Genomic DNA, 576,716 nt, shown 5'->3' with positions numbered 1-576,716 from the left:
ATCACTATTCTGGTGCCTCTCATTATTGTCCCGTTTTCGCATTCGGACAGCTCCTCATTTATTCTTTTGAAGGCCAGCAGTTCTTCTCTGTCTATTCCTTTTCCTACGCACATGTTATTATTTACGTGTCTCCATCGTTGCGCCCTGTTGATTCTCATTGCCTCCTGCATGGTGGCATCCTGTTTTGTTTCTTCCTTTAGTTCACTCTCTGTTATTGTCGCCGGTGTACTGAGTTTCAGTGCGAAGTTCAAGTACTCTTCTGCCATTGTGGTCGCTCGTGACTTTTGCGGCAGGGGTGTCTTGACACATAGTCTGCTGGGTTTTGCTCTTTTCCTGGCTTGTGGATAATTTTGAAATTGTAGTCCATGAGCCTGATTCCCCACCTTTCTATTCTTGGCGGTATCTTAGCATTCGGGTTGCCATAGATTGTTATCAACGCCTGATGGTCAGTCACGATCGTGAACGGTTTCCCGTACACGAACATGTGGTAATGTTCACAGGCCCACACCACCGCCAGGCTCTCTTTTTCGGGTTGTGAATATCCCCTTTCAACGTCTGTCAGACTCTTGCTCCCATACGCAACGATGTGTCTTGGGGAATCTCTCCCGGGCTGATGTTGTGCTAAAATCGCTCCCAGCCCCACGGGGCTTGCATCCACTGTCAGCTCTGTGCATAACTTCGGGTCAAAGTAGGCCAAATGATCCACTGCTGTCACTGCTCTTCTTATCTCTTCAAACCCTTTGTCACACTCGCTGGTCCACTGAAACTTTTGTCCTTGTTTCGTCAGCTCTCTCAGTGGCGCGCTGACGGTGGCGAAGTCTTGAATGTAGCGTGCACAGTAACTTGCCAGCCCTAGAAACCATCTCACTTCTGCCACGTCCGTGGGCTTGTTTGCTTTTTCTAATGTCTCTACCTTGCTGCAGTCTGGCCGCATGCCTTTTTTGGAAAATATGTGACCGAAGAACACTAGCTCGTTCCGCCCCAGTTCGCATTTTTCTTCATTTAGCGTTAAACCTGCTTCCTCTAGGTGTGAGCATACCTCCCTCAAGGCCGTGTCATGTTCTTCATCCGACTTGCCGAACACCAGGATATCATCACTGTAGTTCAAACTGTTCTTGACCGGCCCGATGACTTGACAAATTGTCTCCTGAAATATTTCTGCAGCCGACAAGATCCCGAAACTCAATCGTTTGTACCTAAATAGTCCGAGGTGGGTGGAGAACGTTGTGATGTATCGCGACTGGGGCTCTAGTTCCAGTTGGTGGTACCCCTTACATAGGTCCAGTTTCGAAAATGTTCTCGTGCCTGTGAGGCAGCTAATCATGTCGTCTAGATGTGGGCCAGGGTGTCGCTCACGCTCAATTGCCTTGTTAGGGATCCTCATGTCCACACATATTCTTATCTTTGATTTGTCCTTCTTTGGGACGGCCACGATTGGTGACACCCATGGTGTCGGTCCATCTGCTCGTTCTATGATGTCCTGTCTTAGCAAGGCCTCCAGCTCTTCCTCGACTTGCGGCTGTAAGTGTATGGGCACCCTTCTGTGATGTTGCGCGACTGGTCTTATCGTTTCATCTATGTGCAGCGTTATTTGCCGTCCTTTCAGCTTTCCTAAACCTTCTATCAGTTTGGGATATTCTTTTAGAATGTTTGTTTTTCTTTCCGACATCTGATATGTCATTTCCATCAGCCCCATTACTTGTGCCGTGACGTTGCTCAACAAACATGGCGCTGGGATGTCTCCTTGGAGCACGTGTATCTGTTCCGTTAGTCTTTGATCCTTGTATCTTAATTCCTCCTTGAATTTCCCCAAGTTGATCACTGGTCTCTTTGCCCCCCATGTGAATACTTTCACTCTAGACGGCTTCAGGGTCGGTTTCACTTTCATCTTCTCGTATTCAGAGACGCACATGATATTGCACGTTGCGCCACTGTCCAACACAAACGTGGTATCGTGTGGCCCCACTTTTATTGTGATGGACTCCGTTTTCTTTATTTTCTTTTTGTCCACCAGGCATATTACTTCGTCACACTCTTCTTCATCATCTTCTGAGTCTGTGTTGACCTCTGTCATGAGGTATAGCCGCTCCGGTTTTTCTTCTCTTTCCTCGTCTTCGGATTCTGCGGACGAACTCCTCACTCCTGTCTCGACATGTCTGATGTGTCTGCGCGTCGACATCCTCCCTCTACGTGTTCTTCCACGGTCATTTCTAAACTGTGCCCCTTGACATACACTTGCATATTGATCTCGTCCGTTGCATTTTCGGCACGTCTGGCCAAATGCTGGGCATGGGCCACCTCGGTGTGGGAACTCTAGTCCGCATCTGTAGCACGTTCCTTCTTGTTGCTTCCTCCCCGTCTGGCCGCCTCTGTCTTGTCTCCAGTTTCCTGTTTTGTTGTTGTTGCTCGCTATCCTATTGATTTGTTCTCCACCTCTTCCTTTGCCACGCTCTATTTCTTTCGCGTGTGCTGTTGCTCGTGCCTCTGCCCTCCCTAGTGCGAGGATGCTCTCCAATGTTATTGGTTCTTTCAGTATTCTTGTTCGGAATTCTATGTCCCGACAGCCTGCGATGATCAGTAGTCTTATGGCCTGCTCGTTGTCAAATTTGTCGAATGCACAGTGAGTCACTAGTTTCCTCAACCTCGTTGCGAAGTCATCTAGTGATTCCTAAGCTTGTTGGAAGGCAATCGTGAAGCTGTATCTCTCGAAGTCGACATTTCTTTGCGGATCAAACTTTTCCGTCAGGCACTTTGTTAACTTGGCATAGGTGTCAATGTCCGCGGCTGGCAGCGTTACCAACAGATCCTCGACCTCATCGCCCACATAGTTCAGGAATAGTCCTTTCATCTTGGCCTCCGTGACATCTGTTGCTTCAGCATAATTTTCAAAACGCCGAAGCCATTTCTCCCATCTTATCCCTGTTTGCGGTTCAGATAGGCTGAATGGCAGTGGTCTTCTGTATTGCGCACTAGGCTTTGGGTCTGCCATTTCTCCTTGCTTTCTGTTGTTTTCTTTGTCTATTTCCTGTGTTCTGTGCTCTTCCTGGCACTCTTTGTCTATTTCCTGTGCTGTCTCTTCTTTTCTGTGCTCTTCCTGGCACTCTTTTGTTGGCTCCAGTGCTCCACTTGGCACTCTTCTCTTCTCCGTGCTCTTCCGGCACTCTTCTATTCTTCTTTCTTTTGACCTTTTCTCTTTGTTGTTTCTCCTTTGTCCTTTATTTCTTTATTCTTTGCCTTTGGTCTTTATCCTTTTCTTCTGTTGACTATCCTTTGCTTTTGTCTGTGCTTGTTTCTTTTGTCTGTGCTTGTTTCTTTTGTCTGTGCTTGTTTCTTTTGTCAGCCCTTTCCTGGGCAGATCGATTTTTCCTGGCCTCAAAATGGCCGCTGAGCCAATCTCGCTTCTGATTGGCTTCTTTTGCCTGCTTTTGAAATGGCCGCCGATGCTCACGTGGTGCTTCGCGGCCAATGGTAATGCCGCCTGATTCTAAAATGGCCGCCGGACCTTCCTCGCGCACCTATTGGCTCTCTCGCCTGTCCTTAAGATGGCTGCCGAGACTCTCGGACTCTCGCGAGAGCTCGCGGCAAACGCGGCAAGTTTCTCTTCCCCTCGCGCTTTGTGCACAGCGCTTACCGGCAGTCGTTCCTCGCAGCGGCCGGGGTGGGCTCCCGCGTCGCTGCGCTTCCGTGCCTCGGCGCTCTGTCTTCTCGGCGCTTTGTTCTCCTGGGCACACCACAGTCTCGACGAGATGTGCACGACCGTCACGCAGGTCGATGTCGCCGCCTTCGTCGCCAGTTGTCACGTCGGTCTGTTCACAGAGCACGCAGGAGACGGTAGGGTGATCTCTGTTATTCTTTATTGGCATGCATATATTATTATGGCATTATTAGGGTGCGCTCCTGATCCCCTGACCTCCCACGCCCAAGTCCTGCTGGAGAGTGTCCTCACCTCCGCCCCTTGACCGGATGTGGTGTCCGGTGTCCTTGTCCCCCTGACCCTGGGCTCCAGGGTCCTAGTGCCATCCTGTGGGCACGACACCTTGTAAGCCCACATTAGGTATTCACAACCAAACAGTCAGGCAAGCAAGACCAAGAAAGTATGTTTAATGAAGATGCTTCAGCTCTGCTCTCTATTTTCATGACCCTGCAAAGCCTTCTGCTGAGCGATGCCAGCAAGAGCAATCACCATCAGAGTAAAACCTGGAATTCACAGAAAATAGGCCTGTGCCCAGAAGAAAGTATGTACAGAGCACCCAAGTGGAGTATGTTTATACAATATTCCAGAATTTTATATTTCTGGAATCTGTAAAGCCCTCCCCCTAGGATACTGGTACATTACCTAAACGCCATGCAGTATACACTGCACTCTGCACTCAAATTAATATAAAGGTTTCAGAAAGTTGCCTATCGAAATATTTTAGATGGATTACCCTTCATTAATGTACGTAACTTTTGTGAAACTAAATCTGTATGACCGGAAATTGCTTCTCAGCGTTTCTGGAATATTAAGTAAATGAAGTGAAAAGAACAAACTGCCACTACAGACAGCACGGGACATTATACGCAGTGCCCCAAAGAGCTGCAAAGGCCTCCAAACTCATCATATGTGTAACACTCTATGTGTAGCACTATTAGGATTCAATCTCTAACCAACATGAATTTGCATTTGTAGGCTTGAGCAGACACCACAGAAAAGCCGAATGCCGATTGTACGGTTAGGTATGTGCAACACAACAGAGTGTGGAGAACGAGGCCTGGCTGGTAATTGCAAAATAAACACACACATGACACACACTCGATATTAATTTAGACGGAAGAATGCACTGTGCTGTGCTCACTACTAGTCTACGCAGCGCTTTTCCTCAGGCATGATCATCATTTATTATTCCCGCAACTGCGGGGCAGGCGGAGGGGCCCCCCTGAGCGCGACACTCAATATTAATTTGGACGGAAGAATGCACTGTGCTGTGCTCACTAGTCTGCGGCTGCGCAGCGCTTTTCCCCAGGCCATGACCATCATTTATTATTCCCGCAACTGCGGGGCCGGCGGCGGGGCCCCCCTGAGCCTGAGGCCCTGGGCAGCTGCCCATACCGCCCATGGCTAGGACCGGCCCTGGCGGTGTAGCTGAAGGGCAGATATAGTGGGCGCCCCATCTGTAACCGTCCATCCACCCGTTCCCCTTGTGTCACACACCAGTTGATAGTCCAAGTTGTCAAAAAGAGACTGTGCGCTCATTCTGTGGACAGTGATGTTGTCCCTATTTACATTTCATATTTTACATAATCTATGTGTATTTGCCTTTTCCAGGATGGTGTGTTTCTGCAGTTTTTTTCTTTCAGCATATTACTCATGTAAAGTGTGTGCTGTGAAAAGAGTCACCTCTATGTATTTGTGTAAGTTCAGTTTGTGGCTGCAGGTTTATAATGGGCCACGATTGAGTGCTCTGGAGCTGAAGACAGTGTGAGTTTCTTTAAGTGCCCTTCAGTGGGTCATATAGGGGTTCAGAATATATGCAGATCCCAGCCTCTCAGAGTGCACCCCACAATAAGTAACTCAGTGATGGTTGCTGTAGAGTCGGGCAATTGAAAATAAAGGACCATAGGGAGAAGAGGAGGAGACATCTATCTAGTCACTACTTACATTCTCTCACTGGTGTGCTAATCCCTGTGAGTCTGCATAATGTCATATATATCAGGGCAGCCTTGTTGTGTAGCATTTTTAGGTGTATGTTATGTAACAGTAATTTATAGAGCGTAATCAAATACCCGAAGCTGTCAAGGCGCTAGCACTGTGGAAGAGAAATAAGAACCTGGCAAGAGATAACTTAGGGGAAAAAATGTTTTTTAGAGCCTTCCTGAATGAAAACAAGTGGGGAATAGCTCTAATATGGGCGGGAAGTGAATTCCAATCTTTAGCCGTTGAGTTAACAAAACTTTGGCCTCCCCAGTTTTTGTTTGAACCTATGGGCCACCTGTGTTCCAGTCCCCATAGACCTAAGATTACTTCCTGAGACCTAACATTGTTTAAGAAGCTCTGGTCCCACCCCATGTACAGCCTTATGGGCAAGACAGAGTCCTTTAAAGTAGATACACTAAGAGGCAGCCAGTGAAGATGCTTGATGGCTAAGGAGACTGATTCAAATTTAGAAATACCAGTCAGGATTCCTGCGGCCCCATTTTGTAAAACCTGGAGTTTAGAAAGATTTTGCTGATGCATATTAAGATAAAGGGCATTACAGTAATCTATTTTGGCTAACACCAGAGCAGAAGTTACTATTTTTGAAGGTTGGTAGAGTTGACTGGAAAACCCTTTCTAAGCATTCTCAATATCAGGAAGGTGGCGAGGTAATTGCCCATAATAGCACCTGCAGTCCAAAAGTGAGATTTGTACCCATTACCACTCCCAGGTTATTAACCTTACTCATTGGAGTGGGAAGGACTCCTATTTCCAGAGACCACCAGAATGGTGTCCATCGGGTTGGGTTGTTACCAAACAATATAACAACTGTTTTTCAGGCATTACGTTTTAGGCAAGTCAGATTTATCCAATTGCCAGTAACCAGCATGCAGTCATGAAATGTTTCCGCTGCGTTGGATGAAGACATGGCTACCACAATTTGGGTGTCTTTGGTGTATGAGGTCAGATCAAGCCCAAACATTCTTATGAGGGTGGCCAAGGGCTTAACGTATATATTGAACAAAATGGAGCTAAGGGTGTATCCCTTAGGGACCCCACAAGGCAGGCAAAAATGTTTAGACATGAAAGGATTCAGGGCCACCACTTGTTTTCTATTTGTTAGAAAGGATTTGAGTAATTTAAGAGCAGGCTCCTCGATACCGACAGCCTGGAGATAATGGACCAGGATCTTGTGGTCAACCGTATCAAAGACTGCCAATAAATTGAGCAGTACAAGCACTGCGCTACCACCGCCATCAACTACAGCTCTTAACTGTTTGGTAGTTTTTATTAGGGCCATCTTAGTACTATGGCCCAAACTAAACCCAAGTTGGATAGTATCAATAGTCTGTTTGTCGGATAGAAATTGAGAAATGTGCTAGTTCATGGCCTTTTCCATTATTTTAGCTGGAAGTGGTAAACGGTATATTGGGGTATAATTATTTGATTCATTGGGATCTAGATTTGGATTTTTTAACAGCAGAAGGATGGATGCCTACTTTCAAATTGTAAAAACAGCCCTGATTCTAGCTTAGAGTTAAAAGAGATGGTCAAACCGGTGGCCATCATTTCTGCAGCCATGTTGATGACTGTCGAAGGACAGGGGTCCATAGGAGAGCCCAATTTGGTAACTTTACTTAGAGTGGTGACCTGCTGTCTAGATAGTGGTATGAATTTGGAGCCTTCTCCTGAAGAGGGAGTTTGTGGAAGACCTTCTAAACTAGAATCAGATTTTGATTACATTTGTTAAAAATCTCGACAACTTTTCCCATGAAAACCTGGGAACAGTGTAAAAAAAATCATGACTATTATTAGCCACATCAGGTACTTTGTATACAATATGCTATAGAAATAGCATACATTTATGGGATTACTTCTGCTTTCAATTCAAGGGTCTTGGATGGACTATAAAGCACTTGTTTCTTTTTGAGGCATCTACTCCTTGGTGAAGGCACATTATGGCTGTAAGCAGCAGGGCTTGCAGTACTTCACCTATTTTGTACTGGGGCTAGATAATTGCAGCACTTTCACACCTTCCATTCATATTCTTTGTGTTGAAATACTGAACAGCAGTGAGAAAGTGTGCAGAGACACTAAGGCCCTCATGTATGAGGTCTTGCAACAGTTTTACACCGCTATAGCATCACTTTTTGTGAGGCATCTGTGGCGTAAAACATGCCCCCTGTGGCGCCTGTATTACAAAGTGTTGCATCTAAGCAGATGCGTCACTTTGCAAACCCCTGCGCTACATTATACCTGCATGAAGTATAATGTATGAGGGTGGGGGCGTTCTCACGCAAGTAAGCCTCGTAGAAGTGATGCAGTGAAATCCATGAGGTTTCACTGCACCACTTCTAGGACGTAAACGCGTCAAACCTTACACCTGCCTCATGACAGGCATAAGGGTGACAAGTGCTATATTCATAGCCCCCACCCCTGCAGTACTGGAGTTGCATCATGCTTCCAACGCAATTCGGGCAATGCGTCATTTTTGAGGCGACAGATACGTCAGTAAAATTGACATATATGTCATTCCTTGAGACAAGATGCGTCATACAGTAAATATGAAGCATCCCTCGGGTCGTAAGGAGGGTGCAATGAAAAGTGACGTATCAGTGTTTTCACCAGCGATGCGTCACTTTTCATAAATAAGGTCCTCAACCAGCACAACAGAGTCAAAACCAGGAGGTCAGAAACCAAAAAGCCATGGGAACACGCCAAAAAGATGCTAGGTCTAACAGTACTAAAGCAAAAAACATCATATTAGCTTTAAGTAAGCGCCTCTGAACTTCTCTGTCACTTGACGGGATGATTTCGCCCGTACGCTTGATGGAAGCATAGAGGAGAATTGTTCTCCTATCCTGTGGCTAACTCCGCCTGATTTATTTAAAGCAGCCGCGGGGCAAAATAGTGACTGGAGTTTAATAAACTGTTTTCAACTACCCATCATTTCATTAAAATTTCCCCCTCTGCATTGACAATTGCTATGCTTGTTCTATCATGTGACTCGAAATTGTTTGTTTGGATGCTCAGCTAAATTGTGTGTCCTGAAGATGACCGTGTATTTATAACAAAGGTCGAAACATCATCGACGCAACTATGGCCGCAATTAATGGAGGACACATTGTCTTGTTTGTTGTAGTTTCAGTGTTGCTCTAAAATCCCTTCTTTTATTTAACCTCTTCTGTCCGCCACCTGTCTGGTTTTGTATTGTATTTTATAATCAAATGTTATGTGTACCAGTCTATACCTCTGAGCTCTATGATATAAATCTATTTTTATTGAGTACATTTTGTATGTTTTCCAGATATTTCCTTTATTGGCTGTTTCTCTATTTTTCACTTTTTCATGTGTGCACTGATGTTTTTTGTCTTAAAATTGCTTATTGCCAGTATTTGTTTGGGTAATTGTAATTCCTTAAATACTTTGAACCATAGTTTGGATTAAATATTTCACTAGCTATGAGCACTTGAAAAGAAAGAACAATGCAACCCAAGCAAACATTAAGGGGTTGATTCCGATTTCGGCCGGAAAATGTTAAACCCGACACGGACCAGTCAATTGTTCCGACCGCACCGTACACATGCCTTACAAATAGCTGAGTACGATGCGATGCTTAAAATTCACGACCGAATCGACCGGAAATCATATTATACGTCCGAGTCAGTAGGAAAGGAGCCTGACGTGATAGTCTCGTACGCGAACGACTCCATGTAGCCAAGAATCAACACGACACGACCGACTCGGACGTGAACTATGCCACATAGTCCAGAATTAACACAGCCCAGTAGACATGTACGTGAACGAATCTACACAGCCATGCACATACACGACGTGACAGACTCCGTCTCGTCCCCGTTGAACTTGTTCTGGTGCTATTCCGAGCTAAAATACACCTCGTCTCAATGCTGTGAGGTGCTGGAAGCGGCGCCCTGTACGATGCGTAGAAAATACGCATCATACTTGCGTGTCCGGAAACTGCTTGTGAAAAGCCTCCGTACGACTAGAACTCAGTGTTTCTTGAGCCTGTTCGCTACTGACATAGAGTACGAATCGGAGCGGACGATTCGGTCAGAAATTTGCCTGTAATACGCATCGTACTTGCTCATTTGTAGAACAAAGCTCCGGATACGAGTTGGTCGTAAAGTGAGCCTACAAATAGCATTGGGAAGGAATTTTTTGCGACATCGTAATTGACCCCTTAATGTTGAAGGTTAACTTTTAAGAATAAGGGGCATATTTACAAGGCTGTATCGCCACAGGAACGTCACTTTTTGCGACGTTCCTACGGCGATAGTGGCTTCACCTTATTTACAAGGTGGCGTTAATGCTGCAGCTTTGTAAATAAGGACTCCTTTCACGCTAGGCGTAGTGCAGAGGTCTTCAAACTTTTGTAGGTTGAGCCCCCCAAGCTCCATTTTTTTAGCTGTTGGGCCCCCCCAATACCCCACAGAAATGTCTAGAATCTGGTACACTACATAATTGACCGCCTCACACATATCCGGGGCCATATCCAGCATATAATGTCCAACATAATAGCAGTGTTTAGTTAAGTGCAGGTTTGTGAGTGGGTGTGCTGAAATGACAGATTATTACATAGCTCAAACCACCATTTTCCTAGATAAAATGTGTGCAAATTGTTTTTACTAGGATGTCTTATCCCCTTGCTAGTTGGACGTGCAGATTTTGGTCTGCAATCGTCTTTGATGACTCTGCAGAGAGCCTGTTCAGGAGTCACTGTTTGCAGGCCCTGACCCAGTTAGCAGTCAGTGACTGCGTTAGTACTTCTGGCTCCTATTTTGACTGTGCGAGTTGGGTGTTGTGTTATCCCTGCTAGTGTGTGACTGCCATTTTCATCTGCATCTGTGGGTGCCTGCTGGCTCAAAGTTAATGAGTTTTCCTTCTGGGAGGGGATTGATTGCTTGGACACCTCTAAAGTGAGATTCTTGCACTAATATTTAATTCTTGTTTGACGAGTTCTGAAGCTGCTCCTGTAAAATGTGACTGCAGAAGGGTTGAGAGTTCCAGTTGGTGGTATAGTATAGGATGGAACCATATGCAAAGGGGGCTATCATGGTGATGGTCAGTAAGTTTTTGCAGCAAGCACTGTCTTTTAAGAGGAATGTGAAAACGGGCCCATTAGCAGTGCAATGCTAACATATGCAATTGAAATAGAAATGCATTCAACACAAGGCTCTGACTTCATTTGCTGCTCTGGCAGCCATGCGGATCATTGCAGTGATAACGAGGGCACACATAGTTAGTCAAAGGCAGGCACATATCTGAATTTGACCATAGTTCAGCTAATTTCGATTCAGAGCTGGACTTTGGTACAGCACTAAAGCACTCATCCACGAGGAGGTGCACATTAAACTTCCTAAACCCACTTATGATTCTACCAAAACATATACATTCTTCTACCAGTCCCACTGAACAAAGGAAAGTTAAACATGTCTCGTTGTTAGCTAGATCGTGATGGCAGCTTCTTTTCTGTAGAAATTTGAGATCAAAGTGATGCTTTTAAATCAGTGGCCACCTCCTGGGTGTGGATTGAGAAATACGTTTTGTTGACATACCGTGGAAACTGTGTCAGTTTACTCTGCTGAAATATGTCTCATCATGTCTTCTGTGCCCAGAGGGTATCCCCCGCAACGTACTTCCTGAGACAAGATCTGATGTACAGGAAAAGGTTTGGAACAGTATTTTGCTGTTTTATAGATGCCCCGTTCCTAGCTGTAATTGTCAGCCCATTGTGTGTGTGCGCTGTTTTGGCTGATAAGGAGCTGCAGGCGGAGAGGTACTTTGATTCGCCCAGGATCACACATCTTGGTAAGTCTCGTTTCTGCCTGATAATGGCCTTGATACTCTCTGATGCACCTTGTCATAGGATGGTGGGTTATCAATATTAACTTTTCATCTTAACCGTTTCACTGCTGGGGTGGAAGCGTACACACCTTGCAAGGGCTGCTTTTTGTAACGTTTTCTTGATACCACCTGAAAATGCAGACATGTACGTTAACCCTCCTTAAAACACACCCACATGTTTTACACCCCACGACTTTGAAATGTCACGAGCCACAACTGCAAACACCTCATTTCCTGAATGAAATGTCCTGAAGAGGCAGTTTACCTTGGTTTAGCAGAGGAGACTTCCTGCCTCCTCGCTGAAGCTGAATGAATTAACCCCCTCCTGGGACGGTGAACATAATAAAAGAAAGGGCCCGTCGATTTCCCCTCCCTCGACTTGCCTCAGGGAACAAAGGTGAAATTAGAGTGGAGTGCGTGCCCCCCTAGGATGGTGTCGCGCCCCCCCCCCAGGGGGGCGCGCCCCACAGTTTGAAGAACTCTGGCGTAGTGTGAAAGGGGTGGGCAATGGGTGTTGTGGAGGGCATTCTGCCGCAACACACATTGATTTTAACGCGGAACCCTGTTTACAAGGGTGGCGTAAATAGGAGGCAGCACCAAAATTAAGACCACGGAAAACCTGGTCTTAACATGGCAAAACGAGGGGAAATGCTTAATTTCTCCTAATTTTTGCTGTTTCTATGTGTGCTGCATTGTGCAGCACACATCGAAATAGCAAAACGTCATGAATGATTGTTTATGTTATGTGCAGGAAGGTGTCCTTTCCTCCACATAAACAATCATTAAAAACATGACGATATGCAACTTCTATGTGTGCTGCACAATTCAGCACACATAGAAGTTACAAATCGCCATTTGTGATTGTTAACACGCAGGAAGGAATGCCTTCCTGCACACAAACAATCATACCCTTAACGCAGGCCTCCTTGCACTATGGTGCAATAGTGCCTGAGTTGGCGCTAGTCAGTTACATTTAGCGCTAGGGGAAACGCAGGGGAGCACCGTATTTTTGTAAATACGGCACATCCCTGTGTTTTCGTAATGGCGGAGCATGATGTTAGCATTTTATGCTTAAAGCCACACTATTCCCTTGTAAATATGCCCCTAAATGCTTATGTCCTTCAGTCAGGCTAATTCTAATCTTAGCAAGAAACCCCTGATGAGGATAAAGACATGCAGGTAATCAACACAGGTCTCTCCTTTCATGGCCTTTACTGTTCTCTATGTGAGGGAAGATTCAGAAAACAGACAGGTAAGCCCTGGACCTGAATGTGGAAACAGAAGTAGAGTGCCTCCCTGTACTCTTACTCTATTCACTTCATTGAAGTAGCTGCATTGAGTGGCTAAAAAGTAGACATCTGTAATCCACAATGTTCAATGGCATAAAGATAAAGGAATCCATGTATGATTGATTAGTCCAGGGATGGGCACCTTTATTTGCTGCAATGCAAATAAAGCATGACCTGCCTCTTCTTTTAGTCCACCTGTTGAATGGAGATCATTTTGGTAGACCCTAAAGTATCAGATTTTGTGACCGAATACAGAAATAATTTCCCTTTCTTGCTGACGGTGCTTTACTAGAACCCCAAACTGTCAGGATTGAAAGGGGCGGTATGCAACCTTTACAACGCAACTTTTACCACGCAGTGCTGTTACAATGCATGTATTACAACGAAAACCATTACAACGCATTACACTGGGGGGCGCTCTAGGATAAGGAATAGTTTTAATTTACTATCCAACACCTTCCCTAGTGTCCACGGGGACTGGAGTTGGAATAGTAAATTAAACTATTCACTATCCAGCACCCCCAAGTGTAATGCGTTGTAAAGGTTTGCGTTGTAATACTTGCTTTGTAACAGCATGGTTGGTAAAAGCATGCGTTGTAACATCATAGATCCAAAGGGGCTGACCATGGCTATTTCGAATAGCTATCCTGGAGCCACTCAGAATAGGTTAAATGCAGAGACGTATAATGATTGGTTGAATAGCAGCAAATCGCAAAGGCTGGCTGACTGCCATTTTCTTTTTTTTGCAGTGTTATATAGCGCAAACTCAATCTGAAGGTATTGGAGTCCTTTACACAATTTTTAAGGCATTCAACTAATCCGAAGTGGTTCTTGCTTTCAGACAGTTGCGATTGTATGAAGTGCAGCCATTCAAAATGTCACTGTCTTGAATTCAGGCCAATGCATTTTGTCATCGATCTGCATTGAGATGGCTGGCCTTCCAATCTTGGTCTTTTGTGGCTCATTGCGAAATACCTCTCTGTTTCATCTTAATAATTTTCTGTCAGTTGGTGCAGAAGAGTATGATTGAGAGGCTGAATTACCTTGTGATTTACTTCCACCATACAAAGAAAAAAACCTCTTTGCCCATTCTTAGATCAGACCTTGCAAGCCGACTACTTGTAAAGGATTAATTGAAGTAGAGGTAAATAGTCCTTGGTACCAGGCTATTTTACTTAAAGGGAGCACATGAAGCTCCATTCAAGAGCTACGGTAAAGAGCCTGTGACATTATGTTGCCGTTCTTATGAGGTGTAGCCACTAAGTGTACCGATGGTACTAAACTTACGTATTTGGAGTGTAAATGAGGGTTATATATTGTTACCAAGCTTAGAGTGTCTTGATTTCCTAGTTGGATGCAAATCAGGGGTAGGGGCGTCGTGTGGGGGTAGGGGAATCATGTGGGGGGGGGGGGGTCGCGCGGGGTCGGGGGGTACAATTAGAAGAAAAAAGAAAATGTACTTTACCTGACCGGGTCCGTGCCACCACTGCTCCTGGGCTGGGGTCCCGGCATTTCTTCAGAACAGTTCAACAGGAACAGGCATGCTGCAGCTCCCTCCCCTCCTGTAAGCCGATCACAACGCTGCAATGGCAGCGTTGTGATTGGTGCGGAGTCCCTGATGGCGCTCAGCCGGGCACCAGTAGGGACGCCATTTTCTCTATGTATGCTGCCTGCAGCCTACATAGAGAAAATATAGAGTCTACATGACTGCTTTGGTCGGTCCCAGGGCCGACCAAGCAGTTAGGGCACTGTGGGAGGGCAGGGCGGATATACAGACGTGGAGGCTGGATGTATTGGCGAACAAAGGTGCTTTTATTTTCAGTAAACACAGTTTCCTGTTTAATAGGGCTAGTACGAGTCTCTTTTCCACTCTCAATAGGGCTGGTCGCAGTGGCTCCGGTGATTCCTTCTTCTTCAGGTAGTAGGTGGATGGGGTGGTCTTCGTAATCATCCGTGGTGTAACTTTCCCGGAGGCTCGCCCAAGAGAAAAAAGAAAGGAAGCCTAACAGGTCACTGTGCTATTGAATTCTGACCGTCACCTACACCCAGTAGTGCTCAAGGTCTATGGACTGTGAGGGTAATAAGGGTTGGTAAGGGAAGTGTAATACCCTGGATACTGTCGAGTTGTCAGGAATTAGCATACCACCATACGAGACAATAATAGGTTGGTCAGGAATTAACACACACCCAAATGAGGCAATATAGGATGGTCAGGAACTAACACAACACCAAATGAGGCAATAATAGGATGGTCAGGAACTAACACACCACCAAATGAGGCAAAATGAGTACTGGAGTGCACAACATTTAACATTCAGGGGTTTCTTCTAAGCATCAGCATTTTACCGTATAATTAAACAGTAAATCCTTTCCATGCAGACACCTTCTAAGTTCCTCCTCCCCACCCTCCTTTTAACAATACATTCCCCGTGATTGAGCACTTACATGGCCCCGCCGTAACTCTCCAGAGTCACGGCCGCTCTCGAGCGTCCTCCGTTGGAATCCACCACTCCTCCGTCCAGGGGTCGTCCGGTTCCTCCTTCTCCTGGTCACGCTGGATGGTTTCTCCTCTCTCTCTCGGTCCTTCGTCCCGCTCTTCGGTCTCGGCGTCCTGCTCCACACTCCACGCTTCTGGACCCGCCTTCCCGCTGGTCAAAGACACCTCTTCCGGTCCTGGCTATCCTTTTATTGGCGGCCCTTGAGTGTTTCCGGGGTTAGCGTCGTCTCCTTGCAATCCCGAGTCGCGCTGCAAGGAGAGAGGAAAGGTACGTGATGACCGCCAGGTACGTGTTTTTCCTGTTTCCGCCTGTGTCCCTGTTTCCGCCTGAGTCCGTCCCCTCGGCGCAAAGGATCCTGGTCGCTGAAGTCCCGGTCTCCCGTGGCTCCCCTTCTCACAGGCACTCAGAGTGGTGCAAGCGACTCTTCTCCGACCCGCCCACCCGCCCGCCCCCAACCAGGCATACGCTCCCACCCGCCCCAATCATGCATACCCCTGCAGTCTGCTTTCTCGCGGCTCGAAAATCAGAAAATAAAATGGTATTTAAAATACCATTTTATTTTCTGCTTCTTGCACTGCGAGAAAGCAGTGGGGCGGCACTCCAACACCCTAATGGAGTGGCCACAACTGCCCATGAACAAATACTGATCTTGAGAAATAGAATAGAATAGAATCGGGGTCCCCAGATTACCCCAGCTCTGTAGCACATTGTGGCTGGTTTGGCCTCTGATCTTCTCCCCATTGGTCACAAACCTGCTCAATTTTTCTCTGAGTCTGGAATCCTTTCCAGCTAAGTGTAAAAGCGCCTGTGTTAGATCAAGTTTAAAAAGACTATGGCTGACCCTCAAGAGCTGGCCAACTATAGACCTATATCATTGCTCCCCTTTTTGGGTAAAGTTTTGGAGACCCTAGTTAACCAACAACTTATTACTTTTTTCAGAAACTCATTCCTTGTTGGACTCTTCCCAGTCAGGATTCCAAGCATCTTACAGTACAGAAACAGCACTAATGGAGACCCTGGATACTAACAATCCTGAATCTACAAAACTAAGATGCAGGGAATGTATGACCAAGATCGCCGCATGGATGTCTGCTAATCAACTTTAAATGAACACAGGCAAGACAGAAAGACTGCTTTTCAGGAAAGCTCATTCTTTTTTGTTAATCCACTGGTGGCCGAAGGATCTGGGCTTCACTCCCACTCCAAAAATATAGTAAAAAACATAGGGGTTCTAACTGATGAAAATCTGTTCATGAAAGAACATGTGAACTCTATTTCCAGAACCTGTTTTGGCATAATGTGTATGGTTAGAATAAATGTTCAGTGGCTACTCTTGCAGACAAGGAAATCACTCATCCAGGCTCTCATTGTGAGCCTCTTGGATTACGGAAATCCGCTAATGGTTGCAATGAATGAGGGTCTCTGTTCTAAGGTCCAAGTGACGCAAAACAAACAGCACAGTTGTTTGAAGCCTACCGTCTCGCTCTCCTTCGGAGCCTACTCTGAGATCTCCCCACTGGGTGTCCAAAGAAAGCGTGCCCTTTTTAAACTTCTATGTCTCACCCATAGGTCTCTACATGGAAAAGGGGCTTGTTACTTACAAAATAGGGCGCAACCATACATCCCTACCGTGAATCTGAGATCCAGGGATCAACCGCTACTATGCCCCTGGTGCATCGAACCATCAGGTATGGGGGGACGCACCATTTCCTTCTTGGCCCCACATCACTGGAATCATCTGCCCCTAAACCTACGCTCCTGTGCCATTTTATCTGCATTCAAAAAGCTACTGAAATCTTTCCTATATAATTTGTAAATCTATATCAAATGAATCTATACAGTTCTTAGGGGGTGATTTGAGCGCCTTATAAATATCAATAACATAACATAGCAGCGTCGTATTCTTTTCTTCGACCACAATTACCCTGAAAATGAGACTGGATTCAGTGAGAGGGGTTAGCCTAACGGTTAAGGCGCTCGACCTCGGACCTGGGGAACTCGGTTCGAGTCTTGGTAACGACGCCAAAAAACCCCTGTGAATCTGGGCAAATCACTTAATCTCCCCGTGCCTACAAAAAATGAAAATGTGTCCTCATGTAACGTAACTGGTGCTATGTAATGGCGCTCTGATAACTGATTCGGTTCTAGTTGCTATATAAAACTCTGCAACATAAAAAAAAATACAGTGTCCAGTATTCGCCTTTTAAAGTTCCCCTTTCATTCCTTTACTTCTTTATATTTAAATGTTCTTAAGAGGGTGCTACAGCTGTCCAGACAGAGATACAGATCACGTGCTTTCTGCTCATTTCAAAATCCTGTGTGCTGCATATCACGTGGCTACTTCCTCTAAACACAAAGACCATTATGCAAAGCTGTTAGGAGGAGGGATGTGGTCACATCTGCCATGAACTTGTTACGTGTATTTTTTTTTTTAGTTCTTTCCGGTGAAGGGTGGGGGCGAGGGGGGAGGGAGGCTAGGTGTCAGCAGCCTAGGGAGACTTGGGTTATAGTTTGTTCGAATGAAAGCCTGTCAGTTCCAGGCCTAGCAGCTCAGAATAGTGCAGCGCTGCTGCTTAGGTCTGCACGTGCCCCAGCAGGATTCAAATCGTCTCGTGAGCTCGAACCGGATCAATCTAGAATCACAAAGGCCCAAAGAGGATCTGAGAAGACCCAGACTAATATCACGTGGGCACTTTGAGAGCACGTGTCCATACATGCCAACATTTAAGGACCAGGAAGTGGGAGATTTAAAAGAAAAAATCGGGAGAATATAAATTCCCCATTGACTTCTGTTGTAGAAAATGCAATTTCAGGCGGGAGACTGCTAAAATAAAGCAATTTTTGGCTTTTAAAATCGGTAGTCTCCCGCCTGAATCGGGTCTGTTGGCATGTATGCGTGTCTGTTAGTCCTATTGTTGTCTATAAAGGGGGCCACTGCAATGTGCCAGACACATCGGTGGTCATGGGATAGTGGCTGACATGAGGTTAGTGCCCGTCACCAAGGCCAGTAAATGTGCAAAATCAGGTGGGTACATTACCACCAAAACGCGAGATCAGTCGTGAGAGGCTGAATACTAAACTGTCTTCGTTTTTTAATGTATCATACAGTTCACGAATAAATAAACATAAAAGAAAACCATCATGTCTGAGAGTTCCCCAGCTGACCTGCATAGGTCACAGCCAGCACGCTGAATATTTAAAATCACCTCAACTCAAATCATAATGCGGGCTGACCGACACGTCCCCGCAGGGGACCCTCATAAGAGGGCGGCCCCCTTAGTGCCACAAGATGGCACACGGGGCAGCCCAGTGTTCCGCGACCCCTGTTCGGGTCCCGTCGTCACTTCCGGCCGTGTTGGGGGGCGGGGAGAGGTATAAATTCCTCCCCCGCCCACCCGGTGTCCTCTTTGTCCCCTCACTCTGTCGCCGTTTAGGTCATGCCCGGGAGCTGCAGATCTGCTTGCACGGTGAGTGCATATACCTCCCCCGCCCGCTTCCCCCTCTTGGGGGTGGTAGCAGGGCTGGGCGGCCTTCATTGGTGCGGGCCGCTGTGGGGGGGGGGGGGGATTTGCGTCCGCTCCCGCCTGGCAACAGGGGTCGCCACTGGGCTGCCCCAGCCCTGGGGGCTCTGTGGGCACTGTTATGGGGAAAGACGTGGGGGCAGCTGTGCATGCGGCCCCTGTTTTCTTTTCCTGTCAGGGGAGGACTTAGAGAGGCTCCGGCCTGGTTTGGCCTGCGGGGTCTCTTCCCTTCAGGGTCTGTGGCCGGTGCCCGTTTTGGGATGGCCACGAGGGAGGGAGGTAGCAGGCAGCTTTGAGGGCCCCATCAGTGCGCGGGGCTCCAGGTGCAAGTGATGGGGGCCCGGTTTATCTCCGGCGCACCTTTAGCAAAGTGATCACTGTGGCACTTTCACCCCCGGATGATGCCGGACAAGGAGGAGAGCGAGGCCCTGCTAGTCGGACACAGCTACCTCCGATCAGCTCCGATATCTGTGGGTGGCAGGCAGGGGCGGGGCGGCTATCGCCACCTGCTTTCACATCTGGCGCTCCTGCTTACCATCTGTGGGTGTGTGATCACAGTGGCGGAGGCAAGTCTCTGGCTCTTGGCAGGCTACGGAGTTTGTGCTCTTTAATGCTGTTTATGAGGGGTATTATGTGGTGTGCAATGTTATGTAGCCGTCATAGCTCATTGGGGAGAGCGTTAGTATGTGGAGCTACATGTCCCTGGTTCGATCCCGGGTATCGGCAGGTTTTGTTTCACGATTATGGCTCCCTCGTACCCGAGCCCCAAACGCAGGGGGCAACGAGCATTTTGAATTTGGCGCCCACATGAACGAGGCCCCGCCTCCTCCACGGGGCCACGAGAGTTTTTAAAATGGCGCCCAATTTTAAAGAATGCCCACACTAGACCCGGGGTGTGTTCGAGGCAGCGGGTTTATATATGCAACTATAGGATTTTTACCCAGATTGCAATAGTTGGCCTTGTGTCCCGAGGAGCGCCATTATATTCTTTTTATCCTTTGTTATTTAACTAATCAGCATTTAACAGCTGATGGCTCTGCCCGTAGCATGCTCGACGAGGTGCTCAGTTCGCGAGGCCCCTAGGTTCGCAGCCTTAAACCCACATCCTGTTTATTGCTGGCAGCATGAGACGTGCCTAGTGTAGCTATAGGCTTTATAAGGCGATATGTGTTTTATTTAATTGTGACGGCCCACTCGAAACACTAGGAGGATGTAAAGTGTCCTGGCATCATGTTGGGCCGGGTACCATGCTTGACGGAGAGGCCGAGGAGTCCACTAATGCTATCGCATTAGTTAGTAAGTGTATGTGGGGCGCTCGAGCCTGGCGGTCACATGGGTCCCTTGCCCATCCCCCACATGCAGGCCTATTTCTGTGGCAGGCCGCTCGTGTCCTGGACCTGGTCTACTCCTGCTGCTCAAATCCCGGCAGAGGCACGATGCCGGTGATTCTGGGCAAACACCTTTATATCCCTGTGTCCGACATTAAAGAGATTTGTTCGGGTCCGTCGGTAATGTAATAGTCCCCATATAAGTGCTCCAATACAAGCGTCCAATTCTTTTGGTCTAGTTAACGCTATATTTTTATATTTGGTATGGCTTTAGCACGCTGTGGCAGTAAGGTGTTAGGTCGGGATTGATGTGGCTTAATTTTCAGTTTGCTGTTATTACAGTTATTCTCCGCTACTGATTACTTTTGTCATTTTTTAATACATTCTCCTATTAGATCGGGTGCGGAAAAATGTAGGGTCGTACGTGCCCGTATTTACTTCTCCAATTGTGCGCTTCTTGCTGGCAAAGATATCTCTGAGGGTGCATGTGCTGGCCGGTTAGCTCACTTGGATTGAGTGTGGTGCTAACAATGCCTAGATCGCGTGTTTGATCCCCGTACTGGCCTCAGTTTTCACCGTTCAAATAAAAGTCATGCATTACAGTACAAGGCGTTTATATACATATAGTGTTGTTTGTTTTCTTTGGTCATGAACTGGGCATTGCTGATGTTTGTACAAGGGTGAGTGTTGCTAGTACCATGTAAAGGACACTGTGGGCTAACTGCCCCCTGCCTACCTCTCCTCTCGCTGGCACTTTTATCTCCTCCAGGGTGTTGAGCTGCGTAACAGGGTTTTGAATACCAGCGCGGTCGAGCGAGTATCTCAGTAAAAACTTGTGTTTTCCAGTGAGTAATGCGTGTTAATGGCAGCACATGCCAAATCAGCACCTAGGGTCCCCAGGTGCTTAGACATTCTAAGTACAAGACTTTACTAAGGTGATCCAATTCATGGTGCGAGGACAGCGCTTGGGTGACGCATTAGGGAGAAGCTCATATTGGAGAATGCATTTTTGCGTTTTTACAGACTACATCTTTTAAACTGTTCTTGGTCCACATGTAGCGCGCTATCCACGCCGGGGATAAGCACAAGTAGAGGTAAGGCTTTTAGTTCCCTGATGTGCACGATTTTCTGTTACATTTAGAGTGTTCACCGCGCCCCCCACTGTGGTTTCTCGTTTGGATATGGAACTCGCAGGGTGAGCGATTCCCTCCTCTGCCCCCAGGGGCTGGGATCGGAGCATCGCAGCACGCCGGTGGGCTGACCGCGTGGTTGCTGCCAGGTTGGGGATAAGGCAATCACGGAGGCCCCGGGTGTTGTTTTGTGCGGCAGGAGTTGGACCGGTGCCAACGGCTACAGTGGTGCCTGGCTGCAAGGGAGGCAAGTCATTTAACTGTTTTCAAGGCAGCAAGCTAGTGTTCGAGAGGCTACCTGGGCAAGGCATGTCAGCGTTTTGGGCACACGTTGATAATCGGAGATGATGGGGCCTTACTGCGAAAGCGGTTGACTTTGTTGCGGGGGAAACGGGTTTGAATCTTGTATTGACGCTCCGCATCCTGCTGCAGTTTACAATCATGTACACACTCCTTTTTATGCCTTCTTATAGCGCAGACTTTACCCGAAGGTGTCAGAGCGTTGCACAACAGGAACAGAACTGATGCCTGAGAGCACTATAAGAGAACACATTACTAAAGCAAACATAAAGAAGGTGGCAATCGTGAGAAAACAATTCAAGAGGTAGAAAACTGTGCATTACAGGAGGAAAAGGGACATGTGTGCAAGTTACAAAAGCATACTGTTGGACCTGGCCTCGTGGCGTGGTTCCCCCCGATCCTCAGCACCCTGTGCGCGCAGCCCTGCACCCAGAGAACTACTGGTCGACCTGTCCCCGGTCCGCCCAGAGCCCTACACCATGCTCCCCGCATGCCCTAACCCAGTGCCGGTGGCCCCGTTCCTGCATCCCTACACGTGGCCACCAGACACCATTATTGCCACACAGGCCCATTGGCCGCCATTTTTCCTTTCCGCCATGCCTGGCTCTGCAACCCTTGGCCGACCCCAGCCCCGGAGAAGACCCGGCTGGGGGGTAGAGGACCCTCCAAGTACCCTCGACCAAAGACTTCAATGGCACCTCCGGCCTCCTCCCGAGAGACTGGTTTCGCTCACACCTCTAGCCTTACCCTGGGGGCTGGTTTCGATCACACCTTTGGCCTCCCAGAGAGTTGGCTCCACACCTTGATGGGCGTCTGGTAATCCCCGGACGCATCTTCTAAAGCATCAAATGGCCAGCCGACGGAACACTCTGCCGACCCGCCCCGGGACCACGAGATCTCCTCCTGCGAGGGTCCGGACATCAAAGTGTTGAAATCTAGTTTGCAGCGTGAACATTACCAGCGCCATCTTGTCCCTTCCTAGGCCTGTACGAGCGCGTAAGCGGCAGCCATTTTAGACACCATGGCCTCTCCATGCATTTCCAGTTGCCTGCACGTCTCTCTGACCTCGCTAACATCCTCCGCGCCCTGGCAGCCCCCGAACTCTCCTGCCTGAGCCATAAACGCATCTTCAGCGCGACCCTGCCTTGGAGCCACATCCCGTGCCAAACCCGCATACCCTTTCATCCCTTTCATGCGAACGGGTCCTTTTGATAACCCCTTCCTCCCTGCCCGATTGTCTGAGCTGATCCCAGGCCATCACCTAGCCCTGCGGATGCAGTTTATTACCCCCTACAGTAGGAACTCGCCTCTCTTCAAAGGAGCTGAGATTAATCAATGTCTTCGCACCACAAGATCCGACCGATCGCACACATTTCTGTTCCCAGCTGAAGGTCCAGCTGTGCGATAGCCATCTGCTGAGATTGGGGTAGGGACTTCTACTGTAGATATGTGTGGGAACAGGCCTGAAGCGGGGATTCCGAGGATGTCTTTCCGAACATCAAAGTATTGTCAAGAATGTGTTGTATGCAATAAAGCAATAAACCTGTGTATAAGAGGCCAGGCCACAGAGATGCGGTTAGAGCACCTCGAGACGATACCCTGTTTGTCCGATCTGACGTGTTCTGCTCCAGAGAGAATTAAAACCTGTTTCCTGCTTTCCAATTGCCAGCGCCTGCCTCTTTATTTGATAATCATCGAATGGTTTAGAGGCGACTAACGCCAAGCAGTGTTAGAAAAGGTTATCCAGAGAAAACTGCCTTTCCACAATTGGTGTCCCAAACGTGGGGCCCATCAGCAACACGTGGATCCAGCGGGAGAGGTCCTGATGACAGAGTGAACGACTGCAACGATCGGGAAGAGCTCACGCCCGATAGACCCTCGTCTGGCGGCCGATCATGCGAACTTCACTGGTTCCGAGCAGCCATCTCTCGAGTGATCTACTGTCCTGACTGGGAACCCTCAGGAGTGCCGCGGCAATAACGGAGATTGGAGGACGATCGGGCGCTGGAAGTGGAAGACGAGAAACTGTCCATACAGTCTGGGTAAGGTCGTGCAGCACGACTCTTTTTGTTTGATTGATTGTTTGAAAATACTAGTTAAAACTTATTGTCTGAATCACTTAACCTCGGTTGTTAAACGAGATTGGTTCTTTTTGAGACATTCTCTGCCTGCAAAAGGTGAAGAATAGGAATATTCTCTCTCCCTTTGCAGATAGTGAAGGATAGGTAGCGTGGACTTTTTGTCCATATCGGTAAGGGCTGATAATACGTCGCGCCTATTTTCTCCCACTGATTGTTTGGTTCTATTAGTTCTCTTGAGATATTCCCTATTTGCAAATAACGTAGAATAGAAATATTCTGTCTAGTCTTTGCAAGTAGCGAAGGATAGGTAGTGCGGACCTTTGTCCACCATTGTTTGAGATCTTCTTTTTGACCGATATACGTCATGCCTATCTTCTCCCCACTGATTGGTAGTTGGTTTAGCCCGGACCGTTTATTAGAGGTAGATCATCCAGCTCCACTGGAAGGCACCCCTAATAAGGACATGTTCACGAAATATGGATTAGTCGCTGTAGCCTATAGTAAGCTATGGCATAGAAATACCAAGAAAGATCGAGAAAGTCAGTGGCCATTGATAGGATCTTTTGATATTAATAAAATAGAAGCACTAGAAATAGCCCTTCGTAAACATAAAACCACGCCAACCATGCTTGATAGCCTCGGCATGTGGCGAAAAGAAGCAAAGCAACGTAAAAAGAGAAGCAAAGACAGAAAAAGAACTACGAAAGGAAGCCCACCTGGCTGGTAAAAAGCTAGAAGAGGAGATCAAGGAAAGAGAGAGAATAAAGAAAGAACGAGAGTCCGAAACATCGGGCCAATGCCCTGTTAGAACACCCTCCGTGCTCTACCCCGACCTACCCTCAAAGCAAAAGGCAAACGATGATTTACTCTTAGGCCCCCCAATCATCTATATGCCCCCTCCCATCCTATAGCACAGCACCAACAACCCCCGAACCAAATTGAAGTTAGTGCCAGGGCCTCGGTACCCACGGCCTCCGCGCCGACCGAGCCACTCGTACTAAATACTGCATCAACGGAATCTTCAAACAAGCCTGAAGCCATAGAAAAAGAAATTACGAGAGTGATCCGCTTGAACAGCCATGAACGAGCGGGTATCGACAAAATCGTAAAAACGTTAATAGAACGAAAAGAAACAGAGGAATACATTTCGGACATGTGCAACTCATATACCAACAGCCATAGACAACACTTTGTTGTACGCTTTTGCTACCAAACCCTCACAGCCTATGAGGAGAGATACCAAGACAAAAGACCTGAACGCCTTGCAAACTTGTACAGGAAGGTAGACATAGGAGATGAGAGCGAGTGTGATGTGGCGGAACTCTTCTCGCATACACTGGAAGTCTTCCGTCACCTCACTGAACAAGAACAAAAAACTAGAAACACAACTCCTGTAACGACCGAACCCCCAATGGAGAAAGTTGATACGATGATGCCAATAAAGGAAGCCGCTCCCTACTGGGTCTCCCCACGAGGTCAGGGAACTAATGATGACATTAACCATCAGGACGCAAGGGGTAGAGTGGTTTATAACTGGGTATACCAACCCCGGGATCGACAAGATATCCTGACCTTCCAAAAGTCCTTACCGGACTTACGTAAGAACCCTACAGCCTTTTATACGGAACTAGGCACAGCCCTGGGATCAACGATCATGACCTTAGCGGACACCGACTTGTTTTTCGGGCTATGTCTACCAGCTGATGTGTGGAAGCAAATCCGGAAAGTCTACCACCTTGAGCTGTTTGGGCATACCTGGATACAACTTGATGGCATAGATAAACAACGAGATCCTGGACAGAAACCCTTAAAAGCTATTTTAGAACTCCCAGACAAAATTGTTCAGAAATTGAAGACACTAATCCCTGAGAAAAAGGTAGACTGGTCGATTGTAACGGCTTGCCGTCAGAAACCCCAAGAAGATGTCTCCGACTACTTTTCTCGATTCGAGACGGTGTTTTCTGACTATAGTGGTCAGGACATGACCAGTGCAACCGGACATCACCTGTTCGTCCAAAATTATGTCAAAGGTCTGTTGCAGGAGGTCTCACAGAAACTGCAGACCAGCTAGAGTAGTTGGGCGGCCTCCAAACCCGCGGCTATCCTTCAGATGGCCCAGTACTACGAGCATCAAAAGAACGAAAATGATAGGGCATCGGAAAAAAAGAAGAAAGACCTCAAAGAAAGGGTTATGATTGCACAGTTGCAGGGAGTGACTATAGGAAAGGAACCCTACAAAGGAAATTACCAACCGAATGTCCCTAGAAACCCGCCCCCTAGAGATAATGCACCCACATCCTACGCTGGACGTAGGGATTTGAGTGAGAATCAATGTGCGTTCTGTAAAGGACTCGGACATTGGAAATTCCAGTGCCCGATTCTGCTAGAAATGATCAAAAATAAGGAGACAAGGGACTCGGCGAACGGACCGAGAAATAGAGGACGTGGATAAGGGTACACAAACGACGCTAGTGACGAAAGGCCCGGTAAAACGAACACATTTGACCATCCCTGACAGAACCAGTGCCAACAGTCTGACTACGACAACACATACGACTTTGCATAGGACTGCCAAAGACAAGGGAGGGATCCAGTCGAGCTCTATGTTGACCAGCAAGGCCCTTATGTCACCGCTAAGGTCCTAGGCACGAAGTCTCCATTTTTGGTAGACACAGGAGCAACATGTAGTGCTTTATCTAAACGACTGATTCCAAGGGCACCCTTGTCTGGCTCACATATAACATCAATAGGTTTTGAAGGAACGCCCTCCACTAATCCCTTGTCCACACCGATCCCTTTCGACTTGGAAAACAACACCACTGACACGACATTTCTGCTCTCCTCCAACACCCCCGATGCCATTATGGGTCTTGACCTGTTGAAACATTTCCGGGCCACCATTAGATGCTCACCGGACGGAGTCCGAGTCATTTTATATGACAACCCCAATCTACTCAGACCTTGTCCCCCACGGCACATGTTCTCTGTGACTGACGCCGACATATCACTGCTTGACACATTACCCACGTACTTATGGGCAAAGACCGACTCAGACGTAGGGCGGATGATGATCGATCCTGTGCATGTAACTGTACGACAGGACGCAACACTCCCAAAACTCCCACAATATAGGATATCACCCGAAAGCGAGAAGGCATTGGTGGAGATTATTCAATCCTTAGTGGATGCAGGAGTGGTAGAGGAGGTGGCCAGCAACATTTGTAACAGCCCTATCTCACCGATTGTCAAGAAGCAAGGGGAGGGAGATGAGAAAGCGTACCGCTTCATCATCGACCTGCGAGAGGTTAATAAAGTAGTTGTGCCACAATACCCCGTGGTCTCCGACATCACCACCATTCTGACCCTGATCCCGTCCACTGCCAGCACTTTCACTGTCATTGATCTCAAAACCGCCTTCTTCTCTATCCCTATCCACCCAGACAGCCGCTTCCTTTTTGGATTTACCCTAAATTCCCGCTCGTACAGGTTTTGTCGAGCCCCCTAAGGCTACACTGAAAGTCCCAGCATCTATAGCCAGGCCCTCAAGAGACAGCTAGACGCAGTTCAGTTTCCGGATGGAGTGGTGTTGATACACTATGTAGATGACATCCTTCTAGCAGCCGACACCACTCCACTTGCAGTCACAGCCACCATCCAGCTCCTACATTTCCTTGCAGAGAATGGTCACAATGTCTCCAAGAAGAAGTTACAGTTCTGCCAACCCAGGTAACATACCTAGGCCACCTCTTATCCAAAGAAGGGAGGAAACTTACGCCCGATAGAATTCAGACCATTTTGGAAACTCCCGTCCCTAAAATCCAGAAGCGAGTCCTCTCTCTGGTAGGCCTCTCCACATTCTGTCGACAGTGGTTGCCAAACTTCAGCCTTATTGTTAAACCATTACTTTCCCTTCTGGCCAAAGATGTCCCCTTCCCACTCCCTTGGACCCCCGAATGCCAATCTTCCTTCAAAGAATTATGAGATGCCCTTTGTTCAGCTCCCGTTCTAGGAACCCAAGACTAGGAAAGGGAGGGATGCGCTTTATCTGTCCTAACACAATCCATTGGCTTCAAACAACGCCCTTGTGCCTACTTCTCTGCCACTCTTGACCCTGTAGCCAGAGGTTTGCCTGCCTGCCTTCGAGCTGTAGCTGCCGCTGCTGTCTCCATACGACAGAGTGAAGGAATTGTACTTCCTAATTCCCTCACCGTGCTAGTGCCCCATTCCGTTGATACCCTTCTGAACCAAACTAGAACTCAACATCTGACTAGCGCACGACTGACTGGTACGAACTGACTTTACTGGCACCCCAGAATGACCCCAATGTCGCTCCCCTACATGACTGTGTGAACCTCACTGATGAACAGACTAGGAGCAGAGTAGACCTCCGAGATACTGCCTTCCCAGAACCTGACGGAGAACTTTGGGTAGATGGTTCATGCATTAAACTCCCCGACGGCACCACCTCCGCCACATATGCCATTACCATGGCCCGAACTGTTGTTGAGACAGCTCGTATCACACAGTGATCCGCACAAGCAGCAGAACTGATTGCCCTCACACGAGCATGCATCCTATCAGCAGGAACTACCGCTAACATATATACGGACAGCCAGTATGCCTTCGGGGTGGTTCATCACTTTGGGCTCCTTTGGAAGGAGAGGGGATTCCTGACCTCACATGGCACGCCGATTCTACACGGGGACCTAGTTTCCGCCCTGACCGAAGCAGTTCTCCTCCCCAAACAACTAGCTGTAATCAAGTGCCAGGCACACAAGAAAGTCACAGACATTGTAGGACAAGGAAACGCACTAGCTGACATCACTGCCCGAACCACAGCTGAAAATAGGACGACAACCCACATGTACATGACCAGGTCTCAAGCAGAAAAATGGAAAGACGCTAGGGAGACTATAAAGGACATTCAAATGACTAGCACACCTCAGGAATTGACTGAATGGGCACGTGTGGGACTAAAAGACGATGAAGGCTGCTGGTGGACGAAAGACGCAAACAAATGGCTGTTACCCAATTCCTGTCTGATCCCATACTGACCACGGCACACTCCCCTGCAAACATAGGATCTGTCCCCATGACTGAGCTTGTTTCTAAAGTTTGGCACAATGACAAAATAGCAGACGCAGCGAAATGCCTGGTTCAACAATGCCTGATATGCCTACAACACAACCCAGGGAAAGGGACTGTAGTACCCCGGGGAGGGTTTGGGGTCCCTGACCATCCCTTCGAAGTCCTTCAAATAGACTACATTCAGCTAGAAAGGTGCCATGGTCTGAAATACGTGCTCGTCATTGTGTGTGCGTTCAGCAAATGGGTAGAAGCCTATCCTACTCGAGACAACACCGCCATCACTACTGCAAAGGTGCTGTTGAAAGAATTCTTCCCGCGCTACGGCCTTTGTCGGATTTTATGGAGCGACAACGGCCCCCACTTCGTAGCCGAAGTTATCCAACTCATACTGAAAGGGTTGGGTGTAAAACAGAAATTTCACGCAGTCTTCCACCCCCAATCTGCAGGCCTAGTAGAACGACATAACGCCACACAAACTCAAACTAGCGAACTGAAATGGCCAGCGCCCTCCCACTGGCATTACTATCAATGCGCTCCACTCCTACCAAACACCCCCTAACCCCATATGAAGTTGTTTTTGGCCGACCCATGAATATCTGGGCCGCGCCGAAGCCAGCATCCATCCGTGAAGTTCCGGACATCCTAATGTCTGATTACTTACATAACTTAACAAAAACACTAACTTATCCACCAACAGGTGCAGCAAGCCATACCAGACGCACCCAGGGGTCCCGGACACGACATCCAGCCCGGAGAGTTCGTATTAATTCGAAACTTCCAAAGAACGAAGAGTCTGGAACCCAGGTGGACGGGCCCCTGGCAAGTCTTGATCACCACCCGAACTGCACTCCGAGTGGAAGGGAAACTAAATTGGCTGCATGCACATTACTGCAAGAAGATATCACCGACTTTGACAACGAATGAAGACGTGGACACTCAAGAAGAGCTCCTGAACAAAGACAGGACCAGCCCTGAGTTGCTACCCTGACACAGAGACACTCGAATTGGCAGAATTTCCAGATCCCACTGTGCCATCCAGAAAAGGGTACAACTTGCGACGAAAGGAGAGCGTCTCGACCTAGCAGGCCAGTAGCTAAATCGAAAAATCTCAGAGCGGTAACCAACACTCCAAAGGTTACCAGGAGAGAAGCTAGACAAGGTGTGTGGCCCTGCCAGTCATCGAGCCTCTTGAAGGTGATGGAAGCTCCCGGCATGAAGGTGATGGAAGCAACCGGACATCCGAAGATCCACCATAAAGACCCCAAGACTGAAACGCTGCATAAAACAAAGACAATTGCCCTCTTCATTTCTTTTCTCTTCTGCCTCCTTCTCATGGCCACCTTCTGGGTCGTGGACGAAAGTGTACCTGCCCATGAGACTTTGATACACACTGTGCATCCCACCACCAAAAGAGAACACTATCTCATTTCACTTTCACCCCAGCTCCGAGAAAGACGCAAGGAGTTCTGGAACAATTCATTTGTACAAATGCTGCACCAGCACAACCTCGCTGCCAATGCCACCAACCGCTGGATCTGTGGGCTGCTACCACATGCAACTGAACATTCTATCCCCTTCATCCCTTCGCCTTTTTCCGTTCATGGATCCTGCCTTCCCTGGCTGATACTCTTGCAAGAGAGTTACAAGGACAATGCAACATCTGGCAAAACCGTTTCACACTTCTACGATGGGTTCTGGGTGAGCAAAACCGGAAAAACTTTTGCTCCCTTTTGCCCCTTGACGTCCAACACCACCTTTCAAATGGACATCCCTACACAAGAACGAATTGAAATGCAGGTGTTTAACAATCCAGCCAGACCCACCTTCTCCTACCTCCAGAAACGAACTGCCGCCACACTGACTATGGCCCTCTCTGTGGTGAACGTCTCAGGCCTTGTCTGCATTGAAGGCCGTGGGACAAAATCAGTGGGTCACAGCTCCTGCCACATCACAAGGACTTTGGACATGGCTGATCCATCCTCCTTTATTGCCTCCCCGAATATGTACTTCATCTGTGGAACCAAAGCCTACACCTGGCTCCCAAAGGGCTGGGAAGGCACCTGCTATATCTCTTTTATCCTTCCTCCTACATATGTGGCACCAGCAAACCATCACCGGCAAAGGCGATCAAAGGATATCGAGCAAGCAGGCTCCACTGCATCACAGTTCCTCGATGCAGTGAAGGGACTCGTTTCACTTGGGGGCCCAATGGCAACAAGCCGTGCCATCCGACACCTGGCCCAGGCAGTCGAGACAACTATGAACATCACAGCCGGCATCCTCACGAACAACACAGCTGAGCTTCAGGCGGTCCGCTTGGTGGCTCTTCAAAACTGCCTTGTTCTGGCGGACCGTGGAGGAGCATGCCGCATCATCGGATCTAGCTGTTGCACTTTCATTCCTGACAACTCGCCCTCAGTCTACAAGGTGATCGAACACCTCCACAGACTTTCCTCAGAGGTTCATCAAGAACACGAAGGATGGTCACTTGGTAGCTGGTTCTGGAGTACTCTAAAGGACTGGGGTTGGAAGTTGCTAATGATCATATTAGTGCCGGTTTTGATAATATGTGGTTGCTGCCTAGGTATGCAATGCCTACCACCTCTATGCTCTCTTTTTGCAAACTGTATCTGCCCTAAGACCTTGGACTTTGAAGCTGAACATATGAAAGCTTTGTATGAATTAGAAATACATAATATAATGGGGATCGATACAGACTGACAAGCTGGCTAGATATGTTCAAAGGGAGGACTGTTGAAATCTAGTTTGCAGCGTGAACATTACCAGCGCCATCTTGTCTCTTCCTAGGCCTGTACGAGCGTGTAAGCGGCAGCCATTTTAGACACCATGGACTCTCCACTCATTTCCAGTCGCCTTGTGGAAAAGTAAATTTTGCCATGTTCTGTGTCCCTACGTGTTCCCCATCTTATGTTATATGTGCATGATTAATATGCATATGTATCCCCCATGATCGATTAAAGACGCAATTACAGTTGTGTCCATCTCTAGTATGCCAGTTTCCAGTTCTCGTGAATACAACGAATATTAGGCCTATGTAAAGTTACGTTGCCACGTTTCTCAGTGTGCACGTTAATTCAGTAAAAGTCCCCGTTTCTAGGCCTCAAAAGGGCCCGGACTCAGATTCAGCTCCTGTCTCCTGAACCCTCTCCGAGGAGCGATACAGCCCCCACCTGTATCCCTGACCCTTCACTTACTTCCTGCCTCACAGTGCCCGGCTCGGCCTGGCTCTGCCTGCTGGTCTGCCAAGAGTATGTTATGATTCTAGTGATCAGTCCAGCTCTCCTTCCCTGCATTCCTAAGCTACTGAATCGCATCAATAGTTTCCGTCATGGTCTAGCCTTTACGTCTCCATGTAAGAGAAATACTGTATTAATGGTCATTTAATATTCCTCAACACGCACTACATGTAGAATAATGCATGCACCAGTCTTAGTGTCTGTTAGCCTTTACCCTGATAACTTTTGGATTCTATCAACATGTTCTCTAAACATCAGATACTAGATAGTGTTTAGGTACATGTCGCTCTGACTCTCCAGACTTCAGTCTCTCCTTCTAGCGCAGAAGTCATAGCCCCCAGCTTCTCCTAGTAACACGTCATTGCCAGCTTGCGCGCACCACTAGGTTAGAGGTCCCGGCTCCTTAGGTAGCCCCCTCCATGTTTCCGCCCCGTTTATGACATATTCTGTTACGTTTACATCACATGTCTATGTATACGCCCTGTTCACGCCTCCTGTTACACCTACTTTCTGCCTTATTTTTCGCGACTGCTACAGGCCCTGCCCACTGCTACGCCTATTGTATTGAACATCATGTATTTTGTTTAACTATATATACTTGTGCATTGTTATTAAAAGTTAGCTGTTGTCCCGATCCTGCCCCCGGCAGCGCTGCCATCCTATTCCCGTGCAGGTTGTCCTGTTCCTGTCCTTTATGCTGTATTAAACCTGCATACTCCAGCTACCTCGAATCTTGACTCTTATTTATTGAGCTATCTGTTATTGTATATCTAGTCAAAAATAGAGGTATTATTTATTTATTTACCACATAATGGCGCCCGAATAGGTACTTGCCCTTTCCCCACGCGCCGGTGAAGCCACGCAAGCCCCCTGATCCTCTGCAGCCGTGACGGAACCATACCGTGCACGTGCAGATATTTCTGCTTCAAGTATCCCTCAGGCCCACGGAGGAGACGGAGGTTGCGGTCCAGCATCCAGACGAGGCGGTGGAGGAACGCGGCGAGTCCCGACCAGAGCCTAAGCCGAGAGTCCAAGGTCCGAGGTATCCGGAGGCCCACCCGTAACAGAAGTCCGAAGTTCGTAGTCCGTCGTCGTAGCAGTCCAGTCCAGTCCGAGGCCTTCCGTTCTTGCTGCCCGGTGAGTACCGTTGCTGGGGTAGTATCTAGACAGGGTCAATTGCATTGTCTCTGGTCCGTGGGTGTGGGTACACAGATCCAACACGAAGTGTCCACTTAGGTGGATGCGGGTCCTGACGTGTCTCTTTATGAGACCGGTAAGTTTCGTACTGTTTTAGCAGTGCATCTAGTTTCTGTTCTAGTCCGTTCTGTTCTCGAGAAATTCATGTATTCTGTTTTCAGTATTCCAGGCAGTATAATGTCCGAACTGTTATTTCAAATGTCATTCATGTATTTCAATGTCGTGGTATGAAAGTGGTGTCTCTTCAGTAATTATCGTGTTCATTGTGTATTGTATTGTGTCTAGACTCCAGCCCAGTCATGCCTTTGTTTTCCAAGTTACGTCAGTTAAAAACTAGAAAGGGTCTGTTAGAAGAAGCAGTTCCTGTCCCGCCTAGGGACAGTCCAGGTCATTTTATGTATCAAAAGCATGGCATAAGTGCCATATTATATCTAGATTTATGGGTGGAGTACACCAAACAATTAGAAGAGAAGTATAGATGGCCCGTATCGAGTACATGGGATGCCGAGTGCATCATGCGAGTAGAAGAAGCATTATGGAAAAAGAAAGCCAGACAGTCACAGAAAGATGCCATCGAGTTATGGCGCAAAGAATCTCATAAAAGAACCGAAAAAGAAATCAGAAAGTCAGAATTAAGTAGAGAATCCTCAGAAAGAGCCCAAGAAAGGGAACTAATCGAGATAGGTGAACGAGTTAAAACCGAACAGTCAGACAGACAGAGGAATGCCCTCATTAAGGGTATGTATCCTCTTCTTGCCGAGGGCTTGCCAAAAGCAACCCCGGAGGCATCCAGTAATTTTCCGCCACCTTTAGTTCCGACCAAGCTACGTCACAAACCGACCGCAGCTGATATTTTTCTCTCGTCCTATTTGGACGACACAGTCCCAGAATATGCAAATCCTGTTCCACCAGCTCCTGTAAATAATGTAATTCATGGTCCTCTAGTCACCGGGGCACCTGTTGCAGTACCTGTTACGGTACCCCCGGTCCAGCCCGTAGTACAAATTCCCGCCACATCAGTCACCTTGCCAGCACGAAGAGTATCAGTCGACGATTCCAGTATAGGGGCCGCAGGAGGAGGTCCTCCTGGAACCCCGCCGCCAAATAAACGTTTAGGAGCAGTCGAGTTACATGAACGTGCGTTACAGCGTACGCCCAAATATCAGTCCATTGCAGAAATCAGACGAGTTCTTACTGAATGCTGTTATGATCCAGTCCCAGGCGAGGATAGTATGGTTATATATTCCGTACGTATAAGGCAGGTGTCCGAGTATTTGGTCACCCTACCGAATATGAAAGAAGATCTAGACAGAATGTATCGTTTCATTCGTACAGGACAAGATCCAGAAAGTATCGGTGAAGTCATGTCTCACAGAAAATCTGAGATCCAGTTCATGCTATTAAAGTTTCTGATCAATTGTTTAATTAGGGAACAAGATTCCCCGACTAAAGATCCGACCGAAATGAAAATTCTGACAAAGTGGAGTGATAATATAGCCGAGGGTAAGCACAAGACACTCAATAGTATAGAGAGTATGTACAAGAAAATACGTAAAGAAATAATAAGGTTACACGAACAACGCAGAGAAGCACAAGTAAGCGAGAAAGAAAATGACTCTCCTACTGAAGAGGTAGACGACGAGAATACCGCCAGAATAGCGTATGTAGGTAAATCTAGATTTCCAGACCGACATTTACGCCTAGAACACAAGAAAGTCTTTCATCTTCCAGCACCAGAACAAGGTTCTCTAGAACAAGTATTTCAAGCTACCGATCACATTCTGAAATCACGAATCGGTTATAGTGAGTTAAGTACTATGCATGAACAAGAACTAGCCCGATCAGCAGTCCGATGGATTACTGATTCTACCACTTTTCCAGACGAAATAGTGGCACAAATGTTTCTGAAACTGCCCCCAGCCGAGCAACGACTGGTGGGTATGTATATGATCCAGCACATGTTGCACAATCTGTTCCACAAGACAGTCAGAAGAGGGGTCCGAATCAAGCCAGTCATCCTGCAGCTCCCGTTAAAGGGACATGCAATTATTGTAAACAGCCAGGTCATTTTATAAACGAGTGTGCAGTTCTGAAACACAATATAGCCACTGGTAAAACTAAAGAAAGACCACGTCCGCCTAGACAAGAACAAGTTTCACAGACTTCTCAGCCACAGAATGCACAACAGACAGTTACAGCACCGCAGCCTATCGCTGCAACACAGCATGTTACACAGCAGATGTACCAGTATGCACAGTCCGAGTATCCAGAGTACCAGCAGTATTCATGAAACAGCCTAGAGAGGGAGGTAGGCTTGCCTCTCATCGAGATTCCTGTAGATCAAGAGGGTCCCTATGTTCACAGTCAAGTATTAGGGAAAGACAGAAAGTTTCTGATTGATACAGGGGCAAGTAGGACGACTATTAGTCATGACGAGGTTCCAGGGGCTCCGCTCTCAGGCTCTAGAAATGTTTCCCTTGGATTTTCAGGAAAGCCTATTGTAAACGAGATATCAAAGCCAGTTACTCTAGAAGTTGGTCCATTGTCCCGAACTACTGATCTATTACTTACGAAGTCATGTCCAGAAAATTTGTTAGGCATTAAGACACTGAAAGAATTAGGTGCAGTTATTTGTTGTTCCCCAGAGGGAATACGTTTGTTTTTACGTGACTTCAAGGGTCACTATGTTTTACGAGATTTTGATCCGAGATTGTCTAATGTTCCGCAGCATCTATGGGCGCAAGGTCCAACTGATGTTGGTTTTATGCAAATCACACCTCATCGTGTGACTCTCAAGCAAGGTATAGTCCTGCCAAGAATCAGACAGTACAGATTGCCACCTGAGGCTGTAGCAGCCTTATCCAAAATTATTGACGAGCTCATTGCTCAAGGAGTAGTTGTAGAAACTGACTCCAATGTATGTAATTCTCCTATCATTCCAGTCATGAAACGTACTGATCCAAATGCACCTCCAGTATATCGATTAGTGATTGACCTTCGAGAACTTAATAAATGTATCATTCCCCAGTACCCAGTTGTTCCAGATATCTCATCTCTGTTGACAGCTATTGATCCTGAGGCAATATTCTTTACCGTAATCGACCTCAAGAACGCATTTTTCAGTGTCCCCATTCATCCAGATAGCCAGTACCTTTTCGGTTTTTGTTTAAATGGAAAGAGCTATAAATTTACACAAACTCCTCAAGGTTTCACAGAAAGTCCTAGCATTTACAGTCAAGCACTCAAGAGACAACTAGACAATATTCACATGCCAACTGACACTGCCCTGCTCCAATATGTCGATGATCTACTGATCACAGCCCGTTCTGAACGTGACTGCGAGCGAGCATCACTTACAGTTCTGTATTTCCTAGCCGAGATGGGGCACAAGGTGTCCCCTTCAAAGCTTCAATTCTGTGTCCAGCAAGGGATCTACTTAGGCCACTTACTGTCCAAGAGGGGTAGGCAGTTGACACCCGATCGTATCCAGTTAATAGCGAGTCTTCCACAGCCCAAGACACAGAAGGAGGTGCGTGCTTTTATCGGCCTTACTTCTTATTGCAGACAATGGATTCCTCAGTATGCATTTCTAGCTAAACCACTGATACAGTTAACGACACAGGAGGCAGCCGTATCGACTGTTCTCCCTTGGACATCTGAACATACACTTAGTTTTAATGAGTTGAAGAAAGCTTTATGCCAAGCTCCCGTTCTAGCTACACCGAACTACAGTAAGCCTTTCACACTTTTTGTCACAGAACGTGATGGTACAGCATTATCTGTTCTCACACAAGATCAAGCAGGACAATACAAGCCCTGTGCTTATTTTTCGAGTACACTAGATCCAGTAGCCCAGGCTCTGCCTGCGTGCCTCAAGTCAGTTGCAGCCACAGCACTAGCTATCAGACAAAGTGATTCCATAGTATTAGGACACTCCCTGACAGTACAAGTTCCACACTCCGTGGAAGTTCTTTTAAACCGAACACAGACTCAGCACTTGACAATTGCACGTTTGACAGGTTATGAACTGACACTGTTCCAGCCACACATAGAAATCAGACGCTGCAACGTTCTAAATCCTGCTACACTGTTACCGTCAGTTACTTCAAATCCTGCCACACACGACTGTGTGGAAGTAGTTAACACTATGACTAAGCCAAGACAAGATCTGACAGATATTCCATTACCAGATCCCAACCTGACACTTTATGTGGATGGTTCATGTATGAGAACAAGTACAGGAGAACTAGTAGCCGCGTATGCAGTGACTACTGACACTGAAGTTATTGAAACACACCGTATTGACACCCTGTCTGCTCAAGCGGCAGAGCTAGTTGCTCTGACCCAAGCCTGCATACATGCCAAGAACCTGAAAGTTAATATTTACACAGATTCACGTTACGCATTCGGAGTTGTACACGACTTTGGAGTGCTCTGGCAGGAGAGAGGTTTCATGACTTCTCATGGAACCAAGATTCAGCATGGTCTCCTCATTCAAGCTCTGTTAGATGCAATACATTTACCGACAGCTATCGCTATCATGAAGTGCAAGGCACATACTAAAGTTACTGACATTATTTCTCAAGGAAATGATCTAGCGGATCGAACAGCCAAGCTTACAGCACAGACACCAGACATACCCGTTAACAAGACACCAACATCCACTCTAGAACCGACTACTTGTATGACAGTTAAGGACCCTACTCAAGATGTCATAGATATCCAGTTACATGCTACTCCTGAAGAAATCAAGAAATGGTCCGAACAAGGAGGGGTCCAGACAGATCAGGGATGGTTGACGAAGGGAAAAGCCACATGGTTTCTCCCCGACTCAATGGTTCAAGTCATTATTAATACCGCACATAGTCCAGCACACTTAGGAGAAAAAGCCATGTTAGACAGTATCCAGAACCTTTGGTTTAACAAGCATTTACGAGCTGCAGCCAAGCAGAAAGTCCGCACTTGTATGATATGTTGCCAGTTCAATCCAGGTAAAAGTGTCCCGGTGGAACAAGGTGGGTTCCAGCCCCCTGACCACCCTTTTGAAGTCCTCCAGATGGATTATATTCAGATGGAGCGATGTCGAGGTTTCAAGTATGTCCTTGTAGTTGTATGCGCTTTGTCCAGGTGGACAGAAGCATATCCAGTCCCAGATTATACAGCCGCGACCACTGCCAAGCAGTTGGTTCGTGAATATTTCCCCCGCTATGGACTCCCTAGGGTCGTGTATTCTGATAACGGCCAGCCATTCTCATCTGAACTAATGAAGCACGTTTCCCTTTTGTTAGGGTACCAGTGGAAGTTCCATTGTGTACGCCATCCAGAAGCAGCCGGTCTCGTAGAGAGACATAATCAAACCTTGAAAATCCGCATTGCTAAAATCTGTCAAGAGAAAGGTGTAGACTGGCTAGTTGCTTTTCCAGTCGCTCTATTCTATATGCGCATGGTCGCACACTCCAGATCAGGTCTGTCCCCTTATGAGGTCGTATTCGGCCGCCCCCCGAATATGTGGGGTACACCCAGACCCCGAAGTATTACAGATGTTTCCAGTAATATGCTGACAGATTACCTAGCTTCCTTGATGTCTGCCCTACACTCTTGTCGTTCACAGGTTGCCGCTGCATTTCCCGACAATACTGAAGTCAAGCCACACGAGATCCTTCCCGGCACCCTGGTCTTAATCCGAAATTTTGATCGTTCAAGTCCGCTGGAGCCTCGTTGGAAGGAACCGAAGCAAGTCCTTCTGACCACCCGTACTGCCGTCAAGTTGGAAGGCAGGAAGGGGTGGGTGCATCTGTCGCATGTTAAGAAATTTCACGGACTCCGACTAAAAACTGTTTCCAAGAACATTTCCAAGGATTGTCAAGATTTTAAAGACTGCCAAGATACTATTCTTAAGGACTGTCCCGCAAATGACATTGATACCAAGCCCTCCCTGTTAGAGAAAACTCCGCAGCAGGAGTATAAGTTGAAGCTACGGTCTAGTAAAATAAGTCAGCCAGTTTAATTGTCTAAGTCCTCCCCTAGGTGAAACAGTTAGACAGGTATCTGACATGTATGAAATAGACCCCATAGTGAGAGAGTTAGTCAAAACTCAATCCGATGTATCGTTTTTCTAAGTTTTATATTGTTTTTAAGCTTGATGGTTACCTGCACGAGTTATGCATTTCATTTATGTTTTCCAATTTCTCATGTAAATAAGTTTTCTAATGCTACAGTAGAGCATACGTTTAGTGATCTGCCTCCTCACGAACTATCCTATCGTCTTGCTATGCGCAACAATTCATTTATCCGTATGTTACATTATTCACACCAGACCAGCAATGCCACTAATTGTTGGGTGTGTGGTCGACTCCCCCCTTTCCAGACACCGAAGGGAGTTCTGCCACTGTTTCCTTATCCGTTTTCACATAATGGTTCGTGTGGAGCATGGTCCACGTTAACGTCATCCTCAACTGATATGTCCTTTCTGAACAGTACATGTTTTCCAGACAAGCAAGGTCTTCCCCACAGAACAGGGTTAGATCTAGAAAATGAAGTTTATAATTTGGGTAATTATTCTTCGAATTTTATGGTCCTGAATGTTCAGTCTGATCCTACTCCAGACTTACCTGCTATTTCAGTACTACCAGTCAAAGGCGAATTATGTGTCAGAAATAATGGTTCCGTACATATAGGACATAGTGATTGTACTACTATTGTCGAGTATAGTGACAGTGGGAAATCTATTTTCAAAGCTTCACGTCATTCTTATTTTGTTTGTGGTCAGACCGCATATGTTCGTCTGCCCCTCGATTGGGAGGGAACCTGTTACATTGCCTTGCTACTGCCACCAGTTTTTCTAGCCCCATCTGATTATCACAGAAACACACATCTAGTACACATTAGACATAAAAGGGAGATCGAGTCCCCAATTGTCGATCAAACTGAAACTGCTCTAGAACAGTATACAGACTTCAATAAAGGTTTCTTCTTCTTTATAGGACCTGTCCAGAATAGTAAGTTAATCCGTAGGTTAACAAGAACCCTTGAAGCAGTAGTGAATGAGACTGCCTCTGCCCTAGGTAACTTAACGGAAGAACAATCTGCTATGAGATTTGTCGTGCTCCAAAATCGTCTCGTTCTTGACGTCATATTGGCCGATAGAGGAGGAGCATGTAGAGTCATCGGATCTAGTTGCTGCATTTTCATTCCTAATAACGCGCCGTCTGTTTATTCAGCTATAACCAGACTTCATAAAATTGCCCATCAGTTACACCAGAATCCAGGCACCTGGACATGGTCCGGTTGGTTTTGGAGTATAATTTCTGCCTGGGGATGGAGAGTATTGTCATTTCTAGGTATTGCAGTAGCGATCATATTCAGTTGCTGCCTCTGTATACAATGTGGCCCTGCGATTTGCGGCATTTGTGCTACCTCTTGTATTCCTAGTCCTAAGTCCCGTCCTAGATCCCGTCCCAAGAAAATTCGAGACGAGCAAATGATACTGTATGAAATGATAGATGGTATCATGAATATTGATGTTTCCTGATGGAAACGTAGTGACAAGGAGGGAATGTGGAAAAGTAAATTTTGCCATGTTCTGTGTCCCTACGTGTTCCCCATCTTATGTTATATGTGCATGATTAATATGCATATGTATCCCCCATGATCGATTAAAGACGCAATTACAGTTGTGTCCATCTCTAGTATGCCAGTTTCCAGTTCTCGTGAATACAACGAATATTAGGCCTATGTAAAGTTACGTTGCCACGTTTCTCAGTGTGCACGTTAATTCAGTAAAAGTCCCCGTTTCTAGGCCTCAAAAGGGCCCGGACTCAGATTCAGCTCCAGTCTCCTGAACCCTCTCCGAGGAGCGATACAGCCCCCACCTGTATCCCTGACCCTTCACTTACTTCCTGCCTCACAGTGCCCGGCTCGGCCTGGCTCTGCCTGCTGGTCTGCCAAGAGTATGTTATGATTCTAGTTATCAGTCCAGCTCTCCTTCCCTGCATTCCTAAGCTACTGAATCGCATCAATAGTTTCCGTCATGGTCTAGCCTTTACGTCTCCATGTAAGAGAAATACTGTATTAATGGTCATTTAATATTCCTCAACACGCACTACATGTAGAATAATGCATGCACCAGTCTTAGTGTCTGTTAGCCTTTACCCTGATAACTTTTGGATTCTATCAACATGTTCTCTAAACATCAGATACTAGATAGTGTTTAGGTACATGTCGCTCTGACTCTCCAGACTTCAGTCTCTCCTTCTAGCGCAGAAGTCATAGCCCACAGCTTCTCCTAGTAACACGTCATTGCCAGCTTGCGCGCACCACTAGGTTAGAGGTCCCGGCTCCTTAGGTAGCCCCCTCCATGTTTCCGCCCCGTTTATGACATATTCTGTTACGTTTACATCACATGTCTATGTATACGCCCTGTTCATGCCTCCTGTTACACCTACTTTCTGCCTTATCTTTCGCGACTGCTACAGGCCCTGCCCACTGCTACGCCTATTGTATTGAACATCATGTATTTTGTTTAACTATATATACTTGTGCATTGTTATTAAAAGTTAGCTGTTGTCCCGATCCTGCCCCCGGCAGCGCTGCCATCCTATTCCCGTGCAGGTTGTCCTGTTCCTGTCCTTTATGCTGTATTAAACCTGCATACTCCAGCTACCTCGAATCTTGACTCTTATTTATTGAGCTATCTGTTATTGTACATCTAGTCAAAAATAGAGGTATTATTTATTTATTTACCACAGCCTGCTCGTCTCTCTGACCTCGCTAACATCCCCCGCGCCCTGGCAGCCCCCGAACTCTCCTGCCTGAGCCATAAACGCATCTTCAGCGCGACCCTGCCTTGGAGCCACATCCCGTGCCAAACCCGCATACCCTTTCATCCCTTTCATGCGAACGGGTCCTTTTGATAACCCCTTCCATCCTGCCCGATTGTCCGAGCTGATCCCAGGCCATCACCTAGCCCTGCGGATGCAGTTTATTACCCCCTACAGTAGGAACTCGCCTCTCTTCAAAGGAGCTGAGATTAATCAATGTCTTCGCACCACAAGATCCACACATTTCTGTTCCCAGCGGAATGTCCAGCTGCGCGATAGCCGTCTGCTGAGATTGGGTTGGGGACTTCTACTGTAGATATGTGTGGGAAACAGGCCTGAAGCGGGGATTCCGAGGATGTCTTTCCCAACATCAAAGTATTGTCAAGAATGTGTTGTATGCAATAAAGCAATAAACCTGTGTATAAGACGCCAGGCCACAGAGATGCGGTTAGAGCACCTCGAGACGATACCCTGTTTGTCCGATCTGACGCTCCGGAGAGAATTAAAACCTGTTTCCTGCTTTCCCATTTCCAGCGCCTGCCTTTTTATTTGATAATCATCGAATGGTTTAGAGGCGACTAACGCCAAGCAGTGTCAGAAAAGGTTATCCAGAGAAAACTGCTTTTCCACAAAAAGGCCCCTGGACTATATGAAGGCCCGCCTCAGAACTAGCAGCCAGTTGTATCCTGGACAAGAAAACCCTGCTGATCTGATCGCGGCTGACCTTGAGGAGAGACCGAACTTTGCCAACTATGAGCCCTGTTGACGCTGTCGCGGCTCCCCCTCGAACCGAAGGAAATAAGACCACGGAGCCCTGCAGACACTGTCACGGCTCACCCTCGACCAGAAGGAACTAAGACTATGGAGCCTGCTGACCTCGTCGCGGCTCATCCTTGAAACTCTAAAGGACTACGCTGAACACCCTGAGCCCTGCTGACGCTGTCGCGGCTCCTCACAAACTGACAGTGCCTCTATACACTCCGGATCCAGCCCTGCTGACCTCGTCGCGGCTTGAGGAGTCCTCTGGTCCGGCTGGACCATCGACGCTACCAACGACCTGATTCGACCCGAAGTGAGTAGAACAGTGAGTAGAACAGTCAGTACCACCTCCAACTTCCGTATTCCCCCGGCCCGAGGATTGAGGGCTGTGCGCAGGATACGTGACGTACTGGTCTACGATTGAGACTGTCCCGCTTCCCTATTCCTTCCAACCAAGACTTTATGATCCGTCGAGTATTGTAAATATAGATTCCTTTTAACTGTGATAAAGAACGTGCTTACTCAAGAGCCACGGTGTGGTGTCTGTTCATAGGTGTGGTGTGCGTTCAGTGTGTACGATCATCAGTCCTCCCCGGCGGGGACCGCACAATAAGACTCGGCAGTATTTGTGGGAGAAGAGGATTCCGGGGTGGTCAGGAGAGTACATCCTGTCCCCTGGGATCGCCCCTTCTAACATTGGTGGCAGCGACGCGATACGAACCTACGTCTAAGAGATCGTACCACTGACACACTACCTGAACGAACGCACAAGAGCAACGAGAGAAAGAAGCAACCATGATCTCCCCAGAGATGAGCCAGAAGACCACTTTCGATAAAGACCTTTTGGGAGATTCCACCCACAAACAACTAAAACAATTCTGCAAAGAACTCAGCATCACTAGCACAGGTCTGAGCACCAAGGAAGACTTCCAGCAAGCTCTATCAGCCTGGGTAGAGTCCGGAGCCCCCGCTCCCCTTCCAGAAGGAGACAGTGGAGAGAGGGAACCATGGACCGAACCCGGCGCCACGGGAGGTGAGAGTACCGACCCCCTGGGCCGTAACCCCAGCACAGAGAGGGGTCTGTCATCAGAGGAGTTAACTGACTGAGAACGGAACAGAAGCCATGAACTAGAGCTAGTGCGCCTCAAAATAGAAGGAGAGCTCAAGCTGGCCGAGAAGAAATTGGCCGTAGAACAATTAAGGTTGCAAGGAGAGCTAGAGGAAAAGAAGCTCCAGAGGGAGCATGAAGGAAGAAAACTCCAACTCGAGCGGGGCCTGAAAGAAATGGAGCTAAAAGCCAGAACGGAAGAAACCCGACCCCCGGGAAATAAAGAACCGCTTCCCACGGTGGAGGCCAAAGTACACATCCCCAAAGATGTCGTGATGGAATACTACAAGGGAGACGACATTCAGCAATGGTTTAAAGCGTACGAAGTCGCCATGTCCTCCCACCGGGTTCCCGAGAAGGATTGGGGGGCCAGCTTGTGGGGACGCTTCCTCAACGAGGGAAGAGACACCTTGCTGGACCGGCCCACAGCCGAACTCAATTCCTACCCACACATGAAGGACGCTCTACTAGCCCACTACGGGCTCACTCCCGAGATGTATCGCCAGTGGTTTAGAGACTGCAAGAAAATCCCCGGCACCACCTGGGTAGAGTATGAGAACTTCTACAGCTGGGCCTTAGAAGGGTGGATCAAGGGCAGCAAAGTGACCACCTTCGAAGGCCTGGTCGATCTCATCGCCTATGAACACCTTTCCACAAACTGCTTTGTGGAACTGAGACAACACCTCCGGGACAGCAAACTAGCCGACCCCCCCGGAAGCTGGCTGTCGAGGCCGATCGTTGGGTGAACACCCGGGTCCAGAGGGGGCCCGTGGGGAACTACAACAGGAACGACCAAGGCTCTTCCCACCAGAGAAGAGGAGGGGTCGAGGTAGGCAGCAAGGGTCCCATTCAGGGCTCCAGAGTAGTCCCCCCAGAAACCAGCCACCCAACTCCCCTCCCTTGAATAGGGCAGCTCCTCCCGCCAATAGACAGGGCCCCCGCGCCAGCGCAGCCTGCTACAGGTGTCAGCAACCCGGGCATTATGTCGGTGATCCCCAATGACCCCTGAACAAGAGACCCGCCGCTGCGAGTCCTCCCACGCGCCAACTAGCCTCCGTAGCGATAGAGGAAGAAGGGATGGAGGACACTGAGGGGTGGGAGCCTGCAGCCATGGTATTAGTCTCCCTAGGGAATAGAGACATGGTCCCCGGAGACCCCTTGCCCGACAACACTGAGAAATACCGTCAACAAGTCATGATCAACGGGCGCAGCGTAGGGGCCCTCTGTGACACGGGGGCCAGCATCACTTCTGTACGGTACACCCTGGTCACGGAGTCCCAGATCATCCCCCATGCCTCCTGCAGGGTGATCGCAGCCGACCACTCTATCCGCACCTGCCGAATAGCCCAGGTCCCGTTTGAGTGGGGGGGAGTCTCCGGTGTCTTACGGGTAGCGGTCCGCACTGACATGCCAGTGGACTGTCTACTGGGGAATGACCTGGAGAGCTCCCTGTGGAAGCAGGTAGAACGAAGGACTCATCTCGAGATGATGGGCCTACCCGACTGGGCCTGCGTGAGCACACGAGCCATGACGGGCAGGATGGCCACCCCTGGGGAAGTGGAACCAGAGATCCCTAACCCCACCTCTGACGCCTTGGAGGGCAATGAGCGACCCGAGGTCCTCGACCTTCCACCCGGCGAAGAAACTGACCCCGACGACGGTCCCCTAGGACCTCCCATCGAGCCAATCCAAACCCTGGACGACCTTCCTGAGTTAGTCCAGTGGCGACAGGAAGGGGGACCTTCCCGAGAAGAGTTTTGCCTAGAACAGATCTCCTGTCCTTCCTTGGTTGGGCCGCGGCAGCAGGCCGCCGCCCAGGTTGCCGGAGACCAGTCCGGCTCCCATTTCCTCTATTGGGAAAATGGCCTATTATATAGCGAGCAGAAAACCGCTGAACTAGGGTCAGCCCGAGTACTGGTGGTACCCCTACGTTTCCGCAGTTTCCTCCTGAACCTGGCCCATGATGTGCCCCTGGCGGGACACTTGGGCCAGGACAAGACCTATCAGCGCCTAGTTACCCATTTTTATTGGCCCCGCATGTGCGCCGATGTGGAGACTCACTGCAAGTCCTGCCCCACATGCCGGGCCAGCGGAAAGAGTGGGGGGAAGTGCAAAGCTCCTCTCCAACCTTTTCCTGTTGTCAGTACCCCCTTTGAACGGGTGGGAATAGACATCGTGGGACCCCTGGATCCCCAGACGTCCTTAGGCCACCGGTTCATCCTTGTCTTAGTAGATCACGCCACCCGGTACCCCGAGGCCATTCCCCTCCGGACTGTGACGGCCCCCGTAGTGGGGCGGGCCCTCATGGGGATCTTCTCCCGGATGGGATTCCCACGAGAAGTGGTGAGCGACCGAGGTACAAACTTCATCTCGAAGTACATGAAGTCCCTGTGGCAACAGTGTGGGGTGATGTACAAGTTCACCACCCCCTATCACCCTCAAGGTAACGGCCTGGTTGAGCGATTCAACCGCTCCCTCAAGGGAATTATCATGGGTCTCTAGGAGCCCCTGAGGCGCAAGTGGGACATCTTCCTACCCTGCTTCCTGTTCGCCTACCGAGAAGTCCCCCAAAAGTCCCTAGGGTTCAGCTCCTTCGAGCTGCTCTATGGGCACCCCGTCCGGGGACCCCTCAGCCTGATCAAAGAAGGTTTGGAAGCGGGCCCCCTGAATCCACCCCCAGATGTATTCTCCTACATTTTGGCCCTCCGGAACCAGACTCGGAAGTTCCGGGAGCTGGCCGAGGCAAACCTCAAGGCCAGCCAAGAAGAAATGAAACGCTGGTACGACCAGAACCCCACTCTGGTCGAGTTTCAGCCTGGCCAACAGGTTTGGGTAATGGCCCCGGTGGAACCTTGGCCCTTCAGGACCAGTGGACCGGGCCCTTCAAAGTGGTGGAACGCAAAAGCCAAGTCACATATCTCATCGATATGCAGTCAGCCAGAAACCCCCTAAGGGTTCTCCACGTGAACCGCCTCAAACCCCTCTTCGTACGGTCGAGTTGGGTTTGCTCCTCGCCACCGATGACAGAGCGGAGTAGAGGACACGGAGCCTCTCCCCGATCTCCTGTGTGCGAAGGAAAAAGATGGCTCCGTAGAGGGAGTAGGCCTCTCCTCCTCCCTCACCCCCGAGCAATGTGAAGACTGTCGCCGATTGCTGGGACAGTTCTCTGACCTCTTTTCCCTCACCCCCGGTGTCACCAGCTGGTGCGTTCACGACGTAGACACCGGGTACAGCCCTCCGGTACGGCACAGAGCCTACCGGGTCCCTGACCGCGTCCGAGCCTGCATCAAGGCCGAAGTTTCCAAGATATTAGCCTTGGGAGTGGTCGAGGCCTCTGACAGCCGATGGGCTAGCCCCGTGGTCCTGGTTCCGAAGGCGGCCGCTCCCGGTGGTGTTCCCGAGCTGCGGTTCTGCGTAGACTACCGCGGGCTGAACACAGTCACCAGAACCGACGCACACCCCATTCCCCGGGCCGACGAGCTCATTGACCGCCTAGGGTCAGCCCGATATCTCAGTACCTTTGATCGGACCAGTGGGCACTGGCAGAACGCCCTCACGAAGGAGCCAAAGAAAGATCCGCTTTCTCCACTCCGGAGGGTCACTACCACTTCATAGTGATGCCCTTTAGTATGAAAAATGCCCCCGCCACCTTCCAGAGGCTGGTTAACCAGGTACTGGCTGTGCTGGAGGGGTTCAGTGCAGCCTACCTCGATGATATTGCGGTGTTCAGTGCCCAGTGGACCGAACACCTAAAACACCTCTGGGAGGTGTTGGAGACCCTGCGCCGCACGAACCTCACAATTAAAGCCAGCAAATTCCAAATAGGACAGGGATCAGTGATCTACCTAGGACACCAGGTCGGAAGCGGCCTCGTAGCCCCCCTCCAACCCAAGATCGATGCAATCAATGCCTGGGAGGCCCCCATGGCGCAAACAGAAGTGCGAGCTTTCCTGGGACTCACGGGGTACTACCGTAGGTTCATAAAGGGGTATGGCAGCATTGTAGGCCCCCTCACAGAGTTGACCGCTAAAAAGAACCCAAAGAGAGTTAGTTGGACCCCCGCCTGTCAGAAGGCGCTTGAAGATTTGAAGCTTGCCATGTGCACCGCCCCAGTACTGCAGGCCCCTGATTACTCCCGAGAGGTCGTGGTCCAGACGGACGCATCCGAGCACCGCATCGGAGCAGTCCTCTCTCAGGTAGACAACAAGGGTATCGATCACCCCGTGGCATTCATTAGCCGGAGGCTACTCCCTCATGAACAAAGGTGGAGCACCATCGAGCGGGAGGCCTTCGCAGTGGTTTGGGCCCTGAAGAAGTTGAGGCCCTACCTGTTCGGTACTCACTTCCTGGTCCAAACCGACCACCGACCTCTCAGGTGGCTAATGCAAATGAGGGGGGAGAACCCCAAATAGCTACGCTGGTCCATCTCCTTCCAGGGGATGGATTTTACTGTTGAACACCGGCCCGGTGCTGACCACGCCAACGCGGATGGCCTGTCCCGATTCTTCTGCCTCAGTGAAGAGAACGCCCAAGAGGATGGGTAGTTCTCTCTGCCTTTCAGCTGGGGGGACGCGTGTTGGACCTGGCCTCATGGCGTGGTTCCCCCCGATCCTCAGCACCCTGTGCGCGCAGCCCTGCACCCCGAGAACTACTGATCCACCTGTCCCCGGTCCGTCCAGAGCCTAAAACCACGCTCCCCGCATGCCCTAACCCAGTGCCGGTGGCCCCGTTCCTGCATCCCTACACGTGGCCACCAGACACCATTATTGCCACACAGGCCCACCGGCCGCCGTTTTTCCTTTCTGCCATCCCTGGCTCTGCAACCCTTGGCCGACCCCGGCCCCGGAGAAGCTTAGGCGGCAGACGCGCCTGACCCGGCTGGGGGGTAGAGGACCCTCCAAGTACCCCGGACCAAAGACTTCAATGGTACCTCCAGCCTCCTCCCGAGAGACTGGTTTCGCTCACACCTCTAGCCTGCCCCTGGGGGCTGGTTTCGATCACACCTTTGGCCTCCCCGAGAGCTGGCTCCAGACCTTGATGGGGGTCTGGGAATCCCCGGACGCATCTTCTAAAGCATCAAAGGGCCAGCCGACAGAACACTCTGCCGACCCGCCCCCGGACAACGAGATCTCCTCCTGCGAGGGTCCGGACATCAAAGGGCCCCTGGACTACATGAAGGCCCGCCTCAGAACTAGCAGGCAGTTGTATCCTGGACAAGAAAGCCCTGCTGATCTGATCGCGGCTGACCTTGAGGAGAGACCGAACATTTCCAACTACGAGCCCTGCTGACGCTGTCGCGGCTCCCCCTCGAACCAAAGGAACTAAGACCACGGAGCCCAGCTGACTCTGTCGTGGCTCACCCTCGACAAGAAGGAACTAAGACCACGGAGCCCGGGTGACCTCGTCGCGGCTCATCCTTGAAACTCTAAAGGACTACGCTGAACACCCTGAGCCCTGCTGACGCTGTCGCGGCTCCTCACGAACTGACAGTGCCTCTGTACACTCTGGATCCAGCCCTGCTGACCTCGCCGTGGCTTGAGGAGTCCTCTGGTCCGGCTGGACCATCGACACTACCAACGACTTGACTCGACCCGAAGTGAGTAGAACAGTCAGTACCACCTCCAACTTCTGTATTCCCCCGCCCCGAGGATTGAGGGCTGTGCGCAGGATACGTGACATACTGGCCTACGATTGAGACTGTTCTGCTTCCCTATTCCTTCCAACCAAGACTTTATGATCTGTCGAGTATTGTAAATATTGATTCCTTTTAACTGTGATAAAGAACGTGCTTACTCAAGATCCACGGTATGGTGTCTGTTCATAGGTGGGGTGTGCGTTCAGTGTGTACGATCATCAGTCCTCCCAGGCGGGGACCGCACAATAAGACTCGGCATTATTTGTGGGAGAGGAGGATTCCGGGGTGGTCAGGGGAATACATCCTGTCCCCTGGGATCGCCTCTTCTAACACATACAAAGTACAAGTAGAGGTATAATATTGCAGGAAATGGAGGACACTCAAAATCAAGAACAAACGTTACATATACAATGGTGGCCCTTGTGCAAGTACCGGAACCAAACACAATGTAAGAGGTAACAGGCAGCATGTTACAAGAAGAAAAGTGAAGTGTTCATGTTACAATAGAGCACCTAACAAAGGTAGTAGGATAATACTTCGTAAATGGCCAGACTCCAAGCCACAAGAACACAATGGGAGGACACTTCCATAGTCGAGGAGAATAATAATTCAGATAATAGAGAGGGCATATATTGAATTTGGAAGTGCCTTTCAAGGAGGAGAACGGTGAGGACAGTTTGTAGGCCTGGGATGAGGAGTTGTTCTGGGTAGAATGGTAAAGGGGACGAGGTATGATGTGATTCTAAGCACACACACCGAAGTGCTATGGCCATTATCAGCTTTGCATTTGAATAATTGACTTAGTAGCAAGACACATCGCTACCTACTGCCTCAGGCGCTGGAGGTACGCAAATGTTCGCACCGCCCAACTCCTACGAGAATGTAATATGGACTAATTGGTTCTCGTAACTGACAGACAGGCTTGGCCTTGGTAGCAGGGGGTCATTCATAGCCCCAGTCTCATTGTAAAGAATTCATATTGTTATATGAGGGAGGGCGGGGCTTCTAATGGTTGTTTTATGTCTCAAATGCAGGAACCGCACTGGAGAACCGCCCTCTCTCATGGGGGGCAGCCTGAACTATCAACAGGTAGAAGGGTCATAGCACACTGTGGGCAGTGAGCTAGGGTCTGGAACACCCAGGTTCTCCCGAGGAGTCATTACTGCCCTGTTTTGGGCCGCGCAGGTTACGCTCCATGGAAGGAATACATTGGTAGTCAACTGGTGAGTCTGAGGAGAGCAGGTAGTTCCTGTGCAATAAGGGGATGTTTTCTCTGTTTAACAACTGATGAGTCTGGGGAAGTTGTTGATGTACTAGGCAAGTATTGGGGGGTTCTCTCGGTAAGCGGTGTCAGAGTGTGGGCAAATTTTGCATCCCCTGTGACAAAATTGGAACGCTTTTTCTTTAAACATGGGTGTGGCTGGACTTATCACCTCATATGCAATAATGGAATGGGTTCGTTTTACAGCAACTGGTGCGCAAGTAAGGGACTCTGATCCTGGTGATCGAGGTAGCAATAGGCTTCCGGTCAATGCTTATTAGGGGCTGTTTTCATGGATTTGTTCTCTCTTCCAGAAATGCACGGATTTCGTCCCATAATGATCAAACAACACGTAGTAGAAAGGCCTGCCGGGGCTTGGAGCAGGTACAGGGGAAGAACACACTGGGGGCAGTGTGTGGGCTTCTGGGTCAGCACGTCCAGGATTGGAGTGTAACCTTTTTTCTAATTTCAGGACAATCGGATCAAGTACACAGGCACCACTCAGAGAAGGACAGGTGGGAACGGAAACAGGAGTTGCCAGGGCGTGCTCCGGGCCAGGAGCCTGAATGCTGTTCCGGGTTAAGTGCTCTTGGGAGGCAAGGTGGCAACTCGGTTCAGACTTCTTGTAGGGGAGAAGTAGAAGCAGTGTAAGTGTAGCAGTTGTGCAATTTACATGACATTTTTACACTTCAGCTCAGTTGTGCTCATTTACCTCTTTCAGCCACTGGCCTCAACTCATAGATGACAGGAGGGATAACCACACAGGTAGATTGGCAGAAGACAGGTATGGTAATTATTAGGCGGGTGACCAGGGGTCTTTGCCAGAAGTTATCTGAAGGTCAGTACGGGTGACACACTATTGGGATTGCACACAGTGGGGAGAGGGCCTGTCCAGGGGCCCCGTCCCTCGATTGTCACTAAATAGCACTGTCTGGCTTCCAGAGAAGACCGCTACAACAGCCACGGGGTAAGTCAAGATCATTGGTGACTATTGCCTTTGGATTTATTGATTTGTTGTAAAGTCTGGTGCCCAGAATATTTAGACACTTGTTGGCACGTTACGGCCAGATGGGGTTGTGTCTTAGCAGGAGGGCCTGCGATTGATTTGGCTGGGTTTCACTTGTAGGGTGCAGATGTGGGCAGGTAATAAACACAGTCTTAAAATGAACTGCTGGGATTCACATGCAGTGGAGGGCCCTTGGCTAGGTGCACTAGTAATCGTTCGGCCTGAGTCATATTCATTTGGTCGTTATTCAGGACCTAAGGTGGGGAGATCATAGGCAGTAACTCCACGCCAGGAAGTACACAGTGAGAAAGTAGTAGTGTCCCAAGTTTCCCAACTTGATATATACATTGGTTAATAGCCGCCTTGGGTCCATCGAGTGCCTGATCGGGGTGACTGGTCAGGAGACAGACATTAATAGTCACTCGGCACGGTGTACTAGAAGGGAGATTGCCTAAGTAGGTCCCAACTAGCCTTATACGCATGATGGAGACAATTAGTGACATGCCTAAGAGGTAAGCATTGTGTTGTAGGGATGGGATGCCAAGGGAGGTAGCTTGGTCGGCCTACACAGGCAGTTGATTTCTGCAGGGGCTTAGCATAGTTTGGGTCCAGGCAGGGGCTTGCACAACCAGGTTGATTACAGTAAGGGCAAGCACGCAACAAGTGATGGATGCTCAAGTCTATTCGAGACAGACAACAACACCTGCTCAAGAGCCAGGGAGCTAGGTAGTGGTGGTAGCTGCCAGTTAAATTGTGGGTTGCGGTGCAATAACCTGAGGAGAACGTGGGGTCAACATATTTGGCTAAAATGATTGAAGAAGGTTGTTTTGGCGGTCCGACTGCCCAAAAAGGGTCAAGTGTTTTGTGTTCATGTGTTTCCCCCTTTTATACGACAAAGACACATGGACACCCATTGCTATGTCGCTTTTCCCAGGGCAGGTTAGTTCCTAGTTGCCTCGCCAGGACACAGATAGCCACTCACACGAGCTGGAGCCTGCGAGGGAGAGCAAGGTTAGAAACTTAGACGGGGAGCGCAGGGCTCAATACCCCCTCACAAAGTCAGCGAGGGCATCAGGCTGAAGGCGTCTTTGAGGGACGAGCTAGGGCTTTATAGGGCTGAAGTGGGTGACACAGCGTTGGCAGGGACACAGATGGGTCCCAGCGAATCCACCAAAAAGGAGTATAGCTAAACATGTGACACACTATCTTGTAGTTTGTCACCATTACTGGTATAAGTATCGAGGGTCACAGGTGGACAACTGGGTCTGGGCACCTGTAGGTTGGCACTTCACGATATGGTGCAGTGTCTAATGTTGGACACCACACTCTTATTCCCTCGAACCTGTGTGACACCATTCTATGGGCACCAGGGATGAATTGAATATAACTATGAAGTTTTCTGGTCTATGTGGCAAAGTATGAATCAGGGATGAAGACCATTATGACCACATGGGGCCTATTAGCAACCAGTGGGGGACTGGTAAACGTCAGTGGTCGGAAATCACCCCTGGCTCCTGTGCAGGGAGATTGGCAGGGGAGGCGTGGAGCCTGAACGCAGGAAGTTCTGCGCTATGCGTGAAATCACTGGGCAGAGGAGTCTTGGCCCATTAGACCTGGGTGCTACACGCCAAATTCACAGGGTGTGTTGAGAACGAGGGGTACATCTGCCCAGTATAAGCATGGACCTATTCGTGCTGGTTAGGGGAGAGGCCCTAGAAATAGCAGCATGTAAGTAGGAATGCCGGCCTTGGTGGGGGCCCTGGCTGCGACGGTCGCCACACCCAGGGCTGTGGCAGAGTTACAGGGCGATCCAGAGGCGGAAAGGTACTCGGGGATACCCTCTTCAGTAGCACAAAGGGTGCTGAGGCCTAATATCCCCAGGAAGTCTGTGCGGTGGACCCTGGGGTGCGACGGCGCCCCGCTATCCTACGGGCGGTTTGAAAACTGTACAACCGGGGGTCGCTTGAACGCTCCGCCCCTCATAGGGGGGGCGTGAGCAAGAGGGTGGACCAATGGTTCACCGGAAGTGGGAGTGGCTATCCCTCACCACAACCGCTAATCAACGATTGGCTAAGTCCACGATGCAAGTTGCCCCTTTAGGTGGTAGGCCGCGAGGGGCGGCTTGCCTCTGGATCGCCGGTAAGTTAACCCACCATGTTGGCATATGTGTATGCTAATAAACCTGCAGCTACTTTTTCGCCAACAAAAAAAGTTGACTTGTCTGCTTATTTATACTTCATGTATGTTGCTGCAAGAGGGCTAGTGAGTGGGCCGATATTTGCACTATGCGGGCCGACCGACACGTCCCCGCAGGGGACCCTCATAAGAGGGCGGCCCCCTTAGTGCCACAAGATGGCACACGGGGCAGCCCAGTGTTCCGCGACCCATGTTTGGGTCGCGTCGTCACTTCCGGCCGTGTTGGGGGGCGGGGGAGAGGTATAAATTCCTCCTCCGCCCACCTGGCGGCCTCTTTGTCCCCTCACCTTGTCGCCGTTTCCCTCCCTACCGCGTACCCGGCGCTTTCAGGGCCGGGGGGACTGTCTTCTAATCTTTTCATTTGTGTTGCAGGCGGAGTTACAGGGCGATCCAGAGGCAGAAAGGTACTCAGGGGTAACCTCTTCAGGAGCACAAAGGGAGCTGAGGCCTAATATCCCCAGGAAGTCAGTGCAGTGGACCCTGGGGTGCGACGGCGCCCCGCTATCCTATGGGCGATTGGAAACCTGTACAACCGGGGGTCGCTTGAACGCTCTACCCCTCGTAGGGGGGGCGTGAGCAAGAGGGTGGACCAATGGTTCACCGGATGTGAGTGTGGCTATCCCTCACCACAACTGCTAAGCAACGATTGGCTAAGGCCACGATGCAAGTTGGCCCTTCAGGTGGTAGGCCGCGAGGGGCGGGTTGCCTTTGGATCGCCTGTAAGATAGCCCACCATGTTGGCATATGTGTATGCTAATAAACCTGCAGCTACTTTTTCTCCAACAAAAAAGCTGTCTTGTCTGCTTATTTATGCTTCATGTATGTTGCTGCAAGAGGGCTGGTGAGTGGCCCGATATTGGCACTATGCCCCATGGGTCTGCATCAGTCGGCTCGCCACTATTTGAGGAGCCCGCAGCCAGGGGCAAAGATCACACAAGCAGGCTGTCTCAGGGCTACACCAGTGTCGCTGCTGTGGTGCTGTGAAAGCACTTTGTTGGACCAGCACCACAGAGTCAGTCACAGCGGCTCACCCTGACTGACCCAAACGTTTAGTGCTGCGACGGGCGTGTCGCGCAGCACGTCGCTGTGATTTACTGGACAGACTGTGAGACTGTGTGTGTGAAAGACGGCAGATTTTCAGATGTAACACTACATAGCAGGGCAGAGGCAGCTAAAAATGACCATGCGCCAAGTACTACTATAATTTATAAAGCAAAGTGTTATAGAAGCTGAGTCACGTACTTTACAAACGCCGGCCGCCGCGGCACGATTCAGACTCTGAGGCTCAGCAGTAGCACAGTGGTCTGCTACGGGCCTAGCTGCCACTGCGGTCAGTCCATGGGGTTGGGTCCACTCCAGTCGCTGGGATCGCTCTCATTGTTTTAAGTAAATGTTACTGTGGTGCGACCAGCCCTGGCATTGCCACTGGCTGCAGCCTCACACAACTTAATTTCATGAACTGCAGCCTCCCACTTCAGCCGACGTTCTCTCTCCTGACACGGGTCTGTCCCGACTCCAGACATAAAACATCTACTCCTGGCCCTCCACCCTGCCCCCTATCAGCACCCCCCCCAGTATCGGATTGGCAGGGGCTCTCGGTCATTGCCGAGGTGCCTGGGGTCATGTCCAGCTGGTGGTGGGCCGCTTTTGTGAGATGTAGATCAAGTCACAGTTGCCTGGACCAGCTTTACCGGCAGTGACTGCTCTGTTCGAGCATCACAGCTGCAGTAATGTTACCTGGGGGAAATAAGAATGGTAGAGGGTGAACAGAAGCCTCGAGGCTCGAAGGATCCGCATGGTTCTCTGACTCGTGGCCGGATATAATGAGGACATTCCCGGATCTTTGGGGGGGGGAGGGGGGCACAGACTAAGGGCTCAATAGGTGACTCACAGATTCAGGTACCTGAGGCAGAGAAATTTATAGACCTGAAGGTTAGATGAGGAGACCTGTGTGCGAGTTGCAGTGTAGTAATGGTGAGTGTGGTGGTGTGTCTAATCTTTGCCAATACTATTGACCCCGCGAGTTTAGAGAGCTTAATTTATCAGAGCTTTCTCCCAAAATTACTCCCAATAAATACTAAGCAACCTTTTAGCGGTGGCGGGGAGTAGAGCCCACTCCGAGCGGGTCACAGCGGTTATTTTTAGCACCAGCTTCTCTTTGGCGACAACAGACAGCAGTCAATGAAAGAACCGAGCCTGCGCTGCTGGAGGCCGTCCAAGAGGAGGAGACGAGCTGAGCAGACCAAGTCTACAAACAGGGCGGAGCCGAAAAACCTCTCAAGTGCACAGAGGACACGACACACCACCAACCATCGAACATAAGCAAATACGGCTCCATGTGGCAGGTTCCGCTCGCGCAAGAAGCAGTGCAGTCGAAAGGAAATCCCCTTTGGAAGCTCTGAAATATGGTACACTCGCGGCGCTGTTCACCTACAGCTTTCACGTGGAAGCAAGGAGTCTGCTTGAAAGGAGTACTGCTTGCCCTCAGTTTATCACTGTAGATATAGAATGTTCGGTAAAAGGGAGGGGATGTGGCTTAACGGCCAGAGCGGCCGACTTTGGAACTGGGGAACCAGGTTCCAATCGAATCTCGGCGTCGGCTCAACATCCTGTGATTCTGGGCTAATCGCTCAATCTCCCCGTGTCTCCCCAAAAAATGATGGCATCCTTGGGTAACAACTGGTGCTCGTGTAAAGCGCTCCAGTTCCTTCGGGCCATGCTAGCGCTATATAAAACTCCACAAAAAAGTATCCAACATGAAATTACAGCGTGTACTGTACATCCCTCTGGGTGTGAAGTGCCAATATGGCCCTTATACAAGCAGAGGGTCGCCTATCACTAAAGTGCACTGTCCACCCACACACAGAGGTGAAATGTATGTAAAGACTTTCTATCGAATACCAATGAATATGCTAATGATTATCGGCGTCAACGATGCATTACGCCCGTGAAACCAGCTACATTGGCAGCAGGCTGAATCTTGTGCAGTCGTCACAATATATTCTCTCCGGAGACACAGAAGGAGCCAATGCAAGACGAGAAACTGCTCTGCTGGAGGCCGTCCAAGGAGGAGGAAGGAGCTGCAGAAACCACAGCAGCGAACAGGGCAGGGCTGGAAGCACCAAGCACACAGTACACGGTGAAAGCAACACAGGCAGGTCTGGCGTTAACTCTTAGTCACATCAGGGCCACAAGAACCCCCGCCCCACAAATGCCCAAACCCGCAAATAACACAAAGACACAAGTGTTAGGTTTGGGAAAAAATTGCTGCAGGTTTATTACATACAACATATGTAATGACGGTGGGATAACTTATGGGCGATCCTAGGGCAGGCCGCCTTCTCGCCACCTGCCCGCCTGTTGAGCCAAACAACACAGTGGCGAACCACCCAACTGTTGCACAATTACCATAATTATACTGACACGCCCATTGATGGGCGTGACTAGGCAAACCCCCGGTTGCACAGGCCCACAACCGCCCGAAGGACTACTGGGGCGCCGACGCGAATTCCTGCACCTCCCATGAGGTTACAGGTTAGGCTCTGAGGTTATGCTCTGGCACCCCTATGTGCCCGCTGACGTCCAGCGTTTGCACCTCTCTTCTTCCGGATCGCCCAGAAACTCCGCCTGCAACGAAACAAAGAACACATTAAAAGCTCCCCCCGGAGCCCCCTCAAGCCGACACTTTGGGTTAGAGGAAGGGCGGGAAAAGAGTGTCCCAACATGGAACTGCGACGTCCGGAGCGGCAAAGAGGCCGCCCCAGCGGGGCAGAGGTCTGATGTACTCCAGACGGCTCCTCCCAGCCGCCCCGGACGTGCATCACTTATCAGTCTCCACCAACCAGGGGAGACTGCCTCAGGTGAGGAAACAACTGCGTCATGCGGGGGCGGGACAGCCCTCCGTGACTAGTGGCCCGCCCTCCTTATGGCCACTGCGTGGCCTCGGGCAGGCGCATAGTCACATCAGGGCCACAAGAACCCCCGCCCCACAAATGCCCAAACCCGCAAATAACACAAAGACACAAGTGTTAGGTTTGGGAAAAAATTGCTGCAGGTTTATTACATACAACATATGTAATGACGGTGGGATAACTTACGGGCGATCCTAGGGCAGGCCGCCTTCTCGCCACCTGCCCGCCTGTTGAGCCAAACAACACAGTGGCGAACCACCCAACTGTTGCACAATTACCATAATTATACTGACACGCCCATTGCTGGGCGTGACTAGGCAAACCCCCGGTTGCACAGGCCCAAAACCGCCCGAAGGACTACTGGGGCGCCGACACGAATTCCTGCACCTCCCATGAGGTTACAGGTTAGGCTCTGAGGTTATGCTCTGGCACCCCTATGTGCCCGCTGACGTCCAGCGTTTGCACCTCTCTTCTTCCGGATCGCCCAGAAACTCCGCCACAGCCCGTGCGGTGGTACCCGCTGCCGCACGGGCCCCCCACCATTGCTACTACTTCTTACCTGCAAACTTTGCTCAGGAAAGCTTCCTCCGATCGCGGAGGTCACGGGTCTATGCCCACAAGCGAGATGCACACCATCTGCCAAAATTAACCCCTGACCTACAACCTTAGCTCTGCAGAGCTTCTAGCCAGTCCAAGGACCGGGCCAATGACAGGGGGCACTTTCCAGCTCCAAGCGACCTTAGCTCCTGACATGAACAGTACATGCATCGAGGAACCAAGGCCCCTCTGCATCTAATCTGTAGACCCCCGTGGGTCCTAGACATAGATAGACCATCCCCGGTTCGAGAGGCCATACTAACAGGAAGGACCTAGGGGGAGGAGGGTCCCCTACTGCTGAACGCCCTCCTTATCATAAATAGGCGTTCCCGCACATACCACTGGTACTCAAAACACCACCTTACACCAAGCGATAGAAGACTACACCCAGGTGAAGATACAGCAACTGCTGCAACGCCGTCCTCTGCATCACCTTTGGGAAGGTGTGCTTACGTAGCACGCTGGTGCTGCTGTACTCCAAAGAGCACAGGGGCATTGGCGGGATCAGCACAGAATATACTATGTAACTTGGGTGAAGTCCCAACCTATGCTAAATCCAGGATATATATCAAGTATTACCGCAGACATCACCTGCCCTCTTGGGTTTATTCTGAAGCAGCTTAGGCCATGTTACCACCAAGATAGCTTGTCTGTAGGTTGACTTACAACCACCCACCAGGGTATGCTGAATGAGACCAAGTGTCCCAAAGAGATCCTGACCTGCATCAAGGCACGCTGCAGAAAACAATGCCCCTCTGACACTACACAGCCTATACCCCCGAATGCAATCCCACTACAACCATAGTGTAGACTACTCAGGTTCGTGAGGCCATACCCCAGGCAAGGACCAGGTGACGAGGGTGCCACCCCTGCTAGCATCTCTCCCTGAAATACAATAGGAGAACCGGCACTTGACACTGAGATCCACTACACACCTTCGCACAAAGCATCAGCAGACCACACCCAGGGATGTACGGCTATTGCCGAAGCGCCGTCCTCCAAATTCTATTGTAAAGTTGTGCTTAGTACACTCTTGTGAAGTCCGGGCTTGGGCTGTGGAAGCCACAGTTGTTCTACTTATACCTGAATTGAGTGTTACACTGAAGGCTGCAGACTGCGGGTGGGCTGCCAGCGGGTACCCGAGCCTAGGATAAAAGATGGACAGCAGGACCAATGGAAGGGGAGAAATGACTATTGACATATGACCTTCCCTACTCATGGTAGAGCAACACATGTGCCGGTATCAGGGGTGTACAGGTAGGAGGACTAGCTATACCTCATGGATGAGGCCCCCCGAAGTGGAAATGCGCCAGGGGATATTCCCACAGTGTAGGGCTGAGCCTAGGACTCGCTAACACTCCCACTTCGGCACATCCCAGACTGTCTTCCGTGTAGCCAAACCAAGCCAGACAGTAAGATAAAAACCCCAGGTGTGAGGGTCCTACCCAATTTTGCGTCACAGGAGGAAGAACAGCGGCAAAACTGACATGTGCATGAAATAAGGTGCCAACAAAAAGTTCCACCCAGCCAAACAGACCAAACTACGTGGAACACATGCCAAGTGGCTAAGGATTAGCACCTGATGCACACTGATTCCCCGCCGAAAGATTTACATACCTGCTGTTCTGCCCGTCGCAACACTATCTTATTTGGGATGACGATAAGGAGTCCCGACACGCCCCCAAAGGCCAATCCCCCCCACATATAAGTATGCGATCCTGAGGTGGGACAAGGCCGTGAATGCCGCACACCACCAAGGCCAAGAGAGATGACAGAGACTAAAAGCAGGTCGACCACCATATTCGCAAAGAGGGGCAGCAGGAAACTAAATTACATGTTCCAAGAGTAGGACAGGAAGACTGCTGCATTGTCACTTTTCCCTGAAATAACAAGCCCCTGCTCTGGACTAAAAGGAGCCACAATGTAGGGTAAAAACTTCCCCCGGCTCTAGAGGTCCTCCCAAGGAGTACAGATGGGGTGAAGGACTGCCCCCACCCATATTAAGCAGCAAGTTACCTGTTCTCTGCGCTTGGGCCACTACTGAAAGTGCGCACTACACCCTAAAAAGCACCCCCCTACCTGCACATAATATACTCTTGCCGCATGCATACCGGACCCTTTCCACTTGTAAGGACCCAAAAGTACACTCGTGAAGTAACGAGGGAAACTGGTCTGGCCCTAGCTCGACACAGCGGGCCCAACTGGTGGGCTTTAGAATAGGGGTACAGGGTATTCGAATACTCCCGAGACTGTACAGGACGCACCGGTAGGTAGTGACTACCCCTACTTGTCGAGTGCAAGGCCCCTTCACCCTACATATGTAACAGAAGAAACCCCCACACCAAGAAATACCTTAGAGAGGGGGCTATGGAAAGGAGGGAGGCGCAGCACCGAAGGGTTATGATAGTGACGGTAGCACAGCGGGCCCCCACCAAGATTGCAAACACCCCTGGCCGTCCAGACATTTCTGCACCACAGACAACTTAAAGGAGACCCCAGCGACTTCTATACAAATTATCAATTTAGGATGGAAAGACAGGTACCGTTAATGCCCCGGACATAGTGTCACTGGATACCAGAGCGATACACTGGGATGATAAGGGCACCAGAGTACTTTCCTAGCGCAGGTATAATCCAGACTTTTGCACACTGCTGCCGAAAGGAACACTTCCCTACTACAAGAATAAGACCGGCGGTAGTAGCAGAACATTTAATGATAGGAGGTCCTGCGGCGGAAACTGACCACCCCGCGAAAGACCGCAGCATTTGTATCAGCAAACATGCATAAGCAAACGCCAGTTGCAACACAACCACCGATACCCACCTGGCCATCCAGGGTCGTTAGAGGCCATCATAGCAAGACACCCTATGCATGCAACCATCTTTTGCGTCATCCTGACAAGGAATTCTGTCCGGCACCGGAGTAGAAGCATGACATACAGTGCAACACCGTGAGAGAAATTTGCCTAGCCCCCCCAATGGGCTAATAGAGCAGGAGACAAGTGCCTGGGTCCGCGATATATATGACGATAAACTAGAGAGATATTAGCCCTGCTTCTGAAAGCCTAAACATTAGCACGACCGCCAGACGTCTCTACGTGTACGCCGACACTGGACTGGAATCAACGGCTCCAAACTTGTAATGAATGATTAGAATTTTCAGAAACTGATATCCAGGCAATGACTAATCAAGCCCGCGATAAGCGCTTGTCACCTGCAAGTTAACACCATACCATCCCTCTCCAGACCGTCAAACACCACCACGCAAGTATTACTTCTGAACCGACACCCGCGTGCAAGTCTACAAAGATAGGTCTGAACTGCGGCCAGACTGGGGTGTGAGCGGGGAGGCCGTGGAGAGGAGATCACATTGTAGGATAGATGGCCTAGAGAGCAGTCCTAAAAGATTAACACTCACGACCAGGGGTCTGGACGCTTGCCTTGAGACAAAGGACCGAGTATAGACTAAAATCAGAACAATACTCACCGACCGCCACAGCCAGGGCCGGCCAGTGGCCAACCCAGGGCATAAATAGCGCGAACACGCACGATTTAATCAAGAAAGCGTGTTACACAACTCAGGGAAAACAACGTGAATAGGATTATTTCCCTGGCAGTGAGCCAGAGACCCCGGGCCTCGGATGGGTGGGGCGCATTGAAGTGCCTAACGGGGGGGGGGCATACTGTGAAAGCTACGCAATCTAATCGTGTGTACACTAGAGCGGCTGTGGTATTAGGGCGAAAGGAGAGCTCCAAGGGGAAAGTCAACTCGCGATGCTGAAGTATTCAGCATAGGGCACGTATCTCACATGCATTTCATTTGTTTCATAGCACTACCCCACCAGTGTAGGGGGTCAGAGCACTAACATCACCCGCACACATTAAACACAGACAATGAACCAAACATGCTGAATCGGTCTATAGGAGATAACAAGATAAACAGGATAACAAGGTGTGGGAAAGAAATGCATCCCTACCAGTAGACAGCATATTTAAATGAGTTTGGTATGGGAATGCACCAACTCTGGACTCCAAACATACCACAGAGGTTGGAATTGGCATTAATAAAAGAATGCATTCCTATCCACGCCGTCACATCTTAGGAACGTTAGGGAAATGAAAAAGGCGGGAGACAACATAAGGCTTCGACCTAAAACTTGCAGTTTGCAGGCAGCTCTTAGATGGCAGATAATAGCTCACTGTACTACAGGTTGTTCGGTGTCTTCGCCGAGGCACAAGCCCGGGACCCTGAATTCCCCGCGTGGGCACCGGGTAGAAGCATCCCCGGGCTGAGACAGACCCGGGCCGAGACCCCCCCCACCCCGCAATGGTCTGTCCCGCGGCTCCTGCAGACTCGCACCAACCAGGCCAAGGCTGGCGAGTCAGACACCATGCTGCATTTTTCGAACCCTTGAACATATTCTGGCCGTAAGCAGCGCCGCAAGCACGCAGATATCACCAATCACATGTACACAAGCTGGGCATACGCAAACGTGGTTGCACAAACGTGTCAACAGCTCTCACAAATATGCGGCAGGCAACAACTTACATGTGGATTATACTGAATGGCCCGGCCACTGGTAGCCTACCAACGTCGAAGGATGTGAACACAGAAGGGACCTACTAACACTGAAGTACCCCTGATTTGTAAAGGATCTCTAGCGTGCAATTCACGGGCACCACGCTAGCTAAATTGGCTCGCTGTGGACTAGCAGGCTGAAGCGTCCACATCGTCATAACACCTGGTTGGGCCGCAACAGATATGCAGAGGGCCATGTACTGCCGGGAATAGGAATACCATCGCATGCGTACGGGGGGGGTGGCACGCTGCCAAACAAACCCGGCGACGACGACACAGCCGCGTAAACATTCCCCAACGAAATACTGATACTGCTGGGGGGGGGGGGTCGACCACCAGGACGGGCGCGCCGAGGATGGGCCTGGGGCAGGGCTGTAAAACAATACCCTTTACTAATTGACCTAATTTTGGTGTCAATTGGTAGCGCATCTGCCCGCCACCGCCCGGAATCGAAGCATGCAAGTTCCACATGCCCCGAAGGACCCCCAGTGGAGCACCATATCCTCGCCACACCACGCGCGAAACCCCTAGAAAGGCTGACCCCCCCCGAATGGTTTCCCCCCCGGCAAGAGCACTCTTCAGTATCAAGCCAGCATGGAGTTGAACCTGGAATGGTCTGCTCCGTAGGCAGACGCTTATCCATTACACCACTGGCTCACTGCTGCAACAACACATAACACAGTAGGAAGTATGCACATAATGCACGACGCCGAACGGTGCACAACGGGCGATCCGATCGTAAATCACCTACTGAAAACCATCAGTCTCCCGGCTGGCTGGGACTCGAAACACAAATCCTCAATGGAGAGCAGCTCTCCCCCCTTTCCATATACCGGGAGCCGGTAGCATGGGAAACAAAGAAACGAACATACCAACGAGTGGGGCCCACTCCGAGTAACACCGGCGAGCAGTGTCCAAAGGTCCCCCCACTCGGAAAGCGTTTCGGAGTATGACGTAATGCAGGCCACCGGAACGGCGCAAGGATGGCGATTCGATCATATTACAGGAGAAACAAGGAACGATCACACCCAAACGAGTAGAGCCCACTCTGGAATAACCCCGGCAAGCAGTTTTTAAAAGGCCCCCCCGCGCGTATGCCGATTGGGGGACCCGACCCCAAGGACAAAATGGCCGGGGGGGGGGGGGGCGGGACAAACGGTCCTCCATCAGCCTGCAGGCCGAGCCCCCCCACGAGCGACACAGCCACTGGGCCCCGCATTATGGCTACCCCACGCCATGCACAGGAATGCAAGCGCGAAAATGCGCCGATGAAGACGCAGGGGGGGGAATGATCATGGGCCAAAAAAGGGGGGGGGGCCGAGACTTGACCAACGTCGCGGGCTAAGGAACTGCACGAGGAGGACGCCCCCTAGGAAAACACACACAAAAAAGGGGGGTGGGGGGTGGGTGGCACTCAATCTTAGAGCAATAGTCGCCAAACAAAGTTAACGTCAATATTGTAGCATGGGGGCCCCCCGCTGCAGGAACACATTAAGAGAAGAAGGCAGGCTCCTTAACAATCAAGTAGGCAGGGGCCCACCAACAAGTTCCGCTTACGGGGTGGCACATCACGTGAACAGCAAGGCAAACGCCTGCAAATTAAAGGACAAGCAATAAATGACTGGCATCTGCGCCCTGCGATACCAGAGAACGCTATGGCAGGCCAGCGTACATACGGTGAAAACACCACATAGCATACCGTGGCCTGTGATGAGCTCGAATTCTTTTCACATTAAAATCGGGAGTGGCCAAATTCAAATAAGTGAAATACCCCGATCACCCATGGGAGGCGTGACCCCGAGGCTCGAACCCCGGACTCCAGTACCAACTCGACAGTCAAGCCGTCGGGCCACAGACGCCCGCGTATTTTCCCAGGCAAGACTCGGCAGACCATTCTTAACTTGTTTCCTGCCGCCAACGCTCGCTGGATTGAAGCGACCACCCCAGAGGGAACTGTGAACCTTTTTAACTACTAAGGACCCAGGACTTTGACGACCTCGCCGGACCCGCTTCGCGGGTCCCGCAGCGCCTCCTGTCCTCTGAGGCTGCATTTTATTTTTCTACTGGGAGCTAGCATCGAGGAGCGAGCAGGTAGCATAGCCGGCGGGGCTGCGAGCACAGGCAGGGACTCCAGTCTCCAGGAGCCCCTGCACGCCCATTTCACACACCTGGGCTGCTCTCCCCGCTGGCCACGCCCCCCGCTTCACTGGTGTTAAGCCGGCCGTTTGCACAGATTCAACGGACCATTCTTAACTTGTTTCCTGCCGCCAACGCTCGCTGGATTGAAGCGACCACCCCAGAGGGAACTGTGAACCTTTTTAACTACTAAGGACCCAGGACTTTGACGACCTCGCCGGACCCGCTTCGCGGGTCCCGCAGCGCCTCCTGTCCTCTGAGGCTGCATTTTATTTTTCTACTGGGAGCTAGCATCGAGGAGCGGGCAGGTAGCATAGCCGGCGGGGCTGCGAGCACAGGCAGGGACTCCAGTCTCCAGGAGCCCCTGCGCGCCCATTTCACACACCTGGGCTGCTCTCCCCGCTGGCCACGCCCCCCGCTTCACTGGTGTTAAGCCGGCCGTTTGCACAGATTCAACGGACCATTCTTAACTTGTTTCCTGCCGCCAACGCTCGCTGGATTGAAGCGACCACCCCAGAGGGAACTGTGAACCTTTTTAACTACTAAGGACCCAGGACTTTGACGACCTCGCCGGACCCGCTTCGCGGGTCCCGCAGCGCCTCCTGTCCTCTGAGGCTGCATTTTATTTTTCTACTGGGAGCTAGCATCGAGGAGCGGGCAGGTAGCATAGCCGGCGGGGCTGCGAGCACAGGCAGGGACTTCAGTCTCCAGGAGCCCCTGCGCGCCCATTTCACACACCTGGGCTGCTCACCCCGCTGGCCACGCCCCCCGCTTCACTGGTGTTAAGCCGGCCGTTTGCACAGATTCAACGGACCATTCTTAACTTGTTTCCTGCCGCCAACGCTCGCTGGATTGAAGCGACCACCCCAGAGGGAACTGTGAACCTTTTTAACTACTAAGGACCCAGGACTTTGACGACCTCGCCGGACCCGCTTCGCGGGTCCCGCAGCGCCTCCTGTCCTCTGAGGCTGCATTTTATTTTTCTACTGGGAGCTAGCATCGAGGAGCGGGCAGGTAGCATAGCCGGCGGGGCTGCGAGCACAGGCAGGGACTCCAGTCTCCAGGAGCCCCTGCGCGCCCATTTCACACACCTGGGCTGCTCTCCCCGCTGGCCACACCCCCCTGTCCACCAACCAATGCTAGGTACTGTCAGTGGATAAAACTGATTACATTTCCCGCTTCGCGGGAGCGCGCGGGAGGGCGCCGGGAGAAGCCCGGGACAAGGGCGGGACCGTCTGTGGCCGTCCGGGGCCGCAGGAGGCCGGGTTGGGCCAGGGTATTGTCATTTCCACTTTTATGCTGATGTTATTTTAATTATTTATTCTCTTGTTGGTTGCCCACTGCTTCGCCGCTGTTAACAGTGTATTAAGGTATTAATAACGGGTAGATAACATATCCTGTTTTTCCTCTTTCGATATGAGTCACTCAGCCCCCCCTGGTGTGGGCATCTTTCCACTTGGCCCTCTTGATAAATTTTTCAAAAAAAACACCAAGGAAGTAGATAGGGATCTCCTCCTTGCTGAGAGAAGAGCTGAGCGACGACGCTCAATAGAGCAACTGAAGAGAATCCAATTGCCCTCCCCCTCGGACTCAAACCTTATTCAGGCTACGGATGCCCGAGGGCTGAGCTCTTTTGAGGATGATGGTACAGACATTAACCAAATTCCCAGCATATTTAGGTTTCCTATTATTTCGCCGCCATGTGTTAGTGCAACTAGTGGTGACCAGTTAGTTTGCATTCCCATTGATCATTCGAGCTTTGTTGATGCAAACATTCCAGATAGCCAACCTAAGAACCTCGGGCCTTGTCCCACGTTGCCCAACTCTTCACTGGTTTGTATTGAACACGGTGAGAACATACCCTTGAGGAGTGTGGGTGACGTTGCTACTAAGTCTGATGATGTAAAGAGGGTGGTGCGTTCCCCACCGAGAAAAAGAAGGAGAAAGGGTGGGGTAAAAAGGAAAGGCCAAAATCGCCAGATAGTATTATCACCCCCACCAATTGTTATCCCTGACCAACTAATCCCTCCTCATGTAGAGCTACCGACGCCAGAATTACAAAATTTGCCTACTCCTGACTTAGTTACTGAAGGGTTTAATGAGGTGTCTTGTGCCATCCTAGAGAAGCTCATTAAATCATACATGTTACCTTTGCTGGAGCGTGTTAGGATTATGAGTGACAAATTGGATCGCCTACTGGTGTCCTCTGAGTTAACACAACCCTCTACCTCAGTGAAGGGCAAGGGTGTATCCACTAATCCACAAAGTACTACACACACGGCAGGTAATATAAATACCAATACCAGTCAACATCCTAATAGTATAACCAATGCAGCCACTATCCCAATAAAGCATCGGCTATGGCTGTTAAACCCCCAAGACCAGCTAGTACGGCCAATGCGAATCCCAGGGTGGTCGTTAACAAACCTCCCCTACAGGGAACTGTGCAACAACCAAAGAAAGGGGAGGGTAAATCGGCTCCCTCTATTAGTAATCCCCTCAAACCAACATTAAGGAGGCATAATGTGGACTTACCACCGGATTCCATGAATTTTGTTATTGTAATGACGGGTGTGCCACCAGTCTCGGAAGGGGATCGGGAAAACAATGAAAGCCTAAAAAATAAGGTCATTTTTTGGCTAAAGACAAATAGACCCCTTCCTGCACATCTTAATGGGGACATTGTTTCGGTCAGAAGATGTCAATGGGTGGGGGTTCGCCCAAAGGATATAGAGGGAGATATAGTGATTATTAACTTTAGGGACAACAGAGTAGTATCCCACATCTCAGATTGGTTTGTAGGAAAACATGAGGGAGGGGTTTCCACCAGGAACCTTAGTTATTTTTATCCTGAGACCCTGATTAACCCAATTGAACAACCCCATGTTAAAAACACCAAAAGCCTCCTCAAATGGTCCAACTTTACATCTAGTTTTCATGGACCCCAAATTAACCCCGAGGAACGGCACCGTTCCTACACCCATTCTAGCTACAACTGCCCCCCTCAAACACCAGGCTGGGCTAAAATTAAACTTCAACCACCTGGCCCCCCAGTCATACCGAACTATCCTGTTCCAAATAATCCTCTGTACCCCATAGTTCCTTTCACCCATGTCTTTCCTCAGGTTCAACAGCTCCCTAACTTTTACCCGGCATATCATCATCCATCTAGCCTAAACCCCAAAGACCACTGGAGCATACCGTTGAGGAACCTTTATGACCCCCTATCAGGGTTATCGACAAATGATTGACCAGTAGTGTCGATAAGGGATGATGAATCTAACTCTGATTTTATGGGAGGGGGGGTTGATCTGTTTATTTCATCAATTAATACTGGAAGTTTTGTAGAACAACCCTGTAACTGTATGGAGGGGGGCATGGCTAACCCAGTGGAGATAGGCACACTGGACATGGCATTAACCCCTTTGCTTTCAATGAGTGTTACTATAGTGGGTGCAAACCCAGAGCCATGTCCTCAGGCCGGGCCTGTGGGTTTGATAATGCCAGGTATGAGATTGGCTGCCTCTGTGCCTGAAGCACCCCCTCCCCAGACTAACGATTCCCACCCTATTGAGATTGCTAACCTGTGCGAGCAAGTGTACAACAAGGGTACTGTTATGGGTTGTTGGAACATCGCAGGTATAGAATCTCGTACATGTATTCCTGATTGGGTTGAGTTCATCTCTCAAGGAGATATCTGGTGTTTTCAGGAGACCTGGGCAATTCTTCCAGTGTATCTCCAAGGTTTCCTGAATTTTTACAAACCCGCGACCAAAGGTTTAAGAGGTCGGGCTATGGGTGGCCTCACAACATGGGTTCGCCAAGCTGCAGGTGTAACTGTCAAAGAAATTTTTATTGATTTCCCTGACTTATTGATAGTTAGCATTCGAACATGCAGTGGGCTGGATATAATGTTGATTAATGTTTATGCTAGGGGAATGACGGGTGGCAGAGTTTCACACACCCTTACTTGTTTAGATGATTTTTTAAGTTCCACCATAAACTCCGGACATGTAGTGGTGATGGGTGACCTTAATACCTGCTTCGAACCATTAAGTAAAGATGATGGTCTACTAACTGAAGCAGAGGACCTGACCTGGGGGATCCCACAACTTGAAATACCCCCGATTAATAAATGGTCTCAAGCAGCTACATATATTAAAGGTCTTTGTTTGAACTGGGGGCTTCGAGCACTCAATGGTCGTACTAGCTCGGACAGGATGGGTAATCACACTTTTTTTAATGGTAGATACAGTAGTCGCATTGACTACATTTTAGTAGATATGAAAATGTGGCCTGTGGTTTTGGATATGACTGTTAAACCGCGCCAAGAAAGTGACCATGAAACCTTGGTGGCAGAATTGAAGGATTTTAGTTTTGAAGGGATGGTTGTACGACAGCCTAATCCTGTTCAGGAGGCGGTAGTACTTACAAACGATATGAGGAGGGTGCGCTGGCCAAAGGTTTCGGTAGACGTGGAAGCACGCATAAAGATCAGAGCTCTGGTCTCAAACTCCCTGGTAGAAATCGAAAAGTGTGATGTACAGAACTTAGATATCACAGCCATTCATGCCAGCCTGTTTCTGCCCCTAAAATCTTTGTTCGTTAAGTATGTTGCAAACAAAGGGAGAGGGAAGGGCAAGAAACCACTAAATTGGTTTAATGAAGCCTGCAGAAAGTCCCATGCAGATCTGTTTAAGGCTTTAAAATCAAAGAACCCTGCCCTAATCAAAGCAAGTAGGAAGGCTTTTAATGAAGCCAAACGTCATGCCAAAGCTGCTTGGGATGATGAGCGATGGACATCTCTAGCCGAGGCCTGTGGCTCCAGGAACTTACAGCAGTTCTGGCACCTCCTTAGGTGGGGTAGCTCACAGGATGATCGCCCAAGCCCTGCTTCTGTTGAACCACAAAAATGGGTGTCCCACTTTGTGGAACAATTTAGATGTCGCAACACAGCGAATGTTTCTATTAGCTGGCCAATATCTCTTGACACTCTTGTGTTTTCGGCTAATGAAGTTGAAGCAGTTCTGAAAGCCATCCCTAGGGGAAAAGCGCCTGGTCCAGACTGTATCCCAGCGGATATATTTCTGGAGGATCATGACCTCTGGGTTCCATACCTGGTGCGTTTGGTGAATGCATTGGCAGCGGACGCCAGAGTACCCGATTCTTGGGCTGGTGCTGAAATATTGCCTATCTTTAAGAAGGGCGATCGGTCGGTTCCATCCAACTACCGGCCGATCAGTCTAATAGACGCGGTACAGAAGATCATAACCCATCTTGTGCTCACTAGGATCCAGGCATGGATAGAGGAGTACGATATCCTTACCCCTCTTCAGGCTGGGTTTCGATCCCACGTGAGCACCTTGGATCAGGCATTCCGATTTATGCTTTTGCATTGGAAGACAGTTACCCTGGGTAAAGGCAACCTGTACGCGGCCTTCGTGGATCTTAGGTCAGCGTTTGACCTGGTCCCGAGGGCAGGTTTATGGAAATCCCTATTGGATATGGGTATGCCCCCCATATTGGTACGTCTCATTGTGAACCTTCATGCCCAGACCTTTGCTTATGTGCGCTGGGGAAAACCGGGTGAGGTGACGGAGAACTTTCCGGTGGCTAAAGGCGTCAGGCAAGGCTGTGTCATGGCACCTACCTTGTTTTCCCTATATATCAACGGGGTCACTAAATACTATGACAACTTTTCCACGGATGCCCCAAGTTTGGCTGGTATGCGAATCCCCCTGCTCATGTTCGCTGACGATACTCTCTTGATTTCACGAACCAGACAGGGTCTGCAAAAGGCACTGTCAAGGTTCGAGAGTTTCTGCAGCGAACATGAGCTGGAGGTGAACGTGTCCAAAACCAAATTTATGGTTTTAAGGGGGCACAAACAAATAGACGCCAGGGTTCTTATGGGGGATACCCCCCTGGAGCAAACAAAGCACTTCACCTACCTGGGAGTTACCTTCAGTGACACTTTGAGCTGGACCCATCAGATCGAGCTTATGACCTTGAAACACCAACAGCTGGGCGGGGCACTGATCAAGGAACATAAAGGGTCATTTACGAGGCCGATGTCCCCGCTTATTAAGATCTATGGTGGTAAGGTTCTATCAGCAGTCCTGTATGGTGCGGAACTTTGGGGTGGTAGCAATTTGGATCCACTAAAACATGCCCAAAATAAATTCTTAAGAATGTCTACAGGTTTGCCACAGTCGACCCCACTAATTCCCCTTCTTTATGACCTTGGGTGCCACTCGGTGGAGGACCAAGCAAGACTCCGTCCACTAACATTCTGGCGCCGTCTGTGGACAACACCAGAACTCCATCATTATGCTGAAGCATGTTTGGAGGTTAAAAATAGCTCTGGTGCCAAAAATATTGGATGGTTCAGAGACCTCAAGGCTACCCTACTAGCTTTGGGTCATGGCGATCTGTGGTCCTCGCCTGAGTCAGCCAATTTCCCCTCTAAAAAGGAACTTCATTTTTTTTATTGGGATTGGGTGACTCATAACATGTACTTGAAATCGAGCTCAAGCAGTCTCACTGGACTGTTTATTGTACATAAGGACGCGCCCAAGCTAGAAGGGTACTGGGATACTATAACTAAACCCCTGGACCGCAAACTATTTTTTCAATTCAGATGCGGTTCACTTCCCATTGGGGAGTTTACCAAAAAGTGGGGAACAGAAAGGTCAGGGTTTTGTCCTAAGTGTCAAGGTATTGGGGAAAGCCTTAATCACTTTTTGTATGTGTGCCCTCTATATTCTGCCCCCAGAGCCAAATGGCTAAGACCGGTTTGTAGACATTTAGGTACCAGATCGGCTGTGGAAGCAACTAGATTGTTAAAAACCAACCTGGATTCCCTTATTATTGTTGGGGTTGCTAAATTCCTTGGTTGGGCCTGGGTGCTTAGAAGCAGGCTCATCAAAAATAACCAAATGGTGACTGCCTAGTATCCTGTAACCTGCTGTCCTATGGTTGTATTTGAGTCCCTCTGTAAAGTTTTGCATATTTGTACAAGAAGCTGATTAGTTATAATTGATTTAATACTTGTTTTAACTGTATCATATGTATGTATTGTATTTTATGTCTTTTATGATGAACTAATCGAATAAAGACTTCTTGAACTTGACTCGGCAGAAAGAATGAACGCGCCACTAATGTGTCTGGCATGTCCTGGCCTGTCTCACTTGCTCGTCGGGTCCGTAAGACCACGTGGACAGGTCACCGAACACAGAGCGAATATATTTTAACTAGTATCGATACCACCCACCCCGTACAATAACAACACTTGCATCAGGCGACAAATAAGCATGAACATAACTGAAAACGCCGAAACAAACTGATATCCCCAGCATAGACGACCCTTTGTCCAAACGACATTGTAACCTAAATAATGCTCAGTGCGCTACACGGACCCAAAGCGAACAAAGGGACGAGGGTCGCGAGGGCGGGGTGGGGTACGTGGTGAACGAACAGGAACTTACAAAAACCCGCCCGCAGCTCAAAAGGGTGCAAAGAATACGGGGATGTCCCAGGAATCCTACATTCACCTTCCCAGACGCGCCAATACACAACCACGCCAAGACTCAGGCGCGAAGCCCTGCCACAGGCGCCTCGCATGTACCCACGAACATGTGGCGCTGGGGGCAGGCGACAGGACCATGGAGGGAGGCAACCTACAGACACCGAGGGACAAAGAAACTAGCAGCCGTCTCACATCCCCACTCACCGGATGCAACGCAAAGCGGCACGTCGGAGCTATCACATCGACGAAACACCGGACCTCAAGACGGCGACCCTAGGGAAGTGTGTCCCGACGGGACAAAAAGAGTGTCCCAACATGGAACTGCGACATCCGGAGCGGCAAAGAGGCCTCCCCAGCGGGGCAGAGGTCTGATGTACTCCAGACGGCTCCTCCCAGCCGCCCCGGACGTGCATCACTTATCAGTCTCCACCAACCAGGGGAGACTGCCTCAGGTGAGGAAACAACTGCGTCATGCGGGAGCGGGACAGCCCTCCGTGACTAGTGGCCCGCCCTCCTTATGGCCACTGCGTGGCCTCGGGCAGGCGCATTGTCTGTAAGATTAAACTTACTCCCATTGGAGGGCCATTCTTTCTCGTCCCTGAACTTTGGAAGGCTTTGCCAGAGTATCTGCGATCTTGCGCTTCGCTGCCCTCTTTCCACAGGCTGTTCTGAACCTCTGAGCTGGGAGATACCCTCTCTGCGGCTAAAAGCAGTGGGAATCCCATGTATGTAGCTGTTCGCTCTTTACAAGCTTTTTAAGATAAAACAACGCTACATAGAAGGGCAAGACCTGTAGGATTGAGAGCAGCAGAAGCGGGCAGCAACAGATTCACAGGGAGAGCCGAGCCAAGAGTCTGACCTGGATCTTGGAGCTCGAGCCGAGCCCCAAACATGTGTGCTGTGTAAATAACAAAACAAAAGTCACGTAAAACAAGATAAAGCCGCTTCAAAATTCAAGAAAGTGTATGTCCAAATCCTGGGGAGAGGGAGGCAGACATTCAGAAGCAGGCGTGCAACGCCCATTGGGCTGAAAGAGCGTCAGCCCCTCCAATCCCCCCCCCCCGTACCCCCCCCCCCCCCCACCGTGTTCCGTAGCCGGGGCTGCAGTCCGGCAGCTGTCTGGCTGTCTGTCCCAGGGAAAGCCTGAGTGATGTACAGCTGGAGAAGAGAGCATCACAACATTCTCCTTCTCTGACAGGCACCTTCAGCCTATCTTCCTTCTGCAGGGTCCTCAAAGCAGGCGTTAGGTTCACAGATGAATCACAACATCCAGGGCTAAAACCTCACTGTGGACGTTAGAATTGTGCAGGATGGTGCGCTTTAATGATCACCAATGTTTAAAGGGACACAGTTCTTGCCCAATAACACAGGTTTGAGACCGTGGCTGCCCTTCAAAGGCAATCTCTGCAATCTTCCTGTGCGAGATTTCAAGCAAACAAAGCAGACATCTGAAATAGTCTTGATTTGCATTTGCATTTATATAGTGCTTACTACCCATGCGATAGGTTATAAGTGCTCAATAAAGCCTACATTCGTGAGAAAGAGCTTTTGTTTTTTAAATGCACAGACCAGACTTTTCTACCACTAGCATCTTTCATGGCGGGTTTCGGGCCCAAGGGTATGAAGGGGCCTTCCATGACCACCAGATTACAATACACAAAATATTTTTTTTAATTAAGCTCGAAGAGGTTAAATCATTTGCCCAGGGTCACAGGATGTAGAGCTTTCGCTGGGATTCAAACCTTGTTCCCCATTTCCAAAGTGTGCTCAGGCGGTTGGGCCTCATCTCGTGGGTTAGTATTGGTGTCAGTGGCTGCTGGTGATCTTTGAAAGTGGTGTGGCATATCGGCTCACAGGAGTTTTGTTCTTTTTTAGATTTGACTCACTCATACTCACTCACTCTCACATTTAGGCCCAGATTAACAAATATTTTGTGCTGGGTTTGCGTCACAAAAGAGACACAAACCTGCAAAAAAGATTTTTTTTTTAAATGTACTTCCATGTGCAAAACCTGTTTTGCACTGGAAAGTTGCTTGAAAGTAATACAAAGTGGTGCAAAGCATTGCTTTGCATTATTCTGGGCCTGATTTAGAAGTTGGTCGAGGTAATACTCTGTCACAAATGAAACGGTTATCTCGTCCGCCATATTAGGATCCCCACAAGATAGAATGTGATCGTAATATGGCAAACTGAATATCCATGACGTATGTGGTGGTGTCTTCCCCTCTGCCGACTTTGAAATCAGGCCCTCTGCGTCAAGAGGTGGTACATGGGTGGTACATGGGTGTTCCCATGCAACCAGCCAAGGTTTTTGATGCAAAACCCCATCTACTAATAGTAGACCGGGTTTTGCATCAAAACATAATTGCCACTTGAAAACAGGCTTTAAAAAAGAGAAATGCTTTTTTTCGCTAGACTTTTCCCAGTTTGCATGTGTACTGCACTGTACAGCACTCATTTTTAAAGTTAGACAAAGCATAGCATATTGTGCTGGAAGGGCACCCTTCCAGTTCAAACTCTATGCTAGATTCACACTATGGTGCAAAGGTGTCTGTGTGGGGGTTGGCAGTCTAATTGTGCGCTAGTGCTGTGGAGAGAGCAGTATAATACCATATCTTTGTAGATATGGTGCTTTACGGCTCCCTCCCTCTCACCCAATGCAGGGTGCTGCGCTGAGTTGTGTGAAAGTTTTGATAATCTGGGCCACAGTCTCTTTTCCCCCAGTCACTCTAACTTACTATCTCTCACTTAATAATTTTCACTCATACTAATTCGCGCTCTGTTACTCATACACAAATGTACTCAAACTCACTGGTTCTCATTCTCACTTACCAACACCGTAACACACACTCACTAACTATGGGCCCTGGTGCAACTGCCCCTGCTGCACCATTGATAGCTACACCCACAACTCACTTCTACTCCGTCTCATAACCTCCAATCAATCATTTGTTCACTCGTTCTATCCCACTCATTCTCCCCATCACTCACTCATACTCACTTTCACTTATTCATACGCACTCTCAGATTCTCACTCTCACTGAAACGAGTTCTTACACAGAGACAAATAGGTTCTTGTGCACCGGAGCTCTGCCACGGACAGACCTCATCATCTTGTAGAGTTGAACTCACTCTTCTTCAGATGGAGCTGAACCCCAGCTAGGATGCATCCAAGTCCCTGCATACTAGTTCTGAACCCATGAACAGCTACAGCAGGGTCAGTAAGCCCATTTGACATTTTTTTCATTGTGCTGGAGCAAAGTTTCTGCATACACTGCGCTGTGGCCCTGGGCAGAGAGAGCTCAGATCTTCCAAGTTTGCATATGGGCTCCATTACAAAGGGGATTGAGCCCTGTGCAGACTGATTCAGGTGAGACATTTCACAGGCAGTCTGTGGGAGCATCACGCGCAGGGCCGATATGGGAACGTAAACCGCCCCTGGCAATTGAGCCGGGCTGGCAGTGGGTGAGGGGTTGGAGGGGTGCACATGTCTAGAACACTGCAGCTGCTTTTGTTACAGGGGGTCAATATATGTCAGCTATGCTGCAAAACCAGCCCGCGGTAACAAAAAGGGACCCCAGGGTCCAAAAGCGGCCCCCACCCGGGCAGCCCACCGGGGAAACGCCTGGTGCCTGCTACGGTTAGTCCGGCCCTGATCACACACCTCTCACCAGATTAACCTTGAACATGGCCATTAAGCATGTATGAAAATATGGACAGAAATGTGAAGAAGAGAGAAAGAAATGAGAGGGGAGTGTGACTGATATGGAAAAGAACAGACTACGTGTGAAACGGGAGACACCAAAGAGACGTTTGAACAACAGCACAACAATATTGCTAAGGCAAACTTTATGTTAAGTTAAGCGTATTTGTGAACTGCACCACTCACACCATAGAGTATCCTGGTGCTGGAAAAGGAGGGACTTTGTCAGCTGTGACTGGGCCTTGTCCAGGTGAAGAGCCAAGTTTTCAGTTTCTCGCAGACTACAGTACTGAGAAGGCAGCTGTAATGTGCAGGGGTAAGGCAGTCCATGCTTTGGCATGAGGTAAGAGGAAGTCGGAAGGCTGATTCTGGTCCTGCGTATCCAGGGGATGTGGGCGAGCAGGAGTCCGGCTGAGCAGAGGTGTCTGGTGGGTGTGTTGAAGTTGATGCAGCTATTGAGGTATGTGGGGTAGGGGTTGTACAGTATTTTCTATGTGTGTGAGCAGCTTTAAGGGTGTGGGTTAGTGAATGGGCAGCCATTGGGGTGTTTGAGGGCAGGGTGATGTGAACATGGGGGAAAGCCTGTCTGTTTGTCTCGTCGTTGGGTTTTGTATGGTCTGAAGTTTTCTAGCAGTTACTGATTTCAACAGTGCATTGCCATAGTCCTGCTTGCTGATGATGAGGTCTGGGTGACAATTCTGCATGTGTTGACTGTGAACCAATTTAAAGATTTCATTGACCATTATGAAGGTGTGGAAGCAGGAGGCGTGACTACGTTGACTAAAGTAAACTTTACAGTACAAAGCCCCTTTTATTTTGCGCCCATCATCAGAAGTCTACCTTTCACTGCGTTACTAGGCAGTGCTGTTGCCGGTACCAATCTCCAAAGAAGCATTTTGGTCACCAGCACACTTGTTTTTTAAAGAAAATTTAGCACAGGGTTAGAGTTTTGGTGTTGCACATGTGACAGATCCGCTCGGCAGCTATGTTTCAGAATTGCTAAAGGTTATCTAGCCCAATTCGAAACTGTGTTTCATATGAACATCAAATGTAAACCCTTCGCAGAGTAAAGGAGTTTGACATTTTATATATTCACTTCGATGTCTTGGTTGAAGCAGGCAAACTCCGAAGTGAGTGGATGGAGAAGTAAAGCATAAAGCTGATGAGGGAGACACCCTTCCTCCCATCCTCCCTTCACCCATCCTCCCATCCTCCCTTCACCCTTCCTCCCACCCATCCAATAGCAGACAGAAGAGGCCCATCAAGAACTTCACCCTCGCTGTAGTTTCCAAAAGCAAGGGGTGGGTGAGGGAGGATTCACTATGCCCCTCCACATAGGCAATCTGAAAATTTGGAAGTCATGCATGATGCACAGTGCCAGAACATGAGGTGACTGTGACATGGTGTTTCCAGGGCTTTAAGAGGGATGAAAAAACTGGGGGTCTCTAAAAGGGGCGTGTCTGATGTAATTAAGAGTGTGTCTTAAAACACCTAAGCTAAAAACATGTGCTGAGTATAATGTGCCGCCCAATTGGTATTTTGCTGTTTCTCTCATTACATCTAATAACATTAGACATACAACTTCAACGGGGAAACAGAAGGGATTTCCTGTAGGATCATCTCTTAGTACATGTGCACTAATCGTTGATGTATTGCTTGGTGTCACCACAAGCAACGGGAAGAGTTCCAATCCCGGTGCTCTCAAATCATGGTCCTTTCAGTGGACAAAAGCACTGCATACTCCTCTTCTACTGCTAGCTGTGCCTTCATCTCCCAGGGAGAGAGCACCAGGCATGTGTTCAGGTGAAGGAACAGGGACTCCGCACTGCCTGAAGTCGGAGGTGTTGTGACCTCAGCCAGTGGCAGGAACACACTTCCCCACATGTATGTGTCTACTCACGCCTCTCCTGGCTATCTCAATCTAATCCTGCAGAACTGTCTTATTCTGCCAATGTTCACCATACCCAGATTTAAAAAAAATGTTTTTACATGGCTTCAACTCCTTCACTAATATGGTTGCCAACACTAATTTCCGTGATGAATTTCTGTTGCAGTGTGCACAAATTAAAATCTGTGCATCTTTTCAATCAATCAATCCCAATATTTGTATAGCGCACTACTCACCCGGAAGGGTCTCAAGACGCTTGGGGGAAGGGGTCCACTACTGCTCGAACAGCCAGGTCTTGAGTTGTCTCCTGAAGGCGAGGTGGTCCTGGGTCAGCCGAAGGTGGATGGGGAGGGAGTTCCATGTCTTGGCCGCCAGGTAGGAGAAGGATCTGCCTCCGGCGGTGGCTCTTCGGATCCGTGGGACGGTGCGAGGGCGAGGCTGGCGGAGCAGAGCTGGTGGGTTGGCGTGTAGAAGGTCAGGCGGTCGTTGAGGTACTTGGGGCCCAGGTCGTGGAGAGACTTGTGTGCGTGGGTGAGGAGCCTGAACGTGATCCTCTTGTTGACGGGGAGCCAGTGCAGGTCCCTCAGGTGGCCGGAGATGTGGCTGCGTCGGGGGATGTCCCATCCTTTTTACATTTGGAGAGAAAGAAGCAAGTCTGACTTAGGTGTAAGTGTGTCTCTTTTATAAGAAAATTAATCTAGAGCTTACAAAATGGGAACTGGCAGTATAGGTGTTCTTCGTAATATTTTCTCACACCTCTCACAGCAGTGCACAGCAATTGTAAGATTAGTAAGTCATTACATCTTCGAGTAAAAATGAAATATGGAAAAATGTTCATGGTTGCGAGTGAAATTCATAATGCTAGAGTCAAAACCACCATGCAGAGGGTTAAACACTGTCCAGTCTACAAAGAATAGGCATCTTGGATGACCAAGATTTTCGAAATTATGCAGCACATTATGCGGCACATTGGTGGTATTATTTTAAACCAGTTGAGCTAAAAACAACAATATGTGAAATTAGCAAATTGTTGGACTTATGTGGAAAATTAAGTAAATCCATAATTATGCTGTACACATTGCAGCTGCAGATTCATATAGATCCAGACTGATCTGTCTATTGTTTAATCAAAAATCTATTTGTGAAAGGGAAACAATACCTCAACATTTTAATTCCAGCCAGTGCCCATTGTTAGCTCCACTTTGAATAAAACAGCTTGCAATATAAAAACAAGCATTGAAAATGCAATAGGTCTCGCAATAGAAGAGTTTAACATTTTCCGTTTTGCAAATGGATGAGTGGCGTTGCATGGATGAGTGGCGTTGCGTGGATGAGTGGCGTTGCGTGGATGAGTGGCGTTGCGTGGGCGAGTGGCGTTGCGTGGGCGAGTGGCGTTGCGTGGGCGAGTGGCGTTGCGTGGGCGAGTGGCGTTGCGTGGGCGAGTGGCGTTGCGTGTGCGAGTGGCGTTGCGTGTGCGAGTGGCGTTGCGTGTGCGAGTGGCGTTGCGTGTGCGAGTGGCGTTGCGTGTGCGAGTAAATGAAGGGAAGCGAAAGAGAGAGAGAGAGTTAAGGGAGGGAGGGAGAGAGAGAGAGAGAGAAAGAGAGAGAAGGGAGAGAGAGAGAGAGAGAGTTATGGGAGGGAGAGAGAGAGAGAAAGAAAGAGAAGGGGGAGAGAGAGAGAGAGAGAAAGAGAAAGAGAGAGAAGGGAGAGAGAGAGAGAGAGAGTTATGGGAGAGAGAGAGAGAGAGAGAGAGAGAGAGAGAGAGTTATGGGAGGGAGAGAGAGAGAACAAGTGATACCAAAAAAAGTAAGCCATGCACGAGTGATTAACGAATGCTGATATTTTTAAGCCCACAGCAAATGTTACTTTGCCCAGTGGGAACCTACGATGATTTGAGTGCAGTTTTCTTGATTAAATGTTGTTTTGTTGAGTCACTGGATAAATGTTGAGTCGGACACGCTGAAGAGCCCCCGCTGCCTTGGTTTAAAACAAGCATTGAGAGCCTGGTGGGGGGGGGGGAGGGGGAGCCAGCGAGTGGGAGGGAAGGAGCATATGGGGATGGGGTGTGAGACGGTGGTCATCCCTGGAAGGAGGGGGGGGGGAGGGGAGGAAGAGCTGGTGGCGCCAAGCAGAAAGCGGGAGAGTGTCAGCGTCTCAGCAGCAGCTGGCCTGCAGAAGTTACAGGGACTGCTCATGCAGTACACGGAAGCGGCCCAAAGTAATGGTTTTTAAACATTAACTTGACCCCACCTGCAATGTCCTGACAACATCGGCATGAGTGCGCCAAGGAAAGTCAGTGTGTCATGTTCACTGTATGTACAAGCAATATTGTGTATCTGGAGCAACTGTCTAGTCAGTCACTCACAATTGTTATTTATTATATTGCACACATTCTAAACGTAGTGTCCACAAGAGGTCGCGAAAAGCACAGGCTGGGTATTTATTTATTGATTGTTATGAAATGCTGTATTGATGGGGTGACCAGACGTCCCAGATTTCCCCAGACAGTTCCGGTCTCGGTGTCCCGACACTTTTCGTAATTTTAAATAAATGTCCTGGTTTTAGGACAATGGTCAGGTCTTTGAGCCAAAAATAAGTCAAAGGCATGCTCTCCATTCACATGCACCTACAAAGTCTAAAATAATTGAAGTAATGTATCTGTTTCTGCCTACCCAGCAACACAGTCAGCTGATGGCTCCCGGAAGAGAAACAGACTGGGAAGAGAGAGGGGGTAGGGGCAGGGTGGAGGTCAAGCCATAGCTAATGTTATTTATTTGTAGCCTTTTAAATGTATGTGTTTGTGTGTGTCTGTATATATATATATATATATATATATATATATATATATACATACACACAAACACACATACACATACGTATAGGCGCACATTTACAAGGCTATGCCAAAAAATGGGAAAGGCAAGTTATAAAAGTGAGACTAAAGGCTTGAGTCCTAATTTTATTCCTGCCCTCAAGATCTGGTCACCCTATGTATTGAGTTCTGAATTCCTACCCCACACCACGTTCCAGAATAAGCCTTGGATTCTTTAACTTCTTACCCTTCGAATAAAATGCTCACATGGTGAACCTGGTGCTCAGTTTTGGGATCCTTTGTAGGGTAAAGCCCAAGGGCATCCATAGTGAAAGGCTCGGATTGGTCCCTTCTGGCCCAGTAACCCAAATCTGCTCTGGGCAGAGGGCAGAAAAGGGATTCCACAGTAGGGTAATAAGTGTGACCCAAAAAAACTCAAAAGTTGTGTTTATTTGAAGAAAATAGAGGGGGAGGGGGGGTCATGCATCTAGTGCATGGCTGCACTAGACGCACGACCCCTAACCACCTGCTCCTGGCTATGGAGCTGCGACCTCTGTCTAGGGAGGTGTTAGAGGCATTGCATCTGGATTGAATGAGTAGAGAGCGCCTGACAGTGAGAAAGTGGAAGAGGGACAAAGGGTGGAAGGGAAAGATTGAGAGAGAGAATGAAAGGCGGGAAGAATGGAAGATGCGCGCCTGAGAGGGAGGGGGTGCTGGGAGAGAAATATGAAACAGAGAGGAGGAGTATGGGGAAACCTCGAGGAAGAGCGAGAGTGGGGATAGAGAAAATAAATACGGGCAGGCAGTTTGAAGGGAGCTTAGGATGGAGATGGGAGGTGAAAGATGAAAAGATAAGCAGAAGCGTGTAAAAGAGAGATAAGAAGAAAAGAAGGGGTGAAGAAAGAAGGTGAGGCTGCCAGCGACGAGGAGAGACTCTGGGGGCAGCGTGTAAGACATGGGCAGGAAAACCGAGTGCGTGTGAAGAAAAGTTTGTAGGGCTAACGTGAGCGAGAAGGAAGGGTGAAGAAAGAAGGTGAGGCTGCCAGCGACGAGAAGAGACTCTGGGGGAGCGTGTAAGACATGGGCAGGAAAACCGAGTGCGAAGGAAGAAAAGTTTGTAGGGGCAACGTGAGCAAGAAGATGGAGAAGAGTAGGACTGGAGATGGGTAAATATAGATAGGACGAAGTGTGAGGAAAAAAAAGAAATGAGAGGAAAGGGGAAAAGACGGGAAATTGAGTGTGAATGAGTAAAGAAGGGGTGAAATGGCGGGAGTGTCGTAGTGAAGGGTAGAATTGTTTGAGGTGAGAGCACATAGAGGCTATAATAAGACGGAAAAGAAGGCGGGAGATCGGGTGTGAGTCAGAGGGGCAAAAAAAATGGAAAAAGCTGAAGTAAAATGGAAAGAGTGGGCGAGGAAAGAAGGAAAAAATATAAAAAGCAGATTGCGAGTGGAAGAAGCAGAAGAGAAAGAGCGAAGCGTGTGTTTAATAAATAAAGAACAAGCGGGATCCTTGCGCTGAAAGTTAAAATAAAAAAAACAAGACGGAGGGCATTGCTGTGGGGAGGGGGTGGAGGAGAAATGCACACGGCGGGCAGGGGAGGGGGTGGAGCGGGGAGAGCGGCATGTGGGTGTGAAGAAGCCGGGGCCTTTGAAGTGAAGCTAAGCTTCACTTCAAAAGGTGTCGGAGGAATGCGGCTGAGGGAACAGACGGCGATTGTGGCTGAGGGAACTGATGTGCACGCGCTTTTAAGCTCAATGCACATGCGCATTGAGCTTAAAAGTCACGGGCACTGCAAGGAATCGCCACGATTCCTTGCTTGTTAGTTAAAGCGTGGTTAAGCCTCAATAGGCTCGCAAGCTCGATGCGCATGCAATGCCTCTAACACCTCTAGGGAGGTGTTAGAGGCATTGCATCTGGATTGAATGAGTAGAGAGCGCCTGACAGTGAGAAAGTGGAAGAGGGACAAAGGGTGGAAGGGAAAGATTGAGAGAGAGAATGAAAGGCGGGAAGAATGGAAGATGCGCGCCTGAGAGGGAGGGGGTGCTGGGAGAGAAATATGAAACAGAGAGGAGGAGTATGGGGAAACCTCGAGGAAGAGCGAGAGTGGGGATAGAGAAAATAAATACGGGCAGACAGTTTGAAGGGAGCTTAGGATGGAGATGGGAGGTGAAAGATGAAAAGATAAGCAGAAGCGTGTAAAAGAGAGATAAGAAGAAAAGAAGGGGTGAAGAAAGAAGGTGAGGCTGCCAGCGACGAGGAGAGACTCTGGGGGCAGCGTGTAAGACATGGGCAGGAAAACCGAGTGCGTGTGAAGAAAAGTTTGTAGGGCTAACGTGAGCGAGAAGGAAGGGTGAAGAAAGAAGGTGAGGCTGCCAGCGACGAGAAGAGACTCTGGGGGAGCGTGTAAGACATGGGCAGGAAAACCGAGTGCGAAGGAAGAAAAGTTTGTAGGGGCAACGTGAGCAAGAAGATGGAGAAGAGTAGGACTGGAGATGGGTAAATATAGATAGGACGAAGTGTGAGGAAAAAAAGAAATGAGAGGAAAGGGGAAAAGACGGGAAATTGAGTGTGAATGAGTAAAGAAGGGGTGAAATGGCGGGAGTGTCGTAGTGAAGGGTAGAATTGTTTGAGGTGAGAGCACATAGAGGCTATAATAAGACGGAAAAGAAGGCGGGAGATCGGGTGTGAGTCAGAGGGGCAAAAAAAATGGAGAAAGCTGAAGTAAAATGGAAAGAGTGGGCGAGGAAAGAAGGAAAAAATATAAAAAGCAGATTGCGAGTGGAAGAAGCAGAAGAGAAAGAGCGAAGCGTGTGTTTAATAAATAAAGAACAAGCGGGATCCTTGCGCTGAAAGTTAAAATAAAAAAAACAAGACGGAGGGCATTGCTGTGGGGAGGGGGTGGAGGAGAAATGCACACGGCGGGCAGGGGAGGGGGTGGAGCGGGGAGAGCGGCATGTGGGTGTGAAGAAGCCGGGGCCTTTGAAGTGAAGCCAAGCTTCACTTCAAAAGGTGTCGGAGGAATGCGGCTGAGGGAACAGACGGCGATTGCGGCTGAGGGAACTGATGTGCACGCGCTTTTAAGCTCAATGCACATGCGCATTGAGCTTAAAAGTCACGGGCACTGCAAGGAATCGCCACGATTCCTTGCTTGTTAGTTAAAGCGTGGTTAAGCCGCAATAGGCTCGCAAGCTCGATGCGCATGCAATGCCTCTAACACCTCTAGGGAGGTGTTAGAGGCATTGCATCTGGATTGAATGAGTAGAGAGCGCCTGACAGTGAGAAAGTGGAAGAGGGACAAAGGGTGGAAGGGAAAGATTGAGAGAGAGAATGAAAGGCGGGAAGAATGGAAGATGCGCGCCTGAGAGGGAGGGGGTGCTGGGAGAGAAATATGAAACAGAGAGGAGGAGTATGGGGAAACCTCGAGGAAGAGCGAGAGTGGGGATAGAGAAAATAAATACGGGCAGACAGTTTGAAGGGAGCTTAGGATGGAGATGGGAGGTGAAAGATGAAAAGATAAGCAGAAGCGTGTAAAAGAGAGATAAGAAGAAAAGAAGGGGTGAAGAAAGAAGGTGAGGCTGCCAGCGACGAGGAGAGACTCTGGGGGCAGCGTGTAAGACATGGGCAGGAAAACCGAGTGCGTGTGAAGAAAAGTTTGTAGGGCTAACGTGAGCGAGAAGGAAGGGTGAAGAAAGAAGGTGAGGCTGCCAGCGACGAGAAGAGACTCTGGGGGAGCGTGTAAGACATGGGCAGGAAAACCGAGTGCGAAGGAAGAAAAGTTTGTAGGGGCAACGTGAGCAAGAAGATGGAGAAGAGTAGGGCTGGAGATGGGTAAATATAGATAGGACGAAGTGTGAGGAAAAAAAGAAATGAGAGGAAAGGGGAAAAGACAGGAAATTGAGTGTGAATGAGTGAAGAAGGGGTGAAATGGCGGGAGTGTCGTGGAGATGGGAGGTGAAAGATGAAAAGATAAGCAGAAGCGTGTAAAAGAGAGATAAGAAGAAAAGAAGGGGTGAAGAAAGAAGGTGAGGCTGCCAGCGACGAGGAGAGACTCTGGGGGCAGCGTGTAAGACATGGGCAGGAAAACCGAGTGCGTGTGAAGAAAAGTTTGTAGGGCTAACGTGAGCGAGAAGGAAGGGTGAAGAAAGAAGGTGAGGCTGCCAGCGACGAGAAGAGACTCTGGGGGAGCGTGTAAGACATGGGCAGGAAAACCGAGTGCGAAGGAAGAAAAGTTTGTAGGGGCAACGTGAGCAAGAAGATGGAGAAGAGTAGGGCTGGAGATGGGTAAATATAGATAGGACGAAGTGTGAGGAAAAAAAGAAATGAGAGGAAAGGGGAAAAGACGGGAAATTGAGTGTGAATGAGTAAAGAAGGGGTGAAATGGCGGGAGTGTCGTAGTGAAGGGTAGAATTGTTTGAGGTGAGAGCACATAGAGGCTATAATAAGACGGAAAAGAAGGCGGGAGATCGGGTGTGAGTCAGAGGGGCAAAAAAAATGGAAAAAGCTGAAGTAAAATGGAAAGAGTGGGTGAGGAAAGAAGGAAAAAATATAAAAAGCAGATTGCGAGTGGAAGAAGCAGAAGAGAAAGAGCGAAGCGTGTGTTTAATAAATAAAGAACAAGCGGGATCCTTGCGCTGAAAGTTAAAATAAAAAAAACAAGACGGAGGGCATTGCTGTGGGGAGGGGGTGGAGGAGAAATGCACACGGCGGGCAGGGGAGGGGGCGGAGCGGGGAGAGCGGCATGTGGGTGTGAAGAAGCCGGGGCCTTTGAAGTGAAGCTAAGCTTCACTTCAAAAGGTGTCGGAGGAATGCGGCTGAGGGAACAGACGGCGATTGCGGCTGAGGGAACTGATGTGCACGCGCTTTTAAGCTCAATGCACATGCGCATTGAGCTTAAAAGTCACGGGCACTGCAAGGAATCGCCACGATTCCTTGCTTGTTAGTTAAAGCGTGGTTAAGCCGCAATAGGCTCGCAAGCTCGATGCGCATGAGCATCGACAGACGAGACCTAAAAATACTTAATGCTTACCTTGCCATTGCCATCTCAGGCTTCTGGTGACATTTACAAACCACAGGTCAAAGATATCACCATTTCAAATTTACATTCTGTCATCTATTAATTCTTTCATCCATCATTCATTCTTTCACTATTCATTCTGTCCTTCCCTCTTTGTGCCCATCCATGTCCAAACCTTTTCAACAATTTGCAAACCTATCTATTATCTATCCTTTCATCCATCATTTCACTCATTCATCCCGTCATCCACCGTTTCACTCATCCACCCATCCAACCTTTCACCCCATCCATCCATTCACTCATCCACCCAACCATTTACCCTTTCACCCAAGCCATCCTGTCACTCATCCATACACTCTTCCACTCATCCATCCATTCACTCATCCATCCAACCATTTATCCTTTCACCCATCCAGCCATACTTTCACTTACTCACCCATCCACCCAGTCACTCATCAGTCCACCCATTCAACCTCTCACTCATCCATCCATCCTTTCTTTCAGCTCTCCACCCTCACTTATACTAATGCATGCATTCTTTCACTCATCCATCTTTACATTCTTGTTTTCACTCATCCACGCACACATTCGCCCTTCCATTCTCCCAATCAGTCATCCATGCTTTCACTCTTCCATCCATCCATCCTCCCTTTCTCTATCCATTCCCCTTTCACTTAGCCACCCATCCACCCACCCATCCTCTTACTCATCCAGTTGCAGACAGAAGAGGCCCATCAAGAACTTCACCCTCGCTGTAATTCCTAAAAGCAAGGGGTGGGTGGAGTGACGGAGGGTTCACTATGTCCCTGCACTTAGGCAATCTGAAAACTTGGAAGGCATGAGTCATGCATGATGCACAGTGCCAGGGCATGAGGTGACTGTGAGATGGTGTTGTTTACAGGGCTTTAAGTGAGATGAGAAAACTGGGGTCTCTCCAAGGGGCATGTCTGATGTAATTAAGGGTGTGGCTTAAAACACCTTGGCTAAAATATGTCCTGCGCATAATGTGTCGCCCGACTGGTATTTTGCTGTTCCTATCATTACATCCAGTAACATTAGACCTGGAACAAGCCATGACTATTGGCTTGGTCAATTGATATTAGTTGCATATAATAAATAAAAAGGCAGCAACTATGGCTTTGTTGTATATAATATGTAAAATGCTTCCGCACTGAAATGATGAGACTGTGTAAGAACTATAACCTCTTTGTTTTAACTTTGTACATTTGTTTTGTACATTTCTTCCATCTAACCCTAACAGAATGCCCTGCCCTAGACTGCAGCAGGAGGCATCCACATACTGCAACACCTCAAACTGGCCCGTTTTCATTCTGTATGTGACTGTATGTGGCAATCAGCTACATACAGAATGACGGTGGGCGGGTGGGGCTGCTCTTGTTCTCTGAGGATGAGTGCGAGGCGCCCCCATCAGGGAGTTGAGGCGTCTCGCAGGGGAACAGCTCTGCTCCCTGAAAGGCCCAAAATTACAGACAATATGGCGTCTGTAAAAGGGATCCTCACAGACAAAGTCCAAATTACGGACAGTCCATGAAATTTACGGACAGTTGGTCACCCTGCCCTGAGGGCAAAAATGGAGAGCCTGATAGGGACCCGTCTCAGAACCGGCTTTTTAGAAAAGCCGCGCAAAGCACTAGCAGGTCCCGGCCCACTTAAAGCCCTGCATCCAGAAAAAGTTACCCCCGGCAGGGGAGGGGAGGGGAAAATCTGTAACTACAGCCTCCTAATTAAGGGCACTACTCTTAGTTTTACAGTTAAAAGTTCTGGGTACTACTGAAGACCTTAATTAGGGGCTGGAAATATGGCACATCTTCTGGCCACTTGTCAGTTTATGACTGAACTGCTTTCAGAGGGACATACTACATTGCTTCCCGGGGTGGGGGTGGGGGGAAGCACAAGGAAACAAACTCATGTGTGGCTTACCTAAGACAAAAGGTAATAGAAGTTCTTGTACAACTTAAGCAACTGCCAACCGAACACAGCTTTTCTTCTACAAAAAATATTGTTTGATAGGCAGAATTTTTTTATTCAAACAATACAATATTCTGTGACCTACCGCCCCACTGCCTCCTAAAACACACACTTAACTGTAGATAGTCATGAAAAAATATGATGTGAGGGCTCCTGAGAGTGTGAAGACAATACATTCTGGGGTACAATAAAAGCTGCCTAAGGCCTACCTTCCAGAGTTCAGCATGCTACATCTTGGGTTGCTGCTGCTGGTATTAGGAACTGACCATTAGCCGGAGCAACAGCGCCACCTGCCGGCAGATGGAAAACCAGCCCAAATTGTGAAAAACTGCATTGAGGTTTGGTACAGAGTACAGACACTCGGGCAGCGGATGGATGCATCGTTACAACTTGGAACCTGGACCTCATCCGATAAACTTAGATGAAAATAACCATGTTAAGCAGGGCTTTAAGTGGGCCGGTTCTCATGGTTGCTGAGCACCCGCAGTTTTTTTAAAGGGGGCCTCGAAACGAGTCCCTATCGGGCTCTGTTTTGTGCACTGGCACAGGCGGTCCTACAGTGACAGCAGGCACATCGATGTGCACTGCTCACACTGCTCACTTCTCACTAGTGGAGAAGGTATGGCATGACGTCATGCCAGGTGAGTGTTGTAGGGGAAGGGAAATTCTTTTACATCTCCCATGTGCCTGCTTTTTATGACACAAGATTCCGAGCGCTGTTGCGAGTGAGGGGGCCCTATTGAATAGCACACACTGCAAATTGCCACTTCTCTTTTTGGAACTCAGGAGCAGCAACATTGTTGTGTTGTCACCAGGGCTTTAAGTGGAAGCTTTTTCAAAACAAGCTACAGTTGCTGCTTATATATCATATGCAACTAACAACCATTGACGAAACCAATATTCCTGACTTGTTGTAGGTATCTGGATGCAATGAAATAAACAGCAAAATACAAGTCGGGTGGCACACTATGCTAAGCACAGATTTTATGCTTATGCTTTTTAAGCCACGCCCTTAATTACATTGACCATTCCCCTTTGAGAGAACCCCCATTTTTTCATCCAACTTAAAGCACTGATGTTAAGACACAACATAATTACCAATGAGTAAGGATAATTGTCAGATATACAAGCGTGCTCATAAAGGGAAAAATATAATCCGTTGGTGCCAACCTCTGATGCCATCGGTGATGCACGCTTTATCTGCAGACTGAGCAGTACAAAAGGGGGCGGTGATGGACGGAGCATCTGAACCAATCAAACACTAACACCCAGTCAAAAGATCTGGGTTTAATCCATCACCGTTCTTTAGCCCACTCTGCCACTCCAGTATGCAAATCAGTCTGACCCTGTCCTCCATGGAAACAATCCAGCCCGAACTGCCAAGCCATGCCTTCCTTGGACCGGAAACAAGCTTTCTTGGACCGGTTTCTGGCATTCCAGCCGTCTTCAGCCAGGCTTGCTTGAATCCAATGGCAAAGTGAGCAAGGGATTCATGTCTGAGCATACCCTGCCAACTTATGGCGAACAATGCAGTACAAAAGGGGGTGGTGTTGGACGGAGCATCTCAACCAATCAAACACTCACACCCAGTCAAAAGATCTGGGTTTAATCCATCACGGTTCTTTAGCCCACTCTGCCACCCCAGTTCAGACATGGCCATATGCAAATCAGTCTGACCCTGTTCTCCATGGAAACAATCCAGCCCGAACTGCCAAGCCATGCCTTCCTTGGACCGGAAACAAGCTATCTAGGACTGGTTTCTGGCATTCCAGCCGTCTTCAGCCAGGCTTGCTTGAATCCGGTGGCAAAGTGAGCAAGGGACTCACATCTGAGCATACCCTGCCAACTTATGGTGAATAAAGCAGTAATTTAATTTTAATTTAATTTAATAGCGATTTCTAAAGCGCCTGGTGACCCAAGGGTATCCCCGCGCTGTGAATTTGCAATCCTGTTGAGGGGAAAGGGGGGGGGAGAGGTGCTCATATGGGGACACTATTTAGGGAAGAGGTGTGTTTTAAGTTTCTTGCGGAAAGCCAGGTAGTCAGGTTCTAGTCTGAGGGTCCGTGGAAGGGCGTTCCATCCGGCAGCCGCCTGTACGGAGAATTGCCGTCCTCCTGTGCGGGTCTTTTTAAATCTAGGTATGTTGGCCAGGTTCTCATTCTGAGATCGAAGAGATCTGGTTGTTGTGTAGGGGGTAATAATTTTTCTGAGAATCTCGGGGCCAGTACCGTTGATCAGTTTATGTGTTGTGCACATCGCTTTGAATTGCACTCTTTGGCGCACAGGGAGCCAGTGCAGAGCTTTGAGGGCCGGCTTGGCGGACACTCTGGAGGGGAGGTTGGTGAGCAGGCGTGCCGCTGCGTTCTGTGTCCGCTGAAGTTTTGTTAGGGTGGCCTCAGGGGCTCCTAGGTAGACCATATTACTGTAGTCCAGGCGGGACAATACCAGTCCCTGGATGAGTAGTTTCCTAGAGTTGGGTGGCAGTAGGGGGAGGATCTTGCGGGTTGTGCGTAGGAGCCCGAAGCAGGTGCCTGAAGTTTTCGTTGCCTGTGTCTTCATGGACAACTCTGGTTCGAGCCACACGCCGAGTGTTTTAATTTCGCGTTTTGGTGGTGGAATTTCCCCAAATACGTCAGGCCAGAGTGCTGGGGGGATGGTCTTCCATTGTTTCCCTAGGAGCATGACCTCCGTCTTTGACCCATTGAGTTTTAATGATGAATTATTCATCCAGTTATGAATTCCTGTAAGACAGTTGGCCAGATTTTCTGGGTGGTCTATTAGTTGGGACAGGGAGACGACCAGCTGAGTGTCGTCGGCATAACTTACTATTTTTATATTAAATGGTGTCACCACGTCCTCAAGGGGGGCCATATACGCGTTGAAAAGCGTCGGACTCAGGGAGGAGCCCTGAGGGACACCGCTTGTGAGAGGAAGGATGGCTGAGTGGTGATTGTTGTCCCATACTTGGAATGTGCGCCCTGTCAGGAATGACTCCATCCAACTGTGTGCCGTCCCGGTTAGTCCTGCATCCGCCAGTCTATGAAGAAGGACACGATGGTTGACTGTGTCGAAGGCTGCGCTTAGATCCAGGAGGATCACTGCCACTGATCCTCCTGAATCCAGTATGCGCCTTGCTTCTTCAATGACGGCGAGGAGTGCGGTGTCTGTCCCATGGCCCGGGCGAAATCCAGTTTGGGATTGCCTAAGTATTTTGTTAGTCTCAAAGAACTGAGATAACTGAGCATTTACCAGTTTCTCAGCTACTTTGCTGATACCCGGGAGCAGAGATATTGGTCGATAATTCGCCAAGTCTGCTGGATCTAGCTGGGGTTTTTTTTGAAGTGCTTTTACAACAGCACTCTTCCAGCTATCAGGGACAGATCCGTGAGCGAGCGAACTGTTGATAAGTTCTGTGACGGTGGGTACGATGACCGAGGCTACGGTTTTAAGGAACCTGATCGGTGCTGGGTCCAGAGGTGAACCGCTTTTCAGTACAAAAGGGGGTGGCGTTGGACGGAGCATCTGAACCAATCAAACACTCACACCCAGTCAAAAGATCTGGGTTTAATCCATCACCGTTCTTTAGCTCACTCTGCCACCCCAGTTCAGACATGGCCATATGCAAATCAGTCTGACTCTGCCTTTTGGAAACAGTCCAGCCCGAACTGCCAAGCCATGCCTTCCCTGGACCAGAATCAAGCATCCGAGGACTGGTTTCTGGCTATCAGCCATCATCAGCCAGGATAGCTTGACTCCAGTGGCGGAGTGAGCACCAGACCCACGTCTGGGCATACCCTTATTGTGGAAAAGTCAGCCCAGATCGCACCTGATGCCCAGGCCGCTGGTGCAGGGCGACTCTTAGTTCCCATCTTGAATAATTACCAAATAAAGAGACGGGCGCTGGAGGCAGGAATGCAAGAACAGAGTTTTATTTCTCATGAGGAGAGCCTGTCATTTCTGACACTCGCATAGTGTCTTCAGGAGGTGCTCTAACAAGTTTCTCTGAGGCTTCGTCTTTTATACACAGGTTTATGGCACACAGACATTCTTCATTACAATCAAGACTTTGTGAAGTATGAAGATATTCCAACACGTGGCTACAGTAGGGGCCCTGATCCTCCATACAATAGGAGGGGGCTGTCACGCAGCTGAGTGTTCTGCTGATTCCTTTGGAATGTGTGCGCCTGATCGAATCTCAGGGGGTGGGGTGGTCATGATCAATAGTGGCTCCTTTCAAGAGAGGCGAGTGCATACAGTAGTGGGCAATAAACTGTATCCTCAGGCCAAGGGATGACCAGCGGTCCGTGCAGACAATCTGGCTCAGAGGTCGGGGTCATCAAAGGAGGGGTATTCATGGAGGGAAAGGAGGTGTTGGTCAGGCGCGGGGTGTGATTCTCAGAGACAGAGTCATGCGGGAGGGGAGGGCTTATGACTTGTGCATGTGAGAGTGGGGCAGCCAGGGTGCGTGGGGGATGCTTACAGGGTCAGGGAAGTGCGCCAACGATCGATCGTGAACAGGGAGGCCATGATACCAAAAATGGCTGTCGAGTACGTGTGTGCATGGGTCTATGCTAGCGGGATAACACAGTCAGTGTTTTGCAATACCCATTCTGCTTACGACAAGAGGTACAGTGAACACAAATGAACGCCGCTTATGTGTATATACATTGCCAATTTCAACAGTCGCCGCTTTTAACATACGCTAGTACATTTGTGTTTACCCCAACTGATGGAGTGTACATATAGTCATGTGTGACCAATGAAATAACGTTCGTCAAATGCTAGCAAATTGCGTGTAACCATATGCAGTCGATACAATTGGCGGAATGCGGTACATATGAATTTACATTCGTTGCGTTATTCATACAAACCTAGAGATCGGCATAACACTTAGTCGGGGTCAACCAAGGAATCAGGTTCTGACTTTTTCTCCGATGACATCAACATACAGAAAAAAATGCTATATGAGACTTTTGGACTTGAGTGACCGATGAAACATTTTTGAAAGCAATAAAAATTGAGGGAGGAATTCAGTTCGATGTAAGCAACTAGTCAAGGGGTGGGTAGAAAGTTCAGGAAGGGGGGGTCTGAGTGAAAATGTCTTTTCAACGATGAGCCGACTCTGGTAGTCCGTTTTCTTTTCGTTGGCGCTTTTGAGCACCGGCGGTGGAGCTATAGGGCCAGCTCGGATACATCCTTACACGTTGCAGGGTGCGATCAGTCCTCTGCTGTTAGATCACAGTCCTGTTTCCTAACTTATTTTCTTAGGGGTGCCTCAAGCTGGGCACCTGCGTGTCTTTCTTTCTCCGTGGCAAAACCTCATTCTATAGTCAAAAGTTTATGCGAAAAGGGTTTGTTGAATAATCGAGGGAAGAGAGGGCGGAGCGGGGCCAGATCTTCGAACACACCAAAGGACCAAGGGAGCAAAGGACAACGAGCAGGCAGGCCCATCAGTCGGACTCAAAAAGGGGACGGGGACTTCAGGCACGAGTGGGGCAGCAAATCAAGGGCTTCAAGGCAGCCCTTTATTCCTTAATCTGCCGAGTTTGAGAGTGGTGCCTCGTCCCGCGTCTCGTTGCTCGGTGGCTCCACCTTTGGTCGCGGTCACACGTGCTTCATGATCTGTGGCCAGGCTGTGCGTCACGTCCAGCTCCTCTCCTCCGGTAATTGTATCTTTGAATGGGTAGAAAACAAGTTTTAGAAAAACTGGCAGGAGAAGACATTTATACATCTCAATTCTGTCCCGAATCCTATGCCGGTGGGGGATAAGTTCATCTGTCACAGTCAGAAGTCGTCACTTATGGAGTCGGTAGGAGTGCATTGCTATTGAATTTATAAACCTGTTTGGCGTTCATTGGCTAACTCTTGCACGCAGGGGCGTTATCGTGAAGAAGGGGGAGGGGGGCAGATGTAAAACATGCGTTTCTTGGGGAATGACCGTTAATCAAGGTCATTAATTATGCTTCGAGGGTAGATGACATGAAGCTGGGGTTAATCGGGGGAAACGGGGACGCTTTGGACAGGGAGCTGGGGTCAATCGGGAGAAGCGGGGGGGTACTCTGGACATCCGCACTTAAGTGCAGAGGAGCTAAGTAATCTGCGCATTTGGAATTGCATGTTTAGCGAACCGAAAAACAGAAGGCCATTGACGTTATAGTCCCCCCATAAAAGGCCAGATTAGGGGACATCCGTCGTCTTACCTGTCCTTTCCTTCATTACCAACTCGGGTTCTATCGTTTTGCAGAAAAGGAGAGGTAGTAATATGGCGAGTCACAATCGTTTTAGTTCCGGTCAATTTTTCCAAACAACTTTGTGTTCGAGGAGACCCAATTAGGTGTTGTGCCGGGGGGCACAACGTTACCATACAAGGAAAGAGGGAACAGGGGGCTTTTGGAGAGAGAGAGAGAGAGAGAAAGAGAGAGAGAGAGAGAGAGAGAGAGAGAGAGAGAGAGAGAGAGAGAGAGATAGAGAGAGAGAGAGAGAGAGAGAGAGAGACAGCACTCTAAATGGTCCATTCGGTACACGTATGACATGGAGAGAGAAAGAGAGAGAGAGAGAGAGAGAGAGAGAGAGAGAGAGAGAGAGACGTGTACAATAATGGGTCATTCAGTGCGCGCACAACACAGAACAGGGATTAAGTAATACGGAAACACAGGCAGAGGGATGACGTACTCCGTACATTACGTACACACATACTCAGGTGAGGGAGACAGTACATGTATTATATACAAAAATCCAAGACAAAACATAAAAACAGTTATTGGCCAAATTTATCTTTTCCTGTATGCTGTGCATCCTTAGCATCCTAAGCTCTTTTTACCTTTTTCTTCTCTTTTATTCGTCGGCTGCTTTTACTGGTGGCTTTGATTGTACACACTTACGCCTTTGACAATTGGTCAAGAACTAACCTGGTCGGGCTAATGCTTCAGGGTGGTATTTTCGAGTCATTTTAGCAAATGTGTTTCCAGGCTGAGGCAGCAGTTGGTGTCAGTTGGGAGAACAATAGGGCAGTTTTGAGTTACATGTCTATGAGGATGCGAAAAAGGAGGTAGTAGGTTTTTATACACTGACAACATTCCTAGTCCTCCAAGCGGAGTGTACTAGAGTTTAAACCTCACCTCGGAATATTCTTTAAACCTTTCCCTATTTAGTTAAGTGGGGAGTGCTTAATCGTGCGTGCACATTATTTTTGGTTGTATTATTCGGGGTGCGTGGGCACCCTAATCGAACGCCTTTTTCCCGTCTCTTCGTCCGTTAGATCACCATTTTCTTTCTTCGTATTTTTAATCGATGTTCCAAAGTGACCTGCAGAAAGAGGGAAAAAGAAGGGGGGCGGGGGCAGCATTTAAAAACACATCAGCGCGCATAAACCCGAAAAGGCTTTTACTTACTACATACTCGGTCTATCTCCACGGAACGCAGTTCTTGCCAACTCGGCATTTAAGCCCAGATGAACCTTTTAGGGTGGGAGAGATGATTATCGGAAGCCAGCGGATAGCATAGGTCACCCAAGTGTGGTATTATGGACCGTATGTAGGGAGGCCAGGTGGCACTCCTTCGGGGCGACTTAGGGGCATTTATGCACAATTTTCCTGATACAGGTAGCATATAAAGTATAGACTGAATTCCAGCGTCTTTTTAGCGGTTGCTTTGGGCTGTACAAAAATGTGCAAAGTACATACAACAAAAACCTGGACCATTCATATTTGCAATATTTCTGCGTATTATACTTTTTAACCCTTAACTAATCGAGCTGAGCCATTTCACCTGTAATTCAGTTATATCGGAAACAGTGGTCATTTATTCCAAACGTACCAATTTACACGTGACAACTACGTACGTTTTTTCCAAAAATCTTTAATAAAAATGTCGGTGCATAAATACGGGCCTACAACCCAGTGGGCCGGCCAGAACTGTACATGTGGGGATACTTATTAGTGGAAAACCTAATGGAGTCGGTGATCGTTGATTTCATAATGAAAGTGCGACAAGTGCAATAAAATCATATCGAAATTTCAGTGTGAGCAAGTATCATAAGTGTTGAAATTCGAACTTTCAATAATCATGATGCGCCAAACTTAACAACAATTCATTGTCCGAATGTTCAATCAGTACCCATCTGATGTCAATTCACTGTCTGAACACATAATCAGTACCCATCCTATATCAATTCATTGTCCTTCATTGTCCGAACACATAACCAGTACCCATCCCATATCAGTTCATTGTCCGAACTGACAGTATACATCCTATATCAATCCATATGTTTAAAAAAACTACATACATATCCCATGACACCAAGGCTGAGCGATCGGGGTACAACAAGGAGTTGAAAGTTTCATTTGTATCGGCGCCATTTTGGGTGCAGTCAGGCAGATCCAGGCATAGTCTAAATCTTCACTAACTCGTGGTTGGCCCAGAGCTTCTTTTGGCAGTCCAAAAGTTCAGTTAAAAGGGCAACAGAAAGGGATCGGGGCTAGGAACCATCAGTCAAAAGGGGGAGGGAGGCAACAATTTTCCCTACCGGGTCATACTGGGGTTTTCACCGGAACTGTTCCGAACTGTAGTCTGCAGGATTTTAGTCATTCAAATTGAGGCTGGCATCAGCATGGGAGCGCCGACGTCTCGCGGCTACATTTCCATCGTTCCGTGGGCAATCATGGCAGTCATTCCCCATCGGGGGTATCTGCGGGAGTTGGGGACTCCCGCGGCTCCTCTAGAATCTTCAAGGTCGAGGAGAACTTTTCTGATGGTGGAATCAGCAAGCAACCGGGCCATTCCTTCATGCTGGGCCCGCTCTTGCAAGGTCGACCGCCATTTTGAGAGTTCGGCAGCTACCGGCAATCGCGGGGTCAAATGAGCAGACGGGCTCCAACCTGCCGGGCGAGGTGTCGCAGCATCGCCACAGTGGACGAACCCTTTGCCGAGTGCGTGGAGCGTCGCTGCACCGTAAGAGTGGACGAACCCTTTGCCGGGTGCGAGGAGCGTTGAGGGCGTAGCTGGGGAGCCTCCACCTGGGGAGGTGGGAGAGGCTCGTTCGCGCCGCCTCTCCCTCCCGGTGCACCCCACGGCGTCTCGCTTGACATTTGTTATGGCCGGACCAGGCGATGAGGACGAGGGGGGGGGGGTCGGAGGCATGTGCAAGGCATCCCCCCCCCCCCAGTGTTGTCGCAGCCATTATAGAAGAAGTGGCGACGCCTGGCACGTTTCGGGCCGGGCCTCCGGTTGATGGCGGCCGGACGCTCTTCGCCCTGGCCCCAGGAACGGGTCCCTTGGTTCATCCGATGGGGCAGGCCTTGGCGTGTGGCGCCGCCTTCGGGCTATTCGCGTAGTGGTCCTTCCGCCCCTGACGGGTTTTGTAGACTTAAAAACGCCCAAAAACTACTAGAAAGTAGCCCAAAGTAGCCCAACATTGCTACTTTGGGGAAGGAAGGACTGGAACGGCGTCAGGCAGACGGCGAAATGCATTGTGGGTTTCGTTTGCCGTTGCAGCCGTTTGTCATGTAAATAGTTGCTTAAATGTTTTTTTCTGTTTGTTTAAAAATAAAACGTGTTCACCTGTTACTTTGCTATAGTGTTGTATATTTTCTATTATTCGCCTAAGGTTTGTCGTTAATTGGGCGGGGTGGGTGGTGGAGCCAAGCTGTCTCGAAGTCATAGCGTTGAGTTCGGCTTTCCTCACCAGTTTCGTATTTCCTGAGGGGTTGTTCCCTATGTTTTCATTTCAGCGAGGTTGAAAAGAAGATTTCATCAGCGGCCTACTGATTTCACTCTATTCCTTTTTCTTTTTCCTAACGATTTTTATTTATATATATTTTTTCCTTTTATTTGCTAGCACGATACAGCGGCTAATCCGCATTTTTATATTTGTCCTTTTGTATTAGGGGTACCCTCCTGCCCGAGCCAGATGACCTACCTCCAATAAATGGTCCGGGTGGAACTGGTTTATCAATCAGTGGGGAGTAGATAGGCATGACAGATTACAACGGGGGACAAAGGTCCGCATTACCTACCCTTCACTACTTGCAAAGACTAGACAGAGTATTTCTTTTCTATGTTATTTGCAAACAGAGAATACCTCCAAAAAGAACAATTCCAAACAGTCAATGTTCGGACAACCAATCAATCAATGAGGAACGAAATAGGCACGACGGGTTACAATGGGGGCAAAAGCATGCGTTACCTACCCTTCACTATCTGCAAAGGGAGAGAGAATATTCCTATTCTTCCCCGTTTGTAGGCAGAGAAGATCCTTAAGAGAACCAACTTCGAACAATTCAATGTTCGATCAAACAATCAATCAATGGGGAGAAAAATAGGTATGACGGATTACAATGGGGACAAAAGTCTGCATTACCTATTCTTCACTATTTGCAAAGAGAGAGGAACGTTCCTATTCGTCGCTGTTTGCAAACAGAGAATGTCTCCAAGAGAACCAATACTTCAAGTAGCACCCAAGGCTAAATGAACCAATCAATGAACAATACCAGTATCTAAATACCGTTTCCAATATCAATAATCAATCAATCAATCAGATGGATAAAGCCATCCTACCAATTAGACGTAAAGACGTCCTACTTAACCTTACCCGGACCGTGTGGACAGTTCTTCGCCTTCCTTTTTCCAGCGCCCGATCGTTCTCTTTTCTCCATGTTTTTACCGCAGCATTCCTGTGGGATTCCAGTCAGGACAGTAGGTCACTTGAGAGAGGTCCGTTCGGAATCGGTGAAGTTCATTCAATCGGCAGCCGGACGAGGGCCCTCTCAAGGCAGGTATACTCCAATCGTTTAGATGTTCAGCCCATCGTCTGGACCTCTCTTACCGGACCTTATGTCGCTGATGGACCCCGCGTTGGGACGCCAATTGTGGAAAAGTCAGCCCAGATCGCACCTGATGCCCAGGCTGCTGGTGCAGGGCGACTCTTAGTTCCCATCTTGAATAATTACCAAATAAAGAGACGGGCGCTGGAGGCAGGAATGCAAGAACAGAGTTTTATTTCTCATGAGGAGAGCCTGTCATTTCTGACACTCGCATAGTGTCTTCAGGAGGTGCTCTAACAAGGTTCTCTGAGGCTTCGTCTTTTATACACAGGTTTATGGCACACAGACATTCTTCATTACAATCAAGACTTTGTGAAGTATGAAGATATTCCAACACGTGGCTACAGTAGGGGCCCTGATCCTCCATACAATAGGAGGGGGCTGTCACGCAGCTGAGTGTTCTGCTGATTCCTTTGGAATGTGTGCGCCTGATCGAATCTCAGGGGGTGGGGTGGTCATGATCAATAGTGGCTCCTTTCAAGAGAGGCGAGTGCATACAGTAGTGGGCAATAAACTGTATCCTCAGGCCAAGGGATGACCAGCGGTCCGTGCAGACAATCTGGCTCAGAGGTCGGGGTCATCAAAGGAGGGGTATTCATGGAGGGAAAGGAGGTGTTGGTCAGGCGCGGGGTGTGATTCTCAGAGACAGAGTCATGCGGGAGGGGAGGGCTTATGACTTGTGCATGTGAGAGTGGGGCAGCCAGGGTGCGTGGGGGATGCTTACAGGGTCAGGGAAGTGCGCCAACGATCGATCGTGAACAGGGAGGCCATGATACCAAAAATGGCTGTCGAGTACGTGTGTGCATGGGTCTATGCTAGCGGGATAACACAGTCAGTGTTTTGCAATACCCATTCTGCTTACGACAAGAGGTACAGTGAACACAAATGAACGCCGCTTATGTGTATATACATTGCCAATTTCAACACTTACCACATAGGGCGAACAGCACAACACACAAGATGATGGACGGAATGTTGCACAATGGCAAAACATTCACCCCCCGTCTCAGATCTGGGTTTAATCCATCGTTATTTTGCTCACCAAGCCACCCCAGTTCAGACATGGCCATATGCAAATCGGCCTGGACCCTGTGCCTCATGGGAACAGTCCAGCCCGAACTGTCAAGCCATGTCTTCCCTGGACGGGAATCAAGCATCCTAGGACCGGTTTCTGGCTAACAGCCGTCATCAGCCAGGATAGCTTGACTCCAGTGGCCGCTGGGCTAGAGTTTACTCTCCCAACACTCAGGCTAGCTGGTATGGCACGGTCCCAGTTGCGTGGTGCTTATGGCCAGTTTGTGAACCCCCAACATGCACAGGTAAGGACTTTGACAGGTCCCATTTAGGTAGCAGATAACATTGTGCTTGCGGTGTTATTGCCTATCAGTGCATACGTTACCCTGCAGTTGTTGTCTCAGGAGCTATGGCCAGTAAACGCAGCGCAAAGCGTTCCCGCATGGAACACATGTTGGAATCAATGATGGATAGGATGGCGACAATGTATAGGAGATGGGGAAAGGTAGAAAAAATGGGGCAGAGCCTTGCCGAGTTCAGACAAAGAGTAGATGGCCAGAGTGGGGCAACAGGTAGACCTAAGCGAGCGATAGTGCCTCCAAAACCCAGGGGGGAATTGGACCCACTTCCCAGGCGGGCTAGAGGAAGGGGAAGAATCAGGGACCCACACCAAGTCAGCCTTTAGGGGAAATTCCATCGGGGGAGGGTCCCTTAAGAGTTCCAGTGACACCGGTGAGCCCTACACTGATAGCAGAGATCCCAGCAAGTATCCCATTGGTCCCCACTCCTACCCCGCTTGTGCCTACACCTAGTTCGGTGCCTCCCGCATCAATCCTGGTGAACCCAACGATAATTCCTGTGGTGCCCACACCTAGCCCCGCATCATCCCCGGGGGTCCCTGTTGTGAATCCAGTGGCCCCCACTCCGGTCCCAGCACCAACAGGGGTTATTCAGGTACCGCAGGAGCAAGTGGCTCAGATAGCGGCAGTTCTCCCTTGATTAGGAAGGGGGGAATGTTACCATCTTCGGTGGGTTCCAAGGAAGTAGGGGAGGAACTGCTAGCAGAGGCACAGAGGATGGTGGCGAAGATTATTACTGCCCCAAGCGGGGTGCCAGGCGAAGGGCCAGGTACTTCAATTCTACCCCAACCAGCGGTACAGGAGAGCGGCACTGGAAAAGACAAGATGGCGGAGCCAGCTAAAGTTGGGGCAATAGGTAAGGAAGTGGTATTGCCACTGTAGGGCGTGGGTGTACTACCCACTAGGAGGGAACATCTGGCTAGGCATGTAACACGGTAGGTGAAGGAATTGGTATAGTCTGGTGCTACCATTAATATATTCTCTTTGCTTGTGGATAACAGGGAAATGGAGCATGCCAAGAAGCAGAAGGATTGGATGTTTCCTAGTGAATGACGTGTCGAAATGTTGAGATTCAGGGTGGAGGAGACTTTGAACAACTGGATTAGGACTTTCTCTGTATTTATGGCTATAATAGCGGAGCGTTCGCCTAATCTACAAGCAGAAATGGCATGTTACCAGAGCAGGGATACTATGACTCATGATAAATATGGGGGCCTAGGATGGAAGGAATATGACATGAATTTCAGGAAGGCTAAGGAATTTGACCCATCACTTACCTCGGACTGGGTTGACTCTATCTTGCGGTTTGAACAGTTTGGCCTAGGCCAGCCAGGCAATGCAGTGCAAAACTGGAACAAGGGTCACACTTCCCAAGCGCCTCACCCCTTTCGGCCACCACAAACCAGGGGCACGGCTCCTAGTCCGGGGAGCGGTGGGGGACGGAAAGGGGTCTGCTGGGACTTTAATAGACGGTCATGCACCAGGGCCTAAGGCACTTGTAAATTCAGACACGCATGCTCCATATGTAATCACCCTTCCCACCCAGAATCAAAATGCCTCAAAAAAGGTAACACATTCTCAGGAAATAGGGGAAGGTAGAAACAGGAATAAGGAGAAGGTACGAATGGTAACACATTCACCCATTGACGTTATCGCTTAGACTCCTTGGTTAAACAGGTACCGAGACCATGACACGGCTAGGATTTTAGAAGAAGGTTTTATGTATGGCTTTAGGATTCCGGCAGTTGACTACACAGGGACACCAGAGTGTAAAAATCAGCAATCTGTAAGGACCAATCCGGGGGTAGCAGCAGCAAAAATTGCGAAAGAACTGCGCCTGGGCAGAATAGCGGGTCCTTTTGATCACATCCCTGTGCACAACTTTGTCTGCTCACCCCTGGGGGTGGTCCCGAAGAAAGAGGAACGGAAGTTCAGGTTGATTCATAATTTGACAGCCCCTAGAGGCAGTTCATTAAATGACGCCATCAACGAAGAAATCTGTAGCCTGAAATATGCCTCTTTTGACTAGGCAGTGGATATGCTAAGGGTTCTGGGACCAGGGGCCTTGCTAGCCAAATCTGATATTGAATCCGCCTTCCGGCTACTGCCTGTACATCCTCTAGTTCACCACCTTCTAGGCTTTTCATTCCAGGGAAAATTCTACATGGATATGTGCATGCCCATGGGTTGTTCTGTTTCCTGCACTTACTTTGAAAAAAAATGTGTTTTGAGACAGGCAACGGGGCACCAATATTTCATTCATTATCTGGATGACTTTCTCTTTCTGGGGTTGGCGGTCTCCTGGGAATGCGCTTGGGCATTGCAGGAATTTTGCATGCTCATGCGTGCTTTTGGGGTCCCCCTGGCACCAGGGAAGACGGTGGGTGCAGCAACCACAATAGAATTGTTAGGCATTGAGTTGGACTCTGTACAGGGGTGTTTCCGGATACCTAAGGAAAAAATATTGAAATTTAGAGCAGCACTCCAGCAATGTTTGGCAAAAGATAAGGTAACCTTACATCAGCTACAACAGACAGTTGGCCAGTTGAACTTTGCACTAAGGGTAATACCTATGGCATGACCGTTCTCCCGTTCCATCTCTCAGGCCATGACAGGCCTGCAGGAAAAACACCATCACACAAGACTGTCGTCTGAGGTTCGCCAGGACATACGGATTTGGATCACATTTCTGGAGGGTTTCAACGGCAGGGTAGTGTGGCTCGGTCCCCCCACTTCTTCCGTGGAGTTAGGTTTATGGACTGACGCTGCGGGCAGTGTGGGATTTGGTTCCATACTCTGGAACGAATGGTTGGCTCAACATTGGGTAGCTTGGTGAGTGGAGAGTGATCTGACAGCCAATATAGGTTTCCTGGAACTCTTTCCCATCTGGGTTGCACTGACAGTTTGGCCTCATCATTTGCGTAATCAATCTGATTTTCTGGTCAGACAGCATGACAGTGGTGGAATGCATCAACCAGCAGGCTGCATGGTATAAAATGATCCTCTGCCTGTTGAAAGAAATAGTGCTGTTGTGTATGAAGCTGAACATACAGTTTGAGGCTAAACATGTCCCGGGGTGCTGAATAATGCTGCTGACGCACTCTCTTGCTTCAAGATGCAGGTTTTCAGGGAACACCTACCGTCTGCAGAGGCGGCACCAACACACTTCCCGGAAGTACTCTGGCAGATTGGTGCCCCCAGTTACAGAACCTCATGGCAGCCAGCCTGGCGCCCAGGACCAGGAAGGCTTACGAAGCGGCGTTTTGGTCTTACTGCGCTTTTATGGGGCAGGATTGGGCGGATAGCTGGCATAAGTCAGGGGCATTCCTCCAGTATTTAGACACTTTGAATAAAGAAGGGAGCTCTGAGGCGACAGCCAGGCGACATGAGGCAGCGGTTTCTTTCTTTGCGCAGTTCAAAGACACCAGGGACCCCACGAATAGTTTTATTGTAAGGAAGGCACTAAAGGAGTGGCGGCGCCTCCAGTGGACTGCTACAGACACAAGACAACCGATTGGCTTAAAACGGCTGACATCACTGCTAACAGCCCTGGGTGGCATTTGCAGTTCAATAGGGAAGGCATTACTATTCAGAGCTGCCTTTGCACTGGCCTTTTATGGGGCATTTAGGGTGGGGGAACTGGTGGCGTGCAACAAACAGGATGTGCAAGGTGGGCTCCAGCTGGAGAATGCGAGGATACAGGGCAACACTTTGCTAATTACCATTAAAAAATCTAAAACTGATCAGGAAGCCCATGGCGAAGGGATAGTGCTTCACCGGGCACAAGACAATCCATGCTGCCCAGTGATGCACCTAGAAGCCTTCCTCTGACAGAGGAATAGTGCAGTAGGGGGGACATAATTAATGCATGCTGACAGTACCCCGCTTTCCAGGTTCCAATTTAAAAGGGTATTGGCCATGGCGATAGACAGGACAGGTGTGGATCCAAAGGACTTTGGGACTCATTCATTCAGGATAGGGGCTGCCATAGAGGCAACAGCTAGAGGGTTGAACAGCAACAGTGTGAAGAGAATTGGAAGATGGTCTTCTAATTGTTACAAGCGCTATGTGAGGCTGCACATGTTGTGAGGGTGGCAATACAATTGTAAACTGATGCCTGTCCTGTTTGTTTGCTTACATTTCAATTTCTCGAACCTGTCATGCAGGGAGGAAGCTGCCATCGGCGCGTCACCAGCAAGATTCTTCACAATGGCGGACACATCCACAGGACAAGGGAGCACATGTTGTATGGGTCATTGGACATTCCTATATACGGCGTATGAAATCTGTTTTTCTTTCAGGTAATTACAGATGAAGAGCTGAGCAGGATGGTTTCAAGGTTTCTTTCCATGGTAAAGGGGTCTCTGCCTCAGTCAGTTTAGGGTTTTTGTTACAGATCTTTTGAGTACACACAGTCCTCCACCCACAATAGTTATCTTGCATTTGGGTGGGAACGATCTGGTAAATCTGGGTAGAAGGGTCTTGACGGAGGACAATCTCTGAAGTAGGCTGGTTAGCTAATGCATGCGAGGGCTGCACCATAGTTTGGTCTCAGATGATACCCAGATTCAAATAGAGGGGGGGAAATTCTGTGAAAGCGTTGAATCACTCGGTAAGGAAGATCAACAATAAAATAGGGAAATTGTTCAGGTCCCCTCAGTTACAAAACATAGTGCATGGGTTTGTCAGGGGGAAACTGTGCTTCTTAAAAGACGGGGTCCACCTGACTAGGTTAGGTAACGAAATCCTATTGGAAAATATAATGGCTTGGCTCCGGAGGGTCACGGCTGGGCATCACTTTTCAGTGTAGGGCAGTAGGGGGGGCCAGATAGTTGGTTAACTACGCTGGTCTGTGGCGGTAAGGTCATGATTGGTGAGCAGTAAATTTAAGGTCCTTAGGGAGCGGCGCCATTCTTGAATGGGGTCGCCCAGGTGCAGGGACAAGTGGTCTCTCCTAGAACTCCAGAGGCGGTACATCCGGTTGGCTGGATGGGTGCGGGGAAGGTGGGAGTCATGCTTTCTTTAGGCTGGTTGGCCACCCCGCACGGGCACAATGACGTCACTAAACGGCGCAGCATGCAAAGGCCCCTTTTAATGGAGCTAATGGAGCATACGAGGGTAGACGGGGGGAAGTACCCTCTCGGGAAACTGACCCACTGCACATGCACACTCCTATGGGAGGGCATGGCTAATTGATAAGTATCTGACACCAGTTAGTGACCTTGCCGTAGGCCCAAATAGGATACGCAGAAAAGTAATTAATGTATGATTATGGTTCAGATGTTAGACTCGGAAAAGAAATACCTTGTTTTAAAAGTATGTAAAGGTTAGCCATCTGATATATGTACATATTAATTGTAATAATCAAATGTCATGCTATGTTTTCTGCGTAATTATTTTGTAAATATTGTTTATTTCAATTTTTATTTGATTTTATGTTTTAATAAATATGGCCGGGGTTTGTACGACCCCCGCCTCCAAAGAAATCCTCTCTCATGTCCATCTTTATTAAATGTTGGTTAACCACAAGGTGGGGGAGGGGGATGTTTGATAGTCAATGGCCATGGAGAAAGGCGCCGCAAGTATGGTGGGGCACCGGCCTCCCTTCCCCCCTCGCCTGCTCTCCATGGTGGGGCGCGCCCCACCACGTCATCATGACGCGGTTGGCGCGCCTTATCATGGATTGGCCCAAAGGGCTCCCAAGTGACCTGGAAGCGATTGAATCACTTCCGGGTCAATGGGGAGCAGAGGTCAGGCTGGTGAGAACCGGCCTGGCCAGTAGAGGGCTAAAAGGCTGGGGAGCGCGGGAGTTGGCCTCTTTTACCCGCGCTCCAAGGTCTGCCCCACACAGCCTGTAAGAGGCCGTAATCTCTTTTCCCCACCCACCATCCCCTGAAGCTGATATTGGTTATTGTGTTATAAGGTTGTTCATATGATTTTCCCCAATGTACATAGATGCCAGGTGTGTCGTATGATTATTTTGTTCCTTAGAACTTTCTCCCATTTGCAGGTCCGAGTTCACTCTATTTTAAAAAAAACTCCAAAAAAGAAAACAGTAATACCAAATAAAGTCACAGGGTGGTAGCATTTTCCTGCTCTGCATTTTCGCTGCTTTTCATTGTAATAAAACATTTGTTTCACTTTCAATCACAGTTATCTGCATGGTACTTTCTTATGTTTTAACTTGGGGTCCTGAGGGCTGTGGTTGCAAACTTTTACATTTGTTTCACAAGTATTCATACTAAACTGCATCATTTTTTATTGTGCGTTTTCATGCTGTTTAAACACCGCAGCAACATAAGGTCCGGTTAAGACAACGGTCTTCAAACTTTTGTAGGTTGAGCACCCCAGCTAAATTTTTGTTGATGTTGGGTTCCCCCACCACCTGACAAAAATTTCTGGAATCTGGTACACTACATAATCGACTGCCACGCGCATATCCCCGGCCATATTCAGCAAATAATGTTCAACACAATAAGAGTGTTTAGTAAACTGCAGGTTTGTGAGTGGGTGTGGTGAAATGACAGAGGCTTATTATACAGCTCAAAACACCATTTTCCAAGATAAAATGTATGCAAATTGTTTTTACTAGGATGCTTTGTTTTACACATGACATAGATTGATAATAACACCGCCAACATAAATGTGACGGGTGTGCCTATTTTTTGCCATAGAGACAGTCAATCTGTGGATGGATTTTTGCTACTGCCATCCTCAGTTTGTGCTCCACATCCAGTCTTGAGCTGTACTTAGTCTTTAATACCACAAGGGCTGAGAACCCAATCCCACATAAATAAGATGAGCTGAAAGGCAAGAGAGTTCTGATAGAAGTTTCTCTCAAAGCTGAATGTTCTGCAGACGTTTTCAGCCAAAACAGGGACTGTAAGGGAGATAGTGTTGTCAGATTTTTCGAGCACTCCCTAGCTCAGAGCTGGTACACAAGAAACAAATCTTCTCTAGAAATCAATAACAAACTTTTTAGGCACCATTATAATGGGATAATTGCCCACCAACCAGTTATGGACGCGAAGACAAAGTTGAAAGTCCACAGAGAGGGCGTTGAACAAACACCTAATTGAGAATTCCTTAGTGGTACAATAAGTTGCTTGCCTGAAGCAGTGGGGGTTAAGGACACGTTGGGCTTATGTTTAAAAAAAAAATAGAAGTAATAATAAATAAATGATGTTGTCTATTTTACTTCAGAGCAATGTTGTCTAACAGACTTTGTGGTGGCAGGCACATATTAAGGATTTTGGGTGCCCTGGCCCAAAACTATTTTGGGGGCCCCTGTTCAGTACAGCTTTGAGTTGAAATGATTTACTTTCAGCTCTGCCATACCCTCTTTAGCCAGGCTACTAACTGTGCACAGGCACTGTGATTGAAATTCTAAAATCGTTTACATCTAATATTCAGAGATAGTGATTTGTTTTCACTGTTTTAACAAAGCAGCAGCCCACTAATTTTACAGCGAATAATATCGGTGATATCCTCCAATGTCTCATATGTGAGGACCCGCTTGGATCTAAAAAAAACGTTTTTATGGTTGTTGCATGAAACAAACACATTTCTCTGCAAATAGTAATAGACTATTAAAAAAAAGGGGAACAAAACATTAAAAAGAACAAAAACATTAAAAACAAAACATTAAAAAGAAATTAAACAAAAAGGTATTTACAAGAATATGTTTAGGAATTATTCCGGGCCATCAGGGCAAAAACAGAGTTGTCTCTATCAAGGGGCCCCCTGAAAGGTTGGATTGCAGTGCCTGTAAATGTGTCCTTTTGTAATTTAGGATGAAAAACTTGATGGGGCACGACATGCCCATTCATGTGTACAGGGGCTCAACTAGGCCCAGACGTCTGGTGTGGGCTAAATGTCACAGCCAGGGCTGGCCCTAGCACTGGTCACACAGTGCAACAGTCTTTTTTGGTGCCCCCTTCCCGCTTCCTTTTTCTCCATGAATTTCCTAGCTACCACTCACGAACGGTGCACCTCATCTCTCTATAGCACCTTTCTGGCAAACATGTAATTTTTTTATAGCGCTACTCATTGTTTACTCACACTCAGTTCAGTGATCTGCATGGTACACGTTCTTTTCTTTGTAGCAGGTACATTAAACCTCTTCACTGTGTGGGTGGTAGGAGCTCTCATCTGAGTGCATTTTGAGCCATGTGACAGTGTGAGAGTAGGGTAAGAGGAGTGACTGCAGGGTGAGTGAGGCGATCATATGAATCTGGGTGTGGATGTAAGTGCGAATTGGGACGAATTAATGTATGGTTAGTGGTGGGCTTATTTGAGTGAGATTGCAGATTGAGCTGTGAGGGGGACAGGTGAGTGAAGTGTCACATGAGTGCAGGTTGAGTAGTGTGCTCGTGTGAATGCAGGGTAAGGTACAAGGTGAGCGGCGCTAGTGCAATGTGTGTGCAGAGTGATTGTTGTGATTGCAAGGTAAGTGGGTGAATGGTGGGAGTGCATCGGGATCAGTGTGAGTACATTGTAATCGCTGTCAGAGCAGGGTGAGCGTGAAAGTCATGGGCGAGAATGAGGAGCAAGTTGTCTGAATGCAAGGTGGATTCCCAGACACTTGAAGTAACTCAGAATGTTATTGACAGCAGCATAGGGTTTCAAATGTGTTAAACTATTGCTATTATGGCAGTAACCAGGGATCAGGGTGGAGGAAAAAAATATTGTGCTGATCCTGCAACTAACTCCCAGTCTTGTGATTAGGGTTGCCAGCTCATTATTTTGATGTCCCAGGCGGTACAAAAATAAGCAGTCACCTAAGCTGTATTGTCGGTAAACTTGTTTACGCATACTTTGAACAGCAAATATGAATAGAAAGAACTTTGAATTGTGTTTTAGGGCTGCCTGAATAATCTAGGACTAATAATAAAAGGGAACAAAGACAGAAAAGTCACATTACAAATTAATACATGCTTCTTCATTTATAAGCATTTTTAGTGTTAAGACAAGCAATTTGCAGGCTGTTTAAACAACACATGGCTGGCTGGCATTTTGCACGCCTGCCTGTGTAATTAAAAAAAAAACTTCTCCTTTCTGGGAAGAGCTAACCCTCCCAGGAGGGGGTTAATTCAGAGGGCTTAAATGCTTCAGCTTCAGTGGGACCATTTAAAAAAGTGGGGTTTACCCAAGGGTAGTCCTGGACCTGGGTATTTAGTGGTACAAAAAACAGTGGTCCTAGAACCTGATTTATTATGAATGAATCAATAAACCTAATTGTTATAGTTCGTTAGTACAAAACTGAGCTGTGGAAATTGTAATTAGAAAAGTTCACAGATCTAAGTTCAGTATTTAAACATCAAATGAACAATACAACAAACCAACATCTTATTCAACCAGCAATTTATTAAACTTAAATTCTGGTAAAGGATCAATTGAATACATAGTATCCTAACAAAGAGAAGGTTGCTTCGAAGGGGAAACGTGCAATTGTGAAAGGTGCTCAGTGTAGGTCATTGAAAAGGGGAGAGATTCAGTGTCATAGACAGAAAAATAACTTAATACGATTTAAATACAGTAGGAACGGTTGTCAATCACCGTCCTATCGGCCAGCCATATTCATAATACATATCATCCATTGAATTGGTTTGAACAGATACAGAATTAAATTGCTTATTTCATGGTAAGGGACACACAGATGTGGGTCTAGGCCTATCCAGGGGCGTCGATGTTTCGACCCAACTTAGGGCTCAAGGGTGAGTGAAACCTCGGCCATGCGGGTCTTCATCTGGACTGGGGCGTGAGGTGGGGCAACCTGATAGACTGGAGGCTCAGTCACCCTCCACAAAATGCATGTAGGGGAGCCTGATAAGGGCGTGTGTCTCGTCCACACCAGGGGTATCATAGTACGGGTTTTACTCTGCCGGTGTGTACACTCAGGCACTCGGTGTAGGTCATTAATTGGATTTCAAAGAACCGTTGTGTCCGTTCTTGAAACAATCAAGGTGCATCGATCGCTACTCTTGAGCAGCAAACGTCTGCATCCACGTCTGGCCTTACTGACAGTAAGGCAAGACGCCAGTAAGGCATGTAGGGGAGCCTTATCAGGCTCCCCTACATGCATTTCGCGGAGGGTGACTAAGTCTCCAGTCTATCAGACCCACATGGCCGAGGTTTCACTCACCATTGAGCCCAAAGTTTTTTGTACCACATTAGCGTCAGTGGGAGGCAGGATGTCTCTGCTTAAGCTGGAAACAAATGAACAGACAGTCATTTCAGCTGCAGTGAGAGGCAAGGAGGCTCCTCTGCTATGATATCAAATGCAAAGGAACAGGACTGTCTGTTTGCTTTCGGTTTTAGCAAAGGAGACTTCCTGCCTCTCACTGCAGCTGAGACGCATTTCAGCTCTATGAATTAACCCCCTCCTGGGACGGTTAACATAACAAAAGCATGGGCACATAGTGACCCATCGATTTCCCCTCCCTCCCCCCTCCAACCACACCGGGTTCTACGAAAAGACTTGCGATGTAGGGAACAAAGGTAAGATTAGAGTGGAGTGTGTGCCCCCCTAGTATGGTGTTGTGCCCCCCCCCAGGGGGGCGCACTCCACAGATTGAATTACTCTGGGTTAAGAAGTGTTGCAAGACACACAGTTTTTAATAAAACATTTCCTGACACTCCACAATGTCTGGATACTCGGTAGTCCTCACAATAGATGACCAGTGAAAATTCTTCAGTACTGTTGTTGCCATCCTGGTGTTTGTGATAGCACCAAGGCTTGCGTTGTAAAATGAAGGCTGGTAGGAAATACTAGCTATTGATAAATACACCATTCTACCATGTAGGCTAGCTGAAGACCCAACTGATAACATGGGTAGCACTATCAGGGATAGCATTAGGGCAGGCCTTGTTTGTTGTAGATCCTGGAACTTTTATCCCATCTCAACTCAAGGGTCCTATTTCCGCACTTCAGCTCCGTCTTCTTACCTGTGGGACTACACCCTTTCTCTCTCAGTTTACATGCCCACAAAGTCTTATGGGCTAACCCACCGTACATGACCCACCTGTGTCCCCTCCAGTACACGCATCAACCACTCCCTTACCTCCGTGCAGCCCAGCTGGTTCTACAGTTCCAGTGTTTGGTCAGGTGGAGGGCTGCAGCATTTCCCATCTGCTCAGTCAACTTTCTCCGTACTGCCACGCTCCTTGCATTCCAGGACAGCGCAGCCTCACTCCCGATGTACGGAGTGTTACGTATATCTTCTTTCGGTGTTCTGTTTCTCTGGTACCTTATGCAGGGGCACCATCCAGGAAGGACAACATCCAACGTGAGTTTTCTATTCAATTTTATTTTCCCATTAATTCATGTGCAAGGCTAATATACAATGTTCTGATATACAGTTTCTCAGACAGACATGTTTCGGCTGATACCTTGTACTTGGTCTCACTGGGTTCTACGGTGTGAATAGCTTTATTCGTTGTCCTTTCTCTATTCCCTTGACCCTCAAACAACTAGTGCAACACTTTCCACAGACATTAAAGGAATTATCCTTCTACCATATTGTTATTCACCAACTCATATGTTCATATTGCATTGTTATGTTTTCTAACACCGTGAAAAGCATTCGGCCAAAATTAAACAGACCACACATTATCAGTATAGCAAAAAAGGCCACTTTATTTATATCAGGTAGACTCTTTAAAATTAGCAATACTCTTTATTTCATTCTATATACACAATTTGGTAAAAAGGGGCCAAAACCTTACAATTCATTACTTAAATGTTGAACTTTCTGACCAAAACCAGCAATATATATATATTTGTAACTTTTTCCAAAACCTTGCTTTATTACCTTTCCTTCAGCAGTCCAAAAGGATGGGTAAGCCCGCTCCAGACTTCCCCCCTTCCCCCCTCCCCCAAATTCGCCTTTCAAACCCGATCTCCCAGATTCACCTGTCTAATAGTGGCATGAAACACATTTTTTTTTTTTTTTTTTTGGGGTGGGTGGGTGGGAGTTTTGCCGCCAAGGAACATCTCTCCAACCCTCCTGCTGCCTATTTGCCTGTCTTCACTCCTAATGCGCAGCTCACGAACGTTCGAGAGCGAGCGCCGCTCTCCTCGCGCTCCAAAACAGCCCGTTCCATTCGGACAAATAAACCCCAGGGGGAGACTACTTCTGCTATGCTCCCCCTGGGGCCCCTATCGCCCAAAATGAAACAGACCACAGATTATCAGTATAGCAAAAAAGGCCACTTTATTTAGATCAGGTAGACTCTCTAAAATTAGTAATACTCTTTATTTCATTCTATATACATAATTTGGTAAAAAGGGGCCAAAACCTTACAATTCATTACTTAAATGTTGAACTTTCTGACCAAAACCAGCAATATATATATATATATTTGTAACTTTTTCCAAATCCTTGCTTTATTACCTTTCCTTCAGCAGTCCAAAAGGATGGGTCAGCCCGCTCCAGACTTACCCACAGCCCCCCCCCTAAACTCACCACCCAGGAAAACCAACGAGTTTTCCTGGTCCCGACCCTGCCACTGAAACAAAATATGTGCACAATCATACGTGTGGTACATTACACAATAAGTTCACTTGAAGCTCTTGTGATAAGAAATCACGCAGTTCCAATAAATAGTAGGCAAGGCCCAAGTCTGAAAGTTGTACCCCATCTTTCCTGAATAAGTGGCCTTCTTTGCTAGTGATATGCTCATGTGAAATATAACTGATACCCATTGCTGCGCAAAAAACTTTCATTGGCCTGTTGAGCTTTCTGTGTGCTTTGTCCATTGCTGAATGGTCTCGTGCCTGGCTCCACCGCTGTCTGTAAATAAATTCCATCCATAAAATGCGGGTGCCCAACCAATTATTTCTTATGATAGCCAAGTCTAACTGCATGTGCTTTATTAATGTTAAACCCAAAAGGAACACTAGATCGTTCTCACCGAGGTGTATTACCAAGAGGTCCGGCGGTCTTCTGTCACACCTCATTTTGTCAATAGTCGGAAATAGATCGTCCCACCTCATTCCTCCTTTGCCACACCACCTCAGTTCATGTTTAGCACTGGGTACACCAAGAGCTTGTCCATAAATCTGCTTCTCGGCAAAGAGGGCCGCCCATTTGACAAATGAATGCCCAACTATCCACACCTGCTGTTTCTCAAAGTAATTAGCACGAATGTCACCTAAATTGGAAAAAACAATTAGCAACAATATACAAACGAACAAAATACAAGCATTAAGTATGGAGATCATCTCACTTGGAGGCCGACAGAATCAGTTACTGGACGGCCCTGACTTCCTATCATGAATCTATTAGAGTTGCTCGCAAAAAGCATATTTCCTTACAATTGGAGGCGGCAGGTAATGCCCCCAAAGTGTTGTATCAGATCCTGCAAACATTCACAAAACCAGTGGCCTGTGAAAGTCCCGATCTTTCATCACAACAATTATGTGATGATATTTCTCATTACTTTTCCAATAAGATAGACAGAATTTATGAGAAAATTGTCGTCTCTAATTTCTCCTCTGTCAATATTCCCAGGACATTACCTCAGTATAAAAATTCCGAAAATTCTGTAATGCTTACTGGGTTCCCTGCTATCTCATTGCCTGAGGTGGAGGACCTTGTGGGTCAGATTAAGAGTGGCTGTCCATCAGATACCATTCCTGCCAGAGTCATGCCGGTGGTCGGCAAGGTGCTCGGTCCTACGATCCAGCGCCTTGTCAACCTCTCGCTCACCGAGGGCCAAGTGCCATTGGAGTGGAAGAAGGCACTAGTGAGACCCATTCGGAAGAACTCATCCATTCCATGGTCAGATCTGTCCAACCTCAGGCCGATCTCCCTACTCCCGTATTTAATCAAGCGTACGGAGAAGCACGTTAATAAACATCTATCGAGCTTTATCGAATGTACGGGTAGCCTGGACTTCTGTCAGTCCGGCTTCAGACCACATTACAGTACCGAATCGGCTCTGCTATCTGTAACAGACGATCTCCGTATGTACCAGGACAAAGGACACTCGGTAATCCTGGTACTATTGGATTTATCTGCAGCGTTCTATACCATATCCCACAACATCTTGCTCGAACGTCTTGCCAATATTGGGCTTACGAGTATGGCCTTGGCCTGGATCCGGAGTTTTTTGGCCGATCAAACCCAAAATGTCAACATGGGCTCGTTTCGTTCAGCAGAGGTAGAGATTACCAAGGGGCTGCCACAGGGCTCATTTTTGTGCCCCACTCTTTTTAACATCTATGTGGCACCCCTGGCCAGGATTATGAGAGCTTTTGGTTTCATCCCGGTGTCATAGGCTGATGACACTCAGCTTCTCTTTCCTTTCAAATCTCTGACCTCTGAGACAATAAGATCATTCTCCGAAGGCATGAAGGCAGTCGCACTGTGGATGACCTCGAACTTCCTACAGTGTAATGTGGGGAAGACAGAGGTCATGCTCTTTGGCGACGCCAAAATACTATGGACCCCGGGCAGGTGGCCTTACGACCTAGGCCTGGTTCCCCCACCTAAGCAGGTGGTGAAGAATCTTGGGGTTCGATTGGACCAGAATCTGTCTTTAAAGGAGCATGTGAACAGCATAGTGGGAACCTGTTGTCATGTTATAGGGCTTCTTCGCAAAGTATTCCCTCTTCTTCCTGACACCACTAGAAAAACGCTGGTGCAGGCCCTGGTGCTAAGCCGTTTGGATTATTGCAACGGGTTGCTTGCATCAGCTAGTGAGGTTAAACTTGGCAGGCTTCAAGTGGTGCAGAATATTGCGGCAAGATTGGTCCTAAATGCCCCCCCGAAATCTCCTTCAAAACCCTTATTGGCAAAATTACTTTGGCTTACCATTCGCCAAAGGGTTAAGTTTAAGATCTGTTGTATCGTCCATAAAGGGTTGCACGATCTAGGACCTTCTTACTTGGCCGAAAAATTCGTTCCTTATAACCCCTCCCGGAGTCTTAGATCCTCCAACCAGCTTTTACTCCAGGTACCCATTGTAAAGAAGTCCAGACAAGGCGGAAAAGCTTCCCTTTGTGCTCAGGCAGTGCAGTGATCACTTTGCATTCAGGAAAAAGCTGAAGCTCCAGTGTTAGCAGTCCCCCAATAAACTGTCCTCTTGTCTGTAAATCACCTCACATGGCATATGGCGCGGAGAAACGCCTTCGGGAGTTTTGATTCTAGCGCGGTATAAACTCACAAATAAATAAATTATTTGCGCACATATCGAGCGCAGCAACTGGATTTCCACCTTCCCATTCTTCAAATAGCTTCCCAACCCATCCCCAATCTCGCTGCCTCCGTGGCTGCCCCAATTTTAAAATGAATGAGTCTCAAAGGCTGTAGGATTTTCCCCAATCAAAAACAATGCCTTCCTTAAAACGGATAGCAACTGGGGGCTGGTAAGCATATGGCCTGACTTTCGCACAAATATGGCACCTCGCTTAAGTTTGGACATTGAATGAAAATGCAACCACTCTAACACTGGGCGCCAACCTTTTATACCACCACTTTTCAGAACAACCCAAACACCTTTCCCTAACTGGTCTGTTTTGGACCGCCTTAACCAGATCCTAATTTTGTTCTACAGTAAAAAAACATCCTCATAACAAAGGCCCACTTTGTCCCTCAAACCCAGAACTTCAGAAATCCGAAATGCTCCAAAAACAACCATATCATACATAATCTGAAGCTAGCCACCTCCACTTCACTGTAACAAAAAACTGGCAACAGAAGTAAAATGCTTTGTAAAAGTTGAAAAGTGATAGGTGCACGGGGCTGCACCACTGTGGCCTGTTCCCTGCTCAAACCCCTCAACATTTTGTTGACCAGAACTCTGTCTACCGGATCAAAACCCCAAAATAACTGGCCATAAAAAGACACCCCCCACAACTTTCCCCCTATTGTTGTATAAGACAAGCCTTTACTATCCAAAAACAGGGAAAAATCTAAAATCAGGGGGGTAAGGTCTTGTGTATTTCTGTTGCCTTGAAAAACCTGCTCATAACTTAAAAATTCCAACCATGCTTGTCTGTACGTCCGCCTGGTAGATTCAGCTAAAGAATTCTCTATGAGCTGCGCAATTCTCAGTCCCCTAGGGCCCAAACGCTGGACAGAACTGGAGTCTTTGTGGCTTCTGCCCCAGGCGCCTACTCCTGGAAACGCTGCCAATGGAAACGTGAGAGTGCATCAGCAGTAAAATTGTTCACCCCTGGGATATGTTTTGCTTGAAAAACAATGTTGAACTGCAAACTTAACAACATGAACTCACGCAGCAATCTTAAAACTTTCACATCTCTAGCTTTCTGGTGATTGATCAAGTTCACTACTGTCATGTTGTCAACGTTAAAACGGACTGTCGTTTTCCGGAATTCATTGCTCCAAACCATCAGTGCCACTAGCAAGGGAAACAGCTCTAAGAAAGTAATACTCCTCCCTTGTTTCAACCAAGCCTCCGTCCAGCCTTCCGCACACCAGCGGCCATCTCAAAATATTCCGAAACCTTTGGAGCCTGCACCTGCCACACCAAAGGTTCATCTACAAAGTGCAAAGGGACTCCATGGAAATCTTTGAAAAACATGAGCCATACTTACAGATCTTCTTTCACCTGTTTAGAAATGCGCACTCTATGGTGGGGCAAACTAGCTCCAGAGATTGCCATGCCTAATGATCTACAAAACGTACGACCCGCTCTAATGACTCTACATGCAAAATTGAGGTATCCAAGTAATCGTTGCACCTGGTGTAGTTCCAGTTTTACCTTGCACAACGCCTCCCCCACACAATCCTGTATTTCTTGCAGCTTGTCCTGAGTTAGTCTGGCAATCATGGAGCTGGTATCAATTTCAGTGCCTAAAAAGACCATCTGAGAGCTGGGGCCTACTGTTTTTTCGGGGCGCCAACGGCACACCAAATTCTTGAGCTAACTTCTGAAATGTCATCAACGCCTGCTGGCATTGCTGAGTTCTGGCGTGCCCCATGAACAAAAAATCGTCCAAGTAGTGGCAGGCCATGTCTGACGGACAAACTTGAGAGAAGATCCAATGTAAAAAAGAGCTAAAAGTCTCAAATAGGGCACAAGACACCGCACATCCCATGGGGAGCACTCTATCCACATAATAAGCCCCCTCAAAAAACATGCCCAGAAGCTCAAAATCTGTCGGGTGAATTGGTAAGAGCCTGAAAGCTGACTTTATGTCACATTTAGCCAATTCGGTGCCTTTGCCTAGTGAATGTATCATGCGCATTGCCTCATCTACCGACGTGTCTGTTGGAGAAATGAAATCATTGACTGAGCTGCCCTCCGGCCATGACAAGTGCTGGATCATCCTGTAATCCCCAGGTGTCTTTTTAGGAATGACTCCTAAAGGGGATACAATCAAGTTAGGCAAAGGACACTGCAAAAAGGGGCCTGCTGTCCTGCCCAGGGATACTTCTTCCAATTTTGCTCTGACTATCCGTGGTAATTCCTTAACCGATCGGAGGTTATCCGCCCAACGCCTTACTCAGGGTCCCTGATAACTGGCCTTGAACCCTTCCTTAAAACCCCAAAACAATTTACTTGCCACTTGCCTGTCAGGATAGTTTTCTAACCAAGGGGCCAATGCCTCTAATTTAACTGGGGTATGCGCTTTTTGCCATAAGAGGGAATGCTGTCCCACGTCCTCTGGCATTAAAACCCTGTTCTTGTGGACCCTGTCCCCCTGTCCCTGGGCCCCCTGACAAACATTGGAGAATTGCATGCCGTCCCCCACACTGGGGACATTTGTGTCGGAAACGACATGCTGGCCTGTCACAGAATCCCCTATTAAAATTAGAGCATGCACCCCATCCGGCCGCCTGACCTCTACCTGTTCCACCCGCCCCCTGTGGGACGGGACGCTTCAGAAAGGGCCGATAGACAACAGGCAGACCACTTGCCGTGTGTATTGTTGCCGACGGGTGTGTAGACGACATCAATTGTAACCACAGCTCCGCATCAACCTCCCCCCAGGGTTTCTCATCCCAAATACTCATCCTGGCTCGAAACTCCTCATCATAATTAAGCCAGGAATATCCCCTGAAGTGCATCTGAGCCATCCTCACTATGTCCATGTACTTAAAAAGAGCAACTGCCCTGTCGGGATATCTCTCAACATATATACTCGCAAAGATGAGGAATGCCGAGGTCCAATTCTCAATGTTACGAGGAACTCTTGGGCACCTCGCCAATTCCCACTCTTCCTCCTTCGACCCTTCCCTTGCCTGCACTTCCCTATGTAACAACCTAAAGACGTCCACATACTCATGATCCCAAATTCCTCTCTTAGTTACCCCTGATAAATGAGTACCCAATGGCATAGCCAACCCCATATATGGGAGTCATTTGTTAGCACCTGCCCCCCCCCACTGCCTCGAGTCTCTGTGCTACAAGGCGCAACCCGTTTCACCTTCTCACCTTTGTTTCCAGTGTATGTGTCCACTACCTCAGTCTCAGCGACCCAGGAATCCTCCTGCCAAACCCTCTTATTAGAATGTCTATGTGACAAATCCCCGTCATCACCATCATTACCCACAATTCCATCATTAGAATCCCAAGCTCCCCACCACTGCTGCTTACCACATGTTAACTGGTCCGCTCTGTCTTGAAATTCTGAACGAGCTTTCTTCCCGTGTTCTCTGTATTGAGGCCTCTTCCTTGTAACTGCTGGGTCCGCTCTTGACTTCTACAACGAGTTAACAAAGGAGGTTGTCCTCGCCCCACCACCCACTTCCCGTTCCCTTTCCAATGCCACAGAGTGCGATCCTTTGAGCAACTTTTCGTAAATTTTACCCTCTTCCAGATCACCGAAACCAACTTCCCGACATTCATCAGGGTCCCCAACACCTTTGTCGACCTTACTGCTACCTGGACACTCCCCATCTCCCACTCCTCCATCAAAATATCGCCAATTAATGACAGACCGACGCTCTACCGGCCTGCCTGCACCCTTAGAATCCGCACTGGACCCGTCAGACACTGAAATAAAATTTGTGGCAACCGCTACTGGTGCTGCCGTATAAACATTATGGACTCCATGAGCCGCCTTGTGGTCCACTGCAAGTTGCATCTTTGAGTCGCTCGTACCCAAAGCGCCGTGCAACCGCTCTGAATCGGTCTACTTCCTTAAACACTTACGACTTATCCCCTCCCGATCTAAACAAACATTGGTTGCAGAAGCTATCCACACCCATTGACTCTCTGCCTCACTCCCACCATGCACCAAGGGAGGGGGGGACTGCCCTGGAGGGGGGCGGGCACGCGGAAAAATATACTCCGTATGAAAACGGCTTAAAGGCCTGGCACAGGCCCCTGGCTGCCCACCAGTGAAAAAAACTCGGTTGATGGGGGGCCCCCACCTCATCTAAATCTAAATCGATCTCAATTAAGCCCTCTGAGCTCTCGCGGCCGCAAACCCGATGAGGCTGACACTCAAAACCGCTAGGCCTGGGGGCCTCAACAGTACCGGAATGCCCATTAAATAACTCCTGGTTTAATTCGCTGGCAGAGACAGTATTTGACACAAAACCCCCAATAGGCTGATGATGGGGGGGGGAGGGGGAGGAGACAAACTAATCTCCTCATCACTAGCACTAGGGTACTCGACCAGCTGGGGGGTCGGCTGCTGCACAACTCGCCCCATCTTTCTATCCTGTCCGCTCAACAATAGGCCATCATGAGAAACCTGGCCCAAATCATGAATCTGCAGACCAGTTGCCTCATCATTTGACAAAAACATGGCCCTGTCAAACCCCCGGCCCCTCCTGCCCCGTGACCTGAGGCAGACAGACGGCGCTCGGTGCTTTCGTAAAACACTCTCACCTCCCCTCCCAATCACAGCCGCACCTTGCACTGGTTCAAAAACGTTAAGGGCTTGCTGGGCTAGGTGAGGGGGGCTCAAAGGGGTAGTGGGGGACAAAGAATGCGCCCTCCTCTTCACCGCCTGGCGCACCACACTCGTACCAGCACCAACACTGTGCGGTCTATTCCGCTGCATACGTGCAGGGCCGCGTCCTCGAGACGCATGCTGAGGTAAACATGCCTCAACCGCACGCTGAACTCCTCTAGCAGCTAAGCCCTTGGGCAGCTTTTGAGGGACCTCCGCCACCATCCGAGCTTCTGAAGACAGCAAGTCTTCTCTGCCTGCTTCCTGAATTACTTTCAATGCCTCCAATAATTCCGCCTTGAGCACCATGACACCAGTGTGTAAAGAACGGCACCCTTTTTCAATTTGAGAAAAAAAATGCGAGATGTTCACACCCTAGCCCACTCTCACACCCTTCCAGCCTGTCTCCCAGTAACTGTAAATCTCTTAAAAGCGCAGGTGCACCCACGAAAACACACACACTGTCGTGCCTCTCTGCGCACCCAATAAATCCCCAAAGCTGCTGTGCATGAAATACAATCACCTTACTGTGTGCACAACATGTAAAACGAAAAAAAGAGGGGTTGCATGAATACAAACAACAAAGTCATTGGTGGGCACATGCACTGCAAATAAGGCTGAAGAAAAAACAGGCAAAGGACAACCAAAACAACCTGCACTTGTGGAAAATGCAACATGGAACAATTGCACCAATTGGCGCCACTGGAAATGATACCCAAAGAGGCACCAGACCCCTTAAAATTGGTGGTCTAGGCACAAAGCACATACAAATCACAATGTGCAACAAGCAAACTTTAATAACTAGGCGAAAAAACAACAAACCTGACCAGCATCAACATTTTTTGGCTGAAAAAGCAGAAAACAAAACACATTACATAAAGCACAGGAAATGCAAAAACCAAAAACTCAGCACCCACAAACGTGGGAGAGAGGGCCTACCTGTCACCAAAAAGAGGAGGGGTGGAGGGGGAAGAACACCATAGAACAGCCTGGCCTCCTCATGTAGTGAAGCCTCACCAGCAAAATGAGCCGACCATGAAACCAGGGCTCTTCTTCCCAGAAAACGCAGAGACACTAAACAGCAAGGGGTCTCTGCTGTACATCCCTGCCACAAACTTCCAACAACGAAAAAACTGCCTCTCCCCCGGCCTCCAGACGCTATTTCACCGCGAAGGAACACCTCTCCAACCCTCCTGCTGCCTATTTGCCTGTCTTCGCGCCTAATGCGCAGCTCACGAACGTTCGAGCGCGAGGTCCGCTCTCCTCGCGCTCCAAAATGGCCCATTCCATTCCGGTGAAAAACCCCAGGGGGAGACTGCTTCTGCTACGCTCCCCCTGGGGCCCCTATTCAGAGTTCAAATTTCCTTTGATTTGGATCTTTAGTTTTCCTAATCTACGTCATGCACCTAATGTACTTACAAAATTCTTCCTTTAAAAAATAAGCCAGGAACATATGTATTATGTTTTTGTTGTTATGTTGTCCTACAAGACCTTACTAAATACCAAGTTTTCAAATCATTAAATTTTTTTAATTTTTCTTAAATTCCTGATCTAGTGAGGTACAGCGTGATGTCTAAAGTGAAAGGTAAAGTATAAGTGCCAAAGCCTCCACTATTTCGTCAAGCACATTAGTTTTCTTCATTTGGAGTATAATACTAACTTGACTATATAAAGAGCTTGATCATACTGTCTGCGGAACAAAGTTTGTTCACTATATTTAAAGTGCATAATGCTGTATAAATATTGTATAAAATATAAAGTGAAACGCAATTGCTACTGCTCCCACTGTCTCTCTGATAACATTCTTTTTTCTTCAATTCATAACAAAATACTGACATATTTACATAAAGTGCTTGGTCATACTTTTTGTGGAAGACGCTATCAACTCACAATATTTATGGTTTAAATGTCTTTATTGAATTTGCAAACACACAAATACAACCATGTACGGTTAGCTGTCAAACCACTGATACTGCGTATATGATGCTTTATAGATAGTACGATTCTCTCTCAATAGAGTCCTTCCTCTTGCATTTTGTACTTTCTAGTTAAATAAAGTGGATTATGTTCTACATAAGGTGCAATGTGCAATGTAATTTCTACTATGTTTTTCAGAAAATTCAGTCCACCCTTAAGATGTCACCTGTGTTAAATATCATACCATACAAATGATTCAAATATTCCTTTTGAACCTGTTACTCCCAAAAATTTTCTTTAGTGAGAACACATCTACAATCCCTCCAACACTGTAAAAACTAATTTGCTTAACCTAAGGGAAAAGGTTATAAAAAGGAAACTCTGTCATCATAAGTTTTTAGAAACTGTAAAAGTTCTAAATGTGGTCCATATTCCTTCCTTCTAAGTACACCCACCATGATTCTATCACCATAAATGAACAAATAGTTCTGCATCCATATTATGGCAGCAAGGTATCTCTGTCCCAATACAGAATATAAGACGTAATTCTTGCCTCCTCAGTTCTTTTTTTACGGTCACCTCCCCTCAGGTTAGACCTTGCATGTCTGATGCCCCAATAGCTGAATGTAGATAGGGACCGATTGTGAATTTGATCAAAACGATATGCAATTGGGTAGTTCTTATCACCATTTTTTATTGCTCTCATATGTTCAATTTATTTTTCATACTGCCAAAATATAACTTTTCGCAACCACATTTTATAACCTAGATGACATACTCTGTGTTGCAAGTGATCCTTTCCTTGATTAGTACGTCATGGCCTTCAACTGTATGACAACTTTTACAATTTAATCCATTTGCAAGCTTTGCAGAAATTGCTGTTTGTGAAACCGTCCATGTTTTTATTTAAGCAGTTTCCTTTCCCTTGTTGTTCTTGCTTGAGTAAATAATGGCTTGAGGTTAGGCTTTCTCCCAGAGATCTAACTTTTTTAGTTGTTAATTGTGGTTCTTTATCAAAGATCTCTCCAAGATAGACATGGAAATTTGTCCTGAGACTTTTCTTGATACTGGACATTATTATTTTCAAAGAACAGTCTCTTCACTATTTCACTTCTCCCTTACTTGATGTTATCTGGGTACAACGACTGTCCTCTCGTCTTTTCCTTGGCCCTTTTCCTGGCATTTTCCCGAACACCAGTTAGATATACCCATTCTCTGAAGTTCCTGACCAGCCTGCATGCCCCCTGATCATACAACTCTTCTGTTGAGCAAATCTTCCTGCCTCTCAACATTTGCCTATCAGGGATGCTCTATTTGAGAGCGTCTGGGTGGCCACTATTCGCATGTAAAAAATTGTTTGTTGGCCTTGGTTTTCTATGGATCCTGGTTGTTAGTGTGTTGTCCCAAACTTCCAATTAAACATCCAGGAGGTTACATGATTGACGACTGTATGTGTATGTGAATTGTAGATTACAATCATTACGATTTCATTTAGCCAGTAAAAAGTTCTAATTCATTTTCACTACCTTCCCACAGAATGAATAAGTTGTTGATACATCAGGTCCACAGTACAACCTTCTCAGTGTATCGGTTGTTTTCATCAGCCCAGCCCACCTCCTTCTCCCACCACCCCATGAACAAGTTTGCGTAGGTGGGGGCGAAGAGATATATATATATCTCCACCTTCACTTTCTCCGCAGAGGATCCTCAACCTCACAGGGAAGTCTTGGCGGCGCTAGGGGACAGAGCACCCCTAAAAATATCCAAACAATCTTCCTTCACAATTCATAAAGAAGAGCACCATACACCGGAGCTCAGCGCAGACAGGTGTCATTATTCAATGAATTTTGCAAAGAGCACAGGCGTGACCCATAAACCAAGTCAGGATTAGGGTTCAAAGGTGTATAGAAATACAGTATCCCAACAGGTAATATTCAGAAAGACAATTACTGTAGTATGCAAAAAGCATTACACAAGCAAGCAAATAAGGAGACAAAATTCAAATGATTTATACATAATAATTGCTTATATATTTGATTATGTAGAAAAAGTAGGACAGGATAAGGTTCAATAATTAGAGCAGTACGGGGATCAGCAATTTTGTTTCAAATGACAACCATAAATAGACTTGGTGCTCGAAATATATACAAGTGGTGTAAGGCGACGCAAATGAGGAGGTGCACAGCGTGGATGGCGCAACGTGAACAAGATGAAAGAATTATACCGTGGGTGGCTCAGTGTGTGACATCATTAAGGTGACTTAGAATCATAAATCACAGTTTCAATTGAGCCAAGCTGAATATTGAGTCATAAATAGCGCCGTGGGGTCGATGACATTTCAGTCCCTGATCAATTTGGACCATCTTCAGGACAGGGTTGTCTCATTTTCAAGGCTGTGGGGCAAAAGGGAAAGGATGAGGGTGACGAAAGGGACGCTTGAAGGGGGGGTGGGGGAAGGGAACAAATACCAGCTTGCAGGTAAAGAAAGGACCCCCAGAGAAATAAGGGGGGCATGGGGCTGGGAGCACGAATACCCAGAGGTAAGGTGGCAGGGGGTGAAGGGTGCGCGCGGTCCAGGTACTAACTGTTGAAGATTGAGGCCTAAGCGCCAAGTGGTTCACGCACGGCGGGCCAGTAGGAGCCATATATGGGGTATAGATACCCAGAGATCAGTGTCCGGAGATGGAGCAGGGCATGAAGGCTTGCTACCTGTTGAGGTGGTGACTGGGGGCGCAAGGGCCGATGGGTTGCGTTAAGGGTGGACTGCACAGGGGTGGTAGAGATAGCGGGTGCTTCAGGTGAATGTTAACTGTAACAAGGGTGATAATTCGGACCTGCGCTTCAGCAGGTGCGCGTGAAGAATCCGGTGAATATGTAGGGGAGGCAACAGATCAGGGTTGGAGCAGGCAATGTGGGGAAAGGGTCCGGGGTCATCGGGCTGGAGAGAAAGAGCAAGCATTACCTGGGAGAGTGGTCAAGCGACGGGTCGCCTTAGTGCGGGCGTCTCGGCAATCAAGGCTGAGGAGGGACTCCGGCGGGCGAGACCTAAAGAGGTGGGGAAGGCACAGTGAGGGTGGCAGAACTTAGGAGGAGAGGAAGCAGAACACAGAGGGTAAATCAACAACATACCGATCGAGGTCGGTATTCAGTTAAGGCATCAGAGATCCGATCAACGGAGACAGGCGGCAGACACGTCTCTCCGGTCGGTGGGACCTGTGGGTGTGGGGAGAACCGATAAAACAAGTAAAGGATCGGCTGCGATCTAGAGGCATCAGGGATTAGGTGGGGGGCGGGTATTGGTGTACTCGAACATACCTGTGGTAAATATGGGTCCAGGGCACGAGTAAATCCAGGCGAGATGATAGCGAACAGATCAGGCAGGCACTGACTTCCGCATATAGAAATCACGTGGTAATACTAACCGCGGATATTGATTGGCGGAGGGGGTGTGGCCGGGTGAAGGGAGAAGCCAAGAGGGGCGGGGCTGCTCAAAGAGCGCAGAGCTGGCTGATCCCTGTACTGCTCTAATTATTGAACCTTATCCTGTCCTACTTTCTCTACATTATTCAATGAATGGCAGAGTGCCAGCTTGCTTAAAAACAAAGGGTCCGATTCACAAAAGTAATCTGAGACAAAATCCCAACTTTACAACTTTCGGTATTCACAAAAGGCATTTAGGAGTAGCAGTTTGGATTTCTAACTTTACTACTCCTACATGCCTTTTGTGAATACCGAAAGTCATAAAGTTAGGATTTTGTCTCAGTTTAGGAGTAGTAAAGTTAAGATTCCTAACTTTACTACTCCTAAATGCCTTTTGTGAATACCAAAAGTCGTAAATTCTGGATTTTATCTCAGATAACTTTTGTGAATAGGACCCAAATTGTCCCAACACATTTCGGCTGATGTAACATCCTTGTTCACATGTAAGCTTTCAATAGATTGTGGCGGTATGTTGTTAATGTCTAAACATCTTCGTGTATCCTGCATTCCGTAGATGGTGTGTATATTTTTTAATTGCATTCAATTTCATTTAACAACAAATATATCACATCATCAGATTGAAAATACACTCTGAAAAAACCTCTAAAAATATATCTGTATAGAAATACCATGGTAATTCAGCCCAAGTGGGGAAATAAAACTTGCCACATTGATAACGGTTCCTATGTCATTCAATACTTTCTTGAAAATGCCGAGGGAATTCAGCGAATAGACCATAACAAGTTATTAAAATTCCTATATATCGTTCAATACACATCACTGCATCTTCAAATATAGTTTTTAGCCTATTGCATAGGCTCCCCTTATTATTTAATAAAACATAATGCTTAATTATCATTATGATTTTTCCTATCAATTGTTCCAATTGGACATTACATTCCAGTTTAGAACTTACTAGTATTTCCTATTTCTCAATTTTTCACTCCATTTAAGAGTTGTACCTCTCATCATTATGTGTTACTTTTATTTCTACAGGTAGTTTGTTTTACATTTCTGCTACAAAAGGTGATGTACACCAAAGTGAAACGTGCTATAAATATTAATTTAAAACATTATTTCCAAATGCCTCAAAACTGGATAAAAAAGGGTATTTATAAAATTCTATAAGAGTGTGGAGGTCTTCTTCATGGTTCAAGCCCCATGGTGTCTTTCTGTTTAGTTCAATGATGCATCTAGACTCCAAATGTCTAACGTTCCTTTCCCTATTTCCTTCCTGTATGTTTTTGGGTACAGAATCAATTACAACATGTTCCAGCCCTTTGGTATCACTTCCATACCATTCTTTGAAATGACGTGCAACTGGGTAGGTCCTATATTTTGCATGATTGCCCATATGTTTTGCAAAATTATTTTATGTACTGGTAGTGCTGTGCTCCCTGCATACAGTAACTTACATGGGCAACGTGATACGCAAATTGTATGATCTGTTTTGCAATTGAATTGGCCTCTTATTTGCTTTCTCTATTTTGTTAAGGGTGATTCATAATGCTTTACTTTGTTCCTAAATCTACAGGCTTTGCTTTTACTGCACTTTCTCAACCCTTTCACATTTCCCAACCATTTGTTCATCTGTCTGCTACTTTCTGGACTACTCTTCGTTAAAGAGTTACTCATTAAGCTTGTGTTTCTGAACATTAGACCTGGCCTTCGCTGTACTTCTTTACAAATTTTTGAGTCATTTTTTATGACGTGCCAATATTTCTGTAAATGTTTTCTTATTGCATCTTCCTGTTTGTTAAAAGTTGTAATAAATCTAAAATGTCCAAATTTCTTGGAATTTCTTGTTTCCGTTCCCCTATAAAACTAACTGTTCTCTAGGTATTGCTTTTCCCTTTCTCTTATCTTCATCAATATTTTTTAGGGTGTACCCTCTTTCTTGAAAACTACAGGTCATTTCCTTCAATGCTTCTCCTCTTCCTGGTAATTGCTAAAATGAATTCTTATTGTTAGACTTTCACTATATGGTATGCTTTTCTCAAGGTTCTGAGGGCGCAAGCTTGTCACATACAAGAGTGTATTTCCTGCCGGGGGTTTCCTGAATAGTTTTGTCGGCAGCCTTCTGTTCTCAACACAGACTGTTAGGTCAAGAAAGTCAACATTAAAGTCACTTAATGTGCTAGTAAAATGCAATTTTAAATCATTAACATTAATCTTTTCCACAAAATGTATGACGCACTCAATTGATCACCTCCAAATGATAACAAGCATTGGCCATGCCAATTGGTCTCGGCATATTGATGAGCTTAGTGGTGTTGTTGCTATTATGAATATATTAATATACTGTGTTTAGTATCAGATGAATACGTTAGCAGGTTAGCAATGACTTCAGAAGTAGCAGAATAGTAATGCAGCAGTTTTACTAGCGAAGCAGTAAGCATGAGCAATAGAGTAGTGATAGCAGTTAAGTTACCAGGAGAGCAGTGATAAAAGTTAGCAAGAGATCATTAATAGTAGTGTTAGTAAAACAGCAGTGATAGTAGTGTGAGGAGTACAACAGTAACAGAAGTGTGAGTAGGACAGCAGTACCAGAAGTGCCAGGAATAACACAGACAGCAGTAGACACTCACAGCAGTATTAGCAGTTAACAGGATAGCAGTAACAGTAATAAAGGAGAAGAACAGAATAGCAGCAGGAGAGCAGTAATAAGGGCGTGAGTAGCTTTGTGACAGCAGCATTAGTACATTAGTAGTAACAGTATAACATAACATTAGTGTTAGAAGTATGAGAAGCAACAGAGTAATCACAGCAGTGACTGCAGAGCTAGGAGGATAGCAATGATAAACTCCAAACGAGTTTAAGATACTGGCATAGCAAATGGCAATGCCTTTTATGTAGGTTTCAAAATCAAAAACAATAATAAAAAGCATTGTCATTTGCAATGTCAATAGCTTCAACTCGCGTAAAGGCGAATCCTATTGCATTGCAAATGGTTGTTAAAACTTCATCACCGGCAAGACCCGGCCCACTTAAAGCCCTGTATAGATGCCAACATTTATTGTGTAATGTAACTGTTATCATGCACGGTGATAAAGTGGCGTGATCAGTCAAGCCCCCTTTCGTACCACTTGTAAAAATCAGCATTTGTGAAAGCATGTGTTGGCGCCATCAAGGCAGGCTATTGGCTTTGTCAAGTTCTCCCTTTTATTAGCAAGTGTCCTAGTTATACACATGATCCCCATTATATGAGTATTTATCCAAATTCAATAGGTTTCATGTTGTTGATATTTTCATCATTGGTTAATTAAGTTAACGTAATTTTTGGAATACCTGGTATCTTTTGGATTCTAATGGGGTAAATACTTCACTAATAATGGATTTTTATGGTTATCAAATAATTTATAATGTGGTTGTGTTCTTTCCAAGCAGTTGTCAAAGGAAGAGAAGTTTTGAATCTAGGGACCAATTTTCAGAGGCCACTAAAGTGAAGCAGAGTCTTGTGGGGCGCTAATGTTGCTGAGGCAAGACAGAGAGCAAGTGTAAAAGTGGACATGTAGCACAGCTGCAGTAGTATATGAGGGATGTGCAAGGGGGAGGGGTCACTGTTAGGCTAATGGAGCAAGACTTCGACGATTAGCCATTGACAAAGCCAATAATCCTGGCTTGTTGTAGGTGTAATGTTACTTGTTGTATCATATATGTGGATGCTATGACAGAAGCAGCAAAATAGCAGTAGTGTGGCACACAATGCTAAGCACAGATGTTTAGCTTACGTGTTTCAAGCCACGCCCTTTATTAGATTGGCTATGGTCCTTTAAGAGACCTCCCCCCAGTTTCTTCATCTTACTAGTTAGAAGTGGGCAGAACATCTGAGCAGGAGGGAACAATGCCGAACACAAACACGCAGCACAGAAGTGGCCAGAACAGCGCAGCGCAAAACTGAATAGAACAGAAAAGCGGCCAAAAGAAAAAGCCAGCAGAGAAGTGGGCAGCGCAGAACAATGTAAAATAGAGCAGGGCAGCACAGAACAGTGCATAATAGAACAGGGCAGCATATAACTGAACAGAACATTGGCTTTTCTGCCATCAGCTGTGTACTAGGGTTCTGTGTTATATTTGTTTATAAAGCATTCAAATTGCTCCTTATGCAAAATCACGCTTTATCGTGTGGGGCCCACGGCTGCATCTCGCCACTGCTGCTGGCTTTTAACATAATAAAAAGATTTTGCTGCAAAAGTTACAAGCAAGCAGCAGTACAGGAAGAGCTTCAGCCATAGGCCCTACACTATTATCACCATGATGTACATTTCAAAGCTTGAATTGTACACAAATATAACGCGGTCAAAGCAGTGGCGTAACGAAACTTGAGGGGGCCCCCCTGCAAAATATGTGGAGGGGCCCCCTCCAGACTCAATCGGGAGCTCTTCAGACAGACTACTGTACTGAGAGTGAGGGGGCTCCCTGGAGCTTGGGGGCGGGGCCTGTGTTACCCCACTGCAAACATCCCCAAAGACCAACAAACACTATCACACAATGACTAAGACCACAATCAAATACCCAAAGGTATACAAGCTACCAGCTACCCAGGAGCCAAAAAAACCTATCACACAATGACTAAACCCACCATCAAACACCCAAAGGTAATCTTTGCTACCAGCTACCCAGAGACCAACAAACACTGTTACACAATTACTAAACCCACCATCAAACACCCAGAGGTAATATACGCTACCAGCGACTCAGATACCAACAAACACTATCACAGAATGACTAAATCTACCATCAAACACCAAAAAGTAACATACGCTACCATCTACCCTGAGTCCAATAAACACTAAAGCACAATGACATCAAAAGTTTAACCACTGATATTAGAAATCAGCAGTAATGTCAGACATCCAAATTGCAATGTGTTCTACAAGGCACCGAGTCAATAATACACACTGTCATACACCTAGACATGACCGAGACTATCAAACACAAACAAGCCAACTTAATGCCTACCACAGATGCATAAACACCAGTGGATACTATCAGGAAATGGATGACTAAGACACAGACTATAGAGTAAAAAAAGATCAACAAGCAGATCAACAAATAGTATTAGACAATGCAAAGAATAACAGACATATTTAGAGACAAAGATCAAATTAGACACAGACCACTAGAAACTATCACAGTCGGAGGTCAACATTCAGCAAAAAGTCAGAAGAGAAGCATTGAGGCTCCCTTGGCGTCAACCAAACACACAGACTGAAAAACACAGCACTCAGGCAGCAAGGACCTAGCAGACACAATCAAGTTCAAAGAGACCCAAACACACCATTAGACACTCTGAAAACAACGCACACTCTCAGTTACCCAGACACGGATCAACACTGTCAACTAACCATAGACAAACAGACACTGTCAGAGACACCCAGAGAAGAACCAACACTGTCAACTAACCATAGACAAACAGACACTGTCAGACACCCAGAGACGAAGCAACACTGCCTACTAACCATAGACAAACAGACACTGTCAGAGACACCCAGAGAAGAACCAACACTGTCAACTAACCATAGACAAACAGACACTGTCAGACACCCAGAGACGAACCAACACTGTCAACTAACCATAGACAAACAGACACTGCAATTTACTCAGAGAGAAACTGTCGCTATTAAATACCCATTGACAAGCAGACGCTGTCAGAAACTCAGAGAGGAACCAACACTGTCAACTATCCATAGACAATCAGACACTGTCAGACACCAAGAGACGAAGCAACACAGTCAACTAACCATAGACAGACAGGCACTGTCTGACACCAAGAGACGAAGCAACACTGTCAACTAAGCATAGACAGATAGTGTAAATTACTCAGAGATAAACCATCACTATCTAATACACAGACAAATAGATACTGTCAGACACCCAGAGACAAACCAACACTGTCAACTAACCATAGACAAACAGACACTGCCAGAGACACCCAGAGAAGAACCAACACTGTCAACTAACAAGAGACAAACAGACACTGTCAGACACCAAGAGACGAAGCAACACTGTCAACTAACCATAGACAAACAGACACGGTCAGAGACACCCAGAGAAGAACCAACACTGTCAACTAACCATAGACAAACAGACACTGCAATTTACTTAGAGAAACTGTCGCTATTAAATACCCATTGAATGAATGAATGAAAAGGATCTTATCTTGCGCAGACTTAGCCCCAAGGGCGTCAAGGCGCCTAAATCAAATATATCAGCTAAGCCCCCTATGGTAACACTCAGCAGCATGCTCTCATTGGTAGGCCCTCTTAAAGAGACAGGTTTTAAGAGCTTTTTTAAATAGCTCAATTGTGGGAAGGGTTTTTATATCAAGAGGGATAGAATTCCAAAGCTGAGGGGCAACCACGGAAAACGCTCTGGCTCCCCATCTGGCTAGTTTGAAACGCGGAACAACCAATTGACAGAGTCCCGCAGACCGAAGGCCTCTTGTAGGGACGTAGCGCGTAAGTAGAGAGCCAATGGCACTGGAGGAACCTTCCGTCACAGCTCTGTAGGCTAAGCACAGAATTTTAAAAGAGATTCTGTGCTGCACCGGTAGCCAGTGGAGTTCTTTCCTAGCTGCAGTGGCAGAGGAGGTTTTAGGAAGGGCCAAGACAAAATGAGCTGCAGCGTTCTGCACAACCTGCAATCGATGCAAAAGGCTTTTATTGACTTCCATATAAAGGGAATTGCAATAATCCAATCTCGATCCTACCAAGGCAACTGCAACCTGCTTACGAGCCTGAAGGGAAAGATACCCACGGATTTTATTGAGTATCCTAATCACACCCCAGCAAGTGGCCACGGTCCTGTTGACTTGGAGGGAAAGGGAAAGCGAGGTGTCGAAAATTACGCCAAGGTTTCTGGCAGATTGGGAGGGGGTGGGGCAGATGCCAAGAGAAGATGGCCACCACTCACTTGACCAAACATCTTGGTCCTTCCCAAAAATCAACACCTCCGTCTTTTCGCCGTTCAGTTTCAGGGAATTTATAGTCATCCAGTCTGCCACATACTGCATGCATACCCTGAAACAGGCGGCAGATGTCCTAACAGAAGAGTGAGCCAGTGACACCATGATCTGAGTGTCATCTGCATAGGATACCACCTCCATCCCCTGCGATCTTACTAGTCTTGCCAAGGGATCCACATAGATGTTGAATAGGGTCGGACTTAAAGCCGACCCTTGTGGCACCCCACACTGCAATGACTTGGCAGGGGAGAGGTGGTTCCCCAGCATCACTCTCTGCTCCCTGTCCAACAGAAAAGAGTTGAGGAGACTCAAGGCCGTTCCCCTGACACCAACTTCCCTAAGCCGAGATGTCAGAATGGCCGGGGAGAGGGTGTCGAACGCGGCCGTGAGGTCCAGCAAAACCAGGACCGTGGTTTGACCTGAGTCCACTTTAAGTCGGATGTTATTGACCACACAAGTGAGAGCGGACTCAGTGCTGTGGTGCTTTCTGAAGCCATGTTGCGTGTTGTCAAGGTATTTGGATGATTCAAGGAAGGAGGACAGATGAAAATTCAGATGCGCCTCAAGCATCTTGGCAGGGGCAGGGAGGAGGGAGATAGGCCTAAAGTTCTTCAATAAGGCCGGATCTAGGGACGGCTTCTTGAGGAGCGGTTTTACAATCGCCTTCTTCCACACAGCAGGGAAGGAACCCTGAGTAATAGCCATGTTCATTACCTCAAGCATAGGAGGAAGAAGGCTATTCCTACACTCTTTAAGTTTTTTCAGAGGTAGGGGGGTCCAGAGGGGAAGCAGATTTAGTCCTGTCAAGCAACAGGTTCAGTCCTTCCAGGGATAAAGATGGAAAATCCATAAGAAAGCAGGAGGGAACTGTACCTAAGGAATCAAGACTAGAAATAGCAGAACATACGCTTTGATCCAGGTCATGACAGTGAGCTTCCAAGGATAAGTGAATGCCAAGAATTTTATTGTGGAAGAAAGTCATTGACAAGCAGACGCTGTCAGAAATTCAGATGAACCAACACTGTCAACTATCCATAGACATTCAGACACTGTCAGACACCCAGAGACGAACCAACACTGTCAACTATCCATAGACAAACAGACACTGTCAGACACCCAGAGACGAACCAACACTGTCAACTAACCATAGACAAACAGACACTGTCAGACACCCAGAGACGACCCAACACTGGCAACTAACCATAGACATTGTGCGCAGAAAACAAGGACCCCCTGAAAAAGATGGATACTGCAAGTCCAAGGTCAGGGATTAATAGCGTTTGAAATTAACAACCATGGCATTTAAAAGGAGAGTAAATTCGAATTAAATAAATAAAAAAGAGGGAGTAGAAGGTCTAGACTCTAAGGCCCACATGCATCAAGCATTTTTGCAGTCGCAGACGGTGCGATTCCTTAAAATCGGCCGTTTGCGAATGCAAAAGTGCTTGTTGGGATGCATCATGCCATTTTAGAAGTCGCATCTTTTTTACGATTTCTGAAATTGCATTAGCATTTAAGAAATCGCAATTGTGCGATTTCTTAAATGCTATGCATCATTATAGAAAAATATGCTTTTTTTGAAAATTGGAAGTGCAAATTACCACGAAGTTCAACTTCGTGGTAAATTGCGAAATTGATTAAATATGCACAAAAATGCATTTTTTAAACTGTAAAGTTACACACACAGGACATGTGTGTATGTAACTTATGCTGAAAAGTACATTTCAGGGGTGCATGGGGGGGTCCTTTGGACCCCCCCCCTGCACCCATGAAATTTTCTAAGTGCCACTCGCAATTTCCATTGACTCCTATGGGCCTTTTGGCCCATAGGAATCAATGGAAATTGCGAAAATGTAGTTAAGAAATCGGTATTTCTTTGGGATTCGGTAAAAAATGCGATTTTTACCGAATCCCACAAGAATACCGAAAATATTGATGCATATCATTTTGCATTTCTTAATTTGCGATTCCTTATTTTTCGCAAATTAAGAAATGCAAAAAGACACAATGATGCATGTGGGCCTTAATTTATTATCGACTTTGTTAAAAATAACAATTATAAAACATACATTTCAATCATAAGGCGAACAGTATTAAAATAATCATGAACGCAACAATACATAATCAAGATACATTCACAATTTATCAAATCAATTTAAAAAGTGGCATAACAGGTAGTTCTCTACGCGCGTTTCGGCGACCAGCGCCTTCTTCTGGAGTTGCCACGTATAACCTAAAATAGATGGAATTAAATAAAAAAGGAAATAATATTCAAATCAACTTACAATATACATTTATAATAACTAAAAATAAACAGTAATATTACACAACAAACAACAAATAGACTACATCCTCTTTTGGTACAACAAAGGTGAGTTTTAAATAACTCTACATTGCCCAAATTTGTGGGCCTTCATTTCCTTGTGCATTCAAATTTCAAACTAGGATTCAATGATCAAAAATATATTTAGGGGAGGCACAAAAGGGGCGGAAGATTGCATTATAATAAAGGTAAAATAAGGGCGAACCGGCCTTAAATATTCATGTCCTACAGATATATATGATAATTTAAAGAAAGGAAATTGATAAAAGTGTGAGGCGGTATCTCATTTATTGATCTTGGATACTACACAGAAGGATAATTTCAGACAGCTAAAGTCTCAAAGTCCATCGAAGAATCAACAAATTAATAGTAGCAAATTAATGATAGCACTAGGCTACCGCTAATCTTGCGAACCGGTCATTCAGAGCAAATAATTAAAATCAGTACTTACGTATATTTACATGGACTGAGTTGTAAAAAATGGGGGGGGAATCACAAATATGAACTATTGTCTGATAAAGCTGGGAAGCAAATGCCGGATAAGCTGAAACAAAAAACATGGTTTCAATATGTACAGTCCATGTTGCCTAGAAATTGAATAATGAATGCGATCTTTTTCTGACAACTCTTTTAGTAAGCCTCTTCCAATTTAGTGATGATCTATCCTGATAATCATAGTAGGGTTCATAAGTCAAAGATGTGTTAATTTCCCAAATGCGCAATACACCACATTTGTAAGCATCTAATGATTAACGTCACTCAACCAGGGCAGGTAACAATGTATTAGAAGGAGGTACAGACCGGCGTCGAAAATGGGTTATCTAAAGCGTCCTATTACAAAAAATAATGAACAGCTACTATTACCTGATTTGATTTCACCAGAACGGATTTCTGTTTCTATATTATTAAAAATATCTATTCTCGAAGTTCATTTCCGTTCTATAAGGGAAGCAGACAGTAATAACGTGTATTAAAAAACGGTCAAAGATTTTATGGCATTAGAAAATAGTCACGAATAATATGAATACCTCATTAAAGAACGATAGACATCCTGCCTCCCTTCCCTGTTATATAGTCGAATAGTGTGTTTTAGAGACTGCAAAAAATAAGAATTGCCGATACATAAATTAATGTTCACATGTTCCCTGCTATAAAAGGAGAATTCGTAATTATAACTTTCAGATAGCACATACCTCGAATACAGTAGAGGCTGCATAAATTAGGATAATCTTCCTGATATGAAGAGCCTCCTTTTTGGCTGAGTGAATGGTAACTGATATATATACAAAAAATCAAAAGAAAGACAAATATTTATTTAGAGGCATACAGCCTGATTCATGAAGCTGCACTCGCAAAGGGCAAGATTCTCAGAATCTTGCCTTTTGCGAGTGCAATTTTGGCATTTGGGATTCACAATCCCAAATGCAAAAATCGCTAATGAAGAATTAGCTAATATGCGAGGATTAGCATTTAAGGAATCTCTATTAGAGATTCCTTAAATGCTATTCATGACACTTTCAAAAATTGCGATTTTGCAAATTTGGGCCTCTATTTACCGAGAGGTCAGACCTCTCGGTAAATAGCAAAAACTTAGAAAAATGCTTTTAAAAGCATTTTTCTAAGTTGCATGTTGCACACACACATGTCCTTTGGACATGTGTGTGCGCAACACCTGTTCAAATGTGCATTTTAGGGGTGCTACAGGGTGTCCTTTGGGCACCCCTGGCACCCTTAAAATCGCTATCTTATTTGCGAGTAGTAAATTGCTATTCGCAAATAAGGGATACTCCCCATTCATTCCTATGGGCCTTTTGGCCCATAGGAATGAATGGGGAGTTATTCCTTTTTTTTGAGTAGCAATTTTCTACTCGCAAATAGAGAACATGTAGGAATCACTATTTATTTAGCAATTCCTACATGAATACCGTTTTGCGTGTCCTCAATAGCGAGTCGCTATGATTCGCTATTAGGGCCACGCAAAACGGCCCGTACATGAATCAGGCTGATAGTCTCTAGGAGGCAACCGTGCATGTGAATAGTTATTTAAATTCGAAAATAGAGACCATCAGGGATGTATCACGGCATTAAGTCACTCACCTAAAATAGGTTTGATGTAGAATCGGCAGAAACAGGAAGCGAGGCGGGGAGTTCACGGCTTCTTGAACGAACAGCGCCGTTTGTCTGAAAACGCCCGTTATTTAAGTGCTGGGTTCCGGAAGTTACTAACACCAAGTGGTAGCAGGTGTGTATCTTAGGAGCAGGGAAAACAACGATGGACTCTGGGGATATTTCGTAAACATAGAAGCAGGACTCTGTATACTTTCTGTTCACTAATGTAGTGAAAAGGAACGAAGGACTCGAGGAGTTATCTTATCTCACGAATAATACAAGGCAGTTTTAAACGGTCAAATAATATAATGTTTTGACCTAAATTTAATGTACAATCATGTTGTATTATACAAATGTGAACTTAGTCACGGGGGTAAAAGGGCATAAGAGAAATTACGGACAGCTATGGTTTATGTGAAACCGACAGAAAAAATATAATAACGAGGGCCCTTATGTAGGTGAAACTATCAGTAAAAGGTAACTTAGTCACGAGGGTAAAGTGACATAAGAGAAATTACGGACAATTATGGTTTATGTGAAACCGACAGAAACAAAAATAACGAAGGCTCTTATGGAAGTTAAAACTATCAATAACAGAGCAATCTTACAAAGTGAAAATATGACCACATATTTATTTATTAAATATAATATTACTAAGTACTAGATGACAATATGTCTTTGTGTACCCATAGTCTCAGACAAAAATGGCCAGGACCAAAAACATGTTTGTTCATTTAAATTGATCCCGCTATTTACTGACTGCCAATACACTATTATATGTCCACATTATACAGGAATGTATATGTAGGTCAGATTAAATTAAAGCATTTTCCCAGGGTATTTCGCTATTTAAACCGCGCCGAAAGGTATCAAGGACAAAAATCCAATAAACCTCTCTTTTTCTCCTTATTGCAGCTCCACCTTTAGAGTCCGGTATATGGATTTTTTCCAATATGCGCCATTGGAAATCATCTGGACCATGGTTCAGATCAACAAAGTGCTTTACCATGGGTGCATTTATTTTCTTAGTTCTGATAGCAGAACGATGTTCGGTAAGGCGAGTTTGTACCATTCCCGAGGTCTCCCCTATATACCCCAGATTGCATGGGCAGCGTATAAAATAGACAACATTAGTGGTTTTGCAGTTCCACATTTCTTTCGGTTTAGTAGTATGTCCATTGTGGCTGAATTCTTCACCAGTATGATATTTCTACAAGATGTACAAGTGGAACATGGGATTGTACCTCTGATGGGGTTATTAGTCAAAATTGACCTTTGTACAAACTTCTGGTTATCAGTCTGGTTTGGAAGACGAGAATGCACGAGAAAATCCTTAATGTTTTATTCCGTCTGTGAGCAAATAGCGGCTTTTCTAGTTTGGTTTCCACTGTACAATTACTATTGAGAATATGCCAATTTGAGCTTATAATTTGTTTCACCTTCGCATTAACAGTGGAATGCTTGGTAATGCAGACCACTTGTTTATTTTCTGTGGAGGGTTTATTTCTCAATAGACAATCTCGATCGTAGTATCGAGCTCTTTTATATGAGTTCCTCACCAGCCGGCGAGGATAACCTCTATCTATGAATTTAGACCGCATAATCATAGCTTGTTTATCAAAGTCGGCAAGATCCGAACAATTCCTTCTGACCCTCAAGAACTGTGAAAAAGGTATACTGTCTTTTTGCGTTCTGGGGCGGAAGCTTTTTGTTGGAACCTGAGATGTCAGGTCACCTAAGGTAGCCCGGCCTAGGGTAAGGCAATATCAACAAAGGCACATGTGTGAAGGTTGCAAACCACCCAGCAGTAAATCCACGCAATAACACACAAAAAGGACACTACACCAATGTTGGAAAAATATGAGCTAAATAATATCTCTGCTCTTTTGTTTTCAGAAATCACAATTTAGGACATTTCAGTTTGTCTTGAAAATAATAATTATACTTTTAAGCTGCTGAAGCATATTATCGTCCAGCATTAACAGTACATTGCATTTAGTCAGGAATTTTAACCATATCTGGCAGGTAACACTTATACTTTTACAGTTCAGATGAGCATACACTGTACTCTGCTTAACTCCTCCCTGAACTCAAGGAATTCTCAGATTTCCACCACTTTCCCCTGTGGCTAAATTATTAGTTGCAGATCTGTACTCCCCAGCCCAGGTTATTGGCCTCCTCAGCAACTCTACTCCTCCAGAGGTCAAGCTGTCATGAATTGTCAAGTACCAGAGGATTAATTAGATCCTCAGTCTCCTTTCACCCCTCGGGGATATCATAGGCTTCTTGAATCTGTCAGGTTTGAGGTTGTGCCACTCGTTTTCAGCCCCTCCACCCCTTTCTCTCAATCAGTGCTGCACCAGCGTGGGAAAGAGACAGACGATCAGGAGGCCTAACCAGCTCTCCCTCGCCACCCCTTACTCTTCCCTGCTTACTTGGAAGGGTGGGCCAGCAGGCGGTTCTTCCGCTCACCCTCTTTACTTGTGAGACGCTCTTCCTCTAGGATCGGCCTCCCCGCCCCCTCACAGAGGAGCGGAGGCCCTATCAGGTGGGAACTGAGGCGCTGTTACGGGGAACCAGCCGCTCGACGGAGCTGCTTTCTCCCCCCCAGGATCTGTCCCTCGGCGCTTCAATCGACCACCAGCCACACGGCGGAGCCGCCTCTTCCTCTCGGTTCTCCTCAGCAGTGGGAGACGATGATCTCTACACAAGGATACTTCCGCGCATGCGCGGGGGTTCAGCGTCTCGGCCCCAGCAGCTGCTCAGACGCCCTGACGCTGATCAGTGTCTCCGCAACGGACCTGCTCGGTCCTAGGCCCCTCCTGTAAGGCAGAACCCGGTTCAGTGGGGAATAAGCGCGGTGGCGCCGGACATGGACACTTCGCCCTATCTCTCTCGGTCCTATCGGAGCGCTGTCACAGAGCACGGTAGGCGCCCCCGGGGTCCCGCTCACGGTGGTAACCTCTCAAGACTTCTCCGGCTCAATGGATCCTGTCTCCACACTCCACCACCTCGTCAGTCAGGAGATTGACTGTCCACTATGAGTCCAGACACTGGTAAGAGAAGCCCAGCGCTACCCAGGCCAGGAGCTTACTTCTTATCCTAGAAAGGGAGGGGGGTCCAAAGAGGGCTCCTATACGATAAGCCACAGAGCACTTTTCTAGCACTAGACCACCAACCCTCCTTACTGGACAGACATAGGGGCACAGGGGACCTCTTAATTCAGTTCCCAGTGCAGGGTCCTTCTCAGCTCCACAGACTACTGGAATTAACCCCCTCACCTAACTGTCCAGGGTCAGCAGGATGAACTAACTTGGCTAGGACAACAGGAATGGGAGGTGGAAAAGCCTTGACAGAGGGCTACCCTTGTAGAGCAATCCACCCTTCAGGATCCTACCCCTACCAGTCCTCAGCCTTCACTCTAGCTGCTCCTCATTGACAGACAAAATGGCTGTCCAGCATTCCGCCTTTTATAGGCTGACCCTCAGGGGTCCAGAAGGGACCAGAAGGTTCTGGAACGCCCTATTCTACTCTATGGGACAGGTTCCAGGGTTGGCAGTTAGGACAGTTGGTAGCCACCATTTTGTGACTCCAACTATTTCCCTGTCAGAAAAGGCCTCTAGGCCTGAGGTGAAAAACTATGAAGGGGGAAAGAACACCTATCCCCTTGACCAACACCTAGAAAAAGCTAGTGGACACAAAAATTAATAAGGGTATGAGGGGCAAAAAGGGGACAAAATAAATAATAAATTGGAGGGACTACGCAAAAAGCCAGACAGGTCTAACACGCGTCCCCCCAGCTGAAAGTGGGGAGAACTACCCAACCCCTTGGGAGTCCTCATCACTAAGGCGGAAATACCTGGAGAGACCGTCTGCATTAGCGTGGTCCATTCCAGGCCGATGTTCCACCCGGAAGTCCATTCCCTGTAGGGAGATGGACCACCTCAACAGCTTGGGATTCTCCCCCTTCATTTGCATCAGCCAACGAAGGGGTCGGTGGTCAGTCTGAACCAGGAAGTGCGAGCCAAAGAGGTATGGCCGCAGCTTCTTCAGAGCCCACACCACCGCAAAAGCTTCCCTCTCAATTGCACTCCACTTCTGTTCCCGGGGAAGCAGTCTCCTGGATAAGAAGACCACAGGCTGATCCAGGCCCTCTTCATTCAGTTGCGATAACACTGCCCCAATGCCATGTTCTGATGCATCTGTCTGGACAATGAACTCCTTGGAGAAGTCTGGGGCCCTCAGGACCGGTGCTGCACACATTGCCTGCTTCAGTTTCTCAAAAGCTTGCTGACAAGCGTTCGTCCAAACTACCCATCGAGGTTGTTTCTTAGAGGTGAGCTCTGTGAGGGGCGCTACAATAGTGCCATACCCCTTCACAAAGCGACGGTAGTAGCCTGTGAGGCCCAGGAAAGCTCGGACCTCAGTCTGTGTCTTGGGGGGTTCCCAGGCCATGATTGCCTCAATCTTTGCCTGCAGGGGCTGCACTGTCCCCCTACCCACCAAGTGTCCAAGGTACACAACCGACCCCTGCCCAATCTGGCATTTGCTGGCCTTGATTGTCAATCCAGCTTGTTTCAGGGCCTGGAGAACTGCTTGCAAATGTTGCAAATGGTCCTCCCAACTGCTACTGAAGACAGCAATGTCATCCAGGTAAGCAGCAGAGAAACTCTCCATTCCAGAGAGGACCTGATTCACCAGCCGCTGAAATGTGGCAGGGGCATTTTTGAGCCCAAAGGGCATCACACAAAATTGGAAGTGTCCCTCAGGCGTGGAGAAGGCTGACCTTTCCTTTGCTCCATCTGTCAAGGAGATCTGCCAGTACCCTGAAGTGAGGTCAAAGGTACTTAGGTATTGGGCAGCTCCTAGCCGGTCAATTAACTCATCCGCCCTAGGGATCGGATGGGCATCAGTTTTTGTAACTGAGTTCAGTCTCCGGTAATCCACACAGAACCTCAGTTCTGGTGTGGTGCCCGGTGGAGCGGCTTTTGGCACTAGCACCACCGGACTGGACCAAGGGCTGTTGGAAGGTTCTATCACTCCTAGCTCTAGCATCTTGGCAACTTCTCCATGGATGCTAGCCTTCACCTTGTCTGACAGCCGGTAGGTCTTTGACTTCACTGGTGGGCTGTCTCCTGTGTCCACATCATGGGTACACAGGTGGGTTCTTCCCGGGACAAGGGAGAACAACGAAGAGTACTGCTCCAATACCTGGCGGCAATCCTCTCGCTGCTCAGGAGTTAGGGATGGGGAGAGAATCACTCCCTCCACCGACCCATCCTTCTCTTGAGATGAGAAGAGATCAGGGAGAGGCTCGCTTTCTGCTTCCTCGGCACCGTCAGTCACCATCATCAGGATGACCTCTGGCCTCTCATGGTGGGGTTTGAGGCGATTGGCATGCAGCACCTGTAGGGGCTGTCGAGGGGTCTTAAGATCCACCAAGTAAGTGGCCTTACCCTTCTTTTCCAACACCTCAAGCTCTCCAGGTTCCATCACCCACACTTTCTGGCCAGGCTCCAACTCCACCGGGTGAGCATTGTGGTCGTACCATTCCTTCATTACTGCCTGGCTGGCCTCCAAGTTGTCAGAAGCTTGCTTCCACAACTTTGCCATTTGGCTCCGGAAGGCCAGCATGTAGCTCACCACATCCTGAGGAGGCTTTCTGGGAGACTTTTCCCATCCATCCTTCACCAGGCTGAGAGGTCCACGCACAGGGTGCCCGTACAACAGTTCAAAAGGGCTGAAGCCCACTCCCTTCTGCGGCACTTCTCGGTAGGAGAACAGCAAACAGGGCAGGAGGACGTCCCATATCCTCCGTAGGCTCTCAGGCAGACTTCTTATCATGCTGTGGTAAATAAATAAATAATACCTCTATTTTTGGATGAATAAATGAATAACAGATAGCTCAATAAATAAGAGGCAAGATTCGAGGTAGTAGGAGTTTTGCAGGTTTAATACAGCATAAGGACAGGAACAGGACAACCTGCATAGGAATAGGATGGCAGGGCCCAGCAGCTGCTGGGGCTGGATCTGGGATGAGCGCGCTAACATTTAATAACAATACACGATCATATATACTAAAACAGTTGCATTACAATACATACGATAGGCGGAGCAGTGGGTGTGGTCAATAGCAGTCGCGAAAGATAAGGGTGAAAGTGGGTGTAACAGAGGCGTATACATAGACATGTGATGCAAACGTAACAGAATATGTCATGAATGGGGCGGAAACCATGGAGGGGGCTACCTGAGGAGCCGGGATCTCTAACCTGATGGTGCGCGCAAACTGGCAATGACGTATTACTAGGAGAAGCTGGGGGCTTCGAACTCTGTGCTAGGAGCAGAGACTGAAGTCTGGAGAGTCAGGGCGACATGTACCTAAGCAGTATCTAGTATCTGATATTTAGGGAACATGTTGATATGAACTAAGAGTCAGGAGGGGAGAGGCTAACGGACTCTAAGACTGGAGCATGCATTATTCTATATGTAGTGCGTGATGAAGAATATTAAATGACCATTAAATGCAGTATTTCTCTTACATGGAGACGTAAAAGCTAGACTATGACGGAAACTATTGATGTAGTTCAGTAGCTTTAGGAATGCAGAGAAGGAGGACTGAACTGATAACTGGAATCATAACATACTCTTGGCAGACTCAGAGGCAGAGCCAGGCTGAGCCGGGCACTGCGAGGCAGGAAGTAAGTGAAGGGTCGAGGATACAGGTGGGGGCTGTATCGCTCCTCGGCGAGGCTTCAGGAGACAGGAGACAAGAGCTGAATCTGGTGTCCAGGCCCTTCTGAGGCCTAGAAACGGGGACTTTACAATGGAATAACGTGCACACTGAGAAACGTGGCAACGTAACTTTACATAGGCCTGATATTCGTAGTATTCACGAGAACTGGAAATTGGCATACTAGAGGTGGACACAACTGTAATTGCGTCATTAATCGAACATAAGGAATGCATATGCATATTAATCATGCACACATAACATATGATGGAGGACGCGTAGGGACACAGAACATGGCAAAATTTACTTTTCCACATTCCCTCCTTGTCACTACGTTTCCATCAGGAAACATCAATATTCATGATACCATCTATCATTTCATACAGTATCATTTGCTCGTCTCGAATTATCCTGGAACGGGATCTAGAACGGGGCTTGGGACTAGGAATACATGATGTAGCACAAATGCCGCAAATCGCAGGGCCACATTGTATACAGAGGCAGCAGCTGAATATGATCGCTACTGCAATACCTAGAAAGGACAAGACTTTCCATCCCCAGGCGGAAATTATATTCCAGAACCAACCGGACCATGTCCAGGTGCCTGGATCTTGGTGTAACAGATGGGCAATTTTATGGAGTCTGGTTATAGCTGAATAAACAGACGGCGCGTTATTTGGAATGAAAATGCAGCAACTAGATCCGATGACTCTACAGGCCCCGCCCCTATCGGCCAATATGACGTCAAGGACGAGACGATTCTGTAAAACGACAAATCTCATAGCAGATTGCTCTTCGGTTAAGTTACCTAGAGCAGAGGCAGTCTCATTGACTACAGCTTCAAGGGTTCTGGTTAACCTACGGATTAGCTTACTATTCTGGATAGGTCCTATAAAGAAAAAGAAACCTCTGTTGAAATCTGTATACTGTTCTAGGGCAGTTTCAGTATAATCGACAATGGGGGACTCCCTTCTATGCCTAATGTGTACTAGATGTGTGTTTCTATGATAATCAGATGGGGCTAGGAAAACTGGTGGCAGTAGGAAGGCAATGTAACAGGTTCCCTCCCAATCGAGGGGCAGACGAATATATGCAGTTTGACCACAAATAAAATAAGAATGGCGTGAAGCTTTGAAAATAGATTTCCCACTGTCACTGTACTTGACAATAGTAGTACAATCGCTATGTCCTACATGTACGGAACCATTATTTCGGACACATAATTCGCCTTTGACTGGTAGTACTGAAATAGCAGGTAAGTCTGGAGTAGTATCAGACTGAACATTCAGGACCATGAAATTCGAAGAATAATTACCTAAATTGTACACTTCATTTTCTAGATCTAACCCTGTTCTGTGGGGAAGACCTTGCTTGTCTGGAAAACATGTACTGTTAAGAAAAGACATATCTGTTGAGGATGACGTTAACGTGGACCATGCTCCACACGAACCATTATGTGAAAATGGATAAGGAAAGAGTGGCAGAACTCCCTTCGGTGTCTGGAAAGGGGGGAGTCGACCACATACCCAACAATTAGTGGCATTGCTGGTCTGGTGTGAATAATGTAACATGCGGATGAAAGAGTTATTACGCATAGCGAGGCGGTAAGAGAGTTCATGAGGAGGCAGATCACTAAACGTGTGTTCTACTGTAGCATTAGCAGACTTATTTACATGAGAAACTGAAAAATACAGGTAAAATGCATAACTGGTGCAGGAAATCATAATACTGAGAAATAATATGAAACATAGAAAAACGATACATCGAATTGAGTTTTGACTAACTCTCTCACTATGGGGGTCTATTTTATACATGTCAGAAACAGTCTAACCGTTTCACCTAGGGGAGGACTTAGACAATCAAACTGGCTGACTTATTTTACTAGACCGGAGTTTCAACTTATACTCCTGTTGCAGAGTTTTCTCTAACGGGGAGGGTGCAGTATCATTGTTCTTTGCGGGACAGTCCTTGAGAATAGTACTTTGGCAATCCTTCAAATCCTGGGAAATGTTCTTTGAGACGGGTTTCAGTCCAAAAAATTTCTTTACGTGCGAAAGGTGCACCCAGCCTTTGCGTCCCTCCAACTTCACGGCTGTACGGGTGGCGAGGAGGACCTGTCGGGGCTCCTTCCAGCGAGGCTCTAGCGGACTTGAGCGGTCAAAATTGCGAACCAGGACCATGGATCCTGGAACGATTTCATGCGGTGCCACCTCGGTATTGTCTGGAAATGCGGCGGCAACCTGTGAACGACAAGAGTTGAGGGCAGACATCAAGGAAGCTAGGTAATCTGTCAGCATATTACTTGAAACATCGGTAATACTTCGGGGTCTAGGAGTACCCCACATGTTAGGGGGGCGGCCGAATACGACCTCATACGGGGACAGACCTGATCTGGAATGTGCGACCATGCGCATGTAGAACAAAGCAACTGGCAGAGCTACTAGCCAGTCTACACCTTTCTCTTGACAAACTTTTGCGATACGGATTTTCAAAGTCTGGTTATGTCTCTCTACGAGACCGGCTGCTTCAGGATGGCGTACACAATGGAACTTCCACTGGTACCCTAACAAAAGGGAAACATGTTTCCTTAACTCTGAGGAGAATGGCTGGCCGTTATCAGAATATACGACCCTAGGGAGTCCATAACGGGGGAAGAACTCACGAACCAACTGCTTGGCAGTGGTCGCGGCTGTGTAATCTGGAACTGGATATGCTTCTGTCCACCTGGACAAAGCGCATACAACTACAAGGACATACTTGAAACCTCGACATCGCTCCATCTGAATATAATCCATCTGGAGGACTTCAAAAGGGTGGTCAGGAGGTTGGAATCCCCCTTGTTCCACCGGGACACTTTTACCTGGATTAAACTGGCAACATATCATACAGGTACGGACTTTCTGTTTGGCTGCAGCTCGTAAATGCTTGTTGAACCAAATGTTCTGGATACTGTCTAACATAGCTTTTTCTCCTAAATGTGCTGGACTATGTGCGGTATTGATAATGACTTGAACCATAGAGTCGGGGAGAAACCATGTGGCTTTTCCCTTCGTCACCCATCCCTGATCTGTCTGTACCCCTCCTTGTTCAGACCATTTCTTGATTTCATCGGGAGTAGCATGTAACTGGATATCTATGACATCTTGAGTAGGGTCTTTAACTGTCATACATGTAGTCGGATCTGGAGTGTGTGTCGGTGTCTTATTTACTGGAATGTCTGGTGTCTGAGCTGTAAGCTTGGCTGTGCGATCTGCTAGATCATTACCTTGGGAAATGGTGTCAGTAACTTTCGTATGTGCTTTGCATTTCATGATAGCAATGGACGACGGTAAATGTATGGCATCTAACAGAGCTTGAATAAGGAGACCATGCTGAATCTTGGTTCCATGAGAAGTCATGAAACCTCTCTCCTGCCAGAGCACTCCAAAGTCGTGTACAACTCCAAATGCGTAACGTGAATCGGTGTAAACATTAACCTTCCGGTTCTTGGCGTGTATGCAGGCTTGTGTCAGAGCAACTAGCTCTGCTGCTTGAGCAGACAGGGTGTCAATACGGTGTGTTTCAATAACTTCAGTGTCAGTAGTCACTGCATACGCGGCTACTAGTTCTCCTGTACTTGTTCTCATACATGAACCATCCACATAAAGTGTCAGGTCTGGATCTGGAAATGGAATATCTGTCAAATCTTGTCTTGGCTTTGTCATGATGTTAACTATTTCCACACAATCGTGTGTGGCGGAATTCGAAGTAACTGACGGTAACAGTGTAGCAGGATTTAAAATATTGCAGCGTCTGATTTCTATGTGTGGCTGAAACAGTGTCAATTCATAACCAGTTAAACGTGCAATTGTCAAGTGCTGAGTTTGTGTTCGGTTTAAAAGAACTTCCACGGAGTGTGGAACCTGTACTGTCAGGGAGTGTCCTAATACTATGGAATCACTTTGTCTGATAGCTAGTGCTGTGGCTGCAACTGACTTGAGGCACGCAGGCAGAGCCTGGGCTACAGGATCTAATGTGCTCGAAAAATAAGCACATGGCTTGTATTGTCCTGCTTGATCTTGTGTGAGAACAGATAATGCTGTACCTTCGCGTTCAGTGACGAAAAGTGTAAAAGGCTTACTGTAGTTTGGTGTAGCTAGAACTGGAGCTTGACATAGGGCTTTCTTTAACTCATTGAAACTGAGTGTATGTTCAGATGTCCAAGGGAGGACAGTCGATACGGCTGCCTCCTGTGTCGTTAACTGTATCAGTGGCTTGGCTAAAAATGCATACTGAGGAATCCATTGTCTGCAATAAGAAGTAAGGCCAATAAAAGCACGTACCTCCTTCTGGGTCTTGGGCTGAGGAAGACTCGCTATTAACTGAATACGGTCAGGTGTCAACTGCCTACCCCTCTTGGACAGCAAGTGTCCTAAGTAGACCACTTGCTGGACACAGAATTGAAGCTTCGAAGGGGACACCTTGTGTCCCATCTCGGCTAGGAAATACAAGACTGTAAGGGATGCTCGCTCGCAAGCACGTTCAGAACGGGCTGTGATCAGTAGATCATCGACATACTGGAGCAGGGCAGTGTCAGTTGGCATGTGAATGTTGTCTAGTTGTCTCTTAAGTGCTTGACTGTAAATACTAGGACTTTCTGTGAAACCTTGAGGAGCGCGTGTGAACATATAGCTCCTTCCATTTAAACAAAATCCGAAAAGAAACTGGCTGTCTGGATGAATGGGAACACTGAAAAACGCGTTCTTGAGGTCAATTACAGTAAAGAACGTGGCTTCGGAATCGATGGCTGTCAATAGGGAAGAGATGTCTGGGACAACTGGGTACTGAGGAATAATACATTTATTAAGTTCTCGTAGGTCAATCACTAATCGATATACTGGGGGTGCATTTGGATCAGTACGTTTCATGACTGGAATGATCGGAGAATTGCATATATTGGAGTCAGTTTCTACAACCACTCCTTGAGCGATGAGCTCGTCAATAATTTTGGATAAGGCTGCTACAGCCTCAGGTGGCAATCTGTACTGTCTGATTCGTGGTAACACTACACCTGGCTTGAGAGTCACACGATGGGGTGTGATTTGCATATAACCAACATCAGTTGGACCTTGCGCCCATAGATGCTGCGGAACATTAGACAATCTGGGATCAAAATCTCGTAATACATAGTGACACTTGAAGTCACGTAGGAACAATCGTATTCCCTCTGGGGAACAGCATATAACTGCACCTAATTCTTTCAGTGTTTTAATGCCTAACAGATTTTCTGGACATGACTTAGTAAGTAACAGATCAGTAGTGCGGGACAATGGACCTACTTCTAGAGTAACTGGCTTTGATATTTCATTTACGACAGGTTTTCCTGAAAATCCAAGGGAAATATTTCTTGAGCCTGAGAGCGGAGCCCCTGGAACTTCGGCGTGGCTAATTGTGGTCCTACTTGCCCCTGTATCAATCAAAAACTTTCTGTCTTTCCCTAATACTTGACTGTGAACATAGGGACCTTCTTGATCTACAGGTATCTCGATGAGAGGCAAGCCTACCTCCCTCTCTAGGCTGTTTCATGAATATGGCTGATACTCTGGATACTCGGACTGTGCATACTGGTACATCTGCTGTGTAACATGCTGTGTTGCAGCGATAGGCTGCTGAGCTGTAACTGTCTGTGGTGCATTCTGTGGCTGAGGAATCTGTGAAACTTGTTCTTGTCTAGGCGGACGTGGTCTTTCTTTAGTCTTACCAGTAGCTATGTTGTGTTTCAGAACTGCATACTCGTTTATAAAATGACCTGGCTGTTTACAATAATTGCAGTTCCCTTTAACGGGAGCTGCAGGATGACTGGCTTGATTCGGACCCCTCTTCTGACTGTCTTGAGGAACGGATTGTGCAACTAGTACTTTCATTTTCGTGTCTTTCATACGCTTTCTCTTGTGTTCTTGTTCTTCCCTGATTCTATTCTGGTGGTATTGGAGCATCTGTAACATCTGGGACGGGGTATTAGCTTGCCAGGTACTTTCGACTTTCAAAACTCGATTTTTAATTTGTGGGCTTGAATTCTCGACTAATTTAGTAACAAAAAGATGAGGGTATGACTCACTACTTGTCTTGAGGCCACTGTTTATGGTAAAACATTTCTCAAATCTGGAATAATAATCACTAATATCTTCGTCTTGTTTCTGTTTACAGGCTGAGATTGCATCCCAGTCTTCCTTTCTCGTTGTCAACAATCTGGGTAAAACTTGAATCAATAATTCAGGTAATTCTTTACATTTTGCTCTAAGACCGGTACCTGGTACTCGTGCCTTATCTTCAGCTTCTAGAACTGCCCAATCGATCTTTTTCTCTCCCACCTCCCATTCTTTTTCCTTGAGCTTTTCATACACCCCTGCGGGCAACAGAACCTTTAACATTTTAATTATATCTGGATACGTGTATTCTCCCATACGGAGCATGTCTTTTAATTCTCGATGGAACCCTGCTGGATCTTTATCATGACAGGGGATTAATTTTTTCATCTCTAGGAGTTCCATCTTTGTAATCGGAGTGTAAACAAACACTCGTTCTAGTTCGCCACCCGTTCCTCTAACTGGGTGGACTTCTCGTAACAGATTCTGTCTGTCCATGTAAAATGGTTTACTTTCTGGGGGTGAGACATGAACAAAATACGGGTTCAAAAACGTTCTATATTTGTGACGCTGTTCTAGAATGACACTAATTAAATCGGTACCTAAACCTTTCCATTTATACTGGAGTAACTCATTCAGGACATCGTGTAACGGACCTGGATCAGAATGTTGACCCTCATACAATGTAATGAGGTGCTGGATCATATACATACCCGCCAGTCGTTGCTCGGCTGGGGGCATTTTCAGAAACATTTGTGCCACTATTTCGTCTGGAAAAGTGGTAGAATCAGTAATCCATCGGACTGCTGATCGGACCAGTTCTTGTTCATGCATAGTACTTAACTCACTATAACCGATTCGTGATTTCAGAATGTGATCGGTAGCTTGAAATACTTGTTTTAGAGAACCTTGTTCTGGTGCTGGATGATGAAAAATAGACTTGTGTTCTAGGCGTAAATGGCGATCTGGAAATCTAGATTTTCCTACATACGCTATTCTGTCGGGATTCTCGTCCTCTACCTCTTCAGTATCAGAGTTACTTTCTTTCTCGCTTACTTGTGCTGCTTTACGTTGTTCGTGTATCCTTATTATTTCTTTACGAATCTTCTTATACATACTCTCTATAGCACCGATAGTCTTGTGCTTACCCTCGGCTATATTATCACTCCACTTTGTCAGGGTTCTCATTTCGGCTTGATCTTTGGTCGGATAATCTTGTTCTCGTATTAGACAATTAATCAAAAACTTTAATAGCATGAGCTGGACTTCAGCTTTTCTTTGGCACATGACATCACTAATACTTTCTGGATCATTCCCTGTACGGATGAAACGATATATTCTGTCTAGATCTTCTTTCATATCTGGTAGGGTGACTAGATACTCGGTCACCTTTCTTACGCGTAATGAATATAAAACCATACTATCCTCGCCTGGGACTGGATCATAGCCACATTCGTTAAGGGCTTTTCTTATTTCTGCAACAGACTGATACCTGGGCGTACGCTGTGACGCTTGTGCATGTAATTCGGCTGACGTTAAACGCTTATGTGGCACGGGGTTTGAGGAGTACCTCCTCCTGCGGCCCCTAAACTAGAATCGTCGACTGATCCTCTTCGTACTAGTGTGGCAGGAAATTGAAATGCGGGCTGAACTGGTATGGCGGGCTGGACCGGGGGGACCGTAACAGGTACTGCAAGGGGTACCCCGGTGTCTGGAGGAACGGGAAGTGCCTGATTTACAGGGACTGGCGGAGCGCGAACAGGATTTGCATATTCTGGAACTGTGTCGTCCAAATAGGACGAAATAAAAATATCAGCTGCGGTCGGTTTGTGACGTAGCTTGGTCGGAACTAATGGTGGCGGGAAATTACTGGATGCCTCTGGGGTCGCTTTTGGCAGGCCCTCGGCAAGAAGAGGATACATACCCTTAATAAGAGCATGCCTCTGTCTGTCTGACTGTTCGGTTTTAACTCGTTCACCAATCTCGATTAATTCCCTTTCTTGGGCTCGTTCCAAGGATTCTCTACTTAATTCTGACTTTCTGATTTCTTTTTCCGTTCTTTTATGAGCTTCTTTGCGCCATAACTCGATGGCATCTTTCTGTGACTGTGTGGCTTTCTTTTTCCATAATGCTTCTTCTACTCGCATGATGCACTCGGCATCCCATGTACCCGATACGGGCCATCTATACTTTTCTTCTAACTGTTTGGTATACTCTACCCATAAATCTAGATATAATATGGCACTTATGCCATGCTTCTGATACATAAAATGACCTGGACTGTCCCTAGGCGGAACTGGAACTGCTGCTTCCAGCAGACCCTTTCTAGTTTTTAACTGACGTAACTTAGAAAACAAGGGCATGACTGGACTGTAATCTAGACACAATACAATACACAATGAACACGATACTTATTCCCCATTCATACCACGACATTAAAATACATGAAGAACATTTAAAATAACAGTTCGGACAGAATACTACCTGGAATACGGAACACAGAATACATGAATTTTCTCCGGAACAGAACGGACTGGAACAGAAACTAGATGCACTGCTGAAACAGTACGAAACTTACCGGTCTCATACAGAGACACGTCAGGACCCGCATCCACCGAAGTGGACACTTCGTTTGTGGGTCTGTGTACCACCAACCCACGGACCAGAGTCAATCAGATTGACCCTGTCTAGATACTACCCCAGTAACGGTACTCACCGGGCAGCAAGAACGGAAGGCCTCGGACTGGACTGGACTGCTTCGACGTCGGACGGACGAACTTCGGACTTCTGTTACGGGTGGGCCTCCGGATACCTCGGACCTTGGACTCTCGGCTTGGGCTCTGGTCGGGACTCGCCGCGTTCCTCCACCGCCTCGTCTGGATGCTGGACCGCCTCCTCCGTCTCCTCCGTGGGCCTGAGGGATACTTGAAGCAGAAATATCTGCACGTGCACGGTATGGTTCCGTCACGGCTGCAGAGGGTCAGGGGGCCGGCGTGGCTTCACCGGCGCGTGGGGAAAGGGCAAGTCCCTGTTCGGGCGCCATTATGTGGTAAATAAATAAATAATACCTCTATTTTTGGATGAATAAATGAATAACAGATAGCTCAATAAATAAGAGGCAAGATTCGAGGTAGTAGGAGTTTTGCAGGTTTAATACAGCATAAGGACAGGAACAGGACAACCTGCATAGGAATAGGATGGCAGGGCCCAGCAGCTGCTGGGGCTGGATCTGGGATGAGCGCGCTAACATTTAATAACAATACACGATCATATATACTAAAACAGTTGCATTACAATACATACGATAGGCGGAGCAGTGGGTGTGGTCAATAGCAGTCGCGAAAGATAAGGGTGAAAGTGGGTGTAACAGAGGCGTATACATAGACATGTGATGCAAACGTAACAGAATATGTCATGAATGGGGCGGAAACCATGGAGGGGGCTACCTGAGGAGCCGGGATCTCTAACCTGATGGTGCGCGCAAACTGGCAATGACGTATTACTAGGAGAAGCTGGGGGCTTCGAACTCTGTGCTAGGAGCAGAGACTGAAGTCTGGAGAGTCAGGGCGACATGTACCTAAGCAGTATCTAGTATCTGATATTTAGGGAACATGTTGATATGAACTAAGAGTCAGGAGGGGAGAGGCTAACGGACTCTAAGACTGGAGCATGCATTATTCTATATGTAGTGCGTGATGAAGAATATTAAATGACCATTAAATGCAGTATTTCTCTTACATGGAGACGTAAAAGCTAGACTATGACGGAAACTATTGATGTAGTTCAGTAGCTTTAGGAATGCAGAGAAGGAGGACTGAACTGATAACTGGAATCATAACATACTCTTGGCAGACTCAGAGGCAGAGCCAGGCTGAGCCGGGCACTGCGAGGCAGGAAGTAAGTGAAGGGTCGAGGATACAGGTGGGGGCTGTATCGCTCCTCGGCGAGGCTTCAGGAGACAGGAGACAAGAGCTGAATCTGGTGTCCAGGCCCTTCTGAGGCCTAGAAACGGGGACTTTACAATGGAATAACGTGCACACTGAGAAACGTGGCAACGTAACTTTACATAGGCCTGATATTCGTAGTATTCACGAGAACTGGAAATTGGCATACTAGAGGTGGACACAACTGTAATTGCGTCATTAATCGAACATAAGGAATGCATATGCATATTAATCATGCACACATAACATATGATGGAGGACGCGTAGGGACACAGAACATGGCAAAATTTACTTTTCCACAATGCCCTTCAGGGTCTTATTGAACCTCTCTACCAGTCTATTGGACTGGGGGTGGTATGGCGTGGTGAACCGGTAGGTCACTCCACACTCCTTCCACATTGCCCGCATGTACGCTGACATAAAGTTGGTCCCCCTGTCAGACACAACTTCCTTGGGGAATCCCACTCGGGTAAAGATCCCCATTAGGGCCCTAGCCACCACAGGTGCAGTGACTGTCCTCAGAGGAATGGCCTCTGGGTACCGGGTGGCATGATCCACCAGAACCAGGATAAACCTGTGACCAGCTGTTGTTGGTGGATCCAATGGCCCTACAATGTCGATGCCCACCCTTTCAAAGGGGGTGCTAACGACTGGAAGTGGTTCCAGGGGAGCCTTCAGCTTCACCCCTGTTTTCCCACTGGCCTGGCAGGATACACATGTCCGACAGTAAGTGTTGGACGCCACTTTCATTTGAGGCCAGTAAAAGTGGAGGACAAGCCGAGCAAAGGTCTTGTCCTGACCTAAGTGTCCTGCCAAGGGTATAGCATGAGCCAATTCCAGTAGAAAGGCTTGGTATTGTTGCGGGACTACCAAGGCCCTTGACGAACCAGGTAAGGGTACCTTGGGTTCACTGTAGAGGAGTCCATCCTCCCAGTAAATATGGTAGTGTCCCGTAACATCACCTGCTGCCTGGGCTTCAGCCTGTTGCCTCAGTCCCTCCAGGGTGGGGCACTCCCTCTGCCCCTTACAGAATTCCTCTCTGGTAGGTCCTCCCTCCACATGCCACTCAGCAGGGATGGGTAAATCCTCCAGAGAGTCTACTTCCCCCTCCACGGACTCCTGGTCCACCACCGCAGGTGGCCGATCTGTCACATGGGGTGTGACACATGGGGTGTGGAAGCCGAAGCAGGCTCTTCCTGTCTTCGGGTCTGTCCCTTTTTGGCAGCGGGTTGGGCCATTGTTCCAGGCTCCAACCCAGGCGAACTCCCTCTCCGGGCAGTCGCAGACCTTGTGCTCACACAGGCCCAGTCAGGTGTATCCAGCATCGCAGAGTGCGTCCGGTATTCCACCTCTCTCCAAGTGTTGTGCTCCATGTCATTTCCCAACAGACAATCAACTGGCACGGCAGGGCTTACGGCAACTCGAAGTGAACCTGCAACCCCTTCCCACTCAAAGGGAACCTCAGCCACGGGATAGTGGCCCATTCTGCCATCAGCCATCGCGGCGGGGTGGAGTACATTAGGAATCACCTGCTCTGGAGCCACCAGTTGACTTCTCACCATAGTCATACTGGCTCCTGTATCTCTCAGAGCCTCCCCTCTCTGGCCATTGATGGTGACCCATTGCCCATACTTAACAGTATTTGTGGGCACCTGGATCTTTGGAACCGTCTCCCGTTCTCCCAGGGACACTAAGGTGACACCCGCCCACTCACCCCCCTTATCTAAGGGCAACTCCTCCCCGAGCGCTACACTAGCTACTCCCGGTGGTTTTCCTCCGGTGGGAGGGGGTGGTCTCTTTGGGCATCTGACATCTCCCTTATAATGTCCAACACCACCACTCTCAAAACAGTGGAGAACCCTTGGCTGCTGGCTTTGGCCAGGATTAGGGTTTCTGGGCGGGTTTGCCTTAGGGATGAAACCTGTTCCCTTCCCTTGGAAACTGTTTTGGGGACCTTTAGAGAACCCCCTCTTTTTATCTCCCCCCTCCTTCTTCTGGGGGGCGTCCTGACCGGCCTTTTGGGAATCCCCTCCAGTCCCCTTTGAGGACACCCGGGTACTTGCCCAGATGTCCGCCTCCTCTGCAAGCTTCCGGGGATTGGTCAGCTTGCTGTCCACCAGGTGTTGGCGCAGCTCGGGAAAACATTTCTCGAGGAGGTGCTCTTTCAAAAATAGATCATACAACCCCTCATAATCCTTCACCTCACTGCCCTTGATCCAGCCCTCTAATGCCTTTCTTGCATAATCAAGGAAGTCCACCCAGTTCTGGGTGCTTAACTTGTGGCTCCCCCTGAACTTCTGACGGTACCTCTCAGGGGTAAGCCCAAACTTCCTTACCAATGCTAGCTTCATGGTGGGGTAGTTGGTTTGCTCCTCTGGTTCCAGGGCCAGCAAGGTGTCCCGACCAGTAGGAGGCATGTACTTATACAGACCACCCCCCCAGTGCTTCTCCTGCACCCCATGGGCTCTTAAGGAGACCTCATAGGCAGCCAACCATTTGGCTATGTCATCTCCCTGACTAAAGCTAGCAATAAGGTCTTTTGGCAAATAGGGTCTGGACTCCCTGGCTGTTTCTTTGGATTCGCTGCCACCATTTATTACAGGAGAGGGCCCCCGTTGCAGGGCCTGGAGTTCCAACTCTTTCAACCTGAACTCATGAACCATCCTCTTCTCTTCCTTCTCCTGCTCCAGCTTAGCCAACTCCCATTTTAATTGCCTCTTTTCCCTCCTGTCAGCGAGCTCTGCTTCAGTTAAGCTTCCCCTGAGACGCTACTGCCCTTCCTGGAGTAGGACACTGGTCCTGGGAGTAGGTTTTCCCCCTCAGAGTGGAATAATCCCTCTATCTCCACAACTGTGTCCCGGTCTGTCCCTTCATCCTCCTCCTTCCCTTCTTTGTGTGCCTCCAGCCAAGCCCTTAGACTGGTCTGGAGTTCCCCCTTCTTGGCACCATGCTTAAAAAATACCCCCATTTTCTGGCAGAAATTTTTCAGCTGAGCCACAGAATAGGTGTCTAGGTTTTCTAATGCAAACTCCATTTTACAATAGGCAATACCCAGTTATACACACAAGGAAATTTGAGTTGCAAGGACAACCTGAAGCTACCTCCACCCCACCACCAGGAACAAATTTGGAAAAACAAAAGCACAAATTAGGAGGGCCGCTAGGAGAAAACTCCTGGTGTAGTCTAGTGAATTACGCTCAATTACTACTGAGTAGTTGCAACCACATTCAAGATCCCACCGCTAGACACCAACTTGTTGGAACCTGAGATGTCAGGTCACCTAAGGTAGCCCGGCCTAGGGTAAGGCAATATCAACAAAGGCACATGTGTGAAGGTTGCAAACCACCCAGCAGTAAATCCACGCAATAACACACAAAAAGGACACTACACCAATGTTGGAAAAATATGAGCTGGTTTATAAAAAAAATAATATCTCTGCTCTTTTGTTTTCAGAAATCACAATTTAGGACATTTCAGTTTGTCTTGAAAATAATAATTATACTTTTAAGCTGCTGAAGCATATTATCGTCCAGCATTAACAGTACATTGCATTTAGTCAGGAATTTTAACCATATCTGGCAGGTAACACTTATACTTTTACAGTTCAGATGAGCATACACTGTACTCTGCTTAACTCCTCCCTGAACTCAAGGAATTCTCAGATTTCCAACACTTCCCCCTGTGGCTAAATTATTAGTTGCAGATCTGTACTCCCCAGCCCAGGTTATTGGCCTCCTCAGCAACTCTACTCCTCCAGAGGTCAAGCTGTCATGAATTGTCAAGTACCAGAGGATTAATTAGATCCTCAGTCTCCTTTCACCCCTCGGGGATATCATAGGCTTCTTGAATCTGTCAGGTTTGAGGTTGTGCCACTCGTTTTCAGCCCCTCCACCCCTTTCTCTCAATCAGTGCTGCACCAGCGTGGGAAAGAGACAGACGATCAGGAGGCCTAACCAGCTCTCCCTCGCCACCCCTTACTCTTCCCTGCTTACTTGGAAGGGTGGGCCAGCAGGCGGTTCTTCCGCTCACCCTCTTTACTTGTGAGACGCTCTTCCTCTAGGATCGGCCTCCCCGCCCCCTCACAGAGGAGCGGAGGCCCTATCAGGTGGGAACTGAGGCGCTGTTACGGGGAACCAGCCGCTCGACGGAGCTGCTTTCTCCCCCCCAGGATCTGTCCCTCGGCGCTTCAATCGACCACCAGCCACACGGCGGAGCCGCCTCTTCCTCTCGGTTCTCCTCAGCAGTGGGAGACGATGATCTCTACAGAAGGATACTTCCGCGCATGCGCGGGGGTTCAGCGTCTCGGCCCCAGCAGCTGCTCAGACGCCCTGACGCTGATCAGTGTCTCCGCAACGGGCCTGCTCGGTCCTAGGCCCCTCCTGTAAGGCAGAACCCGGTTCAGTAGGGAATAAGCGCGGTGGCGCCGGACATGGACACTTCGCCCTATCTCTCTCGGTCCTATCGGAGCGCTGTCACAGAGCGCGGTAGGCGCCCCCGGGGTCCCGCTCACGGTGGTAACCTCTCAAGACTTCTCCGGCTCAATGGATCCTGTCTCCACACTCCACCACCTCGTCAGTCAGGAGATTGACTGTCCACTATGAGTCCAGACACCGGTAAGAGAAGCCCAGCGCTACCCAGGCCAGGAGCTTACTTCTTACCCTAGAAAGGGAGGGGGGTCCAAAGAGGGCTCCTACACGATAAGCCACAGAGCACTTTTCTAGCACTAGACCACCAACCCTCCTTACTGGACAGACATAGGGGCACAGGGGACCTCTTAATTCAGTTCCCAGTGCAGGGTCCTTCTCAGCTCCACAGACTACTGGAATTAACCCCCTCACCTAACTGTCCAGGGTCATCAGGATGAACTAACTTGGCTAGGACAACAGGAATGGGAGGTGAAAAAGCCTTGACAGAGGGCTACCCTTGTAGAGCAATCCACCCTTCAGGATCCTACCCCTACCAGTCCTCAGCCTTCACTCTAGCTGCTCCTCATTGACAGACAAAATGGCTGTCCAGCATTCCGCCTTTTATAGGCTGACCCTCAGGGGTCCAGAAGGGACCAGAAGGTTCTGGAACGCCCTATTCTACTCTATGGGACAGGTTCCAGGGTTGGCAGTTAGGACAGTTGGTAGCCACCATTTTGTGACTCCAACTATTTCCCTGTCAGAAAAGGCCTCTAGGCCTGAGGTGAAAAACTATGAAGGGGGAAAGAACACCTATCCCCTTGACCAACACCTAGAAAAAGCTAGTGGACACAAAAATTAATAAGGGTATGAGAGGCAAAAAGGGGACAAAACAAATAATAAATTGGAGGGACTACGCAAAAAGCCAGACAGGTCTAACACTTTTGTAATGCAGAAGTGTGTTCCTTGCAGTTGGTTTTACATGTAGATCGACTTTAAGTTCACCTTGATCTGACAATATTACGATATCTAAAAATTCAACTCTTTCAGAGCTCACATGAGTAGTGAAATGCAAATTAGGATCTGCTTCATTGATCCAGGCAGTAAATTCCCCTAGAGTTTCTCTCCCATCGGTCCAGATAAAGAAAATATCATCAATATATCTGGACCAATGGGAGATGGACTCAAAGAAGGGGGCGACTTCGTTCTCAATGTATTTCCTTTCAAAAGCCGCCATATAGATGTTGGCAATCGACGGGGCCACGGACGCCCCCATACTAACTCCTTTGATTTGGCGATAGATGTAGGACCCAAATCCAAAAATGTTTTCAGTCAGTACGATCCTCAGACATGCAAGTAGAAAGCTTGATGGATATTGAATTCCATGTTCGTTAATGAACCATGTAGTGGTTTCCATGGCTTCAGCAATAGGTATATTGCTGTATAGGGATTCAACGTCCATTGTCACCAATAGGTCATGAGCCTGGTTGAACTTCAGGCCTTCAACTCTAGAGATCATGTGTCTAGTGTCACGTACATATGACTTAATTTTGGGAATATGTGGACGTAAGTAATTGTCCACATATTTGGACAGGGGTTCAGTTATTGTACCGATGGTGGAAACTATGGGACGGTAGGGAGGATTGTTCTGATTTTTATGTATTTTAGGCAATCCATACACACATGCCATTTTCCCTTGATTATAATTCAGAAAGTCATATTCCTTGTTAGAGATTTCACCATTCTCCAAGGCTTGGTTTGTAAGAGATTGTATTTCTTTAGAGATGTTAAGAGTAGAGTATGATTTCACTGGACTATAGAATAAAGGATCTTGTAACATTTCTAGCATGCTTTTTTCATATTGAGTGGAATCAATAATCACAATTCCACCTCCTTTGTCACATCCTTTAATAGTAAAATTATTATTGGAGGACAAGGAGTGTAAAGCCTGATATTCTTCTTTGCTCAAGTTATATAGTGGTTTTGGTATATAGCGTAGTGCCTGGTCTAATTTTTTAAGGACAACCAACTCAAGCCCAGAGATGAACCAACACTGTCAACTAACCATAGACAAACAGACACTGCAATTTACTCAGAGAGAAACTGTCGCTATTAAATACCCATTGACAAGCAGACGCGGTCAGAAACTCAGAGATGAACCAACACTGTCAACTATCCATAGACAAACAGACACTGTCAGACACCCAGAGACGAACCAACACTGTCAACTATCCATAGACAAACAGACACTGTCAGACACCCAGAGACGAACCAACACTGTCAACTAACCATAAACAAACAGACAGTCAGACACCCAGAGACGAACCAACACTGTCAACTAACAATAGACAAACAGACACTGTCAGACACCCAGAGACGATTCAACACTGTCAACTAACCATAGACAAACAGACACTGTCAGACACCCAGAGACGAACCAACACTGTCAACTAACCATTGACAAACAGACACGGTCAGAGACACCCAGAGAAGAACCAACACTATCAACTAACAAAAGACAAACAGACACTGTCAGACACCAAGATACGAAGCAACACTGTCAACTAACCATAGACAAACAGACACTGTCAGACACCCAGAGACAAACCAACACTGTCAACTAACCACAGACAAACAGACACTGTCAGAGACACCCAGAGAAGAACCAACACTGTCAACTAACAAGAGACAAGCAGACACTGTCAGACACCAAGAGACGAAGCAACACTGTCAATTAACCATAGACAAACAGACACGGTCAGAGACACCCAGAGAAGAACCAACACTGTCAACTAACCATAGACAAACAGACACTGTCAGACACCCAGAGACGAACCAACACTGTCAACTAACCACAGATAAACAGACACTGTCAGACACCCAGAGACGAACCAACACTGTCAACTAACCATAGACAAACAGACACTGTCAGAGATACCCAGAGAAGAACCAACACTGTCAACTAACCATAGACAAACAGACACTGTCAGACACCCAGAGACGAACCAACACTGTCAACTAACCATAGACAAACAGACACTGCGATTTACTCAGATAGAAACTGTTGCTATTAAATACCCATTGACAAGCAGACGCTGTCAGAAACTCAGATGAACCAACACTGTCAACTATCCATAGACATTCAGACACTGTCAGACACCCAGAGACGAACCAACACTGTCAACTATCCATAGACAAACAGACACTGTCAGACACCCAGAGATGAACCAACACTGTCAACTAACCATAGACAAACAGACACTGTCAGACACCCAGAGACGAACCAACACTGTCAACTAACAATAGACAAACAGACACTGTCAGACACCCAGAGACGAACCAACACTGTCAACTAACCATAGACAGACAGACACTGTCAGACACCAAGAGACGAAGCAACACTGTCAACTAACCATAGACAGACAGACACTGTCAGACACCAAGATACGAAGCAACACTGTCAACTATCCATAGACAGACACTGTAAATTACTCAGAGATAAACCATCACTATCTAATACACATAGACAAATAGATACTGTAGAACACCCAGAGACGTACCAACACTGTCAACTAATCATAGACAAACAGACACTGTCAGACACCCAGAGACGAACCAACACTGTCAACTAACCATTGACAAACAGACACTGTCAGAGACACCCAGAGAAGAACCAACACTGTCAACTAACAAGAGACAAACAGACACTGTCAGACACCAAGATACGAAGCAACACAGTCAACTAACCATAGACAAACAGACACTGTCAGACACCCAGAGACAAACCAACACTGTCAACTAACCATAGACAAACAGACACAGTCAGACACCCAGAGACGAACCAACACTGTCAACTAACCATAGACAAAACAGACACTGTCAGACACCCATAGACGACTCAACACTGTCAACTAACCATAGACAAACAGACACTGTCAGACACCCAGAGATGAACCAACACTGTCAACTAACCATAGACAAACAGACACTGTCAGACACCAAGAGACGAAGCAACACTGTCAACTAACCATAGACAGACAGACACTGTCAGACACCAAGAGACGAAGCAACACTGTCAACTAACCATAGACAGACACTGTAAATTACTCACAGATAAACCATCACTATCTAATACACATAGACAATAGATACTGTCAGACACCCAGCGACGAACCAACACTGTCAACTAACCATAGACAACCAGACACTGTCAGATACCCAGAGACGAACCAACACTGTCAACTAACCATAGAGAAACAGACACTGTGGGAGACACCCAGAGAACAACCAACACTGTCAACTAACCATAGACAAACAGACACTGTCAGACACCCAGAGACGAACCAACACTGTCAACTAACCATAGACAAACAGACACTCCAATTTACTCAGAGAGAAACTGTCGCTATTAAATACCCATTGACAAGCAGACGTGGTCAGAAACTCAGAGATGAACCAACACTGTCAACTATCCATAGACAAACAGACACTGTCAGACACCCAGAGACGAACCAACACTGTCAACTATCCATAGACAAACAGACACTGTCAGACACCCAGAGACGAACCAACACTGTCAACTAACCATAGACAAACAGACAGTCAGACACCCAGAGACGAACCAACACTGTCAACTAACCATAGACAAACAGACACTGTCAGACACCAAGAGACGAAGCAACACTGTCAACTAACCATAGACAGACACTGTAAATTACTCACAGATAAACCATCACTATCTAATACACATAGACAAATAGACACTGTCAGACACAGAGATGAACCGTCACTATAAAAATTCACATAGACAGACACACCCAGAGATAAACAGTCAATATCAAATCGTCATAGACAAACACTGTCAGACACCCAGAGATAAACCATCACTAATATCTACCCATAGACAAACAGACACGGTCAGCCATCCAGAGATAAACCGTCAGTACCAAATACCCATAGACAGACACGGTCAGACACCCAGAGATCGTCTGTTACAATCAAGCAGAGGCGCAACTAGAGCCAAATTTCGGGGGGGGGGGAGCTGTGAAAAAATTCGGGGGGGGGGCTGAACCTTTAATCAGTAGGCAGAGTGGAGCTGCAGGGGCTCTTAGAAGGGGTCAAACAACTCCAAGGCCTAATTAACATTCAAATGGTCTTTTAAAGACCTGTGAAGCGTTCGAGTGCGGCTCTGTGTGTACCCCGGATCTGTCTCATCCCGGGCTGACACACACGACGGGTGGGGGGGGAGCTGAAGCCCGGTGAGTTCAATGGGTGTTGCACGCCTGTCTGGCGGTAATGTGAGGTATGTGGCTCACATTTAGGCGGGCAGCAGCTTTGAAATAGTTTGCGCCCGCATGCATTGATGTTTTATTTCTTCACTGGGATGGGGAGAGGCTGCACGGTGGTGCCTACTCTGAGAATGCCTCGTCAATTATTGCTCAATTGCATGTGGGCTCTGCTAGAGTGACGACCTGTCCCTGAGATGTAAGTGCCGGTGCTAAGCACCGGAAAGCACCTTTTTTAGGGGTACCTTTTGGGGCGGGTCCTGTCTTTTGAGGGGTGGGTTTGGATGTGAAAGGGATGGGTTGGGGAGTGGAGTTCAAGGTTGTAGTTGTGCATTTATGAGGGGTGGGTGTGGCATGGCTCAGGGCAAGGGCAAACTGAAGATTCTTATGGGGAAAATGTGTACGATGGTCGGGAGGGAGATGGGACTGAGAGGTAGAGCGATTGGAAGTGTCTGTTGTGCATGTGTCTGTTGAGGGTGCAGGTGCCTGTTAGTCTGGTGTGTGTCATGAACATTTGGGTGTGTCTTCCTTTGTTGGTGTGTGTTGTATGGGTGAGAGTGGACGTTCCTGTTTTGTGGGTGTGTGTGCAATGAAGGTGCTGGGTGTGGTGTTGGTGAATGTAGCTGTTGGTATGGTGTCTTGGAGAGTGCATGTGGTGGTGGTGGGTGCAGTGTCTAGGGCTGTGCTTTTGATACAGAATGAGGCTATGGTGGTGGGTGCGGTGTCAGGGACTGTGCCTGTGGTGGTGAATGTGTCTGTGGTGGTGGGTGCCAGGCCTGGGACTGATTGTGGTGGTGGATGTGTATGTGGTGGTGGGTGCGGTGTCAGGGACTGTGCCTGTGGTGGTGAATGTGTCTGTGGTGGTGGGTGCCAGGCCTGGGACTGATTGTGGTGGTGGATGTGTATGTGGTGGTGGGTGCTGTGTCTTGGTGTGTGCTGGTGGTGGTGGGTGCAGTGTCTGTGGTTGTGCTGGGGTGGGTTGGTGTCTGTTTGGATGCACACTTTTGTTTTAGGCGTTGTCTGTGTGTGGTGTGCTGCTTGTGTCTGTGTGTGTGGATGCATACAAAGGAGTGAGTGTGCTTGGGACAGGTCTGGGAACAGGGAATTTGGGTGGGGACGGGGTGGAAGGTGGGGCACAAGGTTGGGATGGTTGGGAGGCTCTGGTCAGTGAGCAAATTAGGCCTTGAAAAGACCTCTGAAGGCCAGGCATAGCACTTTGAATGCATTCCTGGTAGGCCAACATTTGTTGTAATTGGAAGCCAAGCCCCTGAATGAGATTCAGTAGTTCAGACTGGCCTACAGAGATATTCCTGAGGAGGTCAAAGCCTCCTCACTCAGCACAGCCAGGGGGACAAGAGCAGAGTGTGAGGTGCCTAGCCCTAAATGAGATGCCACCCCTTTTGTGGGGGTGGGCTTGGCCAACTTGGGGGGAGGCAAGAGGAAGGGTTGGTATTCTGGATGGTGGAAAATGATGCAATTGGTAGACTTCTTGTTGGGTGAACAACCACTAGGGAATGCTCACTGAAGGTTGACTCTGAAGAAGATTTAGAGTCATTGGTGTCCTCCATTGCACTTCACTAGCCCTTCGGGCCACTGGGTCCCGCGCTGTTGGTGGTGCAGCACTGGAACCACTGTGGCCAGCTGCTTTACCACCGATGTTGACACCTTCACCTGCCATGGATGATGCTGAAATGACATTTACAATAGTTTTATTGAATCTGTGCCACCAGAACAAATCATGGCCTTTGATCACAAAAGAGTTTCCAAGATTTCAGATTTCACCTGCTTCAAGGCACTCAAACCAAGCTTCACCATTAGAATAAGCTCATGCATTTTCAGAAAAACATTGGGTCACAGTTCCGCCATTCCCCATGATAGCTCCTATATCATGTATGATTGTGTCTCTTATCCATCATTATGATCTCCAGGAACTGTTTCACACCTCTGCATGGTTGACCTTTGTAGTTGTAGAATAGTGAACGTATGTTATTAAAAAGGATATCATCCAAAAATCCCTTTTTACAGTGAGTTCACTAGGCCCCAAAATCTGCACACTGTTCATTCTCAAAATATAAAATATTAACAAATACTGCAATTTTGTATCAATATTAGCATTAACTGAAAGCAGGTTACCTTTGTTTGGGCATTTCACAATGATAGTACTTAGACCAAATCACTAAAAGTATATGTCGATTGTCAAAAAATATACATGAATTCTGTAACAAAGTAGCTTGGTAGAGTTTCACATACTATGTAGATACCTATGCTGTTGAAGATAATTAGAAATAAAGATTTGGGGGACTGCATAGGTAAATACATAGCCCGTAAAACATTTCTAATAGACCAGTACAGAGCTAAAACATGTTCACAGTTCACTTCTAAATACCTATATTTATTTTACGTTTGATGTGTCTTGGGACCAGATGTTCGACCATTTGCAAATCGCAATTATAAACTCACAAAATTAAATGAATTAATGTGCATCAGACACTTTTAGCGATTCCCAATGGGGTTGCAAATTACCTTCCTCATCAATATTCATGAGGCAGGTCGCAATTTAAGACCCATTGGGAATGGGCAATAACACTAGAATGGTAGACTGCTGGGGACAGCAAACCACCATGTATGTGTTTGCTTTTTAATTAAGACGGGATGTGTTTTCGAAAAGGAAAATTAAAAGTTTCTGTTTCATTTTTTCAGAGTAGGCAGTGATCCGTGGGACAACTGCCTGCTCTTAAAAAATGTTTTAGATGCTAGTCACAAAGGGGAAGGGGTCCCCTGGTGACCTCTTCTTAGTAACAACTGGCTTACCACCTACTTGAAGTAGGAAGTAAACTGCAATTGTTTTGTGACCGCATTCCGGTTCAAAAACAATTGTTCATGCCCTTGCTACTCGCTATTAGGAAGGGATGCCCTGGCAACCCCCTTACTAATAGCAACCTGCAAACCCTATTTTGCAAGTCAGTAATAGGTTACCAAATAGCAATATGTGGTAGATACTTTGCACAAGCCTTTTCAGCAGTCACAGACAGTCCGAATCTCCGTTTGTGACGGCTAAAAATGGCCTTACCTCTGGCCCTTAGTAAAAATGTTCCACTGAATATTCTGGCTTTCACTATAGTGCAAAAGGTTTTAGAATATCACAGTCGTTTTGACATACACCAATTCCAATATAATACTAACTTCAAACACTCACATATAATTCACAATATGCAACATATTACACCTTGATGCATTTCCATAGTTGCCTAATGAGTCATGAGTTTGGCCTGATTTTGAGTTTTCCTGATGGTATACTCCTACATATCTGTGATGGAACTTGTCATCTTGCAAAATCCCTTTTAGTTTGCCATTTATCTTCATCATTGCTTCATCATCTGGATATAACAAAGGACACTGAGAAATGCTTGAGGGTATGTGCTACTCTGTAACCAATCTGTACACATTCCTGTCTGTCACTTTGGAAGGACTGCCCGAGCTGGAGTTCAGCTGGCTTTTGGGTCCAGCATCGTAGGTCTTCCCAACTCTTACACCAATGGTGCTGCTCAACTTGTAGACCCCCAGGGTGACCACCTTCCTGCCGATGGACTTCTAACAAACATCTGTTATTCAGCGCCAAGATACCCGTAGTGGTGAGCGTGCGCTTTACAAATACACATGTTGTGTTATGTTATGTTATATGTCCCACTTCTGATGGACATTGACCTGTATGAATACAAGAAATGAAAGAAAAAATAGATGGCTTGGTGACTTCTTTATTGTCTGTATTAATGAAATTGTTACTTTTGTACATCAATCACTAGCATAACTCATGTTAGCATACAACATTTCTATTGTCACATGTTGACAAAAAACAATATCTTAATACACACTTTTGCACTGACCTGTTGCCTACCCTCATCCATGTCATGGTCAGAACTCACCAATCTAGGCCTGTGACATCATATAGCCCAAGAGACTCCTACATATTCTGTGATGTGACCTACTTCTGATCAGTGTAAAAGATTGTGAACTACTGAAGGCTAAATATACATACTTATGGCACAGTGAATAGTGACCATTGTGAGTAAGAGGTCTGCAGTTTGGACATGATACACTTCGAAATGGGAGAAAATGAAATGATGTTTTAGCTAAATAAGTTAGGTAACTCTCCCTTTCAACTGTCATCCATTTAAAAGTATTCAGGAGCATATTTTAAGCACACCTCAAATTTTGCCCTGAGAAGGATATATGTTTATGACAGCTGTACCTTACTACTTCAGTTGTTTGTCCCTGTTATTCCACCCCAGTCTGGTCCATTATTCCGACTGACAGTGCTGTCAGGCCCTACTATCTGCAGCCCAATGATCCTGATGTCACATTAGCACAGCCTTCCCATAACTTTTTCATGCACAAATGACCTTGTGAGTCCATCTAATAAATGCCTCAAGGCTGTGTGACACTACGAAGGGGGATAGGAGCTATTGGTATCTTCCACACAACTGTTTGGAGAGCCCTGATATAGGCTGCGTGATTTGTGGGGCCATACACATAGCTAATATCATAAAACATTTTTATGTATAGTTATAAAGAGTATATCATGTGTTTCCTAATTTCCATGATGTTAGTTTTCAACGTAGCACATGTGATTCAAACATATACAAGGATATATGTCTCATACACACCAATTAGAATCTAGGGGTTAGATGTATCAAGATATCCTTTTGCGAGTCTCAAATAGCGATTTTGAAGGAATCTCTATTTGAGAATTGCAAAATGGTATGTTTGTAGAAATTCGCAATTTTTTAGCGATTTCTTAAAATTTCTTAATTGCGATTAGCAAATTGCTAATCGCAATTAAGGAATAATTTCCCATTCATTTCTATGGGCCAGGAGGCCCATAGGAATGAATGTGAAATGAGTCTCAATTTGCGATTCGCAATTTGCTAATCACAAATTGAGAATAATTTCAAGGGTGCAGGGGTGTCTCAAGGACACCCTGCTGCACCCCTGAAATTGACATGTGTGCGCATATGGCGCACATACATGTCGTAAGGGCATGTATGGGCGCCACATGGCACATTTACAAGTTGCAAAAAGTGCATTTGTAAAAGAATTCGCAAATTACCACCAACTACAAGTTGGTAGTAATTTGCGATTTCTTAGCCTAAATTCGCAATTCTGAAATGCTTAATACATAGCATTTAAGAAATCGCAATTTGCGATTTCTTAAATGCTTACGCAATATTAAGGAATTGCAAAATTTGCGATTCCTTAATATTGCAAGGCTCTTTGCATGATACATGCCAATTCCCGTCTTTTTTGTCGCAAACGCTGCTATTTCGCGATTCGCAGCAATTGCGACAAGAAAAACCTCTGATACATCTGCCCCCAGGACTTTAAACACACAACTCATACTAATGTTGTTTGCTAACATTGTGAAATGCTTAGAAATCCCCAACCTCACTGTCCTCTGTAAGGAACAAATTATATAACAGTTCACATCACTAACTACACTTCACTCATTAACTCAAAGGGACATTGTAGCCTATGTTAATGGAAAAAACAGTAGGACAGATTACCATATACATTTCAGACATGTACCTGTTTGTCATGAGCCCAGCCGCTGCACGAAAGCCTTTGCCCTTGTCATTTGGGTCGGCATTTCCTCTTCTCTATTTTTCTTCCCCTTCCCCAAGTTGCATGTTCACTCTATGATGTGAGATGTTGTGTGTGCCTTCCCAGGTGGCATGGTGCAAACTATTAGCTTTATCAGTCAGTTGACTAAACTCAATAGTCAAAAGTATGCTCATTAAAAAATCTACTCCCGAATTTTGGCAACAGTGACAGATGCACCTATTAATCACATACAGAAATTGTCAAGACTAATTGCTCTGCGCAATCGGAATGTTCCATGACCCTGGGTCAGCAGTAGGTGCATTCCAAGACTAATTACTCTGCTCAAGTTGAACATTCCATGACCCTGGTGGCAGCAAGAGGTGCATTCCAATACTAACTACTCTGCTCATGTTGATCTTTCCATGACCCTTGCATCAGAAACAGGTGTACTGGTCAATCATGAGAGGTAACTGCCAAAAATCAACAGGTGTTGTTTTCTAGAAAAACGTGTCTGGCTTCTATTTAAAGGCTGCTCCCACCCTGGTTTCCTGCTTTGCCTCTTTTTCCCGCACTCACCTGCTTCCCTTCCCCTAGCCCCTTCTTCGAGCTGTTTCCATCCATCCTCATTTCTCCACTTCAGCTACTACATGATACTGTCCTGACTGGGCGACGACTCCAGCCTCGGATTTACTAGAAGAAACAAACTGATATCATGTATTTAAAAAAAAAAACACTTTTCTCATTTCTTGTGCTCTGAGCTCAGATGTGGTAGATTCTAAGAAACTAAATGACCCTTTGATTTTTGAAGCTCGCAATAGACTCTTGCACTGGCAGTGCCCTGTCAATATTCAACCTTTTAGTATCCCCTAGGAGTACATGTTGGGTGGTTGGGCTTGACACACAGGCTACAATTGAGACACCTCAACTCAGCGAATGATAAGTGGTTGTCCAGAGATTTCTTGCACTGGGATGCCACAGGATAATTGTGTTGACATCCGTCAAGCAATTCATTAACCACATCGATGCTCAGCATATTCCCCTCCTGTGCTGGGGGTATGGGGGATATAGAGCATTCATGACGAGCTGGGCTCGTCATGAGCGTGCTGGGAGGCTACTGCATGACGAGCCCAGCTCGTCATGAGCGTCGAAGGGGTTAAGAATCCATGCTCCAATTTCACGGTTTTACAAACCTTCTGACCAGAAAGACAGAGCACTACTAGATGTCTGTTTAACAACTATATTGTGAGTTAGAACACTGTACTTGTAAATCACAGATAATCTTCTGATTGTGCATTCGCACAAGATGGGTGATAGACCCCACTCTAGCTGTCATGGAGGAGTACCAGTTTGTCTTTCTCAATCCCAACCCCCTTTCCCCTTGGAGCCTGTGAATGATACAATGTCATTTCCTGCCACCGGAGGCAGACCCTAGGAGGAATAAAGGGAGGTAGTGTTGCCCAATCAGAACCACCTGTGATTCAGTTGAGTGGCTCGTAACACTGTTCCTCTAGTGGGCCATAGAGCTGGCCATACAGGGAGAGGACCTCCTGTGTCAGCAAATCCATCTCCTCTGGCGAGACGACAGTGACCCTCTCACCTGGTCCACCTTGAATCGTTGCTCCCAGAGGCAACAAACAGCGGCAAAAGTGGAGGAGGTCTTAATGGGTGCAGTGTTAGGAGGCAAGTGAGTTTTTTCCAAACGCAGCGTACATGTATGTGACATACGCGATAGTCAGCATAGTCGGACACAGTCATTGGCCTCTGTATGTTAATTTCACCAATGTTAACCTATGGCTGTATCAGTCGTGGAGTTTACCGTCCACTATGCAGTGAACTCCCACCGTGCACATCTGATTCCAAATGTCCTATCTGTGAGGTCAGGCACCCGTCATTTGAGAAGTTAAAAATAGTGTGTTTGTGACTGTTCAGTGAGTCTCACCACTCAAAATGGGGGCTAGTTTTTTACATATTCAAAGTTCAAGGACAGTCATTCTTTTAAGAATAAACATTTATATGTAGTGTGTTACTGTGCTGGAAAGCGATATTAGAGCATTGGTGTTTACACCACCATTGGCAGTAGTTTTAGCTCAAAATATATATATTTTAAATATTGTGTAAATAATACATTTGAAATGTATTATTATCAAAGTTTGTAAATAATTTTTTTTAATTAGGCTATAAATGTAATTTGTGAAGCATAAAGGCCAAAAAGCGTATGTTGGATTAAAATGTGTAGTTAAACTTATATATTTTGTTGTCCTACATAACTGTAGTCTTAATTACCAAACATGTTGCTGTGGAAATGGTGTCAAATGTTAAAATATATTTTCTAATGCAGACATATAAACCCTTGGGGAGTGAGGAGACAATGGCCTCAGGTGTACCGTCCATTTTCAGACCTTGCAACCATGGAAGAAAGGGAAAAACTTCCGATTGCATAGGCAAACTATATTGGACTTATGTGATCAGCTGGAACTAGATCTTCAGCCTCATATTAAAAATCTTCATGGCAGTACTTCCCTTTTTGGCTACAGTATCCTTCCAAAACACTGTGGCAGTATCTGGTGAATGTCACAACCAACTTTCAGTGGTGTGCCACAAGACGTTCGATCTTCAGTTATGAGATACATCAAGAGCTTCATCCAGTTTCCATGGCAGCTGAATTTAGCCAAGACTTTTATGGTTTTTGTTGCCTACCACATGTGGCTGGAGCAAGTGATGGCACGCATATTGCCTTAGTGCCACCACATGCCAAAGAGCAGGTCTACTGAAATTGGAAACACTTCTTTTCAATCAACATGTAAGTTATCTGCTTAATGGATTTGTACATCACAAGCATCTGTGCGCTTTTCCCAGACTCTGCCCATGATTCCTTTGCACTACAGAACAATCACGTACCCTTGCAAATGTCTCACCTTGGACCTGAGAGGGCCTGGCTTGTTGGGCAGTACAATCTTTCATTATATTGTTTGGGTTGTTTCTAGTTGAATATTCTGGAATGGTTAACATTATTTTGGCCTTGTTTTGGTCTTCTATCTAGGAGACTCATATTATCCCAACTGACCATGGTTGTTGGCACTGCTGAGGAGTCCAACAACGCCAGGGGAAGTCCGCTTCAATGAGGCACATGGAAGAACACTGCAGCCAGAGGAGCAGGCTTTTGGGCTCCTAAAGGTCCGATTTTGTTGTCTGGACGAAACTGGTAGAGCCCTCCTCTACTCACTCAATTAGGTATGCCGAACCAACATGGCCTGCTGCATGCTCAGCAAAACAGCCCTGCAATGGATCAACCCTTACATCGCAGAGGATATAGATCATGAAAAGCCACTGGGTGAGGATCCTGATATATCAAATGAAGATGATAGTGGTGAAGAGGAATGAGCTGACTTACGTTCTGATGTTATTAACAGCTCCATCTCATGAGTGCAATTATACCTTTACATGTTATCTCTTTCACCGATGTCAGTGGGTGGCCTGAGAGACAAGATGGCGTCAGTGTGAGCGGACATGTCAGCAATCGCTCCGTGAGTCCTGGTCGGAGTATTAGAACTCTCCAGACTATGCTGACATCACCGGATTAAGACTGCTAACTGCTGGCGTCTGTTTCGGTGCTAATGGAGTGCCCGCTGTGCCTTTTGTGAGAAATAATTGAGAACCAAGAACCAGGACTTTTTTAAAGTGTTGTGGTGGCTGGAGGGCTCGAAAGGTACCGACATTGGGTACCGACATTGGGATCGGCAGCAGAACCTGGCTGCTACATTGGTGCCACCTTGAGGTGTAAGCGAAATACGGAGGTTTTGATGGGAGCTCCAGGAAGATAAAAAAATCTCCGCGACTCCGCAGTGAGCACATCTGGACCTAGAGGGCTCCGCTGGGCAACTGTAAGTACGGCATCTGCGCTCGGCACCCTGTCCTGTATCCCAGCTTGTATCCCAGTTTGTATCCCGCCTATGCCACTGGCGCCCCCCCTCTGCACCTATCTTCTGCCACAGGACTAGTAACAAATCAGGGGAACTGCCTCACAGTGTTTTGCGGCAACCCTCACACGGAGGTCTGATAGGCGAGGTAGAGAGGTTGGGCTGGCAGATTGCCGATGGAGTGTGGTGGACACAATCGACACCTCAAGCAAAGAAAGTAGCGACCCTGTGAGCTCACGAGCAGGTGAGCCGGCGGATCAGTAAAGGCCTAGGACGCAGCTTCATTGCGGCACAGCTACACATTATCACATCCTCACAGCGCTAGCCATCACTAAACTGACCTGACAAACGGTAAACGGTGGCCGGCAAACGGTAACTGTAGCTGTAGGCGAGCTGACGCTCAAGAGATCCATGGCTCATTTTCCTCCGCTCTGCGCTGCCCGGCGCCCCGATCAGGCACTCGGCCAGCTCCTCTCTAGGCTTACTCTCGTCATCTGCACACTCCAGGACTTGACGTTTAAAAGGGCCCATGACGTAGGATATCACGAAGGAGCCCACAATCACTATCAGTATCTCACCCTTACCAGGAGAGCGGATGCAGATTTGAGCTGGAATAGTACAGATTTTGCAGATTGGCAGAAAGTTCTAGTGGTGGTGGAACAGTGCGAGATAAACTGAGCAAATGCTGCGAATTTCTGTGGAATAGCATGGGTCGTAGGATCGCAGGAGGGAGACTGGTGTCTGACAAGAGGGTCATCATGAAACTGGGAGCATCAGCAAGGGCGCCAACAGCGGGTACTCGGGTGTTTGTGATAATCAAGCCCCGGGCAACCCGGTCAAATGTCTACGGTACACATGCAAATGCCCAATCCATCTCCGGCCGCTGCTGGAGAGAGTTGATCAAAAGAACTGCCATAGGAGCACAGGCTATACAAGCTATGACAAAAACTGACACCAAAACCACCACAACAGCATCATCGGCATCAAGGAATTCAGGACTTTCTAAACTACCCCTCGCAGCCGCCACAACAGCGACAAGAGCAACAGCAATATCCTCAGCAGCTAAACCAAAACGGACACAGACACAGACACAGCCGCGGGTACAGGTACAAGTGCAGGTACGGGTACAGGTACAGATACAGACACGTGAAATGGCTGGCCTCGCTGGGCCCGTGGAAGAAATAACTGAGCTAATAACCGAGCCAACCCTGCAACTATCGGACCAAGAATCACCCCAAGAACCTCTAAAAGAAGCATCAGAAAAACAAAATTCGAACAATATGCAGAAAGCAAAGGACTCACAGCGGCGACCGGAAACCAGAGGGTCCAAAGCTAAAGAAAACAGCAAAGAGAGAAACGGCGGCAACAGTAATGACAGACCTAAAGGCAAGGATAAAAATAAAAATAAAAATACTGAGAAAAACACAGACAAGAACCCAGATAAGAAGCTGGAAAAGAAGGCGGATAAAGATAAAGTGAAAGGTAAAGAGAAGGAAAATGGGAAGGAGAAGGAGAAGGTTATAGAAGTATACGATAATGAGAACGACAATCTGGAACTATCCGCTAAAAAGGCAAAGAGACTACAAACTATTAAAAATCTGAAAGCTGCTGCAAAAAGCACTGGGCAACCGGCAGATTCTCAACCTCAGATATCGAACATATTCAGCCCAATGCCCAAGGAGGGGTTGAGCAAACCAGCAAAAAAAGAGAAACAGCACCGGGCCATACTGGGTGACGAAAAGGAACATAATGAACAAAAAGAGAAAACAAGGCAACCCGCTATGGGGCTGGAAACTGCTTTAGATTCCGCTCTAGGAAACCAGTCTCTGTACCCAGATATTATCGAGGGAAAAGAAAGCGCTAGCTCAATTACAATCACACCCGATGAAAGCGAATCCGTGTCTACGCTTCCAAACGAACTCCCGAGACCCGACCACTCTTCTTCAGTGGCACAAACGTCCTCCGCGGGAAGTAAACCACTTCCAGAGACCGAAGTACCCTCCGAGGAATCTGACTCGGACATCTATGAGACAGGGGTCTCCATCTCCAGCGTGACAAGTGAGTCAAGTGAGGCAGGTGAAGCAAGTGAAACAAGCACAAGCCATAAACCAGCAGCAGCAACAACCTTGGAGGTCTCTGACACCACAGTCCTAGGGAAATCATGGGTACTCGGCCTAAATACCACTCCAAAGAAAAGGCTGGAAAAAAAGAGAACAAGGCACAGAAGGCACTGCAAAACATCATATGATGAAACTACAGATCCCGGGAGCAATACTGATCAAGCTAAAGAAAGAACTAATCACACACGAAAAGGCTCAACCCCAAAAACTACAAGAGAACATGAATCAAACAGGCACTTTATGGGGGATTCTGAAGCAAGTGCCCCACAGCAAAATGGAGATTGCGGCGGATTGGGAAAATCAATAGAGCCATCACTGAGCGAAGTACTAAACTCCATCAAGCATTTCCATAAAGATGTTAAGATGGACAGCCAAAGGAACTATCACACAGGCCACTCCCAATAGTAATAACTGGCGATTTCAACCTTAACCTACCCTCAGACTGGTCCTCTGGACCAAATTTCAAATACCAGGGGAGGAAGCCCAAGGTCTTTAGGGCTTTTCAAGCGCTATGTAATATACATGGGCTCTCCGATTGTTGGCGATCTAAATACCCCCATAAATCAGAGTTTTACATTCTTTTCCCATCCTCATCTCAAGTTTGCCAGACTAGATTATATGCTTGTCTCCCACACCATTATTACCAAGTGAACACATTGATATATTACCTAGGGTCCTGTCAGACCATAACCCATTAATCTGAAGCATTTACACCGATAAAATTCAAAAATATCAAAACAGATGGACATTTGAAAGGGCTCTACTATTGAACGAGAAATACTGCCAACTTATTGAGAAGTGGATACCGGATTTCTGGCAGATAACCTGGGTAGTGCACCTTTAGACATAGTGTGGGACAGATTTAAAAGCCGGAATCAGGGGTGAAACATTGCGTTTCTCAATAAGGAATAACCAAGCTGCAAAACAAAAGATAAACGAACTACGGGGAAATTGATAGACGCTGAGGAAGAGCTTGCAAGAGCAATTAAAGGGGGTATAAATATAGAAACGGCATCACGAAAGGTGGCCATCGCAAAAAACAGACTAACAGAAATATTTGCGGAAAAAGCAATATGTAAAGCCACAATGCAAAAAGAGAAAGTATATGAACTAAGCGTGCGAATAGGGCATCATCTTGCCATCCCCACGAGACAACAAAACACTGCAAATGCAATCAAAGAGATCAAAGATCATAACAATATTCTCAGGCAAGACGAGATTAGGTCAGAATTTCAAAAATATTACTAAGGTCTATATAAAGAAACCAATAAGGACCAAGAACTAATCAACGCATATTTAGATCAGGTCACTACGACTCAACTCTCACAAATTGACCAAGATAATCTACCGGTCACACTTCAGTGGGTGGAAATTTTGTTGTCCATCAACTGCTTAGCCCCAGGGAAAGTCGCCGGACTGGACGGAATACCCGCTGAATTCTATGTCAGATTTCATAAGTCACTGAAAAATCTTTTACCAATCTAATGATCCAAGTCTTCCAAGGGGGGAAACCACCGAAATCATGGGCACGGGCCAAAATTGTGGTCTTTCCAAAGAAAAACAAGGACCCAACGGAACTGGGATCCTATCGCCCGATCACGTTAATCAATTGTGATTCCAAAATCTATGCCAAATTATTAGCCAGTCGAGTAGCTCCAGGTATCCACAAGATCATATCGGTCCGGCAACATTGATTTGTCCCCGGCAGATCACGTACAAAGGGTTATCACACTCTTTGACATTGCGGAAATTGCAGGAGACCCTATGGCGCTCATACTTTTGGATGCAGAAAAGGCTTTCGATAGGGTCTCCTGGCAATATTTATGGACGGCTATGTCAAAGAGTGGGATCGAGGAACGATTCATTAATGCTACACGTAGCTTATACCATAACCCAGAAGCAGTTGTTATGATAAATGGGGGACTGCCAAACAAGATTGATGTGACCAGAGGGACAAGGCAGGGGTGCCCGTGCTCCCCTTTATTGTTCGCGATATTTATAGACCCATTTATTCGTAAACTTGAGACTAACCAGAATATATTGCCCATTAAGACCCCAAATGGACCCACCAAGACTCTAGCATACGCGGATGACATCGCGATCGCCACCAGTAATCCTCGTGAAGCCGTAAAAATGATGGAAAAAGAGGCTAGCCTTTTTGGATAGATCTCCAGGTATAAAATAAATCAGGGCAAGACCCAGATAATTATCAATAAAAAAACAAATTACAGAGACAAAAGGATTGTGGAAAACACTGTATATCTAGGTGTAAAAATTACGTCCAATCTGGATCAATTAGTTAAAATCAATATAGACCCACTTCTGAAAGAAACAACGAGGAATCCCAGCAAACTACATAACTTACATCTAACCCTAATAGGCAGATGCAATGTTATCAAAATGATTTACCTCCCGAAATTTTTATATTTTTTTCGCACTATATGCCTAAACTTCGACCAACACATATTCAAAGCAATAGATAATATATTTTCTCGGTTTATATGGGGCTATACAAGATCACGCAGAGCCTACAGACAGATATCGCTCCCGAGAGATAGAGGGGGTCTTACTGTTCCTAAACTTAAGGTTTACTGGTGGGCCACACTCCTGAAATATAGTAAGATCCTACTGACCCCAAATAGGAATCCTGTAAAGAGGGGGAGGTTCCGACTCCACAAGAACTTATCCTCGGAACTGAAGCGGGCGAACATCTGTGGCGACTCACCTTCGAATGCCACTACAAATAGGTGCGCTTCAAAACATTAGCCGGCATATATAACGCGTGGAGACATGTACGCAAGCTTCTTGGAGTTGGCAGATATTCCTATTACACGAGCCTCTATCAAAACAATAATCTACCAAATATTTTTACAGATAATTATATGAAAAGATGGGTGAATATTTACACCAGTAGGCTTTAAATCATTCGAAGAATTAAAGAATGAGTTCAGGTTAGAACACAGAGATTTCTTCAAATTTCTTCAAATTAGAGACTTTCTAATGAAAAAAGGCGGTGGAAGAGCGGAGTTCCATAAAATTCAGACAATAGAGATCCTTAACAGAAACACCACAATTAAAATAGTAGAAATATATAATAACTTAGGGGCATATTACCAAGGGGGGCGATAGACAATTATCGCCGATTTAGCAGCTGTTTTCGGCCGCTAAGCGGCGATAATTCTATCGCCCTATTAGCAAGCTGTCGCTAACTGATGTTAGCGACAGCTTGTAGGCGATAGCAAGCGGTTTGGGGCCCGCTTTGTATGTCAGTGATGTTTATCGCTAATGATCTGCAAAGTGGGTGTACCCAACCCGTTAGCGACTGAAAGCAGTCGATAACGTCGCTATCGCCTACTAACAAGGCAGGCGTAGCGTTGGAAATATTCACGCTAAGCGCGAATATCTCCAAAAACTAACGCCTGCTCTGACCAGTTCTTAGCCATGTTATCCAATGGGAGGTGGATAACATGGCTAAGAGCATTTTGTCGCTAATGCGTGAATATCACTGTATTCTCAGCAATATTCACGCTATCGCCGGAAAATTTATCGCTTTGGAGATAAACGTTGCTAATAGCATGTTATCTCAGCGATATTTTCCAACGATGCTTAGCGATAAAAAAATTGTTGCTAAGCCTAGTTAGCGATAAATATCGCTAATCGTTGGTTTTGTTTCCTCGCAGCCAGACGATATGGATAAACATACTATCAAATGGCAAAATAAGCTAGATATGAATGAGGACTCAGAACAGCAAGCATTCCAGCTTTCGCAATCATTACGAATGTCACCTAAACTGCAAGTGCAATACTATAAAACCTTTTTCCAATTATATCACACACCATATAAAATAGCTAAATGGAGCACAGGCAAAGGTACCCAGTGTCCAAGATGCTCATCACCGGAGGCCGATATAGTCCATATATTTGCCACTTGTGATACACTAGGACTCCTTAGACGCGAAATATCTACATTCTTTGGAATTTGGAATTGAAAAATAGAAATCACATCAGGTGAAATAATGTTAGGAATGGACGGGGATATCAGGCCATAGAGAATACAGGGGCTCATATTTGTCTCCATAGCTGTTTACAGAATCTGCTTAGCATCTAGCTGGTTGGATCCAAATCCCCCGACCTTCTCACAGTGGCGGGCAAGACTCCTAAATTCATACAGTCTAGAGATAGCGATATATCGGAGGAAGGGAATAAAAAGGAAAAAAAAGGGCCTTGAAATCAGGGATCCCCTTACACAGTGGATGCAACACCAAGAATCATAAAAAAGAATGTCATATTTATGAAATGATGCTAATGGGATTGCAATCTAAGGTAAAATGTCGATGTTCCACTATTATGGATCAATGAGTTGTATTCCTTCTCGAAAACTGAGTCCCCCCCCCAAAAAAAAAAAAAAGAACAGCGGATGCAACATGTTGAACCTAAAATATATTGGTTTATAACTGAAATAGTCCTAATATGACCACAATATTATGTAAGATGTCAGGGACTCATGAATATGTATCAATGAGATGTTTTCTTGTGTTCTTGTTTTGTTTTAAATTTCTTTCTTATTTTTCTTTTCACTTGTTATATGTAAACAGCTGACCGGATCGGGGGGGGGGACTCAGGGGAAGGGTGGTCTATGTTGTAAAAATATCATAATAAAGAAATGTTTTTAAAAAAAAATGTATCTCTTTTACCGTTATACCTACAATTGATGTGAGGATGCGAGAAGTATGTGATGGTAATTGTCCTGAAGGACAAGTTCAGGCAAATTTAGACCAAAGATGCATTGTGTTCTGGTACATTGTTTATCTCTGATTGTTGTGTGAAACTGTGTCCTCCAATGTTTGACATTATAATGTGTCTATTATGTTCTGTGTGATTGGTAATCTTTTTGTTTAATCTGTTTTGAGTTTCTTCACCATGTCATTAAATTTGAACAATTCAGAGTCCTGACATGTGCAGGTATATGGTGTTGTTTCCAAGTACAAAGGGAACCTAGCTTGATCCTTGGAAAGACAGAAACTGACTTTGGGTGTACAAATCTTGTACCAAGGCAACTTGCACTGTGATTGAATGGAAGAACTGAAGATTACATTGGACTTGTTCTCTGTCGCATATTTGCACTAAAGCAATATGTGTTCCATCATTTGCTTAAAGTCAAATCATGCTAATCTCCATACGCTTTGCTGCAACTTACCTGCTGGGACCCTGTGCTTCTAGTCTCTTCGTGTCACTCCTTGCGGTACCCGCTTCGGGGGTCCCACTTCGTGGGAAGTCCTTTGCCGGCCGTGAGGTCATTGGTCGTGGTGGTCTGAAACTGTGGGCGTGAGTGTTGCAGGCAGGGCTGCGAGCAGCGGGTCCGGGACTTCAACTCCCAGGAGCGCCCACCAGCCCGAATCAACAGCACCTGGGCCGCTCTCCCTGCTTGCCCCGCCCCACTAACTTAAGTCCCTATATTTCCAACCTGTCATTCCCGCTGCGCGGGAGCACCCGGGAGAAGCCCGGGACAAGGGCGGGGCCGTCTGCGGCCGTCCGAGGTTGGGTTGGGCTACCTCTCTGTCATTTTGGTCTTGGTTTTTGGACTTTGCAGTCTCCCGAGTATATAGTGCTTGCTTGTTCACTTGTTATTTCTGTTGTAATTGTTTGCCAGAAGGGCGGTCAAGTGCACAATAACAAAATGACCTTACGTTCTGGTAAGGAAAGGCAGGTTCAGGTATCGACATCAAATGGGGTGTTTACAGGTACTATTGATCAATTCTTTAAACGTACTACCTGCATTTTGGAAAAAGAAATCGCCCTTGTTGAAAAACGCTTATCTATTGACTTGGTCACTGGAAAGCGCTCTTCACTAGGGAAAATTGGTGAAGCTGTTTCCCCGGTTCCTTTAACTCAAATGGTTTGTACTGATAGTATAGTAACGGATACAGATACAGTATCAATAGACCAGGAGTTGGAGGGGGGCACTACTGCTATTGCCCTGGACTCATCGCAAGGTAGTTGATTATACCACAACCTAGTAAATATTGAGACCGATATTTCAGCCAGTCCTAGTCTTGTATTAAGCCCAGAGCTTAAAATCCGATCCCCAACTCTGGATAACACGCCCAAACAGACATCAAGTAAAAGGAAACGGGAAGAGTCAACACAGAAGGGGGGCACTTAGAAGGTTTTGAGAATAAATAACACTGCTACATCTACAAATATTACAGTAGCCCCGTTGTTAAACCCCCCAGCGAATACTAAATCCCCCACAAATGATGTTGAAGATATTCTCCTAGATAAAATCGAGTTGTTGATTAAATCTCTTCTTTTGCCCCTATTTGAACGGGCAAGGTTATTATATGATAAAATGGATTAGATGGAGGCATTAGTAAGATAAAATGTGGGTACAACAATCAACTGCCCCCATAGGGCCCACTCCAGTGTGTGTTGAAAATGGCAATGTATATGCACATGAGCGGCGTTCATTTGTGTTCACTGTACCCCTTGTTGTAAACAGAACGGATATCGCGAAACACTGACTGTGTTACCCCGCCAGCAAAGACCCATGCACACACGTACACGACAGCCATTTTAGGCACCATGGACTCTCTGCCCGCGCGCACTGCTCATGCATCGGCCATAAAAACCCTCTCCCTCTGCGTGACCCTGCTCTAGAAGTAACACTCCTGCCTGACCCACACCCCCCATTTCCTCCCAAGAACACCCTTCCCCTCTGCTGACGAGCCGCCCCCCCCAGCTGCACTTGGCCTTTCGACCCGGTCCCAAGTCCTAAGACCAAGCCTCGTGGATGTACACCCCCCCCTTTTTCCTGCCCAGCATAACAAAACCGTGATACACCAACCGAAGTGCCCGATCTTATCGCCTGCCCAACCTTTGATCTGATCATCCCCTCCTGCCCTCGTGTCCTGTAGGAATGTCCTGCTGAGAGATCACAATCTCTTGTTACATTCAGGAGGGGAGGATGACATCTGAGCGACTGGTATGGGAATAGGCCTGAAGCTGGGATTCCAAGCATGCTTTCTTTTTTACTTCAAAGCGTCTTTATTGCAATAAGGAATGTTTGTGCATCATAAACATGTGTATAAAAGACGAAGCCTCAGAGAAACTTGTTAGAGCACCTCCTGAAGACACTATGCGAGTGTCCGAAATGACAGGCTCTCCTCATGAGAAAAAAACTCTGTTCTTGTTTTCCTGCTTCCAGCGCCCGTCTCTTTATTTGGTAATTGTTCAAGATGGGAACTAAGAGGCGTCCTGCGCCAGCAGCCTGGGCATCAGGTGCGTTATGGGCTGACTTTTCCACAATTGGCGTCCCAACGCGGGGCCCATCAGCGACATAAGGTCCGGTAAGAGAGGTCCAGACGATGGGGTGAACATCTAAACGATTGGAGTATACCTGCCTTGAGAGGGCCCTCGTCCGGCTGCCGATTGAATGAACTTCACTGATTCCGAACAGACCTCTCTCAAGTGACCTACTGTCCTGACTGGAATCCCACAGGAATGCTGCGGTAAAAACATGGAGAAAGAGAAGGATCGGGCGCTGGAAAAGGGAAGGCGAAGAATTGCCCACACGGTCCGGTCCGGGTAAGGTTAAGTAGGACGTCTTTACGTCCGATTGGTAGGATGGCTTTATCCATCTGATTGATTGATTGATTATACTTGAAGTATTGGTTCTCTTTGAGACATTTTCTATCTGCAAACAGCGATGAATAGGAACGTTCCTCTCTCTTTGCAAATAGTGAAGGATAGGTAATGCAGACTTTTGTCCCCCATTGTAATCCGTCATGCCTATTTTTCTCCCCACTGATTGTTTGTTATCGATTTTTATCGATTATTGCTCTTTGAGATATTCCCTGTCTACAAACAGGGAAGAATAGAAATATTCTGCCCCCCTTTGCAGATAGTGAAGGATAGGTAATGCAGATTTTTGCCCCCTATTGTAATCCGTCAAGCCCATTTTTCTGCCCACTGATTGATTGATTACTTGGACATTTTATTGTTCAAGGAATAGTTCGTTCGAGGCATTCCCTGTTTGCAAATAACGTAGAAAAGAAATATTCTGTCTAATCTTTGCAAGTAGTGAAGGGTAGGTAATGTGGACCTTTGTCCCCCGTTGTAATCTCTCGTGCCTATCTACTCCCCACTGATTGGTAAACTAGTTCCACCCGGACCATTTATTAGAGGTAGGTCATCTGGCTCGACCGGAGGGCACCCCTAATAAAAAGGACATATGCAACAATAACGAAGTAATCACCGTATCCTGTTAACAGAAACTTTAGCATGAAACACGCCGAGAAAAAAAAAAAAGAAAGAAAGAAATAAGAAAGCAAAATCAGTAGGCCACTGATGAGTTTTTGATTTCGCTACAAATAGGAAAATGTTAGAAATAGCTCACGATAAAATACATGATTTCGCTAGAAATAGGAAACGTTACAAATAAGCCCGTAATAAGAAACATGAAAATGGTGAGAGAAGCCAAGCTTGACATCGCGACGGCCACGAAGCAACTAGGCTTCGCCACCCCTCACTGCTCCAAACATGTCTGTCCCACCGCCTGCCACGCCCCAATAACGGTAACATGAGATAGATACAAGTCAGCAGATACCTACCCCCATTCTGGAAACTCCCGAAGTGCAACAGGTTCGCGGCTACGCCCATCCGGAAGACGAGATCTTCGGCACGTGTAGGGCGGGTCCTGCTGCCAGCCGTCGGCCGGGGAGATCGTCGCATAAGGTGGGCCAGAAGAGGAGCCGAGGCCGACGGGATCCGGGCGTCCCCTCCTCTTCTTTCTTCAATAATGGCTGCGACAACACAGGGGGGATGTCTTGCTCATGCCATCGACCCCCCCCCTCGTATCCCCTGGTCCAGCCCCGGCTTGGTATGAGCTCCCCGTTCGGCCCTGAAGCGGCGCCTTGCAGGCCACCGGGGGGGGGGATGTCTTGCCTATGCCTCCGACCCCCCCCATCTCATCGCCTGGTCCGGCCATCATGAATGTCAACGCCGAGAAAAATGGCATGGGGTGCGCTGGGAGGGAGAGGCGGCGTGAACGAGCCTCTCCCACCTCCCCAGGTGGAGGCCCCCAGTGGCACCCCCAACGCTCCACTCACCCGACAAGGGTTCGTCCACTCTTGTGATGCAGTGACTGCTGGAACCCGTAAAATAGCGGTCGACCCTGCAGGAGCGGGCCCGGCGTGAAGGGATGGCCCGGTTGCGTGTTAATTAAGAAATGAGTCCCACAATCAGAAGTGTTCTCCTCGACTTTGAAGATTCTATAAGAGCCATGGGGGCCCCCGACCCCCGCAGACACCCCCGATGGGGAATGACTGCCATGATTGCCCGCGGAATGATGAAAATGTAGCCGCGAGACGTCGGCGCTCCCATGCTGGCGCCAGCCTCAGTTTGAATGACTAAAATCTTGCAGACTACAGTTCGGATCAGTTCCGGTGAAAACCCAGTATGACCCGGTAGAAAAAAATTGTTGCCTCCCTCCCCCTTTGACTGATGGTTCATACCGCCGATCCTTTCTGTTGCCCTTTAACGGAACTTTTGGACTGCCGAAAGAGGCTCTGGGCCAACCACGAGTTGGTGGAGATTTTGACTATGCCTGGATCTGCCTGGCTGCACCCAAAATGGCGCCGGTACAAATGAAACTTTCAACTCCTTGTTGTACCCCGATTGCTCAGCCTTGGTGTCATGAGATATGTATGCAGTTTTTTTTAAACACATGGATTGATATAGGATGTGTACTGATTATATGTTCGGACAATGAATTGATATGGGATGTGTACTGTCAGTTCGGACAACGAATTGATATGGGATGGGTACTGATTATGTGTTCGGACAATGAATTGACATGAGTTGGGTACTGATTGAACATTCGGACAATGAATTGTTGTTAAGTTTTGGCGCATCATGATTATTGAAAGTTCGAATTTCAACACTTATGATACTCGCTCACACTGAGGTTTCGATATGATTTTATTGCACTTGTCGCACTTTTTATTATGAAATCAACGACCACCGACTCCATTAGGTTTTCCACTAATAAGTATCCCCACATGTACAGTTCCAGCCCGCTCCGTGGCCGGCCCACGGAGTTGTAGGCCCGTATTTGTGCACCGACATTCTTATTAAAGATTTTTGGAAAAAGCAAACGTAGTTGTCACGCGTAGATTGGTAAGTTTCGAATAAATGACCACTATTTCCGATATAAATAAAATACAGGTGAAATGGCTCAGCTCGATTAGTTAAGGGTTAAAAAGTATAGTACACAGAAATATTGCAAATATGAACGGTCCAGGTTTTTGTTGTATGTGTTTTTCATTTTTGTATAGCCTAAAGCAACCGCTAAAGATCCTGGTATTTAGCCTATACTTTATATACTACCTGTATCAGGAAAGTTGTTTTAAAATGCCCCTAAGTCGCCCCGAAGGAGTGCCACCTGACCCCCCTAGTACGAACGACAACGACCCCGTACCACTGTAGGTTATCCCTCTTCCTCAAAGGAGAGCACGAGCTCGCCCCCCACTTTACACCGACAGCCCTTTGTTCTGACCCCACCCCCCTGCACTCGATCCGTAATACCACACTTGGGCGACCTATGCTATCCACAGACTTCCGATAATCATCTCTCCCACACTAAACGGTCCACCTGGGCTTAAACGCCAAGTTGGCAGGGACTGCATCCCGTGGAGATAGGCCGAGTATGTAGTAAGTAAAAGCCTTTTCGGGTTTATGCGCGCTAATGTGTTTTTAAATGCTGCCCCCGCCCCCCTTCTTTTTCCCTCTTTCTGCAGGTCACATCGGAACGTCGATTAAAGTACGAAAAAATGGTGATCTAGCGGACAAAGAGATGGGAAAAAGGGGTTTGATTATGGTGCCTACACACGACGAGCAAACAATGACTATTTCTCTCCCTGAACTTAGCGCTTGGGAGGACAGCCTGAAGCGGAAACTACAAAATATGACTTCGCTTGGCACCCCGAGTAATACAACCAAGAATGACGTGCACTAATGAATAAATTCCTACGTTGAACTAAATAGGGAAAGTTTAAGGAATTTTCCGAGGTGAGGTTTACCCAAGTACCCTCCGCCTGGAGGACTAGGAATGTTGCCAATGTTTAAAATCTACTACCTCCTTTTCGCACCCTCATAGACATGAAACTCAAAGCTGCCCCATTGTTCTCCCAACTGACACCCACTGTTGCCTCAGCCTGGAAACACATTTGCTAAAAAAAAAAAAAAAAAAAAAATGGTTAGAAAATCCCACCGTGAGCATTAGCCCGACCAGGTTAGTTCTTGACCAATTGGCAAAGGTGTAAGTGTGTGCAACCAAAGCCACCAGTGAAGGCAGCCGACGATAAAAGAGAAGAAAAAGGTAAAAAGAGCTTAGGATGCTGAGGATGCACAGCATACAGGAAGAGATCATTTTGGCCAATAACTGTTCTATGTTTTGTCTTGGATTTTTGTATATAATACCAATAACTGTTCTATGTTTTGTCTTGGATTTTTGTATATAATACATGTACTGTCTCCCCCGCCTGAGTTTGTGTGTACTAATGTATGGATCTACGTCGTCCCTCTGCCTGTGTTTCCGTATTACTTGACCCCTGCTGTTCTGTGTTGTGTGCGCACTAAATGGCCTATTATTGTACACGTTTCTCTCTCTCTCTCTCTCTCTCTCTCTCTCTCTCTCTCTCTCTCCATGTCATACGTGTACCGAATGGTTCGTTTAGAGTGCGGACGACTCTCTCTCTCTCTGAGGGTCCCCCTGGTCCCTCCTCCCTTGTGTAGGTAACGTTGTGCCCCACCGGCACAAGCCTAATTGGGTCTCTTCGAACACAAAGGTGTTCGGCAAAATTGACAGAAACTAAAACGATTGTAACTTGCCATATTACTACCTCTCCTTTCTGCAAAACGATAGAACCCGAGTTGGTAATGAAAGAAAGGACAGGTAAGACGACTGATGTCCCCTAACCTGGCCTTTTTATAGGGGGACTATAACGTCAATGGTCTTCTGTTTTTCAGTTCGTTAGAAATGCAATCCCCAATGCCCAGATTGCCCCACCCCTCTGCACTTAAGTGCGGATGTCCAAAGCGTCCTCGCTTCTCCCGATTGACCCCAGCTCCATATCAGCTATCCCCAAAGCGTAATTGATGACCTTGACTAACCGTCGCTCCCCAAGAAAAGCATGTTTAGCCTCTGCCCCCCTCTCATCATGATAACCCCCCTGCTTGCAAGAGTTAGCCGACCCCGAAGGGAAAGTCCGATTTCTCTCCACGTACGTCACAAATGAACGCCAAATAGGCTTACGAATTCAGTGGAAATGCCCTCCTACATACTCCATAAGTAATGACTTCTGACTGTGACCGATGAACCTATCCCCCACCTACTTAGGATTGGGGACGGAATTGAGATGTATAAATGTCTTCTCCTGCCAGTTTTTCTAAAACTTGTTTTGTACCCATTCAAAGATACAATCACAGGAGGAGAGGAGCTGGATGTGACGCACAGCCTGGCCACAGATCATGAAGCACGTGTGACCTCAACAAAAGGTGGAGTCGCAGAGCAACGAGACGCGGAACGAGGCACCACTCTCAAACTCGGCAGATGAAGGAATGAAGGGCTGCCTTGAAGCCCTCAATTTGCTGACCCACTCGTGCCTGAAGTCCCCGTCCCTTTTGAGCCCGACTGATGGGCCTGCCTGCTCGTCGTCCTTTGCTCCCTTGGTCCCTTGGTGTGTTCAAAGATCTGGTCCCACTCCGCCCTCTCTTCCCTCGATTATTCAACAACATCACCCTTTTCGCATAACTTTTGACTCAGAAAAGAAGAGCAGCATTTAGATAGAATAAGGTTTTGCCACGGAAGAAGAAAGACACGCAGGTGCCCAGCATGAGGCACCCCTAAGAAGATCAGTTAGGAGACAGGACTGTGATCTAACAGCAGAGGACTGATCGCACCCTGCAACGCGTAAGGATGGATCCGAGCTGGACCTATAGCTCCACCGCCGGTGCTCAACCGCGCCAACGAAAGAAGACGGACTACCAGAGCCTACCAGTGATGGCTCGCTGTTAAAAAGACATTGTGACGAAGACCCCCCCTTCCTGAACTTTCTACCCACCCCTTGACTAATTGCTTGTATCGAACTGAATTCCTCCCTCAACCATTTTTTTATTGCTTTCAAAAATGTTTCATCGGTCACTCATGTATTTAGTTTTCCAAAAGTCTCATATAGCACTGACAAGACCCGAAGGTATCAGAGCACTTTTTACTGTATGTTGATGTCACCGGAGAGAAAGTCAGAATTTGATGTCACTATAATGTGTCGGAACCTTTTTCTTGATTGACCCCGACTAAGTATTATGCCGATCTCTAGACTTGTATGAATAACCCAACAAATGTAAATTCATATGTACCGCATTCCGCCAATCGTATCGACTGCATATGGTTACACGCAATCTGCTAGTATTGACAAACGCTATTTCATTGGCCACTCATGGCTATATGTACACTCCGTCTGTTGGGGTAAACACCGAAATGAACTAACTTATGTTAAAAAGCGGCGACTGTTGAAAATGGCAATGTATATGCACATAAGCGGCGTTCATTTGTGTTCACTGTACCCCTTGTTGTAAACAGAAGTGATATCGCGAAACACTGACTGTGTTACCCCGCCAGCATAGACCCATGCACACACGTACACGACAGCCATTTTAGGCACCATGGCCTCTCTGCCCGTTTGTTAAACCCCCGCACCCCTCCCCGCGCGCACTGCTCATGCATCGGCCATAAAAACCCTCTCCCTCTGCGTGACCCTGCTCTAGAAGTAACACTCCTGCTTGACCCACACCCCCCATTTCCTCCCAAGAACACCCTTCCCCTCTGCTGACGAGACCCCCCACCCCCCCAGCTGCACTTGGCCTTTCGACCCGGTCCCAAGTCCTAAGACCAAGCCTCGTGGATGTACACCCCCCCCCCCCCTTTTTCCTGCCCAGCATAACAAAACCGTGATACACCAACCGAAGTGCCCGATCTTATCGCCTGCCCAACCTTTGATCTGATCATCCCCTCCTGCCCTCGTGTCCTGTAGGAATGTCCGGCTGAGAGATCACAATCTCTTGTTACATTCAGGAGGGGAGGATGACATCTGAGCGACTGGTATGGGAATAGGCCTGAAGCTGGGATTCCAAGCATGCTTTCTTTTTTACTTCAAAGCGCCTTTATTGCAATAAGGAATGTTTGTGCATCATAAACATGTGTATAAAAGACGAAGCCTCAGAGAAACTTGTTAGAGCACCTCCTGAAGACACTATGCGAGTGTCCGAAATGACAGGCTCTCCTCATGAGAAATAAAACTCTGTTCTTGTTTTCCTGCTTCCAGCGCCCGTCTCTTTATTTGGTAATTGTTCAAGATGGGAACTAAGAGGCGTCCTACGCCAGCAGCCTGGGCATCAGGTGCGTTATGGGCTGACTTTTCCACAATTGTGTGCCCAGCAAAAACCATCTAATAATGGGAGCACGGGGCAAATGGCCAAACCTGTATCCTCACTCTTGAAAGCTCCCCAACAGAAGCTGGTTACTGATAGAATAATGCGTACACCAGTAAAGCCTATATCTCATAAAGCAGGCCTAGCTAGTACATCTCAGTCTACCTCTAGAGGATCCCCCAAACCTAATCGACCAACGGATCATGATAACCAGGCTAGGAAGAAAGCTCCCTCTAGAAAGCAATTTGTCAATCTCCCTCCTGAATCACTGCCTTATACCATAATCTTAACAGGAGTGGCCCCCTTAGGGGAGGGAAAGGTGGAAACACACAGAGAACTTCATAATAAAGTAAATTTCTGGTTAAATAAGAACCGACCTCTTCCACCAATGTCCAAAGCAGAGATCCTTAATGTTAGGAGAATGGATTGGGTAGGTTATAGTGAAAAAGATCTCGAGGGGGACTGTATTGTCATTAGTTTCAGGGAGCCATGGGTGGTGGATTTTATCTGCAGGGAACCAAGATTTGGAAGGGTGGGTGATATCCAAACACTTTCCCTCCACTACTTTTATCCTAAGCTTGATTTATCTAGAGATTATCCCCTTCAAAAGCCATCCTATCACAATATTAGACCTAGAGGAAGATATCCTCTCGAAGTGGCTACTTACCCCATGTTCCTGCCCCACCTTTCAAATCGATTTGCACCGTTAAGTGGGCTGGATGGAGTCGACTGACTCGATAGGGGGTTAGTAAATTACAACATTAGAGCGCCTAGACCGACATGCAGACAAATGTCCCCCAATTCCCTACATACACTGGAGGTGGATAGTAGCATCCGAAGCCCAAGAATTCTTGCAGAAGTTTTAATGGGGGAATTGGTAGGAGATGATCCTACTGGCATAAATTTGGTAGATGGATGTGTAAGTAGTTTTTCAACAGAAGAGAGAAGCGGGGGGCACACCGCATCTGTTTCAAATGAACCAGTAGTTCATGCACACACTCTTAAAATACTCTCCTGGAACATTGCGGGGTTGAAAGGGAAATTGGACGGGGCAGAATGGGGGGATTTCATAGAGCAATATGACATCCTAATATTCCAAGAAAGTTGGTCAACGGATGGAGTTTTTCGTTTTGGTTATTTAAACTTTTTTAAACCTGCTCATAAGGGGACAAAGGGACGACCGTCAGGTGGGCTTGTTGTTTGGATTAGGCAATCGCTATGCTATAGGCCCCTTGTGCTGTGATCCCCAAATGCCGATATACTGGGGCTAAAACTTAGCAGTGCAAATCATCAGGACCTGTATATAATTAACTTATACGCTAGGGGACTACCAGGAGGAAAGTGTCCTGCAATTATCGAGGACCTAGACCTCTTAATGAATACAATTGGCAGAGACAAGTATATAACAGTTGCAGGGGATCTAAACTGCACGTTCGAACCACTGCCCAGTCTGGATGACGGTTGTTATGGAGAGGTAGATCAGCTATGGAATATCCCCAGCCTTACCATAGCACCAGTCAAAAAGGTTACTGAGGCGGTACTGCAGTGGCTTGGCTTGTGTTTGGAGTGGGGTTTAAGGGCAGCAAACGGGAGGTCGACATCCGATTTGGCTGGAAAAGACACCTTTGATAATGGTTATAGTACTAGTCGCATCGATTACTTTTTAATTAAAATGGAGTTCTGGACACTATTAGGGGATATGGAAATAATTGGGAGACCAGAAAGTGACCATAACCCCTTGGCAATAAACCTGAAAGTTGATGGTGGTTTGTTTAGAAAAAATGCAACCAACTGTATTACAGCGGAGACCGTCCTCACCAACGATTGTCGTAGGGTTCGCTGGTGTAGGGTCTTGGATGACCCAGCCACCATCGATAAAATTTCTCAAGAAGTATCAGTGGCGGGCACAAAAATAAGGTCAATACCTGATGAACTTGGCCCACTGGAACAAGTTAGCATAATCCACGAGTCTCTTTTTGTTAAACTTAAAACCTTTTTTACAAAACCTGGGATTTTAGTGAAAACAGGTGGAAAAACATCGGGTGCCAACTGGAATGATAAAACCTGCCGCAAGGCTCATAGCTCCCTGATTGCTGCTATTAAAACTAGAGTAACATCGGATATCCAAGTGGAAAGGGTGAAATATAAGAAGGTTTTAAAGCATGCGAGGATAGCATGGGATGATCATCGCTGGTTGGAGCTTTATGAGGCCAGTATGTCCACAAACCAGCTTAAATTTTGGCATGTAGAGAAGTGGGGAGGGTCATGGGACCTGCAAACCCCAGCAAACCATGTCTCTGCTGAGGATTGGGTTGAGTATTTCTCATCCCAGTTCCGCGGAACAGCGATGGGAAATAATAACGCAGGGGAGAGTAACTTGTTACCCTCTCCGGAAGTTATTAGTGGGACCCTAGTTTTTAATGAAATCGAGGCAGTGAATGCACTAAGATTGGTCCAAGCCGGTAAAGCACCCGGTATGGACTGCGTCCCAGCGGATCTTTTTAAGTATGATTTGGACAATTGGGCTCCATATATAACTTCTCTGGCTAATGCCATCGCCAGAGGTGCCAGGGTACCCGACTCCTGGAAAGGGGCCGAAATCCTTCCCGTATATAAAAAAGGCGACAAGACCCTTCCGGGGAACTATCGCCCTATAAGCCTTATAGATGCCCTGCAGAAAGTCATAGCTAGAATGCTGTTGGGTAGAATTCAGATTTGGATGAATGAAGAAAACATAATGTCCCCGTTGCAAGCTGGTTTCAGGGCAAGTACAAGCACTGTCGACCAAGTGCTCAGATTTATCCTGATATATTGGAAGACAGTACATCTAGGTGAGGGCACTATATACGCAGCATTCGTGGACCTCAAATCCGCGTTCGATTTGGTCCCCAGAGAGAAGTTGTGGATGGCCTTAAGGAGAATGCATATGCCACCTGAACTCCTTGAGTTAACCATCAGGCTGCATGATCAAAACTTCGCCAGAGTTAGATGGGGTTGTCAGGGCCAGGTGACGGAGCCTTTCCCAGTGACTCGTGGTGTTAGACAAGGGTGCGTCTTGGCACCAACTTTGTTTTTACTTTTTATAAATCAAGTTGTGCAGTTCCTATCATCTACCCAGACAGATGTGCCAGTTTTGGGTGGGACATGGTTTCCCCTCTTAATATTTGCCGATGATACCTTGATTTTGGCAAAAACACAGGTGGGACTCCAGACTGCAATAAACAAATTTGAGGAGTTTTGTAACATAAATGACCTTGAAAGTAACGTATCTAAAACCAAATTTATGGTTCTGACTAAGAACAAACCATCAAGGGGTCAAGTTACGATGAATGGTACCATCTTGGAGCAAGTAGGGGTGATGACCTACCTAGGGGTGGTTATAGACTATAGGCTGCGCTGGAAGGAGCAGATCGAGGCACTTTGTCTAAAATGTGCCCGCTTATCGGGATGCCTAGTTAAAGAACAGCGTTGCTCCCAAACTAAAAGAGTTTTGCCAGCTTTAAAGATCTACAATGCAAAAATTAACTCCGCCATCCTTTATGGCTCAGATTTATGGGGAAGTGTTGACCTTGCCCCACTTGATAAAATCCAAAATAAGTTCCTCCGTAGCCTAGTAGGACTCCCACAATCAACACCGTCACTTCCCCTCATGCTAGATATGGGCTGTCATTCCATCAAAAATCAAGCCCGATATAGGATGGTAGCCTTGTGGAGACGTATCTGGTCCACTCCAGAACTATCTATGTTTGCCAACGAGATTCTGGATGTGAGATCGATACTAGGGTCAGGTAACCTATCTTGGTTTAAGACTGTGAAGGCCACACTTTATAAAATGGGTCTTCATCCACAGTGGTCAGATCCGGGAAACCAGGTATTCCTGTCGAAAAAAGAATTCAAACTATTATTTTGGGCTACTGTAAAAGAGGATCTCATTTTGCTTTCACAGACCCCCAATTTGACAGGTCTTTTTTTGCTCAATAAGGTGGTTTCCCACACTGAGACTTATTGGGATAATATCACCAAAAGTGCAGACAGGAAACTTTACCACCAATTCAGAGTTGGCACACTACCAGTAAGGGAGTTTTCAAATAAATGGCGCAACCAATCAACTATGCACTGTCCCTGGTGCAGTGAGCAAAAGGAAACTATTGGCCACTTCCTCTTTGCATGTCCAGCCTACTCCGCACCCCGACGCAAATGGCTTAAACCAATTTGCAGAAGGCTCAATCTACGGGCGTGCGAGGAAGCTTTGGAAGTGTTAAGATCTAATACTGCAGAGTGGGTGTCCATAGGTATGGCGAAATTCCTTGGATGGGCTTGGATCATTAGAGCCAGACACCTACAAGGTGAAAAATGAGACAAATGTAGGAACCTTTTATATTATACTATTGTGGTTTTATGTTTATGATGGTTTATGATTGTACTATATATTCTTATTGATTCATGAAAACGACTTTTGATACTATTTAATTGAATTTTTAGGGTGTAATGAATGAATTGTATTTTGTAAGAATTGTACTCATGATACTGCATTTTTTGTATATATTTTACTTGCTGTCTTTTAAGAAGAAATTTCGAAATAAAGACGTTGAAACTGAGCTAATCTTCATTCAAATTGGAAAAATTCTCATTGTGTGCAAAGTGTATGTAGGTATTGATGTGTCTCATCATTGTAGGGCATACGTCTTGTGGCACAACACTGAAAATGAGTTGTCATATTCCACTAGATATTAGAACAGTGGTTTGGAATGATCCTGTGCCTACAAACTGTAGATCTGCCATGTTTGTCTTTTTTGGTGTTATTGATGTGGGATTCCTTGTGTGAACCAGAAGATCTGGCTGCAGCTGATGACATGAGTCAATGATAATTTGCCTTTTCTATCTTATTATTTTTGACAAATCCCCTTCTTGCATGTTGGCAAGGACTTTAACTTGAAATGTGCAAACTGGCACTATTAGTGTAATTTATAGATTATTTTAGTGCAAATGTTGACAGACAAGTATTGGTCAAATTGAATACACATAGCAGTAGCTGATTGAATGGTATGACATTTTTGGGAATCATGTTTGGGAACTTGAGATAAACATTACCTACTTGCAAATTATCTATGTTTACACAATCGTTTGATTTTTCTCATTGTCCACCTATGATGGAAGGAAACAAATGCATTGATAAAGTTGAGATATACAACACCAGTCTATGAGTTTTGGACTTGTAAATGTATTGTACTAAACGTGATAAAAATTAAAGAGGGTGGACAAAAACAAACTAACTAAAAAGTGAAGAAGTTAGTCATCGTGAATGCAACCATAGTTTGAGAGCCAAAATTGAAGTCCAATGTCCAAAATACTACAGGCATCAGAAAGGCGTATTTGTCCAGAAATAGTCCACAGAGTGAATGACAGGCACACACTGGGTTGGAGTTTAATGCTGATGGCAGCAGAGGTCTCGCAATCCTCACCTCCTGGTAATCTGGGTGGACGTCCCTTCAGCAGATAAGAGGGGCGATCCACAGTTGCAGGGTCTGGGGTGGCTATAGGTGGTTCTTCCAGTGGCAGGGCCTCACTTCCTGTGGTTGTGGCAGATTTAGATAGGCCAGAAGTTGTAGGACCAGGAGGAAGGGGTAGATAGTGCTGGGAAAGCCCTGCACATATGGGTGTAAATGTCCAGCAGCATACTAGCCAGAGTACCCATATTGGAGTTGTGAGTCTCCATCTAATAATTGAGCTCCCACTGCAACTGCTTTATCTCCCGGAGCTCAGAGAGTACCTGGCCCATCATGTCTTGGGAATGATGGTAGGATCTGAAGACTTGGTTGATGGTGGTCTGGATGATGGGGACCCCAATGGCCTCACTAACCTGGCCCAACAAACTCCTTCCAATCACCCGTAGCCCCACTACCCTGTGCCTTTGGCCCAGTGTGCCCCATCTGACTGTTCCCCGGGTGAGCTGGAGCTGGTGGTGGTGTGGTTTCGTCATCTCCCAGAACTGGAGGCAAACAATCAATGTCACAGTGGTAGGAACAGAGGAAGAGGAGTCTTCAGTTTACCGAGGTGTTACAGCTGGAGTGGGATGTGTTTGTGTGGGTGCAGTGAATGTCACTGGAGCTGTCTGCACCTGGTGACCAAATGGACAGGATTGTCCTTCAGATTACTAGAGTCTTGTCCTCACTGACGGTTTGATCCAGTGCTGAAGTGGAGGTCTCTTCAATGGCACATGCCTGGCCATGTGCTTTGCCAGTTGGACCAATTGAGAAATTGAGAACATTTTGTTTTAGTAAAAGTGTCTATTGCACATTCAAATATTTTAAGACAAACAATGAAGATACCTAGAAGACAAAATAGGAAGAGAATAATGTAATGATAGCTTTCAGTGGTATTACACATATTACCCTTACTTTTAGTAACTTCAAATAAGCAGGTAATAATATGCTCTAAAATTATCATGAAGTGATTAGGAAGTATACCTAACATCTCCCAGCCACTCAGCCCAAGACAGGGGAGGGGTGAAAATGTGTAATTGGCAGTTCCAAGGCCTAGCTGATGTCACAAGAGACATGTCTACAAGTTGGATGGATGTCTGGCATTATTCATCATGTGAACAGTGCAGAGTCAAGTTTTGCAAGTTCCACTTATATTCAGAATAGTAATTTACATACCTTTTAATGTTTGTGTTAACACAGTTTGATTTGTGAACCCAGGACATCAATCTAATTGGTTGAGAAGAACAGGACAGCATGCAGAAAACAACACAAAGCAATTTAAGAAGCGAGCATTGAATGGGAATTGATCACTACATGACACTTTACCATATGTTGAAATGTGTAAGACAAGAGAAAATGAGCAATATGACATAGCAATATTCTTTTGAGAAAAAGAAACAGGGCATCATGGTAGTTGTAGTCATTTCAGAGACAACTGCCCAACACTTGCACTATGGTTAGTGGAACTTATCTCGGAAAAATGCAGTGGAAATGGACCAGACATTTACAATATGACACGCAGATAGGTAACGGGTTATTTGGTGTTGTAACACTCATAGGCACCATACCATCATGTGACATGTAATGGAGATTGACACCTGTATCATTAGATAAGCGCAGAACACATTAGCAACTGCTATCTTCAAAGTAAACAGGACATTGAGGTTTAGCGAGAGTTTGTAAAGTATAACTTACCAGACTCCGCTTCACCAGGTATTCCTGTCAAACCATCAGGATGAAGGAGCTGTAAGACCTTCTTCTCTCAGTGCATGAGTTGTAAAGGAGGGTCTGGGAGACCAGCCACCAGTCCTGTTGGCCTTCAGATGACGCTTGGAGGCCAGGAAAAGCACCCTACCCCACATGTTATTCCAACTCATCCTAATTTCCTCCTGTGTGTGCAGGTTGTTAGCTACAGCATTTACTCTGTCGACTATTCTAGTGCACGTTTGCCTTTTCTGCAATAGGTTTGTGTTTTGGACTTGGGCTCCAAATAATTGTGGGTCTACTCTTATGACTTCATCCACCATGACTGACAACTCACCCTCAGTAAAATGGGGATTTTATGGCCTAGCATTTTGCAACAAAATAATATCAAATAAAAGATTTACCACAAGATATAAAATGAAAAAAGATGAAGAGACAAGTAACAGGGAAAGGAAACAAAAACATCTGACTTAACTGGAAAAAGGTCTGCAAGTAAGTGTTGTGGTGCAGCGCAATGGCAAAGGATCATGGTCTGAAATGGAGTGTGTTTTATAGTTTGGTATGCAGGTGTTTCCATTTGGCCAGTGGGCATCAGGTATGTTCTGCTGGCTTCCATCCAGACAAGGGCCACAGTATTGGTGCATTGTTGAGCACGTACTGCTGCAAACTCACTCCATCTGGGAACAGCCACTAGAAGACTGCCAGCAAAACTGTGTAATCTAAATCCGCTCTGTGGGACCCCACTTCCCTGACATCAATGGAATAGTGTCCGCCAGCATTGGAGTCCGCCACATTGGCAGCGGTTTGCAGCACCACAGCGGAAAACACTGAGTCAAAGCAGACAGCGATGCAGACTGCATGCATCTAAATACTGCGAGAGAAAGACTGTCAACTTGGCGGAGTATTAGGAACTACCATCCCAGTGGGATGGCGGTAAGACCATCAAGGTCTAAGTCAGGCCCTTAGTCAATACAGTTAGCTAGCATTTTACCAATTGGATAAATGCATTCAATTCTCAAGGCACAATGACCTGGGCTCTAATAGTTTTGGAGGTCACCAGCTATTAACGCTTAATCCGCGTTAACAGGACCTTTCTGAATTTTCTTAAAATAAATAGCAATAACAATCACAATATCAAATGTTTTCATTGAAAATAATGTGACTCGTTCATTGCTTTTAGCCTTGACACCATATTTCCTGAAAAAGGGGACAGAGAATTTTTTTCCTTTGTTCAGAAAGAGAAAACTAAGAAGAGATGGGTTATAAAGCATTTAAATACATTGCAGAACACCCTTATAATTGATAAGTACATTTTATTTAAAAAAATATATATATATTTTTAAATAAGGAAATTAAATATCAAAAATAACAATATAGTACCTTTTAAATTGACATGACATAAATGTTTAACTCCCAATGGGGAAAATGGAATTAAAAATGCAGTCTTATTTCAAACGCAAAAATATGTTAAAAGTAATTTTAAAATGTCTATTTCAGAATATAAATGATTAAACATAAGAATAACATAAGAATAATTTTAAATAACAAGGAACAAAAATGTCTTATAAAATTATTTACAGAAAACATTCTTCTTCAATTGTCTTCTTAAAAATATACATTAAATGACATGTAAAGTGTTTTAAGATACAATAAAACAATGTATTCAACAATTTTATGCATAACAAACTGTTACAATTAAAACTTTTAATTTCTCATCAGTCTAATCCCCTATAAATACAGAATCCCACTCCTAAAATTATTATTTGAACAAATACAAACTTTTAGAAAACACATTCTTTTATATTATTGCAAAACATACTCATAATACACATACATACACTATACATTACAATGAAATAACCCACCATGGTAATTCTAACAATTATATAAAAAAATAGTAAAACAAAACTATATTCTTACATTCGATATTCTGACCCACAATATTTGTGGACTCACCATATTAAAGACACAATATTCATGTCTCACAACATTCTTTCCAGGTTATTTTGGAGGAACACCTACAACAGGTTGAAAAGAAAAGGATTTAGCATCCCCTTGCCCCTCTGGGGTTCTCTCGCTTTAAGAGAGCTTTTGATTTGCAGCTATCATGTTTGCCAGCATGTAAAGTATTCCAACTGTTCCTCACTGATGGTGACAGAAAGGCCAAATGTGAAATAGAGTAAGAAGGGACTCTGCATGGTGTAATCCATTGACTATATTGTGCCTCAATCCTTAATGATAGCAGAAACATATCTATATGTTCTCTTGTTAGTAGGGCTGGGCCAGGTTTGTAATTTATCCTATTTCCAACTAATATTCTCTGATGATAAATTAGAAGAATTTAGGGGGGATTTTTGGTTTGAAAAAATAAAAAATGTTCAGTTAGTAATTATAGGTTTCCGAATTGAAATGCTAGATTTTTTTGTACGCTGGTAAATGTGTGTAGTTTTTCCATTAACACTCAACTCGAAAAAAACTTCAGCATTACTCACAATGTGGTGCTCGTGTCTCCACTCACTCAGAACCCTCAGGATATAAAAGTGAGCCTTTGCAACGAAAGACAATCTCTCTCTGGTCAATCTATGTTAGTGTGGACAGCACAAAGGACTGGACCAACCTTTACAGGTAGTACAATTTAAAAAATAAATATTTCAGGTATGAAACTGCAAATCACTTGACCACTCTGACTTGTTGTTCAGAGGCTTGTGGTCAGTTCTACAGTGTTTGACACCTGTTCGAAGGCGTGTGGTTTCCTGGTTCCTGTGCAAGGCTCATGGAGCAGTGAAGTGACTCACATCACTGCTTACAGTTTCCACTCAAGACTCAGACCCTTTATTTGAGGTAAAGTTTTAGAAGTTCAACAATGGAGGAAGAAGAGGGGTACACAGCTCTGCAGTTCCAGGGGAGAAGGAAACCAGAGGATGAAGAGGGGTACACAGCTCTGCAGTTCCAGGGGAGAAGGAAACCAGAGGATGAAGAGGGGTACACAGCTCTGCAGTTCCAGGGGAGAAGGAAACCAGAGGATGAAGAGGGGTACACAGCTCTGCAGTTCCAGGGGAGAAGGAAACCAGAGGAAAGACACGAAGATGGACAGAGAGGTGAGACATTCCCTCACTTCTACATTTTTTTACTCTGCACCATTTGTAAATATTGTGCGCCTCACAGGGACACCCAAGATCATGTCCCGCAGAGGGTCTCACTGGGGCTGCAGAGGGACATTCTCACCAGTGGATTCATCTTATAGCACTTACTTCATGAGAGGGCCATGACAAGGGCTGTTTTTACAGAGACCAATGGGAAAATCTGTCTTATCATACACTGTTTTCCCCTATTGATAATCTGACAGACTGCTGCCTCATGTTAGTATTCTAGGTCTCCAGTGGCTTTAGCTCCTGATCATATTTTCAAGCCTCCCGGGGCCCATTTGTGAAGACCCCAGCACAGTGAAAGCCCTAAACCTCAATCCAGGATTTTCATTTCAGAATGTAATCACATTCAATGGCAACTTCACCCACCTTAGAAATCTCTTATATAGGGTTTCTTCTTTTTTGTGTCATGTAGCTGGTTGCTGGGGTGGTGAGATGCCTGCTCAGCATATAGGGTCTTGTTCACTGAAAAGCCCGTTACGGGCATAGAGCTCACTCTGGATATCAGCAAAGTAGACCCCAGTGCACTTAAGTTTAGTGGTAATACTTCGCAGACTCAGGATGGGTGTGGCAATTTAAATTGCAGCCGACCCTTTTTCCAGGCCTCTCTGCTAAATTCTAGAACAGACAGAGCTAGGTATCCTGAGTCCTTAGCTTGCCTCCATGTTAGTTTATTGTGCATGAATACTTTAATAGGAGGTGTCTTTGTTTCCACAAACCACAAATAGTTAATGTATACACCGTTTGTGCCTCCAACATTTTGAGTAATGTTATGGCTTTAGCGAAAGAAAACATGAAACTCTGTGCACAAGAGAATGACAGAAGCTAGCATATTATAATCATAAAACTGGGACAATGCGTAAAATGAAAGAAGAATAGGATCTCTGATTCATTTTCACACGCCAGAGTCTATGAGCCCAATTCACAGAACTAACTTAAGACAAAATCCTAAACTTACTACTTTTGGTATTCACAGAAGTTAGAACTTTGTCTTAAGTTAGATCTGTGAATCGGGCCCTATATGTTTTCTGATGGAAGCCCTTCCTGCTCCTGAATTTCCCAAAACCTTTCACTTCACAGGGTCTCTACGGGAACAAGAAGTGGGCATGGTTTGACTGCTACTTGATCTTGACTCTTGGGTTTTTTCAGCAGGAATATAGTCGATTAATATGAGTTGGATGGAGACGCAGGTATCGTAAAACAAAGGTCACTCACACCACACCTATTTAAATGTCTCACCATTTTCTCCACTTCAGCCGGGTGCTTTCTACTAACATCTCTTGCACATGTCGTCTCCCGTTGCCCTGAAGAGAAAATTGCCATCCTGTCTGGACAACAGAAAGGAAGTTAGCAAGTAGAGCACTCTGTACTACTGCTAATGTTCTAAGAATCTGGACCTCGCGCTAAAACAACCCTACAAGGCGGGGAGGAGGAGGAAAGCATCTCCATGAGCAACTGTTGGCCTGAACGCATATGCCTGTGGCCAGGCTGCAGCCAATGGCTGTCCTCTTCCTCTCATTGTAATGATGTGCAATTTGTCATCACCCGCCTCAACACAGGGAGCTTAATTATTTGATATATGTATATATATATATATATATTACCTACTGGCGGTCGTCAGTAGGTATATATAGTTAGGATTTTTTCTCTATGGGATTTTTGAAAATTCTATGTCTAATAACTTTGGCGTTTGTGGACGGAATTGGCTGAAATTTTCAGGAAAATGGCACATTTTGTTTCTGAGCAGCGCTTGAAAATTTGGGGGGTTTCGTCAAGGGGGGGCCGAGAAAAAAGGGGGGTCCCAAAACGTGTTTTTAACATTGAGTTTTCCATAGGGCGGTTGGCCTCACTTTTAGCCCGAACGGCTGAATGGATTTGCACGAAACTTGGCAAAATTGTAGGGACTGGTAGCCCGATGTGCCTTTTGTAGGTCTCAATATATGTGCTCCAGTGGATTTTGAGAAATTAACGTTTAAAAAAAGATATATATCTGTAACAGCGGACCGGGAAGCGTCCCAGGACGCGTACTTTTCGCGCAACGGAGCTTTGTGAAGCGAAGCTGATTGGTTCTCTGGCGTCTGTCAACATTCCAAAAAGTCCGTAGCGGCCGCCATCTTGTCTCTCTGTAGGATCGAGAGACAAGAGGAGGCCAAAACAAAGGGGGAAATAACCATAAGGGGGCATAGTAGATCCTCGCTGACCCCCTAGGTTTGATGTGGAGGTTTTAAAAGGGCCCCGCGGGGCAAAAAAAATAATAATAATAATAATCGAACGGCTGAATGGATTTGCACGAAACTTGGCAAAATATTAGGGACTGGTAGCCCGATGTGCCTTTGCTAGGTCTCAATATATGTGCTCCAGTGGATTTTGAGAAATTAACGTTCAAAAAAAGATATATATCTGTAACAGCGCTCCGCTTGGCGTAACGGAGGTTTGCGAAGCTGATTGGTCATTCTGCCACTGGGCTATAGTTGGGCTACATCTGGCTGATATTTGGGCTACATTTGTTTTTTTGTGTGTCTGGCGGCCATCTTTGGGCTACATTGGGCTACATTGGGCTTCATTGGGCTACATTGGGCTACATTTGGGCTCCAACATATATATAGGCCAATGTAGCCCAATATATATTTTTCAAAGTTAATTTTCGTAAAAACCACTGGAGCATATATCTTGAGACATAGCAAAGGCACATCGGGCTACCAGTCCCTACAATTTTGCCAAGTTTCGTGGAAATCCATTCAGCCGTTCGAGCTAAAAGTGAGTCCAACCGCCCTATGGAAATGAAGGAAATGAATGGGTAATTTGTAATTAGCAAATAGCTAATCGCAAACTAGGAATGGTAAAGAATCGCTATTTATTCCTTAAAGTTCGCTATTTAGGAAATGCAAAAAACTTTGATGATACATATGGCGGTTCATCTCTAACAAGATAAGAAGCATAGGGATACATTTATGATGACTGGCGCATCACCAGGGATGTGTTAGTCATTCTGTGCCGCTGTTCCGTCACCTATGGTGTGCTGCATTTACAATGCGGCGCATCATGGGGCAAAAACAGCACAGATGCGTGATGTATCTGTGACGTAAAGGTGGCGCATTGCTGGAGTTGTATCGCAAGTGTGATGAAGCTCCAGCAAGGGTCGGGGGTGCCCCTGTCGCAGGGTTTCTGTTCTCACACAGAACTGTGGACAGAGGATTGGAACCTCGGCGAATTAGGGTGTCCCAAAACTCACGTTAGTAATCAAAAACTCCTTAGCAAGCTAGGTACAGTGTCACATTGGATATAACAAACTCTCAATGTTTAGACAATCCAGAATATGAACTTATAGTACCTCAGGATACGTGGAACTCATGAACAGTCGGTCGTTATATATTTCTTAGAAACCAGAACATGGAGTTAAGAAGAACACATGTGTATTTGAAATGTTTATTTACTAATGCCGTCTTCTCAGGCGTAGTATCTTAGATAATACAAGTACACATATTATCAGTAGCAAAATTACCAGCATAGTTACTAGTACATAAAAAGCGAATGGTGATAGTATGTTAACATGCTGTAAATGAATAAGAGTTAGCAACACTTATAAGCAGCCGCGGGTCGTGGAGGGAGTTACGGTGAGGCAGGGAGGGGGAGAAGCAGGGTGGAGAATACAAGTACACATATTATCAGTAGCAAAATTACCAGCATAGTTACTAGTACATAAAAAGCGAATGGTGACAGTATGTTAACATGCTGTAAATGAATAAGAGTTAGCAACACTTATAAGCAGCCGCGGGCCGTGGAGGGAGTTACGGTGGGGCAGGGAGGCGGGGAGGGGGAGGGGCAGGGTAGAGAGGGCTCCACCCTGCTTCTCCCCCTCCCCGCCTCCCTGCCTCACCGTAACTCCCTCCACGGCCCGCGGCTGCTTATATCTCACCCTCCCTAATACACATATTATATTATTTGCTAAGAAGGTCTCTTTGTGTTGGTTTAGGGCGTGCCCATACTTTAGTGTCTTAGATTTGAAGGAATCACATCAGCATACACCAGCTCTCTCTTCATGTGAACCGCATCAACTGTTGTGTATGTGTGTTCGGCAAAGCAATATAAAACCCGCCTCATGCCCAGAATTGGCAGAAGTTGCACTTATGTTATGAGTATGAAGTCGTGGAGATCAGACCTCATAACAATTCTGTATCGTGTTGTTCTTGAAACTTTAGCACTCGCTGTACAGATATAGTTTAACAAGCAAAGCAGATAGTAGAGCAATAACATATTATTCTCATGTAAACCACGATGAACTACTAGGTGGAAAGCTAAAGCAACATCTAAGTGTCGTGTGCAGAAGTTGCAAAAAAGGAAAAATGGCGTTTAAACCGGTAATGAGCCCATGCTAACTTAACACGGTGTAAAGATATCCAGGACCTAGATGACACCTCCCCATGATCCGGAAACAAACTGAATAAGATAATAGAAGTGCCATCTCATGAGAGCAGATTGCAAGTTTATATGTGGACGGTCCGCAAGGTAAAGCATTAAAAACTAGGAAAATTTAATGCTAAAGAAAAATAAAACAGCCAAGTACTTTATCGAGTCTTAAGCCAATAGGCAAGGTAAATAATAAAAACTTGACAAATAAGTCAATGAATTGTCAATGAAATGCTAGTACTCAGCATATCAAACATGAAAAAGGTCTATGACATAACTGTGTATGCAAAATAAGCTGCAACAGCCTCCAATAGGAAGTCACCGTCTTCATCCGAAAACAGTTCAGCCATCCAATTTAAAAGCGGAAAAGAACATACGTGCTCTCCCAGCACCGGATCCTCTATCACCATCAGAGGACAGCTCGGTGGGTTTTCAAGAAAGCTCTGTTCCAAGAAAGACTGTGCTGCCGCCAATAAATTCCAGGGACCAATTAGTCCATGCATCAATGCCACAGCCATAATCCTTTCGCCAGGACAAACCAACTCGTGAGTAATGATAGGAGTCATCAGCTGATTAAAGTCAACGTCAGGAGAAACCGGTCCGCAGAGACACAAATCAATGGCCCAATCGAAATCACAGGTCAGGCAGTGAAATACAGGCTGGACACAGGTGAAGTAGGAGAATCGAAAAGATAATCCATATGCCGTGCTTAATATCGCCAACGGCATTGTGCCATAATATTCTAGCATGCGATTGCGGAACAGTGTCAGCAGCTGCAGGGTGGGAGGTTGCATAGGAGGGACATCCATATTTAAAAATTTAAAAAAGCACAAGAGCGTCCGCTGGTAATGCAAGTAAAAATGCCAATCCACGAAGCAGAGTGGAGAAAATAGAATGAAAGAAAGCAGGGATGACTCCAAAGATTTTCTCAAATGAAGTCACGAGACCACTGGTAACAACTTTAAAAAAGTGCGCCAGGGCCTTTGTGGAGGATGCGTTAAAGATAGTCCGAACCATCTTGCTGAAATTGAAAGGCAAATCTGAATTGAAAAGGGTCTGCACCTCTGTACGGGTGTTCGCTATGTGAAGCACGAAAGTTTCACGGGCCGAACTCAAGGCCACCTCTCTCTGAGACAAAAGAGCTCTTATTCTTGCCATGCCGTTGAAATCTCTCCCAAGGTTGGTATTTGTGGCCAGATTGAAAACTCCCTATGTTCATGTGTGGGAGAAAATAGAACATTTCTGCAGCAAATAACCCGTTCACTTACTGTTACGATAAAAGGAATACTTTTAATTAACTCAGAACAATCTTCATTATTGAGCATGAATAACTACCATTTTCCAACAACTTGAACGTGGGGATGATAGCAGGAACTGGCGTGCCTTGCAACACGCAAGCCATATTTGGTCGGTGTTTGTTGCATGAACCGTGTAACTGTATGTGCCTACACATTAGTGAATGATCTGGCGTCTCAGTGCATTCCTCTCCATTCAGATAAACTTCTTGATCATCTTTGAAACATCTGTATGTGTATGGAAGCGACCAGACCTCATGAAGAAAAGCACTACCTAAAGGTTCATAACGACCTATTGGTATATATTTCATACAATTTGAAAACTTATATAAAGCAAAAGGCAGCGTTATTAAACCGTGGATAAGGCACGTTGCCAAAAAACCCGCAATCCTCTGCTGATGATGTCACTGAGCATGTCATGAATGATGTAATATGTGACATCATCAGCAGTGGATTACGGGTAATAGTATCTCTAGTTTACTCCCCTATAGCTGTCTTTCTTTTAACATAAGTGTCTGTTTCCTTCCCTTATACTTACTGTTTTTGGTTCGCTTCCGGTTCGCGTACCGGCGAGCGAACTGGGAAGGGAACTAAGAGAAATAGAGGTTGGCACAGTTCCAAATATTGTACCAATTTTTTAATAACGGGGAGGTAGTTCTGAAAAGAACTTTTTGTTTATTGTTTTTGTTGTTTTATATTTTTTTTATTATTTTTCAGAACATTTTTTTACTTTTTTTGAATTTTTCTGAACAGTTTTATATTTTTTGGGGTTTTTCTTGGAGGGGGCAATGAAAACGATTCATTGTAAAGGGCTCAACAGGAGCAACAAAACAAAAAAAAAGTATTTATTATTTTGGGCGTTTCGTACAAACTTGCATATGATAGTCAATAGCTCTGTTGATCAGAGTGATGCTTCTTTCTCCGTAGCAAATGAATCCATCGCAAAATACGCAGATGTGTTTTACTTCACCAAATCTCATTTGTATATTTGGCACCATCTCCCTGCCTTCTGGTCCCGTTACTTCCGGTACAACAGATCTTCTGGCCATAATAGGGAGATTATCTAGGTCGTTCCGAAACTGTGCAGCACTGTAGTTGTTAGGATGCCACCTAGTCATATGGCGATGCATTGTGTAGTTTCCGAAACTGTATTTTTTCTCGGTTCCTCTGGACAGTCTATCTTGACATATAAGGCAAGTTACGTATCTTGCATTTACTTTTTTCTGACCTTTGGGAATTTAAAAAAATTGCCAAATTAAGTTTTCTTTCCGGTGAGACGTCCTGGGTTCCTCAGGCAAAAACTGCCTCTCTTCCTGCTCTTCCTCGTCTTCCTCTTCTTGCTGAATTATAACTTGAGCAGGTGGTCCACTCTTCCTTGGATGTGGTGGAGGTGGTGGGGAAGCACCAGCTGAAGCTACTAAAGAAGCCATTGCTCAGTGATCACAAAGGGTCTTTCTCTCACAATGATGAAAGTCAGAGTGAGGAAAGAAGGAGGGATTTTCATCATTTGGGAAAAACAAGAGCTCTCAACCAATCAAAAGTGTTCATTTTAGATTATATGACCTAGTCTTACATCATTAGGAAACCAAAAGTGAAATGAACCAATGAAAAGTGTTATTACCAAGTCACATGACTTGCTGTGTTTACGTTAAGCGCTTTGCAGGGCCTCCCGGTTTGCTTCCAGAAACCTGCGCTTTGCGACTCGCTTCGCGTACCAGTTTGCTAACGTAGCACGTCATATGACGTATCACGCGACAACGTGAAACGTCATGCGGACGGGAGGCGTCACGATGTTGTTTTCTAACGCGGCACTTGCGGTAAAGAAACGTTTACCGGCTCGCGGTCTATTTCGCGGCATCAAGGTCAGCTAACGGGAAGCTTCCCGATTCGCAAAGCGGGAACGAAGAAAAAAAAATATTTAAAAAAAAAATTATTCATAAACATATAAAATATATTTTTGGATTTAAAGAAGAATACATTTTACAGCTACAGATATTAGCTATTAAAAAACCAATGAAATTCACTGAAAAAACCATAGGTTATAGACCATATATAGTTAGGAATTAGCATTTACAAAACCTTGAAAATTCACTGAAAAAACCATAGGTTATAGACCATATATAGTTAGGAATTAGCATTTAGAAAACCTTATTTTACTCACACAAAACCATTGAAATTCCATATATAGTTAGTTGCACTAACTATATATCGCGCACCCGCAATCCACTGCTGATGATGTCACATATTACATCATTCATGACATGGTCAGTGACATCACTGATGACATCACTGATGACATCTCAAATGACATCACTGATGACATCACTGATGACATCTCAAATGACATCACTGATGACATCATGACACACCAATACCAGTTACTACATACGCACTCACTGATTCCTACGTCTACACACACATTCACTCATTCACCCATACAATAACTCATACATACAGTCACTTATTATTACAACACTATCATATGCACTCATACACCTATGCAGACAGTCACACACTGCCACTCATCCATGGAGTTACTCACACACCAAGTCAGTCCTGTAAAGAATCAATCACACTTCCATTTCTTCATCTATACAGTTAAACACAGAACACCATACTTCAGTGACATCACTGATGACATCACTAATGACATCTGAAATGACATCACTGATGACATCTCAAATGACATCACTGATGACATCATGACACACCAATACCAGTTACTACATACGCACTCACTGATTCGTACGTCTACACACACATTCACTCATTCACCCATACAATTACTCATACATACAGTCAGTTATTATTAGAACACTATCATATGCACTCATACACCTAGTCAGTCCTGTGAAGAATCAATCACACTTCGATTTCCTCATCTATAGTTAAACACAGAACACCATACTTTTCACACATATACTAACACATACTTACTCTCTTATACAATCACTGATACAAGTACACATTGATATGCACATAGTCACACACCTCCCAGCCAGCCACACACACACTCAGTCTTCCATACATCCAGTCATTCTTCAATATGTAAAACGTATTTAAACTTTACAAAAACACACAGACACTAGATGATGTCATCAGTGATGTCATTTGAGATGTCATCAGTGATGTCAGCAGTGATGTCACTGACCATGTCATGAATGATGTAAGATGTGACATCATCAGCAGTGGATTGCGGGTGCGCGATATATAGTTAGTGCAACTAACTATATATGGAATTTCAATGGTTTTGTGTGAGTAAAATAAGGTTTTCTAAATGCTAATTCCTAACTATATATGGTCTATAACCTATGGTTTTTTCAGTGAATATATATATATATATATATATATATATATATATATATATATATATATATATATATTACCTACTGGCGGTCGCCAGTAGGTATATATAGTTAGGATTTTTTCTCTATGGGTTTTTTGAAAATTCTATGTCTAATAACTTTGGCGTTTGTGGACGGAATTGGCTGAAATTTTCAGGAAAATGGCACATTTTGTTTCTGAGCAGCCCTTGAAAATTTGGGGGGGGGTTCGTCCAGTGGGGGCCGAGAAAAAAGGGGGGTCCCAAAACGTGTTTTTAACATTGAGTTTTCCATAGGGCGGTTGGCCTCACTTTTAGCCCGAACGGCTGAATGGATTTGCACGAAACTTGGCAAAATTGTAGGGACTGGTAGCCCGATGTGCCTTTTGTAGGTCTCAATATATGTGCTCCAGTGGATTTTGAGAAATTAACGTTTAAAAAAAGATATATATCTGTAACAGCGGACCGGTTAGCGCTCTGGTTCGCGGACTTTTCGCGCAACGGAGCTTTGTGAAGCGAAGCTGATTGGTTCTCCGGCGTCTGTCAACATTCCAAACAGTCCGTAGCGGCCGCCATCTTGTCTCTCGGTAGGATCGAGAGACAAGAGGAGGTCAAAACAAAGGGGGAAATAACTATAAGGGGGCATAGTAGATCCTCGCTGACCCCCTAGGTTTGATGTGGAGGTTTTAAAAGGGCCCCGCGGGGCAAAAAAAAAAAAAATAATAATAATTGAACGGCTGAATGGATTTGCACGAAACTTGGCAAAATATTAGGGACTGGTAGCCCGATGTGCCTTTGCTAGGTCTCAATATATGTGCTCCAGTGGATTTTGAGAAATTAACGTTCAAAAAAAGATATATATCTGTAACAGCGCTCCGCTTCGCGTAACGGAGGTTTGCGAAGCTGATTGGTCATTCTGTCACTGGGCTATAGTTGGGCTACATCTGGCTGATATTTGGGCTACATTTGTTTTTTTGTGTGTCTGGCGGCCATCTTTGGGCTACATTGGGCTACATTGGGCTTCATTGGGCTACATTCGGCTAATTAGCAAATAGCTCATCGCAAACTAGGAATGGTAAAGAATCGCTATTTATTCCTTAAAGTTCGCTATTTAGGAAATGCAAATAACTTTGATGATACATATGGCGGTTCATCTCTAACAAGATAAGAAGCATAGGGATAGATTTATGATGACTGGCGCATCACCAGGGATGTGTTAGTCATTCTGTGCCGCTGTTCCGTCACCTATGGTGTGCTGCATTTACAATGCGGCGCATCATGGGGCAAAAACAGCACAGATGCGTGATGTATCTGTGCCGTAAAGGTGGCGCATTGCTGGAGTTGTATCGCAAGTGTGATGAAGGTCCAGCAAGGGTCGGGGGTGCCCCTGTCGCAGGGTTTCTGTTCTCACACAGAACTGTGGACAGAGGATTGGAACCTCGGCGAATTAGGGTGTCCCAAAACTCACGTTAGTAATCAAAAACTATTTAGCAAGCTAGGTACAGTGTCACATTGGATATAACAAACTCTCAATGTTTAGACAATCCAGAATATGAACTTATAGTACCTCAGGATACGTGCAACTCATGAACAGTCGGTCGTTATATATTTCTTAGAAACCAGAACATGGAGTTAAGAAGAACACATGTGTATTTGAAATGTTTATTTACTAATGCCGTCTTCTCAGGCGTAGTACCTTAGATAATAAAAGTACACATATTATCAGTAGCAAAATTACCAGCATAGTTACTAGTACATAAAAAGTGAATGGTGATAGTATGTTAACATGCTGTAAATGAATAAGAGTTAGCAACACTTATAAGCAGCCGCGGGCCGTGGAGGGAGTTACGGTGAGGCAGGGAGGCGGGGAGGGGGAGAAGCAGGGTGGAGAATACAAGTACACATATTATCAGTAGCAAAATTACCAGCATAGTTACTAGTACATAAAAAGCGAATGGTGACAGTATGTTAACATGCTGTAAATGAATAAGAGTTAGCAACACTTATAAGCAGCCGCGGGCCGTGGAGGGAGTTACGGTGGGGCAGGGAGGCGGGGAGGGGGAGGGGCAAGGTAGAGAGGGCTCCACCCTGCTTCTCCCCCTCCCCGCCTCCCTGCCTCACCGTAACTCCCTCCACGGCCCGCGGCTGCTTATATCTCACCCTCCCTAATACACATATTATATTATTTGCTAAGAAGGTCTCTTTGTGTTGGTTTAGGGCGTGCCCATACTTTAGTGTCTTAGATTTGAAGGAATCACATCAGCATACACCAGCTCTCTCTTAATGTGAACCGCATCAAGTGTTGTGTATGTGTGTTCGGCAAAGCAATATAAAACCCGCCTCATGCCCAGAATTGGCAGAAGTTGCACTTATGTTATGAGTATGAAGTCGTGGAGATCAGACCTCATAACAATTCTGTATCGTGTTGTTCTTGAAACTTTAGCACTCGCTGTACAGATATAGTTTAACAAGTAAAGCAGATAGTAGACCAATAACATATTATTCTCATGTAAACCACGATGAACTACTAGGTGGAAAGCTAAAGCAACAACTAAGTGTCGTGTGCAGAAGTTGCAAAAAAGGAAAAATGGCGTTTAAACCGGTAATGAGCCCATGCTAACTTAACACGGTGTAAAGATATCCAGGACCTAGATGACACCTCCTCATGATCCGGAAACGAACTGAATAAGATAATAGAAGTGCCATCTCATGAGAGCAGATTGCAAGTTTATATGTGGACGGTCCGCAAGGTAAAGCATTAAAAACTAGGAAAATTCAATGCTAAAGAAAAATAAAACAGCCAAGTACTTTATCGAGTCTTAAGCCAATAGGCAAGTTAAATAATAAAAACTTGACAAATAAGTCAATGAATTGTCAATGAAATGCTAGTACTCAGCATATGAAACATGAAAAAGGTCTATGACATAACTGTGTATGCAAAATAAGCTGCAACAGCCTCCAATAGGAAGTCACCGTCTTCATCCGAAAACAGTTCAGCCATCCAATTTAAAAGCGGAAAAGAACATACGTGCTCTCCCAGCACCGGATCCTCTATCACCATCAGAGGACAGCTCGGTGGGTTTTCAAGAAAGCTGTGTTCCAAGAAAGACTGTGCTGCCGCCAGTAAATTCCAGGGACCAAGTAGTCCATGCATCAATGCCACAGCCATAATCCTTTCGCCAGGACAAATCAACTCGTGAGTAATGATAGGAGTCATCAGCTGATTAAAGTCGACGTCAGGAGAAACCGCTCCGCAGAGACACAAATCAATGGCCCAATCGAAATCACAGGTCAGGCAGTGAAATACAGGCTGGACACAGGTGAAGTAGGAGAACCGAAAAGATAATCCATATGCCGTGCTTAATATCGCCAACGGCATTGTGCCATAATATTCTAGCATGCGATTGCGGAACAGTGTCAGCAGCTGCAGGGTCGGAGGTTGCATAGGAGGGACATCCATATTTAAAAATGTAAAAAAGCACAAGAGCGTCCGCTGGTAATGCAAGTAAAAATGCAATCCACGAACCAGAGTGGAGAAAATGGAATGAAAGGGAGCAGGGATGACTCCAAAGATTTTCTCAAATGAAGTCACGAGACCACTGGTAACAACTTTAAAAAAGTGTGCCAGGGATTTTGTGGAGGATGCGTTAAAGATAGTCGGAAACATGTTGCTGAAATTGAAAGGCAAACCTGTGTACGGGTGTTCGCTATGTGAAGTACGAAAGTTTCACGGGCCGAACTCAAGGCCACCTCTCTCTGAGACAAAAGAGCTCTTATTCTTGTCATGCCGTTGAAACGTGTCCCAAGGTTGGTATTTGTGGCCAGATTGAAAACTCCCTATGTTCATGTGTGGGAGGAAATAAAACATTTCTGCAGCAAATAACCCGTTCACTTACTGTTACGATAAAAGGAATACTTTTAATTAACTCAGAACAATCTTCATTATTGAGCATCAAATAACTACCATTTTCCAACAACTTGAACGTGGGGATGATAGCAGGAACTGGCGTGCCTTGCAACACGCAAGCCATATTTGGTCGGTGTTTGTTGCATGAATCGTGTAACTGTATGTGCCTACACATTAGTGAATGATCTGGCGTCTCAGTGCATTCCTCTCCATTCAGATAAACTTCTTGATCATCTTTGAAACATCTGTATGTGTATGGAAGCGACCAGACCTCATGAACAAAAGCACTACCTAAAGGTTCATAAAGACCTATTGGTATATATTTCATACAATTTGAAAACTTATATAAAGCAAAAGGCAGCGTTATTAAACCGTGGATAAGGCATGTTGCCAAAAAACCCGCAATCCTCTGCTGATGATGTCACTGAGCATGTCATGAATGATGTAATATGTGACATCATCAGTAGTGGATTATGGGTAATAGTATCTCTAGTTTACTCCCCTATAGCTGTCTTTCTTTTAACATAAGTGTGTGTTTCCTTCCCTTATACTTACTGTTTTTGGTTCGCTTCCAGTTCGCGTACCAGCGAGCGAACTAGGAAGCGAACTAAGAGAAATAGAGGTTGGCACAGTTCCAAATATTGTACCAAATTTTTTAATAACGGGGAGGTAGTTCTGAAAAGAACTTTTTTTTTTATTTTTCTGAACATTTTTTTACTGTTTTTGAATTTTTCGGAACAGTTTTATATTTTTTTGGGTTTTTCTTGGAGGGGGCAATGAAAACGATTCATTGTAAAGGGCTCAACAGGAGCAACAAAACAAAAAAAAGAAGTATTTATTATTTTGGGCGTTTCGGACAAACTTGCATATGATAGTCAATAGCTCTGTTGATCAGAGTGATGCTTCTTTCTCCGTAGGAAATGAATCCATCGCAAAATACGCAGGTGTGTTTTACTTCACCAAATCTCATTTGTATATTTGGCACCATCTCCCTGCCCTCTGGTCCCGTTACTTCCGGTACAACAGATCTTCTGGCCATAATAGGGAGATTATCTAGGTCGTTCCGAAACTGTGCAGCACTGTAGTTGTTAGGATGCCACCTAGTCATATGGCGATGCATTGTGTAGTTTCCGAAACTGTATTTTTTGTCGGTCCCTCTGGACAGTCTATCTTGACATATAAGGCAAGTTACGTATCTTGCATTTACTTTTTTCTGACCTTTGGGAATTTTAAAAAATTGCCAAATGAAGTTTTCTTTCCGGTGAGACGTCTTGGGCTGCTCAGGCAAAAACTGCCTCTCTTCGTGCTCGTCCTCCTGTTCCTCTTCTTCTTCTTCTTGTTGAATTACAACTTGAGCAGGTGGTCCACTCTTCCTTGGATGTGGTGGAGGTGGTGGGGAAGCACCAGCTGAAGCTACTAAAGAAGCCATTGCTCAGTGATCACAAAGGGTCTTTCTCTCACAATGATGAAAGTCAGAGTGAGGAAAGAAGGAGGGATTTTCATCATTTGGGAAAAACAAGAGTTCTCAACCAATCAAAAGTGTTCATTTTAGATTATATGACCTAGTCTTACATCATTAGGAAACCAAAAGTGAAATGAACCAATGAAAAGTGTTATTACCAAGTCACATGACTTGCTGTGTTTACGTTAAGCGCTTTGCAGGGCCTCCCTGTTTGCTTCCAGAAACCTGCGCTTTGGCACTCGCTTCGCGTACCAGTTCGCTAACGTAGCACGTCATATGACGTATCAAGCGACAACGTGGAACGTCATGCGGACGGGAGGCGTCACGATGTTGTTTTCTAACGCGGCACTTGCGGTAAAGAAACGTTTACCGGCTCGCGGTCTATTTCGCGGCATCAAGGTCAGCTAACGGGAAGCTTCCTGATTCGCGAAGCGGGAACGAAGAAAAAAAAATATTTTAAAAAAAAAATATTCATAAACATATAAAATATATTTTTGGATTTAAAGAAGAATACATTTTACAGCTACAGATATTAGCTGTTAAAAAACCAATGAAATTCACAGAAAAAACCATAGGTTATAGACCATATATAGTTAGGAATTAGCATTTACAAAACCTTGAAAATTCACTGAAAAAACCATAGGTTATAGACCATATATAGTTAGGAAATAGCATTTAGAAAACCTTATTTTACTCACACAAAACCATTGAAATTCCATATATAGTTAGTTGCACTAACTATATATCGCGCACCTGCAATCCACTGCTGATGATGTCACATATTACATCATTCATGACATGGTCAGTGACATCACTGATGACATCACTGATGACATCTCAAATGACATCACTGATGACATCACTGATGACAACATCCAGTGACTGTATGCTTCTGTAAAGTTAAAATATGTCTTACATATTGAAGAATGAGTGGATGTATAAGTGTCTGGATGAAGGATTTAGTAGGTGCATGACTGACTGTATAAGTGAGTGATTAAATGTGTCTCACTGAGTGCATGGGTTAGTGACTAAACTGTTTTAAATTGTGCATCATTGTGTCTGTTGTTTTGTAATCTGATGCATGTGTTGATCATTAGCTATATGACTAACTATATGGGTTATTGATTAGTTGCCCAAGTATTTGTATGGGAGACTGAGTGTGTGTGTGGGTGTCTGGGAGGTGTATGACTCTGTGCATAGATGTGTGAGCAGTTGATTCACTAGATGTATGGGTTCAAAAGTGCATGTGGAAACATCTGTATGGGCGGTTGACTGTGTGCATGAGTGTATTGGTGAGTGAATGGATATCTCAGTGCTACATGTCAAAGTAAGTACATATGTAAAACACAGTACATGTGATAGTTGACATATATAAATAACTGTGCATAAGAGCCAGTGAATGTGTGAGTGGCTGTATGGATTATTGTGAACTTGTATCAGGGATTGTATAACAGAGTAAATATGTGTTATTATATGTTCCAATAAGTAAGGTGTGTATAACTATATAGTTGAGGAAATCGAGGTGTGATTGATTCTTTGCAAGACTGACTAGGTGTGTGAGTAACTCCATGGATGAGTGACAGTCTGTGAGTGTCTGTTTACACTGAGTGTATCTAAGGTTATATTAGAGTCTGAAGAGGTTCATTGTATCATCACATGAATGATGTCATCAGTGATGTGATCAGTAATGTCAAATGAGATGTCATCAGTGATGTCATCAGTGATGTCATTTGAGATGTCATCAGTGATGTCATCAGTGATGTCACTGACCATGTCATGAATGATGTAATATGTGACATCATCAGCAGTGGATTGCAGGTGCGCGATATATAGTTAGTGCAACTAACTATATATGGAATTTCAATGGTTTTGTGTGAGTAAAATAAGGTTTTCTAAATGCTATTTCCTAACTATATATGGTCTATAACCTATGGTTTTTTCAGTGAATTTTCAAGGTTTTGTAAATGCTAATTCCTAACTATATATGGTCTATAACCTATGGTTTTTTCTGTGAATATATATATATATATATATATATATATATATATGTATACATATATATATGTGTGTATACTTGCTCCAAACAACACCAGCCTGCTGCACACTCGGGCGGGTGCTTTCCAAAGCGGGGGTGGACCCGCTGAAATATAGCTGCTCACAGATTTCTCAATGTTCGTAAAGAACCAGAAAAAAAGCACTCTCAGGGGGGGTAATGATACCAACAAAACTTTCTATTGGTTACCCAAGCACGGACAAGACGCGTTTCGGCACTCCACCTCGCAATTGACAAAGGCGGAGTGCCGAAACGCGTCTTGTCCGTGCTTGGGTAACCAATAAAAAGTTTTGTTGGTATCATTACCCCCCCTGAGAGTGCTTTTTTTCTGGTTCTTTACGAACATTGAGAAATCTGGGAGCAGCTATATATATGTGTATATATATATATATTCACTGAAAAAACCATAGGTTATAGACCATATATAGTTAGGAATTAGCATTTAAAAAACCTTATTTTACTCACACAAAACCATTGAAATTCCATATATAGTTAGTTGCACTAACTATATATCGCGCACCCGCAATCCACTGCTGATGATGTCACATATTACATCATTCATGACATGGTCAGTGACATCACTGATGACATCACTGATGACATCTCAAATGACATCACTGATGACATCACTGATGACATCTCATTTGACATCATTCTTGTGCTAATACGATAAACCTCTTCAGACTCTAATATAACCTTAGATACACTCAGTGTATACAGACACTCACACACTGACATCTCAAATGACATCACTGATGACATCACTGATGACATCTCAAATGACATCACTGATAACATCTCAAATGACATCACTGATGACATCACTGATGACATCTCAAATGATATCACTGATGACATCATCCAGTGACTGTGTGTTTCTGTAAAGTTTAAATATGTTTGATTTATTGAAGAATGAGTGGATGTATAAGTGTCTGGATGAAGGATTTAGTAGGTGCGTGACTGACTGTATGAGTGAGTGAATAAATGTGTCGTACTAAATGCATGGGTTAGTGACTAAACTGTCTGAATATGTGCATCAGTATGTCTGTTGTGATGTAAACTGCTGCATGTGTTGATCATTAGCTATACGAGAGGTTATATGTGTTATTGATTGGTTGCCCAAGTATTTGTATGGGAGATTGAGTTTGTGTGGGGGTGGCTGGGAGGTGTGTGACTCTGTGCATAGATGTGTGAGCAGTTGATTCACTAGGTGTATGAGTTCAAGAGTGCATGTGGAAACAGCTACATGGGTGGTTGACTGTGTGCATGAGTGTATTGATGAGTGAATGGATATCTCAATGCTACATGTCATAGTAAGTACATATGTAAAACACAGTACATGTGAGAGTTGGCATATATAAATAACTGTGCATGAGAGCCACTGAATGTGTGAGTGGCTGTATGGATCATTGAGGAACTTGTATCAGGGATTGTATAAGAGAGTAAATATGTGTTAGTATATGTTTGAATAAGTAAGGTGTGTATAACTGTATAGTTGAGGAAATGGAGGTGAGATTGTTTCTTTGCATGACTGACTAGGTGTGTGAGTAACTCCATAGATGAGTGACAGTGTGTAAGTGTCTGTATACACTGAGTGTATCTAAGGTTATATTAGAGTCTGAAGAGGTTTATCGTATTAGCACAAGAATGATGTCAAATGAGATGTCATCAGTGATGTCATCAGTGATGTCATTTGAGATGTCATCAGTGATGTCATCAGTGATGTCACTGACCATGTCATGAATGATGTAATATGTGACATCATCAGCAGTGGATTGCGGGTGCGCGATATATAGTTAGTGCAACTAACTATATATGGAATTTCAATGGTTTTGTGTGAGTAAAATAAGGTTTTTTAAATGCTAATTCCTAACTATATATGGTCTATAACCTATGGTTTTTTCAGTGAATTTTCAAGGTTTTTTAAATGCTAATTCCTAACTTATATGGTCTTTAACCTATGGTTTTTTCAGTGAATTTCAATGGTTTTTTAATAGCAAATATCATAAGCTGTCGAATGTCAAGTACATGGTAAGTAAAAACATTTTCGTGTTTATGCACACTGATCTGCTTTGAATGCTGTCCCCCCCTCCCCCTCATTTCTATTAGGAGTACTCTCTCTTTGCAGATAGTGAAGGGTAGTTAACGCAGGCCTTTGCCCCCGTTGTAATCCGTCGTGCCTGCTTCTCTCTCCATTTGATTGATTGTTATCCAAGCATTTACTGTTTTAGAATTGGTTCTCTTTGGTTCATTCTCTATTTACAAACATGCACAGAGTCGCAATACTCTGTTTAGTCTTTGCAGATAGTGAAAAATCGTGTAAAAAAACAAAAGGAATCGAGCAAAATCAGTAGGCCACTAATGGGATCTCTTTTTGACCTCGCTAAAATAGAAACATTAGGAACAACCCCTCATGAGAAATACGAAACTAGTGAGATGAACTGAGCTCCACACCATGATGGCTGCAAGACAGCTCGGCTCCGCCACCCACCCCGCCTAAAATAACGATAAACTCTATGCAAATATTACAAATATATACAACACACCAGCAAAGTAACAGGGTAAAACATTTTATTAAATAACTATTTACATAACTATTTTATACTTTTTGTTGCCCGATCTGGCTAGCTCAATCGATCGAGCATGAAACTCATGCACTCTGATAGTTCAAAGTTTTGAGGAGTGCTTGTAACACTGTCTGAAGCTTATTTGCACTTGCTACAGCTTCACTATTCTCAATGTAAGTGGGGGCTGTTTGAGGACGTGACTGCATTTGAAAACAATGTGATGCGGTGCCACCCTGAACCGCTTGACGGAGGCCCCCAAGGGACGGTGTGATGGCGCGGACTCGGAGGGGGCGCTTGGCTCCGGCCCCCTCCCCAAGTCGTGTTGCCCTGGTGTGGCCTGAGATCGCCCCCGACATAGGTGGCCGGCTCCCGGGGTCAAGCGGAACTTTTTGCCTTTTGGTGACTCTTCCATTCTTGACCTTGTCCCACAATCCGTTTCACCTAAAGACACGCTGTAGTGGGGCGCCCCTTTACCGTTTCAGTTGCCATTCCGCCCGCTTTTGCTACACTGTGCCTCTTCCGCTATTCAGCTGTTTACCGCCCGCTCTTTCGACTACAGCGTCTCGCTCACCATTTTATTTATTTATTTGTTTACATTTGTAATGCGCACAGCTACCCAACAAAGGGTTTCCCGGCGCGGCAGATCCCAATAGCAATGCGGTTACAGAAACTAGATGTTAAAGAGCCATGTTTTTAAGGCTTTTCTGAATGTGATGTAATTCGACTCAGACCGCAATGTATGTGGCATTGAATTCCAGAGCGAAGGTCCTAGGAATGAGAAGGACTTGCCACCCATGCGTGACAGCCTGGTCCTTGGAATTTCAAAATGATTTGCCGTGGAAGACCGAAGAGATCTGGAAGGACGGTAGGGGCGCACCAGGTTTTGCAGATATTTAGGAGCGGTGTTGGTGGAAATCCTGTGCATAAAACATAGAGATTTGAATTTAACTCGGTTTTCAATTTTTAGCCAGTGTAACTTCCTGATGTATTTAGTGGTTGGAGTAGAGATGGGAATTTTACAGAGAAGTCTGGCTGCTGCATTTTGCACTGATTGCAACCTGCGGACAGTAGCTTTGTTCGCCCCCAGGTACAAAACGTTGCCATAATCTAGCCTAGATGTTATTAGGGCATTGACAACTGTTTTCTTGGTGTTTTCAGGCAGCATCCAACAGATCTTTTTTAGCCATTTTAATATGGCAAAGCAGGTGGCTGAAGTCTTTACCGCTTGCTGATGTAAACTGAGTGAGTCGTCAATAATGACGCCCAGGTTGCGAGCATGAGTAACCGGGGTAGGGGGGGTGCCCATTTCAGTTGGCCAATGTTGGGGTCCCCAAAGTTCTTTATTTTTGCCCAACACGATTAACTCGGTTTTTTCGCCGTTAAGTTTTAGGAAGTTTTTTTGCATGTAGTTGAGTTTTTTTGCATGTAGTTGAGTTGCTCCCGCTCTTGCGGTGCAGCGATAGGCGGCTGCCACAGGACTCTCAAAATGGCGGACGGCTCTTCAGATTTGGGCGTGGTCCACTAAAATGGCCCTGCGACACCTTGGAACTCGGACGCTTGTCTGCTAGAGTTTGGGCTCCATTCTCGAAAGCGTCCCCTCAGCCTTGAAGATTCTACAAAAGTCTTGGGGGCCCCGACTCCCGCAGGCTTCTGGTGGGGAGCAGCTGCCATGATTGCTCGTGTAATGGCCACGACGGAGCTACGAGATGGTGGTGCTCTCATGCTGACGCCAGCTTCAGTCTGAAACATCCAGAAACACTGTAGACTACCAATTCGATCAGTTCCGGTAGCGCCCCAACGTGACCCGGTAGAGAAGAACTTGCCCTCCCCTCTTTGACTGATGGTTCTTGTTGCCTGTCCCTTCTGTTGTTATTTAACAGAACTATTTAGCCTGCTGTAAGGGGTTGTGTTCCGACCGCTGGTTGGTGGAGACATTTTGACTATATTCTGGACCTGCGTTGTCGCGTAATGCGTCATATGACGCGCCGCGTTAGCGCATCCGGAAGTGCTCCGGTGCGCAAAGCGCAGCTTCCCGGAAGCGATCCGGGGCGCGGCGCGCAGCGCGTAACGTAAGCATAACAGGTCATGTGACTTCTTAATAAAACTTTTCACTGGTTCATTTTACTTTTCTTATTCTAATGATGAAAGGCTTGGTCATATGACTTAAACATTACGCTTTTTATTACTTTCGAACATTATTTTTTCTTAAACATATGTTATAATGATCCAGGCTAATGTACTTTCCCGGAAAATTTACAACTGTCCGGCAAGTAAAATATATTCCTTTTTCGAGAAAAAGGGCGTTTCTTCGTCCCATGACGGAGCCGTTGAGCAAAAGAGGCTCGGCCTGCTGTCTTAGTCGCCGATACGCCTGAATATCAGATTCTTATCGATCACTTTATGTTGCAGGAGTAGAAAACACAACAGCCCTTGACCATTTATCTTTACTGCGTTCCTGCGTATTATACCTTTTACCCTTCATGTAATTGGACTGCTTTATTTCACTTGCCTTTTACTGATTCTAAAACAGTGACTATTATTAAAAACTTTACCAATGTAAATACTACTACCATGTTTTCTTTTAAAAACCTTTATTGTGAAAATGTCAGTATACAAATACGGGCCTATAACCACGTGGGCCGGCCACGGAGCAAACTGTAATCGTATATGATGAGTAGACATTTACACTGTAGAGGAACGTAACGGGCGGGCCATTAGGTTGCAAGAACTAAGGTGTCTAACAGTTGCGGAATCGGTGGACGTACATTTTATAATTAAAATACGACAGGGCCAGTTACAATAAAATTATCTAGATATACATTTGCGGGCAAGTACCATGGGTGACGTTAATTCGAACTTTCAATAGTACAGTAATCAATAACACATCAGAACTTAATATCAATAGGGATGTCGAAATATTCAATCAATTCTCGTCCCCGCCCGCCATGTGCTTCAAAACTGCATACGTATCTCGTGATATCAAGGTTGTGCAACGAGTACACAACAAGGAGTTACGAGTCCCATTTATTCCGGCGCCATTTTGGGCGAGGACGGGCAGGTCCAGGATATAGTCAAAATGTCTCCACCAACCATCGACTATGATGATGTTCATATGCTGTATTTATTAGAGTAACACAATCTAAACATGTCATTTTAATCTTTCCAAAGTTCTTCTAAATATTTGGGACCGTTTCCCTTGCCTCTGATGCTGTCAGTGCCACTTCTTTGGTGAATGTACTGGCAGGTCGGGGGTTCTCCTCCAAATCTCTCTTTTGTGCAGCACTATATTTAATCGGTGCCACCTCTCCATATGACGATGCATGGTATAGTTACCATAACTATATTTTTTTTCGGTTCCTCTGGAGAGTACATCGTGGCAGATGAGGCAGGTAACGTACCGGGCATTTACCTTTTTTGCATGTAGAGGAAAGGAAAAAAAATTCGAGCGTCCGAGTTCTAAGGGGTCCCGGGGCCATTTTAGTGGACCAGGCCCAAATCCAAAGAACAGGCCGCCATTTTGAGAGTCCTGTTGCAGCCGCCTGTCGCTGTAGCATCAAGAGCGGCCGAAACTCAGCTGAATGGCAACTGAAACGGTAAAGGGGCGCCCCACTACAGCAGACGAGCCTCCACCTGGGGAGGCCCGTTCACGCCGCCTCCCCCCCCCCCCTTCGGGCACCCCACGCCGTTATTCGGAGCAGCATTGTAGGATGGCCACACCAGTGCGGCAACTTGCTAGACACCACCTCGGTGCCAACCGAATCTCAGCGCCTTGTGGTGTCTTCCATTCCGAAAATATTGTTGTGCTGCCTTCGGCCTATTCGCCGCAAGTGCGCACGCAACTCAGCTGCATAGCGAGTGAAACACCAAGGGGCGCCCCACTGCAGCCGAGGAACCTTCATATTGGGGGCGACGCACAGCATCACATTGCTTTCCAATGCAGTCAGATCCTCAAACAACCCCCACTGACTGACGCGAACTCACAGGCCAACGGAGCGCCCCACGCCGACTTTCGGCGCAGCATTGTAGGATGGCCACACCAGTGCGGCAACTTGCTGGACCCCACCTCGGTGCCATCCGGATCTTGGCGCGTTGCGCTGCCTTTGGCCCTATTCGCACATCGGTCCGCTACTGACGCCACCTCACAGGCCAACGGGGCGCCCCACGCCGACTTTCGGCGCAGCATTGTAGGATGGCCACACCAGTGCGGCAACTTGCTGGACACCACCTCGGTGCCATCCGAATCTTGGCGCGTTGTGCTGCCTTCGGCCTATTCGCACATCGGTCCGCTACTGACGCCGCCTCACAGGCCAACGGGGCACCCCACGCCGACTTTCGGCGCAGCATTGTAGGATGGCCACACCAGTGCGGCAACTTGCTGGACCCCACCTCGGTGCCATCCGGATCTTGGCGCGTTGTGCTGCCTTCGGCCTATTCGCACATCGGTCCGCTACTGACGCGAACTCACAGGCCAACGGGGCGCCCCACGCCGACTTTCGGCGCAGCATTGTAGGATGGCCACACCAGTGCGGCAACTTGCTGGACCCCACCTCGGTGCCATCCGGATCTTGGCGCGTTGTGCTGCCTTCGGCCTTTTCGCACATCGGTCCGCTACTGACGCCGCCTCACAGTCCAACGGGGCACCCCACGCCGACTTCCGGCGCAGCATTGTAGGATGGCCACACCAGTGCGGCAACTTGGTGGACACCACCTCGGTGCCATCCGGATCTTGGCGCGTTGTGCTGCCTTCGGCCTATTCGCACATCGGTCCGCTACTGACGCCGCCTCACGTGCCAACGGATTTTCTACGCTTTTTATACCCTATGCCGCATAACAGGTCATGTGACTTGTTTATAAAACTTTTCATTGGTTCATTTTACTTTTGGTTTCCTAATGATGGAAGGCTTGATCATATGACCTAAAAATAACACTTTTCATTGGATGAAAACTTTTTTTTTTCCCAAACGATGAAAGCCCCACCTTGTTTCTGGATGTTTCAGACTGAAGCTGGCGTCAGCATGAAAGCACCACCATCTCGTGGCTCCGTCGTGGTCATTCCGCGAGCAATCATGGCAGCCGCTCCCCACCGGAAGCCTGCAGGAGTCGGGGGCCCCCAAGACTTTTGTAGAATCTTCAAGGCTGAGGGGACGCTTTCGAGAATGGGGTCCAAGACCTAGCAGACAAGGGTCCGATTTCCAAGGTGTCCCAGGGCCATTTCAGTGGACCAGGCCCAAAAAGGAAAGAGCCTGCCGCCATTTTGAGAGTCCTGTGGCAGCCGCCTATCGCTGCACCGCAAGAGTGGGCGCAACTCAGCTGAATGGCGGATTTTGGCACAGTGTACCAAAAGCGGGCGGAATGGCAACTGAAACGGTAAAGGGGCGCCCCACTACAGCAGACGAGCCTCCACCTGGGGAGGCCCGTTCACGCCGCCTCACCCCCCCACCCCCGGGCGCCCCACGCCGTTATTCGGAGCAGCATTGTAGGATACCAAAACCAGTGCGGCAACTTACTTGACATCACCTGGGTGCCATCCACATCTCAGCGCGTTCTGCTGCCTTGGGACTATTCGCACAACAGACCGCTACTGACGAGCCACCCCCGGGACGAACCACGCCGTTATTCGGAGCAGCATTGTAGGATACCAAAACCAGTGCGGCAACTTACTGGACATCGCCTGGGTGCCATCCACATCTCAGCGCGTTCTGCTGCCTTGGGACTATTCGCACAACAGACCGCTACTGACGAGGCCACCCCCCGGGACGCCCCACGACGTTTTTCGGAGCTGCATTGTAGGATACCCAAAACCAGTGCGGCACCCAGGCAACATCACCTGGGTGCCGTCCAGAACTCAGCACGTTGTGCTGCCTTGGGACTATTCGCACAAAACACAGCTACTGACCATTGTTGCTTCTTTTTTCCTAAAAATGTTTAAATGTTTTTACTGTTTTTGTTGCGTTGTATATATTTATAAGTTATTAAAGTTTTATAATCCTACTACTTTGTTGGAGTGCTATATATTTTTCATGTGACACATAATTGTAAAAACTTTGATGTACAAAGAGGCATCCCTGGAATCTTCTGCTTCAGGCTCGGTCCCCTCCCCAATCACAATACAGGATGGTTTTCATATAATAGGAATGCGTGTGGTGTGACAGATCTCATCGGGTGGGGGCCTTGATCTACTGTAACTCCTTTGAAGAGAGGTGAAGGCAAGATGGCGCAGACAATGTTTATCAACACTTCCTGATTTCCTTCGAATCGAACGTTAACAGACGTTATCTCTCCCACACTACCGGTCCCCCTGGGCTTAAACGCCGAGATGGTAGGGACTGCATCCCGTGGAGATAGGCCGAGACGTCACTCAGCAGAAAAAAAAGAAAAAAAAAAGTCTATAAACATACATTAAGTTAAAAGTCAATCATTCTTGTTTGTTGTTTAAAGCTTTTATTCGACATTTATGCCATAAAGCCAACACATAGAATACATTTATAAACATAATAATTATTAAAACAAAGGATATCACTTGTTACAAAATTCAGTATGTACATATAGTATTACACAATTATTTGCAGTTTACATTGGGATTCATTAATTTAACATCATTCAAGAAAGGGGATTGTTCCAGTTTGTAATTAATTTTCAAGACCTAATCATAAAAAAAGCAGCTATTTACATCATTTAAATAATTAAAAAATGCCAGTAATAAAAAAATGATAAAATTCATATTCTTAGTCCATATTTTTTCCTAATAAAGCAGATACTATGGAGGTACCGACTGACCCCGAAGGTTATCAGACGAACAGACGAAGATCTAAGTAATCTTTCAGCCTTTTTGTAAGAACGTGTACCCAGATTTCTACAAAGAGGTTTGATCCATTTCCTACGTTGTGGTTCATATAATCGGCAAAAAAATAAAATGTGTGCCTCGTCTTCAATTTGTTTCAATTCACACAGTTTACAGTATGCATCCTCCCCACTGGAGTTAGAGTTTCCCCACCGGCAAGTATTAGCATTTATTTGTAGAACCCCATATCTAAATTGGAGATAGATAGTTTTAGCCAAAGGTGGTTCGACTTCGTCCATGAATTGTTCAAATATAGGGGTATCTTTAAACTGCAAAAATTTAAGTGTTAATGAACCTGTGGCACACTCGTATATGTTAGTATTTATATAGTACCAGTAGGCAGTTTTTACCTGGGCTTTACAGTTTGATTGCAGAGTAGTTGGATTTTTCCAGAAGTGCGATAAACCTATTTTTGTGAGCCATGAGGAGATATGTCTCAGCCACTTGATCGAATTAAAAGTATCCAATTCCATAATCTCAATTAGTCCGGCTCTATAGTCTGCAAGTTCCGGGGTTGACCATAATCTTACCCAATAAAGCAAGGGCCTCAACCAACACAAATAGTCTGTACGTTTTAAATTAATATCTAGGAAAACAGGGATTAACGGTGTTCTTGCTGGCAATCTCAGTAGACGTCTGCAGAACATGTTCTCGTCAGTTTCGAATGTTCTGTTTGAGTAGGAACCCCAAATCTCAGCGCCATATATTGCAGCGGTTTGGGCTTTAGCTCTGAACACTTCAATCGCCGGGGTTATGGCTTTTGAAGTGCTCCCTCCATGGATTTTTAAGATAGGGAGAGAGTTATGCTTGAGTGTTAACCTACTTTTTTCCAGTTGTTTTGTCCAAGCCAGTTTACTGTCAAGTCTGATACCTAGATAATCAAAGAACTCCACATATTCTAATTTAGTGTTGTTTAGGGCCAAATTTTTCTTAACGGTTTTCGGGGGATTAATGGCCATATACTTGGTTTTTGATGAATTAATTTCTAACCCTTTTGATTCACAGTAACTATTAAATTGATTTACTAAATTTTGTAAGCCTTTTGGTGTTTGAGATATTAGAATTGTGTCATCCGCAAATAGCAGGGCTGTAATTGCCTCATTGCAAAGCTTTGGTGAGTCATGATTGCATTGCGCCAAATAGGTGGGGATGTCATTTACAAATAGTGAAAAAAGAGTCGGGGCCAGCACGCAACCTTGCCGTACCCCCCTCTGGACTGGTATAGCTTGTGTAAGTTCACCATTTCTCCCCCATCTTACTTTTGCAAAGTTATCAGTGTGAAGCTTTGTAAGATTAAACAACAGTGCATCCGGGACGCCCATATTTTTTAGAGTATCCCATAAGAGTGAACGAGGGACGAGATCAAACGCTGCGCGTAGATCCATAAACGCTACGTATAGGCTACACTTCTTTATGTGAATGTATTTCCAACTAATACACATGAATCTAAGTACCTGATCCACAGTGCTCGTCCTATTTCTGAATCCTGCTTGGAATTTTGAGAGAATTTTAAATTCCTCAACCCAATCTAAAAGTCGATTTAAAATATGTCTGGCAAAATGTTTTTGTAAAATATCTATTAAACTTATAGGTCTGTAATTACCTGGATTATAACGATCTCCTTTTTTATAGATAGTGACTATTTCCGCCCCCTTCCATGATTCGGGAATCGGAGTTCCAAACATAATGGAGTTACATAGGAAATTTATATAGGGGCACCATACTTCAATGTTATGTGAAAATAAATCCCCGGGTAGTTTATCAGGGCCTGGTGCCTTGCCGGCCTTAACTGCCTTGATTGCACACAGTGATTCTTCCATACTAAATTTTATTAAATCAGTACAAAGTGGAACAATTCCAATATGATTATCATCTGGGGGTACCCCTGGCAGGTCGTATAATTTTAAGAAGTGATCATACCAGATTTTTTCATCAAGGAAAAAGTCTCTGTTGGAGCTACCCGATTTATTATTTTTGGATATCAAGCTCCAAAAAGTGCATTGATCATGCATCTTGGCCGCAATTAAGAGGTCTTCCCAGATTAAGTCATCCCATTCTTTTTTTGCCCTAGAGAGGAGGTTTTTATATATATTTCTACACTCTCTTATTCTCATCTGGTCCTTAGATTTTACAGCTTTAATTAAGTTGCCTTTGGCTAGACGACACCGTTTGTTATACCAAGGTGTCTCTAGGTCCAGTTGCCTTTGTGAATTGGATTTGTTATTATTGCACGTTTTACTCAGGAGGGGAACTAATGACTCCACTAGATGGTGATGCATTTTGAGGACCTCCTGGGATCCCAAGGTCAGATGATCATATAACGGGATAATATCCGAGAAAGTATTATAAATACCCACAAGTACATCTTGTTTTGTCAAGATGTGTGACCATTTTATTGCTCGCCTATTATTGGAGACCTCAACCTCTCCCACCTCCATATTTGATTCCGTGCCCCCATTAGTTTTAAAAAACGGTTGGGCGAGTAGCCCTAGTTGAAGGGGAAAGTGGTCACTTTCCGGTCTAATCACTATAGTAAAGTCCAACAACAGATGCCACAAGTTGGTAGTAATCAATACAAAATCAATCAATGATTTTGCTGCACCCTTGCTATATGTATAGTTTGCTGGCTTATCCGGATCTAGTCTACCGTTGCATGCCCTAAGATCAAAGGATACCGTTAGTTCGTAGATCTGCATCACTGCCGCTGAATTTTTTACAGGTTTTACGCTATCTAGGGAAGGTATATTAAGAACCCTGTCTTCGTTTTCGAATAGATTATCAAGCCCCAATACGGGCTCGAATTGACAATTAAAGTCCCCACCTATGATTATTTTTGAGTTTAGCTCTAGTTTACTCAGGTACGAACTTAATTGTTCCACAACCATTGATTCCTTTTTTTGAGGGTTAGGTCTGTTATAAATATTTAGCAAGTAAATATCTCCCTGGTCCTTCGTGGAAATCTTTATCCCGAGTATATCTTTCGAAGCAATATTCAGTGGTGATACCTCCACATTCAAACATATTTTTAACCATATTAACAGGCCCCCTGAAGGTCTACCTCTTACCGAAGCAGTCGCTCCACAGTGAAATGATTTATATCCAAGTCTATGCACCATATTAATAGCCCACGTTTCTTGAAGGAGCATGATATCATGCTCCTCCATGAAGGAACTCCACATTCCATCACACAAATTTCTTGATAACCCCGCAATGTTCCATGGCAGAAATTTCAGATCACGTTTTTGGGTATTCTGTACTAAATTGTTTGGGCAGGCACTACATATACCATGTATGCTAGGTGTTTCCTTCCCGTTGGGGTCATCAGATAACCTACTGTTACAGACCAAACCTTGCAGCTCAGTATGTACCAGTAAGGTCCTATTTTGATTTTGTGCAATAAGAACATTTGCTATATCTTTCCCTAGGTGGTCTATAGAAAGGCTAACAGTCCTAGATCCTGCCTGGAAAGTATCAATTTGTTCAGGATTATCAATTTTGTCAGATACAGGGGGTAATAGCAATGGACACAATTTTACACAGTGGTTCTGAAAACAATTACTACACATGGGAAGAGATGATCCACAGTTTCCATATTTGCCGCTTTTTCCTATACCTATTTGTCAATTACCCCACCATGACCAGTTTTTGTCCACATCGCTATTTTCCACATTTACTGAATACATTCTATCAACTGGGGTCTGAGGGTCAAAGAATGAGTATCTTGGGTTTGTCGAGCCGGGTCGGGGAAAATCTCCATTGACTTGTGACTGTTGCATAGGGTAGAAATAGCTAAGGTCACAGGTTCCAATTCCCTGGTTACTTATGCGTTGATTTTGGCCATACACAAGGTGTGCCACAGAAGGCTCTTTAAAATTGACCAAAATACAATCTCCAGCTATGTCTTTCGGTCTGATTCCCAACCAACTCACTCTACGGACTTGGATGACCTGGCAGTTAACAGAGTGTGGCAAAGGTCTATTCTCTCTCAAGCAGAACAAGGTCTTATTTTTCAATTCATCATACGATTCCCTTTTGTTGTTTTTCAAGGGAGGAACACCGGTGAGTACTACCACATATGGTTGGCATCCCGGTGGAAGGTGAGCATTTGGAATCTTTTCCGGCACTGGTCTATCTCCGGTTTGGCCATTAGCTCGAATATTAGTAGCTGGACCGCCTTTGTTAGAGCATGTTTTAGATCCTGGTACATCAACTGAGTTATTCGATGCAGGAGTTTGGGAGGTGGTAGGCATCTGTTTTGATTTGCGTGGCGCCGGTTTTGGTGGGGCGACGAGTTGAATTCCTCCAGCATTTGGCTGAGAATTCGATATCTCAGCTTGACATCCCATTGAGACAGTGTTGGTTTTATTCACACCTGGCTCTTTATCTCTGATAGGAAGACCAATTTGTTGCATTGGATTTGCAGCAGAAGTTCTTGGTTCCCCCCTTATAGAATCTGCCCCAATCTTAGAGTGTAACTTTACCAAGGTCTTTAATGAGTAAAAGTTATCCAATGAGGATTGCTCAAATTTGTCCAAGCGGTCCGATAGCCCTTTTAGTCTTTCGGTTAATGGCATCAACAAGGTGGTTATGAGCAGTTGTATCTGGTCAAGTGAAGTTGTCACTACTGGTGCAACTTTAGGGGAGTTTGTTGCTTCTATGTCCGACACTAATAGTTGTTGGTCACTTGTGTCCGGCCCACTACTCAACATTTCTGGCTCAGTAGATTTATAACACACTCCCCTGACCATATAGTTCCTACGTATCCTCTTAAGTGTTTTTAGTCTGTAGGCTTTTCGCGGGGTAAGCAGTCTCTTTCTTTTTGCTGCAGCTCTGTTTTTACAAATTGGAGATGTTAAAGTAGTTTGCTCTGTGGGTATATCATGTACCAAGATTATGGGAAGGGCCACAGGATCAACTGCTATAGTAGCAGAGCTATTTCTTATGGCGGAGTTACCACCCTTTCCATTTGTAGATATCTGCTCGGGAACAATATCAAGAAGGTCATTTTCTTGTCTTGGGTCGGTGACACAAGGTTGCACATGGCTAGTTTTGGTACAGATTAAAGGTTCTACAGGAATAATATTACCTGGTGATTTTACCTGTGCTAGAGTTCCCAACGAGGAGCGTTTGTGTTCCATATAATCACGTGATAGCCTACGTTCAGCTAGGATAATTTCTTTTTCCACGACTGAAACAGCACGAGTGATAAAGTTATCCATGGTACATATATTTGAGTTCGCCCCGCGTTTAGAGCTTCTGCCCGAGCGGGTAGACATTGGGGAGTATGTAGACATATAAAATAGCAGCCAAATCTATAGTCTTATGAGGAGCACACAAAAGTCAGTGGAAATACCTGAGATGTTAGAGGGGTGACCCGTCCCGGCCCCTGCTGGCCCCGGACGGCCACAGACGGCCCGCCCTTTGCCCGGGCTTCGCCCGGCGTCCCGCCTGCGTCCCGCAGAGCGTGCTTTCCCCTGGTATTATAGGAAGGGCGGCGTGGGGCGGGGCACGCAGGGGGGCGCAGACCAGTTGTCACGTGGTCAGCAGGGACTCCTGGGATAGTGAGTCCCTGCCGCGCTACCCCTGCAGCCTCCACAGATGTTAACCCGGCTCACAGCTCTTCCGGGAATCAGGCTCGAGAAGTCGGCGTTGGTTCCTTGTAGTACGCTCCCCAGTCCGCTTCCCGTTACGCGAACCGGGCGCACCCCACCAAAAAAAAAACCATTTATTTTTTATTTTTTTTGCCCCGCGGAGCCCTTTTAAAGCCTCCACATCAAACCTAGGGGGTCAGGGAGGATCTACTATGCCCCCTTATGGTAATTTGCCCCTTCGATTTGGCCTCCTCTTGTCTCTCGATCCTACCGAGAGACAAGATGGCAGCCGCTCCGTACTGTTTGGAATGTTTACAGACACCGGAGAGCCAATCAGCTTCGCTTCGCAAAGCTCCGTAACGCGAAAAGTACGCGAAACGGAGCGCTACCCGGGACGCTGTCACAGATATATATCTTTTTTTGAACGTTAATTTCTCAAAATTTCTCACTATATATACCAACTGGCGACCGCCAGTTGGTATATATAGTTAGGATTTTTTCTCTATGGGTTTTTTGAAAATTGTATGTCTAATAACTTTGGCGTTTGTGGACGGAATTGGCTGAAATTTTCAGTAAAATGGAACATTTTGTTTCTGAGCAGCCCCCGAAAATTTGGGGGGGTTTCGTCAAGGGGGGGCCGAGAAAAAAGGGGGGTCCCAAAACGTGTTTTTAACATTGAGTTTTCCATAGGGCGGTTGGCCTCACTTTTAGCCCGAACGGCTGAATGGATTTGCACGAAACTTGGCAAAATTGTAGGGACTGGTAGCCCGATGTGCCTTTGCTAGGTCTCAATATATGTGCTACAGTGGATTTTGAGAAATTAACATTTAAAAAAAGATATATATCTGTAACAGCGGACCGGGCAGCGCTCCAGGACGCGTACTTTTCGTGCAACGGAGCTTTGTGAAGCGAAGCTGATTGGTTCTCCGGCGTCTGTCAACATTCCAAACAGTCCGTAGCGGCCGCCATCTTGTCTCTCGGTGAGGGCTTTGCGGACACGCCCACCGCGCCGGCCACGCCCCCTCATCCTCGCATTTAAACGCACGCTGACTGCGAGCGCGGCGTTTACCCTACCGCTCCTGAGGCAAAATAGCCGGGAGGTTTATTAATTTGCATTTTATTGGTGTAATATTGTGTTTTTAAACTATAATACTTACTTGCTGCACAGGGAGCACTTTCTGCATCCACTGACACCACCGCCCAGCTGATCACAAGCTGGTGCAGGCGAGTGTCGAACAAATCTTGCCGCCATTCAGGGCTTTGCGGACACGCCCACCGCGCCGGCCACGCCCCCTCATCCTCGCATTTAAACGCACGCTGACTGCGAGCGCGGCGTTTACCCTACCGCCCCTGAGGCAAAATAGCCGGGAGGTTTATTAATTTGCATTTTATTGGTGTAATATTGTGTTTTTAAACTATAATACTTACTTGCTGCACAGGGAGCACTTTCTGCATCCACTGACACCACCGCCCAGCTGATCACAAGCTGGTGCAGGCGAGTGTCGAACAAATCTTGCCGCCATTCAGGGCTTTGCGGACACGCCCACCGCGCCGGCCACGCCCCCTCATCCTCGCATTTAAACGCACGCTGACTGCGAGCGCGGCGTTTACCCTACCGCTCCTGAGGCAAAATAGCCGGGAGGTTTATTAATTTGCATTTTATTGGTGTAATATTGTGTTTTTAAACTATAATACTTACTTGCTGCACAGGGAGCACTTTCTGCATCCACTGACACCACCGCCCAGCTGATCACAAGCTGGTGCAGGCGAGTGTCGAACAAATCTTGCCGCCATTCAGGGCTTTGCGGACACGCCCACCGCGCCGGCCACGCCCCCTTTTCCCTCTCTCGGCTACTATATAACATGTGTTTACACTGGAAGCGCAGCGGACGAGCGCAGCGGGCGCGACGAAAGCGCGCCGAAGGCGCGCTTAAGGCAAGCTCGTCTGCGCTCGTCCGCGAGCGTCCGGGACCAGGGGCCAAGGACCCTGCGGGCTACTACACTTATACTTCTGCTGAATTACTAGCGCTGCGCCCAACCGCCACGACGTGTCCACCTGTCCCCCATAACGCGGCGAAACCTATATCTCACTTAGGCATAGGCAACCCCGCCACCCTCACAAATGCCCCTGCTCCTGAGTACTCTATGCGCACGACCACACCCTGCTCTACCTACACGTTCAGGTGTATATATCTCAATACCCGCTCCATGATTAAACACCAATCAGATATTTTTCTGCTACTAATGGACAAACAGCCTGACATGCTGCTACTGACAGAGACCTGGCTCACTCCGGACTCACTACCGGACATTCTAGCTGCCCTACCTGCAGATTACTACATTCTATCAGCACTCCGCCCAGGCGGAAAAACTGGGGGAGGAGCAGCTATAATCGTCAATAAAAAATTCCAACTTAGACAGCTCCCCTCTCTGCCTCTACCTAATACTGAAAACATAGTCGCCAAAATAGATACTCCCAATGGCTCACTTGTATTGGTCCTACTATACCGCCCCCCCCAAACTATGGCCACATTCCCTTCCACTCTAGCTCAGCTATTGGCACCATTGGTCACTAACCATCCTAAACTACTTCTGGTTGGGGATTTAAATTTCTGGTTTGACAACTTATCATTGGACCCCCAGGCTGCAGAGATGAGTGAACTTTTCTGTGATCTCAACTTGATACAACACATCCACACTGAGACTCACCAGAAGGGCCATAGCCTTGACCAAATCTGGTCTCTGAACTTGTTTCTATCCGCATTAGACATAAAACCTTGCTGCTGGTCTGATCACCACAGCATAAGTTTCTCCTTCCAGTTAGATAAGACAACCCACTTCAAGCTACAATCCAGCAAAACCATCAGGAAATGGTCCTCTATGGATATGCCAGCCTTTCTCAACTTTTTGGGTAACTCCCTTCCCCTTGGCAGCACTAATGTGGAGGAGGCCGATGGCCGGCTCATTGAATGGCTTACTACAGCGATTAACATCTATGCTCCTCCTACACATTTCAGCAGCACTAGGAGTCCGGACGCACACAAATGGTTCACACCTGAACTAAAAAAACTGAAACTGGAAGTAAGGCAAAAGGAAAGAACCTGGCGCTCCCAGTACTGCCCACTGGCCAAGGCCACATACTGCTCAGCCAGGAAAACATATCAAAAATCTCTACAAAACCATAAAACAACCTATTACTCATCCAAAATCCTAAACTCCACCAACAAGTCAAAAGAAATCTTCAGGATAGTGAACGATCTTTGCAATGACGATAGAACTTCCCCCCCGGTAGTTCCCACACAAGCGCTATGCAACTCCCTGAATGACTTTTTCCGCGATAAGATCTTAACAATTAAGCAGAACATCTCCACACTTCCAGCTTGCGCCCCAGTGGACGACATCTATCTCAACCCCTCAACTTTACATTCTTTTCCCCTTATCGACTTGAAAACTTTCTTGGCACTATTGTCCAGAGTCAAATCAGGCTCACCCATGGATGTCTGCCCCCCCCAAATCATGAAAGAAATTGGTAGAGCTATGCCCAACAGCATGATACCTTTGCTCAACGACTCTCTTACTTCAGGGACAGTGCCTAGCAGCTTCAAACAGGCCTTATTGATTCCCCTCACCAAGAAGCCTGGTATCGACCCGCTGGACCTCACGAACTATCGGCCCATATCCATGCTGCCCTTCCTATCGAAAATGCTGGAGGCGCATGTCACCAACTGCCTCTCTAATTTCGTGGAGGAAACGGAATATCTCCAACCCAACCAAGCAGGCTTCCGGCCTGGTCACTCCACTGAGGCAGTGATATTGGCCGTCCAGAACACCTTGAGGTCCAACGCTGACAACAACCTTCATCAAGCCCTAGTACTTCTTGACCTGTCCGCTGCATTCGACACGGTTGACTATTCCATTCTGGTCAACCGTGTCGAACAGGCGGGTCTCAGAGACTCTGCCCTAGCCTGGTTGAAATCATTCATCTCCGAACGTACCCAGTCTGTCTGCTTAGGCTCCTTTTCTGCCGCCAAAGTCAAGTCTTTCTGTGGGGTGCCCCAAGGCTCTTCACTATCCCCCTTGTTATTCAATTTATATATGCGGCCCCTTCTTTTTGCCCTGAGAAAGCATAAAGTAACTGTATATAACTATGCAGATGACTTACCGCTCGTTTTTGTCCTCAACTCCCCAAATGCGGTGGAGGACTTCCAAGCCACTATGACTCTAATCCAGAGGTGGATGTCCTCTAATCACCTTAAATTGAACCCAGGGAAAACTGAGCTGATCCTGCCCGGCAAGAGCGAAATCAGTTGGAGCCCTAACTTCTGGCTGTCTGATATGGGCCTCCCCCCTAAGAAATCTCTGACTGTAAAAAGTCTGGGGATAACCATCAACGAGGACCTCTCGCTAAAATCCCAAATCGGAACCGTGGTTTCCTCTGGATTTTTCCAACTGAGGAAAATCAGGAAAATCGCCCATTTCCTCACTCCCTCCGCCTTAATTCAGGTGGTCATGGCCTTAGTCCTCTCCCACATCGACTTCTCAAACAGCCTATACCTAGGCCTACCCGCAGGACAACTCAGAAGACTGCAGTACTTGCAGAATCAGGCCGCCAGGCTGATCTGCAAAGTACCCAAGTGGGAATCAATTAAACCAGGCCTAGAGAGCCTGCACTGGCTACCCGTGGCTCAAAGAGCCGAATTCAAAGCCGGGTGCATTATTTTTAAGGCTCTGCAAGGCAAGGGACCTCTATTCATCAGACAGCTGATCGGAAGATATGTTCCCTCACGGAACCTAAGATCTGCCCACAAAGACCTTCTTGAAGTTCCTCGCTTTAAGAAAAAACGACAAGGCGGCAGCAGCTTCCATTTCCTAGCAGCTAGCTTATGGAATTCTCTGCCACTAGCCCTCAGACAGAGTAAAGATCTCCTTGCCTTCAGAAAGGCATTCAAGACTCACCTTTTCACAAAAGCTTACTTGAAATAACGCTGCCGGCAGACACCCTTTGTTATGTTTTTTATTTTTCCAGCGCCAAGAAGCCCTCGGGCGTACGTGCGCTTTATAAATTTTTAATAACATAACATAACATAACATCGAGAGACAAGAGGAGGCCAAAGCGAAGGGGCAAATGACCATAAGGGGGCATAGTAGATCCTCGCTGACCCTCTAGGTTTGATGTGGAGGTTTTAAAAGGGCCCCGCGGGGCAAAAAAAAATAATAATAATAAAAATCGAACGGCTGAATGGATTTGCACGAAACTTGGCAAAATATTAGGGACTGGTAGCCCGATGTGCCTTTGCTAGGTCTCAATATATGTGCTCCAGTGGATTTTGAGAAATTAACGTTCAAAAAAAGATATACATCTGTAACAGCGCTCCGCTTCGCTTACTTTTCGCGTTACGGAGCTTTGCGAAGCTGATTGGTTCTCCGGCGTCTGTCAACATTCCAAACAGTCCGTAGCGGCCGCCATCTTGTGTCTCGGTAGGATTGAGAAGGGGCAAATGACCATAAGGGGGCATAGTAGATCCTTCCTGACCTCTTAGGTTTGATGTACCATTTTGCCAAGTTTGGTGTAATTCCGTTCAGCCATTCAGGCTGTAGACGTATGTAAATGTCCTATGGAAAATTGCATGGGGAAAACACATTTGAAAGTGTTGAAATTTAGAACCAATTAAAATGTTACTTTGGTTTTGTATTTGTGTGTGATGAAAGTTAATTGGTTATGTATATATGTCAAATGAGAGGAAACCACAGCCATTTTGTGATACTACTGTCTGAGGTACATTTGTGAGGAATTTTTGGTGGTGAATTTCTGGTGTTTGATTTACACAGTACTAACACTTCTCCTACTTTTAAAAAGGTGAGTTGTTAATTTGTAAGGGGAACTATGTTGTACACTTGAAGATAATTTGAAAAATGTTTTCTGTTATTTATTTGCAGTCCTTCTGTTATACTAAATACTTGATAAAGTTAGTTTTATATTATGTATTACTAAAAACGATAAATGAAAGTGATTATTTTTTTTCTGCAATTTACAGCAAGCAATTTCAAAATAAAATGGCTCACAATGAAGAGACCGTGGCAATTTCTTTTGAATTGTCCACTACATTGATTGAAATTGAGAGCACCAATAATGAAATATTGTCACAAGGAGGACATGACTTGTATGATTCCATTAGATTGATTGAAATGGACAGCACCAAGAATGAAATATTGTCACAAGGAGATGACTTGAATGATTCCACTACGTTGATTGAAATTGAGAGCACCAATAATGAAATATTGTCACAAGGAGGAGATGACTTGTATGATTCCATTAGATTGATTGAAATGGACAGCACCAATAATGAAATATTGTCACAAGGAGGAGATGACTTGAATGATTCCACTACATTGATTGAAATTGAGAGCACCAATAATGAAATATTGTCACGAGGAGATGACTTGAATGATTCCACTACATTGATTGAAATTGACAGCACCAATAATGAAATATTGTCACAAGGAGGAGATGACTTGAATGATTTTTTTGATCAATCTCTTGATGGCGAATTTATCGAGTGTTTGGAGACCATAGAGTTACAAGAATCATCATTGCAGACTTTTCATGAGGACATTGCTGATGAGGACATGTTACTAGTTCTTTCAAATTTAGAAAATTCTGAAGAATAAATTTATATTTAGAAATCAAAAATTGTTTGAGACATTATTCATTTTTATTTTTAATTTATGAGGTTGTAGCGAAGTGATTGTAGTATAAAATGAGACTTATAGTATAGAGTGCAACATTTTTATGTTACATGGTAAGTTTACTCATATTTACTTCCCTTCTGCCACTATATTATCTCCAATGTGTATTTGACATCTCTTCTTCATCTCCGGCCTCCTTTCTCTCACTGTGTGTCTCCGATGCATCTTATCGCTGCTATTTTGTGTAATTACAGAAGAGAGTAAAATAAAATAGTTCGGAACGTGAAAAGGGGGCAAAGTAGAGTACTCCTCACCCCCTAGGCCTTTTTAGGCGGTCCCAAAAGGATCAGTTTCTGCTTTCCTGAGAGATTATGGTATGAGTTCCATATACCACAATAACTTGCATTACAACATGCAAGATATCTATCTCCTGTTACCAACTTTTGGAGATATTCGCGCTAAGCGCGAATATCTCCAAAAAGTAACACCTGCCCTGAGCAGTTCTTAGCCATGTTATCCAATGGGAGGTGGATAACATGGCTAAGAGCATTAGCTCGGTAATGCATGAATATCGCTGAGTTTTTAGCGATATTCATGCATTGCGGCCGTTTATTATCGCATTTGCGATAAACCTTGATAATAGCAAGGTTTATCTTCGATAATTTCTGATGATGCTTAGCGGTAAAAAATTCGTTGGTAAGCATCGTTAGCGATAAATATCGCTTAACTTTGGTAATATGCCCCAACGTCTGTTAACGTTCGATTCGAAGGAAATGAGGAAGTGTTGAAAAACATTGTCTGCGCCATCTTGCCTTTTTTGAAATGCCACACTTTTGTCGTGCACGGCAGCCATTTTAGATGTCTTGACCAGACCCACTCTCTGCACGCTGTCGATTCGTAGCATGGCTCCTCACCCTCGCAAGCATCTTCCCCAGGCACTGGTCACCACCGCTCTCTGTCTTATGCATGGGCAATAAACCTCCCCCCATCTGCGCTGCTCTTCCCTGAGAATCACACTCTGTGCCCGCCCGACACCTCCCTTTCGCCCTATTCACTACCGCACCCTCTGACACTCCTCTTCCTCTGTGTCCGATTGTCCAGGCTATCAGCTAGCCCTGCAGATGTAGTTTATGGCCCCAGCTGTAAAGAATCACCCCTCTTCAAAGGAGTTATAGTAGATCAAGGCCCACACCCGATGAGATCCGTCACACCACGCGTGTTCCTACTATCTGAAAACCATCCTGTATTGTGATTGGGGAGGGGACCGAGCCTGAAGCGGAAGATTCCAGGAATGACTCTTTGTACATCAAAGTTTTTACAATTATGTGTCACATTAAAAATATATAGCACTCCAACAAAGTAGTAGGAATATAAAACTTTAATAACATATAAATATATACAACAAAACAAAAACAGTAAAAACATTTAAACAACGAAGAGACCGTGGCAATTTCTTTTGAATTATCCAATAGATTTATTGAAATTGACAGCACCAATAATGAAATATTCTTGTCAGTAGCGGTCTGTTGTGCGAATAGTTCCAAGGCAGCAGAACGCGCTGAAATCTAGATGGCACGAAAGTGATGTCTAGCAAGTTGCCGCCCAGCAAATAACGGCGTAGGGCGCTGCGGGGGTGAGTGAGTCCAGTAGGCACCACAGCTATTCTTACCGGCATTGCAGAATTACTGCTGGGGACAATGCCTGTGCTGTAGCAGGGTCACAGCAGAAACAAAAAGGATTCTGTTGAAGATGTTGTTGGTTTTCAATTTGAAAACAGTTCTGGTGTCAACTGCTATGCTAATGTAGTGGTTAATGTTTTGTTTTCTCTCGAAAATGTAAAAGAGGGGGAGGCAGTCCAAAGTTCCGTTAAAAGGGCAAAGGAAAGGATCGGTGGTTTGAACTATCAGTCAAAAAGGGGAGGGGGTGCAACAATTTTTCCTACCGGGTCACACTGTGCTTTCACCGGAAGTGAGGTCTGCAGGATTCTAGTAATTAAAAGTGAGGCTGGCGCCAGCATGGGAGCGCCGACGTCCCGCGGATACAGTTTCGTCACTCCACGGGCGATCATGGCAGTCATTCCCCATCGGGGGTCGGAGACTCCCGCGGCTCCTCTAGAATCTTCAAGGTCGTGGAGGACTACGGTGGTGGAGTCAACCAGTGACCGGGCTATTTCTTTATGCTGGGCCCGCTCTTGCCAGGTCGACCGCCATTTTGAGAGTTCGGTAGCTACTGGCGATCGCGGGGTCAAATGAGCGGACGGGCTCCACCCTGCCGGGCGAGACGTTGCAGCATCGCCACAGTGGAAGAACCCTTTTCCGGGCGCCTGGAGCGCTGAGGGTGCAGGTGGGAAGCCTCCACTGGGGAGGCGGGAGAGGCCTGTCCGCACCGTCTCTCCCTCCCAGTGCACCTCACGGCGTCTCGCTTGAGATTTGTTATGGCCGGACCAGGCGATGAGGACGAGGGGGGGGGGGTCGGAGGCATGTGCAAGACATCCCCCCCCAGTGTTGTCGCAGCCATTATTCATGAAAGAAGAAGTGTCCCGTCCGTCTTCGGGCCGGGCTTCCGGTAGATGTCGGCCGGACGCCCCTGGCTCTGGCCCCATGAACGGGTTTCTTGGTTTATCGGCTGCAGCCAGATCCCGTCGGCCTCGGCCCCCCGACCGTTGGTGGCCGGACCGGAAGAGCATGTGGCGGGACTACCTGCAACTCTCAAGGGCCACCGCGGCCGGACTGGGAGCAACTAACTATATATGGAATTTCAATGGTTTTGTGTGAGTAAAATAAGGTTTTTTAAATGCTAATTCCTAACTATATATGGTCTATAACCTATGTTTTTTTCAGTGAATTTTCAAGGTTTTGTAAATGCTAATTCCTAACTATATATGGTCTATAACCTATGGTTTTTTCAGTGAATTTCAATGGTTTTTTAATCGCAAATATCATAAGCTGTCGAATGTCAAGTACGTGGTAAGTGAAAACATTTTCGTGTTTATGCACACTGATCTGCTTTGAATGGTGCCCCCCCCTCATTTCTATTAGGAGTACTCTCTCTTTGCACATAGTGAAGGGTAGTTAACGCAGGCCTTTGCCCCCGTTGTAATACGTCGTGCCTGCTTCTATCTCCATTTGATTGATTGTTATCCAAGTATTTACTGTTTTAGAATTGGTTCTCTTTGGTTCATTCTCTATTTACAAACAAACACAGAGTCGCAATACTCTGTTTAGTCTTCGCAGATAACGAAAAATCGTGTAAAAAAAAAAAGAAAAGGAATCGAGCAAAATCAGTAGGCCACCAATGGGATCTCTTTTTGACCTCGCTAAAATAGAAACATTAGGAACAACCCCTCATGACAAATACAAAACTAGTGAGATGAACTGAACTCCACACAATGATGGCTGCAAAACAGCTTGGCTCCGCCACCCACCCCGCCCAAAATAACGATAAAGAGCGGCTGCCATGATTGGTTGCGGAATGGCCACGACGGAGCTACGAAATGGTGCTGCTCTCATGCTAACCCCAGCTTCAGTCTGAATATCCAGAAACACTGTAGACTACCAATTCGATCAGTTCCGGTAGCGCCCCAATGTAACCCGGTAGAGAAGAACTAGCCCTCCCCTCTTTGACTGATGGTTCTTGTTGCCTGTCCCTTCTGTTGTCATTTAACAGAACTATTTAGCCTGCTGAAAGGGGTTGTGTTCCAACCGCTGGTTGGTGGAGACATTTTGACTATATTCTGGACCTGCGTTGTCGCGTAATGCGTCATATGACGCGCCGCGTTAGCGCATCCGGAAGTCATCCGGGGCGCGCAGCGCGTAACGTAAGCATAACAAGTCATGTGACTTGTTAATAAAACTTTTCATTGGTTCATTTTACTTTTCTTATTCTAATGATGAAAGGCTTGGTCATATGACCTAAAAATTACGCTTTTTATTACTTCCGAACATTATTTTTTCTTAAATATATGTTATAATGTTCCAGGCTAATGTACTTTCCCGGAAAATTTACAACTGTCCTGCAAGTAAAATATATCCTTTTTTCGAGAAAAAGAGCGTTTCTTCGTCCCATGACGGAGCCGTTGAGCAAAAGAGGGTCGACCTGCTGTCTTAGTCGCCGATACGCCTGAATATGAGATTCTTATCGATCACTTTATGTTGCAGGAGTAGAAAACACAACAGCCCTTGACCATTTATCTTTACTGCGTTCCTTCGAATTATACCTTTTACCCTTCATGTAATTGGTCTGCTTTATTTCACTTGCCTTTTACTGATTCTAAAACAGTGACTATTATTAAAAACTTTACCAATGTATATACTACTACCATGTTTTCTTTTAAAAAACCTTTATTGTGAAAATTTCATTATACAAATACGAGCCTATAACCACGTGGGCCGGCCACGGAGCAAACTGTAATCGTATATGATGAGTAGACATTTACACTGTAGAGGAACGTAACGGGCGGGCCATTAGGTTGCAAGAACTAAGGTGTCTAACAGTTACGGAATCGGTGGACGTACATTTTATAATTAAAATACGACAGGGCCAGTTACAATAAAATTATCTAGATATACATTTGCGGGCAAGTACCATGGGTGACGTTAATTCGAACTTTCAATAGTACAGTAATCAATAACACATCAGAACTTAATATTAATAGGGATGTCGAAATATTCAATCAATTCTCGTCCCCGCCCGCCATGTGCTTCAAAACTGCATACGTATCTCGTGATTTCAAGGTCCTGCAACCAGTACACAACAAGGAGTTACGAGTCCCATTTATTCCGGCGCCATTTTGGGCGAGGACGGGCAGGTCCAGGATATAGTCAAAATGTCTCTACCAACCATCGACTATGATGATGTTCATATGCTGTATTTATTAGAGTAACACTCATCTGTCCACATGAAATTAATTTGCCACAATCTAAACATGTCATTTTAATCTTTCCAAAGTTCTTCTAAATATTTGGGACCGTTTCCCTTGCCTCTGATGCTGTCAGTGCCACTTCTTTGATGAATGTACTAGCAGGTCAGGGGTTCTCCTCCAAATCTCTCTTTTATGCAGCACTATAATTAATTGGTGCCACCTCTCCATATGACGATGCATGGTATAGTTACCATAACTATATTTTTTTTCGGTTCCTCTGGAGAGTTCATCGTGGCAGATGAAGCGTGTAACGTACCGGGCATTTACCTTTTTTTGCATGTACAGGAAAGGAAAAAAAAAATCGAGCGTCCGAGTTCTAAGGTGTCCCAGGGCCATTTTAGTGGACCAGGCCCAAATCCAAAGAACAGGCCGCCATTTTGAGAGTCCTGTTGCAGCCGCCTGTCGCTGTAGCATCAAGAGCAGCCGAAACTCAGCTGAATGGCAACTGAAACGGTAAAGGGGCGCCCCACTACAGCAGACGAGCCTCCACCTAGGAAGGCCCGTTCACGCCGCCTCCCCCCCCCCCCTTCGGGCACCCCACGCCGTTATTCGGAGCAGTATTGTAGGATGGCCACACCAGTGCGGCAACTTGCTAGACATCACCTCGGTGGTAACCGAATCTCAGCCCCTTGTGGTGTCTCCTCTTCAGAAAATATTCTTGCGCTACCTTTGCCCCATTCACACATCGGTCCGCTACTGACGCCATCTCACAGGCTAATGGGGCGCCCCACGCCGAGTTTCAGCATTGTAGGATGACCACACCAGTACAGCAACTTGCTAGACATCACCTCGGTGCCATCCGGATCTCGGCGCCCCACTGCAGATGAAGTACCTCTCAACTATGAAACCACCACGGTGACATCCGGATCTTGGCGCCTTGTGCTGGTTCCGGCCTATTCACACATCGGTCCGCTACTGACGCCATCTCACAGGCTAATGGGGTGCCCCACGCCGAGTTTCAGCATTGTAGGATGACCACACCAATACAGCAACTTGCTAGACATCACCTCGGTGCCATCCGGATCTTGGCATCTCAACGCCTAGTGGTATCTTCCATACAGAAAATATTGTTGCGCTGCCTTTGGCCCCATTCGCACATCGGTCTGCAACTGACACCATCTCACAGGCCAACAGGGCGCCCCACGCCGACTTTTACCATTGTAGGATGGCCACACCAGTACAGCAACTTGCTAGACATCACCTCGGTGCCATCCGGATCTTGGCATCTCAGCGCCTTGTGGTGTCAGTCAGAAAATATTGTTGCGCTGCCTTTGGCCCCATTCGCACATCGGTCTGCTACTGACACCATCTCACAGGCCAACAGGGCGCCCCACGCCGACTTTTACCATTGTAGGATGGCCACACCAGTGCCACAACTTGCTAGACACCACCTCGGTGCCATCCGGATCTTGGCATCTCAGCGCCTTGTGGTGTCTTCTATTCCGAAAATATTGTTGCGCTGCCTTTGGCCCCATTCGCACATCGGTCCGCTACTGACGCCATCTCACAGGCCAACGGGGCGCCCCACGCCGACTTTTACCATTGTAGGATTGCCACACCAGTGCGGCAACTTACTAGACACCACCTCGGTGCCATCCGGATCTTGGCATCTCAGCGCCTTGTGGTGTCTTCTATTCAGGAAATATTGTTGCGCTGCCTTCGGCCTATTCGCACATCGGTCCGCTACTGACGCCGCCTCACGTGCCAACGTATTTTCTCCGCATTTTATACCCTATGCCGCATAACAGGTCATGTGACTTGTTTATAAAACTTTTCATTGGTCATTTTACTTTTGGTTTCCTAATGATGGAAGGCTTGATCATATGACCTAAAAACAACACTTTTCATTGGATGAAAACTTTTTTTTTTTCCCAAACGATGAAAGCCCCACCTTGTTTCTGGATGTTTCAGACTGAAGCTGGCGTCAGCATGAGAGCACCACCATCTCGTAGCTCCGTCGTGGTCATTCCGCGAGCAATCATGGCAGCCGCTCCCCACCAGAAGCCTACAGGAGTCGGGGGCCCCCAAAACTTTTGATGAATCCTCAAGGCGGAGGGGACGCTTTCGAGAATGGGGTCCAAGACCTAGCAGACAAGCGTCCGATTTCCAAGGTGTCCCAGGGCCATTTCAGTGGACCATGCCCAAAAAGGAAACAGCCTGCCGCCATTTTGAGAGTCCTGTGACAGCCGCCTATCGCTGCACCGCAAGAGTGGGCGCAACTCAGCTGAATTGCGGCTTTTGACACAGTGGACCAAAAGCGGACGGAATGGCAATTGAAACGGTAAAGGGGCGCCCCACTACAACAGATGAGACTCCACCTGGAGAGGCCCGTTCACGCCGCCTCCCCCGGGGCGCCAAACGCCATTATTCGGAGCAGCATTGTAGGATACCAAAACCAGTGCGGCAACTTACTGGACATCACCTTGGTGCCATCGTTCTGCTGCCTTGGAACTATTCGCACAACAGTTTGCTACTGATGACCCACCCCCCGCGACGCCCCACGCCAGAAATCTGGACGTTGTGCTGCGTTGGGACTATTCGCACAGCCGACCACTACTTCGTTGTTTTTCCCTAAAAATGTTTATATGTTATTACTGTTTTTGTTTTCTTGTATATATTTATAAGTTATTAAAGTTTTATAATCTTACTACTTTTTTGGAGTGCTATATATTTTTAATGTGACACATAATTGTAAAAACTTTGATGTACAAAGAGTCATCCCTGGAATCTTCCGCTTCAGGCTCGGTCCCCTCCCCAATCACAATACAGGATGCTTTTCAGATAATAGGAACGCGTCTGCTGTGACGGATCTCATCGAGTGTGGGCCTTGATCTACTATAACTCCTTTGAAGAGGGGTGATTCTTTACAGCTGGGGCCATAAACTACATCTGCAGGGCTAGCTGATACCCTAGGACCGGCCTGGACAATCGGACACAGAGGAAAAGGAGTGTCAGAGGGTGCGGTAGTGAATAGGGCGAAAGGGAGGTGTCGGGCGGGCACAGGGTGTGATTCTCAGGGAAGAGCAGCGCAGATGGGGGGTGGTTTATTACCCATGCATAAGACAGAGAGCGGGGGTGACCACTGCCTGGGGGAGATGCTTGCGAGGGTGGGGAGTCATGCTAAGGATCGACAGCGTGCACAGAGTGGGTCTGGTCAAGGCATCTAAAATGACTGCCGTGCACGACAAAAGTGTGGCATTTGAAAAAAGGCAAGATGGCGCAGACAATGTTTTTCAACACTTCCTGATTTCCTTCGAATCGAACGTTAACAGACGTTGGGGCATATTACCAAAGTTAAGCGATATTTATCCCTAACGATGCTTAGCAACGATTTTTTTTACCGCTAAGCATCGTCAGAAATTATCGCAGATAAACCTTGCTATTATCAAGGTTTATCGCAAATACGATAAAAAACGACCGCAATGCATTAATATCGCTGAAAACTCAGCGATATTCATGCATTACCGAGCTAATGCTCTTAGCCATGTTATCCACCTCCCATTGGATAACATGCCTTAGAACTGCTCAGGGCAGGTGCTAGCTTTTGGAGATATTCGCGCTTATCGCGAATATTTCCAAAAGTTGATAATAGGAGATAGCGATGTTAGCGACTGTTTCCAGTCGCTAACATCTTGGCATGCCCACTTTGCATGTCATTAGTGATAAATATCACTCACATGCAAAGTGGGGCCCAAGATGGTCGCTATCTCCTACTAGCCGTCGCTAACTGGTGTTAGCAACAGCTAGGTAATACAGATATAATTTTATCTCCGCGAAGCGGAGCGCTGTTACAGATATATATCTTTTTTTGAACGTTAATTTCTCAAAATCCACTGGAGCACATATATTGAGACCTAGCAAAGGCACATCGGACTACCAGTCCCTACAATTTTGCCAAGTTTCGTGCAAATCCATTCAGCCGTTCGATTAATATTATTATTATTTTTTTTGCCTCGCGGGGCCCTTTTAAAACCTCCACATCAAACCTAAGAGGTCAAGGAGGATCTACTATGCCCCCTTATGGTCATTTGCCCCTTCGCTTTGGCCTCCTCTTGTCTCTCGATCCTACCGAGAGACAAGATGGCGGCCGCTACGGACTGTTTGCAATGTTTACAGACGCCGGAGAACCAATCAGCTTCGCAAACCTCCGTTACGCGAAGCGGAGCGCTGTTACAGATATATATCTTTTTTTGAACATTAATTTCTCAAAATCCACTGGAGCACATATATTGAGACCTAGCAAAGGCACATCGGGCTACCAGTCCCTAATATTTTACCAAGTTTCGTGCAAATCCATTCAGCCGTTCGATTATTATTATTATTTTTTTTTTTGCCCCGCGGGGCCCTTTTAAAACCTCCACATCAAACCTAGGGGGTCAGCGAGGATCTACTATGCCCCCTTATGGTCATTTGCCCCTTTGCTTTGGCCTCCTCTTGTCTCTCGATCCTACCGAGAGACAAGATGGCGGCCGCTACGGACTGTTTGGAATGTTTACAGACGCCGGAGAACCAATCAGCTTCGCTTCACAAAGCTCCGTTGCGCGAAAAGTACGCGAACTGGAGCGCTGCCCGGTCCGCTGTTACAGATATATATCTTTTTTTGAACGTTAATTTCTCAAAATCCACTGAAGCACATATATTGAGACCTACAAAAGGCTCATCGGGCTACCAGTCCCTACAATTTTGCCAAGTTTCGTGCAAATCCATTCAGCCGTTCGGGCTAAAAGTGAGGCCAACCGCCCTATGGAAAACTCAATGTTAAAAACACGTTTTGGGACCCCCCTTTTTTCTCGGCCCCCCCTTGACGAACCCCCTCCCAAATTTTCAAGGGCTGCTCAGAAACAAAATGTGCCATTTCCCTGAAAATTTCAGCCAATTCCGTCCACAAACGCCAAAGTTATTAGACATAGAATTTTCAAAAATCCCATAGGGAAAAAATCCTAACTATATATACCTACTGGCGACCGCCAGTAGGTAATGTATATATATATGTATGTATGAATATATGTATGTATGTATGTATGTATGTATGTATGTATGTATTACCTACTGGCGGTCGCCAGTAGGTATATATAGTTAGGATTTTTTCTCTATGGGATTTTTGAAAATTCTATGTCTAATAACTTTGGCGTTTGTGGACGGAATTGGCTGAAATTTTCAGGAAAATGGAACATTTTGTTTCTGAGCAGCCCCTGAAAATTTGGGGGGGTTTCATCAAGGGGGGGGCCGAGAAAAAAGGGGGGTCCCAAAACGTGTTTTTAACATTGAGTTTTCCATAGGGCGGTTGGCCTCACTTTTAGCCCGAACGGCTGAATGGATTTGCACGAAACTTGGCAAAATTGTAGGGACTGGTAGCCCGATGTGCCTTTGCTAGGTCTCAATATATGTGCTCCAGTGGATTTTGAGAAATTAACGTTCAAAAAAAGATATATATCTGTAACAGCGCTCCGGGCAGCGCTCCACTTCGCGTACTTTTCGCGTTACGGAGCTTTGTGAAGCGAAGCTGATTGGTTCTCCGGCGTCTGTAAACATTCCAAACAGTCCGTAGCGGCCGCCATCTTGTCTCTCGGTAGGATCGAGAGACAAGAGGAGGCCAAAGCGAAGGGGCAAATGACCATAAGGGGGCATAGTAGATCCTCCCTGACCCCATAGGTTTGATGTGGAGGCTTTAAAAGGGCTCAGCGGGGCAAAAAACAAAAAAAAAATAGTTTTTTTGGTGGGGTGCGCCCGGTTAGCGTAACGGGAAGCGGACTGGGGAGCGTACTACAAGGAATGAAGAATGATTGACTTTTAACTTATTGTATGTTTATAGACTTTTTTTTTACTTTTTTTTCTGCTGAGTGACGTCTCGGCCTATCTTCACGGGATGCAGTCCCTACCATCTCGGCGTTTAAGCCCAGGGGGACCGGTAGTGTGGGAGAGATAACGGGGCATATTATCAAGGGGGTTTATCTCCGCTTTTTTGGCTTTAAAAGCCAAGAAAGCGGAGATAAAATTATCTCCGTATTACCTAGCTGTCGCTAACACCAGTTAGCGACCGCTAGTAGGAGATAGCGACCATCTTGGGCCCCACTTTGCATGTCAGTGATATTTATCACTAATGACAAGCAAAGTGGGCATGCCAAGATGTTAGCGACTGGAAACAGTCGCTAACATCGCTATCTCCTATTACCAACTTTTGGAGATATTCGCGCTAAGCGCGAATATCTCCAAAAAGTAACACCTGCCCTGAGCAGTTCTTAGCCATGTTATCCAATGGGAGGTGGATAACATGGCTAAGAGCATTAGCTCGGTAATGCATGAATATCGCTGACTTTTCAGCGATATTAATGCATTGCGGCCGTTTTTTATCGCATTTGCGATAAACCTTGATAATAGCAAGGTTTATCTGCGATAATTTCTGACGATGCTTAGCGGTAAAAAATTCGTTGCTAAGCATCGTTAGGGATAAATATCGCTTAACTTTGGTAATATGCCCCAACGTCTGTTAACGTTCGATTAGAAGGAAATCAGGAAGTGTTGAAAAACATTGTCTGCGCCATCTTGCCTTTTTTCAAATGCCACACTTTTGTCGTGCACGGCAGCCATTTTAGATGACTTGACCAGACCCACTCTCTGCACGCTGTCGATCCTTAGCATGGCTCCCCACCCTCGCAAGCATCTCCCCCAGGCACTGGTCACCCCCGCTCTCTGTCTTATGCATGGGCAATAAACCTCCCCCCATCTGCGCTGCTCTTCCCTGAGAATCACACCCTGTGCCCGCCCGACACCTCCCTTTCGCCCTATTTACTACCGCACCCTCTGACACTCCTCTTCCTCTGTGTCCGATTGTCCAGGCCGGTCCCAGGCTATAAGCTAGCCTTGCAGATGTAGTTTATGGCCCCAGCTGTAAAGAATAACCCCTCTTCAAAGGAGTTATAGTAGATCAAGGCCCACACCCGATGAGATCCGTCACACCACACGCGTTCCTACTATCTGAAAACCATCCTGTATTGTGATTGGGGAGGGGACCGAGCCTGAAGCGGAAGATTCCAGGGATGACTCTTTGTACATCAAAGTTTTTACAATTATGTGTCACATTAAAAATATATAGCACTCCAACAAAGTAGTAGGATTATAAAACTTTAATAACTTATAAATATATACAACAAAACAAAAACAGTAAAAACATTTAAACATTTTTAGGGAAAAAGAAGGAACAATGGTCAGTAGCGGTCGGTTGTGCGAATAGTCCCAAGGCAGCACAACGTCCAGATTTCTGGACGGCACCCAGGTGATGTTGCCTTGGTGCCGCACTGATTTGGGTATCCGGCGTGGGGCGTCCCGGGGGGTGGGTCGTCAGTAGCGGTCTGTTGTGCGAATAGTTCCAAGGCAGCAGAACGCGCTGAAATGTGGATGGCACCAAGGTGATGTCCAGTAAGTTGCCGCCCTCCGAATAACGGCGTGGGGCGCCCCGGGGGGGGGGGGGGAGGCGGCGTGAACGGGCCTCCCCAGGTGGAGCCTCGTCTGCTGTAGTGGGGCGCCCCTTTACTGTTTCAGTTGCCATTCCGTCCGCTTTTGGTCCACTGTGTCAAAATCCGCAATTCAGCTGAGTTGCGCCCACTCTTGCGGTGCAGCTATAGGCGGCTGTCACAGGACTCTCAAAATGGCGGCAGGCTCTTTCCTTTTTGGGCCTGGTCCACTGAAATGGCCCTGGGACACCTTGGAAATCGGACGCTTGTCTGGTAGGTCTTGGACCCCATTCTCGAAAGCGTCCCCTCCGCCTTGAGGATTCTACAAAAGTCTTGGGGGCCCCCCCGACTCCTGCAGGCTTCCGGTGGGGAGCGGCTGCCATGATTGCTCGCGGAATGACCACGACGGAGCCACGAGATCGTGGTGCTTTCATGCTGACGCCAGCTTAAGTCTGAAACATCCAGAAACAAGGTGGGGCTTTCATCGTTTGGGAAAAAAAAAAGTTTTCATCCAATGAAAAGTGTTATTTTTAGGTCATATGATCAAGCCTTCCATCATTAGGAAACCAAAAGTAAAATGAACCAATGAAAAGTTTTATAAACAAGTCACATGACCTGTTATGCGGCATAGGGTATAAAAAGCGTAGAAAATCCGTTGGCACGTGAGGCGGCGTCAGTAGCGGACCGATGTGCGAATAGGCCGAAGGCAGCACAACGCGCCAAGATCCGGATGGCACCGAGGTGGTGTCCAGCAAGTTGTCGCACTGGTGTGGCCATCCTACAATGCTGAAAGTCGGCGTGGGGCGCCCCGTTGGCCTGTGAGATGGCGGCAGTAGCGGACCGATGTGCGAATGGGGCCAAAGGCAGCGCAACAATATTTTCTGAATAGAAGACACCACAAGGCGCTGAGATGCCAAGATCCGGATGGCACCGAGGTGGTGTCTAGCAAGTTGCCGCACTGGTGTGGCCATCCTACAATGCTGAAAGTCGGCGTGGGGCGCCCCGTTGGCCTGTGAGATGGCGTCAGTAGCGGACCGATGTGCGAATGGGGCCAAAGGCAGCGCAACAATATTTTCGGAATAGAAGACACCACAAGGCGCTGAGATTCGGTTAGCACCGAGGTGGTGTCTAGAAAGCTATGCAGCTGAGTTGCGTGCGCACTTGCGGCGAATAGGTCGAAGGCAGCACAACAATGTTTTCTGAATAGAAGACACCACAAGGCGCTGAGATTCGGTAGGCACCGAGGTGGTGTCTAGCAAGTTGCCGTACTGGTGTGGCCATCCTACAATCCTGCTCCGAATAACGGCGTGGGGTGCCCGAAGGGGGGGGGGAGGCGGCGTGAACGGGCCTTCCTAGGTGGAGGCTCGTCTGCTGTAGTGGGGCGCCCCTTTACCGTTTCAGTTGCCATTCAGCTGAGTTTCCGCCGCTCTTGATGCTACAGCGACAGGCGGCTGCAACAGGACTCTCAAAATGGCGGCCTGTTCTTTGGATTTGGGCCTGGTCCACTAAAATGGCCCTGGGACACCTTAGAACTCGGACGCTCGAATTTTTTTTCCTTTCCTCTACATGCAAAAAAAGGTAAATGCCCGGTACGTTACACGCTTCATCTGCCACGATGTACTCTCCAGAGGAACCGAAAAAAAATATAGTTATGGTAACTATACCATGCATCGTCATATGGAGAGGTGGCACCGATTAATTATAGTGCTGCATAAAAGAGAGATTTGGAGGAGAACCCCCGACCTGCCAGTACATTCATCAAAGAAGTGGCACTGACAGCATCAGAGGCAAGGGAAACGGTCCCAAATATTTAGAAGAACTTTGGAAAGATTAAAATGACATGTTTAGATTGTGGCAAATTAATTTCATGTGGACAGATGAGTGTTACTCTAATAAATACAGCATATGAACATCATCATAGTCGATGGTTGGTAGAGACATTTTGACTATATCCTGGACCTGCCCGTCCTCGCCCAAAATGGCGCCGGAATAAATGGGACTCGTAACTCCTTGTTGTGTACTGGTTGCACAACCTTGATATCACGAGATACGTATGCAGTTTTGAAGCACATGGCGGGCGGGGACGAGAATAGATTGAATATTTCGATATCCCTATTGATATTAAGTTCTGATGTGTTATTGATTACTGTACTATTGAAAGTTCGAATTAACGTCACCCATGGTACTTGCCCGCAAATGTATATCTAGATAATTTTATTGTAACTGGCCCTGTCGTATTTTAATTATAATATGTACGTCCACCGATTCCGCAACTGTTAGACACTTTAGTTCTTGCAACCTAATGGCCCGCCCGTTACGTTCCTCTACAGTGTAAATGTCTACTCATCATATACGATTACAGTTTGCTCCGTGGCCGGCCCACGTGGTTATAGGCCGTATTTGTATAATGACATTTTCACAATAAAGGTTTTTAAAAGAAAACATGGTAGTAGTATATACATTGGTAAAGTTTTTAATAATAGTCACTGTTTTAGAATCAGTAAAAGGCAAGTGAAATAAAGCAGATCAATTACATGAAGGGTAAAAGGTATAATACGCAGGAACGCAGTAAAGATAAATGGTCAAGGGCTGTTGTGTTTTCTACTCCTGCAACATAAAGTGATCGATAAGAATCTCATATTCAGGCGTATCGGCGACTAAGACAGCAGGCCGACCCTCTTTTGCTCAACGGCTCCGTCATGGGACGAAGAAACGCCCTTTTTCTCGAAAAAGGAATATATTTTACTTGCAGGACAGTTGTAAATTTTCCGGGAAAGTACATTAGCCTGGAACATTATAACATATATTTAAGAAAAAATAATGTTCGAAAGTAATAAAAAGCGTAATTTTTAGGTCATATGACCAAGCCTTTCATCATTAGAATAAGAAAAGTAAAATGAACCAATGAAAAGTTTTATTAACAAGTCACATGACCTGTTATGCTTACGTTACGCGCTGCGCGTCGCGCCCCGGATCACTTCCGGATGCGCTAACGCGGCGCGTCATATGACGCATTACGCGACAACGCAGGTCCAGAATATAGTCAAAATGTCTCCACCAACCAGCGGTCGGAACACAACCCCTTTCAGCAGGCTAAATAGTTATGTTAAATGACAACAGAAGGGACAGGCAACAAGAACCATCAGTCAAAGAGGGGAGGGCTAGTTCTTCTCTACCGGGTCACGTTGGGGCGCTACCGGAACTGATCGAATTGGTAGTCTACAGTGTTTCTGGATGTTTCAGACTGAAGCTGGTGTTAGCATGAGAGCACCACCATTTCGTAGCTCCGTCGTGGCCATTCGACGAGCAATAATGCTAGCCGCTCCCCACCAGAAGCCTGCGGGAGTCGGGGGCACCCAAGACTTTTGTAGAATCTTCAAGGCTGAGGGGACGCTTTCGAGAATGGAGCCCAATCTCTAGCAGACAAGCGTCCGAGTTCCAAGGTGTCGCAGGGCAATTTTAGTGGACCACGCCCAAATCTGAAGAGCCCGCCGCCATTTTGAGAGTACTGTGGCAGCCGGCTATCGCTGCACCGCAAGAGCGGGAGCAACTCAACTACATGGTGAGCGAGACGCTGTAGTCGAAAGAGCGGGCGGTAAACAGCTGAATAGCGGAAGAGGCACAGTGTAGCAAAAGCGGGCGGAATGGCAACTCAAATGGTAAAGGGGCGCCCCACTACAGCGTGTCTTTAGGTGAAACGGATTGTGGGACAAGGTCAAGAATGGAAGAGTTACCAAAAGGCAAAAAATTCCGCTTGATCCCGGGAGCCGGCCACCTATGTCGGGGGCGATCTCAGGCTACACCAGGAGAACACGACTTGGGGAGGGAGCCGGAGCCAAGCGCCCCCTCCGAGTCCGCGCCATCACACCGTCCCTCGGGGGCCTCCGTCAAGCGGTTCAGGGTGGCACCGCATTACATTGTTCACAAATGCAGTCACGTCCTCAAACAGCCCCCACTTTACTTTGAGAATAGTGAAGCTGAAGCAAGTGCAAATAGGCTTCAGACAGTGTTACAAGCACTCCTCAAAACTTTGAACCATCAGAGTGCATGAGTTTCATGCTCGATCGATTGAGCTAGCCGGATCGGGCAACAAAAAGTATAAAATAGTTATGTAAATAGTTGTTTAATAAAATGTTTTACCCTGTTACTTTGCTGGTGTGTTGTATATATTTGTAATATTTGCATAGAGTTTATCATTATTTTGGGCGGGGTGGGTGGCGGAGCCGAGCTGTATTGCAGCCATCATGGTGTGGAGTTCAGTTCATCTCAATAGTTTCGTGTTTGTCATGAGGGGTTGTTCCTAATGTTTCTATTTTAGCGTGGTCAAAAAGAGATCCCATTAGTGGCCTACTGATTTAGCTCGATTCCTTTTGTTTTTTTACACGATTTTTCGCTATCTGCAAAGACTAAACAGAGTATTGCGACTCTGTGCTTGTTTGTAAATAGAGAATGAACCAAAGAGAACCAATTCTAAAACAGTAAATGCTTGGATAACAATCAATCAAATGGAGAGAGAAGCAGGCACGACGGATTACAACGGGGGCAAAGGCCTGCGTTAACTACCCTTCACTATCTGCAAAGAGAGAGTACTCCTAATAGAAATGAGGGGGAGGGGGGGGCAGCATTCAAAGCAGATCAGTGTGCATAAACACGAAAATGTTTTTACTTACCACGTACTTGACATTCGACAGCTTATGATATTTGCAATTAAAAAACCATTGAAATTCACTGAAAAAACCATAGGTTAGAGACCATATATAGTTAGGAATTAGCATTTAAAAAACCTTGAAAATTCACTGAAAAAACCATAGGTTATAGACCATATATAGTTAGGGATTAGCATTTAAAAAACTGTAGTGTTTGCCAATGACGTGTTGACACAGGAAGCTTGTAAATAAGATTTATTGGCTCAGGAGCGGCACAGCGACATCATTAACCTCCAACAGCCAACTGACGAACTGTTGGCATTCCACATCTCGCTCCAGAACTCCCAACACCAGGAGTTCTATCTACTAGTGCCAGTGAGGCACATTTACAGAATACTTTGCTCCTGAGCATCGTCGCCAACATTTCTGTAGTGTTTGCCAATGACGTGTTGACACAGGAAGCTTGTAAATAAGATTTATTGGCTCAGGAGCGACACAGCGACATCATTAACCTCCAACAGCCAACTGACGAACTGTTGGCATTCCACATCTCGCTCCAGAACTCCCAACACCAGGAGTTCTATCTACTAGTGCCAGTGAGGCACATTTACAGAATACTACAAAAACCTTATTTTACTCACACAAAACCATTGAAATTCCATATATAGTTAGTTGCACTAACTATATATCGCGCACCCGCAATCCACTGCTGATGATGTCACATATTACATCATTCATGACATGGTCAGTGACATCACTGGTGACATCACTGATGACATCACTGATGACATCACTGATGACATCTCAAATGACATCACTGATAACATCTCAAATGACATCACTGATGACATCTCAAATGACATCACTGATGACATCACTGATGACATCTCATTTGACATCAATGACCACATCACTGATGATATCATTCATGTGACAATACAATGCATCTCCTCACACTTTAATATAACCTCTGTTACACCCAGTGTTAAATACAGAGTATAATTTTTGAAACCATTGACACACCAATACTAGTTACTACATACGCACTCAGTGATTCCTAGGTTTACACACACATTCACTCATTTACCCATACAATCATTCATACATACAATCACTCATCTTTACAACACTATCATATGCACTCATACACCTATACAGACTCTCACACTCTGTCACTCATCCATGGAGTTACTCACACACCTAGTCAGTCCTGTAAATAATCAATCACACTTCCATTTTCTAATCTATACAGTTAAACATAGAGCACCTTACATTTTGAAACATATACTAACACATACTTACTCTCTTATACAATCATTGATACAAGTACACATTGATCTGCACAGAGTCACACACCTCCCAGCCAGCCACACACACACTCAGTCTCCCATACAAATACTTGGGCAATCAATCAATAACCCATATAGTTACTCATATAGCTACTGACCAACACATGCAGCAGTTTACAGAACAACAGACATAATGATGCACAAAGTAAGACAGTTTAGTCACTAACCCATGCACTCAGTGAGACACATTTAATCACTCACTCATACAGTCAGTCACGCACCTACTAAATCCTTCATCCAGACACTTCTACATCCACTCATTCTTCAATATGTAAAACATATTTAAACTTTACAGAAACACACAGTCACTGGATGATGTCATCAGTGATGTCATTTGAGATGCCATCAGTGATGTCATCAGTGATGTCACTGACCATGTCATGAATGATGTAATATGTGACATCATCAGCAGTGGATTGCGGGTGCGCGATATATAGTTAGTGCAACTAACTATATATGGAATTTCAATGGTTTTGTGTGAGTAAAATAAGGTTTTTTAAATGCTACTCCCTAACTATATATGGTCTATAACCTATGGTTTTTTCAGTGAATATATATATATCCAAGTATGTCGCCTTGATACATTATGAATGGTTTGCCTACTATTCTTACAATATTCATAGAAGATCTGAAGGAGGTGCTTATAACATTCATAAACCAGCCATTGGGAGGCATAGTTTAATATTTATGTTTATTTTTATTAAAGAAGTTTTCTATAGCGGTGGCCAGACCCGAAGGTATCGGAGCGCTTTACAGCAGGAGGGAGAGAAATCAAATACAGGATATAGAATAAAATTAACGTATTTATTTATGGGCAGTTCTATGCAGCGCAAACGAGGCAGAAGGGGTGTGAGAGAACTTTACTAGCAACAAGGTGATAGAAGAGGACAATTAAAAAAAAAAAGAGACCAATCAATTAGTGCATTATAACACTGCGTCACAATAGTCAAATTAATTATAAAATACACAACTATATATCAACAACAAGATAGAGATCACAACCAGACAACCGGTGTGTCAGATCAGAGGTCAAAGTTGAAGATGCTGATGTCACTTTTGTAGAGTTTGGTTATTGAGTAGAGTTTCATAGTTGAAATAATTTTAAACAGAAGCCATGCCAGTAAAGTTCTCTCATACCCCTTCAGCCTCGTTTGTGGTACTTACAATAGTAGAGTTTCATAGTTGAAAATTATTTGGACATTTGAAGAGCTTTTTAAACACATTTTCGGTGGGATTAGTCTGAAATGACTGGTGGATTTGAATGGCAGAATTTGGGAACACTCCTAGAGTGAACTTACTTTGTCGAATGATGAAGCAAGGGGACATATTCAAGGTGCCAGAATGAAGAACTCTTTGTGAAAAGCAGATTTGTGCCTACTCTTTGCCTTATATGGAGCCACTGGAGTGTAAGGAGAAGAGGTTTGGTCAAGGAGTTTATTGCCTAAAACCAATCAAGCTGTAGCATGTACCGTGTACTTAAAATGAGCAAGAGGTGCATGTGGGATTCCGATAATAAGGGAATTGATTTTCCCATGTGATGGGCTTCAATGTTATGAAACCTTGATAAGAATATGGATCAGATTACTGCATTAAAGTCAATGTCAGATACCTTTTACATTTTCCCCTGATAAAGTCTTCTTTACCTAGAACATGTAAAAAATAATTGACTGTTTGACGCATAGAAATGTCTGTGCTCGATCTAAAACCAGAACTGAAGCTCATTACAGGCCATTATTGGTTATGAATTGCTAGAGCAGTCATTACAAGGCCATTATTGAATTACTAGAGCTGTGTAGCCACCATAGGGTCAAGGGCCTTTGCTAGGAAAGCAAAGTTAAACACTAGCCAGAAGTTATTTAGGTCTTCAGGTCAGCTCCTTGATTTGTAGCAGCTGCAACACATGAACAATTTTAAGACAATAACTGAATTTATACAACGACAAGGAACAGTTAATCAAATTGTCAAGGAAGGGGCCAGACGAGTGATGATAATTATAGATAGTGTAGCAGGCACAAATCAGCTATTTGAGAAGAAGGTCCTAGTTTAACAATAAATTTAGTTCACCAACGTTATTTTGCCTCTCTTGGACTGGGCCACGTATGCTGGGTCACCCTAAATGTTTTCTTCCTTTGCTGACACGTTTTTGTTGACTTTTTAGGACTGTGAAATTTACTCCTGCTAACCAGTGGTTAAGTGTTTGTGCTCTCTCTTTAAAATGTATCCCTAGTAAACAGCCACGGCCAGTATAGGGCGTGCAACCGGGCGGTGATGTGGGGCGGGGGAGGGGCAGGGTGGGGTGGGGGGGGTTGTAAAATGCGGCAAACTAACGATTTCAGGTAAGTAACAAAATAAATAAATAAAACAAATTTTGTTGAGCGAGCTGCATTGCCATATGCGATGCAGCGTGAGCAACAAAATTGGTTTTCTTTATTTTTTCATAACTTACCTGAAATCGTCCGTTTGCTGCATTTTACAACCCCCACCCCGCCCCACGTCACTGCCCGGTGGCACACCCTATCCTGGCCGTGGCTGCTAGTAAATTGTGTTAAATGTACCCAAGGCATGTAAATTAGAAACTGCTAGTGGGCTGCATCACTCATTGTACCCCCCACTGAAGTCCGGGCCCCCCGTGGCACGCCCTTTTTTACTATTGGGGTAGTTAGTGCTCAGGCCCCCATAACGTTTTGTCCACATAAGGTATTTATGCCAAATTTGGATACTGGAAAGATACATTTGTGAAAGGTAGATACAATTCTGAATTCAGCAAATGTCATTTGTGCAGATCCTTCAAGGTGTTCCTATGGAAACTAACAGTTGAAATAACAAAATATATAAATTAAGTTGAAAAAAACTGCCATTTGTGCCTACATTTTCACCTGTAATTACTTCTAACGTATGGCAGATGTTTTAAATCAATATATCGTTAAGACTGTGAGACCCTCTGGTTGCAGAGATATATAGGGCTTGTAAGTTTACCAAGAACCCGAGGTACATAGAGCCAATAAGTGAGCTGAACTTTGCAATGATTTTTCATTGTGCACCGGGTATACTGTAATTAATTTGGTAAAATATGGAGAGCGAAAAATAGGCACCAAAGAAACCTATGTATTTCCAAAATGGGAACAAGACATTGAGTTTAGAAGCAGTGGTTATTTGCACATCATGTGAATTAGAGGGCATTTTTTAAAATCTCTTCTTTTTTACCCACTGTCTGACATTTGGAAGAGAGAAATGTACAGAAGACATCCGGTAATAACACTTGTTCTACCATTCTGTGTTTCCCTAGCACTCCCAATAAAAATGGTGCCACACTTGTGTGAATAGGCATAGTGCCCAGAACGGGAATCTGCCCAAAACGCAACAGGGACCCATTACATTTTTCTACAGAAAACCCACATTTGTTTTGCAATGTGCCTAGCTGTGCATTTTGGGCCCTAGCTCAGTTGTCATCTACGGAAACCTAGCAAACCTGTACATTTTATAAATCAGGATACCCAGGGGATTCCAGGACTGGGTGACTTTTGTGGCTCTCACCAGGTACTGTTACCCAGAATCCTTTGCAAATCTCAAACTTTGTCAAAACAAACCACATTTCCACATTTTCCTCACATTTTTGTGGAGTGTCCTAGAATCTGTGGAGAGCCACAAACATCCACCACCCCCAGCATTCCCCCAAGTCTGCTGATAAAAATGGTACCTCACTGCAACAGGAAATGGACCAAAACCTATTGTGTAGACATGAAAAATATTTTTCACAAAACAACCTGGTTTTGCAAGGGAGGCACCTGCTCTTTTGGTCCCGATGTTTGGGTGTCCAATGCAGAATCACCTAAAACGCATATTAAAAAAATCAAACACTTAGAACTTGCAGTGATATCCCCTCAATTTCTATGTTTTTGGTTCTTCCTTGTCGCAGGACCTTGGCCCTCCCACACATGTTAGATATCATTTTACTCTGGAGACTGAGGGGAACTCTGGGTGGTAGGAGATTTGTGCTGGCGCGATAATCCGAGACAAAAATGCAGGAGCAGTATAGTGATTGGTCTGAGTGGCCTGTTTGGCCGCTCAGGCAGTAGCTAAGGAGGCTGGGCATGTTCCCCATGGGGCAACACAGCCCGATGGAGAATATGCCAACTATGCGTGACTGTTTGGCCGGCCCTAGAGGGCTGATCCAAGCATCATGCACATGTTGGGAGGGAGTGCAAACCACTCCTGCTCCTGTGATGTATTCCTATAGGTTCTGAATCGATCCCCCTATTCCTGACCCTATTCTGGTTAGCAAACTAACAAGTTAACTAAGTAATCAGCCCATGAGGCAGAAAAACCCCATGATGCAGATACCGTTATCTGACGCAGTCACACTACGGCACAGGAATGTGTTATCTGATTAGGTCATAACGCTTGCGATCTAATTAGACAAGCGATATTCCTCCAGCCCCTGATAAGGCATACGGAGTTCTCATAACAAATCAAACCTATGACAACCTGGGCAAAACCCTGCGGCCATTGTTTTGATTTCACCGAGAACTTCAGCAAAAGAATGTGCTAACGAGCAAGTCGTATGACATCCTTATTGACGTATCTATGTCCATCCTTATGTCAATCTCGGCACCTTAAAGGTATAAATATTACCGATCTTGCCCTATGCAAACACACGCGTGGTGACGAGACGGAGCAGCCATACTTGCCGAAGCCCAAAAGCAGAGCAGACCCCGCTGGCAGCAGCCCCGCCTTTCTGACGCGCTGAGAACGAGAAGCTGCTTTCTCCTGCCGAGAAACCAAGCACCGGCGCTTCCGGGTAGCCCTCGCAGGCAGCCTGGAATATCGAGACCAGAGAAAGAGATACCATTCCTCATTCATCCTAACTTCCAGGTACAGAACTGAATAACCCCTCACAGAGAATTCTTAAGTTATTTCACTTGGCAAAAACAAACTTAACTTAAACTGTAACTTTCTATTCCCGCCCTCGTATTAGACTTAGGTCAGGTACACGGGGTAGGCGTATCTAGAAACACCAGTTGAGTACGTTTAGTCAAATGTATATGTGTATGTAATATATTTTATTCATTTTAAACATCTTATGGCTTAGAAACCATATCAATGTTTTTACAGTATTATTTTATACTGCTGCTTTTAATGTATGCACTTTACTTAACTATAAGTATTGCAATAATATCGATCCATTTCTCTTGTATGAGAAAAGAGACTGATCAATAAATAACACCTTTTTATTGAACACGCCCGTCTCTTCCTTTTCTCTACAATCTGATGAGACTAAGAATGCACGTACTGACTGAGTAAAATAAATTGCCTTTTGTTCACACGACTCTCGAGATTTACTCTTGATTAGGGGAGAGCAAAGTTGTCATGTTCTATGGTTGTCAGAAACTAAATCCCTTCTTGTCTAATCAGGGAAGTTTATTCTTTCCTGAACATTCGAGAAAGTTTCTAGTGAACTCTGAGCTAAGCTGGCAAACCCAAAACTTTAAGTCTAATATCGACAGTAGTAGACCTAGTTAACGTCTGGTCTAGGCCTTTACTATTGTAGGTATTATTCCAATGCGCAGAGCCTATTGGGATGATATGAGCTACACTACACTCCCTCTGTGGCGAGCGAGACCTGCCCCATCCGGAGTCGCAAAGGAAAATAAAATTATAGCTTCTTGTTATTGTCATTATATTTTTATTTTCCACTGCTCAATGAGCAGTGGGGTGATGCTCCTCCGCCTTAGTGTAGGAGTCACCACTGTTTTACAGGGGCCCTGGACATTCAACGTCATTACCCCTTGAAGATCACTACTGTAGCAGGCTGGTGGCTGAGGATAATACATCATTCCCTTAGTCAAGAATAACAGTATTATTAGCTTATGATGGCAGCGGCCGCTTGGGTCCTGCCCGCTTATTAGCCCCAATCACTCCTCCTTGCTTTCTTATACTTTTGCATATTTTCTTTCTGCCTGAAATATCATCAAACAGCGACAGAGAAGTCTAAGCAATATTCAAAACTTGTTTAAAGGGTTTTGGAATAAAAATTCCAGACCCTGGTAAAGATAAGTGCAATTTTCACCCATCAAAAAGCACATATGATGGCAAATAATTCACGTGTAGGGTCAGAATAGCATACTTTAAGTGGTATTTTTATAGTTAGGAGATGGTCATGCACATTAAAAAGTACATCACTTTGTGGGCGCTCACAAATAGTTTGCATGTCCATCTGCGTTCACCACTACTAACAACGACCTCATTGTGCCCAATGACATTGCCTCCATGGACTACATGCTCATCGGAGGCCTCACCTTCCACCTTGAAAACATCAGGACGCTCAACTCCGCCACCCTCCTGGACAACCTGGACAACCTCAGACTGAAACAACTCTTCGCCACACCCACCCACAAGGGAGAAAACACTCTCAACCCCATTTTCGCAGGAGGTAGCAACATCCACTTCAGCCCACCACGCAACCGCCCTGGACGGACCACCACTGTGTACACTTCCACGTCGACAAACCCACTGCCCCAAAACCTGCAGCCTGCCCTTCATGAAGAAACTGGAGCAAGGTCACTAAGGAGCAACTCAACACTACCGTCAACTGCAATGCCCCCAACTTTTCTGACGCCAACCTCGCAGCCAAAGAACTCCACAGATGGATCACCCACTCCACAGTTGAGCTTGTACCAAGAAAGACCACGTGGTTCATTGCCGACCTCCAAGAATCCAGACGCACCAGCAGAGAGTTCGAGAACAACTGGAGAAACAGCAAATCCTTGGTGACCACACCACCTACAAGAACACCATGACAGAATACCACCAACGTATCAGATTCGCCAAAAGGACCTTCATCCAGAACAAGATTCTCGCCAACTCCAACAACTCTAAGGAACTCTTCAGCACCATCCAGGAATTCACCAAAGCCCCCAACGAAACCACAGACATCACCCCCTCACAGGACCTCTGCTACAAGCTCGGCTCCTACTTTCATCTGAAAATCAAGGGCCACAATGACAACTTCAACAACCTGACTCCGAAACACTGCCTATTCCAGCAATGCCAGCCAGACCCCCATCTCCTCCTGGACCCCAATCACCACCAAAGACACTGCATCGAACATGAAAGGCATCCACTCAGGAACCCCCAAGGACCCCTGCCCCATCAAATCTTCCGCAGAGCCGCCGTCACCATCGCACCGAAACTATGACGCACCATTAATGCCATACAACAAATTAGTGAAGGAGGGTCCGAGGGAAAGTTTAACGACCTAACAGGTAAATACCCCCAGTGTAACAACCTAAAGAACAAAAGTACCTGTCAGTCGGGTGACGCCGAGGTGCTCAGAAATCGCGCTGGAAAAAAGAGTGCACAGGAAAACACACACAACAACCATATAGGTCAACAATTACATTGACTATCAACAATTGCTGGTTTAAGTCCTATCAGACCACCCAACTGGCGGAGCCTCTTCATATAGGACACTCAGGCCATGGTTAGTCTGCAAACGCCCGGGTGTATATTGGCAATGCATGACTGAGTCATGGTCTGGACACCGCAAATGTTAATGCAAAGGTGGTACTGATAAGTGCAGTGCAAAAAAATATATAAATAGTGCAGTGGCTAAAATGGCTGTCAAGGCAAACAAAGACCTTTATTAGTGCTTGCCTGGACGTCAGATTAAAAATAGTGTAATGACAGTGTAAAATAATCACTGTCCAACTTGCTTGGTGGAAAACAAAAATAAGGCCAACATGTTTCTGCCGTACTGTGTAAATTCACTGGCATTCATCAGGGCCAAGCTCTCATATGCTACTGCAGATTACACTACCAAATGTGTAGAAATGAACTGAAAATAAGAAATTAGATCAAATAACCATATTGTAGGTAAACTAAGAGTGGTCGAACACGACCATCCTACCGCATCTTCTCGAGTTGCTCAGTGGATGCGATTGGTCTTCCCTGTAGTAAAAAAGTCAAAAGAAAACCATATACAAATTGTATAACCACGTGGTGCCTGGTGAACCATAGACAATCTTGATTATTTGAATATGCCCAAGGTACCACGTATTATTACTGTGCATAACCAGCAATCATTCCAGCAACCTCAGACAGATCAATCACTAACTTATGATGATCCTTCTAGTGGTGCGAGAATAACGTCACCAAAAGTGCTACTGTATAAAGTTTCAAGAACAAAAAATTTTTTACACTTACCCATCAATATGTGGGAATTAAGCCTCACCTCACCCGGCAACTGCTCGGAAAGATAAGGCCCCGCTCTAGACGTGTGAATAAAGACAGTTCCTTGGTCAGATCACTGTCAAAACTAAAGTACACTATACTGTCTACATAACCCAATAATTTTCTGAATTGCCCACAAGAAGGAACTCACCATGAAAGACCAGATGACAACATTAGACGAGTCATTTGTGATGTAACCTCAATGCATATTGCCAAATATTGACTACAAACAAGTTGCTTAGTTCTATACCTACACTGAACCAGTGTGCAGTGTCTGTATCTACATTCAACAATTTTGCTGTAATCAAAACGAAAAGCGAGGGGTAAATAAGGCGGAGGCAAGGGGGAAACACCTCATCCCAACAAGCATGTCTAAGGTCAGAAAGTAAAAGCGCCTTAACGGCCAGACTCAAAGTACACGCTAGAAAAACACAATCTCACTCACACAGTCCCAACTCACCTGTCCGTCGGTACCTCACGGCGGGTTCACGAGCCGAAGGGGAGGCACCGACGGACTGGTTGGGGCCAGTTATATACTAGCGTTAGTGGATTGATGATTTACAGCTGGTCCAAGTCCCGCTGTAATAGCGCCTGTGTGCTGTTGAGACACTACCTCGCGCATGCGCCTCTAAGGCAAAAGCGATGGCGCGCATGCGTTAAACTAGCTGTCCCCAGCGATGAGAACGCTACCCTAATGGCGCGTGTCTGAGGTAGGCGCATGCGCATTCCTGGTGCACTCGTCGGGCTCTCCCGCGTCACCCATACCGGCTGTTCTTACCGCATCTACTGTCAACACCAAGTGTCAGCGAGGCGCATGCGCGCCCTGAGGGCACTTGCAGGCTTCTCAAGCGCAGCCTCGTTCTGCAAGATGTAATGACAATGTATTAGAAGCAACAATTCGTCTGCAGACACTACAAGCCTCATCTGCTATTCAAGCCGACTAGGTCATGCAAGATCAAGGGGTGTCGATCAACAAGAAGAACTCTCCATTATGAGGCCCATGCATCCCAAGTCGGACGCCTGTGATTGTAGGGCGCTACTATGTAAATGCGCTTGTTATGTACGCCCCTGTCGCTACAAACATGTATGTTACTTAGTGTAAGACATCTAACTTATTGCAAATAAATACGCCCCCAGGGGTAGGTGTTCCGAGGACCTATGCCAGGCAAACTCAAGCAGGCTGGAGCCCTCCCCAGAGAGTCAAGGATGAACGTCATTGGAGGCTGAAGACTGCTTTCAAGAAGCCTGCCTGGGCAAGTGTAAATGCCCAAACGAGTCAGAAAACGCCCGGTGTAATATTGGAGTCTATTAAAGCCTAGAATGTAGAAGTAATTATACACCCCCCAGGCGGACTCCCTCCCTATATTGGTGCACCCTGCTAGTGGGGAAGGCTGCATATGGCAGCTGCCACTTTAAGGGTCTAAGTGGCCACTTAGATCACAGCACTGGAGGTACGCGCTCCGTCCCCAACATGGTGATGGATGAGTATCGTGATGGCAAATGGTGCACACACAGGTTGAAGAGCATGGAGAGTGTGTTCAGATAGAGAGCCACGGAATGTTGTCATTCAGTCCAATCACATCAGTTTTCAATTTGAAAATCCAACGCTGCTCTTTAACAAATAAAAAGTGCGAGACATCAGCGATGTGTGGTGGGATGTAAGGCTGTTCAAGGACTACCCAAGTGAGATCCTCTGCTTTATGTTTTGCCTCTAGGAAATGATTTGTGAGGCCCGTAGATTGTTTCTTGCAGCGGATCGTACTTTTGTGTTCGCTGATTCGAGCCTTGATGGCTCTCGTTGTGTGACCCACATATTGCTTCTTACATGGGCACGTGATCAAGTAGATGAGTTTGTCTGAGTTGCAGTTCGTGTGTTTTGTGAGCCTCCAGGGTCTCGTGGTCCCGATGTCGACCGTTAAGGTCTTGCGTGTCTGTGGACAGGCCGCACAGCTGCCACATGGATAATGGCCTTGTACTGGGATGGTATTCCAGAGGGTGTTGGTACCCTGTTTCAGTTCTCTCCGTGGTCTAGTATGGACCAAACTGTCCCGAATTGATGGTCCTCTCTTAAATGCAAATAAAGGTCGGGGTATAGTCCCAGACCCTGAATTCAAAATCTTCCAATGTCTGAGTATCGTTTTCTTCACCACATTGGAGGATGTGGTAAAAGTCTGTACCATGGTCATTCGGTCTCTGGTACTATCAGACCTCTTGTGTTGTAGAAGAGCCTCACGGTTATTATTGAAAGCTCTCTTGTGAGCTCTGCGTACAAGATGACTCGGGTAGTGCCGATCTCTCAAATTAGATGCTAATTCCGCGGCATGGTGTTCATATAGAGTGTTCGAAGAGCAATTCCTTCTGACCCTGAGGAATTGGCCGACAGGCAGATTCTCACGCAATGATTGCGGATGGAAACTCCGGAATGATAACAACGAGTTCCGTGCCATGGGTTTCTTGAAGAGTTCACTTCGTAGGCCTCCCTCTGCTGGAAAGATGTGGAGGTCAAGGTAAGCCAGTCTGTCTTTGCTGCTCTCCATGGTGAACTTAAGGAACTGATTCCTTGTGTTCAACCAGGCGTGAAAAGATGACACCTCAGCGGCCGACCCTCTCCAAATCACGAGGATATCGTCAATATAACGTTTCCACAGTACCACCTGGTGGAAAAAGGGGTTACTGTGGTTCAGCACGTGATCTTGCTCAAATTGGTGCATATATAGATTGGCCAGGCTGGGTGCATAGACACTCCCCATTGAGGTCCCTGAAACCTGGAGGTAAAGCTCATTCTGATACTGGAAGAAGTTCTCCATCATGGCGATCCTGGTGCATTCCATTATGAAGGATACTGGTGTTATTGTATCTAATTCTTTGGCCTCCAAGATGGTTCTGATACAGTCAAGTGTTTCCTGTTGAGGAATAGACGTATACAGGGACTCGACGTCGAAGCTGACCAGCAGGTCAGTCTCTGCGTCGAACTCTGCAGCTGCAAGTAGTCTCAGCACATCCCCGGTGTCCTGTAGGTATGTCGGTGTCTCTTTCACTATCGGCTTCAGAAAGAAATCTACAAAGGTAGATAAAGGCTCGAGTAGTGAGCCTATCCCCGAGATAATAGGTCGTCCAGGCGGTGGTCTCTGGGCCTTATGTATCTTGGGGAGACAGTAGAAGTAAGGACTTAAACCAGCAATTGTTGATAGTCAATGTAATTGTTGACCTATATGGTTGTTGTGTGTGTTTTCCTGTGCACTCTTTTTTCCAGCGCGATTTCTGAGCACCTCGGCGTCACCCGACTGACAGGTACTTTTGTTCTTTAGGTTGTTGCACCATTAATGCCACCTTCAAAACCGGCATCTTTCCTGATGACTGGAAATGCGCAGAAGTCATACCCCTACTCAGGAAGCCCTCAGTAGATCATACAGACCTCAAGAGCTACAGACACATCTCCCTCCTCCCCATCGCGGCTAAAGTCAAAGAGAAGACAGTCAACGCCCAACTAACAAAATTCATGGAAGAAAACTCCATCCTTGAACCCTCCAAAACCAGAACCCAAAGAATCAGGATTCTACCCTTCCTCTCCAAACTCTTGGAAATCAACTGTGCAGTACCCCAAGGATCATTGCTCAGCCCTACGCTTTTCAACATCTACATGGCCCCCCTCCCCGCCATCGTCAGACAGCATGGACTCAGCATAGTATCCAACGCTGACAATGCCCAGCTCATCCTCTCCCTCACCAAGGACCACATCACCACCAGCCTCAACTTCCAGGATGGAATGAAAGACTTTTCATCCTGGATGAGCAGCAGCTGCCTGAAGCTCAACTCTGAGAAGATAGAGGTCCTCATCCTCTGACCATCCTCCTCTGCATGGGGCAGCACCTGGTGGCCCATCGCCCTTGACATCATACCCACCCCCACAGACCACGCCCGGAACCTCGGATCGTACTCAACTCCTCTCTCTCCATGGCCCGACAGGTCAACGCTGTTGCCTCCAAAGGCTTCAACACCCTCTGCATCCTCCACAAGACCGTCAAATGGAAACCCCCGAATCAAGGAAGACCATCACCCATGCTCTCATAACCAGCAGACTGGACTATGAAAACGCCCTCTTCGCTGGGATCAACAAGTCTCTGCTCCGCAAACTGAAGACCATACAGAATAGTGCAGCCAGACTCACCCTTGGCATCCCTCCACACAAACATATCACTCAACACCCGCAAAACCTCCACTGACTCCCCATTGAGAAGAGAGTAACCTTCAAAACACTCACCCACACCTACAAATACCTCCAAAACACTGGACCTCCGTGTCTCAATGATTGAATCTCCTTCCATGTACCCAAGAGGAACCTCTGATCCGCCGACCTCACCTTTGCCGAACCCCCGCGAATCCGCTGTGCAAGAACGGGTGGACGATCCTTCTCCTTCATCGCTGCCAAAACCTGGAACAAGCTCCAGATCGACATCAGAAGCGCACCCACCCTGCACACATTCAGGAAGACCCTCAAGACATGGCTCTTCGACTGACCAGAGCTGCTACCCCCACCACCCAGCACATTGAGACCCTCAGAGGTGAGTAGCATGCTTAAAATTCCCTGATTGATTGATCGAAGAAAAACACTCACAGTTGCTCCAGAAAAAAGCTCCAGTAATTATTTTTACATGGAAGACATGGGAATAAAACAGTCCCAAACTTCATGTAGATGGGAGGGGTGGGGTACCTAACCAGAAAAAAAGATGTTTGCTATAATGAAAACACAAAAGTATGTGCAAATGCACATTTTCACCATAGACAGGGGAGTCATTTGTAAACAGCCCGCTGTTTTTAGAGTTCTCACCATTTTGGATTGCCGTTTTTTTAAATCAAAAGTTTTGCTTCTGGTGCAGCACCAGCACTTTCCGTGAAAATGCAGTACAGGCAGTGGTCGAAGTGGGCGGGATCGACAGGGCACGGTGTGCCCCTACTTCTATAATTCAATCGATCCAGAGCCCATCCTTTTTTAATTTTAATAATGCATCCCAGGATGGCAAGAATAGCCAAGGCCTGCAAAGGAGGCTCGGCATTCCTGGCTGTTCCGGGACGGGCGATGGGCAGAGAAGGAAAAGGACTCGGAGCCAGATGTAGGTATCCAAATACCGGTCGGTAACGGCAGAAAATACCGATTTTATGCCGTTACCGACCGGTATTTGGATACTGAGATGTAGGGCATGAAAGAATACAGATTCAGTAATTTTACCGAATCGGTAATTTTACCGAATCAGTAACTTTACCGAAACTGTACATTTACCGAATCTGCATTTTGAAATGTAGGTAGCACTGTAAACAGTGCTACAGGGCTTTAAGGATTCGATATTTACCACCAACTATTAGATGGTGTAAATAACAAATTCCTATGTAAATGCAAATATGTGCATTTACACCTGTACCATGTGGCACACATACATGCCCTTAGGGCATAAAGCACTAATCAGGGGTGCAACAGGTGTCAAAGTGAACCTTACCATTTCACAATTTTACCGAATCGGTATTTACCGATTCGGTAATTGACATTCATTCCTATGGGCCTCCAGACCCATAGGAATGAATGGTAATTACCGAATCGGTAAATACTTATTCAGTAATTACCGAATCTTAACGATTCTGTAAAAAATACCGAATAATTACCTTCATAGGTTTTACCGATTCTAAAATACAGAATCGGTAAAATTCGGTACTGTAGAATCAGTAAAACCTTTTTACCTACATCTAGCCCTCAGTATTTTCCTTCTTGCCAGAGAAGACAAGGACAGTGTCCCCTTCTGCTCTGTCACTGGCAGCTGCTCCCCCTCTCTCTTTTTTCCTCTTACTCCCACTTTCTCTCTCGCTCCTCCTCACAGAAAACCGCGACTTCAAGAAATGGTTCTTATCCTCTCCTTCCTCCTTTTGTTTATTGGTTCCCCTGTGAAATGGATCCAAAAAAGAAAAATACTTTTGCTTCAATTGTTGTCTTTTTCTGACATTATTCTATTCCAAAGTACAGCCTAAGGACAGAGAGAAATATAAGGTTCAACTATGAAAAAGAAAGAAATAACTAAATAAAGCAAGACAGTGTTCACAAAGCAGCCAGATTGATTTTTTTTAATGCAGATTTATATAGCGCGAACTCGACCCGAAGGTATTGGAGCGCTTTACATGAGCACCGGTTATGTTACACAAGGACTCATTAATTTTTAAATTTTTTTGTGGTAGGCACGGGGAGATTAAGTGATTTACCCAGAATCACAGGATGTGGATGTGACCCTGAGGTTCGAACTTTGGTTTCCCTGCTCCAAAGTTGGCAATCTAACCGTCAGACCACATCCTCTCCCCTTTTATTCACACCCGAACACATTAGCGCCACTATACAGAGTTTACCTGTAAAGCTCTACTTTTGTTTTTTCTTTTCTTTGAACAGCATTGTATTCCCTGAATGAGTGAGTGCACCATTCCTGGAGATACCACAATGCCGGATTGATGGGTGGATTGGAAAACAAAATGCGTACTGCGGCTTGGTGTTCATGGATGTGGTCTTTTTAAACCATACTACTTGCGTTTTGTAAGGATATAAGCAATGGACATTGAAGCTGGTCCCTTCCAGGCCCTGTAGTCATGTGCTTAACTTTTCAAGCTCCAGTAATTATTTTTACATGGAAGACGTGGGAATAAAACAGTCCCAAACTTCATGTAGATGGGAGGGGTGGGGTACCTAACCAGAAAAAAGATGTTTGCTATAATGAAAACACAAAAGTATGTGCAAATGCACATTTTCACCATAGACAGGGGAGTCATTTGTAAACAGCCCGCTGTTTTTAGAGTTCTCACCATTTTGGATTGCCATTTTTTTAAATCAAAAGTTTTGCTTCTGGTGCAGCACCAGCACTTTCCGTGAAAATGCAGTACAGGCAGTGGTCGAAGTGGGCGGGATCGGCAGGGCACGGTGTGCCCATACTTCTATAATTCAATCGATCCAGAGCCCATCCTTTTTTAATTTTAATAATGCATCCCAGGATGGCAAGAATAGCCAAGGCCTGCAAAGGAGGCTCGGCATTCCTGGCTGTTCCGGGACGGGCGATGGGCAGAGAAGGAAAAGGACTCGGGGCCAGATGTAGGTATCCAAATACCGGTCGGTAACGGTAGAAAATACCAATTTTATGCTGTTACCGACCGGTATTTGGATACTGAGATGTAGGGCATGAAAAAATACAGATTCAGTAATTTTACCGAATCGGTAATTTTACCGAATCAGTAACTTTACCGAAACTGTACATTTACCGAATCTGCATTTTGAAATGTAGGTAGCACTGTAAACAGTGCTACAGGGCTTTAAGGATTCGATATTTACCACCAACTATTAGATGGTGGTAAATAACAAATTCCTATGTAAATGCAAATATGTGCATTTACACCTGTACCATGTGGCACACATACATGCCCTTAGGGCATAAAGCACTAATCAGGGGTGCAACAGGTGTCAAAGTGAACCTTAACCATTTCACAATTTTACCGAATCGGTATTTACCGATTCGGTAATTGACATTCATTCCTATGGGCCTCCAGACCCATAGGAATGAATGGTAATTACCGAATCGGTCAATACTTATTCAGTAATTACCGAATCTTAACGATTCTGTAAAAAATACCGAATAATTACCTTCATAGGTTTTACCGATTCTAAAATACAGAATCGGTAAAATTCGGTACTGTAGAATCAGTAAAACCTTTTTACCTACATCTAGCCCTCAGTATTTTCCTTCTTGCCAGAGAAGACAAGGACAGTGTCCCCTTCTGCTCTGTCACTGGCAGCTGCTCCCCCTCCCTCTTTTTTCCTCTTACTCCCACTTTCTCTCTCGCTCCTCCTCACAGAAAACCGCGACTTCAAGAAATGGTTCTTATCCTCTCCTTCCTCCTTTTGTTTATTTGTTCCCCTGTGAAATGGATCCAAAAAAGAAAAATACTTTTGCTTCAATTGTTGTCTTTTTCTGACATTATTCTATTCCAAAGTACAGCCTAAGGACAGAGAGAAATATAAGGTTCAACTATGAAAAAGAAAGAAATAACTAAATATAGCAAGACAGTGTTCACAAAGCAGCCAGTTTTTTCTTTTTTTAATGCAGATTTATATAGCGCGAACTCGACCCGAAGGTATTGGAGCGCTTTACATGAGCACTGGTTAGGTTACACAAGGACTCATTAATTTTTACATTTTTTTGTGGTAGGCACGGGGAGATTAAGTAATTTACCCAGAATCACAGGATGTGGATGTGACCCTGAGGTTCGAACTTTGGTTTCCCTGCTCCAAAGTTGGCAATCTAACCGTCAGACCACATCCTCTCCCCTTTTATTCACACCCGAACACATTAGCGCCACTATACAGAGTTTACCTGTAAAGCTCTACTTTTGTTTTTTCTTTTCTTTGAACAGCATTGTATTCCCTGAATGAGTGAGTGCACCATTCCTGGGGATACCACAATGCCGGATTGATGGGTGGATTGGAAAACAAAATGCGTACTGCGGCTTGGTGTTCATGGATGTGGTCTTTTTAAACCATACTACTTGCGTTTTGTAAGGATATAAGCAATGGACATTGAAGCTGGTCCCTTCCAGGCCCTGTAGTCATGTGCTTAACTTTTCAGGCACAAGCACTCACTGATTTCTGAATAGTGAGTGTAAATGCATTAAGTTACCATGTTGTTCCAGCTTACATTTTACATGCTTAATCTAATCTTGCATTTCCTATGAGTGTTTGCTTTTTTCAGGATGTTGTTACATTTTTTTAGGCAGCGTATTGCTCTTGTCTTGTGCGTAATTTGAACTGAGTCGCATCCAGATATTTATAGTAGGGCACAATTGGGTTGTAGTTGAAGGCCGTGCGAGTTTCTCTCAGTGGGGCAGTATGGTGTTCAGTGGGGGAGAGGATGTGGCACTATGGTCAAAGCTGAGAAATTTGGACTGGGGGAACCAAGTTCAGCTTTCATGACCAGTCCCCTCTCCTGAGGGAGCACATTCCCATGCTAGGCCTAAGAAGGCCCGCAAAACCATAGAAGTCCTGGTGTCTTAGCACGAGCAGGTTTACCCTAGTGGGGGCAAGTGTGGGTTAACCTTGAAGACCTGTCCACCACAGCCCATACTAAAGTTCACCTCTAGTCTTGGGGGCAGGCTTATGAAGCAGCACATCCTAGAGCAAAAGTGACTCTGTCACTGAGGTCACAGGACTCTTGAGAAGTGGTGGTGCGATGGGTGTGCTCGCACCGGATGCTGACTTTGGGTGGCAAGTATATTATAGCTTTAAAAGTGCTTGCTGCCTCCTTCCTGGCCTCCAGTAATTTTAGGAAACAATAAAAATGTTATGATAACTCTGCTGGTTAATGTTCTTCCTAGAGAGAGATCAGAGCTTTGTAAAGTGGAAGTTTTGATTCAGGGAAAGGTTGCTCAGAGGGTAAATGTGCCTGCTGCAAAGAATATGTACCATGCAGATCACAAAGTGCACATAATGTAAATACGTCAGTGGGTTACTGCTTTTGTCAGACAGATCTTTGGTTACTTACAGTTTAGAAGTTAAAATCCTAACATGGAACAGTGAGCTATTGTCATCTAAGAGCTGCATTCAAACTGCAAGGTATAAATTAGAGCGTTGTTCTTTTCTTCCCCCAGTCTTTGATTATCCTAATGTTGCAAAAAGTGTTCCTTTGGATAGAAATCAATTCTGATTATTAAAGAGAATCCCCAACCATGGTATTATGTTTTAAATTCTGAGTTTGTGCTTGTCCAGACCAATCATTAATAGACTATACTGCCTACTAGTATGGTTGCTATGTGACTTCTACAAGTTTTAGTCCTTTGTCTTATGTAACATTTCCTATATAGTGATTTACACCCGTATGATTGATTGCCTCTTTGTAGTGTGTGTGATGTAAAGTGCTCTGAAACCCTACACTGGTATGAGTTCCCCTGTAAATCAAATAATTAAATGCATCTGAGAGTGTGGTTATGGAGACTTGAGGGGCATTGTTAAAGGGTGGTAGTGAGGAAGCCATAGTGGAGGTGGTTATTGGGGGCAGCAACAAACATTGTTGCACAGGGCATCACCTGTGCTAAGGCCAGCCCTGCCCTTGAGGACAGTCTTGTTAAACCTAAGGTCAAGGGACAATCGATATTTGCCCGGCGGTATCGCCTCTTTAACCCACGAATTATTTAATCAATGAAGAGGCAGGCGCTGGAGACGGGAAGGCAGGAAACAAGGTTTATTCTCTCCGGAGGAGAACACATCAGTTCAGACAGCAGGTATCTTCATGAGGTGCTCTAACCGCATCTCTGAGGCCTGGCCTCTTATACACAGTTAAATGAATTTTATTGCAGGTAACACAGTTTTGTAATGTTTTGAAGTATGAAAGGACATCCTCTGAATCTCCCCTACAGGCCCGTTCCCACACATATTTACAGTTGAAGTCCCCACCCCGGTCACAACAGGTGATGATTATCGCGCAGCTGGACATTCCGCCGATTCATGGAATGTGGGGGTTTGGTCGGATCTCATAGGGTGAGGGCTTTGATCGACTCGGGGGTCCTTTGATGAGGGAAGCTTTCTACTGTACGGGGAGGGGCAAGGAACAGTATCGGCAGAGCTAGGTGTCGGCCTGGGAACGAGGAAGACAAACGGGCACACAGAAAAAGGGTTTTGTATCAAAAAGGGCCTGGGACCATAAAAGGAAGGAAGGGAGGTGTCGCGCTGGGGACAGGATGGGGTTCTGAGGCAGAGCTGCGCTGAAGTGGGGTTTATGACCCAAGGCATGTGCGAGCGGGGGTTTGTCAGAGTGCGGGCTTTGTGAGGGAGGAGGGCTATGCCGGGGGCCAGTGGCATGCGAAAAGGGTTTGTTTCTGATTGAGGCACCTAAAATGGCGGGTGCGCACAACAAAAAGTGTGGCATCAGGGAAAAAGGCAAGATGGCACAGATAATGTTTACCAGACCGTACTAATTTTCCACAGTCCTCCCTTTAACATATCCAAGACATCTTGCTGGCCTATTTCCAATTCATGTCGACTGCGGTGGTCATAGGAGAAGAAGTAGGTACCCAGGTGAAGGAGTTATAAACATTACATTTTAAAATCTTTCATCTTAGGAGGCGGGTCTATCGATAAAAAAACTCGTTTGCAGGAAAGTCATAGTAATGCAATAACAGACAAAAATGATTCTGTAGTGAGAGCATTGAGTACATTTCATAGCTACATATAGTCGTTTGGAATGCGAATTGATAGGTCATTACATATGTGAGTTCTGTTCATGTTGGGTTGGAGCATAATTAATACAATGGTGGCTGGGAGAGAAATGAGTCGTAGCAGAAACGACGATTGAGGGTGTCAATGTTCGAAGTTAATGAGTTCTCAGCATTCTTTGTCGTCTTTTGTTGGCGCTGTGGAGCACCGGCGGTGGAGCTAAGGGTCCAGCTCTATTCTAGGTCCCGCGTTGCAGGGCACGACCTTTTCCTCGCGTTTCTGGTCAAAAGGTCCTTTTCGCCCTGTGTCCTTTGAGTTGATTGTCAAAAAGGTTCAGATGGAAGAAATGTGCGTGTGAGCAGTCCTTTAGGGTAGGTCGGAAAAAAAGGGGGATGGAGCAGGGCCAGATCGGGAACAGACTAGGGGGACGGAAAATTTCAGGTAGGCGGGCTCATGACCGAGTTTAGAGAGCGGGGACTTTTCGGCATACATTGGACATCGAGCAGGGGCATCAGGTCAGACCTTTCCTCTCATTTTGTCGAAAACAGTGCCTCGTCCTGCAGCTCCTCACTGTCGCGGTCTCGCCTTGGCCAATGTCGCAGATGTTCCATAGTCTGTAGTCAGGCCACGTGCTCCCACATCCGGTCCTTCTTTCCTCCGACAGTCGTACCCTTAAATGAGTTTGAAAAGACAGTCTTTAGAGAATTGGCAGAGGAAGGTAATCACATAAGTCTATTTCTCTCCCAGCCCCCGGCAAATGAGAATACAATGGTGTTTTCTGCCCGGTCATGGTACGAGATCTGGTGCCTTTCATTGCATTACAGTTACGTCAGCTCTTCTGACGGAGACCCACCTTCCTAGTACGAGCCTTACAAAGCTATACCGTTCTCCTGGGCTTTATATCAAAAACGCAATGTGCTATCACCATGGTCTGATAGGTATCTTTCTGAGAGATGAACATAGGCTAAACATTTTTCATTTCTATCAATGCATCCTGCCTTTCAGCTAAACATTTTACTTTCAACAGGGTTCATTGCAACGATTTCTTCACTTCGGTCTGATCTTAATTTTGCAAACATCGTTCTAGTTTCTACATGGCCTCTTACAACCTGACTACTTAATTAAAAACCGGGGTCTTGTGGAAAACAGCTAGGGACATAGAGAACTGTGGTAAGGGCGTAAATCGACCCATCTCTTACAACCGGGGGTGAGGGACAATTAAAAAACTCTCGTCTGGGGCAGCTGATACGAAACTGGGGGTGTTCTGGGAAGATGGGGATGTTTCGATCACCTTTACTGTTTGGGTATTGCGACAATTCGGGACGGGGAAGGTCGCGTTTATCTGAGGCATCTTTTTATAACACAGGAGCCGCTGACATGTAGTTCCCTTATTTCGGGTCAGATTAGGGAACCTCAGTCGTCTTACCTGTCCTTTCCCTCGTGGCCAAATCTCGGTTTCATCAATTTAGCAGAAAGGAGAGGTAGTGACACGGCGTCAGGGTGATTTTTATTTAGGATAAATTTTGAGCAAATACTTGTGGTATTTGGGGCCAATTGGTGGTGCACTAGGGGTGGCGGTTTGCCAATTTAGGTGCTAGTCGTTCGGAAGAGCGAGAGAGAGAGAGAGAGAGAGAGAGAGAGAGAGAGAGAGAGAGAGAGAGAGAGAGAGAGAAAGAGAGAGAGAGAGAGATGTGCAACAACAAGCTAAATAGTACACGTGCGACATGGGGAGTGGCCGTGCATTAAGATAGGCTATTCAGCGCATTATACAACATAAGACATTACGGGTCTGTGTTAGAATTTTGAAAGCATGCAGTTTGGGATGGACGAGCATTAGGCCGGGTACGGGGGACATGCATCGAGTAAAAAGGGCACCATTGTGTCGCTTTTCTTGCATTCTCGGTCCTTTAACCAGTTAAGTCAACGCGTCAGTCATACACAAACATCATCTCATAGTTTCAGACATACGTGACAGGTGTCCATTCACGCAACACGGATCAAGGGTGATCGCTTTCATCATGTCATACAATTTATTGGCTCTTTTGGTAAAAGAGCGGTTTGTGGGTGTGTTTAGGTGCCACCAGGCAGTGTTAGTCCGCTTCGTGTATCAGACATGGCGAGGCTTCAGATCTTCACCATACCTTGGTCGTGATTCCGATGTGGCCTGTAGGGGGGTAAAAAAGAGGGGAGGGGAGGGGGACAACATTCGAGCATATCAAAAGCACGGGTACGAAAGTCTTTTACTTACCTCATACTCGTCTTATCTCCTCGGGATAGAATCCCTGGGGTTTTGGTTTCTGGAGCCAAGGGGGGGGTGGGGGCAGTGTGTCCTTATAGGCTGTGAGTAGGGAAACGTTAGAGAATCAGAAGCACTTAGTGCGAGGTTTCTAGTTGGTAGGTGTATTTAGCTATCGGGGTCCTTAAACCTCTTTCAACGCTGTGATGTTCTAAGGTTTATCAGTTCTCCGGGCAACTCTGTTCCCTAGTACCTTTGAGTGTCGTATCTTTATAATATTCTATTCATTTACATCGTTTCACTTTACCCATCCTTTATATTCCATCTTTCACACCCTTTCGCTTTTACCCATCCCCAGAAGTCGAGGTCTTTCTCCATGCGCGAGTCCCTGAGTCAGTCGCATATTTGACGGCAGAGTGTCGTGTTTCAGATTCGATCCTCCATCCGGGGCTGGGCAACCATCTTCTAGTAACCTTAAAGAGAGAGCAGAGTAGGGTGCACAGAAAAGAACTCTCCCGCCGATCCCACATTTTAAATAAAGCATGCAATACCCGTTCATAGTTTCGAAAACCTTTATTTTCACAGTCGTTCAGCATGTTGATAGGACAGTGTGATCGGGATTGGCCGGATACGGCAATGGCTAAAGTGCGTACAGTAGGGGGGCTATTTTGTAGGATTAAAAACATGTTTAAAAAAGGTTCATTCATTCATTTGCAGGGAACTAAAAACGTCTATCGAATAGTTGAGGGACCAAGGGGCATTTATTTCATAATTGGAAACACAGTTGGACTAGTTGTAATCAAATTCCTATAGGTATACCATGGGAGTGTATCATAAGCGAGGTTACATGTCAGATATGATAATATCATAATGAATCGTACATTTGAAAAACATTTTTCACGCGGTCCTTTTATATGTTCGTCGAGTGAATCCTCCCTTTTTTCCGTCAAGTGTACAAAGGATCATAACATATCTCGGAACATCGAGTCTTTTTAGCAAAAGAAAACACCACGAGGCGTTCGTAAGTTCCTATTGTTACCGGCGCCATTTTGGGCGGGGCCGGGTTGGTCCGGAAGTAGTATCAAGGAGAAAATGTTTCCTACAACCGGCAGTTGGACCAGAGTCCTTTTCGGCAGTTCGAGAATTCATGCTAACAGAAGGAGTGGCTATGTCATGCTTATTTTGTTAGCGATCAAGGCAGTTGTCCCTCACCGGAAACCTGCAGGGGCCGAGGGCTCCAGGGACTTTTGTAGAATCTTCAAGGCTGTGGGGGTGCTGTCGGAGGTGGGGGCTCGTGCCCCGGTGGGCAAGCGCCCGAGTTACATTGCTGTTCAAAGTTACTCTAGCAGCCGAGACCCGCCTTCCAGCGGACCCAGACGCCATTTTGAGGCCTGCAGCAGCCTCCCTCGTCGAGTCTGCAAGAGTGGAAGAGACCTTTCTGGGGACAAATAGGGGATGGAACTCCGTGTTGTGGAAGCAGGACGTTCGGTTAGGGTGCAGCTGTGGTGCCCCACCTGGGGGGCGAGGGAGACTCGTTTGCGCCGTCTCCCTCTCCCGGTGCACTCCATGCCGCTCTCTTTCATGGGCATGCACGATGGTCTCTCCACACCCTGTGCTCCACAAGTCCCATGCCCAGTGCTGCGGAAGTATGGCCACCTGCGGCGCATGTTCGGTGCTACGCAGGTATTGGCACCATCGCCTGGCTGGAGGAGTTCGGCGCTGGGCCGGGGGCTGGGAAACCTCCTATTCGTGGAGGTGGGAGAGGCTCGTCCACGTCGCCTCTCCCTCCCAGCCCGACCTGGACTAATTTTCGCGGAGGTATGTACAAGACATTCCGCCGCCCAGAGTTGTCGCGGCCATGGTTCATGACAGAAGTGGCGCCTGGCGTGTTGCTGCGGCCATTACGGAGGGGAAAAGAAAGAAGTGTCCCGTCCTTCCCTGGGCCGGGCTTCCAGTGGATGTCGGCCGGACGCCCTTTGCTCTGGCCCCATGAACGGGTTCCTTGGCTCATCGGCTGCAGCCGGATCCAGTTGGCCCCAGTCCCTGGCCATTGGTGGCCGGGCCGGAAAGACATGTGGCGGGACTACCTGAAACTCCCACGCGCCACCGTGGCCGGACTGTGGGAGAGAGAGAGGGGGGTCGAGGACATAGACATTCCCCCCCTGCAACTCTCCGGTGTGGTCAAGGTGATCCCCTGGCTGGGTCCCGCGGGCCCTTGTCTCTCCTCCGGCTCCACCCTATGTTACGATTTCCTGGCCGACTGTTGGCAGCAGGACCCGCCTTATATGGGTTGCTGCCGGTTGGGCGTAGCCGTAACCCTGCCCTACTTTGGAAGATTCCAGAATGGGGGGGGGCGAATGTTCTGCTGACTTTCATTTTCTAGTTTACCGTTCTTGTTTCAAACGTTTTCTGTTGTTAGGGCATTAATAGGTGTTATTATTACGTATTGTTATTTGTTTCTTGTTCGTTATGTTAAATAAAAGTTCAAGTTCATCAATGGCCTACGGATTTCGTTTTCCCACTCCTTTCTTTCCAGGTTGTTCCATGCTAAAGCTTCTGTTAACAGAAGTTTAAGTACCACGGTAACACAGGCAGAGGGATGACGCAGATTCATGCATCACGTACACACAAACTCAGACGGGGAGACAGTACAAATATTATATAAAAGACCCAAGACAAACATAAAACAGTTATTGGCCATAATTATCTTATTTCTATATGTTGCGCATACTTTTTGTTAGAGCAATGGGGCAGGCTTTAGTTATATGCCTATAAGGATGGCGAAGAAAGGAGGTAGTAGGTTTTCAGACATTGGCAATATCCCTAGTCCTATCAGCGAAGGATACTTGTGTAGCCCTTACCTCGAAATACCCTAAACTTTCCCTTGCTTGGCTAAACGTAAGGATGCTTGATCATGTGTGTACATTATTCTTTCTGTTTTCTTCGGGGTTTGTCGTCTGTCAATTTAGAGCTACACTGGGTTTTCCCGTCTTATCGTTGTTGGATCTATGAGGACTCGAACATGTCGCTGAAATCGGCTTGGCGAAATCTGTGCCATCGGGCGTAATCGAACGTGGTGGTTCTATCTGGCTTGTTCAAGTCAGTCTGATTCATCTTTGTCTCGCGCCTTTTCCCTTTCTGCCGGCCTGTTATTCCTGTCGGTCCTCTGCTCCTACTCACGTTCAGTAGAGTCGGGCATTGGGCTTTCCAGTGCCCGGCATATCTACAAAAAGCACATTGGTTTTGCCCTAAGTCTGGCCGTCCTGTGCGTAGTGTCGGGGGATTACTTTCGGGACGTTGTGTTCTGGGGTCGTCCTGTCGATATGTTCCTTTACCTGCTCTGTCCTTGTCTCTATTCTTTCGTTGCATTGCTTCTTTGCGCCACATACCGAGGCAGTCGAGCATAATAGGCGTTGTCTTATTATCACGAAGGGCTATTTCTAACGTTTCTATTTTATCAAGTTCGAAAGATCCTATCAGTGGCCACTGTTTCTCTTGACTTTCTTTGGTATACCTGTGCCATAGTTTACTATAGGCTATGGTAACTAATCCATAGTTTATGAACATGTCTTTATTAGGGGTGCCTTCCAGCGGAGCTAGATGATCCACCTCTAATAAACGGTCCGGGCTGAACCAGCTATCGACCAGTGGGGAGAAGACAGACATGACAGCTCACAACGAGGGACAAAAAGTCAGCACTGCCTATCTTATCACTGCGCGCAAAGACTAGACAGAATATTTCTATTCTGCGTTGTTTGCAGGCAGTGAATACCTCATGAACCAACCAATAAAAATAAAAAAACAATTCAGTGGGGAGAATAAGTAGATTCGCAAAAGGTCTGCTTCCTCTACCCTTTCACTATCTGCAAAGGGGAACCTGTTCTTTCCTGTTTGCAGACAGAGAGTCTCCAGAAAACAATCCGCGAACAGTAGTTCGGGGTCAAAAACAGTTAATCAGTGTCCGTTAATAAATAATTAATCAGTGGGGGAGAAAGATAGGCACAACGGCTGCGTTTACCTATCCTTCACTGTTTGCAAAGAGAAAAGAGCCTACTGTTTCTTCGTGTGCAGACAGTGAATCTCCAAATAGGTCAACAAAAGAGTAATACTAGTATTTTCTGAACAATTAAACAATTATTTCGTGATTCGTCGTGTCTACACGACCTTACCCGGACCGTATGGACAGTTTCTTGTCTTCCGAATCCAGCGCCCGATCGTCCTCTTTTCTTTGTATTCCTCACAGCACTCCTGATGGTTCCCAGTCAGGACCGTAGATCACTCGAGAGAGGTCTGTTCGGAACCAGTGAAGTTCGGATGATCGGCTGCCAGACGAGGGTCTATTGGGCAAGAGCTCTCCCGATCGTTGCAGTCGTTCACTCTGTCGTCAGGACCTCTCCCACTGGATCCACGAGTCGCTGATGGGCCCCACGCTTGGGACGCCAATTGTTAAACCTAAGGTCAAGGGACAATCGATATTTGCCCGGCGGTATCGCCTCTTTAACCCACGAATTATTTAATCAATGAAGAGGCAGGCGCTGGAGACGGGAAGGCAGGAAACAAGGTTTATTCTCTCCGGAGGAGAACACATCAGTTCAGACAGCAGGTATCTTCATGAGGTGCTCTAACCGCATCTCTGAGGCCTGGCCTCTTATACACAGTTAAATGAATTTTATTGCAGGTAACACAGTTTTGTAATGTTTTGAAGTATGAAAGGACATCCTCTGAATCTCCCCTACAGGCCCGTTCCCACACATATTTACAGTTGAAGTCCCCACCCCGGTCACAACAGGTGATGATTATCGCGCAGCTGGACATTCCGCCGATTCATGGAATGTGGGGGTTTGGTCGGATCTCATAGGGTGAGGGCTTTGATCGACTCGGGGGTCCTTTGATGAGGGAAGCTTTCTACTGTACGGGGAGGGGCAAGGAACAGTATCGGCAGAGCTAGGTGTCGGCCTGGGAACGAGGAAGACAAACGGGCACACAGAAAAAGGGTTTTGTATCAAAAAGGGCCTGGGACCATAAAAGGAAGGAAGGGAGGTGTCGCGCTGGGGACAGGATGGGGTTCTGAGGCAGAGCTGCGCTGAAGTGGGGTTTATGACCCAAGGCATGTGCGAGCGGGGGTTTGTCAGAGTGCGGGCTTTGTGAGGGAGGAGGGCTATGCCGGGGGCCAGTGGCATGCGAAAAGGGTTTGTTTCTGATCGAGGCACCTAAAATGGCGGCTGCGCACGACAAAAAGTGTGGCATCAGGGAAAAAGGCAAGATGGCGCAGATAATGTTTACCAGACCGTACTAATTTTCCACAGTCTGTCTCACCCATTGGTACCTCCATTAGCCTTGTTTCAGCAGTAGTAGCTGCAACTCACCAGGGATTGGCAAAGCAGGATTTGCACGCACACAAAACTACGACCGCAAACTTCACATTCTCTCTGCTTCATGCACAAGGTCTTGTAAGAAATCTGAGCGGCTCTGGAGGGTTGCATACTCTCCGCAAACCAAAGCCGACCTTCGCGCAGTTCAAAGAGAGTACTATACCGCAGTTAAGACTGCAAAAGGCGCTTACTTTGCGACTAGGATCCTAAAAGCGGATAATAATGATAAGGAAATTTTCGCTATAGTCCAAAGCTTTCTGTCACCTCTAGCGGAGCAAAAAAAGATCCCGGTTTCTGCTGAATGGTGTGAGGAGCTCTCCTCCTTTTTTATTAATAAGATCAAGCGTATTCAAGAGGGATCAACTTTGAGCAACGCTGCCTCACACCCTTTGGCGGAGACACCCGGTACCCCCTCTAGCAGTTGCCTTGCCAAATTTACTATAGTTGACCAAGTGGACATCCTAGCCCTGCTGAAATGTCTCAAATCAGGCTCCCTTTCGGACCCTTGCCCGGCAAGAGTTCTGGCAGGAGTAGCAGATTGCGTAGGGTCAGAGGTCACTGCTATGGTAAACTGGTCAATGCAATTGGCAGTGGTATCTAAGCAGTGGAAGCAAGCTAAACTTTTGCCTCTCCTGAAGAAGCCATCAGCAGACCCCCTCATCGCAGCCAATTACCGCCCCATTTCCCTGCTCCCGGCATTGGCGAAAGTCTGCGAAAAGGTTGTTTTTCGGCAGTTGAACGCCTTTGTGGAAGACTCTTGGGCACTTCACCCAGCCCAGTCAGGCTTTAGGGCCTCTTTCAGTATGGAGACAGCCTTGGTGGAGGTGGTGGAAGCCATTAGGGAATGCACAGACAAGGGTGGCAGAGCGGGGCTAATTTTATTGGACCTCTCTGCCGCCTTTGATACGGTTCCTCACCGACTCCTCTTGGCCCGCCTTACTGATATCGGCCTCACCGGGGCTGTGTGATCTTGGCTGCAGTCTTTTCTGGACTCTCGTTACCAGCAAGTCTGGATGCCCCCGTACTCCTCTTCGGCCAGGCTTGTTCAGACCGGGGTCCCACAGGGCTCAACATTGAGCCCACTTCTTTTCAACATTTATATGACCCCGCTGATCTACCTGGCCGAGGAGCTGGGTGCAAAAATTATGGCTTACGCCGATGACACCCAGCTCCTGTTCACCTGGGGTAACTCGACACTAGATACGGCTGCAGCACAAAAGTGCCTGGCGGCCGTATTTACCTGGTTGGCCTTTGCCAAACTTAAATGCAACGAGGGAAAATCGGAGATCCTACTATATGGCCAATTTCCAAACCAATTCATTGAACTAGTTTGGCTTCCTGATTTCCCCCGTCCCCTTTCTGAGGGTGGCCCAGCCAAGAATCTAGGCATTTGGTTCAATGTAGATTTGAGGTTCTCAGAGCAGATTAAAAGACTGACGGGTGCCTGCTTTGGGACCCCTAAATCTTTGGGCAGATTCTTCCCTCTACTGCCCCAGTCGGCCAAAGAAACGGTCACTAGAGCCCTCATACTGTCCCGCCTGGATTATGCCAATGCTCTTTATCTGGGCTCACCCTCTTTTTTGGTTAACAAGTTGCAGCTCATCCAAAATGTGGCCGCGAGACTTCTGCTAGGCATCTCCAGACGCAGTAGCATAAGACAACAAATGGCCACACTCCACTGGTTGCCGGTGGCCCAAAGAGTTCAATTTAAGGCTCTGGTTCTCACGCACCGAGCCTTACATGATACTGGCCCCGCCTATCTCAGGAAAAGAGTGACTTTCCATGTCCCTAGTCCACACCTCAGGTCGGATTCTCAACGCCGGTTGGTAATCCCTCGCTTCCGGCGAACCAAATTGGGCGGCCAATCTTTTTCGGTCAAAGCGGCTACCCTCTGGAACTGCCTCCCATTTACCCTCAGGGATACCAGAGGTCTTAGCAGCTTTAAAAAGCTCCTCAAAACTCACCTTTTTAATAAAGCTTACTAAAAAATGCTATGTAATGCTGTTTTTCTCTTGATTTCTTTGTGGTTTTGCTCCGCGCCAGGATACTCAGGAGTAGTTGTGCGCGTAATAAATACACTTATAACATATAACATATAACAAGCACTTTTAAAATATGCTGCCTGCTTTGGGGGCACTGGAATTATGCAGCAAAAGAAGGCAAAATTACATTGCAGTGTTGACTAAATTATGCAGCAAAAAAAGGCTGCAACGTAATGCAGTATATTTCCTGACACTTTATTATTTTGAAATGTATTCACATGCTAACAGTCTCTGGAAAGAGTTTGCCTTATTAGTACCAGTGTAAAGTGTAAATGCAGTACTGAGAAAGGTGATTAGGTGATCAGTCAACCTTGGCAAAGGGCCGTCCACTTCGCAGCAACACAAGTCACATTTATTAGTGACTTTTGATCCGTTTGAGCTACAAACAATTTATTAGTTAAAATTGTCAGATTATCCAGCAGATGTTGTAATATGTTGCAAATATGGCAGAGCCATAATTATTTAGAAAACCTTTGCAAACTTGGATATTTTTCACATTCATGTTTGAACTACTCTTTGGAAAAGGGGAGGAGAAGTGTTGATGACAGAAACTGCATGGATCAGAGACAAATGGCTTGTGCTTTCACTTTTAAGCGTATTTGGGAAATTCTGTGATTGGAAACATATCCCACTTTGTGATTGTATTTTAATGTCAGTAACTCATATTAAACCTTAAAAAAGTATGTGTATCCATTGATTGAATTAAATAACATAATAAGCTGTTAATTGTCAGTGAAATGTCAAACAAGTACTAAAAAGTAGGATGTTTTGCGCATTCTGCCCAAACCTCTGACTCCGCCCACTGATCCAGTTCTTGGGTTATTCCTGTCCTCTGATTCTCCACCCCCAGTTCCCCTACTTTTTTTTCCCCACTTCGACCACTGAGTACAGGGTAGGCCGTCATCTCATGGGGGTTCACACAACTTATTTTTCAAGCACAAATAGCCAAAGTGAAAATTTGTTTTTAAAATCAAATGAAAACACAGTCCTTAATGCTCAGGGAGGTTTCCTCCTCTTGTTGCTTTTTGGTGGGTTAGCAGGAGGCATGATGTTGGTAAGGCCACCCTCGAGAGGATGAGCCTTCTTGTGCTGAAATGCTAGCTGTTCTCTGGGATATGAGCCACCATAAAAAGCCCGGCGGTTCCCAACCCTCTCTGTGTGGTGGGAACCATGGTGCATATTTACAAGGGCTTTATCTCTACTTTTTTGGCTTAAAAAGCCAAAGAGGCGGAGACAAAACTATCGCCCTATTTACAAGAGGGTGCAAACATGCATAATCGCATGTTAGCACCATTTTTTCCAGCGCCTCCCATTGCATCTCTAATGAGATGCAAAGGGGGCGTCACTGGGCGTACCCCAGATGGACTACCATGCAAATATCGCTGATGTTCACATCGCGATATTTGCAAAGCAGCCCACAGGATTCAAGCAGACGTTAGATTTTGGTGAAAATGGCCGTTGTCGCCAAAATCTAACGTCTGCTAAAATCCTGACTTACCTATGTCTTACATAGGGTGTGGATTATGCTGATACGACCACAGGGTCGTATCATTAAGGTTATCGCCGTTTTGCAGGGAACATCGCTGGAAAACCAGCGATGTTCCCTGCAAAATGGCGATAACCTCGCTATCTCTGTAATTTTTATCGCCCTGGAGAAACGCGTTGTTAATAACGCGCTACCAGGACGATAAATTCCAGAGATAGCCTGCTATAAGAAATTTATCGCTAAGCACGGCCAGCGATAATTATCTCTGGCCATTGATAATATGCCCCCATGAGTTTGGTGGGCGTGAAGTGCTTAGTTTATGCTGTTACTCAGTCTCTCTTGGGTTAATGGGTTGCCCATGTTTGTTTTGGTTTGTAAGGGGTGTCCCACGTTCATCAACCAGTAAATGGCTCCCTTTACCCCAGGATTGCCCGGCTTGTGGGGCATGAGCCTGAGTAACTATGAGAATAAGGAGGGCTCCTGGCACAGATCTTCAGCATTAGTGGATTAGAGTATTTTAGAACACAAACTACTCCTTGGGAGCAAACCCATGTCAGGAGAATTTTGGCCTTTTTTTTTAAGGGATTATTCCATTGGGTCCAGAATTCTGAAACAGACATCGCTGTTCTCCCGAATATAGCGCTTGCACTTTGGAGACACTAAAAAAGCACATAAAGCCCTAAGGATTGCAAGGAAGCAGGGTGCTTCTGTCCCTCAGGACCTTTGGAAAAGGATGCCCATTGCCTCAATTGTAAGTGGCAGTGTGGGGTTCATGTCAGAAAATCAGGAGAATGGTTGATTAGAGGTGCAGCTCGCCCCCTTTCGGAGGTCTGTGGCACTAGACGCTACCTTGGGTTTGGCGCTCAGATGAAAGAGTCCTGCTGGGCTGGGGAGGGCAGCAGAGCTTGTAGAAGGCTGATGGTGTTAGTATCAGTGTCAGATCTGCAGACCAGGTATCGATTATGGGGGATTCCATGGACCGGTTTGTACAGGTTCTGTGTGTTTTAACTACAGTTCTAGCACATCATGTGTTTTTCAATTGCTAGTTTTATTTTTCAACATACTGCTGGAGTAAAAAACGTTTTACCTCACCGCTGTACAAAGAGTAGGCGTGGGTAGAAAGAATGTTTGGCACATTATGTAAGAAATACTACCACTTTCTTCAACGCTTCTTCCTGGCAGGAAGCAATGTGAATTATTTGTAACCCAGTGCACGTAAGTGGCAGCCACTGAACCCACACCAGCACGGCGTGAGATAACAAGCGTCACATCCGCTGCCACCTGCTACATCCTGTGCTGAGTGGACAGACCTGCCTACATGAAGACTTCTCGTCTCCTTGTTGTTAACCCCTACCTCGCTACCGCGTTTTCCCGCTGTGGGCGGGAATTTAAAAAATGACTTGATCGTGACAAAGCCAGCTCGTCATCCGCGCAGCGCAGGTAACGCTGATGACGAGCTGTCTTTGTCATCAGCGCCGAAGGGGACGTATTACTCTCATCGTTAGGCAGGAGATGACCACAAGTAATAGAACAGCGCAATCTCCTGGTTTGTAGTGAAACAGCATGTGTGTTAGATACACAGTTGAAGGAGAAAGGGAGACAGGGACTCTCTTGGTCAGATTGCGGTAAATGCCAGTCACGAGAGTGCGACTGTGGCTTGAGTGTTATTGGCATGTTCTATTGCTTGCAATTTAGTAACATTCAATCTCAGTGGCACTAGAGGGAGAAGCGTAGTACTGACCTCAAGTAAGTTTTCTCGCGCCTTTCTACTTGTTAACTTAACTATTTCTCCCTGTCGAATTTGCAGTCGTTTTTTTACTTCATAGAAGATTTGTCATGTGCTTTTATCGCATTATGATTTGCAAGTATTAAATCAGCCACACGGACTGACACCCACATCAGAGTAACTGCTCCCCGGCTACTACCACTCATGGGGGGCATATTAACAAGGGCTTTATCTTTTTTTTCTGGCTTTAAAACCCAAAGAAGCGGAGATAAAAATATCGCCCTATCAACAACAGGGTGTTAACATGCAAAATTGCATGGTAGCACCCTTTTTCACTACGCTTTCGTTTGCATCTCTAATGAGATGCAAAGTGGGCGTTCCAGAGCAAAATAATAGGAGAAATGTACTATTGTAAAGCTTCACGCTAACCCTGTTAGAGACAAAAAAAAGCAGCGCTAACCACGGTTAACGCTGCTTTTTTACGTCTGCTCATTTTCAGACTTAGCCATGTAATCCAATGGGAGGTGGATTACATGGCTAAGTCCACCATGGGCTATCAACAAGGATATCCCTATCCTTGTAGTTTTATCGCTGCATTACCAGCGATAACCTCCCAAAATGCCACTTTCGCTGGATTTTTCATCGCCTAAGCGGTTAGCGTTGTTAATAACGTGATAACCAGGCTATATTATCCAGCGATATCGGGCGTTAAAAAAATTAACGCTATGCGTCCTTAGCGCTAATTTTCCCTGTTCCTTGTTAATATGCCCCATAGTTTATTGTCTCAGCTTAGTCCTAGCTACTGGAATGTTACATGGGTGTGCCATGACTTATGGAAAGATACTTCAAGGGTCATCGTTTGCCCTATGGCGTCATAACCCGTTCGAGTGTATTCTAAAGCCAGTAAAAATTGATGATTGCGAAGCTGGTGAATTTAGTATCAAACTAACGCAACATGACACTATCTCTGGCATCCTTATCTATAGACCCCCGGGGTCCCTGGGAAACTTCCGTAGTAGCCTACTTGAAGGGGCTACTCAGACCACCATCAAACACAATAAGGTTCTGGTACTGGGTGACCTGAACCTACACCTAGAGGACCCCGCACAGAAGGAGGCAGAGGATGTTCGCCTTGTATTACAAGAACTACAGCTGACCTTGCTAAGTACAACAGCGACACATCAGAGGGGTCACTGTTTAGACCCTATCTTTGCGAGCTGGGACAAAATAAAAGTACTTACCCCTCGTCAGCTCCCTTGGACTGACCACTTTCTGGTCCCTTTTCAATGTTTCTATCAGCCCGCTAGGACTAAAGACAATGGGGATGGATACATTATGAAACGCAAATGGAGACAATTCTCCAAAGAAAACTTTGCAGGTGCCATCCAGAAAGCTCAACTAATAAGTGCCCTGGATAGTGATCAGGCAAACAAGGAATTTAACCTTCTTGTTACTGCCACTTTGGATGAGCTAGCTCCCATGTGTAAAGGTAAAGTCAGAGATGGTAGACAACGCACTGCCCCATGGTTCACTACCGAACTCCAGCAAATTAAATCGAAATGCAAAAAGCTAGAAAGGACCTGGAGAAGGAACCCGAGTGAGCAAGCAAAAAATAGTTATAGCTCAGCACACCGGAGCTATCAATATGCGGTGCGTAGAGCAAAAGCCAAACATTTTCAGACTCGTATTGAGGATGCCGAGAGCTCCTCGCGGGAACTGTTTAAAATATATAAAGAAATATCGTTGGTCTCTAGCTCCAATACCCCCATAAAATCTTCCAAGGAGGGATGCAATAAAGTCGCTGACTTTTTCTCCAGTAAAGTTAAGAAGATTTATGCCTCATTTTCTCAGATACCAGAGAAGGGCACTGATTTCAGAGCAGACAGCTCATTGGCAGCCCCGGATTCTTCACTCCTAACCTTTGGGGTTCCGGCAGCTGACAAGCTAATCAACATCTGTCGGAGCGTGAAGTCCGGCTCCCCTAACGATCCGGCCCCTGCCTGGGTCATATCAGAAGGCCTGACAGCCTTGGAACCTCATATCAGACACGTCCTACAAACCTCCTTTTCCACTCAGCAAGTCCCTAGGGAGTGGAAGAAGGCTATAGTACTGCCAATAAGGAAAAAACCCAATGTCAGCTGGGAGGTACTAGAAAACCTTAGACCTATTTCCTTATTGCCGTACGTGGCGAAGGTAGCCGAGAAGGTGGTTAATGCTCAGCTCACGGAGCACCTGGAAAAATATAACTTATTACATCCCTCGCAATCAGGATTTAGGGCGGGCTACTCTACGGAGACGGCCCTCCTAAGAGCCACTGAGACTCTAAGAGCAGGGGCAGATGCTGGTCACACAATGGCCCTGATCATGCTTGACCTAAGCGCGGCTTTTGACACCGTGGCGCACTCCATCTTGCTACGGTGTCTGAACGAAGCTGGGGTCGTTGGTCCTGCGCTGGGCTGGCTGCAATCTTTCCTTACTGAGAGATGTTTCCAGGTTCAGCAGGGGACCTGCCGCTCAGGGGAGTTGTCATTAGACCAGGGAGTGCCTCAGGGCTCTGCTTTGAGCCCCACTCTTTTTAACTTATACATGGCCTCTCTGGCGAAAGTTGTACACTCGTTTGGGGTGGAATTAGTGTCGTACGCTGACGACACTCAGCTGCTGATCTCCCTATCACAGAGTACCTCCAACACCCCTAAAAATTTTAAATCCTGTATGCAGGCATTAGCAGAGTGGATGGATGCCCATTGTCTAAAACTCAATGGCTCGAAAACAGAGGTGATGGTGGTAGGGGGTAAAAGCGAAAAATGGTCGGATGAGTGGTGGCCTTCATGTCTGGGCCCTACCCCCATACCATGTCAGGAGGCCAAGAATCTGGGAATTTGGATGAACCCCTCGCTCTCATATGAAGGCCACATAAGGCGCCTTGTGGGCAAATGTTTCGGAGTCCTAAAGACCCTAAACAAAACCTTAGACCTCCTCCCTTTATCGGCCAGAAGAACACTAACGCAGGCACTAGTGACCTCTCGGTTAGATTATGGCAACATTCTGTTCCTTGGGGCAACCGAGGGCAGCATAGGTCGCCTACAAGTCATCCAGAACTCCGCCGCCAGACTGGTGTTAAGAAGACCCAGGAGAGCTAGCTCGAAACTGGCGCTGGATGCGCTTCATTGGCTGCCGGTGAAGAAGCGTGTGCTATTTAAGTGCCTCCTTTTTTGCCATCGGATTGTCTGGGACAAGTCACCGACATATCTGAAGGAGCTAGTCAGCCGCTATGAACCTACCAGGACCCTCCGCTCAGAGGGTACCGGTTTGCTGACAGTCCCCAGGATCAGGAAGGCGAGAATAGGTGGACGTTCCTTCGCGCTACTAGCAGCTCAAAATTGGAACAAACTACCTCCTGTGTTGCGACTGGAGGGTAATGAACTGCGGTTCAGGGCTCTGCTCAAAACACACCTATATACGGCATAGAGTCTGGGTTTTCTATGCTGGTGTCACTGGTAGCTTAGCGCGGGGACACGCCGTGATGGCGTTACTGAGCGCTCTATAAGCTCTTTATTATTATTATTATTATTATGTGATAGTATGTTATCAACAAGGACTAGCTATGTGTGACCATAATATAGCAAAACACACAAGATGATGGACGGAATGTTGCACAATGGCAAAACATTCACCCCCAGTCATAGATCTGGGTTTTATCCATCGTTATTTTGCTCACCAAGCCACCTCAGTTCAGACATTGCCATATGCAAATCAGTCTTGACCCTGTGCCTCATGAGAACAGTCCAGCCCGAACTGCCAAGCCATGTCTTCCCTGGACCGGAATAAAGCATCCTAGGACCGGTTTCTGGCTATCAGCCGTCTTCAGCCAGGCTAGCTTGACTCCAGTGGCTTAATGAGCACGGGACCCACGTCTGGGCATTCCCTTCCCACATAGGGTGAACAGCAAAACACACAAGATGATGGACGGAATGTTGCACAATGGCAAAGCACAGGGTCAGACTGATTTGCATATGGCCATGTCTGAACTGGGGTGGCAGACTGGGCTAAAGAACGGTGATGGATTAAACCCAGATCTGTTGACTGGGTGTGAGTGTTTGATTGGTTCAGATGCTCCGTCCATCACCACCCCCTTTTGTACCGCTTTGACCATAATATAGGACTCTGGACTGTATTATCAGCAGGCACCTATTAGGTATTTTCATGAAGCCCTCACCCACCAACCTAGTTGGTGGCATGCTTCATCATCGGGCCCACCCAGTGACACCTAATGTGTCCCGGGTGTGCTTCGACGCCTGATTACACCGCAGCAGGTATTTTACTGAGAGTGCAGTGTGGTGAATTGTGAAGTGAAGTTAAAACGGCTAACCGGTGGTTCCGGTACCCAAGGGTAAATTAACGCTAAGCGCCCTTAGCGCTAATTTTCCCTGATCCTTGTTAATATGCCACATATTGTATTGTCTCAGCCTCGTCTTAGCTACTGGAATGTTACATGGGTGCGCCATGACTTATGGAAAGACACTTCAAGAGTCATCTTTTGCCCTATGACATCATGTGATGGTAGGCAGAGAAAATCTTGTCTGACTCTTCACCATGCACCACTGGCAGACCTCAACACGTTGATCAGGGGCAGCACCGAGCCTGGGATGGCACAGCGCCTGGTGCGGGTGCACTTCGAACCTTTTCGTAAAGGTTGGCACCTGTCTAGAGCACAGTTAGTTACGCTGTGGCCAGGCTGCTCCAAATGGCAATAACCTACTAGGTGACGGCTACTTCCTAATACTTGGAACACCAAAGAATCAACACAAACAGCAGGACTTTCAGGATGCTGTCTTGGAATATCACCTAAGCAAGAATGGTTTTGGAACTCACATATTCACTCACTCTTCCATCTATACCTTCAACTCAGTGACTTAAGCACCCACTCCAAACATCTGCTGTAACCTACATGTCACCTAAGCTTTAATTGTACATGACTAGGAGGGAGGATATGGTCTAATGGCTAGGGCGGTCAACCTCAACTCTGGGGAACCAGGTTCAAGTCTCACAATAACACTCACATCCTGTGATTCTGGGCAAATCACTTAATCTCTCCGTGCCTAACAAATATGAATGTGTAATACAGCTGGTGCTCATGAAAAGCTCTCTGATACCTTCGGGTCAAGTTTGCGCTATATAAAACTTAGGGAAAAGAAAATAAGGCTAGAACTGCGCTGGTGGAGGGTTTATGATAGAGAGGATAAAATAATGTATCTTACCACGCTGAACTGTTGCCACTCCTATATCCAGAAAGCACATAAATTCATCTTGGCTGGAGGCAACAGCGTCCACTTCAGTCACACCATGAAACCCCCTTGGATCGACCACCACTGAGCACACTTCCTCGTCAACAATCCCAAGCAGCCCAAACCGCTCTGCGCCCCACAAAGAAACTGGAGCAGAGTCACTGAGAAACAACTCAACTCTACCCTCAACTGCAACACCCCCACCCCCTGTAACTGACACCAACCACACAGCCAGGGAATTTTGCATGTGGACCCCCACGTGCACAGACATGCTCGCCCAGCTACGTAACCCCGACAAACAGCACCCCAGGAAAGCCGCATGGTTCACCACTGACCTCCAAGAAGACAGATGCACCTGCAGACACCTGGAAAAGAACTGGAGAAACAGCAAGACACCTGAAAGCTACACCACCTGCAAGGACACCATGACGGAATACCATCAACAAATCGGAACCACTAAAAGAACCTTCATCCACAACAAAATCCATGCCAACTCCAGCAACCCCATCAAACTCTTCAGCATTATCCAAGAATTCACCAAGCCCCGCATCGAAGCCACATACTTCACCCCCCAGGACCTCTGTGACAAATTCAGATCCTACCTCCACTGAAGATCAAAAACGTCTACAGCAACTTCAATGACCATACGCCTGACTCCCCAGGTAGCTAGCTCTCCGGCAATGCTGGCCAGCCCACCACTCCTCCTGGACACCAATCACGACTGAAGAAACCGCCTCAACCATGAGAAGCATCCACTCGGAGGCCCCACTGAACCCTGCCCACCACACATCTACCACAGAGCCACCACCGCCATCGCACCCTTACTGCAACGCACCATCAACACCACCTTCAAGACTGGCTCCTTCCCTGATGATTGGAAGCCCACAGCAGTCAGGTCCCTGCTCAAGAAATCCTCAGCAGACCCGATGGACCTCAAGTAGTACCGGCCCATTTTGCTCCTCCCCTTCGCAGCAAAAGTGGCAGAGAAGACCGTCAATGCAGAAATGATCGGGGTCATCGAAGACCATGCCATCCTTGTCCCCTCTCAATCTGGATTCCTCAGCAACAACAGCACCGAGACTGCCCTACTCGCTGCCACAGATGACATCTGCACCCTCCTCGACCAAGGTCACACCGCAGCCCTGATTCTACTCACCAGTCAGCAGCATTCGACACCGTCTCCCACCGTACACTGGCAGCCAGACTACATGATGCCGGCCTACAAGGAACCACCCTTCCCTGGATCCGATCACTCCTCACAGGCAGAATCCAAAGGATCAGACTGCCACTTTTCCTGTCCGAAACCACAGAAATCAACTGCGGAGTCCCACAGGAAACATCGCTCAGCCCAAGCCTCTTCAACATCTACATGCCCCCCTCGCCGCCATCGTCCGACAGCACGATCTCAACATAGTGTCCTATGCCGCAGACACCCAGCTCATCCTCTCCCTAACCAAGGACCCCACCACCACCAGACTCAACTTCCAGAAAGGAATGCAGGACGTCGCAGCCTCAATGAGCAACAGCTGCCTGAAGCTCAACTCTGGGAAGACAGAAGTCCTCTTCCTCGGAACTACCCCATCGGCATGGAACAACTCCTGCTGGCCGAATGCCCTCAGCACCCCCCCCTGACCCCCACTGCCAGAAATCGCGGCATGTTACTTGACTCCTCCCGGCTCCTCCCTCTCCATGAACAGACAGGTCAGTGCTGTCGCTTCCAGCTGTTTCAACACCCTCCGCTTCCTCCGTAAAACCTTCAAGTGGATCCCCCCAGAGGCAAGGAAGACAGTCACTCACACCCTCATCACCAGCAGGCTGGACTACCAAAACGCTGTCTAATCCGGCATTAACAAGTCTCTACTCTGCAAGCTCCAGACTATACAAAACACTGCTGCCAGACTCGTCCTCTGTATCCCGTGACACAAGCACATCAGCCAACACCTACGGAAGCTCCACTGGCTCCCTATTAAGAAGGGAGTCACTTTCAAGGTACGCACCCACATCTACAAATGCCTACAAAACACCGGACCCCAATACCTCAATGACACCTTAGCCCCGACTAAACAGCCTTCGAGAAATAGAACAACGCCATCGGCCTCGTGGTATACAGAGGAACTGCGCAAACAGAAACAAGCCTGTAGAAATAGGGAAAGGCATTGGCGTAGATCTTACAGCTCAGATAGCAAGGCCAGCTACAAGGAAGCACTAGGGCTGTATAAAACCCTCATCGTTGAAACTAAGAAAAAGTTTTTTACAGAACAGATAGATAACGCTAAAAACTCCAGTAAAAAATTGTATGAGATCACCAAGATATTAGCGGGTAACAGTCCGGACCTAGCTCCGCCACTATCCCAAGGTTTTTGTGACGCATTGGCCAACTTCTTTTTCACCAAGGTAAACGATATATACCAAACATTTTCCGTCAGTACGTTAATCCATTCACCTATGCCGGATAGCATGACTCAGGATACCGAACTGCTCCAGTTCACAGACCTTACAGAGACTCAAATTAAGGACATTATTGCCACAATTAAATCTGAATCAGCATTAGATCCCTGTCCCCTTAAGGTCATTCGTCCAGTTATAGACTGTCTGGCTTCTGACATTGCCTCAATCTGTAACACAATGTTCAGAACTGGGATATACCCGGACTCACTGAAGAATACACTGGTTAAGCCTCTTTTGAAGAAAGCCAACCTGGACAAGGAGCAATTAAAAAACTACCACCCTATATCAAGCCTACCTTTTTTAGCCAAGGTAGTTGAGAAAGCTACGAATACACAACTCTCAGAGTTTATAGAGAAGCACCAATTATTGGACAACACACAATTCGGCTTTCGGAAGTACCATGGTACTGAGACTGCCCTAATCAAAGCGACTGAGGATATACGAGCAATCCGTGATCAGGGAGGAACAGCGATATTGGTATTGCTCCACTTATCCGCAGCTTTCGACACGGTCAACCACAAGATTCTGGTTGACCGTGTCGGAAAGATGGGCATTCGCCACCTGGCTAAAAACTTGATCTCTTCCTTTTTGGCTGGGAGAACGCAGGTGGTTACACTGGGGCATTTTCATTCAGCCAAGCTGTCACTGCCGTGTGGTGTACCCCAAGGCTCATCCCTAAGTCCGACACTATTTAATATCTATGTGTCGGACCTGGCTGCTGTCATAAAAGCCCATGGGATGAGCCTCACCTCCTATGCAGATGACACGCAACTTGTGCTAGCCATCAATGGTGATGGAGAGAGAGTAGCGGACAATTTTCAAGAGGGCATGCGGGCGATTGGCGAGTGGATGGCCTCCAATTTCCTAAAACTAAACTCCGAAAAAACGGAGGTGGTCATTTTCGGACATGTCTCACCTAGTTGGTCAACTACCTGGTGGCCGCCTACGTATGGGACCCCCCCTAAACCGGTCCCTACTGTCAAAAATCTCGGAGTGATTTTTGACGAGAATCTGAATTTCATGGCCCATGCAAATAAAACAGCCGCCACCGCCCACTATAAACTCAGGCTGATTAAGAAAATCATACCGTTCCTGCCAGTTGCAGCAGGAAAGACATTGGTAAGCTCCCTGGTGTTGTCTTCCCTCGATTACTGCAACGGCTTATTCATCAATGCCCAGGCCAGAGTGACCAATAAAATGCAGACAATCCAGAACGCTGCAGCCCGTCTCCTGTCTGGAACCCCGAAGTTTATGCCAATTTCAGAAACCATAAAAGATCTTCACTGGCTTAAGATCCGGAACAGGATTAAGTTAAAAACCTTATGCATAGTGTACAAAGCTCTGCATAACCATGGCCCGCATTTCTTGAAAGCCCATCTTAGGTTCCAGTCTCTCACAAGATCGCTTAGATCTAACAACCTCCATCTTTTGCTGGTACCGCAAACCAAAACAGTCACTTGGGGCGATAGGCTCTTCCTGGTGGCTGCTCCCAGACTGTGGAATTCCCTGCCAGTAGCCATTATAGAGAGCCCGTCCCTGATGCAATTTCGCAGAAAAATAAAGACCTGGCTGTTTGGTCAAGAATAACTGCTGACTTAGCCGCTGTGGGAACCCTGCGCATAATTTCTAGCGCCGAGACGCCTAAGGTTATTTGTTCGCACTGTATAAATCGTAAAAATAAATAAATAAAATAAATGACAGAATCAACCTCCACATACCCAAAAGAAACCTCCGGTCTACCAACCTCTTCCTCGACAAAACCCCATGCATCCACAGAGCCTGAGGAGGAGGAAGATCCTTCTACATACACGGCCAAGGCCTGGAACGAGCTTCAGACCGACATCAGATGCACCCCCTCCCTGAATACCTTCAGGAAGGCACTGAAGACCTGGCTGTTCAGTTGAATGGAACTGATGACCCTCCCACCAGCCCTCCCCAGCGCCTTGAGACCCTCACGGGTGAGTAGCACATTTAGAAACTCCTTGATTGATTGGTTTATTGTAGCTTCTATTTCTCAAGCAGCTAACACATCACAAGATTTTTTTTAAATTGTAAAAAAAAATGTTGTCCCCTTCGGCTATTTTAATTGCTCTTATTCCCTCGATGGCTCTTTGTCAAGACCTTTTTAATGTTTTTCAAAGGTGGCTCAAAACCTCTTCAACCAGTTCTCTGCCTCAACTTCATCTGATGCAGTCACCCTGGACTTTACATCCCAAGGCCTCCTGCTTATGAGGTTTGATCCCATTTCCTTGGCTGATTAAACATCTTAATTAGTAAGGTGTACATCTGGATCTCCATTAGACCCCTGTTCTCCTGCCTTCCTAAAGTTAGCGGCCAATGTGGTTAATTCAATTCTTTATATGCTGATGAATGTATCATTGGAATTGGTTGAGGTTTCACTCTGGTGGAAACATGCACTGTTGCTCCCTTTGCTAAAGAAGCGGTAACTGCAAACACAACAATGATGGACAGAATGTGGATTAATGTCACACATTCACCCCAGTCCAAAGATCTGGGCCCAAATCCATCGTTTTTCCACTCCACACCACCCTGGGTTAGACAATGGCGATATGCAAATCAGCGCTGACCCTGTGCCCCATGGGAACAGTCCAGTCCGAACTACAAAAGCCATGTCCTTCCCAGAACGGAAACAAGCATCCGAGGACCGGCCCGGTTTCGAGGTAACACCTCTCTTCAGCCCGGCTAGCTTGATTCCAGTGGTGTGGAGTGCCTGGGACTCACGTCTGAGCATCCCCAGTACACTTAGAGCGGTAACTGCAAACACAACAATGATGGACAGAATGTGGATCAATGTCACACATTCACCCCAGTCCAAAGATCTGGGCCCAAATCCATCGTTTTTCCACTCCACACCACCCTGGGTTAGACAATGGCGATATGCAAATCAGCGCTGACCCTGTGCCCCATGGGAACAGTCCAGTCCGAACTACAAAAGCCATGTCCTTCCCAGAACGGAAACAAGCATCCGAGGACCGGCCCGGTTTCGAGGTAACACCTCTCTTCAGCCCGGCTAGCTTGATTCCAGTGGTGTGGAGTGCCTGGGACTCACGTCTGAGAGAGGTGTTACCTCGAAACCGGGGCGGCTGAAAGGTGCTTAGTAGTCTGGATTGCATGCTCTTAAATAGGTGTACTATCCCACTCGTATCAGACATTTTAAAGGTACGATGTACCATTTCCCCAAAATGGAGTGGGAAGTTAGTGCAGACTAGTGCCTGTATCTATCTCAGCTGGAGACCTTGCAACCTGGAGATCAAAAGTCTCTTGGGCCGACATTAAGGCCACATCCTTCTGTAAAGGCATGGCTTACAGTCTGCTCAGAGAATCAAACCGTATAAGGGAAATATTCAATGAAGGAGAGGAGTTGGTCTCATGGCTAGGGCGGTCGACCTCGAATTAGAGGAACTGGCTCGCGTCTCGGCAATGACGCTGAACATCCTGTGATTCTGGGTAAATCACTTAATCTCCCAGTGCCTAACAAAAATGAATGTGTCCTCATGTAACGCAACTGGTGCTATGTAAAGCGCTCTAATACCCAATACCAGGTCAAGTTTGCGCTATATAAAACTTCATGAAAAAAAGGCCATGACAGTGCCTCCCTGACTGTGTGGGTCGGTGGAAATAATACTTGCATACAACAAGTAATCCTGGAACTTACTGTGACCAGATATGCAATGCCTAGCAGCATCCCACAACAACCTTGATCATTCAATATCAAATTTGAGGGCAGTTTGAACACCGGATAAATCAAAGCAGCTGGGGATCCTTTCAAGTGACAGAATAGGTTTTTAACTAAAGCATTACATGCTCCATGAAGCATAATATGTTGACAAATTAGAGTCCCACTTAAAGGTGTCTTGCAGTACTAATCGCTGTTGTGCTGGAGTGCATTTCCTCAGGAGTTGGCGTATAGCCACCACTGCTGCCTCCACTTTTATATTAGCCAACATAATGTTTGATACCTGGGCAAAATTGCCTATCAATTTCATCCCCATGTCCACGGCAGGTTCTGCCCCGTACTCATTCTGTATTTTTTTCAATACTTCTGTTATCACTGCTACTGAGAGAGTACCGTGCATGCTGATACAAACGTCATTGAAAACTGTACCCCAAGTAGTACGACCCTCTATCGGGGGCGCTATCCCCATTGGCAAGCAAATTGTCAGTATTCTGTATGTTTTGCGGGCCAGTGTGTGGAAAAACTGCCTCAACCTGTGATATGTTCTGTGCTATCCAGAATGACATTTGCTCACGTTTATTGGGCATTCTTCCCATAATCGCGTTCAGCGTTTGTTGCGGTCCCCTGTATTTGTACAACCTGAGTGACCCTTGTAGGTTGTATTGGGAGTGTTCACATTACAAACTGTGTAAGATTTCTGTATAGTTTTATTATTTCTTTGTGAAGTGGCTGTAAGTCTGCTGCTGGCAATGTTTCAATATCTGGATGCGGTGTGTAAGCAGCTAGGACCGACCAAGTTGCTGTCTCTGCTGAGCAGACTGAGTCTCACTTATTCTGTGGTAGGGGGAGGGTGCCTTTAAACCAGTTTATATGCTCTGGGTACATTAATGGATCTTCTATTTCCTCATATAGAGGGTATTCTTCTAGTATTTCATCTGGAGTATAGGAACGAAACGTATGCATGTGTGTGCATATGTAGGAGGGAATTTAACCCAAGAATAGAACACCTCTGTCCAGTATGCCTCGTGTGCCTCAATCAAAAAGGTTATGCTCCCACCCATTGAGGAGATCCCATAATCTGCTAATTTTGTAGTAAGTGCATTTCTGCAATTCTCTGAAATGTTAAGAGCTCCTTCAAGCTCTGCTTCTTCTACCCTAGTGGCACTTACACCACTCGTACCAGCGTATACAGTCTGAGACATTTCGAGAGGAAGTGTATAAGATAAGAGATAAGGTTTATGCACAATGTAGGGAACTATAATCCTTCAAGCTTGAACAAACCTACAGACAATACATATGATATACCTATTCAGCTGTGGCAGATTTTTTCCTTTCCACCATAGATGTCTCTTGGTAAATGTCAGTATGGTTCTCTGAGAAAGCACGACTGAACTACTCAGATTTGACCGTTAAATAAGAACCAAACCACGATGGACGCCTTATCATGCTGTTCCTACACATCCGCAGGATCTGCGCATTGTTTGGATAACATAAACTAAGGGATTGATGTCTAAACTGATTCCAGACACCCCTGTAGGATATGTTAGCCTATGGATCAGCTAGCTCGCAGTGCCCCTATAAGCCCACGATCCTTACCAAGGAGTGAATAGTTTTCTGGCAACCACTGAACATGACAACTCTCAAACCCCTCAGGGATCGTGGAAACAGTAAGGTACTTTTCACTCAGTCACTCGTGCTCCTCTGGTTTTCCAAGTGAATATTTGGTGCTTTTATACCCAAAAGGTACCATCAGGGGTTCTACCCAGATGTGTAATGATACTGCGGGCCTGTCTTTAAGGGATGACGATAGCGCCGACTTTTGTACAGAGTTATTATGCAGAAGATGATAATCCTGCTGTGATACTATTCGGCACATAAAAGGTCAGTGCCACAGCCATTATGTAAAAAAAGGTAGGACACATTTAGGTTAAAGGTTGGGAATCTACCTAGGCCTATATTGGGGTACATTGGGGTTCACTACAGGCTTAGCTGTTAGTGTCAGGGTTCCTCTCTGGGAGTTTCCTCCACCTTGGATATGGGGCTCCGTTGTGGGGTAAATGTGTTGAGTGTGTTCTTGGACTGTCGCTTTCCTCATGAATTGGGTTTTTCTTCCGTTCACCCCCTGCCTCTCTGCTTGCAGAGTGCTCTTGGGTCTCTACTCTCTTATATCAGGATATATTCCTGAGCCACGACCATGGTGCTTTGGGTTCAGGTTAAGAGCCTGAGGTCTATCTCAATAGGTGATCTAAATGTCCACCTAGGTTTCTGTCTTTGACAGCCACGAGCTTGCCCACTTGTATTTTAGGGTGTTTGGTTCTTTGGGCCTGACTATCTTGATTGTTTGTGGTTTTCCTCTTGAGCTGCATTCTTGCTACATACAATTGTGTGGGTCACCATTATGGCCTAGCCGGGATGCTGTCTGAAACCGTTCTCTGGAACGTCAGTTCGATAGGAGGTTATAAAGTGGTGCTATGCGATGTGTGTTGGTAGGCCTGTTAGAACTTTTGCAGACCCCACAAAGGATCACCCCCCTCCGATCCACATCGATTGTTCGCGCTTTGTTCAGTGTTCTCATAAAACGCTCACATTATCCATTTCCTTGAGGCTGCTGCAGGATATTTTTCCGAAAATGAACTCCAAGGGCTTTGACGTATTCCATGAGCTCAGTCCCCTGGAAAGGGGGCCCATTGTCTGTTTTGATTTCTGCCAGGAGACCAAATGTGGTAAATGTTTAAAAAAGTTGTAGATGATGTGAGCTTAATCACAGGGTACTTCGAATGGCTGTCCAGGTTTACTACCATGGTCAAGACATCTGGGAAACACCTGAAGTTCATGCGTAGTTTTGACCAGTGACTGAGGCAGGGCTGCTCAGTTACGACTTGGACTGGGCTCCACTTTAGTGATTTGACACGTTAAATGCAGCCTCACCACTTCTCCACCATATTGTCCATGCCCAAGAACCACACTTTTGATGTAAGTTTTGCTTTGGTTTTAGTGGTCCCCTGGAGTACATGGGGAGTTGTCTCACCTACTTGGGACCATGGGACCATAGCGACTGGGGTACAATGATGTGTCTGCCCTTAAGCATGATTTCCGCTGTTGTGGATCTAAGCTTGTCATGTACTCTCAAGAGTTGGGTCCTCATGAACTACCCCACTGGGTTCCACTTTTTCACCGCCCCCAGGAAACATCATGAACTACTCCACTGGGTTCCACTTTTTCACCGCCCCCAGGAAACATACCGCCACCCGTGGCCAATTGCATCAAATTACCTTTGTAGTGCCGTTGCTTCCCTGATCACCTCCATTGTCATCGTTTTAGGGCAGGCCCCACTTGCAATGCTCCTTATGAACTCATTGGTGAGTGCGTTGTCAGAGTTTGGTAGGCTCTTGTCTGGTTGGGGGTGTCGGGACATATAGTTGGTGGGATTTCTGACTTCTAGTTGGTACACAACTTTGAAGGTATATAGCTGTACCTGTACAGCCCACCTCTCAATCTGCTGGGGTTGATGATGGGACCTGCCAGCAAAGCAGACTAGTGGTTTGTGGTCAGTGACCACTCAGAAGTCTTTACCATATAGGTAAAGGTGAAAGTGGCAATAGCCCCACCAACTTGCCAAAGCCTTCCTTTTGATTCTTGCATATCTTGTCTCTGTGTCTGTCAAAATTCTGCTAGTATAGGCTACGGGGCCCATAGACCGGGGTACTTCTCTTGCATAGACCGGGGTATTTCTCTTGCATCAGCACTGATCCTAGCTAATTGTTAATTGTGGACTGGTGTCTACAATTAACTCTATTCACCTCCAGTGGTAGAAATACGCAATTTTTGCATCTTTGAGCAGTGTCTTCTAAATTTCCTGGAATGGGGCATCCACTCTCTCATACCAGTTCCATGTATTGTCAGTCTTTGGGAGGGCTTGAAAGGGATAAGCCAAAGTGGTGAACCCTGGTATGAATTGTCCATAGTATGTGTCCAGTCTGAGGAAGATTCTTTCTTCCATTGTGATCTGAGGTGTGTGTGTGGGGGTTTGGATGAAACTGACTTCTTCAAATCTACTCTAAGTTCTTCTTTGGAGAATACAAAGCTAATTAACTCAATAGAGCTCAGGAAGAATAAGCACTTGTATAAGTGCAGAGTCAGTCTTTCTTTCACCAGTCTTGTCAGGTTCAATCAATCAATCAGAATTTTTAAAGTGTGGATAATCACCCGATAGGCTATCCAGTCAGGTGCGGTGCTCCTAGAACCTAGGTGAGAATATCTGCATATCATTGTTGCTATTCAAAACTCCATCCAGTACAGACAATGTATCTCGAAGTGCGTTCTGCAACACTTTGGCCGATAATATCCAGACGTTGAAGCACTTACTGCCACAACCCCAAATGTGGTGAGGAGCTGGTTATGTAGCCAATATTGGTGGTATTCACCATTGAAGTCCAGCTTGAGAAACCACTGCTTCACATGTATGTCCGTAATGATCCATCATGCCTCTCCTGCCTGATGGCTTTATTGGGGAGTCTCATGCAGAGGCACAGATGGTTGGTGCCAGGTTATTTTGCTTTTGGTGTGACCACTATAGGTTAGACTCTTGATGTGAGTCCAGACAACTTCTCTGGCATTCTTTATTTCTCTAGCGTGTGGAGTTTTTCCTCTACCAGGGGCAGAGGTGGAACGGCAATAACCAGTGCTGAAGAGCAATGGGATGTACTGCTGGGTCAATGTCCAACTTGACTTTCATGCCTTTGAAGCATCCTAGACCCTCAAATAGTTTTGGAAAGTCTTTTAGTACTTCCTCTGCTTTGGCTTCATGCACATGTGGAGGAGTGTGGCTCAGGGGTTAGAGGCGGCAGACCCGGAAACTGAGATCGGTCCTGGACCAGGGTTCAATTCCCCGCCTCGGCGGGTCTTGGGCTCGAAAATTCCACGGACTCGATAATTCTCGTTCCGGTGCCTACTTGACTCACGGGTTCACACTCTGCAACTCTGGGCAATAGCTTGCTTAATCTCCACTGCTTTCACCTCGTGGATACCCTGCTGGGGTTATCTCACAGGGGAATACCAGGACGGGTTCCCAAGGCAAGCGCCTTGATGCCTTCGGGTGATACGTGCGCTATATAAATCGCAATACATTTACATGCAAAGAAGACCCACCCTAGGTCCTTGGCAGTGTTGCACCCCGGGTACATACCTGTACCTTCTTTGGTGACGTGAACACATGCACAGTTTGTGTTATTTCTGTTACTTTAATTTGAAATACTCCAGCCAGTGGTAGTGGTACACACACATAGATTTTCATGTGAGTTGGGTAAAGGTGTGACATGAGTTTGAGGGCTCGTAATAGCTTTCATTGATGTTTATTTGTACCCCTGTGTCAATGAGGGTTTGGATGGCTTGATTTGTAATCACCAGGGAGCACACTGGGGGTCGCCTTCTTCCTCCACTCTACTGTACGAGATAATGAACATTTAATCTTCCTATCTTTCATCCACCCCTGCTTCTCCCCTTTGCCTCCATAGGGGCTCCATTGCAGGGTTGTCTACCAGCGTGAGCTGTCACAGCATTCGGTTGCATCCTGGTCATGCTTGAGCCCTCTGGGCTTCCCCTCAGCTCCAACACACCCGGTCAAAGTGGTTACGCTTGCCACCCCGGGAACACGATCTTCCATGATCTGGGCATGCTTCGGGGGTATAAGGTTCCGGCACAAAATTCCTATAGTTGCTTTTTCCAGCGAATTGAAGTTTCCTGTTGGGGCATGTGCCTTTCTCTTGTACAGCACATCAGCAATATCTTCTTTCACCTTGGTTAGCTTTGCTATTTGAGCTTGTGCTGATCTCCTGGCGAGCGCTAGGACCATTTCCTCTACCTCTCATGGTGCGTGCTCGCGCCAGGATCATGATGTCTTCCAGTTTTATGCCTGGTTGTCACAGAATCAGGTGCCTCAGGACTCACGAGTGACAAGCTTGGACCAGATGGACTCAGACTTCTTTTGACTGGTGATCATCAGAACGTGTGCTTTCAATCACCCTGAGTCTTGTGTAGAAACCCTTGTTGGTTTCGTCCTCTCGTTGGTGGGCCTGTTGGGGTATGAAGCATTCAATATCAGGGTTACGTTGTGGGTCAAAGTGGGTGTTAGTGGCGCCACTGATGCATTGTTTGTGTCATTTGCACCTGGCTCACGGAGAGTTTGGTGATTATTAGCTCTGCAGACCACAATTGTAGTAATAAGGAACATATTACTGTTCCAACAGTCTCATGGGGGCACGGAAATAATTGTTCAACTCTCCAACCCATATTTCCCACCTAGAACATGCTGTCAGCTCACTAGCAGGGGGTAGTGTTATGTTATATATTTTTTTGTTATATTTTTGATTAAGAACAACAGCTGCCCCAGCAACGAGGCGTCCCGGTGCTGAAGAACCACAGAAGCTGTACTAAGAAGACAAGGGGAGGGGGAGAAGGGAACCTAGGAAGAAGGGAACAGATGGGTCTTGATAGCCTTCCGGAAAGCAGACAGATTTTCCAGGGAATGAATGTTTAGTGGCAAGGAGTTCCAGAGCTTAGCTCCCAGAACCCTGAAGGAACGACCACCAGTACGGCAGAGCTTAGTCCGGGGAACAGTCACAAGGTGCTGACCCGAAGAGTGCAAGTTGCGCTGTGGCGCATAAGGTGTTAGGAGCGGGCGCAGGAGTTCTGGACATTCAGATTTGAGGATCTTGAATGCCATGGTGAGGGTTTTGAATTGAATGCGAGATTCAATGGGTAGCCAATGCAGTCTCCGAATGGTGGCTCTGACGGAACACCTGCGGTGAAGACCCACCAAGGCTCTCGCTGCTGAGTTCTGTACGCGTTGCAGTCGCGCTATCTCTGCTTTATTGGCGCAAAGAAATAGGACACTGGCATAGTCCAATCGGGAAAGGATGATGGATTGAACAATGAGCTGGCGAGTTTTCGAGTCAAAGAAACCGAGTATCCGGTTAAGGCTCCTCAGCAGGCCCACGCAAGTAGCAGCCACTTTTTTTGTGTGGATCTGGAAGCTAAGCGAGGAGTCCAGCCAGACGCCCACATTTTTGACCAAGGATTTCGGTGGTGGAATGGGACCCAACGAAGAGGGCCACCAGTGCTCATTCCAATAGCTGGAATTTTTCCCGAGGAGCAGCACCTCCGTCTTTCCTGCATTAAGCTGCAGGCAGTTGTTCGTCATCCACTGGGCTACTGCAGCCAGGCCATCCCTAAATCTTGTGGCCGAGATGGAGGTGCCTTCGGTGAGAGTGATGACCAGCTGCGTGTCGTCTGCATACGACACCAGCATAAGGTCCCACTCCTCGGCCACTGCTGCAAGTGGCTGTACATAAAGATTAAAGAGGGATGGACTAAGTGCAGAGCCCTGAGGAACTCCCTGGCCGATGGAGTGGGACCGGGAGAGAAACGGGGGAGCTGAAACTCGGAGGGATCTGTCCTTCAGAAATGAGCGGAACCATTCATGGGCAAGACCGGTAATCCCTATTGTCTCACGGGATCCTGCTTTCAGCAGAAGCGGCCGCTCCACACGCAGCTCCCAGCCTCCCACAAGCGGTATCGTTACCTCAAAGATCCTGCACATTACAACTTCATTGCAGCTAGAACGTAGCGCTACATTGCCCCGCCCGCCGCGCAGCATTGTTTACATTTGCCGAGCCCATCTGATTCATAACGCTTGACGAATTTAGTGCGCTTGTTAGACTGTTATTCTGCACATCTCTGCCTGTATTTGTATCTGCGCCAGTTATTGCATTGTTTACCTGCCTGACCGCCATTAACATCGCGATCGCCTAGTCTGTGCCCCAGTGTTGTTAGCAGATCGACTGCTTGCTGCCATTTTGTTTGTTGTGGTCCTGCCTCCTTCCCCTGATCTCCACCCCGCCTCCCTGCTGACCCTCCCTCGCCCCTCCCCTTCCACTACCCGCATATGACAGACGCATTTGCGCGCAGCGTTCACGCGCAACGGTCGCGCCCCATACGCGCCGAAGGTGCGCCAAAGGTAAGCCCGTCTACGCCCGTCCGCGCCTGGACCGCGCCCAGCGCCAGACCCCCTGGTCCCCGCCGCTCCCAACCCTCTAGAGTCACATATGATGCCGCTACTCTCCTCGCCCTCAACCCCGGACGTACTCCACTATGCTGCGAAGCTACTCCAGGACGTACCCACGGCCCATTCGCCTGCCTCTCCTGCAAATTCAACTGCTTCAGGACCCTCACCAAATCCACGTCCTCCAAACACAACTCCGACTCTAACCTCCTAAATTGCATCCTGCTCAACACCCGCTCGGTCCACAGACACGCAACAGAACTCTGGGACCTAATCGACACTGCGTCACCTGACATCGCCTTCCTTACTGAAACATGGATGAACACATCATCTGCTCCCGACATCGCCGTAGCCATACCGGACGCTTACAAGATTATCCGAAAAGACCGCACCAATCAAACAGGAGGAGGCATCGCCATCGTCCACAGAAACACCATCAAAATCACAACCAGCTCCGACGACAATCTTGCAACCGCCGAACATCTCCACTTTCAGATCCACACCGACCCCAGGACCACACTTAGAGGCACCCTCATTTACAGGCCTCCAGGCACCGGCACTCAATTCAGCGATGACATCACGGACTTCGTCAGCCCACACGCCCTCGCCTCCGAGAACTACATTCTTCTAGGAGACCTCAACTATCACCTTGAAAACAAACACGACAGCAACACTACCACCCTTCTGGACAACCTGGCCAATCTCGGACTCAAACAACTTGTTGACACCCCCACTCACACAGCCGGACACACGCTCGACCCTATCTTCACCTCCAGCAAGCACATCTCCTTCGATCGCACTATAGCTCTCCACTGGACGGATCACAGTTGTATTCACTTCAGCTACAAAACCACCCTGACCCACAACCGTCCACAACCTATTCCTCTGAGAAACTGGAAGAAAATCACCACAGACCAACTCCTCACATCACTCAGCCAAAACCCTCCCACCCTCTCTATGGACCCAGACCAAGCGGCCACCAACCTCAGGCATTGGATTTGAATTTGAATTTGAATTTAAAAATATTTCTATAGCGCACTTTTACCACGCGGTTTCTTGGCGCTTTTGAACAGTAGGAAGGCCAACAGGAGCGGAGGGAAGACTAGGCATTGTAAGCTCGAGAAAAGAGCAGGGTTTTTAGACCTTTCCGGAACTCAGTGTAGGAGGGTGTCCCGCGGAGTTCCGCAGGGAGAGAGTTCCAGAACGCAGGAGCGAGAACTGCGAATTTTGTTCCGCCTGCCTTTTTCTTTCTAAAACGAGGGATGGTTAACAAGGCCTGATGAGAGGAGCGAAGCTCTCTGCCCGGCGTATAGGGCATGATAGCGGAGCAGATGAACTCCGGAGCGGTGCCCATTCTGGCCTGAAAGGTGGTACAGCCAAGCTTAAACAAGGCTCGCTCTTTCACCGGCAGCCAGTGCAGGGCCTGCAATAAAGGAGTGACGCGATGGAATTTAGGCAGGCCATGAATCAGGCGGGCAGCCTGATTCTGCACTAGCTGCAAACGGCGAATGGCATAGGCTGGGGCGCCGTTGTAGATGATGTTGCCATAATCAAGGCGCGAGAGCACCATAGCCATTACTATGATCTTTAGAGCGGGCAGAGAGAAGAAGCGAGAGATCTTCCTAATGGTTCTCAGGGAAAAAAAGCTGGAAGAAACAACTGAGTTGACCTGGGAGTGGACAGAAAGTGAGGAGTTCAAAAGAATACCAAGGGTTTTGACCTTAGGAACCGGAATCGGAGGGACACCAAGTGAAGGAGGCCAGTAAGAGGGGGACCAGGGACTGCAACCACCTCCAGTTAGGACTAGTTCCGTTTTGTCCGGATTGAGTTTGAGGTGGTTGCAGTTCATCCAATCCTGAATGAACAACATGATGGATTGGACGTTCAGGGATGAGGAGGAGGAATGGGAAAGGTTAAAGATAAGCTGGAGGTCGTCGGCGTAGTTAAACACCGTGACCTCCAGCTGCTGTAACAAAAAAATAAGGGGGTAGATGTATAAATTAAACAAAAGGGGAGAAAGTGAGGAACCTTGGGGGACTCCACATACAACCCCACGAGGGACAGCAGTGTAACCAGCTAGATGGACCGCCTGAGCCCTATCGCTCAGGAAGGACTCAAGCCAGGCGAGGGCCAGGCCCTCTATGCCCGCCGCCCTGACACGGGTAAGGAGGATGGAGTGGTCCACTGTGTCAAAGGCGGCGGACAGATCTAAAAGAATGAGGGCCTGCGGAAGGTTGGTATCAATGCCCTCGCGTAGGCAGTCCATCACTGAGGTCACCACCTTCTCCGTAGAATGGAGGGGGCGAAAACCCGCCTGCCGAGGGGAGAGGCAGTGATTAGCTTCCACATAGGTGCTCAGAGTGCTGGTGACATGGGTTTCTAGAACCTTGCCCAAGTAGGGCAGAAGGGAGATAGGACGGTAATTAGAAGGTGATGAAGGGTCGGCACCGGGCTTTTTAAGGATGGGAATAACAGCCGCAAATTTGTGAGCGGTGGGGACCACACCATTGCTGAGTGACTCGTTCAGAAGAGTGAGGGGGGGGGGGTAGGGCAGTTAAGGAAGATTTCTCTCAGAATATGAGCCGGGGCAAAGTCTAGGGGGGAGCCTGACTTTATCTTGCGAAGCAGGGGAAGGAGCGTGACCTCGGTGAGGGGGGGAAAGGAAGTAAGTTTGGAAGCGACAGCAGGAGGGGAGGGATTGGTGAAGGTAGGGGAGGGGAGGGATTGGTGAAGGTAGGGGAGGGGAGGGGGATGTTGGCCTTGATCTTTGCGACCTTGTTAATGAAAAAATCATTAAGTGAGTCGCAGAGCGATTGGGAAGGGGGGATTGAGGCCATGACTCTATTAGATGAGGCAAGCTCGTGTACCGTAGCAAAAATCTCTTTAGTTTGGGATTCTGCAGCCAGTATCCTGTTGGAATAAAACAGGGTCTTGGAATCGAGGATGCCTTGCTTGTATGCTTTGAGCACAGAGAGATAAAAGAGTTTTTTGGCAGGACAGTAGTCCCTTCTCCATGCACGCTCTGCTCTACGCGCGGCCAGTTTCTTCTCCTTAAGCTCGGAGGTGAACCAACGGTTAGCAGCATGGGCTCGCTTAACCGTGATCCGCCTCAGAGGGGCAAAGTCATCGCCTGCCTGGGTCAGCCAGCTGTCAATAGTGGCCATTTGGACCGGGGCGGCGAGGCCAGAAAGGTCGGGGCAGGAATTGAGTAAAGATGAGCAGAGAGATGGCATATCTGCCTTGCCCCATTTCCTAACCCAGGTGTTCTTGGGAAGGGGGGGTTTGGTCGCTGGAGCTAGAGCAAGGGAGAACCCTCAGTGCGGATGAATTAGCACCCCTGAAAAAGCACCAGACGAAATCTGCCAGCAAAAAGGCTCCCTGGTTCAATGACGAACTTAAAAAATCCAAGAAGCTATGCCGCACCATAGAGAAGAATTGGAGAAAAAACCCAACCTCAGACAACATGGCCTCCCTCAAGACAGCCACCCGCAAACACCACCAACTGATTCGATCCGCCAAGAAATCAGCATTCAAGGATCATCTCGACAACAACACTCATAACAGCAAGGAACTCTTCAATATCGTCAAAGAATTCACCAACCCCACCGCAGCAACTAACGACATCACTCCCTCCCAAGACCTCTGCAATGCGCTATCCTCCTTCTTCTACAACAAAATTGCCGACATCCACAACAGCTTCGAGAATTCTACCAGCGATCAACCCGCCCCACCCCCTTCAGATCCTACCCCTCCAACTAACAACCTCAGCGCCTGGAACCCAATCACCACTGAAGACATCATTCACCTCATGAACTCAATCCACTCTGGCTCGCCTTCTGACCCCTGTCCCCACCACATCTTCAACAAAGCTGACTCCATCATCGCACCCCAACTCCGCGATGTCATCAACTGCTCTTTCAACTCTGCCACCTTTCCAGAAAGCTGGAAACACGCCGAACTCAGCGCCCTTCTGAAGAAACCCACAGCAGACCCCTCAGAACTGAAAAACTACCGACCCATATCCCTCCTCCCTTTCCCGGCCACAGTCATCGAGAAAGCCGTCAACAGCCAGCTCGCCGCCTTCCTTGAATCCAACAACTCCCTTGATCCATCCCAATCCGGGTTTCGAGCCAAACACAGCACCGAAACCGCCCTCATTGCAGCGACCGACGACATCCGAGCACTCCTGGACAACGGAGAAACAGTGGCCCTCATCCTACTCGACCTTTCCGCCGCTTTCGACACAGTCTGCCACAGCACCCTTATACATCGCCTCAGCAACATCGGCATACTAGGAAAAGCCTTGGACTGGATCATCTCATTCCTCGCTGGGAGAACTCAAAGAGTCCGACTTCCCCCATTCTACTCTGAGGCCACCGAAGTCATCTGCGGCGTACCTCAAGGATCCTCACTCAGTCCCACCCTCTTCAGCGTCTACATGAGTCCTCTCGCCTCCATCGCACGTCAACACAACCTCAACATCATCTCTTACGCCGACGACACCCAGCTAATCCTTTCCCTCACCAAAGACCCCAACACCGCCAAAACCATTCTTCACGAAGGCATGAAAGAAGTAGCCGAATGGATGAAACAGAGCCGCCTAAAACTCAACTCAGACAAAACGGAGGTGCTCATCCTAGGATCTTCCCCCTCAGCTTGGGACGACTCTTGGTGGCCTTCAGCTCTGGGCACAGCACCCACACCCACAGACCATGCACGTAACCTTGGCTTCATCCTAGACTCCTCCCTCTCGATGTCCAGACAAGTCAACGCCGTCTCGTCCACCTGCTTCAACATACTTCGCATCCTCAAAAAGATCTTCCGCTGGATCCCCCTCGAGACAAGAAAGACTGTCACCCACGCACTGGTCACGAGTCGACTGGATTATGGTAACACACTTTACGCTGGAATCACATCAAGATTACAGAAAAAACTCCAGTGCATCCAAAACGCGTCAGCGAGACTCATATTAGACATCCCGCGCCATGATCACATCACCGGACATCTAAAAAACCTCCACTGGCTTCCCGTCAACAAAAGAATTACTTTCCGCCTTCTCACCCACGCACACAAGGCCCTCTACAATCTAGGACCCGAATGCCTCAACACTCGACTGTCCTTCTACAAACCCACCCGCCAACTAAGATCGTCCAATCAAGCCCTCGCCGCAGTCCCGCGCATCCGGAAATCCACCATGGGTGGCAGATCCTTCTCCTTCCTGGCTGCCAAGACCTGGAACTCACTCCCCACCCACCTCCGCCTTACTCAGAACCACATCTTCTTCAGAAAAGAACTGAAAACCTGGCTATTCGACAAATAATTGAACCCCTTCCACTAGTGCCTTGAGACCCTCTGGGTGAGTAGTGCGCTATACAAATGCCTGAACTTGAACTTGAACTTGAACTCAAGGCGTTTTAACAAGATGTTATGGGAGACCGTGTCAAAGGCTGCGCTGAGATCTAGCAAAATCAGCGCAGCACTCTGACCGGCATCGAGTATGGTCCGGAGGTGTTCAGTGGTGGACAGAAGGGCAGACTCAGTACTATGTCCCGGCCTGAACCCATTTTGAGATGAGTCCAAGATGTTGTTTTGAAACATATGGTGAGACAGCACATTGTTTACATGGGCTTCTGCCAGTTTAGACACACATGGAAGCAGCGAGATGGGTCTAAAGTTTTCTAGCTTCGTGGGGTCTAGAGTGGGCTTTTTAATAATGGGGGAGACCCATGCTTGTTTCCAACCAGTTGGAACCTCAGCCAAAGAAAAGGAAAGATTAAGTATCGAGGTCAGGGAAGGGATGAAGAATTCCAAAGATTCAAGAAATTGGGCCGGCCTCATGGGATCTGCTGGAGAGCCAGACTTAACCTTCCTGCAGAGTTTAGCTAGGTCTTCGTGAGAAATTTCAGGTATGAGTGTCAGCATAGTGCCATTAATGATTAAGTTAGTGGGGTTAGGTAGGTCGGGAAGGTGCTGCGGGAATGAGCTATACATTTTTTTCACTTTTTCTATAAAGAAAATGGCGAGGGCCTCACACTGCTGTGTGGAGGTGATACAGGAAGCTGGGTTTCTACTGCTCTGTAGTTCTTGCACCAATTTAAAGATGGTTTTGGTAGGATTCAGGCTGGAATTAATTTCTTTCGCGTAGAAGGACGCACACGCGGAGCGAATAGCTTTGTGGTAGAGTTTTAATTTGGACAGGTAGGAAGCTTTATCCCTGTCTTTATACTCCCTTCTCCAGCTTCGCTCGACTTTTTTACATTCTTTCCGCATGGATTTCAGAGCTTCATTGTACCATGGGTTAGAGGGGAGCAGCGCCCTTTAGTCCATTTGGCTGGTATGAGGGTATCAAGTCCTCTCGTAATCCAGTCATGGAAAGCAGCATATGACCTATTAATATCCATATTTGCCTCATGGTGGAATTCTCCTAAGGTAGAGTGGAGGTCGCTAGTTAAAAGTTTAAGCCATGGTCTTTTTAGGCGTCGAGTTGACTCGTCTTTGTTGGGCGATTCTCTCACCATCAGAGTAATTTTGATGAGAAAGTGATCTGTCCAGCCCATAGGTTTGGGTGGATCTGTCCTGACCTCCGGGATGTTAGTAAAGACGGGATCTAGTAAATGTCTAGCTGAATGTGTGGCGGTATGAATTAGAGGGTTTAATTGTAAAGTCCGCCAAGAGATTTTTGATGGTCGGGTCTAGTATGGAATCGAAGTGGAGATTGAGATCTCCCAGTATTGTGAAGTTTGCCTAAGTCACCACCAAGGAGTTTGCCACCTCTAAAAGTGCGTCGATGAACTTGGAGGGAGATCCTGGGGGTCGATAGATATAGAGCCCTGACAGGGCAAAGTGAGGTCCTGTCGTGATCTTCAAACAAGCACTTTCACAGCCCCAGATATCTTCCTTAGTAAAGGAGCAAGTTTATTGCTTTTTATAGATGACTGCTATGCCACCACCTCTAGAATCTCGATTGAGAGTCTTCATTAAGAAGCCTTCTGGCAGCGTGAGGCTCGAAACACTGGTCAGATCATCTCGGAGCCAGGTTTCACATAGAAATAGAATGTCAGGGCTCTCGTCAGTTAAGAGGGTATGTACTTCAAGGTGGTGGTTTACGAGCGACCTAACATTCAATTGGAGGACAGTGCGGTCATAGATGGCTGCGCATTGGGCCCTGCGAGTGGTGGGGGTTTTGCACCGGTTGTTTCTACTGGGAGTCATCAGCCATGGTTACTCAGTCCTCTTTGGCACCGTGTGGGATGATTTTAAGCGCGTTTTCTTGTGTCCTTTTAGTTGCTTTATGTTTCTACTTCTAGTGCCCCTCATTTGTGTCTCCCCTTGAATCTTCTTTCCCCTTGATGCAAGTGTCGAGCTGGGCTGCTGGCAGACTTATTGTGAGGCATGAAATAGTAGTACTCATCTGGCTCCACACCAGCCGGGCACCTCCACTCAGGACTCCACCAGCAGGACACTGCCAGCATAACAGTTACATCTAATTCAACTTGGCACAAACCCGCTGGCATGACAGCGACAGAGTACTGTTAGCCAGCAGAGAAGACCGCTACCGCGGTCTCTTGATGCAACATCTAAATACGGCGGGTGGACTGCCGTCAGCTCGACGAAGTATTAGGAACCACCACTGTGGCGCGATGATGGTAGTCCCGCCAAGATCTAAAACAGGCCATGATTGAGTGGGTCTGGTTTTTTTTACCGCTGTACAAACCCTTGTTTGCAGGGGGGTTGTGGGGGGGAAGTCTTAGATGGATGATATTTACCGCACCTATTCAGAATATAGCTTTTTAGAACTTTGGAATAAAGGAACAATGACTAATTTTAAGAGGGTTTTAACAATACTGCAGAATTGTTTTTGTGGCTGGAAGGATAGATACAGGATCTGTCTGTGTGCAATTTCTTCTTACTTTATCTTACCAAGAGCACACCAACAGCACTACTGGGAGCGGGGTAGTCACTATAAAGACTGGTGCTTGCTGTCAGGATCACATGCAGAATGAAAGCTGTAAGGTGCTCAATAAGAATGATAGACACAGGCCAAAGATTTAAAGATTTATATAAAGAATTTTTAAAGCAATGTACATTATTAGACCATCGATAAAATTAGCATTAATTCATATAAATCTGACCTCGGACGCTGCTGCTCTTGACCTGGGGTGAGAGTTGTTGACGCTGCTGTGCCCGCTCCTGTCCTCTCGCGGCCGGGCTCCGCCCCCTTCTTGGTACCGGAACGACTGGCCGGGCTTTGCTCCACCGGTCCAACACTACAACACCCAGGATCTTTTGGGGCAAACGCCCACGCAATCACCAGGCGCGCCAGGAGGCGCATAAAGAAGCGTCAGGGGCCGAGTCCTCTGGTGACCTCGGACGCTGCTGCTGTTGACCTTGGGTGAGAGTTGTTGACGCTGCTGTGCCCGCTCCTGTCCTCTCGCGGCCGGGCTTGGCTCCACCCCTTCTTGGTACCGGAACGACCGGCCGGGCTTTGCTCCGCCGGTCCAACACTACAACACCCAGGATCCTTTGGGGCAAACGCCCACGCAATCACCAGGCGCGCCAGGAGGCGCATAAAGAAGCATCAGGTCCCTCGGCCCTCAGAGACCGCAGGAGACCGGGCCGGGCTACCCCCCTTGGCTTTTCTTAAATTTTTGTGTACCCAGGGTAACCCCACACTGTGTTGGACTACAAAAGATCAACTGCCTGTTACATTCCTGATGGAGGGTAAAAGTAAAAGCCGAGCGGTGGTAAGAAAAACGCCTATGCACACACGTTCTGCTACAAGAAAACAAACATTGGTGCCAACTCCTTTACCTACCCTAACTGCAATTGACAGAATGTTGCAACAGACAATTGGGGTTGTTGTAAACGCTATTGAAAATACAGAAAGGAGACTTTGCCTACCAGCCAGTATGTGTTTAATAAGTCAATCACCAAAAGTTATTAATACACATGTTAGCGTTACAAATGAAACACCGATATCTCATGACTCCCTTTTGTTGGAATCTTTTGTAGGTTTGCCAAAGTATGACTCAATCCAACCTGATGTACCACAACCTTTAGAACCTACTGTCTTCTGTGTTAGGGAGAGCAGACTGTCAATAACACCCGACTTGTCAGCTAGCATAACACCACAGCCCCTAACGCAGAGTGATGTGCCTATAGACATAGGGGAACTGGATGGTTGTGACACTAATGCCATTATCTCAATTGCACAAACTAGTGACATCAGTTTGTTAAGTAGCGAAATCGCTTGTGATTTTGCACCACCTAAAAGGAAATCTACCCAAAGTCGAAAAAGGTTGATAATTAATAAACAGGGTAAAACATATAGAAGGAAAAAGAAGAGAGCTGTACAAACCCCAGAAATTTACGAAAGAGAGGGTGAGATACACCGGAATAGTGGAGGCACACACTTAAAGGATACACATTCAAAGGAAATACTAACTCCAACTAATGTTGAGGTACTTGTAACATATCTTGACAAAATGGTAAAAACCTATATTGCACCAGTGATGGTATCTCTAGAAACTTTAAGTAAAAAAGTAGAGAACCTAGAAAAACTGGCATTGCCAATCTGGATGTCCTAGAACATCTGGGCACGCAAGCCAGATCCCATATAACTAATGTACATCCTGGGAGCCTGAGCAAAAACACATCAAGTACAGCAACTCGTATCCCAAGTGTGTCCACTACGGTGGCAAATTCGGTATCTGTAAGTGGAATGCAGAGGCCAGCAACCTCCGCCCCTAACATAGTCAAGTCAAGTCAAGTCAAGTCAGAGAATTTATATAGCGCACTACATACCCAGAGGGTCTCAAGGCGCTTAGAAAGGGGAGGAGGATTACTTGTCAAATATCCACGTTTTAAGTTGCTTTCTGAAAGCTAGGTGGTTCTGGGTAAGGCGAAGGTAAGCGGGGAGTGAGTTCCATGTTTTAGCAGCCAGGTATGAGGAGGATCTGCCTCCCATGGTGGTCTTGTTGATGCGAGGTACAGTGGCGAGGGCTTGGGTGGAAGAACGTAGTTGGCGGGGGGGGTGTAGAAGGACAGTCGTGAGTTGAGGCATTCTGGTCCGATGTCGTAGAGTGATTTGTGTGCGTGGGTCAACAGTCGGAAAGTGATCCTCTTATTGACGGGTAGCCAGTGGAGGTCTTTAAGGTGACCCGAGATGTGTTCGTTGCGTTGGATGTCTAATATGATCCTGGCTGAGGCGTTTTGGATTCGTTGGAGTTTCTTCTGGAGTTTAGCGGTAGTGCCTGCGTAGAGGGTGTTTCCGTAGTCCAGTCGGCTCGTGACCAGAGCATGGGTGACTGTTTTCCTTGTTTCGGTGGGGATCCAGCGAAATGTTTTTCTGAGCATGCGAAGAATGTTGAAGCAGGAAGAGGATACGGCGCTGACTTGTCTGTTCATTGAGAGTGAAGAATCCAGGATGACGCCTAGGTTCCGTGCGTGGTCTGTCGGGATGGGTGCTTTTCCGAGGGCTTCCGGCCACCAGGAGTCGTCCCATGCAGAGGGGGATGTACCTAAGATGAGGACTTCTGTTTTGTCTGAGTTCAGTTTCAGACGGCTTTGTTTCATCCATTCGGCAACTTCTTTCATTCCTTCGTGTAGGTTAGTTTTGGCGGTGCTGGGGTCATTGGTGAGAGAAAGGATTAGTTGAGTGTCATCCGCGTAAGAGATGATGTTGAGGTTGTGTTGGCGGGCGATGGCCGCGAGGGGGCTCATGTATACGTTGAAGAGGGTGGGGCTGAGTGAGGATCCTTGTGGTACGCCACAGATGACTTCAGTGGCCTCGGACTTGAATGGTGGGAGGTGGACTCTCTGGGTTCTTCCGGTGAGGAACGAGGTGATCCATTCAAGTGCTTTTCCTTGGATTCCGATGTTTTTGAGGCGTTGTAAAAGGGTGCTGTGGCAGACTGTGTCGAATGCTGCAGAGAGGTCGAGGAGGATGAGGGCGACTGTGTCTCCATTGTCCAGTAGAGTTCGAATGTCGTCTGTTGCTGCGATGAGGGCGGTCTCAGTGCTGTGTTTTGCTCGGAAGCCAGATTGTGAGGAGTCGAGGGATTTGTTGGCTTCGAGGAAGGCGGCGAGCTGGTTGTTGACAGCTTTCTCGATGACTTTGGCCGGAAATGGAAGGAGCGAGATGGGGCGGTAATTTTTGAGTTCGGTGGGGTCCGCTGTGGGGTTTTTCAGAAGGGCGGTGAGTTCAGCGTGTTTCCAGTCTTCCGGGAAGGTGGCGGAGTTGAAGGAGCAGTTGATGACGTCTCGGAGGTGCGGTGCTATGACGGAGTCTGCTTTGTTGAAGATGTGGTGAGGACATGGGTCTGTGGGGGATCCTGAGTGGATGGAATTCATCAGGCGGATTGTGTCCTCAGTGGAGATTGGGTTCCAGTCGTTAAGGGTGTTCACGGGGGGAGAATGTTCATCAAATGGTAGGGTGGGTTGGTTTCCGGGTTGGTTGTCGAAGCTGTTGTGGATGTCTGCAATCTTGTTGTGGAAGAATGAGACTAGGGAGTCGCAGAGGGCTTGAGAGGGGGTGATGTCGTTGGAGTTGGCCGAGGGATTGGAAAATTCCTTGACGATGTTGAAAAGTTCCTTGTTGTTGTGGGCGTTGTTGTCAAGTCGATCCTTGTATGCTGTTTTCTTGGCCTTACGGATTAGTTGGTGGTGAGTGCGGGTGGCGTTTTTGAAGGCGTCCTTGGTGCTAGTGGTTGGGTCTTTTTTCCAGGCCTTTTCAAGGGAGCGGCGGAGTTTCTTGGACTTCTTAAGATCATCGTTGAACCATGAGGCCTTTTTGCTGCCAGGTTTGCTTTGACGTTTTTTCAGTGGTGCTAAGGTGTCGGCGGTGTTGGATAACCATAGGGTGAGGTTGGCGGCGGCTTCGTTTGGGTTAGAGGAGAGGGCTGGGGTGTTTAGAAGGAGCGAAGTGGAGATCTGGTCCGTGGTGATTTTGTTCCAGTTTCTTTGCAGAGTAGGTTGGAGGTGGTTGGTGGGTTTTGGTTTGTTGTAGGTGAAGTGAACGCAGCTGTGGTCAGTCCAGAGGAGATCTGTAGTGTGGCTGAAGGAGACATGATTGCTGGAGGTGAAGATGGGGTCGAGTGTGTGACCTGCGATGTGGGTGGGGGAAGTGACCAGTTGTTTAAGTCCGAGGTTGGCGAGGTTGTCTAAGAGGGTGGCGGTGTTGCGGTCGTTGTTCTTTTCAAGGTGAAAGTTGAGGTCTCCCAGAAGGATGTAATCTTTGGAGGGGAGCGCGTGTGGGGTGATGAAGTCTGTGATGTCTTCACTGAATTTTGCGCGGGGTCCTGGTGGTCTGTAGAGGAGTGTGCCTCTGAGTGTGGTCTTGGGGTCGATGTGGATCTGGAAGTGAAGGTGTTCAGAGTTAGCGAGGTTGGCGTCAGAGCTGGTTGAGATGCGGATGGGCAGAAAGGAATTGGGGGTCAGAGGAACACCAGCGACCCTGTCCATAATAATAAGAGCTTGCCAGTACCAAGGCGCAACATTAACAACATCATCCCAGCCACTATTAATTTGCCACCCGAATGTAGACCATATGTAGCGATTCTCGCTAATGTTCCCAAATTGCTGCCCACCCAATTTGAAAATCAGGAAACCCTAAAAAATAAAACCCTGCATTGGTTGGTGCAAAACTGTGGCTTCCCAATACGAGGGGCAGATGAGATTATAACTACACAGAGGGTAGGTTGGGTGGGTCCAAATAAAAAGGAGATACATGGGGACTGTATAGTTATAAATTTTAGGTCTACTGAATAGGCGAGAGATTCGATTTTGCATGCACCCATGCCATCGAATCATGAATACAACACTACGCTGTTCCCACTCGGTTATTTTTATAGGAATCAGTCAGGAAGACAAATTACTACACATAACTTCCAGCACCCAAGAGCTGCCCATATGACCTGTCCTAATGCTGCCCCCATTTTTCCCCCTTTATTCTCTAACATATATGACAACTTTCTGGTTCCAACCTCCAATAGATTTCAGTTGTTCAACTCATTAGAGGAGAATGATTGACTGAATGTTTCATCTTTGGCCCGCATCTTGAAAGCGCTGCAATGGGTGACACAGTAATTTTGGAGAAAGAGTTGGGGGACCAAAGCTGTGTAAAAGCTGTAACTGAGCCAACGTTAATTTTGCCTAATAATGAGTCATGTATAGATAATGATACAGATAATGATGTAACTGTGACAAATGTTAATGTTAGCGTTAATGCAACAGTGAGTCTAGAAGCATCATCCTTGTCTAACCACCTTGAAGGTACAGGAGCCAGTTATGCTGACTCCCTTGTAATTATTACCTGGAATATAGCGGGAATTGCTGCAAAATTATGTACCCGTTCTGGGATAACTTTATTACATGTGGTTATGATATAATATGCTTACAAGAGACATGGCATAGAGAACAAATACAAGTGGAAGGTTATACCTCCTATAGCGTGGCAGCAGTAGCATCTAAGGCTGGCAGAGCAAAGGGAGGCCTACTGACTCTGGTTTCAACAAAATTAACGGAATTTAATGTTGGGGGACATACAGTAGTGTGTCAGCATGCGTCTGTCTTGTGGCTAACACACAGTCATGGCAGGGATTTCATTATTGTGAACTTTTATAATAATATTGTGGGTCCTAATCAGGATAAGATTGTCCCAGATGTTGAATGTGCCATTGAAGCTGCAATTGCTCTTTCAAAGAATAATTTTGCAATATTGTGGACAGGTGACTTTAATATCCAAGCTTGTAGTCACGCTCGGAAGGGGATTTGTGGTCATCATGAAGAGCATGCAGGGGGTGATAGTGCCTTTGTTAATCACTTTCCGCACAGTAATTATGGCAGCGCACTGAATAACTTGATAGCCAAATTAAATTTGGAGCTGCTCGAATGCACAAAGAATACAAACAATGAAAAGTGCCCAACATTTAGGAGGAGAGATGCCCAATATTGACCATATTTTGGTGTCTAATGGCTCCGTTTTCTCCAATGTTTGGGTAATAGAGCAGCCTGTGAGTGATCACAATAGCATTTCAGTAGAGTTAATGGGCTGGGGCCCAAAAACCGTTATGCACGGCAGGTCTGTTCATGGGATCTCTGCTGTAAAACCAAGTGGCATGAGAATTAAATGGATTAAAATTGACCCTAACAAATTAACGAAGGATGTTGTTTGTAAATGTACCAGAGAGGTTGATTACTGCCTTGCACCTAATGTGATAGCGCCCGCCGTTCTTTCTAATTTCTTGAAAATTACATGCACAGTTGAAAATTCTTTGCTAATAAGAAATAGAAAGCCTAAAAGAAATAAAACTGTGTGGTTTGACAAACACTGTGCTCAGACCCTAAATAGGTTAAAAAGAGTACGTGATGTTAAACCTAGAGATAAAGAAAGAGTTAGAGAAGAACGGGCTAATTATAAGTTGGCCCTGGCAACCAGGAAAAAGGAGTTGCAAAACGATGCCTGGAATAAACTTGATATGGCCTCTGCAACTAAAAATCATAAACTTTTCTGGGAAACTATTAATGGCCCATTCTTAAAGAATGATAATACTCCTGAGGTCAGTTCCCATGTTAGCTGCCTTGCATGGATTGCGCATTTCTCAGAGATTTTCAACTCTGATCTTAATTTAGATGGGTCTACTTTTAATATAGACACAGTATCATGTTTTAAATGGCAGAAAATGCAGCTGTTTTTAACTTTGAGTGAAGTCACAGAGGCAATTAAAAACAGTAAGGGGGGTAAAGCACCTGGGCCTGATGGGGTACCCATGGATTTTTACAAACATGAAACGTCTCTATGGGCCCCAATTTTAACCCGTTATTTTAATGCCGCGGTGGAAGATAGCTTACCACTGACATGGGGCCAGTCAATCATCATACCCCTCTACAAAAAAGGATCTAGGTCGGAGGCCCGAAATTATCGACCAATCTCACTTTTGGACTCGACAGTTAAAATCCTTAGTCGAGCCCTATTAGTGAGATTGGAAGCCTGGGCTGAGGAGAAAAACATCTTGTCCCCAGTGCAGTATGGGTTTCGTAGGGGAATGGGTACAATGGAGCAGTGCGTGAACCTCGAACTCATAGTCGGCAAGTATACTAAAGCCAAACCTGGTAATCTTTACCTGTGCTTTGCCAACTTGAGTTCTGCATTCGATCTGGTGGAACACGCACTGCTCTGGCCCACTCTATTGGCAATGGGTGCCCCCACTGAAATTATCCATCTACTTGCCCGTCTGTATAATAACTTATCCAGCAAAGTTAGGTTTGGAACAGATGGCGAGTGCACCCCTTTTTTTAAAGTCAGGAGAGGCATCCGCCAAGGATGCGTACTCGCCCCCCTGCTGTTTTCTCTTTTTATAAATCAGGTTGATATAATTTTAAGAAAGACTAATGCAGATGCTCCCATCATTAATGGTAACCCCATCCCAGTCCTCTTATACGCGGACGACGCGGTTCTCCTCTCTAGGACCCATAATGGACTGCAACATTTAATTAATCAATTCCACGTATTTATTGAAAATAAGAAATTGAAAATCAATAAAGGGAAGACGGTTACTATGGTGTGCGGTAAAAGATCAAGAAAATGCAAGCCCTTTTTTTTAGAAGGGGAGAGACTAGAATCTGTTAACAGTTTTTGTTATTTAGGCATTACCTTTTCAGGAGATGGGAGATGGATAAATGAACAAAAAAGTGTTCTTTTTAAAATGGTCAGGAATACAAACTGTATTTTCAGATTTGCTGCTAAATTAGGGGATCGCAGAATTTATGAAATGCTAACCCTATTTAACGCAAGATGTATTTCCTCAGCTATATACGGGGCCGGGGTTTGGGGGTATGATGCACGGAGTGCCAAATTGGTTCAGGGTAAGGAGAATGTGTTTTTAAAACGATTACTCAGCGCCCCAGATACAGCTTCAACCGAGTTAATACATAAGGAACTAGATATGTACTATGTTAATGATTTAATCGCCCTCCGTCCCCTGTCGTTATGGCGTTCAATTTGGGCAAAGGAGGAGACAAAGTTTACACAGGATGTAATAACCGATTGTAATAAACTTGACTGCCGATCGAACATCCCCTGGCTGAGTCACATAAATCATTGGTACAAAACACTGTATGGTCTGGACATTTTTAATGACTTAATAATGGGTTCCACACTATCGAAGCGGGAGTTGAAGGTCTCATTTCTGAAGTATACAGCTGGGATTAGAATGGAAAAATATGAAAAACAAAGCACATTCAATCTTTACCAGCAATACAACATCAATGAAGGTTTTCAATCTTACCTTGCAACAGTTAGTATTACTTCCCATCGATTTGTATTAACCCGTCTCCGCCTAGGAATTGTGCATCACCTTGTGGCCTTTCCTGTGCCTAAAAAACCTGGCACTTGTTTGTGTCCATATGACGGTAAATCAAAACAGAGCACGTGTCATTTTATGCTATCGTGTACTTTTTATACCCCTTTTAGAAAATTTTATTTAAAACCCATCTTTTTAAAATACAATACGCATGGTATACAATCAGCGATGCAACTATTGTTTAATCTAGAGACCCCAGGCGTATGTTTTCATGTGGCCACCTATATTTTAAAATGTATTTCTGTAAGAAAATCAATTATCATATGAATTCCTTTAGCTGCTAAATGTACTGTGCACTTTAAGGAAGATGCTGTCGACACTATGCACTTTATCATGCTAATTTGCACATATATGTATGTTAGATAAATCGCTGCTACTGTATAATATGTACTGTTAGAATGGCATAGCACTTGCACTTTGCTTTATCTTTATTTTTATTGTATATAGTTAGATTAAGTGCTGCTAATTGCATATTGCACTTTAGGAAGGTTGCTGCCGAACCTTGCTTTTGATTTGCCAATTTGCACATACATTGACATGGTAATGATACCTAGCACTTTATTTGCATATTTGCACATAACTAAACGCCGTATAATTGTTACTATTATAGTTAATGCACCCTTAGAATGGCATAGTGGTTATGTCCTAAATTTACTGCTAACGTATACTAGATACAGAAATAATTGTACATGGTTCTCGGTTCTATCTTGATACATTGTGATTACATTTCAACTGAAGCATGTTCTAGAATTCTAATTTTATTGATGTTTATTATGTCTGTTGCTATATGGTTGTATTTTTTTACATACCGAATAAAGGATCTTTGACTTTGAATTCATATAAATCATAAATTCAATGCAAATCCAGCATAGATTCACCTTATAAAAATGGGAAGTGAGGTTTCTCCTAAACAACGGAAAAGTACATCTTTTTACAGGATATTAAACAAATGATTTCACACAATACTATACAAGTGCGTGGTTCTCAGGGTATGCACCAATGGAAAACAAGGAAGAATAAATAATTTAATATAGAATACATTTGAAGATTCTCTCATAATATTATTCCATTATATTCAGAGCTTCTCGGGGTCTATTTCAGTGACAAGAGTTGAAACACTTTAGACAATACAGTTGGGGTCAGCTAGGTTGTCCTTCATTAGGTACATCAGGATCAGAAAACTGGGAAAGTTCCCTGTCTGTCAGTAAAAAGCATACAAACTTTTATTATAGCAGGAGGGCAAAAACAGCAACAATGATAACGTGGTGTATTACAAAGTCATTTCAAGATGGAAGAAAGCTCAAATGTAGCTCATGTGAGCGCAAGCTCAATTTCTCACAATTTTCCACCAACAGTTTTCCTACCTTTCCCCCCCGCCCCCCACCACCCCTGATCAGACAGAACAGAACGAAAAGTACATATCGTACAGTATACTATTTACAAAATGACAAACAAAAGAGAAAACATACATTGTATATTTGTGGTATAAATCAAAAACAGTAGCGCCAAATAGCTGGTTCGTTTTTTAACTTTGCTGCTGGCACCATTCTAGCAAGGGAGACCAAATCTTCAGGCCAATTTTCCGACGCCTCCTACCCTTTCGTCTGGATATAGAAGTCTCCATATTTGAGATGGCCAGGAATCTAGATAGCCATTGGTTAAAGGAGGGAGATTTGGAATCTAGCCATGCAGAGGCAATACATAGTCTAAAGACTGCCATAGCTATAAATATAAGTTCTTGGCCCACCAGGGTTTTATTGGGATCTGTGGCTCCGAGTAGGATTATATCACTAGACAGGAATACCGGAGTTTTTACCACTGCTGTTAAAAATTTCGCAATTTCCTTTTTAAAAAGATTTAAACCTATACAGGTCAAAAAGATATGGACGGTGTCGGCACTATACAAGCCACACCTAGGGCAGTGTGTGCTTGTTCCACTCCCCCACTTAGCTATTCTATCCGGTGTGTAATATAGTCCAAAACACGTTTTATAGAATTGCGTTTGCAGTTTGGTGGACATGAGAATTGTGTGTGACAAAGAAAAGGTGTAGTTAAATTGAGCATCTGTAATCCCCACTTTCTCTTGCCATTTCTGTGACGTCTTTATCATATCATCTGGTAAATAGTCTATTGTTCGTGAATAGATCCCTCCAATCTTGTCTTTTTTCTTGTCGTGAATCAAGGTCTCGACTAGTTCATTACTTCTGAGGCTCCCCTGTCCCCCCACTTTATGTACCAAAAAATCTCTCATTTGTAGATATTTGAAAAAATCTTGCCAGGCTAAACCAAATTTATTCTTCACTGCTTCAAAAGACAGAATCCCCGCAGAAGAGACAAGACACCCAATTTGAACAACCCCTGCCTCGAGCCATCTGTTCATGTAGTTATCCTTAAAGATGTCTAGGAGGCTCGGATTGTTAGCTAAGGGGGTGTAGAAGGTCCATCTTCCTAAACCAATTAACTTTTTAACCGCTTTCCATACTGCTAAGGAGTGTTTTAAATGTTTCTTTCTTGTGGTAACTATCGAATTGGTGCTTCCAAAAGTACCCTCTGTTTTCATACCCAATCAGTACTTGAAAGATAGAATGCGTGCGGTGCCCTCTTTCCTCGGGTTCTCGGGAGTTCTGCAGCAGTTCGCTACTATATAGTAGTACAGTCGCCCAATAATACGCTTTCAGGTTAGGGAGGGCGAGTCCTCCTCTATCCTTAGGTAGTGTGAGAAACTTCGCTGCCCGCCTGGGTTGTGAGTAAGCCCAGACAAAATTTAAAAAGATTTGTTCGAGTATTTTAAACCAAGCAGGTGAGAATTCCATGCATATTGTCCTAAACAAATATAAGATCTTAGGAAGGAAAATAATTTTGATAACATTAGATCTTCCAATAAGGGAAAGGTGTAGATTGTCTAATCGTTGCAACTCCTTTTGCATGGTTGGTATTAAAGGTTTCAGATTTATGTCAACCAGTTTGTCTAGGTCTGCGGTAATATTAATTCCCAAATAAGTAGCTTGGTCCATTACTCTGGGATCCCCCATTGTGCTATTTTTGTTCAGGACAATCTGGGTTTTTCCCTGGTTAAGGGCATACCCGGATACTAGACCAAACTGGTGCGCCTCCTCCTCAATAACCCTCATGGCAGTTTGTGGCTCAGCTGTTACAATTGCTATGTCATCTGCATAGGCCAGTGATTTGGTGACAACATTTTGTGAAATTATGGGTTTAATTCTGCCATTCCCTTCTAATTTACGAATAAAAGGGTCTATGTACATGGCAAAAAGCAGCGGTGAACAAGGGAAACTTTGCAGAGTTCCCCCTGAGATGGTCAATTCATTGTTTAGGTTGCCATTTACCATAACTGAGGCCCTAGGGTTCATATACAATTTTTGGGTTGCCTGAATGAAACCCTCCCATATACCTAGCCTAGCCATAGTGGCCCAAAGGAAAGGCCAGGAGACGGAGACCCTATGTAATGACCGGATTTTCTGACCAAGTTATCAGCTCACCCAAGCACCACAAACCCAGTCATCACGTAACTTCATCCCTTCCCAGACCCTATTTACAACAGTACCTGGGGTACTTACCTGGGAATGGGGAACTCGCAATATACTAGCTTACACAGCCAAAATATCACTAAAATCTAGAGGATTGCCAAGAACTAACTATAGAAATCAACAATAACTACGGAATTCCATCCTATATCCTATGATCTTACCTTATAGCCCCACGACAATCTGGCCTGGGCTAACCTACTCTCTCTCATGTCAGAGAGCAGCTCCCAATAGCCCCGCGACAATCTGGCCCGGGCTAACCTACTCTCTCTCGTGTCAGAGAGCAGCTTCAACATAAAACACCCTATCCTGAGCGATCTCTCTTTATAGTGTTCCCACTTGCAGTCCCACGACAATCAGGCCTGGACTACTCTACCCCCTCGCTTCTCGGGGAGCAGCTCCAGTATATAACGCCCTATCCTGAGTGATCTCTCCTTGTAGTGTTCCCACTGTCCTATTAATACCTCCCGCTCTCTCTCTCTCTGTCTTATTGGGGGTTTCCTAAGTACCTAATACCTATTGGAAATATCCTCTATCTCATATGAATTATTATCATCCCTCATGTAATGGATAGGAGATCTGATCCTCTTACACAAGAACTGCCAAATTATTACATTCAAGAATTATTCCCCTATATGAAACTTACATTACTCTCCGTCATCAGTTACCTGTAGGAAGGGAATAGCCCATCCTTCCATACGAAAGTACCTGGCTAAAAAGAAAGGTTAGCTCCTTCATGGAAATAATACTCAGATATATTTATTAAGAACTGGGGTCCCTTTATTAAACAATAAAAATAAACATTGCATTAGAAAGTCATATTAACACCTAGCAACCTAAGCATAGCCTGAAAAGTAAAGGAAAGAGTTAATATATTTGTGCACTATAATAGCAGGACAGACTTCACCTTATAATTACGTAGTCCGGTTCCGGCTGTCATCTGGGTCCCTCTCTCATCTGTGCCTCGGCTCATCTCAGACTCTGCTCTGCACCCACGGATACACGTCTGCACCGCTATGCTCCTTCACCTCCGTCACCCCTCCAAAGCACTGGAACCCTTCTCTGATCTTCGTCTCTGTCTCTCAGCTTTGCACTGGTCAATCTGTACTGACTTCTCTTCTCCCACGAACTGTCTTCACTTCCAAACTTCTATCTAATGATATAGTTTCCACTATTCTGAGAACCATCCGTTCAACTAACTTCTTCACTCTGATTATTCCAATTCTGACTGCAATCTAACTCCAACTGCTCTAACAGACCAACTCATGATGTAACTTCGGTCTCTCCAAAGGATCATCTGCCTCCTCTACCTTTCTGCATTTTGATAATATAGAGAGCTCTTCGTTCGTGGAAATTTCCAGACATTAACCTGCCGCCCACCAGAGTCCTGTACCAGGCCCGAGCACTCGACGCTCCCACAGTGGCCACCTGTTGTTTCGTCTAAGAGCCCGAGCTCCGCTCACATTCCTCCGATAAGGGCCGGCTCTGACTGGTTCCTCTCCAGCGAACAACAGCTCATAACTAAAATATTACTCTTGACCACAAGCACCTCGGACAGCCGAGGCAGAAATGAAAATGGAGTCTCTCTCGTTTGGGCCTTGTAGGCCCGAAAAAGATGAAAGAGACGCACAACTCTGTCAAAGTACATAGGCAAGCCCTACCAATAGGTAATATTAAGTCAGAAATAAAGAATCTATCTCCTAATATAGGCCTTCAGGCCCATAAACGATGAAAGGGGCACAGAAATATGTCAAAGTCAATAGGCAAACTCTAAGGATAGGCTAAGAATAGGGATCTATCCACTATACTAAGATGGTAGTAGACCACAGTCACCATCATTCAGAAAATAGAACACATTATCCGGGCACTACACCCTATCAAAAGCTTTTTCAGCATCAAGCAATACTAATGCCATAGGGTCTCCTGACACCTCCGTGGAGTCAAAATGGGCTATCACACGTTGAATATGGTTAACGGTTGATCTGCCGGGAATGAATCCATGCTGGCATGGTGCTACCACTTTGTGTAAGATGTGTGCGAGCTTGTTTGCCAATGTTTTGGAGTATATTTTTGAGTCTGAATTAATAAGTGTGATGGGTCGGTATGAACCAAGTTGCTCCGGAGGTTTCCCTTTTTTAAGAAAGACCACAATTTTAGCTCGGCCCCATGACTCTGGGGGGGTGCCTCCTTCGAAAATGTGAAGAATAAGATTACGTAGGATATCTTTAATCTGATCAAAAAAGACCAAGTAAAATTCAGAAGGGTTACCATCCAATCCCGTTGCCTTACCCTTTGGAAGGTTTCTAATGGTGGAGAAAAGATCATCTGATTTTGGGGGGTCTTCTAGAGTTTTTGCCTCTTCAACGTTAAATTTTCCAAGGGTGACGCTTTCCAAATATTCGTCAAAATTTGCATGACCCCCTTCAGCTTCTGAGTACAGATCCTGATAAAACTTCAGAAAAGCCTGTCTTATCTGTACCGGATCAATTAAGCGATTTCCCTGAGGATCTAGAATTTCCCAGATTAGATTGGAATTTATCTGTTGCCTGGTGCGTAGAGCTAGTTGGTGTCCTATTTGCTCGCTTACTTCATAGATTGTTTCTTTTTGGGAGTACATTTTTTTAACTGCCTTGTCGGTAAAGAATCTTGTAATCTTTGCTTTCTCGGTAGCCACTTGGTTCTTCAACTTCTCTATGTTCCCAATCCTGCCTGGTGTATGTCCCATTGTCTCCCTCACCAGCCCCTCCTCTGCCTTCCTTAGACTCTCTTGCATCCGATACATATCTAGTTTGGCCAGTTTGTTGATTCTTAGGGAATATTGCAGAGTCTCCCCATGTATCCCTCCTTTAATTGCATCCCATACCATTCCCTCTGAGGCTGTCCCCAAGTTATCAGTTAAGAAATTTGGGATCCACTCCTTCATATGATTGCAATAATCTTTATCAAGAAGTAAGGCTGTTTCAAAAGACCAAGGTGTCGGGGTGTCTCTCTCGCTTACACATTCTATAGTGCAGATTAAGGGGTTGTGATCTGACAAGATTTGCGTGAGTTTCTCTATTTTACATTTAGTTTTAATTGTGTTTGATATAAAAACATAGTCCAGCCTTGCATGGGTTTGGTGTGGATTAGAGAAAAAAGTAAAGCCTGGATCGGAGGGATTAGTTATCTGCCACCCATCCACGAGCCCATCTATCCTACAGAGATCCTTTAGTGTGTTAAATATTTTAGATTTTTGGCCTGTGTATTGCCATACGTCATTCAGAGACCAATTGGCTGGAAGGTTAATATTGAAATCCCCACACACCACCAGGGGTAAGGGCCAGTGCATGAGTTCATTTGAGACTACCTCAAAGGGTTCTGGGTCATCTCTGTTACAACCGTAGATAGTGCATAATGTCAATTTACTTCCCTTTCCGTATTGACATTCTGTTATGGCCCAGCGGCCATATTTATCTGTCTTGAAGCTAAGCCCACTTCCTTTTGCGAGAATAGCCACTCCCCTAGCTTTTGCCCCTTCGGTAGATGCGCAAATCAATCTATACCCGAGTGTTTTTAAAATATGCAGCTGACCCCCTTCCAGGTGAGTTTCTTGTAAGCAAACAATGTTTGTACCCCATGTTTGTAGCCCTGCTGCCACCATTTGTCTTTTTTTATTGTCATTCAAACCACAGATGTTCACCTGCCCATTTTATCTTTCTTTTTAGTTCAAGTTTACGCACACTTTCTTGTTTCTGTAGGTTGCCAACATGCTCAAAGCTACTGTCCCAGTCTTGTCTGCCCACTAATGTGTAAGTCCTATACATTTTGTCTGACCCCCCACTCCCTCCCGCCATTCCTTGCCCACCCTCTAAGCAACCCTGAATCCCCTCCCCTATCCCCACCCCCACCCATTACCACCCATTGAGGCTTCCTGGATCTGGAGGAACCCAGGTGTGGGCGTCAGGATAGTCAGTACGCCTTAGCTCGCCCCTAAGCTGAATTTCTATTACATTAAAAAGTTGAGAAAAGTTAAAACATAGTCCACAGAAGTGGCATGATAAGTGTGGCAAACTGTTGATTGACCAACAAGACTGTTTCTTGAGTTCTTCAGGTTCTCATTACCTTAAAATCCAACCAAAACTGTTGAAATAATGCAGACCATTGAATGATTAATCTAATATTTTCATATTGAATTTTACAGCTAACTCATACAATCTCCATTTCCAAAGACCTGTCCTGTGGATAATTGTCTCACTCGCTGTTCTGCTAGTCCTGGCTGTGACGGGATCTGGTGTTTGGAGTAAGTGAATAATTTCACAGAAATATATCACTGAGTAGATGTTTGTTGCTGAATGAATAAACAATAATGCAAATTACAAATAACCTCCAAATCTTGAATAATTGAATCCCACCTATCAGGAGTAAGACACAACTGAGCCAATTTGCAACAGTCTTGCCATTGCCTTTACCATCAATTTTTCACTGAGCGGGCATCGAGGAAGGATCCACTAAGAATTGATTTATTTGGATCTCTATGACATTTAATAACCTTCCAGATAGAGTATATGTAGAGCACCACACAATCCTATACTAAGACAGTCGAACCAGTGCCATTGCTGGTGTTGTGAAATGTGGCTTAACTCTCTGGTCAGATTTTGCAGTTGTGCCAGCATCATGTCATGAAAAGAACACACATAAAGACAGCACACAAATAAAAATGCATAAAGAGGTTTTGAGTCAGTGCTTTCCGTCCGTTTGTCACATTTTATTCACGTTTGCCCCTACCTGCAACAGCATACTGCAAGGGGCAATGGGTCACGCCATTTAAGCCATCGTCTCTCTTAATTTGAGTGATGGTATTTTTCCCTAATCTCAAATGCACATCCAGATAAAAAGAAGTGCACTTTCGGGATAGAGCAGGTGGGCCTCATTTCACCAGAACAGTGGAATTTTCTTTCCACTCTTCATATATTTTTTTGTTACAATTTTTTTAGACATCCTTATGTGTTTCAGCCAATTCTCCATGTATGCTAATTCATATCTAATTATATATTTTCTTTGTGCCAATAGGAATGATATTCTCCAGTGATGTAAAATAAAACTAACACATTTTCTACACAAGTTCTAAATACACCTGTCTGCAGAGAAGCATCCTTACTGTTCTACTGAAATTATATGTGATTACTACATTTTTATTTAATTGCATTTTTTATTGCAAGCCTTTTACCTTCATATTTTGGCAGTGGCATATTTTCTTTTTATGCATCATTTTGTTTTTGTGACATAAGCTTGAAAAGAAAACTAAAACAGATCTAACCATTATACTAACTGGTCAAAGTCAGACTTATTAACTTTGCTAATGCTTATTTGAAATGACTCAGACCCTCACTTGCAATGTTGCCATAACACTCCATGTCGTGAGAACATATTGGAAGTTATTCATGTATTGCATTTTGTAGTACGTTTTGTAGTCCTAAAATAATACTACAAACGTACAACAAAATACTCTTCACAAATGTACATGCAGAGGTTCCACCACTCCGTCCCCTATCTCTTCTGTGAGGAGAACCCCACCCTAACTAAAGGGAATTGTATTAAGGAGAAGTAAGGAGGGGTTTAGGGAGAGATAGGGAGGTGTGTAGGGACGGACATGCACTCATTCACAAAAGAGTAAGCCCATTACTGTTCACAAACTGCACTTACAAATGTACTTCAGCCAAAAGAGATCCAAAACAGTAGTAAATTACGCCAGCTCACACCTTTAATACGTCATATATTATATAATCAGAATATTTTTACATAATTTGTGTTTGTGTGAGTGTGTGTATATATATGTATACACACACACATATATATATATATATATATATATATTTATATGTACATATTCACTAAAAAAACAAATGTTACAGGGATGTTATAGTTAGGCTCAGATTTCACTCATACAAAACCAGTGAAATTCAGCACCTGAGCTAACCATAACTAACACCCCTGCAATGTACTGCGTATGACCTCACATATTATATCACTCATGGCATGGTCATTGACATCACTGATGAGATCTCAAATTACATCAGTGATGACATCACTGATGGCATCATCAAGTGAGTTTAAGTGTTTTTAAGAGTTTATGGATGGGTGCTAAACATATATACTAACCTACTACACAAGTGAGTGGCTGTGTGGCTGTATGTATCCTTTATTTATGGATGTGTGAGTAGATGTGTGGGTGAGTGGCATGCTGTGTGAGTGGCAGTATTGGTGAATGAGTGGGTGTGTCACTGGTAGTATGGGTGAGTGAGTGGCAGTGTCACTGGCTCTATGGGTGGGTAAGTGAGTGTGTAGTGACTATGGGTGAGTGAGTGGGTTTCTGAATGGCTGTATGAGAGAGCTCTGTGTTGTCAGATGTCGGCCATTTTACCTGCACAAGTTACCTGCATGCGTTTTAGCATGTGAAATTATAGTATTCAGTACAACACTTATGACATCTCAAATCAAATCAATTGTGAGAACACAGGACATGGCAGAGTGATAGGATATAGTTAATGTAGTGTGGCGAGTGAGGGGACAAGACTATGTATGGAGGTGCATGACTTAGAGTAATTTGAAGGTGGTGTGTAAATTATAGATTTCAGTTAGAACTATAACTTCAGAATTTCTAATGTTTGTATAGTTTAAGTTGGGTTTGTAAATAAATAATAAATATAGTTTTCCTAACTATACCTTGTCCTTAAGCTTTGGTATTTTTCAGTGAATATAAATGTTTTTTATGTTTTAATAAAAATGTGTTTCAAATCATAGTGTTGTGTCATTCGGTTGAGTGTTGTTAAGTGGTATCATAGAGTGTAGTGGAGGACAGTGTGATAGTGTCTAGTATCGTAGAGTGTAGGGGGACGGGTGGGATAGACTGGGGTGGAGTAGAATGGAGTAGTATAGCATACAGTGGAGTAAAATGTTATGCAGTGGAGTGGCGTGGTATGTCGGACAGTGGAAGGGAGTATCGTAGAGTGGAGTAGACGGGTGTGTTGTACAGTGGAATGGCATGCCATACAATACAGCTGAGTGTCGTTCAGTGAAGTGTCATCGACTGGAGTGTATTGAAGTTTAGTGTTGTGGAGTTGTGATGTATTCCTATAGGTTCTGTATCGATCCCCCTATTCCTGACCCTATTCTGGTTAACAAACTAACAAGTTAACTAGCAGCCATCCCATGAGGCAGAAAACCCCCATGATGCAGGAACCGTTATCTGATAAAGCCACACTACGGCACAGGAACGTGTTATCTGATTAGGTCATAACACTTGCCATCTAATTAGACAAGCGATATTCCTCCAGCCCCTGATAAGGCATACGGAGTTCTCAAAACAAATCAAACCTATGACAACCTGGGAAAAACCCTGCGGCCATTGTTTTGATTTCACCGAGAACTTCAGCAAAAGAATGTGCTAACGACCTGGTCGTATGACATCCTTATTGACGTATGTATGTCCATCCTTACGTCAATCTCGGCACCTTAAAGGTATAAATATTACCGATATTGCCCTATGCAAACACACGCGGTGGTCACGAGATCGGAGCAGCCAGACTTGCCGAAGCCCAGAGCAGAGCAGACCCCGCTGGCGCAGCCCCGCCTTCCTGACGCGCTGAGAACGAGAAGCCGTTTTTCTCCTGCCGAGAAATCCAGCTCCGGCGCTTCCGGGTAGCCCTCGCAGGCAGCCTGGAATATCGAGACCAGAGACGAGAGATACCATCCCTCATCCATCCTAGATTCCAGGTACAGAACTGATTAACCCCTCACAGAGAATTCTTTAGTCAGTCACTTGGCAAAAACAAACTTAACTTAAACTGTAACTTTCTATTCCCGCCCACGTATTAGGCTTAGGTCAGGTACACGGGGTAGGCGTAGTTAGAAACACCAGTTGAGTACGATTAGTCAAATGTATATGTGCATGTAATATATTTTATTCATTTTAAACCTTCATAGGGCTTAGAAACCATATCAATGTTTTTACAGTATTATTTTATACTTCTGCTCTTAATGTATGCACTTTACTTAACCATAAGTATTGCAATAATATCGATCCATTTCTCTTGTATGAGAAAAGAGACTGATCAATAAATAACATCTTTTATTGAACACGCCCGTCTCTTCCTTTTCTCTACAATCTGATGAGACTAAGAATGCACGTACTGACTGAGTAAAATAACTTGCCTTTTGTTCACACGACTCTCGAGATACACTCTTGATTAGGGGAGAGCAAAGTTGTCATGTTCTATGGTTGTCAGAAACTAAATCCCTTCTTGTCTATCCAGGGAGGTTCAACTCCTCCTTGCCTATTCGAGAAAGTTTCTAGTGAACTCTGAGCTAGCTGGCAAACCCACAACTTTAAGTCTAATATCGACAGTAGTAGACCTAGTTAACATCTGGTCTAGGCCTATACTATTGAAGGTATTATTCCAATGCGCAGAGCCTATTGGGATAATAGGAACTACACTACATGGCGCATAAACACGTTTGGAAGGGCGATAAAACTAACGTAAGACATTTAGAGTAACTCAGTCGTGCTTTCTCACTCAGACCCCTTTTTCCCATAATACTCCAAAGACGTCTGGAGTGGGTGAAAGGTAATATCCGCCAAACCTCGCAGGAGGAAACTCCTATGTATGCTACTTGGTTTAGTCAACGTTGAAGGATAAACCGTTCCAAAATATTGTGCATCTAATCTTTGTTTGCATAAGAAACCTGATCTGCAAACAAACAAAGTAACCATCCTGTCGGTAAAATGGTAGACAGTTATGATGAAAGAGAGGCAGTTAGATTAGCAACTGAACTCGCAGCAGCTGATACTGCACTGCAAGAAGCAGACCAGGATATAATACTCATCCCGGTCATCAAAAGGAAATCTATAACCTTAAAACTTATAGAAAATGGACTGACACCTAGAGGTGGTACAGTCATATTCGTAATTGAGGCACACGAATATCGGCAGACAGAGGTATACTATTCATGGATACATTTTCCAGCAGCAAATGCTGTAACAAAGTACTTCCACTATTACAAAACAGCGGAACCTCCTGCAGAGTATACTCCTTTCGAGGAGGTGGAAGTACCACTTAAATTTCAAGAGCATTTGCTCTTATTTAATGGCGCCCTAAAACATAATAATCACATCACCAGGCTCGGTCCTTTAGGTAGACCAGGAGCAACGTGGCCGGTCCTAGCCGGATACACACCACATCCAGAGTTCGAAAGAATGCCTGCAGCAGATCTTTTAGTACAACTAAAACAATTAATAAAGATACATAGACAATTAGTCCAATATGTGATGCGGACTTCAACAATTCAGCCAGCAATTAAAATTCCACAGCTGACCCCTCACCAGGGGAACACAAATAAAATTACACCACAGAACATACAATCCTGCCTAGGTAAAGTACCAGCTAAACGGGAACAAATACCATTCTGGTTAGCACAAAAAATCACCCAAATAGAGGCTGTGTTTCCAGACACCACCCCGTTAGAAAAACACAGGATTCTGACTATCTGTCTTCCAATGGGAATCGCACCACACATTGAGGACTGTGACACTTGGGGTACAGTCTTTGCTTCCATTTACACAAAAACGCACGGTGTTCCATCCATTTCGGTATTACCAGATGTGCTAAAACAAATTCAAGATGAATATGGTCCAGAACCCGCTTTAACTCTTGGTATGAAATTACTGAAAGACTTCAAGCAGGTCTCGGCTATATTACTAGCCAACATAAAGGGAGAAGCAGCAAACGTGGCGATCCGCCAGAGGTTAAAAGAGACAGATATAGCAGACCAACCAGCTGAAATTGCCAGAATCATAGAAAAATCCTATGAGGAACTAGGTAGAGATAGTTTAGGTGGAATACCAGTAAAACCACAACTGATTGAAAGTCCTGAAAAAATATTTTTTAATAATAACTCAACATCACAAAAAAAGAGCTGGGATGGAAACAAACAATCCAATCCTAAAGAAAAGAAATTCCAGTCCAGAGGAAGGTCTCCTAGGCGAAGAGAAAAATCTCCGAACCAAAGACACAGGTCACCCCAGAGTGACCCCTCTGGGAAAAGATATAACCTTAGAAATAGGGATAATATAAAGAAGCCTGATAGATATCAAGACATTGATACACGTCCCTCTCAATCTTTTCAGACTTCCTCGCAGAAATCGGAAAGAAGAGGACGATCAGAACAAAGAGAAGAGCACGCCAAGTCCAAAGACAAGGAACCTGCTCAGCTAAAAAAGAAATTACAATTTCCAAAAAAGAAGGTAGCCAGTATCAAGGTAGTTAACAATGCCGAGAATACTGAGGACACAACTGAAAAACGGAGAATGGGCTCAGACAATGCTAGACAGCGCAGCAGAAGTGAGCATAGCTCGCAAAGTCCTTATGAATCATCTGGAGACAGTGGACACGAATGAATATCTTCAAGTGGAAACTGCAGACACCAGAGTTAGCAAACCTCACAAAATATATGAAATAACTTTACGTATAGAAGGGGATAAGACTAGAAAAATAAGGGGACTATTTTGGGATAATCTCTCCAAGGGCTATGACATCCTTCTAGCAGAAAAATACTGGCCACCAGAGTTTGTCAGGGAGTGCCCTCATGGCGAAGAAATAATTATGCCTGCCTTCTCAAATCATATCCCAATTCATAAAAAATACACACTTGCCAGAAAGTGGGCAGTAGCTCAAGCTCCTGCTTTATATAAAAATCATGTAGGATGGGATGAGGACTCTCCTCCTCACAAAATCCAGTTAAAATCAGAACCTACTGCACAGAGGCAGTACCCAATTAAGCAAGAAGCTAAAAAACAGGTAAAAGAAATCCTAGATCACCTAGAATACCAGGGGGTGATTGAAACTTGCACCTCACAAATGAACAACCCTTTGTTTCTGGTCTCCAAACCAGACAATTCATATCGTCTAGTTTTGGACTACCGACACCTTAACTCATGTTGCAAAACTTTTGCAGTACAAAACTCGCATAGTGCCGCACTAATGAATAACATAGTGCGCAAAAAATACAAAACAACATTAGACATCTCTAATGGATTCTTTTGTCAAAACATAGCACCAGAGAGCAGATATTTGTCTGCGTTCTCAATAAATGGCACTCAAAAACAATTCTGTCGGTTAGCCCAGGGGTACAAGAACAGCCCGGGAGTATTCTCAGCGAGAGTAACAGAATTACTACAAACATATGATGACGAAGCATTATCGTATGTCGACGACATATACTTAACAGATGATGACTTGGAGACTCACTTGAAGAGAGTGAACACCATAGTACTTGGGTTCGCAGCAGAGGGTTACAAATTCAACTTTAAAAAATCCAGAATTGCCCATCTGACAGTCCTGTTCTTAGGATATGAATTATCAAGTGAAGGCAAAAGCCTGGCTGACAATTTCCTAGAGAAATGTGCCGTACTCCAAGCACCTAGAACACTAAAAAACCTACAGTCAATTCTAGGCTTCCTAAATTTCGGAAGAACATACATTGCAAATTACGCAGAAAGGGTCAAACCCCTTTATGATCTGATAAAACCAGATTTTCAAAGAACCAATTGGACTCAAATACACACAGAAATTCTGAGATCCTTACAAACAGACATGCTAATTAAAACAAAATTAGAAACACTTGATAACACACGCAATCTTGTGATTCGAGTCATCCCAGGAAGATGCGGATTCACATACCTGACCTCTAATGAGGGAGAAAAGGTACCAATTGCATTCAAATCACACTTGTACACTAAGGCTGAAATGAAATTCAGCCCAACGGAAAAAATTCTAACTGCAACACAGACAGCTATAGCAAAAGAACAAGCCCTGGCACAAGGTAAACAAATAATTATCGTGACACCGATACCAGCCCTAGAGGCGGTAACAAAGGCAAGCATTCCGAATGCTAAAGCACTACATCCAAGGTGGATACAGTGGGCTAATTCTCTTGCTGCAACAGACGTGGCATACAAATTTGATCCTAACTTAAAAACACAAGAATTTCTCCAATATGAATTTGAATGTCCTCCGCCGACCGAAATTCTGCCTCTAGAACAATACGCTTGTGTAATCTATACAGACGGACATGCTCAACCCTCCGTTTGGGGAGAACAAGCATACAACCCAACATGTGAGATTACAAAAGAAGTGTGGCGCGGAGGTAAACTAAGACCTCTATTAACAAAAACACACTCAGTAGAAACTAATTCAGAACAACAGACTGAAATAATAGCATTGAAAATGGCGCTAGATAATGCGGATCGCGAATTCCCGACACTTATAGTGTCCGATTCATATTACTGCGTCAAATCATATAACAACGATTTGCAGACATGGATTCAAAACGGTTACAAAGATGACACAGATGCAACAATAAAGCAGAAACTGCTCTGGGAACAAATAGCTCTTTTACAAAAAGAACTACCAAAGACTCACGTGACACACTCACTGAGTCATCAGCGTGATGGCGTTCACGTTGCAGGGAATTCATTGGCTGAAACAGCCACAGCGGTAGCAACTAAATCGGCTTCCGTAGTTCGGAAAAAGCATACAGTGAAGTATATTGACGGTGAAACAGTGCTGGCGGTGAAAACGTCATCAAAAGGCGACTGCTCAGCGCTACCGATCAACTATCCACTCAATTACACATACATAATCGATGCAAACTCCGTCCCTTTTGCTCGAATCCCTGGAGTGGGGGATAGAGTGATTCCAAACATGGACAGGAGAAACTTGTTAATCGCAGACGCACATATGGGCGAGGGTCTCAGACACCTCAAACTAAAAGATTCTCTGGAAGAATTACAATCAAGGTACTGGTGGCCAGGCATGAGCCTGCATCACACCATGTTTGTAAAAAACTGCCCAAACTGCAACAGGAATCGCAGTGGTGAGAGAAACGGTGTAATACCGTGTCGTTTCACTCCAGGAAAAATCAACAGTAAAAAGCAAGGCTTGCGATTAACATATACAGGCTAGTTTCCACTTATAATGTAGATCACCAGCACTCGGCTGACGTCTGGACTGTTATACAAAGATTTGCGAGTCTAAATGGCATATACGCTAAGAGCATGCTACGTTTGACCATTGTTTTCACTCTAGCCCTCCAGCCTGAGGGAAACATGGCCAAATGAGCATAGCACAGCGGGAATCTTCTCACTTCCTTCCTCAGGGATACGGGATGGTGTAAAGAAAAAACCAAGGCATAAAGCAATCTATAACGGAAAGGATATTAGGTTCGGGAGCTGGGTGGGTCAAACATCTAATAAGTGTCCAACGTAGTCTAAATAACCTGCCAAGAAATTCTCTGAAGGGATTCAGTCCGTACGAATTATTATTTGGAACTAGGATGTTAATCTCTGACCTTGACAGTCAGACTTCAGTGGTAAAGGAAAAAAGCTTTGATATCAAAGATCGTTTGGCTATTTTACAGGACTTAAATGAAACAAGAAAAGACCTGAGCAACATGAAGTTGAAACAGCAGCCAACAACCACTGAAGAACCACCACCTGTCCCAGCAAGACCTGTCTGGATTCCAAAAGTCGGGGATCTAGTCAGAGAAAAGATCGCGGTAAAGAAGGTATTTGGGCCTTCTTACAGAAAAGCAGTTCCTGTCTTGTCTGTCAACGGGACAAGATCAGTTATACTACCGCCGCTTGCTGGTAAAAAGGAGAACCGAGTTGTATCCATCGACCTGGTAAAACCACAATCATGTGGCCGATAACAAATAGTAGGCCAAGTGGACTCCCGATAAGTAGTAGAACACCAAGATTTGCTACAAACACAGAGGTTCAATCTAAGAGGCTGATCACATTCGAAACGCCTACAGATCTACAACAAGGACTATGCAACAATGCAATGGAACTTAGACCTCTGAACACCCAAATAAAAACATTTAGCAGAGACACACCAACCTATAATGAAGTAACAAACGACTATGCAAGAAACAGTAATCCTGAAGCAATTGGAACAATTGACAGAACTGCATCTGGCTACTTCATAAACTTCGATGATTCCTCTGAAGGCTTCACTGAATCAAAAACACAGCCATCATCAAAAACCTTTAAAGATAAAGCTAAAGTACTTTTGAAACAACTGAAAGAAACATATCTAATTTCTCCATGGATCGAATTTTGGGTGGGTTTTGGTGCATTTATCCTGATACTTTGGCTCATCATGATACTAACTTTGGGACGCTTCATTGAGGGAAAAAATGCTAAAATGGACACAGCAAGTCAGAAAATCAACTTGATCCTCAAACCACACACATCTTCACACGTCGAGAAAAGAGAACTTTCTTCAGTCAACTTCACAGCCAATCCTATACCGGGTGGGGTAGCATGGGACAACACTGACTACGAAATCTATGGTCCGGTTGAAATCCTGAAATATCTACACCAAATTAAAATCTCATTGAGTGACTTTGTAAAACCAAGCTCATTTGCTGATGATTGGGACTTTGAAAGTATAAACAATATGATGTCTGACTTAGTGATGTCTGCTAAATTTACCAAACATGATTATTTGCAGGGTTCTACAAATTATGATAGTATGTATTGCTACAACCACTATGGTAACCATTTTCTACATAGATCTGCACAACCTAGAAATGTTTTAAATTATAATCAATGGGAACATTGTGCAACCCCTCCAAAAGGAAGCTCAAGAACCGTTTACAACAAATATTCATACTTTTCAGGTTTTAACACAAGTAATGCCGAAACATTTTATTTTAAATTGTCAAATAAGACAGGGACAAAGACCATGATAACAAACACGAAATTGATATATTCAGACTCATTCTTTGAACAAATGAATACTTTTGGTTTTGATTATTGGGACAAAAATGTTGAAGTAAAGAGTGTTTGGGGCACAAAAGAATGGCAAGTACAGGGTATAGAATCTTTGTTTAGAGCCTGCATGATCCCAGAACAAATTATATTTTTAAATGACACTGTTCAACAAACTACCTGTCTTGGCTTAGCCAAAATCAAAGACTTAAACAAACCGTCTATTCCAAAACCAACAATGAACAGCAATAGCTCTACAGATGAAGAGATAGACGTAAATGATGTATTAAACCAAAACAGAACACATCCAGATTGGACACAGTGGTTGATCTGGCCCACAGATACTAATAACTGTCAAGACAGATTCCTGAATAAAACACAGGGGTTCAAAATGACCAGGCCAGACCCTAGATATTCCCAAAGACAACACCCAGGAATAATAACCACCTACAATGTGGGCAAATTATGCCTTCAATGGCTACAAACTTCCACACTGACAGAAATTAAGCAACACCTAACTTTACTTACTGATGGTGCTGACTTGCGTGATTTCACTATGGGACCACGCAAACAGCGTCAAAAGCGTTTCATAGCAGCCTCTGTATATGCAGCATACAATGAGGCCTGGAAGGTTACTCAAATTGAGACAGCAGAAAGGATACAGGAAATTGACCGTATTAATTGGGAAAAATCACTTTCTGTAGTGGACAATGGGTTAATGACTCTGTCCTCCAGAATTTTTTCTCTGGACAGCATTGTGTCTTCAGCAATCGACATAATATCGCAAGACTTACTGTTATTACAACACGGTCAGTCCCAATTGCGCTCTATTGTACAGCTTGGCTGGACGTTACAAAATCTGCGTTCAGGCTATGTGCCTTGGCGTTTAATCATCACAACGTCACTATTCCATATCTTTAACCTTACTGATAGACAAATCAGTATGGCCCAGAAGGGTGCTGATTATACAATCCTGAGCATTGAGAAACTCGAGAGATTACCAGTGACAATGTCAGAACGACCTGTCAGTGAATGGATAATACATGGGATAATTAATATTCCAATATCAACCTTCAGGTTTCAATACTGCCAAAAATATATACAGGCTGGCATGTACGAAAAATTGGGAAAAGGGTACATTAAAACAACATGGAACCGGCCCTATTCACATGCATGTGTCAGTAATAAAGGACAGAAAGTGTTTCTTAGTGGCAATAATTGTGCGATGTCACTAAGCGGTACACTTCTGTGTAACGGAATTAGTTTGCATGGAGCCTGTGAAGGGAACTCAAATAACCTTTCATGTCACCAGCTAGGCGCACCTGCAACAGAGATAGAACCATTCTTTCAGAGACTCTATAATGGGAGTTACATTCTAATTGTAGATCGCAGATGCTGTAGTCTTATGCCCGGGACTCCTTATCTCGTAACTACGACTGCGAAGGTCAAGTGCTGTGGACGCTTATTGTTCCCCAGCTCCTTTCCAGACAGGGAGGCAAGGGCATGGCCCAACTTGAAAATTACTTCTATTCGAATAGATACTTTAAGCAGAATGAAAACAGTGCTTCTTCAGCCGCCGACAAAGCTCACGTCATCAAAAGAAACGTATGATCTCCAAGTCGCAAGGACGACTGCAGAGATACATTCATTGTTATCAACTAATTCCCCCATACATTTCGCAGAAATCCTGAATGAAATCTTAAATATTTCTGATACCAGTGGAGTCTCAAAATTATTTAAGACAGTATTTTCGATGGCATTAACACCATTCAAAGCCATACTGGGTATTTTTCCAGATTTCGTCCATTCGATTTTTGGCGGACTTCCCCTCATTTTGGGACTAATTGCAGGAATCCTATTCTTAGTCCTTATATTTCGTTATGGCAAACCATGTCACAGACAAAACACCTGCGACAAGGGAAGAAACAATCCTAGCCATTGGATACCGTGACCGGATATCAAAAATCCTGGGACTATCCCGGCTTAGAGACCTGAACATGACTTGGTTTCTATCATTTCGACCAATGTGGCAACAATGTGTTTTACCTGTATTAAGGTGCCTGCTATGCGGAGAAGAATGCGTGTTAGACACCTGTCTGACGCTACAATCGGATGCGCCAATGGATGCAGAAACATTGTTGAGTCCAACAAAGGCTCATGCTTTGTGCTGCCCTCAACGGCTTCCAATCCTGATGACGGCATTCGTGGAAGCTTCACCACTACGATTAAGGGGTAGTGAAGTTCAAGATGAAAGCAGCATCGATCAGGTACGACCTTCTGTCAGCAATCCAAATCAAAATGTCAATGGAGACAATCATGCGCACGAATGCATGGTTACACCTATTTCCGAGTTAGTGGAACTCTCCCAGGAAGCTGTTGACAACTTTTTCGAGAGTCTAAATGATATGATGTTCTCACCAGAGCAGAAATAGAGACTTTTGAGCAAGCTCGTACACGGCGTTCCCTGAATTTTGCCTTCAACTAGAAAAGCAAAATACCATGAACAATTTTCCCTCCAGTTCACGGACAGCAATTTTTTCAGCAGCCCCAAAATATTTTTCGAATTTTTCGGGACACTATCTTCTGCTTAAAGTAAGGACTATTCTTAGAGAACTAAAAATTCTAATTTTAGATAACTTATAGACATTAGCTGCCCGCTGGTATGTTCATAATTATTTTATTCTGTGATGAAATGGTCTCAAACTTCTTTTCTGTATTAAGAGCCATTTCATGTGTAAATTCTCATATACCAATTAGTGATAATGTATAGATATGCGTGATTACTTTAGCATTATTCTACAGCTTGAGTGCATATATTACATATGACTGTTTTTTCCGTATATTTGATAATTTCATAATGCATTTATGTATTTTGGGGTGGTAAGGTATACACAATACTCTACAGTATGTTTTACTATGCATAGATTAGTAAATATGTCCATAGTTAGCGTGGAGTGGGTGTGATGTATTCCTATAGGTTCTGTATCGATCCCCCTATTCCTGACCCTATTCTGGTTAACAAACTAACAAGTTAACTAGCAGCCATCCCATGAGGCAGAAAACCCCCATGATGCAGGAACCGTTATCTGATAAAGCCACACTACGGCACAGGAACGTGTTATCTGATTAGGTCATAACGCTTGCCATCTAATTAGACAAGCGATATTCCTCCAGCCCCTGATAAGGCATACGGAGTTCTCAAAACAAATCAAACCTATTACAACCTGGGAAAAACCCTGCGGCCATTGTTTTGATTTCACAGAGAACTTCAGCAAAAGAATGTGCTAACGACCTGGTCGTATGACATCCTTATTGACGTATCTATGTCCATCCTTACGTCAATCTCGGCACCTTAAAGGTATAAATATTACCGATATTGCCCTATGCAAACACACGCGGTGGTGACGAGATCGGAGCAGCCAGACTTGCCGAAGCCCAGAGCAGAGCAGACCCCGCTGGCGCAGCCCCGCCTTCCTGACGCGCTGAGAACGAGAAGCCGTTTTTCTCCTGCCGAGAAATCCAGCTCCGGCGCTTCCGGGTAGCCCTCGCAGGCAGCCTGGAATATCGAGACCAGAGACGAGAGATACCATCCCTCATCCATCCTAGATTCCAGGTACAGAACTGAATAACCCCTCACAGAGAATTCTTTAGTCAGTCACTTGGCAAAAACAAACTTAACTTAAACTGTAACTTTCTATTCCCGCCCACGTATTAGGCTTAGGTCAGGTACACGGGGTAGGCGTATTTAGAAACACCAGTTTAGTACGATTAGTCAAATGTATATGTGTATGTAATATATTTTATTCATTTTAAACCTTCATATGGCTTAGAAACCATATCAATGTTTTTACAGTATTATTTTATACTTCTGCTCTTAATGTATGCACTTTACTTAACCATAAGTATTGCAATAATATCGATCCATTTCTCTTGTATGAGAAAAGAGACTGATCAATAAATAACATCTTTTATTGAACACGCCCGTCTCTTCCTTTTCTCTACAATCTGATGAGACTAAGAATGCACGTACTGACTGAGTAAAATAACTTGCCTTTTGTTCACACGACTCTCGAGATACACTCTTGATTAGGGGAGAGCAAAGTTGTCATGTTCTATGGTTGTCAGAAACTAAATCCCTTCTTGTCTATCCAGGGAGGTTCAACTCCTCCTTGCCTATTCGAGAAAGTTTCTAGTGAACTTTGAGCTAGCTGGCAAACCCACAACTTTAAGTCTAATATCAACAGTAGTAGACCTAGTTAACGTCTGGTCTAGGCCTATACTATTGAAGGTATTATTCCAATGCGCAGAGCCTATTGGGATAATAGTAACTACACTACAGAGTGGGGTGTCATCGAGTAGAGTGTCGTAGCGAGGTAAGAGTGGAGTAGATTGTTGTACAGTTTAGTGCCATGTAGTGGAGTACAGTGGAGTATAATGTTGTACAGTTGAGTGTTGTTGAGTGGAGTGTCATGCAGTAGATTGGCAGAGAGTCTTGTACAGTGTAGTGTTTTACAGTGGAGTATCATAAAAAGGGCACGTCATACAGTGGACTGTGGTACATTGACGTACAACAGAGGAGAGCATCGTAGAGTGAAGTACCGTGTCATAGAGGACTGGAGTGGCATCTCCTAGAGTGTCATTCAGTGTTGTAGAGTTGTGCAGAATAGATGGGCACAGAGTGGAGTAGAGTGTCATAGAGTGACACAAACTGTAGAAGAGTCTTGAACAGTGGAGTTGCATAGTGTACTGTACGGTGTCACAAAGTAGGGAGGTGTACAGTGTATTGTCATACAGTGGGGTAGAGTGAGGAAAGTGTTGTACAGTGGTGTAGCCTGGAGTGAAGTGGCTGAACATAGTGTGGAGTAAAGTATAATACAGTGGATTTGTGTGTTGTTGAGTGGAGTGGAGTGGAATAGTGCAGCATAGAATCAGGTCAAGTGTCATAAATTGGAGTGGCATCCTGTAAACTACAGTGGAGTGCTGTGTTATAGAGTGTTGGAAAGTGGAGTAGAGTGTTGTACAGGGGAGTGTATAGGCATAGAGTGTAGTAGGGTGTTGTAGAGTGCCAAATAGTGTAGTATCATTTTGTAGATTGGAGGAGAGTGTTGTAGAATGGAGATGTGTAGAGTGGAGTTTCAACAGTGGGGTTGAGTGGGGTAAATACTCATACACTGAGTAGAGTGAAGTGGAGTTGCATAGGATAGAATGGAGTAAAGTGCCATAGAGTGGGGTGTTATGTTTAATAGCATAGTGGTGTGGAGTGTAGTAGAGTGGCCTGATGTATCATACAGTGGTGTACAGTGTTATAAAGTGGAGTGCTATATCGTGCAGTGGAGTGGACAGGTGTGTCATAGAGTGTTGGAGTGCCACTGAGTGGATTTGACTGTTCTACAGTGGAGTGGTGTGAAATGGAGTAGTGGAAGACAGTGTAGTAGAGTGGAGTGGTGTGTAATAGAGTAGAGTGGAGTAAAGTAGGGTGGGATGGAGTGGCATAGAGGGAGTTGTGTAGTGTGTATTAGAGTGGAGTAGAATGTTGTAGAGTGGCACAGAGATGAGGAGAGTGTCATATACTGGCATAAAGCGGAGTAGAGTGTTATACAATGGAATGTAGTGGCACAAAGCATAGTAGAGTGTTATGCTGTAGCATAGGGTGTAGTACAGTGGTATAGAGTGGAGCATTAGAGTGGAGCTTCGTACAGTGGTGTAGAGTGGTAAGAGTGGACCAAGTGGAATGGCATACTGTAGGGTGTAGTAAAGTGTCATAGTGTGGAGTAGTGTGTCATACAGTAAAGGGCTGGGGAGTGGAATACAGTGGAGAGGTGTAGCATAGACTGGAATAAAGTGTCATAGAGTGGAGTGGTCTGTTGTGTACTGTAGTGGTATGGCAAGTGATAGCGTGTGGGAAACTGCTGTAGACTGGAGTAAAATGGAGTGGCCTAGATTAGAGTACAGTGTTGCAGAGTGGGGTGAGGTAGAGTAAAATAGAGTGTGGTGAAGTGGGGAACAGTGGAGTGGCATTGAGTGTTCAGAGTCAAATGTCATAGAGTGCTGTTGAGTTGAGTGGCATAGAGTGCAGTACTGGAGTAGAGTGGAGTAGTGTGCCATAGAGGGGAGTAGATTAAATTGTGGTGGAGCGGCACAGAGGGAGTCGTGTAAAGTGTTGTAGAGTGAAGTATAGTGTGGTAGAGTGGCATAGACTGGAGTACACTGAGTAGCATAGAGTGGAGGGTTGTAGAGTGTGGCAGAGGGGCGTACAGTGCAGTGTCATAACCGTGTTGTGTAATAGAGTGTCATATTGTAGAGTATTGTGGCATAGAGTGTCATAGTATAGTGTTGTGACGTAGTGTTGTGGCGTTCAATGGATTGTGTAGACTGGGGTGGAGTACAGTGGAGTGGTATACACTGAAATAGCATATATGGTTGTGTAGAGTGGAGTGGCGTAGAGTGGAGTGGCATACAGTGGAATAGCATAGAGTGGAGTAGCGTCCAATGGAATAGTGTAGAGTGGAGTGGCATGGAGTGGAGTGGTGTACATTGGAGTGGCATACAGTGGAGCGGATTACACTGGAATAGCATATATAGTTGTGTGGCATATAGTGGAATAGCGTGGAGTGGAGTTGCATACAGTGGAGGGGTGTAGATTGGAATAGTGTAGAGTGGAGTAGTGTACAGTGGAAGAATGCACAGTTGAAAGGCATTGACTTGAGTGGCATAGATTGGAGTTGGGTAAAGTGGAATAGCATACAGTGGAATAGTGTACAGTAAAGTGGCATACATTAAAACAGTGTAAAGTAGAGTGGAGTGGCATGGAGTTGAATAAAATGGAGTGGAGTGGCATACAGTGCAGTGGCATTCAGTGGAATATCATAGTGAAGAGTAGCATACAGTGGAGTGGCGTACAGTGGAGTGGGGTGCAGTGGAGTGAGGTACAGTGGAATAGCATAGAGTGGAGTAGTGTAGAGTGGAGTTGGATACAGTGGAATAGCACAGAGTGGCTTGGCATAGAGTGGAGTGATGTACAGTGGATTGGTGTATAGTGGAATGGCATTGAGTGGACTACAGTGGAGTGACTGTAGAGAGCAGGGATGTTCAGTGAATAGTGTAGAGTGGAGTGGCATACAGTGGAATAGTGTTGAGTGGAGTTGCATACATTGGAAAAGCATATAGTGTAGTAGCACACAGTGGAGTGGCATACATTGACGTGGCAAAGACTGGAGTGGGGTAGAGTGGATTAGCATACAGTGGAGTGGTGTACCTTGGAGTTTCACACAGTGGAATAGTGTAGATGGGAGAGGTGTAGATTGGAGTGGCATACAGTGGAGTGCTGTTGAGTGGAGTGACATACAATGGAGTGACATAGAGTGGACCAGCATGCACTGGAGTGGCATACAGTGGAATACCGTTGAGTGGTGTGGTGTAAGAATGGAGTGGCATATAGTGAAATAGTTTCACTGGAGTGATGTACAGTAAAGTGACATAGAATGGAGTAGCATACAGTGAAGTGGCATTGAGTGATTTGACGTAGCGAAGGGTAGCATATAGTGGAGTCACGAGGAGTGGAGTGGCGTACAGTGGAGTCACAAAGAGTCGAGTGGCATACAGTGGAGTCACGAAGAGTGGAGTGGCGTTCAGTGGATTGGTATACCCTAGAGTGCCAAACAGTGGAATACCATAGCATGAAGTGGCATATAATGGAGTGGTGTAGAGTTGAGTGGATGTAAATGAAATTTGGGGGGTACAATATGGTGTGGAGAGTAAGGCAAGACAGCAATTTGAGTTAACTTACTAATCTCCAGATTTCCCAAGCAATACTAGGCCATGAATGATGGCCTTGTGTTGCTTTGTAAAGTTGACTTAAGTATTCCGTTGACCATCTGTTACCATGTGTGACACCAAGTTAATGCAATACAGTAATAAATCTTGGCCTTATTTATATATTGTGCTATGATATACCAAGGTAACTTTGCAGTATACCATGGTAAAATGTAGATGTCAAGGCAGTATATGATTAGATAATGGCTGTCTTTTCAAAATTAAAAGACAGGTACAGTCTTTGACCTATACTTTAGCTGTCTTCTGGTTTAGAGCATTAAATATAGGTAAGTAGTAGATTTTATTGTTGTTCCCTACCTATTACTAGTCTATTGTACAGTTAATAGGTACCGAAATGTATTTTTATTTTCTATATACTTTTAGACAAGTTTACTGAGTACCACACTAGTACCTAAGAAGTACCATGCTTTTTAACAAATGTACCTTTAAAAATAATAATAAATACGTAGCGTGGAAATTTCCCGATATTTCTGTAGTACTTTGTACACAATAATTAAATATCTATAGTACGGTGTTTTTAAAACATGTTTCCCGATTTTTTTTCACATACTTTTTAAGTATTGTGGTACTACCTATGTAGTACTGCGGTACTCTGTGATCTTTTTCATTTAAAAAAAAAAATATATAGAAACTTAGAAATATATTTCACAAGCTATTACCACTTTACTAAAGTGGTGATAGGTAGGGAAAATATCAAACCTAACACTTACCTATGGTCTAAGCCCCTAACCCAGAACTCATCCAAAATGTGATTAAAACAACATGGTTGTCTTTGATTTTTCTAAAGGCAGTCATTAGCTGATTGCATAATGACTTGCCATTGCCATGTACCATGTACTTTCACAACATTTCATGAAATACTGCTGCCACAGATATCACTTAATTTAAATACTGTATAACTTAAAAATAGTTTCTCTACTTACCTGTACTACCAAAAAGAATCATGTACACCACATAATATATGTTCCTGCTGAATTTGATACAAATCCAATTGACCGTTTGCCAGCTACGCACGACAAAATTATCTATGGAAAATGCATTGGTGGATATTCATATTACATCCCGAGGCTATTATTGCCCTGGGGACCCCAAGACTTGAGCCTGTCTTTAATAAGAGTGGGTGACCGAGTGTCCACCTGGGGCACCGATAAAGAGCACACAAACAACACGTTGGGTGCTGCGGGGGCTGCCCCAAGACCCTTGAGATCCCAGCCAGCTCCCTGCATGATGCCGGAGCCGGCATTGCTCCTGCCTGGTGGGAGCGGAAATTTATGCTGCTTCTTCCGGGGAGGGGGCGTTATGTTGTGCGGGCAGGGAAACAAAACACAAGTCTGCTCCCAGCTGGTTGGAGCATTTTTAAAGCTCCCAGTCTCTGGGAGCAGACTTTGTGTTTGCTCTCATTTGGTTGTAGATTTGAAAATGCTCCTGCCAGGCGTGAGCAACCACAAGTTTCCCTGCCTGCGGCAGTGCAGGCAGAGACGGTACTGTGTCCCTGAGTGGTCTTCCCAGGACGCAATATGTGACATGGTCTTGGGGTTTGTGTCCCTGGGCCTATTAAAGGCTCACATAGGGGAGTCTGTGCAGCCCCCTTCTCTTAAAATATACTTTGGGCCCCCCGGGGCATGGGGTCCCTGGGGCTGAATATAGCTTGGGGAAGGGTTGGCACACCCCGCCCCATAATTATTTATTTGGTCCCCAGGGGATGGGGTCCCCAGGGCCAAATATGGCTTGAAGAGGGGGGCTTGATACCCTATTCCCCATAATTATTAAATTTTGCCCCGGGAAATGGGGTCCCCATGGCCGAAATCGACTGTGAGAGGTGGGCCGTGAAATCCCCTCCCCTTAGTTAAACAATGCGGCCCCAAACAAACTAAAACACATTCTATGCAAAAGATGGGATATTCTGTCACACACTCCTGCCCTGAAGGAGATTAAACCCAGCTTTGACCTTCAAGAGGAACACATCTCTGAGGGATATCTAAGTACAGAATTTCCTGTCACCAAGAGAAGGGAGTTAGCCTAAACGAACAAAAGGTTACCTAGGTGTGGGAAGCACAAAGCATGCTAATTTAGCACTAACACACAGGAGGTGGAACTGACAAACAACAGATATGTCACCTGTAAAACAGATTTCGTTCTCTATATATTATTGTGTGCCCCTCCTATGGAAGTAACATTTTTCCTATTAAAAAAACGTATACTAGAGCACATGAGGGCGATCACAAACTTTGACAAGAATTACAGCATTACCCATCATTTCAACGAAATACATGAAGGTGAATTGAAGAAAGTAAGGTATTTGGCCATTGATTTTGTACCCCAACCCCAAAGTGGAGGTTATAGGATTTTATCCCTATAAAGGTTAGACTCCAAGTACATTATAGAGGTCATATGTTTGGCACCAATGGGGATACATCTGGATGAGTAACTATTTGTACACTTATAATTCGAACAAGGAACCATCCCAATGGCTTCACGGACAACTTGACTTTTTATGACTCTTCTGCATGTTCTCTATCCCCCTTCCTACAGGAACTGCTTCCTACGAGGTTTAATTTGAGCACCAGCGTGCTGCTGGGTCAGAAATGAGAAATGTCAAGATGAGGGAGAGGTGTTTCAATTATGTACTGTGTGCTAGACTACGGCGTTCACAACAAAACACAGGTTTGGGAGTCATCTACGCCCTTCCTCCACTGCCAAACATGGTAAATAAACCACAATTTACGTAAATTAATGTAAACATAGTTCCAAGGCGTCTACAACTGTCCACGCATTCTAAAGTGTTAAACGGAAAGATTATGGTTCACATAGCTCAGGCATTGGTTATGTGTCACAAGGATGTGGTATCTTCCACCCGTTCTGCCACTACCCTCCTGTCCCATTACATGCCGTGGAACTCTCCGTGGTGACATCACTTAGAATGTCACCATTGCGAGCGTTCCAAGGCGAGCACTGTAATAGACTCCTGACCAGCTGTGTTGCGGTGTGCGCTTCAGCTGTGGCTGAGGTCGTGTGTAGTACTTTGGACTTTGTTTAAATCAATAAATACTTCGCTACACATATCATCGCCTCCCTCGCCTATTGAGAACCCACTACACTGGCGACGAGGACGAAGAAATTATATCCACGACTTCAACACGGAGCATTTAGAAGAATTAGGAACTAGAAAATAAGAAGGTCTGTAACACAACGACTGATAAAAGAAGAATTTAGAAGCTGTTCGTGCAACTGAATCGGGTGACGTTACAAATGCGAGCAGCGCTCTTTGCAGAATGCACCTTACTGCTGGAGGGAAACCTCGTTTTTAAAAATACCTGTGTGATACCTGTGTGATATTTTAGCGTTTGATTGCTGGAGGGAAACCTCGTTTTAAAAATACCTATGTGATATTTGGTTTTGTTTAAATTGAATTTTCCCCTGTTTTTAAAACTACGCCTCATACTTGCACACTAATTGTTAAGACACCGCACTTTAGCGGGCCCCTGCATCCCTTAGCTTTTACTCCTTTGATATTACCGGCGGCAGCCACATTGGGGGGAAAAGTGGGACGCTTATTGGCGCCATCTTTGGTTGCGCACTAGCTGCTCAGAGGCAGCTATTTAGGGCGGGCAAACTTAGAAACAATCTTGAATCGGGTGACGTTACAAACGCGAGCAGCGCTCTTTGCAGAATGCACCTTACTGCTGGAGGGAAACCTCGTTTTTAAAAATACCTGTGTGATACCTGTGTGATATTTTAGCGTTTGATTGCTGGAGGGAAACCTCGTTTTAAAAATACCTATGTGATATTTGATTTTGTTTAAATTGAATTTTCCCCTGTTTTTAAAACTACGCCTCATACTTGCACACTAATTGTTAAGACACCGCACTTTAGCGGGCACCTGCATCCCTTAGCTTTTACTCCTTTGATATTACCGGCGGCAGCCATATTGGGGGAAAAGCGGGACGCTTGTTGGCGCCATCTTTGGTTGCGCACTAGCTGCTCAGAGGCAGCTATTTAGGGCGGCCATGCAGGCGCGCAGCGTTCGCGCGCAGCGTGAGCACGCCGGAGTCACGCCAGAGTCGAGCCCATCTGTGCCCATCCGTGACCAAACGGGACCCGGGGCCACGACCCCTGGTCCGCGTCTCACTTACAACAGAGGTGAGTTATGGGAATTAAATCATGGCAAAACAGCTATTAGGCATGAGTGTGTTGTCACACTCGATCAGTTAGGACTGTTAAAAGTGCCTAGGATAGAGCTGAGCCAACAACATGTGCACAAGGCTCGTGGTCTGCATTATGGACTCCTTAACACTCGCTCCCTTCAGAAACACAACTTAGAGGTATTTAGTTTATTGGAAGATGGGGAACTGGATGTTCTGGGAATAACGGAGACGTGGTTAGAGGACACCTCTATGTCAGATCTCATAGCATCTCTGCCAGCGCAATTTTCGGCGCTTCACCTAAATAGAGCGGATACGAAGAGAGGGGGTGGGGTGGCCCTTCTATATAGCTCACGCCTACAGGGTGAAAGACTCCTTGCCGAAAATATGGGTGGCGCTGAGGTGCTGAGTGTTAGACTCAAGTTGGGGACAGACTGCATAGTCATTCTCTTAGTTTATCGCCCTCCGTGGGCATCGTCGGATTTCCCTGATTCATTCCTGAGATTAGCTCAAGATACGCGCTCAAGATACGATAGGGTGATTATCATGGGTGATTTTAACTATCACTGGGAGAAAGCACCAAAGGAAGGACAGGCTCTTCAGATTGATGAGGCATTGATATCTTTGGAGTTTGTCAAACTAGTGAAGGGTCCAACACACATCAAGGGTCATACCCTGGACTTGATTTGGACAACACCTCCTGTACAAGATACAGTGGTGGCCCAGCCATGTGTTTGGTCTGATCATTTTTTGGAGAGAGGCGAGTTCCTGCTGGACAAACAAACAATGAAGCCTAGGGAAGGTTGGGAAGCGGTTAGGAAATGGAAAAACATACATGGAGATAAAATGTTAGACCATCTCCGAACCCATCCATCTCCCAACACTAAGACAGACAACTCTGAGGTCCTCTGTAAAGAATTATTGGACAAACTTAGGAAGACTATGGACCACGTGGCACCTATACGTAGGTTGAATATAACGAGTAGAGGACATGGGGCCCCCTGGTACAACGAACTCCTTAGGGAGAGGAAACGAGGACTTCGGAAATTAGAAAGAGCATGGCGGAAGCATTATGATTCCAACTCACGGAGCCAGTATATACAGGCACTCGCTCAATATAAACAGGCGATTATAGCCAGGAAAGCAGAGTTCTTTGAGGAGAGAATAACGACTGCTAATAACCCTCAGAAAGAAGTCTTTAAAGTCCTCACGGAACTCAGGAAAAACAAAGAACAAACTTTGGAGTTCACGCAAGAGGACTGCCAAAAATTTCAAGATTTCTTTGTCAACAAAATCTCCGACCTAGTAGCTGAGATTGCCACAACCCCCGAGTTTGACTGTCCCTCGTTGGATACACCTGGCAGAACATTGGTGTCTATTCCGTTAACGGCCTTTTCCTTGATTACGAAGGAAAGGTTGCCAGCTCTTTTGAGTCGGGTTAAATCGGGTTCCTTGGCAGACCCGTGCACACCAGAGGTGTTTAAACTAGCACTGCCAGGCATAGAGGACGAAATGCTGAACCTACTAAATACTTCTTTACTAACAGGCCAAGTTCCGTCTTTCTTTAAGGAAGCTCGGCTGATTCCCCTGCTGAAAAAGGCTGGGGCGGATGTGAAATGCCTAAAAAATTTCAGGCCCATATCTCAGCTGCCGTTTCTGATGAAGGTGGTTGAGCAACACGTACTCACTATCATGTCGGAACATCTGGAGAATAACAACCTATTTGAGCCAAACCAAGCTGGGTTCCGTGCGAATCACAGCACGTAACTCGTTATGCTGTGTATTCTGGATGATTTGAGGAACAGGGCAGATAAGAAAACTCCAAGTGCCCTGGTGCTGTTAGACCTCTCCGCGGCATTTGATACCGTCTGTCATAAACAACTATTGTCGCGGATGATGGATTTCGGCATCGTGGGCATAGCACACGCTTGGCTCTCCTCCTTCCTCGAAGGGAGGTCTCAGAGAGTACAGCTTGGTGACCTTCTTTCCACCACTTCAGCGATCACCTGCGGAGTGCCACAAGGGTCTGCCCTGTCGCCCCTACTCTTTAACATCTATTTACAACCCCTGATTAGATTGCTCAACCAGATGGACTGCCATGTATATAACTATGCGGATGACACCCAAATAGTGGTCTAACTCGACCAGGGTCCGGGTGGCCTCGTAAGACTGCAGAACATCTTGAAGCATACAGCCAACTGGATGTCCAGAAATTCATTAAAAATCAACCCGGATAAGACCGAGGTACTGCCAATCACCATCGCAGGGAACCCATGGATTGAGGATTTCTGGCCTAGAGAATTAGGGTCACCTCCGGAACCAGTTGCTGTGGTCAAGAGTCTAGGCATCCAGGTGGACGGCAGGCTGTCTATGCAAAAACAAGTGAGAACGGTGGTAGGGACTTGCGTTGGCCTCCTCCGACAACTTAGAAAAGTTTAATCTTTGTTGTCCTTTTCCACTCTAAGGCGAGCAGTCTCTGCCACAATCCTGGCTAGGCTAGATTATGGCAACTCGCTATATATAGGACTGCCACAAAAACTCTTGTATAAGCTGCAGGTTGTCATGAACGACGCTGCTAGGCTTATTTTAAAAAAAACAAGGAATACTCATGCATCTCCCCTTATGCAAGAACTACACTGGCTGCCGGTTAAGCAAAGGGTGATGTTCAAAGGACTGTGCATTGTTCACAAAGCCCTGTACGGTAAGGCTCCAATGTACATGAAATCTCGCCTTATCCCCTATTGCCCCGCACGAACACTTCGATCCGCTGACGCCTCTCTTCTTATTCAACCACGTTGTAGATTGGCCACAGTAGGTGGACGTGCCTTTTCATATTTGCTCCCAACAGCCTGGAATAAGCTGCCAGTTGATTTACGGAAGGAGACTAATTTGTTGGCCTTCCGAAAAAAACTAAAAACAGTGCTTTTCCAGCAAGCATGGGGTGTTCTATAATTTTCTCTTTTATGAACAGTTGTTCTCCACAGTACTCGATGTTTGGACCCTGATCTCGATAAAGCGCTTAGAGACCCCTGGGTTATAACGCGCTATATAAATCGAAATAAATAAATAAAAATAAATAAAATAAAACTGAAGGTACTGTTTGCAAAGTGTGGCGGAGGGAGAACTCAGAAACGTGAAAGTCTACTGTGTGTTTAATATAAGGAATATTCAACGCATGAGTGACATCGAGAGGGAGAGCGTTAAGAAGGGCTACGTGACTGACTGTATATGAAAAGCAATAAGCACGAGTAGGAAAACATTGCGGATATTGGAGCAGCACTGCGTTGGTACACACTGATTGGTGGTATTACGCTGAGTAAAGCGTTGCGGACGAAGTGTGTTAAGGAACAGTGTAAAACAGAGTCCGAGGAAAGAAACGGAGATCGAGTGACAGCGCAATTTTGAGAAAGAAGAGTGCTGCGGGGAAAGCGAGAAAAATTGACAGCTTCACAGTGTGGTACCGTGTGGTGCAGCGAGCAGCATCTGAGGATCGCGGCGTGGGAGACGGAAAAGAACTTGGGAGGGAGTAACTAGACAGAGCCATTGTGGTGGCATAAATTGAGAGAAGAAACAGTGAAATCGCGTAGTGCAGGATAAAGAAGAAATGTACCATTGCAAGACTGAATGAGGAATAAATCATCGCCTGTACCTTGTTGAAAACCTGTGGCTGCGGTGAAGTACGGGGAAAAAGTTCTTTGAGGCTTTGTATTTTAACTGCTAGAAGTAGAGCAATTTTCTCCTCATCCCTATGAGGGCACTTCCTGCCACTTGGTAATGGGAAATGATCTGGCATGAAATAAAAGAAAGTGGGAGTCTGACTGAATGAGAGCTCTAAGAACAACAGTGCCATCTTGTGGGCTCCAGAGTACACTTCTCTTATTTTTCTACATTAAGATGAAAATGTGTTTTGGGAGATACACAGAACTGTTTATTATCTTTCTAGTGTAACCACCTGGTGTCGTACAAACGAAATTGAATTTAGAATAGAGCTTACAGCAGAATACTGTGGGAAGCATGCAAAATGTGACGCCACCCCCTATGTTTCTATTGAGTCCAGGGGACCCTGCAATACAGTGGAAGAAATGGAAAAAAAAAATTCTGAACTATGCTGTTGTATGCGGGCCGAATCTGGGATTAGAGAGAAAGGTGGCTTTGTTAGCATATTATTTAGGGGCGGAGGGAGAAGAAGTGTTAGAGCATCTCCCAGAGCTAGGCGCACATGAGGCTAGAGGGCTGAATGAATTCGAAATAAGCATTAAAAAACTAGACCTACACTACCTCCCAAAAACTAGCAATATTATGGAAAGATACCACTTTGGGAAAAGAGGACAGAAGGAAGGGGAATCTATAGAAGACTTTGTGTCTGATTTGCGCAAGCTTGCTGCAACATGTAAATTTGGGGGTTCCAGTGAAGAGAGAATCAGGGACCAGTTTGTGTTGGCGTGCAGAACGGAACGTGTACGTGAGGAGTTGTGGTTAAAAGATGATCCACCGCTAAGAAAAGTACTTTTAGTTGGTAAGCAGGTGGAACACATGATGCAATGCATGAGTGAAATAAAACAAGACAGTGAGAACAAAGACAGTGAGGGCAAGGTCAAGGTGAGTGAAGTAGTGGCAGAAGGAGACAGTGTGTTGGAAGTCAAAGGACAGAAGATGGGGCACAAAGAGCAGCAGGAGAGCAAAGTGGCATGGTCCTTTAAAGGAAATTGGTATAGGTGCGGTAAGCAAGGGCACATGGTGCACAATAAGGATTGCCCCGCGCTCAAGTTCACGTGTAACAAGTGTGGTAGGAAGGGCCCCTTTAGACAGTACTGCAGGAGTGGTCAGGGCATTAAGAAGCAAACCAGAGACAACACGAACAGAGTGCGTGACGAAATCGTCCTGCAAGTTCAGAGTGGTCAAGTCAGCAGTCCCAAAGACACTATAACGATTGAGGGGACTGGCATAGAGGCTATGTTTGACTCATGCTCCAAAATCACGATCATCAATGCAAAAGAATTTGAAAGGGTGGCCAAGGGTAAAATCAAGTTGAGCAGAATGGATGTTAGACCAGTCGGGTATAGTGGTCAGCCCATCAGCATGAAGGGCTACTTCTGGGGCATCGTAGAATATAAAGATAGACTTGCAGTGTCTAAGGTGTACGTATCCTCCAAGGGAGACAATATTCTGGGATGGCAAGCTCAAAAGGATTTAGGCATACATCTCAACCCAAACAGAACCCCACAAATTTTGGTACAGGAAGTGAAGGGAACTAGGGACAGCATTGAGACAGAATTCAAAAAAGTGTTCAATAACGAATTGGGGTGCCTGAAGAATTATTCACACAGGATAAAACTGAAAGAGCATGCAGTGCCGGTGGTAGCCAAGGTTAGGAACCTTCCCATAGCTATTCAGGAGGCAGTCAGAGATGAACTAGAAAAGTTATGCAACCTTGGGGTCATAGAACCAGTGGAAGCAACAGAATGGCTGGTGCCGATCATCGCAGCAAGAAAAAAGGATGGATCGGTCCGCTTGTGCATCGACCTCAGGGCACTGAACAAGGAGGTGGTCGTTGACAAATTCCCTCTGCCAAATATCGCACAAATGATGAGTATGCTGGAAGGAGCAAGGGTATTCTCCACACTGGATCTGAATTCGGCCTACTTCCAAATCAAGCTCCATGAAGACTCACAGGAACTTACATCGTTCGTGACACCCATGGGTGCATTTAAATTCAAGAGAATGCCCTTCTGGTTGGTCTCTGCTGCAGCAGTATTCCAGAGAATCATGGGAAGCATACTGAGAGGAATTCCCGGCGTCTTGTGTTACCAGGACGATGTACTCGTGTTTGGCAATGATAACGAACAACATGACGGAAGTTGAGGCAAGTGCTGGCGAGGTTTAAGGACCAAGATCTCCCTGTGAAGAGGGAGAAGTGCAGTATTGGGTGCAAGGAGCTAGACTTTTTGGGGCACAAGGTGGCACCAGGTGGGATCCGCCCGAAAGCCGAACTACAGAACACCATAACAAACTTGATGCCTCCAAAGAACAAAGAAGAAATAAAGTCATTTATGGGAATGCTGGAATTTTACAGCAAATTCGTAAGGAACTTCGCTGGCAGAACATTCGCTATACGACGCCTAATCAAGCAAGATGTAGGGTTCAATTGGGACAAAGAATGCCAGAAAGAATTCGAGGATGTGAAGAGAGCACTGGCAGAGGCACCCAGCCTAAAAGGGTTCATACCAAACAGAAAGACGGTGGTGACAACCGACGTGAGCTCGAAAGGGCTCGGAGCAGTTCTTACTCAAGTAGGGGCGTGTGGAGAGGAAACAATAGCTTTCGCCTCGAGACCGCTACAGAAGTCCGAGATAAACTACTCCGTAATCGAGAAGGAGGCGTTGGCGGTACACTGGGCCATGAGCAAGTTCAGAGACTTCATCTGGGGTACAAAATTCACCCTTCGTACAGACCACAAGACTCTGGTTGTGGTGTTTAACAAAAAGGGACTTGACACAATCTCGAGCAGAATCAGGCGATGGGTGGTAAACCTACAGGAATACAAATTCTGTGTCGAATACGTACCTGGAACGAGGAATCTAGCAGCAGACTGCCTCTCGCGGCTTGTGGAAGAAAAGGGAGAATAGGAGTCTAAAGACAAGAATAGTGAAGACAAGGAACACTACCAAACAGAAAACGTGTGCGTGATTACTCAAGGGGCCATCGGTGAAGAATCTTGGAAAGAGGCCCTGAAGGCATACGACCTACTTATGGGAGTGTGGGAGAGCATAAAAGGGAAGTGGAGACACAAAGATAAACAAAGCGAAACACTACGCCCATTCTGGATGGTCAGGGAAGAACTGTCTGTCGTTGACGGGTGTCTGTTCAGGGGAACGAGGCTGATCCCGCCCAAAACGGTGAGAGAACAATTGGTGGACTTAGCCCATGACGGACATTTGGGCATCACCAAGACCAAACAGAGGATGCGGGTGGAGTACTGGTGAGCGTGCATGGATCATATTATTGAAAGGAAAGTAAGAGATTTTATCCCTTGTACGGCTAGTGACAAGGTCTTGAAACACCACACACCGCCCATGATCTGCAGGCCACCCCCTTCAGGACCGTGGGATGAAGTGGCACTGGAGATAATAGGCCCACTGACGGGAGAATTACGCATACCATACATCCTAGCCCTTGTGGATTTGTACTCAAGATGGCCAGAGGTGAAGGTAGTACCCGAAATCACCACGAAAACAGTCATTGAGTTCTTACTGGAGCTGTTCCTCAGAGAAGGACTACCTAGCAGTCTGCTAACAGACAACGGAGTGCAGCTGTGTTCAAAAGAAATGAAGGACTTTCTTGAGAAGTATGGGATTGAACACAAGCGCTGCGAGCTTTACCACCCCGAAACCAATGGAATGGTAGAGAGATTCAATAAGACCCTAAAGGAAAGCATCCAGTTAGCTAAAACTAATGGACTGAACCGGAGGGAAGAAATCACTAAACGTCTGGAAGCCTACCGTTTGACCCCACACCAGACGACGAGGGCAACACCTTTTAAATTGCTCAGAGCGAGAAGACCTAACACCAAGCTATCACCAGGATGGATGGGTTGGCACAAAGGATGGACAGATCACTCTAGGGAGTCTAGAGGGCTAGACAGACAGAGCAAGGCCATGTCAGAGAGGAAGGAAAGGTTCGATAGATTGCACTCCACACGTGATGCGGGGTTCAGGGTGGGAGATGATATAGCAATCAGGGCACCCACAGGCAGAGCGAGTTGGTCGGAGTTCAGCAGACCCACAAAGATTGTTAAACTATTCAGAAATGTTGTGAAAACCCAAGATGGAAAGATTTGGAACTTGGGAAGAGTAGTGAAGTATCATCCTCCCAAGGAAGGCACTGGCAGTGGGGGAGGGAGAGAGAATAAACCCCAGGTGGGAGGAGAACTGCCTCCTAGGGAACGTTTTGTAGTATCTCACCCTGCTAGCAGAACCAGCCAGAGGGTGGTTAGACCGCCCAGACATTTGGAGCAATATGTGACTAAATAATGCGGGTTTGGTCTGATAATGTTCATTTTAACTAATGTATTTTGTTACGTAGGGAAGGGGGATGTGTGGTATCTTCCACCCGTTCTGCCGCTACCCTCCTGTCCCACTACATGCCGTGGAACACTCCGTGGTGACATCACTTAGAATGTCACCACTGTGAGCGTTCCAAGGCGAGTACCGGAAGAGACTCCTGACCAGCTGTGTTGCAGTGTGCGCTTCAGCTGTGGCTGAGGTCGTGTGTAGTAATTTGGACTTTGTTTAAATTAATAAATACTTCGCTACACATGTCATCGCCTCCGTCGCCTTATTGAGAACCCACTACAAAGGACTATAGCAACAACATATAATATGTCGCAAAAGTAGCTACTACTTACTTTTACCCAAGTTTGCCTGATGACCCTGTGTCACCGAAGCGCTTGTCTCCATTAAAATAAATGCTATGACTGGGCATTGTGGGACTTGAAGTCCAAGTGTGTTTCGCATGAAGCAATTTGACGAACATCTAGTGATGATGATTTCTAAAAAAAAAAGGCCCTGGAAAGAAAACACGTCCTCCCTCCTAGCCAACATTTACTAAAGCTCTTTTAATTGATTTCTGGAGAATAAATGGGTGAGTTACCACTCTTCGGATCCGAAATTCAGATAATTTTCTCGCTTGCACCATACTCCAATTTTACCAGCCATAGAACAACCCACCAAGCTATGTTTAGGCAAATAGACAAAAGGCCTCTTTATGATTGGCTGCGTGGGGCAGCTGCATGTTCATTCTATTTCAGAATAAGAATTTGGAGAGAAAAATATATGGCCCTTACAATCCCTGTAATGTATATGTTGAGTGCTAATTTGCACGGCCTACCTAGTGGTTTGAATAATTTGATCTGCTAGCGGTGCGGATTTAAGTGCCTGTTATCAGTTCTAGGCACTATCACTACACCAAATCAGGATATAAATTCAGGTAATCTTAAAAACTATACAGGGCCCTTCTCCCGTTTACTAGTAAAGTATAACGACTACTGAGTTAGTAATATCATAGAAAAACTATAAGGAAGTAAGATGACTTTTAGAGTCCCACATATTAATTAATGCACACTGCCAGGCGCCACCACAAGAGACACACGGCCAGATGTATGACCATTTTTTGCGGTCGCAAACAGGATATCGGTCCGTTTGCGACCACAAAAAAGTGTCCTGGCACGTACAAATGTTATTTTGCGAGTTGGTGACTCACCAAATAGTGTTTGTGACTTTCACTGTTAGGAAGGGGCATCCCTTCCTAATAGCAAGTCACAATGGAATGTACCAAAAAACTCGCAGTTTAACACCCACTCGTAACGGGAAGAGGTCCCCTTTGTGATTGTGTGCAAAAATATTTTTTAAGAGCAGGGACTGCCAGCTCTTAAAAAATATAACAGAAAAATTTAATTTTCCTTTTTTAAATACAGGCCGTTTTCCCTGAAGGAAAACGGGCTGCATTGTTTTTTAAAAACGGCTTTATTAAAAAAGCATTCACAGACATAGTGGTTTGCTGACCCCAGTAGGCCACCATCCCTGTGGGTGCTAGCCATTCCAAATGGGTCCCAAATAGCACCTGCCTCATGAATATTAATCAGTCAAGCAATTTGCGACCCCATAAGGAATCGCTAAGAGTGTCTGAGACACTGTTGTAAATTGCATTTTGCGAGTAGCAAAGCAATGCAATATGCGAGTTGCAAAATGTAAGAGTCGTACATCTGGCCCACACTGTAGTAAAAGTGACAGCCACCTACTCCAGGGACCATGGGGACCAGGACCGTTCCTGAAGGACCCCTAGTGCATGGGCAGTCAGTCCGTCCGGTGCCTCCTTGCAAAGCCACAGGCTTCTGCAGAAAGGAAGAAGAGTAGCAGGACGGAGCAGGCCTGGGAACGAGGAGAATCAGAGTTAACTGTCAGCCCGGTCTTGTCTCACCTGAGTCACCTTAAAGCAACTCTGCGCACTCTTGCCTGTGCTGTTCCCTACCAACGACAATATTTACATGGGCTTTATCGCCGCTTTTTTGGCTTTGTAAGCCCTATTTACAAGAGGGTGCTAACATGTATAATCGCATGTTAGCACCCTTTTTCCCAATGCCTCCCTTTGCATCTCTAATGAGATGCAAAGTGGGCGTTACTGGGCGTACCCTAGATGGACTACCTTGCAAATATCACTGATGTTTACATCGCAATATTTACAAGGCAGCCCACATGATTTTAGCACACATTAGATTTTGGCGAAAACGTCAGTTTTTGTCAAAATCTAACGTCTGCCAAAATCCTGACTTAGTCATCCCTAACATTGGGTTTGGATTATGCTGATATGACCCTGTGGATCGTATCAGCAAGGTTATCGCCCTTTTGCAGGGAACATCACTGGAAAACCAGCAATGTTCCCTGCAAAAGGGCGATAACCTCGCTATCTCTGGAGATGGCCTGCGATAATATAATTATCGCTAAGCATGGCCAGCAATAAATATCGCTGGCCGTTGCTAATATGCCCCTATTTTTTCTGTGTGAAAAGTTATGTATTAAAGCACCTGAGGTCCGTGAGTCTGTTACGTGTTTGTGTAGATTCACCACCAGCGTGATTGGAAGAACAGTTCCATTTTGAAATATGTTGGCAATGCGAGACTCATTCAAAATTAGCCAGTCTTCTGCCAATGAAATGAGTTTAAAGTAGGAATGTTAAGCAACACTGCTCTCAAGTGGTCATTTGAAGAATATTATGAGGCTGCCTAACTGCAATCATTAGTGTAATTAAAAAAAGTACATAACGGGGCTGAGAAATCTACAAGTTTGGAGTACTCAACCCACTTGCGCATAGCTGGCAAGGTTTCAGATTGCTTATGTGTGACATTTTCATAATATCAGTGTAATTATGAGTGACACTGTCCCTCTAGTGTTGGGCCTCAGGCCCACATAATGATAAATGACGGAGACTGACACTGCTTATTTGAATGCAATAACTGGCCTTGAGCACGTGCACCCGGCCCTCTTATTGATGGGGCCACGTCACTCGTGGCACCCGTGATAGATGAGTGTGGAGGTGCAGTATCCAGCCCTCGAGGGAGTGAATGGGATGACAGCTTCCTGCGGGACACTAGATCGTGTCCCGCAGGACACTACATTCCTCCCCAACTTTATTGAGGAACAAACAAAGAGTTAGTCCAACCTGTGGGGACAAAACAATCAGTTAACTAAATATCACAGGGTCCATCAGTCTCTCGAGTCAGGTGGCAGGACGACATCAGACATGGGCTTGGTGACTTTGCTTGCAGCAAAACCTTCTCGGTGGACACCCATAGTTTAACCTGAGGGGCTCAGGACACGATCGCTGGCTTGGAGACGTCCGCTGCATACCGTCAGCTCGCTGACGATGACATTTCTTGCATGGCTTCCACTTTGCTGACATTGGTGATGGTCTGCGGTGAGTTCTAACAGTTCCTTTTAGTGGGTTGCGTCGTGAGCATGGATGGAGTCCATAGTGAGAATTCACAGAGGTGTTGCTGGATCGACTGTCCCTGTTGAACTGCTTGGCTGTGACCGGTAACCTGTCAGTGGGGCAATGTCTCTTCTCGCACTCCTGCCTGGGGAGGCCCGTCGTTGGGGTTGCTGCAGTACTGTAGGAGGGCTGCGCTGGAGGCTGCTTGTGTGCCGTCTGGGGGCAGCTGAAGGACCATTAAGGAGCTGTTACTTATTCGCACGCACAACCCTCATGGCTGGATGAGTCTTGACCAAGACTTGCACTCACTGCACTCACCTGGCCTACCGGTGTAGGCCAGGTTCACAGGTGGCTTCTAATTTCTTTCAGTCGGCAGGCGTGGCAACGGTGTCGGACTCCAGTCCATCGGTACTCGGGGAGTGGTGTTTGACGCGTGTGCTGATGGCTGGCGTGATGGTGGTTGCCAGCCATGTGGTGAATCGGAATGACAGGTGGTGGTGACTTGCTGGGAGAGTTTGGATGTCAGGAGGGACTTAGCAGCCAGGTGTGTCCGCTTTGTTGAGGTTGACCTTTACCCATGGCATCTGCAGTCAGAAGCTGGGATGCCGTTTGACTTAACCTGCTGACACTCTGAGGTGGATGGTCGCCTGGGGAAGCCTTGGGCTGATCCACAGTTTGTGTTTGCTGCTGCTTATACTCGGTTCTCCCATGAGGCTGTATCCAGGGACGCCGGTTGATGCTCACCTGGGGAAGCGTTGGGATGATACTGGGTTTGAGCTTGTTGCGGCTTACTCTTGGCTCTCCCTTGAGGCTGTATCCAGGGACGCCGATTGACGCTCACCTGGGGAAGCATTGGGATGAGACTCGGTTTGCGCTTGCTGTGCCTTACTCTTGGTTCTCCCTTGAGGCTGTATCCAGGGATGCTGATTGACGATCACCTGGGGAGGCATTGGGATGAGACTCAGTTTGCGTTTGCTGTGGCTTACTCTTGGTTCTCCCTTGGTGCTGGCTCCAGGGTCTTCGGTCCGCCTTGGTGGCTGTCTGGTGGGTCAGGGTGTGCTCTTGGCTTGCTGTGAGTCCTCGGTCTTCTCCATTTGTTGGTCTGTTCAGCCCACCTGTGTTCTTCCAGTCTTCGGGGGGACAGGGCTGTCACTCTCTTCTTCCTTCGATGGCGTTGCAGTTGGAACTCGAGGCGGCGCTGTCCTGGCGCTGGCTTCTGCCTTTGCTCCAGTGCGCTCCTTGCCTGCTGGGCGATGTGACGTCCGGTCGCGTGTCGCTGGTTGTTGGAGCGCATGTAGATGTGGTGGCCAGCCACGTGGGGTGTGCGACTCCTCTCTTGCCTGTCATGGGTCACTGACGACCTGTCCTGAGGCAGTGCGAGGGAGGACACTGTGTTGTCTTTGGCCCACTGCGAGGTTCCGCTTGTGCAGTAGAGATGTGGTTGCTCTCTGTGCTGTGTTCAGCAGGCTTCCGTGTGGAGATGTCTCTATCTCTCTGGTGCCTGCCCGTTCTGTCCGGTTTACCAGCGCAGTCTTCTGCGCGCCTCTGACTTTGCATGCTTTGTTTGGACGAGTTCTTCTGGTGCTTCATGTGCCAGTAGCGTAGCTCGCAATTAGGTCTGTGTACCAGGTGGAGCAAGTGTTACGACCTCTCCTCCGCTCTTGAGCTGTCAGCGGGGACAATGACCTTGAGATGTTGCTATGCTGGCTGGTCGTCCACTCTTGTTGGTGGTGGCTGTCTGTGCATAGCTCTGAGCTTCTTGCAGCTCTTTGCGGGGGTTGTCAGTCTCTCCCTGTACTTGCAGAAGTGGCAGCTACCTGGAGACTTTGCAGTCTTCGAAGGCATCCTGGCTGTTATCACTTGCAGGGTGCAGAGGGCCACTCTATGAGCATTCTTCTCTGAGGGCGCGTCTTGCTCTCCCTGGTGTGGTCCGTCTCCGCCCCTGGGTGTGAGCAGGCAGTCTTCCTGGTGGTGGTGGTGGTGGTGCGCACTCTTGGATCTGCTGTTTGCTGCTACCGGTTGGTTAGCAGGATGCTGTGCTGTCCTCCAGTATTGCAGATCTGTAGGGAGTAGTATAGCCACACTTGACGCTGATTTGCTGACGTCGGTCGTGGTGGGCGGTCAGTGTGCTGGACCACTCTTATGGTATGCCGATGTGGGTCCTCCAGCTTGGATCACTTAGCAAATTTCTTCTCACTGATCCTGTTATTTCTTGCAGGGTAGTGGGGTGTCAGGACCACTTCTCTGGCCTGCAGTGGTTTTAGGACTGATGGTCACAGGGTGCGCTGGCTAGGCGCTCTGGCTAGGCAGTACATCTCTCCTTCAGTGCATAGCTGTCGGTGGCCACAGCGTGAGAGCTGGGAATACCACGTGGTGTCCTTGGCGCCAGGGTGAAGTGAGCTGCCCCTGCTCTTTGTGTGAAGGTCTGAGGCCTTTGCTGTAGCTCAGCCTTGCTCCTGGTCGCAGCGGCTCTGTGGGTGTGTGGGCTTGGATTCCCCCTTCCTTGGTGCATTTGCTGTCCTGCTAATTGCACTACTGGCTGTTTCTCCCTTGTGTTCTGGGTTGCAGTAGCTGCAGTACCGCAGGTGGCCATCAGGTGTCAGTGTAGCACTCCGTTTGTGCCGATTCTGATGTATGTTTGTTAAGCTGTGGCCTGTGTTGCTCCTACCTTCCTGCGACACGGTGAGGCCACCCTGTGGGCCGTAGATCGTCTGTGGATGTAGGTGGAGCGGTTTGCTACCGGGAGAGGCAGGGGTTGCTGGCCAGGGTGCAGGGTTGCAAGCTGGGCGGTGCTGCAGGCTTTTACCGTGGGCCGTTTTCCTTTCACCAGGGCTCTGGAGCTTTTTGCAGGGAACACTGAGGCAGCGCTGTTGGTGTCCTTCTTGAGTTTGCCCTGTGTGATGAGGGTCCAAGGATTGTTAGTGTAGGGCCTGCCTGCCACTTTCCTTGCAGTGTGTATTGCTGGGTGGTGTTTTCTCTCCTTGCCTTTTGTAGAGTGCGTCAGGCTTGGCAGGACGTTGCAGGGCCGGCTCTAGGCTCATAGTGGCCCTGGGCAAGGCGCGTAGGTAGGGGACCCGGAAGAGGGGGTCCGGGCGGGGCGGAGCCCGCAGGCCAGTAAAGAGGGGAGGGGGTCAGGGTGTTTAGAAGTGGAACAGAGCCGGAGGCCGCCAAATCCCTGCCAGGGGCCACCACGCAAATATGTATCCATCCTCAGAGGATTAATATATTAAGGATATATATTGGCGTGGTGGCCCCTGTGGTTTGGTGGCCCTGTGCAGGTGCACAGCTTGCACATGCCTAAAGCCGGCCCTGGACGTGGTCAGCGGACTTACTGGCTTCTTGAACTGGGCGTTGGAACTTTCCCGGGGCAGCTGGCTGGCGGCAGTGTGACGGCCTTATTGCTCATGCTGGCGGGTGGGCATCATGCTGCTGTGCAAGCTTTCCCTTGTAAACGAGCAATTCTAGCCCGTGTCGTGGCGCAGGTAGGTTGCGTTGCTGCTAGGTGGCACTGTGGCGGCGGCTCTCTCCCGGCCACAGCAGTCTTTCCTTCACGCTGTGCTTTAGTCAGGCGGGTGCTTCCGCACACAATGCCCTGGTGCTGGCGAGATGACAGGCAGAAGCCCCGCTCTGTGGAGGCTGCCAGTGCGCTGAAAATCACCGTCTTGGCAGGTGGGTGCAAACAGAGCCGCGGGCCATGACAGGTGCTGCAGGCGTGGCAGGGTAACAGGCTCTCTAGCCGCTGCGGGCTGCTCGCCATGCTAGCATTAGGGTTTTACCTGCTGGAACGGCCTTGTGCTCTGGCATGTAGCCTGGTTACCTTCACGTGGTGGGAGCCCTCGCCGGATTCGCGGCCTTTAGGTCATCATATGTGCTTTCTCCTGGCCCTTCTTTCGTCAGCACGCTCACTGACCGGCTAGGACAGCTCGACACTGTATGGGCGAGGGAACGGGCGAAGCTGTTGGGTTGTCTCCTATGCTTTGATTACCTATCACTATCTTGACCATCAGACGTCCGGGGGGGTGTGTGGGGCACGGCCAGATTCTGTCGCGGCTTTGTGGCTGCAGAGGGTGGTGTCGTGTCTGATCACCACTGTAGTCGCTGCAGGATGTAAGCCACTTCTCAGGCACGTCCCTTATCTTCCCCCATGAGTGACGAGGGTGTGTCGAGCTGCAGGCATGCGCCAGTGTAGCGTTGGGCCTCAGGCCCACATACTGGTAAATGACCGCGACTGACACTGCTTAGCTGAATGCAATAACTGGCCTCAAGCACGTGCACCCGGGCCCAGAGGCGCAACTAAAGCCAAATTTCGGGGGGGGGGCAAGAAAACATTTCGGGGGGGGGACTGAACCTTTAATCAGTAGGCAGAGTGGAGCTGCAGGGCCTCCAACAAGGGGTGAAACAACAGCACGGCCTAATTAACATTCAAATGGTCTTTTAAAGACCTGTGAAACGTTCGGGTGTGGCTGTGTGTGTGCCCGGGATCTGTCTCATCCCGGGCTGCCACTCACGACGGGGGGGGGGGGCTGAAGCCCGGTGAGTCCAATGGGTGTTGCGCGCCTGCCCGGGCCCTTATATTGATGAGCCATGTCAATCGTGGCACCCGTGATGGATGAGTGTGGAGGTACAGTGTGTCCAGCCCTCGAGTGGCTGGGAAGACAGCTTCCTGTGGGACACTAGAACATGTCCCGTAGGACACTACAGTCCCCATCATCACTGACTAGAATCACCCCGACTGTCAGCGGTGCTCCCTAAAATGAGTAAGTAAGTGCGACTTCAACCATGTCACGTAGCACAGGGCTCCTGGAAAGTACAGTTTACACCGCAGAGAGACTAGACTGTGCGCCAATGTCAGCAACACACATGGCACTGGCAGGCAGCTGATCATGACTGCGCTAAAACTGCTATTATTATAAACCATTACCAATCAAATTAAGCAGAGATTAAGAGAGATTATACACAGTTAGCTAAACAAAGGTTCTGGTCATTACACTATTCATTACCAATGATATTCAAAAAAGTATTAAAGTAATGTTTCTGTGTCAGACAGCTTTTATGTCTGTAAAATTTTTGGCCTGGATTGGAACAGGAAGGATGGGTTTTGGGGCAAAGGGCAGGGGATTCCCCAGAACTGGAGGGTATTGGGAAACGAGTTTCTCTATGGGGAAAATACTTTCCCCTTGGAATTACATCTTTTCCATGAAAGGTGAGCTACATGCCTCTTCTGCAAGGAAATATTTATTTTCTGTTGAAGCTTCAAATGGGTTGATTTCTCCCTATTGACCTGTAATTTCATTGGATTACTTAATCAAAGGATAACTTAAAAACCTGAACTTTTCATAAGCCGGTATAATGTTGGTGTTTCCACTATAAATACAATGTTATTTACATTCAAAAAGCACAACACAATTAACACATACAATAAAAAAATATAAAATATTAATTATCTATATATAAACTTTATTATTAATTAAATAATGTTCCAATCCATATGACTGCAAAGTACAAAACACATATCTAAAATAATTCTTTATATGATAATATTTACACATGTTACATAATTAAATATTTACTACAATATTATTAAGAAGCTATGACTAACATAATTATATTTAATCACCCCACCGTTTATCCATACAAAACAAACAACCCACACCTAATATATAAATTTAAAAAATACTATCTGTATAATTTTCATAATTAACTGTCAATTCATCAATTATTAATAAGTAACAATAAAAAGTTGTTATATTTAATTAACTTCCCACCCATTACTCCTACAAATAACACAACTCACACCTAATCTATAGCCTAAATAACATCATGATTACATATTTTAAATAATCATTTATCATTTCAATAATTATTATACATTATTATCATTAGTTAATTATTGTAATTAATTCCCTACACGCCCTTTACCCATACAAAAACAATACCCACCCCAAAAAGTATATTGTATCACACAATTCACATAATTAATTATTAAAATAGAGGAAGACGCAAAGTCCCCATACAACCAATACCAAAAAAAGGCTCTAACAGACACTTGTGCAAGAGAACTCTGGGAAATCAATCTGCCCTTTAAGCAAGCTCTAAACAAATCAGCAAAGCTCCACTCACTTCTAGCAGACAAAACCACCTTTAGCACGAGAAAACCCGACTGGATGGTAATATCCAATTACAAATTACTCACCCCAGGACCATACTTACATTCTCGGCCTACAGAAAACTACAATTAATGGGTCTGCTTCTGGGTAAATTTCCATCCACTATGGACCAGCCAACTTGGGTCCATGACGGGCCAAAAGACTGTAGACTATGTGGGAGCAGTAAAGAGGGCCTTGTCCACCTTGTCTGTATTTGTCCGAACTTATGCCAAGCATGAGTCACTTTCCTAAAAAAAGCCATGAACACTAGAGGCATAAGAACATGCAGATCGGCAATTATGGCGACTTTGGACCCAACTGACACTCCATTGAATTGCCAACTAATAAAGTTCCTCTCAGCACATGCACAAGCACTAAAAAGTAACCCTGTGCCCTGCTTGCAAAAAGCAAATAAGACGGCCAACTCAAAAGCAGACCTTACTCCCGAACACAATGCAAAATAATATCAGAACATTGGGAGGAACACTTTACAGGGACTAATTAATGCTCCAGACTTACTAAACTGTATGCTATGCACGTTAAAATGTCTTTATTTCTTAAAAAAACAATGTTATTCTTTATACTTAATTATACTTAATTATAGTAGAAACAAAAGGCTTTTACGATTGCAAGGAAAAAAAAAGTTGGAAAAAATAATAACTTTTTTTAATTGCAGCATTCGGTTTTAGCAAATGTATTGTTATGGTTTTAATTAACTGAAACAATAAACTTTTTGATTGATTGATTAAAATTGTGAAATAAATTATTTATAATAATAATAATTCGTTCTTTATTCGAATGCAAACACATCCATAAAAGATACAATAATGCAGTCATTCAATATAAAAGAAAACACGGCATAGCATAAATACATTGCAAACAACGAAAGCATCACCAGCATTAAAACAGTACAGATTAGTAGAGCACTAATCGTTTAACTTGTACGCGGCATCGCGCTAAAAGTGACATCATGAATGTAGGCCATTCAGAGATCAATCGAGTCTAGAGAGCCTGGATTTGTGAGTGCCCCACAGAAAACTTATCACAGCACAAAGGGTATAGGGATTTGGTAACAACTGTAAGTGCAAGAGTGCCACTTTGGCCTGCCTGAACTTCAAACTCTTTAGCAGGGGCCGTAAAAACCATTTTCTTGGCAAAGAGAGAAATGTGCACAGTAAAACAAAGTGAAGTGTGTCCTTAGAAGATCTGAGATCACAGCCACAAGGGCCTATTTGAGTTGAGGAAAGAAATCCATCTGGGGGTGCTAAAAGATGGTGAAGTAGATTAAGTCTAAAACGTGTGATTAAAAATATATCATGAGTGCTAGTTAGTGGAAAAAGTTATGGTTCCGTGACCTGCACAGACTTTAACATAACATAAGCCCTCACTGTGGGTTTACTAAGTTCAGAATTTTCATGATGCGCAGTGGAATATTTATGATATAAGCCTTTTGTAATGTTAACATCCCCGGAGCCTAAAGTGTCATGTGCAAAGAAAATGTCTGGCCTGCCTATAGCCTGAAAAGACTCTTTTACATATCGTATCCAGGGGATGTTATGACTACGCTCCAAGGCCAAACAATCCGATAGGATCAGGTGGGTGAAACCCTTTTCCTTGCATGTCCACATATTATCCAGCACAGTAAGAGTTTATTTGAAATTTTTCCGCCAGATAATCAACCCCTAGCTCCTCATGCACGGACCAGGCTGGCGTGCCTTGGGGGACTCATAAGATCAGCAGCAGAACCCTGTTTCCAGCCACCTGTAACCTGTGGGTGTAAACATACCCCAGATTTCACTGCCGTGTAAATCTTTTGCGATGTTTTGGACTTGTGCAATTTTTAAATAACCTCCGGTGCCCAGGAACCCAATCTATTGGCAAAGCTGGTGATAACCCCAACTGATTTATTCAGCTCGCTCAGCTTCACCTCTAAGAGGGCTCTCTACTGCAATTGGTCATCAAATAACACTCCTAGGTAGGGAATGGCCAGGACCTTAGCGAAAAAATTGTGTCCAGCTTTAAAACATTTAATCCGAAATCAATATAGGAGCCCAGATCTCAATATTGTCACAGAAGATGTCCATAGGTATTCCATCGGGAGCCGGGGGCTTATTCATCGATAGCAACTTTTGTGAAGCTCATCCAGAGATAAACGAATAGGGGAAACATCCAAGCTAAAAGGTATATCTACACATATCTCCATCGGGAAACCTGCGTTATATACCTTTTCAAAATGAGCGACCCATTGGTCTGGCCTGATGTGATGGCACAAAGTGGGTCTAAGTGGTTCAGCAAAGCAGGGACTATTGATGATCTTCCAAAATGGAGTTGAGTCCCTCAATTTGCCTGCTTTAATTAGGTCCTCCCATGCCTGCATGTGCAACTGATGCCTGCGCTCTTTCGGCGTCTCTTTGTTACGGCACTGGCAAAAAGTCACTTTATCTTTCTCCCGGGGTGCCTGCTTCAGGGCTACCTTTAACTCCTGAATGCTTGCGAGCACTTGCGGTCGAACCATGAAGGGGAATGCTGGTCATGCCTCACTATCTGTGAGGTTAAAAGGTAAGAAACTACCTGGGCGATGGAGGTAAACAAGCCTAAAATGTCCTCGCTTGGTGTATAAAGATCCAGACATGAACCTATCTCATGCTTACAGGCAGAGAAGAGGCCTCGACATCTATGCTCACCAGCGGAGCCATCTGCCCTGATCTTTCGGGGACCGAATGAATTAATTCCCAACCCCCTCAGAAAGAGTGCCAGTGGATTGTGGTCACTAAATGGGTTAGATTCTATATTGTAAGATCCAGAAACCACACCCAACGGGGCTGACACAAAAATAAAATCTATGATGGTAGCTTTGTGCATAAAAGATTGTTTAACTCCTCCCCATCCATTGTGTGTTCCATGCGCGGATCCTCTAGACGCGGGCAAGGCTGAAAAATAAACTGGTTTGTTACAAAAGACGGACTCAAATGACAATTAAAATTCCCGACTAAAATAAGGTTCATATGCCCAAAATCCTCCGTCTATTAGAAGTTTAAGGCACTGTTTCAGGCATTTAAGTTGGGAGGGCGGCCCTGCCCCCTCTTTGCATTATTAAAATTAATTATAACAATTGGGAGCACTTTTTCCATGCGCAGTTTTATACCCTGAAACTCCTAAGAGTCCCACTTTAAAATGTCTAACGCCTTACAGAGCTCTAAATCGACAAATGTGATGAGCCCCCCCACTAGCTCTTCCCATGATGGAGTCTTACGCTGAGCAAAAAATAGTCTTGTACCCTTCCAGATAAAAATAATTATTCTTTGTCTCCCATATTTCCTGTGAACATATGATTTTGTATTGCTTAATATACAATATCCAGCTATCACCAGAAAACATGGAGGACAAATCTGCCACGTTCCAGGAGATAAGGCCTCACCTGGGGATCGAGTTTGTCTCTGGGATGCACATGAGGAAAGGATCTAATGAGGTCTCATTAGGGCTCAATGCTAGAGGGGCACTGAGAACCCTGACGTAAAGGGCCTAGTTGGTGGGACAACTGAGTGTCTGCCACCTCAGGTCTCTTGAAGTCAGTCCAGCTCGTTCAGGTCTGCTAGGAGGGCATAGGAATTGGTAAGTCTCAACGGCCATCCCATGCCTCCTTCATTGAGCCTGCCCCCCTAGAAGGTTCCTCCCCCACATTGCTCAACTATGGTCTATAAATAAAGCCCAGCGGGAGTAGCTGTTGTTGTAGTACTTTATTCGATAAAAAATGTATCATAAAAGTAAAACATATTCCAAGTACAAATAACCCTTAAAAGTCATAATAATACGAATACAGATCATAAATACAATAAAAAGACTTATATACAATTAAAAGAAAAAGGACCCCAAAGGGACATAAATATAGTATAGAAGTAGAGTCAGGAACAATTAATCTGGTTTATGTTTTGTTTGTCTCACTCAGATTCTTCTTTATCTGCTTTGTGGGTATCTGCCAGGCTTTTCCCATAAATTTTACAACCCCACATACAATAGACAGAGATGTTGTATCTGTTGTGAGATTGCGCAGTGCCTTATGATGTTGTCTAAAGTGCAACTCCCTACATATTGGCTTTAGCCACCGAATTCTGACCCCCTATAGGCTTTACAAGCGAACAGAAAGCGGGATAAAGACTCTTTAGGGCATGGGCAGCACGGGCATGCCGTGGAATTTTCCAATTCCCAGTAAATGAGTTTATTGGTAATGTTCCATGCCTAAACTTTAAAAAAAGAGTTCTTTCACTGGGGGATTGGATAAAGTCCAAAAATGGTTCGAGCTTTCTGATAGACTTATGATCCAAAAATTGCTCTGTTAGAGACCCCCACTTTTGCCCCAGTAATTCCTCCTTCTGCACCCAATCCCAGTATATTTTCTTGACAGTAGGTTTTGGTGGAGGGGATTGGGCCAGCCAAGACTCACCCAACCCTATGTGTATGACCATCTCCCTCAACTTGCTCAGCCACCGGATCTTGTTGCAGCCGTTCAAGTTCATAAGTTCGTCAAACACCGCTGCATAGTTAGCCAGTTCTGGTGACCTTCTCAGGCGCACCTAGAACAGTAGTGGACGAAGGCGAACTATGTCCTTGATAGAACGTCTACCCATATCAAGAAGAAGGGGCTTTAAAGGGGTTGAGACTGGAAGGGAAACTAGATCTCTGAAGAACTTATTCTCAGCTTTAACCAGGTCATAGGTGTTCTCGAACCCCCACAGTTCCGAGCCATAGACTGCTGAGGCCAGTGCCTTCCCTTCATATACTGTGAGGGCCGGGGCTATAGGTCTACTAATGGAGCCTCGCTGGTCTCTTAGAATGGCTCCCGAAACTCTCTTGTGATTTAAAAGCATTTTCGAAACATGGGAATTCCAGTTCATTTTGTTATTAACTCTTATTCCCAGGTAATCAAATGCCTGGACTACCTCCAGGGGAGACCCATTGAGGGAAATATTAAGCCTTTTTGATTTTTTAGATGAAGACAGTGCCTTCAGCTTTGTGTTAGAGGTGTTGATAGTTAGTCCACGCTCTTCACAAAACAAGCTAAACCTGTCCAGGAGTTTCTGGAGACCCATAGGGGTTTTGGACATCAGGAGGGTATCATCTGCAAAGAGGAGGTTTGGTGTTTTCTCCCCCGCCAGGACTGGGGCATCGGCCGGGTCCTCCCTCAAATGGTCCGCCAACCCATTCACAAAGAGGGAGAACCATGTCGGCGCCATCACACAGCCCTGGAGACCCCTCTATTCACAGAAACCCTCTCTGTCAACTCTCCCTGACACCCCCATCTAATTTTGGTGTAGTTACCCTTGTGTAATCTCTTTATTAACTCCAGGAGATAGCTCGGGAATCCCATATCATGTAACACCTGCCACAGTTTGTTACAGGGCACCAAATCAAATGCGGTTTTCAGGTCAATAAAGGCCAGGTAGAGACATCCTTTCCCGATGGACACAGATTTCCAGAATACCGCAAAGAATCTGAAAACCTGGTCCATCGTACCCGCCCTCCGCCTGAAACCTGCTTGGAAATGTGACAGGATATTCCATTCTTCTAACCACAACCCCATTCTAGAAACAATGACCCTGCCAACTACCTTCTGGATTACATCGATTAAACTAATCGGCCTGTAGTTGGCAGGATCCTCTCTGTCACCTTACTTGTAAATTGTTACCACCTCAGCCGCCTGCCAGGATTCAGGGATATCTTGGCCCTGTGCAATCAAATTCAACAAGAGGCTGATGTATTTGGCCCAGGGCGTAGGGTCATATAGGAGTAGATCACCAGGCAGGCCATCCGGTCCTGCAGCCTTGCCAGGGGCCATGTTCTTAATGGCTAGTTCGACCTCTTTTAAAGTAAAGGGATCAGGGCCTGAGGGATTTTCAGAGCCAGATTCTAGATGGGAACCAAGCACTGGCTCTAGTTCTAATTCTACCTCACCACAATACAACTTAAAGAAATGATTGTACCATTGTTGATCAGTAATGTGGTTTATAATTGGGTTGGATCCTCTTCTTTTGGAAATGTTTATTAATTCCCAGAATCTGGTCGAATCTTTTAATTGGGCCACAATTTTAAGGTCCTGCCAGTGGTCTTCCTCCCATTCCCGCTTTGCTAGATTTATGGTACTGTTGTAATCCTTTCTAGCCTCCCTTACAGCTACCACATTTTTTTGGCGTAGTGCTAAATATATAGCCTGCCTCTTTTTCCTGCATAGAGCAGTGCACCATATATTACCTTGCTTTATTCCTTTACTTTTACGCCCTCTAGAATCATTTATGGTAAAAAACAAACCCAACTTCTCCACCATGTTCCTATAGAGATTACTTGCTTGTGAGCTCTGCTTAGTGCCCGGGACTACATTAAAAGAAGCAAGTTCTAAACTTCCTAAATCTACTGTTTCTCTAATGCTGTGTAATATATCCTCTTGGCAAACAATCTTATTCAATTTCAATCTGCGGTTACAGTTGGAGAGGACTACTTCTTTTGATAATAAGAGCGGGGATTTGGGTGCTTTTCCGATCACTCCCCATCTAATTGTCATACACAGTGGATTGTGGTCACTATCCTGTGATTGCTTGATCTCCATATCTACTAAGTCTCCCCATAGACGCATATCCAACAATAGATAATCAATGTGTGATGGACTGCTGATTCTATTATATATTGGCACCTTTTGGGTCCGATATTGTCCTGACATTCAGTGCTCACAGATTAAATTCAATTGTCAGGGCGTTAATTTGTATCGCCCTGGATGACCACTTTTTAATTGGGGGCAAACTCAATGGGGGGATGGAGTGTTTCACATCATCCCCCCCCAGATCCTCATCCCTCCCATGTAACCTGAGGCGGAAGCCAGGTGCGGGCGAGTGGGTGCATTCTGTACTGTAATCAACCGATTTTAATGTTTTGCTTGCTATTTGCTGAGTTACCACGATTTTAAACTGTGTTGTGTTTACTGTGCGCATTGCGCTCCTTTCGCCCTTCGAATCACCTGAGGCGGAAAGCCGGGTGACTTTTAGGATTCCTTGCACCTTATTCATTTTAAGCTGTCACTCACCCCTCATTGTTCTGCTATCTATGCTGCGCTGCCTTGCCTTGCCTTGAGCGTATGTCACCCAGTCAGCCGATTTTGGTGCTGAAGGGGGTGCTGGGACGTGTAGGCTTCACGCCTGTAGCGGACATCTTGGGAGGAGGCAGGCGCGCCGGGCGGCAGACTAGTGGTTCTGCCTAGCGCCAGCGACGCCTTAAAACTAATGACCCTCGCCTCCGCGCAGCGGAAGCGAGCAGCGGACGCGCCTAAGGAGCGCCAAAGGAAAGCCCGTCTGCGCCCTTCAGCGTCCCGGAGTCGGACGGGAGCGGGCGGGGCTGGGGCCGGTGAGTTGGTTAAGATGCTAAAATACACCCAGGACGAGCTCTTAGCTCTTAGGGGTAAGGTAAATAACTGTTGCAGGGTCTTTCCTAAACTACCCAAAGGCAAAAGACGCTGCCCTGGTTGCAGATGGTTACCAGGCAATGGCTCCATTTCTATTCCCAAGTCCATACCCATTAAAAGCAACTGTTTACTATTAAACACTAGGTCCCTAGGGAAGCATGCACTGGACGTTTTCAATCTGTTGACAGACATAAAGCCCACCGGTCTCTTTCTTACTGAGACGTGGTTGGGTGACTGTTCGGGCCCGGACATAGCCACAGCGATCCCCCCCAACTATGTCATCTTCAGGAAAGACCGAGCCAAAGGCCGGGGCGGTGGGGTTGCAATGGTGGTGAATAAGCGCTTTGCATGTTCAATTATAAACACGGATGACATTCACGGATGCGAGACTCTGGGATTCTCTCTCTCCCTGTCTCCATACCAATCGTGTTCGGGGCTCCTGGGCTACAGGCCTCCAGGCCCTATAGGCTCTTTCCATGAGGAGCTTCATTCCGTAATTTCTGCTCTATGCGTAAGATCACAGCATTGCCTGCTTCTAGGCGATTTCAATATCCATATGGATATTGAGGATATAGCAGACCGCATCAAGATCAGTGACACCACTGCTTCATTGGGACTCATCCCATATCTCTCGCCCCCTACACATATTAAGGGTCATACACTGGACCAAGTGTTCTCAACCGTCCCAATTAACACTTTCACCCCCATGCCAGTTATGTGGTCGTACCACTATTTAGTGGACTTTCAGATTACCCACTCCGAAAAAGTCTCTTCTAGTGGGCATTCCCGCAAAATGCAGAATGTCAGAGCCTTCCATTGTGTCTCTCCAGACATGCTGGTGCAGGCCTTACTTTCCTACTCTTGCCAGCGGATAGGCGCTCTAGAGACTGATCTGGAGCACCTGCAGACTTGGCTTCTTCAGCAATTTGATGAACTGACTCCACCCCTAGCCGACCGTATAAATTCCTCCCGAGCATCTGCTCCTTGGTTTTCTTCAGCTCTAGCAGAGAAGCGGCGGCACTGTAAAAAAGCAGAAAGAGCATAGCGTCGGTATTATGACTCCATATCTAAGGTAGCATATAGAGAATCCATCAAAGAGTACCATCATGACATCACCGCAGAAAAAAAGTCTTACTTTGCAAGAAGAATTGAGGCAGCTACTAACTCTTGTAAAGAAATATTTCTGATAGTGAGGGAATTCACTTCTCCCTCCTGGTGTACCCCCAGAAGCTCGCATTCTGAGCATTGGGTCACTGAGTTAGCTAACTTCTTTGGCAGTAAAATTAAATCCATCCAGGCTTCTTTTTCTGCTGTTGGTGTGGTCACAGCCCAGGAAGCGTCTCAACCTATACTATCTTCAGACGCTGAGGGGCCCTCCCTTTTGAACTTCCAGCCCCTCACTCCTCAGGCCTCCTTGGACCTTCTTACGAAGTTAAAATCAGGATCCCCTCTTGATCCCTGCCCCGCCAAATTTCTTGCAAAAGGTTCTCATGTGATCAACCCCCTAGTCAATCCGGTGTTCAATCTCTCCCTTAGTACAGGGGTGGTACCACAGCCCTGGAAACAGGCTCTTATTCTGCCACTCCTGTAAAAACCCACTCTGGATCCCACCCCCCATGCGAATTACAGACCCATCTCCCTTCTGCCAGCATTTGCGAAAATTGTGGAGAAACATGTTCATCTAACCCTCGCCAACTTTCTGGAGACGCATAACATTCTGCACCATTCGCAGTCGGGTTTCCGATCTAACATGAGCACTGAGACCGCTCTGCTAGAAGTCACGGAGGCCATCAAGGAAACCGTGAACTCCGGGGGCAAAGCGATGCTGGTAATGTTGGATCTTTCGGCGGCCTTTGACACCGTCCCCCATGGCCGCCTCCTTTTAAGACTCCGGGAGATAGGTCTGAGGGGGTCAGTGTATAGTTGGCTTGAGTCTTTTCTAGCTTACCTCCAACAAACGGTCTGGGCCCCCCCGTTCTCTGCTACGGTGCCGCCACTGGAGGTGGGAGTTCCCCAGGGCTCAATTTTGAGCCCATCGCTTTTCAACATTTATATGGCCCCTTTGGCGGCACTGGCGGAGGCCAATGGAGCTCAGATCGTGTCGTACGCTGATGACACCCAGCTCCTCTTCTCGTGTGACAGGGGCTCCGACTTTGATGGTGAGATCGTCAGAGGCTGTCTGGAGGCCGTATTCGACTGGTTTCAGCAAAACAGCCTCAAGTGTAACTCCGATAAATGGGAGGTGCTGTTCTTCGGGTGCCCTCCGGACCCGAGGTGGAAGTCATGGTGGCCGGCGGCCATGTTTCCCCCCTCGAGCGACTCGGTGGTCGCCAAAAATCTTGGAGTGCAGGTTGACAACGGCCTCTCTCTGAAACCTCAGGTTATGGGCATAGTGGGCAAATGTTTTGGTCTCCTAAAGATGATCAGGAAATTTCTGCCCCTACTCTCGCCGGACCACAGAAGAGTCACTGTGCAGGCACTGATAGGCTCTCGCCTGGACTATGCTAATGTGCTGTATCTTGCCCTCCCGGAATACCTCCGAACGCGCCTGCAAATTGTCCAAAACTCTGCCGCGCATGCCATCTTCGGCCTTAATCGGAGAGCCAGTGCCAGCAATCTTATTACCCTTCACTGGCTTCCAATTAGAAAGCGCATTGTTTTTAAAGCGCTTACTTTGGCCTTTAAGGCACTTCATGGCACAGGTGCCTTGTACATCCAGAAACGGATGTTGGTCTACCAGCCATCTAGGTCACTCAGGTCATCCACTTTGGCTCTGGCAGTTGTACCAGCAATTCGGCGTGCCCGGTGTGGCGGCCGCTCCTTCAAGCGTCTGGCACCACAGTTGTGGAACACGCTGCCTCTGTCTCTCAGGACAAATGGCAATCTTTTAGCATTTAGGAAGGACCTTAAATCTTGGCTCTTTGTTCAGTAGGTGCTCAGTTTTGTTCCCTACCCATCTGTACCGCCGAGGGTTTTTAGCGCCGGCACACTCCACGGAGTAGCTGAGCGCTATACAAAACTCTCCGTAACATACCATAACATAACATAACATCCTCACTAATTCCCAAAAGATCATCTTCACTTAAGGGTTCAAAGGTGCAATTTAAGTCTCCTCCAACAATGATTTTAGACAGGGGCTGAATACTCACCAATGCTGTTTCTAGAAGTGATATGGTGGCTGAGGTTTGGGCTCCTGGCGTACCTCAAGCATACACATTAAAGAGTTCCACCTTATTGCTGTTATGGGAACCTTTGATTGATAGGTGTAAAATATCTTCTGAACCAGAGTCATTCATGGTGATGGCCCAATTTAGAGCCACATTAACCCATATAATAAGGCCCCCTGCTGGTTGGCCCTTCCCTGAGCTTGTCGCCAGGATACCCCGATTTGTATAAGGGAATCATACTTCAGGATCCCTGGAACATGCAGACATAATTGGAGATGAAATCATTCCATTCAGGAATTGCCAATTTTTTCTGAAGAGCTGCTATGTTCCAGGAAAGAAACTGAATTACCTTAACGGTGCCACTCTCCAAAATAGAGGTGCCCTGAGCAACATGTCCCTGGGCTGCTCCACTGGAGGGACTTACGGTCGTATGCGCCGTGGTCGGCAGAGACTCGCGCTTCCCCGATATATGTGTTTCCACTAGGGGGATCTGGAAGATGTCATTGGATAGTCAATCTATTCTATTGAGCTCAGTATCATCCTGTTCCCTGTCTAAAGTCCAAAGTGGCATGTGTCTAATTTGGATATTTGAATGTTTAGGGGGACAAGTCCGAAACTCGAGGGCCAGCAAGTTCTCTGCAATTTCTTGATTTCATAACTCAATTTTAATACAATCGGTTCGGGAATTAAACAGGGACACTCTTTCGACATTAATCATATCTTCTCTGATAATTGATCTACACCCCCTCACGTAACGAAGCCAGTTATAGCTTTGTTATGGATTGCTTCCCTACTTTCTTGGGCAACACTTCTACTAAGCTTTGGGACTTTGGTCATATATACAACTGATGACTTGTTTCTAGAGAGGATGTGGTGATGTGATGGAATGCCCTGATCAACTCATACATTCATTCTTCCTACCATTGAGGACATGTTACTGATACTTGCTTTATTAATATAGGGACCCTTGCGCTTGTCTGCATCAGTCCTGGATTTCAAAATTCCCGCATAAGTACTGGGGGTTGATTGCCCCATTAAAATGTTCTTACTAGAGGGCCTTTGTCCTAAACTCCCTCTCGATTGGGGCCCTCCTCCTTGCATTAGAGTAGTAGGAACAATTAGCCCGTCTTTACGGTTATGGGTGGTGGCATAGGTAATGATGCAGGGGATCATTAATCGTTTCCGGTTCCCTCTTCTGTGCAAACTCCTTCAGTGTATTTTTAATGAAGGCCATTTCGCTCTCTAACTTCTTCATTTTCTGCACTAATATCCTATTCAAATGGAGGCAATTCAAGCAACCTAGAACCCCAACGCCATTTGGCTCTGGCTCCCTAGTGCCTTGCACTGGATTGTCAAGTGGATCGCCCGAATCACCCTCTAAATCTGCAAATCTGTTAGAGCAGTTAATGCCTGTACTAGGTGGTGTTTCGGACGCCTCCCCTTGAAGCCCAGTCTCTGATGTTTTATTCAAAGTGATCTTATCATTTAGGGAGTCCACTAGCCCTTCAAGGGGACTGTGGACTTCGCAAATGGGGGGGAATATGGGGATTTTTTACAAAAAATTGCAGGAATTACTCTTTTGCTGTGTTGTTTTAGGACGTCAGAGAGGGGGTCAGAAATCCCAACATCATTCACACTCGAATTCCCAGCAAATACCTCCTCACAATCACTGACAATGCTTTCAATTCTAGAGAGGGCACAGTTAGAGGCCGCATGTGGTGTTTTCCTAGATTTATTCCCCTTTTTTGCATGGACGAGTGTAAGTCCCCCTTCCATCGACTTCCTTTTGCCCATACTTTTAGCACTTTGTGGATGGATCACTCCCCTGCAAATTGACACCCGGGGGAACTAACTCAATACAGCACCAACAACAGATGTACACTTCCAGTCCCTCCCACTTCGGGGCCCCACAGTTCCTTTTTCCCTTTCAAGAGGGCTCTCTTTTTGAGGAGGAGCTTAGCCTGCAACCATGATGGCCGCCTGATCCCTCGGCTCCGCCGACCCTCTCGCTTTCCCTCCGAAGGGCTGCTGATCCTGCCTGTTATCCTGTACCCGCGCAGATGTTTCGGACTCGGGAGACTGTCCTGGTGCCAACGGTGCGCTCCCCGGCGTGTTTACTGCAGCGGAGGCAGAGAAACGTCCTTGTCCCGTTCTGGGCGTGATGGCGGCGTCCCCGTCTTTGTTCGGTGAGGACGGCTGATCCTGAGTGCCACACCCGTGCTCACTGCCGACGGTCGACTGGCGGGGAGCGGCTGCTGTACTGCTCCTCACGCCGCAACGTTTCATCCCGCCTGGCTCCCTCCACGCTTGCAACACTGTTTCTGCGACCAGTGCTACAATGTGTCCTTCCCCCAGCCGGTAGCCGACGTTTGATGCTTCTTTGTTTGCCAGCAACGCTGTGGGTGCCATCTTGGACCGCGCACTCGATACTTGCATCTACCGACGCGGGGCTGCTTTGCTGGTGTATGTGACAACTGGCGCTGCACCGCAAATGAGTGCGGTGTTCTTCCGGATTGCGTGACCCCCGGGCCCCCGATATTGTTGGCTCTGCGGAATGCTGGCTGCCTATGCACGATGGATGTCTCTGACCGGTGTTGTGATCAGACCTGTTCGGCTGTGCCCCGAGTGCGGGACGCTGCTGCATCTACCTCACCTGTGGCGTCTCTAACGTTTGCTGATGTTATGAGCGCTTTGAGTACTTTGCGCACTGCCCTATCTACCACTGCTCGGGACCTGGGGGACCGCCTTGACGCCATTCTGTCCGTGGAGCCCCCGACTTGCCGAATGGGTTTCACTGTGCAGTGCGCTTCGCCACACCCTGTGCTCCAATGCCGGGCTGCGCTTCCCCAGATCTGCGTGGTGACCTTGGAGCACCCAGCTGTGATGTTGCCTGTCATGGTCAGGCTACAATGGAGTGCGCTATCTGTGCCGGGGCGCTGGCTGGGGGATGATCTTTGGACGCTATGCCGAACAAATCCTGTGTGTACTACTGACATGTTTCTCTGTTCTATCCTGGCTTTATTGTTCTTGTCTTGGCTGATCGCTCTTCGAGGGTTCCTGTTTTGTTCAGCCGACGACCGTGGGACATTGAAGTGGATAGACCTTGGTGGACAGTGCTCTTTATTGTGGCCGTCGTTTTGTCTGTTTTTTCCATCCACGAGGGTTACGCTGCGATGGTACCTCGTCGTCGTGCTCGACCGAAGGGGACAAGGTTGATGCTGTTTTTTCTCCTTTTTTGCCTTCTGCTGCCTGTTTTTTGACTGGATAATGTTACCTGGACTGGGGAGTTAGCCGTTGGTTCTGTTTTGGGTTCCGGGGCCGGGGGGGTGGGGCTGCTGGGTTAAATGTGTCGATGGTTTTGTTTCCAACTGTTTAGCCCTCCTCCGATCTTCACCGATTCCCTTTTTCTTTTCTCTTTCTTATTTCTATATTTCGGGTCTTTTCGGGGCGACAGGCACGCTGCTGGGGGGGGTGGCCGTAGCCTCTGCATGCGTGTAGGGTGGGGGGTATGTGTTTTCCCTATTCCTTTTTGGTTTCTATGGGCCTTTTCTTCCTTTCTTTCTTCTTCTTTTCTGCCTCCCTTTGGGTGGTGGGTGGGATCGCTGCGGGGTGGGTGGTGACTAGCGAGTGACATGCTGTGGGAATGTACATCCTTTTGTATTTTCGATGGGCCGCCATTTTGTATTAATCTTACGGCTTGCTGGATCTCTGTCGGTATCGCTCGCCCGTTTCTGTTTTGGACACTTTGTATGGACTTCGATCCTCCTCAACTCCTAATTTTTACGCTATACTATAAATTTAAAATGTAAACCTTTATGTATCCTGCTCCTCGGGCTTACCTATGTCCCTGGTGTACTATGGAATGATTATGCTTTGTTCTCATTTGTTTCCGAGTCGCCGTTTCAATTGCTGTTTTGACCTGCAAGATGTTGTGGCCGGCCGGATGGTTGTGGGCCCGTATATGTTTGCCAATAATACGAAATAAAGGTTTAAAAAAAAAAAAAAAAAAATGGGCTCTCTTTGTCCAGGTGTTAGAGAGGGGGTCCTGCCCTGCCTCTTCCTGTCGCTGACGGGCGTGGGACGGGCCCGCCATTGGCCCGAGCTTTGCCCGGGCAGTGCCCGGGCACGCCCGTGCGCGTCCTGTGCTGCGTGGGCCTTCCTGTGCTTTTTTGCGCCTCCCGGCGCTGTGTGGTGACGCGATCTTCCTGCGGCAGGCATGGGGGCTGCTGGACAATGTGGTCCCCCTCCGCGAGAATCAGGGGGGCGGCAGCAGCCGCGAGGTCAGGAGCAGGCCCCCAACAATTGAGAACAAGAGCCAAAAGCAGCAGGGCACCACCGGGAAAAATGCGGCCAAAGCACCAGAAGCATCCCGCGCTGCATGGGCCTTCCTGTGCTTTTATGCGCCTCCTGGCGCTGTGTGGTGACGCGATCTTCCTGCGTCAGGCCAGGGGCTGCTGGACAATGTGGTCCCCCTCCGCGGGAATCAGCGGGGGCGGCAGCAGCCGCGAGGTCAGGAGCAGGCCCCCACCAAGGGAGAACAAGGGCCAAAAGCAGCAGAGCACCGCCGGGAAAAATGCGGCCAAAGCACCACAAGTGTCCCGCGCTGCGTGGGCCTTCCTGTGCTTTTATGCGCCTCCTGGCGCTGTGTGGTGACGCGATCTTCCTGCGTCAGGCCAGGGGCTGCTGGACAATGGGGCCCCCCTCCGCGGGGGCGGGGCAGCCGCGAGGTCAGGAGCAGGCCCCCACCAAGGGAGAAGAAGGGCCAAAAGCAGCAGGGCACCGCCGGGAAAAATGCGTCCAAAGCACCAGAAGCCCAGCGGGAGTAATTTACTGCATAAACCTGGAAAAAATGATTTAGGTACTCCAAAGAGGATCTTCCGAGCTAGCTCTTGGTATCATACTGGAATGATGATACAATCTCCCTCAAAGGTTTTCTTTGAGGGGCCTATCCAGGCCACCCTCCACACCATCAATATATCATGGTATTCTCTGGCAGAGAAGCCAGAGTGTTGAGCTAACCAGGGCGAAGCTTTATTAATCAGTTTAGTGGTGAATTCCTCTTTGAGAGCACCTAGACCAGGTACCCCAGCCAAGACCACAGTGTAAGGTGTGCATGCTTGCATGCTGGGGAAGGATCAATGACTGGGAGCTGTAAGGCATTGGATGGATGCACCCCAAAAGAGGGGAGCGTCTGCCAGGCCTATGGCCCAGATAGACAGGCCTACAGCTGGCATAGACCGAGCGACAAGCGGCCCACCAACCCTCCGACTCTCTCAGGACAAGTTGTATTGTGTGCTCAACCAGTGCACCCTTGGGCTTTTGGGAGCCTTAGCATGAGGGATACCACTGCTACTTGGGAGATTACCAAAAAGTGAAGTATCAACTGTTGAGGGACACACTGGCAATGGGTTAGGTGGGGGTTTGACTTAGGTAGTTAAAACAGTTTCCAGTTTGCTTGCCAAGTTGTCCAATCTGTTCAAAAGTGGGGATAAATATAGAGCTGGGGCCAGCTGGTTCAACAATTCCTCCACATTCGGCCTGATTGCAGCGCCCTTTTGTCTCTGATGGATAGCTACAGGAACATCCTTCCCCCCTTAGCCTTCCGCAGCTGTTTGGAGGCCGGGCTTTTTCCCATGTGGAAAATGCAAAGCCTGTAAGGCGGGTAAAAGAGTCCTGTCCTACGAGTTTCTGAGTACAGGTATCCGTAGAAATATTGGAACGTTTTTGACGTGCAGCACACCGTACATCGTGTACTGCCTCATGTGTCCATGCGGCCTACGTTATGTAGGCAGCCCAATCCATCCGGCGAAGATTCGGATTCTTGAACACATGAGGTCGATTGCTAAAGGGGACGAGGCATACCCAGTTGCGCACCACTTTGATAAAGAACATCAGCCTAACAGGGATATTTTGAGTTACTTTTGTCTAGATCATGTGCCCAACAATCCTAGAGGGGGGGACAGGATCGTGAGACTACGTAGACTGGAGTCTAGATACATTATCGATCTACAGACTAAGATTCCACGAGGTCTCAATAGCAGTGAGGAACTTGCTATACACCTAGGAGATAGATAACTGACTGCTGTAGCTCTTGGTTGTATGGAATCGTCTGAAATCTAGATATGGTTCTATTTATGAGTTTGCTCAACGTAGTACATATTGTTAATACACATGGATTGATTGCAATATTTATGCTTATACATATATATATATATATTACTGCTCCGTTCCGTGTCTAGGACACATCCACTGTCCACGCGGTAAAAAAAGCACTCTCGAGGGACAATTTGGAAAATTGTATTCAAATTCCAAACAGCACTGCACGACAAACCAAACAGACGCGTTTCGGTAATAAACCTTAATCTTTGTTTACCGAAGCGCCATCTTAGCACAGCTTAAGAACACAAGGTTAATAGAAAGCAATGAGGGACAACAGAAAATCAAATGAAAATCAGTTCCCAATACGAGCGCCATATGCAAATAGGAAATCCACAACATAAATCGCTCGCAGTCATGCCCCTGATGGGCATATCCATATACACAACTAATTGAAGTATATACGAAGTCAAACATAATTGAGCCCTGGATGGGCACAAGCCTCCTGCTGCTACAGACCTGTGTAAAGCTGTGACTAAAAAGAAGAATAACAAAGGAAGAGAGAGACATGTAAGAGAGAACAAAAAGGATGAAGAATAAAGAGGTTAGAGAGGAATAAACATATATACAAATATACAATATAATACAAGTGGCAAGTACAGTTTAAATTGGAAAACCTGGTAAAGAAAAGATCTTCCATGAGAACATCATAAGAGCAGATAAATGCAATACATCACAGCATACTAATCTCCCAGATGTACAGCTAGATCTTCACTAATATTAAGACCTAGGGGGTGCTTTGTCTGCATATCAACGATGTAACGGGACTCTAACCTTCGGAGTCTAAGCAATCTGTCGCCTCCTCTGGGATTACTGGGAACATGATCCAGGCCAAAATAACTTAGTAAATCCCTGTTGCGTTGATGGACCTTGTCAAAGTGACGCGCAACAGGGTAAGTCTCATCGCCCTTCGCGATGGCCCTCATGTGTTCCAGTATCCTCATTTTCATGGGATTGATGGTGCTCCCTACGTAACGTAGCCCACATGGGCACGTTAAACAGTAGACACTGTAGGGGGTAGTACACGTGAGGAAACCTCTGATTTTTCTGCGTGTCGCTACATGCGGGATTTTATAACTCAAGACTCTTTTACTCATTTTACATGCTTTGCATTTGCCGCATGGGAAGAAGCCTTGCATGGAGCCAAACGCAGATTTAGACTTTTTGACAAAGTGACTCTGTACTAAGGCATTTTTCAAGGATTTAGCCTTCCTGAAGGTTATCAGAGGATTCGCTGCTAGATCTTTTTTGAGAATCTCATCTGTCTGCAGTATATGCCAGCTCCTTTTCAGAATCTTTTTAAATTGCATGGCATTTTTAGAATATGTAGTGATGAGGCGAAATTTCCCTCCTAGTTTCATATCCTGCTCTTTGTTCTCTTTGGGCTTAAGGAGATCTAACCTTTTAAGTTTATTAGCTCTTTGATATGCACTGTCAAGTATGCCTTCACTGTAGCCTCGATTTTTGAAGCGTTGTATACTTTTTCTGGCAGCACTTTGATATTCTTTCTCATCTGAACAGTTGCGTTTGATTCTCAGTAATTCCCCGTATGGAATACTTCTGATCAAATTAGGGGGGTGGCAACTATTGGCTTCAAGCAGAGAATTACCCGCTGTTGGTTTACGATATAGTCGGGTGTTCATGACTCCTGCCTCTATATAGATGTTGATGTCTAGGTAATTTACCGATGTGGTGCTTACTTCCCCTGAGAATTCCAAATTGATGTCATTATTGTTTAAGATCTCAATATATTCTTTAGCCTTCTCTAGGGGCCCATCCCATATGATTAGGAGGTCATCTATGAAGCGGTACCACCCCACAATGCGATCTGTCCATTCCTTATTGGGTGCACCCCAGGCAACCTGCTCCTCCCACCAGCCCACGAATAAATTCGCATAGCTGGGGGCGAAGCAGGTTCCCATGGCTGTGCCAGCCAGCTGTCTATACAGTTGTTTTTCAAAAATGAAAATATTGTTTGACAGGCAAAAGTCCACGAATTCCAATAACATAGCACTATGTTGGAAATATTTGAATGGCCTCTTGTCTAGGAAGTGTTTAGTGGACATCAGACCGTCTTTGTGAGCTATGGAAGTATACAGGATGGTTATGTCCAGGACCAGCATGCAATAACCCTCCTCCCATTTCACCATTGACAATTTTTCCAGCACGTCCATAGTGTCCTGTATGTAAGAATTTAAAGTTTTCACATGTTGGATGAGGAAAAAGTTGATATAAATCGATAGGTTCTCCGTTAAGCTTCCTTGTGATGCCACAATCGGACGCCCTGGGGGAAAAGTCTTGTTTTTATGGATCTTGGGCAGGTGGTAAAATGTAGGGATGGTGGGATTAAGACGTCTTAGGAATAGATATTCATCCATCTCTATAAATTTCTTCTGATGCCATTTCGATATAAGTGTCTGATAATTAGTCATGCTTTGCTGATACTCCTTCACTGTAATAGGACAATAGGTGGCCATGTCATCGAGTTGCCGCAGAGCCTCCTGCTTGTAATTGGACTTAGTCTGGATCACGATATTACCGCCTTTGTCGGACGGTTTGTAGACAACATTCTCATCATCACACAATTTTATCAACGCTTGTTTTTATTCCTGTGTAAAATTATTCTGTGTGGATTTGTAGAATTGTCCTTTACTTCTCAATTTCGTTAGATCTTTGACTACCGCATCAGCAAACACATCTATGGCATCAACGGCCATCTGAGGATGGAACTTAGAGGCTGGTTTGAACGTTGTTAAACCACCGACCTGTTCCACTCCAGTTACATTCAGTTGTTGTGAGCTGCTCAGCATGGTCAATTGGTTCTCCGTTCCTAATTCCTCAAGTGTCATGACCGCAGCCAAGTCCCTTACGACCAATGTGTCAGTTTCAGTCGCTAAGTTGCCACGTTTAGTAGGTCTGCTAGTCTGAACTTTCGTTTTGAAAAACTTATGAAGTTTAAGTTTCCGTGTAAACTTAAACAAATCGATGCGGGTTTGAGTGAACTCCATAGGCTTTTGGGGGCAAAATGACAGTCCTAGTTTGAGTACTGATTCTTCCGTACTTGTTAGAATCTTATCTGTCAGGTTAATAATAGTTAGGTTCTCTTCCATTATTTCCGCTTCTGGTTGAATATTTTCTTGCTCCTTGTTGCCGGCGGTGAGAAGTTGCCTCTTCCTGCTCCTCTGCCCCCTCCTTGTTTTCCTTGTCCCCGATTTTCTGGAGGTTTGCCTGCCCCTCCTTGTCGTCTGGTCTGTCGGATTAGTTTGAACTCCTCGCGAAAAGGGCGTCCCGACCTCAGTGCCCCAGTACCTTCCTCTCCTGACGATTCGTTCTCTGTAGCCTCTGACTCTGAGGTCAATAGCTCCTCCGTTGCTCCAGCCGACTGCTTCGTCGGGTTACTTTGTTGTTTCTCCTGCAGTTCCTTACGAGGGGCGTCAAATTTTCTTGCGAATGTTAATACCCTTCCTTGGGCGTAATCCGCTGCGTCCCTATCAAACTTGCTCTGTTTACGTAGTTTAATTTTTTCTTCATAGGCTTTCAAGCGTTTTTTCATGTGTTCTTTATATTCCTCAATCCTTGCTTGATCCTCCTCTCCCTTCAATTCCTCCTCCAATTTCTCAATGTCTTTTACCGCTTTGTCGCGGTCACTCCACGCGAACTTCACCAAAATTCTCAGGCTTCCTTCACATGAAATAGCGGTATGTTCAGCCCATTCATCCAGTAATAGTGGGTCTGGTGACTCATAGGCTGGCACAGTGTAGTTTCTCAAGCCTCTCGGGACCCTCTTCACCTCGATGTAATTCTGGAGGGAGGTCCCCTCCCACCACTTCCTGATTTCGCGCTCGTATAGTCTTTCAAGCGCTATACATTTAGTGGTTAGGTTCGTTTTGCTCGATCCGGCTTGTGCTCCTTGATTTGTTTCTCTCTCTTCTCTATTTTTAAATATGTTTAGGGCTGCATCCCGGCGCTCCGTTTCACTAAACATAGTCGTCAAAAGAATGTAATGGCAGAATACCGACACTGTCGGTGTTTACGTCCCCCTCGCCTTGGCCGAGTAAAGCAATATCAAGATAAATAGGGTGCGCCAGCCGGCGCCCTACCGGGATTTTCCGCTGTATTTGACAGAGCGGTCCTGCACACTTCCTCCGTGCTCGGCAACCCGGAATCCTTTGTACGCTTCACTCGATCGGTGCGCAGTCCACATCCATTAAAGCTCCTGCAAAACACCATAGGCACGCACTCACAGGCGGGTGCTCCTCGTACTGGGGGTGCACCCACTCGATAAATTACTGCTCCGTTCCGCGTCTAGGGTCCCGAGAGGCTTGAGAAACTACACTGTGCCAGCCTATGAGTCACCAGACCCACTATTACTGGATGAATGGGCTGAACATACCGCTATTTCATGTGAAGGAAGCCTGAGAATTTTGGTGAAGTTCGCGTGGAGTGACCGCGACAAAGCGGTAAAAGACATTGAGAAATTGGAGGAGGAATTGAAGGGAGAGGAGGATCAAGCAAGGATTGAGGAATATAAAGAACACATGAAAAAACGCTTGAAAGCCTATGAAGAAAAAATTAAACTACGTAAACAGAGCAAGTTTGATAGGGACGCAGCGGATTACGCCCAAGGAAGGGTATTAACATTCGCAAGAAAATTTGACGCCCCTCGTAAGGAACTGCAGGAGAAACAACAAAGTAACCCGACGAAGCAGTCGGCTGGAGCAACGGAGGAGCTATTGACCTCAGAGTCAGAGGTTACAGAGAACGAATCGTCAGGAGAGGAAGGTACTGGGGCACTGAGGTCGGGACGCCCTTTTCGCGAGGAGTTCAAACTAATCCGACAGACCAGACAACAAGGAGGGGCAGGCAAACCTCCAGAAAATCGGGGACAGGGAAAACAAGGAGGGGGCAGAGGAGCAGGAAGAGGCAACTTCTCACCGCCGGCAACAAGGAGCAAGAAAATATTCAACCAGAAGCGGAAATAATGGAAGAGAACCTAACTATTATTAACCTGACAGATAAGATTCTAACAAGTACGGAAGAATCAGTACTCAAACTAGGACTGTCATTTTGCCCCCAAAAGCCTATGGAGTTCACTCAAACCCGCATCGATTTGTTCAAGTTTACACGGAAACTTAAACTTCATAAGTTTTTCAAAACGAAAGTTCAGACTAGCAGACCTACTAAACGTGGCAACTTAGCGACTGAAACTGACACATTGGCCGTAAGGGACTTGGCTGCGGTCATGACACTTGAGGAATTAGGAACGGAGAACTAATTGACCATGCTGAGCAGCTCACAACAACTGAATGTAACTGGAGTGGAACAGGTCGGTGGTTTAACAACGTTCAAACCAGCCTCTAAGTTCCATCCTCAGATGGCCGTTGATGCCATAGATGTGTTTGCTGATGCGGTAGTCAAAGATCTAACGAAATTGAGAAGTAAAGGACAATTCTACAAATCCACACAGAATAATTTTATACAGGAACAAAAACAAGCGTTGATAAAATTGTGTGATGATGAGAATGTTGTCTACAAACCGTCCGACAAAGGCGGTAATATCGTGATCCAGACTAAGTCCAATTACAAGCAGGAGGCTCTGCGGCAACTCGATGACATGGCCACCTATTGTCCTATTACAGTGAAGGAGTATCAGCAAAGCATGACTAATTATCAGACACTGATATCGAAATGGCATCAGAAGAAATTTATAGAGATGGATGAATATCTATTCCTAAGACGTCTTAATCCCACCATCCCTACATTTTACCACCTGCCCAAGGTCCATAAAAACAAGACTTTTCCCCCAGGGCGTCCGATTGTGGCATCACAAGGAAGCTTAACGGAGAACCTATCGATTTATATCGACTTTTTCCTCATCCAACATGTGAAAACTTTAAATTCTTACATACGGGACACTATGGACCTGCTGGAAAAATTGTCAATGTTGAAATGGGAGGAGGGTTATTGCATGCTGGTCCTGGACATAACCAGCCTCTATACTTCCATAGCTCACAAAGACGGTCTGATGTCCACTAAACACTTCCTAGACAAGAGGCCATTGAAATATTTCCAAGATAGTGCTATGTTATTGGAATTCGTGGACTTTTGCCTGTCAAACAATATTTTCATTTTTGAAAAACAACTGTATAGACAGCTGGCTGGCACAGCCATGGGAACCTGCTTCCCCCCCAGCTATGCGAATTTATTCGTGGGCTGGTGGGAAGAGCAGGTTGCCTGGGGTGCACCCAATAAGGAATGGACAGATCGCATTGTGGGGTGGTACCGCTTCATAGATGACCTCCTAATCATATGGGATGGGCCCCTAGAGAAGGCTAAAGAATATATTGAGATCTTAAACAATAATGACATCAATTTGGAATTCTCAGGGGAAGTAAGCACCACATCGGTAAATTACCTAGACATCAACATCTATATAGAGGCAGGAGTCATGAACACCCGACTATATCGTAAACCGACAGCGGGTAATTCTCTGCTTGAAGCCAATAGTTGCCACCCCCCTAATTTGATCAGAAGTATTCCATACGGGGAATTACTGAGAATCAAACGCAACTGTTCAGATGAGAAAGAATATCAAAGTGCTGCCAGAAAAAGTATACAACGCTTCAAAAATCGAGGCTACAGTGAAGGCATACTTGACAGTGCATATCAAAGAGCTAATAAACTTAAAAGGTTAGATCTCCTTAAGCCCAAAGAGAACAAAGAGCAGGATATAAAACTAGGAGGGAAATTTCGCCTCATCACTACATATTCTAAAAATGCCATGCAATTTAAAAAGATTCTGAAAAGGAGCTGGCATATACTGCAGACAGATGAGATTCTCAAAAAATATCTAGCAGCGAATCCTCTGATAACCTTCAGGAAGGCTAAATCCTTGAAAAATGCCTTAGTACAGAGTCACTTTGTCAAAAAGTCTAAATCTGCGTTTGGCTCCATGCAAGGCTTCTTCCCATGCGGCAAATGCAAAGCATGTAAAATGAGTAAAAGAGTCTTGAGTTATAAAATCCCGCATGTAGCGACACGCAGAAAAATCAGAAGTTTCCTCACGTGTACTACCCCCTACAGTGTCTACTGTTTAACGTGCCCATGTGGGCTATGTTACGTAGGGAGCACCATCAATCCCATGAAAATGAGGATACTGGAACACATGAGGGCCATCGCGAAGGGCGATGAGACTTACCCTGTTGCGCGTCACTTTGACAAGGTCCATCAACGCAACAGGGATTTACTAAGTTATTTTGGCCTGGATCATGTTCCCAGTAATCCCAGAGGAGGCGACAGATTGCTTAGACTCCGAAGGTTAGAGTCCCGTTACATCGTTGATATGCAGACAAAGCACCCCCTAGGTCTTAATATTAGTGAAGATCTAGCTGTACATCTGGGAGATTAGTATGCTGTGATGTATTGCATTTATCTGCTCTTATGATGTTCTCATGGAAGATCTTTTCTTTACCAGGTTTTCCAATTTAAACTGTACTTGCCACTTGTATTATATTGTATATTTGTATATATGTTTATTCCTCTCTAACCTCTTTATTCTTCATCCTTTTTGTTCTCTCTTACATGTCTCTCTCTTCCTTTGTTATTCTTCTTTTTAGTCACAGCTTTACACAGGTCTGTAGCAGCAGGAGGCTTGTGCCCATCCAGGGCTCAATTATGTTTGACTTTGTATATACTTCAATTAGTTGTGTATATGGATATGCCCATCAGGGGCATGACTGCGAGCGATTTATGTTGTGGATTTGCTATTTGCATATGGCGCTCGTATTGGGAACTGATTTTCATTTGATTTTCTGTTGTCCCTCATTGCTTTCTATTAACCTTGTGTTCTTAAGCTGTGCTAAGATGGCGCTTCGGTAAACAAAGATTAAGGTTTATTACCGAAACGCGTCTGTTTGGTTTGTCGTGCAGTGCTGTTTGGAATTTGAATAACATTTTCCAAATTGTCCCTCGAGAGTGCTTTTTTCACCGCGTGGACAGTGGATGTGTCCTAGACGCGGAACGGAGCAGTAATTTATCGAGTGGGTGCACCCCCACTACGAGGAGCACCCGCCTGTGAGTGCGTGCCTATGGTGTTTTGCAGGAGCTTTAATATATATATATATATATATATATATATATAATTTTTAATAACAATGTTCATATATATTCATCCGCAATGTTTATGATTCCGATTTTGAAGAATGTGAATTTTCGAGGGATTTCTTTAATTTCATTGTTCATGATTTTGCCATGAGCCCTTTTATAATTTGAAATGTATTGTTTAGAGGCTGCCTTGAATCTAACTGTTTTATTTGAAGTAATTTACCCATGTGCCCATCCAGGGCTTGATTGCAATACATAGGGAGGGCCCATTTGCGGGCATGATTATCATGAGTTGATTGTTTTGTTTTGGAGTAGTATATTGTAGACACTCCAATATGGCGCCTATTGTAGGTGTGTAGGGACAAATCAAGTATTCCCCTTTTTGTTTCAATGCTGAAACTCTTTGCATAAATAGTTAGAGTATACGGCGCTTCGGTAGACATAGAAGAAGGTCTATACCGAAACGCGTCTGTTTTTATTTGTTCGTGCAAGTTTGCTGTGAATAAATTCGGTGAACAGCCCCTGAGAGTGCTTCTTTCTTCCAGACGGAAGTCTTATGGGAGGAGAGTTTAGCAGTACATATATATGTATATATATATATATATATATATATATATATATATATATATATATATATATATACATATATATATATATATATATATATATATATATATATATATATATATATATATATTCTTTACCACACCAAACTTTTCCATTCAAAGAAGGCGCTGACTCCGTGAATCTTAGTTCAAACCGTTTATTCCATGTTCAGTTGCTGCTCAGACGCGTTTCGGCGGCTTGCTCCCGCCTTGCTCACTAACATCTGTATTGCTAAGTTTGCTCCGAATTCCCCAAATAATACCCAGCCGGGTTGAAAGAATACAGCACTCTCGGGGTTCCAGTTCTCAGCAAAAGTTTATTACCAAAACAAACGCGTTTTGGGAGGAACTCCCTTCGTCAGTGTCTACACACGAACACGCTGCGCGGCGCCATTATGTTGGTTCACTATGGGTGATAGAAACAAACATAGGACTATTATAAACATTCATGTTTACGCGCCATCTTTGAATATACATGTTGTTGTTTCAAACGACTGTATAAATATTATTCATTGTTCAGTCATGTATCTCACCCCGCCATAATCACGCCGTGTATCGGCAAAGGTACAATTTACAATCAGTTTTGACACATACAGTTTCTCGTGTATACTGGTCACATGGACATAATTCTCCTGAGAAACGATGCCAATAAAGCCTCACGAAATCGCTCCACGCACACAAATCATGCGTACAAGATGAGACACTGTCCATATTTTGGTTGTTATCTTGCCGTGTATCGGCAATTGCAGCCAATTAGGCCGCCAAAAACCCAGGTTAATAGAATATGTCCAAATAGACCCATAATACTGCATGCTCTCAACACTATAATGACACTGTATATGTCATTTCAAATAGTACCCTCAAAGACAATTCAAACCATTATATCGAATACATCAATCTTTCAAAAATACAAATTATTACTTCAGCAAATCATTATTCAAAAAACAATCGCTATTGCAAAAGGATTTGTCACAAATATATCAAAATTCATCACGTTCCAATTACTGATAATCAAAATTATCCCAAGTGAGATGACATTTCCTCACCCATATTCAGGCCTACTGGTGCTTTAGTCTCTAAATCAATTATATATCGAGACTCTAATCTCCTGAGTATCTGTAGTTTACTACCCCCTCGTGGGCTTTCAGGGATACAGTCCAAACAGAAAAATCTCAGGAGATCCCTATTGCTGTTATGCTTTATTGCAAAATGCCGAGCGACCGGATAAGAAAAATCTCTGTTTGCAATCGCCCGCATGTGTTCAAGCACCCTCAGTTTTACTAGATTGATGGTGCTGCCAATATATTTTAATTGGCAAGGTCACATCAGACAGTAAACTGCATGGTCTGTGTGGCAGGACATACTTTTGTTTATTCTTTTTCCACCCTTGCAGCCCCTCACATCAAATGTTAAGGTTCGTTTACTGGATGCACAGGCTTTGCACTTCCCACAGGGGAAGAAGCCCTTGGCATCTTTCAATGTTCCCTGGCTCTTACGTATGGGATTTAAATGGCTTTGAACCATATAATCACGTAAAGATCTCGCCTTTTTGAAGGTACTCAATGGAGCAACCAGTATATCGGGACCAACAATGTGGTCAGTTTTTAAGATATGCCAGTGTTTGGTCATGATAGATCTTAATCTAAAGGAGTTGGCTGAATAGGGGGTAATCATGCGGAATTTACCATTAGTATTTGGGCGTGACTTTTTCTCAAAGAGAGAGTGTCTGGACAATTTCATTACTCTATTCGGGGCATCATTCAGAAGATTCCGTTTAAATCCTCTGTCAGAGAATCTGTCCATGATTTCACTAACTGCCATTTCAAAATCTTCCTCTAGAGTACAACTGCGTCTTAATCTAAGAAATTCCCCATACGGGATGCTGTTTATGAGTCTCCGGGGGTGGCTGCTAGAAGCGTGTAACACGCTGTTTCCTGCCGTGGGCTTACGATATAATAAGGTACAGATCTTACCATCCCTTACACTCACTTGAAGGTCTAGATAATTGACCTTTTCTTGACTCACTTCCCCCATGAATCTTAGGTTACAGTTGTTCATGTCATCAGCAGTGCATTGCACGCGCAAGTTATAGTGAGTCCAACTAACTATAACGTGGGAATTTCAATGGTTTTATGCGAGTAAAATTTCCAGCTAACTATAACTGGTGTGAAACCTATGGTTTTTTTCAGTGAATTTAATAGGTTTTTTAAATGCTAATTCCTAACTATAACTGGTGTGAAACCTATGGTTTTTTCAGTGAATTTCATAGGTGTTGTAAATGCTTTTTTTAATAGCAAATCTCTATAGCTATGAAATATAATATTTTTTATAATGAATTTTATATTGTATATTTATGTAATACTATTTTTTTATGTATATTTTTCCCTTTTTTTAAAATTTATTTTTTTTGCCCTGGAGCGCTCCCGGTGCGTGTACTGGTGAGCGCACCGGTAAGCGCAGTTGCGGCGCGCCTCGGTGCGCGTACCGGTGAGCGCCCCGTTAGCGCTATATCCGCGAACGAAAACAACATCGTGACGTATCGCGTAGCCGCGAGATGCGTCTTATGACACACGGCGTAAGCGCACCTGGAAGCGCCCGAGCGCATACGATCGCGCTACGTAAGCGCCCTCGGGCGCGCACCCGGGCGCGCCCCGGGGCGCGTAGCGTAAGTGCGTCGGGTCATGTGACCTGAAAATAACACTTTTCATTGGTTCAGAGCAGTTTTTTTTTCCAAATGATGAAAGCCCCCAACTTTTTTCCTCATTCTTACTTTGTACTTTGACTGAGGAAGACCTGTTTACAGACCTGAGAAATGGCTACAGTAGCAGCAGCAGCAGGAGCACCTCAACCACCACCACCACCATAACCACCATAACCACCACAAGGACCACCACAACACCACAGTGGTGGTGAAGAAGAAGAAGAGGAGGAGGAGGAGGATGAGGAGAGGCGGTTCCTGCCTGAAGACAATACCCCCTATAAACCTAGGGAGCACTTTGTGTGGGAGTTTTTTAAAATCCCAAGGGGACACAAGAAAGTCAACGCTCCCAAAGTGACATGTCTCATCTGTGGCACTGTACTTTCCAGGGGGAGCCCTGCCAAAAAATATTCATTTGGGAATCATACAACGATGCGCCATATGCAACGCCGACATCCAAACAACTATTCTGCGGCAGAGGTCAGAGATCTAGTAAGAAACCCTCCCCAATCTTCCCCCAGCACCTCCAAAAGCAAATAACCCACTCCATCGGGTCCAGAGACAAGGGAGATAGTCCCAAATATTCAACCCCAGTTTGGAGATTACAAAATAGTTTGTATATTTTTCGGGACTACAATTTCCTATGGGGAGCAAAGTATAAAACTAATCAACCGTGCTGGAGACAACCACAACTGCAGAAAGAAACCTTAAATTTTTCCTGATTTTTTTTGCTCCGGTTGAGCCGTTTACAATTCCCTGTTTTTTGTTTGTCCCCATAAAAATTACAAAAAAAAATATAAAATTGTTCATAAAAGCCAAAAAAAGTAAAAAATGTTCAAAAAAACAATAAAAGAAATATAAAACAACAAAAAGAATTAAAAAAACAGTTCTTTTTAGAACTACCTCCAATTTATAAAAAAAATTCTACATTTTAAAAAAACTCTGTCATTCTTTTTTCTCCTGGGTACGCGTACCGGTAAACGCACCGGGTCGCGCACCCAAATTTTTTTTTTCAAAAAATGAAGGAGTGAGCATGAGGGAAGGGGACAGAGAGAGTGATGTTAAGAGAAAGAAAGCTAGAGGGAGCAACGCAGAGGGATTGTGTAATAGAGAGTAATACAGAGAAAAGGTGTAATAGGGTGTAAGTGAGAAAAGGAAAATAAATAAGGGAGGGAAAGAAGGGAAAATAGAGGAAGAAGACTAAAGCAGAGGTACTGGGAGAACGTGAGTGGGTGTTGAAAGTAAAGGGAAGGACAGTAAAGGATGGGGAATGAGGGGTAGTGACAGAACCGGAGTAAAGGAACAGCGGTGAGGGAGGGTGAGAAAAGAGCAGTGAGTGTAAGTAAAGAGGGGTGAAAGAGGGTGGATTAAAGTGAATAAGGGTGAGACATGGGGAGTGACAGAGAGAAAGGACATAGAGAGTAAAGGAAGGAGTGACAGAAAGGGACTGAGTGAAGCAGCAAAGAAAGGTAAGTGAGGGAGTGTGGGTGAGTTATAGGGAGTGAGCATAATGAAAGAGTAGTGACAGAGTGAGGGGACAGAGACAGTGAGGGTAAGAGAGACGGAGTGAGGGAACGAGAGTGAGGAATTGTGAGGACAGACAGACTGAGAGAAGAAGTGAGAGGAGTGGAGTAAGTGAGTAAGGGAAAGGGAATGAGTGAGGGAGCAAAGGAAGGGAACAGAGGGTAAGGGAAGTAAAGCAGGGGGACTGAAAGAAGTTGAATGTGGGAGGGGAGTTAGGGAAAGGGAAGTAAACATGGAGGATAAGAATAAGTGAGGGAAGCAGAGTAAGGAAACGGGAGTGAGATAGGGTGAGAGAATAGTAGTGAGGTTAAAGCAAAGGGTGATGACAAACTACATTTTTTTTGTCACACTTACCATATAATTAATGTAAATTTAATTACATGTTTTTACTACACTTTGTATCTGTGAAAGAGAGAAGAAAAAATAAGTTATAATTGGTAAAATATATATTTTAAAATAGAAGAGACAGGTCAAGAGGTTAAAAATCATAAAAGTGTACTAAGAAATAAAGTAAGAGTGAAGGACACAGAAAGGGAAATAAAGCAGTGTAGAAGGACAAAAAGAGGGAAAAAGAAATAGAAGGAGAGCAAATTACTAAGAGTAAGGCAGATACACTCAGTGACAGAGAGGAAGAGAAGAAAAGAGAGAAATGAACTGAAGGTAAGAAAGATACTAATAGAATGTGAGTTAGCAAAACTAAATCAGGAAAGAGGAGTAACTAAGGGGGGAATGACGGAGAGGGAAAGGAGTCTCATTGAGGATGCATTTATAAGAATGAGGAATGGAAGATGACTGAGAGTGAGTGAAGGGGAGTCACAGAGTGAAGGGATGAAGGGAGTGAGGATAATATAGAAGGATTGAGGGAAAAGGAGTGAGGAAGTTAGTAGACAGAGGGACTAAGGGAAGGACTGACTGAAGTGGAGTACAATGAGTGAGGAAAGGAAAATGAGTAAGGGAGCAAAAGAAGGAAAGAGAGGGGAAGAGGACTAAAGCAGTGGTACTGAGAGAATGTGATTCGGTGATGAAAGTAAAGAGAAGGATACTGAAAGATAGGAAATGAGGGGTAGCAATGGAACCGGACTAAAAGAAATGGGGTGAAGAACGATGAGAGAGGAGCAGTGAAGTTGTTGTAAGAGAAATGATAGAAGGTAGATAAACACAAGTGAGCATAACACAAGGAGAGTGAGGGACTGAGGACATAGAGGTAGTGAACGGAAAATAGAGAGAAGAGGTCAAAAGAAAGGAGCAAAGAAAGATAAGTGAGGGAGAGTGGGTGAGTTATAGTGACAGAGTGCGACAAAAGAGGTGAGTGAGTAAAGAGGAATTACTAAAAGAGCAAAGGAGGAAAAGACGGAAAAGGGAAGTAAAGCAGAGAGACTGAAAGCTGAAAAGTGGTGCAAGGGAGAGAGGGGATGCAGACAGTTGAAATGGAAATGAGGGATTGTGAAAGAAGTGGAGTAAACGAACGGGGGTGAAACAGAGTGAGAGAAAGGCAGTGTGAGTGAGTAAAGAGAGGTGAAAGAGGGTGGAAAAAGGAAAGTGAGTGTGAGACAATGGGAATACAATATAAATTACACAATAGAAACTATAGAATAACTTGTACAACATGTTAGATAGTTTATTTTTGCTGTTCTCAGAATATATTGAATTTCACTAAAAACAGTGAGTTCAAATTACTCATCATATGACAGCGGGAAAAAAAAACACAATCTAAAAGATTGTGTTTAAAAAAAAACATATAAACTTAAAAATCACATATGTACACTAATCTTTGATTCACTTACTTTTCCTTTAAGCCAAATAGTGCATCATGAAGGTCCTTTTCGTTGGTAAATACTCTGCTGTTCTCTAAAACTTCCATTTCATCGACTTTCTATAAGAAAAGCTCCAAGAACATCTGAAATGTTTTTCAATGTTTTGATTTCCTCCTTGTGTTCAGTCATGACTCTTTGCTCATTCCTTCACCTTTCCTTAAGGCCAAATAGTGTCATATGTATCAGTATGTTTTCAAATTACTCAAAACAAAGTCTGAAATTACCGTTTTCCCGACGTTCTGAAAACAAGGCTCATACAACATTTTCACAATGTTAAAAAATTCATATTTCCATCTCTGGCTCTCTCATGTTCAACATTTCCTATAATACTGATATCACTTACTATGAGATCCACTTACCGTACCTATATGAGAACTAGAATTTTTATATTATCTTGATCAGTTTTACTCACAATATAATTTTAAACAGCAGACTAACTTTTATTAACTGCTCCCGTCTTTATAGTCCAATTACCTTTACTTAAATTTCGGTTCTAAAAATACTAGGTAAGAATTTTTTAAGTCAAAAGGTAAACGTTGTTTGAAAGTCAAATGAGTAGCATTACAGTTAGTCCAACCTTTTCGACATTTTAAATAAATTGTATAATGCCCTGATGTTGTTGAAGGACCTTCATGATAAATATTAGCTACAGTTGCAAAGGTTCTTCCTGAAATTGATAACTGAGAAGCCACGAAATTTTTAATAGAAGTTGTCAATTTAGTTCCATCAGTCTACATTGTTGGAACATTAAAATGACATACTGACCATAAGTTTGTATAAATAATGTGGACAGCATTGCAGACTTACATTGGGTACACACCATATTGTGATCAGCTGCTTTAACTAGATTATTAAAAGACACTGATTTGCAGTCTGGTAAAGTCAAATATATAAATCTTGCGGTGTCTATTCTAGTACTACTTGATAAACTACAATTGTCGCAGTCATGCTGCCATTGATAAGAAAGGCTAAAAAGATTTTTTATATCTACACCTTCATCTTCCAATACATCAAACATATACATTAAAAATTCCTGACAATCCAGCTGAATATTCTGTGAAAATTGTTTTTGACCAGAACATATGTCTAAAAGATTTCGAATTTCTGAAACACTTTCTATTTTTGCTCTATCACTGCTACATTTCTCAAACACAGAATTCAATAAACTGCAGAATCTTTGATCCCGATTTTCAACAATCTGTTCTTGTAAAGTTTGAAGAAAAAAAACAACATTGACCACTACAGTAGCATAGCAGTTGACACCAGAACTATTTTCAAACTGAAATCCAACAATATCTTCAACAGAATCCTTTTTCTTTCTCTTTACAATTACAGTTTCATCTACTTTTTGTCTTTTTGCTACTACCTCACTGCAATTATTCTCATTTCTTCTTTTTCGGCCTACCACACGTTTTTCAAACAGAGGATATTGAGGCAAATGTGGAGCATACTCTCTTCTTAACCTATTGTATTCTTTAACACAATCTAGATCTGCACAAACCTTTGTCTCATCACACTCAATGAAGTACAATCCTGATAAAGTTCTGACTCGTGATAATGCCACATTTGCCATACCCTCTTTAAACACAGAAGTTCCAATGTTCACTAAAGCACTATCTACACTTAAACCTTGAGATTTATGAATTGTCACCGCATATGCCAAACAAACAGGAAACTGTTTTCGGCGAACATATAAGTCTTTCACAAGCAAAAATCTAGCTGAACTACGACTGATTTGTTGTATTTGGTCAATGCCATCAAATTTAATTTTTAAAAATTCAATTCCATCTCTATTTCTGTAATTCACAAAATCAACAACATGACCCATTGCTCCATTTACCAGACCTCTTTCAACATTTAAATTCCTTCTCAAAATGATACGACAATTTAAACACACAGTCAGAGTCTTTTCAAAACCTGCAGTTTTAGATATACTCTTCTCTAATGAATCCAATTTTGATTTCAAATTTTCTGACAAAATAATTGTTGCTCCCATATGCTCTATTTTATCTATAGCTTCCAGTTTCACAATCTCTTCATTTTCTAACTTTAACATTTTGTTGTTGAAGATGGAACATTCTTGCACAGTTGGCATCAAACATATCCCAGATTTGTTCTCAGTAATTTTCTTAAAAATATTCTCTGGAAGAATGATTTCTTTTGGATACAAATTTGAAATTAATCGTCCATGTAAAGCTTCTTTCCCATGCTCTTTTAGTTTTCCGATTCTTACATCTTGTAGAATATTTTTATAATCTTCATCCTTTGCCTGTCGCATATTTTGAAGCAGTTCTGCATATTTGAAGTTTAACCATATATTAACGTTTCCAATGCTTCCTAGGCACTTCCTGGTATCTTCATGCGTGAGCATTTTAAACACTGGTTGTCCTTTCACTGGAGTCAACTGCAGTAGATCTCCAAAAACAATAATGGGTTTCCCTCCAAATAACACATCATAGTCTGTTCTAAGAATTTCTTGCATTCTCAAATGCACAAAAGCAAGCATTAGATTTGAGACCATGCTTACTTCATCAATGATAAGAAGTTTCATTTTCTTCAGGACTCTGGAAACTTCCGAACACGCATCTCCAGATAGCTTGTGGTATTGCAATTTATTATCATGCTCAACTGGTAGCATCAGTAAACGATGTAAAGTAATCTCTTTAATGTTATGTGCTGCCAGCCCAGTTGGAGCGGTTACAACACAAGACAGCGGTGATTCAGTCCTTTTCTGCAGATAAGTTGCAATTGCTTTAATCAGAAAACTTTTTCCAGTTCCCGCTTCTCCACTCACGTACAGTTGGACAAGCTTAAAATGATCTACATGAGCACTCTTTTTTCTCATGACTGAATCCATGTTCAATCTGTTCTGTGACTTCGTCATATATCTGTTTCTGCTCAACGTTTAGTTGTTTCACCAATTCTTCTATGTTAATTACATCCTCTTCAGCTTGTTCCATAGCTCTTTCCACCTCATCCATGGCAGTGGCAGCTTCATTTTGAATAATTGGTTCTCCTAGTGGATCCTGACTCAATGAAGTAGAACTCTGACTGTCTTGAGAACTGTCTCTAGCAATCTCTGCAGCAATTGTGGCTTCTTGCTCTATTTCTTCGTTCAACATTTGCAGATAATTTGGAAAAACAGGACATTCTATGGTATCCTTGGTTGCATTAAAAGAATCTTCGTAACAGAGAAAATCTCCAAGTAGTTCCTCTTCTGTATGCCATGGCTTAAGGAGTTGCAAAATAACTAAATAATAAAATTCCCTTTTGTCTGGAGATTCGCAACTCAATTTTCGATGATTAATCAAATGGCCTTTTCTCTGCTTCACTAGACATCCTTCACACCCAATGACAGCATATATTACATTATTGATATCTTCTGTGATGTTCCTCTTATAAGTATAGTTTTGCAGAACTTCATACAAACAAGTGTTCTCAAGATGACTACTTCTATTTGGATAGTATGTATCCAACATGTTTGTCTTCAAAATATCTGTACTGTTTGGTTCTTTCTCCGCCAAATACTCAATTTCTTGTAAAGATTTCAAAACTCGCTTTCGTGTTGCAGCAAGACCTAGACTCGCCCAAATGATTGTTCTAGATTTGGCATAGAGACTTGCTGATGATAACCGATCAGAACATTCATATGCTCTAATTTCTCGATGCGACAACATCTTCAGACTGAAACTGTATAATTTTTTACTTATACTCTTTTCATGTGAAATGTCCTCCCACATTTCCTTCAGTTCTGTCTTTTCTTTTTTTGTGATGTAAGACGTCACATATCGAGCCACAGCAATAGAGTTGTTAGCAACGAACTGAATATCCATGTTAGCATTCCACATGGACAAAATCACTGGGTTGTAGTCGTTGATGTACTTAGACTCTTCGTTTCTTTTTAAATTGTATGTATTTTTTGGTGATTTCCTCGTCACAGTATGTCGCAGAGAAGACATCAAATTATTTACTCTTCCTTTAGAAATCACTGGTCGTGGAAACCCGAAACGACATTTTGTTTAGAACTTGTCCTTGTTTCTGAATTTTCGACGACAGTACTTTCCACAACGATGGGATTGAAAGCGTAAAACTTGTTGCCTTAAACTGTTTTCTTCGGTTGTTTTCGGTACAGCACATGTTGAATACTCTTCAATGAAACTCATCACTGTTTCATTCGAATCTGTTCCAAATTTGGGAGCATCTTTAATCCATAACAACATATGTATGTGAAGAGCACCTCTCGCTTGATACTCCTTTCTCCAAAAGAAATCCAAAACCTCTCCAAGGGGAGGATTTTTTTTTGTTGGTAATAAAAGTCATCAAAGCTTCAAATCTATGATTGAAATATCTGCATACATTCACTGGATCCAAAGAACACAGTTCTCCAGGTGTTTTGAATTCTATATTTTGTATATTTGCATTTGCCTCTCGTAGAAATTGAAGTAAGTCGTCCCATGCATACTCAGCACAGCTAAGAGTGAGGAACCATGTAGGAGTTCCTAAGTTTCTTAGCATACATTTCAATTCCCCATGACGCCGGTACCAATACTCGTTTGTACCACGCTGAGATGCCATGAGATTGATTAGATGAGATTCCAAAATATTGTCTTGCAGATTGACTTTCTCCATAAAGTCCCTCGCCGAAACATTTTGCAGATGTGCTCCACTTTTCAGTATATGGTTTACTGCATAAGAAAGCCCAGACAAGTCACTTTCATACAGTAGATGAAACAAATATGGAATGCATTGACGAAACCTTGGATCTTCAGCATATAATCTTAAAGTCCGTTATTCAGATGCAGGAATTTGAACTGGTCGATTGTCATATCGTCCACCTCGACCTGTTGGAAATAACTGTGGAAAACAACGAGCTTCCAAACTTTCTTCCCATACACTAATGGGACTTCCTTTTGCTGCTTTCATTTGAAACAAGTCAATTGCATTCCCCATTACTTCTTTGGAATGCAAAGGATGAACAGTATAATGTTCATATATTTCTTCACTTCTAGACACATCAACTTTTTCAATTTGGCCGGCTGAACAATCACTGTCTTCTTCTGCAGCTGTTTCCTCTGCTCCAACACATACATGTTTGCAGTACTCATTGTTTTTGACCAAATACAATGTTGCCTTTTTGACTTTCCTAACATCCACCAAATCTTGCCAGATTTTCTTACTCTTTGTCGGAACCCCATTAACTAGAATAACCAGAGGTTCCTCTTCCACTTTTTCTACACCAATTGTATCAATATTTTTCTTGAAATCTAGAGGCAAATAAACAACTCTTCCCTTTAATCCTCTCTGTAAATCTGAAGGAGGCAATTTCCCAATCTTAGGCTCCATGCGAACAATAGCCTGAAAAGGATGGACACATTGAATCAAAATAGATTCATATGTATTTAAATCCATCAATTCAGAAGGAATGTCTAGCAACTCAAGATTATTATGAACAGCTCTAGCAGGCATTCTGTTTTCATTTAATTTTTTAAAACAATAATTACAAATACGCTGATCAGAACTCAAATCAAAAGAATTCTCCACCAACAAATAAGTTGCAAAATTCTTCCATTCACTATTATTTTCCATTTCACTTTTTGCATATAAATCAACTAACCTAGTCTGAATCTTATAATGAGTCCGTCGACAACACACACAAGTAAAATTAGGCCTTTCACTTGATTTCACCTTAAACTTGGTAATTTCCTGGTCAAACTTTTCTGTACTTGAAATCTGTACATTGTCTTCCACATTACCTTCTATTACTGTGTCAATTTCTAAACTGTCCTCTTTTTCACTAAAATAACAAATCTCAGTTTCTTCACAAATCTTCTTCACATCTAATTCAGTTCCATGCAAAAGAGCACTGTTTAACTGTTTAAGCTTAAGTGCTGGACTTTTTGCATAATACAACCTTCTCACTTATTTCCTCATTTTATTATGATGCACTGCTAACATCCTAAAATGATGAAAAACACTCTGACATACTTTTCTAGAAAGACAAGCCAGTGAATGCCCATGCAAACCTGTGTTTTCTCTCACTCTGCAAGGATCTAAGTCTTGCAACATCTTCATCTTCTGTTTTAGACTTTTCTTACTATATGTACGTAAGAAATTACGAAGCAAATCGATTGAATCCTGTCGCACACTACAAATACTACTACACTTCCAAGTGTACACTGGACCCTTAGTACGTCTCCCTAAAACTTCATCAGCTAACACCTCTTCTGCATCTCTATACACAAGTTTCTCTTTTTCAATCGGACAACCATCTTTCACCTCATATGCTCGACCACTCGTGTCAACTGCATGCACCAAAACATTTTCCTGGAAGTAACTCTCCTCATTAAAAAATGGCTCACAACTTGAACTATGTATCCATTCTCCAGAAAAAACTTTACAAAAATTAGTCCGATTAACTATTCTTTTCCATCTACTGTTCGATTTGAAAACATCAATTGCCTTGTTAAGTATCCTAATTCTATTGATTACTAAAATAAATAATTTTTTCTTAACTTCATAAGCTTGATCAACAATCTTCTCTACATTTTTTTTTTCTTGTATAAAGCAGCTCTCTGTTTACCTTTTTTAACAAATTTAAAACTACCCTATTGCGAAACATTCGTTTACGAATGTCCCTTAATTGGTTTTGCCTTCTATTCCTATACATATTGTTCTCTCCTGCTCCAGTAGTAACATTTCTCCTTCATTTTCAAATTTGCTCTCTCCTTCTGTATATTCACATTCCCATTAAAAAAAAATTTGATCTACATATGTTCCGAAAGAAAGACTTAGTTGTCTTACCAGGAGCTTTTTTCTGTTTTTTGAAGTATTTGTTGTAGAGGAGTGCTTTAATTCCGTTGCTGTTTTTGATTTTTTCCGCTTGGCATCTTTTCTTCTCATCTGCCTTGAGGGCATATTTCCTTACTATTGAAATCTTGATTTCAATCTGTGGTAAAGAAAAAAAATAACACATTATAGACCACTATTACCAAACAACAAAGCAATGACAATAAGCAAACGATATAAACACTAGTTTACAACATATCTAAGTTTATGCCACAGCAACTATGTAACTAGGAGTAAGACAGAGAAAAAGAGCTAGAGGGAGTAACACAAAAATACAGAGAGAGTCAGACAAAGAAACAGGTAGAGGGAGTAAAACATAGAGAAGGAGTAAGACAGAAAGAGTGTATAATATGTTGTAAGACAGAAAAAGGATGTAATAGGGAGAGGGAGTAAGTCAAAGAAAGGGAGAAAGGGAGTACATCAGAAAAAGGATGTAACAGGGTGTAAGACAGAGAGAGGGTGTAAAACGATGTAAGACAGAGAGAGGGTGTTAGAAGGTGAGAGAATGTAAAAGAAAATAAAACAGAGAGAGGCTGTAAAAGGTAGAGAGAGAGTAAGTTTGAGAGAGGGTGTAAGAGGAAGTAAATCAGAGAGAGGATGTAACAAGGAGTAATGAGAGAGAGGGAATAAATCAGAGACAGGGTGTAAGAGAAAGTAAGTCAAAGAGAGAGTGTAAGAGAGTGCAACACAGAGTCAGGATGTAAAAAGGAATAAGTCAGAGAGAGGGTGTTAGAAGGGGACTGCTGGAAAAATAAAGTAAGTCAGGAAGAGAATATAAGAGAGACTTATACATTCTTGATAATACTTGGTAAAGAAATATTGGTGCATAAAGGAATTGTATTTTGTAAACGAGCGAGGTTTCAGTAGTGTAATGAAATGCTTATACATATGACCTTTTCTCTGTTTTTTTAATGTTATTCTAAAAAAAGATTTCGGGCACATGAATTGGTTTTACATTATTGACAAGGATTAGATAGTATCTGCATGATTAAAAAAATATATTAGCACATTTCACAATCATGTCACCTGTGTTTTCTCAGATTAGTAAGCAGATTGTGCACATGAGGTGAGGCCTGTCCAGGGGTGCAGAGGAGGTGAGGCCTGTGTCCAAGAGTGCAATGGACAGGACTCACCTCCTCTGACACTTGGACAAGCCTCACCTCCTCTGTGCTCCCTGGAAGGCCTCAATGTATTGGGTATAATTGATGGTAACAGGATGCAGATACGGTGAGGCCTAACCAGGAGTGCAGATGAGGTGAGGCCTGTCCAGGGGAGCAGAGGTGGTGAGGCCTGTGTCCAAGAGTGCAGTGGACAGGACTTCATAAAGCCTCTCTCCCACTGCACTCTTAGACACAGGCCTCACCTCCTCAGCAACTTTCACAATCATGAAAGCCATTTCAACTTTCCTCACCTCCTCTGCACCTTTCGCAATCATGTCAGGTGTGTTTCCTCAGATTAGGAATCAGATAGAGTTTTTTATTGTTGCTTTCTGTTATGTTTTTTGTTAATGCTTGGTAAAAAATTTCTGCTGCATAGTGGAATTGTATTTTGTAAAAAACTGAGGTTTCAGTAGTGAAATGGAATGCTTGTACATATGACCTGTGCTCAGTTTTTTTTAATGTTAATATAATAATAATAATAATAATAATACAGAATTTTGTATAGCGCGAACAGCTACCTCACGAGGAGGTGTCCCGGCGCTGAGAGAACAAGTGTATCAGACCATGGAGGCTGGAGAGGGTAGCATTTAGCGAGACTGGGTAAACAGCCAGGTTTTCAGCAGGTGTTTAAAACAGGCTTCAGATGGGGCCTGTTGGAGGGTGATGGGTAGTGAGTTCCATAGATTGGCCACATTGGCCGAGAAGGTTCGTCCGCCCAGCCGGGCTCTTTTTACTCTAGGGGCTGTCAGTCGCACGTGGTTGTTGGATCTGAGCGAGCGAAATTGGGAATACCTTGGAAGTCGAACTTTCAGGTAATTTGGGCAGTTTCCATATAAAGATCTGAAGGCCAGAGTAAGTGCTTTGAATTTTATTCTACTAGCAACTGGTAACCAATGAAGGGAGAGGAGGTACGGAGAGACTGAGTGCTTGAACGGAATCCTCATTAAAAGTCTCGCAGCCGCATTTTGAACCAGTTGTAGTTGCTGTATAAGGTACTTTGGTAGGCCCAAATACAGACCGTTGGCGTAATCCAGCCTGGATGTGACTGTGGCGTGGACTACGGTTTTTCGGCAGCTAACTGGTAGAAGTCGAAGAATCTTACGTAGATTCCTCAACTTGCTCATACAGCAGCCAGCAACTTGCTGTATGTGTGAAACAAAGGACAGCTTATCATCCCACCGCACACCTAGATTCCTTGCTGAATGGCTAGGCGAGGGAGCTAGACCCATCTCTGCCGGCCACCATAAATCAGATGGTGGGGGGGGGTCTTTGCCAAAGAAGATCACCTCAGTTTTACTAGTGTTGAGTTTTAGTTTATTGGTGTTCATCCAGCAGGCTACGTCTTGTAGGCACCCCTTGAAGTTTGAGAAGGATGCCTCTGACACTTCTGAGTATGGGAACACCAATTGGGTATCATCGGCGTATGAGATTGCCTTGATCCCCCAATTGGCGATCAGCGTAAAGAGTGGAGCCAGGTAAACATTAAATAAAAGTGGGCTCAAAGCCGAGCCCTGTGGAACGCCACAGTTCAGCGCTTTAGGTGTAGAAGAGACATCCCTCAATGCCACTTTCTGAGTTCTTTGAGTCAGATAGGACTGTAACCACTCCAGTGCCTGACCCTGGATACCTATCTCCGCTAGTCGAGACAGTAGTATAGCGTGGTCGACCGTGTCAAAGGCGGCCGACAGATCCAGGAGCACCAGCATCGCTGAGTCTCCCGAGTCCATCGACCACCTTACTGACTCTGCCACCTCAATTAAAGCTGTTTCGGTGCTAAATCCAGGTCGGAAGCCTGATTGCGTCTCGTGTAGAGTTTTGTTGTATTCAATGAATTGATTTAATTGCCGCTGGATAACTTTTTCAAGCATTTTGCCTGGTGCTGCAAGGAGGGAGATTGGACGGAGATTATTGAGATCCTTAGGGTCCCCATTAGATTTTTTCTTTAGGGGGAGAAGAGTGGCATGTTTCCAAATATCCGGGAACACCCCCGCTGAGATGGACAAATTCCAAATGCGTTGAATAGTGGGGGCCACAAAGTCAGCTATGCGGCTCCAGAGTTTTGGAGGGCAAGGGTCGTCTGGCGAGCCCGATTTGCAACGACTTAGTTCTTGCTTGACCGTATTTAGGTCTATTGAATCAAATTGTGTCCGGGTAGCATAGTTCGGTATTAAGCCCGCTAAGTCGGATTTAACCGTGGTCTTCACTGGCCCAAAAGACTCATATACTTTCTTGATTTTAGAGTCAAAAAAGTCCGAAATGCTGTTGCAAAACGAGATTGATGGGGAAACTTCCCTCTCAATACATATGGGTTTGAAAAATGACTGAACTATTTTAAAGGTTTCTTTGCTTGAATGTTCAGCTTGCTGAATCGAGTTCGCATAGTACTGTTTTTTTGCTTTTCTGATGGCTTTATGCAGTTTTTTTGAAGCTTCCTTATAGCAGGCCTTCTCTGCAAGATCATAATTTAGCCTCCAAAGTCGCTCCAACTTTTTACAGTGCGATTTTTGCACTCTGAGCTCCTCAGAAAACCAGGGGGCAGATGGGGAGTCTCGTTTGGATATTGTGGCTGTTGCCGGAGCTATAGATGTTAGCATATTCCTGATCCAGTCATTAAAAAGCTGAGCATCGGTGTCCGCATTGGAGGAGAAAGTCGGCATGGTCTCAGCTAGGTGTGGACCCATAGTAGCTGGGACCAGCTTACTCCATTGTCTCTTCATGAACGAGCACTTGCTGGTCATAGGTTTATCCGCCGTAACTATAAATTGAAATGGTATCAGGGAGTGGTCTGACCATATCAGGGGTAATGGGGTGTTAACCATCATATTAGTGATGTTGGAGAATATTAAATCGAGCATGTGGCCCGCTCTTTGTGTAGGGCCCTCATTAACAAGTTTAAGGTTGGCTGAGTTCAGAGTGGACCTCAGTAAATCCGCTGAAGAACAGTCTGTCCTGTCCATGTGAATATTAAAATCACCGACAACCAGAAACTGAGGGTGAGAGAGTGAGCTCTGGATGATAATATCCTTCAGAGTGGTCAAGATGGGCTCTTCCCCCCCCGGGGGACGGTAGATGACTAACCCCGCTAGAGATAGCTGAGCTCCAATCTGAAAGCAGAAGTGTAGTCCCTCCAGACCCTGGATGGCCGTGGGGGCAGAAGAGGAGAGTGTGAGCTGTTCCTTAAATATGACAGCCACTCCCCCTCCTCTTTTTCCACCTAGCCTGTTAGAGAAACACATTTTGTACCCAGGGGGGATAGCCAGTGCAATGGTGGTCATGTTATCATCATTGAGCCACGTTTCTGTTAGAAACAGCAAATCCCACTGGTGCTCTTCCAGAAGCAGCCAGATGTCAACGGCATGTTTTGCGAGGGATCTGCAATTCAGTAGTCCCGCTCTAATGTCTTTACTGATCGGTGGGTTGATGAAACGAGCAGCCCTTCTGTCGACTGGAATATCCAGTCGAAACCCGCAGGTCTTGCAGACATATGGGGGATTGTGGGACCCAAGGTCAATGTTGTGAGAACATGTGTCGGCCAGAGTGTTTAGGGACCATAGGTTATCACGCGTCCAAACAATCCTATCTATGTGTGCAGTCTTACCGGCAGCATGCCCGGCCCCGGTCGCAGTCTGGTCGCGGACGGGCGCAGACGGGCTTGCCTTAGGCGCGCCTTCGGTGCGCATTCGGCGCGCCCGCTGCGCTCGTCCGCTGCGCCTCCGGAAATTGCACATATTAAGTAGAGGTGAGTGATAGGGAGGGGGGCGTGGCCTGGTGTTGATGGGCGTGGCCTCAGTGTCCCGAAAATCGCGGCAACACAGCAAATCCCGCCGCTGCCTCTAAGCTGCAGCGCGGTAAATGCCCAGAGCAGGTGTAAGTTTGTTTTAAAATCACAATCATCACAAGTGCACAGCTCAAATTTTAAAAACCCAGCGTAGTGACCCTCCCGGCTTCCGCCTCAAGAGGTCTGATGTCAGGCAACGCGCTAGCGAATCAGCGCGCTTTAAATGCTGGTGTGGAGGGGGGCGTGGCCTGGTGTTGATGGGCGTGGCCTCAGTGTCCCGAAAATCGCGGCAACACAGCAAATCCCGCCGCTGCCTCTAAGCTGCAGCGCGGTAAATGCCCAGAGCAGGTGTAAGTTTGTTTTAAAATCACAATAATCACAAGTGCACAGCTCAAATTTTAAAAACCCAGCGTAGTGACCCTCCCGGCTTCCGCCTCAAGAGGTCTGATGTCAGGCAGCGCGCTAGCGAATCAGCGCGCTTTAAATGCTGGTGTGGAGGGGGGCGTGGCCTGGTGTTGATGGGCGTGGCCTCAGTGTCCCGAAAATCGCGGCAACACAGCAAATCCCGCCGCTGCCTCTAAGCTGCAGCGCGGTAAATGCCCAGAGCAGGTGTAAGTTTGTTTTAAAATCACAATAATCACAAGTGCACAGCTCAAATTTTAAAAACCCAGCGTAGTGACCCTCCCGGCTTCCGCCTCAAGAGGTCTGATGTCAGGCAACGCGCTAGCGAATCAGCGCGCTTTAAATGCTGGTGTGGAGGGGGGCGTGGCCTGGTGTTGATGGGCGTGGCCTCAGTGTCCCGAAAATCGCGGCAACACAGCAAATCCCGCCGCTGCCTCTAAGCTGCAGCGCGGTAAATGCCCAGAGCAGGTGTAAGTTTGTTTTAAAATCACAATAATCACAAGTGCACAGCTCAAATTTTAAAAACCCAGCGTAGTGACCCTCCCGGCTTCCGCCTCAAGAGGTCTGATGTCAGGCAACGCGCTAGCGAATCAGCGCGCTTTAAATGCTGGTGTGGAGGGGGGCGTGGCCTGGTGTTGATGGGCGTGGCCTCAGTGTCCCGAAAATCGCGGCAACACAGCAAATCCCGCCGCTGCCTCTAAGCTGCAGCGCGGTAAATGCCCAGAGCAGGTGTAAGTTTGTTTTAAAATCACAATAATCACAAGTGCACAGCTCAAATTTTAAAAACCCAGCGTAGTGACCCTCCCGGCTTCCGCCTCAAGAGGTCTGATGTCAGGCAACGCGCTAGCGAATCAGCGCGCTTTAAATGCTGGTGTGGAGGGGGGCGTGGCCTGGTGTTGATGGGCGTGGCCTCAGTGTCCCGAAAATCGCGGCAACATTAAAGGGCAAATGAATGGCTTTAGCATTTTTCAGAAGGATTAGAAAGTGTCTGCATGATTAAATAAATATATTTGCACTTTTCACAAACATGTCAGCTGTGTTTTCTAGTATTAGGAAGCAGATTAAGCTTTTTTATTCTTCCTTTGTGTCATATTTCTTGATAATACTTGGTAATGAAATGTTAGTACATAGAGGAATTGTATTTTGTAAAAGAATGAGGTTTCAGTAGTGTAATGAAATGCTTGTATATATGACCTGTGCTCTGTTTTTTAAATATTAATTAAAAATCGATTTAGGGCACATGAATTGGACCCCTGGACAGGCCGCACCTCATCGACACCCCTGGACAGGCCGCACCTCATCTGCACCCTGTTACCATCAATTATACCCAATACATTTAGGCCTGTTTAAAAAATGATTTAGGGTTGCAGATGAGGTGAGGATTGTCCAGGGGTGCAGAGGAGGTGAGGCCTGTGTTCAAGAGTGTAGTGGGAGAGAGGCCTGTCCTGGGGAGCAGAGGTGGTGAGGCCTGTGTCTAAGAGTGCAGTAGACTGGACTTCATGAAGCCTCTCCCCCACTGCACTCTTAGACACAGGCCTCACCTCTTTTGCACCCCTGGACAGGCCTCTCTCCCACTACACTCTTGAACACAGGCCTCACCTCCTCTGCACCCCTGGACAATCCTCACCTCATCTGCAACCCTGAACAGACCTCACCTCATCTGCACCCCTAGACAGGCCTCAGCTCATCCACACCCCTGGACACGCCTCACCTCATCTGCACCCTGTTACCATCAATTATACCCAATACATTGAGGCCTGTCCAGGGGGCACAGAGGAGGTGAGGCTTGTCCAAGGGTCAGAGGAGGTGAGTCCTCTCCACTGCACTCATGGACACATGCCTCACCTCCTTTGCACCCCTGGACATGCCTCACCTCATCTGCACAATCTACTTCCTAATCTGAGGAAACACAGGTGACATGATTGTAAAAGGTTCAAATATATTTATTTAATCTTGCAGACAGTATTTATTCCTTATCAAAAATGTAAAAGCCATTCATTTGCCCCAAAATCGTGTTTCCAATTACATTTACGAAACAGAGCGCAGGTCCTATGTACAAGTGTTCAACAATGTATATAGGGAGTATCCCTTTCTGGCAGGAAAAGGATTGGGTCAGCAATCTAACAAAAAGAGGGTTCCTTCTCCTGGGAGTCAGTAGTGCCTAAGATCCCAACTGGGGGATGATTTGCAATAAAGGAATGGGTTGCAGTGTTGCGCTGATTACCAAATTTACAACTAAATATGTATGGACCATAAAGATATCATTAAAACCATGAGGCATACTTGTTAGTTAAAGCATTTTCATACATTTATTAGAATAAGTAATCTTAGGTAGTAGTACGTACAAATCATATACACAATTTTATTCACACATTTAATTTTTTTTCCCAAGGAATAGTTAAAAAAACATTTAAAACTTCACTAATTTGATACTTGAACATAAACATTACATAATCATATTCATAAAACAATGAATTGTTACAAGAACGAAATTGTCGACGCAGCGTTTTGGTGCTTTTTTTCTATTCTGCACCTTCTTCAAGGACTCGTTCACAGCTTAATATTTTCTAAAAAACATATCATAATACATATCGTTAGGTCCAGATTTTTTCACAGTTGCACTTAGATTTATATCGCATGTTTAAACTATTATCCCTCTATTTGGTAACCCCGAACACTTGGCAACCCCAAATCGTACGTTACTATATTCTCATATCTTTAGCGAGAGTATAGTGGATAATTGTCATCACTAGTCTAGTGTCCATGTCTTGGTTTTGTTTTCTTGACATGAATAGGCAAACAATTAGCTTTTCGTGCCACAAAGATTTTTTATATTATTGTTATTATTCTGGGCCATTATATTCAGTATTATTCTTTACAGCCCATCGTTGTCTTTAACTTACCCAGGTTTAGTCTTTCCTGGTTACGTTGTTATAGGTTTTTATGAGCACGTCTCCCTCTGCTTATGTTGCTTTCATTCTTTTCTACTATAGGAAAGATATGTCTAGTTTTAAATTAGCTCTATTTATTCAGGGAGTGTTATATTTACGAGGAGCATTCATGTGTAACTCTACCTTGTTTCTGTGATGTGTTGAAAAACTTTCCTCTGGTTTTGAAGAAAATGGACCAACTTCAATCCTATTACAAGGATACATTTGTATTATAAAGGTGGTCTCTTTGTTAGTAAATTACACACAATCCGATTTGTCAGAAATGTATTATTTTTATTTATCTAACATTATCTCCATCTCTAATCGGTTCAGGAAACATCAATATTCATGATACCATCTATCTGTTCATAGAGCATCATTTGCTCGTCTCGAATCTTCTTGGAACGGGACTTAGGACTAGGAATACAAGAGGTAGCGCACAAGCCGCAAATCGCAGGGCCACATTGTAAACATAGGCAACAACTGAATATGATCATTACTACTATTCCTAGGAATGACAATACTTTCCATCCCCAGGCAGATATTATATTCCAGAGCCAACTGGACCATGTCCAGTTGCCTGGATTCTGGTGTAACTGATGGGCTATTTTATGAAGTCTGGTTATAGCTGAATAAACAGACGGTGCGTTATTAGGAATGAAAATGCAGCAACTAGATCCGATGACTCTACAAGCTCCGCCCCTATCGGCCAGTATGACGGCAAGGACGAGGCGATTTTGAAGCACGACAAATCTCATAGCAGATTGTTCTTCGGTTAAATTACCTAGAGCGGAAGTAGTCTCATTCACTACTGCTTCAAGGGTTCTGGTTAACCTACGTATTAGCTTACTATTCTGGACAGGACCTATGAAAAAAAAGAAACCTTTATTGAAGTCTTGATACTGTTCTAAGGCAGTTTCAGTTTGATCGACAATTGGGGACTCAGTCTCCCTTCTATGTCTAACGTGTACTAGATGTGTATTTCTGTGATAATCGGATGGGGCTAGAAAAACTGGTGGTAGTAGGAAGGCGATGTAACATGTTCCATCCCAATCGAGGGGCAGACGTACATATGCAGTCTGACCACATACAAAATATGAATGACGTGAGGCTTTGAAAGTAGACTTCCCACTGTCACTATACTCGACCATAGTAGTACAATCTCTATGTCCTAGATGTACTGAACCATTCTTTCTGACACATAATTCGCCTTTCACTGGTAAGACTGTAATAGCAGGCAAGTCTGGAGTAGTCTCGGACTGAACATTCAAAACCATGAAATTCGAGGAGAAATTGCCTAGATCATATACTTCATTTTCTAGATCTTACCCTGTTCTATGGGAAAGTCCTTCCTTGTCTGGGAAACATGTTCTATTCAAAAGGGATTTGTCGTTTGAGGATGACGTTATCGTAAACCATGCTCCACACGAACCATTGTGTGAAAACGGATAGGGAAAGAGTGGCAGAACTCCCTTCGGTGTCTGGAAAGGGGGGAGTCGACCACACACCCAACAATTAGTGGCATTGCTAGTCTGGTGTGAATAGTGTAACATTCGGATAAAAGTATTGTTGCGCATAGCAAGTCTGTAAGATAACTCGTGGGGAGGTAGTTCACTAAACGTGTGCTCTACTGTATCATTAGAAGACAAATGTACATGTGAATCAATAGGAGGAAAATATACATGTAAAACATAACTTATGCATGTAACCGTAAGACTCAGAAATAACATAAACAATAAAGTTATTACGCATCTGCTGCGCAAATTTTTACAATAACGTATTTTCTTGGAGTTTCGACTAACTCTCTCACTATGGGGGTCTATCTCATACATGTCAGGAACCTGTCTAACCGCTTCACCCGAGAGGGACTTAAACAATTAAACTGTCTGACTTGCTAGACCTCAGTTTTATTTTATACTCCTGCTGCGGAGTTTTCTCTAACAGGGGAAGTTTAGAGTCAGTATCTGGGCAGTCCTTGAGAACGGGGCAGTCTTTGATAAAAGTCTTTGGACGGAGTCCATGAAATCGTTTCACGTGACTGGAATGAATCCAGCCTTTGCGGCCCTCCACCTTGATTGCTGTCCTTGTGGTCATCAAAACGAGCTTTGGTTCTTTCCAGCGGGGCGCCAACGGGCTTGAACGATCGAAATTTCGGATCAACACTAAATCGCCTGGAACGACCTCGTGCGGTTTCACCTGCGTGTTGTCTGGAAAGGCAGCAGCGACCTGTGAACGACAAGAGAGTAGTGCAGACATCAAGGAAGCCAGGTAATCTGTCAGCATATTACTGTCAACATCAGTTATTTTACGGGGCATTGGTGTACCCCACATGTTCGGGGGACGACCAAAAACAACCTCGAAAGGGGACAGACCTGAACGGGAGTGAGCGACCATTCTCATGTAAAAAAGGGCGACTGGCAGAGCTACCATCCAATCTACGCCTTTTTCTGCGCAAACCTTGGCAATGCGGATTTTCAGAGTCTGATTGTGTCTATCGACGAGGCCAGCTGCCTCGGGATGTCGTACGCAATGGAACTTCCACTGGTACCCTAACAGAAGAGATACTTGTTTCATAAGTTCGGATGAGAATGGCTGGCCGTTATCTGAATACACGACCCTAGGTAAACCATAGCGGGGAAAAAACTCACGAACCAACTGCCTGGCAGTGGTCGTGGCAGTGTAATCTGGGACTGGATATGCTTCTGTCCATCTGGACAAAGCGCATACAACTACGAGGACATACTTGAAACCTCGGCATCGATCCATCTGAATATAATCCATCTGGAGGACTTCAAAAGGGTGGTCAGGAGGATGGAATCCACCTTGTTCCACCGGAATACCTTTACCTGGATTGAACTGACAACATATCATACAGGTACGTACTTTCTGTTTGGCTGCTGCTCGTAAATGCTTGTTAAACCAAATATTCTGGATGCTGTCTAACATGGCTTTCTCTCCTAAATGTGCTGGGCTATGTGCGGTGTTAATAATAACTTGAACCATAGAGTCGGGGAGAAACCATGTGGCTTTTCCCTTCGTCAACCATCCCTGATCTGTCTGGACCCCTCCTTGTTCAGACCATTTCTTGATTTCGTCGGGAGTAACATGTGACTGTATGTCTAGTACATCTCGTGTAGGATCCTTAACTGTCATACAAGTAGTCTGATCTAGAATATCTGTCTTTTTCGTGTTAACTGGAATGTCTGGAGTCTGAGCTGTAAGCTTGGCTGTTCGATCTGCTAGATCGTTACCTTGAGAAATGGTGTCAGTGGCTTTCGTGTGTGCTTTGCACTTCATAACCGCAATGGCTTTCGGTAAATGTATTGCTTCTAACAGAGCTTGAATGAGGGGGCCATGCTGAATCTTGGCTCCATGAGAGGTCATGAAACCTCTTTCTTGCCAGAGTACTCCAAAGTCGTGTACGACTCCGAATGCATAACGTGAATCTGTGTATATGTTTACTTTCAGGTTCTTGGCTCGTATGCAGGCTTGGGTCAGAGCGATGAGCTCTGCTGCTTGAGCAGACAGGGTGTCAATACGATGTGTTTCTATAACTTCAGTTTCAGTAGTCACTGCATACGCGGCTACTAGTTCTCCTGTACTTGTTCTCATACATGAACCATCCACATAAAGTGTCAGGTCGGGATCAGGTAATGCAATGTCTGTCAAGTCTTGTCTTGGCTTTGTCATGATGTCAATAACTTCCACACAGTCATGTGTGGCAGGGTTTGGAACAGTCGAGGGTAACAGTGTAGCCGGATTTAAAATATTGCAGCGTCTGATTTCTATGTGTGGCTGAAACAGTGTCAGTTCATAACCTGTTAATCGTGCAATTGTCAAGTGCTGAGTCTGTGTTCGGTTTAAAAGAACTTCCACGGAGTGTGGAACTTGTACTGTCAGGGAGTGTCCTAACACTATGGAATCACTTTGTCTGATAGCTAAAGCTGTGGCTGCAACTGACTTGAGGCACGCAGGCAAAGCCTGGGCTACTGGATCTAATGTGCTAGAAAAATAAGCACAAGGCTTGTGTTGTCCTGCTTGATCTTGAGTAAGAACAGACAATGCTGTACCATTGCGTTCAGTAACAAAAAGTGTAAAAGGCTTACTGTAGTTCGGTGTCGCTAACACAGGTGCATTACATAAAGCTTTCTTTAATTCATTGAAAACAAGTGTATGTTCCTGGGTCCAAGGGAGGACAGTCGATGTCGCTGCCTCCTGTGTCGTTAACTGTATCAGTGGTTTAGCTAGATATGCATACTGAGGAATCCATTGTCTGCAGTAAGAAGTGAGGCCGATAAAAGCTCGTACCTCCTTCTGTGTCTTGGGCTGTGGAAGATGTGCTTTTAACTGGATACGGTCTGGTGTCAACTGTCTACCCCTCTTGGACAGTAAGTGTCCAAGGTATACCACTTGCTGGACACAGAATTGTAACTTCGAAGGGGACACCTTGTGCCCCATCTCGGCCAGAAAATACAAGACTGTAAGTGACGCACGTTCGCAGTCACGTTCTGTACGGGCTGTGATCAATAGATCATCGACATACTGGAGCAGGGAAGTGTCAGTTGGCATGTGAATACTGTCTAGTTGTCTTTTAAGTGCTTGACTGTAAATGCTAGGACTTTCTGTGAAACCTTGAGGAGCTCGTGTGAATTTATAGCTTCTTCCATTTAAACAGAATCCGAAAAGGAACTGACTGTCTGGGTGAATGGGGACACTAAAGAATGCGTTCTTGAGATCAATAACAGTAAAGAACTCTGCTTCAGAATCAATGGCAGTCAATAGGGAAGAGATATCTGGGACCACAGGGTACTGGGGAATGATACATTTATTAAGTTCCCGAAGGTCAATCACTAATCGATAAACTGGAGGTGCATTTGGATCAGTACGTTTAAGAATCGGAATGATGGGAGAATTACATACATTGGAGTCAGTTTCTACCACCACTCCTTGAGCAATGAGCTCGTCAATAATTTTCGATAAGGCTGCTACAGCCTCAGGTGGCAATTTGTACTGTCGGATTCTTGGTAATACAACACCTTGTTTCAGAGTAACACGATAGGGTGTAATGTGCATACAACCTACATCAGTTGGACCTTGCGCCCATAAATGCTGTGGTACATTCTGTAACCTCGGATCAAAATCTCGTAACACATAATGACCTTTAAAATCACGTAAAAACAATCTCACTCCTTCTGGAGAGCAGCATATAACTGCACCTAACTCTTTCAATGTTTTAATACCCAGTAAATTTTCAGGACAGGATTTCGTGAGTAACAGATCTGTAGTTCGGGACAATGGACCAACTTCTAGGGAAACTGGTTTCGATATTTCATTAACAATAGGCTTTCCTGAAAATCCCAGGGAAACGTTTCTTGAGCCTGAGAGTGGAGCCCCTGGAACCTCGTCATGACTGATGGTAGTCCTACTTGCCCCTGTATCAATCAGAAACTTTCTGTCTTTCCCTAATACTTGACTGTGTACATAGGGACCCTCTTGATCTACAGGAACCTCGATGAGAGGCAAGCCAACCTCCCTCTCTAGGCTGTTTCATGAATACTGCTGATATTCTGGATAATCTGACTGTGCGTACTGGTACATCTGTTGTGTAACGTGTTGTGTGGCAGCTATAGGCTGCGGTACTGCTACTGTCTGTTGTACGTTCTGCGGTGGCTGGGAATTCTGCGGAACTTGTTCTTGTCTAGGAGGACGTGGTCTCTCTTTTGTCTTACCTGTAGCTATGTTGTGTTTCAAAACTGCACATTCGTTTATATAATGACCTGGCTGTTTACAGTAATTGCAGGTCCCTTTAACAGGAGCTGCAGAATGACTAGTCTGATTCGTACCCCTCTTCTGACTGTCTTGTGGAACAGACTGTGCAACTAGTACTTTCATTTTCGTGTCTTTCATACGTCTCCTTTCGTGTTCTTGCTCTTCCCTGATTCTGTTCTGGTGATATTGTAACATCTGGAGCATTTGAGATGGGGTATTAGCTTGCCAAGTACTTTCGACTTTCAATACTCGATTTTTAACTTGCGGTAAAGAATTCTCAACTAGTTTGGTAACAAAAAGATGTGGATACGATTCACTACTTATTTTCAGACCGCTATTAATAATGAAACATTTCTCAAATCTGGAATAAAAGTCACTAGTGTCTTCGTCTTGTTTCTGTTTACAGGCTGAGATGGCATCCCAATCTTCCTTTTTCGTGGCTAGTAATCTTGGCAAGACCTGTATTAACAGTTCGGGCAATTCTTTGGCTTTATCCCCAAGACCAGTACCTGGGACTCGTGCATTATCTTCGGTCTCTAACGCGGTCCAATCTATCTTTTTCTCTCCCACCTCCCATTCTTTTTCTTTGAGTTTTTCATATATGCCCGCAGGCAACAGGACCTTTAACATTTTTATGATATCAGGATACGTGTATTCTCCCATACGGAGCATGTCCTTTAATTCACGGTGGAACCCTGCTGGATCTTTATCGTGACAGGGTATTAACTTTTTCATTTCTAGTAGTTCTATTTTCGTGATAGGGGTGTAAACAAATACTCGTTCGAGATTACCCCCCTCTCCCTTAACTGGATGCACTTCTCGTAACGGATTCTGTCTGTCTATGTAGAACGGGGGTGAAACTGGAACAAAATGCGGAGTCAGGAACGTTTTATATTTGTGGCGTTGTTCTAAAATGACGCTAATTAGATCGGTACCTAGACCCTTCCATCTGCTTGAGAGTAACTCGTTCAATACATTATATAAGGGACCTGGATCAGAATGCTGACTCTCGTACAGTGTAATGAGGTGCTGGATCATGTACATACCCACCAGTCGCTGCTCGGCTGGGGGCAATTTCAGAAACATTTGAGCCACTACTTCGTCTGGAAACGTGGCAGAATCACTAACCCATCGGACTGCTGATTGGGCTAGTTCTTGTCCATGCATGGTACTAAGTTCACTGTAACCTATTCGTAATTTCAGAACTTTATCGGTAGCCTGGAATACTTGTTCAAGAGAACATTGTTCTGGTACAGGAGGAGGAAAAGCTTTCTTGTAATCTAGGTGTGTGTGTCTATCGGAAAGTCTCGCTCTACCTACATACGCTATTCTGCTGGGATTCTCGGTGTCTACATCTTCGTTTGAAGAATCATTCTCTTTGTCTGATACTATTCTTGCTTTCTCTTTCTCGTGTATACTTATAATTTCTTTCCGGATCTTTCTGTACATGGTTTCTATACTATTTTGTGTCTTGTGTTTTCCATCTGCTATATGGTCACTCCATTTTGTCAGGACTTTCATTTCTTCTGGACTTTTATCAGGACGATCCTGTTCTCTTATTAAACAATTTATCAGAAATTGCAGAATCATGCCTTGAATCTCGACTTTCCTGTGTGCCATAGCTTCGTGAATACTTTCTGGGTTCTCCCCTGTTCGGATAAAATGATATATTCTGTCTAAATGTTCTTTCATATCTGATATGGTGATCAAGAAGTTTGCAACTCGTCGTAAACGTACGGAGTATAATATCATGTGATCTTCGCCTGGCACTGGATCATATCTACAATCAGTAAGGAACTTCTTGAGGGCGTCAAACGTAGCCACTTTTGGCGTATGCTGTAATGCTGCATCTCTCAGCGTCAGGCGCTTTGTTTGAGGCGGGGTGGTAGGAGCACCTCCCCCTGCCCCTCCTGAACTGGAATCGTCAATTAATACTGGGTGTGCGGCTGCTGGTAACATGACTGGTACAGTAGGGATACGTAATGTGGGTTGATCCTGGGGGACTGGCGCATGGACAGGACCAACGACTGGAGGCACAGGAATTACATTATTAACAGGGGGCTGGACTTGAGCTTGGACTGGCGGGATAGGATTAGTGTTAGCATATTCGGGAACAGTGTCGTCTAAATAGGAAGAAAGAAAAATTTCAGCTGCAGTCGGTTTATGACGCAGCTTAGTCGGAACCAAGGGTGGCGACAAATTATGGAGTGCTTCCGGGGTCGCCTTCGGTAAACCCTCGGCGAGAAGAGGATACATACCTTTAATAAGGGCATTTCTCTGTCTGTCTGACTGTTCTGCTCTAACTCGTTCACCTTCTTCGATTAATTCCCTTTCTTGGGCTTTTTCTGAGGATTCCCTACTTAATTCTGCTTTTCTGAATTCTTTCTCGGTTCTTTTATGAGATTCTTTGCGCCATAACTCTATGGCATCTTTCTGGGACTGTCTGGCTTTCTTTTTCCATAATGCTTCTTCTACTCTCATGATGCACTCTGCATCCCATGTACCTGATACAGGCCATCTATATTTCTCTTCAAGATGTTTGGTGTAATCCACCCATAAATCTAGATACAGTATGGCATCTAAGCCATGCTTGTGATACATGAAATGTCCAGGATTGTCCCTAGGAGGGACAGGAACTGATTCTTCGAGTAGCCCTTTTCTGGTTTTTATCTGACGTAATTTCGAAAACAGCGGCATATTTGAACCGTACCTGAACTTGAACACAATACACAATGAACACAATAATGAATAGCAAAACAATCATTCATACCACGACATCAAGAACACATTAATGACAGTTCGAACAGAATACTATCTGATACATTGAAAACACAATACTTGAATTCCTCGAGAACGGACTTACTAGAATTACTGGATGCACTGCTAAAACAGTACAGAACATACCGGTCTCCCAAAGAGACACGTCATACCGTATCCACCGAGGTGAACACGTCGGACCGGATCTGCGTACCCAAACCCGTCGGACCGGGCACAAATTAATGAACACCCGTCTAGATACCCCCAGCAACGGTACTCACCGGAAAGCAAACTGAAGGCCTCGGACTGGACTGGACTGCTACGACGTCTGGTTACTGCTACGCACTACGCATGCGCTTCGGGCTTCGGTTACAGGTGGGCCTCCGGATACCTCGGACCTTGCTCTCTCGACTTGGGCTCTGGTCGGAACGACCCGCCTTCCTCACCGCCTCGTCTGGATGCCGGACCGCAGTCTCCGTCTCCTCCGTGGGCCTGAGGGAGACTTGAACAGAAATATCTGCCGGTGCGCAGTAGAGGTCCGTCACGGCTGTAGAAGGGTCAGGGGGCCTGCGTTACATCGCCGGCGCGTGGGGAAGGGGCTCGTCCCTATTCGGGCGCCATTTATGTGGTAAATAAATAATTAATTACCGGTACTATTTTTCTATACATTAACCAAAACAGATAGCTCAATAAATAAGAGGCAGGATCCGTGGAATCTGAGTCAGAAATGGCTTTAATCGGATGGCTCGAGCTTAAAGACCATGGTATGGCATGCAATGGAATGGAATGGCAGCTGCAACGTCTCATCAACAGTACATAGTATATATAGGAGAACATTACAATTGCATTGAATACAGTAGGCGTAACAAGTGACAAACGTAAGATAAGAACAAATGGGCGTACAAAGAAGGCGTGCACAGGGCGTGCACGTAGACATGTGATGAGAACGTCACAGAAGTTTCATAAATGGGTGGATACATGGAGGGGGCTACCTGGGCAGCTGGAACCTTTAACCTACTGGTGCGCGCAAACGGGCCATGACGTGTAACTAGGGAGAGCTGGGGGCTCTGACTTCTGCACTAAAAAGAGGAGACTAAAGTCTGGGATGTCAGGACGACATGTACCTATAGCATATCTGGTATCTGGTGTTTGGAGAACATGTTGATTGAATCTAAAAGTTATCAGGGCAAAGGCTACTTGACACTAAGGCTGGTGCATGCATATATTCTACATGTATTGCGTGTGCTATGAATCTTCTATGAATATTAATTCAGTAATTCTCTTGCATGGAGACAGGAAGACTAGACTATAGCTGAAGATGTTTATACAGATCGCTAGCTTAGGAATGTGAAGCCGGGGAGCTGAACTGATAACTAGAGGCATATCATATTCTTGGCAGACAGGCAGGCAGGCCAGGCCGGGCACCGCGCTGCTTGGCAGAGAGTAAGTGAAGGGTCAGGGATGCGGGAGGGGCTGCATCGCTCCTCGGAGTGGTTTCAGGAGACTGGAGCTTGAATCTGGTGTCCGGGCCCTTATGAGGCCTAGAAACGGGGACAATTCGATGAATTAACGTGCACAATGTAAAACGTTGGCAACATAGGCCTAATACTCGTTGCTTTCACGAGGACTGGATGACTGGCATACTAACGTTGGACACAACTATAATTGCATCTTTATTCGTCAAGGGGGAACATATGCATATCGATCATGCACATATAACATATAATGGGGAACAAGTAGGGACACATGACAAGGCAAAATTCAATTTTCCTCAGTCAGAGGAGGTGAGTCCTCTCCACTGCACTCATGGACACATGCCTCACCTCCTTTGCACCCCTGGACATGCCTCACCTCATCTGCACAATCTACTTCCTAATCTGAGGAAACACAGGTGACATGATTGTAAAAGGTTCAAATATATTTATTTAATCTTGCAGACAGTATTTATTCCTTATCAAAAATGTAAAAGCCATTCATTTGCCCCAAAATCGTGTTTCCAATTACATTTACGAAACAGAGCGCAGGTCCTATGTACAAGCGTTCAACAATGTATATAGGGAGTATCCCTTTCTGGCAGGAAAAGGATTGGGTCAGCAATCTAACAAAAAGAGGGTTCCTTCTCCTGGGAGTCAGTAGTGCTTAAGATCCCAACTGGGGGATGATTTGCAATAAAGGAATGGGTTGCAGTGTTGCGCTGATTACCAAATTTACAACTAAATATGTATGGACCATAAAGATATCATTAAAACCATGAGGCATACTTGTTAGTTAAAGCATTTTCATACATTTATTAGAATAAGTAATCTTAGGTAGTAGTACGTACAAATCATATACACAATTTTATTCACACATTTAATTTTTTTTCCCAAGGAATAGTTAAAAAAACATTTAAAACTTCACTAATTTGATACTTGAACATAAACATTACATAATCATATTCATAAAACAATGAATTGTTACAAGAACGAAATTGTCGACGCAGCGTTTTGGTGCTTTTTTTCTATTCTGCACCTTCTTCAAGGACTCGTTCACAGCTTAATATTTTCTAAAAAACATATCATAATACATATCGTTAGGTCCAGATTTTTTCACAGTTGCACTTAGATTTATATCGCATGTTTAAACTATTATCCCTCTATTTGGTAACCCCGAACACTTGGCAACCCCAAATCGTACGTTACTATATTCTCATATCTTTAGCGAGAGTATAGTGGATAATTGTCATCACTAGTCTAGTGTCCATGTCTTGGTTTTGTTTTCTTGACATGAATAGGCAAACGATTAGCTTTTCGTGCCACAAAGATTTTTTATATTATTGTTATTATTCTGGGCCATTATATTCAGTATTATTCTTTACAGCCCATCGTTGTCTTTAACTTACCTAGGTTTAGTCTTTCCTGGTTATGTTTTTATAGGTTTTTATGAGCACGTCTCCCTCTGCTTATGTTGCTTTCATTCTTTTCTACTATAGGAAAGATATGTCTAGTTTTAAATTAGCTCTATTTATTCAGGGAGTGTTATATTTACGAGGAGCATTCATGTGTAACTCTACCTTGTTTCTGTGATGTGTTCAAAAACTTTCCTCGGGTTTTGAAGAAAATGGACCAACTTCAATCCTATTACAAGGATACATTTGTATTATAAAGGTGGTCTCTTTGTTAGTAAATTACACACATTCCGATTTGTCAGAAATTTATTATTTTTATTTATCTAACATTATCTCCATCTCTAATCGGTTTTGCTACTTCAAATTAGCCAGGTTAAGAATCATCACAGTTAAGTTATAATTTCTCCAAGGTGAAGATTCACTTTTATGTTGCATGTGATTGTCCCTCACTCGCATCTCTGGTTTTTCCAAAAATTATTTAAAAATTATTACAAAATATTTAAAAAGATATCTTTTCCCAAGCTTACCGATCCTATTTCCTTGATCGTTGTAGTAGTAGGGGGGACGCCTCTGGGAGCTACCTTATGCTATTCCGTCCACCACTTTCACTGCAGGGCAAATTATATTGCTAGTTGGTTTTTAATTTATTATGTTTTATTTTTACTAGCCTCACTCTAAGAGCTGATATTAAGTCATGGTTTCCTTACCTCTGTGTAGACAGGAATCTATTAAGCGGTTAACTCTTGCATGTATTCATCATGGAATCAAGGGTCACTTTCTTTGAGCTTTTTTTAACATTAGCTGTTCACTCTAGAGAAAATAATAGAGTATAGAATTCACTACTTTTTCTATATTAGAGCTAGTTTCTATCTGTAGTTGCTGCTAAAGTTTTTGGTGGAGAAACCCTTCTATTACTTACTTCTAGCTGGTAGCTGATCTGCGTGGCGTCCTCCTCCTCCCAAGGTTGGTTTCGAATGACTAGCTCTTAATATGTGTTTGGTATTTATACTCTCCTTAATTGGTAGATTTTCAACACCTGTTTGGTAATTATTGATGATTAGAGTGTGCTTAGGGATGGATAGAGCAAACCCGTCACCATCTTGTAGTGTGTTTTTATTCATGTACTTCACACCCTCAAGTCGTTTGTTGCGGACTTATGGGCTCCTGTACTATTTTTTGTCTACTTCTTAGTGATCCTGTAGAAATGTGTTTTCTAAAGACCTGCTCTTATTGTCCATGTTCGTTATGCCGTAAATATAATTAAAATTAATTAGGAAGCCTGCTATAATTTCTCCTTATCTGTATTTGGAGAGTTTTTGTTTATTTTATTAAGCGCCTCTGTTTTAGTAGGCCAGGTTTATCATCGGTTAATTCTTTACCTGAACTCGATGTATTTCGGCCAATTCAAAATGCGGCCGCCATCTTGAAACGGGAATAAGTAACGAAAAACATTTATCGTATTCTCATCCCTACTCTACAGTGGCTGTTTCTTAGCTCCATTCCAAATGATTGTATGGCCCATATAGACCTATTCGGATTGGGTTATTCTTTATACACATGTTTTGGGTATATATAGTTAAATGTGTAAACAATCGCCGTCTATTTGCGGCAGCCATTTTGAAGTGGGAACGAAGGACGAAGGTCAGTCCTTGTGTTATCCTACATCCTTAGTGGGGAATATTAATATTTATATTGCTATTCAGATCCCCACATGATGATCGAGTTGTATTCTGAAAATGTTATTATTCCCCGATTATACCTTCAAGTATGTATCATATTATTACAATTTATACTCAAAATTCTGTTTTGTATATATCTTTTCCCCAAATGTCCGATATCTTTAGTTAGTATAAGAAGGGGGTAATAATAAGCGTGGAACCTCAGTTTTATTTTAAGCCTATTTAATTATGCCTTCCATGCCGTTAATTTAGAGTGGAGAAGGCTCGTTATTGAGTAAATCTAATTTTACTCTACTATTCCGTTTGGCCACCCCACCTGGTTGGTTCAATGGGAATGAGAATATTCATGGATATCTTCTATTGTGAACTAAACAGAGTTGATGGGCACTCATACATATTATATATTACTGCTCAAAAAAACATTTCCTACACCTATTTTCAGTATTTGCTAATTGACTCATAATCTCACTTTTTATTCAGTATTTATTATTAAAGGATTCTCTCCCACTCTTCTCTATTATTCAGTCCCGTTTTGTAAGTGTGAAATTTGGACATATAGTACTGTTCCCTCAATTTGCGTTTCCTGGTTAGATCTCCTCCTCTTTTGTTAATATTGATAGCTTCTAAAACACACCATCTCAGATCTTCGATTTTATGGCTCTTTTCCAACCAGTGTGTTACCAATGGTGCTGTTGTCCTCCTAGTACAGATCGCTGACTTGTGTTCGTTAATTCTGACTCTCACCTCTCTTTGTGTCTCACCTATATATGCCTTCTCACATGGGCATTTGATCATGTATATGACATTTTGAGTTCTGCAGTTAAAGAGAGCTTTGTGACTGTGTGTTATGTTGTCATAAATTATATTAGGGCCTGTTGATAATAAAGCACAGTTTTAGCAATTACCGCAGGCAAAATTGCCCGTGGGTATTGATCCATCTATAGTTCTGATCAAGTTCCTGTTGTTTTTACTTGGATAGGTTTGGATAGGTTTGGACCAAACTATTTCTTACTGTTCTATTCCTTCTGAAGGCAAAAATAGGTTTGGACATGCCCATGTCTCCCAGAGGCATCCCCCCTACTACTACAACGATCATGGAAATAGGATCGGTAAGCTTGGGAAAAGATATCTTTTTAAATATTTTGTAATAATTTTTAAATAATTTTTGGAAAAACCAGAGATGCGAGTGAGGGACAATCACATGCAACATAAAAGTGAATCTTCACCTTGGAGAAATTATAACTTAACTGTGATGATTCTTAACCTGGCTAATTTGAAGTAGCAAAACCGATTAGAGATGGAGAGAATGTTAGATAAATAAAAATAATAAATTTCTGACAAATCGGAATGTGTGTAATTTACTAACAAAGAGACCACCTTTATAATACAAATGTATCCTTGTAATAGGATTGAAGTTGGTCCATTTTCTTCAAAACCCGAGGAAAGTTTTTCAACACATCACAGAAACAAGGTAGAGTTACACATGAATGCTCCTCGTAAATATAACACTCCCTGAATAAATAGAGCTAATTTAAAACTAGACATATCTTTCCTATAGTAGAAAAGAATGAAAGCAACATGAGCAGAGGGAGACGTGCTCATAAAAACCTATAACAACGTAACCAGGAAAGACTAAACCTGGGTAAGTTAAAGACAACGATGGGCTGTAAAGAATAATACTGAATATAATGGCCCAGAATAATAACAATAATATAAAAAATCTCTGTGGCACGAAAAGCTAATCGTTTGCCTATTCATGTCAAGAAAACAAAACCAAGACATGGACACTAGACTAGTGAGGACAATTATCCACTATACTCTCGCTAAAGATATGAGAATATAGTAACGTACGATTTGGGGTTGCCAAGTGTTCGGGGTTACCAAATAGAGGGATAATAGTTTAAACATGCGATATAATTCTAAGTGCAACTGTGAAAAAATCTGGACCTAACGATATGTATTATGATATGTTTTTTAGAAAATATTAAGCTGTGAACGAGTCCTTGAAGAAGGTGCAGAATAGAAAAAAAGTACCGAAACGCCGCGTCGACAATTTTGTTCTTGTAACAATTCATTGTTTTATGAATATGATTATGTAATGTTTATGTTCAAGTATCAAATTAGTGAAGTTTTAAATGTTTTTTTAACTATTCCTTGGAAAAAAAATTAAATGTGTGAATAAAATTGTGTATATGATTTGTACGTACTACTACCTAAGATTACTTATTCTAATAAATGTATGAAAATGCTATAACTAACAAGTATGCCTCATGGTTTTAATGATATCTTTATGGTCCATACATATTTAGTTGTAAATTTGGTAATCAGCGCAACACTGCAACCCATTCCCCTATGTACAAGCATTCCATTTCACTACTGAAACCTCACTATTTTTCAAAATACAATTCCTCTATCTAGCAAATGTTGATACCAAACATTATCATTAAACTTAACAAAAGCAACAAGAGAAAAGCAAAATCTGCTCCCTATTCTAGAGTAACACAAGTGACATGATTGTAAAAACTGCAAATATATTTATTTAATCATGCACACACTATTTATTCCTAGTCAAAAATGTAAAAGCTATTCATTTGCCCCAACATCGTTTTTCAAATAAGATTTAAGAAACAGAGCGCAGGTCCTATGTACAAGCATTCCATTTCACTACAGAAACCTCACTATTTGACAAAATACATTTCCTCTCTCTTGCAAACATTGATACCAAGCATTATCGAAAACCATGACACAATTCAACAAGAAAAAAGCTCAATCTGCTTCCTAATCTGAGGTAACAGAGGTGACATGATTGTGAAAGGTTCAAATATATTTATTTAATCATGCAGACACTATTTATTTCTTCTCAAAAATGTAAAAGCCATTCATTTGCCCCAAAATCGTTTTTTAAATAACATTTAAGAAACAGTGCGCAGATCCTATGTACACGCATTCAATTTCACTAGTGAAACATCACTATTTTACAAAATACAATTCCTCTATCTTGCAAATGTTGATACCAAGCATTATCAAAAAAGATTACACAAAGCAACAAGAAAGAAGCTCAATCTGCTTCCTAATCTGAGGTAACACAGGTGACATCATTATGAAAGGTTCAAATATATTTATTTAATCATGCAGACACTATTTATTCCTTCTCAAAAATGTAAAAGCCATTCATTTGCCCCAAAATCGTTTTTTAAATAACATTTTAGAAACAGACCGCAGGTCCTATGTACAAGCATTCAATTTCACTACTGAAACCTCACTATTTCACAAAATACAATTCCTCTATCTTGCAAATGTTGAAACCAAGCATTATCAAAAAACATGACACAAACCAACAAGAAAGAAGCTCAATCTGCTTCCTAATCTGAGGTAACACAGGTGACATCATTGTGAAAGGTTCAAATATATTTATTTAATCATGCAGACACTGTTTATTCCTTCTAAAAAATGTAAAAGCCATTCATTTGCCCCAAAATCGTTTTTCACATCACATTTAAGAAACACAGCACAGGTCCTATGTACAAGGATTCCATGTCACTACTGAAACTTCACAATTTTACAAAATACAATTCCTCTATGCAGCAAAAACATTTTACCAAGCATTATCAAAAGACATGACACAAAGCAACATTAAAAAACACAGTTTGCTTCCAAATCTTCTCCATATACAAGTCTCTATCTATATTAAATGAATCATTACTCACCTTTACAAATGCTTTGGGAGATTGAGAACAGTGTCAGACACACACACCAATATTTCTTTAGCAGAGCAAAAGGTATGCACTCCAGACACTGCAACCATGAATGGCACAGAAAACCTCTAATTCTACACACATATCCCTCATGTTAACCAATTAAAACTCTTCCCTCTCTATTTTCAAACCAACACCCTTCCCCCCCTCAGCCCTTTCTACCTGTTACCATAGCAACTCCCTCCTCACTGAGCTCTCAGGTTTAAAAGTTTATTCTACAATGTTGCAAATGAACTCAGCAAGGATGTTTGACCTCTCAATACACCAGCTTTTCCGGTGCAATGTTTCTTTAAATGACTTTTTCTTAACCATTCAAATTACTTCTTTCACAGAACAGAACCATGCACCCTAACTTTCAGTTTTCAACTATCTGACTCCACCAATCATTGCTTGTGATTCAAGAGCACTGAAACTCCACAATTTTTTTTGTTGCAAACTCCTACTGTTCCAACTGCCATTTCATTCCCACACTTCATCTGACTGCACCAGAACCTCCTCTCACCATGTATTCTGTCTGGATTATTGGACATAGCTACATCCACTGGGCTCAAAGGCATGCAGCTATCAGAAATTTTCACAACCTTGATTTACCAAATGTGGACATCAAGTGGATTGGCCAGAGAGGATTGAGATGTCACCAATTGATACCATTGGTGAAAATCTTTTTGCATCTGCCACTCCCTGACCTCATAATTCTGCACTGTGGTGGAAATGACCTAGGCACTTTGACTGCGGTAGGTCTGGAAATGCTTTTAAAGGACACCTTTGGGCAATTTATGGCACTTTTTCCACAAACTGCCTTGCTATATTCCAATATATGCCAAAGACAGAAATGGAAGTGGTCCAACCAATTTTGTCCACAATTTGAGAAAGCACGGAAACATGTGAATAAATCTGTTTGTGCTTACATGAGAGACTATGGAATGGGTTCAATATACAACAATAACTTGCGTTACAACATGCAAGATATCTACAGAGGAGATGGTGTGCACTTCTCAGATGAGGGGAATAGAATATTCCTCCTGAATTTAAGACTGTGCATTGCAACCTACTTGTAGGTACCTAAATCAGCCACAGAACCCAAAAGCTCTTTTCAGGGCTACCCTACCTCTGATCACTCAAAATGATTATTTTACTCTAACTTTTTTCACTATTTTTCACCAAAGTACGCTCCCCGGTACGCTCCCCGGTGCGCATACCGGGCGCTCCCCCCGCGAAAAAATAAAAAAATAAAAATCCCCCCTCAGAAACCCTAGGGGGTCAGGGGCTGTCTACAGTGCCCCCTTTTACCCACTCCCAATGTTGTTTGTCCTCCATCTTGTGTCTCAATTCTACCGAAACACAAGATGGAGGACTCCCGTAGCGCTGCCGGTGCGCGTACCGGGGCGTGCACCGGTAAGCGCTCCCCAACAATTTTGGAAGTTAATTTACATAAAAACCACTGGAGAGACTTTCACCAAATATAGAATAGGCCCTACTACATACCAGTCCCTACCATTTTCCCAAAGTTGGTGGAATTCCATTGAGCCATTTGGGCTGTAGCCCTGTCTAAATATCCTGAGGTAAATTACATGACAAAAACACATATGAAAGTGTTAGAATTTATAACCAATTAAAATGTTACTTTCGTTTTCTACTTTTATGTGCTGACATTTGATTGGTTATGTACATGAATATATATGAAAAATGAGAGGGAAACACGGCCATTTTGACTAGAACTACCTGAGGTACATTTATAAAGGATATTCTCATAAAACTTCAGCTTTCTGTAAGGTAAGTTGTTAATTTGTAAGGGGAACTATGTTGTGCACTTTAAGTTAATTTGGAAAAACGTTTTCAGATAGTTATTTACTGTCCCTCTGGGATTGAGGGACAGTAAATCTATAGATTGAGATAGGCTTCTCTATTATAGTTATGGATTGAGTTAGGCTTCTCTGGTATAATTATGAATTTACTTAGGCTTCATCACATGCACTTTTTTATATTTCTACTTCCTGCCTGATACCATACACTGCCCAAAGATAGCTTCACTGTTAAAAACTCATGAGTACCTGTCTGAACTTAAACCCAAGGGTGCCCTAACTCTACTGATATAGTTATTTTTTATGCAATTTACAGCAAGAAAATGGAAGGAAAAGAAGACACAATTAATAATTCTTTTGAAATTATGGTTGAGAATAATCTTGAAGAAGATATTGTTGACTTGGAATTTATGGATCAGTCTCTGGACCAAGAATTAATTGACTGTGTAGAAAGCATAGAATCATGGAATCAAAATTTTGAGGCGATTCCAGATAATCTGATGTTGGAAGTTCTATAAAACTTTGAAAAAACAGAACAATAAATTTATATTTAATAATTAAAAATTGTTTGAGACATTATTCATTTTTATATGTAATTCATAAAATAGTACCAAATGATTATAATATAAAGTGAGACTTATAGTATACTGTGCAACTTTTTTGTGTTACATAGTAAGTTTGCTCAATGTTACTTCCTTTCTCCCACTATATTATCTCCAATGTGTATTTGACATCTCTTTTTCATCTCCTGCCTCCTTTCTCTCACTGTCTGTCTCTAATGCACCATATCACCGCCAATTTTGTGTAGATTCAGAAGAGAGTAAAATGTAATACTTGAAAACATCATAAGGGAGCAGGGTAGACTACCCATAATCCCCTAGGCCTTCTCAGGGAGTGCTTAAAGGATCTGTTTCTGCTTTCCTGACAGACTATGGTATGGATTCCATATACCACAATAACTTCTGTAACAACATGCAAGATATCTACAGAGGAGACGGTGTACATTGAATTTAACACTCTGTATTGGTATCTACATGTTTGTACTTAAATCACCCACACAACACAACAACTCTATTCAGAGCTACCCTACCTCTAAGCACTTTAAATTATTATTTTACTGTTTCACTGGGTTTTCCCCATGGTACGCTCCCCGGTACGCTCCCTGGTGCGCGTACCGGACGCTCCCCCCGCGAAAATCGAAAAAAAAATGGCCCCCACATCAAACCTAGGGGATCAGGGGGGTCTACCCTGCCCCCTTTTGGTCATTTCCCCCTTTGTTTTTGCCACCTCTTGTGTCTCGATCCTACCGAGACACAAGATGGCGGCCGCTCCGGACTGTTTGGAATGTTGACAGACACCGCCCTATGGAAATTAACATGGGGAAAACATGTTTTGGGATCCCCCTTTTATCTCGGCCCCCGCTTGACGAATCCCCCCCAAACTTTCCGGGAAGGAGCAGAGCGAAGCTGGCCATTTTCTTGGAGAAATTCAGCCAATTCCGTCCATCAACGCCAAAGTTATTCCCAATAGAATGTTGTGGATTTCCTATGGAAAACAATCCTAACTATAACTACCTACTGGCGACCGCCAGTAGGTAATATATATATATATCAATCCAACACTAGTGCAGCCGCACTTGCAAAGCTTCTACCTTGCCTCTCACGACGAGGTCCATGGTGAGGCAAGCTAACCTCAATTTATCAAACAGCACGCCGCAGCTTCTTCAAGTACAGCAACCACGGACAGCAGAAAGGACTTTTCCAGCAGCAAAAGTTTATTTAACAAAAGAACAAAAGACAGGCAAAATGTCAAAACAATCTACGCGTTTGAGGATCTCTCCCTTGGTCACGAGTATACGTGTGTACGTTACAACCAAACTTAAATTAACACATGATTTTTCACAACATAAAAAGTGAAAAAAGACTGTCACCAGAAACGAACGTTTAAGTACCATATAAAACTTTTTCATGATACCATTGTTGTAATAAATGAATCCCGAATCAATAGGTTATAGAACCTATAAAGAAATATCTATGTGGTCAATGGATTCAATCACCAACATTTCTTTTGAGTCTCACCAGATATTTCTTTTGAGTCTCACCAACAATCACTTGCAGCTCTGGGTTTTGTTCACTGTTATGTCTTGCTTTATAGGCTTTATAGGAATCCTTGACTGATTTGGAAACAGTCATGCCTGTTCTATAGCCTATTGATTTGGCTTTGCATCAGACCCCCGGTTTTCTATAAGTATTGCCATTTGATGTTTGGGGATATAAACTTGGGCAGGTCTTAAAATATCCCTTGGACCCTATTTTCTCGGTGGTGTTTAGGATAAATGAATCCCGTACAAATGCAATGCCTAAATAATAATATTGTGCCATTTCGACATGCAGAAAAGAAATACATAAGGCAAGGTTGTATCGTAAATATACGACGCTGTATGTACCTTCCACAAGCTAATTAAATGCAGATTGGTGAAGCATGCCGATACAAAAATGGAAGCTGAATTATATTGCTGCAACTCATATAAAACAATGCTGTCATTCAAATGCAATACAAAAATTGAATGCGGATCTGCAACCCAAGCCGATACAAATGTAAAAGCTGTTGAAATTATGCCGCAATACCTCATATTTACCAATGCAGTAATTCAAATGCAACTTGATCAGTACTCCTGCTTGACGAGCAGGCGAAAATTAAGCATAGTCATAAGGCCCGAGTGGGCACCAAAATAAACAGCAAATATTAAGCATAATCATATAGCATGAGCACCAAATTAAACAGCATCGTGACATCAACTCGTGACATTTACTGCATGACAATAAATGGAAAAAATTATAATTTTGAAGGCTTAAAATAAATTGTACTTACAAATACAGTTTATGATTTCTCAGATATTCTGCCCATGTGGGCTGATAAGAGGAAAATATAGATATTTTTGCTCCTTAACGGTTCTTCTTTCATAGACATCTGTAACAAAAAAAGCAAACATAATGTGATTAAAAACCTACACATTAACATATATCACAATGACAGTTATATACAATGCTCAGAAACAGATAAGGCAGATACAAATATCTTAAAAACAACTCCCTAAACAAAGGGCTAGTTTTACTTATTTCATCATAATAAACCTTATTAACAGGAACAGACTCACGGATAGCTAAAAAAGAACTAATTAATATGTAAAACCTAGATGGACTGCCAGCTCTTCATCACAGTAATGGCCTGTAGGTATTAGAGTCCTATACTGAATAATTAATCTGGACTCTTCGCAGTTCTTTCATCCTGTTTCCTCCTCTTTCATTAAGCCTAATAGTATCAAGCACAACAAAACTCAAGAGATTAGTATTTTGATTGTGAAAGCTTTGGAAAGGGCGTGCTATCGGGTATTGTTTATCCTCATTCTTTATTGCACGTAAATGTTCGAGTATACGCATTTCTACTTTCTTAATCGTACTGCCTATATAGGCTTTTATACATGGGCAAAAAAGGGCATATACAGCATATTCTGTATTGCATGAAGTATGTTTAGTCATCACATAAGGTTTACATTCTATTGATAACTTACACTCTTTTACATTCCTACTGTTTTTGCACGCTTTGCAGTTTCGACAAGTATAGGATCCTTTTGTCCCTGATAATTTAGATACCATAGGTCCTACTTCATTGCAGAGTGTATCTCTAAGAGATTTATGTAGGTAATTTTACTTTACCGATTCTAAAATACCGAATTTTACCAACTCTGTATTTTAGAATCAGTAAATGTGATGTAGATAAAAATTCGGTACACTTTACCGAATCGGTAAAATTTGGTATCATCCAAACAAAGACACAGAGAGGGAAGGTGCAGAGAGGAAGAGGAAGATCAAATTCAGCACCATGGAGCTGCAGGTCCTCGTGGAGGAGGTCGTAAAGGAACAGCAGAAATTGTTGGGAAGCAGTCCCTGCAGGTGGCAGAATCTGCCAAAAGGAAGATTTGGCTGGCAATACAGTCAAAGGTAAATGCTATCGGTTTCACCCCACAGGAGATTCACGACCTGAAGAAGAGGTGGTACGACCTCAGGAGCTTAACAAAGCGAAAGATGGCTGAGCTCCACAAACAGGCAGATCTAACTGGAGGAGGGAGGAACAGGTCACCTGCCCTGACTGAGCTGGAGGAGCTGGTGGAGTCCACCATTGAACCTGACAGCGTCTGTGGGATTGGAGATGCAGACAGCTCAGCCCGAGCTGCCACCAGAAAAGGTAAGAAGCATGCACAGCAATCACCCCCACCTCATCCCCTTCCCCTATGTGGTAGTGTTAACCCCACTCCAGTAGAGATAGCAATATACACCAGCAATACATTATGGGAGATGTAGTCATTCAAACACCTACCATGTCAGACAACACACCAAACAACAAGGTATGCGACACACATCAGTGAAAAGCAAGATGAGGCAATAGTGGCAGTGTATCAGAGAGTAGAATTTAATGGTATAGGCAGGGCTGCAGGACCGCAGATCTAATTTTCCGATTTCTGTCCACAGGCAAGACATCTCGCAGGCGTACCATGGAGAAGGAGGGCATGGCACCAGAGAGGGAAGACAGACAGGAGGCCAGCACAAGTGCAGGGAATCCCACACAGGAAACTGGTGCACCAGCCAGCACAGCCAGCCTCACAAGACCATCCAACATCACCACTCCTGCAGGCATACCTTGAGCGTTTTGGCTCCCCTCTACTCCTGCCCTCACCTGAACTGCATGCATCACCGGCTGCCACAACACCTGTAGTCCGGAAAACCAAGAGGCATGAAGTTGCCACACTAGTGGAAATGGGGCATCAGCAGAAGAAATGGTGGGGAGTGAGACACCAACCTTGGCTGGTGAGGAAAGCCCTGCCAATCAGCTGTCCAGTGCTGAGGGGTCCGCCCAGGTACCAGACGCCCCAGGGCCAGAGACAGTAGTGATGTGCAACATGCCTTGGGTCCCAGTGTCTTCCGTGGACTGGAGGGTAGCATGGTTAAAATTCAGCGCATGCACGGAAGGCCATCCAGTCCGTGCAATGCCAGATGAGGACCCTGAATCAAAACATGGAAAACATGGAAAAGGGCATCAGCTCCATTACAGAGGGAAACAGAGAGATGGCAGCAGGCATGCGGGACATGTCCCAGTCTGTGTTGCCCTTGTGCACAAAGCTTGACCAGGACAGGGCAACAAGGTGGAAGGACAGGCAGTAAGCACAACAACACACAAAGGCAGTCAACCACCAGGCCTCTGCCACTTCCCTGCTTTGCAGGAGATGTGTAAACATGCAGGAGGGACTGGCACACAGCAGCAGTGAAGTCTCCAGGGGCCTTGCAAGGGTGACCCCTGACCCTGTTCACAGGACAGGCCGCTCCCCCACTGCCGCACAGCTCCACCTGGGTGTCAGCCATGCTGCTGCCTCGAGCTTGAGATCGCCCCTGCTGTGCCCCTGCTCGCCTGACACTGTGCAAGTAGTGTGCTGCCTCTCTCCTTTACTGTATTTGTTGTTTAGTGTTAATTCTTCTTCTTTTCCTGTTTTTGCACCGTTATCCCCATCCCCCAACCCCCTTTTCTCTTCTGTTACCCCCTTCCCACCGCTGCTCCCCGAAGCCATGCCCCCTCACCACCCTGCTCCCGCCTCCCAGCTGCTCCTCCCTCCTGCCTTAAATGGCGGCTGCTGCGTGACAGTAGGCGCGACCCCTGACCCTGTTCACAGGACAGGCCGCTCCCCCACTGCCGCACAGCTCTATCTGGGTGTCAGCCTCGCTGCTGCCTCGAGAGTGAGATCACCCCTGCTGTGCCACTGCTCGCCTGGCACTGTGCAAGTAGTGTGCTGCCTCTCTCCTTTACTGTATTTGTTGTTTAGTGTTAATTCTTCTTCTTTTCCAGTTTTTGCGCCATTATCCCCGTCCCCTCTCCCCCTTTTCTCTTCTGTTACCCTGCTTCCCACCGCTGATCCCTGAAGCCACGCCCCCTCGCCACCCCGCACCCGCCTCCCAGCTGCTCCTCCCTCCCTGCCCGCCTTTAATGGCAGCTGCTGTGCGACCACGCCGTTGGCGCCGCTGGCGCCCATCTTTGCCCATCGGCACCCGGACCGCGCCCATGCCAGAACCCCTGGACCCCGCGTACACCACGATGCCAGACTCTGCTAACACGCCAACACCCTCCACGCTCTCAACACCGGTCGAGACCACCGCTGCTTCCCTGCCACCCCAAAACGCACTCATGGACCCTTCTCCTGCCACAGGTGCAACTTCACATGCGACAGAACCTCGAAACCCTCAAGGACCGGACCCAACCACCTCCACTGCAAACTCCTCAACACCCACTCCGCACGCAAACACGCAGTCGAGCTCTGGGACCTGCTCGACACCTTCGCCCCAGACGTTGCCTTCCTGACCGAGATCTGGTGGAACGACTCCTCGGCACTTGACATTGCCATCCCGGACGGCTACAAGACCTCCCGCAGAGACCGATCCAACAGAATAGGAGGAGGAATAGCCATCATTCACAAGTCCACCCTCCAGGTCCAAACCCTCACAGATGACTCCCTCAACTCCGCCGAACACCTGCACTTCCAGATTCACACCGACCCCAACCCCATCCTCAGAGGAACACTCACCTACAGACCCCCCGGACCCCGGGCCCTCTTCAGCGACTCCATCGCCTACATCGCCAGCACCCACGCACTCACCTCCACGGACTACATCCTCCTCTGGGACCTGAACTTCCACCTCGAGAACAACAACGACGCCAACTCCGCCACTCTGATCGTCAACCTCGCCAATCTCGGACTCAGACAACTCATCAACGAACCCACCCACGGCGCTGGCCACACGCTTGACCCCATCTTCTCCACGAGCACCAACGTTGCCTTCAACCACACCACCGAACTCCACTGGACCAACCACCGCTGCATCCATTTCACCTTCAAGAAACCAACAACGCACCACTGCACCCAACAATTGCCCCGCCGTTGCTGGAGCAAAGTCACAGAAGACCAGCTGTAAGCCACACTCGCCCAGAACCCACCCACCAACCCGGACACCGCCGCCGGCAACCTCAGACAGTGGATCAACGGCTGCGCCAACACCCTCGCCCCGCTCAAGAAACCCCCCCAACAACCACACCAGCAAGTAAGCCACCTGGTTCACTGAAGAGCTCCAGACCTCCAAGCGTACACGCCGAAAACTGGAGAAGAAATGGCTCCACGAGCGCACACCATACAACCTAGCAGCCCTCAAGGACGCCACCCGCAGACACCACCACCTCATCAGAACAGCCAAGAGATCCTCCTTCAAAGCTCGCCTGGACAACAACGTACACGACAGCAAAGAGCTCTTCAGCATATTATTATTATTATTATTTTTTACACTTGTAATGCGCACAGATACCCACAAAGGGTTTCCCGGCGCCATGGCTAAGAGAACGAAATACAGAAAAGCAAATGCCGTCAGAAGATCAACAACCATTTATGTAGACAGTTATTTATTAAACAGCCAGGTTTTAACTTTTTTCTTGAAACTGGCGAAATTTTCCTCTTGCGCAAGGCTAAAGGGAGGGAGTTCCAAAGAACTGGTCCCAAGTGGGAAAAAGATTTACCTCCCATTCGGGCCAGTTTGAATCTGGGGACCACAAAAGTTGCTCCATTTAAGGAACGAAGATTCCGTACAGGAACATGGGGCCTAACCAAGTTCTGCAGGTACCGTGGTGCGGTTCCTGCCCTGATCTTGAACATATAGGTCAAGGCCTTAAACCGGACCCGGTTTTCAACCTTCAACCAGTGTAGGTCTTTAAGGTGCTTCGAGATCCTTGCTGTCCTGGGGATCTTACACAACAGCCTGGCTGCGGAGTTCTGGACCAATTGTAGTCATCTGACTACGGCTAAATTGGAGCCCAGATAGAGAATGTTACCGTAGTCAAGCCTAGATGTTATTAGCGCATTGACTACGGTCTTCTGGGTATCCACAGGTAGCATCCAGATAATCTTCCGCAGCCATTTAATGATGGTGAGACAAGTACCAGCCACTTTATTGGCCTGCTGCTTCATCGACAAAGAATCATCGATACACACCCCAAGGTTTCTAACCTGGGTAGCCGGACTGGGGAAGACGCCCATAGATGGCGGCCAATGCCTATCCTGCCACAGATCACGATTTTTTCCCAAGAGAAGAATCTCTGTCTTCTCCCCATTAAGCTTCAGCTGGTTAGTTGACATCCAGCTGAAGACCTCCTGGAGACCAAGTTTCAGGACTGAAGGGGATGAAGACTCTGAGTTGGTAAGGGAAAAAATAATCTGTGAGTCATCCGCGTAGGTCATGAGTTCAAGACCTACCCGCTCTGCTAGATCAGCGAGGGGGCGGAGATAAAGGTTGAAAAATAACGGACTTAAAATTGAGCCCTGGGGCACGCCATGAGGTGACAGAAAAATGTCAGACTGTGCGTGTGAGGACGAAATCTGGAACGTCCGGTTGCTCAGATAGGATCTAATCCAGCCCAATGCGGTCCCTCCGACACCATCCACACTCAGCCTGGCAAGCAGTCTGTTGTGCGAGATGGTGTCGAAGGCCGCGCTCAAATCAAGCAGGACGAGAGCCACCGTTTGCCCGTCGTCCAAAAGTGCCCTGATTTTCTCCGTAACTCCCAGGAGGGCAGATTCAGTTGAATGGCCTGCCCTGAAACCCGATTGGGAGAAATGGAGCAAGTTGTTATTCTCCGCGTGCGATGAAAGTGCACCATGGATATGCTTCTCCAAAATTTTCGAGAAGGCAGGCAGCAACGATATCGGACGATAATTTGCAAGGACCTCTGGATCAGCAGATGGCTTTTTCAACAGAGGGCTGACCATAGCGTGCTTCCAGGACGCCGGGACAGTTGCCAAACGAATGGAGGCATTAAGTGTCTCGGCAATAGTTCCTAAGGCACCTTCATCCAATTGGCACATAATGTTGATAGGGAGGGGATCACACGGAGAGCCTGATTTAATAGAGGTAGCCAGAGATTTTAAAGTGCCCCCAGAAATGTATGGCCAGGAATCCAGCCGATTTCCTGGTGGGCTTTCTAAGGGGAGAACTTCCCTATCCTCCCCCACCGGGGGATTAATATTTGCAAGAATAGTGTCGATCTTTTCCACAAAGTACGTGGCCAGATCTTGGCATTTTTGCGAGGTGAGGGGGCGTGCAACCGCCGAGGAATTTGCTCCGGCTAAGTCTTTCACTGTGTTGAAGAGGGTCCGAGCTTTATTGGCAGCCATGTTGATGGTCTTAGTTACGTAAAAAGCCTTAGCTCTGGAGCAGGCCCCATGATAGAGGTTTCTGGCCTTACGATACAGTTCCTTTGATTGAGGATCATAATGCTTGCGCCACTTTCTCTCAAGTCCCTTACACTTAGTTTTTTCTAGTTTTAGTTCTTCCGTATACCAGGGAGCCGGGGGCCGATGGACATTCCCTGTACACCTGGTAACGGGCAGGCAGATGTCCACTGCTCTCTCTAACCAAGTGTGGGCTTCCAGTGCATTTATCTCCATATCATCACCCAGAACTGGGGGAGATGCCTGTAGTGCATTCTGCAATTCAATCAAGTCTATCTTTTTCCAGTTTCTCATAAAAACTGGAGGCCGGGCAGACCCTGGCAACTTAGGTTGTGTAAGGGTGATGCTAAAGAGCGTTAAAAAATGGTCCGACCAACAAATAGGGTCGGTTTTCAACCATTTGAGCTCCTGTATGTTAGAAACAATGGGGTCCAGCAGGTGCCCAGCTTTATGCGTTGGGCCCTCATTTCTCAGGGACATATTCAAGGTATTAAAATCCTCCAAGAGGTTAGAAGCAATGCTATTGGATTTGTCCTCAAAATGGAGATTTAGGTCCCCCAGTATAGTCAAGTTTTGGGCATTCAAGAAATAAGGTAAGATAAAATTAACCAAATTTGTAGCCCATACACTGCCATTACCCGGGGGGCGGTAAATTAAGAAGCCTGAAAACATAAAATTAGGATTCAAAGATATTTAAAAAAATGCAGCTTCGCATCCAGGGATATTAACCGTTACAAAATCACAGTTAAAATCCCGGTCAAAGATCACAGCAATGCCCCCTCCAACCTGTCTATCTCTGTCTACCCTAGCAATAGCGTAGTTGGCGGGCAGGGCGGCGGCTACATCAGGACCTGAACCATCATGCAACCAGGTCTCTGTTAGGAATACCGCACAAGGTTTTTCTTCCATTAGGAGGTGGTAGATATCTGCTTTATGTTGGGGCAGTGATCTGCAATTGACTGTGTAAAAAGTAAAAGTACGAGAGTTTAAAACAGAGGTTTGAATGGGTGGCCTAGGCTTGTGTGGGACCTCTGAGTAGGGTTGAATATTAGTTAGTGCAAAAGCACAGTGAGGGCAGACATGTGTACCCTTTAAAGAGGGCTTTAAAATGGAACAGTTACTGTTGATGTTTGGGCGCAACGCCCGTATCTGATCCGCTGCGATACTACCTATATCAGCATTTCGTGCCCCGGGCCCCGACCAAGCCTGGACGGGCACAGACGGGCTGGTCTTGGGCTCGTCTTCGGCGCAGTCAAAGGCGCCTACCCTGCGCGCCATCGCTGCGCGCTGAGGCCGCCGAGTGGCTAAATAGTCGCCAGGAAGCGGAGGTCTAGAGCGCTAACCGCTCGACACTCCATCAGGTGACTGCCCCTGTCCCGCCCTCGACAACCCGCGATTGGCTGGAATGCCGGTTGCCTGAGAACTAGGCGGAAAACAGTCCCCGGCTAGCAAATGATGCAAACTGGTGAGTGCAAGTGTGTGCTCTTTTCAATCAGAGTGCTTCTAAAATCACAGTATACACAACAGCAGTACAAACAATTATTAAAAGCGAGCTTCCGCTCTATGTCCCAGCACAATGTGCGTTTTTAAAATATTTGTCAGCCTCTGACAGCAATTAGCATTTAATAGTAATTCGTGCTCGACGCCCAGCGGGGAGTAGCTGCCACCCACTCTTACCGTAGCATAGTGAAGGAACTCTCCAACCCCAGCGCAAACGCCAACAACATCCCCCCTCACAAGATATGTGCGGCTCGCTGGCCACCTTCTTCCACCGCAAGATCGCTGACATCCACAACAGCTTCAACACCGCGACCACCCAGACCATGGCAGACCTCAGCCCTCCCGCAAACACCACCGGCACCAACCACCTGACCGCCTGGTCCAACATCAACGGCGACGAAATACAAAAGATCATGAACTCCATCCACTCAGGATCACCATCAGACCCCTGCCCTCACCACGTGTTCAACAAAGCAAAGACATCCATCCCACCCCAACTGCGGAAGGTTATCAACATTTCCTTCGAGACAGCGACGTTCCCTGAAAGCTGGAAGTACGCCGAAGTCAACGCCCTCCTCAAGAAGCCCCAAGGACCTCAAGAACTTCCCGCCCATCTCCCTGCTCCCTTTTCCAGCGAAGGTCATTGAGAAAGTCATCAAAATGCAACTGGCCCGACACCTAGAGGACAACAACATCTTAGACACGTCCCAGTCCGTCTTCAGACGAATCCACAGCTCCGAGACAGCCCTCATCGCCGCCGAAGACGACATCAGGCGCCAACTAGACAACGGCGAAACATCAGCCCTCATCCTTCTGGACCTATCAGCCGCCTTCGACATGGTCTGCCACCAAACACTTAAAACACGCCTCCAAGAAGCCGGAATCCAAGAGAAGGCCCTGGACTGGACCACGTCCTTCCTCTCCGGCAGAACCCAGAGAGTCCGCCTCCAACCCTTCTGATCCGAAGCCACCGACATCATCTGCAGCGTACCGCAGGGCTCATCCCTCAGCCCGACCCTGTTCAACGTCTGCATGGCTCCCCTTGCACAAGTAGCCCGCCAGCATGACCTCAACATCATCTCCTTTGCCGATGACACCCAGCTAATCCTATCCCTCACCAAGGACCCTCACACCGCCAAAACCAACCTCCACGAGGGAATGAAAGTCATCGCCAAGTGGATGAGGAGCAGCCATCTGAAATTGAACTCGGACAAGATGGAGATCCTCATCCTCAGCCCCACCCCCTCTGCTTGTGATGACTCCTGGTGGCCGCCCACAATGGGAACAGCACCGACACCCACGGACTACGCACGCAACCTAGGATTCATCCTCGACTCCTCCCTCTCCATGTCAAAGCAGGTCATCGCCATCTCCTCCTCCTGCTACAACACCCTCCGTATGCTCCGCAGAATCTACAAGTGGATCCCAACTGAAACAAGAAGAACGGTGACGCAATCCCTTGTCAGCAGCAGGCTGGACTATGGCAACGCACTCTATGCAGGAATCTCTTCCAAACACCTACGACAACTACAACACATCCAAAACTCCTCCGCCCGACTGATCCTCAACATCCCCCGCCACAGCCACATCACCCCCCACCTGAGAGACCTACACTGGCTCCCCGTCGACAAGAGGATCACCTTCAAGCTCCTCACCCACGTGCACAAAGCACTCCACAACACTGGACCAGCCTACCTCAACAGCAGACTCAGCTTCCACACCCCCACCCGCCAACATCGCTCCACCAGCCTCGCCCTCGCCGTTGTACCCCGCATCTGACGAGTGACCTCGGGGGACAGATCCTTCTCCTTCCTTGCCGCCAAGACCTGGAACCCCCTCCCTACCCACCTACGGCAGATCCAAGACCTGCTCACCTTTAGAAGACTCCTCAAGACCTGGCTCTTCGAGCAATAGTAGCACCCCCCTCCCCTCAGCGCCTTGAGACCCTCACGGGTGAGTAGTGCGCTTTACAAATGTATTGATTGATTGACTGTTGAGGTGCTGCTTACTGCGCAGTCGGCACATACTGTTGCTCTGGATGTGGCTGAGAGCGAGAAGAGCACCAGTAGCAGCAGCATGACAACCCCCTCTATTCCTGACACACGGAGGAGCAGCCGGCTCCATGGGGCTGCCACTGCCCAAACACCGAGTGAGGACAGCCAGCCAATTACATCAAGCACCGGTAGGCGTGGCCGCAAATAACTGATGCTGCCCACACTCCCTGACCTGGAATGGGGAAGTTACCCAGGACTCCCAGTATGAAGGAATACAATTGGACTTGCACATTTGTGCCTTTGTGTACTGGCGTAGTGCCAAAAATTAAACTACGTTGGGTACATACTACACCTGGCTGTATCTTTTTACTTACTTAGAAGTAGTTGCGTGTGATCTCTGCCCATCTCTGTCTCCCATCTGTTGCTGGCACCACTCCTGCTGTGTTGGGCTCAGGCTGTGCACATTCGTCATCGTGGTCCTCATAATCACTTAATTCCACTTCTGTACCTTTCTTGGTAGCAAGGTTGTGCAACATTGCACAAGTTGCAATGATCTTACAGCAGATGAGTAGTGAGTACTGACGTGCGCCTCCGCTTTGCTCCACCAGGTTCCCAGTAGATTTGTGTGCCACGTTGTATCGTCTCTCGCTCTGGGTTGATGGGTTCAGGTAGGGTGTCAGGATGAACGAGCGGACGGCATTTGCGCTATCACCTATTTGGAAATGAGAGAGCCATTAATCAGATGCGCACCAACACATACATCTGCAATATCGATCAGGGTGTGTCACAGTGTTTTACCTAGCAGGTATCCTTCTCCAAATTCCCCCGCTGTCAGGCGTGTGTAGATCCCACTGTTCTGAAAGATGTAGGAGTCCTGGGTGCTTCCAGGGAATTTGGCCACAATTTCTGTGATAATGTTGGCAGCAGCACAGATTACCAGCACATTGATAGAGTGGGTTGACTTCCTGTTTCTGTAAATGTACTCTGTGGCTGCAGGTGGGCAGATTGGGATGTGTGTGCCATCAATACAGCCGATGACGTGTGGGAACTGTGCCAGTTGATAGAAGTCAGTATTGGTCTTTAGCAGTTCCGCATGTGTGTCAGGGAAGCTGATGTAATGATGCATCATAGCCTCCAGGAACTTCCGGAAGAAACGGGACAGGCAGCTCTGGGACACCCCACCTACCGCAGCTATCACCCCCTGGTAACTCCCAGATGCAAGCAGTTGTAGGCTACAGAGCACCTGCACATGGGGTGGGATGGCGTGCGCCCTTGGTGTTGGGTGCTCCAGGAGTGGGTGCAGGTCCCTAATCAATTCCAGGATGGTGTGGGGGTATAGCCTGTACCTTTGCAAGATCTCTGCCTCAGTGAGTTGGAAGAGCGTGATCCGCTGTCTGTAGACTTGATCCTCCCGTCTCCAGATCCTCTCTCCTACTGCCTGTAGCCGTAGCCGCTTTGCTATCACACCACAAAGCTGCGTTGCAGAGAGGTGTAAAAAGGGGCGTGGCCTCTAAGCACATGTCTACAACGCAGCTCCGTGGCGAATACTGGCGATACCTGTTGGGCTATTTGGCCCTCCGAACCCTCTGTACTGAAAGAGAATTAATTCCCAAACTTACAACGCACCACGGGCCCGTTTGCACACTGATGAAGGAAGGGGGCGTGACCTGAGGTGACATGTCTGCAAACACGCCCTGTGGCGCGTTTTAAGTTAGAGAACTAATTCCTCCTCAATCCTGTGTGTCCCTGGGGGCCAACTAGCCCACCAGATACCTCCAGTATGCGCCAGGGGGCTGTGTTGCATAGAGGTGTTCAGAGGCCACGCCCCTTTTTACAACACTCTGCAACGCAGCTCTGTGGCGCTTACTCAAGGTACCTGGTGGGCTAGTTGGACCCAGGGACGCATCATTGGAATTACGAAAGAACATTGGCCCACTAGGGCAAAACTTGAACTTTGGTGACAATATTAACTGTTGCGAATAATGCCGATATGAACTTTGGGCAACCAGCCCACTTGGGCGTAATGAATCTTGTATCACGATGTATCGCTATTAGAATGCATACTCTGTTGAAATAATTTGTGAAAGCATGATAATAATGCGTTAAATGAATTTACAACTTACAAATGTTTATTTATCATTGGAAAGACTTTGCAATGACAAAGATAACTTGTTTATGTCTATCGATCACGTGTGACTCCTAAACACAATAATTTTCACTTTAAAAGAATGGCAGTACACTGTGAACTGCATTGGGGCCTCGACTGGTTTTTCGTGTGAAAGAAAAAGTGAGCCAGGAGTGCTGTTTAATATATATATATATATATATATATATATATATATATATATATATATATATATATATATATATATATATATATATATATATATATATATATATGTGTATATATATACATATATATATATATATATATTTAGATATATTACCTACTGGCGGTCGCCAGTAGGTATATATAGTTAGGATTTTTTCTCTATGGGATTTTTGAAAATTCTATGTCTAATAACTTTGGCGTTTGTGGACGGAATTGGCTGAAATTTTCAGGAAAATGGCACATTTTGTTTCTGAGCAGCCCTTGAAAATTTGGGGGGGGTTCGTCAAGGGGGGCCGAGAAAAAAGGGGGGTCCCAAAACGTGTTTTTAACATTGAGTTTTCCATAGGGCGGTTGGCCTCACTTTTAGCCCGAACGGCTGAATGGATTTGCACGAAACTTGGCAAAATTGTAGGGACTGGTAGCCCGATGTGCCTTTTGTAGGTCTCAATATATGTGCTACAGTGTATTTTGAGAAATTAACGTTTAAAAAAAGATATATATCTGTAACAGCGGACCGGGCAGCGCTCCAGGATGCGTACTTTTCGCGCAACGGAGCTTTGTGAAGCGAAGCTGATTGGTTCTCCGGCGTCTGTCAACATTCCAAACAGTCCGTAGCGGCCGCCATCTTGTCTCTCGGTAGGATCGAGAGACAAGAGGAGGCGAAAGCGAAGGGGCAAATGACCATAAGGGGGAATAGTAGATCCTCGCTGACCCCCTAGGTTTGATGTGGAGGTTTTAAAAGGGCCCCGCGGGGCAAAAAATAATAATAATAATAATAATCGAACGGCTGAATGGATTTGCACGAAACTTGGTAAAATATTAGGGACTGGTAGCCCGATGTGCCTTTGCTAGGTCTCAATATATGTGCTCCAGTGGATTTTGAGAAATTAACGTTCAAAAAAAGATATATATCTGTAACAGCGCTCCGCTTCGCGTAACGGAGGTTTGCGAAGCTGATTGGTCATTCTGTCACTGGGCTATAGTTGGGCTACATCTGGCTGATATTTGGGCTACATTTGTTTTTTTTCGTCTCTGGCGGCCATCTTTGGGCTACATTGGGCTACATTGGGCTTCATTGGGCTTCATTGGGCTACATTGGGCTACATTTGGGCTCCAACATATATATAGGCCAATGTAGCCCAATATATATTTTTCAAAGTTAATTTTCGTAAAAACCACTGGAGCATATATCTTGAGACATAGCAAAGGCACATCGGGCTACCAGTCCCTACAATTTTGCCAAGTTTCGTGGAAATCCATTCAGCCGTTCGAGCTAAAAGTGAGTCCAACCGCCCTATGGAAATGAAGGAAATGAATGGGTAATTTGTAATTAGCAAATAGCTCATCGCAAACTAGGAATGGTAAAGAATCGCTATTTATTCCTTAAAGTTCGCTATTTAGGAAATGCAAAAAACTTTGATGATACATATGGCGGTTCATCTCTAACAAGATAAGAAGCATAGGGATAGATTTATGATGACTGGCGCATCACCAGGGATGTGTTAGTCATTCTGTGCCGCTGTTCCGTCACCTATGGTGTGCTGCATTTACAATGCGGCGCATCATGGGGCAAAAACAGCACAGATGCGTGATGTATCTGTGCCGTAAAGGTGGCGCATTGCTGGAGTTGTATCGCAAGTGTGATGAAGCTCCAGCAAGGGTCGGGGGTGCCCCTGTCGCAGGGTTTCTGTTCTCACACAGAACTGTGGACAGAGGATTGGAACCTCGGCGAATTAGGGTGTCCCAAAACTCACCTTAGTAATCAAAAACCCCTTAGCAAGCTAGGTACAGTGTCACATTGGATATAACAAACTCTCAATGTTTAGACAATCCAGAATATGAACTTATAGTACCTCAGGATACGTGGAACTCATGAACAGTCGGTCGTTATATATTTCTTAGAAACCAGAACATGGAGTTAAGAAGAACACATGTGTATTTGAAATGTTTATTTACTAATGCCGTCTTCTCAGGCGTAGTATCTTAGATAATACAAGTACACATATTATCAGTAGCAAAATTACCAGCATAGTTACTAGTACATAAAAAGCGAATGGTGACAGTATGTTAACATGCTGTAAATGAATAAGAGTTAGCAACACTTATAACCAGCCGCGGGCCGTGGAGGGAGTTACGGTGGGGCAGGGAGGCGGGGAGGGGGAGGGGCAGGGTGGAGAGGGCTCCACCCTGCTTCTCCCCCTCCCCGCCTCCCTGCCTCACCGTAACTCCCTCCACGGCCCGCGGCTGCTTATATCTCACCCTCCCTAATACACATATTATATTATTTGCTAAGAAGGTCTCTTTGTGTTGGTTTAGGGCGTGCCCATACTTTAGTGTCTTAGATTTGAAGGAATCACATCAGCATACACCAGCTCTCTCTTCATGTGAACCGCATCAAGTGTTGTGTATGTGTGTTCGGCAAAGCAATATAAAACCCGCCTCATGCCCAGAATTGGCAGAAGTTGCACTTATGTTATGAGTATGAAGTCGTGGAGATCAGACCTCATAACAATTCTGTATCGTGTTGTTCTTGAAACTTTAGCACTCGCTGTACAGATATAGTTTAACAAGCAAAGCAGATAGTAGAGCAATAACATATTATTCTCATGTAAACCACGATGAACTACTAGGTTGAAAGCTAAAGCAACAACTAAGTGTCGTGTGCAGAAGTTGCAAAAAAGGAAAAATGGCGTTTAAACCGGTAATGAGCCCATGCTAACTTAACACGGTGTAAAGATATCCAGAACCTAGATGACACCTCCCCATGATCCGGAAACGAACTGAATAAGATAATAGAAGTGCCATCTCATGAGAGCAGATTGCAAGTTTATATGTGGACGGTCCGCAAGGTAAAGCATTAAAAACTAGGAAAATTTAATGCTAAAGAAAAATAAAACAGCCAAGTACTTTATCGAGTCTTAAGCCAATAGGCAAGGTAAATAATAAAAACTTGACAAATAAGTCAATGAATTGTCAATGAAATGCTAGTACTCAGCATATCAAACATGAAAAAGGTCTATGACATAACTGTGTATGCAAAATAAGCTGCAACAGCCTCCAATAGGAAGTCACCGTCTTCATCCGAAAACAGTTCAGCCATCCAATTTAAAAGCGGAAAAGAACATACGTGCTCTCCCAGCACCGGTTCCTCTATCACCATCAGAGGACAGCTCGGTGGGTTTTCAAGAAAGCTCTGTTCCAAGAAAGACTGTGTTGCCGACAGTAAATTCCAGGGACCAATTAGTCCATGCATCAATGCCACAGCCATAATCCTTTCGCCAGGACAAACCAACTCGTGAGTAATGATAGGAGTCATCAGCTGATTAAAGTCGACGTCAGGAGAAACCGGTCCGCAGAGACACAAATCAATGGCCCAATCGAAATCACAGGTCAGGCAGTGAAATACAGGCTGGACACAGGTGAAGTAGGAGAATCGAAAAGATAATCCATATGCCGTGCTTAATATCGCCAACGGCATTGTGCCATAATATTCTAGCATGCGATTGCGGAACAGTGTCAGCAGCTGCAGGGCGGGAGGTTGCATAGGAGGGACATCCATATTTAAAAATGTAAAAAAGCACAAGAGCGTCCGCTGGTAATGCAAGTAAAAATGTCAATCCACGAAGCAGAGTGGAAAAAATAGAATGAAAGAAAGCAGGGATGACTCCAAAGATTTTCTCAAATGAAGTCACGAGACCACTGGTAACAACTTTAAAAAAGTGCGCCAGGGCCTTTGTGGAGGATGCGTTAAAGATAGTCCGAACCATCTTGCTGAAATGGAAAGGCAAATCTGAATTGAAAAGGGTCTGCACCTCTGTACGGGTGTTCGCTATGTGAAGCACGAAAGTTTCACGGGCCGAACTCAAGGCCACCTCTCTCTGAGACAAAAGAGCTCTTATTCTTGCCATTCCGTTGAAATCTGCTCCCAAGGTTGGTATTTGTGGCGAGATTGAAAACTCCCTATGTTCATGTGTGGGAGGAAATAGAAAATTTCTGCAGCAAATAACCCGTTCACTTACTGTTACGATAAAAGGAATACTTTTAATTAACCCAGAACAATCTTCATTATTGAGCATCAAATAACTACCATTTTCCAACAACTTGAATGTGGGGATGATAGCAGGAACTGGCGTGCCTTGCAACACGCAAGCCATATTTGGTCGGTGTTTGTTGCATGAACCGTGTAACTGTATGTGCCTACACATTAGTGAATGATCTGGCGTCTCAGTGCATTCCTCTCCATTCAGATAAACTTCTTGATCATCTTTGAAACATCTGTATGTGTATGGAAGCGACCAGACCTCATGAAGAAAAGCACTACCTAAAGGTTCATAACGACCTATTGGTATATATTTCATACAATTTGAAAACTTATATAAAGCAAAAGGCAGCGTTATTAAACCGTGGATAAGGCACGTTGCCAAAAAACCCGCAATCCTCTGCTGATGATGTCACTGAGCATGTCATGAATGATGTAATATGTGACATCATCAGCAGTGGATTACGGGTAATAGTATCTCTAGTTTACTCCCCTATAGCTGTCTTTCTTTTAACATAAGTGTCTGTTTCCTTCCCTTATACTTACTGTTTTTGGTTCGCTTCCGGTTCGCGTACCGGCGAGCGAACTGGGAAGCGAACTAAGAGAAATAGAGGTTGGCACAGTTCCAAATATTGTACCAATTTTTTAATAACGGGGAGGTAGTTCTGAAAAGAACTTTTTTTTAATTGTTTTTGTTGTTTTATATTTTTTTTATTTTTTTTCGGAACATTTTTTTACTTTTTTTGAATTTTTCTGAACAGTTTTATATTTTTGGGGGTTTTTCTTGGAGGGGGCAATGAAAACGATTCATTGTAAAGGGCTCAACAGGAGCAACAAAACAAAAAAAAAGTATTTATTATTTTGGGCGTTTCGTACAAACTTGCATATGATAGTCAATAGCTCTGTTGATCAGAGTGATGCTTCTTTCTCCGTAGGAAATGAATCCATCGCAAAATACGCAGATGTGTTTTACTTCATCAAATCTCATTTGCATATTTGGCACCATCTCCCTGCCCTCTGGTCCCGTTACTTCCGGTACAACAGATCTTCTGGCCATAATAGGGAGATTATCTAGGTCGTTCCGAAACTGTGCAGCACTGTAGTTGTTAGGATGCCACCTAGTCATATGGCGATGCATTGTGTAGTTTCCGAAACTGTATTTTTTCTCGGTTCCTCTGGACAGTCTATCTTGACATATAAGGCAAGTTACGTATCTTGCATTTACTTTTTTCTGACCTTTGGGAATTTTAAAAAATTGCCAAATGAAGTTTTCTTTCCGGTGAGACGTCCTGAGCTCCTCAGGCAAAAACTGCCTCTCTTCGTGCTCGTCGTCCTGTTCCTCTTCTTCCTCTTCTTGTTGAATTATAACTTGAGCAGGTGGTCCACTCTTCCTTGGATGTGGTGGAGGTGGTGGGGAAGCACCAGCTGAAGCTACTAAAGAAGCCATTGCTCAGTGATCACAAAGGGTCTTTCTCTCACAATGATGAAAGTCAGAGGGAGGAAAGAAGGAGGGATTTTCATCATTTGGGAAAAACAAGAGTTCTCAACCAATGAAAAGTGTTCATTTTAGATTATATGACCTAGTCTTACATCATTAGGAAACCAAAAGTGAAATGAACCAATGAAAAGTGTTATTACCAAGTCACATGACCTGCTGTGTTTACGTTAAGCGCTTTGCAGGGCCTCCCGGTTTGCTTCCAGAAACCTGCGCTTTGCGACTCGCTTCGCGTACCAGTTCGCTAACGTAGCACGTCATATGACGTATCACGCGACAACGTGAAACGTCATGCGGACGGGAGGCGTCACGATGTTGTTTTGTAACGCGGCAGTTGCGGTAAAGAAACGTTTACCGGCTCGCGGTCTATTTCGCGGCATCAAGGTCAGCTAACGGGAAGCTTCCCGATTCGCGAAGCGGGAACGAAGAAAAAAAAATATTTAAAAAAAAAATTATTCATAAACATATAAAATATATTTTGGGATTTAAAGAAGAATACATTTTACAGCTACAGATATTAGCTGTTAAAAAACCAATGAAATTCACTGAAAAAAACATAGGTTATAGACCATATATAGTTAGGAATTAGCATTTACAAAACCTTATTTTACTCACACAAAACCATTGAAATTCCATATATAGTTAGTTGCACTAACTATATATCGCGCACCCGCAATCCACTGCTGATGATGTCACATATTACATCATTCATGACATGGTCAGTGACATCACTGATGACATCACTGATGACATCTCAAATGACATCACTGATGACATCACTGATGACATGTGATTTGACATCAATGACCACATCACTGATGATATCATTCATGTGACAATACAATGCATCTCCTCACATTTTAATATAACCTCTGTTTCACCCAGTGTTAAATACAGAGTATAATTTTTGAAACCATTGACACACCAATACTAGTTACTACATACGCACTCACTGATTCCTATGTCTACACACACATTCACTCATTCACCCATACAATCATTCATACATACAATCACTCATCTTTACAACACTATCATACACCTATACAGACACTCACAGTCTGCCACTCATCCATGGAGTTACTCACACACGTAGTCAGTCCTGTTAAAGAATCAATAACACTTCCATTTTCTTGTCTATACAGTTAAACATAGAGCACCTTACATTTTCAAACATATACTAACACATACTTACCTTCTTATAGAATCATTGATACAAGTACACATTGATCTGCACAGAGTCACACACCTCCCAGCCAGCCAGCCACACACACACTCAGTCTCCCATACAAATACTTGGACAATCAATCAGTATCCCATATAGTTAATCATATAGCTACTGATCAACACGTGCAGCAGTTTACAGAACAACAGACATAATGATGCTCAAATTAAGATAGTTTAGTCACTAACCCATGCACTCAGTGAGACACATTTAATCACTCACTCATACATTCAGTCATGCACCTACTAAATCCTTTGTCCAGACACTTATACTTCCACTCATTCTTCAATATGTAAGACACATTTTAACTTTACAGAAACACACAGTCACTGGATGATGTCAACAGTGATGTCATCAGTGATGTCATTTGAGATGTCATCAGTGATGTCATCAGTGATGTCATTTGAGATGTTATCAGTGATGTCATTTGAGATGTCGTCAGTGATGTCATCAGTGATGTCATTTGAGATGTCATCAGTGATGTCATCAGTGATGTCACTGACCATGTCATGAATGATGTAATATGTGACATCATCAGCAGTGGATTGCGGGTGCGCGATATATAGTTAGTGCAACTAACTATATATGGAATTTCAATGGTTTTGTGTGAGTAAAATAAGGTTTTGTAAATGCTAATTCCTAACTATATATGGTCTATAACCTATGGTTTTTTCAGTGAATTTTCAAGGTTTTGTAAATGCTAATTCCTAACTATATATGGTCTATAACCTATGGTTTTTTCAGTGAATATATATATATATAAATATATATATATATATATATAAATTCCCTGAAAAAACTAAAGGTTAAGGTAACATTATATTTAAGTGTAATAACAATATCTGTTATTCCTTAAAAAACCTTAGAAATTCTCTGAAAAAAACAAAGATTAAAGTAATGTCATAGCACATATATATATATATATATATATATATATATATATATATATTCACTGAAAAAACCATAGGTTATAGACCATATATAGTTAGGAATTAGCATTTACAAAACCTTGAAAATTCACTGAAAAAACCATAGGTTATAGACCATATATAGTTAGGAATTAGCATTTAAAAAACCTTATTTTACTCACACAAAACAATTGAAATTCCATATATAGTTAGTTGCACTAACTATATATCGCGCACCCGCAATCCACTGCTGATGATGTCACATATTACATCATTCATGACATGGTCAGTGACATCACTGATGACATCACTGATGACATCATCTAGTGTCTGTCTGTTTTTGTAAAGTTTAAATACGTTTTACATATTGAAGAATGACTGGATGGATGGAAGACTGAGTGTGTGTGTGGCTGGCTGGGAGGTGTGTGACGCTGTGCATATCAATGTGTACTTGTATCAGTGATTGTATAAGAGAGTAAGTATGTGTTAGTATATGTGTGAAAAGTATGGTGTTCTGTGTTTAACTATAGAGGAGGAAATCGAAGTGTGATTGATTCTTCACAGGACTGACTAGGTGTATGAGTGCATATGATAGTGTTCTAATAATAACTGACTGTATGTATGAGTAATTGTATCGGTGAATGAGTGAATGTGTGTGTAGACGTACGAATCAGTGAGTGCGTATGTAGTAACTGGTATTGGTGTGTCATGATGTCATCAGTGATGTCATTTGAGATGTCATCAGTGATGTCATTTCAGATGTCATTAGTGATGTCATCAGTGATGTCACTGAAGTATGGTGTTCTGTGTTTAACTGTATAGATGAAGAAATGGAAGTGTGATTGATTCTTTACAGGACTGACTTGGTGTGTGAGTAACTCCATGGATGAGTGGCAGTGTGTGACTGTCTGCATAGGTGTATGACTGCATATGATAGTGTTGTAATAATGAGTGACTGTATGTATGAGTGATTGTATGGGTGAATGAGTGAATGTGTGTGTAGACGTAGGAATCAGTGAGTGCGTATGTAGTAACTGGTATTGGTGTGTCATGATGTCATCAGTGATGTCATTTGAGATGTCATCAGTGATGTCATCAGTGATGTCATTTGAGATGTCATCAGTGATGTCATCAGTGATGTCATTTGAGATGTCATCAGTGATGTCATCAGTGATGTCACTGACCATGTCATGAATGATGTAATATGTGACATCATCAGCAGTGGATTGCGGGTGCGCGATATATAGTTAGTGCAACTAACTATATATGGAATTTCAATGGTTTTGTGTGAGTAAAATAAGGTTTTCTAAATGCTAATTCCTAACTATATATGGTCTATAACCTATGGTTTTTTCAGTGAATTTCATTGGTTTTTTAACAGCTAATATCTGTAGCTGTAAAATGTATTCTTCTTTAAATCCCAAAATATATTTTATATGTTTATTAATAATTTTTTTTTTAAATATTCTTTTTTTCTTCGTTCCCGCTTCGCGAATCGGGAAGCTTCCCGTTAGCTGACCTTGATGCCGCGAAATAGACCGCGAGCCGGTAAACGTTTCTTTACCGCAACTGCCGCGTTAGAAAACAACATCGTGACGCCTCCCGTCCGCATGACGTTTCGCGTTGTCGCGTGATACGTCATATGACGTGCTACATTAGCGAACTGGTACGCTTACCGAGTCGCAAAGCACAGGTTTCTGGAAGCAAACCGGGAGGCCCTGCAAAGCGCTTAACGTAAACACAGCAGGTCATGTGACTTGGTAATAACACTTTTCATTGGTTCATTTCACTTTTGGTTTCCTAATGATGTAAGACTAGGTCATATAATCTAAAATGAACACTTTTCATTGGTTGAGAACTATTGTTTTTCCCAAATGATGAAAATCCCTCCTTCTTTCCTCACTCTGACTTTCATCATTGTGAGAGAAAGACCCTTTGTTACCAGTGAGCAATGGCTTCTTTAGTAGCTTCAGCTGGTGCTTCCCCACCACCTCCACCACATCCAAGGAAGAGTGGACCACCTGCTGAAGTTATAATACAGCAAGAAGAGGAAGAAGAGGAACAGGACGACGAGCACGAAGAGAGGCACTTTTTGCCTGAGGAGCCCAGGACGTCTCACCGGAAAGAAAACTTCATTTGGCAATTTTTTTAAATTCCCAAAGGTCAGAAAAAAGTAAATGCAAGATACGTACCTTGCCTTATATGTCAAGATAGACTGTCCAGAGGGACCGACAAAAAATACAGTTTCGGAAACTACACAATGCATCGCCATATGACTAGGTGGCATCCTAACAACTACAGTGCTGCACAGTTTCGTAACGACCTAGATAATCTCCCTATTATGGCCAGAAGATCTGTTGTACCGGAAGTAACGGGACCAGAGGGCAGGGAGATGGTGCCAAATATACAAACGGGATTTCGTGAAGTAAAACAAGTCTGCGTACATTGCAGTGGATTCATTTGCTACGGAGAAAGAAGCATCACTCTGATCAACAGAGCTATTGACAATCATGCTCATGTTTGTCCGAAACGCCCCAAACAATAAATTCTTTTTTTTTTTTGTTGCTCCTGTTGAGCCCTTTACAATGAATCGTTTTCATTGCCCCCTCCAAGAAAAACCCAAAAAAATATAAAACTGTTCAGAAAAATTCAAAAAAAGTAAAAAAATGTTCAGAAAAATAATAAAAAAAATATAAAACAACAAAAACAATAAAAAAAAAGTTCTTTTCAGAACTACCTCCCCGTTATTAAAAAATTGGTACAATATTTGGAACTGTGCCAACCTCTATTTCTCATAGTTCGCTTCCCAGTTCGCTCGCCGGTACGCGAACCGGAAGTGAACCAAAAAGTTTTTTTAAAAAAAAGAACAGTAAGTATAAGGGAAGGAAACAGACACTTATGTTAAAAGAAAGACAGCTATAGGGGAGTAAACTAGAGATACTATTACCCGTAATCCACTGCTGATGATGTCACATATTACATCATTCATGACATGCTCAGTGACATCATCAGCAGAGGATTGCAGGTTTTTTGGCAACGTGCCTTATCCACGGTTTAATAACGCTGCCTTTTGCTTTATATAAGTTTTCAAATTGTATGAAATATATACCAATAGGTCGTTATGAACCTTTAGGTAGTGCTTTTCTTCATGAGGTCTGGTCGCTTCCATACACATACAGATGTTTCAAAGATGATCAAGAAGTTTATCTGAATGGAGAGGAATGCACTGAGACGCCAGATCATTCACTAATGTGTAGGCACATACAGTTACACGGTTCATGCAACAAACACCGACCAAATATGGCTTGCGTGTTGCAAGGCACGCCAGTTCCTGATATCATCCCCACGTTCAAGTTGTTGGAAAATGGTAGTTATTTGATGCTCAATAATGAAGATTGTTCTGGGTTAATTAAAAGTATTCCTTTTATCGTAACAGTAAGTGAACGGGTTATTTGCTGCAGAAATGTTCTATTTCCTCCCACACATGAACATAGGGAGTTTTCAATCTGGCCACAAATACCAACCTTGGGAGCAGATTTCAACGGCATGGCAAGAATAAGAGCTCTTTTGTCTCAGAGAGAGGTGGCCTTGAGTTCGGCCCGTGAAACTTTCGTGCTTCACATAGCGAACACCCGTACAGAGGTGCAGACCCTTTTCAATACTGATTCGCCTTTGCATTTCAGCGACATGGTTCGGACTATCTTTAACGCGTCCTCCACAAAGGCCCTGGCGCACTTTTTTAAAGTTGTTACCAGTGGTCTCGTGACTTCATTTGAGAAAATCTTTGGAGTCATCCCTGCTTTCTTTCATTCTATTTTTTCCACTGGGCTTCGTGGATTCCCATTTTTACTTGCATTACCAGCGGACGCTCTTGTGCTTTTTTACATTTTTAAATATGGATGTCCCTCCTGTGCAAGCTCCCGCCCTGCAGCTGCTGACACTGTTCCGCAATCGCATGCTAGAATATTATGGCACAATGCCGTTGGCGATATTAAGCACGGCATATGGATTATCTTTTCGATTCTCCTACTTCACCTGTGTCCAGCCTGTATTTCACTGCCTGACCTGTGATTTCGATTGGGCCATTGATTTGTGTCTCTGCGGACCGGTTTCTCCTGACGTCGACTTTAATCAGCTGATGACTCCTATCATTACTCACGAGTTGGTTTGTCCTGGCGAAAGGAGTATGGCTGTGGCATTGATGCATGGACTAATTGGTCCCTGGAATTTACTGGCGGCAACACAGTCTTTCTTGGAACAGAGCTTTCTTGAAAACCCACCGAGCTGTCCTCTGATGGTGATAGAGGATCCGGTGCTGGGAGAGCACGTATGTTCTTTTCCGCTTTTAAATTGGATGGCTGAACTCTTTTCGGATGAAGACGGTGACTTCCTATTGGAGGCTGTTGCAGCTTATTTTGCATACACAGTTATGTCATAGACCTTTTTCATGTTTGATATGCTGAGTACTAGCATTTCATTGACAATTCATTGACTTATTTGTCAAGTTTTTATTATTTAGCTTGCCTATTGGCTTAAGACTCGATAAAGTACTTGGCTGTTTTATTTTTCTTTAGCATTAAATTTTCCTAGTTTTTAATGTTTTACCTTGCGGACCGTCCACATATAAAGTTGCAATCTGCTCTCATGAGATGGCACTTCTATTATCTTATTCAGTTCGTTTCCGGATCATGGGGAGGTGTCATCTAGGTCCTGGATATCTTTACACCGTGTTAAGTTAGCATGGGCTCATTACCGGTTTAAACGCCATTTTTCCTTTTTTGCAACTTCTGCACACGACACTTAGTTGTTGCTTTAGCTTTCAACCTAGTAGTTCATCGTGGTTTACATGAGAATAATATGTTATTGCTCTACTATCTGCTTTGCTTGGTAAACTATATCTGTACAGCGAGTGCTGAAGTTTCAAGAACAACACGATACAGAATTGTTATGAGGTCTGATCTCCACGACTTCATACTCATAACATAAGTGCAGCTTCTGCCAATTCTGGGCATGAGGCGGGTTTTATATTGCTTTGCCGAACACACATACACAACAGTTGATGCGGTTCACATGAAGAGAGAGCTGGTGTATGCTGATGTGATTCCTTCAAATCTAAGACACTAAAGTATGGGCACGCCCTAACAGACCTTCTTAGCAAATAATATAATATGTGTATTAGGGAGGGTGAGATATAAGCAGCCGCGGGCCGTGGAGGGAGTTACGGTGGGGCAGGGAGGCGGGGAGGGTGAGGGGCAGGGTGGAGTCCTCTCCACCCTGCCCCTCCCCCTCCCCGCCTCCCTGCCCCACCGTAACTCCCTCCACGGCCCGTGGCTGCTTATAAGTGTTGCTAACTCTTATTCATTTACAGCATGTTAACATACTGTCACCATTCGCTTTTTATGTACTAGTAACTATGCTGGTAATTTTGCTACTGATAATATGTGTACTTGTATTATCTAAGATACTACGCCTGAGAAGACGGCATTAGTAAATAAACATTTCAAATACACATGTGTTCTTCTTAACTCCATGTTCTGGTTTCTAAGAAATATATAACGACCGACTGTTCATGAGTTCCACGTATCCTGAGGTACTATAAGTTCATATTCTGGATTGTCTAAACATTGAGAGTTTGTTATATCCAATGTGACAATGTACCTAGCTTGCTAAGGGGTTTTTGATTACTAAGGTGAGTTTTGGGGCACCCTAATTCGCCGAGGTTCCAATCCTCTGTCCACAGTTCTGTGTGAGAACAGAAACCCTGCGACAGGGGCACCCCCGACCCTTGCTGGAGCTTCATCACACTTGCGATACAACTCCAGCAATGCGCCACCTTTACGGCACAGATACATCACGCATCTGTGCTGTTTTTGCCCCATGATGCGCCGCATTGTAAATGCAGCACACCATAGGTGACGGAACAGCGGCACAGAATGACTAACACATCCCTGGTGATGCGCCAGTCATCATAAATCTATCCCTATGCTTCTTATCTTGTTAGAGATGAACCGCCATATGTATCATCAAAGTTTTTTGCATTTCCTAAATAGCGAACTTTTAGGAGTAAATAGCGATTCTTTACCATTCCTAGTTTGCGATGAGCTATTTGCTAATTACAAATTACCCATTCATTTCCTTCATTTCCATAGGGCGGTTGGACTCACTTTTAGCTCGAACGGCTGAATGGATTTCTACGAAACTTGGCAAATTTGTAGGGACTGGTAGCCCGATGTGCCTTTGCTATGTCTCAAGATATATGCTCCAGTGGTTTTTACGAAAATTAACTTTGAAAAATATATATTGGGCTACATTGGCCTATATATATGTTGGAGCCCAAATGTAGCCCAATGTAGCCCAATGAAGCCCAATGAAGCCCAATGTAGCCCAATGTAGCCCAAAGATGGCCGCCAGAGACAAAAAAAACAAATGTAGCCCAAATATCAGCCAGATGTAGCCCAACTATAGCCCAGTGACAGAATGACCAATCAGCTTCGCAAACCTCCGTTACGCGAAGCGGAGCGCTGTTACAGATATATATCTTTTTTTGAACGTTAATTTCTCAAAATCCACTGGAGCACATATATTGAGACCTAGCAAAGGCACATCGGGCTACCAGTCCCTAATATTTTACCAAGTTTCGTGCAAATCCATTCAGCCGTTCGATTATTATTATTATTATTATTTTTTGCCCCGCGGGGCCCTTTTAAAACCTCCACATCAAACCTAGGGGGTCAGCGAGGATCTACTATGCCCCCTTATGGTCATTTGCCCCTTTGCTTTGGCCTCCTCTTGTCTCTCGATCCTACCGAGAGACAAGATGGTGGCCGCTACGGACTGTTTGGAATGTTTACAGACGCCGGAGAACCAATCAGCTTCGCTTCACAAAGCTCCGTTGCGCGAAAAGTACGCGTACTGGAGCGCTGCCCGGTCCGCTGTTACAGATATATATCTTTTTTTAAACGTTAATTTCTCAAAATCCACTGTAGCACATATATTGAGACCTACAAAAGGCACATCGGGCTACCAGTCCCTACAATTTTGCCAAGTTTCGTGCAAATCCATTCAGCCGTTCGGGCTAAAAGTGAGGCCAACCGCCCTATGGAAAACTCAATGTTAAAAACACGTTTTGGGACCCCCCTTTTTTCTCGGCCCCCCCTTGAGGAAACCCCCCCAAATTTTCAGGGGCTGCTCAGAAACAAAATGTTCCATTTTCCTGAAAATTTCAGCCAATTCCGTCCACAAACGCCAAAGTTATTAGACATAGAATTTTCAAAAATCCCATAGAGAAAAAATCCTAACTATATATACCTACTGGCGACCGCCAGTAGGTAATATATATATATATATATATATTATATATATATGACAAATTAATAATGAACAAAAATAGAATGATGGCTCCTAAAGATATATATAAATTCCCTGAAAAAACTAAAGGTTAAGGTAACATTATATTTAAGTGTAATAACAATATCTGTTATTCCTTAAAAAACCTTAGAAATTCTCTGAAAAAAACAAAGATTAAAGTAATGTCATAGCATATATATATATATATGACAAATTAATAATGAACAAAAATAGAATGATGGCTCCTAAAGAGCCATAACAAACAATGCTCCTCGAAAAGGCAAGAAATGAGAACGCATGGGGAACAAGGACTAAGGGCCTGATTACGAGTCAAGGCATTATTTATTGCCCCTGATAAATAACAATACCAAGGAGCAAGTTACTTGTTGGGTGCAATAAATAACACCTGTTTTGAGATCATGGAGAATAACATTAAGATTTTGGTGTTTAACGCATTAAAATCCACATGATACAGTGAATACCATGTGCTTTCCCTGTTCCTGGTTTGACCTGCCAAAATTTAACGAATGTTGAGTTATTTACTGCATCTAATAATTATCGACTGCGTCAAATACCTTCAAACTCATAATTCTGACCCATGAGTAAACAGGATTTTAAGCATGGGTCGCAACTCGTAATCAGGCCCCTAAATGGCTGCCAATGATCGATACAGTGATTCTGCAAAATGGTGGTTGGCCACAAGGCAAAAAAAGAAGGAGGAATTGGAAATGAAAAGAACATGGCTGGTGTCTCCTCCAATAGAACATTGGAGGATTGCATGGAAAGGATTGCACAAATATATATCCAAAAAGTGCCTGTGTACATTCACAGCCCTATTGGCCCCACCAGTAAAAAAGCAATGTAAAAACAAAGCAATCAAGAATGGAAAATAACAGCACAGAAGCATGAAAATTGTCAAAAATATTTTTAAAACGTAAACAAAATCCCAAATAGGCAACAAGCAAAAAACCTTTAATAATTGCAGAAAAGCACATCAATCAGCCACCTCACACATATGCACCTATGAGAATGTGGAGATGACTAATCTACATGTCCGAACCTACATGATTTTACACTATTGTTCAGATTCCCGGCTTGGATTACCAAACTTTAATGCTCCAATGACTGTCACAGATAATTTTTTTAATGAAAACAAACATCTGTCAAAGACTTGATAAGTAGAAGAGGAACTGAAGGCATGCCAATCACAAGGATTGTGATGATTAACTGCCTTGAGGTGAGAAAGTACCGTTTGAAAGATTATATGCTTCCTTTCTCCCATTTGTTCACACTTGCATTCCTTGTCTCTTGACTCAGCTTGCTTTAGTTTTCAGGTTACACCAGGAGAACAGAGATTTGAAGATGAGCCTGAACCAGAGAGATGAATATAATTCCACCAACCGATCAGGTAAATTCAGCATTGCTCTTTCAATACACTTTCATACTACTTAATATGCTCAAAAGTAGAATAAAAATCATGAAAGCGTCTTATCCAAGTATTAGATTAGCATTATATGCCCTGCATTTGGCCCATTTGGGTCCTTGTGAGGTACTTACCTTCTGAAGAGGCACTGACCACCCTCCCCAAGTTTCAATTGCTTACATATCTCACAATTCTCACATCCAACTTGTCCCTTGTCCTATGCAAGTCAGTGGGACCCAGGGTCCATGCCTTGCAATCTGACATGGACAAACAGTATGAGTCAAGAGGTCATCCCTCCATGAGAGAGCTATAGCATGCGCCCAGTAGAGCGCTGACTGTAATCCTCTGAGTATTTAACCCAGATGCCCAGAAGGCTTGATCTTAGAGCAGATAGTCCAATCTTATAGAAACCGAGGGGTATATTATCAAGGGGTTTTATCTCCGCTTTTTTGGCTTTAAAAGCCAAGAAAGCGGAGATAAAATTATCTCCCTATTACCAAGCTGTCGCTAACACCAGTTAGCGACAGCTAATAGGAGATAGCGACCATCTTGGGCCCCACTTTGCATGTCAGTGATATTTATCACTAATGACATGCAAAGTGGGCGTGCCAAGATGTTAGCGACTGGAAACAGTCGCTAACATCGCTATCTCCTATTACCAACTTTTGGAGATATTCGCGCTAAGCGCGAATATCTCCAAAAGCTAACACCTGCCCTGAGCAGTTCTTAGCCATGTTATCCAATGGGAGGTGGATAACATGGCTAAGAGCATTTGCTCGATAATGCATGAATATCGCTGACTTTTCAGCGATATTCATGCATTGCGGCCGTTTTTTATCGCATTTGCGATAAACCTTGCTAATAGCAAGGTTTATCTGCGATAAAAATCGCCGGTTTGCGGCGATAAGTTTTGTCTCTAAACAAGTTAGAGACAAAAACTATCGCTAGTTGTTGGTAATATACCCCCGAGTTCCATAGTAGGGTACATCAAGAACAGAAAATGAAACAGGACATCCTGCCCTGATTGTTTCCTGCTATTGGTGGCCTCCAGAACTCATCCGAGCAATCTTGAATACCCTGCCTGGGAATGGCCCTCAAGGAGATGGACATGGGCCGTCTTGGAGATGGAAGCCTGCAATTTACAACAGGCTCTTAAAGAGTTTCGATAAGAGACTAAAATAACCCAAGTCAAGTTTTTGGGCCAAAATTATGGAGGTTGGCAACTCCACACAGGAGACTTTTAAAGTTGTCAATGCTCTTCTTCATTCTAAAGCCTGCATCGCTAGGATTTCACCTTCTCATGAGCTGTTTGGTAGTTTGTCTTTGTTTAAGAGAAGAGAGACAAAATTAAACAGTAATTTTTTTTAATGGGTCCTAAGACACTTTTTACTTCAGGGTCCAGTATTGTCCTCTTCTGAGTTGCTATCGGATCTGGCTCTCCCTTTGACCCACAAGGCACCGTACAGAAATGGCCCTGCTGGAGGTCACTGAATCTATTGAGACCTGTCTCGATCAGGGTCGGATGGAAGCACTAATCTTGTTTGATTTGCCTGCAGCTTTTGATACCATCTTACATTAAATACTGTTAGCCAGAGGGCTAATGGAGGTGGTGAGATGGATGAACAGGAACTGTTTGAGATGTAACTCTTCTAAGACAAAGGTTTCTTTTGTTTGGACATTCTGACGCCAGCTGGCTAATGACTGGTAGACCGCTGAGCTGGGCCCTGCTCCATTTCCTACTTCTGTGGCAAACAATCTTGGAGTTAAGTTTGACAACAAGCTCTCTTTTTGTCTCCGGATCTTACCAGTAGCTGAGATGTGTTTTTTGCGAATCCGTTCATTGAAGAAAACTTTAGAATTCATTCCAGCAGAATTGCAAAAAAACATTAGACATGCAGCGATTACTTCTAGACTAGATTATGCGAATGCTTTGTATATATGGCCTGCCTTGCTATCTGCTGCATCACATGCAATTTGTTCAACATGCCGCTCTCAGGTTGATCCATGGGGCACCTAAATGTCAATCAGTAAAATGGCAGCTCATGGAACTTTAGTGTATCTTCCAATCAAGAAACCTTTAATTTCCAAATCTCTATACTGGGAATAGCTCTATAATTTTAACATAACTTTGGAACTTTATTATCTTTTGGAATAAGGCATATTAAAGCTTCCTGGTATATCATGGTAGCGGAGTAAGAAGTAGAAAAGAAGGCAAACAATTGATGTATTTTAGGAATTAATTGTTTAGAGAAATGAAGGTAGAATTCGATAGGAAAACCACTGGGTCCAAGAGCTTTGCCTTTTTTACTAGAGTTGATAGCAGTGCAGATATCCTGGTGTGAGATATCAGTATCAAGGGCAGAAAAATCTGAGGTTAAATCAAATTCTTTATGTATGAAAGAGAGGTATGAATTGATGTCAGTTTGCAAAGGATCTTTTTCTGGTATATAAAGGGTTTGATAGTAATTCGTAAATTTGGTGAGTATATCTTTGTCTTTAAATAGAGGAATGGGATTATCACGTAAAATAGTGCCTATTTTGGTATGTTCTTTTTTCAATTTAAGATAATTCGCTAAATGTTTGCATGCCTTGTCAGGCCTCCATAATATTTTTAGATTGATTTAAGAAGATAAGAGGCAGGATCTTTTGTTAAAAGCTTATTGAAGGGAAATTTGGCCTTGATTCATTTATTTAAACATACCTTAAATTTGGACACAAAATAGCAATACTCTAATGATTTAACGTGGTTCATGAGACAAACGTAATGATGAAATCTCAAGAGGCAGCATTGAAAGGATCCCAAATGATCTGAAAAGATAAAACTGGAGTGTTAGAAATGGGGGCCCTGGCTGGCCAGAGCTTGCGCCAAAGTCAGTCAGAGACCACCATTTCCACATCAGGGCAAGGGAGTTACACGCCAAGATAACCCCTGCTCACACCCCTTGGTAAGGTAGCACGAGCAGTAAGGCTAAACTCGGAGGCGATGTGAGTTAAGTGTTTGCGCACGCACCCCCAGCAACAACACCCCAGGCCCACCACAAAGGAAACTCCACACAAGGTTATATATAAAAATAGCCTTTGTATTACACCAAACCACATTAGATAAAAACACACACTTTACAATGTGCCAACAGGCACAGGCAGAATTTACAGGGGATATGTACAAGTCAGGGCCAACTGGACCACTGTCAGGAATCAGCACTTTTAGAAGTAACACTTTTAGAACATAGCACATAGAATGTAAAATCACTGTAGCACAAATTAGAACATAAAGCACACAACCAGTAACTACTGGTAACCAGGACCTCACTAGCACCACCTGTACTAGGAAGAAAAACAACCACCTACGTATCACAATACCTGTAGGGGTATAAGCACAGAGCGCATGATGCATAACATACATTCAGCGGTGTAAGGAAGGAAACACATGCTGCATCAACAATACATTCAGAGGTTTAAGAACAAGGCACATGACGCATAAAAACACATTCAGAGGTGCAGCAAAAGAACACTTCGCAGAAATCACATTAGCACAGAACTTACATCAAGTCCAGGTTGCGCCACTGCGCCAACACCTAAACGTAGCAGCTGCCCACTACTTGCTGGGAAGCTGAGGGACAGAACAGGGGGCCTAAATGCTGCAGCTGGCACTAATTGCTGCGCAGCTGGAAGGCCAGGGTAGGGGTGAAGGAGTGCGCCCACTCCTGATCCAAAGTACATGTCCCAGGGGAAAGAAAGACCTACACGGTGCAGTTGGAAAACAAATCTGCGACAGGGGCCCTCACTGGCCCCTCAGGACAAGGACTGCGCCCAACTGAGCCCTCTGGCTCTGAAAACAAATATGCCCCTGGTTGGAGCCATCTAGGCTCAGGAAGAAACATGCCCCAAGCAATGCGGGACGGCCCACAGGGGCTCTGGAAACAACAATGACCCCTGGAGCCTCTCAGGGCTCGTGAACGACTGTGGGGCAGAATGGGAGCCTTGTGGGCTCTAGAAACAAGACTGCCCACTGGGGGGAGCGGCCCTCTGCCACCCGGGGCTGCCCTACCCTTAGAGTCCCTCTCGGGAGACTCTGAAATACACAACTGCCCCCTGAGCCCTTCGGGGGCTCTAAAACAACTGTGTGGCCCTGGATCCTCTTGTGGGCTCTCAAAGATAACTGTGCCGGAATTGCCCCCACGAGCCTCGTGGACTCAAAACAAACGGTGCCCGGAGCCTCTCGGGGCTCGCAACTCAACTGGGCAGGGTGGAGCCACTCAGGGCTCGCTAGCCATGTGGGGGGTTGGAGAAGTCCCTCTCGGGGGACTCGGCAACACGTGAGGCCTCACGGGCCTCTCTGCTCACAGGTACTCGCTCTGGAGGGGAGGGGCGGGCACCGGCAATGTGCCCCGGTGCCCCTCCTCTCCCTCGATGCACTCACCGGGTCGGACAGCGCTCTGCGGTGGCTCTCTCTCCCGGGCGGCGGGGCTCTCCTCCGGACACGGAGCCCCACCTGCACCTTCCACCGCTTCTCTTCTCTCTCTCCGGGGCTCTCCCTCGCTCGAGGGAGCCCGGGGGGGGGAACGGTAGCAGTAGGGGAAGCCTCCTCTCCACACACAGGAGCGCGGAGTAGGCTCCCGCGGCTCCTGCTTCCTGCTTCCTGGTCCGTGTCCCATTGTCCCTCCCCCGGCCTGCCTGACTTCCGGTTCAGCCGGGCGGCGACGGGGACACTTTTGCGGGCAATGCCGGGTGGGCACCGGCTTTAAAGATCCATAAAGCGCTGCCAAAGGCGCTAGTGAAAAATACAGCGCTCCTTGCGCTTCAGACCAAAATCAAGAGCAAAAATAGAAATAAAGCGCTCCCAGCGCTCGGTAGAGGGGGGATAAGGAAAGCGCTCCCAAGCGCTACAACAGGGACCAAAGCGTTTCCAGGCGCTAGAAGTAAAAATAAAGCGCTTCCAAGCGCTATGGCATCAGGAAAGAGAACAGAGAATCCCTCAGGCATCCAGGGGCTGGGCAGGGCCCAGGGAGGCAAGCCTTCCCCTGGGCCCAAGCAGCAGCACGCCCCTGGCAGATTCAAGCCACAAACAAGAACCCTCTCATGGGGTCACAGCCCCTCTTTTATACACCTTTTCCCTTTGTCTTCAGGTGCAGGGTGGGGGGAGAACCAGTCGCAGCTGGTTTTGAAGCATTGTGTTTACCTCAGCCACCCTTTCCATTCACCTGGCAGGCTAGGGTCATCAGTCGCACCACAGGGGGCGGAGCCAGCATTGTGTGGGAAAAGCCCAGCCCCATTCAGGACACAGGTGCACTCCTCCCCAGCCATCAGCATGCTAATCTCCACACTCACCACCGGGCAGACCCATCATGACTCATGGAGCCTGGCATCCCAGCCAGCTCCAGCCAATCACATGCCAGCACCTTCACAGCACACACACAGCCATGTCTAGAAGGGGCACTTCCACATTAAACACACACACGCCGCATGCATCATTTTGCATTCAATCACACGAGTCCGCACATACCAGACTCGAGCCTGTACACCCCACGCATCAGGAACTACCAGGGACACATACATTCCCCATGCATTCCTATGGGAGGGCAGGCCTATCTCATCACATGCACTCAGAGTGCGCACGTACTTTCCACTGGGACACAGTGAAAGTGCGCAGAATCCAAAATTCACCATCACCAGGTCACCATTAAAAGCAAAAAGTTTAGGGGTGAACCTGCCAGAAGGGCCAAGTCCTACACAACCCCCTTCCAGCCAAAACGCAGGGGAGACCAAACACCACCGTGATGGACTTCCCTGCTTGGGGCGATAGAACACGGACGCGGGCCCGCACTGCAGGGACACCCTCCGGTTCTACGCCACGTTGATACATAAGACAAGCACATACTTAAAAAAAACAGGCCCAACTAGGCTACCCCACTGTTAGTCCTTTGTTGTCCACGGCTAGGACCAGTCCCTAGGCCACCCAGATACCACTGGTCCTTGCCAATCCACAGAGTGGGGGGTAGTAACCCCTGGCCTACAATAGCCATTCTCCACTCCCTTTCTCAGTGTAGTTCCAAACTACCACTGATCCTTCAACCTAGGGTCCGCACCCTCAGGCTGACCAAAGGTCACGGGCAAGAATGTCCCACCCTACCTCTATTTCTGTGGTTCCGCACTCTCCCAGGAGAAGCACCCTCTAGAACACAACTCTCCCACCAGTCTCGGAACTCTCTCCCTCTACTGGTCTACCACCTGGGATCCAATTTGTCACCGGATGCACAGGGGTCAGACTTCCTCTGACCCCCTTTCAGAGTTCCGCACCCTCCCATGTAAAACAGGGTCCCTCCACTTAAGGTGGGCCCCACCTGCTCTCAGGGTAGTACCACAACACTCAGCCAAGAACCCTAAAGATCCCCGCTAGGCCTATACCACCCCTTCGGAGAAATACAGGGTCTCTTTACTTAAAATGAGCCCCACCTGTGTCCACAGGGGTACCTCTAGAAGACAAACCGGCCAGGACACTGATTACAGTTGCCCTGTCGTCCAGCTCCAGGAACTCCGGCTACTAGCTCCCCAACCGAGGGACGCACCCTTGGGTCAGATGCCTGGCACACCAGTACTTCCTTGAGGGTGACACATAACTAATGTGTCGTGTACAAGTCTGCCTGACACTCAGGACAGAAGTGGCATCCCCATGGTCACTCCTTGGCGACACAACCCTTCTGGCTGGCCTCTGACCCACTGGTTACTCCACTGGGGAACCTATCCCCCTTGCACCCCTCCATCTGGACTTCTGCACCCTCCCAACTGGAGCGGTGCTGCCAGATAATAGAACTACTAGATCCCTACTTACAGGCGCTCCACGTTCTCTCCACACTGGGAGATCTCCCTTAAAGGACGCTCCATACAGACATGCTAGGCTCCCTCACCTGGTGTTCCAAAAAAAAAAAACACCCAGACTACGAAGAGCAGGCTTGTGCTCCTCTGAGCCACTTCCACCACACTGGGCTGGAAGACCAGAACTTTCCTTAGGGTCACTCCCCAACAATTAACACAATGGCACAGGGGCAGGGGAAACTCCCATGAGCTTCAGGCCCATCCATGAAATCCTGTTCACTGATGTTCTACGTTCTTCAAACACTCTAGGAGATCTTCCTCAAATGACCTATTGGTACAGCCTAGGCCCCCGTCCTGACGTTCCCTTCAGAAACATTCCAGGTCCTGAGACTGGGTTTCGGGCACCTGGAGACACGCAGTCCCACCCACTCCTTCTCCTCTGAGACAGGACGTAAGCCCCTACACCGAGACCTAGCTGGGCTACACTGAACCTCTTCCACCACGCTGCGCTGGAAGACACCTCAGACACTCCTTTTGGAATCACTCCATCCCCTATGTCTCCCTCCTCCCAGAACATTACCAACTCCAAAATTCTGTCTCTACACAGACCACAGAAATCAAAAGCATGCTCTACTGTCTGCAGATGTTCTTGGGAAAAGTTTAACACCCGGAACTTAGGTATCTGAGCAAAACAAGAGTGCACAAGCATTCAGCAAGCTCCCTATCCCAGAGAACTCACACCGCTTGTCCAGTGCAACACACGATTCATCCACCCACATCCCTCCCCAGACTGGTAAGACAGTTTCTACCGCCCCTGATTTCTCAACCTGACCACACGTGACACAGGTACCATTACTCCAGGACAGGGACACATGCACTGGACACATTTATGCTGCCACCACTGGATCCCACCCTTCTGGGGAATCCAGAAAACACACTGCACTTAGGGAGATGATCTACCCTCCGAAGCTAGGGACACCTAACTCACAGTGCACAAGAAACACATTTCCACAGAAATTACATTTTCAGCAAACTTAAAACAATAATCCCCAAAATGTGGTTATCTAAAATGCAGAGTTTTGTAGTGCGGCCAGTTGCCACTATGGTACAACGCAAACACAAATCCGGATCCCTCACGCTGCCAGCCAATGTTAGAAATGGGATCCCTGGCTGGCCAGGGCTTGCGCCAAAGTCAGTCAGAGACCACCATTTCCACATCAGGGCAAGGGAGTTACACGCCAAGATAACCCCTGCTCACCCCCTTGGTAACGTAGCGCGAGCAGTAAGGCTAAACTCGGAGGCGATGTGAGTTAAGTGTTTGCGCACGCACCCCAGCAACAACACCCCAGGCCCACCACAAAGGAAACTCCACACAAGGTTATATATAAAAATAGCCTTTGTATTACACCAAAACACATTAGATAAAAACACACACTTCACAATGTGCCAACAGGCACGGGCAGAATTTACAGGGGATATGTACAAGCCAGGGCCACCGGGACCACTGTCATGAATCAGCACTTTTAGAAGTAACACTTTTAGAACATAGCACATAGAATGTAAAATCACTGTAGCTCAAATTAGAACATAAAGCACACAACCAGTAACTACTGGTAACCAGGACCTCACTAGCACCACCTGTACTAGGAAGAAAAACAACCACCTAAGTATCACAATACCTGTAGGGGTATAAGCACATAACACACGATGCATAACATACATTCAGCGGTGTAAGGAAGGAAACACATGATGCATCAACAATACATTCAGAGGTGTAAGAACAAGGCACATGACGCATAAAAACACATTCAGAGGTGCAGCAAAAGAACACTTCGCAGAAATCACATTAGCACAGAACTTACATCAAGTCCAGGTTGCGCCACTGCGCCAACACCTAAATGTAGCAGCTGCCCACTACTTGCTGGGCAGCTGAGGGACAGAACAGGGGGCCTAAATGCTGCAGCTGGCACTAAGTGCTGCGCAGCTGGAAGGCCAGGGTAGGGGTGAAGGAGTGTGCCCACTCCTGATCCAAAGTACATGTCCCTAGGGAAAGAAAGACCTACACGGTGCAGCTGGAAAACAAATCTGCGACGGGGCCCTCACTGGCCCCTCAGGACAAGGACTGCGCCCAACTGAGCCCTCTGGCTCTGAAAACAAATATGCCCCTGGTTGGAGCCATCTAGGCTCAGGAAGAAACATGCCCCAAGCAATGCGGGACGGCCCACGAGGGCTCTGGAAACAACAATGACCCCTGGAGCCTCTCAGGGCTTGTGAACGACTGTGGGGCAGAGTGGGAGCCTCGTGGGCTCTAGAAACAAACTGACCGCTGGGGGGAGCGTCCCTCTGCCACTCGGGGATGCCCTACCCTTAAAGTCCCTCTCGGGGGACTCTGAAATACACAACTGCCCCCTGAGCCCTTCGGGGGCTCTAAAACAATTGCGTGGCCCTGGAGCCTTTCAAAGATAACTGTGCGGGAATAGCCCCCACGAGCCTCGTGCACTCAAAACAAACGGTGCCCGGAGCCTCTCGGGGCTCGCAACACAACTGGGCCGGGTGGAGCCTCTCAGGGCTCGCTTCCGTGTGGGGGGTAGGCGGAGTCCCTCTCGGGGGACTCGGCAACACGTGAGGCCTCACGGGCCTCTCTGCTCACAGGTACTCGCTCTGGAGGGGAGGGGCGGGCACTGGCAATGTGCCCCGATGCCCCTCCTCTCCCTCGATGCACTCACCGGGTCGGACAGCGCTCTGCGGCGGCTCTCTCTCCTGGGTGGCGGGGCTCTCCTCCGGACACGGAGCCCCGCATGCACCTTCCGCCGCTTCTCTTCTCTCTCTCCGGGGCTCTCCCTCGCTCTAGGGAGCCCCGTGGGGGGAACGGCAGCAGTAGGGGAAGCCTCCTCTCCACACACAGGAGCGCGGGGTAGGCTCCCGTGGCTCCTGCTTCCTGCTTCCTGGACCGTGTCCCATTGTCCCGCCTCCAGCCTGCCTGACTTCCGGTTCGGCCGGGCGGCGACGGGGACACTTTCGCGGGCAATGCCGGGTGGGCACCGGCTTTAAATGTTCATAAAGCGCTGCCAAAGGCGCTAGTCAAAAATACAGCGCTCCTTGCGCTTCAGACCAAAATCAAGAGCAAAAATAGAAATAAAGCGCTCCCAGCGCTGGGTAGAGGGGGGATAAGGAAAGCGCTCCCAAGCGCTACAACAGGGACCAAAGCGTTTCCAGGCGCTAGAAGTAAAAATAAAGCGCTTCCAAGCGCTATGGCATCAGGAAAGAGAACAGAGAATCCCTCAGGCATCCAGGGGCTGGGCAGGGCCCAGGGAGGCAAGCCTTCCCCTGGGCCCAAGCAGCAGCACGCCCCTGGCAGATTCAAGCCGCCAACAAGAACCCTCTCATGGGGTCACAGCCCCTCTTTTATACACCTTTTCCCTTTGTCTTCAGGTGCAGGGTGGGGGGAGTACCAGTCGCAGCTGGTTTTGGAGCACTGTGTTTACCTCAGCCACCCTTTCCATTCACCAGGCAGGCTAGGGTCATCAGTCGCACCACAGCGGGCGGAGCCAGCATTGTGTGGGAAAAGCCCAGCCCCATTCAGGACACAGGTGCACTCCTCCCCAGCCATCAGCATGCTAATCTCCACACTCACCACCGGGCAGACCCATCATGACTCATGTAGCCTGGCATCCCAGCCAGCTCCAGCCAATCACACACCAGCACCTTCACAGCACACACACAGCCATGTCTAGAAGGGGCACTTCCACACTAGTCACACACACGCCGCATGCATCATTTCGCAGCATTCAATCACACGAGTCCGCACATACCAGACTTGAGCCTGTACACCCCACGCATCAGGAACTACCAGGGACACATACATTCCCCATGCATTCCTATTGGAGGGCAGGCCTATCTCATCACATGCACTCAGAGTGCGCATGCACTTTCCACTGGGACACAGTGAAAGTGCGCAGAACCCAAAAATCACCATCACCAGGTCACCATTAAAAGCATAAAGTTTAGGGGTGAACCTTCCAGAAGGGCCAAGTCCAACATGGAGAATCATGCAAAGCAAAATATTCTGTTATAAAAGCATCAAAACCTTGTGTGTCTCACTTTTGCAGGAAGAGGGAGAAGATCTAAATCTAAAATGACTGTGGCATGGTCAGAAATTAAAATGGTACCTATTTCAGCTCGTAAGATATGTTGAGCTAAAGGTTTAGAAATACAAAAGTTGACCAATCCTGGATTGGGAGAAATATACAGGTGAAAAGAATGTGTATTCTTGTAAGCAGGAGTTGCAAATTCTCGATGAGTAAATGAGGGATCTTTGTTTGATGGCTGTAGTGAATTGTTTAATAGAGGAAGTGGCAAAAGAAGATTTGGAAGAACAGCCCAAAAACGGGTTCATTGTAAGATTGCATTCACCTCCAAAAATTAAATAATCATCAGAGATAAACATTAGTTTGTGTGTAATAATGGGCTCAAATGATTTGTCAAACTGAGTGGGTGCATGTATATTGTAAATAGATAGTGGTATCTTATTCACTGTTAGCCTCAATGAAAGCCTACAAACTTCTTGATTTAATTCTTGTGACAGTAATGCAAAATCTAAAATATCCCACCCAATTATGTACAAGTTTCTTGGCTTCCAGTTCAGTAACATGAGTTTCTTGTAAAGCAATATCAGCATTTAAATAGGCTAAATGAGTAAGAACCCTCTGTCATTTAATAGGCGAACCTAACCCTTTAACATTCTAGGTAATAACACGCAGAGTCATAAATAAAGATTTTACACTGAAGCTATTGTACTCTACATGTAAATAGTATCAAGAAAACATGTTTCTTATATGAAAAAAGGAGAAACAATGTAATTCTTAACAGGATGATTAGGGCAAAAGAAAAGAATGTGGTAGATGAGAGATATCCAAATAGTATAAAATAAGTTCAGAAGAGATGAAGAGATGAGAGGGAGAAATAAGAGTAGACACATAAGAAAAGAAAAAGAAATTTAAACGGAGGAATGATAAAATGGATAAGAATAAAGAAATACGTATAATGACGTACAAAATAAGACAGAAGACATGCCAAATACCACGACAAATAGTTAGGGGTGGTGCAACCACTAAAAAGAAGATGAAACAACCGGGATACAGAGGCAGCCAGAAGGAATGATATCCAGACCATGGGTATGAGAAAAAAAACAAGACCCTGAGACAAATGGAAATGGGCATTACATAGAGGAGTGAAAAAAAAGAAATACATTATGATCTCATATGTAAAATGCAATTGAATTACACAGAAAACACAGTCAAATGGCGGGTTAACAAGGATATTAAAAAAGGATCACTGAAAGAATATCGACTACCAAAATATCGACTACCCAAAATATCGAGGAAAAAATATCTACAGCAAAAATATCGAGTTTGTATGTACAAACAGGTAAGTACAAAAATATCGAGTACAAAATATCGTTTACAAAAATATAGTTGTAAAAAATATCGTATTTACTAAAAACAGTGTTAAATTAAATTAATATTAATAATTAATTACTAAAATATACTTAAAATTACTTAAATTAACTTATAATAATTAAATAATTAATGAAAGTTAAATAAATATTTTTTTATTTCATATTTATTAAACATATATATATAGTAATAAAATATAATAAAATAATACCCAAAAACTGAAAACTGACCCTGAACCCTAAAAATACCCCTTTACCCAAAAACTGAAAACTGACCCTGAACCCAAAAAATACCCCTTTACCCAAAAACTGAAAACTGACCCTGAGCCCTAAAAATACCCCTTTACCCAAAAACTGAAAACTGACCCTGAACCCTAAAAATACCCCTTTGCCCAAAAACTGAAAACTGACCCTGAACCCTAAAAAATACCCCTTTACCCAAAAACCCAAAACTGACCCTGAACCCTAAAAATACCCCTTTACCCAAAAACCCAAAACTGACCCTGAACCCTAAAAATACCCCTTTACCCAAAAACCCAAAACTGACCCTGAACCCTAAAAATAAAAACGATATTACTTCACTTACCTTAAAAACGATATTACTTCACTTACCTTAAAAACGATATTTTGGCTGTCGATATTCTGTCCTGTAGATATTTTCTCCAAACGATATTTTGGAGTCGATATTAAGTCCAAACGATATTATGTAGTCGATATTATGTCTGTGCACCATTAAAAAAATTTAGAGATGTCAATTATTTTAAGTTTACAGTCATCAATACATTTCTGCAGCATGGATGGATTCTTGTACATCGTTGTTTTGTTGTTGTAGATTACTTTAAAGCAGCATGGGTGAAAGAGACCAAATCTGGGAATGCAATGCAGAATGCCTGACAAGAAATATTTTCCTTCTATTCGCTGTGGATTAGGCCATATCCTGAGTAAAAGATCATGAATTACCAGACCAAGTGATACATCCTTTGTTTTTAGCTGCTTTGATCACTGTGATAAGGTCCTGGAATTCTAGAAAAAAGATGATGACACCTTGAGGCTTTTGCAATGATGAGGTGAGATCACTGACCAAGTCTGTGGGCAGGCTGTATGTTTAAACAGGTGAACACAGGCATATCTAAAATTTTGGGTATAAATGTTTGAAGAAAGGAAATAGGTTAAGAGCCCTCTGTATCTTCAGCAAGGCGATTAATGTGAAGATTGGTGCGATGGTTTCGATTCTCTAAATCCTCAGTCACATTTTTTAAGATACGCTAGCATCTGGGCTGAGTTGTGTAACTTCCCAAGCAGTATTTTGAATAGCATCTGTTGTTCCATATTAGTAACTCTGATTTCCATCAGAGACCATTTGTCATTGAGTGTGTTGAAGTTTGTATTAGTGTACTCCATGTAAGGTTCAAGGCCCGAATCTCATCTGAAATAAGTTCCATAGAGAAGGAGGTAGTAGGTTTGACAGGAGATGGAGGATCTTTTTCAGGTCATTTGTTGGTAAGTAAAAAAGCTGTTGTTGGGATTTTAGAAGGTTGTTTAGACAGTAGTGGCTGCTACCGAACCCGGGTGGTATGGCAGGGGTGGGGGATGGATGAAAATAGTAATAAAAATACACTTACCTGTGATATTCGGCCGCCGCCTCTCCTCTGTCCCCTTCTTCCTGTCTCCAGTTCAGCAGCAGGAAGCAGTAGGAAGCACCCTGGCTCCCAGGCTCCCATGAACCAATCATAACGCTGCAATTCAGCATTGTGATTGGTCTGAGAGCCTTAGATCAACGCTCAGAAGGAGACAGGGAGCCTGTGCATGTTCCTCATCAGGCTGTTTAATGCAGCCTGATGGGGAAGATGCAAAGTGCGCAGGACTGCTTGGTTGGCCCAAGAGGGCTGGCCAAGCAGTTCTGCTTACTTAAGGAGTACAAACCACTCCTCTCCCTGCTCTGGCTAGCCCGACCTCACCCCACCCCGACCCGAAAGTCACTGAAAACTAAAATGATAACAGCAATACGTTATTATCATTTTGTTTTCCTTTTGAGTAGTGGGGCAACGCTCCCCCGCCTTAGCGGAGGAGCCACCACGGAGCTTGTGGGAATAAAGGAGGAGCATGACATAAGTGATTCTTGGGACAACATATCAGGATGCTCCGTAGTGGGTTGTAGGATAGAAAAAAGAGTTTTTGGTGTCCACTGTATGCTGAGAACTTATCATAACAGGTGTGTGTAGTTTTAAGTTCATGGTTTCCCCAATACAGAAGAGCATGTACTGAGTCAAAAAAGAGGGTATAAATGAATATGTTGATAAGTGGATTGTTAGTAGTGCTTAATACGCATCTACCACTGGCAATAATGTCACTAAATGTTCTACAGATATAGGTCTCTGTAAATTATTCCCATGCTCAACCCTTGGTAGCTTGGCTGTGAGCAGGCAGGCTTATCTTACAAGACAGGTGTGTAATGCATTTAAAAACACCAATTCAGTGAATACTGAAAACACATCACACAATAAAAATTTTACAGCGATTTATAAAAATAGAAAATATGTTTATCTTTAAAATTACACCAAAATGACAAAAATGCAATGTAGGAATCAGAGAAATTAATTTTTAAAGAAATACCACTTTATAGTGCTTAAATGCCTATATTACCACTCTGGAACATTTGGTTACAATTAACTGGAAAAAAGTTAAAGTTTCAGGCCAATTGCGATCGAGCCCTGCTCGGATACCCCTTTGGTAGGCCTCGTCATAATTTTATCTTCGGATTTGGAAATTTTTATGGAGTTCTTTACTGCCTGGGTCCCTAGATGCTCTTCACCCTGCTGGATTTGGGTGGGGTTTTGCGGGCTTGCTTTTCAGGGAGATCCCAGTCAAACACTGGAAGTCAGAATGCTGGAGCTTTTCAGTGGGACAAACCAGCAGTTCACGCAGGCTCATGGTTGAAGGTGGCTTGGTTGGCTTTATCGATTTAGTCAGTCCCGTTGTAGAGCGTTTTCCAAAATTGCTACAACTTCGACAGACGTCTGGAACTTGTTCCTGAAGTTACTCTTGAGGGTCCAAATTGTCCAAACAAAATACAAGGGTCTAGAAGCTCCAAGATGGACCTTGAAAGGTTGGGACCATAATTCCTACAATGCACCTGGACGAAACCCTTACAAATCCACTGGACGCACTCCAGGTGGGGAATTGTTGGTGGTGATGGGCCAGGTGGGCCTTGTTGACCTGTAGCTTGCAGGAAGTCTACTCTTTATTCCTCTTGAAGCAAGGTACATCCACAGGGCTGTTTTTTCAGATAATGCAGCAGGCACAACAGTCCAAATCCATGGCCTGGTGATGCAAATCAACTTTCCAGCTTGGCAATCCTTCTTCTTCTATTAGTGTCAAGCAGCAGATCTGAGAGGCTCTGCTCCTTTAGCAAATATATTCAGTGCTCTCTGGGGTCAAGCAGGAGGGCACAACTGTCTAATGAGGTGCAGGACAATGCCGCAGAGTGTGGCCACCTACTCCAAAGTGTGGCATAATCTTCCCCCAGAAATCACTGTTCCTAAAAATTCAGTATGGCGGAGAGGTAAAAATTAGCTAAACCAACCTCCAGTATGGCTAATTTCCATACATCTCCTCCCCCTCCAAGCTGCAGATTCCTTCTTTAAGCCTGCCATCTGGCTGGCTCAGAGGGGATGGGGTAGATATACCTGGCATTCTCTGACTGTTCTATTCCTCCTTTGAAGCGTCATGCTTTACGACCCCTTCCTCCTTACTCTGGCATTCCTCATTAGGAAAGCTCTCTCCATCAGATAGCCCTCTCCCTTTGTGAGCCACTTGTCACTTCATCAAAGCAGCATGGTTAATCCTGTTAACTCTGACCGATCAGGGAGGACTGCAGGAAGACTGAATTTTGGCTTAAAGACAAGAAAGTCTTATAACTTGTTTACTGTACCATTTAGGATAAATTCAGCAATGGCATATTTCTGAAATTATCCTTGAATGATATCTATTCAATTCCTAGCAATATGTATGTGTTCATAAACTATTGCAATGTTATCCTACAGGTCTAGGTATCTACAATGGGGAAAATAAAAGGTGCAATTTCCTCCTAACCAGCGCATATAAAACATCTTTTATAAAGGCCATACTTATAGATACATGCCCCCCCTCAAACCCCTGAAACACCTCGGGGAGACTTTAGGGTCCTGAATATGCACAAATAGTGTAGATACTCACTCCACAGTGCTCCTAGCCCAAAGTCGATTTTTGGAGGCACTTTACTACAACGTAGGAATTTAAATGTGCAATTTCTCCATCCCCAGTGCATATAAAACAGCTTGTATAAGGGCCCAGCTCATAATTACATGAACGCCCCACCTACGGGACTCCTAGCGGAGACCCTGGGGGTACTGAACATACAACAATATTTTAGATTATCACTTTTTAACTGCCCCTACCACCAAAGTCGAGTTTGGGCAATATTTACATTTAAAAGCAGTGCTGCAAGAATATATGATGTTACAACGCAAAATTTACAACGCATGCCTTTACAACATGGGTTCTACATCGCAACTACCATTACAATGCATGATTTTACAGCACATTGCATTACAACACATTTTTAGAAACTACCTTTACAACACATACCATTACAACACATACCATGACAACACATACCATTACAACGCATAATACTTTTGGGGTAACAGTGGGGTAAGTGTTGGATAGTGTAGGGGTAAAAATTACTATTTCCACTCCAGTGAGTTCAACAGTAGGGTAAGCGTTGAATAGTGTGGGGGTAAAAATTACTATTTCCACTCCAGTGAGTGCAACAGTAGGGTAAGTGTTGGATAGTGTAGGGGTAGAAATATTATCCCCATGTACCCCAAAACCCATACCCACCCTAAAACTAAAAAATGCCCATTACCTACCTTATAATGAGTTGTAATGGCATGCGTTGCAATGGTATGCGCTGTAATGGCATGCATTGTAGTGGCAGGCGTTGTAATGGTGTGCATTGCAATGGAATGCTATGTAAAGGCAGTTGCGTTGTAATGACTGTGTTGTAAAGGTAGTGAGTTGTAATGGCATTGTTGTAATGGTTGTTTCCCGTGCTGCAACACAGAGCTGCTTTTAAAATGACCTCAGACTCTCAGCAATGCACACAAGCAAGTGCAACAAAGATTGTTGTCCTCTAAAGTCCCATGCCCTATTGTATACTAGGGACTTAAAGGTAGTTTTAATCTCTCTGCCCTATTATCTACACAGGACTTATAGGGTAGGCCATGCGTACCCTAATGAATGTGTGTCTTCTCCTTGTGTTTTGAAAATAGCACTGGCCCTTGTTAGACAGAGCCCAGGGACAGTCAGAGTCCGTTACCACCAATACCAGTCAGCAAAAAAGTTGGGTGCACAGGGCACACATGATGACTTTTAAACAATATATATATATATATATATATATATCTCCAATTCTAATATGTTCAATATATAGTAATACAGTCCCTCTAGGCAGTCAATTGCAGAATATGAGGAAAGAACAATTTAAAATTCAAGAGATTACTGGTAGAAAAGAGCATTCCCAGAAATCTCAAAAGATCAGAGCTGAGTTCATGAAGAGCAAACATGTGCCATGCAAGCAGACTCGACAAAGCACGATGAAATCAAAGCAGATAGTTACCTCATGAAAGCGTTCAAAATGGTGGGGGTGACTGGGGCTTCAGTGCAGAAGCGGTCATATTGGCAAAGTCAGTAATGGCAATGTGGTTGTGCTCCTTAAAAGTTCTGCTTCTTGTGCATGATAGAAAAAGCAGTCCGGCAGCTGAAAAAAACAAGAGGCGGCCGAAATCTCCTTGCAGCTATAGCATAGCTCCGTTAGCAGACGGCCATCTTCCATGGGCACCAAGGCACAAACCCAGGAAATCTGGTTTTATTCTTGATTTGAAATGCCTGTTTTGTTTTCATGAATAGTTGTCTGAAAAACAGACAATTTTGCTTTTTGCACAATATTTTTGGGCTGAAGATGGAATGTTGGCCTTTTCTTTCAATGTATGGATCATTTTTATTACAGCTTCATTCTGTCTTTTGTAGAGGAAATGGAGTATTTTTAACGCCTTACTGCTGGGGCCCCCAACCCCCAGTGCTGAGCCGTTTTGGGGGCTATTTGGGGTAGTTCACGCTTAGGGCTAAATTGCTTTTTTTCTACATAAGGTGTCCACATCAAAATGTCGTCCTTTTTTTCAACATCCTGGGGATTTTAAAGGTTTCCAGGGTTTGTAGATTCCCCTGGAGGAGACCTAAAAATAAGGCAAAATGTTGCTACATTTGAGCTTATTGGGAAACATAGGGAAAAAGTGCTCTATGTAAGTATCTGTTTTTTTCCAAAACTAGAATCAACAGTTGGTTTGCGGGGCTAAAGTCACCATCTTTCTAGCTTTCAGGAACATGCAGAACTGAATTTTACGCAAATTTTGGCATTTTTCACAAAGGTAGTCCATTTTTCCTATTTTGTGTGCTTTCAGCCTACTTCCAGTTTGTGGTGGAAACCAGTGTGAATGCCCTAGGTGATCCACAAAAATGATGGATTTCTGAAAAGTAGATAGCATTCTGAATTCAGCAAGGGGTCCTATGTGCAGATTCCTCGAGGTGTTCCCAAAGAACCTAACTATTGAAATAAAGAAATATTTAAAATGAGTACGAAATAACGCTGCCAATATCTTCAACTGTAACTTTTTGTCACAATGGTCTATTTCGAAAAGCAATATACCATTAAATCTGTTAGACTCATCTGGGGATATACAGAGTTTGTAGGTTCTCAAAGGACCCAGGATACTCTGAGCTGACCATACAGTCGTCTTTCATTGTGTACCAAATATTGACCAATTCATATGGTGAAATATGTATAGTGAAGAATGTTTATCAAGGAAACCTATGCATTTCTGAAATCGAAACAAGATATGGAGTTTAGGAGCAGTGGTTATTTGTACATCTCTAAATTTGGGGTTACCTATACTAGCATATGATTTAGAGTGAATTTTTCAAAATACCAACTTTCTTACACACAGGCTTACATTTTGAAGGCAAAAAAGTCAGTGAAATCAAATTTTCAAAAATGTCTGTGGTTCGTACGTTTGCACGGGTGGCACCACAACACTGTCCCCAAATACCGCAGGTATTCCTATTGATTATCTATCAATGTAGCGCTTTAAGCCCTTTTGTGTCTTGTTCTCTTCGCCCACCCACACAAGTTGGGTACCATTCTCATCATGGGACATGTAGGAATTCAGGGTAGTGGTAATTTGTGGTTCCCGGTAGATTCCAGAAATAGTTCTCACAGAAATGTGAGAAAAATGTGTTTTTTTTAGTCAATGTTTGAGGTTTACAGGGCACTGTGGGTAAGACATTGTTATGGGATCCACACAAAGCACACCACCCTGTACTCCTCCAGGTGTCTAGTTTTCAGAAATGCCTGGGTCTGGAAGGTTTTCCCAGGAGACAGCATACCCAGGCCCACAAAGTACAGCCATTCACCATTGCAAGTGGGAAGATAGTGGGGGTTAGCCACACTCTCTTAGCTCATTTGTAATAAAAACAGCCAAAATAATCAAAATTCATCTTGCTTGCAACTGGGATGGCAAATTTTAGTCTGCAGGGGACAAGAAAGACTTATGAGGCTTTAGGAGTGAGGGTGGGGCCTGATGTTAGAATAGGTCAGACCCACCCCATTATTTAACAAATATATATATGGCTTTCTGCCATCCTAAGGTCACATTGGGGGTACATCTCCTATCTGCTCTGGGGGCACAAAAAGACTGGTGTTTTCCCTTTTGGAGTGAGGGTGTGGCCAATGCCAGAGTGCAATACCCGCACCATTCGTTTTTGCCCGAAAGGCAAAATCGATACAGTCAGGAGAAATTTCTACCTCCCCGGGGCGGACAATTTAGGGCTTTTCTCCCCAATTGTGACAAACCTCTTAACTGCCCCAAGGGGGTAGACAGACACTATTGCCCCTTCTGTGCTGGGGTCTCACTCGATGCCATGGTAGGCCACACCCTCCTTTTTATTGTTTTGTCCCCATTTTGAATTCCCTGGTGTGAAGTGGACTTTTTGCTGCCCTCAGGGGCAAATGGAAGGCAAGCCTTCTGTCTGGCCCTGGGGAAGGGTGGAAAAACTGTCATTGACCACACCCCCACCCCAAATGGGACACACTAGGTAGTTTTAAATGGTGTTTAAACAAACAAAACGAGGGTGCGGCCTACCCTGGCATAGGGCTACACCCCGCCCCAGAGAAGACAATAGTGCCTTTCTTTCTCCCAGGGGCAGATAAGAGGTTTGTCCCAATTAGGGATATTCCACCAAATATGTCCGCTGATGAAAGAAGTTCCACCTGAAACCAGGGCTTTTGCCTCTGGGGTAAATGAAAGTGGTGCAGGTGTTGCAGTCTGGCATTGTCAGGGTAGGGTGCCCCTTTCTTTTGCTTGCTTTGGCTCTGTTTTGAAATCCCTTACACTTAGTGGGCTTTCTGCCCCCTTGTGGGAGCACATTTGCCGTGAACATCCCTAATCACCCCCAGATTGGCAGAAAGTTTATTGGGCCATGGTGTGGTTGTGAGCATTGGCCCATGCCCGGGGGAGAGGGGTTAGTTAAAAAGGTATAGATTGTTTTTGAAACAATTTACAGAAAAAAGATTACTACTCACCTTTATTGCAAATGACGTGGTTGGAACACTTTACACGTTCAAATATATTAACCCAAACTGAATAGTCATGAAAGTTAGTGTTTTTAGTAGACGACCCGGCAGGTGAACTTTACATGCATTCATTATGAAGGGTGGATATTGATTTTCTTTGATCCTGATGGCAAAATATAATATTAGAAACATGTTCTTTGAGAGGTTGTCTGTGCTTTATAAATACTCACCAGCAAGCAGCGTTTCCCATGATAATTTTCCGGTTTTAGAACACAACACATAGCAATGTAAAAGTACTAGATGTATCAACTTTGAACTGATGAAAGAATCCGATGTGCCAGTATACGGGCCCGTGACCTGTATCAGACACAAATTGCAACATCTAACAGACAAGTCTCCATCCTATTGACATGCTATTACACCTCACATGGACACACTACTAATTTTCTTTACTGAATAGTTTACATTTACATTAATGTATCTTTCAATTCTTCTCCAGAAGGAGCTCATCCTGCACCATCTTGTCCTATAAAGTGGCATCAGCATGGACGGAAGTGCTATTACTTTCCAAACAAATCAAATCAGAAGAACTGGAGCGCGAGCCATGAAGACTGCTCCTCCAGGGGCTCACGCCTGGCAGTGATAGAGGACAAGGCCGAGCTGGTAAGGCATCAGTGATACATGAGCAGGCAGAGCTAGTAAGACATCAGTGACACAGGATCAGGTAGAGCTAGTACGGCATCAGTGACACAGGAGCAGGCAGAGCTGGTAAGGCATCAGTGGCACAGGATCAGGTTGAGCTCCTACAGCATCAGTGATACAGCAACAGGAGGAGTTGGAAAGGCTTTAGACATATAGTGCTAAACAGAGCAGGTAAGGCTCTACAGAATACAGAAGTAGGTACAGCACATACTTTTTGGGTGATTCATGACCAGGCAGAGCTGGTAAGACATTAGTAAAACAGGCATGTTTGAAAAGTACATCCCCTAAATATTGAAGCGAGAATATTGATGACAAAATATTGAATCCAAAATATCGACAGGTAGGTATAGATTTTCTATACCCAATTTTACATATAGATGTGCCTTGAAGATATCCTATCCTATCACACTATCAGGTGATTAGCCGCACTTTATAAATCCTGATTGACGAGTAGTACATCTATACTTCCTGTATATGCACCTACTGTTCGATATTCTGTCCCTTGTTAGTTTGTCCGCGATGTTCTTGTATTTCAATATTCTTAGCATCGATAGTCAGCAGTACAATCAAAGTGAACCTTTTCCACAGTCCTCCCTGCCCACCTAAACCACCACAAACTTTGTTGCTTGGCTGTGGAGGGACCATGAACCCCAGCCACATCTCGTCTAGGAGGGGCAGGGCTAAAGACCTTGAATGCTCTCAAAGCCCTTTCAGCTTCCCACAGCATGAGAGTTTTCCACAGCGGTTCCCTGCCCACCTAAACCACCACAAATGTTGTTGCCTGGCTGGGATGGGACTATGTCCCGAGCCCCATCGCGTGGAGGAGGGACAGGGCTAAAAATCTTGCACCTGCTCAAAGCGTTTTCAGCTTCCCGCAGTGTGTGTGTTTTCCACAGTGGTTCTCTGCCTGCCTAAAGCACCATGAGCTTTGCTGCTAGGCAGAGGTTGTGCATTCCCTATGCTCATTGTGCCGGGGGGGGAGGGAGAGGGGGCAGAACTAAGGATCTTGCACAAGCTCAAATCGCTTTCAGCTTTTTGCAGGCAGGACATACCCGGGCGTGCGCCTGGGCGCAGAAAAGGCCAAGATGGGTCCATCTTTGCCCGTCATTGCATGGAAGAGGCTGGGGTATCCCCCTTGGCTGTAGCTATCAAAACAGCACTTTGTTTTTTTTGCTTACTTTGTTCTACTGCCTTGGGTTGTGACGTTCAACCCCTTGATTGTGAACCATGGGCAAAAGAAAGTTTGCAGGTTTTGTGGCGCTCCAGAATATGATGCAGGGAAAGGAGAACATGATGGTCAGCTAGGTAAATGTTCGCTGGTCTGCGTAGAAGGGGAGGTTAAGGTAGAAGCAGGCAGGCAGCACACACTGCAAATAGTACTTAGGACCAGGCGGAGTGTCATATTGCATGATTCTGGTTCGCATTTGGTCCAAGCTTGTTTACAAACATAGGTGACAGTGATTTGCAGCAAAATGGCAAAACAATCAGGCCCGGGGCAAAGCCGATGAAGAGCATTGGGTGCGAGCAGTCTGTGAAGTGTGCTGCGCGTGCATGAATAATTAGTGCCCCGCGCGGGCAATTAACTCTGGACACTGTGCGCTAGTTAACCGCGTGGTCCCGACTGCTGGAGCTGGGCCACACCTCTTTATTTATACTTAGCGCGTGATGACATGCGCCAGTGCTCACGTTATACCTCAGAGCGCGGGTAGGCTGCAACGCTACCCCGCCAGAGGACATTACATCTCTTCCTACCTTTATTAAACAATAAACAAAACATTAAACGTGTAGATCTGTTACCAGTCACTGTCCACTGCGAGTCGTTGGCTCATCACACCATGAACCCTGCTAGGCGGGAGGAGGGAGCCGGATTGCTCCTCTGCCCATATCTGGAATGTTCTCCCCATGAGGATGGTAGGGACGGGGCAACTTCCTGCGATACCCAGCACTCTGGAGATCTCACTGGGGAACCTGGCAGTGCTCTGTCTGGGGTTCCGAACAGCGATGTGATGCCTCGGTCAGATCTGTCCGGATCTTCCATGGGGATCATCCCCTGGCCACCATCTACCTATTCTTCCACGGACCGTTGACTTGGCCTTGCATCCGTACTGTCTGATATCAGCTGGTCAGGAGTTCCGGCCTGTACCTTTTTGAAGAAAGATATGTTCTGTGTGAGTTCTTCGGACCCTCTCTGGGCTGTTATCATCGTGCCAGTTTCGTGGATCACTGTCCATGGCCGTCATTCAAAGGGAAGCCAGAATTTGCTCCCTGGGTACCTGTCTTTGATATACACCCTGTCCCTTACACAAATGGTCGATGCTTTTGCTCGTCGGTCAAAGCTGGCTTGGTCATTGGTACTGGTCCTGTTGGCTAGGACCTTTGCGGTGTTGATCTGAGACAGGGTCCAGTTTGGTTGATGAGGGATAGGGTCTCGCACTACTCGTCCAATGCTTGCTGGTCCCGGGGCTGCCTCAGTCGTGAGATGGGGTGTCAAGCGGTATTCTATCAGGAAACTGTAGATGGCTCTCTCTAGAGGCTCTCTGTCAGCATGCGCAATGCGTATCACCTTGTTGAGAGTGCGCATGAATCTCTCTACGTCCCTGTTTGCTTGGAGCCAGCACGGGGTCACTTTTCGGTGTTGAATGCCCCAGGTCTTGAGATAGTCTGCACATTTTTGCCCCTGGAAAGGTGAACCGTTATCCGTTTTCACCACCTCGAAGATTCCGTGAGTTGCAATGGCTTTCTCCATTTTGGTAATCACACCTGTGGCTGTTTGACTTCCCACGATTTCAATCTCAGGGTACTTTGTGTAAATATCAATAGTCACAAGGGCGTAGCGCCCATCTGGAAGATGCCCAAAGTCAACACTAATGCACTCCCATGGCAGTCGGGGGTTGTCCTCAGTCATGACGGGGTGAGGACGATCCGGTTGACCTGATACCTGGCACCATGAGCACATCCTGACTGTCTGCTGGGCCATCATGTCCATCCCCGGGAACCACACCTTGGCTCTCAGCGGACTCTGTTTTTACCATGCCTTGGAGTCCTCTGTGCGTGAGGTCCACGGCTTGTTGAGCAAGGCTTTATGAGATCACCAGTCGTGGACCTCTGAGTAGGCAACCACTATTGTCGACCGATAGTTTGTACTTGATCCACATGATTAACTCCAGGATAGTCTTCGCTTGGGGCGTCCATTGGGTCATGGTGGACTGAATGGGGCGCCAGTGTCCTCGGCATCCTCTTCTTCATCTTTAGTTGCGGCCATCGGATGTCTTGATAGGTAGTCCGCAGTGTTGGATGAGCCTGGCTTGTATTCCACTCGCTAGTCATACCCCTGCAGTTGAAGGACCTCGGGGAGGCCTGGATCCTGATTCTTGCAACAGTGGGATGAGGGGCTTGTGGTCGGTGGAGACCGTGAATTGATGGCCATACACATAGACATGGAGGTGCCGACAGGCCCTATGGATGGCAATCACTTCTCGCGCTATCGGCGAATAGCGCTGTTCGGTGTCCGTCAGGGAGCGGCTCGCGTATGCAATCGGGGCCCACTCCCCATTGCCTTGTAACTGCGTGAGCACTGCCCCTAGCCCGTAGGGACTGGCATCAACGGCGGACATTGGTGGGCCGGGCCAGGTTGAAGCACGATAGGTTGGTGTCTGCCGAAAGGACTGCTTTGGTGTCCTTAAAAGCTTGTTCCTGGTTAGGGCCCAACTGCCATGTGGTGGTGGACTTTGTCAGTTCCCTAAGGGGCTTTGTGAGGTTGGATAGGTCCGGGACAAAACACCCGCAGAAGTTTACCATCCCTAGAAAGCTCCTTACTTCCGAGATGTTGGAGGGTGCTGGGGCTTCCTGGACGTCTCTCAGCTTGTCGGGGTCAGGGGCTACTCCTTTGTTGTAAAACGTGTAGCCAAAGAAGCTGATCTTGTTCTTTAAGAACTGGCACTTTTCTTTGTGCAGGGTAAGTACGGACCCTTTGATCCTTTGGAGAACACTGCGAAGTCGACGGTGGTGATCTTCCATTGACGATGCATATACCAACAGGTCATCACTTACGTTCAAAACCCCCGGGAGTCTGCTGAGGACTTCACGGATGGTGTTCTGGGACATCTCCGCGGCACTCGAGATCCCGAAATTGAGGCGTCGGTATCTCCAGAGGCTGACGTGTGTAGAGAAAGTAGTGATGTATCGAGCGTCCGGCTGTAGGGGCAATTGGTGATAGCCAAAACGTAGGTCCACCATTGAAAACCACACTGTGCCGTTTAGGTCCCCCAGGATGTTGTCGATGGTAGGGGTTAGATGGCATTTCCTTTTTACAGTGGTAATTGGGAGGCGCATGTCGACACAGATGCGGACCTGCCCTGGCTGTTTTGGCTTCCGTGCCACTACGATCGGGGATACCCATGGGGTGGGTCCACTGACCTTCTCTATAATCCCTTGCTTCTCCAGTGCTTCCAGCTCTTCTTTGACCTTCTTTCGCAGGAGGAATGCAATGCCCCTGTGTGCCTCAGCGCTACCGGTTGGACTGATGGGTCAATGTGGAGAGAGACTTCTTTCCCTTTCAGGCATCCAATGCGCTTGAAGATGTCTTCAAACTCTTCCATGATGGCCTCTAGTTCCTTTTCTTGTACCACCAGGGCAAAGGAGATCAGTTTCAGCTCTTCTGCTGTCTGTCTGCTTACCAGCATTCCACTTCCTTTTTTGGTCACACACACCGTGGTGGGGATCTTGAGGTCCTGGTGCCAAAGCTCCGTTTTGAAACATCCAAGAAGTGAGATGGGTGTCTTCTGTCCGTAGGCAAATACCCTGATCTTTGCTTCGCGCAAAGGTGGGCGTGGGCTTAGTTGGTTGTATACATTGGCAGTCATCAGTTCGATCAAGGCCTCTTTGTCTATGGTGGCTCTTACGTCCCGGTGGTGGATCTTGAGTCTGCACCTTGGAAATCGTCGTCTCTTCCGTCGTGGTTGGTCTACTGCAAATACATAATGGACCGGGTAGTCTCCTGTGTCGTCCATGTCTTCACTATCTTGTGCTTAGGCCACTGTTTGTGATGCTTTGGGCCACTGTCTGTGATGCTTTTTTCCGGGACTTTGATGACCTGCATACTGCTGCAAAGTGGTAAATCCACCACAACGCTGTGCACCGCTTCCCTCTCGCTGGGCAGTCCTGCATGCGATGGGGCGTGCCTCCACAGTAGCCACATTCCTTCTTCTTGTCTTGCTATCTCTTCCCTGGGTTTTGGAGTGATTTGGGTCTCACCATGTTTGCCTTCTCCACCACGTTGACTTGTTCCGTCTGAAGCTCTGGCCTGCAACAGTTCTTTTGACTGGCCCAGGGTGATGATGTCAGCCAAGGATTTGCCTGACTCCTGAAAGATGTTCACTCAGCTTGGACGAGTAGCATCCCTGTATTATTTGACCCTGGGTCTCCTCTTGTTCATCTTGGAAGCCGCAAGTGCTGGCCAGTTCCTTCAAACGCCAGTGAAACGCATCCAATTACTCTTCCACTACCTGCTTGGCCTGGCGAAAGATGACCTTTCCTAGTCTCTGTTCACCATCGGCTCGAAGTGCGCATTGAGGGCATTGAGCAGCATCACATACGGTTTCGGTATGGCCTCTACTAGTGTTTTGTAAATGTGGTGTATGTCTTTGCCCCCTAGGTGGAGGAGTAGGGCTCTGCGCCTGTCCCAGGCTATACCTGCCCCTTCAAAATAGATCTTTAGACGGTCAGTCCAGTCCCTTCATCGCGGGGCGAGGCTTTAGGGGGCACCGTCCACCACAAAGGACTCAATGGCCGGGATCTACGCTATTCTGATGAAGATGTAGTCACACCTTGCGGCACGTGCACTGCCTCCCTCCTGGGCGTGGCGGCAGCTGCCTGGCCAAGAGTGACGGTGGCGCAGTCGGGCTTCTCCCTTGCATTCTGTGGGTGCTTGCCCTCACTTTCACACCCACCTCCTCTAGGGTGCTGGTGTACTCACGTGCGTGGGCTCTGACAGAGGGGTCAAGAGAGTGCTCCTATTCCACCCAGGCACTCGCAAGGGCTGCAGGGTCTTCAACTGAGTCAGCAGGCTTGCACTGAGCAACAGCAGGCCTGACAGATCAGATGGCTCCCACGTGGCTGCAAGGCCTGGATCAAAGGCTCAGGCCACTCAAGGATATCAGCATAACAAATACAGCATTTAGGGCTTGTTACCGCCTCGTCGCCAGTGTGATGTGCGCCGGGCGTGCATGAATAATTAGCGCGCGGCGGCCGCAATTAACTCCGGACACTATGTGCTAGTTAACCGCGTGATCCTGACTGCTGGAGCCGGGCCACGCATCTTTATTTATCCTTAGCACGTGACGACACGCGCCAGCGCTCATGTAATACCTCCGAGCGCAGGTAGGCTGCAACGCTACCACGCCAGAGGACATTACACAGCCCAGGAAGTCCAGAAGAGACGTTGTGCCCCAGTGTGGGAAAAAGAGGCAGAGGCAGCACAGGAGGCATGCATGCTTGCTGGACGAGGTTTGAACTCAGGACGTCGATTCAGGGAAACCCCCCATAGCCCACAAGAGTGCACCCATCAGGGAAGAGTGCTGCCAAGGCAGGCGGACTGAAAACCTGTTGAAGTGGTGGTTAGACAAAGAGTTAGATACACGCTGAGAAGTGCTTCAAGACTTTATTCGTCTCAGTCCCCAACTAAGCAAGGGGGTGAGGGTGTGAATATAATCAAGGTAAAAGCTGGGGAAAAAACAGAGGAGTGAATGAGTCAGGGTGATACAAACCCCCATGCGGTGGATAAAGGAGCAGACAAGGCAATACATCCTGGATGGAGATCTAGGGGCAGTGTACAGATGAAGCCCCCGGTGAGAGTAAGCCCTTCCCTGAGGACTTTCTTCAAAGTCCAGCCTAAACATATCAGTGGAAAGGGGTTAGGGGTCAGGGCCCCCTCAGTCCTGACGTGGGGTAGCTAGGTCACACTAAAAAATCTATTACGCTCACTACAACTAGGTCTACCAGACCTCCCTATCTCCAGAAGCTAGCTATGGGTAGAAAACCGAACATTACAGACATAAGGATTAAGGAGTTAATATATAAAAACTAATTTTGGCTAACTTGGGGGATAGTTCTTCAGAGTCAACAAAAGAGGCAGGTGTTGGAGAGGGGCTCTAGGAGGAGGGACAGAGGTTTACAAGGGACATCCCAGACACTAAGGGGGGGGACTCACAGGTGAAGATCAGCAACCCCCAGAAGGGGATACAGCTGAAATAATGCTTTAAGCTTTGGTTGTAGAGGTGAGGAATGGTTTTGCCACTTCAATTATAAATCAGAAGGAAATCAGAGGGATGTGTCAAAATCGAGCAGAAAAGCTGAACTCGCTGTCTGAAAGAACACTGGCCTTGGCGGTCACAGTGGCAGAGTTAAAACCTGCTACCACTAAAGATAGTGTGTAGATAAATGAAATTAAGATCAGGGAGAGAGAGCTTCAGGAAAAAATGGAATCCCTAAAAAACAATGATAGGAGGAACAATATAGAAGTCAAGAACATACCAAAAGGAGAAGAAGTTGAGGATATAAAGGGATTCTTTATTTCTTTAATCAGAGGAGCAGACTTATCAATAATCACAGAGGTTGACCTGGTAAGAGATATCCAAAGAATACACAGGGATCCATTCAGGAGACACCCAGGTAAGATAAAACCTATGGGGATACTGGCAAACCTTCTGACATATGCTGTAAAAGAGCAGATATTGGCTTAAGCAAATAAGCTCAAATCTGTGAAAGGCAGCAGCTTCACATTTGAGGTTAGATCCGATGTTTCCTCGCTCTGCCCCAAACATATAATGGGTGCTAAGGAAGAGAATGGAGGAGTTTAGAGCCCTCTAAGCCACAGTCCACCTGAAATACCCCGCCATACTGAAAGTAATGTATAAAAATGCAGTGCATAATCTAAATGACCCCATCGAAACAAACAGGCTAACCAAAGGAATTATGGGGGATGCATGATACAGGTCGGATTGGAAAATAGGAGCAGTATGCATGTTATTCCTGTTTCTTTTAGCTCTGTTGAGTAGGTTTTGATTTTTGGAATCCCATCACGGGCATCCAAAGGCTAGTACAGCCATGAAGATGCAAGGAAGGGTTCTCAAGGGAGTTTGGAAGGCATGGACAAGGGTAAAGGGAGCACTGGATGAGGGGAATAATGGGATAAATGAAAAAATAAAATAAAAATTGAATATATATATATGTATATATATATATATATATATATATATATATATATATATATATATATATATATTCACTGAAAAAACCATAGGTTATAGACCATATATAGTTAGGAATTAGCATTTAAAAAACCTTATTTTACTCACACAAAACCATTGAAATTCCATATATAGTTAGTTGCACTAACTATATATCGCGCACCCGCAATCCACTGCTGATGATGTCACATATTACATCATTCATGACATGGTCAGTGACATCACTGATGACATCACTGATGACATCATCCAGTGACTGTGTGTTTCTGTAAAGTTTAAATATGTTTTACATATTGAAGAATGAGTAGATGTAGAAGTGTCTGGATGAAGGATTTAGTAGGTGCGTGACTGACTGTATGAGTGAGTGATTAAATGTGTCTCACTGAGTGCATGGGTTAGTGACTAAACTGTCTTAATTTGTGCATCATTATGTCTGTTGTTCTGTAAACTGCTGCATGTGTTGATCAGTAGCTATATGAGTAACTATATGGGTTATTGATTGATTGCCCAAGTATTTGTATGGGAGACTGAGTGTGTGTGTGGCTGGCTGGGAGGTGTGTGACTCTGTGCAGATCAATGTGTACTTGTATCAATGATTGTATAAGAGAGTAATTATGTGTTAGTATATGTTTCAAAATGTAAGGTGCTCTATGTTTAACTGTATAGATTAGAAAATGGAAGTGTGATTGATTCTTTACAGGACTGACTAGGTGTGTGAGTAACTCCATGGATGAGTGACAGAGTGTGAGAGTCTGTATAGGTGTATGAGTGCATATGATAGTGTTGTAAAGATGAGTGATTGTATGTATGAATGATTGTATGGGTAAATGAGTGAATGTGTGTGTAAACATAGGAATCACTGAGTGCGTATGTAGTAACTAGTATTGGTGTGTCAATGGTTTCAAAAATTATACTCTGTATTTAACACTGGGTGTAACAGAGGTTATATTAAAGTGTGAGGAGATGCATTGTATTGTCACATGAATGATATCATCAGTGATGTGGTCATTGATGTCAAATGAGATGTCATCAGTGATGTCATCAGTGATGTCATTTGAGATGTCATCAGTGATGTCATCAGTGATGTCACTGACCATGTCATGAATGATGTAATATGTGACATCATCAGCAGTGGATTGCGGGTGCGCGATATATAGTTAGTGCAACTAACTATATATGGAATTTCAATGGTTTTGTGTGAGTAAAATAAGGTTTTTTAAATGCTAATTCCTAACTATATATGGTCTATAACCTATGGTTTTTTCAGTGAATTTTCAAGGTTTTGTAAATGCTAATTCCTAACTATATATGGTCTATAACCTATGGTTTTTTCAGTGAATTTTCAAGGTTTTGTAAATGCTAATTCCTAACTATATATGGTCTATAACCTATGGTTTTTTCAGTGAATTTCAATGGTTTTTTAATAGCAAATATCATAAGCTGTCGAATGTCAAGTACGTGGTAAGTAAAAACATTTTCGTGTTTATGCACACTGATCTGCTTTGAATGCTGCCCCCCACCCCTCATTTCTATTAGGAGTACTCTCTCTTTGCAGATAGTGAAGGGTAGTTAACGCAGCCCTTTGCCCCCTTTGTAATCCGTCGTGCCTGCTTCTCTCTCCATTTGATTGATTGTTCTCTTTGGTTCATTCTCTATTTACAAACAAGCACAGAGTCGCAATACTCTGTTTAGTCTTTGCAGATAGCGAAAAATCGTGTAAAAAAACAAAAGGAATCGAGCAAAATCAGTAGGCCACTAATGGGATCTCTTTTTGACCTCGCTAAAATAGAAACATTAGGAACAACCTGTTGAAAATAGCAATGCGTATGTATATAAGCGGCGTTCATTTGTGTTCACAGTACCCCTTGTTGATTGTTTCAATCGAGCATTGAATTGTTCGAAGTTAATTCTCTTAAGGATCTTCTCTACCTGCAAACGAGGAAGAATAGGAATATTCTCTCTCCCTTTGCAGATAGTGAAGGGTAGGTAACGCAAGCCTTTAACACGTCGTACCTATTTCATTCCTCATTGATTGATTGATTGTCCGAACATTGACTGTTTGGGAATTAGTTCTTTTTGGAGGTATTCCCTGTTTGCAAATAAACGTAGGAAAATCTTTGCAAGTAGTGAAAGGGTACGTAATGCGGACCGTTCTCCCCCGTTGTAATCTGTCATGCCTATCTACTCCCCACTGATTGATGCACCTTTTTCACCCGGACCATTTACTAGAGATACGTCATCTGGCCCGACCAGAGAGCACCCCTAGTGAAAAGGACATATGCAATAATAACGAAGTGATCACTGTATCCTGTTAACAGAAACTTTACCATGAAACAACCTGGGAAGAAAAAAATAGGAAAACGAAAATCAGTAGGCCACTGATGAACATGAACTTTTATTAAACAACGAACAAAGAAACGATAACATAACGTAATGATAAAACCTATTAATGTCCTAGAAACAAGAAAACGTTAAAATATGCCAGTGGTGAGAGACCAGAAAAACAGTAAGAGAAACCAAATCACCCCTCGCTGTCCCACCGCCTGCCACGCCAAAAAAATCGATAGACTAGGGAAAATGCAAGTCAGTAGAACATCCACCCCCACTCTGGAAACTTCCAAGGTGGGGCAGGGTTCCGGCTACGCCCAGCCGGGAGCAGCCCATATAAGGCAGGTCCTGCTGCCACGCCTCGGCCAGGAGATCCTAACGTAGGGTGTAGCCGAAGGAGAGGCCGAGGCCAGCGGGACCCGGCCAGGGGATTGCCTTTACAACGCTGAACAGTTGCAGGGGGGGGGAATGTCTCCTCGACCCTCCCCTCTCTCTCCCAGTCCGGCCGCGGTGGCCCTTGAGAGTTGCAGGTAGTCCCGCCACATGCTCTTCCGGTCCGACCACCAACGGTCGGGGGGCCGAGGCCGACGGGATCCGGCTGCAGCCGATAAACCAAGAAACCCGTTCATGGGGCCAGAGCCAGGGGCGTCCGGCCGACATCCACCGGAAGCCCGGCCCGAAGACGGACGGGACACTTCTTTCTTTTATAATGGCTGCGACAACACTGGGGGGGGATGTCTTGCACATGCCTCCGACCCCCCCCTCGTCCTCATCGCCTGGTCCGGCCATAACAAATCTCAAGCGAGACGCCGTGGGGTGCACTGGGAGGGAGAGACGGTGCGAACAGGCCTCTCCCGCCTCCCCAGGTGGAGACTTCCCAGCTGCACCCTCAGCGCTCCAGGCGCCCGGAAAACGGTTCTTCCACTGTGGCCATGCTGCAACGTCTCGCCCGGCAGGGTGGAGCCCGTCCGCTCATGTGACCCCGCGATCGCCGGTAGCTGCCGAACTCTCAAAATGGCGGTCGACCTGGCAAGAGCGGGCCCAGCATAAAGAAATGGCCCGGTCACTGGTTGACTCCACCACCGTAGTCCTCCACGACCTTGAAGATTCTAGAGGAGCCGCGGGAGTCTCCGACCCCCGATGGGGAATGACTGCCATGATCGCCCGTGGAGTGACGAAACTGTATCCGCGGGACGTCGGCGCTCCCATGCTGGCGCCAGCCTCACTTTGAATTACTAGAATCCTGCAGACCTCACTTCCGGTGAAAGCACAGTGTGACCCGGTAGGAAAAATTATTGCACCCCCTCCCCTTTTTGACTGATAGTTCAAACCACCGATCCTTTCCTTTGCCCTTTTAACGGAACTTTGGACTGCCTCCCCCTCTTTTACATTTTCTAGAGAAAACAAAACATTAACCACTACATTAGCATAGCAGTTGACACCAGAACTGTTTTCAAATTGAAAACCAACAACATCTTCAACAGAATCCTTTTTGTTTCTGCTGTGACCCTGCTACAGCACAGGCATTGTCCCCAGCAGTAATTCTGCAATGCCGGTAAGAATAGCTGTGGTGCCTACTGGACTCACTCACCCCCGCGGCGCCCCACGCCGTTTTTTGCTGGGCGGCAACTTACTAGACATCACTTTCGTGCCATCTAGATTTCAGCGCGTTCTGCTGCCTTGGAACTATTCGCACAACAGACCGCTACTGACAAGAATATTTCATTATTGGTGCTGTCAATTTCAATAAATCTATTGGATAATTAAAAAGAAATTGCCACGGTCTCTTCGTTGTTTAAATGTTTTTACTGTTTTTGTTTTGTTGTATATATTTATATGTTATTAAAGTTTTATATTCCTACTACTTTGTTGGAGTGCTATATATTTTTAATGTGACACATAATTGTAAAAACTTTGATGTACAAAGAGTCATTCCTGGAATCTTCCGCTTCAGGCTCGGTCCCCTCCCCAATCACAATACAGGATGGTTTTCAGATAGTAGGAACACGTGTGGTGTGACGGATCTCATCGGGTGTGGGCCTTGATCTACTATAACTCCTTTGAAGAGGGGTGATTCTTTACAGCTGGGGCCATAAACTACATCTGCAGGGCTAGCTGATAGCCTGGACAATCGGACACAGAGAAAGAGGAGTGTCAGAGGGTGCGGTAGTGAATAGGGCGAAAGGGAGTTGTCGGGCGGGCACAGAGTGTGATTCTCAGGGAAGAGCAGCGCAGATGGGGGGAGGTTTATTGCCCATGCATAAGACAGAGAGCGGTGGTGACCAGTGCCTAGGGAAGATGCTTGCGTGGGTGAGGAGCCATGCTACGAATCGACAGCGTGCAGAGAGTGGGTCTGGTCAAGACATCTAAAATGGCTGCCGTGCACGACAAAAGTGTGGCATTTCAAAAAAGGCAAGATGGCGCAGACAATGTTTTTCAACACTTCCTCATTTCCTTCGAATCGAACGTTAACAGACGTTGGGGCATATTACCAAAGTTAAGCGATATTTATCGCTAACGATGCTTACCAACCAATTTTTTACCACTAAGCATCGTCAGAAATTATCGAAGATAAACCTTACTATTATCAAGGTTTATCGCAAATGCGATAATAAACGGCCGCAATGCATGAATATCGCTAAAAACTCAGCGATATTCATGCATTACCGAGCTAATGCTCTTAGCCATGTTATCCACCTCCCATTGGATAACATGGCTAAGAACTGCTCAGGGCAGGTGTTACTTTTTGGAGATATTCGCGCTTAGCGCGAATATCTCCAAAAGTTGGTAATAGGAGATAGATATCTTGCATGTTGTAATGCAAGTTATTGTGGTATATGGAACTCATACCATAATCTCTCAGGAAAGCAGAAACTGATCCTTTTGGGACCGCCTAAAAAGGCCTAGGGGGTGAGGAGTACTCTACTTTGCCCCCTTTTCACGTTCCGAACTATTTTATTTTACTCTCTTCTGTAATTACACAAAATAGCAGCGATAAGATGCATCGGAGACACACAGTGAGAGAAAGGAGGCCGGAGATGAAGAAGACATGTCAAATACACATTGGAGATAATATAGTGGCAGAAGGGAAGTAAATATGAGTAAACTTACCATGTAACATAAAAATGTTGCACTCTATACTATAAGTCTCATTTTATACTACAATCCCTTCGCTACAACCTCATAAATTAAAAATAAAAATGAATAATGTCTCAAACAATTTTTGATTTCTAAATATAAATTTATTCTTCAGAATTTTCTAAATTTGAAAGAACTAGTAACATGTCCTCATCAGCAATGTCCTCATTAAAAGTCTCCAATGATGATTCTTGTAACTCTATGGTCTCCAAACACTCGATAAATTCGCCATCAAGAGATTGATCAAAAAAATCATTCAAGTCATCTCCTCCTTGTGACAATATTTCATTATTGGTGCTGTCAATTTCAATCAATGTAGTGGAATCATTCAAGTCATCTCCTCGTGACAATATTTCATTATTGGTGCTCTCAATTTCAATCAATGTAGTGGAATCATTCAAGTCATCTCCTCCTTGTGACAATATTTCATTATTGGTGCTGTCCATTTCAATCAATCTAATGGAATCATACAAGCCATCTCCTCCTTGTGACAATATTTCATTATTGGTGCTCTCAATTTCAATCAATGTAGTGGAATCATTCAAGTCATCTCCTTGTGACAATATTTCATTCTTGGTGCTGTCCATTTCAATCAATCTAATGGAATCATACAAGTCATGTCCTCCTTGTGACAATATTTCATTATTGGTGCTCTCAATTTCAATCAATGTGTTGGACAATTCAAAAGAAATTGCCACGGTCTCTTCATTGTGAGCCATTTTATTTTGAAATTGCTTGCTGTAAATTGCAGAAAAAAATAATCACTTTCATTTATCGTTTTTAGTAATACATAATATAAAACTAACTTTATCAAGTATTTAGTATAACAGAAGGACTGCAAATAAATAACAGAAAACATTTTTCAAATTATCTTCAAGTGTACAACATAGTTCCCCTTACAAATTAACAACTCACCTTTTTAAAAGTAGCAGAAGTGTTAGTACTGTGTAAATCAAACACCAGAAATTTACCACCAAAAATTCCTCACAAATGTACCTCAGACAGTAGTATCACAAAATGGCTGTGGTTTCCTCTCATTTGACATATATACATAACCAATTAACTTTCATCACACACAAATACAAAACCAAAGTAACATTTTAATTGGTTCTAAATTTCAACACTTTCAAATGTGTTTTCCCCATGCAATTTTCCATAGGACATTAACATACGTCTACAGCCTGAATGGCTGAACGGAATTACACCAAACTTGGCAAAATGGTACATCAAACCTAAGAGGTCAGGAAGGATCTACTATGCCCCCTTATGGTCATTTCCCCCTTCGCTTTGGCCTCCTCTTGTCTCTCAATCCTACCGAGGGACAAGATGGCGGCCGCTACGGACTGTTTGGAATGTTGACAGACGCCGGAGAACCAATCAGCTTCGCAAAGCTCCGTAACGCGAAAAGTACGCGAAGCGGAGCGCTGTTACAGATATATATCTTTTTTTGAACGTTAATTTCTCAAAATCCACTGGAGCACATATATTGAGACCTAGCAAAGGCACATCGGGCTACCAGTCCCTAATATTTTGCCAAGTTTCGTGCAAATCCATTCAGCCATTCGATTATTATTATTTTGTTTTTTTTTTGCCCCGCGGGGCCCTTTTAAAACCTCCACATCAAACCTAGGGGGTCAGCGAGGATCTACTATGCCCCCTTATAGTTATTTCCCCCTTTGTTTTGACCTCCTCTTGTCTCTCGATCCTACAGAGAGACAAGATGGCGGCCGCTACGGACTTTTTGGAATGTTGACAGACGCCGGAGAACCAATCAGCTTCGCTTCACAAAGCTCCGTTGCGCGTAAAGTACGCGTCCTGGGACGCTGCCAGGTCCGCTGTTACAGATATATATCTTTTTTTAAACGTTAATTTCTCAAAATCCACTGGAGCACATATATTGAGACCTACAAAAGGCACATCGGGCTACCAGTCCCTACAATTTTGCCAAGTTTCGTGCAAATCCATTCAGCCGTTCGGGCTAAAAGTGAGGCCAACCGCCCTATGGAAAACTCAATGTTAAAAACACGTTTTGGGACCCCCCTTTTTTCTCGGCCCCCCCTTGACGAACCCCCCCCAAATTTTCAAGGGCTGCTCAGAAACAAAATGTGCCATTTTCCTGAAAATTTCAGCCAAATCCGTCCACAAACGCCAAAGTTATTAGACATAGAATTTTCAAAAAACCCATAGAGAAAAAATCCTAACTATATATACCTACTGGCGACCGCCAGTAGGTAATATATACATATATATATATATATATATATATATATATATATATATATATATATATATATATATATATAGACTGACCTTCCTGCACATAAACAATCTTCCCCTCAACAGAGGCACCCTTACACTATTTTGCAAGAGTGACTGCGTTGGCACTAGTCAGCTAAAGTTAGCGCTAGCACAGGGGGAAATGCAGGACTGCACTATATTCTAGTAAATATGGTGCAGCCCTGCGTTTCTAAAGTGACAAAACATGTTGTTAGACTTCTTGGCTTAAAGACACTCTTCGACACTTTTTTGTAAATATGCCCCTAATAGAGAGGAAAGGAATATCATCCCATTGAAATACAAATCATGGGGAAAAAAGATCTCCCTCAACGCTGATGACCTAATGATATGCTATGATAGTTCCTTTGTTAAAAAAGGCAAATGCAGACCTGGAAAATCCCTCCAATTTTCGCCCTATCTCCCTTCTCCCTGTCTTTTCAAAAATTTTAGAAAAACATATTAACATGCAACTTACTAAATACACGGAATCAAGAAATCTCCTCCATACTTCTCAATCTGGTTTTAGGGCAGAATTCTCTACAGAATCTACACTGTTAGGTGTCTCGGAGATCATACGTAGTCAGGTTGACAAAGGGGAAACCGTGGCACTTATTTTGCTAGACCTAAGTGCCGCATTTGACATGGTTTCCCACACCATCCTTCTTAATACACTCTATTCCTGCGGCATCACTGGTCCAGCCCTCAAATGGCTCTCGAGCTTTCTTTCTGACAGAACTTTTCAAGTTTTTTCTCCCACATCTACCTCTGATATACACAAATCACAATACGGTGTCCCTCAGGGTTCCATTTTGAGTCCCCTACTTTTTAATTTTATTTATTTATTTATTTATACAATTTATATAGCGCGCAAATACCCTGAGGTGTCTCGGCGCTGCTCAATTCATTTGCTGAAAGGGGTCACTGATTTCTTACTGATTAAAAAGCCATGTTTTTAATTGTTTCCGAAATGTCATCAAGGAAGGACTGTTTTTAATATCGAGTGGGAGGGTATTCCATAATCTGGAAAACAGCCACTGTAAAGCGTCTAGCTCCCAAAGTCACTTTTTTGTCCGCGGGATTGGGAGCAGATGGGCTGTGGATGAGCGAAAGGCTCTTTTAGGAGTATATACACACAAGGCTTTTTTTTTTTAATTCTGGCCCTATGTTGTGCATGGCTTTATAGGTATTACACAATGCCTTAAATTTGGTGCGACTTCGAACCGGGAGCCAGTGAAGTTGGCGAACAATGGAGGTGATGGAAGAGAATTTTGGAGTACGGGTCAGAATCCTAGCTGCCGCGTTCTGGATAAGTTGCATTTTATTGAGGACTTGCTCTTGGGCATTTAATAGCAGACCATTGCAATAATTGACCCTGGAGAGTACCAGGGTGCACATGAAGGTCTTTCCTGCGCTGGGGGGAGAAAAGGCAAGAGTTTCTTTATCAGTGTAAAAAGATGCAGAGACTACCGCATTTGCATGGCTCACAAATGATAGTGTATTATCAAATAATACTCCTAGGTTCCTAACTTTGGTGACCGGTGTTGGGGGAGAGCCTAGATCAGGAGGCCACCAAACTGGGGACCAAGACGGGGTCAATCTGCCAAAGATCATGACCTCCGTCTTGTCAGAGTTTAATTTTAGGCAGTTATGATCCATCCAGGAACTAATGGCCATCATGCCTTCCTGAAAGTTAGCCGCAACTGCTCCTCCGTTGTTGTGAATGGCCAATACCAACTGGGTATCATTGGCGTACGATGTTAGCCCAATTCCATATGATTTAATGACCCTCGCCAAGTCTGACGCGTAGATGTTGAATAGTGTCGGACTTAACGAGGATCCTTGGGGAACGCCACAAGGTAGGGTGAAAACAGGAGAGTAGAAGCCGCCCAGTTTAACAGACTGTTTACGGTCAGACAGAAAGGAAGTCAGAAGAGATTTGACTTTGCCCTGGATGCCAATAGAGGCTACACGGTCGATCAAGATTGTGTGATCGACCGTGTCGAAGGCTGCAGACAAATCCAGTAATATCAGGACTGCCGCGCCTCCTTGATCCATAATCATTCTGACTTCGTCTGCTGCCTTTATCAGTGCTGTTTTTGTCCCGTGGCCTTTCCGAAATCCAAATTGGGTGTCATCAAGTAGATTATTCTGGTCGATATAGTGGTCCAGCTGATAGTTCATAATTTTTTCAAATATTTTGGACGGAAAAGGAAGAGATGCAATTGGGCGATAACTTTTGGGTTCTGAAGGGTCAAGATTTGGTTTTTTCAATAAGGGTTTAATAATTGCTTTCTTCCAAATCGACGGATAGGAACCAGAGAGAAACTTAGAGTTGCAGATATGTGTGAGAGCTGGGGCTAAAAGGTTAGTCACTGGCTTGAGAATCAAAGGTGGGCAAGGATCAAGTGGTGATCCTGATTTGATAATTGTCATAAGTTCAACTATCTGCGTTGTGGAAATTTGACTAAATTCACAAAAGGCTATACGAGGAGGGCTGTGGCTCTTATTGGAGCTGGTTAATTCGGCGGCGGCCTTGGAAGTAAAATTAGAGAAAATATCGTTGACCTTAAGCTTAAAAAAGTCTGCCAGGTCGTTACACAGATTTTGGGAGGGTTCTATGATAGTACATACTGGTGGGATAGATAGCTTCCTAACAACTTGATAGAGTTCTTTAGTGGAATTTTTGGCTGACTCTATTTGCGCAAGATACAATTTTCGTTTTCCTGTAGTTAGAAGCTTTCTATATGTAGCCAGTGCTTTTTTGTATACATCTCTATCATTATTGTCATAATCTTTGCGCCAGCGCCTTTCTAGGTTTCTACACCGTTGCCTTTCCAGTCTAAGGGTTTCTGAGAACCAAGGGGCGGATGGTGTGTTACGATTGGGCAGCATATTTCTAGAAGGTGCTAATGTGGTAAAAGCATTGTTAAGCCAAACACTATAGTTATTAAAAGCTATGTGTGGATCTGTTGTGTCACCTGGTTGGGTGGAGGCCAAGGTGCTCTGTAGGGTTGAAGCATCCATGTTCTTCCAATCTCGAAATTGGACACGAGAGCGATTTGTGATGTGTGACGTTTTATGATTTCTGGTTATGATGGCAAACATTACTGCAGCGTGGTCTGACCACGTTAAAGGTTTCACTGAGGGTGAGGTAATGTGAGGGTTATTAGTGAATAGACCATCAAGGGTATGTCCGGCCTGATGAGTGGGAGTTGTGATCAGCTGTTTGAGACCTGCTAATGAAAGGTCCGAAATTAAGGCTGAGGCGTCTCTATCATTAGTAGTTTCTAAATGAAAGTTAAAATCGCCTAATATCATGTAATCAGGATTGGCTGCCATAGGTTCTAATAAAGTATTAAGGGACGCCAGGAAAGGGGACCGGTGGGTAGGTGGCCGATAGAGAAGGGTACCTTTAAAGAATTGCGAGGGAGAAAGCATAATGGAAAAAGTTAATGCTTCGGCAGACTCAAAGTCTCTGGGGTTCTATCCTTGTTAAAAAGTTTTTTCTGTATATATTAGCTATTCCACCGCCTCTTTTGTCTGAGGATCTATCCTGCCTGACTACATGATATCCATCCGGAGTCGCTATACAGAAATCTGGGCCTGATGCTTGATCTGCCCAGGTTTCTGTGATAAATAGGAGATCTATATTGTGGCTGGTTATAAATTCAGAGATTTCATCTTTGTGCTTTATGAGAGAGCGAGCGTTGATAAGAGCACAATGGGTATGTTTGGTATCCAGCTCTCCTGTGGGTAGATTCTGCGCTTTTTGGTGAAAAGGTAGTGTCAATTTGTATGAACAGTTAGAGCATTGAGAGGATAGTAAATTAGTAAGGGAGTCTGCGTTAAAATGAGGACAGCGAGGGCTACCCATGTGATTCCTTATGTCCCTAAGTTGAATACTTGTGTAAGTAAGTACCTTGCCTCCTTGATGAATTCTGGGGGGGCCAGGTGATATGGCGCTAAGCGCAGTCTTGGCGCAGACGGGCACCCCTTTGGCGTGGCTTCGGTGCGCTTGCAGCGCGCCCGCTGCGCATCCGAAGGATCATGTGCAAGATATAGTCTATCCCCTCCTCCAGCTAGACTGCAACCTCTGGTCCTGCCGGGCTCCGGTACTGACCCAAGATGGCCCCCTGCCCTCCACACAAACGGCAATGCAGCCGCGATGGACCGGGGCAGGGGAGCACACCTCACACCAGGTAAGTAAGGGAAATGTCAACTGAAGTTGCAGCAGCAATTAGATTGGTAAAAACAATGGTTTTAAAAATGCGAGTGGGGAATAATAAAAACGAACAATTTAGGCGATCAGTAAGCAAAGCAGAAGAGTACACAGTAATATTAATCATTACATTTGCGTGCCTCGCAGTCTGCCCCTCAGCGTTTTAGCAGAGCCGTAGGAGCTGCCACCACCTACTACTACCGCCTCGCGCTTCAATCTGTCAGCCAAGATATAGTCTAGCCCCTCCTCCAGCTAGACCGCAACCTCTGGTCCTGCGGGGCTCCGGGACTGACCCAAGATGGCGCCTGCCCTCCACACAAACGGCAATGAGGCCGCGATGGCCCGGGGCAGGGAGGACACCTCACACCAGGTAAGTAAGGGAAATGTCAACTGAAGTTGCAGCAGCAATTAGATTGGTAAAAACAATGGTTTTAAAAAATGCGAGTGGGGAATAATAAAAACGTACAATTTAGGCGATCAGTAAGCAAAGCAGAAGAGTACACAGTAATATTAATCATTACATTTGCGTGCCTCGCAGTCTGCCCCTCAGCGTTTTAGCAGAGCCGTAGGAGCTGCCACCACCTAATACTACTAATCTGTACATTAGCCCTTTAGCCACCATTGCGGAACAAGCTGGGCTCACTATTTACTCATACGCTGATGACACCCAGCTCGTCTACTCACTTTCCGCAAATCCTCACTCCACTTCATCTTCACTATGTTCCGGGCTTAATGACATTGCCAAATGGATGCAAGATAACAAACTCAAAAAAACGGGGGAAAGACCAAACTCCTTCTCTTTGGCAACAATATTACTCTATGGGGCCCCCATCACTGGCCACTTCAGATGGGTCCTCTACCTTCCCCCTCCAAAACCGCTCGCAACCTTGGCATCATTTTTGATGACCAAATGACTATGAAGCAACAAGTTGTCAGAGTTGCCTCTACCTGTTTTGTCATCCTTAAATGGCTCAGGAAGATCATATGGATGCTTCCTCTGGACACACAAAAAACCGTAGTCCAAGCTCTAATAACATCAAGACTAGACTACGGTAACGTTTTGTACCTAGGTGCCAGCAAGGAAGTTATGCGGAAACTTCAGGTGGTACAAAATGCTGCGGTCAGATTACTCTGCAAACTACCAAACAAATCCTCTACATCAGCCTCCCTATGAAATTTCCACTGGCTCCGAATTGAAAATCGCACGAAGTTCAAAGCTCTGTGCTATATGCATAGAATAAACTCTGGCAGTGCTCCCCTTTATCTTAAAACCCTAGTTCACCAATACTGTCCCCCACGTGTTCTCCGTTCCTCCAACCAGCATAAGTTCCAGGTACCCAGGATAAAACGAGCCAGAATGGGTGGACGCTCCTTCTCGTATCTGGCTCCATCCCTCTGGAATTCTCTCCCCCTTCACCTTCACACAGAATCTAGCTATACCAAATTTCACAAGGACTTAAAAACCTGGTTATTTAATCAGTAGGCTGTCTTAATTAATTGGTCCTGTGTCTCATCTCTGCTTTATCCTGACACTCGTCATGTTCCTAGCGCCGGGAAACCTTCGGGTAGCTGAGCGCTCTACAAATGTAAATATAATAATGATAATAATAATAATAATAATATACACAGCTAACTTAAAAGAGTCATTACCAGTAGTAGAACAATTTGGTTTGGGACTTTGGGAAGGTATAAGGTCCACACAAAGATTGTTTCTTGAAACATTGCTGGCATCAAAAATAAAGTCTCATGTCCAGACTGGGGTACATTTGTGGATCAATTTGACATCTGCTTGTTTCAGAAACCGTTGGCTGTTTCGTCTCAGTTCTGATCAGGCTTTTCTGTTTTTTACCAACCTGCTTCTATATCTGGGAAAGGTCGGCTTCGGGGGACCTCGCTATTTTGATTAAATGAATATTTACTTTGTACATCAAAACTTATTGATCTTTATTCTCCTGATGCTGTGTCATCTTGCAGTTTCCCTTGGAGAACACTCTTCGGGGCATATATACAAGCCCCCATCGCCACAACTGCGTCACTTTTATCGATGTTGTGGTGGCGATAGGGCCTTAGCCGTATTTACAAGGCAGCGTTAAGCCGCTTAACATGGTTTAACACTGCCTTGTAAATAAGGTCCCCTTTCACTCTATGCTTAGCGTGAAAGGGGTGGGCAGTGGATGTTGCAGTGGGCATTCCACCTCAACACCCATTGTTTTTTACTCTGCCCCCTGTGTACAAGTGTGGCGATCATAGGAGGCAGCGTCAAAATTAACACCAGGGAAAACCTGGTCCTAAGTTGGCGGAACAAGAAGAAATGCATTATTTCTCCTCGTTTTTGCTTTTTCCATGTGTGCTGCCTTGTGCACTAGTTTTTACTAAAGCATTTCAAAACTCAGAACTCCAGTTCTAGCCAAGATCAGCTAGCCAACCTTATTCCACAAAGTTGTAATTCCAAACTTCATTATCAAATCTATTGAACAAGTTATGTTGGAAAATTATGAACTTGTTAAGAATCTGTACGATGGATGCTGATGCCAAACTTGTGCCTCTGCTTGACTCTAAGTAGGAGTACTTATTTGGAACAAGCACTATGGATAAGATGTTGGGAAAGTAGAAAAAGGGTTAGGGCAACTTATGCACAGTACTTATTCAGACCAACAAATTGAACACTTAAGAACTGTCCTTCTAATCTGCTCAGATGGATGTTTCTGAACTCTCACAGGATTAATCTGCAGAGAACACAGTACTATTTCGTACAACAAGAGTACACTTCATCAAATATAGATTGGCACTTTGAATTACACATTGATGGCTTCTCCAATACTTAAGCTACTAAAGTTATATCACTAGGGTTGCTGATTGATCTTCATTTTTTTACGTCTTCACAAATTGAACACAATTTGTTTGAGAGTCACTTCATGAAAAAACTTAAAGCCCTTCAACAACCAAAGAAATTGCACTTGGCAGTGAAGTCACAGATACTTTTGTGGATCCGCTGTAGGAATGCCATACTTACAAGAATGCCATACTTACTTATTAATCCTCCTTGTTTTCAAATAAAGCCAGTTTAGAATTTGCAGCCAGGCTGATTTCCAAACTCGAAAATGTGCCAACTTACCTGTACTTCCAAGGGATTGTCCTTGGCAACCTCTAGAGGACTGAATACAATGCAAGCTACCAAGCATCATCTATAAAGTCCTGCAGCACCAACAAATGCTCAGAAAAAATCTAAGAATCATAAATTCCCTAAAATGTAATCGAACAATAGCCGAACTTGCATAGCTGATATTCATTTATTCTCTGGGGCAGCCCATGCTCTTGGAGCTCTCTCCCTTTTGACACGAGACATTCAGAGGATCTTTTCCAATTCTGCATACATTTGACCATCCACTTTTTGGACCATATCGCTGTTGATTTCCTAGCATCATTTCTTTCCTTTGTTTTTGGGCTCCTTGTTTGCCGTCCCTATCTCTATTTTGCTGAATATGTATCGAATTCTCCATTTATTCCTCTCTTCTCTTTTCTGGCCATGTTTTTGTACCTTTATTCTTTCTTAACTCTACCTATCTCACCAACGTCTCTTTACTCCTTCCTTATCCTTCCTTATGCTTCTCAATCCTTTTTTGATGCTAAGTTCTGCTCTGCTTTTCCCTATTTGCTTGGTGTTGATGGTGTTAATTAACTGTGTCTTGCTGACTGTATGCTATTTTTTAAAGTAGTAGGAAAATACAGTCACTAGCAACCCAACATGTTATATTACGTAAAATCTATAACCCCCTGTTGCAAACCTTTGCACATATAATCAGTATTGGCATTTAGAACAGGAAGTGCTGGTATAGTTTCTTACTTTGACTCGTGTGCTAAACTGTCTGGTGTTGAGTGGAAGGACTTCAGTATCTTATGGTCACTGGGAGTTTTGTTTTTCATACATTTTCTTTCCGGTCTGTGGCTGGAGCGGGAAACATCATTTACCACGAAGGCATTACCACTACTAACATTTACCACGTGACACTTACCACGCAGGGTGCCTTCCACGCAGGGTGCCTTCCACGACGTCTTTACCACGGGCTGGGGGGGAGATGTGGTATTCCTTCGAGTTGTTCTGCGTGGGCTTGGGGGCAGAGGGGGGCTGGGGGGGGTCTCCCCCCCCCAAAAATAACAAGCGGTGGGCAGAGGGGGGCTGGGGGGGGTCTCCCCCCCAAAAAATAACAAGCAGTTTACTTTAAAAAAAAAAACGAACATAATTTTAAAAGAAAAAGGAAAGAGCCTCCCCCAAAGACGTGCCGTGTACGTCAAAAAAACAGTCCTTTTTTTATTTTGGTATACGTGTTTTGACGCTTGTTTCAATGGAGGATGGAAGTAAGGGCTCGTAGAGAAAGACGTGCAGGTAAGACGTTTCTAGGCGTAGTAAAATCCTACGTTGTAAATACCAGCGTGGTAAAGCCACTTGCGATGTAAAATTCGCGTGGTAAAGCCATGCGTGGTAATTGAAATCGTGGTATAATCATATATTCGGCTGGAGCATTTATAGTTAATGAAGTGCTTAGAGTAACTGGGCGCTAAAGGTTTTCGCTTGAACTTAAGATGTTTTAGTTGGAGCTTGAATGTTATTTTTATTTTAATAAGCCTTAATTTATAACAATGATTTTTAAAAGGAAAGCCCAGAACTGGTTACGAGCTCATCAGCACACATGGACACATCTGTCTTTTCTATTCCTGGAAGAAAAGATGTTCGTCCCTCTCTTGTACCACACCAATATAAGAATGATGCACATCGGGCTGTGGGCTTGACTGTATAAGCCCTCAAGGCAAAAGCATCTGTTTACATGTTGAATATTTTAACTAATTTCCATAAATTCTGTTCCATTGAGTTAGCTGTATGCACATAGAAGGAAAGCTGAATGTATTACTGTACCTAACTTTTTTGTGTTTATTGTATGCAGGATTATCTAACATCCGAACTGACCAACCAGGTTTGGATTGGACTTTTCAACACACCGGTAGGAGGACATTGGACCTGGATTAATGGATCTAATTTGAATGAAAATGTGTAAGTTTGTTCCAGTTTTTAACATTTCTACGGAAGTTTATTTGACACTATTATAAAACTAGTGTAGTTTAGTATGTTAAATGTTTTACTAGATTATGCATTCTTGCAATTAGTACATTTTGATCACAAATACTTGTGGTTTTGGTGCACATTGTACTCTTCACGATTGCTTCATTTCACCATTCATGGAATAAGGGAGCCCCATAAAGCATAGTGACTCTGGTTGAACATAACATATTATCTTTGTCGCACAGATAGGTACTCACTGCCTGTCCCACTTTTCCCACTGCCACATGATGCTAACTTCATGACAGTGATGCTGTATTCGGTAACCTGTACTGACACCTTCCCATCTGACCTCACCTTTACAAACCCCAAGGCAGCTAGTGTACCACTAGAGGTAAGAAGCAATGCAGTCTTCAAACCAAATAAAGAGGTTCTCCAGCTAACTGACCTCCAAGTCAGGCCAGGGAGCACTGTCAGAACTCATATATCTTATGAGAGAAAATCCACCCAACTCTATAGTAAGGGCCTCATTTATCGCATTTTGGCATAAGGCAATGCAGCAGGGCAACTTCTTGAGCTCCTCTGGCCAAAGTGAAAGGGCAGGAATGCACTGTTGTAAGCAATATGATGCATTCCTCTCCTTTCTGCCAGTGCTGGTGCCGTTTCGGCAGCCTAGCGCCAACGTAGGCACCCTTGTGCCATGGTGCAAGGGTGCCTTCATTGCAGACAGGATTGTTTTTGTGCAGGAAGGGGCTCCTTCCTGCACAAAAATAACTATGGCATAAATGTCCTGCAAATATTGACAGATGCACCAACACATATCTTAGTAACACACAAGCAGCCCTATTAAGTAAAGGGTACACTTTCCCTGTTTGCGCCCGGCGCAGCTTAAAACAGATGTGTTGGGCGCAAACAGGGATGGTACGTCCTATTGCATGGAGTGTGCGTCCCCCAGGGCAGCCACAAACTCGTGCTATCCTGGGGGCAGCACATTCATGTGAAAAACTGAGAAGCTGCTTTGAAGCCACATGGTGTTTTCACTGTGCAGGCTGCCTGCCGTAATAAAGGGGATTGGATATCCCCTTGCAGACGGGTGCAGTGAGTAACTGCACCCGTCTGCAAAGGGATGTCTGGGGGTCCATGGGACCCCCTTTCCCACCTCAAGAGGGATGCAATCCGGGGGTGTACTGACAGTGTGAGTGAGGGATCTACATCCTATTTCGGTAATAGTAAGAGGTTTCTTTAATTTTCAAGCCTTCTCAGTAAGTCACAATCTTACCATCATATGTGAGTGGCCCATCCTTCTATTGTTAGGCTTCCACAACTGCTGTCGCTGGCCTTACTGGAGAACTACTTTTTGTCTCCTCTTATTTCACTATTGGGCTAAATCATGACGTTTTCACTGCTAGACCTGGAGCAGCAATAAGATACCTTCTGCTCACGTGACGAAAAGCAGATTACATGTAAAGCTCCAAAATGTTTGCATCTCACTTTGAAGTAGCTGGACAATTTTATATTTGTTTACTCTCTATCAAGTCTCCCTTTTTAAATAACTTTTTGAAAATCTCAATAGAATCAGAAGAGAGCTGTTAATAAATCTTAGGTAGTAAATGATAACTGCTAACATAAAGAATTATGATTTGCCAGCATTGCCTGGAGGCATTATGCCAGTTTGTGCTGCAAGCACACCACATACAGGCAAATAGTAACACAGGGAAGAGTCACAGGACCCGATTCATGAAGGTAAATTAGACCTGAAGACTGTTTCGACCGGCAATCTAAGTTGCATTCTGAAGTCTAAGGGGGGTCATTAGTAAGATGGGCGGACTTCGTCCGCCCGCCATACCCTCAGGAATCGGGACCGCCCGCCATGCTAGCGGTGGTCCCGCACCCTCTATTAGGATGCACATTGCGCATTTGAGACATGAAAGCACCGCCCGTCGCAATGCCACAAAGGCAGGTTGTGCCTTTCAATGCACAACGTGACAGGCACTGCGCTGTGCCTGCAACGTTGTACATTGATGTGCACCCCCCACCCTAAAGAGTCCCTGGGGCCCTCAACGGGCCCCTGCAAGCAAACTCCACATGCCTTTCTGTGGAGGCAATGCCACCACAGAAAGGCATGTTTCAGCCCCCATCGTAATATGGCTGGCGGTTTCTAACAGACCCTGCCACCATATTGAACCCTTTTCTGCCCGGTCGACTTGTCAACCGGGCAGAAAAGCGGCGGACGGTCTTTCCGTCCGCCGCAGACCCACCAGCCATCGTAATATGGCGGGGGGTCTTTGCAGCATGGATGGTGCCCGCCATCCTAATGGGGCCCTAAGTTTGGTATTCAAAAAAGTCACTTCTAAATAGTATATTTACGCCTGAGGATGGTCCATATTCAGGACGGATGCTCCGTACTTGGCTGGAATCTCCACAGTCGGGGCAAAAAAACTCCTCACTTGGGGCAGAGCTTCTGCACTTGGGGCAGAGCACACTGCAATCAAATAAGGTAGTTAAAGGAGCAGGACTTTACACACATGGGCATAAGACACCATGACATATACCACATGTAGTAGTACAACAAACATTAGTGCAAAATGTCATATAATGAAAAACATTGTAGTATCAAGCCTCTGCCTGTTCTCTTATGTGTGTGTGTGTGTGGGTGTGTGTGTTTAAAAAAATTGAAAAACACAATAAGTGAGGGACACATGTAACTTGAACAACAGCTGTGGTTCAATTGTGAGGGGCAATTACATCATCATATTCCCTAGAAGAGGCAATCAGAAAATTAAAAGTACATATGTTTACAACATGTCTTCTTAAGCTGCAAATATAACAATGACTGTCTTGTATTGCTTTCCACAATCTATTCAAATGTGAATGTTAGTCACAATTCAAAACCGCAAATCATACCTTACATTTCCAACATTGTACCAAACACTACACACAAACCTGTGAATGTGTTTACCACCACCAGATTGTCATTAGCCCAACAGCCAATGAAAGCCAGGTTAAATACATAAATTGGGAGCAGGCTGAGAGAAACCCTTTTAAACCTTTCAACATGTAGCTGAATGTGTTAATGGGTTAGCCCCTTGTCATGCAAATTAATGTTCTGAGGAAGAGGAGGAGCTGAGAGGTTTTTTAGTCAAAGGATTAACCTGAGCTTATCTTAGACATGATTTGTTAGTGGGAGCATGATCTTAATTCTATGGCATACCATCCCAGCCTATGTGAAGATCATAGCACCTGTACATTTATTTGCTATGGCGTCGTATTAGAGGGTGTTTAGTGACATTGCTAGAATTTTACTAGGCCTAGGTGGAGCTCACAGAGTTTTTCTCTGTGAAATTCTGCAAAGTTGCTGAAAAACTCTGCAAATTCCGTGGAGTTCCGTGAGCAGGCGGAGTATTGCTCTGCCACCCCTAAAGACGTTCCTTTGGCTGCTGAGGGACATTGGGAGCCAAGAACCCCTATTGTTGTGACAAGTAAGTCTCCAACAGTGGAATTGCTGATACGTGGTCGGAGCCCGCTCCCTCTCTCCAGGCACACTACTGGTTGGAGGCTGAATTATCATTGGCTGCTGAGGGTCCTTGGGGATCAAGAACCCCTATTGTTGTGACAAGTAAGTTCCCCACAGCTGGATTACTAAGACGTTGTCAGTGGTCTGACCCCTTTCTCAACCACTCTTCACAGGGGCCTCCTGGCACACTAGTGGTTGGAGGATGAAGTTTGCTTTGCTGCTGAGGGTCATTTGGGGCCAAGAGCCCTTATTGCTGTGACAAGTAGGTTCCGTTGCTGAGTCGTCATCAGAGGTCTGCCCCCTTTCTCAAACACTCTTCACAGGGGCCTCCTGAAGCACAACTGGCTGGGGGATGAAGTCCCTTTGGCTGTTGAGGATCATTAGGGGCCAAGAACCCCTATTGTTGTGACAAATGAGTCTCCCACAGCCGGATTGCTGAAATTTCGTTGGAGACCCCACCCCCTTTCTCAACCATTGTCTCATTACGCTCCCCACACGAGCAAACATTCTGCAGAGATTATCTGTAACTCGGCTTTTGCTGCAAAACGAGGAATTGCTGATTTCTGCAAACTCCACGAGCGGAGCGGAATTTTAGACTCAGGCCTACATTTGACCTCTTTTCCCTCTTCCGACAAGTGATAGGTGCACATGATTGCCCACATGTGGCACTTCACCCACATCACCGTGGAGCACACATTTCCGTAACATACACCCCCTGCACTCCATCAATGTGCAGGGTGTGTGTGATACCAGTGGCTGCTTCACTGATGTGTATGCTGTGTTCCTAGGCAGTACACATGACTGCTCTCTATTCTGCAGTTCAATTCTTGCCTGCCACCTGGCATTGGGAGCATATGGCAACATGTGGATTATGGGTAAGTACTTACATACATACAGGTCTAGTATGTATAAATGTTACTTACATATCCACAACCATACCCAATGACTAATACTCCTACTACATACATGACCCCAACAGAAACTGCATGTACATAATAATAATAATAATAACAGACTTTATAAAAGCGCAAACTGCTACCTCAAAGAGAGGTAACCCGGCACTGAAAGCAAGACAGAAGTGCGAATTGATAGATCGACAAGCGCTAGCCTATCCCTAAGGATCGAGGCTAAAGAGCCAAGTTTTCAAAGCTTTCCTAAAGATTGGCTCGGATGTTATCTGTCACAAGAAGTTGGGCAAAGCGTTCCAAAGCTTAGTAGCCACAGCCACAAAGGATCTCCTTCCCATACGTGCTTTCCTGAACATCAGGACGCACAGTAGGTTCAAGCGCTTGATCTCAGGAGCCTGTTTTGTTTGTAGCTGCATAAGCGCTGCTTCAGATAGCTCGGGTAATCTACTTTACAGATGTGAGTGGGCCATTTACAAATGATTGTTATATCCCCCCTCAGGTGATGCAGAGTATGCACTCTCTCCTCACTTCCTCACACGTTACAGACATGCAATCACTGAACCTCACCGTAGGTACAATACGGCACCCATTCATATACTATCCATCATAGAGCCACTTTTGATTTCCTAAATTTGCAATTCAGATGTCTTGACTGTACAGTAGGGATGCTGCTCCCCTGAAGTTCTGTGCAAGATGATAGTAGCATGTTGTGTATTGCTCAAAATGGCAGAACATCAAGGCATATACATATCTCTGAACCCTCACCACGGTCGAAATCCATGTAACCAGGGTATTGTCTAAGAGGGCAGGGCATGCAGGTACATGATCAGCTGGTTGACACTTTTTTCTCTTGAGCCACCAATTTACGTGCTTTCTTGGTCTGTTGGCAAGGATGAATAACATTCTATCCAGAAAATCCTTCCTCAGACTAATCTGTAAGCATTTCATAATGGATGTAAACAACATCTGTCATCAAGAGATAAAAGATAGGCCATCAAATATTTTCTTAGATGTGTTTGTAATCTATTAGGGCAATGAAGTACATAACTCCATTGTCCTAGGTTGTAAAGGTCACTGAAGGTGTCAGATTTGCCTCGTATCAGTGGACATTTCCAACATTATGTAAATGTAAATGTAAATGTAAATGTACAGGAATTTATATAGCGCAAATCACCAAGCGGTTTCTAAGCGCTTGCTTAGGGAACCCGTCCTGGTATTCCCCTGTGAGATAACCCCGGCAGGGTATCCGCAAGGTGAAAGCCAGGCATCCCGCCGCGAGGGGCCGTTGTGGAGATTAAGCAAGCTATTGCCCAGAGTCGCAGAGTGTGAACCCGTGAATCGAGTAGGCACCGGAGCGAGAATTGTCGAGTCCATGGACATTTTAGGACTCAAGACCCCGCCGAGCCGGGAATTGAACCCTGGTCCCGGGCTGACCTCTGCTTCCAGGTCTGCCTCCTCTAACCAGTGAGCCACACTTCTCCATTATCTGCAACATGTGTCACGATTTGTCATGTCTTTGCATTGAGTGATTAAGGGATGGCATTGTGAACAAGATGGAAACCTAGAGGCGTGTATAAAACAAGTACGATTACAAATATAGCTAAAATGTGTCACCTATTGATTAACGAGTGGCACAAGCAACAAACAAGCAGGCCTTCCCAATGGGTTTAATGTACCATGCTGTGTGGCTTATTGTCCCGCTTTCAATGACCCACACAAACAAATGGTACATGGGGGTGAGAGGCAGTGATGACTACTTATTGGTCCATTCACTGTACACTGTAGGGACAAGTAATGACGAAAAGTCACACAGTACATACTGGCGTAATCTAGTGGAACTTAATGACAGTGATGGAGATGATGTATTCCCTCGGGCTGACCTAGTTAGGCTAGGGTCAAGTCAACATAAGATGCCATGTATCATGGTTTTCCTACAGTGTAATAGAATGAGCGGTATGACACTGTTGTAACTATCCTCTCTGTCAAACTCAGAATTGACTGCATCATGGGAAGTTTCTATGCGGGGTGGCGTGAAGGAATAGAAACATATCACACATGTTTGTACTGGTATGGAAACATATATGCTATTGCTGTGTGCTGCTACTCATGTGCCAGTGTGGCTTCAATGCTGACCCATGCACATCCTGAAGCAAGTGTTCCTATGTCATGATCATGAGTGTGCTGCTTATGAAAGTACTTTCCTGACCCAGACAAAAACTAGAAGGATGTAATGATTTGTGTGCATGCTGTTGAATGCATCACACATACAATGAAAGAGTAATGGGCATATATTAATATATGTCAAACTCTCCTGCCTAGTTTCAAGATGAATCTTGATTAGCTGACAAGGAGTAGATGGCACAGATATAGATGTAAATCATCAACTTCCTCTATGTCATTTCTTCTATGTCACTTCCTGTGTATTTGCAGTTATCTTCGCCCCAATCATGGAGTCTCTGCCTTGAGTGCAGAGTCTCTGCTCCAAATGTGTAGCGAGGTGTCCATGTGAGGGGCAAAGACTCCACACTCAGGGCAGAGAATACACGATCAAAGCTTAGATCACGGCAAAAACACAGGTGAAAGGAGATATTTTGTGATCATTCTGGGCCATCCTCCTGCTCTGTTTACATATCCTGCCCGCTACATGGGTGAAGATCTAAATGAGAAGGCATTACCCACAGTGAAACTGAATCGAATATTACCTGTGAGGGAGTGCTTGATAATTACCCTCAGCTTTATGGGGACATAAAAACGCAGCTGAGTAATGCTTGTACAGAAATCTTGCATAACTTCACTACGCGCTACAGTGCAGTGGGCGTGTAGGCGGGGCAAGATGTTTTGCAAGCGCTGGGAGGACCTGCAATGCTGGGACCGCATTTAGGCTCAGGACCTCAAGGTGTGACTTCCCAACCCTATTCACAATGCACACATGAGCCCACTGTACAGGAGGGTCCTGAAGACAGCCTGGCTGACCCTCCTGCTCAGGTGGAGGAGTTTGGACAACAGAGATGGTAAGTGCATGTACTGCATAATGTGTCAAGAAGTATGATGTGAGTGGTGAGAAAAATGTCCTGTCATGTGTCACTCTTCACCTTACCTAAATGTTTGATGCACATTCTATAATGTCTAGGCATCGGTAGCGCTTTTAGAATGGTGTGTTTAGAAGGAATTCTGGGACTTTTAGTTTTCAGGCCACAATTGGGTAGATTTGTATCACAATTGTCTTTTTCAAATGAAATGCACTTGGACATTCAGACTAGTAAACTAAGGACTTTATAACAGTTGTTTGCTATGGTGAATGATGGATGTTACACTGTAAATTGTTGATATAATAGTATGAAATGTACCTATGTTGTATCACACATGCTTTTTGTATGTTTTGTTTATTATAACTACTGTTTGTTGATTGAAATAAAGTAAGACAGACATTGTGTCACTTGTCTTGTCAAATGGTGCATACCTATCCAATGTGTAGTAATTGCACACATATTTACAACAATGGCTTGTATGTCATTTCAAAATTATATATAGCAGTAATGAGTAAGCAAATATATATTGCACTTTACAGCACAAACAAAGCATTCTTGGAAATGCAAAGTGGGGCTCTTGCCATGTACAGTTTTTGATGTACCTAAGAAAAGGACACATGTTTTTATGCAAACCTTTGCAAAGGTTATCCCCAAGGCCTTGACTACTATTGATACATTTAAACTATAATGTAAAGTGTGTGTTTCTATGTCAGGCAATATATGACAGTTGATAGTAAGTATAAAAATTTTGAAACTGTACACATAAAAGGATAGACCTGGATACACCCTTGGTTGTAGGGATCTCTTTTCCAACTGTGTGATATAGGCACTAGCAATATAACTATAGAAGCTTAGGAGGTAAATAATTCAGGAACCTCAAATTACACTAAAGCTTAAGTAAGGGTTTGTAAATGCTTCAGACAACGCCAACCAGATATGTGAAATGTTTATTCACATTAAATTCACATCACACCTACTTTTTTTCAAAGCACATAATATTGCATACTTGGATTAAGGAACTACATTGTCAGCACCTTTTTATTTTTCAGTGGACCAGATTGGCCAAGCAACTTCTGGACAGGAACAGGGGCAGACCTGGCCATCCTCAGCTTGTAGGTTGCATCTCCTTTCGATACCACCAGTGAGAAGGAGGAGGGAGACCGAGCGGAGGGAAAGACCCTACCCAGACATTGACTATGCCCATCTATATCAACACCTCAGATGTAGGCTGAGGAGGCTGAAAGGGGGTACATTGAGAGGGACATTACCATCCAGGGGATGATGATTTGGGGTGTCCTTCTGGCCCACAGGAACTAGTGAAGATGGTGTCTCCCGAGCAGGCCCAACATCCATATGTGCCTGCCACCAACCCCTCCATAACTCCTGAGGCCCCCATTCCATCTGGGCCTCCAAGTGCAACCCTTGCACTACCCCCCTCCAAGTGGCTGCTAAGAAGAGCAAGAGCCAAGGAAGAGGTCTTCCTCCAACACCCCACACCCATTATGTGCAACCCAAACCGTATGTGTCTTACTTCCTGTGGCTGCACCTCAGGGTTTGAAAGGGGAAGAGGATAATGCCAGGACTGTGTTTTCTCAGGGCTTACATGAGATAAGGAATGAGATCCATTTTGTTCAAGAGTCACAGTCCAGGCAGCTTGAAAACATCATGGCCTCTATCAATACTTGAATGAAGCCATGTTGCCTGCGTTTTCCCAAAGACCTACCAAGTTCACTGTTGTTGCTTGTCCAAGTGTGTGAACCCGGCTCGTTTACCCGCTTCCCCTCGTGCTATCTCCTCCTGTGGGGTGTCTGGTCCTGCATCCGCCAACCTCAGTGAGTCCACATGTGCAGAGGATTTGAATATCATCATCAAAGAGGAGGGTGGATGGTCAGTGACTGTCTGCCAAGCCTGAACAAAAAATAGCAACACTTCATGTCGCATGGGGGGGCGGACTTTGTTTATTGCGTTGACCATAGACTTTGTTTGACTGTGGGGTTGCATCCGTTTTCCGACACAATCCAATGATGCGTAATTTTTGCGCCACCAGATACATCAGAATTCCTGACTTATCTGTAAATATTTGCACCATGAAGCACTGTATTGTAAATACGGCGCATCCATGGTGTCGTAAGAATGGCGCAATGAAAAGTGACGCATCACTGTTTTTGCCAAGCGATGAGTCACTTTTAATAAATGAGGCCCTTCATTTATAACACATAACATAATATAAAACATTACAATACCATCCGCCCTGTAAAATGAAAAAAGCTTTACTTAAAGTTGTGTAGCTGAAGAGATTCATCTAATAGATAAGAGCTCATCAATAATTAAAAAATAAAAAGTTCAAAAATAAAATCCAAACACTTAAAATACCAAACGTACTCCAGGAAATCAACAAAAATAAGAGTAATTAAAAATAAAATTAGTTAGAAAATATAACCAAATATATTTTCTATAAAAAAGATCATCAAAGAAAAGGGCATCTCCCATGACCCAAATGAGAAACATGTAAAACAAACAAAAAACACCCACCCACCCACACAACACATTAACCTCATAAACAGTATAATGCAATATACAATTAAACACGCATAGAATCAATACATTGGTATGGAGCACAATAAACCCATAACTACAATATGATAACATAACAAGACCTAGCACACTAGACTTCTAAACCTACAACACAATTCTAACACTAATCTAAACTGTCACCCTAAAAAGGTTTCACTAGAGACTGAGCACAGAGAGGCACCATTTCGGGTACTGTAGAAATAAAAACGATTAGATTTACACTTGGGTGACATGCTAACAAATTAAAAATACTAAAATTGCTAAATCCCATCCCATGTGGGCAACCTGTAATATGCTGCAGTGAGCTTAGCGCTTAGTGTGATTGACAGCAATTGAGTGTAAGCCTTGAAAAAAGGGGTGGTGCCTAGAAACACATGTTGGCTGAGTGACAGTATTCTGATTCTCGGATACCAGATTGATTTTAAACTGGGAAAAAATTAAGGAAAGAGAAATATGAAAGCAAGGATGTACATTGTTATTGACAACATGTTTTGCTGTAATCTATGAGAATTGTCCCATTAGGAGAAAATTAATTGGACTGCACCAGTGAGGTTTTGGTGCTGGAGGTGTAGTGCCAGGCAGCTTTTCTCTTGACCCGCTTTAATTTTGGAATTCACGAGTCCCCTTTATCCAGAATGTCAAAAATGTCATTGGTTGCATTGATCATGTGGATTACATACTGCAGCCTGCCCTGAAACCTGACTGAAAGGTGTCAAATAGGATGTATTCTTCAATATATTGATTGAGTTGGGACAGTGCACATTTTTCGAGGACTTTGACAGGAAGGGGATGTTGGTGACGTGACAGAAGTTGGGGGCATATTATCAAGCAGGGCGTTAATATTATCGCCGCTTTAGCGGCAGAAAACTGGCTTGATAATACACCGTTGAGAATTCCCATAGAAGCCCATGTTAAAACTAGAACATGGGCTTCTATGGGAATTCACAAGGGCGTATTATCAACCCCATTATCGCCCCTTTGGCGGCATTTTTCTGCCGCTAAAGCGACGATGATGTTAACGCAGCTTCTTGATAATATGCCCCTTGTTTCCTCTCTTTAGGGTCCACAACTGGCTTCTTGGGAAGTGGTGCAACCTGTCCGAACCTCAAACAGTCTGTGACTGCACCTTGGTCCACTGATGTGTTGATTATTTTGGCTCAGAGGGCCAAGATCAGGTGACTGATTTCCCTGACTAGAGACACTGTCATATTTATCTTGTGCTCTTATCTCTTTAAGCCTCTGTCTCGCGCTAGGCTCGTGACCTCTGTGTAGTGTCATGGGTTGAGCGTTCGGGATAACGGCCGTTAGATGCCCGTTTGATCCCAGTCTTGCTGGTCGGGTTTTTCCTCTACAGCTTAACTTTAAGTGATTGCCGTGTCCAGCTGTCTTCTTCCCTTACAACATTTTATGGCGACGTTATTTGGAAGCGAAGACAGACGAGCGACACTTCAGTAACCGGAGGAGCTGGCACGGAGGAAAACCCGATGCCAGCATTTGTAGCCGACGATCCAAGAGAAGAGATCGTAGCCACTGATTAAGAGTAAGGCTTGGCGAAAGGTATGTTCCGGATAATTTAAAAGGAACAAAAACTTACCGGGGAGAAGTGAGGCTGTTAGCAAGAGGCGTGACGAAGCTTACTTAACTGGCATTTCGGCTCGTCAACTCAGGAAACAGCACCTCTAACGGAGGAAATTAAAAGGGCAATACCGTTAAAAGGGAAATATAACATGAGGGGACCCACTCATAAAGAAACAAACAACAAGACATTTTTGTGCACAACGAGAAAGAGGAAAACGTTGTATAAGTCACAAAAAGCATTGGAGCATAAATGAAAATATATATATCCGCTGAATACTTATTATTTTCACAGTGACACACACACACACTTTAAATTGTTGGAACATGCAGTGTGTCGCAAACCTACAGCAGTGATACACTCACTAATTTTGACAAAAGCTGGCATAGGCAGTGTGGCACAAACCTACTGCAGTGATACACACACTAATTTGGCATATGCAATGTTTTGCAATACTACAGCAGTGATACAGCAGTGATACACTCACTAATTTTGATGGACTATTGTTGTGATAAGTCAGCTGAATATCCTATATAATTGTTAAGTTATATTGGGAGGTTGTTTTACTTTTAAAAATGAATGTAAACAATACAATACAAGCTCCGGTTCCTTTTCTGAGTGTCCCAGGTGAACCATCAATGGAATGGGATGATTGGTGTGACGCGTTTGAAAATTATATTGTGGCATTGGATGGCACAAAATTCTCGGCGGTCAGGAAAAAGGCTTTATTATTGGGAGCCTTGGTAAAGGAGGGTCAGAGAATCTTTAAATATTTGCCAAATCCACCAGTAGAAATTGATGATGTTTATAAAGACGCTTTGTTTAGGTTATACACTAGATTTGCAAAGCAAGAAAATGTTGTTATGCCCAGACACAAGTTCTATACTGCTCCTCAAAGGGAAAGTGAAACAATTGATGACTTTGAATCTAGGTTAAGAGAATTATCGGTGAAATGCCAATTTGGGAACATACAAGATGACATGATTCGAGATCAATTGATTGTGCAGTGTTTTAGCAAAAATACACAGGAAAAGTTGTGGGCTGCAAAGAACCCAACCCTAACAGAAGCTATTACTATTGCTAAGGTTGCGGAGGAAAGTGATAGGTGCTTGAAAGAATTAAAAAGCATGCAACAAGGGCAAATGAATAATCAAGAAATTGGCACCTTACAAGGTGGTGCATCAGAAGGTGTTAGTTCAATACAGGGGAAACACATAGTAAGGGGAGGGAAGGCCACAGCATTATACAATAAAGCTGCAACATCTAACAGATACAGACAAAACACACGTACATGCAACAGATGTGGTAGTCCTTTTCGCCTAGCTGACTCTAAGAATTGTTCAGCTTTGTCAAGAGATTGTTTGAAATGTGGGAGAAAAGGGCATTTTGCACGTATGTGTCGGACTGGTTTGTCAAAGAAGGTTGCAATGATTGATTGTGAAGTCACTGATGATGAAGCAGAGGTCATGATGATTTCGTGCACAGAGGGTCAAAGGGTTTCTGAGGACATTGTGTTATCTCGTCCAAAGGCAGATTTTGTAGTGAATGGGGAAATTTTGACTCTAATGGTGGATACTGGTTCGTTATATACCATAATTCCAAAAAGTTTGTATGACAGTTCATGTACAAAAGCTGAGATGGTCACATCTGATGTCATTCTGAAGGGATATCAAGGGGTAAGCATTGGTGTGCTTGGTTTCTTTGAAGCAAGCATTAAGTTTAAAGGGAGAGTTACCCAGGGAAAAGTTTATGTTTCTCCTCATGGTCCAGGAATACTAGGGTGGTTACACCAGTATGAACTAAATATTTGAGTAAACCCAAGGGCAGATCCACCAGTGATATGTGTCGAGGATGAGTACGAATGCAATAGTATTCAAGAGAGTTTAGAAAACATTCTTAAAAAAGATAAGAACATTTTTAGTACAAAATTGGGAGAGGCCATTGGTTACCAACATATCATCAAGACAAGGAAATGTGTTCCACCTGTGAAACATACAGTGTGGAAAATACCATTATCTGCTAGAGGTGAGGTAAAGAAAATCATTAAAGTTATTGGATGATGACATTATTGAACCTGTAGAAGCCACCCAATGGTTGAGTCCAGCTGTGATCACACAGAAACCGGATACATTTTTGCGTTTCTGTGTGGACATGAGGAGTTTGAATAAAGCGGTAATAATGGATAACTTTCCGCTTCCTAATATAAATGAAATTGTTTTGAGTTTGGGTGGGGGGGAGGGGTATTTTCAAAGTTGGACCTTCGAAGTGCGTATCACCTATTAAGCTTCACCCAAATTCGAAGGAGTACACATCATTCATCACCCCGGAAGGCACGTATCAGTTCAAGAGACTTCCTTTTGGACTGTGTTCGGCAGCAAGTGCTTTTCAGAGAATTATCAGTGATGTACTCAAGAACATTGAACGTGTTGTCTTCTTGCAGGACGACATTTTGATTTATGGATTAGACTCGAGTGATCATAATATGATTTTGGATAAAGTTTTAACCACTCTCTCCAAAGCAGGATTAACACTGCGAAAAGAAAAATGTGTTTGTGCATTTGAAGAAGTAGATTATTCGGGATACCATGTGTCTGGGAGTAGAATCCAACCGAAACAAGATTTAGTTAGCGCGATATGTAATGTGTCTGAACCTGATGACAAAGAAAAATTGAGATCATTTATGGGCATGGTGGACTACTATGCAAAATTCGTGAGAAACTTTGCCGAGAAAGTAGAGCCTTTAAGGAACATCTTGAGAAAGGGGAAGGGTTTTGCTTGGGGGACGGAGCAGAAGAATGCATTTAAGTTAATCAAACAAAATATTCTCTATGCAAATATACTTTCTAGCTTTGTACAATCTTTGTTATGTTATGTTATGTTATGTTATTAAAATTTCTTGAGCGCACAGCTGCCCCAGCAAAGGGGCGTCCTGGCGCTTTGACAGATGCTATAACATAACACACTAAAAAGACTAGCCAGAAACTGGAAAGAGGAAAGTTTTAATGGCCTGCCTGAAGGCGAACATATCCTCAAGAGCACGAATGTGGACTGGTAACGAGTTCCATAGGCCAGCCGCTAGAACCCTAAAAGAACGGCCACCCATCCTGCTCAACCTGAAGCGTGGGCAGACAGCCAAATGGAGACCCTTCTCACTGTAGATGCAAGCTCTGTTGGAATTGGGGCAGTTTTGACACAGAAAGGTTCAGGAAAACAAAACACAGTTGCGTTTGCGTCTCGTTCTTTGACCGAGACTGAGAGGAATTACTCGGTCATAGAGCGAGAGTCATTAGCAGCTGCATGGGCAACACATTATTTCAGGGTGTACTTGTGGGGAATTTCATTCACACTTAGGACTGACCACAAACCATTACTCAAAGTTTTGGCCCCGGGAGGTATTAAAAATTGCTCAGGAAGACTAGCAAGACTTGCAGTTAGTGTGCAAGAGTTCACGTGTAATGTGGAGTATGTACCAGGGTGGTGCAATAACGTGGCGGATTGTTTATCAAGGTTGCCAGACACTAAGGTGGAGCCAAAGGAAATAGTAACTGAAAATGTTGTTGCATACTTAGAGGATTTGGAAAGTGATTTACCCCGCTATATATCTAAGCAGGAGTGGATTGAGGCAATGAAAAAAGATCTTATCATGGAAAGTTTCATTAAAATGTGTAAAGAGGGTCTGTCCAGAAAAAGTACTGTGTCATCCAGTCTTAGGCCTTACGTCCAGTTACAAGACAAAATGTCTTTGCAGGAAGAGTTTATTTTAGTTAGGGGTGAGAAATACATACCACCTATTTCTCTTAGACCCCGTATAATTGCGTTAGCTCATGAGGGTCATTTGGGCCAGACCCTCACTGGCAAACGCATTAAAGCAAACTTTTGGTGGCCAGAAATAGATGCACAGGTCAAGACTTGGGTGGAACAATGTCAGCCTTGCAAAGAGTCGGAATTTTTTTTTACAAATTAGAGCAAGTTGTCATTCGATGGGACAATGTCAAGACCTAAATACGCTGTCTCTTACCTTAGAGATGACAGGAATTCCTGTAGACAGCGTAGTGGTTTTCGCAGAGACGCAAGGGACCAACTTCCAAAAAACTCTAACCAAAACTTGCTGACTAGATTTACAGCTAAGCATTAACTAGAACTTTTGGGAGGAGGGCCGGTACTGGACGTTGACTGGAGTATTATACGTCTGGCTGTCGACCTGCGAATCAACAAGAGTATAACACTTACTATCCAATTCTAGCTTTACAGCATTCCTACTTAAAAGCTGGTCCACCCCCTTCCCTGTTAAGAGAGCTAAAAATCTAACTGAGCTGACTCCTACCTGCGAACAGTCTGGTTCTATCCACCGTCCAGTATTTCTTGTCTTGTCAGGAATGGAGTCTTGGAGTAGTCCTTATAGATGAGTTGGAACCTTACCGATTGGAAGTCTGTGAACAAATAAATGACTATTAAAAATAAGTCTTTCCCAATAGTTCTCCTTCTCCTTGTCTCCCTCCCCTGCTACCTAAACTTACTTGAAAATTATCTCCTCACAAGATTAAATGGTGGGTTCTGATGAGTTCTTATGTATCTTAACCTAAGAAAAATGAAATACACCAAGAAAAGCGACAACTCGTGCACATGTAACTCACAATGACCTTCTTGTGAATACTCTTAAACAGAAACAGATTTGTGCACACTGTAACTCACAATGATCCTATGGTGAATAAACAGACTCAAAAAATTATCACAGATATTCAAATAGCCCAAAAAGGCACCAAGCATAGAAAAGTCTAGTTCAATTCCAGTCAAAGGATAACTAAAGTTTTAGTGAATTTCTCTCTTGCGTTGGGCGCCTTGGAAGATCTTTCAAACAAACAAAACTTAGCTTAAAGTCTTCTTCCTAGCACTGGTCGTGATGATTGCTGAGCTCCAGGCGATGTTCTTTTTTCCTTGCGCTGGTCGAGATGTTTACAGGGCTCCAGGCGATGTCCTCCGGTGGAGCGCTGGAAGCAGAGAATCCGATGACAGGAACTCGCGTAGTTGCCCTCTTGAAAGTCAGAGGCAAAGCGAGTTCCCGAGGCCTGGGTGCGGTTTAAATACGGACCGCACCCAGAGGAAACGTGCGCTCGCACGTTTTAACAGCCTTCGGCTTTCCGCGTGCAGAAGGCTTTCCGACGGCAGAGTTAAACAACGCACATTCATATTGATAATTGTGAGAAACTTGAAATACCTCAGATTAATCCATGAAAACGCCTAAACCAAGGTCACAATGTTAAATAACATAGAAATAGTACGACAACAACTTTTATTGCAATTTCTCTTGTAAAAAGATTATTGGATCTCAAGTCTTTACACACATACAATAAGAGGTGCTGGTGCACGGGACAGGGGTGGGTTTTTTCAGATGGGAAAATAAAGTTATGTACTGGATGTACATGACTGATGACCATTATGCAGGCTTCCACTAGAAAGGGACAGGAGAATCGTGACAGTACTCCCTCCTCAAGATCCCCCCTAAAACCGGGGCAATTGGTTTGGGTTTCTCAGGATGTTGAGCATGAAACCTTTTTAATAATTTGGGAGCATTCTTTAAATGTTCTAAAGGTTCCCAAGACCTTTCCTCCGGGCCGTAACCTTTCCAGTCAATAAGGTAAAGCAACCTTCCCCATGACCTCTTAGAATCTAAAATCGACTTTACTTCGAATTCAGGACTTCCCTCAATATCAATAGAGGAAGGAGGCTGGATGAATCGAGTCTGAGAGTGAAAAGGTTTGATTAAAGATACATGGAATACTGGATGGATCTGATATTTGGCAGGCAAGGTCAACCTCACACATACTGGATTTAGAACTTTTTCTATGGGAAAGGGACCTATGAACCTAGGATTAAATTTACGATTCCCTTTCAATTTCAAATTTTTTGTGCTTAGCCAAACCTTATCCCCAGGTGTGTAAAGTGGTGGTTCAGACCTATGTCTATCAGCAAACCGTTTCTGATCTTCTTTTGCTTTGGCTAAATTGAAAGCTGCTTGTTCTTGAATTGAGAACAATTTGGAAACATACTCAGAAATAGCTGGTACATGATTGAGTTCTTTTATCTCTTTAGGAAAAGACTTAGGGTGATAACCTAGGTTACAAAAACAAGGTGACATTCCAAGGGAGGAATGATCAACATTGTTATAGGCAAATTCCAGTTGACTTAAGAGTGTTGACCATTCCTCACCAACATTGGTTAACATACAGCGAATGAATTGCTCTATAGTTTGATTGGTACGTTCATTAAGACCATCTGTTTGAGGATGATAGCTAGAGGATAAACGAATATCCATATTCAGAAGAGACCTCAAGTTTTGCCAAACTCGTGAAATGAATTGGGACCCCCTGTCCGAAATTAACACTGATGGAATTCCATGTAAACGAACTACATTTTCCATTAACAAGTGTGCCAATTCCATGGTAGATGGTAGTTTTTTAAGCGGGACAAAATGAGCCATGCGTGAGAACTGGTCTACAATAGTCAGAATGGTGGTAAAACCTTTTTTTGTGATTGGCAAATCAACAATAAAATCTAAAGAAATTGTGTGCCATGGTTGAGGTGGTAAGGGTAGAGGGTTTAACAAACCACTTGGATTTTGATGAGAAGGTTTATTCTGAATACATACACCACAAGTCTCAACAAAAAGTTGCACATCTTTAAACATTGAAGGCCACCAGAAGGTTCTTTTGATTAAGTCGTAGGTCTTAATCTTACTTGGATGAGCTGTTAAAGCAGTATCATGATGGAAATGTAAGATCTTTTCTTTTATTGCATCAGTGGGTACAAAAATGAGATTCTGCATAAAGATCAAATCATCCTTTTCTTGTAAATAAGGATGTGATTCTTTCCATACCTTAAAATCTTTCTTTGCCAATTCTTTCTTAATGTCTGAAATAACATCACAAACAGTTATACTGGCTTGAAATCGTGAGATAGGTATTACAGGTTTTACTTCAGAAGGAGCATCAACAAAAACTTCTCCCATTCTAGACAATGCATCAGCTTTCAAATTCTCTTTACCTGGTCGATAGGTAATAACAAAATTGTAATCATTAAAAAACATTGACCACCTCAATTGTCTTGCAGATAGTGCTTTAACAGACCTCAAAGCTTGAAGATTTCTGTGGTCCGTATATATTGTCACAGGACGTCTAGCTCCCAACAAATAATGGCGCCATTCTTCAAAAGCTGCCTTTATTGCCAGAAGTTCTTTATCTGCAATCGCATAATTCAATTCTGCTTCAGATAGTTTTCTAGAGAAATATGCAATTGGGTGCATTTGTCCTGTGTCAATATGTCTTTGAGACAAAATGCCTCCTACTGCATACTGGGAAGCATCTGCTTCTACAATGAAAGGCTGACTGGGATCTGGATGGGAAAGAATAGGGGCTGAAATACATTTTTTCTTGAGATTCTGAAAAGCTTCCTCAGCTAGATCTGTCCACACAAACTTTACACCTTTTCTTAACAATTTAGTGATAGGAGTGATTGTTTTAGAAAAATCTTGAATGAACCGACGGTAAAAATTTGCGAATCCCAAGAAACTTTGAACCTGCTTTACAGAAGAAGGACTGGGCCAGGATTCAACCGCTTCCACTTTCTTTGGGTCCATTTCTATTCCCTTAGGACTGATGACATATCCCAAGAATTCTACTTTTGAAGTGTGGAATAGACTCTTTTCCAACTTGACATACAAAGAATTAGAAAGCAGTTTTTTAAGAATAGCTCGGACCTGTTGCACGTGCTCTTCTTCAGAATTGGAAAAGATAAGTATGTCATCTATATAAACAACACAGCATACATCAATGAATTCGTGCAGAACTTCATTTATAAAAAATTGGAAAGCTGCAGGGGCATTGCAAAGACCAAAGGGCATGACTTGATATTCAAAAAGTCCAAATTTTGTACGGAAAGCTGTCTTCCATTCGTCGCCCTTTCGAACTCGTACCAAATGATAAGCTCCGCGCAAGTCCAATTTTGTATAAATGGTAGCCTTTTTGATCTGGTCTAACAAAGTGGGAATCAAAGGCAAAGGATACCGGTTCTTTACTGTCACATTATTCAAAGCTCTATAATCTATGCACGTGCGCAATTCACCTCCCTTTTTCGGAATAAAAAAGAGAGCTGATGAGACAGGAGACTTGGAATGACGAATAAAGCCATTTGCCAGATACTCATCCAAATACTCTCTAAGATGAACATTCTCTTTTTCCGTTAATGCATATATTCTGCTACAAGGCAGAGTAGCCCCTGGGACAAGATCTATTCTACAATCAAAGTCCCTGTGTGGAGGGAGAGTGTTTGCCTTTTTCTTGTCAAATACGTCTTGAAGATCTGAGTAAACAGGTGGAACCCCTTCTATTGCCAAAACACTAGAGGAATCAGAAGGAAAGTTAAACCCTTGAATAACTTCTCCAGATCTTTCAAGAAGAAAGCATTTATTAACGCAATGGGATGACTGAAAGGTTATAGTCTGAGACACCCACTCTATACTTGGGTTGTGTTTGATCAACCAAGGAATTCCCAGAATCATCTTGAATTGAGGGGCGTCTATGATGTCAAATTGGATCTTTTCACGATGAATGGGCGAACAGTCCATGTCAAGAATTTCGGATTGTCGGCTAATCGGTCCTGAAGTTAATTCCTTACCATCTACTGCTCTAACAATCTCAGGATGATCTTTTAGGATAGATTCAAAGCCTAACTGGGAGAAAAACTGAGTATCCATAAAGTTTCCCGTAGCTCCTGAGTCTATTACTGCTTCTACCTTTCTAGTCTGAGAGGAAGGCGATAGACTTCTTAACTCGACTAGAATACCAAAATGCTTACATCCCAAAGGTGGAACAGTAGAGGCCAAACTGGAAATTACACTCGATGAACCGACCTCTTCTTTCATCGAGTTTTCTAGTTTTCCGACGACTCTTGAGTTAAAGCTAGATCTGAGGATTTTGACTTAAACTTATTTGGTCTGGTTGGACAGTCTCTTACAAAGTGTCCAGTCTTACCACAGTAAAGACATTGATTTAATTTTCGTCTTTTCTCATTTTCATCTTTTGAGAGCGGACCTCGAACAGTTCCTATTTGCATAGGTTCCACATGATCTGTCTTAGTGCCTACTTCCTTTACTGATGTATTCCTATCTTTTACAAACAAGATTTTATGATCACTCTTCCCCTTTTCGCCCTTTCTTTCACTAAGACCATGATTCAATTTTACCACAAGATCAATAAACTCATTGATATCATCAGGGGGTTCTAAAATTTGGTTTACCATGTCTTTCAGATCTTCCCGAAGACCTCTATAAAAAATAGAAATTCTTTTATCATACGGCCAATTAGCCTCAAGTACCAAACGATTGAATTGGGAGATGTAATGAAGTAGATCAGAAGACCCTTGTTTTAAACTCAATAACTCATTGTCTGCAGACTGAACAAACAAATGTTTTGCAAAAATCTTTTTTAAAGCACGTTCAAATTTCCGGAAATTAAACAAAATCGGATCATCTCTTTCAATCAAAGGAATGGACCAAAGAGCTGCGTCACCTCCAAAGTATGATAACATAAAGGCTACTTTGGAAGAGTCATCAGGAAAGGCAGATTTTTTGGCTAAAAAATGTAGATGACATTGTTGCAAGAATATGGAGAACTTGTTACAGTCTCCATAAAAACGTTCAGGTTGAGCTAAAGGTGTTGGTATTGGGGTAACTACCTGAATCTGAGTTTGCACCCCTGAGTCTGAAGATGAGGCCTGCACACTGACTGGACTCTGCTGAATGGCTGCTTGTAACGCAGTCATGTCATTTCTTAAGGAAACATTTTCATCCCTGATGTCTTTTAAAACTGCTGCTATTTCCTGTAAGGAAACCTGGTCCATTGCGTCTGGGCGAAATATTCTTCTTGGGCTTTGCCTTCTGTCAAGACCTAAATACGCTGTCTCTTACCTTAGAGATGACAGGAATTCCTGTAGACAGCGTAGTGGTTTTCGCAGAGACGCAAGGGACCAACTTCCCAAAAACTCTAACCAAAACTTGCTGACTAGATTTACAGCTAAGCATTAACTAGAACTTTCGGGAGGAGGGCCGGTACTGGACGTTGACTGGAGTATTATACGTCTGGCTGTCGACCTGCGAATCAACAAGAGTATAACACTTACTATCCAATTCCAGCTTTACAGCATTCCTACTTAAAAGCTGGTCCACCCCCTTCCCTGTTAAGAGAGCTAAAAATCTAACTGAGCCGACTCCTACCTGCGAACAGTCTGGTTCTATCCACCGTCCAGTATTTCTTGTCTTGTCAGGAATGGAGTCTTGGAGTAGTCCTTATAGATGAGTTGGAACCTTACCGATTGGAAGTCTGTGAACAAATAGATGACTATTAAAAATAAGTCTTTCCCAATAGTTCTCCTTCTCCTTGTCTCCCTCCCCTGCTACCTAAACTTACTTGAAAATTATCTCCTCACAAGATTAAATGGTGGGTTCTGATGAGTTCTTATGTATCTTAACCTAAGAAAAATGAAATACACCAAGAAAAGCGACAACTCGTGCACATGTAACTCACAATGACCTTCTTGTGAATACTCTTAAACAGAAACAGATTTGTGCACACTGTAACTCACAATGATCCTATGGTGAATAAACAGACTCAAAAAATAATCACAGATATTCAAATAGCCCAAAAAGGCACCAAGCATAGAAAAGTCTAGTTCAATTCCAGTCAAAGGATAACTAAAGTTTTAGTGAATTTCTCTCTTGCGTTGGGCGCCTTGGAAGATCTTTCAAACAAACAAAACTTAGCTTAAAGTCTTCTTCCTAGCGCTGGTCGTGATGATTGCTGAGCTCCAGGCGATGTTCTTTTTTCCTTGCGCTGGTCGAGATGTTTACAGGGCTCCAGGCGATGTCCTCCGGTGGAGCGCTGGAAGCAGAGAATCCGATGACAGGAACTCGCGTAGTTGCCCTCTTGAAAGTCAGAGGCAAAGCGAGTTCCCGAGGCCTGGGTGCGGTTTAAATACCGACCGCACCCAGAGGAAACGTGCGCTCGCACGTTTTAACAGCCTTCGGCTTTCCGCGTGCAGAAGGCTTTCAGACGGCAAAGTTAAACGCACACGCGTTTAATTGCCTTCGGCTTTCCGCGTGCAGAAGGCTTTCCGACGGCAGAGTTAAACAACGCACATTCATATTGCTAATTGTGAGAAACTTGAAATACCTCAGATTAATCCATGAAAACGCCTAAACCAAGGTCACAATGTTAAATAACATAGAAATAGTACGACAACAACTTTTATTGCAATTTCTCTTGTAAAAAGATTATTGGATCTCAAGTCTTTACACACATACAATAAGAGGTGCTGGTGCACGGGACAGGGGTGGGTTTTTTCAGATGGGAAAATAAAGTTATGTACTGGATGTACATGACTGATGACCATTATGCAGGCTTCCACTAGAAAGGGACAGGAGAATCGTGACAGACAAATAGTGCCTGAGGAAGGTGTGTGGCAGAAAATTTGCATTGACTTCATAGGTCCGTTTCATGAGTTGCAAGAAAGTGAGAAATTTGCAATGGTGTTAGTGGATTCAGTTTCTAGATGGGTAGAGGTAGCTTTCATGAAGAGCATCACTGCACAGTCCACTATTAAAGTTCTCAATGAAATTTTTAGACGTGAAGGAATCCCTTCTATGGTTCTGTCAGACAATGGAACACAGCTTACTTGTGGTGTGATGGATTATTTTGCATATTTGGGTTTGAAACATTTACGTACCTCACTTTACAATCCACAAGGTAACGGACTTTGGGAGAGGGTGAATAGACTTGTGAAGGGTACCATGCAACTTGCCTTAGCCTCTAATCGTTCAGTGCAGAAAGAGATAAAAGAAATGCTGTGGGTATATAGGACAGCAATACATAACAATATGTCTAAGACACCTTTTGAGCTCATTAGAGGGAGATCAGCCGGTACAAAGTTAATTCCCACATGGTTACAGAAAAAAGTGGTGGGGGTGGATCACCATGTGACAGGTAAATGCAATAGTACTACTACCTTAGCGGAAGGTGACTTAGTTAAAGTGAAACCTGGGGGTAATCAGAGAATGTTTAACAAATTTAGAGGGCCTTACCAAATCAAATCGGTTAGTGTTGTGTTAAGCTACAAAATGGACAAACTTGGAATCTCCGCAGGGTTGCACTTTATCAAAAAAAAAGACAGGCGAACAGATTCAGAACCAACACAACCAGACAATAAGAAAGTTGTTGTGGAAAAGGAATGTAAACCTTTTCGCAAAAGAGTTTCACCTGCCTATTTAAAAGATTTTGTTTAATATCATTGTTTAGGAAAGGAGTGGGATTACAATGTTTATGAAACTTTAAAAGTCTTATACTGAAACATTTAAGATACTTTTTACTTTAGACATCCCTTATGGAATGTATTTTTGTACACTTTTCATTTTTATGTTTTATTTCATTTTTGTCAATTCATACTGTGTTTATTAATATTGTTTCGTTGTTAAAGGAAAGCAGATGTGTCATATTTATCTTGTGCTCTTATCTCTTTAAGCCTCTGTCTCGCGCTGGGCTCGTGCCCTCTGTGTGGTGTCATGGGTTGAGCGTTCGGGATAATGGCCGTTAGATGCCCGTTTGATCCCGTTCTTGCTGGTCGGGTTTTTCCTCTACCGCTTAACTTTAATAAATAATTAGAGTTTAAGTGATTGCCGTGTCCAGCTGTCTTCTTCCCTTACAACAGATACATGAATGGGTCTGATATGTTGGCAGTGGGATTCATGTTAGATATGATTTTAGTGAGATATTGTTTTGTGAATGCCCAGAATTCCTTCCATGAGGTGTGTTCATCCGGGTCAAAGATGATGGGTGAGCTGCTGTTTCACTGCAGTTTGTTCTGGGGCTGAGGTGTGGGTATGAGGTCTTTGGTGTTCCATTGGCAGCAGGAGGGTTAAGCAAGGAATGTTACATGTTTTCATGCATGTTAAGATGAAATAGGAGAAGTTCTCACACAGTGCTCAGCTTTGTAGATTATTTTTAAAGCAGTTGTGGGGAATGTTTGTTGCCCGACGATATTGCATAGATTGGTTAGGCTGTTTGTGACCGGGTTTTGTTGAGATCGAAAGAAAGCAGCTTTTCCTTTTAAGACATTTTCTTTTACCTGTTTCATCCGCATCCTAATTGAGGAATGTGTGAGCTTTCAAAGTTTCTTCTCCAACTTCTTTTAGTCATTCTAAGTTTCTCTTCTCTTCATTTAGCTCATTTTTGAGCCAGAAGCAGGATGGGTTGTTCCTACGTCTCTTGAGTTTCAACGGGACAACTTGGTTGAGAATGTAGGACATGGTTTCATCTACTATCAGGTCAGGGCATCTTCTGCTTACGAATCCTCAGAGGGTTGGAGGTGAGATATGATTTTAGATGCAGTCAACTTTGGTTGCTTCATATTTCCAATCCTGTTCTTGGAACTGTATTTCTGGCATGTTACTGTTCGATTTTCAGAGGTGAGGTGTGTTGTAATGCATTTATCGTTATATTCACGAGCTGCATCCAGCGCGAAACAGCGGATGCCCACGAGCTCTCCTGCGCAAGAGCACCCTTTGTTCTCCTTCCCCTCCCATTGGTTCCCTTAACATGCCACCTTTTCTACAGTTGTACTGCCCAACTCCCAACTGTCATTTTCTAATGTTCCTACCCTGACTGGCACACCACACTATGTGTGGGGCTGTATAGAATAAACTTCAAGAACCCAACCTACGAGTCTGCCTCCAGAGGTGAACGACTCCAGGTCGGAGAATTCTGACTACTCTGATTCTGACAGCATCAACTATGTATTCTCCATTGAGTATGACATACTTGAACTGACCCCTTCCAAGATAAAAAAAATGTGCGAAATAAGACTGGGTGGAGTACCTGTGAACATTATGGCTGACTCAGGCTCCCCGTTCACGATAATTAATGAGAATGTATGGAAACAACAATTTGTGGGCAGAATAGGTACATCACTTGAAAAGTCCAATGTAATTGCAAGGAGTTACACGGGTTACAATATTGAGTTCTTAGGGACTCGTGAATTAGAATTTGAATTCAAAAACAGGAAAGCGCTCTGTAAACTCTTTGTAGCAAAAAAAGGTCCTTCAGTGCTAGGTTGTAGTGATCAAGCTGGCCTAGGCATAATTCTCAACCCCAACAGTGCTGAGCCTGTGTTGTTCATAGATGATTCATGCAAATACACCATCCAAAAAGATTACCCGGAAGTGTTCTCTGGCAAAGTGGGTCTTCTAAATAGTTTCCAACATAAAATTGAATGTGGCCATCCCATACATTCACAAACTAAGAAATTTACCTATTTCTGTCAGAAATTATGTCCTGGCGGAACATAACAGATTGGTTGATGATGGAATAATCGAAAAAGTTGATTCTGCAGAGTGGGTTTCTCCCCAGGTTGTCATCAAACGTCCCAATGGAAAAATTTGACTCTGCATAGACCTCAACAAAAATATAATCGTTGATCAGTACCCCTTGCCTCGCATCTGTGAAATGTTCAATGCCACTAATGATATGCTTGTATTTTCCACCATTGATTTAAAATCTGCGTATCACCAGATACCGCTACATGTGGATAGCAAAAAGTACACCACATTTATCACGCCATTCGGCTGTTACCGTTTCACCAGAGTATCGTTTGGTCTGGCCTCGGCCGCAGCCCTCTTCCAAAGAGTCATGACATCCATCGTTGAAGGCGTTGACGGTGTGAAGTTTTTCCAAGATGATATCTTGGTCATGGGCAGCAGTCAAGTGGAACATGACACACGCCTCAGACAGGTATTGGATAAATTGAAAAAGCATGGACTAACTGTAGAGCTAGATAAATGTAAACTTTCCCAAAACAAAGTGGTCTACCTGGGTCACACAATAAGTCATGAAGGCATCAAACCCAAACAAGGCCTAGTTGATGCCATCTCAAATGCTCCCTCTCCAACCACCAAATAAGATGTGAGAGCCTTCCTTGGTTTAACCGAGGACTACTCAAAGTTCATCAGGAATTTTTCTGAGAAAACGTACAGTTTGAGACAACTACTCAAAAACAGAACCAAATTTGAGTGGTCCCCGGAGTGTCATAACACCTCCAACACTATCAAAAAGGAGATCAGCAATGCACCCTTTCTCAAAGGGTTTGACCCCAAAGCTGAAATCTACTTAACCACTGATGCCAGCAACAAAGGGCTGGGTGCTGTGCTGGCACAGAAGGATGCTAAGGACAATGAATGGGTTGTGGCCTTTGCGTCAAGATCACTCACTTCAGTGGAGGTAAAGTATGCAGTGATTGAATGCGAGATTTTGGCCTGTTCATGGGCACTCAATCACTTCAGAGCGTACATTTGGGGATACAACGTACACCTGCACACGGACCACGAAACATTAATCAAGATCCTCTCTGCCTCTGGCCTGTAGAATGCTTCCCCATGACTTAGTAAAATGTCCATCAACTTTTTGGACTACAATTACACTGCCGAATACTGGCCAAGAGTCAAGAATAAAGTGGCTGATTTCCTAAGCAGATTACCCCTACCGCACAATGAAATCCTAGACAGCCAAGAAGAAGCTGAAAAAGTAGCACTACTGTTCAACACAGACCTTGATGGAATCTCGACTGAAGAATGGGAACGACACATGTCTAGAGATTCCACACTGCAAGAATTATGCAAATACATCAACAGCTCATGGCCTGAGAAACGAAACCTTCAAGATATTGCTAGAGTGTATTGGGAAATAAGAAATGAACTCAGTTTGGAAAATGGTGTGTTGTACAGGATTGGCAATGCCATAGCCCCATTCACTCTCCGAGACAAAATCCTCAACTTATGCCACATAGGTCACCTTGGTATTACTAAAACCAAGCAGAGAGTCAGAACCCGTTATTGGTGGCCTGGCATTGACAAGCAAATTGAAATTCTGACAAGAAATTGCGTGGACTGCAATGATTCTGACAAGACCCTTAAGACATCCAGGGTTCCACTCTCTCCTCTCAAACCTCCCACAATGGCATGGGAGAGAATAGGATTAGACATTGCGGGACCCATCAAAGGATACAATGGTGTGATCAAGTATATCTTGGTAGCCATGGACCACTTCTCAAAGTGGCTTGAAATTGAAATAGTTTCAGGAATAGACAGCTCTACGGTTATTTCTTTTCTGGACAGGCTTTTCTTGAGTGAAGGACTACCCAAATACTTACTTACTGACAATGGCCCCCAATTCTCCTCTGAAGTATTCAAGTCATTCCTATAGAGGAATTGCATCACCCACCACACCACTTCACTCTATCATCCCGAAGGCAATGGCCTCATCGAACGCTTCAATCGTGTCTTGAAAGGACACATACAATTGTCTAGGAATGCCAACCTCAACTGGGAAGAGGAGTGGTTCAAACTTATTTGGGCCTTCAGGATTTCCCCTTTTGCCAGAATCTGTACAGCACCTTTTGTCCTCATGAGAAGCAGACAGCCCCTGAGCAAGGATCTGGGTTGGATGCCTGCATCCAAACAGTTGGAATGGTCGCCAGACACCATCAGAAATAACATAGTGAAGGCGCAAAAATGCTATAAGGAGAGGTATGACTCCAAACATGGGGTTAAAGAACATTTCTTTAGAATCGGCGATCTAGTGAAAGTTCACCTTGAAACGAAAGTCAGGAAAGGAGAAAGCAGATTTACCGCCCCTCTCCAGATTAGCAAACTTTATAACAACGCAGCAAGACTCAGTGATGGTAAGGTCTGACACATGAACAGGTTGTAAATGCGTGTTTAACATTGTTTCAGCCTGTTTGTCATTCTCTTCTTTGTTTAGCGTGCAGTCAGGGACCGTGCCTCACCTCATTGCACGGGGTTATAAAATCCATAAATATTGCAACATAACTTTGTCACAAACCCCTTTGCACAGCTTCGAAAAAATGCGTTACAAGTTTTTCCACTTTAGATTCATTTTATTTGAAATCTTCGTAAGTAATCCTGGCGAAGAGCAATTTAAGATGCTCGAAATGCATTGGGAATACAATTATGGCTGCTATTCATGAACGAAATGTTCCGACGCAATGTAATAAGAGGCCTGGATGGGCACAATTATTTTGTGTGAAGCATGTGGATATTTTGACAGCTTTATCGTGATTAATGGAGTCAAACAGGATTACTTACGAAGATTTCAAATAAAATGAATCTAAAGTGGAAAAACTTGTAACGCATTTTTTCGAAGCTGTGCAAAGGGGTTTGTGACAAAGTTATGTTGCAATATTTATGGACATGAACAGGTTGGCCAGATACCACCTTGAAGCCAAGGAACCAAATCAATCTCAGCATAATAGAACCTGCAAAGACTTGTGGGCCGATTATGACGAAACAGGAAAAGACCACGGTTCCATGCCCAGTAATGAGTTTGCACATGATCACCCACCCAACACTGACTCCATTGATTGTCACACATCAGACGAGTTTGTTGATGTCAGTCCTCGTGCCCTGGTGCCTAATCGGAGTAGCGATGTTGATTCACATTCTGACTCTGAAGTCACATCTGACAGTCAATGTTTCAGCGGAAGGTTTGGTAGAACCCGTAACGATTCCCTCTCCGACACAGATGTGGTTTCTGACCCTCCCAGGGTCAAGGGAAGGTTTTGTAGAACCATCAACAGACCTAAACGTTATGATGATTTTGTTTGCAATTAACTTTGTAAAATTATACATTCTGAACGTATTTAGTGTTGTAATGCATTTTTTGTTTTTTCTAAACATTCAAGAGAGGAAGATGTGTTGTAATGCATTTATCGTTTTATATATGCACGAGCTGCATCCAGCGCGAGACAGCTGATGCCCACGAGCTCTCCTGCGCGAGAGCACCCTTTGTTTTCCTTCCCCTCCCATTGGTTCCCTTAGCATTCCACCTTCCCTACAGTTGTACTGCCCAACTCCCAACTGTCATTTTCTGACGTTCCTACCCTGACTGGCACACCGCACTATGGGGCCGATTAGGATGGCGGACGGAAATGGGTACTGTCCGCCATGGTGGGGGAAATTTTACTCCCGGCTGCGCCGCGGAGAAACCGCGGTTGGGATTAGGATATTCATGTCACGAAACTCCGACCGCGGTGGACGGATCACAACCAACACCGTCCGCGGTGGACGGAACACAACCAAGTCCGTCCGCGGCGGACGGAGTCCAATGAACAACCACTGCCGCGGACGGAAATGACCGCGGAAAATAAAACATGTACCGCCATCCCTGAGAATACTCCGTGGCCGCAATTAGGATAAATCCGCCCGTACAACGGAACTCACAGCCATCCACGTCCGCGGCGGAAACAATGCAACGAGAACCACAGCATCAGGGCGGAAGGCCAACACGCACAACATCCCTAGCGCCTAACAAATGTATGAAAGTGCACCGCAAGTCCTAAGCAAACATACGAACATTGACAAGGCCCCCCCCCCCCCAAGCCCAAGCCACCATGACACGTCCCAATTATCCAATAATGCACACAAGTCAACACGCCCACCTACCACCTGACTCGCAACAACCATTGAGACACGACTACAAAAAGACACCCCCACACAACCACAATCCCTTGCACCACAGCATTGCTGCCAGCAAGAGGGCCATTCGAGACACTGCTAACTCACATAAAATCACATAGAAGACACCCACCCACCACCCTACCACACAAACACCCACCACACAAATCCTACACATCACACATCACACACCTGCACCTCCCAACTCACTCAACTCACACACTGAGCACCACACACCATGGCACCCAAAAAAAAACCCAAATTCACGGAGACAGAGTTGCGGGTAATGGTAGATGAAATTATCCGTGTGGAGCCCAACATCTTCGGGGCCCAAGTCCAGCAGACGACCGTGGCGCAAAAGAACCACATGTGGGACAGGATCGTCACTCGGGTGAATGCGTCGGGGACTGTGCCGAGGACCAAGCACCACATTCAGAGGCGGTGGCATGACCTTAAGACCAGGGTCAAGGGCATCCGAGCGAAAAACCACGCCAGAGCCAATCTTACTGGCGGTGGCACACCCCCGGAGCCCATACCCTACACCGATTGGGAGGAGAAGGTGCTGGTGATACTACACCCAGAGAGCCTAGATGGCCTTGACGAAGGAGAAGAGACTGGTGAGTACAAACCAAGCACCACGATCAGCACGACATGGTCAGGCTCACACAACTGAGATTAAACATCCCCCACGCCCCAACCCATGCACGTCGGACACCAACACACTAACATGTCCATGGCTCCCAACAGGCCCCCATGTGCACGGGGAGGGTGGTGGTGGTGGTGGCGGTGGTGGAGGGTGGGGTGTGTGAGAGGCCCAAACTACAACTCCCAACAGGCCCCCATGTGCACGGGGAGGGTGGTGGTGGTGGAGGGTGGGGTGTGTGAGAGGCCCAAACTACAACTCCCAACAGTCCCCCATGTGCACGGGGAGGGTGGTGGTGGTGGTGGCGGTGGTGGAGGGTGGGGTGTGTGAGAGGCCCAAACTACAACTCCCAACAGGCCCCCATGTGCACGGGGAGGGTGGTGGTGGTGGTGGCGGTGGTGGAGGGTGGGGTGTGTGAGAGGCCCAAACTACAACTCCCAACAGGCCCCCATGTGCACGGGGAGGGTGGTGGTGGTGGTGGCGGTGGTGGAGGGTGGGGTGTGTGAGAGGCCCAAACTACAACTCCCAACAGGCCCCCATGTGCACGGGGAGGGTGGTGGTGGTGGTGGCGGTGGTGGAGGGTGGGGTGTGTGAGAGGCCCAAACTACAACTCCCAACAGGCCCCCATGTGCACGGGGAGGGTGGTGGTGGTGGTGGCGGTGGTGGAGGGTGGGGTGTGTGAGAGGCCCAAACTACAACTCCCAACAGGCCCCCATGTGCACGGGGAGGGTGGTGGTGGTGGAGGGTGGGGTGTGTGAGAGGCCCAAACTACAACTCCCAACAGGCCCCCATGTGCACGGGGAGGGTGGTGGTGGTGGTGGAGGGTGGGGTGTGTGCGACAGGAAACAGAAATGTCTACAAATCAATGTAACCATGTACTGTCCACATTACTGACCAGCTCGATCTTGTCCCTCAGGTGATCGTCAACTGACTGGGGAAAGCAGTACCCGGCCGCCAGCCTCGCCTCCCACACCTACAGGACTCTCTGCCGACGACGACACAGGCAGCTCCGGGGCGGAGGATGGAGCGGGACCAAGCACGCAGCCAGGGCCATCTGGCTCACAGGGACTCCCGGGACCGACCAACGTCGCATGTGTGACTCCCGCGGCACCCGTCTCTGTGATCTGCACAGTCCCCACCACCACCAGTACCACCAGTACCACCAGTACCACCAGTACCACCACTACCACCAGCACCACGACTCCTGCCGGTGCCACCCAGCATGACCCAGCGCGCAACGCTGGTCCAACGGCCCCACACACAAGCAGGGTGAGTGGGCCACAAACACAGGCAACGGGACAACTGCCAATCAGGCGACCCACACACCGCCGGTCAGAGGAGGGACAGCTACCCGAGCCAGTGGCACAGTCCCTACAAGCTCTTGCCAGGTGCCAGGCCTCATACGACCGGTCCCAGGCAAACGCTGATCGTGTTCACCAGGACTCAGTGGACAACACCAACAGCCTGCGCGAGATCTCTGGCATCCTTGGCCAGATGTTGGTGATCATGGGCCAGCAGGCAACGATGTGGAGGGAATGGGTTGCCCGGAACAACCCCCCCCCCCTCCACCATGTGTGTCAGCGCCACCGCCACCGTCACCTCCGCCTCCCCCGTCACCTCCGCCTCCGCCTCCACCGCCGCCACCACCACCTGAGCCCCTGGCGACGGATGTGGCCCATCACCAACCTGCCCTCCCAGCTGCCTCTGTACCACCTCCGAGACGGAGGGGGCGGCCGAGGCAGGAAGTTGCTGAGAGCAGTGTTGGAGCGCCAGGCACACGCTCCAAGAGGGGACGACCTTGACAATGCCACTGCCTGTGCCAGACATTCACCCTGCAAACCATCCTGTCCCACATAGACAATCATTGCCACTGGTCTGCTGGACTAGCCTGACACCCCCCAATGTGGTGTCAGCACGGACATTTCATCTGCCATTACCTTCAACTCCAACTCCCTCCCCCCCACTTACTTGTAAATATTCACCAGCACAAAAGCACAACCTGTCAATAAATTGCATTTACTCACACAATGATGTTTTGCCTCCATGTTTATTCACATGATTGCCATCAGATACAGACGTAAACAGGTACAGGGATCATAGTCGCACATGATCATGGCGCTGCGGGAGTGACCTAGAGAAAACCAGAGACAGCAAACACACGTCCGTAAAGAGATTCACACACATCACAACACAATGCACAGCAACATTACACAAACGACAACCATCACACAAGCATGGGATGGGAGCACACACATCATGGACACTCCTATGTCCAAAGACATGAAGACACACATGTGCAACCATCACAAACCACACCCAGCTGATTAACCCCATATCCACACAACACCAGAAAACATACATGAGGCATTGTCATCCGCCACTAGAGGTAGATACTCACATTCAAGGGAAGTAGCGATCAATGAGCTGGCGCCTCTGGTCCACACCTTCCTCCTCACCACTATCCTCATCAGTCGACATGGGTGGGATGGGAGGCCGAGGAACTCCTTCGTCTTCAGGGTCCAACAGCAGTTCAATGTTATTGCGTACTGCCAGGTTGTGGAGCATGCAGCAGGCAATCACGATCTTACATACTTTTCCTGGTGAGTAAGGCAGGGCCCCTCCGGTCTTATCGAGGCACCGAAACCTAGACTTGAGCAGTCCAAAGGTACGTTCGATGACTCTCCGTGTCCTTCCATGTGCCTCATTGTACCGCATTTCACCCGCCGTCCTCGGATTACGTAGGGGACTGAGGAGCCAGGGCCGGTTTGGGTAAGCCGAGTCGCCTATGTAGGGGGATGACAGAGACAAACATCAGAACAAGATATGGTGGGTACCCCATGCAACACAGAGATCACAAGAGTCCCCACTGCACACTCACCAACAAGCCACGCTTGACCGGGTGGCAGATTTGCCATGAGTCGTGGGACATTGCTGGTTCGCATGATGTGGGCGTCATGTGCGGATCCAGGAAATCTTGCACACACATGGGAGATGATGTTGCTCGCCAGGCACACCACCTGCACGTTCAGCGAATGAAAGTGTTTGCGATTCCTGAACACTTGTTCGCGTGCCCGTGGTGGAATGAGCGCGATGTGCGTGCCATCAATTGAGCCCACAACGTGAGGTATGTGGCCCAGTGCATAGAAACCAGCTTTGACAGCTGGCAACTCTTCCGGACGTGGGAAATGTATGTACTCATCCTTGTACAGCATCATAGCTGTTAACACATCCCGAAGAACCGTGCTGAACATTGCCTGTGACATACCCCCGGCACCTCCAACTGTATACTGAAATGTGCCAGTAGCGAAGAAATGTAGTACCGCCATGACCTTTGCAGTGGGTGTAAACGAGCCAGGATACGTTCTACGTGGCTGCAGATGAGGAGACAATTGAGCCACAAGCTCCAGCAACCGACGTCGATCCAGCCTGAATTTCCGAATCACCTCCTCGTCTACCATATCCTCCAGCTGAGTGTATGGGCGATGCACATTTGGAGCCCTCCTGTGTGGGAGAGAGATGTAACTTAGGTCAACGTACAAACGACGCATACGTGTACAACTCCATCACATGTGTACCTTACTGACAAAACTCCAGTCGTCACCCTAATGTATCGTAGACACATCACAGACACTCATGCAACTGCATGCACACAAACGATAAGTTTACACACGCCATGTCATCAAGCACAAATGCCACCACCAATGATGATGTGCATACGGTAATGACATGCATGGTGACAGAACGTATAAATCACATACACGGAATGCATGTGTACCACCACCACTGTAGTCACCTCGACACAACAAGAAACTGACAACAGATGCATTAATTGGCCACACAGCCGTGATGTACTGTGTAGTTGTGAAGATGTAACAACGTCTGTAGGGTCAAACCCGACGTCAACACGTACGAATGCACATCTGTTGGCCATTGTGTGCCGACCGATGTCCATTGTATGGACACACATGCTATATTGTATGACATATGACCTTTCACAATCACGCTCACATCCCTCATGACGCAACTGCACACAACACATCACGGTGCAGCGTCTGACAAGATCACATATTTGGCGCCGCCATGGCGGTGCTCAACTTCCGCTACTTCCCAAAGGCCGAATGCGGCCTGCGTCCCTCTTCCCATTGGCTGCATGTGCAGGGACCGTCACGGGCACACATCGGCAACCGCACGTGCAAGCTTCAGGCACGGATGCTTCAGTTGCAACAATGTACTATCACTGGCGCCTCCATGGCGGGGCCCGTACACAGCGGGGGAGGTGCAGGCCTATACACCCTGCAGATGTACTCAATGGACATGCCAGTTCATGACCCCCCTTACAGTCACCTTGCATCATCCACCGTACACCGGCCGGAGCGGCCGGCCCATGAACAACCGCCGTGCCCGGCCATGAACAACCGCCGTGCCCGGCCATGAACAACCGCCGTGCCCGGCCATGAACAACCGCCGTGCCCGGCCATGAACAACCGCCGGTCCCGGCCATGAACAACCGCCGTGCCCGGCCATGAACAACCGCCGGTCCCGGCCATGAACAACCGCCGTGCCCGGCCATGAACAACCGCCGTGCCCGGCCATGAACAACCGCCGGTCCCGGCCATGAACAACCGCCGGTCCCGGCCATGAACAACCGCCGGTCCCGGCCATGAACAACCGCCGGTCCCGGCCATGGCGGTTGTGTTCATGGCCGGGCACGGCGGTTGTTCATGGGCCGGCCGCTCCGGCCGGTGTACGGTGGATGATGCAAGGTGACTGTAAGGGGGGTCATGAACTGGCATGTCCATTGAGTACATCTGCAGGGTGTATAGGCCTGCACCTCCCCCGCTGTGTACGTGCCCCGCCATGGAGGCGCCAGTGATAGTACATTGTTGCAACTGAAGCATCCGTGCCTGAAGCTTGCACGTGCGGTTGCCGATGTGTGCCCGTGACGGTCCCTGCACATGCAGCCAATGGGAAGAGGGACGCTGGCCGCATACGGCCAATCGCAAGTAGCGGAAGCTGTGCACCGCAACAACAGGGCCAGTCATTGGCCCATTTCACGATCACGCTTCCAGGGCTGACCAATTGCTGGCGACGTATGCCACTGACACGTGCTGAGGGCCCTATATATGTGTCTTGGCCAAAATGAAACTTCCTACCCTGGGGACCAGTGCTGCCTGTGACCATCACCTCGACCTGCTGCTGCTGCTGCTGAGCTGACCACCGACTGCTGCCTGTGACCATCACCTCGACCTGCTGCTGCTGCTGCTGAGCTGACCACCGACTGCTGCCTGTGACCATCACCTCGACCTGCTGCTGCTGCTGCTGAGCTGACCACCGACTGCTGCTCTAGTGCCATACTCCGTGATCTTGCCATGTCGAGTGGCAAAGAGATCCGGTCTCGACCCTTCACTGCCGCGGAGCTTGATGTCCTCGTGGACGGTGTACTCCGCAACTATGGACGCCTCTACGGCGCACCGGGACGGGTGGTAAGTGCAGTGTGGGACATGTTGGTGTGCATGAGGGGGCCAAATGATCAGGCCTATTTATATCTTAGCTGTGTAGTGTGGGCTAGACATATGTTCCTGATTGTGCATGGCTGCTGACAGTAACGTCTTGCCCCTATGTGTGTGACAGGCCACCTGTCCACTGACTTAAACCCTTTTGTCTCCCATCATGGTAGGTCAAGCTGCACCTTCGCAAGGACCTGTGGAGGACCATAGCACGGGAAGTACGGGCATTGGGGGTGTGCAACAGACGACATACACACTGCCACAAACGCTGGGACGACATTTCCAGGCTGAGCAAGAATGTAGCGGAAGTAACACTGGGCCTGATTCCAAGGACGCCCCGTCTGGCCCGACGCTCCATGACCCCTCTCATGCACCGTATCATTGCAGTGACGCATCCTGAACTGGCCGAACGTCTGAGTGCCGATCAACAGCAAACTAGCGGTGAGCATACTGTCTGTGTAGGAAACTTGTGAGTGCTATGCATGTATTGGTGCACAGACACACTATTGAGTTCCGTGTTGCGTATGTATGCCTGTGATGGCATTTTGGTCCCATTGGGTGTTACTCATTTGACATCCAGGTCCGCCATGTTGACACGCCACTTGCTTAGTAGTTGAGTGTTAAAGCACATCCCCTAGTGGTCCATGTCCCCATGGCAGAAAATGTGAGGATGACTGGTAGGGGTGGGCCATGTGCAGGATGAGGGCTCATGAACCTTTGTCTGCTATGTGATTTGGCTATCCTGTTCCTTCTGTACGTGAGTGTGCCCATGACTCACACATCTTTTCCGTGCATTTCAGCTTTGACAGAGGACACTCAGCCACAGACGGTGGAGAGTAGCCGAGGAAATGAGTCCGGCTCAGACTTCGCACACACGCAGACTGACACGGAGGAGGCCAGCGCCGGAGAGGGGGACAGGACCGTCCCTGAGGACTCGCATGTGGAGACACCATCGTCCTCCTCGTCGGACACTCTTGGTGAGCCTGCACTGTTGTCACAGACTGGGAGTGGGCACTCATCACCTTCTGTCGGAAGACAGCACACAGGGCCCACACTTCCGCCAACTGCACCATGTATTGTTCGTGGCCGAAGGAGTAGGGGGAGCAGAGTGGCGTTCGGTGCAGGCACCGCTGCCCCTGCCACGGTGAGCCAAAATGCACTGTGTGCTGAGGCCGTTGATCTGCTGCGACAGCTGTGTGTGGGTCAGACCAATATGACAAATGCTTTCCAGGATCATGATAGGAAGTTGGGGCAGGTGGTGGCATTCATGGAAGGGATGCATGGCGATCTTGCAGGTCTACACAGGACAGTGCAGTCATTGGCAAGCAGTGTGTCGTCTGCAATAGTACAGTCGAATGAACAGGGTGCTACTTCTGTTTCCCCATCTACACCGCTGGATGTCTCAGGGGGTAGTGATTATTCAGAGCAGGACTCAAATACAGGTTATTGCACTAGAAGCAGCGTCAGACAGCACGTCAGGGCACGCAGGGCACAGACCCCATCCCCTAGATCAGCTAAATCTGTTCACGTAGACGACGTCAGATGCACTGGAGTACACACACAGGATCCACAAGTGTTGTTGGGGGACATGCCTTCCGGAGCTACACAGGCATTCAACACGAAAGGTACTCCGAAGGCAAGGGATACTCACATGTCCATGGACTGTTCCTTGGACAAGGCCAGTCAGAAGACAAAGGCACCTACTAAGAGCAGGGAGACTCCCAAGAGCAGGCCCACAGCAGAGGTAAGGGACACTCCCAAGGACAGTGAGAAGACTAAGGCACCTACTGAGAGCAGGGAGACTCCCAAGAGCAGGCCCACAGCAGTGGATAGGAACACTCCCAAGGACAGTGAGAAGACTAAGGCACCTACTAAGAGCAGGGAGACTCCCAAGAGCAGGCCCACAGCAGAGGTAAGGGACACTCCCAAGGACAGTGAGAAGACTAAGGCACCTACTGAGAGCAGGGAGACTCCCAAGAGCAGGCCCACAGCAGTGGATAGGAACACTCCCAAGGACAGTGAGAAGACTAAGGCACCTACTAAGAGCAGGGAGACTCCGAAGAGCAGGCCCACAGCAGTGGATAGGAACACTCCCAAGGACAGTGAGAAGACTAAGGCACCTACTAAGAGCAGGGAGACTCCGAAGAGCAGGCCCACAGCAGTGGATAGGAACACTCCCAAGGACAGTGAGAAGACTAAGGCACCTACTAAGAGCAGGGAGACTCCCAAGAGCAGGCCCACAGCAGTGGATAGGAACACTCCCAAGGGCAGGGACACACACAGGGAGCAGGTGTCTGCTGGAGGCAGGTGCACCACAGACGACAAGTCTGCTGGCAGGAACAGGGCGGCGAGCAGGGCACAGGCTACATCCAGAGACAACACTCCACCTAAGGATAAGGCACATCCTACGGACAAGGCATCTAGCATGGACAATGGCGCAATCAAGGACAGGCATACTTCACCCCTGGCTGCACTGAGGCTGATGTTTTCTACTAAACGCCAAACTGATGTCTCCGCGGCGGAGTCCCCCCATACCTCCACTCCCATCCAGGCCAGTCAGAAGCAGAGGAGGGTGTCCCCTGTTGTTGCATCCCCCATTACACATCATTCCGAGTCCAGGCGGCAGGCACAGAGCAAACGACAAGCAGGCTCCAGCACGTCCCCCGAAACCAGATCCCCGGCAGCAGTTGCTCCACCTATGCTGGGTGGTGATTCTTTGGAGTCCCCACCACTTGGCAGTCCTGTCCTGTCCAGGGTGCACTCACACCTCCCTAAGAAACGCAGACACACACCATTGACACCTGCAAACCCCGATTTGGCTCTAGGTGAGCTATCCCCAGCTCCCAGGCCCACCCTGCCTCCTGGCCCATACAGCCCTGTGGCTCATCATTTCAGTTGTCCCAGTGGCGCCGGTGCAGTTGACTCTCATGTATCAGATGGTGGCACAGTGTCAGTTGTGCCCTCTCCTGTTGCAGGTCCTGGCAGTGTATCTGGGTCTATGGCTCACGTGTCAGTTAGAAGATCTGTGGCTGTGTTGCACACTCCTGTTTCTGGTGCTGGCAGTCTGTCTGGGTCAGTGGCTCACGTGTCAGTGACTACATCTGTGGCTGTGTCTCACACTCCTGTTGCTGGTGCTGCCAGTGTGTCTGGGTCCGTGGCCCATGTGTGTGTCACTCGGGCTGTGGCTGTGTCTCACACTCCTGTTGCTGGTGCTGCCAGTGTGTCTGGGTCCGTGGCCCATGTGTGTGTCACTCGGGCTGTGGCTGTGTCTCACACTCCTGTTGCTGGTGCTGCCAGTGTGTCTGGGTCCGTGGCCCATGTGTGTGTCACTCGGGCTGTGGCTGTGTCTCACACTCCTGTTGCTGGTGCTGCCAGTGTGTCTGGGTCCGTGGCCCATGTGTGTGTCACTCGGGCTGTGGCTGTGTCTCACACTCCTGTTGCTGGTGCTGCCAGTGTGTCCGAGGCAGGTAGTTCACGCAGTCCCCCTGAATCTGTGATGTGAGGTGCTGTACACTTCACTCAAATGTTAATTCACATGGTGTGTCCATTGAGAACTGCGTGGCACTCTTGTGGTCCCTGTGACGGGTTGGTAGGGACACGTAGTTGTGCTGCCTCTGATGTACCTGCTCTGTAATGCACAATGCCCTGTTGATGCTCTGATACTGCATGCTGCCCTCTCGTTACCTGCCTCTGATGTACCTGCTCTGTAATGCACAATGCCCTGTTGATGCTCTGATACTGCATGCTGCCCTCTCGTTACCTGCCTATGATGTACCTGCTCTGTAATGCACAATGCCCTGTTGATGCTCTGATACTGCATACTGCCCCTCTCACGTGCTGCCTCTGATGGGCCTGTTCTGTGCAATGGACTGTTGATGCACTTTGGCCCTCTCACGTGCTGCCTCTGATGGGCCTGTTCTGTGCAATGGACTGTTGATGCACTTTGCCCCTCTCACGTGCTGCCTCTGATGGGCCTGTTCTGTGCAATGGACTGTTGATGCACTTAGCCCCTCTCACGTGCTGCCTATGATGTACCTGCTCTGTACTCTACAATGCCCTGTTGATGCTCTGATACTGCATGCTGCCCTCTCGTTACCTGCCTCTGATGTACCTGCTCTGTAATGCACAATGCCCTGTTGATGCTCTGATACTGCATACTGCCCCTCTCACGTGCTGCCTCTGATGGGCCTGTTCTGTGCAATGGACTGTTGATGCACTTTGGCCCTCTCACGTGCTGCCTCTGATGGGCCTGTTCTGTGCAATGGACTGTTGATGCACTTTGCCCCTCTCACGTGCTGCCTCTGATGGGCCTGTTCTGTGCAATGGACTGTTGATGCACTTAGCCCCTCTCACGTGCTGCCTATGATGTACCTGCTCTGTACTCTACAATGCCCTGTTGATGCTCTGATACTGCATGCTGCCCTCTCGTTACCTGCCTCTGATGTACCTGCTCTGTAATGCACAATGCCCTGTTGATGCTCTGATGCTGCATGCTGCCCTCTCGTTACCTGCCTATGATGTACCTGCTCTGTAATGCACAATGCCCTGTTGATGCTCTGATACTGCATGCTGCCCTCTCGTTACCTGCCTCTGATGTACCTGCTCTGTAATGCACAATGCCCTGTTGTTGCTCTGATACTGCATGCTGCCCTCTCGTTGCCTGCTATGTTGTACCTGCTCTGGTGCCCACTTTGCCCATGCTCACGCATACACTGTGATTTGACCCCTATTTTGGACAATAAAGGTAGTCTATCAAGTCTCGTGGTCTGTCGTTGTCATTCCTGCTTGCGTACTGCAAATGTGTATTCGTATATGCTTCTCATCAGTGGTTTCGGTAACATGACACTCCCCCTCCCTACGTCACGTCCCTTGCTGGTATTCCCCTCCAGACAGCCAATGGTTTGTACCTTACCTGCGTCGTCGTCCATAGTAGGCCATGACTAGGACGTGGTGGATCGCGAAGAGCATCGGGAAAGCGTGTAGCGCCGGGTCCATGGTGGTGGTCAGCTTGCGGTGGGTATCTCGGCTGTGTCACCTATGTTCGCTGTGGGGATTCCGCCGTGTTAAGACAGGTTGTTTTTCCGCTGCGGTTTTATGTGTGTTTTCCGCCATCTTGATTTGGGGGACGGTCTTCGACGTCAGTGCGTACGGCGGAGCGTCCGGATGTGTTCCGTCCGCCGCGTGGTCGTGTGTAGTTGGCCGGCGGAGCGTGTTTTTCCGTCGCGGACGGAAATTTGACACGTTTTCCTATCCTGATATGGCGGACGGAGTATCCGCGGCAGGCGGACACGGAAAAGGCTTTTTCCGCCTACTCCAGGGCCGCGGTGGCTCTTCCGTCCGCCATCCTGATCGACCCCTAAGTGTGGGAATGAATAGAATAAACTTCAAGAACCCAACCTACGAGTCTGCCTCCTTACTACAAGGTGGAATAGAATGATAAGGCAGTCCAATCAGTCAACCAGTATTATGAAGTCTATGCCTATGGAGTCCTTTTGTATACATTACTAAAATGACTACATATAATAAATAAAACGTACCTTACAAAAACAGCATGTCCTTCTTTGATTTTCGCTTGAAAAGCAAAACATATAAAAGATTGTACTTTGACATATAAACTACTTTCACCTGTAAAACTACTAACAGCATAAATAAAAAAATAACCAGGATTATAAAATGAATAGTTATTCCGAATAAAAGATTAACACAGTAATCCAAGTGTTTAATTTACAAGACCATAAATTAACAAACTCCAAGTTTAAATACACTGTAGAGAATTTTAAACATTAAAGTCATGCTTTCAATTCCCACTCCAGTTTAAGAACATTGGGAAAGGGGTTGAACTGTGAGGGGGCTAACTTTACTACTTCCATCTAATCTAAACCATGCTGTGGAAAGTGTTGGAATGCACATGCTTTACACCCTCTACTGCCACTTCAATATCATCCATAAATATAAAATAACTAAACTTTATAAACTATCAATTAAATATTTTCCATCAAATACAAAACATATTAATAATAATACTAAAGAACTGAAAAAATATATTATCTGTGATATCAAAGTCGAAGATATTTTTGACATCACAACATTATAGCCACTATATTTTTGTCCCATTATATATTACATTTGTTATTTTGGTGGAGTAACGTGATTTCCAAAAGGCATACGTTAGATGCCACAACACAGTTTCATCACAGATGTTTAGGCAGCTTCCATTGACAGGCTCAATGCAAGTTGATGAAAGCCCGTATTTTCCTTGAAAAATGTGCACAAACCAAACAAATGAGCATATATCACAACAAATCAAATTTATAGAACAGTGGTATATCCTACAATATGATCTGGTATTTCTGTCTCAGTGAAACAATAACCCCACATCAAGGCATGGTGATATGAGTGAGGTTAACGCCACTAAAGGTTGATGGTAATATCCAAACACCATGAAACAAACAGCAGAAAATGTGGAAAAAGTATATTATACTGATTAGTCTTTATTTACTTAGAGAAATCTGTGAACTGGAAGGTACAACCCTACGAAAATCTTACTTACGGTTTTGGTTTTAACCAATTACCAAGTCCGAATTTAATATTTTCTTAGTAGCTCTTTTGCAGAGCAAAGACACTTGTCAAAGGCCTTTAGATATTGCACCTTTATTTGCAGGTACCTACTGGAATTTATGTAGCAATACACAACTGTGCTTCCGTGAAAGGAGAACAGATGTATCTGTGAATTACTTCACTTCTATATATATATATATATATATATATATATTCGCCGTAAAGAGGAAAATCAGATCCGGAGTTTAAATTCTTCAACTGGAAGGGCAGACCCAGTTTAGGGGAAACTTTATCCTTCCATATGTGTGACACCCAAAGGTGGCAGATATTTGTTATTGACAATACTCACTGAAGCATTTCTTTTATTACATTGTATATCTGTCAGGACAATGTTTTTGAATAGAAGAATGTCTTATTGGTATTGACAGCCGCTGTCTCACAATAATGTCCTTAATTTTACAGGTTCCGTGTTACAGGCCCTTATAATGGACAACTGTGTGGAGTGCTAAATAGAGGCTCCTTTGAATCCTCTCGTTGCATCAATGGTTTACACTGGATCTGCCAGAAGGAAGCAGAGACTGCAGCTCTGGGGTGTAAAGCTGGAGTCAATGACTTTAACAGCAAGGACAGCACAGCATAATACGTGATTACCCCTTTGAAACTAATATTTGGGGAGCCCATTTATAGCTTCGTGTGCAATTTGAAAAACCCATAAAGTGACAGCTGCAGTTGAATAAAATTATTAATTTGTCAGAACTTGAAATTTATAAATCTGCATGATAACACGTGTTTTCTACTTTGATAACTAAGCACCAACGGCCACATGCATCAATGTTTCCGTTTGCGATTTCTTAATTGCGAAAATTAAGGAATCGCAATTAAGAAATCGCAAACGGCTATGCATTAACAATTCACACATTTTTTTGCGATTCCTTATTTTTCCTTAATTGCGATTCACAATTTGCGAATCGCAATTAAGGAATCCCTCCCCATTGATTCCTATGGGCCTAGAGGCCCATAGGAATGAATAGGAAGCCATTCTCATTTTGCGATTCACAATTAAGGAATCGCAAAATGAGAATGCTATTTCAAGGGTGCAGGGGGGGGGGAGAGGAGGCGATCGGGTATTTAAGCGGAAGGGAAAGGCCAAAAATTCGGGGTACTGATTACAGAGTCAGAAGGAGGGCTTGATAGTACGGGGTACTGGTTACAGAGTCAGAAGGAGGGCTTGATGGTTTCACGTGGTGACAGTACTATTCCACTCATCGATTGTATTGAGGCCATTGTTCACCGAATCACAAATGGTCATCCACTTGCATTCCGCTTTATTAAGTAGAGATCTGATGTCCCCTCCACGGATCGGCAGAGAGGGTTTCTCCACCACTTGCCATAGAATATCTGTGTCCACGTGTCCCAATTCTAGGTAGTGTGCCACTAGAGGTGCCGTCAGTGTTTTACAGTTTATCCTGCTTTTGTGCTGGATGATACGTTGCTTGATCATCTGCGTTGTTTGTCCAATGTAGAGAAGTTCGCATGGACATTTTATCGCATAGATAACATTTTGCGATCTGCAAGTCGTGTGATTTTTTCACTTGCGTCGCCACTTTCACGACAGTCACTTTTGTAGAGCACCAAGTTTTAGATGGTTGTCACGAAATTGAGTTTATGCAGTGCTGCTTAATAACTGTGTATTACTGACCATGAACGTATATCATAAATAAGATAATTGACTATCTTATTTATTTTATTTATTTTGTCAATTTGTAGGGCGCAACAGCTACCCAAGAAGGGTTTCCCGGCGCCTAGACACAGCTAGAAGCGAAGAGACAGAAACGGAGGGAACATTGAGGGATTATAGTTCGAACAACCAAGTCTTTACAAGCTTTCTGAAGCTATGGTAGTTATCTTCCTTCCGAATGCTTGGAGGAAGCGTGTTCCACAGGGAGGGTCCAAGATAGGCAAAAGATCTGCCCCCTGATCTTACACGTTTGAACCTTGGTATGCAGAACCGTGCTGCTGTCTGGGACCGGAGGTTTCTCTTAGGTGTGTAAAGGCAAGCAAGGGATTGGAGGTATTTTGGAGCTCCTCCTGTTTTTATTTTGAACATGTAGTTCAAGGCCTTGAAGCGAACTCTGTTCTCAATCCTGAGCCAGTGAAGGTCTCGGCGATGGTTCGAGACACCAGCGTTCCTAGGAATCTTACACAGGAGTCTGACCGCAGCGTTTTGCGCCACTTGTAGTCGTCCAATGACAGATTTATTTGCGCCTAAATATAGGATGTTGCCGTAGTCAAGCCTTGATGTGATAAGGGCATTGACTACGGTCTTCTGAGTTGACATAGGCAACATCCATAGGATTTTTCTCAACCATCTGGTTATGGTGAGACACACTCCAGTAACTTTGCTGGCCTGCTTATCCATGGATAAGGCGTTGTCTAGTACAAAACCCAGATTTCGAGCATGGGACACCGGGGTAGGAAGAATACCCATCTGTTCTGGCCAATGCGCGGGGTTCCAGAGATCTTTGTCTTTTCCCAAAATCAGAATTTCCGTCTTGTCCCCGTTCAGTTTTAACTGGTTTGCTGTCATCCAGTTCAGTATTTTTAGTAATCCTTCCTTGAGTAGTGACGGGGAGTGGGGACAAGAATTAGACAAGGAAAAAATGATTTGGGTGTCGTCAGCGTAGTTCATGAGTGTGAGCACTAGCTTCTCAACAAGTTCTACCAATGGTTTGAGATAGATATTAAAAAACAGAGGGCTCAGAATGGACCCCTGTGGCACTCCATGAGCTGCGGGTAAGGTGTCTGATTTGGCCTGTTCTGATGCGATCTGAAAGGTTCTGTTTGCCAGAAAGGATTTGATCCATTCCAGAGCCTTTCCTCTTATGCCATTTGTGTGTAATTCTCTAAGGAGCGTTTCGTGGGAGATGGTGTCGAACGCCGCGCTTAGATCCAGCAGCACAAGTGCTACCGTTTGGCCTTGGTCAAGACGTTGTCGGATATTTTCAGTGACACCTAACAGGGCGGTCTCCGTCGAGAAACCAGCCCTGAAACCAGATTGCGAAGGGTGGAGTAGGAGGTTTTCTTCTGCAAAAGTGGCTAGCGTGGAGTGTACGTGTCTCTCGAGGCACTTAGAAAAAGCAGGAAGCAGAGATATAGGCCTATAGTTGGCCAGTATTTCTGGGTTAGCATTAGGCTTTTTCAAGAGGGGTGTCACCATGGCGTGCTTCCATAAGGCCGGGACAGTGGCGAGGTCGAGGGACAAGTTTAAGAGGTTGGCAATGATATTCAGGGACTGGTCATCCAATTGTTTTATAATTTTAATAGGGATGGGGTCCCTAGGGGAACCGGATTTGACAGTTTTTAGGATTCCTTTGAGATTCTCTAATGAGAGATTCGGCCAGACTTCCAGCAGGTTGTTGTCAACAGTAGTGGGTTGAGGTAGGCTGGGGTTAGACAGAGGGGGAGGATCATCATTAGATATTTTAGTATTGATGTCTGAGATAATTTTGTCGATTTTCTCAGTAAAGAAGCAAGCTAATGCCTGACATTGTTGAGCGCTTAAGGGGGGTGCAGCGGCTGTAGTATGTGCGCCCGCCAATTCCTTAACTTTGGCAAAAAGAGTTTTGGGCATGTTAGTTGCTTCGGTGATTGCCTTTGAGACGAAGGCCGCTCTTGCCTTTGTACATGCCGCGTGATAGTGGTTTCTGGCTTCATGATAGCATTTTTTGGCATAAGGGTCGTACTTTTTACGCCATTTACGTTCTAATACTTTGCATCTTGACTTTTCGGTTTTAAGGCTGTCGTTGAACCATGGAGCCGGGGGACGATGTCTACTCCCTTTGGTTTGAGTAGAAGGCAGACAGCTATTAGCGGCATATGTTAGCCAATTTTGTGTCTCAATTGCTACGTGGTCCATGTTGGAGTTTGGGCTAGGAGGGTTTAGTTTGAGTGCCTCATTTAAGGCGTCTATGTCGACTGACTTCCAATTCCTTCGATTAGTGGCAGTAGTATTTTGTTTCGCTCTAGGGGAGGGTGGAAAAGAGATGCTAAAGCTGATGAGGTGATGGTCGGACCAGCCAGAAGGTACGGTGGCGATGTACGTGAGTTCACTGATGTTAGTTATTATGGGGTCCAACAAGTGGCCAGCTGTATGAGTGGGGCTGGAGTTGATAATAGATAAATTCAGTGCAGCTAGATCTTCCAGAAAATTATGGCATGAGGGGATGGTGGGATCTTCCAGGTGTAAATTTAGATCACCTAGCAAAGAGAAATTGCTAGATGACATATAGTAGGGGGTAATAAGATTTGCGAAGTTTGATACCCATTGAGAGGGGTTACCTGGTGGACGATATATCAGAAGGCCTGACATAGTGAAATTAGGGTTCAAGGTAATTTTAAAAAGACCCGCTTCACAATCTGGAATTAGAACAGGTTCCAAAGTACATTTGTAGTCTCTGTTAAAAATGATGGCTATCCCGCCCCCAACCTGTTTTTCCCTATCGAGTCTGGCAATGGCGTAATTGTCAGGGAGGGCAATAGCAACGTCTGGGCCAGCACTGTCATGTAACCATGTCTCGGTTAGGAAGATGGCACTAGGACATTCTTCAGTGAGGAGATTAAAGATTTCATGCTTGTGCTTGGGCAATGATCTGCAGTTTGTACTGTAAAATACGTATGTTGGCTGTACATTATTACGTGGGATTTTACATTTCCTGCGTCTCCTAGGTGGGTCAGAGTAGGGTTTCCGGACGTCAGTGGATAGTTTACACTCGGAGCAAACATGGGTTCCGACTATGTGAAGGTTGGACAGAGAGCAGTTTGGTTTAGGGGTAGGGCGCAGCGCTCTCAAAGCGGAGGATGTTTTTACCAATCGGGAGGGTGCAGTTGGAGAGAGAGCCTCGCCCTCGTGCCCCGTCCTGACACGGACGGGCACAGACGGGCTAGTCTTTGGCGTGTCTTCGGCGTGCTGAAGGCGTGCCCGCTGCGCTCGACCGCTGCGCTGTCGGGTCCTGTGCATAGTAAAAGGAGATGAGAGGAGTGGGCGTGGCCCCGTGTCACGTGATGCAGCGGCACTGAAAGGGACAAAGGACTTCCCTTTTCAGGCGCTGTTTAGAGCGTTTTACCAGTCAACAAAAGATCGAGTTTTAAAATACAATTCTAATGTGCAAATGAGCAAGTTTAAAAAATCAACAGCGTTTTAGTAGCAGACTAGACACCCCGGCTTTCCGCCTCAGGGTCCTAGCTGGTCAACACCGGCTTCTGGCAAGCGCAGCGCTATAAGGCTTCCTGGAGTGGGCGTGGCTACGAGGGTGGGCGTGGCCCCGTGTCACGTGATGCAGCGGCACTGAAAGGGACAAAGGACTTCCCTTTTCAGGCGCTGTTTAGAGCGTTTTACCAGTCAACAAAAGATCGAGTTTTAAAATACAATTCTAATGTGCAAATGAGCAAGTTTAAAAAATCAACAGCGTTTTAGTAGCAGACTAGACACCCCGGCTTTCCGCCTCAGGGTCCTAGCTGGTCAACACCGGCTTCTGGCAAGCGCAGCGCTATAAGGCTTCCTGGAGTGGGCGTGGCTACGAGGGTGGGCGTGGCCCCGTGTCACGTGATGCAGCGGCACTGAAAGGGACAAAGGACTTCCCTTTTCAGGCGCTGTTTAGAGCGTTTTACCAGTCAACAAAAGATCGAGTTTTAAAATACAATTCTAATGTGCAAATGAGCAAGTTTAAAAAATCAACAGCGTTTTAGTAGCAGACTAGACACCCCGGCTTTCCGCCTCAGGGTCCTAGCTGGTCAACACCGGCTTCTGGCAAGCGCAGCGCTATAAGGCTTCCTGGAGTGGGCGTGGCTACGAGGGTGGGCGTGGCCCCGTGTCACGTGATGCAGCGGCACTGAAAGGGACAAAGGACTTCCCTTTTCAGGCGCTGTTTAGAGCGTTTTACCAGTCAACAAAAGATCGAGTTTTAAAATACAATTCTAATGTGCAAATGAGCAAGTTTAAAAAATCAACAGCGTTTTAGTAGCAGACTAGACACCCCGGCTTTCCGCCTCAGGGTCCTAGCTGGTCAACCTTGTCTTTAAACTTAAAGAGTGTTCTCCTTCTTTCCTTTTAGCAATGCGATGTGCATGCATGCTTAATTGACTGTTTATTTTTACCTATTGGGACATTGTTTTTGATTGTACCTTCCTTACCCAGTCCTAATCAGGTATATGGGTCATACTCCTGTTAACTGTATTACAGTCTAGCGTGGCAGGGCCGATGGACCGCCAAACTCGTAATTAGGACCTAAGACTGAATGGGAAGTCAATAAATTAGGAATCAAAAAATGTATTTCATGATGTGTGTGAGTGTGCCTCAGTCCAGTTACTCTGTGGACCCAAATAGACAGTATTCCCTTTCTGTGGTTGGCTTGTCCCATGTTTCAAAACCATTAAAACCAGCTCCATCTCTGTCTGGAAAGACCCAAGGATCAATTACTTATGGTGTCTCGGAATTTTAACTTTTTCCAAATCTCTGAAATTGGCCAGAACTTCTGAAACCCAATTATTGAGGTAAGTTAAGGAGGTAACTCAGGGGAGCTCAACATCTCGGCACTACCTGGACACGCCATTAAAATGGGCTCTGCCTAAACAATAAGCCTACTACAAGTAGTTTAGTACCTTGTTCACCATTCAGAGGGTTATGCATATTAATAAAGTCAGCTCCTCTCATTGCAAGGCCCTTAGAGTGTTAGACAGACAAACAAATTGCAGGGCCTCATGCTAATGCTAGCACACAAACTCAGACTGTGTTGGACTGGGGAACTGCAAAATCACAATCTACTTCCACTCTCAATCTAGCAAAGCCACAAAGAGATTCCTCATGTTGTGTGGCCTGCTGCGTCAGTCATACTTTAGTGTGAATTATAGGCCAGGAACAAAGAGTAACAGGAGTAGCCAGACCAGAATCACTGAAGCATAAGTGCATGTGTGTACTTAAGCACTGAATTGCCCCAGCATGAACACCGACTTCCCCATGGTATAGTTGTCCACATCATCTGATGGACTAAAGCCTATCCATGGCTGTCTCAAGACTGGGCCAGGGCTTCTTACTCTGGTTTTGTTGTCCCTATTACCACATATTCTTCTGTTCACCATTTCCATAAATGGTGGGCAGCCATGAGAATTCTAAAACAAACAGATTTGTCTCCATTCTTTTCCCCATGCATGGTTTACGGCAGGCTGTTTGAGAAATTAAATGCTATTCCTAAATAGTTTACAAAGTAGCCATCGATACAGCTATTTATTTGGGGTTACTAACTGATCAGTTTGATGACCACAAAATCATGGTCTTACAGAATAGAATGGCTTAAGATTGCCTCCTGGCCTCTACAGTGGAGTTGAAAGGGATCTGTGCAACAGTTAGTATTGATTATTGTCTATAGCTCCAAATTACCTTGCTAGCATACACGAACACATAGATCACAATGAGGACAGTGGGAAGAATGACTTGATTTCATCTTGAGGGGCAACTGGTCGTGGTCATGAAGGATATTCAGGAATTTTGGGATGAAGATCTTTAAAATTGTGTTTGGAGTAATTTTGATTGTTATTGCCTTATATGTATTAGTCAATCTAATGAAGTGCATTATTCAATGTGCTTACCCTAATAAAGGTTCAGTTCCAGTTACGCACTTAATACATTTGAGGATGATGAAGATAGTAATAATTAAAAATTAAGGGCCTCATTTAAATCTTGGCAGGCAGCCCATCCTCTGCCAGGACAATGGAGAAAATTACTATCCCCCCCTGATGGAGGTACCGCCTGCCAGATTTTAAAATGTCCAGCATTTTTAGAAATTAGAGGAACTGTGTCACAGAGGTTCTTACCAATGCATTGTAAGTTTGGCAGACGGCTCTATCAACATGACTGAGCTGTATGTCAAATTTACAAGTTGTTTTTTATTTTCAAAAAGAAAATCCTTCTCTAAATAAAGAAAACAATGCCCCCGAAACCACCAATTGTGGCCTATTCCGTGCCCCTTACTGCCAGTTTTTTCTTACTCCATCAGGCAGTCGTGACAGTTTGAACACGGCGAGACAGAATTGTCTGCAAATTACAGTTCGCCCGAATTGTATATTATCCGGATGGGCTATAATATTGGCAGAGAGGAAACTCTGTCGCTGTTCTGATGTTGTTTTCTTCTCTGCAACGATTTAAATGAGGCCCTAAGATCGAAATTATTAGACTTATGCAATTTTCCTGCTGTACATGTTGTCCCTCGCAATAAAAAAGGGAGGCCTTGGAAAGTAGATTTACTTATATCGGTCCCTTAGTCCATTTTTTGTATTCTGAAGATGTTTATTCTCATATGCAACTTCAACATGTACTGTTATATTTTAAAATTGAATTGCTAAATTGTTTTTATAGTGGCTTATACGTATGGTTACCAACTGGCATGGGTGCAAATTCAGGACGGTCAGTGTAAAAATTCAGGACAAAGGGACAAAAATTCAGGACAGAAGGTCAAAATTCAGGACAAAACTTTGGGACAAAACAGAAGTTTTACAGACATATCAAAGTAGGGGGCACAATAATATATAAGTAACTAAATAGACAACCAAAATAAATACAAGTCAAAATAAGTTTATATAAGGTTGAGCCAATCGTGCAATTCACAGTTTTTCAGTATGCGGGCAACTTTGCAAAGCGACATGGGGCTCTTTCTGCGATCAAGATTTGTGCTAGTAACAATAAACATTAATAAATTGTATTTTTTTAATTTGTATGTTGAAATCCGTTTTTTAAATGTACAGTGAAAATGATGTTATTTTATTTTTATTTTCTCCAGCGTGGCACCAAAACAAAAGCAGAATACTTTGCCCTAGTCCCATGCATGAGACCGCACCCCACATGCTGTCCCTACAATTGGGCACAGCGTCATTCTAAAGTGCTAATCAGCTGCAGTCTCAGAATGACAATGGGCCACTCCACAGTCTGCACGAGGTCTGGGAGGGGTGGCTGCAGGCAGCCTCTTCAGTTTAAAAGATAAGTGTGAGAGGCCCCGAGTGAAATCTTTTAACCGCATCGCTGCTGCGGTTATTTTTGCGCTACGCGGCTTTTTTCTAAACGCCGCGTAACATGACGAGCTCAGCTCGTCATCCGCACACGCCCCCGTGGCTGATGACGAGCTGAGCTCGTCATCAGCATCGAAGGGGTTAAACTCACGGGGCCTCTCGCATGGGAAACAGCATTCCTTACTGAGATTTCCCATTTCGATTTTAATATGAAGTCCACAAGGCGTCTTGTGGACATCATGCTAAAATGACGGACGGTCCGTGAAATTTACGGACGGTTGGTTGCCCTACTTATACGTCATTAAAATCCTGAAATGCATGCGAACTAACATGCATTTCTAATGCCCAGAGCCATTTTATTTCATGTTGTAGAAATGCACATTTTCTGCACTGTGTGTCAGTGTAGCCTTGTTCTGAGGAGTCACACAACTGAGCAGAAATTTAAGAAAATTGTGATCATCTCCTGTCTGTACCTTTTGCATCTGTTCCTCAAGGTCTACACTCTTTCTCATAAGAAGATCCTGACACCTACTGTTAGTGAACTCTGGTCTGTTGATTCTGCACTTACCTTGCATTATTTGTGCTTGCTTGTCGGCTAATGTGCATTAAACGCATGTTAAACTGTATAGCCTATCCAGAGTGCTGTGTTTGACATTAACACAAAGCTGCCAGGTTTTCAGTTTACTAAAGGGGGACATGACATGTGTGCAATTTGGCTATGCCTGGCATGTCATTCTTTTACACACAGCACTTCAAGTGACACTTTTTAACGAGTAGACCCAAGCATTTATGTTCATGAATTAATGTTAATTTCATAATGAAATTTCCGTGGAAGTGAGCTTGAAAGTGCTACAACACTTTCTGGCCCCCACCAGAACAGGCCTCCGCTGCTGAAAAAAGAGTTCAATCACAAGATCCAGAATGCAAAGTGATCAGGGTTATAATGCCAGGACAGACCGAAGGTATCAGGCATTCAAGAAACTACCTCTGAGTGAATAGCTCATAAAATAATCACCATTAATAAATTCAGATACTGCATTGTGAACTAAGTTTTAAACTAATGATGTTTCCGTCCTCACTCAGAAGGAAACTCACATATGTAGATTTTTCCATTTATTTGTTTTTACAACCATACGGACCTTCATTCCTCTAATGTGAAATGAATTCTTGGCCAGATTTCCAAGGATTTTGCGTTTGCTTTGGGTCGCTTTTTTGATGCAGAATTGACACAAAGCCCATTTTTAGGTCGAGCCTAGCATTGCAGCTCATGCGCTGCTCGCTCTGCGAGGCAAGCTGTAGTAAGGTTACATGTGGAAGTGCTGTAGAAGCCCCAACCACTCTCCTCCCATATTTGTAATTGGCTGGTGGTATTGTCCATGGTAAACCCTGGCTTTCGATTCATTATGAGGCTTGTTAGTCCTGCCTCTGTACCGCCCTGTCTCCTTCTGTTACCACCCTGTCTCCTTTTGTTGCTGCCCATAACGTCTGGACCTTTTACTACTCTCCTAACATGGCATGCTCTATCTAGTGGGTGGGCACTATTTACTTTATTGACAGAGACGGCTGTCCTACTGCAGCCAGGATGTGCTTTGGTGCCTTCTTTACTCCCCCCCTCCATCCCGTTGTCCGTGCCTTCAAATAAACCCTCCCTGCCACGCAGTCCCTCCCGTTGTCGTCATGCCTACCGTACCTTCGCACCCACGTGAGACGACCTGACTGAGTGTTACTGGGTGACTGTTATGCAGCGCTAAACTACATCAACTTCTGGAAATTATTTCACAAAAGGATCGTGCTTCTGAAAGTTATTAGCTGGCGACCAGAAATGTTCATAGACAGGCGTGTTTACTTTCCTGATTAAAGTGGTATGCGTGAGAGCAGCTGTGCAGCTTGAGCAGTGCTGCGCTTTTACGAAACATCGCCTATGCCCTGGAAATGGTACATGTGTTTTGTTACTCCCAGACTCCCCCAGCCCCACCCTCCGAGTCATTTGATGTGTGGTGTAACCATGTCCTGTAAATCAGAAGGTTTGCTTTATGACTGCCTGCCTGGCACCCATCATTTTCATTGTCAGGCCTGAGTTTGTTTATGTGTTTTTTAAACTTGTACGTTTACACTCCTATGCTGTGCTGGATGCATTATTTATGCTTTGTCTGTGCTTTGAAGCCAGCTCTGTAGATCGAGTGAACTTAACCACTGTATTATAATGCGTAAAAAGGTGAAGACATGGCGTATAAAGAGTTTAACATTTTTCGCCTCTCAGCTCAGACTTCTCTCTCAATAGTTACTTTAAACTTTGTAACAGGGCGACATACCAAAAATCACTTTAATGCTGCAACACCTTGTTTCTAAACCTATTTTCATGCAAAATGACGCTCAGTTTGTGTGTTGCCAAGGGGGGGCGTGGCCAACTGCCGAGCATGGCGGACGCACAGTGAGCGAGCTCCGTGCCCGGACCTGTGAAATCCTGCCATAATCCTGCAGAATCGGACCACATTGGCCACTGAATCCCTTACTGAGTACTCTGCTGCATGACAGAAGAGCACTCACTGCCCTACTCGGTCCCGGGACCCGACAGTTCCACCCGATCGGATTTGAGGTCTGGGCGCTGTGTGTAGGCCACATGAGCAGCGACCTGCCCTGAGAAAGGAGCGTGAAGGGTGCCGGAGCCATTGAGAGTGCTGAGACCGGGGGCTGAACACCATAGCACGGCCGACCTCAGCCCAATCCTCTGTGTCTATACGGGCACACCGAGAGGCAGCAACCTGCCCTGAGAAAGGAGCGTGAAGGGTGCCGGAGCCATTGAGAGTGCTGAGACCGGGGGCTGAACACCATAGCATGGCCAACCTCAGCCCAATCCCCTGTATCTATACGGGGGCACCGAGAGGAAGTGTGCAAAGTGGCAACTGGACCGGTGCGTGGCTGCTGCGGACGCCCCTGCCGTCCGGCCTGACTGCCTATTCGCTGATCTGTTGCGAAGGGGAACCCACCGGAGGCTCGCACGACACAGAGGGTGAGCTCTGCCCATCAGCCTGCGGAGAAGCTGTCGCTAATGCAGGGGGGAGCTGCCACTCGTCTGAGCCTACCGAGTACCTCGGACTCTGCCAAACTGGAGATGAGGTTGTTCCATAAGCGGAGCCTGCCTGCTTCTCTTTGGGGGCATGTGAACTCGTTCTATGGCCCCCCGAATGGCTCCCCCCCCCCCCCGTGAGGCACTAAGGAAGTGGCATTGGCTGGGCGAGGACATAGCTGCTCGTCGGGGGACTAGTGGGAGCCTGTAGTGGGAGGCGTAGAGAACACTCCCAGTTTGCCCACCTCCACTTGACAACTGGACCTTTGCCAGCTCAAAACGCAACACTGGCGGTGCGGGAGGGACCCCGTCGAGGACCGTATACATCACTGCCATCCCCTGTGGCCGAAGATAGCAGATACCTCTAGGACCCACGGCTGGTATCATTTAATATCACTGCAATGGGGTGCCCCACTGCGAATACCCAGATGACTGAGGACGGGAGTCCACTTCACAATTGACAAACAGTATCCCTCCTACTAACTTGGAGGCCCCACTAGACAAAGTAGACCTTATACTGAGGGAGGTGCAAGACTTGAGGAAGTCCATTGAACAACAACTTGGCACACTTATGACGGGGTTCACCCTCCTCAAGGCTGACTACGACAAACTTGCCACTGTGGTTAACACCTTCGCTGCTCTCTGAATTTTTCCTCTGTGCTGGGCCATAATGTAAATGTGTGTGGTCATGACGAGCTGAGCTCGTCATGAGCACACGAGCACTGTGCTGCATGACGAGCTGAGCTCGTCCTGAGCACCAAAGGGGTTAAAGGCAATAAACTTGCACAGCTGGAACTGCTGCTACAGCACAAGGAACACGGAACGCAGCTCGTGCGACTCCAAAAACAAGTTACTGGACTGCAGGAGAGGGTGGACGACTTGGACGGAAGGGCCTGACGCAACAACATCCGAGTCATAGGCCTACCGGAACGCTGTGAGGGATCGGATACTCCCAGATTCATGGAATGGTGGTTCAGAGATCACGTAGCCCCGGAGGGACTCTCAGACTTCTTCTCTGTATAAAGGGCGCATAGGATTCCGACTGGCAGACCACTCGCAGGGGCCCAACCCCATCCGCTGTTTGTCAAAATCCTAAACTTTAGAGAGTGAGACACTGTGCTGCAGAAGGCAAGGGAACTGTCCCAAATACAATACGAGAATCAGGTGGGTGTCCCTCTAGCCGGATTACACAGCCCTGGTACAACGCAAGCGCTCTCTCTATCAAGACGCAAAGAAAAAACTCTGGGCACTGAACATTAAATATGCGCTGCTGTTCCCAGCCAAGTTAAAAGTTCACAATAACCAAAAATCACAGTTCTTTAACACACCAGACGAGGTGGAAGAATGGCTTGAAATTATGTTTTCCCTGGCGGGGTCTGGTCCCTTCTCGCAGACTGCTGCTGCATCCCCGAAGCCAGGACGGGTCCGTAAATCGAAATGCCTCAAGCTAGTCCACACCACTAAGACTGGAACCACCACGCCAGAACAGGCTCTGGGGGGACCAGACGGAGGCACAGGATGCAGCCAACAGGTTCCGAGAAGACACTCATCCAGTACTCTCAGACTCGTCGGAGGACGCCTCGGTCCACTCTGATTCAGAGACTAGTATAACACTATTCAGCTCTATCACGCCTCAAACCGCTGATGGTTTTTTGGGATAGTGTCTCTTCTTGGTCAATGTTGGAGTATGACGTCTGCAAGTCATAATGTCGTGCTTATCTAAGATTCTTAATTTAGCAGTGCATAATTGTCCCCAAATTGCCCCCTGCTGCTACGTGCGGTCCGGGCTGCGTCAAGTTAGCGACGCTCTAACCTCACTAGGCAGCCTAAAGTAATGCACCCCCTGTAGTGAAAGCAACACATACACTGTTAGTTGTTAGCACCGTTGTGTACATGGTTTGGGCCAGCACAGTTCTCACTGCTGGCCCGGGTATTGCAGGTTGTAGTTTAGTAGTTCTCGCGGTCTGGCACATCACTTATGCTGCTCAGAGCACCACTGCTTCCCTCATGCCAAATATACACTCACCATTACTACAACTCGCATATACATGAAGGATAGTTACAAAGTGATAACCTGGAACGTGCAGGGACTGGGGTCTATCCACAAGAGACACAGAATCTGTGCGCAATTAAACAGGCGACGAGCACACATAGTATGCATATAGGAGACACACCTCACTACAGCAGAGGTGGCTAAACTCTAAGAAATGGAGGGGTCCGGTATTCTCCACGTCATATTCCGCCTTTGCCAGAGGTGCATCAATATGGGTCAGAAGTGGGGTCCCTTCTAAGGCACTGGAACAGCGAGCAGACCCTCTGGGTAGATACATGCTGGTGAGAGGTACACTAGATGGCACACAAATAATTCTGGGCAGCATTTATGCTCCTAACTTAGAGCAGGATAAATTCCTCCTGAGCCTTCACCCTGTCCTGGTGTCCTGGACTGCGTGCCCATGGAAACTAGGCGGAGATTACAATACAGTGAAGGATCTCACCATTGACATATCACACCCCCCACTCGGTGGAGCCGGCACGATAAGGCAGGGCGAGGCACTATGCAGATGGGAGGAGGGATGGGGACTGGGGGATGTTTGGCGCTTGCAGTACCCTACCAGCAGAGAATATTCATTCTTCTCGCACCCACATCAGCTTCACACTCAAATAGATTGGATCATTTGCTCAAATCACATCACCACTCAGGTCACACATGCTACATATTTCGGTAAGACTCTCTCAGACCACAAGCCATTTGCGATCACCTTCGCTTGGGACAAAATCCTCACTCCCGTTCCCACTTGGAAGTTATGGCCTCAAATGCTTGAGGGCTCCGTCTTCAGGGAGGCCCTGTCCACAGGCATCAATCATTACTTTGCAGAAAACGCAGGCACTGCCTCAACACCGCAGGTGGAGTGGGATGCATTTGAGACGGTGGTCAGGGGGATAGCCAACAGCACCACGGTAGGTGCATGACAGGAAACACAACCTCAGAGAAGTTAAAATTCCCTGAATAACCTTGAGCAGGAAGCAGCGAGTGACCCCACTAACGGAGCGCTCTTGCAGGACACCCGAGTAAAGCATGTAGAACTACTAGAAACGCTAAGAAACATCAACTATACTGCCTACACACACTCGAAACACGCTGAAGCTGACAAGGCCGTCCCGATCCTGGCTCGTATACTTTGGGATGACCCCCTGCATATCCCAATACATGAGATAACTAATATGGATGGGGACACAGTATGCACGCAGCATGGCATAAACAACACCTTTTGCAAGTATTATCAGTCACTATACCAATCACCCCCCCCCCCCCACACACACACACACACACACACTGGCGCTAGAGACCCTTGAGGCTTTCCTAATGGATGTAACATTCCCTCAACTGAACAAAGCGGCACAGGATGACCTCTCTGGCCCCATCACCAGCGCGGAAATCAAGGAGACCATAAGAGGCCTCCTCGGAACAAGTCCCCTGGTTTTGATGGCCTGCCGGGCGAATTCTTTGCAGCATTCTCAGATTCACTGGTACCGCAGCTAGAGCGCCTGTATAACTCTGCGATAGACAAAGGGACACTACCCTCCACCACCAGGCAGGCTTTGGTGGTATCTCTACCTAAACCAGGCAGCTCGGTGACGGACATAGCAAGTTATAGTCCCCTGTCCCTGCTCACGACCGAATACAAAATACTGAGCAAGGTCCTCTCGAGTCACTTACTCCCTTATTTGCACAAGTTAATCCACCCAGACCAATGTGGGTCTGTACCACTCCAGACTTGAGGCAGGTAATTGACACACTTTGATGGGACTAGATATTTCAGGTACTCAGTAGATTTGGGTTCATGTTCTTGCAGGGATTGCTGTTTGCTACGACCAGTGCGTTTCATTCAGTGTGTTGTATATTTGTGTGGATTTAATTTGTGACGTGGGTTAGGCCACATTTGTGAATAAATGTCGCACGCATTTAAGTTTCATATGTAGCGTGCTGTGCGTGCAGTTGTCACTTCTTACCTCGTCTCCGGCCACGTGTGTCATTCAAACATTGCAGTTTTCGCCCCAGGGCTGTGGCCTGAAGGTAGGGTCTCAGGGGGGCTGGTGTACCACCCTGGTCCTGATGCTAGGGTCTGCCCTTAACGGGTGCAGAGAGCCCCCTGTATTAAAACAGTTTGTTGAGGTGGAACCGCCTTGCACTGTTGCCTGTGTTGTGTAGTTTAAGCAGAGAAACATAATGTTCATTAATTAACCCCCAATGCTGTTGTTTTTTTATTCTGTTATTTTGCAGAAAAATGTACCTATAATATCTGATAATGACTGCACTTGGACATTTCCTTGGGAAGGGGTCCTGGGGATATACGTTCTGCTGCTCAGTGTCGTAAAGTTGGAGGGAAAAATACTACAGACAGGGGGAGAGGTTTTCAAGGCAAGTTAGAAAATTTCAGGTTGTCGACATGCACTTAACCCACCACCAAGACTCGTCTGTCTTTCGGTCTGTCTGTCAAAAACATTACACCACACTCCTGCCGTTTTAAACGCTGTAAATAACAGCCAGGTGCTACTTTCGCCCAGTTTAAGGCGCTCCATTTACCAACCTCAGAAGGATAGAAGCCTTAGTTGTCCTTGCCGGGTTTTGGATTTCTGATCCTCAGATCACCACGTTTCAGAAGCAAACGTTCAAGTCACTGAGCCATCCTGCTAACACCACCTGTCACAGTTCCCGAGGTACAGAGTGCACTTGCAGAAGCAAACGTTCAAGTCACTGAGCCATCCTGCTAACACCACCTGTCACAGTTCCCGGGGAACACATGGGAAAGAAACGCTGCAACTTTGTGATGCAAGGTGAGAAATGTATTTTGTTGGAACCCCAGAAGGCGGGGTCACGTCACTTGTCGAGCAGGGTTTCGCGTCTGCATTTTTTGCCGTTTCTGATGAATCCCAAGGTACGTTCATAATTAATTACAAATTGTAATGGCATCTTAACATCGCATGCGTTGTAATTGCATGCGATGTTAATGGCATTGCGCGGTTGTAGCATGCGTACTAAAAGCATGCGATGTGAACGACCATGCGATGTCAAAGTCGCGGTGCGAAAGCACCGCGATGTTTTGACCCCGATGTGATGGGTGTTTCCCAACCCAGACTATCTGAAGTTGGTTAAACTGCTGTATACAGCCCCCACCGCGAGGGCTCGCACTGAGCGCCACATCTCACCGGAAGATCCGATTGGCAAAGGCACCTGCCAGGGCTGCCCCTGGTCTCCGCTGTGGTTCGTGCTAGCCCCAGAACTGCTGGCTCTTAAAATGTGGCTGTCAGCCGCGCAGACAGATATACGCTTGGGTCAGGCTAGACGCGCCATTTCTGCATATGC

At 45.7% G+C, this 576,716-nt stretch overlaps 1 protein-coding gene across 1 annotated transcript; it reads left to right on the top strand.

Moving 5' to 3' along the window:
- Window positions 1-199,696: 199,696 nt before the first annotated feature.
- Window positions 199,697-559,908, top strand: LOC144767754 (killer cell lectin-like receptor subfamily B member 1B allele A). Its single transcript, XM_078651140.1, has 6 exons — window positions 199,697-199,931; window positions 332,366-332,464; window positions 469,359-469,439; window positions 490,890-491,053; window positions 516,241-516,347; window positions 559,693-559,908. The coding sequence occupies exons 1-6, from the start codon at window positions 199,697-199,699 to the stop codon at window positions 559,868-559,870; spliced, it is 864 nt and encodes a 287-aa protein (XP_078507266.1). The 3' UTR covers window positions 559,871-559,908.
- Window positions 559,909-576,716: the final 16,808 nt, after the last annotated feature.

This window comes from Lissotriton helveticus, chromosome 7, assembly GCF_964261635.1.
Source record: "Lissotriton helveticus chromosome 7, aLisHel1.1, whole genome shotgun sequence".
NCBI lineage: Eukaryota > Metazoa > Chordata > Amphibia > Caudata > Salamandridae > Lissotriton > Lissotriton helveticus.
Note: the sequence above shows the minus strand (reverse complement) of the source record. Positions and strands in the feature narration are given on the sequence as shown.

Excerpts from the sequence above, each read along its gene's own strand:
- LOC144767754 (XM_078651140.1), top strand. The coding sequence starts at position 199,697 with ATGGAGGAAGAAGAGGGGTACACAGCTCTGCAGTTCCAGGGGAGAAGG. Across the intron at positions 332,465-469,358 it reads GACGGGATCTGGTGTTTGGA|TTTTCAGGTTACACCAGGAG; the intron begins GTAAGTGAATAA and ends AGCTTGCTTTAG. Across the intron at positions 469,440-490,889 it reads TAATTCCACCAACCGATCAG|AAGGAGCTCATCCTGCACCA; the intron begins GTAAATTCAGCA and ends ATTCTTCTCCAG.